Below are 504,203 nucleotides of genomic sequence, written 5' to 3' on the forward strand. Positions count from 1 at the left end.
CAGAGGGAGTGCAGGAGAAGCAAGATTACAGAAATAAGGACTGAGAATTGTCCAGAACGAGAGAAAGACATTGCTTATATTCAAAATACGCACTCAGTGCTGAACAGAACAAATAAATTTACACCTAGACACAGCGTAGTGAGACGATAGCACATCAAGAATAAAGAGAAAACATCAAGACTATTGCAGTAAAAAAAGGCATTAGATGTAGAGGAAAACTAATTACTCATTTATCAACTAGCAAATATGTATTGAGTGCTTTCTTCGAGTCCGGTCTATTCTAGGGGTGGCCATCCAGTCCTGACCTAGACAAATAAGTTTAAATATCTATCATTTATTATCAGATAGGGATTGAGGCCCTTGGAGAAAAAATAAAGCAGAGCAAGGAATAAAAGTGATGGAGGATGGGAGTGGGTAGGATGTCTTAGGGAAAATGCTCAGGGGAGGCCTCTCTGTAACAGTTGAGCTGAGACCTGAATGACGTGGCACAGTAAGTTATGCACATTTCCGGAGAAGAGCATCCCAAACAGAGAACAGCAAGTACCAAGGCCCTGAGGTGTAAATGTGCTTGTTATGTTCGAGAAACAGCAAGAAGGCCAGTGATCCAGCAGAGTGAACAGGGGTGGCAGAATAAGCAGGTTGTCTGGAGAAGGCATCTGGGGCCAGATCTTATGTGTGGGGCGTTGGTGTCAACTCAGACTGGCTCTGTCTTGATTCTTTGCATCCCTTCTCAACTCTGCGCTCAGTGATATCAGCTTGGAAGCTTGAAATCGGCCATGGAAGGGAATATGCACCACAATTAACAAATGCTACAAATCAGGGCTCTCTGCCTCTGAGAACTGGTTGTTACCAGCACAGCACCGCTCGTAGTTGTGGTGAGAAATTCAGACGTTGTTCGAATTGGAATCAGAAGCATTGGAGAGTTTTGAACGGCAGAATACTGCAACTTGGTTTCCTTCTCACAAGATCACTGTAGAGAACGAAGCCTAGGGTGCAAGAATGGAAGCAGGGAAATGGTTAGGAGGTTGTTGGGGTGGACCAGTTGAAAAAGGAATGCGGACAGTCTAGGAAGGCCACGGGGAGGAGGTAGATTTAATCTGGTGTTATATTTTCTGGTATGATCTCCCTTACATCCTATTTAGCCTCTGTTGATAGACTGATTCCACTGGCTGGGAGGAACATATTTTCCTGGAAAGAGCATGGGATTTAGAATTAGTGGGCCTGGATCTACTTCTCAATAGCATCCCTTGAGGAAATTATTTAACGTCTTTTGAGTCACAGTGTCCTGTGCGTAAAACTGAATACCTGAAAAGGTGGCTGTGAAGACTAAATGAGATAAGGAGTGTAAAATTCCCATTTATCCTCTGCTGGGGCAAAGAGCCCTCATCCTCAGCCCCCCAGGGTCCCTCCTGTAAAGATCCATGCATAGAAGCAAAAAGAATGAAACTGCCAGGATCAGATTCCCAGGGGCTGGTTGCTGGTCTCTGCCTGTTCCCAGGTGGGCCACCAGCGCCACCTCGTGTCCGGTCTGAGTTATTGCAGGCCAGCCTTTCCCTGGATGATTTCTTGATCCTGAATCACCTCCGTTGCCAGATGCAGCCAACAGTGCATGAAGTGTCCTAACATTCATTGTCTGACCTGCCAACAAAGTGTGCTCTCTGCTCTCCCCCGATCCTCCCCTGCATGTCAGCCTCACCTCCACATCTAGATTGTAAAGGGCACAGGGCCTGTGTCTTCAGCATCCATTCCTTTTACTTGAGCAATTACTTTGTGCCACTCATTCTGACATAATCCTTAAGGCAATTATATCCTTATTCCTTTTCTGGGAAACTGAGGCCAAGACATAGAAAGTGACTTGCTTGAGATCACTGGGCAAACAATTGAGGTAAGATTTGATTCCAGGACTTCTCAATGCAAGCCCAAGGTTTTTTTCCACAAAAACATCCAGCACAATGTGGGTACCCAGAAGATACTCAGTGGATCATTTCATTTTTTAGGCTTTTTTTAAAGAAGTGAGGCAAAAATAACTGAACAGGAGCCAGGGGACCCACTCTCAGGACTCAGATTCAAGCTCTGTCTTTTACAACTTGCTGAATAACGTTGGTTGGATCTGGGTAACTCTGGGGCCTTCCATACTCCATGAGGAAAGAAAAGGGATTAGACTAGGTGGTCCCAAAGTTTCCCTCGGGTCCTGATGTTCAACAGTGGCAAAGTTGAGGAGAGGGCTCTAGACAGGGGTTAAGATTGTGGGCTCTGAGGTCACTGCTTGGGTGAGTCCAAGCTTCACAATAGCTATGAGGCCTTCAGCAAGTTATTTATCTCAGCCTCTGTTTCCTTGTCTGGAAAATGAGGATGATGAGAGTAATCATCTCTACCTCATAGTGTTGCTCAGTTATCTATCTATTAGACCCTCTTACAACTGTACTTGGTACACAGTAGGTAATACATTTATGTTCATTTTTCAAAAACATTGATTCTGGCTGGGCGTGGTGGCTCACTGAGGGATGATGACATTGAGGGCCATCTGCTTCACTCAGTCCACCAATCCAAATGCTAATCTCTGCTAGTCAGACATATCCAGAAATAATGTTTCATCAACTATCAGGACATCCTTTAGTCCAGTCAAGTTGATAAATAAAATTTACTATCACAAGATCTATGTGTAGATATAGACAGATAAAGCTGCCCACACATAGATACTATTATGGGATTATTCCCCGAGCAGTGGCATGGAGTTGTAAATAGAGCACAGAGATTCGGGTCAGGAGTTTTAAGTATTAGGGTGGGGAATTGTATGTATTGTGTAATAAATTGCCACAAACACAAAGTCTGGTAACAACACATGCTAGGTATCTAAAAGGTTCTATGGGTCAGGGATCTGAGCCCGGTTCAGCTAAGTCTTCTTCCCATGGTCTCACAAGACTACAATCAAGGTGTTTCCCAGGGCCAGAACTTTGTCTGAGGCTTGGCTAGGAAAGGATCTGCTTCCGTGCTCACTCAGGTTATTGGCAGAATTCAATTCCTTACAGTGGTAGGCTTAAGAACTTCAGTTTCTTGTTGGCTGCCAGTCAGGGTCCACCCTCAGCTCCTAGAGATGCCGCAGTTTCTTGCCGTGTGGCCTCCCAGCATCGGCAGCCTGCCACATGGCAGCTTGCTTCTTCAAAACCAATGGAGAGGCACAGAGAGACTCAGCAAGACAAGTGCCACACTTTCATGTAATATACCCATGTCATCGCTGACATGGCACCATCTATCCCACTCACCTCATCACCTTTGCTGCATTCTACCAGTGAGAAGCAAGTCACAGCACCACTGTAGCCACCTCCCCACCACTCAAACGGAAGGAATTACAGAAAACCATGACATCAGCAGGTGGGATGGTGAGCGACCTCCCCAAGAGCCTGTCTGCCACAGGAACTGAGAGGAACCTCGTGAAGGATTTTCCTTGTGAGGTTAGTAGACATAGACTTGTGGGATAATAGAGCTCTGAGGAATCATGTCTCACCATTTCACATTACCTAGAAGAAAACAGAAATCCAGACAGCAAAGTCAGACTAGCATCCAGACCTTCTGACTTCCAGTTTCCAACATACTCTACTGGTTCCATTTCTACTTATTGTCAGGACTTTGAAGCCACAAGCTGGAAAGTTAGATGGCACTTTGAAGTTGTAGCTCAGTGGATATTGGAATATCTTAGAATACTTTCAGAATGAATCCAAATCCTTAGCATGACATTCAAGGCCTTTTTTTTTTTTTTTTTTTGGTCTCACCTCTTGCCATTCTCCCCTGGTATGATGGCGCCATGTCAGCGATGACACGGGTACATTACGTGAAAGTATAGCATCTGTCAACAGAGAACTATTTGGTGCTTCCTGGTGGTGCCTCCCTCCCTTTACATATTCTCCACCAGGAATGTCCCTCATTTTCTATGCCTAGAAAATAAACAAAGCGGGAAGTGGCCAAGATGGCCAACTAGAAGCAGCTAGCATGAGTGGCTCTCACAGAGAGGTACAGAGGGGTGAGTAAATACAACATTCAGGTACTTGCATTGGGATTAATCAAGGAAACAATTTGACGCACAGAGAATGAAGAAAAGCAAGACAGGACGATGGCCCACTTGGGAACAACACAGAGCCCGGGGATCCTCCCTCACCCAGGGAAGCTGTGAGTGAATGAGTGATCCTAGGAAACCATGCTTCTCCCATAGATATTTGCAAACCTCAGATCAGGAGATATCCTTATGAACCCACACGACTACAGCCTCCAGTCTTCTGTCTGACAGAGCTATGTGGAGTCTTGGTAGAGCAGCTGCTCAGGCATGCGTAGAAACCCTGGAGCCTTAGATACTTGGGCTTTCCAGCAAAAGTAGCTGCTGCTCTAGCAAAGTGGGAGGTTAGACTCCTGTACATACCCATAGGAAGGAGGCTGAATCCAGGGAGCTAAGCAGAAACAGCCCGCAGGCCCCACTTCCTTGGCACCTCACAAGATAAGACCCATTGGCTTGGAACTCCAGCAAGCTACCAATAGTGATTACATCTCCCTAAGAAGGAGTTCCCCATGGGAGGGGTGGGTCGCCATCTTTGCTGTTCAGGCATCTTAGCCGTTCCAGCCTTCAGGCTTTGGAGAGTCTAAGCCAACCTGGGGCAGAAGAGATCCCCCAGTACAGCACAGCAGCTCTACCAAAGTGTAGCCTGACTGTTGCTTTAAGCAGGTACCCCATCCGATTCCTCCTCAGTGGGTGGGAACTTCCAACTGGGACCTCCAGCCACCCCTACCTGAGCTTTCCAGCCACCAGAGATCTGAATTCCCCCGGGACCGTGCTCTTAAAGGGAGGGGTGGGCCACCATATTTAATGTTTGGATGACTTAGCTGTTCCAGCCTTTGGACTTCAGAGTGTCTGAAGCAACCAGGGGCTGAAATGGATGCCCTGCACAGCACAGATGCTACACCAAAACATGGCCAGACTGCTTTTTTTTTTTTAGTAGGTCCTGATCCCATTCCTCCTTGCTGGGAAGAACCTTCCAACTGGGGTCCCCAGTCACTTCCTACAGGTGCCTTTGGGCCCACAACAGGCTTGTACCTCTCTGGGACAAAGCTCCCAGAGGAAGAGACTGGCTGCCATCTTTACTATCTTATAGCCTTCACTGGTGACATCTCCTGGTTCTGGAAAATCCAAGGCAACTGGGACCACAAGTTGGTCACAAGCATACTGCAGCAGCCCTATGGAAAAGTAGCCAGAGTGTTAAGTGGGTGCCCATTCCCATATCTCCTCACCAGGCAGGTTCTTGAGGCCTGGGCCTCCAGCCACCCCCTGCCAGAGCTATCATACCAGTACCAACTCAGCAACTCTCTGCACAGAGCCTCCAGGGGCAACTGATAGCCTCTCAACCATGCCTCTGCAGTGGAAGTGCCCTTGCCACCCTCGGACTAATGAATGGGCAAAGACCCTAAGTGCCTTATCCATACCTCCAAGCTGTAGTTGACCCAACGAGATGAGGCCAGTCCATCTCCTATGGGTCCCACACACCCACCACAGCTCGTCACCAGACAGGGAACCACTGGCTTCAGCCCACAGCACAAACCCTACATCTTGGGCTGACTGCACTGAGTGATTACTGACCTGCATTTCCCTGGGATGGAGCCCCTAGGAGACAAGCAAATGATCCTTGGCCACAACTACTACTAAGATCTTTTCCTCTGCTGCCTCTAAGCTGGGGAAGAAACATTAACACTGAGATCTCCCCAGAGCTGCAGTGGGCAGCCCAGGAGTGTCAAGTCATGAACTACAGCCAGCACTCAAGAAGGAGAGGAACCCACACTTTCAGAGCACTGAGAGGAAACACAGCTGCAAATCTTAGGAAACATAGGGGAGCCACACAACTAAGCAAAAGTCTACCAACTGACCAAGAATCCCAAATGCCACCTGCTGGCTCACACCCCAAAGCTCCAACACCAAAAATACCTTACTAACGTATCCCCCTCTGAAACCAGAGACAAGAAGTCAACTTCAAATAAAGACCCTATGCAAAACCTTGACCCAGTAGAAAAATCCAGAAAAGAAGTCTCTTTTCTGTACTCAATCTACACTGCAGTTAAAGGAACACTCACAATGCAGAGATGAGAAAGAACCAATGCAAAAACTCCAGTAACTCAGATGGCCAGTGTCATATGTCCTCTATAGGACTGCACCAGTTCTTCAATAAGAGTTTTTAACCTGGCCAAACTGGCTGGAATGACAGAAATTGCATTCTGAATATGGATAGGAACAAAAATAGGAACAAGGATGGCAAAACCCAATTCAAGGAAAATAAGAATTACAATAAAGTGATACAGGAGCTGAAGAACAGAATAGCTAGTACAAAAAAAGAACCTACTGAATCTGACAGAATTGAATAACACAATACAAGAATTTCACAACGCAATCACAAATGTTAACAGCAGAATAAACCAAGCTAAAGAAAGAATCTCAAAACTTGAAGACTGGTTCTCTGAAATCAGACAGAAAAAAATTAAGAAAAAAGAATAAAAAGGATTGAACAAAACCTCTGAGACGTATGGGATTATATAAAGAGGCCAGATCTATGAATCACTGGCATTCCTGAAAGGGAGTGGGAGAAAGACAATCAACTTGGAAAATATATTTCAGGATATCATCCATGAAAATTTCCCCAACTTTGTTCCTGAAAGATTCTCTATACAAGATCATCCCAAAGACACATTATCATCAGATTTTCCAAGGTCAGAATGAAAGAATGAATGTTAAAGGCAGCTAGAGAGAAAGGGCAGGTCACCTACAAAGGGATCCCCATCAGGCTAACAGCAGACCTCTCAGCTGGAACCATACAAGCCAAAGGAGATTGGGGGCCTATATTCAACATTCTTAAAGAAAAAAACTTCAGGCCGGGCGCGGTGGCTCAACCCTGTAATCCCAGCACTTTGGGAGGCCGAGACGGGCGGATCACGAGGTCAGGAGATCGAGACCATTCTGGCTAACACGGTGAAACCCCGTCTCTACTAAAAAATACAAAAAAAAAAAAAACTAGCCGGGCGAGGTGGCGGGCGCCTGTAGTCCCAGCTACTCGGGAGGCTGAGGCAAGAGAATGGCGTAAACCCGGGAGGTGGAGCTTGCAGTGAGCTGAGATCCGGCCACTGCACTCCAGCCTGGGCGACAGAGCGAGACTCCGTCTCAAAAAAAAAAAAAAAACAAAAAACTTCAACCAATCATTTCATATCCAGCCAAACTAAGCTTCCTCAGTGAAGGAGAAATAATATCCTTTTCCGATAAGCAAATGTTGAGGGACTTCATTACCACCAGACCTGCCTTATAAGAGATCTTGAAAGGAGAACTAAATATAGAAAGGAAAGACCACTACCAGCTAATACAAAAACACACTTAAACACACAGACCAGTGTCACTCTAAAGCAATCACACAAATAAGCCAACATAATAACCAGCTAACAGCACAATGACAGGATTAAATCCATACATATAAATATGAACCTTGAATGTAAACAGACTAAATGCCCCATTTAAAAGGCACAGAGTGGCAAGCTGGATAAAATAAAGTAAGACCCAATGGTATGTTGTCTTCAAGAGACCCATCTCACATGTAATGACACTCATGGCTCAAAATATTAATAAAGGGATGAAGAAAAATCTTCCAAGGAAACAGAAAACATAAAAAAGCAGGGGTTACAATCCTGATTTCAGACAAAACAGACTTCAAACCAACAAAGATCAAAAAAGACAAGCAAGTGCATTATGTAATGGTGAAGGGTTCAATTCAAGAAGACCTAATTATCCTAAATATATATGCCCCCAATGCAGGAGCACCCAGATTCATAAAGCAAGTTCTCAGAGACCTACAAAGAGACATAGACTCCCACACAATAATAGTGGGGGACTTCAACATTCCACTCACAGTATTAGATCATTGAGGCAGAAAATTAACAAAGATATTCAGGACCTAAACTCAGCATTGGACCAAATGGATCCAACAGACTTTTACAGAAGTCTCCATCCAAAAAGAACACAATATACATTCTTCTCATTGTCACATGGCACATACTCCAAAAATGACCACATAATTGGACATTAAACAATCCTCAACAAATGTAAAAACACTGAAATCATACCAAACACACTCTCAGACCACAGTGCAATAAAAGTAGAAGTCAACACAATGAAAATCACTCAATTACATGGAAATTATCATACAATTACCAGAAATTAAACAATGTATCCTGAATGACTTTTGGGCAAATAATGAAATTAAGGCAGAAATAAAGACATTCTTTGAAAATAATGAGAACAAACATGTAACATACCAGATTCTCTGGGACACAGCTAAGACAGTGTTAAGAGAGAAATTTATAGCACTAAGTGCCCACATCAAAAAGGCAGGAAGATCTCAAGTTAACAACCTAACTTCACAACTGAAGAAATTCAAGAGGCAAGAACAAATCAACCCCAAAGCTAGCAGAATATGAGAAATAACAAAAATCAGAGCTGAACTGAAAAAACCAAGACACAAAAAACTGTTCAAAAGATCAATGAATCCAGGAATTGGTTTTTTGAAAAAAATTTAATAAAGGAGACAGGCTACTAGCTAGACTAATTAAGAAGAAAAGAGAAAATCCAAATAAACATAATTAGAAATGACAAAGGGGTTACTACGGACCCCACAGAAATAAAAGCAACCATCAGAAACTACTCTGAACACCTCTACACACACAAACTAGAAAACCTAGAAGACATGGATAAATTCCTGGATACATACACATTCCCAAGACTAAGCCATGAAGAAACTGATTCCCTGAGCAGACTAATAACAGGTTCCAAAATTGAATCAGTAATAAATAGCCTACTGACCAAAAACAAACAAACAAACAAAAAAAACAGGACCTGATGAATTCACAACTGAATTCTGTCAGATGTACAAAGAAGAACTGGTACCATTCCTACAGCAAATATTCCAAAAAATTAAAGAGGAAGGACTTCTCAACTCATTCTACGAGGCCAGCATCATCTTGATACCAAAACCTGGCAGAGACACAACAAAAAAAGAAAACTTCAGCCCCAACATCCTTGATAAACATCAATGCAAAAATGCTCAACAAAATACTTGCAAGCTTCATTACCGGGATGGCAGGTTGGTTCAACACACAAAAGTCAATAAATGTGATTCATCACATAAGCAGAACTACAGACAAAAAACACATGACTATTCAATAGATGCAGAAAAGGCTTCTGATAAAATTCAACATCCCTTCATGTTAAAAACCCTCAATAAACTAGGTACTGAAGGAACAAACATCAAAATAATAACAGCCATCTATGACAAATCCACAGCCAACGTTATCCTGAATGGCAAAAGCTGAAAGCATTCCTCTTGAAAACCAGCACAAGACAAGGATGCCATCTCTCACCACTTCTATTCAACATAGTATTGGAAGTCCTGGTCAAAGCAATCAGGCGAGAGAAAGAAAGGACATCCAAATAGAAAGAGAGGAAGTCAGATTATCTCTGTTTGCAGACAACATGATTCTTTTTTGTTTTGTTTTGTTTTTTGTTTTTTGAGACAGAGTCTCTCTCTGTCGCCCAGGCTGGAGTGCAGTGGCATGATCTTGGCTCACTTCAAGCTCCGCCTCCTGGGTTCACACCATTCTTCTGCCTCAGTCTCCAGAGTAGCTGGGACTACAGGTGCCCGCCACCATGCCTGGCTATTTTTTTGTGTGTGTTTTTAGGAGAGACGGGGTTTCACCATGTTAGCCAGGATGGTCTCGATTTCCTGACCTCGTGATCCACCCGCCTTGGCCTCCCAAAGTGCTGGGATTACAGGCGTGAGCTACCGCGCCCAGCCAACATGATTCTGTATCTAGAAAACCCCATAGTCTTGGCCTGTGAAAGCTCCTTCAGCTGATAAATAACTTCAGCAAAATTGCAGGATAAAAAATCAATGTACAAAAATCACTAGCATTCCTATAAACCCACCAACTAAACTGACAGTCAAATTGGGTAGGCAATCCCATTTACAACTGCCATAAAAAAATAAAATAAAATACCTGGGAATACAGCTAACCAGGAAAGTGAAAGATCTCTACAATGAGAATTACAAAACACTGCTCAAAGAAATCAAAGAAGACACAAACAAATGGAAAACCATTCCATGCTTACGGATAGGAAGAACCAATATCATTAAAATGGCTATACTGCCCAAAGCAATTTACAGATTTAGTGCTATTCCCATCAAACTACCAACAACATTCTTCACAGAACTAGAAAAAAAATATTTTAAAATTTATATGGAACCAAAAAAGAACCCAAATAGCCAAGGCAATCCTAAGCAAAAGTAACAAAGCTGATCATCCTGATACCAAAGCCTAGCAGAGACACAACAAAAAAAGAGAATTTTAGACCAATATCCCTGATGAACATCGATACAAAAATCCTCAATAAAATACTGGCAAACCGAATCCAGCAGCACATTAAAAAGCTTATCCACCATGATCAAGTGGGCTTCATCCCTGGGATGCAAGTCTGGTTCAACATACACAAATCAATAAACGTAATCCAGCATATAAACAGAACCAAAGACAAAAACTACATGATTATCTCAATAGATGCAGAAAATGCCGTTGAAAAAATTCAACAGCCCTTCATACTAAAAACTCTCAATAAATTTGGTATTGATGGAATGTATCTCAAAATAATAAGAGCTATTTATGACAAACCCATAGCCAATATCATACTGAATGGGCAAAAACTAGAAGCATTCCCTTTGAAAACTGGCACAAGACAGGGATGCCCTCTCTCACCACTCCTATTCAACATAGTGTTGGAAGTTCTGGCTAGGGCAATCAGGCAAGAGAAAGAAATAAAGGGTATTCAGTTAGGAAAATAAGAAGTCAAATTGTCTCTGTTTGCAGATGACATGATTGTATATTTAGAAAACCCCATCACATGATTGTATATTTAGAAAACCCCATCATCTCAGCCCAAAATCTCCTTAAGTTGATAAGCAACTTCAGCAAAGTCTCAGGATACAAAATTAATGTGCAAAAATCACAAGCATTCTTATACACCAGTAACAGACAGAGAGCCAAATCATGAATGAACTTCCATTCACAATCACTTCAAAGAGAATAAAATACCTAGGAATCCAACTTACAAGGGATGTAAAGGACCTCTTCAAGGAGAACTACAAACCACTGCTCAGTGAAATAAAAGAGGACACAAACAAATGGAAGAACATTCCATGCTCATGGATAGGAAGAATCAATATCGTGAAAATGGCCATATTGCCCAAGGTAATTTATAGATTCAATGCATCCCCATCAAGCTACCAATGAGTTTCTTCACAGAATTGGAAAAAACTGCTTTAAAGTTCATATGGAACCAAAAAAGAGCTCGCATTGCCAAGACAATCCTAAGTCAAAAGAACAAAGCTGGAGGCATCACGCTACCTGACTTCAAACTATACTACAAGGCTACAGTAACCAAAACAGCATGGTACTGGTACCAAAACAGAGATATAGACCAATGGAACAGAATAGAGCCCTCAGAAATAATACCACACAGCTACAGCTATCTGATCTTTGACAAACCTGAGAGAAACAAGAAATGGGGAAAGGATTCCCTATTTAATAAATGGTGCTGGGAAAATTGGCTAGCCATAAGTAGAAAGCTGAAACTGGATCTTTTCCTTACTCCTTATACGAAAATTAATTCAAGATGGATTAGAGACTTAAATGTTAGACCTAAAACCTTAAAAACCCTAGAAGAAAACCTAGGTAATACCATTCAGGACATAGGCATGGGCAAAGACTTCATGTCTAAAACACCAAAAGCAATGGCAACAAAAGCCAAAATTGACAAATGCAATCTAATTAAACTAAAGAGCTTCTGCACAGCAAAAGAAACTACCATCAGAGTGAATAGGCAACCTACAGAATGGGAGAAAATTTTTGCAATCTACTCATCTGACAAAGGGCTAATATCCAGAACCTACAAAGAACTCAAACAAATTTACAAGAAAAAAACAAACAACCCCATCAAAAAGTGGGCAAAGGTTATGAGCAGACATTTCTCAAAAGAAGACATGCATATAGCCAACAGATACATGAAAAAATGCTCATCATCACTGGCCATCAGAGAAATGCAAATCAAAACCACAATGAGATACCATCTCACACCAGTTAGAATGGCAATCATTAAAAAGTCAGGAAACAACAGGTGCTGGAGAGGATGTGGAGAAATAGGAACACTTGTACACTGTTGGTGGGATTGTAAACTGGTTCAACCATTGTGGAAAACAGTATGGCGATTCCTCAAGGATCTAGAACTAGAAATACCATATGACCCAGCCATCCCATTACTGGGTATATACCCAAAGGATTATAAATCATGCTGCTATAAAGACACATGCACACGTATGTTTATTGCAGCACTATTCACAATAGCAAAGACTTGGAATCAACCCAAATGTTCATTAGTGACAGACTGGATTAAGAAAATGTGGCACATATACACCATGGAATACTATGCAGCCATAAAAAAGGATGAGTTCGTGCCCTTTGTAGGGACATGGATGCAGCTGGAAACCATCATTCTCAGCAAACTATCACAAGAACAGAAAACCAAACACCACATGTTCTCACTCATAGGTGGGAATTGAACAATGAGATCACTTGGACTCTGGAAGAGGAACATCACACACCGGGGCCTATTATGGGGAGGGGGAAGGGGGGACGGATGGCATTGGGAGTTATACCTGATGTAAATGATGAGTTGATGGGTGCTGACGAGTTGATGGGTGCAGCACACCACATGGCACAAGTATACATATGTAACAAACCTGCACATTGTGCACATGTACCCTAGAACTAAAAGTATAAAAAAAAAAAAAAAAGAACAAAGCTGGAGGAATCACATTACTCAACTTCAAGCTATACTATAAGGCTACAGTGACCAAAACGGCATGGTACTGATACAAAAACAGGCACATAGCCCAGTGGAACAGAATAGCGATTCCAGAAATGAGGTTGCACATCTACGACCATCTGATCTTTGAAAAAGCTGACAAAAGCAATGGGGAAAAGACTCCCTATTCAATAAATGGTGCTGGGACAACTGGCTAGCCATATGTAGAAGATTGAAGCTGGACCCCTTCCTCACACCATATATGAAAATCAACTCAAGATGGACTAAAGACATAAATGTAAAACCCAAAACTAGAAAAACCCTAGAAGACAACCTAGACAATACCATCCTGGACATAGGAACGGGCAAAGATTTCATGACAAAGACATTGAAAGCAATTGCAACAAAAGCAAAAATGGACAAATGGAATCTAATTAAACATAAGAGCTTCACAGCAAAAGAAACCATCAACGGACAACCTACAGAATGAGAGAAAATATTTGCAAACTATGCATCTGACAAAGGTCTAATATCCAGCATCTATAAAGAACTTAAACAAATTTATAAGAGAAAAACAAACAACCCCATTAAATAGTGGGTAAAGGACATGAGCAGACACTTCTCAAAAGAAGAAATAATGCAGCCAACAAGCATATGAAACAAGCTCAATTATCACTGATCATTAGAAAAATGCAAGTCAAAACCACAATGAGATACCATCTTATACGAGTCAGAAAGACTATTGTTAAAAAGTCAAAAAATAACAGATGCTGGTGAGGTTGTGGAGAAAACCCTTATATGCTGTTGGTGGGAGTGTAAATTAGTTCAACCATTGTGGAGAGCAGTATGGCAATTCCTCAAAGAGCTAAAAGCAGAACTACCATTTGACTCAGCAATCTCGTTACTGGGTATATACCTAGAGGAATATAAAGCATTCTACCATAAAGACATATGCATGCAAATGTTCATTGCAACACTGTTCACAATAGCAAAGACATGAAATCAACCTAAATGCCCATGAATGACAGACTGGATTTTAAAAAAATGTTGTACATATACACCACAGAATATTATGCAGCCATAAAAAAGAATGAGATCATGTTTTTTGCAGGAACATGAACAGGGCTGGAGGCTATTATCTTTAGCAAACTAATGCAGGAATAGAAAACTAAACACTGCACGTTTCCACTTATAACTGGGAGCTGAATGATAAGAATTTATGAACACAAAGAAGAAAACAACAGACACTGGGGTCTACTTGAGCAGAGAGGGTGGGAGGTGGGAGAGGAGCAGGAAAAATAACTATTGGGTACTGAGCTTAATACCTGGGTGAGGTAATAATATGTACAACTAACCCCCATGACACATGTTTATCTATGTACCAAACCCTGACATGTATCCCCAAACCTAAAATAAAAATTAAAAATAAACCAACAAAACAAATGGAAAAATAAAACTGCTTATCCCTTGAGTCCCAACTCAAATGCCACCTTCTTTGTGAAACCTTTCTTAATTCTCATAGGCAGAATTAATCCCTCCCTCCATTTTGCCTTAGAATCTTGTGCAGTTTCTGTATAGTCCTTTTCATATGTATGACAGTTGTTTTTGAATTCTGTCTCTCTTATGACATTAGGACCTTAAAGCAGGGTTGTTAGAATGATGTGAAACTAATTTGGTTTAAACAAGTCTATCATGCCAGCTGGCCCTGTCAAGAGACTATCAACAGCTTCTCCTGCTGAGCTGAGACACCAGCAAAGCTAATGAGAGTATTTATTTCAAAGCAGATGTCCCCAGAAGCTGCTAGCAAGTCAAGGAAAGGCTAGCTCAATCTCCAGCACTGCTCCGTATAGTAAATCTCTACTGATTGATTGAATAGGATTGTCATTCAAGAATAATTCAATCTCTTGTGTACAGTTAACCCTTCAACAACATGGGTTTGAACTGCATGGGTCCATTTTTACACAGACTTTTTTCAATATACTGAAAAATTGTTTGGAGGTTTGAGACAATCTGAAAAAACTCAAACTACGTAGCCTAGAAATATCAAAAAATTTAAGAAAAAGTTTTATGTCATGAATGCATAAAATATATGTAGAAACGATTCTATTTTATCACTTATGATAACAAAATTTTAAATCTATTGCAACAAGTTAAAATTTGTCAAGCATGGGGTAATCCCAGAACTTTGGGAGGACTAGGTGAGAGGATCACTTGAGCCCACGAGTTCAAGACCAGCCTTGGGCAACAAAGCGAGACCTCGTCTCTATCAAAAAATCAAAAAATTAGGCAGGCATGGTGGTGCATGCCTGTAGTCCCATCTATTCAAGAGGCTGAGGTGAGAGGATCACCTGAGCCCAGGAGACTGAAGCTGTAGTGAGCCGTGACTGCATCACTGCAAGCCAGCCTCGGCGACAGAGCAAGACCGTGTCTCAAAAAATAAAAAATAAATAAAACTTATCAAAACTTATGCACACAAACATTTACAGACCTTATGTACATAGTGCCATTTGCAGTTGAGAAAAATGTAAACAAATATAAATATGCAGTATTAAATCATAACTACAAGAAGTTAACTGCAGTCCATAAGGTACTACTGTAATGATTTTGGAGCCACCTCCTATTGCCATTGCGGTGAGCTCAGCTGTTACGAGTATCCCTTAAAACAACCTATGACGCTAATCATCTCCATGTGAGCCATTCATCTCTCCAGTAAACTGCATATCGCAGTAAAATGTGATCTTTTGCGGTTCTCAAGTATTTTTCTTCGTGTTTAGAACAATACCGTAAATCTTGAATAACGCCATGGGACCTATACGAAGTGCCACTAGTGATGCTGGAAGTGCTCCCAAGAAGCAGAGAAAAGTCAGGACGTGACAAAAAAAGTTGAATTGCTTGATATGTGCTGCAGATTGATGTCTGTAGCTGCAGTTGCATGCTATTTCAGACAGATGATTCACCTTGTAAACAGACAAAGTAAACTTATGGTATCAATAAATACAGTATAGTACTGTAAATGTATTTTCTCTGTTATATGATTTTCTTTTCTTTTTTTTTATTTATTATTATTATTATACTTTAAGTTCTAGGGTACATGTGCATAACGTGCAGGTTTGTTACATATGTATACTTGTGCCATGTTGGTGTGCTGCACCCATCAACTCATCAGCACCCATCAACTCATCATTTACATCAGGTATAACTCCCAATGCAATCCCTCCCCCCTCCCCCCCCCATGATAGGCCCGGTGTGTGATGTTCCCCTTCTCGAGTCCAAGTGATCTCATTGTTCAGTTCCCACCTATGAGTGAGAACATGCGGTGTTTGGTTTTCTGTTCTTGCGATAGTTGGCTAAGAATGATGGTTTCCAGCTGCATCCATGTCCCTACAAAGGACACAAACTCATCGTTTTTTATGGCTGCATAGTATTCCATGATGTATATGTGCCACATTTTCTTAATCCAGTCTGTCACTGATGGACATTTGGGTTGATTCCAAGTCTTTGCTATTGTGAATAGTGCTGCAATAAACATACGTGTGCATGTGTCTTTATAGCAGCATGATTTATAATCCTTTGGGTATATACCCAGTAATGGGATGGCTGGGTCATATGGTACATCTAGTTCTAGATCTTTGAGGAATCGCCATACTGTTTTCCATTATGGTTGAACTAGTTTACAATCCCACCAACAGTGTACAAGTGTTCCTATTTCTCCACATCCTCTCCAGCACCTGTTGTTTCCTGACTTTTTAATGATTGCCATTCTAACTGGTGTGAGATGGTATCTCATTGTGGTTTTGATTTGCATTTCTCTGATGGCCAGTGATGATGAGCATTTTTTCATGTATCTGTTGGCTGTATGAATGTCTTCTTTTGAGAAATGTCTGTTCATATCCTTTGCCCACTTTTTGATGGGGTTGTTTGTTTTTTTCTTGTAAATTTGTTTGAGTTCTTTGTAGGTTCTGGATATTAGCCCTTTGTCAGATGAGTAGATTGCAAAAATTTTCTCCCATTCTGTAGGTTGCCTATTCACTCTGATGGTAGTTTCTTTTGCTGTGCAGAAGCTCTTTAGTTTAATTAGATTGCATTTGTCAATTTTGGCTTTTGTTGCCATTGCTTTTGGTGTTTTAGACATGAAGTCTTTGCCCATGCCTATGTCCTGAATGGTACTACCTACGTTTTCTTCTAGGATTTTTATGGTATTAGGTCTAACATTTAAGTCTCTAATCCATCTTGAATTAATTTTCGTATAAGGAATAAGGAAAGGATCCAGTTTCAGCTTTCTACTTATGGCTAGCCAATTTTCCCAGCACCATTTATTAAATAGGGAATCCTTTCCCCATTTCTTGTTTCTCTCAGGTTCATCAAAGATCAGATGACTGTAGATGTGTGATATTATTTTACAAACTACCATCAGAGAATACTATAAACACCTCTACGCAAATAAACTAGAAAATCTAGAAGAAATGGATAATTTCCTGGACACTTACACTCTTCCAAGACTAAACCAGGAAGAATCTCTGAATAGACCAATAGCAGGCTCTGAAATTGAGGCAATAATTAATAGCCTAACAACCAAAAAAAGTCCAGGACCAGATGGATTCACAGCTGAATTCTACCAGAAGTACAAGGAGGAGCTGGTACCATTCCTTCTGAAACTATTCCAATCAATAGAAAAAGAGGGAATCCTCCATAACTCATTTTATGAGGCCAACATCATCCTGATACCAAAGCCTGGCAGAGACACAACAAAAAAGAGAATTTTAGACCAATATCCCTGATGAACATCGATGCAAAAATCCTCAATAAAATACTGGCAAACTGGATTCAGCAGCACATCAAAAAGCTTATCCACCATGATCAAGTGGGCTTCATCCCTGGGATGCAAGGCTGGTTCAACATTCGCAAATCAATAAACATAATCCAGCATATAAACAGAACCAAAGACAAGAACCACATGATTATCTCAATAGATGCAGAAAAGGCTTTTGACAAAATTCAACAGCCCTTCATACTAAAAACACCCAATAAATTCGGTATTGATGGAACGTACCTCAAAATAATAAGAGCTATTTATGACAAACCCACAGCCAATATCATACTGAATGGGCAAAAACTGGAAAAATTCCCTTTGAAAACTGGCACAAGACAGGGATGCCCTCTCTCACCACTCCTATTCAACATAGTGTTGGAAGTTCTGGCTAGGGCAATCAGGCAAGAGAAAGAAATAAAGGGTATTCAGTTAGGAAAAGAAGAAGTCAAATTGTCCCTCTTTGCAGATGACATGATTGTATATTTAGAAAACCCCATTGTCTCAGCCCAAAATCTCCTTAAGCTGATAAGCAACTTCAGCAAAGTCTCAGGATACAAAATCAATGTGCAAAAATCACAAGCATTCTTATACACCAGTAACAGACAAACAGAGAGCCAAATCATGAATGAACTTCCATTCACAATCACTTCAAAGAGAATAAAATATCTAGGAATCCAACTTACAAGGGATGTAAAGGACCTCTTCAAGGAGAACTACAAACCACTGCTCAGTGAAATAAAAGAGGACACAAACAAATGGAAGAACATTCCATGCTCATGGATAGGAAGAATCAATATCGTGAAAATGGCCATACTGCCCAAGGTAATTTATAGATTCAATGCATCCCCATCAAGCTACCAATGAGTTTCTTCACAGAATTGGAAAAAACTGCTTTAAAGTTCATATGGAACCAAAAAAGAGCCCGCATCTCCAAGACAATCCTAAGTCAAAAGAACAAAGCTGGAGGCATCACACTACCTGACTTCAAACTATACTACAAGGCTACAGTAACCAAAACAGCATGGTACTGGTACCAAAACAGAGATATAGACCAATGGAACAGAACAGAGTCCTCTTTTCATTTTTTTTAAGATGGAGTCTCACTCTGTTGCCCAGGCTGGAGTGCCGTGGTGTGATCTGGGCTCACTGCAAGCTCTGCCTCCTGGGTTCATGCCATTCTCCTGCCTCAGCCTCCCAAGTAGCTGGGACTACAGGCGCCCGCCACCATGCCCGGCTAATTTTTTGTATTTTTAGTAGAGACGGGGTTTCACCATGTTAGCCAGGATGGTCTTAATCTCCTGACCTCGTGAACTGCCCGCCTCGGCCTCCCAAAGTGCTGGGATTACAGGCGTGAGCCACCACGCCTGGCCTGCTATATGATTTTCTTAATAACATTTTCTTTTCTATAGCTTATTTTATTGTAAGAGTGATAAGATTATGTTATGTAAGACTGATAGACTTTGTTATCAGTAAGGCTTCTGGTCAATAGTAGGCTATTAGTAGTTAAGTTTGGGGGGAGTAAAAAGTTATATGCAATTTTCGACTGTACAGGGGGTTGGCGCCTCTAACCCCCACATTGTTCAAAGGCTAACTATATACAAAAGGCTAGGCTTATACTAAGAGTTCAGGTTACAGAGATAAGAAAAAGGAATGAACAATCAAAATCGCAGGGGCTTGGGAAACAAACAAATCTGATTCAAAGCCAGACTCAGTTATTTACTAGTTATATGATCTTGAGCAAGTTATTTAACTTCTCTGACCTAGTCTCATCAGTTAAAGAGGGGTAACAATACCTACACCATAAGGGTTGCAGTGTGGATTACATAAGACGATATACACACCTGGCACATTGCAGGTGCTCAATAAATGTTAGTGCTGTGCCCCTTATCAATTTGTAGACAATCAGTAGTAACACAGGCAATAATTATCATACTCTATGATCAATGCTATAATGCTAAGGAAGCGTAGATGACAGAGGAACTTGTTTTGTTGAGCAGAGAAGAAAAGGGAAAACTTCAGAGGACGAGCAGGAGCTGGCCAGGAGGACCTTCTGAGGGAACAGTGTGGACCAATGTGTGGCTGTCCTGGCTCTAAGTCTTCCTTTTTGTCTACTTCCAGATGAGGTGGCATCTAGGGCCTAAAGTGAGCCATCTCTTCCTTCTGTGACAGGTGACTGACATTTTCATTTCTTTGCCAAACTATAGAAAGTGCCTCCTCTCTCAACCAGAAATATGAACTAATCCAATTTGCAGATGAGTTAATGCTGAGACTTGAAATGCACTGAATTCCAAAGTTCTGATTCCAAGAAGAATGTCAAATGAGTATCACTCTCAATGCATGTGACACATTTACAAAAATATATTTTAGGTGGATTTGATGCTGTTAAATTCAGACATAAACTGTGAGTGATATAGTTGCTGTGGGAACCCTTGAAATCTCCTAACATTTTTACATCCACAATTTCTTTTTTTTTTTTGAGACAGAGTCTCGCTCTGTCGCCCAGGCTGGAGTGCAGTGGCCGGATCTCAGCTCACTGCAAGCTCCGCCTCCCGGGTTTACACCATTCTCCTGCCTCAGCCTCCCGAGTAGCTGGGACTACAGGCGCCCGCCACCTCGCCCGGCTAGTTTTTTGTATTTTTTGGTAGAGACGGGGTTTCACCGAGTTAGCCAGGATGGTCTCGATCTCCTGACCTCGTGATCCGCCTGTCTCGGCCTCCCAAAGTGCTGGGATTACAGGCTTGAGCCACCGCGCCCGGCCAACATCCACAATTTCATGATCTCAATAACTTAAGACTCCCAGAATCCCAAAATGTTAGTAATAGAAGACCCCTTAGAGGCCCAACCTTCACATCTTCCTGATGGAGAAATGTACGCCAAGTCACAAAGAATGACCTGTCCAAAGCTATATAGCAAAATCCTTAATTTCTGACACTGGAATGTAGGCCTCTAAGTCGGAAACCCAGCTCTCTTTCTCCTGTAGTATAGTTACTCCTGAAGGACTGTTTAGGGTAGGGTCTTTTTAATTGTACACTTCAGTAACAGATGTTCATTTTGAGGAAGATTCATTTCTTTTGGGGCCAACTGGTGCTTTTAACAAAGTCAAACCTCAGATTCTTAACCATCTCCATCATATATATATAAGATATTTGATATACAATATATTAAGTATATATCATAATATATATAATATATATCAAATATCTATCAAACCTCAGGTTCTTGGCCATCTCCATAATAGTATGACCTAAAGGTGACAGAATCATAGACTTAGAGTAAGAATGAGGTTTTTTTTTTTTTTTTTTTTGAGACGGAGTCTCGCTCTGTCGCCCAGGCTGGAGTGCAGTGGCACAGTCTCAGCTCACTGCCAGCTCCGTCTCCTGGGTTCATGCCATTCTCCTGCCTCAGCCTCCCGAGTAGCTGGTACTACAGGTGCCCACCACAACACCCGGCTAATTTTTTGTATTTTTAGTAGAGATGGGTTTTCACCGTGTTAGCCAGGATGGTCTCGATCTCCTGACCTTGTGATCCGTCCGCCTTGGCCTCCCAAAGTGCTGGGATTGCAGGCATGAGCCACCGCGCCCAGCCAAGAATGAGATTTTAGAAGTTGATCTGGTTCAATTCATCTTCTACCAAAGAAATACCCTTCTTAAATGTATCCAGTGATGTATTCATTTCCCCAAGAGAATTATCCCTTTGTTTGCCCATGAGTGCTAGCTTCATCAAGTAGAACTCTGTTTCTCTGTCTACTCTATCCATTAAGAGAAAGGGAAGGAAGGGAATGGTGTTCACTTACTGAGCAACATTTGGGTACTAGACACATGTTAGGGTCTTGCATATGTTATTTCACTTGATTCTTGAAACATCCCTCTAAAGTAGACGTTCAATTTACAAACTAAAAAAAAAAAAATAGTTCAGAAAGTTTAAATAATGTGCCCAAATTTACCCATGGTCAGTGGAACAGTCAAGTTCATGGACTCTCTTTGGTATGCTGAGAGGTCTTGTCTTCCCTGCCTCCTGTCTCTCTTCAGTGTAGCTCTTTCAGCAGGCTGTGCTAGAGATTTCCTTTTAAAATAAAAATCTGCTTAAAGGCCTTTGATGGCTCTTCAATACCCACTCAAGGTAAATAGTTCAATACCCACTCAAGGTAAACAGTCCAAGCTCTTTAGCTTAATAATCAAGGCCCTTGACAATCTGGCTCCAATCAAATATTGCAGGCTCACTTCCGGCTTCTTTTCCGAAGCATCCTAGGTTTTCCATGAGGATGCCTTTTTGTCTTGTTCATGCTGTACTTGCTGCCTATGTGCCCTTCCCCTCCTTCTCTGCCTAAAAAAAAAATCCTAGTTTTCCTTTAAGGTCCACCCAAATGTCACCTTCTTGGTGAAGTCTTCCCCAGTGTCTCTGGGTTCAATGAATCCTCCTCTGCCCTCTCCATATTACAGAGGACATTGTAAAGTCCTCTGTAGTAGCCCCTTTTGCATTGTCATCGTCCTTCATAGACTAAGATCCTTAAAGACAAAGATTGTACTTTACGTTTATTTGTATTCCCAGTTCCTGGCACATAATAGGAGTTCCATAGATATATGTGGAACAGAATTGAGGCCTAATCCTTTTCCACATGTTAGCCCTTCAATTATTTTAAGACCCTTCTAAGGCCTTGCCCTGCCCCACTCTACTCCTATTAATAGTTATTTCTTCTGCAGGCTAAATGTTCCCAACTCCTTTCAGCTGCTCCTTATAAGGTCTGATTTCCAGATTCCTTATCTGGTCATTTGCTTCTGTGTGATAATTTGTCAACATCCCTCTTTTAAAATATAATGCCTAGGATAAACTTAATAGCCCAAAGTCTGGCCATAGCAGAACAAAGTGAGGGGATTCCAATCTGTGATTCCAATCTATGACGTTTTCTTAGCCATTACTGTGTTCTAGGAAGCTCTGCCTACTCTATTTTCTTTCACTCTTCAATAATCTGGTGAGGTGGGTGTCATTTCTCCCATTTTACAGATGAGAACATAAGCCATCTGGTAAGGCACCTTGAGAATAAGTTAAAGTCACAATCCCAGAGCACAAAGGTAACTCGTGATCAACTGATACCTTTAGATCATTCTTACATCCACTGCTGTAAAGTTATTATTTTTTCCAGTTACCAGCCAGCTAGTGACAGGCTTAAGGGCAACTGAGGACAAAAAGAATCAGTACCTTTAGAAGGGTGTGAAACCAAAGCGCAGAGAAAAGGCAGGTTGGATTAATGACCAACTTCCTAACAATAACAGCCTTTATCTAGGAGCTCAAACAGAGACAGGAATGTCTTAACCACACAGCTTCCTGGAACTATTTTTACTTTGTATTTTACAAGATGAGCAACAGCAGAAGTGTCTTAGATAAACAACAAGGTTTGGGCTCAGCACATGTCTGAATCTGAACAGCCAGTGGGGCCCTGTGGTCACAAGGCAGATAATAAGGAGGCTGCCTCTTTGGTCTGTGGCTTGGGTCTGAAAGGGTCCTACTGTGCACATTCATTCTATAAATATAGACTGATCACCAACTGTGTTCCAGGCATGGTGCGAGGTGCTGTGGATGTAATGAAGAAGAAAGACAGAGTTTCAATCTGTGGAGCTTACAGTCAGGTGAAAGATAAGCATAAATGAAAATGATATCCACAGATCCTAGTAAATGCAATGATGAATGAAGGTGCCAGGCTACAAGGAGAGCAAAAAGAGGGGCATTTAATTTATCCTGGGTGAGGATGGAAGAGAAGGTATCAGAGGAAGTTCCTGGGGAAGGTAGTCTTAATTGATGTGTAGGACTTAACATGCTGAAGGCTCTTATGTATTTCAATGCATCCCCCCCACACCCCACAACACACATACTTTATTTAAGCATCAGAAACCATCTTTCCCATTTCCTTCACTATCTCTTCCACTGGGTCATCGACAACATGATAACAAAAAACAAAACAAAAACTACTGTTTCCTCAACCGTCAGTGCCAGAATAATCACTCCTTTTTGCTGTACTGTAATGTAGAAAAGAGCAGACCTGGGGTTTCCTAGCATACCTCCTTTAAAAAAAAAAAAATACATCCTGATTAACTTGCCTATTTCTTCCCTCTCCATTGCCTCTGTATTTCTTGGCTTCCCCACACCTGTGACCGAAAGGTCACAGGGTCTGTCACAGCCCAATTCCATTCTCCAGTTGCCTCTTGGTTTTTAACCCCCCTTTTTAAAATCTAAACATTAAACAACTAATAACACCCATGTGTAATTAGCTGTTTAATTGAACAGCACAGAACTGTTAATACGTTGTGCTGTGCCCTGGGATATTAAGTGGAATAAAAGCAAAGTACTATATTCAAGGAAACTACAGTCTAACTTGAAATACTACAATGGGATACATTTCACACAGAGATTTTTACTAAGTGACAGTGGAGAGGAGGGAGAAATGAGTTCTTCCTGAGAAGTGTCAGAGAAGTTCTGAGCTGGATCTAAAAAAGAAGCAGGAGGCCAGGTGTGGTGGCTCATGCCTGTAATCCCAGCACTTTGGGAGGCCAAGGAGGGTGGATCACGAGGTCAGCAGATTGAGACCATCCTGGCTAACATGGTGAAACCCCGTCTCTACTAAAAATACAAAAAATTAGCCGGGCATGGTGGCAGGCACCTGCAGTCCCAGCTACTTGGGAGGCTGAGGCAGGAGAATGGCGTGAACCCAGGAGGCGGAGCTTACAGTGAGCTGAGATCGTGCCACTGCACTCCAGCCTGGAAGACAGAGCGAGACTCCATCTCAAGAAAAAAAAAAAAAAAGCAGCAGGAATCCAAATGACAATATGCATACTATTTATTTATTTATTTTTAGCAGATGTGGGAATATCACCCTCATGCCAAGACTTATCTAAGGCTACAGGTGTGAATAAGGTTCCTGATCTCAAGAAGCTTTCAGCCTAGAAAAGAGGTTTAGAAATATACCCCAATAATGGCAACATATATTGTGCCATGGACAGAGTTACAGAACAAACTGCTAGGGGAGTTCATAGAGAAAATGTTTAAGAGAACATTTCTCACTGGATGTAGTAGGCAGAATTCTAAGGTAGCCTCCTCGATTAACCTCCATGTACACCTTCTGCATAGTCCCTGGGACAGAGGCTATGATGAATTTTACTCCTGTGATTAGGGTACGTGATGTGGCACAGGTGACCTTAAAGTAGGAAGATTAGCTAGGTGGGTCTGATCTAATTACAAGTCTTTTAAAAGCTCACCGTGTTCTCTGACTGGTTGAAGAAGGGAAATCAGAGATATTTAATGAATGAGAGGATTGACATGAGGTTCTCTGTTGAGATAAAAGGGACCATGTGGCAAGGACCTGAGAGTGGTCTCCAACAGAGATCTGGCAAAAGAATGTAGCTGTGGGATCCTAGTCCTACAGGGACATGAATTCTGCCAAGAGCCTGAAGGAGCCTGGGGCAGACCTTTCCCTCGCAGAGCCTCTAGACATCTTGATTTCAGCCTATGACACCACGAGCAGAAAACCCAGCCACACCATGCCAGTTTTCTGACCTACACAACTGTGAGTAAATCAATGGGTGTTGCTTTAAGCTGCAAAATTTGGGCTAATTTGTTACGCAGGAATAGAAAACTGGTATGAGCACTTACAACACTGTGCTCTCATTAGCTATTGACATACTAGTTTCCCCAACTATGGGCTCCTTAGATTTAGGCTCTAATTATCCTTGTAACCTCAGGGCTCTTCATGAGACAGGTATTCCCCAAAACGCCATGGAATAAAAGTTTAAATTAGACACAGGGATGCAGATCGGAACCTGGATAGATTCTGACCATTTCCATTTCTCAAGAATGGGCAGACGGATACTGAGACCAACACCAGGATAAAAGGAGGCAGCCCCTCTTCAGTCCAATGCTCTAAGACCTATTCCAGAGGCAAGGCAAGTAACCCAGGCTCAGCTGTCCCGTCTGCTGCTCCAGCCTTGCTGAGGTGGACTTCCCTCCAAGGAGCATTGTTCACAGAAGGATCATTAACAAGACATTCCTGTGTGACCTGAAGATTGCCATGCTCTAAATGATGCCACACCCACTCCACATCCAGCTCAGCAGAGGTTTCGGGATTTATATTGCACTGTATTTTCAATAGCCAAAATAGAAGTCAAGACTTCGGTTTCCTAAGCTGCTAAAATGATGTGGTGGTTAAACCAATTGTGTGCCAGGCGCAGTGGTTCATGCCTGTAGTTCCAGCGCTTTGGGAGGCTGAGGCAGGAGGATCACTTGAGCCCAGTAATGTGAGGTTACAGTGAGCTACAATGGCGCCACTGCACTCCGACCTGGGGGACAAAGCGAGGCTCCACCTCTAATAAAACAAAAATAGAATTGTGTAGCCAACATTTTTGGTGGGCCTGAAAGAATGAGCCGGTGCACTCAGTGCGTACCTGTTGAAGGGATGACCGCAGGGACGACTGAGGACGCTGACACTCACTAGGGCATCCAAGCGCTAAATCGACTCTCACCTACCCTCTCGGGGCAGTGCTATCCTGTTGGAGAAGAGGCCCCTGGGCGGCGGTGCGAAGTAACTCGCCCAAGGTCACCACACGGCCAGCCACTAGCCGGGCGGGGGTCGCCAGAGGTGAGGGCCACGTCAGTCGGTCTTGGGGGCCGACCGGTGGCTCCTCCACCAGCCACACGCGGCCTCAGAGTGGGCAACTGGCAGCCCAGGGATTCGAACCCAAGTCCTGGTCCTCGCCCTCGCGCCCTCTCAGGCCTCAGTTTACCCATCTACAAGACACGTACCCGAGAGCTGGCCCGGGCGCCAGCGGGGCCCCCGGACCGGGGTCTGCAGGCCGGCGGGGTAGGACCGTGCCAGGTCCCTGCGCGCCCTCCCTCCTCCAGCGCGCCGCCCCGCCCCCCGCGCGAGCCCAACGGCCGAGGCGCGCGCCACCTCGCGGCAGGAGGCGCGGGGGAGGGGCCGGAGCCCCCGCCCCGCCCCCCGCCTCAGCAGCCGTCGCCAGCTCGGTGGAGCCCCCCGCCGCCCGCCCGCCGCTCTCCGGAGCCGCCCGCCCGCCCCCTTCCCGCGTCCCCGCTCCCTCCCTGCGTAGCGGAAACATGGCGGCGGGAAGGGAGTGAGCCGCCCCGCGCCCCCGCCGCGCCCGCAGGTAAGCGCCTCGCGGCCGCCTCCGCCCGCATAAGAGCTTGCGCCCTGAGGGGCCGCCTGGGGCCAGAGGGCGGTGGCGGGACCCGCGCGGCCGCTGCGTCCGCCCCGCCGGGCCGGGTTAGCCTGTCCGTCTGTCTGGCCGGCCTGCCAGTCTGTGGTCCGCGCGGGGCCGGGCCCTCTCTCGGCCGTGTCAGCCGGGCCTCGAGCCCGGAGGCCGGTTCTGCATCTGCGGTCGGGCGGGCGGGGCCCACGGTCCGGTCGCGGCCCTGACGCGGCTGGGACGGCCTGGGGGCCCCGGCACAGGAAACCCAAGGCCGGGGGCGCTTTGGAGGGTCGGCGTCAGGGTGGTCAGTGTGGGTCGCCGTGTCCTGGCCGGCGGTTCCGGGTGGGCCGGGGCAGGCTGGCTGGGGGCCGAGGGCCGGGCGGCGGCGCGACCCCGTCTGCGCTGGTCAGTCGGACACCTCCGGCGCCAGAGGTGGGAATGCCTGTGCTTCTGGCCGGCCGGGTCGCGTTCGGGGCAGGCAGGGACAGAGGTCGGCGGGGCGGCGTGGCCCCCACCGAGAGCAGGGGCGCCTAGGGCCCGGAGCTGTCAGCAGCGTCCTGGGGGCTGGGCCCCGGCCGGCCGACTCAGGTGTGCCGCCTGCCCCGGTGCCCCGCCGGAAACGGGCAGGGAGAGCGGTCCCGCACCGAAGTGAGCCAGCGGCCCAGGGGTCCAGACACGTGGGCACAGCTGTGGGCCAGCCCCGAGAGCATCGAAAGGGGTTTCCAGCCGATGGGTGAACTCCGGAATATCTCCTGCCTGGAAGGGAATTTAAAAGTCATCTAGGGACTCTTTCTCCCATCCCTTGCCAAAGTATCTTTGAAAATCCCCAAATCCCCCCTGATAATTTGACGAGCCCGTTTGGAACCTCTTCCAGTGTTCCGAAGCGAATGTCTTTAAAGGAAACCCATTCTGTTCCTGGACAGATGTGCTTATAAGTTGAAAGACACAGCTGGCTCCCATCCTTCCTAGTTCTTTTCCCTTATGGGCAGCTGTTAAGATATCTGAAGATAGTAACCATGTCCCCTGAGTCTTCACTTCCACTTCCTTCAGTTGTTTCTCATCTGCTGTGGTTCTCTAAACTGTCCTCTGGATGAGCTTTAGTTTCCCCCATATCACCTTAAAGGAGAGTTTCTTAAAAGTGAGCATGGAGGCAAAACCTAGTTAGTTTCTCTACGAAACAGCCCCAAGGATTGACCTGCTTAAATCAAAAGTACTCTAGATTCCCTTCCTCATTTCTGTACTGTATTTTGACCTTAAAAAAAAAAGAAAACATTTAGTAGTGTTTGTTCAAACAAACTAAAAGACATCTTATTTTGTGGAAATTTGGGGGTTTCCTTCCTTTTAAAAAATATCTATAAACACTTTATCGAATGTGCTAATTAATGTACATCAAAATGTTTTATTAAAGTGTAATGTGCCATGCAAATAGAAGAGCTCTTTTTTTTTTTTTTAATTTAAACTCTGAGAAGGATTGAGACCCAGTTTAGTGCCAAACTGCAATTTTAATATTTGGTTGCAGAAGGAAATGCTTTATTACATTGAACTCTTTGCTCTATTTCTAACTTCCAGCAGAAGGCCCAAAGTTACTATGAAAAAGAACACTTTTTGTTGCTTACTTACCAACCTCCTAAACTCTTGCCTAAGCAACTCTGCAGGTTAGTAAAGTTTTAAGCCCAGTAGAGATGAGATGGCCTTGTAGATAAAATGCCAAGCTCTTACATCTGGGATCCTGTTTAAGTATTAAGCAAAGTTTTACTGTTTTTACATCTTAGACAAGCACATACCAGCAGTCAAAATTGGTTATTTTTGTTCTTATGCCTTCACTTTTTAGATTGGTCAGTAGTTTTGAACTTTGTAGCACATATGTCAAGTTTTGATTTTTGTGCAAATGCTGTTCCCTTTTATGTAAGTTGGGTAAACATTTGCATAGCACTATTCTCAGTGAAACTACAGATCCAGAGGAAAGGCCCTGATTCCTTCCTTGCAAAGGACTTGGAGTGAAAGGTAGAGGATACTTAACTGTGAGAAAGAATTGATGTGAATATCTCACTGAAAATTAAAAGACTTAGGCCTGGATGCAGGGGTTCGTGCCTGTAATTCCAGCACTTTGGAAAGGTGAGGCAGGTGACTGAGGCCAGGAGTTCTGGACCAGCCTGGGCAACATAGCAAGACCCTGTCTCTACAAAAAATAAAAATGAAAATATAGCTGGGCATGATGGTGCATGCCTGTAGTCTCAGCTACTCAGGAGGCTGAGGCAGGAGGACTGCTTGAGTCAAGGAGTTGAGGCTTCAGTGAGCTATGATCACACCATAGCAAGTGACCGAATGAGACCTCCATCTTTTAAAAAAGAAAATTTAAACTTGGTATGTTCTAATCTTCACTGTACACTTATGTACCTACTATGGGTCAAGCACTATGCTATGTACTGTGCTTAGCTGAGTTTACAAAGATTTCCAATCTGGTGGAGCTGGTAAATGGATTATCTCAGAATAAAAGGTGAGAACTACACATAGGTGAGATATGGGAGTAAAGGTTGCGAGTAAAGGTTACCCAAAGGTGAGTGCACTTAGACTAGCCTAGGAGTTAAAGGAAGGCTTTGGTAAGAGATGATATCTGACCCAAATCTTAAATGATAGGTAGGAGTAAGCTAGGCAAACATGAGCAGAAAGTGTCCTTCAAACAGAGAAAACAGCTTGAGCAAAGGCATCAATGTGAGAAAAGGAATAGCTTGCGTAGAGAACCACAAACAGTTTGGAACTGCAGGAATATAACAATAGAGATATAAGCGGTAAGTTATAAGGCTGGAAATACAGGCAGAGGCCATGTCATGGTGGACCTTGTATGCATAAGTATCCTGAAATCAGTTCAGTAGGTACTGTGTGTTTTTTTTTTTTAATTTTTATTTAATTACAGAAAAGTGTCTATCAGACATGGTTGAAGTAACATTTTTAAAATGTGGTCGTAGGGATGAAGAGAAAGAAATGAATCTGAGAAAATGTATAAGGTTTTAATGATTGATTGTATGTGCAGGTGAGAGGGTGAGGAGTCCCGTGTGATGCTCAGGTTTTTGCCTTGGATGATTAATGATATGTAGGTAATTTTAACTGAGACAGGAAACAATTAATGATGAGTTCAATTCTGGACTTGAAGATTTTGCAATTTCTTGAGTTAGATCAACGAGCAAATATAGTGGAAGTAAGCTGAGAAAAAGATGTGGTCAGAAAGTGGAATATCGGAGTTAAGTTGTCTGATATGGGATTGTTCTAGGTGACAGCGAGGTCTCTGTTTATGGGTAGCTAAAATACAGCAGAGGTGAAGGTCAGTAAAGCTGAGTATGACAAGGAATTGTGAGGCTAGTGTATTGAATGAGTCATCTGTGTGGAGAGTGAAGTGATTGAGGATGATGGGATGTGGGGAAGAGAGAAAGATGTGACCCAGGTGCAGTAAAGATAGGGGATTAATCAGGAGGGTGGTAGATGACAGATGAGGAGGTGGGGTAGAGAGTGATATAGCCAGATGGTGCAAACCTCGAAGGAGGAGGGGTTTTTAAACACAGAGTGAGAAGGTAATAGTTTTTTTTTTTTACTTTTCCTTCCTGGAAGCAGAGTTCTGATCTCTTTATCTTTATTTAGGACTCATATTAATCATTCTGTTTGCTCCGAAGAATCTGTTCTTAGTCTTGGAAAGTGGGAGGACACATACCTCATATTGAATCCTTTCTGCTAATACTTAATGACAAAGGGCAGTGGAAGTTTTTTCCTCTGATGATCATTAGTGGATGGGTAGGGATCAATCAGATAAAGCAGTGAGGAGATATACCCATGGTTTTCTAGACAGAATATAGTGGAAAGAGCCTAGGCTTTGGAGTTAGAAACACCAAAATTCAGATCTAGACTCTGTCATTTACGAACTTTATGACTGTAAACAAATTATTTAGCCTCTGTGAGCTCAGTGTCCTTATCTGTGAAAAAATTGTACTTCATAGGATATCACAAATATTACATGAAAAAATATATACATACATACCATACACATAAAATCACAAGAAAAGCAATTAGTGATTCATAGATACAAAGTAAATGTTAGTTCCTTTCTTCCTTCCTTTAAGGGGCTTATGCTCTGCTAGCTGAAATAAACCTTTTACATGCTTACCTAAATTATAAAATAGAACATAGTGAGTACTCTAAGGGAGGTAGTAGCAAAGTGATAAAGCAATTCAGAGGAGGGAGCTGTCATTTCTAAACATTTGGAAACAAGGTTGGGCTTCCTTTTCAAAATGAATTTTACTTGGGCCATGAACCAATTTCAATAGAGTAAATAATTTAGGTAGAGATATAAAATAGGGAAAGCATAGGGTATAGTATCGTTGTTAAAAATTAACAGCTACCACAGGTTTGAGTATTGTATTTGTATAAGTTAATAGTAGGAAATAATGGCTAGAGAGATAGGCTGGGGCCTTGGTATTAAAGATCCGAAACTGTGATGCAGTTTGGAGTTGATTCCGGATACATTAGGGAGCCACACATTGGATGTTCTCTTTCCCTACCTCAGTTTACTATCTGTAAAATATATAGGCATCAATTCAGGAACTTCAAATTTTTGTTTGCAATAAGCCAAATAAGAAATCCCACACTTGAAAATAAGTTCCTGTGTAGACCAATTTTAGGTTAAAAAAATCTAAGATTTGTTTTGTAGTTGTAGGTTAATCTTTGCAATAATCTTATTTGATTGATAGGCTAAGTGAGGTTAAGAAACATACAAGATCTCACTGGTAGAAGGTGACCAAAGAAGCTCTAATTTCAAATTCTGTCTTTTTCATTCCACCATACTGATTAAGATTTGAAAGGAAACCTGAGTTCTTCAGGGTCACTAAAAATTAACTGCAGAACCCCGGCAGATCACTTTTACTTTGTCGTTTATAAAATGAAGGAAGATGTAGCTGTAAGGTTTAACTAAGATAAAGTGCAAAGTACTTTACATAATGTTGGTCACATATCAGGCCCTCAAATATTGGGTCTTTCTCTCCCCATCTGTGAATGAGGGAATTTAACCACAGCATTGCAAGGCCTTGGTGTTAACTCTCTAGCCACCAGTAAACTGCTAGAACTAATTACATTTGGCCCTCTGTATCCATGGGTTCTGCATCTGTGTATTCAACCAACTATGGATTGAAAATATGGAAAAAAAGGGATGGTTGCATCTGTACTGAACATGTACAGACTTTTTTCTTGTCATTCCCTAAACAATAGTATAACAACTATTTACATAGCACTTGTATTATGTTAGGTTTTATAAATAATCTAGAGATGTTAAAATGTATAGGAGGATGTGTGTAGATCATATGCAAATATGATTTTATGTAGGGACCTGATCATCCCTGGAAATTGGTATCCAAAGGACTGGGGGGCCCTGAAACCTTTTGATAACCTTATGGCCAGATAAACCCAGCAAGACTTATCACCTGTTATCTTTATCCCAGAATCAAACAGTCTGTCTCCCGTACTGTTATTCTTATTCTTACCTGGCTTCCTTTTACTCTCTTACAGCCCTGCTTTTTTGCTCCTTCCACTTGTTCTCTCAAACTCCTGTTTCCCTGTTTCCTACATTGTTAACCATTTTATTGGATGTCTCTTTGTGTGTCCTGGCCTTAAGTGGAAGCCAGGCTCTCTCCTGAGTCATGGAGAACATACTACTTCCTCTGTAGCCCTTTTAAATGAATGCTTCTCATTCTCCTGCACCCCTCCCATCCCAAAGAAGAGAGGTGAGGATAACTGTGTTTTTTTACCCACCGCTATATCTGGACCATTACTTCTCCATCTTCTTAAAACCCCTGTGCTCTTTGGCTATACATGCCCTTGGTTTCTGATATATTCTTATACAATATTTCTTAAGATGAAAATGCACATAAACTACAATCTAGCAATTACACTCCTAGGTATATACCCTTTGGAAACTCTCCAATGTATGCATAAAGGGATGTTCAAAAATATTCATGCAACATTGCTACAAGCAAAAATTTGAACTAATCTAAATGCCTGTCAATAAAAGAATGAAAATATTGTGGTATATTTACTTAATAGAGTTCCATACAATAGTGAAATGAGTGAACTAGATCTATATAGAAACATGAGCAAATCTCACAAATAAGGGGTTGAATGAAAAAGGCGAGTTGCAGAACACATTTATATAAAGCTTAACATGCATGTATTATTTAGGGAGGCATACTTATGTAATAAAGAACTACATGGTAATTATAAATACTAAATTAAGGATAATAGGTGTCTCCAAAGGGTAAGTTGGGGAGAAAAGACCAGGAATAATGCAAAGAAGGGCACACAGGGAGCTTAAATTGAATTAGTAAATGTTTTTCAACTGAGTTGTGGATATGTGGGTATCTATTAATTATTCTTTATGCCTTTTTATATATCTGAACTTTCATTATATGTGTTTTTTGTTTGTTTGTTTTTTGGGACGGAGTCTCACTCTGTCTCGCAGGCTGGAGTGCAGTGGCGCAATCTCGGCTCACTGCAACCTCCAACTCCTGGATTCAAGCAATTCTGCCCCAGCCTCCTGAGAAGCTGGGATTACAGGCATGCGCCACCACACTTGGCTAATTTTTGTATTTTTAGTAGAGATGGGGTTTCACCATGTTGGTCAGGCTGGTTTCAAACTCCTGACCATGTGATCTGCCTTGGCCTCCCAAATATATGTATATTTTTAAAGAATAGATAGCATTCCACTCTTGTTATGAGCATAATACAGGGAGGGAGGGGATAGCAGAAGTATAAAGAAATACTAATATTAGGGTGAATCATAAAATTTTTTTTTACTCACCACTAATATTAGAGTGAATCATAAAATTTCTGTTTTTGTAAGTCTAAAGTGATTTTATATAGGCAGATTCAAGTGGCCTATTCAATCTAATGTAACTAATGTTCTGGTTGAAATATATTCAAAATGCACTGGGCGTGGTAACTCACACCTGTAATTCCAGAACTTTAGGAAGCCAGGGTGGTCAAATCTCTTGAGCCCAGGATATTGAGACCAGCCTGGGCAACTTGGTGAAATCCTGTATCTGCAAAAAATACAAAAATAATCTTGGCATGGTGGAAACATATTCAAAGTACTGTGGGAACACTAGGGCAGGGACAACTGATGGCCAAGGCAGAAGGAGGGAAGTGACATTTGGAAAGGTTCCAGAGAGAGAGAATGACATTTGAACTGAATGTTTTTTATTTTTTAAGTTTTTGTGAGAGACAGAGTTTTGCCGGGTGCGATGGCTCATGCCTGTAGTCCCAGCACTTTGGGAGGCTGAGGTGGACAGATCATGAGGTCAGGAGATCGAAACCATACTGGTTAACACGGTGAAACCCCATCTCTACTAAAAATACAAAAAATTAGCCAGGCGTGGTGGCAGGCGCTTGTAGTCCCAGCTACTCGGGAGGCTGAGGCAGGAGAATGGTGTGAACCCGGAAGGCAGAGCTTACAGTGAGCCGAGATCGCCGCCACAGTCCTCCAGCCTGGGCGACAGAGCGAGACTGCATCTCAAAAAAAAAAAGGAAAAGAAGAAACTTTGCTCCGTTGCCCAGGCTGGAGTGCAGTATTGTGATCATAGTTCAAGTAATCCTCCTGCCTCAACCTTCCAAGTAGCTAGGATTGCAGGTGTGTGCTCATGCCCAGATAATTTTTTAAAACTTTACAAAATTGGAAATGATTGTATGTGGAATTATTTAAAAGAGCAGAAAGAAAAAAAAATAGGGGTCTTGCTATGTCGTCAGGCTGTTCTCAAACTCCTAGCCTGAAGTAATCCTCCCACCTCGGCCTTCCAAAGTGCTGGAAATTACAGGTGTAAGCCACCATTCCTGGTCTTAAACTGAATCTTAAAGATTGAGAAGGAATTCACCAGATAGAGGGTGAGGAGATGAAAGAAACCCTTCCAGATAGGAAGAGGTAAAGACCCCTTTTTAGTGGGTGGAATCTGCCAGGTGGAATATGTGGAGGTTAAAGAAACACTAGAGGAAGAGACTAAGGAACAATAATAACAACACATACCTTTATAGTACTTACTAAACAAGCACCAAGTTAAGTAACCTGTGAAAGATCACAGGGATAGCAAGTGGTAGAGCCAGGATTTGAACTCTGGCAGTCTGAGTCTGCAGTCTGTGCTGTTGTCCAGTAAGCTATATTCTGAATCACATTACCATAAGCATCATCAGGAGAAAGTGATGTTTTGGATGCCAAGAGAACAACAGTAAGTTTCAAAAAGATAGGAATAGTCAGCAGTGTGAAAGGCTCTAAAGACATGAAATGGGAATCCTAAAAAGAGAAGATCATTGGATATTTAAAAAAAATAATAATTTTGCTCTAAGTTACAGTAAGGAATACCAGGATGATAGAGATATGGGTATCTCAGAATAATAGTGATTCCGTCTGTCAGTTTTGTGGGCCAGTGATTATAATTTCTTTTAATTATGAAGAAGATATAATCAGGGACTGTTAAAAATAGATCATCTCCATATTTAAGTACTTGATATATTAACATGATAGAAAGACTTTTGATCTTCTGCTATCTATAGTCATCGTTACTCTTAGGTAACTATGATTGATAGGGACAATTTTGTTTATTCTTCTATACTTTCTGGTTTTTATAAAGAAAAAAACTTAGCCTGCTAGTTTAGTGGATTTTTCAGAATGGGATGATATTCTAAAGAACAGTAGTGGTTCAGTCCCAAATATTTCATAGACAAGAAGGTGAAAGAGACCTTATAAGCTGCATGGTATGTGGAAAGAGTTATATGGCTTGGTGATTAAGAGTCCTGATTCAAGTCCCAGTTTGCCACTCACTGGCTCTGTGATTTGGGCAAGGAGTTGTAGTGAATGATTTCTAAGATCTCTTCTAACTGTCAAGTTCTGTAACTGTTAAGTCATTTATTCAGTAAATAAACTGAGGCCTAAAGAAGGGACTTGTTTGTCCAGGGCCAAAAACTGGAATCTGGTTCTCTTGACTCTTGGTCCTGGATATCTGATGGAAGAATCATCAAACATTGGAGGAGCTGCCATGTGTTAGACATGTACTAGGTGCTTGAAAAAACAAAAGGCATGTGAAATTGTTTCAGAATTCATTTGTCCAATTTGTGAAAGTAACAATCAGCATCTTCTGTGTTTGTTTGTTTATACATATGTTGCCTTATTCCAAAATGTATTTAAAGCAGACCTACTCTATATAATGTACTGTACTAAGAAAGGAACTAACCTTTTTTTAGTATCTGTCAGATATGTTGAAATATATAAACGTGTTATTTTTACCCACCTGCATATAGGTATTATCACCTCTATTTTATACATAAAGAAATTGAGACTTAGAGATAGCTGGCCAAGATTATGCAGTTTATAAGTAATAGGACTCGGTTTCAAGCCCAGACCAGCCTGACTTCAACCACAGTCTTCTTTTCATTTCACCATGTATGTGCCCCACAGCAGTGTTATATAATTCTGAGACTTTATCAGTACAGGAGGCAAGGTTTACCTGCAGGAATTGACACATATATTTTTAGTCTGAATATATCTTCTATCTCACCAAACAATGTAGGCAAACAAAAGATTCCTGGATAGAAGAATGAAATGGTTTAGCAAATCAGAGTCATAATTATTTTTTAATTTGAGCATATATATGACTAGATTCCTTGTTAGGATCAGTGCTCATATTTTAATAAATTGTAACATTTCTGTACCCCTTCAACCTTTGGTTTGCATCCACTTTCTACTTTTCAACCTTTACCAGCTACATACTAAGGATAAAAAGGTGCACTTTGGGAGGCCGAGGCGGGCAGATCACGAGGTCAGGAGATGGAGACCATCCTGGCTAACACGGTGAAACCCCGTCTCTATTAAAAAAAAAAAAAAAAAAAATTTAGCCGGATGTGGTGGCGGGTGCCTGTAGTCCCAGCTACTCGGGAGGCTGAGGCAGGAGAATGGCGTGAACCTGGGAGGCAGAGCTTGCAGTGAGCTGAGATCGCACCACTGCACTCCAGCCTGGGCAACAGAGGAAGACTCCGTCTCAAAAAAAAAAAAAAAAAAAAAAAGATATGGTTTCTTCCCTCAGTGGGTTTTACTATTTAGGTGACAGGTGTAATAACTTTACCTAAGCTCTCTTCCTCCCCAAAAGCCATAACCTGAGTCTAATCATGAGAAAACATCAGATAATCCCAACTGAGGTATGTTTTATAAAATTTCTTTTTTTTTTTTTTGAGACAGAGTCTCGCACTATCACCCTGGCTGGTGTGCAGTGTGTGTGACCTCAGCTCGCTGTAACCTCCACCTCCCGGTTCAAGCGATTCTCCTGCCTCAGCCTCCCGAGTAGCTAGGATTACAGGTGCCCACCACCACACCCGGCTAATGTTTTGTATTTTTAGTGGAGACCGGGTTTCACTATATTGGCTGGGCTGTTCTTGAGCTCCTGACCTCGTGATCCACCTGCCTCTGCCTCCCAAAGTGCTGGGATTACAGGCGTGAGCCACCGCACCCAGCCTATAAAATTTCTAATACTCCACAAAACTGTTAAAGTCATCAATCAAACAAGGAAAGTCTGAGAAAGTGTCAGCCAAGAAGAGGCTAAGAAGACATAGTGACTAAATATAATGTAGCATAGTATACTGGATATGGGTCCTGTCACAGAGAAGTAATCTTAAGTAAACATTAAGGAAGTCTAAATAAAGTGTGGACTTTAGTTAATAAGATATCAGTATTGGTTCATTAATTGTAATTGTCTTAATTTTATTTAATTGTCTTAATTTAATACTTAATTTAGGAGAGCTAAATAATTAAACATGAGGCCAAAGTACATAAGAAAGCGGCAGTCTTTTATTGCAAATATGCACACACTCTTGGGCGAGGTTCTCCGGTCCTCAGGTATGGGGCCAGGGAAGTCGCGCCAGGGCTCTCTGGTGAGGTTCTCTGGTCCACAAGTAGGAGGGGCCAAAGAAGTCAGGCCGGCTCCTGCCGGCAGCGGACTTTTGTGCATTGGTACTGGAAGGGGGAGAGCAGTGGGCGGGATAAGGGCGTGATAGGGGCGTCTCCATAGGCGTGGCAGGGTAAGTTTCCATCTCTTCGGATTGACGTCACCTGGCACATGCTCGGTTGGTCTGCATCGTCCTGGGCGCGGGCTGCATTTTCCCGTGCGTGGGAAAGTTGGTGAGGAAGAAACCGGAAGCAACATGGATTGTGCCTTCTTGTTCACCTTCCTCCATCTTGTCCTTTCTCCCTCACCCAAACAGTAACAAATATACTATACTAATGTAAAATGTTAGCAATAGGGGAAATGGTACAGGGTTTGGGAACTATCTGCAGTTTTCCTCTAAGTCTAAAACTGTTCTCATAGAAAAAGTTTATTTTTAAAAAGTTATAATAAAATTAGAATAAATTTAGATGTTATTTCTTTGAGATTTAATTAAAACCCATTTCTTCATAAAATGATGTGCGTAATTTAGTTGACTCATTTGATGCGACTGACAAACTGCAGTCTGTTGATAGATGCATTTGCCAGAATGTATACTAGGTGGATGTCATATGAACTTTTTCTGCCTCAGTCTCTTATGTATATAGTGTCAAAAACATGCCAAGTCCTAGTAATAGTGAATCGCAGAACAAAATAGACCACAATTTGATCAGCTGTCTCATAGCACATTATAAAGATGGCCAACCTCTCAACATGGTATATAGAATTCTGTACTGTTCTGTTCTCAACTTTGATCCAGTCAATTCTGTGTTTTAGGGACTATCATTTGTGCCACTCCCACAAATCAATTTCTAATCATATGAGGTTCTTTAATTTGCAAGCAATAATAATCTGCTCTGGTTAACTTTGTCTGTAGCAGAGTCCTAAACCTTGTTGAATATCAGAATCACCTGGAGATATTTTTAAAATTAAAAGTATCATGTGCCTATACACCATGGAATACTAAGCAGCCATAAAAAAGGATGAGTTTGTGTCCTTTGTAGGCACATGGATGCAGCTGGAAACCATCATTCTCAGCAAACTATCACAAGAACAGAACACCAAACACCACATGTTCTCACTCATAGGTGGGAATTGAACAGTGAGATCACTTGGACACAGGAAGGGGAACATCACACACACCAGGGCCTATTGTGGGGAGGGAGGAGGAGGGAGGGATAGCATTAGGAGATATACCTAATGTAAATGACGAGTTAATGGGTGCAGCACACCAACATGGCACATGTATGCATATGTAACAAATCTGCACGTTGTGCACATGTACTCTAGAACTTAAAGTATAATTAAAAAAAAATAAAAGAGATAGGGTACAAGAAATCTTCAAGTGTGAAGATCCTGATAGAATAAAAATAACTGTTACAACAACAACAACAAAAAAGGGTATTATTTGAAGTGGAATATTTTATTCTATTATTCTATACTAACTTATGCCAATAAACTGTCTACATTTATCAAAATAACTGAAAAAAAAAAAGTACCATGTGCCAAAAAAATTATATTGAATTGGGATCTCTAAGGGGATAGAACATAGGAATTAATATTTTCTAAAAGCTCTTTAAGTAATTCTGATACTTACTCATTGTTGCCAGTTTCAGTGAACAGCTCCCTAATTCATCTATTTGTTCAGGCCTAAAAACTGGGAATCGTTTCTTTTTTTTTTTTTTTAAAGAAATAGGGTCTTGCTTTGTTGCTCAGGCTGGAGTGCAGTGATGCAATCATAGCTCACTACTGCCTTGAACTCCCGGGCTCAGGGGATCCTCTTCCCTCATCTTTCTGAGTAGGTAAGACTACAGGCGTGTGCTGTGGAACCCAGCTAATTTTTAAATTTTTGTTTTATAGGGATAGGGTCTTGCCATCTTGCCCAAGCTAGTCTTGAACTCCTGGGCTCCAGTGATCCTCCTGCCTCAGCCTCCTGAAGTGCTGGGATGGTGCCTGGCTGGGAATCATTTGTTAAATTATCTTTTCTCCATTTTTAGTTAATTGCTGATACCCCTTAGGACTATATGCTAAATAGCTAATGAATCTTTCCACCCCTCCACCACTTCCTTTATTCTAGTCTAGGCCACCATAGTTCTTCTTTTGGACCATTATATCAACCCCCTAAATGGCTTTCGTTTGTTTACTTTTGTACCCTATCCTCCACCAATGTGGTCACTACAGATCATGTTATCTCTGACTAAAATCCTTCAGTAGCTTTCCATTGCTTTGGATATACAAATGATATTTTTCCTTGTGGTCTACATGATATGAAGACTACCTTCTTAGCCTCACGTAGTGCCACCATCCCCTAGCTAAGTTCTAGTTACATTGGCTCCCATCTCATTTCCTGAAGATATGAAGCTCTTTCCTGTCTCTCAGACTTGGCACATACTGTTTCATCTGCCATCTGCCTGGGAGAGTCTTCCCCTGACTTTTAATTATTTATTTATTTATTTATTTTTTTGAGAAGGAGTCTCACTCTGTTGCCCAGGCTGGAGTGCAGTGGCGCGATCTCCGCTCACTGCAAGCTCCGCCTCCCAGGTTCACGCCATTCTCCTGCCTCAGCCTCCCGAGTAGCTGGGACTACAGGCGCCTGCCACCAAGCCCGGCTAATTTTTTGTATTTTTAGTAGAGACGGGGTTTCACCGTGTTAGCCAGGATGGTCTGGATCTCCTGACCTCGTGATTCGCCCGTCTCGGCCTCCCAAAGTGCTGGGATTGCAGGCTTGAACCACCGCGCCGGGCCTTGATTCATTCTTAAACATTACCTCCTTATAGAGACCATACTGACTGCCCTTCCACAGTCACTCTGTTTATTCTATTATAACACTTAATCACAATATGTAATTATTTATTTGCTTACTTGTTAAATTCCATAAGGGCATGAGGGCAGGGGTCTTGCCAATCTTACTCTTTTTTTTTTTTTTTAATTATACTTTAAGTTCTAGGGTACATGTGCACAACTTGCAGGTTTGTTACATTTGTATACATGTGCCATGTTGGTTTGCTGCACCCATTAACTCGTCATTTATATTAGGTATTTCTCCTAATACTATCCCTCCCCCACCCCCCGACCCTCCGATAGGCCCTGGTGTGTGATGTTCTCCTCCCTGTGTCCAGGTGTTCTCATTGTTCAGTTCCCACCTATGAGTGAGAACATGCGGTGTTTGGTTTTCTGTCCTTGTGATAGTTTGCTGAGAATGATGGTTTCCAGCTTCATCCATGTCCCTACAAAGGTCATGAACTCATCCTTTTTCATGGCTACATAGTGTTCCATAGTGTATATGTGCGACATTTTCTTAATCTAGTCTGTCATTGATGGACATTTGGGTTGGTTCCAAGTCTTTGCTATTGTGAATAGTGCCGCATTGCCAATCTTATTCTTACATCTGACTCCTATCACAGTGCATGGCATATAATGGCATTCGGTAGAGGGTTGGAGTTTTGCCTAGGCTGGAGTGCAATGACACAATCTTGGCTCACTGCAACCTCCACCTCCTGGGTTTAAAGCGATTCTCCTGCCTCAGCCTCCCAAGTAGCTGGGATTACAGGCATGTGCCATCATGCCTAGCCAGTTTTTGTGTTTTTATTAGAGATAGGGTTTCACTGTGTTGGTCAGGCTGGTTTCGAATTCCTGACCTCAGGTGATCCACTTATCTTGGCCTCTGAATGAATGAATCTTAACTGCCACCAACCTGGTCCAAGCTTCTATCATCTCTCTTCTGAATTGCTATAGTTGCATCCAAACACTTTGCCTGCAACTGCTGTGGGTCCCCTTCAGTCATTTTCCATGTTGCTTTCAGGGTTAAATATTTAAAATTTTAAGTCTGATGATTATACTATTCTCCCTACATTCCTTTTTTTTTTTTTTTTTTTCCTGAGTCAGGATCTTGCTCTGTCACCCAGGCTTGAGTGCAGTGACGTGATCACGGCTCACTGCAGCCTCCTGAGTAGCTAGAACCACAGGTGCGCACCACCACACCCAGCTAATTTTTTTTTTTATTTTGTAGAAATGGGGTCTCACCGTGTTGCCAGGGCTGATCTTGAACTCCTAGGCTTAAGTGATCCGCCCACCTCAGCCTCCCAAAGTGCTGGGATTACAGGCGTGAGCCACCGTGCTTGGCTCCTTACATTCTTTATATGCTTCCTGCTTGTCTTAATGTAGCTTATAGAATGATTTCTTTAATTATTTTTTAAACTGTGGTAAAATATATGTAACGTAAAATTTACCATTTCAACCATTTTTAACAGTACTAAGTATAGTCACATTGCTACGCAACCATCATCACCATCCATCTCCAGAACTTGTTTCATTTTGTTAAACTGAAACTCTATCCATTAAACAATAATTATACCTTGTGGAGTCCCAGTAAGCAAGCAGCAATGAGGAAGGAGCCATAGGTAGGGGAGAACAATGAACAATTGTTCTGAGAGACGGCTAATCACAACCAACCACTGGCACAACTACCTTGTCCTCATAGCCCCCTCCAGTCCTCATAGCCCCCTGTAAAAACTTCCTTCCAGTCCTTGCCTGTTTGTAGACAGCACCTTCTCTGCTGTGCTGCCTGTTTCACCCTTGCAACATATTTTCATACTTTCTCTAATAAATCTGCCTTTTTTTTTTTTTGAGACAGAGTCTTGCACTGTCACCCGGGCAGGAGTGCAGTGGCCCAATCTCAGCTCACCAGCTTACTGCAACCTCTGCCTCCAGGGTTCACAGGATTCTCCTGCCTCAGCCTCCTGAGTAGCTAGGATTACAGGTGCACACCACCATGCCTGGCTAATTTTTTGTATTTTTAGTAGAGGTGGGGTTTTACTATGTTGGCCAGACTGCTCTCGAACTCCTGACCTCATCATCTGCCCGCCTCAGCTTCCCAAAGTGCTAGGATTACAGACATGAGCCACCGCGCCCAGCCAAATCTGCCCTTCTTTACCTGTAACTGTCTTGGTAAATTTCTTTACCACTTGCGACATAGGCCCCAGCTAGTTACACCATGGCATACATTCCTCCCTCCCTCCAACTCCTGGCAACCACCATTCTACTTTCTGTCTCTATGAATTTGACTATAATTCTCCAACTTCATGTGAGTGGAATCATACAATGTTTTCGCTCTTGTCACTGGCTTGTATCACTCAGCATGTGTTCAAGGTTCATCTGTGTTGTAGCCTGTGTCAGAATTTCCTTTCTTTTAAAATTAAAGACTCAATAATATAATTTTTACATTAAATTTGAACAGAGTGACCATGGAAGGGCAGTTGGGGAGTGCTCTACGAGGAGGTGATTTTTTAGCTGAGAAAAAATAAACCAAAAGTCAGAGGAAGACACTCCCAGGCAGAGCAAACAGCATGTGGCAAGTCTCAGAGACAGGAAAGAGCCTCATATATTCAAGAATCAAAAAGGGAGCCAATGTGACTGGAACTTAGCTGGGGGATTATGGCACCATATGAGGCTCAGAAGGTAGGCTTCATGTCATGTAGACCACAAGGGAAAATGTCATTTGTATATCAGTGCAATGGAAAGCCACTGAAGGATTTTAAACCAGCAGAGCTAACATGATCTGTGGTGAGAGTGTTGGTGGGGGATAGGGGAATGCAGAACTACCTGCTTTCTATGCATCAGCCTTTCAGTTCTGTGGGGGCTAGTCATGCCCCATCCCACCTTAGGGTTTTTTCTTATGATTGTTCCTTCTGCCTAGAATGCTCTCTCCCCTTCCTTGTCTATTCATTGTTTAGATTTCAACGGAGACATAACTTCCTTAGGGAATCCTTCCTTAATCTCCCAGAATCTGTTTAAAATAATCTCCATGTTGCACATTTCATAGTACCTTGTGACTTTGCTTTGTAGTACTTATAATGGTTTTTTAAATGAAGCCATATTTGTATTTTTGGGTTGATTAATACATGTCAGAATAGCAGGGACCATGTCTTCTGTTCAATATTGTATTCCGAGCACCTAGTATTTAAGTAGGTATTTCAGTAAATAATGTAACATATATAATGAAGAATATTAATATTTGTTGACTAAATGAATTTGAGTCTGGACCTTGATGGCTTAATGTCTTTCTAAAAATCTACTTCCATATCTAAGCCTTTCTTGACTACTTTTGCCTTTTTCTGTGAGCTTAAAAGTCTTTATTCATTGTTTGCCAGATGCTAAACATTTACAGAAGTAATCCTTATGTCATCTGAAATTTTCTTTTTTTTTTCATATTGCTTATGTTTTATATTTGCTAGTTGGTCTTTTTGCTCTAAACAGCCACTAGAGTTATTTTTCTAACTTTCTAAGTTACAAATCTCATCATTTGCAGAAATCCTAGTGCATTTATCATCCCTTAAATGATATGTGGTGAAAGGGAAATTTTATTTTCTGTTTGTCTCAGACTAATAATTTTGTAAGTGTAATAAAAATGGATTATTAGAAAGATGAAATTTTTGAAAAGATGAAGTGTAAACCTCAAAATCTTACTAGATTTAATGTCATAAAATTATTCTGTTAAATTGCTATAGGAAATTTCCAAGTATTTACTCTAAATTCTGTACTTTTTGCAAACAGGAAACAAACATTTTGCTAATGAAGACCACACATTGAATAGTAGCACCACTTAAGGTTTCTGTGCAGGGATACCAGGAGGTTCAGGGTGAAGCAGGGTGGACTCTGCCTCCTTGCTCCCCTTTCACCAGATAAGCTCTGTCTTTATTATTGTTGTATTTTACCTAACAATTTGTTTGCAGATGGTTCTTTGACCAAAAAAGGCTTAAAAACCACTAGTCTGCCTGGCGTTTTAGAATGGCATTTAACATTCTTCATCATCTGATTGCAGCCCAGTTTTCTAATTCAGTCACTGCTTCTTGCCGTAGATCCTATTCTTGAACCACCTGTCGTTTTCCATAGGCCATCATACAAGCCCTTTTACTACTTATTACTTTTCCACTTTCCTTTACTTAGAATTGACTAAACTTTCCTCTCTGGGATATGATGCATTCTCCAAGTTCTGATTGAAAAGTCACCTCCTGTGTGAAGCCTCTTCAATTCCTTTGGATGGAATTGGTCACTGCTTTTAACATACCTGTGGTAACTATATACTACATTCTGTTAATCGTTAATGATTTGCTTGTCTTTCTCATATAACATGGTTCTAGTCCTGTCTGTCTTTATATTCCCTAGCACAGGGACTGGCACATACTCAATAAATGTTGATTGGATAAATTGGGAAAGTCATCAGTATTTGTACCTATCTCAGATATAAAAATAGAAGCTTTTTATTTGGTTTCAGGCAAACTATATGACTGCCTCCTTGCTCACTTCTCCTCACTTTGGGGACCTATCCCTGGATATTGAATATGACATATATACAAAGAGTGAAGTATGTGTCTTAGAAAATGCAAGTAATGAATCTCCTACCCAGGTTCTCGTGTGAACTTGCATTAAAGCTCTGTGTGTGTTGGAAGGTGCACTGAGAAAGTTAAAAGTGGATTATTAATGAAATGGTTTTGATTAAAAAATTTGGAATCTGATCCTTTAAATAGCACCCTTGTTTTGTTTTATTTTAATTGAATTTGTCCTTTCAGTTTTATGAGTGACCTTTAAGTTATCTCTTATTGCCAAGAGAAACTGCCCTCTGAAAAAAGTATAAGATTTAGGGCCACATGACCAAGATATTCTAATCCTAAATCCAGTGATTACTAGCTGTGTGACCTTTACAAGTCATATAAACTCTCTAAATCTTGTTTTCTTCATTTGTAATAAAAGGACAACTGACATTTGTCCTATGTACCCTACAGAATTGTGAGGGCCAAATGAAATGGAGGGAATGAAAGCGCTGGTAAACCCCAGAAACAGCAAGTGCACGTAAACTTTACAACAGAAATTGTGCTGTTTACTACCAGCTCTATGACTTCACACCAGTTAAATTATTTGTACCTCAGTTTATTCGCCTATAAAATGAGAATATTAATACCTGTATCATTGGGTTTATTGTGAGAATTAAGTTATTTATAAAAAAGTGTCTAGTAGATTGACCTGAGTGTTTGATTATCAGTCAATTTACCTTTGCATTAGCATTATACCCTTTTCTAGCCTCCACCCTGAATTAGGGTTTAATAGTAATAATTATAAGAAATGATAGTAATTGGAGATTATTTACTAAACACTAGTGTATGCTTAACTCTATGCTAGTTGCTATAGGGAAAATGGAGATACAGTAATCACTAATCCCTTACATTTCATTTCAGCTATTCAGTATTTAGCACTCACCATGTGTTAGATATAGGGGATAAAGAAATAAACACGAAGCAGCATTACCCCTCAAGGCTCATAATCTAGTAGAGGAATCAGACACAAATAAACTATAATATGGTATAGCACAATAATATAAATGTATACACTTCATGAAAGTGATAATGATTTTATCTGAGAGTATGAGAAAAGCCTCTATTCTATGCGAATTGGGTTTTAAAGGATGAGTAGAAATTTTTTAGGTCGGCTGAGGAGGTGAAAGAGGGGGCATCCAGATGGAAGGAATCAGCATATGCAGTGTTTGGAACTGTATAAATCGTTTATTACTGCTGTGTATTAAGGTTAAGAAGAGCTGACTAGAGGTGAGGCTAGAGAGTAGGCAAGGGCTGGATCATCCGAGGATGATTTTTGTACCGTACTGAGGAATTTAAATGTCATTCTGTAGGCAAGAGGAGTCAGTGAAGGGTTTTAAGCAGAAAACAAAGACTATCCCTTGGGTGTTGTAGGAAAACCACTTTGATGGCCTTGCAAATGACAGACCAGGGAGCTTTATAGATTACCCAAATGTTTTTATCTGATTCTCACAACAGGTCTTTGAAGTTGGCAAGGCAGGAATTAATCCCATCTAATATATGATATATGAACCATTGAGAATTAAAGATGGCACTGGAAATTAGCTGGCATCATATACAATCAGTACTTATTGAGCAGGGATTAAACCTAGGCCTTTTCCAAATCTAGTTTTATTTTTACAATATATTAAAAGATACGGTCCCTGCCCTAAATGAAATTTAACATTTGTTAGGGATGATTGAGGGATAATTTTCCTTAAAAAAAAAAAAGATAAAATCATGACTTTCACACAAATATAGAATGAACAAAATTTTAACTTGTTAATCCATGTGGGAAACAGAAAGATAGTACAAAGATGGCTCAGAGAGGACCCAAAGTACCATATGTTTATTGTCAGGAAATGCTGAACTTAATTCACAAATGGTGACAAAACTCGTCAATACCCATAGGACAGTTATCAGTTGCATTACCTGGGCACAGTTTGCATTTCAATGGACAGGAATTATTTGCATTACTATGAGTTTTCAACAAGTTGAGATATTTCTTGACAAAGCTGTGAAATAGCCTAATTAAAGACAGACCAAGTAACACATCTCCATATAATCAGGTAATCCTGGAAGTCTCCAGATTCCACTGATAGACTATGCAGTAATCTCTTTTGCCCATTTCAAAACTTCCCACGATTTTATCCAACAGGAATTTAGGACTAATTCTCAGAAAATTCAGGTTAGGGGATAAAGAAATAAACCTGAAGCAACCTCAGCCCATAAGACTCATAATCTAGTAGAGGAATCAGACATACAAATAAATTATAATACAATATAGTACAATAATATAAATGTATACACTTCATGAAAGAGATCATTTCATGTGGACCAGGATCTTCTCCAGTTTTCCCTATTACCCTCTCCTCAGAAATCCAGGATTCTTCATCTTAACAAAAGTATCCTTTGAAAAATGACTGCATCATACAGTCCCATTATGCAATGTCGGTTTCCATTCTCACTTTCTGTTTAGGTTACCTGCCTAGGACTCTTCTTGAGTGTTTGAATTACTGCTTTGCAGAAATGAAAATCTGCCTCCAAACCCACCAACCTAGTTGTTGGTGGACTGTAATACCCAACTGAAAAAAGGCTTTAGGGTGTCAGGTGTCTGGATTTTCTAAGCAGTACTTCTGTAGAGTTCCTTGGCATAATGTCATCTTCCCCTTAGCACTGTGATATGTCTTCACACAGTCTCTTTTGTAGTATTATAGACGGTGCATTCCCAGGAAGCCTCATGTTATAAAGAGTTAGTATAGTAATAGTTGTTTCAAGGGTTTTTTTTTTTCCTATATGAAAGTAAAGGTGCTTATATAGCTGCAAGTATGTAACTATAAAATCTAAAAATTTTGAGGAAATCCAGTGTTTGATTTTGTTTAACTTTTGCAAAAGAATATTTCTTTGCCTGTCTTCACCAATATCACTTTATCACTTTTATTATCCATTTTTATGGCAAAGCACCAAGTCATTTGAAGCAGTTGTTTCATATTTGCAGTATTTCTTTTTCTCTTTTCCTTTCTTTCTTTAATTCCTTCATGCTTTGTCTTTCTTCTTCTTCCCTTCCTTTGTTTCCTTTTCTTCTTTCTCTTCCTTCCCTTCCCTCACTTTCTCCTTGATTCTTCCTTCTCTGTATTCCACATAAAGTATGTTAGAATGATGCAAATAATGTTTCCTAAAACCAGATATAGGTGTATCTCTTTGACTTAATGCTGCCAGTTTAAGATTATTTATCTGTTCATATCATCTGTAGATGGTTCTGCTCTCTCAAGACTTATCATTGCTTAATTGCTTGATGATGTCAATCTCCAGTCCTTTTTTTTTTTTTTTTTTTTTTTGAGACGGAGTCTTGCTCTGTCACCCAGGCTGGAGTTCAGTGGCGCAATCTCGGCTCACTGCAACCTCTGCCTCCCGGGTTTAAGCAATTCTCCTGCCTCAGCCTCCTGAATAGCTGGGATTACAGGTGCCCGCCACCACACCTGGCTAATTTTTTTTTTTTTTTGTATTTTTAGTAGAGATAGGATTTCGCCATGTTGGCCAGGCTGGCCTTGAACTCCTGGCCTCAAGTGGTCCGCCCAGCTTGGCTTCCCAAAGTGCTGGGATTATAGGCATGAGCCACTGCACCTGGCCCCTAACCTTTTTTTTTTTTTTTGCAGTGAGCGTTTAGCCATGCCTTATTGAATTTTTGTGTCTGTGTGTCATAAAATACATATATAACAAAATTTATTATTTCATCCTTTTTTTTAATTTTTTTTTGGTAGAAATGGTGTCTTGCTATGTTGCCTAGGCTAGTCTTGAACTCCTGGGCCAAAGTGATCTTCTTACCTCGGCCACCCAAAGTGCTGTGCCTATTTTAACCATTTTTAAATGTACAGTTCTGTGGCATTAAGTACATTCACATTATTATGCAACCATCACCACCATCCACCTCCAGGTTGCTTTCATCTTCCCCAATTAAAACTGTACCAACTAAACAATAACTCCCTGTTTTCCACTTCCTCCAACTCCTGCAACCACTACTCTTACTTTCTATCTCTGAATTTGACTAAATAGGAACCTCATGTAAGAGGAATTATATAACATTTGTCATTTTGTGACTGCATGCACTCTTGAAATTTGAAATACGGTATTGATGATGATGATGGTAATAATAATAATAATGGTTACCATTTATTTAGTATTGTTCTTTTGGCCACACATGCTATTTGTTTAATCTTTTCAATCTATGCCAATAAATGACTTTATTCATCCTCATTTGACAATTAAAGAAGATGAGACAAAGAGATTAAGTAATTAATCCAAGATAAAGAATTTAATCTGTGTTCTCTCTAAGATTTCTGCCTTCTAATACACCAAAAGTTGATGGTATTAGTCCTGGTTCCAACCTGTGTCAAGATGGCATTGGAAAAGGATTGAGTATGCTTCATGGTTTCCTTCTCCTCTTATACACCAGTTTACCTTGTTCAGATTTCAAAAACGTGGCACAAGATATTTTCCAGTAAAAAGATATGAACTTTATTTTCAGACTCCTTTAGATTATGCACTCTTATCAAAAACAAGGACTATGTCTTTCATTTCTATATTTCTAGCATTGGCCTAGCATGTAGAAGTCACCAAAACATGTGTTAACGAAGCTAAACAAATTCTATGCTCTGAATCTACTCCTCCTTTTCTATCCAGATGAGTTGGTTTTTGAGATAGAGATAGCTATAAGTACAGTTCCTGCTTTCAAGGAGCTTAGAGTCTAGTTAGAGATGAGACATTAAAAAATCACCATCATGAAACTCACTTTCTGTTTGAATTGGTTTTGCACTAAATATGTTGGCTTTAAAATGTATTTTAGTCATTTATAGGGCCTAGTTCACATAACATTTTTGGGGAAAATGAACTATTATTTCATGAGTCAAGGAATTGGACGTACTTCCTCTAAACACATATACATAAACTCTGGTAAAACTCCCTCAACCGCTTCCTGCCCACAATGCAATTGGTGTTTGCTATATATGGGGTCAGTGAGGAGTGATTAAAGCAGGCCATGGGTCCTCCAACTGGGGATTGTGTCCTTGCCTTGCGTGAGCAAATAAGTCCCAATCCCCAAATACCTGGCAAGTACCTTACTTCTTTTTCCTAATAGACATGTCACCATTCATCAGCTCAAAATTATTATTTTTAAGAGAAATAATGAAAAGCCCAATTCTACAAATGAGAAAAAGTTTATGTTGATTAATATATAATGTATGAAAGAGTGGTTATATGAAAGTCAAAGATCTGAAAGACCAAGTGACTTGTATCTTGTATAGTACTTTTTTTTTTTTTTTGGTGAGATGGAGTCTTGCTCTGTTGCCCAGGCTGGAATGCAATGGCACAGTCTCAGCTCACTGCAACCTCTGCCTCACAGGTTCAAGTGATTTTCCTGCCTCAGCCTCCCGAGTAGCTGGGATTACAGGCACCTGCCACCATGCCTGGCTGTTTTTTTGTATTTTTAGTAGAGACAGGGTTTCGCCATGTTGGCCAGGCTTATCTCAAACTTCTGACCTCAAGTGATCTGCCCACCTCGGCCTCCCAAAATGCTGGGATTACAGGCATGAGCCACCGTGCCTGGCCATGTTTTTGTATTTGATACTTACTATTGAGTATACTGAGCTTCTATAGGACTTTCAATTATGGTATTCTGTTTTAACCCCAGCTATTCTGATGGCATCTGACGTATTTCAATTCAGTTCTGACACCAACCATCCAGAGTTAGAGTCAGACTCCACAAGTTTATGAGAGCATGGCCTCCAACAAGGCTTGCCCCATTTCAGATGCTGGTCTCAAGTCAGATCCCCAGGCCACCCGTACTTCTGACCAGCTGGCTACAAATTTGAGGAGTGCCCACAATCCTGTTCAGGTTTGACAATTGACTGGAACAACTCACAGAACTCATGAAAGTGCTGTTCTTATTATTACAGGCTTATTATAAAAGATAACAAATCAGGGACAGCCAAATGAAGAGACACTTAGGGTGAGGCCTGGGAGAATCTCAGCTGCAGAACTTCTGTGCCCTCCTTCCATGGAATTGGGGCACATCACCCTTCTAGCATATCAGTGTGTTCACAGATTAGGAAGCAGCATTGAGCTTCAGTGTCAAGAGTTTTTATTAGGGTTTCATATGTAGGCATAATTGATAACTCAGTGTTTAGGCCCCCTCCCTTCCCCAGAGGTTGGGTTTGTTCAAAGCCCCAGCCCTCTAATCATATGGTTTGTTCTTCTGGTAACTAGCCCACATATTGAACCATCTGACTAACAGAAACTAAGGTGTGATCCCAGGGTCTTACGAATAATAAAGCTATTTATATCACTTGGAAAATTCCAGGGGTTTTAGAAGCTCTGTGCCAGGAACCTGGTACAAAGACCAGACAAATTATATAACACATGGTACATAAGAGAAAGTTCAGTGTAATGGTTAACAGTGGTTTAGTAGAAAGTTATTTCTTTCCCTCATGGGGTTGTGGTGAGGTTTAAATGCAGTCACCAGTGTAAAGCACTTAATGCCATGCCTGGTATGTACTAAGTCTTAAATAGATATTAGCTAGTATTAAGAGGTGTTTTGGTTTCCTAGGTTGCTGTAACAAAGTACCACAGATTGGTTGGCTAGAACAACAGAAATTTATTCTCTCAGTCTGGAGGCTAGAAGTCTAAAATTAAGGTATTAACTAGGCCATGCTCCCTCAGAGACTCTGGGTAGAATCTTTTCTGGCCTTTTTCTAGCTCAGTTCTTGGTGTTCCTGGGCTTGCAGTTGTAATACTCCAGTCTCTGACTCTGATGTCACATTGTGTTCTCCCTATGTATCTCTGTTTTCATATGGTCTTTAACTCTTAAGGACACCAGTCACACTGGATCATGGCTTACCCTAATGACCTCATCTTAACTTGTTTATATCTGCAAAGACCCTATTTCCAAGTAAGGGCAATTCACAGGTACCAGAGGCACACAATTTTAGGGACAAAATTTAACACAATTCACAATTTTGGCCCCCTAAAATTTTTGTTCTTCTCATGTGCAAAATATATCCATCCCATCCCAACATCTCCAAAAGCCTCAACTCCTTCCAGCATCAGCTCTAAGTCCAAAATCCCATCTAAATGTAATCAACTCAAAAAGTTCCAAATTTCATCTTTTATATAATCTAAATCAGATATGAGTGAGCCTCTGGCTATAGTCCCTCCTGAACAAAATTTCTTCCCATCTGCTGTGAAGCCTAGAAAACAAGTTGCTATTTGCTTCCAAGATACAATGGTAAGACAGGCATAGGAAAGACATTGCCATTATGAAAGGGAGAAAATGGAAAGAATAAGGGAGTCACTGGTCTAAAGCAAGTTCATAACCCAGCAGGGAAAACTGCATTAGATTTCAGAGCCCGAGAATAATTCTCTCTGGCGTGATTCTCTGTCCTCTGGACTGCTGGGGCGGCCCTACCGCTTTAGCCTGAGAACGTCTCATTGGCCCAGACCTCTGCATCTGTGGCTTTGCCCTCAGAGCCAGTCTTCCTGTATGTCATTCCATCTCTGTCCATTTCAGTCATGGCTGGTAGTACTTTTGCTGGTATGAAATTCTCAAAAACCTCGTCAGTCTCCTGTGCAATGCAGGTCCAATCCATCTAACAAGAATGTTCTCCACATGTCTTTGCTACGTAACTGTATCTCTCTATTCCTGGCTTTTGCAGAGATGATTGACTGGGTTTGTGAATCACATGCAAATGATTGTCCAGCTGTACCCTTGCCTTGGCCTTGTTTCCAGAGCACACTATCTGGATAGGCAGATAATTTTCTTTTTTTTTTTTTTTTTCTGAGATGGAGTTTTGCTCTGTCGCCCAGGCTGGAGTGCAGTGGCGCGATCTTGGCTCACTGCGAACTCCACTTCCCAGGTTCACACCATTCTCCTGCCTCAGCCTCCCGCGTGGCTGGGACTACAGGTACCCGTCACCGTGCCCAGCTAATTTTTTGTATTTTTAGTAGAGTTGGGGTTTCACTCTGTTAGCCAGGATGGTCTGGATCTCCTGACCTCGTGATCTGCCCACCTCGGCCTCCCAAAGTGCTGGGATTACATGCGTGAGCCACCGGGCCCGGCCAGCAGATAATTTTCTAAATTACCAAGTGCTGTTCCTTTTTTGCTTAATATTAATAGTTCATTCCTCAATTTATTTCTTTCCTCTCACACTTTATAAGCACCAAGGAGAACCCAGAACATACTTCCACACTTTGGTTAAAAATCTCCTCAGCCAAATATCCAAGTCTATCACTTTATAAGTTCTACTTTTCACCTAGCGGCTCAACATAATTCAGACAAGTTTGCTGCTGCTGTGTAACAAGGCGTCCAATAACATGTTGATCATTTCCTTTGAAGGCTCTACGAGAAGCATCTTTAGTGCTCGTATTTCTTCCAACTATCTGTTCAAGGAAATTTAGACTTTTTCTGTCAAACATCTCAAAATTCTTTCAGCCCCTACCCATTACCCCATTCCAAAGCCACTTATTTAAGTATTTGTTAGAGTAGTACACCACTCTTGGTACCAAAATCCGTATTAGTTTCCTGGCAGCTGCTAGAAGGTAGAAGAGACGGGGAAGGATCTTCAGAGAGAGCATGACTCTACTAACACTTTGATTTTGAACTTCTGGCCTCCACAACTATGAGAGAATAAATTTCTGTTGTTTTAAGATAGTCAGTTTAGAGTACTTTGTTATAGCAGCCCTGGGAAACTAAAATAGAGATGTTTCCTAGAGGTACTATAGTCATCAGTGCAAAGCAGTGAGGACAAAATATCTTCCTCCATCCTCAGGTTTTCCTGCCATTTGTCTTTCTCTCCTTAGAACATATTTGTGTCTAGTTGTACTATAAAGTTTACTTTTGCTATGTTAACAGCTTATGATTTGGCTTTATCTCAAGAGATCAGTCTTAAGTAGGGATGCTCTGGTGCCAAGAAGCCTTCAGCCTTCCAACCTTTGCAGGGTTGGGGGCTTTACTTTTACAGACTTCTTCTGCCAGAATGCCTACTTTTGGCTCTTGGTTTCCTCCTCATGCAAATTCTTGTAATGCCTGCCTTCATCATGGTGAAGGTAGAAGAGTCCTGGTGGTACTTCAGTTAGATAGGCAGCTGACCCATAATTGATTAATCATGTAATGAATCCTTGACTGTAACTTTTAACAGATAGCTATGTTTTTCAATTGAGTTATTTTTCAAAAACACAACTTTTGCCTACCTTAATGAGGAGTTATACTTTTTTGAATTTCCTTTAGTGCTGATCACAGTGTTTGTAGATCTCTTAGAAGATGCTCCATAAAAATTGTTTTGCATTGAAGAAGGCTTATCCATGGCACTGCTAGTGAGAGACTAGCTCTAGTGATGAATAAGAGATGTTAGTTGCCAGGGCTGTCATTTCAATTTGTCTTGGTTTTACTGAGCTCATTAACAAATTGCCACACTGGTAATATGAAAGTAATGAACCTTCTGGAGACCCAGCTGGGGCACAGAATGCTAACAGGGACCTTCAGGGCAACTGCCATTGTTGTACACAATGCAGTTAAAGGGTTTTAGGCTTTTTTCCCCTTTGAAACATTTATATAAAATAAATAAAATAAAATAAAATAAAATAAAATAAAATGAATAAAGACAAGAAGTAGATGAGGATGGAGACATAGTAAGGGGCCAAATCTTAAAGGATTTAGGTTTTGAAGTGTTATATATACTGTGCCAAGGGTTCTGGTGGATTTTATCTTGTAAGGTACATGGATCCACTGAAAGATTTTAAGCAGAGAAGCCACATGATCAAATTTTTATTTCAGAAGAGTTACTCTGGTTGTCTTTTATAGGATGGAATGGAAGTAGAGAGAGACCAATTAGAAAGCTATTTACTAATTCTCTGTAAGGAACAGCATAGTGGACTGCAAAAAGCATGACTTAGGTTGTTTCAAATCCCAATTCAGCCACCTATAAACTGTAACACTTAACTGTCTCTGAAGCTTCTTCATTAATGAAATGGGAATAATAGTAATGTCTCATTGGATATTATGAAAAATCACAAAAAAATAACATTTTATATTTCAAATTCTGTTTTTCTTGAGTTTTAGGTAACTTATAACCAAGTTTAGCATTTTGAAGAAGCACTTTCATTTTCCTTCTACCATTCTGTTGCAATGAAATAGAAATCGAGACGTTTTCAAACACTTTATATTTACATTAAGATCCATATTTCAGGATTTACCAAACACTCAAAAAATAATATAACCAAAGCTTTTTCCTTTGGACACCCTGTCAGACCCTCATTTGGAGAATCAGGGTTGGTGTCTTTTTTTTTGAGTCAGGGAATAATGGGAAAAGATTGGAGCCCTGTTTCAACAAATGAGCTATTTAGCTGAGAAATAGCATCAGAGTATGTTCTGCCTCCGTTCCTGCAAGTATTTAATAAGAATAATGTGAATAGTTGTCCTAGCCATTTTACATGTTTATTGTGAGGATCACATTCTTTAAGTAAATGTTTATTAAATAATTACTGTTCAAGGCCCTGTTTCAAAGAATGTAGAAATGAATCAGATCTAGATCCTAATTTCAAGTGAATTACTTGAAATGTAAAAGGTGTATACAAATAACTAATTCAAGTAAGACAATATATGAGTCAGATGATGTTGAAAATTATAAAGGACTTTGACACTTAAGTTATTTATATTTTGTATAATTATTATATATTGTTATATTTTTTAAAGTATATTTCATATTGCTCTCATTATTTAAAGCACCGCCCCAAGTAAAGCAGAGATAGAGTCACTTTCTTGGATATCTGTATAAAATAAATAATAAATTTTTTAGATTTCAGGTAGATTTAAAAACCTGTATACAGATTTTTATCTCAGGCTTACCCAGGCTTAATATTCACTGATACTCCAGTAACTTGGTTAAGTTAGTCTCTGAGCCTCAGGTGTGTGCATGTATGTGTGCGTGCATGTACCCATGTGTGTAATTGAGATAATACCATCTAGCTGATAGATTTATTGTGATGAGATGGTCATTATATGTAAAACAGTGCTAACAATACATTTTGGGTTTTTCTGTAGTCTCTTTGCTGTCACCTACTTACCTTTTCAGTGTTGCCCAGCATTGAGCTTTGAGACAGCAGCTTCACTGAAATAATTTAAAGGTTTTTTTTTCAAAAAAAAAAAAAAAAGCTTAAGCAATTGTAGGGGAGGAAAATGTCTTTTCCTCACCTGTCCTAGGTTCATGGCTAAAGTCCCTATAACAAAAGACATATTAACAAGAGAAAAGCATAATCAGTGTTTTCTTAAGTTTTATGTGACACAGAAGGTTTTGTAAAGAAATGAAAACCTGAAGAAACAGTTAAACTTGTATATTTTTATGCTAGATGTGATAATGAAGTAGATAATTGGGGAGCAATAGAATTGGACAAAGCAAGTATGATCTAATGGTAATAAGTGGGGGGTAATTTAGACCTGTTTGTTCAGATTCTTCTTGGTCTGTCTGTGTCTTTGGCTCCTTTCCTCTAGGAATCTGTCACATGAGGGTCTTACGACTTGCTTCTGGGAGAGTTCAGAAAACCCATAAAACCTGGGAAGGTTTTATATCCTGCTACAAAGGAGGAGATGGAGGAAGGTGAAGGTTACCTTCCTGCTTCTGTTGTTTTCTCACATTCCTTCAGCTTAAAATATTTGGGGATTACCGTGTCCTGAAGCCCATCACAAACATAAAACAAAAGTGAAAGGATTTATAATGAAAAACATTATAGCCACACCTAAATTTTACCGATACTTGTAAATATCACATATCTATGTGTCTTCCCTTTACCCACCAGCTGTATACAGATTTCTCTATTGATTTCTTTGGGACTTTTCTGTAAAAGGTTTATAACCAATTTGGAGGCTGAGAATGCAAATGCATTTCAAATATTTGTAATTAAATTGTACTTTAACAACTTACATTGCTTTTTACCTCTGATGAATTTTATTTACCAAGTTATTTATTATTTGGATCTATCTATACTATTTGTGTTCCTACACTCTCATTTGTAGCATGAATTCATTTACTGGCATACAGATCATCCATTGCATTATCCAGAGAATACCTTTAGTTAATCTTTTTTAGTGTCATATTTATAGTAAGTTCTTTATATTAGTCCTTGTCTTTTTCTCCTGTGAAGCTATATATCTTTTTTTCCCCAGAGTCTCACTTTGTTGCCCAAGCTGGAATAAAGTATGTATTTTTAAAAATTAATTTTAAAAAATGCTGCATATTTTGTGCCTAGTGGCAAACACTGCAGCTAAAAAGCTCTGTTTACATAGAGTGGGTTGCCAGTATGGTCTTAAAATCTTAGGTATCTCAATATTTTCTATCATGACCATTTCTTGTTTCTGAGCTTGGGTTGGTTGGTTTGTTTTTCAGGAAAATGGGACTATTTAATATGACCAAGGATTAAATACAGTCTTTTGCCTATGTTTGGTTAGAGCCTCTCAGCTTTGATTGATGTTCTCCATTATATGTTACAGAAATTTTTGTTTCTGGTTCTTTGATGGCACTCTTTCCTATTTTCTGGTACTGCAAAGTATATACTCATATTTGTAAATCTTCTTTTGTCATCACAATGCATATCTTTTAAATGAGTTTTAATTAGATAGAACATGTCTTTTTATTACATGGATTTCCTTAAGCTGTAAGGACTTCAGAGATTCAGAAAAATATTTGAAAAGCTAAATTTTTTATTATTTTTCTGAGTCTGCTTCCTAGGGAATGAAAAGCTAAATTGTATTCATGATTGTGTCTCTCAACTCCTTCCATCCACTCATTAACTTTATGTAATGATCCTGTTGAATTTGAGAGTGACTTACAAATACTAAAGTGCCCGATTGTTTTGTTTCATTTTTATTTATTATTTTATTATACTTTTAAGTTCTAGGGTACATGTGCACAACAAGCAGATTTGTTGCCTAGGTATACATGTGCCATGTTGGTTTGCTGCACCCATCAACTCGTCATTTACATTAGGTATATCTCCTAATGCTATCCCTCCCCCATCCCCCACCCCGTGACAGGCCCTGGGGTGTGATGTTCCCCATCCTGTGTCCAAGTGTTCTCATTGTTCAGTTCCCACCTATGAGTGAGAACATGCGATGTTTCGTTCTCTGTCCTTGTGATAGTTTGCTCAGAATGATGGTTTCCAGCTGCATTCACGTCCCTGCAAAGGACATGAACTCATCCCTTTTTATGGCTGCATTGTATTCCATGGTGTATATGTGCCACGTTTTCTTTATCCAGTCTGTCATTAATGGACATTTGGGTTGGTTCCAAGTCTTTGCTATTGTGAATAGTGCTGCATTAAATATATGTGTGCATGTGTCTTTATAGTAGCATGATTTATAATCCTTTGGGTGTATACCCAGTAATGGGATCACTGGGTCAAATGGTATTTCTGCTTTTAGATCCTTGAGGAATCACCACACTGTCTTCCACAATGGTTGAACTAATTTACACTCCCACCAACAGTGTAAAGGCGTTCCTGTTTCTCCACATCCTCTTCAGCATCTGTTGTTTCCTGACTTTTTAATTGCCATTCTAACTGGTGTGAGATGGTATCTCAGTGTGGTTTTGATTTGCATTTCTCTGATGACCAGTGATGATGAGCATTTTTCATGTGTCTGTGCTGCATAAATGTCTTCTTTTGAGAAGGGTCTGTTCATATCCTTTGCCCACTTTTTGATGGGTTTTTTTTTTTTTTTTTTCCTTGTAAATTTGTTAAAGTTCTTTGTAGATTCTGGATATTAGCCCTTCGTCAGATGGATGGATTGCAGAAATTTTCTCCCATTCTGTAGGTTGCCTGTTCACTCTGATGGTACTTTCTTTTGCTGTGCAGAAGCTCTTTAGTTTAATTAGATCCCATTTGTCTAGTTTGGCTTTTCTTGCCGTTGCTTCTGGTGTTTTAGTCATGAAGTCTTTGACCGGGCACGGTAGCTCACATCTGTAATCCCAGCACTTTGGGAGGCCGAGGCGGGCAGATCACGAGGTCAGGAGATTGAGACCATCCTGGCCAACGTGGTGAAAGCCTGTCTCTATGAAAAACACAAAAATTAGCTGGGTGTGGTGGTGTGTGCCTATAATCCCAGCTACTCAGGAGGCTGAGGCAGGAGAATTGCTTGAGTCAGGGAGGCGGAGGTTGCAGTGAGTTGAGATTGTGCCGTTGCACTCCAGCCTGAGCGACAGAGCAAGACTCCATCTTAAAAAAAAAAAAAAAAGAAAGTCATGAAGTCTTTGCCCATGCCTATATCCTGAATGATATTGCCTAGGTTTTCTTCTAGGGTTTTTATGGTTTTAGGTCTTAATTAATTTTTGTGTAAAGTATAAGGAAGGGATCCAGTTTCAGCTTTCTACATATGGCTAGCCAGTTTTCCAAGCACCATTTATTAAATAGGGAATCCTTTCCCTATTTCTTGTTTTTGTCAGATTTGCCAAAGAGCAGATGGTTGTAGACATGTGGTATTATTTCTGAGGCTTCTGTTCTGTTCCATTGGTCTATATGTCTGTTTTGGTACCAGTACCATGCTGTTTTGGTTACTGTAGTCTTGTAGTATAGTTTGAAGTCAGGTAGCGTGATGCCTCTAGCTTTGTTCTTTTTGCTTAGGATTGTCTTGGCTATGCGGACTCTTTTTTGGTTCCATACGAACTTTAAAGTTGTTTTTTCCAATTCTGTGAAGAAAGTCATTGGTAGCTTGATGGGGATGGCATTGAATCTATAAATTACCTTGGGCAGTATGGCCATTTTCACGATATTGATTCTTATCCATGAGCATGGAATGTTCTTCCATTTTTTTGTGTCCTCTTTTATTTCGTTGAGCAGTGGTTTGTAGTTCTCCTTGAAGAGGTCCTTCACATCCCTTCTAAGTTGGATTCCTAGGTATTTTATTGTCTTTGTAGCAACTGTGAATGGGAGTTCACTCATGATTTGGGTCTCTGTTTATCTATTATTGGTGTATAGGAATGCTTGTGATTTTTGCACATTAATTTTATATCCTGAGACTTTGCTGAAGTTGCTCATCAGCTTAAGGAGATTTTGGGCTGAGATGATGGGATTTTCTAAATAGACAATCATGTCGTCTACAAACAGAGACAATTTGACTTCTTCTTTTCCTGATTGAATACCCTTTATTTCTTTCTCTTATCTGATTGCCCTGGCCAGAACTTCCAACACTATGTTGAATAGGACTGGTAAGAGAGGGCATCCTTGTCTTGTGCTGGTTTTCAAAGGGAATGCTTCCAGTTTTGCCCATTCAGTATGATATTGGCTGTGGATTGGTCATAAATAGGTCTTATTATTTTGAGATATGTTCCATCAATACCGAATTTATTGAGAGTTTTTAGCATGAAGGGCTGTTGAATTTTGTCAAAGGCCTTTTCTGCATCTATTGAGATAATCGTGTGGTTTTTGTCATTGGTTCTGTTTATGTGATGGGTTACATTTATTGATTTGCATATGTTGAACCAGCCTTGCATCCAAGGCATGAAGCTGACTTGATTGTGGTGGATAAGCTTTTTGATGTGCTGCTGGATTCGGTTTGTGACTATTTTATAGAGGATCTTTGTATCGATGTTCATCAGGGATATTGGTCTAAAATTCTCTTTTTTTGTTGTGTCTCTGCCAGGCTTTGGTGTCAGGATGACGCTGGCCTCATAAAATGAGTTAGGGAGGATTCCCTCTTTTTCTATTGCTTGGAATAGTTTCAGAAGGAATTGTACCAGTTCCTCTTTGTACCTCTGGTAGAATTCGACTGTAAATCCATCTGGTCCTGGACTTTTTTTGGTTGGTAGCCTGTTAATTATTGCCTCAATTTCAGAGCCTGTTACTGGTCTATTTGGAGATTCAGCTTCTTCCTGGTTTAGTCTTGGGAGGGTGTATGTGTCCAGGAATTTATCCATTTCTTCTAGGTTTTCTAGTTTGTTTGCATAGAGGTGTTTATAGTATTCTCTGGTGGTAGTTTATATTTCTGTAGGATTGGTGGTGATATCCCCTTTATCATTTTTTATTGCATTTATTTGATTCTTCTCTCTTTTCTTCTTTACTAGTCTTGCTAGCGGTCTGTCAATTTTGTTGATCTTTTCAAAAAACCAGTTCCTGGATTTATTGATTTTTTTGAAGGGTTTTTTGTGTTTCTCTCTCCTTCAGTTCTGCTCTGATCTTAGTTATTTCTTGCCTTCTGCTAGCTTTTGAATGTGTTTGCTCTTGCTTCTCTAGTTCTTTTAATTGTGATTAAAAGGTTAGGGTGTTGATTTTAGATCATTCCTGCTTTCTCTTGTGGGTATTTGATGCTATAAATTTCCCTCTACACACTGCTTTAAATGTGTCCCCGAGATTCTGGTACGTTGTGTCTTTGTTTTCATTGGTTTCAAAGAGCTTCTTTATTTCTACCTTCATTTCATTATTTACCCAGTAGTCATTCAGGAGCAGGTTGTTCAGTTTCCATGTAATTGTGTGGTTTTGAGTGAGTTTCTTAATCCTGAGTTCTAATTTGATTATACTGTGGTCTCAGAGATAGTTTGTTGTTATTTCTGTTCTTTTACATTTGCTGAGGAGTGCTTTACTTCCAATTATGTGGTCACTTTTAGAATAAGTGTGATGTGGTGCCGAGAAGAATGTATATTCTGTTGATTTGGGGTGGAGAGTTCCGTAGATGTCTGTTAGGTCTGCTTGGTGCAGAGCTGAGTTCAAATCCTGGATATCCTTGTTAACCTTCTGTCTTGTTGATCTAATATTGACAGTGGGTTATTAAAGTCTCCCATTATTGCCATTATTGTGTGGGAGTCTAAGTCTGTTTGCAGGTCTCTAAGGACTTGCTTTATGAATCTGGGTACTCCTATATTGGGTACATATATATTTAGGATAGTTAGCTCTTCTTGTTGAGTTGATCCCTTTACCATTATGTAATGGCCTTCTTTGTCTCTTTTGATCTTTGCTGGTTTAAAGTCTGTTTTATCAGAGACTAAGATTGCAACCCCTGCTTTTTTTTTTTTTTTTTTTTTTTTTTTTTTTTTTTTTGCTTTCCATTTGCTTGGTAGATCTTCCTCCATCCCTTTATTTTGAGCCTATGTGTGTCTCTGCACATGAGGCGGGTCTCCTGAATATAGCACGATTATGGATCTTGACTGTTTATCCAATTTGCCAGTCTGTGTCTTTTTCTATTGCTTGGAATAGTTTCCAAGCATTTTAATTGGGGCATTTAGCCCATTTACACTTAAGGTTAATATTGTTATGTGTAAATTTGATCCTGTCATTATGATGATAACTGGTTATTTGCCCATTAATTGATGCAGTTTCTTCATAGCATCGATGGTCTTTACAATTTGGCATGTTTTTGCAGTGGCTGGTACTAGTTGTTCCTTTCCATGTTTTGTGCTTCCTTTAGGAGCTCTTGTAGGGCAGGCCTGGTGGTGACAAAATCTCTCAGCATTTGCTTGTCTGTAAAGGATTTTATTTCTCCTTCACTTATGGAGCTTAGTTTGGCTGGATATGAAATTCTGGGTTGAAAATTCTTTTCTTTAAGAATGTTGAATATTGGCCCCCACTCTCTTCTGGCTTGTAGGGTTTCTGCCGAGAGATCCGCTGTTAGTCTGATGGGCTTCCTTTTGTGGGTAACCCGACCTTTCTCTCTGGCTGCCCTTAACATTTTTTCCTGGATTTCACCCTTGGTGAATCTGACAATTATGTGTCTTGGGGTTTCTCTTGTCAAGGAGTATCTGTGTGGTGTTCTGTGTATTTCCTGAATTTGAATGCTGGCCTGCCTTGCTAGGTTGGGGAAGTTCTCCTGGATAATATCCTGAAGAGTGTTTTCCAACTTGGTTCCATTCTCCTTGTCACTTTCATGTACACCAGTCAAATGTAGATTTGGTCTTTTCACATAGTCCCGTATTTCTTGGAGGTTTTGTTCATTTCTTTTTACTTTTTTTCTCTAATCTTGTCTTCTTGCTTTATTTCATTAATTTGATCTTCAATCACTGATATCCTTTCTTCCACTTTGTCGAATCAGCTATTAAAACTTGTGCATGTGTCATGAAGTTCTCATGCCATGATTTTCAGCTCCATCAGATCATATAAGGTCTTCTCTACACTGTTTATTCTAGTTAGCCATTTGTCTAACTTTTTTTTCAAGGTTTTTAGCTTCCTTGTGATGGGTTAGAACGTGTTCGTTCCTTTAGCTCAGAGAAGTTTTGTTATTACTGACCTTCTGAAGCCTTCTGTCACTTGGTCAAAGTCATTCTCCATCCAGCTTTGTTCTGTTGCTGACAAGGAGCTGCGATCCTTTGGAGGAGAAGAGGCACTCTGGTTTTTAGAATTTTCAGCTTTTCTGCTGTGGTTTCTCACCATCTTTGTGGTTTTATCTAACTTTGGTCTTTGATGTTGGTGACCTACAGATGGGGTTTTGGTATGGATGTCCTTTTTGTTGATGTTGATGCTATTCCTTTCTGTTTGTTAGTTTTCCTTTTAGCAGTCAGTCCCTTAGCTGCAGGTCTGTTGGAGTTTGCCGGAGGTCCACTCCAGACCCTGTTTGCCTGGGTATCACCAGCAGAGGCTGCAGAACAGCAAATATTGCAGAACAGCAAATATTGCTGCCTGGTCCTTCCTCTGAAAGCTTCGTCCCAGAGGGGCATCTGCCTGTATGACATGTCAGTCGACCCCTACTGGGAGGTGCCTCCCAGTCAGGTTACATGGGGATCAGGGAACCACTTGAGGATGCAGTCTGTCTGTTCTCAGAGCTCGAACACTGTGCTGGGAGAACCACTGCTATCTTCAGAGCTGTCAGACAGGGATGTTTAAATCTGCAGAAGTTGTCTGCTACCTTTTGTTCAGCTATGCCCTGCCCACAGAGGTAGAGTCTATAGAGGCAGTAGGCCTGTTGAGCTGCAGTGGGCTCTGCCCAGTTTGAGCTTCCTGGCCGCTTTGTTTACCTACTCAAGCCTCAGCAGTGGCAGACACCCCTCCTCCTGCGAGGCTGCAGTCTTTCAGGTCAATCTCAGACTGCTGCGCTAGCAGTGAGCAAGGCTCCATGGGCATGGGACCCACTAGGCCAGGCACGGGAGAGAATCTCCTGGTCTTCCAGTTGCTAAGAGTGTGGGAAAAGCGCAGTATTTGGGCAAAGGTGTACTGATTTTCCAGGTACAGTCTGTCATGGCTTCCTTTGGCTAGAAAAGGGAAATCTCCCGACCCAGGTGAGGTGATGCCCCATCCTGCTTCGGCTCGCCCTCTGTGGGCTGTACCCACTGTCCAACCAGTCCCAATGAGATGAACCAGGTACCTCCATTGGAAATGCAGAAATCACCTGTCTTCTGCATCGATTATGCTGGGAGCTGCAGACCAGCGCTGTTCCTATTCAGCCATCTTGCAGTTCCTTCATTTTTGTTTCATTTTTAGAGATTTTCCTTAACTATATTTCTCTCAGAAATCAATTTGTGGGTTGTAATTATAAGCCATCCAAGTATATGTTTTCAATTCAGTAAGTAGCCACTATTCTGGTCATATAATTTTTGAGTTTTGTGCCTTTTTTCCTTACTATTAAATTAGCATATACTCATTTCATTAATAAATACCTATTGAGTGTCTCCTCTTACACCAGGCACCATTCCAGGTGCTGGAATGTAATGTTGAATGAATAACATAAACACCCCAGTGAGAGAGACAAATAAATAGACATGGAAAATTTTAAATGGTGCTAACTGCTGTGTGGAGAATTAAGAGTGGTATGATAGAAAGAGTCTAGGTGACTACTTTAGTTTGAGTGATCAGGGAAGGATTCTCTGTGGAGGTGACATTTAAGCTAAGACCTGAATGATGAGAAGGCAGCCGTGTGAATATGGAGGTGGAACATTCCAGGGAGTGTAAAGGCTCCAAGATCATAAGGAACTTGGCCTCCAGCAATAGCTGAGAAGACCAGTGTAACTGGAGCAAAGCAAAAAGTGAGAGCTGTAGGAGATGAAGTAGCAGAGGTAGGTAGGGGTCAGATCATGCAGGACTGTGTGGGCCAGGATAAGGTACTTGGATTTGATTTAAAGTGCTATGGGGAGCCTTTGGGGATTTTAAGCTGGAGAGTGATATGATCTAATTTGCATTAACATATGGTCAGGACGGGATTGTATAGGGAAGAAAATAGGTCAGTACTGAGAACCTGTAACTCAAACACAGGAAAAAGATTGCATTTGCTGTTAAGGCATACTAAATAACCCAGTTTTCCTTGAAAAATCCTAAGCCTAAGAGACAAGAAATGTGGCCAAATTTCATTGTTTTGGTTCCCAGTTCCACCATGTACCAACTGTGTAACCTTGGACAAATTATAAGACATCTCTCTGCACTGGTTTTTCATCATTAAAATGAAGATAATAATAGTGCCTGCTTTATAGACTAGTGAAAAATTGAACAGCATAATACATGGAATGTGCTTAGAGCAGTGCTTGGCACATAATAAGTACCTAATAGATGTTTAATTTTATATTTCCTTTAGAACTGTGTTTTTGTCTGATAGCCGTGTGGTTAATATGACTGGATGTAATGAATTTTTAGTTTTATTTAATTTTAAGTAAATTTAACATTAAAAACTGATCTCAGTTCAGTTGTTAGAAAAGTGTTAAGTATGTTTGAAACAATTTGGATATGTGAATTTTCTATATGAATTTTCTTTTTCAAGTGTAAATTTATGAAATTGAAATATGGATCAAGTATTTTTGATGAAAATTTAGCATCTGAATTGAGGTAAGCTATAAGTGTAAATGTATACCAGATTTTAAAGACGCTATACAAATAATGTATTTTCATTAATGATTTTTATGATTACTTGCCAAAATAATATTTTGATATATTGGGTTAAATAAAATGCATTATTAAAATCATTTTTCACTTGTTATTTTTTTAAAACTTTAAAAAATGTGACTACTAGAAAAATGTAAAAGTCACCTATGTAATTTTATATTTTTCCAGTAATCACATTTTTAAAAGTTAAACAAGTGAAAATAATTTTAATAATGCACTTTATTTAATAAATACTGAACATTATTCTTATATTTCTATTGGATAGCACTGTTCTAGACCCTGGGTCAGGGGAAGGGTAGTAGGAGAAGCATATAGACTAGGAGAGGTGCTTTTTCTAATTACACAAATACCTCTAGAGATTCTGAAACATCTTCATCCAGTGGAGCCTCCTTACCCATCAAATTACTCCTACCTCCTATTCCCTTGCTGAAAATCAGTGCTCTTAGTGAGCCTGCCCTCACTGATTAGAGTTTGTATTCTTCAGGAGTGTCCGGGTGCAAAAAGTTATGAATTGCACTAAATTTAACAAGGTTAGACACCCATTAATGATTTTGATGAAATAAAATTTTGGAGTTATCTAAACTATTAAATAATATGGTACTACCATATAAAAGTACAGTAAAGTCTACCATGAATCCTGGTCTGTTGGACCCCAGAGGCTTAAAGTGAGAAAGAATTAAAGTAGATTTTATGAAAGTAAGGAATGAATTACTAGGTCAAAAGCTGAGGAAGTTGAGGAAGGCATCTTGTGTTCTAAAAGCTAGATTTCTGGGGAGAGGTGGAGGGAAGGCTGGGCACGATGGCTCACGCCTGTAATCCCAGCACTTTGGGAGGCCAAGGCAGGCAGATCATGAGGTCAGGAGTTTGAGACCAACCTGGCCAACATGGTGAAACCCCGTCTCTACTAAAAATACAAAAATTAATGAGTCGTGGTGGTGGGCGCCTGTAATCCCAGCTACTCGAGAGGCTAAGGCAGGAGAATCAGTTGAACCCAGGAGGCGGAGATTGCAGTGAGCCAAGATCGTGCCACTGCACTCCAGCCTGGACAACAAGAGTGAGACTCTGTCTCAAAAAAAAAAAAAAAAAAAAAAAAAAAAACTCAAAAAGCTAAGTAACCATAAACTTTGGTCTCTGAAGTGAAACTGGACATGTGTTTTTTTTCTCATGCCTCTTGGTTCCTTCTAGTTCTGTGCTTGCATACAGAGGTTTCCTGAGTTGTTTAAAGAGGCATTATTCTCAGGAGTTGGCATGAAAAAGATTCCTAATAAATACTGAGCACTATTCTGCCTGAGCTGTTTAGATTGCTTATTCTATATTCTTTTTACATTACCTTAAATTAATTTTTTTAAAAAAATCAGTGATGTGCCTTAGCCAAATACCTACTACCTTTCAAAGATTATTTCTTGCCCTCTTAAGTCACTTCTCTAGAGAAGAGAGACCCTTCCTGAGTTCTTTACCTGAGTCACAGAATACATATTTCACTGGAAGCCGCTTTTTGGTGAGAAAATAGGTAGTCTCAGAGTTTCCCAACCAGAAATGAGCGTCGAGGCAACTGCTTGAGTTGCTCATAGGAAGACAACTAATATAACTTGATAAGTTTCCTTATTTCAATTTTCTGTGAAGCCATAAAATCAGATACTTGTAGAGGTGAATGATGAGGAAACAGGCATGCAGCTGGTTTGCAGTAAATGTGGGACCCACCTGGGAAGGCACTAAGAGAACACTGAGTTCCAACCTTTTGTTTTTCTGTTGAGGAAATGGCAGCCCTGAGGAAGTGACTTCTCTGTGGTAGAATGAACCAGGCCAAATCTGGATCTTTCATCTCAGTTTCTTGATACAGAGAAACCATGTTTACCCTCAAGTTTGTAATTCTGTAGGATTCATACAAGACCCTGGATAATGCCATGGATTTATAACTCCCTCAGTTTTTAAAAGATAAGAATCTGAGACTTTAGAGGGGATTTACAGAATGGTTTATGGATGCTATTCTGTCACTGAGCTCAAATTACTTTATTTACCCCTCTTCATGGCCCAGATAGTTGAGGATCTAATCTATTGTCAGGGCTCTTTGTCCAAGGAGATAGTTTTCTGTATAGGATTCTAACCTATTAGACTCTAGGAGGTTAAAGTTGATCTTGAGATCTCCGGTCCCTTGTAACATTGACATCTTTCAACAGTCTGCTTAGGCAGTGTGTGAACTGATTAAAAAAAAAAAAAAAGGTACAGATTAATAATCTTTTATCTGTCCCCAAAGCCATATGAGTGAGACTTCAGCTTTTCATTTTGTTACCATGAAAAGCCTTTATTAGGTGACTCCTGTTTATAGATGATGACATGCATTCAAATCTTCACTCCAGAAGACCTTAGGGAAAAAGCCATTCTAAGAATGTTCTGGAGAGCTACAGGATTGTTCCATTATAACTTTTAAAGATTATTTTAGTTGGAAATTATTTTAAAATGGATTGTACTCCTTCTTCCCTTTAATTTAGTTTAATGAGACTAAGTATGTGTATGTGTATGTGTGTGTAAAGGATACAAAGTTCCATGGGTTTTTAGTATCTATTCCTAACTCTGTTTTCCTTACAAGCATTATTATTATTATTTATTTATATATATTTTTGAGACGAGTCTAGCTCTTACCCAGGCTGGAGTGCAGTGGTGCAATCTCAGCTCACTGCAAGCTCTGCCTCCTGGGTTCACACCATTCTCCTGCCTCAACCTCCCGAGTAGCTGGGACTCCTCCTGAGTACCTGGGACTACAGGTGCCTCCCACCACACCTGGCTAATGTTTTTTGTATTTTTAGTAGAGACAAGGTTTCACCGTGTTAGCTAGGATGGTCTCGATCTCCTGATCTTGTGATCGGCCTCCCAAAGTGCTGGGATTATAGGCGTGAGCCACTGCACCTGGCCACAAGCATTATTTTTATAGAATTGTGAAGTTTCCAGGAATGTATACAGTTGTAAAAAAACACCTAGATTTAAGTCTGTGGATCACAGTTAAAAAAGATATGAAAGCCAGTGCCCTAGGTAGTTCCTTCCTTGCACTAACAATACTTTTTTACATTTAAGATTTGACTATTTGCCAAGCCTCTGTACATACACACTGTATATGGTCTATGATAAGTAAACTAGGGATGGTCTTCTTCTTGTTTTAAACTATACTAGGCAGGCATAAGGAAACCAAAAAGAGGATGGACTTTGAAATCAATCAATCTTTAATTTCAATTTTTATTTTAGATTCAGGGGGTACATGTGCAGGTTTGTTACAAGGGTATATTGCATGATGCTGAGGTTTAGGCTTCCATTGAATCCATCACCCAGATAGTGAACATAGTACCCAATAGGAAGTTTTCAGCACCCTCCCACCCCCACCCCCCATTGTGGAGTCCCTAGTGTATGTTATTCTTACTTTTATATCCATGTGTACCTGATATTTAGCTCCCGCTTATAAACGAGTACATGTGGTCCCAGAGTACCTTTAATATTAGCTTTTGCATGTAGAAGTTGAGTGACCATGGGTGCCTTAATCCTTAACTTCCAAAGGTCAGCTTAAAAAAAAATCTACATGGGAACAGTAATGCCAGAATTGTTGGGTGCTTTAAGTCCAGTAATAAAAACACCTACCAGGAGCACAGTAGATGACTCTCACAAAACAAAATGTTGAGTGGAAGGAAGTGGACATAAACGAGGCCATATGATGTAATTTCATTTAAATAACGTTCAAAACAGGCAAAACTAACCTGTGGTGATAGAAGTCAAGACCATGGCTACTCTTGGGTGGAGGAGTAACTGGGAGGGGAGGGCACAGGGGATATATATTGGGGTGCTAGTAATGTGCTCTTTCTTGGTTTGGAGATACATTATAAAAACTCACTGAGCTTTTTTTTTTCTGAGACGGAGTCTCGCTCTGTCGCCCGGGCTGGAGTGCAGTGGCCGGATCTCAGCTCACTGCAAGCTCCGCCTCCTGGGTTTTTGCCATTCTCCTGCCTCAGCCTCCCGAGTAGCTGGGATTACAGGCGCCTGCCACCTTGCCTGGCGAGGTTTTTTTTTTTTTTTGTATTTTTTAGTAGCGACAGGATTTCACTGTGTTAGCCAGGATGGTCTCCATCTCCTGACCTCGTGATCCGCCTGTCCCGGCCTCCCAAAGTGCTGGGATTACAGGCTTGAGCCACTGCGCCCGGCCTCACTGAGCTTTTATACTTATGATTTATGCACTTTTGGGTAATAATGTTATAGTTTAATAAGAAGTTATTTTTAAAATGCCTAATACATAGTTTATTCTCTTCTGCTACAATGGTTCTTTAGGTTAACAACATGAAAGTTTATTTTAACAGAATGATCCTAGCCTCTTTTCCTTGTAATCTTTCCATTTCTTTGTTCTGTAATAGTCTCTTTTTCCTAATTCCAGTTTTATACTTTGGCATGTTTAATAAATATATACTGATGATAATCCCAGTTAGTATAGTTGGAGGAGCTTAGGTCAGTCAGTGCCTAACCTTGGGGTAGGCACTATTACTTCCATTTTAAAGATGTAGAAATTGAGGTCCAGAAGCACTTAGTAACCTGTCCAAGTTTACATAGCTAGTGACAAAGTTGGTATTCAAGCCCAAAGCCCATCTGTACTGCATGCTATGTATAGATAGTAACATTATCCAGAGAAGGAATATGTTTATTAGAAGATAAACAGTTTGGAAACATGTTAAACAGGAAGTCATAAAGAAAATTGATAGAGGACTACATTTAGGACTACCCAGGAAAAGGAATTCTGTGGCTCAAGATTGGATTTCTTGAAAGTCCCCATGAAGCTTTTTGTGTTCCTTTTGCAAGGTGGCTGAATGAGGCTATCAAACACTGATGCACATCCACCCGGTGCCTTTTTTTTAAATTGTGGCAAAATATACACAACTTAAAGTTTACCATCTTAAGACATTAAGTACATTTATAATGTGTGTAGCTTTCACCATTATCCATCCCTAGAATTTTTTTTTATCATCCCAAACAGAAATTCTATACCCATTAAATGTAACTCTCCTCTCTTCACCAGTTCCCTGGTAACCCTTATTCAACTTTCCATCTCTATAAATTTATGTATTATAGGTTCCTCATGTAAGTAGAATCGTACAGTAGTTGTCCTTTTGTATCTGACCAGTTTCACCTAGCACAGTGCCTTCAAGGTTCATCCATGTTGTCACATTTATCAGAATTGCGTTCCTTTTTATGGCTGAATAATATTCTGTTGTATGTGTATACCATGTTTTGTTTATCCAATCATCTGTTGATGGACACTTAGATTGTTTCCCACTTTTGGCTATTGTGAATCATGCTTCTATGAACATTGGTGTACAGGTGTCTGTTTGAATCCCTGCTTTCAATTCTTTTGGGTATATAACTAGGGGTGGAATTGCTGGATCATATGATAATTCCACATTTGACTTTTTGAAGAACTGCCAAACCGTTTTCCACAGCAGCCGTACCATTTTACATTCCCACCAGCAATGCTGACGGTTCCAATTTCCCCATATCCTCACCAACACTTGTTATTTTTCTTTTTTTCATAACAGCCATCCTAATAAGTGTGAAGTAGTGTATCATTGTAGGTATTTTTGCATTTCTTTAATGATTATTGATGCTGAGCATCTTTTCATGTGGTTATTGGCCATCCGTGTATCTTCTTTGGAGAATTGTCTTTTGCCCATTTTTGATTTGGGCTGTTCAGGTTTTTTGTTCTTGTTGTTGTTGAATTATAGGAGTTCTGTATATATTTTGGATATTGACAGACTGCAAACATGATTTGCAAGTATTTTCTCTGATTCTGTGGGCTGTCTTTTCACCCTCATGATAGTATCTTTTGATGCACAGAAGTTTTTCATTTTGGTGAAATCCAGTTTATCTGTTTTCTGTTTTGTTGCCTGTGTTTTATTTGTCACATCCTATAGTCATTGCCAAATCTAAAATGTTGAAGATTTTCCCCTATATTTTCTTCTAAGAGTTTTATAGTTTTAGCTCTTATATGTATTTAAGTCTTTGACACATTTTGAGTTAATTTTTTTTGTATATGGTATAAGGTAAGTATTCAGCTTCATTCTCCTGCATATGGATATTCAGTTTTCCCAGACTTGTTTGTTGAAGAGTGTCCTTTTCCCATTAAATGGTCTTGGGACTTTTATTGAAAATTTATTGACTATTTTTGAGCTCTCTGTTCTATTACATTGGTCTATTTATCCTTATGCCAATACTATACTATTTTGATTACTGTAGCTTTGTAGTACGTTTTGGAATCAGAAAGTATAAGTTTTCTAACTTTGTTCTTTTTTTTTAAGATTGTTTGAGCTATGAAATCCTTTAAGATTCTATGTGAATTTTAGGACAACTTTTTCTATTTGTGCAAAAATGCCATTTGGATTTTGATAGGGATTGCGTTGAATCTGTAGATTGCTTTGGATAGTATTGCCATCTTAACAATATTAGTCTTTCAGTTCATGAACACAGAGCAGAATATCTTTTCGTTTACTTACATCTTTAATTTCTTTCTGCAATATTTTGTAGTTTTCAGTGTACAAGTCTTTAGCCTTGGTTAAATTTATTCCTAAATATTTTATTCTTTTTGATACTATTTAAATGGAATTATTTTCTTAACACACTGTTCATTGCTAGTGTATAGAAATGCAACTAAACTTTGTGTGTGACTTTGTATCCTGCAGCTTTGCTGAATTCATTTATTAGCTCTAACAGCTTTTTTGTGGAATGTTTAGGGTTTCCTACATATAAGATTATATCATCTGCACACAGAGATCATTTCACTTCTTCCTTTCAAATCTGAATGCCTTTAATTCCTTTTTCTTGCCTAATTACTTTAGCTAGAACTTCCAGTACTGTGTTTAATAGAAATGGTAAAAGTGGCTATCTTTGTCCTATTCCTAATCTTAGTAGGGGAAAAGCTTTCAGTCTTTCACCATTGAGTATAATATTAGCTGTGAGTTTTTTATATATGGCCTTTATTATGTTGAAGAAGTTCCCTTCTATTCTTAGTTTATTGAATATTTTCATTATAAAGCACATTAAATTTTAATTTTGTCAAATGCTTTCACTACATCGAGATTACCATGTGCCATTGTTTTTGTTTTGTTTTGTTTTGTTTTTTTAACTTCATTCTATTTGTGGTATATTACACTGATTGATTTTCATGTGTTGAACCATCCTTATATTCTGGGAATAAACCTCACTTGGTAATTGTGTATGCTTTTACTAACTGTGTATGCTGTTACTATGCTACTGAATTTTGTTTGCTAGTATTTTGTTGAGGATTTTTGCATTCTTAAGGGCTGTTTTTGAAATTAAAGTTTTATTGGAACACAGCCATGCCCATTCATTTCTGTATTATCTATGGCTACTTTCATGTTTCAACAGAGGCCACACGGCCTGCTAAGCTGCAAATATTTATTATCTGGCTTTTTTTTTTTTTTTTTTTTTTTTTAATGGAGTTTCACTCTTGTTGCCCAAGTTGGAGTGCAATGGCATGATCTCGGCTCACCGCAACCTCCATCTCCCAGGTTCAAGTGATTCTCCTGCCTCAGCCTCCCTCGTAGATGGGATTACAGGCATGCGCCACCAAGCCCAGCTAATTTTGTATTTTTAGTGGAGATGGGATTTCTCCATGTTGGTCAGGCTGGTCTTACACTTCTGACCTCAGGTGATCCACCCACCTTGGCTTCCCACAGTACTGGGATTATAGGCATGAGCCACCATGCCCAGCCTATCTGGCTCTTTATAGAAAAAGTTTGCCAACTTCTGAGTTAGGCAAATAACTCCTTACTCTGGTTCCACACTGCCCAAGAAATCTGGTTCTCATTTGGATTCCTGTGTAGATGCACCTTTAAAGTTGAATGGCCCTGGTCACATACCAATAAATATTTTAGGCAGTTATATTTCTCACAGTAAATTAATAAAGTAACATTCTAGTTTACCCGTTATTGTGTATGACCTATAGCTGTATCCACAAGAGTCTGTTCCATTTTTAACAGAATCAGTGTTCTGAACTCACAAAGCTGAGGAAAGTATCCTGGAAATTGGAAACTTAACCAAATTGCTGCCCTTGGGAAGCCTTGTCTGGGTATCCAGCCTTCTGGCTTCTTCTGATAAAATCTAATTTCACTGCATGTCTTCTTTGATCTACAGTAGTTCATATTTCTATTCTTTTCTATCTTTCGCTTTTAGATTTCTACATCGTACTAAGGAAGAATGATTTCCTATATGATATAGCCGAACTATGCAAAAATCAGATCCTTGAAAAGGTCAGAACCTGTATTTATACATAGTAGAAATAGAGAGTTATCCTCTATTTAGGCTATGTATGAATATATGTGTCACAAAAAACAGAGCAAATGAAAAAACTTACCCTTTCTTGACATTTTATTCTGCAATTTTTACAAATTATGTGTGTCTTTATTATCTGCAAACTACTCTACACATATTTATCTCATAAGTATGTGTACTGTTATTAATCCTGTTTTATAGAAACAGTAAAGGTGTAAGAGACTTACTCAAAATCGTGTAACTGATAGCTGTAAGATCAAGTCCCAGATCTTTTGCCTGTAAGTCTTAACCTTTCCACTACATCATAAGTTCGTAATCAGTATCAGAATTTAGTAGACATGTAAGTATGCAAGCTGTATGAACATTGGAAATAATGTATGTAAAAGTCTGTGAAAAAGTGTTAAAATCCCTTTATGGATGTTAAGTATCGTAAATAATTCAGATCTTGACCTTCAGTATCTAACATATAATCTTTGGGATGATACCAGAGTCCTCAATATACAATATACCATTGGCTTAGTATGGCAAGCAAAATTCTTCACAAGGTGCCTCCTTTCTACTTTTCTAGCCTCAGCTCATTCAGTTTCTGTCATTGGTCCCTGTAGCTTACTTTGTCCCTTTTCATCTATAATAAATGGCTAGCATTGTCCAAACACATTGTCCATTTCCATTTCTGTATTCAATTCTATGTAATTAGGAAGAATGCCTAAAATGCCTATTTGTCTTTCTTCTGATAATCCTAGCTCAACTTCATCTCCTCCATGAAGCTTTCCTCAACCCTCCCCCACCTCTGGCAAAGTTAATCATTCCTTTCTGTTTTCCCAGAGCACTTTTTATAGCAAATCTCTGTATGGCAAAAATCATACGATGATTGTATATTTGAATTGCTATCGTTCCTACTAATCTGTGAGTTCTTTGTGAGCATGAACAGAGGCTTACACTTACTTGTCTTTGTGTCTTTAACATGTTACTACTAGGCTTAGATTTTGTTACTCAGCTCAGATACATTTTGTTTAATGAATGAAATAAAGGCTGCAGTTCTTTCCTTATAAGGATCTGTATGTACAGATATATAAGTGGGAAACTGACCACACAAAAATACCTAGAAACACATAAATATATGTAAAACGATATAGTGTATGCTTGAGCTAGAATACTGGAATGATCAGAGCCAGGTTGAGTTATTTAGGGAAGGATTCCTCTAGGTTAGTAGTTGGCAATCTATGGCCCACAGGCCAAATCCTTCTGCCACCAGTGTTTTGTAAATAGAGTTTTACTGGAACATAGCCATGTTCATTTGTTAGTGTATTATATGTCTGCCTTAATGCTATGATAACAGAATTGAGCAGTTGCAACAGAGACCATATGTCCTGTAAAACTGAAAATATTTGCCATCTGGCCCTTTACAGAAAAAGTTTGCCAACCCCAGTCTAGGAATGGGCTTTTAATATGAAAAGAAGAGGAATGTGAATTGGTGAAGCATGAGTGTGCATCATAATTCAATGAAAACCACCCATAGTAGTAGGTATGCTAGGTAAGAAAGCTCCACTCCAATCCAGTTTGTCAGAGGGACCTATGCTGAAGAGATTAAATGTCAAGAATGTTTGGATTGAGAGAGAGGAAACACAAATCTAATGGAAAGAAATTTTGAAGTAAACACTCCGGGACTGCAGCAAAATAGTTTCCTAAATAGTAGCAAAGGATGATGATGAAGGAGAAGGAAGCAGCAACATAAATTAACATTGACTGAGTGTTTACTATGTGCCAGGTACTGTTCTAAGTGGTGTGTCTGTGTGTGTGTGTCCTATTTAATCCTCTCAACAACTAAATGAGATAATTGCTATTGTTGTCTTTATTTTGCTGCAGAGGAAACTCAGGCACAGGAGGTTAAGCTAACTTGGTCAAGTTAATACAACTGGTAAGTGATAGAACCAAATCTGAACCCAGGCTGTCGGGCTGCAGAGTCTTCATAATAGAGAAGGGGAAATCTGGAGATATTTGGTAAAAATACCCTTAAGCTTGGAGTAAGGTACTTAGTCCAAGTAATTGGGAAATGTGCTATCCCAACATGGTAAAAAAATGAACAGACAATAAAAGAGTGATGGAAGGCAGGGTGTGCAATTCGAAGAGTGTACTATGAATTAGGCAGAATGGGCAGGGCAAGGAAGCAGATACTTAAGACATGTTATATAGTCATACAGTAAGATACGTTGTATAGTCAGTCATTGAGTTTAACCTTGATGAGACCAGAAAGCAATTAACTTCTTGCACACATGAAATCTGTCCTAAAATACTTGAAGAGCTGGTATATCCAATTGAGATATAGATTAGCAGTGACTTTCAAGGAGGTAAGGGACATTCAACCTCTCCACAAAAATATACACACCTTAGAACCCCAAGTATATTATAATTGGTGAAGGTGTCAAGTCATAACACACACCATTCTCTCTCATTCTGTCTCCCTAAGAGAACTGGTTCCTGTCCAAGCCTGTATGACTGTTATGGTAAATATTTACCTCTTTGGACCATTTTTTTTAAAAAATACATATATATTGTATGTATGTTAAAGTAATACATATGCACTATGAAAATTTTGCCAGTAGAAGTATACCAAATGAAAACATTGGTTAGAGATGGTAGGATTGGAGATGGAAGGAGGAGGAGACATTAAACTAAATGACTTTCAACATTTCTTCCAAATCTATAGTTCTATGTTTATACCAGCAGAGTGGTTACCAAGCACAAAGGAAAAGACCGCAATGTGACTTTGACATGGTTGGCTTGAACAGAGGACAAAATGGTACAGGAGAAAATCCAATATATGAAATCTAAATTTATAGAGCATATTACTTTGCAGTGAACATTGAACTTATTTTTATAAAGATTGCTTTTAACTAACCATTTTGGTATGTCCAAATATACTTAATTTTAATAAAAAATTTCATTTACGCTTGTCAGTACTATATTTACTGTGTAAAATAAAGCAGGCACACATTGTTCATTATTTCAAAGAAGGAAGAGATTTCAGCCAAGTCATCTTGTAGTAGCTACAGTGGAAATAATTGAGCTGGGCCTTGCCCATAAACCTGCAATATGATAGAACTTAAAAGGCGGCCAGGCACAGTGACTGACACCTGTAATCACAGCACTTTGGGAGGCCAAGGTAAGAGGATTACTTGAGGCCAGGAGTTCAAGACCAGCCTGGGTAACATAGTGAGACTTCGTCTCTACAAAAAATAAAAAAGTTAGCCAGGCGCATTGATGCACACTGGTAATCCTAGCCACTCAGGAAGCTGAGGTAGGAGGATTGCGTGAGTCCAGGAGTTTGAGGCTGCAGTGAGCTATGATCATTCCACTGTACTCCAGCCTGAGCAACAGGGTGAGACCTGTCTCTTAAAAAGTAACTAACTTAAAAGATACCTTAAGTATATAAGTTATGTGAAGTGCCTACCACAGTGCCAGTAAATGGTAGATGAAGACACAGAAGAGAAAAAAGATGATGGTGGTGATGATACTATTGTTACATCTTCTGTCCCCATATCACACTTATGTAAGGCTTCAGAGAGAAAGTGGGTATTGTATATATTTGTATCCACACGTACATACACGTACACACATACTGTCCATGCTGCAAAACCTAAACTTGTACAGTGTTGTTTATAATAATGAAATCAGGACTCAGATTTGGAGTCTCAGATTTGGAAGGAACTTTAAAGATTACCCAGTCCAGCCTCCCTCTTCCTCCTGATGATTTAATATCTTCACCAATAGGTTATTTTACCTCTGCTTTCACATCCTTAGTGATGGCAAATTCATGCCTTTCCTTCCCGGCGAGCTTATCCCACTTTTGGATACAGAGCTCTGACTGGCAGAAAGTTCTTCCTAATAATGTGCTAAAGCTTATCTACCTATAGCTTCCACCCACTAGTTCTAACTCCCTCCCTTGGGGTAATATTGAACAAGTAGAGCAAATCTCATCTCTCTCCTACATGAAATCCCTCCAGATATTTGCAAACAGTTCTCATGTTTCCCCTGAGTCTTTCCTTCTAGTTAACCTTCCCTAGTTTCTTAAATTCTCACTCTCCTTGTTGCTTTCCTTTAAATGAGATTGTGCATCTGTATCTCATTCAAAATATAGGACCTAGAATTAAACATAAAATCCTACTTCTAATGTGTTTGGACTGGCAGGAGTGGAACATCCGGGACTGTCATTGTCCTTATTCCAAATATTGACTGAAATAATGATGATGCTGTTGCATTATTTAATGACATCAGATCCATATATGTCTGCTAGCAACTATGATTTGGCACTATAGGAACCACTGAACTTCTCTGTTCAAGAAGCATGAGCCCGAAGCATTCCAAAAAGCATTAGCTTCCCTTATGCTCTGCCTCACACCTCTGCAAGCTTCTGGAAAGGGTAAACATTATACATAGTTAAAGAATACTAGGACTGCCTGTAGGACAAAGGAAGTCATGGCATTTTCATTAGCCACTTATTGGTAGCTGGATTACTTGTTAAAGGAAGTACTGGTGTTCTCATGGGTTCTTCTCTGCATACACAAAGATGTATAGTTACTACAAAGTAAGTGAAGAGGGGGGAACACCAAAGAGGTATGCTCCCTCTTCTTTGTTCATCTCTGCTACATGGAAGAGACAGGATTTATTGCTTTCTTTGAGAAAGAGATTGGCCAGTTTGCTTCCTCCCCCTTCTTCTGGTGGATCATTCCAGAAGAATATTACATCCCATCATACTTATCTCCTAATAAAGTAAAAGTAAATGAAGGAGAGCTAGGGGCAGAGAATCAGCTGAGATGTGCTAGGAATACTTGGCTGGGCACAGTGGCTCATGCCTTGTAATCCCAGCACTTTGGGAGGCCGAGACGGGTAGATCACCTGAGGTCAGGAGTTCGAGATCAGCCTGGCCAACATGACGAAACCCTGTCTCTACTAAAAATACAAAAAATTAGCCAGGCTTGGTGGCAGGCACCTGTAATCCCAGCTACTTGGGAGGCTGAGGTTCACTGGAACCCGCGAGGCAGAGGTTGCAGTGAGCGGAGATTGCGCCACTGTACTCCAGCCTGAGCAACAAGAGTGAAACTCTGTCTCAAAACAAAACAGCAACAACAAAAACACTTGTTAATCAGAGAGTGGCTGATCAATGGCGCATGCCAGGCGAGTCCCCTGTTTGGTGCATCCCAGACGAATTCCCTGTGTCCTGCCTGCCTGTAGCTTGTCCTTCATCACCACAGTGAGCAGATGTTCTGCTCACAGCTTTTCCATTTTAATTTCTGTGCATATTGGCATAGTATTATGATTTATCTAAAACTGACAGTTCTGTCTTTTCTTTTTGAGTTTTCAGAAGTACATTTGATGCATCTTTTTTTCTGTTTTCCAGTTTCCATTTCTAGGGGAAATATTCCTCCCTTCCTGTTCTTTGAAATACTTAACACGTATCTGGCATGTAGTAAACACTTAAAATGATAGTTATAATTTGACTGTTGTTAATATACAAGTGATAATTTGTAACTAAGTTTTTAATTATATCTTAATATATGAAGAATTTTTTTCTACTTTTCCTTGCTTGAAGGGGTGGCCTGTTGTGATTGTTTTATTACATTTTGAAAGGATACTGCCATAGCCTTATGGATTTTTCTACTACCTATTATACTTCTTTCAATGACTTCCAGAAATACAGAGTCATTACATTCTCCAGATCTGCACTATGCAATGAGTAGCCACTACCATGTTTGTCTAATTAAATTTAAATTTAATAAAAATTAAATACAATAAAAAATGCACTCCGTTGTACTAGCTACATTTCAAGTCCTAAATAGCCACATGTGGCTAGTGGCTCCCCATTGGACAACAGGAATATTGAACATTTCCATCATTGCATTAAATTTTGAGAGGCTGAGGCTGGCAGATCCTTGAGGTCAGGAGTTTGAGACCAGCCTGGGCAACATGGTGAAACCCCATCTCTACTAAAAATACAAAAATTAGCCAAGCATGGTGGCACATGCCTATAATCCCAGGTACTCTGGAGGCACTGCTTTGGATATTAGTAGTCTGCGTTCGTGTGCTTTTTTCTCAGAAATTGAAGTGGAGATATTTTCTAGGGTATTCCTAAGACTAATCTCTTAATGCTTCAGGGTTCTAAACATGCATTTTGAGGATTCACGTTACTGTTCTTATTCCAACCCCTTAGTGCCATTACTATCTTTTGGAATAAATACAAGAAATTTCACATCCTCCAAGAAGATTATTTTATTTTGTTTATTTATTTATTTTTTTTGAGACGGAGTCTTGCTTTGTCGCCCAGGCTGGAGTGCAGTGGCGCGATCTCAGCTCACTACAAGCTCCGCCTCCCGAGTTCACGCCATTCTTCTGCCTCAGCCTCTCGAGTAGCTGGGACTACAGGTGCCCACCACCACGCCTGGCTAATTTTTTTTTGTATTTTTAGTAGAGAGGGAGTTTCACCACGTTAGCCAAGATGGTCTCGATTTCCTGACCTCGTGATCCGCCTGCCTCGGCCTCCCAAAGTGCTGGGATTACAGGTGTGAGCCACCACGCCTGGCCCTATTTTTATTTATTTATTTATTTTGAGACAGTGTTTCTCGCTGTTGCTGAGGCTGGAGTGCAGTGGTATGATCATAGCTCACTGCAGCCTTGACCTCCCAAGCTCAGGTGATCCTCCTGCCTTAACCTCCCAAGTAGCTGGAACTGTAGGTACACACACCACCATGCCTGGCTAATTTTTATATTTTTTTGTAGAGACGGGGTTTTACCATGTTTCTGAGTCTCAAACTCGTAGGCTCAAACAATTCTCCTGCCTCAGCCTCCCAAAGTGCTGGAATTACAGACGTGAGCCACCATGCCCAGCCTTACCATAAATTTTAAAGGTCCCAGCCAACAATAAGAGAAAACAAAGGAAGAAGTGGCAAAGTAGAAGTAATTCTAGCAGATATTCCATAGAGTCGTTAGTCAAATTGCGAACACAGAATCCTTGGGTGCTAACCAGTAACAGGTGGTTGTGATGTTCTTTTTGTAAGTACATTGTATTATTCGAGATCTGACTTTTTCTTGTGAGAAAGGTATTAAACAGCAGTTTTTTCTTTAATAATCCTTGGTATCCACATTGCACACTTTTTATTTTTATGTTTTTTTTTTTTTTTTTTTTTTTTTTTTGAGACAGGGTCTCTATTGCCCAGGCTGGAGTGCAGTGGTGGGATCACAGCTTACTGCAGCCTCCTGGGCTCAACTCAGTCCTTCTACTTCTGTCTCCTGAGTAGCTGGGGCCACAGGCATGTACCCCATGCCCAGCTAAATTTTAAAAATTTTTTGTAGAGATGGGGTCTCACTGGGTTGCCCAGGCTGGTCTCAAACTCCTGAGTTCAGGCAATCCCCCCCACTTCAGCCTCCTAAAATACTGGGATTACAGGTGATCCTCCTGCCTTAACCTCCTTACAGGTGTGAGCCACCACACCTAGCCATTAAGCACTTTCAAAGCCATTTTTTGTTTGTTATTTACAGCAGCCCAGTGAAGCAGGTAGCATTGGGATTATTGTTCCTATTTGACTAATAAGAAAACTGAGATTCAGTTAAGTTACTGGCCTAAAGTCTTTTTTTTTTTTTTTTTGACAGTCTCACTCTGTCGCCCAGGCTGGAGTGCAGTGGCATGATCTCTGCTCACTGCAACCTCTGCCTCCTGGGTTCAAGTGATTCTCATGCCTCAGCCTCCTGGGTAGCTGGGATTACAAGCATGTGCCACCATGCTTGGCTAATTTTTGTGTTTTTAGTAGAGATGGGGTTTCGCCATGTTGGCCAGGCTGGTCTTGAACCCCTGACCTCAAGGATCTGCCAGGCTCAGCCTCTCAAAGTGCTGGGACTACGGACGTGAGCCACCGTGTCCAGCCATGTTACCTGCCTAACATCTTAAAGGGAAAATAAACATTAAGGCAAGATAGAGTTGAGATTCAAATCAGGGTAAAATTTTAACGTCAAATTCAGCATTTTTTGTTTTGTTTTTACTTTGTTTTTGTTCTACTTTACTACCACTCTGACTGTAATAAAGAAAAGAGTGAAAGTTCTTTAGGGGAACTGAGGTACTCCCAAAGAATTGCTACAGTCCCATTTGTCCTGTGACCATGTGCTTGGGGTGCCATAACAAAATACCACAGACTGAGTGGCTTAAACAATAGAAATTTATATCCTCAAACTTCTGGGGGCTGGAAGTTCAGTGTCAAGATGCTGGCAGGAGAGGCTAGAGATGAGGTCTCTCTCCTTAGCTTACAGATGACATCTTCTTTCTGAGTCCTCGTGTGGCATTTTTTTCTGTGTGGGAGAAAGAGATATCTCATGTCTCATCCTTTTGTTTTAAAGGAACCAATTATATCAGATTAGGGCCTCACCTGTATGACTTTATTTAACCTTAATTACCTCCTTAAATGCCCTGTCTCCAAATGTAGTCACATTGAGGGGTAGGGCTTTGACGTATGAATTTGAGGGAGACACAGTTCAGCACATAACACAATGTTAATAGGTTTTTAGTGGCTTTTGATATTCTGGCTTAGCCTGGTTAGCTGGAAACTAAATTTAATATTTGCATGGGACCAAAGGTAGCAAATATCTGTATTCTTTATTTCTGTGAATATAGAAGCTTAGCTAAATTCAACCTGTGGTACTTGCTGTAAGGTACTTTGCAACTCCAGGATATTCTAATAGCAAAAAAATCTGTATCTAAATTTTCTACTTTTCTTATAATGTAGCCTAATTTGTTAATAATTAGAGATCTCAGTACTTTACAGGTAATAAATACTCCTCTCCTTCCTCCCCACCCACCTTTTTTACAGATGGAGAAATTAGCATACAGAGAAACTGACTTGTCAGATGTCAGAGCAAGGTATTGGTGGATCCGGGGATAAATCCCAAGCTTCTTAACTCCTAGACCGGTTTTTAGTCCATTGACTATGCAGCCTAATGGTAAGTATCTTTTTACCTTATCCTGGAAGTAAGAGGGATTAAGAGACCTAGCAAGAACTGGCTTTAAGGAATTCCTCACTACTAATTAGACTACTCGTTATCCTTTTCTTTATAGCCATGATGTCATTTTTGTCATTGGCATGAATTTTCCAGATTGGGAGAGGAGGTTTGAAGTTTTGCTTTTCAAATAGTTAAAAATATTTGTCGGTGGCTCATGCCTGTAATCCCAACACTTTGGGAGGCCAAGGTGGGCGGATCACCTGAGGTTGGGAGTTCGAGACCAGCCTGACCAACATGGAGAAACCCCATCTCTACTAAAAATACAAAACTGGCGGGCATGGTGGCACATGCCTGTAATCCCAGCTACTTGGGAGGCTGAGGCAGAATTGCGTGAACCCAGGCGGCAGAGGTTGCTGTGAGCTGAGATCTCACTGTTGCACTCCAGCCTGGGCAGCAAGAGCAAAACTCCATCTCAAAAAAAAAAAAAAAAAAAAAAATCTGTAACAGTTTGGCTACATAATAAATAATTATTAAGAAAGGAAACTATTATTTAATGAATTTGTTCGCTGTGGCAACAGAAATACAATGCAAGCCACTTATGTAGTTTAAAGTTTTCTAGTAGCCACATTTAGAAAGGTAAAAAGAAGAAGGGGCATGGGGGCTCTCACCTGTAATCCCAGCACTTTGGGAGGCCAAGGTGGGCCAATTGCTTGAGCCCAGGAATTGGAGACCAGCCTGGGCAACATAGCGAAACCCCATTGCTGCAAAGAATACAGAAGCGTAGCCAGTCATGGTGGTGTGAGCCTGTAGTTCCAGCTACTAGGGAGGTCATAACACTTTATCACACTTAGGTAACTCTCTGTCTTCTAGACTAAGAGAGGGTGCCTTGTTGTTTTTTAAATCCTTATTACCTAACACAGGGCTGGAACTTAGATAGTCAATGAATTTTTCGTTTGAAGCATGGATGAATGCAGTTTCAGTATGGAAATATCCAAAATTTTAAGAGTGTTATTTTGAAAATAGTAAGTTGGAAATGGAATTTAAATATCAAATTGTACAAGATTTAATAGGAAGCTACCCTCTTTAAACCTATAATATTACGTTCATTGATTCATTTTATTGACCTAGATATGTGAGATAGTAAGGAAAATAAGACATAATCTTTACTAGCAAATAGTTCATAATTAAGATATACATGTGATCAAACACAAATACACACACATAAGATATAGATAGTTGCTACTATAATATCTCAGCTCCCATAATATTGTTTGATGCTTAGTGAAACAGAATTTCAAGGTCGAATAGGGTCTTAGGAGTTTATCTAGTTATCTCCCTTTACAACCTGTGAATTTTTCTCTCAGCTTGGAAAAGTTTCAGCATCTTTGGTGATAAGTGGTCATTCAGCTTTTCTGCTTGTACATTTTAGTGTATAACCAGTCCTCTACAGGACAATTCTCATTGTCAGAAAGTCTCTCTCTGACATCTGCTTCCCTGTAGTGAATGCTTTGTCGAATGCCTCCAATCAAAAGACTACATTTTGTGAAATCCCTGGTGAGCATTCCAGTAGCAGGTAAACTAGAACAGGGGTTTTCTATCTGATTTGTTTAGTGATATATCTCCAGTGCCTAGAATAATGACTGGCAAACAGTGGTAATAAATGTTTGTTGAATGAATTAATCTAAACATAAGCAGGATTTAGAGCATTATTTCAATTCAGTTTTTTAATTGTCAGATTTACACCCTTTGTGGACTATTACATATCTTTCATTGCTGTTTCCTGATCGGTTCTTTGCCTCTATGGCATAGTTTAACTTATTGAGCCCTAAATTTGTCATCTGTAAGAAGATATTAATAGTACCTGAGGTGGAATATATGAAAATACCTGGCACTGGGCCTGGTATATATAGTAATGGTAAGTATTAGTTGAATCTGAAATCGAATCAGTGCAGCAACCTCTGAACCTCCCCTGACCCTGACATCCCAGGAATGCAAGTTTATTTTTTAAAATTAATTAATTTCAAGAAATATGCATTAACACAGAATATACCATTTTAATTAGTGTACAGTTCAGTGACACTGAAGACATTCACATTGTTGTGCACCCATCACCATCATCAGTCTCTAGAACTTTTTTCATTTTGCAGAACTGCAACTGTACCCATTAAAAATGGTAAGTTCATTTTTAATATTAGGTAAAGCATGACTGAAATGGTAAATCTGTAGTAGAAAAAATAATACATTCTAAAACTAAATATAAATTACTATCTGTAGTTTTAAGTTACCTGTTTTCAGTTATTGTTTATTAACTTGAATAATTGATATCTTACCATCTGGCTTCTAGGTATCATCCTGTTTGTCACAATTGTTTTGATGAGAGTGTGCATTGAAATATTGACTTTTTAATATGGATAATTTTTCTCTCATTGCATAACTTTCTGCATTTAGTAAAAAGACAAGTTTTTTTTTGTTTTTGTTTTTTTCTGCTTGCTGTGTGCCAAACTCTAGAAATACTGACTGGTTTAAGATCATTTAGCTCTGACACTCTGACAGGCATAAATGTAGGAGGTGGCACTACTACTTTGCTTAGGGCTGTCACCAGAAAGCTGTTACAAAATAATATTTGTCCTGGACTGTGAGGAACAAATAGGAATTTCCCAAATAGAGAAAAGGGGAAGGTCCAGAGGTATGAAAGAGTATGAGTTTGGGTGCAGTTTACAGTTGTATGAGCTTGGAAAGAATATATGTCTGGATACAGTTTAGGGATTGATCCTTGAAGACTTTTAAATGGGCTAGTGACATGTTTTATCTGATTTGTATTTTAGAAAAATAATACTGATGTATGATTGGAAAGCAGTGAGAACAGACAAAGGAATTAAATAACTGTTTTTATTGATCAACGTGAGAGATAATGAAATCCTAAACTCTGAATAGAGGCAGGGGAGATTAAAGAGAAGAGATGGTTATTTTAGAGGTACAACTGACAGAATTGGATAACCAGTTGGATTTGGAGGGCAAGAGGGATTACAGGTTTCTGATTTGTTGTGTTAACTGGGATAGGGACTGCCAGAGAAGAAAGATAGAAACTGATTATTAAATAGTACCTGTGTACTATAATATACTCTGAAACATGGCCATTATTCTTAGAACACTTTGAAAACATGATAGGTGACTAGCTCCTTTTTTAATGTGTAGAATTCTGTCAGATGCTGTATTCTCTTTATTTTGGGACAGTTGCCTGACTGAGGGACAGTTACCTGATTCACTGAGTAGTTTATGGCAGTACTTAAAAATTACATATTTTGTAATGCATTTGTTTCTTTTTCTTGAGTACTGCTTTCCATGTTTCAGTAGTTTGTACCAAGAGTCTATTTCTTCCTAGAAGCTAGAAGTTCCTTTTTCATTGTTCTTTTTTTTTTTTTTTGGAGACAGAGTCTTGCTCTGTTTCCCAGACTGGAGTGCAGTGACATAATCCTGGCTCACTGCAGCCTGGACTTCCTGGGCTCAAGCAGTCCTGCCATCGCAGCCTCTTAAGTAGCTGAAACCACAGGTTCCACGCCCAGCTAATGTTTTAATTTTTTTGTAGAGACGAGGTCTCACTATGTTGCTGAGACTGGTCTCGAACTCCTGGGCTCAATGAATCCTCCTGCCTTGCCTCCCAAAGTGCCGGGATAGCAGGCATGGGCCACTGAACTTTTTGAACCATTTGATGCCTGTCTGCCCTTAACTATTTGTTATTTTGTTCATTTTGCTGCATAATTGAATATGGATTTTGTTTTCTTTACTGGAATACTTCCTCTTTTCTTTCTTTCTTTCTTTCTTTCTTTTTTTTTTTTTTTTTTTGAGACAAGTCTTGCTCTGTTGCCCAAGCTAGACTAATTTTTTTAAATTGCGTTGGTTACTTTTGAATATTGTTTTACTGATGATCTTTCAACCTGGTTTCTATTTGTTGTGGTTTCCTTTAATCAATTTTGTGTATACTGGTAGCTCATCTTTACTTAAGCAATATAGTACTAAAAACTTGTATGTAAATGGAATATATATTGTATGTTTAATTTTTAAGAATATGTATTTTCTAATTATGAAAAATTTTAAACATAAATTTAATCGTGATCCCCTAATATATTTTTCAGTAATTTTAAAGCCTAATCTAGTTTTTAATCTTTACTAATGATTCAGAGGAAAACAGGCATAGCAGGCTACTAGAAAGACAGGGGATGTAAAAACCAGGAGAGAAGGCAAACAACTGGCCAATGTTGCTGGAATGTAGTAGAAAAGGGAGAAGTCATAACAGATAAGATTAGAGAGGTGGCAGGAATCAAATCCTGCATGGCTTTGTAAAGCACCCTTAACTGAGTATGAAGCTATTGGAGGTTCTTCAGGAGAGAAATGACCTTATCTGTTTTATGTTTTAAAATACTCACTCTGACCTAGTAGTAGGGTTCTCCCCCAAAACAGAAACAAGGGGAGCTGGGTAGGTAGGTAGAGAGAGATTTATTGTGGGAATTGGCTCACAGGATTATAGAGGCTGAGAAATCCCATGATATATTATGTGTAAGCTGGTGCCATTAGTCTGAGTCCAAAGACCTAAGAATCAGGGAGCTGATGGTGTAACTCTGCCTTCAGTGCCAAAGACCTGAAAACCAGTGGGGAAGGCAGAGGGGAGTGTTGTAAGTCTTGGGATCTGAGGCTCAAGAACTAGGAGCTCCATTGTCTAAGGACAGGATAAGATGGATATCCTAGCTCACAAAACGAGAGAATTCACTCTTCCTTCACCTTTTTGTGCTATTTGGACCCTCAGTGGATTGGATAATGCCCACACACATTGGTGAGAGCAATATTCTTTACTCAGTCTACTGATTCAAATGTTAATCTCTTCAAGAAATACAACCACAGATACACTCAGAAATAATATTTACCAGCTATCTGGGCATTCCTTAGCCCAGTTAAATTGACAAATAAAGTTAACCATCACAAGTACTCCTTTCAACTCAGCACCCATATGTATTTCCTTAAGCCATATTTGATCTCCAAATGAAGATAGTAACAGGGTCATTATTCTACCTAACTTAAACAGCTATCTTGCATACAACTGAAAACGCACTAACCCCCTCCCCAGGAGAGTGAAGTTCTTCAGTGATGTTTACTCTTCTGATAGTCTGTAACTTAAATATTATGATGTAAAATTAAAAACACTTACATATTGATATAAAGTCAATACAACTTTTGTTACATGATAAGAAAAGATAGGAAAGAACACAAAGATATTTGCTTAATATGTGTATATATACAAACAAACATTCATGATGAAATAAGGAAATACTCAGAACAATTACAGTTGTTTCTGTACTGGTCACATGGTTATTGCTGGTATTTATAACTTACCTATTCTGTATTTTTTTTTATTTTTATTTTTTTATTTTTGCCTTCTGCAAGAACCTCATGATTCTTTACCCAGCAGGGTGACCCAAAGGTTTGGCCCATTTGTAGTTCTGCCTGGATTGCGTTTTTGTAGTTATCCATTGGCCTTAATCACAGAGTGGAGTAATACTTGGAAACACCCTAAGGTATCTCCTGTATTCTAGACATACTCTTCAGTTCTTCCATTGTGGAGTAGTAGTTCATTTTCTCCTTGATAGTCAGGATGAATCACCTCAGGCAACAACACCGCAACTCCCTCTTTACCTGTTGACTCAGAGGCGTGAGGAACCCAGAGTAGCTAGGTGGCAATCTTTAAAAAAAAAAAAAAATTGGAGATTTTTTGGTTTTGTCTTTCATTATTTTTAAATTGAAACATAATTGTACATATTTATTGGGTACAGTGTGATATTTCAATACATGTACATAATGTGTAATGATTGAATCGGTAATTAGCATATCAGTCGCTTCAAACATTTATCATTTATTTGTGTTGGGAGCATTCAGAAATAAGCTCTTTTTGCTGTTTGAAAATACACAATAAGTTCTCATTAGTTATAGTCACCTATAGTGCTGTAGAACACTATAACTTATTTCTTTTATTTAGCTGTACTTTTATATTTGTCCCCCTACCTCCCCTTTTTTCCCTTTAGTAACCACTATTCTGTCTACTATGAGGTCTACTTTTGTAGCTTCCACATATGACTGAAAACATGTGGTATTTCTCTTTCTGTGCCTGGCTTATTTCCTTAACCTGGTGTTCTACAAGCTAATCCATGTTGCCACAAATGACAGAATTTCATTCTTTTTATGGCTAAATAGTATCCCATTGTTTATATATACCATATTTTCTTTATTTATCTAATGATGGACACTTTGGTTGATCCCATATCTTGACTATTATGAATAGTGCTGCAATAAACATGGGAGTGCAGATAACTTTTTGACATACTGATTTCCTTTCCTATGGATATATACCCAGTATTGAAATTGCTGGATCACATGGTAGTATTCTTCTTAGATTTTTGAGGAACCTTCATCCTGTTTTCCATAATAGCTGTACTAATTTACTATACCACCAACAGTGAATAAGAGTTCCCCTTTCTCCACATTTTTGTCAGCATTTATTTTTGTCTTTTTAGTAGTAGCCACTGTAACTAGGGTAAAATGATATCTCATTGTGGTTTTGATTTGCATTTCCCTGATGATTAGTGATGCTGAGCATTTTTTCATATACCTGTTAGCCATTTCTGTGTCTTCTTTTGAGAGATATCTATTCAGCTCATTTGTTTATTTTTAAATCAGATTATTTGTTGTTTTGTGTTTTGGGGGGAGTTTTTTGGTTTTTGCTGTCGTTTGAGCTCCCTGCATGTTCTAGATATTAATCCCTTGTTGGATGAATAGTTTACATATATTTCTCCAATTCTGCACTCTTTTCCCTCTGTTGATTGTTTCCTTTGCTGTGCAGAAGCTTTTTAGTTTGATATAATCTCATGATGTCTAATTGTGTAATTTTGCTTTTGTTGCCTTTGCTTTTGAGGTCTTCTCCATAAAATGTTTGCCCAAATCAATGTCTTGAAGCATTTCTCCTGTGTTATTTTCTAGTAGTTTTATAGTTTCAGGCCTTCATTTAAGTCTTGATCTGTTTTTAATTGATTTTTGTACATGGTGAGAGGTCTAGTTTTATTTTTATGTACAGGGGTCTAGTTTAATTTTTCTGCATATGGATATCCTGTTTTCCCAGTGGAGAAAACTTTATTTCCCAGTGGAGAAAAACTTTATTTATTGAGGAGACTGTCCCTTCCCCAGTGAATGTTCTTGATGCCTTTCTCAAAAATCAGTTGGCTGTAAATACATGGATTTATTTCTGGGTTCTCTATTCTGGGTTCCATTGGTATATATGTGTGTTCTTATGCCAGTACCATGGTGTTTTGTTTACCATGTCTTTGTTATATATTTTGAAATCCAGTAGTGTGATGCCTCCAGCTTTGTTCTTTTTTGCTTAGGTTTACTCTGGCTATTTGGAAACTTTTATGGTTCCATACAAATTTTAGAATTCTTTTCTATTTTTGTGAAGAATGTCATTGGTATTTTGATAGGGATTGCATTGAATCTATAGATGACTTTTGGTAGTATGGTTATTTTAACAATATTAAGCCTTCCAATCCATGAACATGAGATATCTTTCTATTTGTTTGTGTCCTCTTCCATTTCTTTCATCAGTGTTCTGTGGTTTCCCTTGTAGAGATCTTTTACCTCCTTGGATAAATTTATTCATAGGTTTTTTTTTAATAGCTGTTGTAAATGAGATTGCTTTCTTGATTTGTTTGTTGTTGTTGTTGTTGTTGTTTTTTCCTAATTCATTGTTGGTTCAGTGCTACTGATTTTTATATGTTGATTTTGTGTCCTGCAGCTTTCCTGAATTTGTTTATCAGGTCTAAGAATTTTTTGGTAGAGCCTTTTTTTTTTTTTTTTGATGGAGTCTTGCTCTATTGCCCAGGCTGGAGTGCAGTGGTATGAACATGGCTCACTGCAGCCTTAACCTCTCAATAGATCCTCCCACCTCAACCTCCCAAGTAGTTGGGACCACAGGCATGTACCACCATCCTGGCTAACTTTTTGTATTTTTTGTAGAGATGGGGTCTTGCCATGTTGCCCAGGTTGGTCTTGAAGTTCTGGGCTCAAGTGATCCTTCTGTCTCACCCTCCCAAAGTGCTAGGATTACAGGCATGAGCCACCGCACCCAGCCGTCTTTCCCCTTAATACTGCTTTGGCTGTATCCCATAGGTTTGGGTATGTTATGTTTCTATTTTCATTTGTTTCAAGAACTTTAAAATTTTCTTCTTAATTTCTTCATTGACCTATTGGTTATTCAGGAACATGTTTAATTTCTTTGTATTTCTATGATTTTGAAAGTTCCTCTTGTTATTGATTTCTATTTTTATTCCATTGTGGTCTGAAATGATACTTGATATGATTTCAGTTCTCTTAAATTTGGTGAGATTTACTTATGGTCTAATTTGGAGAATGTTCCATGTTCTGATGAAAAGAATGTATATTATACAGCTGTTAGAAGACAGTAAAAGTACTGTCACCTAGCTGGCACTGTAACTGCATCCTTTGTGTGTGTGTGTGTGTGTGTGTGTGTGTGTGTTTTATTTTTAGTAGAGACGGGGTTTTACCACAAGGCCATTCCATAGTTCTGTCAAGCCAACTGCTTCAGAATGATGCATGTTGAGATCGTTAATTCCATGAGCATAAGCTCATTGCCACACTTCTTTGTGTGGCTTCTTGGTCAGAAGCAGTGCTGTCTGTAATGGTGGATAAGGGATTTTGTGAGTCTGCAGTTGGTAGTTTTGACAGTAGAATTGCATGCAGGGAAGGCAAATCAATATCCAGAGTAAATGTCTATTCCAGCTGGACAAAATACTGTCCCTTCAATGAAGGAAGCAGTCCATTGTAATCAACCTGTCACTGGGTAGCTGGCTGATCACCCTGGGGAATAGTGCCATATCAGGGGCTCAGTGTTGATCTCTGCTGCTGGCAGATTGGACACTCAGCAGTGGCCATCGCCAGATTGGCCTTGGTATGTGGAAGTCCATGCTGCTGAACTTATGCATAATTTCTATGCAGATAAGTAATGGAGGTGCCATTTACTGGGTTGGGGAAGACGAAAAGTAACAAGATGACAGAGGATGGCCTTCTGTTTTAGTCGTGTTAAGTTCTTAATATCTGATTGATAACCATGTAGAGATGGCCTACAGGTGGTTGTTTGTGTGAATGTGTGTGGGATTCTAAGAATCCAGTTCTGGAAATGTGAATTTGGAAGTGATCTTAATGGAGTGGTGAGCAGACATACCCTATTTGAATGAGGTGATAATATGGGGTAGTGAGGAGGCAATAACTGTGAGGTAGTCAAGAGGCAATAACTACAGGTAACTCTTAAGTTTTCCTGTGAAGGAGAGCAAAGAAATAGAGGAATATAATAGGAGGGATATGTGTGGGATTAAGAGAAGGGTGTGAGGTTTTGTTTTTTTTAGGTTTTCATTGATAGGAAATAATAGAGCAGTAAGAATGCTGGTGCAAATGATCTGTTAGAAAGGAGGTCCTTGATAGTAGGATCAGCAATGTGACAGAATAGGAAACTCCTGACTCTCCCTCCACCCATGGGTGCACCAAATAAATATCTATTCATGGATCAGTTCTCTGTCAGAGAAAGTCAGAGACTAGTTGAAAAATTCCTACCCGTGGGGCAACTGAGGAAACATCCTCATCGAATGGGTAGGAAAAACTGAAGCACACTAGGGCCAGACCCCATCCTGGGCATTGTGCCATAAAATTGGGAAGGGAAGCCCCAACATCCAACTTCTCCCCATGGAGAGGAGGGTTTTAACCCCACATATAGCATCCTAACTTAAGATTCTTCATGGTCTGGCTCTTAATTCATCAACTCTGGGAGCAAAGGGGATTAGACATATGCAAGTCTTTCTAGACCACAGGAAAAAAGCAACAGTTAGATATGGGCACTTAAGCACTTCAGAGCTTTCATCCCCCAGGAGCAATACATAGAAGGGACTTAAGAAATGAAGTCCCCTGTTTGCCCCAGAAGGAGTTTATGACACACTATTCCGGCAGCTTTTTGGTTGTTTGACTTCTAACTAACTTACATTGGGGGAGTTTAGGAGCAGTCAAATATTAACCCGCCACCAGCCTGGGAAGAGTTTGTCCACACATTGAATACCTTAGCTTACACAGCTTCCACCAAGGGTCTACATCCTAAACCTCTCAGCTCTGGGAGAAGAAGGGATTGGCCTATGCAGATCTCTAGACCTCTGCAGGAAAAAAGCAGCAGATTTATACGGGTACAGAAGCACATCCCTGGACTTTATTCCCCAGGAGAAGTGCAGAGAAGAAGCTTAAAATGTAGCCCCCTATTTTTCCCCGGAAGGGGTTTATGACATACTCTTCTGGTGACTACTTGCCAGCCTGGCTTCCAAATAACTTGCATTGAGGAATTAAAGGGGTAGACAGCTATTAACCTGACACCACCCTGATAGGCATATGTCCACATGAGTGCCCCAACTTTTACAGCTATCTCCCAAAGGATTACATCCTAAACATCTTAGCTCTGGGAGCCAAGGGGACTAGGCATAGATGAGTTTTTCTAGATCACAGAACAATGGGATGGCTTTAAATAGGTATACAAATACCTTCAGAGGTCATACCTCTTATGAGTAGTGCAGAAAGGAAGTAGGAACATGTAGGTCCCATTTGTTCTCCAAAAGGGGCTTATAGCACACACTTCCAGTGGCTACTTGACAGCCTGGCTTCTGATGAACTTGCATTTGGGATCTGATGGGAAAACAAACAGTAGTCCTCTAGCTAATCTCAGTGATAAATCCAAGGCTACTCATTCTTCCTTGAAGGAGTTTGGTCATGCCTCAAGTGCCACAACTTCTATAGCTTCCACCCAAGGGACAAGATTTGGGAATCAGTGGAGCTTTGCATTCCTGAGTAGCCTTAGACCACAGCAAACAAAAAGGGGGACGTACAGTAGGACCACTTCTATGAGCTTCTCCCCAGGATCAGAGGGTACAACCTGAATGTGAGTACAGTTTTTTGCCACATATCTCGTTAGCTTAGTGCAGGGAGAGTGGGGCATAAATGCTCAGGCTCAACTGTGAAGATAGAAGGAAATGGAAAACCCATTCAGTACCTCAACATCTCCAGCTACGTCTAGAGATTCTGGCTCCTACTCTATGGTATTGTGGGGGTATTGACAGAATGTGGCACATCCTAAGCTTGAGGGGACCATCATAAAAGAGACAGCAGTCTGAATAAACACAGAGATTAGAGAGTGCCTTAAAATTTTTGGCTGGATGGATTGGTGAGATCCTTCTCCTACATGAAGCCAGTCTGACAAGTTGGGGAGAGGTTATATTCTTATTTAATGCATAGAAGCTAATACAAAAATCAAAGAACAGAGAATCTATTTTTAAAAAAGAGAGAGAGAGAAGTCTCGACAAGTGAAATAGAGATATGTGATTCGTCTGACAGAGAATTTAAGATAATGGTTATAAAGATGTTCACTGAAGTCAAAAGAGCAATGAAAGAACAAACTAAGAACTTTGACAAAGAGATAGAAAGTATAAAATAGTACCAAATAGACATCAAAGATGTGAAAAGTACTGTAACTGAACTAAAAAAATTCAATGGAGGTGTTCAACAGCAGATTCGATGAAGCAGAAGAAAGGATCGATGAAATCAAAGATAGGTCGTTGAAAAAAATCCAATCTGAGCAAAAAGAAAGCAGAATGAAAAGGATAATTTAAATAGAGTTTACGAGACCTGTGGGACACCATCAAGTGGACAACATATGCATTATTGATATGTCAGAAAGAGAAGAAATAAAATATATTCAAAGAAATTACGTCAGAAAACTTCCCAAGCCTGGGGAAGGAAATAGAAAGCCAGATCCAAGAAGTCCAAAGAACACCAAATAAGATGAACCTAAAAAGATCCACACCAAGGCAAGTTGTAATCAAATTATAAGTTAGAGAGAGTTGAAAGCAGCAAGCGAAAAGTGAATTTTCACATGTGAGGGAAGCACCCTAAGGCTATCAGTGGATTTCACAGCAGAAACCTTGCAGATCAGAAGAGAGTACGATGATATTATTCAAAATCCTGAAAGGAAAAAACACACAAAAATCAACACTGCTAGCAAAGCATACTATACCCAGCAATCCTGTCTTTCAAAAACAAAGGGATAATCAAGACTTTCTCAAACAAAAACAGAGAATTTATCCCCACTAGACCAGCCTTACAAGAAATGCTAAAGGGAATTCAGAAAAGAACGTTAATCAGTAATGTGAAAACATATGAAAGTATAAAACTCACTGAAAGAGGAGATATTACAACTGGTAACATAGAAATACAAAGGATCATGGAAGAGTACTATGAAGAGTTATAAGCCAACAAATTGAACAACCAGAAGAAATGAATACATTGCTAGAAATATGTAGTTTACCAAGACTGAATCACAAAGCAGTTAGAAATCTGAATAGTCCAATTATGAGTAATGAGATTGAATTAGTAATTAAAAGTCTCCTATCAGAGTAAAGCCTGGGACCTAATGGCATCATAGCTGAATTGTACCAGACACTTAAGAACAAATACCAGTCCTTCTCAAACTCTTCCAGAAAGTTGAAGAGGAGGGAATTCTTCAAAATTTATTTTATGAGGCCAGCAGTACCTTGATACCAAAGCCAGACAAAGATACGACAAGAGAAGACTACATCTCCCTTTATCTGAATGGTAAGAGGAAAAAGAAGACTGCAGACCAATCTCACTGATGAACATAGATGCAAAAATCTTCAACAAAATACTAAGAAACCATATTCAGCAGTATATTAAAAGAATCATTCACCATGATTAAGTGGAATTTGCCCTTGGGATGTGATGCAGATGAATAAATGTGACTCACCATATAACAGAATGAAGGACAAAAATCACATGATCATCTCAATAGATGGAGAAAATGCATTTGACAAAATTCAACATCCTTTCATAATGAAAACTCTCAATATATTAGGTATAGAAGGAATGTTCCTCAACACATAGCTAACCTTGTCCTCAATGGTAAGAAGTTGAAGGATTTTCCTGTAAGATCTAGAATAAGACAAGGATGCCCACTCTTACCACTTCTGTTCAACATAGTATCAGAAGTCCTAGCCCAAGCAATTAGGCAAGAAAAAGAAATAAAAGGCATCCAAATAGGAAAGGGTGAAATGAAATTGTCTCTGTTTGCTGACAACATGATCTTACATATTGAAAATCTTAAAGACTGCACCAAAACACCATTTGAATTAGACAAATCCAGTAAAGTTGCAGGATACAAAATCAACTAACAAAAGTCAGTAGCATTTCTATACACTAACAGTGAACTTTCTGGAAAAGAAATTAAGAAAACAATCCCATTTACAATAGCAATCCCATTTACAATACCACTTATTACTTTTTTTTTCTTTTTTTTTATTATTATACTTTAAGTTCTAGGGTACATGTGCATAATGTGCAAGTTTGTTACATATGTATACTTGCGCCATGTTGCATGTGCAACATGTGCTGCACCCATCAACTCGTGCAGCACCCATCAACTCGTCATTTACATCAGGTATAACTCTCAGTGCAATCCTTCCTCTCTCCCCCCTCCTATAATAGGCCCTGGTGTGTGATGTTCCCCTTCCCGAGTCCAAATGATCTCATTGTTCAGTTCCCATCTATGAGTGAGAACATGCAGTGTTTGGTTTTCTGTTCTTGTGATAGTTTGCTGAGAATGATGGTTTCCAGCTGCATCCATGTCCCTACAGAGGACACAAACTCATCCTTTTTTGTAGCTGCATAGTAGTCCATGGTGTATATGTGCCACATTTTCTTAATCCAGTCTGTCACTGATGGACATTTGGGATGATTCCAAGTCTTTGCTATTGTGAATAGTGCCGCAATGAACCTACGTGTGCGTGTGTCTTTATAGCAGCATGATTTATAATCCTTTGGGTATATACCCAGTAATGGGATGGCTGGGTCATATTACAATACCACTTACTTCTAAGTAAAATACCTAGAAGTAACTTTAACCAAGGAGGTGAAAGATCTATATGCTGAAAACTGTAAGGCACTGATAAAGGAAATTAAGGGTATCACAAATAAGTGGAAAGATATCTAGTGTTTATGGATGGGAAAAATTAATATTGTGAAAATATTTATACCACCAGAAGAAATCTACAGATTTAATGCAACCGCCATCAAAATTCTAATGTCATTCTTCACAGAAGGAGAAAAAACAATGCTAAAATTAATGTAGAGCCACAAAAGATCCTAAATAGCCAATCTTGACCAAAAAGAGCAAAGCTGGAGACATCACACTACTGTATTACAAAATTTATTACAAAGCTATAGTAATCAAAAAAGCATGGTGCTGGCATAAAAACAGGCAAGTCTACCGATGAAATAGGACAGAGAGCCCAGAAATAAACCCGTGCATCTACAGTCAATTGCTTTTTGACAGGAACACACACTGGGGAAAGGAAAATCTGTTCAAAAAGTGGTATTGGGAAAACTGGATATCCACAAACAGAAGAATGAAAGTGGATCTTTATCTCACCCCTCATACAAGAATCAACTCAAAATGGATTAACGACTTGAAACTATGAAACTGAAACTATAAAACTGCTAGAGGTCTGGACAGAGATTTCTCTGATTTGAACTCAAAAGCATAAACAATAAAAGCAAAAATAGACAAATGGAACTGCATTCAAGTGAAAAGCTACTGCACAGAAAAGGAAATAATAGAGTGAAGAGACAACCCACAGATTGGGAGAAAATATTTGCAAATCATACACTGGAGAAGGGACTAATATCTGAAATGTACTAGGAACTCAGACTACTGAGTAACAAGAAAACAGCCCTGTTAAAAATAAGCAGAGAACTTGACTAGAAAACATATAAATGGGCAACAGATATATGAAAAAAAAGTCCAACATCTCTAATCAGCAGAGAAATGCAAATGAAAACCACAGTGAGATACCCTACAGCCAACACCTGTTAGGTTGGCTGTTATCAAAAAGATGAAAGATAAATATTGACAAGGATTACAAGAAAAAGGAACCTTTATACACTGTTGTGGATATCACAAATTAGTACAGCCATTTTGAAAAACAGGATGGAGGTTCCTCAAAACACAAAATAGAAATACCATATGATTCATCAATCCCACTACTGGCTATATCCCCAAAGGCAATGAAATCAGTATGTTGAAGGGATAGCTTCATCTGCATGCCTGTATTCATTGCAGCACTATTCACAGTAGCCAAGATATGGGAATAACTTGTGTCCATCAATATATGAATGGATTTTCAAATGTGGTGTATATACACAGTGGAATACATTCTGCCTTAAAAAATGGAAATTCTGTCATTTTTGGCAACGTGGATGAACCTAGAGGATGTAATGTTGAAGTCAGGCACAGAACAACAAATATCATATAATCTCACATGTAGAATCTAAAGTCTAACTTATAGAAGTAGAGAGTAGAATGGTGATAACCAGAGGCTGGGAGGGGAGGGGTGAGTATAGATAAAAGGGAGATACATTGGTCAACAGGTAGAAAGTTATAGTTAGATAGGAGTAGTAGTTCTGGTGTTCTATTGCAGAGCATGTTGACTGTAGTTAATAATAATGTATTATATATTTCAAAATAGCTAAAGAGAGAATTTTAAATGTTCTCACCACAAAGAAATTATAAATATTTGAAGTGATGGATATACTAATTGCTATACTCTGGGTTGATCATTCCACAATGTGTATTTGTATTGAAACATCACTTTATACCCCAAAAATATGTAAAATTATTGTTGGCCAATTACAAAGAATAGCAAAAAAAAAAAAAAAAAAAAAAAAAAAAAAGGCGGGGGGATACTTACAAAGTTTTTGAGAGGATGACAGACTATGGGACCTGCAGCTAATATGGAGGGTTGGCTTTTGATAAAAACAGACACTTCATCCACAGTAACAGGAGAGAATTCAGAAAAAACCATGAATGAATAGGTGTAATTTATTCACCAAACATTTAATGAGTCCCTGTTACTATTCTACATACTGGGGATTCACCACTAAACAAGATCAAGTCTCTACTGTCATGAAATGAGTGGAAGGGCTTACTCTTACTTCTGTTTTCTCAATGAATCCTGAATTCCCTGAGAGTGAAGTTGGGGAGAGTATATTTGGAGTTTGAGGAAAGAGAGAAAGATACGAATTTTTTTTTTTTTTTTTTTTAGAAAATGGAAAAGCAGTGTAGAAATGTGGTATGATTATTTCTGGGCAGTGTAAAGTGGCATTTGAGAATTATAGCTATGAGTTTAAAATGAGACCAATAAGCTTGCATTTGTTTTTCTTCAGCACCGGTGAGCTGCTGGGGTAGGCACAGTATAGGTCGATACGTGGCTTTAACCAGATTTAGGATTGAGCCTTTAGTAGGTACGTTTGACAAAAAAGAGATGGGAAGGAATTAAGAGTGTTTGCCAGACAATGATGTTAATGAGGACCATGGAGTCGGAGCTGGGCAAGAAGTTAAGTAAAGACATGATTGACAGGTGATTGATGGTGAGAAAGTAGTAGGGTCAGTAGATGAATCTAAATTTTCAACTGAGGAAAATATATTCTCCTTATATGAGTAATGTATCCTCTTTATGGAAAATTTGAAAATATATAAGATTATAAAACAGAAAGTGGGGACGGTGTCAGGGAACCCAGTACTACCACCCAAAGATAACCAGTTGTTTATATTTGCTGTGTTTACTTATATGTTTTTTCTAATGATAATTTCTGCAGTTGCATAAGTTTCCAGGGCTGCTTGTAACAAATATCATGGACTAGGTGGCTTAAACAACAGAAATTTATTTCCTCACAATTCTGAAGGCTAGAAGTCTAAGATCAAGGCATTGGCAAGGTTGATTTCTTTCTTCTGAGGCCTCACTCCTTAGCTTCTGAGGCTTCTCCCTGTTTTAATTACATGATCTTTTCTCTGTACCTGTGTCCAAACTTTCTCTTCTTATGATAACACCAGTCATGCTGAATTAGTGACCACCTTAGTGACCTCATTTTAATTTAATTATCTCTTTAAAGACCCTTTCTCCAAATATTGTGGGGTCCTAGGAGTGTTGCTTTTCTGGCCAGAAACCTGTGGCCAGTGGTGCCTTTACCTGAGTTTTGCTTGGGCCCACTGGGCTCGTTCCACTCACTTGGCCTGGCAGGCTGCTTACGCTATCAGCCTGGATCCCTCGCCTCCAAGAGAGACTAGAGTTAGATATGGAGTGGTGAGGAGTGTGTATGAGCGAGCTTGGGGTCCATCTACTGCGCAGTCAGACACACCAGCTCCTGCCGCAAGGTGGGCAGCTCCAGGTGTCAGCAGCTCTCTGTGAGGCTGCAGCTGGACCAGGCGCACCACAAGCAGCTTCCCTGGCTGGCACTGGGGAATGCAGTAGCGCCCAAAAGCTTGGAGGAACCACAGGGCCCCAAAGAGGGAGTCACAGCCCTGGCTCCAGAAGCTCCCAGGTCTGGGCTCCCCAAAGGGCTGCAGCTCTTCCCTCCTTCTCTTTGCCCAAACTGAGGCAAGCAGGGGGCATGTTTCAGCCCTGTTGATGTTACAGCAACTCTTTTAGCCATGCCATTCAGCAGGTCCTGAGTTCTTGTCCTGCAACCAGGAAGAAGGAGATATGCAGACAAGCTGAGGGTGAGCAAGATGAAGAGGAGCTGTATTGAGCAATAGAACAGCTCAGAGATGACCCACAGTGCCAGGATGTCCCAGTGAGTGTTCAGCCCTAGCAGAAAGGATAGCTCCTCTCTGCAGGTAGGTTGTCCCAACAAGTGTCCCTCAGTTCTCAGCAGAGAGGGTGGCTCCTCTCTGCAGCTGGTCATCCCATCATCTGCAGTTCTCTGCAGAGAGGAGGCCCTAGAGTGGGTGGCTCCTCTCTGCAGGCAGGTTGTCACGTCATTTCTGTAGCTCTCAGCAAAGAGGAGGCCCTAGAATGGGTGGCTCCTTTCTGCAGGCAGATCATCCAGTCATCTCTTCGTCCTCTGCTCTGCTCTGGCTGTTCCTAGGGTTTTTATGGACCCCAGAGGGGAGGAAGTGTGTGCCCATTGGTCTGTGGGTGGCCATGGGCAGGCCTTGAAAAGGCACCACAAGTCCCCACTCCAGTCTGCAGGACTGGAAGTTCAGCCCCCAGCCTTCAGACCCTCCCTGGCCTGAAGGTGGGCCTCACCAGGGATCCGTCCTTTTCTGCTTAGGAATCTATCTGCCTCCTGCTGCCATTCATAGCACCCAGGCTCCGCCCTGACTTTGCTCCAAGATCAGAGCGGGTGCCAACAGCAGGGAGAAGGCAGGCAAGGGGAGCAGGCACTTCTGATCCTGCGAGGGCAGAGGGGTCCTTCCTGGACCCCCAAGAGTGCAGGGGTACCTGGGTCTGCAGCCACATTTTGGGGGGGCTGCAGCTGTGCCCGTCGGGGCAGGGCTCCTTCCTGTTCCATGGAGCAGGAGGTCTGGGTTTGCAGCCTCGGTTTGGGTGGCTGCAGCTGTGCCCAGCATGGCGGGACTCCTGCCTGCTCCCAGGCTCCCACCGGCTCCATGAAGCGTGCATTCCCAGCTGTGCCTCTCTGCTGCAGCCGGCATGATGACAGCAGCTGCTCCAGATGGCCCACTGCTGCCATCACAAATACAGTTACATTCTGCGGTGCTGCAGAGTGGGGACTTTAGCATGAAGTTTTGGAGGATACAGTTGAGCCCATAACTGGGGTACTATTTGTTTTTAGTGTTTTAAATTATTGTGATCATTCCATGAATATAAAATATTGTTCCCGTATTTTACCTAATAACGTTGTAACACAAACATTTTCCCATTTGTTCTTTAGCCTTTGTAAAAATTTAATGGCTTCAACATACTTTGTCAAGTGTTTGTATTATCAAATCTTAATCAGTCTTCTATTTTGAAGATTTAGGTGTTCCTTTTTTTGTTATTATAAACAATGCTAAAGCTTTTTACATGAAACCTTTTTCTTGTGTTTTGGAGTATTTTTCCCTAGCATAGATTCTCAGAAGTGGATTACTATATTAAAAACTGTTAATACATACTGCCAAATTGGAAAAGTATTTAACCTTATATTTTCTTTCCACATGACTATTTTTCTCTCCCCCTGCAGTGATAGACTGGAATGATGTTAGAAAACACAAATATGGTCACCTATCAGAGTCTGCATCCCAATATCAAGGTAAGGGGGGAAAGAACTCCGTTTGATGTGGAAAAATTTTACTCAACATCTTCTCCCATAAAACCTTTGTTCTTAGAGGTCTGAGTTACAAGTAACTCACTTGTTATATCAGAAGCAAATATTGCAGTTTACAGAGATATTGGTCATAAGCAATATACTTTGTTTTAGCTGGAAATAGGAAACCTAGATTCTGAGTATAGGTAATGCCAAATTAGCTTCATAGTTTTAGGCACAGTTGCTTAGCCTCTCTGGTTTTCTATAGTTTTTATAGGCTTGGGAATAGGCAAAATTGGGTGGTGTGCTTCCACAATGACTACTAAGAATCTCAGTGTCTTTTAGGATAAGATAACTGAACTAGACAAATGCTCAATTTCCTGTTTTACCCCAGAATTTCACCTTCCATCATATTGGTTGTTTGTCTTAATGACTTATGCTCCAACATTTTTTTCTTTACTAGAAACTGCTGACATCCTGGAGCTAGGTAAGCTATTTTTCTTGTGTTTCTGTTAAATAAGGGTAATTGGTAAACCAGGGATTAGATTACAACCAGTTTTAACCAACTAGGAAAAGAATTCAATGTGTCTCTGTCTCAGAAACCAGTGAATCCTGTGCTCTTGTCTGCCTAATTATCCCATGTACTTCATCTCAGCTGTCACATCAAGTCCTGCTTATCAGTAGGCCACAGACCAAGCTAACAAGAAGGAAGGGAAGGTGGTTAATTACATAGGGTATAAGGAAGAACAGGAACTGAACCAAACTGGAAGTACCATCTTAATTTACTGAATCCAGAACTAAAACAAACCCCTGCCATCCATAAATCAGTGTTTGGTGGGATTTCCCCCCCCAAAAAAATACTTGTAAGGTAAATTGAACTGAAACTAAACCTAAACATTTTCTAACTTTATTCACAAATAAAAACTGAAATATTAAAATATTATCAAGTAAGAAGTCAGACCGATAATTGCATTTGGTTTTCCTCCCTGGTTGGTGTACTTCAGGACTGAGATTTGAGTAATAAAACTAGTTCTAATACTTCTCAATCAGAGTTCCTGCATAAACATCAGTCTTAACATCTTAGAATCCTTTAAAATCCTTTTATATGTTGCATAGATTTTGATATCCAGATACCTTTATCAATTTTTGTTCAAGTTATTTTGATATATTTTGTTACAACTTGATATATATTTAGCTCTATTATTATCATTGTCTATTTGCCTCCTCTTGCCTTTCTTCCCTGCAACTTATTACTTTGCATTGCCCAATGACACAGAAGATAACATGAAGTAGTAGAACACTAGACTAGGAGTCAGAACTCCTAGGCTTTTTGAGAGCCAGTTCTGCCACTTAGTAACTTTGTGACTCTGATCCTTAGTTTTCTTATTTGTAAAATGGGGATAATAATCCCATTCTGCCTACTTCACAGGGTTGTAAAGAAGATTACATGAGCTAATGGATGTGAAAACATCTTAAAAACTCTCAAATACTTTTCAACTTTGGAGGATTATTATGATTTTCATTCTGTTCAGCGGCTATACTCAGACTTTACTCTAAGTCAAATCTTCTGACATTCTTTGAAGTGAAGCATTCTATGAATGTGAGCTGAAGAAATGAATGAAATGAAATAATGCAGGTAAAGGTGCCTGGCACTTGATAAATGATAGTTATTTTTTATTATTCTTTAAAACTTTCCTCAAGCTTTTTAAGGTACTGATGTGTGGTAGAAAAAACATGGACATAGGAGTCAGACAGGCCTTGGTTCAAATTCCTGTTCCCACTTACCAGTTTTGTGACTTCAGGCAAATTACTTAATCTTTCTAAGCCTATTTCCTCATCTTTAAAATGGGAATAAAACTACTTCGCAGGTTATAATGAACACAGGAGATATTGGACGTAGTCTGGCATGGTACAGGCAAATGGAAGACAGTGATAGCTGCTGTTTTTGGTTTTGTAGCTAATATGAATAATAATAACAATTGTAACTCAGTGACAGCTTAAGGCATATTGTAAACTGTTGATGGGGAGTTGTGAAATGTGGGTACTCGATTTGACATAGAGTATATCAGTTACTAAAAGATGTTAAAATTTGAAAGTGTATTTTTCCTAGAGCATTGGTTGCATAGGCATATCCTCTGATATATAAGTTAATCCTGCATATTTCGTTTTTACCATCTAGCATAAGGAGCAGCTCCAAATAGCAAACTGAAACAAAATTCAGTAGATCTGTGGAATCTCAAAGTTGGAAAAGACCACAAAATAATGTATTCTTGCTCATAATTTAAAATTCGACATTTTGAATTTTTTGTAAAATGTCTTACCTTGAACTCCTCAAGTTGTTGAGAACCTAGAAGCTCCTCAGGTAATTCATTTCATATTTAGACATATTTATTGGGCCAAAATTTGCTTCTTTTTGTAATTTCTGTTAGTCATCCCTCTAACTTTCTGGCCATTTGAAACAGGGTTAGCCTATTTTTCACTTACCCTTATTTCTAGAAAGAAGCTCTAGGGACTGCCTTCTCATTGCCACCCTGCCACTTTCATAGTTGAAGCCACAGTCATCTCACACATAGGTTATTAAAACAGCTTCCTAGCTGGTCTTTTTGCCTCCAGCCCTATCCCCCTCCTGCCCATTCTTTACAGCCAGAGTGACTTCACCCCAAAACCTTGAATGCTTCCTCTTCTCAGTAATACAGTATATTGGGCTCTCTTAATGCCTGAACACTGCTGTTATCTGTAACCTTTTTTCTAAACTACTTTTTCTTTAAACTCCACCCAGCAGCCATACCAAAAGATCTGCTTTTAAAACTGCTTTTTCTCATGTCTGAGCCTTTATAATGCCTTTCTTTCTGTCTGAAACAAACAAAAAGGGTTTCCTTTTTCTTTGACTCCTGCTTATCCTTTTACACTTTAGCTTAGAAGCCTAGAGCTTTCTTCCTTTGGTAAGCTTCCACAAGCACTCTGGGTGCTCCTATAGCACCCTCTGTCTCTCCAGTGTAGCACTTATCATATTATCTTAGTGGTGACTGTTTAGTCTCTGTCCCTCACTAGATTCTCTGTCTGTCACTAGACTGAAACTGTGTGAGGTCAAGGATGATATTTTGATCACAGTTATGTGTCTAGCACCCAGCACAGTGCTTTGACACACACTATCAATATTTGTTGGATGGATGGAGGATGGCTCTGAGACTTCACTTTTTTACTCATGCTAATTGTTCATGTTCCTTCACCTGGTCCTCAGGTGACATGGTTTTGGGTCTGTTTACCGTCACTAGGTAATCATTTAAACTCAGATTTGCTCTCTCTCAGAGTATAGTTTTCAGAACTATATCCCAGGTATTATTTTATTAGTCCAAGAAAGAATAGGATTATTACTTGCGTGCTTCTTTTCATTCACTCAGAAACTCATATTGAGCCTCTATTAAATTTCAGGCACTGTGTTAAACATTTAAATATTTTTAAAATGAATATGAGCCCCCATCCATAAAGAACTTACATAAATAATTATGATTATATAGGAGATAGGGAAATGGTAGAATTTGTCCAGCCTTTCTCTGCAAAGCCTTCTGACAGAAAATGTAAAATTTTTGCTGAGCTTTAGTCACTGAGTGTGAGTAACATGAGCAAAGATATGGGACCAAGAAAGCCATGAGTTTTAGGAAACCCTAACGTCCTTGGTAGCTTGAATGTTAAGATTCTACATCTGTGAAGCCTCCCACATCCAGACCTTTCTAGTATCAGGATATCTGCCTGGACCCTCCAAAACACCTCTGATTTATCTTCCTTATCTAAGCCTCTCTTTCTGTTGCCTGAAAGTCTGTGTCTTTTCAGAGGGACCTGTGGTATAGTGGAAAGAACACTTTTTCTAGATGTTTTATTTCTATTAAGTAAAAATTCTTCTAGTGACTTTTCCTTAGTCTACAAAGAACTCCTAGAGTCTGTGAGAAAACAAAAGAATATCTCAGCAGAAAAATGGCTAACTAAAATACAAACTGGCTGATAAGCCTAAAGAGATCTTTGACTTTATTAGTAATCAAAAATTACAAATAAAATTATAATATTATTTTATTTTTTCACTGATAAGATTTGTCAAAGTTATAGAAATTGTTAAAACACAGTTTTAGCAAATATGTGGTAAACACACTTGTGTACTTTTGGTAGGAATAGAAATCGAGTCTGGGCAATATAGTGAGACCTTGTCTCTACTAAAAAGAAAAGAATTAGCCAAGCATTCTGGCGCACACCTGTAGTCCCAGTTACTCTGGAAACTGAGTGCGGAGGGTTGCTTGAGTCCTGATCGGGGTTACAGTGAGGTATGATTGCGCCACCACACTCCATCCTGGGTATCTGAGTGAGACTTTGTCTCAAAAAAAAAACAAAAAACAAAACAAAACAAAAAAAATTTGGCTTATACTTGTAATCCCCACAGTGTGGGAGTCCAAGGCAGGAGGAGGACAAGTCTAGGAGTTTGTGACTAGCCTGGACTCCATAGGGAAACCCTGTCTCCAAGAAAAAAAAAAAAAAAAAAATCAGTGTATTCTTCCTAGAGGATATTTCAGCAATATATATGTTGTATCAAAATCTAAACTGTGCACGCTCTTTGTCCATTAGTCCCACCCTTAGGACAAATCCCACCCTTAGGACAAATCCCAAATCTGTGACTCATACCGGTAATCCCAGCACTTTGGGCAGCCGAGGCAGGTAGATTGCTTGAACTCAGGAGTTCAAGAACAGGCTGGGCAACTTGGCATAGCCCTGTCTCTACAAAAAATGCAAAAATTAGCTAGGCATGGTGGCACACACCTGTAGTCCCAGCTACTAGGGAGGCTGAGATGAGAGGATCGCTTGAGCCCAGGAGGTTGAGGCTGCAATTAGCTGTGTTCACACCACTGTACTCTAGCCTGACACTGACTCAAGGCAAGACCATGTCTCAAAATAAAATAAAATAAAATAAAGACACTTAAATTACCATCAGTGGCGTTTAACAAATATATTGTTATTTAAACTTTGGTACATAGAACACTATTTATACGGTGTTAGTGGAGTGGAATTTCTGATCTAAAGACATTGATTATCCTTAATTGCTTTTAGGAATTCGGGTTCACATTTAGGTTGAACAAAGTAGAGTTCTTGTAAAGGAATGTGGCTAGAACAGTAGCCAGACACGAGTAACCAGCCTGTCAAATGAGGAGCAGTCTTGGGATTTGGGACATAGAGATTAGATATATCTAGGATCAGTAGAGGTTAGAAGGCAGATGTTGGCTGACTATAAAGAGTAGTCTGTCCATTTGTACTGTTGAGTAATAGCTAAATAATGAGTGTCGCATGATTGGAAGTATTTAAGCAGTGGCTGAAAGGACCATTCAAATCTCAACTTTTTTTTTTTGAGACGGAGTCTCACTCTGTCGCCTAGGCTAGAGTGCAGTGGCATGATCTCAGCTCATCGCAACCTCCACCTCCCAGGTTCAAGCAGTTCTCCTGCCTTAGCCTCCCAAGTAGCTGGGATTTACAGGTGCCTGGCACCACGCCCAGCTAATTTTTGTATTTCTTTTAGTAGAGACAAGGTTTCCCCATGTTGGCCAGGCTGGTCTTGAACTCCTGACCTCAGGTGATTTGCCCACCTCAGCCTCCCAAAGTGCTGGGATTACAGGAGTGAGCCACCACACCCGGCCCAAATCTCAACTTTTATATCACCTTATCAAGATGCCTTTTTTGACTGCCCTGCCTAAAATAGCACACCTTTTTTACCTCTTACTTTAATTTTTTTAAATTTCAAAATAGCCAGGAATTGTATAATTAATGTGGTGTCTCTGCTACCCTCTGGACTAGCTGACGAATTTGTTTGTTTGTTTGTTTGTTTATTGTCTGTCTTTCCTGTTAGAATGTAAGCTCCATGTGGGCAGAGACTTCGGCTGGACTGTATTTTGCTATATATCACCAGTGCCTAGAACCAGGCTTAACATATAGTAGGTATTCAGTGCTGAATGAATGAAATTAGAGAAAGTGATTCATGCATTTAACTAGGTGATCTCTTGTGCTTTATATTTTATGGGTCAAGGTACGTTAATGCCATTTTTAAGTCCCTTCAGGGCAGGGACCTTTTTTTCTTTTTTAATAATAAATGTAAATATCATGTGGTATGCATCAGAGTTTATAAAAACACTTTTATAAGCATTATTTAGTAAAGGAGATGGCTGACTTTTTCTCATCTGTGAAGTCTTAGCTCAGACATTTCCTCTGAAGAGTATCTGTCCATAACTTTACTAAGATAGCTCCCAGTCTCTATTGCATCACCTCATTTTATTCCCTTCAAGTTCTTTTCACTTACTGTCTTGTTTATTTATTATATGTTAGCTGTGTCTCATCATACACCGGCAAGTAAATGAGGGCAGGGACCCCTGTCATATTGCCGGGCACATAGAGGATAGTTAAATATCTGTTGAATGAATAATTGAAAACATTCGAATTATACTGTTTGAATATTTTGAATTATAATTTTGAATTATAATGTTGGAATAATTGAAAATACTCAAATTTTATATGTTTAAATTATAAAACATTATACCTTTGTTAGTTAATATTAATTTTCACAGTAATCTCTGAGCCCAAGCATGAACGAGATTTTCATGTTCTGCGTTTTCAAGACAACCTGTACTACCTCGTTAACTTTATCATTATCATAACAAATTACTTGTGTTATGTTTATTAATGTCCCTGTTTATCTCTAGAATGAAAGCTCCATGAATTGAGAAATCATGTCTTACCTTGTTCGCCTAACATTTAACACAGTTGTTTGTACTTGGAGAAGTTTAAATATTTATTGAATGAAGAATCTATGTACAATCTTGTAAGATATTGTCTTCATCTTTCAGATGAGTAAACTGAGGCTTAGAAGGATTAAATAATTTACCCAAGATAGTTAGCTGTAGAAACAAGACTTTTATCAACATCTTCAAACTCCCAGTGTTACATTAGTTAAACTACACCAGTAGTAGTTCTTAGTCACAGATGTTAATCCAAATTACCTAGGGAGCCTTGGAAAATACATGTTCTCAGGCCACACTTGGAGCCTACTGAATGAGAACTTCTGAAGGTGGGGCCCAGAACTTTGTTTAAAGAAATGAGACTATAAGTATCACATGAGAGTCAATGATTTATACCAGAGGTCTGGCAAACTACTGTGGGAGGTCAAATCCAGCCCTCTGCCTGTTTGTGTAAATAAAGTTTGAGTGGAATGGCTATGCTAATTTATGCACAGATTGTCTGTGGCTGCTTTCACACTGGAGTAGTGGAGCTGAGTAGCTATGACATAGACTGTATGGCCTAGAAAGCATAAAATTTTTATTATATTGTCTTTAACGGAAAGCTTGCTAACTCTGGATCTATACCTTGGTGCCTGTCCTATTTCTTTTGTGGTTACTTTAGTGCTTGGAGATATGGCAGACATATTATGTCTGGCTTCATCATGGGCATTACAATAGGTGTCCAAACATTCTTAACAAGTCATAAAAATTACCTTATTTTGCAATTCACCTGATAATAAGGAACTAAGTCTTAGGTAGCCCAAGAAGTCAAATGAAAGGAAAATACCCTCTAGGTATGGTTCAAGCCAGTCAGCCATCACAGTGGGTGAACTACTTTAAACAGAGGTTCCTTTTCATTCAGTTAGTAATAGAATGTTTCCTAAGTGGTAAAAGGGCTGAGGTTTCTAGCCTATGTACATTACAGAATAGGGATTGATTACCATGGTTGATATGTAAAATGGAGAACTGTAATTAATACCCTAATTACTATGGTACCCCTGATGCTACCATTATTCTTAAGACCAAAGTCTCTTGGGTGCTTTTAGTCAGAACTTACGCTAATATAAGCAGTTACCCAGGACTGACCAAAATTATTGATCTGTGCTTCCTAATACAGTAACTATTAGTTACATGTGGAGATTTAAATTTAAGTTAATTAAAATTAATAAAATTTAGTTTCTTACACTACCCACATTTCAAGTGTCCAGTAGTTATGTGGCTAGTGGCCACCTTATTGTCTAGCACAGATACAGAACATTTTAGTCAGCACAGAAAGTTTTACTGGACAGTGCTGCTCTAGATGCCAGAGTTGAAGATTCTCAATCCAGGGAAATCCAAAACTTGCTATTTGATTTAATCTTTCATTTGTAAGGATGGAATAATAAATTGTAATGTTTTATTTTTCTAACAGCAAACAGTGATGAAATGTATTCAGTCCTTGCTTTAGGGCCCTGTCAACTAGGAGCAAACTCTTCATTAAATTCTGATAACGTCTTTAAACCTTGACTTCAGAAAATAGTCATCTCATTTGCCCTATAGACTAACTGTCTAGTCATGATGATTAATCATCAGCCAGTTCATGAAATAGTTCAGAACTGACTGTGATTTCTGGCCAAATCTATTTGACTTAGTTAAAGATAGTGGGAAAGGAACCAGTTATAAAACAGAAGCTATAAAATAAATAGAGTGTAAAGTCTTGGCATCATCTTTGGAGTGATTTAGATGTCATCATTCAGTGACTCATTTTTATTCCCAGCATCTAGTGCTTTTTGCATGGCCCAAAGGGGCTCTGTGCTGCTCCACTACAGAGGAAGCTTCAAGAAATGCTGGTTTGCTACAGTGTTTTAGCTTGTGAGATTCTCTGGGACCTTCCCTGCTCCATCATGGGGTCACCTCTAGGTGGGTATTAGGGGGAGACTGGTAATTGGTTTAACCTTTAAATAAAGAATTTGATAATCTTTAGTGATCCATTGAGATCCATATCTAATGGCCTACCTTAATATGTTTTCCCTTGCCCCAGCACAGTGTCACCTTGAAGATTGTTTATCTAGGACAGTATTCTTCAAACTTTGAGAGGGTGTAAGGCCAGTTCAAGAGGCTAAACGATTCTACAGACTCCCCAGCTTGTTCTTATTTACTGTCATCAGACATACTTCCCAGGTCCTACTTTGCTCTAAATTAACAGATCTTTGTCACTTTGTACCCCAGAGCAACACACTGTGGCTAGGGTGGGGGTGCAGTAAGGGTAGGTGAGAGCCAGTTTTTCGAGTGAGGTTTCAACTATAATCTCACTCATCTGGCTTCCCCTCCCCTCAAATCATCTCGCCCCTTGTCTCTAGACAGCCTTTTCTTCATTCTTCCTGAGCTGAGATGCTGGAATCCAACCATATTGGGTGTTAAAAGCTGCCACTTGACAGCAATGAGGGACCTTTCTGAGAGTCAGAGTGTTCAAAAGGAATCTCCCCACCCACTTTCTGCTTCTTCTATTCTGTTTTCCATGAGCTTCCTGGGCACTTCTTTGAAGTACTACTGATATATCTTGCTTTGGCATTTTGGATCACTTTAGGAATGAGCATAAAGAACACCCTAAGCCATCTTTAGACCATTATTTTAAAACATGAATCTAAAACATCTGCTCAGGTCACTTAGATTCTTCCCCTTAATACTCCTTTGAGCTCAAACAGGAAAAAAAATATGTTTTTTATGCTCAAAACCAGTCCACAAATAGCTTACTGTTTAGTGTAGATTGTATCCTGAAAACATTTTTTTAGGAAGTTGACTGTGATATAGATTTCTATTTCCTTTACAGGTCATTTTACCTGGGACAAATACCTAAAAGAAACATGTTCAGTCCCAGCGCCTGTCCATTGCTTCAAGCAGGTAATTGATTTTCAACATCTTTAGTAGGTGGAAGATAAGTCATTTTTTAATGGTTTTTAGACAATCAAAACAGGAGGTGGAAGCCCTTGGGCTTCTTACCTCAGGGCCCCAGAATAAACTTCTATGGGAAGAACACAGCTCAAGAAGTGAAATTTGGTCACTGTGAGTTTTGGCAGCAGATATTCTTCCCATCTTCATCCCAAGTAACACCCTTGCCTCCTTCTTTACCTCCTTGAGGATATTCTGTGTTACTGAAAACAGCTGCTAATTTTTACTAGAGCTCTTAATTCAGACAGGAAAGAGAGTTATAGTCCATAGACATTGTTGAAAATGGAGCAGTATTTCTTTCTCTGTACTCAGCACTCCTGTCACAATCTTATCTTTCTACAAGAATGTTGACACTGAGTCTCACTCAGTGAAGCATTTCAGGAGCTCATCAGAGGTCATCAAGAGTTTCCCACAAGGATTAAGTAACCCAGAAAATGCACAGATGGTATTGACTATATCAGTGTATGATATGGCTGATAAGCAAAGAAGTGTTCTGGTGCTAAACAAAGCTAAACATCAGGAAGTTACCTACAATCTTTTCCTTTAGTACTCAAAGGTTATTTCCTCACACTGTCAACATTTCGGGTTGAGTTTGAATTTTGTCTGTTTTCTTTTTCTTTTCTTTTTTTTTTTTTCTGAGATGGAGTCTTGCTCTGTCACCCAGACTGGAGTGCAATGGCACAATCTCGGCTCGATGCAAGCTCCGCCTCCTGGGTTCACGCCATTCTTCTGCCTCAGCCTCCAGAGTAACTGGGACTATAGATGCCCGCCACCATGCCCAGCTAATTTTTTATATTTTTAATAGAGACAGGGTTTCACCATGTTAACCAGGATGATCTTGATCTCCTGACCTCATGATCCACCCACCTCGGCCTCCCAAAGTGCTGGGATTACAGGCATGAGCCACCGTGCCTGGCCATAGAATTTTGTCTGTTTTCTAAGTAGAAATACAAATTCGGGACTTCTGCTCATTTGAAATGAAAGGGACTGAATTTATACTTCCACCTGAAACCATTTTTTAAAAAGACAGCGTATGTTAATAATGGTTTGGTTTGTTTTGTTTTGAGACAGTCTCACTCTCTCACCCAGGTTGGAGTGCAGTGTCGTGATCTTGGCTCACTGCAACTTCTGCCTCCCGGCTTCAAGCAGTTCTCCTGCCTCAGCCTCCCGAGTAGCTGGGACTACAGGCACACAACAACATGCCTGGCTAATTTTTGTATTTTTAGTAGAGACAGGGTCTCATTGTGTTGGCCAGGCTGCTCTCCAGCTCCTGATTTCAGGTGATCCACCCACCTTGGCCTCCCAAAGTTCTGGGATTACAGGTGTGAGCCACTGGGCCCAGCCAACAATGGTTTTTAAGTCACTAAAAATCATGCAGCCAAATAGTGATCTCTAGATCAAATGAGTTGAGCTGCCTCTATGATTTTCTAGCTTGCTGTCTTAACAGTTTCCAGACCATGGCCCAGGGAAAGGGAACTCATGTTGAGCCCAGCAGACTCCCTAATTGGAAGAAATGGAAGAAAAAAAAATGAGAGTCCAGAGAAACCAAGGTGGCTAGAATTTACAGGATGGAATATCAGATAGGAGAAAGCTACACACAAAACCACAGCAATCATCAGAGGATCCAGGAAAAGACTACCATTTTATACATGCATATGAGAAAACTACCTAAGGCCAAAGGAAAAAGCTATCTGAAAGGATTCAAAGGAATAGAACCTGGCACTCACACAGGGCTGCGAATAGTTCCTGATCTCAACAGTTAGACTAGAACATCTCATAATTGATTGGGCATTGGGTATAATACTCAGGAAGGTCTTGCTCAGTATTGGAAAATAATTAACACTGAGCATTGAACTTTATATTATTGAGCATTGCTTCAGTCCAGTCTGACAAATCATAAAGGTAAAACTCAAGAGGATCAAACTATTTTATAAGTAACTTAACTGCATCGAGGAACAAAGCCCAAGAAGATTTACAGGAATGCAAGAGTATCCAGTACCCAACAGGTAAAATTCACCAGATCTAACTTTCAATCAAAGACTACCAGGCATGCAAAGAGGCAGGAAAATGCAACCAATCATCTAGGGAATAATTGATTGAAACCGGCTCAGACTCTACACAGATCATAGAACAGCAGACAAACACATTAAAATAATTATTTTAATATATTTGTTATGTTCAGATATTAAGCAGAGACATGGAAAATATTGAAAAGACTCACTGGGCTACTATGTGGGAAGTGAAAAATACACTAGATTGGATTAATGCCAGAAGAAATTAGTAAACTTGAAAACATAATAATAGAAACTATTCAAAATGAAACACAAAGAGAAAAAGGAATTTAGAAAAAATGAGAAGAGCACCAGTGAACTATGGGATAACTTCAAGTGACCAAATAGACATGTAATTGGAGTCCCCAGAGGAGAGAAGTGATGGGGGATAGAAAAAATATTTGAAGAAATAATGGCTAAAATTTTTCCAAAATTAAAAATAACGGCCGGCCACAGTGGCTCACACCTGTAATCCCAGCACTTTGGGAGGCCAAGGTGGGCAGATCGTGAGGTCAGGAGATTGAGACCATCCGACTAACACGGTGAAACCCCATCTCTACTGAAAATACAAGAAAATTAGCCAGGCGTAGTGGTGGGCAGCTGTAGTCCCAGCTACTTGAGAGGCTGAGGCAGGAGAATGACATGAACCTGGGACACAGAGCTTGTAGTGAGCTGAGATCGTGCCACTGCACTCCAGCTTGGGTTACAGAGCGCAACTCCATCTCAAAATAAATAAATAAATAGATAAATAAAATAAAACTCTAGGTCCACAGAATCAAGAAATTCAAGGAATCCCAAAGAATAATAAGAAGAAAACTACTCTGAGGCATATCATAATCAAATTGCATAAAACCATTGATAGAGAAAACTCAACAGCAGCCAGAGAAAAAAGACACTTTATATACAGGATAACTAATGTAAGAATTGTATTTCTTGTTAGAAACAATGTAAGCAAGAACAAAATTGAACAATACCTTGACAGTACTAAAAAAAAAACAAAAAACCTGTCAACTTGGACTACTGCAGCCAGCAAAGATGTCTTTCAAACACAAAGGTGAAAGAAATAAAGATATTTTCAGATTTACAAAAGCTGAAGGAATTCATCACTCACAGACTTACACCTCAAGAATGTTAAAGGAGGTTCATCAAGCTGGAAGAAAATGATATCAAATGAAATAACAGATCTATACAAAGAAATGAAGGTCACTGGAAATTGTCATTATAAGCCTAGATATATAAGATGTTTTCTTATTTAAATCTGTGTAAAAGGTAATTGTGTAGACAATAATAACCCATATATTGTGAGGATGATATATATAAGTAAAATGTATGATAAGAGTAGCACAAAGGCAGGAAGGGAGGAATCTTAGGTATATTACAAGGTTCTCATGCATGAAGTAGTACTATCTTACTTGATAAGATAGACTGGTAAGTTAAAGATGTTTGTACTGTAAACTCTAATGCAACCACTAGAATAATGGGAAAAAATAGCAAGATGTTTTATTTAAACCCAGCTATATCAGTAATCAAATATAAATGGTCTAAATGTTAAAAAGCGGAAATTGGCACATTGGATAAAAAGCAAAACCCAATTATATACTGCCTTCAAAAACTTACGCATGTTTTATGTTTCTTTACTATTGAGCTTGCTATGATTGGAAAAATTATGCTTTAAATAGGTTAAAAGTAAATGTATGAAGATGATATACCATGCTGACATTAGCCATAATAAAGGTGAAATGGCTATATTAATATCAAAGTACACTTCAAACCAAATAATACTAACAGGGTTAAGGAAGTTAATTTTATAATGATAAAGGAATCAAACAGATCCTGACATGAAGCAAAAACCAATAGAACTAGTAGGAGAAACAGATAAATCCAAAATTATCTGTAGTCAGACTTTTAATACTCTTTTCTATATAATAAAAGAACAAGTAGAGGAAAAAAATCAGCAAATATATGGTGGATTTGAACAACACTATGAACTAACTTGACCTAACTGACATATATAGAATACTGTCCAACATATGTAGAATACACATTCTTTCCAAGTGCATGCAGAACATTTATCATGATAGACCACATTCTGCACCATTAAATGAGGCTTCAGAATTTTTCTTTCTTTCTTTCTTTTTTCTAGGGCTTGAGAAATTTAAGAGGATTTAAGCAATACAAAACATGTTATCTGGCCAGGTGCAGTGGCTTGTGCCTGTAATCCCTGCACTTTAGGAGGCCTAGGCAGGCAGATCATCTGAACTCAAGAGTTCAAGACCAGCCTGGCCAACATGGTGAAACCTCATCTCTACTAAAAATACAAAAAATAGGCGTGGTGGCACCTGTAATCCCGGCTACTTGGGAGGTTGAGTCAGGAGAATGGCTTGAACCCGGGAGGTGGAGGTTGCACTGAGCCGAATCATGCCATTGCACTCTAGCCTGGGTGACAGAGTGAGACTCTGTCTCAAAAACAATAACAACAAAAGTGTGTTCTCTGATTGTAAGGAAATTAAATTAAAAAACAATGGTGGGAAGTTATCTGGAAAATCTCCATGTATTTGAAAACTAAGTAACACATTTTTAAATACTCCATGAGTACTTAGAAACTGAAAGGAACATTAGAAAGTATTTTCAACTCAATGAAAATGAAAGAACATTTCAGAATTTGTGGGGTGGTGCTAAAGCAGCTCAATTAATGACCTCAGTTTCCACTTTAGAAAAGTAGGGAGAAAAAAAGAGCAAGTTAATTTCAAATTAAGCAGAGAAAAGCAAGTAATAAAGATTAGACTATAAATCAGTGAAATAAAAATATAGAGAAAAAGCCATTGAAACCAAAAGCTGGTTCTTTGCAAAGACAAATAAAAGTGATAAACCTGTAACTAGAGTAATCAAGAATAAAAGAAGACACAAATCACCAATATCACAAATGACAGAGGACCGGACACAGTGGCTCACAGCCGTAATCCCAACACTTTAAGAGGCTGATGCAGGTGGATCACATGAGCCTAGGAGATCAAGACCAACCTGGGCAACATAGCGAGAACCCATCTCTATGAAAATTTTTTTAAAGTTTTAAATTAGCTGGGCATGGTAATGCATGCCTATGGTCTCAGCCACTTGGGAGGCTGAGGTAGGAGGATTGCTTGAGCTCAGGAGGTCAAGGCTGCAGTGAGCTATCATCACACCACTGCGCTCCAGCCTGGGTCACAGAGTGGGTTCCTGTCTTAAAAAAAAAAAAGAGAAAAAGAAGTCAGAGAAGTGACTTCACTATAGATTCAGCAGATAATAAAAGAATTAAGGGAGTACTATGAACAAATGTATGCATTTTACTCTTAACAACTAAGATGAAATGGATAACTTTCATGAATGACACAAATTACCAAAGCTCAGTCAAGAAGAGAGAAAACCTAAATGGCACTATTTCTGTTACAGAAATTGAATTTGTAGTTAAAAACTTTTCCACAAAGAAAATTCCAGTCAATACAGAATTTGTAATATTTTTTCCTTAAATGTTTGAAACTTTACTGGTGTTTCAAACATTTAAGGAAAAAATATTACGAATTCTGTATTGACTCTTCTAGAAAATTTAACAGAAAAGGATGTCTCCTAACTCATTCTATGAAGGCAAACATTTCTGACACCAAAACCAAGCAAAGACATTGAAAGAAAAGAAAACTGTGCAGCCATATCACACATGAAAATAAATGTAAACATTTTAAGTAAAATTGAAGGGAAAAAATTTAACAATATGTAAAAAGAATAACTCATCATGACCAAGTGGGGTTAATTCTAGGAATGCAAAGTTGGCTTCAATTTCAAAAATTAATCAGTGGAATTTACCATATGTACACATGCTAAAGAAAAAAAATACTATTGTCTCAATAGATGCAGAAAAATCATTTCACAAAATTAAATGTCTGTTACTAAATAAAAACTAAAAACTCTCACCAAACTAGAAATAGAAGGGAACTTTCTAAATCCTAAACTCTAAAGGGCATTTATTAATATCATAAAGGGCATTTAATAATATCATACTTAATGGCGAAAAGGCTAAATGCTTTCCCCTTAAGGTCAGGAACAAGACAAGGATATCTGCTCTTGCCAGTTTTATTCAGTATTGTACTACCAATGCAAACAGGCCAGAAAAAGAAATAAAAGGGATCTGGGTTGAAAGATTAGAACAAACACCAAGGAAAATGTATACAGGACAAGAAAGTACATGAATAGAGATGCTCAATACCATTATTTCATTAGGGAAATACAAATTAAAAGTGATTAGTAAGCTATCACTATACATTTATTTAAATGGCTCAGATTTTCAAAAGGCTGACCATATTAAATAGTGGCAAAGATGTAGAGTAAATGGAACTTTCATATGCTGCTGGTGAAAATGCAAAATGGTTCAACTACTTTGGGTGGGGCAGGGGTGGAACTAACAAATATGCAAAATTTATATAAAGGAAATTTTAGAAGATGCCTGACCAAAATTTTGTTTCATTAAAAAAATAGAGTGCACTTTGTCAAACTTAAGAACTTCTGCTCTTCAAAAGATACTGGTAAGAGAACAAAAATACAGGTCACAGACTATGAGAGAATAGTTTTGCATTTCTTAACAATAGGGATATGCTCTAAGAAATGAATTGTTAAGCAATTTCATCGTCGTGCAAACATAGAATATACTTGCACAAACCTGGTTGCTATAGCCTACTACACACCTAGGCCATAGCCTATTCTTCCTAGGCTACAAAACTGTCCAGCATGTTACTATACTGAGTACTGTAGGTAGTTGTAACACAATGATACTCGTCTACGTAAACATATCTAAACATGGAAAAGGTACAGTAAAAAAAATATGGTATAAAAGGTATACTAACACTTGTACACCTGTATCAGGCACTTACCATGAATGGAGCTTGTAGGACTGGAAATTGCTGTGAGTGAGTCAATGAGTGAGTGGTGAATGAACATGAAGGCCTAGGAGATTACTGCATACCACTGTCAACATTATGAACACGTACACCCAGGCTACACTAAATTTGTTTAAACATTTTTCTTTCTTGAGTAAGGAGTTAACCTTAGTTTACTGTAACTTTTTCACTTTATAAACTTAAATTTTTTAACTTTTTGACTCTTGTAATAATACTTAGCTTAAAACACATTGTACAGGTGTACAAAAATAATTTTTACTTTTTTAATTTTAATTTTTTTTTTACCTTTTAAACTCTTTTTGTTACAAAACTTAAGACAAACACATACATTACCCTAGGCCTACACAGACTCAGGATCATCAGTATCACTGTCTTCCACTTCTACTTCTGAGCCTACTGGAAGGTCTTCAGGGGCAGTTACATGCATGGATGGAGCTGTAATCTCCTATGGTAACAATGCCTTCTTCTGGAATACCTTCTGAAGGAGCTGCCTGAGGCTGTTTTTTTAGTTAACTCTTATTTTTGTATAAAGAATACACTCTAAAATAATGATTAAAAATATATATTAAACACATAAACCAGCAACATAGTAATTTGTTATCAAGTATTACGTACTGTACATAATTGTATGTGCTATACTTTTATACAGCTTGCAGCACAGTAGGTTTTTTTACACCAGCATCACCACAAATGTGAGTAATATGTTGCTGTAGGACCTTAGAACAGCTGTAGTATAACTAGGATGCAGGAATTTTTTAGCTCCATTGTAATCTTATGGGACCACAATCTATATATAGTCTATTGTTGACCAGACGTCATTATGTGGAACATGACTATACTTGCAAATGACATAACTGACAGCATTATTTTTCAAATTGATCTGTAGATTCAACACAATCTCTGTCAAAATGCCAGCTGCCTTTTTTGCAGAAATTGACAAATTGGTGCTAAAATTCTTAGAAGAGACCCAGAATAGCCATAGCAATCGTGAAAAGAGAGAACAAAGCTAAAGCATTCACATTTCCTGATTTCAAAACTTACTACAAAGCTACAGTACTTAAGATGTCATGGTTCTGGCAGGAAGATAGACGTACAGATCCTTGAATTAAAATTGAGAGTACAGAAATTGACCCACCAATTTATGGTCGATTGATTTTTCACAAGGATACCAAGACAGTTCAATGGGTTTTTCAACAACTGGTGCAGGAACAGCTGCTTATCCACATAGAAAAAAGTGAAATTGGACCCTACCTCTATGCCATATACAAAAATTAACTTCAAGAGGATCATGGACCTAAATGTAAGAGTTAAAACTACAAAACTCTTTAAAAGAAACACAGGAGGAAATCTTCATGACCTTGGATTAGATAATACAACACCAGAAACATAAACAACAAAAGAAAACATAGATAACTTAAACTTCATCAAAATTAAAAGATTTTTGTTTCCACACCATCAAAAAAGTGAAAAGGACAACCCACGCAATGGGAGAAAATACTTGCAAATTATATATCTGGTAAAGGACTTGTATCCAGAATATAGAAAGAACTCTTAAAACTCGGGAATTAGGCCAGGCGCAGTGGCTCACACTTGTAATCCCAGCACTTTGGGAGGCCGAGGTGGGTGGATCATGAGGTCAGGAGATCGAGACCATCCTGGCTAACACGGTGAAACCCCATCTCTATGAAAAAGACAAAAAATTGTCCGGGTGCCGTGGCGGGTGCCTGTAGTCCCTGCCTTGGGAGGCTGAGGCAGGAGAATGTTGTGAATCCGGGAGGCAGAGTTTGCAGTGACCCACTGCACTCCAGCCTGGGCAATAGTAGAGCAAGACTCCATCTCAAAAAAAAAAACAAAAAAACAAAACAAAAACAAAACAAAACTGGGAATTAAAAGACAACATGATTTTAAAATGGACAAAGAATTTGAATAGGTATTTCTCCAAATATATACAAATGACCAGTTAGGCACATAAAAGATACTCAGTAGTCATTAAAGAAATGCTAATCAAAACTGCAATGAGATATACATCACATTGACTAGATGACTCTAACATCAAAAAGACAATGGTAAATGTTGCTGAGGATGTGTAGCAACTGGAACCCTCGTACATTGGTGGTGAAATTATGAAATCCTGTAGCTACTTGAGAAGACAGTTCAGAGGTTACCCAAAATGTTAAACAGAGTTACCACATGACCCAGCAGTTTCACTCATAAGTATATGCCTAAGAAAATAGAAAACATGTCCACAGAAAAATACACCATAAATGTTCATCACATCATTATTCATAATAGCCAAAAAGAGGAAACAACCCAAATGTCCATCAGCTGATGAATGAGTAAGCAAAATGTATATCCATACAATGGAATATTGTTCGTCAATGAAAAGGAATGAAGTACTGATACACTCACTGACATGGGTGAAACTTGAATCCATTTTGCTAAATGAAAGAAATTATTCGCATATTGGCCACACATCATATAATTCCATCTGTATGAAATGTCCAGAATAGGTAAATCCATGGAAACAGAAAGTAGATTAATGGTTTCTAGGGCCTGAGCTGAGAGGGTAGTGGGGAATGACTCCATTGGGACATGGGGTTCATTTTGGGGGGATTATGGAAATGTTATAAAATTAGATAGGAATAGTGTTTACACAACTCTGAGAATATTCTGAAAATCATAGAATTATATACCTTAAAATGGTAATTTTCTGTTTTGTGATTTAAACATATACCTACCATATGATCCAGCCATTTCACTCCTAGGTATTTGTGCAAGAAGAAAGAAAGTGTATTTCCCTACATGAAATTTTGTACTTAAATGTTTCTAGCCGCTTTAGCAAACCATATCTCCATCAGCACGGTTATACTGCTCAACTGTAAAAGGAAATGAATTATTAATATGGTTGAATATCAGAGTGGTTATGCTGAGTGAAAGAAGCTAGGCAAAAAAGAAAGTACATCTTCTGTGATTCCTTTTAAGGCTAGAAAATGCAAAGCAATCTACAGTGATAGAAAGTAGACCATTGGTTGCCTGGGTACAGAGGTCCTGGAGGGGCCAGAAGAAGAGATTACAAAAGAGCATGTGAGGACTTGCCATGTTCATTATTTTTATTGTGGTGATGCTTTCACAGGTTTATATGGTGTATATGGTAGCATGGGCATATACATATGTCAAGACTTACTAAAGTGTATAGTTTATTGTATGTCAATTGTATGAATTGATTAGTAAGTTATTGTCGAAATAAGAAAAAATTAACCCCCAGTAGTCAGTGTGGTAGATATACACATCAATATACTAAAATATTCCACAAAGAGACACAAAGAATATTATAGTTTAATAGGACGTAGTAGTCCTAAAAAGACTAAAAAGGGACTAAAAAGTCCCTACCTGGAAGGGTAGGGAGTTAGAGAATTATAGGATGAGAAAATATTTAATTAACTGGCCTATATAAGACATTCTTGTCCTTTTTTTTAACTGGTATGGGTCTATTTGATGCTTCATTGGGAAGTAATTTTTTACCCTTCATCTTACCTTTCGTTGTTTCTTTTGCATGAAACCTTTCTTAATTATTAGGGAATAATTCAGTTGGTTGTCCCTGGCCCAGCTATAACCAATCTGAATCCAAAATGTGAATTTTGGGGGTTTACTGTTAATCTGTCTAAACCTCATACCTTGTTTTTCCCAGTCCTACACACCTCCAAGCAACGAATTTAAGATCAGTATGAAATTGGAAGCACAGGACCCCAGGAACACCACATCCACCTGTATTGCCACAGTAGTTGGACTGACAGGTGCCCGCCTTCGCCTGCGCCTTGATGGGAGTGACAACAAAAATGACTTCTGGCGGCTGGTTGACTCAGCTGAAATTCAGCCTATTGGGAACTGTGAAAAGAATGGCGGTATGCTACAGCCACCTCTTGGTGAGTAGGTAAACCCAAACTCTTTCTAGCCAATTATTAATAGTTAGCTTCCAAAAACTGAACATTCTAATATGGGAAAGCCTAGGTTCCCCTGCTTATCCCTTATTTTTCATATAGTCTCCTAAAAAGGCCCACCCAAAATGAAACAAGCTGTACAATTTGGACATCTCCATCTCTGCATTAGCTTATGATAACCAGGCTTCTCCCAAATTATTTCTGACAAGAAATGACACCCTTTTTCTTCTTGGCCGGTGTCCATTTACCTGAGAGAGAGAATGGAAGGAGGTCTTGTCATTTAACCTATCTCAAAAAGCATAAAGCTTTCACCAAATCCTATCATGATGACAAGAATTGAGAGAAAATCTGCCAGTAGAAAGCATGACTGTTATAAGGATCTCTTATCTCCTTTCTCACTAATTCTCACCTGGTCCTTGGAGTTTTCTCACTTTGAATCCATTATTACATGAAAATCATTTTTTAAAATATGATACCCCCACTAGGTTTTTCTTTCCAGATAAGATTCCCCTCCAGCTTTTGCCTTAATAAATCTGAGGGATTCAGCCCTTCTTTTCAGTTACTGTCAATCACTATTATGGGGAATCTCAATGGGGGACCGAGAGAGTTAGATTATGGACTTCGGCTATATTTTCTCTAAGGGAGCTGTGCTAGATTGAGAGTTGGAGAGCATGTATCTTGGGCTCCCTAGGTACTTATTTAATGTTTTCCCCCATTAAAAAAACAATTGTAACGTAAAAATTTCAAACATATAAAAAGGTAAGAGAAAAATAGCATAGTGAATGCTCGTGTAACCTTCATTGTTGAAGTCAATATAGTTTTATCTATACTTATATACACTTTCTGTCCCCACCTCCAATTGTTAAACATAGTATCATTGTATCATGAAAGTGTTTAGTATGTCTCTGTCATAGGCAAGGATGTCTTAAACCATACCATACTGTTATCACATATAAATAAGCCAATGATAATTTCTTAATATCAATAAGTATTTTAATGTGTTTAAATTTTCCGAATTGTCTGTCTCTCTCTCTCCCTCTCTGTCTGTCTCATTTATATCAGTTTTTCAAATCAGAATCCAATTAGAATCCCCACACTGCAGTTAGTTGATATGTCCTTTAAGTTTCTTTAAATCTACGAGTTCCCCTCTGCTCTCATTTTTTTCTTGCAGTTTACTTGTTTAAAAACCTAAGTCATTTGTGTTTTAAATTTCCTAAAATTATATCTTGTTGATTGTACTCTTGTGGTATCATTTTTTTTCTTTTTTTTTTTTTTTATTATACTTTATGTTCTAGGGTACATGTGCACAACGTGCAGGTTTGTTACATATGTATACATGTGCCATGTTGGTGTGCTGCACCCATTAACTCGTCATTTACATTAGGTGTGTCTCCTAATGCTATCCCTCCCCCATACCCCCAACCCACAACAGGCCCTGGTGTGTGATGTTCCCCTTACTGTGTCCAAGTAATCTCATTGTTCAGTTCCCACCTATGAGTGAGAACATGCAGCGTTTGGTTTTCTGTTCTTGCGATAGTTTGCTGAGAATGATAGTTTCCAGCTACATCCATGTCCCTACAAAGGACACAAACTCATCCTTTTTTATGGCTGCATAGTATTCCATGGTGTATATGTGCCACATTTTCTTAATCCAGTCTGTCATTGATGGACATTTGGGTTGGTTCCAAGTCTTTACTGTTGTGAATAGTGCTGCAGTAAACATACATGCATGTGTCTTTATAGCAGCATGATTTACAATCCTTTGGGTATATACCCAGTAATGGGATGGCTGGGTCAAATGGTATTTCTAGTTCTAGACCCTTGAGGAAACGCTACACTGTCTTCCACAATGGTTGAACTAGTTTACAGTCCCACCAACAGTGTAAGAGTGTTCCTATTTCTCCACATCCTCTCCAGCACCTGTCATTTCCTGACTTTTTAATGATTACCATTCTGACTGGTGTGAGATGGTATCTCATTATGGTTTTGATTTGCATTTCTCTGATGACCAGTGATGATGAGCATTTTTTCATGGGTCTGTTGGCTGCATAAATGTCTTCTTTTGAGAAATGTCTGTTCATATCCTTTGCCCACTTTTTGATGGGGTTGTTTGTTTTTTTCTTGTAAATTTGTTTGAGTTCTTTGTAGGTTCAGGATATTAGTCCTTTCTCAGATGAGTAGATTGCAAAAATTTTCTCCCGTTCTGTAAGTTTCCTGTTCACTCTGATGATACTTTCTTTTGCTGTGCAGAAGCTCTTTAGTTTAATTAGATCCCGTTTGTCAATTTGGGCTTTTGTTGCCATTGCTTTTGGTGTTTTAGACGTGAAGTCCTTTCCCATGCCTATGTCCTGAATGGTATTCCCTAGGTTTTCTTCTAGGGTTTTTATGGTTTTAGGTCTAACATTTAAGTCTCTAATCCATCGTGAATTAATTTTTGTATAAGGTGTAAGGAAGGGATCCAGTTTCAGCTTTCTACTTATGGCTAGCCAGTTTTCCCAGCACCATTTGTTAAATAGGGAATCACTTCCCTATTTCTTGTTTTTGTCAGGTTTGTCAAAGATTAGATGGTTGTAGATGTGAGGTATTATTTCCGAGGGCTCTATTCTGTTCCATTGGTCTATATCTCTGTTTTGGTACCAGTACCATGCTGTTTTGGTTACTGTAGTCTTGAAGTATAGTTTGAAGTCAGGTAGCATGATGCCTCCAGCTTTGTTCTTTTGACTTAGGATTGTCTTGGCAATGCGAGCTCTTTTTTGGTTCCATATGAACTTTAAAGCAGTTTTTTCCAATTCTGTGAAGAAAGTCATTTGTAGCTTGATGGGGATGGCATTGAATCTATAAATTACCTTGGGCAATATGGCCATTTTCACGATATTGATTCTTCCTATCCATGAGCATGGAATGTTCTTCCATTTGTTTGTGTCCTCTTTTATTTCACTGAGCAGTGGTTTGTAGTTCTCCTTGAAGAGGTCCTTTACATCCCTTGTAAGTTGGATTCCTATATTTTATTCTCTTTGAAGCAATTGTGAATGGAAGGTCATTCATGATTTGGCTCTCTGTCTGTTACTGGTGTATAAGAATGCTTGTGATTTTTGCACATTAATTTTGTATCCTGAGACTTTGCTGAAGTTGCTTATCAGCTTGAGGAGATTTTGGGCTGAGATGATGGGGTTTTCCAAATATACAATCATGTCATCTGCAAACAGGAACAATTTGACTACTTCTTTTCCTAATTGAATACCCTTTATTTCTCTCCCTTGCCTGATTGCCCTAGCCAAAACTTCCAACACTATGTTGAATAGGAGTGGTGAGAGAGGGCATCCCTGTCTTGTGCCAGTTTTTAAGGGGAATGCTTCTAGTTTTTGCCCATTCAGTATGATATTGGCTGTGGGTTTGTCATAAATAGCTCTTATTATTTTGAGATACATTCCATCAATACCGAATTTATTGAGAGTTTTTAGCATGAAGGGCTGTTGAATTTTGTCAACGGCCTTTTCTGCATCCGTTGAGATAATCATGTGGTTTTTGTCTGTGGTTCTGTTTATAAACAGAGATATAGACCAATGGAACAGAGCAGAGCCCTCAGAAATAATACCACACAGCTACAGCCATCTGATCTTTGACAAACCTGACAAAAACAAGAAATGGGGAAAGGATTCCCTATTTAATAAATGGTGCTGGGAAAACTGGCTAGCCATATGTGGAAAGCTGAAACTGAATACCTTCCTTACACCTTATACAAAAATTAATTCAAAATGTATTACAGACTTAAATGTTAGACCTAAAACCATAAAAACCCTAGAAGAAAACCTAGGCAATACCATTCAGGACATAGGCATGGGGAAGGACTTCATGTCTAAAACACCAAAAGCAATGGCAACAAAAGCCCAAATTGACAAATGGGATCTAATTAAATTAAAGAGCTTCTGCACAGCAAAAGAAACTATCATCAGAGTGAACAGGCAACCTACAGAATGGGAGAAAATTTTCGCAATCTACCATCTGACCCAGGGCTAATATCCAGAACCTACAAAGAACTCAAACAAATTTACAAGAAGAAAACAACCCCATCAAAAAGTGGGCAAAGGATATGAACAGACATTTCTCAAAAGAAGACATTTATGCAGCCAACAGACCCATGAAAAAATGCTCATCATCACTGGTCATCAGAGAAATGCAAATCAAAACCATAATGAGATACCATCTCACACCAGTTAGAATGGTAATTATTAAAAAGTCAGGAAACAACAGGTGCTGTAGATGATGTGGAGATATAGGAACAGTTCTGCACTGTTGGTGGGACTGTAAACTAGTTCAACCATTGTGGAAGACAGTGTGGTGATTCCTCAAGGGTCTAGAACTAGAAATACCATTTGACCCAGCCATCCCATCACTGGGTATATACCCAAAGGATTATAAATCATGCTGCTATAAAGACACATGCACACATATATTTATTGCAGCACTATTCACAATAACAAAGACTTGGAAGCAACCCAAATGTCCATCAATGACAGACTGGATTAAGAAAATGTGGCACATACAAACCATGAAATGCTATGCAGGCATAAAAAAGAATGAGTGCATGTCCTTTGTAGGGACATGGATGAAGCTGGAAACCATCATTCTCAGCAAACTATCATAAGGACAAAAAACCAAACACCACATGTTCTCACTCGTAGGTGGGAACTGAACAATGAACATTTGGACACAGTAAGGGGAACATCATACACCGGGGCCTGTTGCGGGGTGGGGGCTTGGGGGAGAGAGAGCATTAGGAGACATACCTAATGTAAATGACGAGTTAATGGGTGCAGCACACCAACATGGTACATGTATACATATGTAACAAACCTACACATTGTGTACATGTACTCTAGTACTTAAAATATAGTAATAATAATAATAAAGTAAAAGTAGAATTCTATGATTCAGCAGTTCCATTTCTGGGTATATACGCAGAAGAACTGAAAGCAGGAACTTGGGCAGATAGTTGAATACTCGTGTTTAGCAGCATTAGTCACAATAGCCAAAAGGTGGAAGCCACTCAAGTGTCCGTGGATGGAAGAATGGATAAAGAAAATGTTCACACATATGTACACACAGAAAGAGAGTGGGGTGGGGAAGAGAGAGAGATGCAATGGGAATATTATTCAGCCTTAAAGAGGAAGGAAATTATAACACATGCTACAACATAGGTGAACCTTGAAGACATGCTAAGTGAAATAAGCCAGTTATAAAAGCACAAATATTGTATGATTTCACTTAGATGAGCTATCTAGAGAAATCAAATTTATAGAGACGGAAAGTACAATAGTAATTGCCAGGATCTCCGGGAGGAGGAAGTGAAGAGGTTAATAATAGGTACAGAGTTTCAGCTGGGGAAAATGAAAATGTTCTGGAGATGGATGCTGGTGATAGCCCAATAATGTGAATACACTTAATGTCACAGAACTGTACACTTTAAAATGATTAAAACTATAAATTTGATACGTATTTTACCACAATAAAAAATTACCAGGCATGCAAACAAGCAAAAGAAAAACCAATTATAATAAGAATCCAGAAATCACACAGATTATAGGATTAATAGGCAAGGGCATTAAAGCAGTTGTTTATATTGCATATGTTCAAGAAAATAGAGGAAATTATGAGTAGAGAAATGTAGGATTTAGATTTAAAAGAACCAAATTGAACTTTAGAGGTAGAAAATACAATATAATATCTCAAGTGAAGAATAAACTGAATGATCCACATCATATTACTGCTGGAATTGCTGCAGGAGGAAGATCAGCATACTTAAAAACAGCAGTATAAACTATCTAAATGAAACGCAGATAGAAAAAGAACTGAAAAAGAAAGCATCAGTGAGCCATGGAACAACTTCACGTTGCCTATAACATATATAACTGGAGTCCTGAAGGAGAGATAGGGAGCACATAAGTAGTTATTAGAAAAATAATGCTTGAAAAATTTTCGAATACTATGAAAATTATAATTTCACAAATCAGAGAAGCTCAATGAACCCCAAGCAGGAGGAATATGAAATAAACCACACAAGGCACATCATCATCAAATTGCTGAAAACCCATGATAAAGAGAAAAATCTTAAGAGCAGCGAGAGCAAAACAAGCACATGATATACAGAAGATCAAAGAATGACAGCAACTTCTCGTCAGAAACAGTGCAAGCCAGAATACAGTGGAGCAGCATTTTTAAGTTCTAAAAGGAAAAGAAGTTGTTAAGCTAGAATTCTATACCAAACAAGAATGTCTTTCAAAAATAAAAATGAAATGAAGACGTTTGCAGACATATACAAAAGCTTAGAGAATTAATCACAAGCATATCAGTACTACAAGAAGTGTTAAGTGAAGTCCTTCAAGCAGGAAGAAAATGATGACATGGAAAAAATGGATCTCTGCAAAGCAATGAAGAAAATTTGTAGGTAAATATAATAAAATTTGTAGGTACATATAATAATTCAAAAATAGCTAGGAACTCCTAAAAGAGCAATGTGCAGAGAGTAATCTCATTAGCTATTAAAACATACTTTAAAGCCTCTATAATTAAAATTATATGGAACTGGCACGTGAATAGACAGGCTGAGCAGTGTAAAGTAAATAGCAAATCCGGAGATAGATCTGACTGTATATGAAAATCTGCTATATGATAAAAGTAGTGTCGCAGTTTGCTGGAGCTGCCAGTGAAATACCACAGACTGTCTGGCTTAAACAACATAATTTTTTTTTCTCATAGTTCTAAAGGCTAGAAAGTCCAAGGTCAAGATTCTGGCCGGGATTGGTTTCTAGTGAGGGTCCTCTTCTTGCTTGCAGACAGCCACCGTATGGCTGCCTTCTCACTGTGTTCTCACAGGAGAAGGAAGAAGGAAGGGAGAGAAGTAGAGGGAGAGGGAGAGAAGTGGAAGGAGAGGGAGAGAAGTGGAAGGAGAGGGAGAGAAGTGGAAGGAGAGGGAGAGAGTTCTTCCTCTTCTTATAAGGCCATCGTTCTGTCAAATTAGGGCTGTACCCCATGACTTCATTTAACCTTCATCATCTCCTAACAACCCTGTCTCCAGGTACAGTTATATTGGGGATTAGGACTTCAACATATTAATTTGGGGGATGGAGATTCAGTCCATGATGGTTGGCATGTTAAATTGGATAAAATTGACTTTTTCATAAGTGACATTGGGATAAGTTGATAGCCATTAGGAAAAGATACAATTGAATCCATATATCACAGCATATGTCAGAATAAACTGCACGTACATTAGAGATCAAAATGTAAAAAAAATGACTGTATGAGTACTAGGAAAACAAATTCCTTTATAAACTTGGGGTGGGGAAAGCCTTTTTAAATATGACTCAAAGTCTGGATAGACCGATAAATTTTACTTTGTAAAACGTTTTTAGAGAAAAAGAATACTCCAAGCAAAGCTAAAAGACAAATGATAAATGGGAGAAAATATTTGCAACATAAAGCACAGATAAATCTCCCTAATTCATAAAGAACACCCATAAATAGAAAAATTTTTAAAGACTAAAACCTATAGAAAAATGATCTTAAGGCATGAACAGTTGACAGAAGATACACAAATGGTCCTCAGACATATGAAAATACACACCACCCTTAATAAAATAACTGCAGATTAAAACCACACTGAGATATTCTTTCTTACCAGATTGACAAAAATTCAAAAGCTTGAGGAGACAGCAAGGCTGTGGGGAAATAAGCGGTCTCATTTTTTTTGCTGGGAAAATGCAGAATGGTACAATTCACACTGGAGAGGGAGGGCATACAATTCAGCAGTATCTGAGAAAAGCCACATATGCATTTATTAGTTGACCCAGGGATCCCACTTCAGGAATTTGATTTTAAAGATATACTTCCACAAAAATAAAGCAACATACACATGGTTATTTTTTTTGCAACATTAAGAGATTGAATGTAATATAGTACATTCACACAATGAAGTACCATTCAACCATAAAATAGAATGAGGAAGAGCTCTATAAACTAATATGGAGTGATTTCTAAGATATATCATTAATGTGAAAAAAGAAAATTGCAAAAAATATATATAATATGCTAACTTGAGAAAGAGAAGGGGAAATATGTATGTATACACATATACACACATATATAACACATGAGATCATATATTTTAAATTTATTTCTATAAAAAGAAACACAGGAATATCAAGCCAAAAAATAATGAAAAGGTCACCCATTAGGCATGTCTTGGAATCAGGTAGAAAGTACCGGGATAAGAGTCAGGCTTTTGAGAATACTTTTTAATATTCTTTTGACTTTTGAATTAAATATTTTACTTAATAAATAAAATTAACTTAAAAAAATGAACAAAGCAAACTCTAAAATTGATTAGAAACAAACGAAACTGAATCAAATGGATATCATAACCACATTGAAAAAACTATTAATTCAAATAAATTTTTAATATAGAACCTTCACAGTATACCTTTAATATGGGGCATATTCTAAGGAAAAAATGGACTGCAAATAAATTCTAACTTCTTAATAATGTTTGTGGTTTTGGCATGGCCATCTGAGACTAATTTTCTGATACTGAAAATAGAGTGAATGAATAAGTAAGATTCTAATATGGAAAAAGATGAGGAAGAACCCTATAGTATTGGATTTGAATTGGAGAGTATCTGTATCTACTCTGGCCTTTAAAATATATGTATGCCTCCTATTCAAGTAATACATATAAGTAACATATGACTTGTATATGTATTTGCATATACGTATGGCTTTCCAAGCACTGTTCATTGAAAAGGCCTAGAAGCAATTATATCTCAATAGCAATGAGGACACCTTGAGTTTGGTTTCTGAAACTCACCTGATACACCTGTGATCCCAACACTTCGGGAGGCAGAGGCAGGAGGACCCCTTGAACCTAGGAGTTCGAGACCAGCCTGAACAACATGGCAAGACCCCCATCTCTACCAGAAAACATTAAAAATGAGCTGGACATAGTGTGACACACCTGTGGTCCCAGCTACTTGGGAGGCTGAGGTGGGAGTATCCCCTTGAGTCTGGGAGGTCGAGGCTGAAGTGAGCCATGATCATGCTATTGCACTCCAGCCTGGGTGACAGAGTAAGACCCTTCTCAAAAAAAAAAAAAGAAAGAAAATTAAAGTTGGAGGGAAGAAATCTCCTTTACAGAATGCCAGCCAATAAATATAGAAAGAAGGAGGCCGGGCACAGTGGCTCACACCTGTATTCCCAGCACTTTGGGAGGCCAAGATGGGTGGATCACGTGAGTCCAGGAGTTTGAGACCAGCCTGGGCAGCATGGTGAAACTCCGTTCCTACAAAAAAATACAAAAATTATCTGAGCGTGATGACACGTACCTGTGGTGCCAGCTACTCAGGAGGCTGAAATGGAAGAATTGACTGAGCCTGGGAAGTTGAGGCTGCAGTAAGCCAAGATCTTGACACTGAATTTCAGCCTGGGGGACAAAGCGAAACCCTGTCTCAAAAAAATATGTAGAAAGAATGAGAGAAAATTACTTTTTTGCAACTATTTAAATAATTGAGTCAGGCAAGAGTAACCAATAAATGCTAAAACCATTAGGTAAAAAACATACTGAGGAATAGGATATTCACAGTCTCAAAGTTTCTCTCCACTGATTGCCTATTAATTACAAAGGGAAGTTACAGTGAAGAACATTGTCAGTCACCTCTTAACATGTGATCAAATTTTGTATCTTCAATAATTAGACAAACTGACATTATGTGCCTCCTGCAGTATTGCAATGAGAAATACTCCACATCACCTGTATAGTATTTTTTATCAAATCTCTGTAGCAGGCCAGGCCTAGCGGCTTATGCCTGTAATCCTAGCCAGCACTTTGGGAGGCTGAGGCGGCATGATTACTTGAGGCCAGAAATTCAAGACCAGCCTGGGCAATATAGCAAGCCCACCATCACTACAAAAAAAAAAAAAAATAGAAAAATTGGACAGGTATGGTGGTGCACACCTTTAGTCCTAGCTACTCAGGAGAATCGCCTGAACCCAGGAGTTGAAGGATGCTGTGAACCTTGCACCACTGCACACCAGCCTGGGCAACAGAGCAAGACCCTGTCTCTAAATAAATAAATAAATAAATAAGCTCTTTAGCATAAATGTAATTATGAGGAAACAAATCAGAAGAAATCCAAACTATGGGACATTCTGTAAAATATAATCCAGACTCTTCAAAAATGTCAGTGTCATACAAAGCAAACAAAGGGCAACAGGACTATTCTACATTAATTCTACATTAAAGGAGACTGAAGAGACATGACAACCAAATGTAGTATGTAATTCTTGATTGGATCCTGTATTTAAAAATCAAACAGTTTTAAAGAACATTTTAGGGACAAATAAGAATATTTTTAATTAAATTTCCTGAGTGTGATAATACTGCAATTTTGTAGGGGAATGTCTTTTTCAAATATACTGATGTATTTAGGAGTGAAGTGTCATAACATCTCTGACTTTCACATAGTTCAGGGATGGAAGTATTAATATATGTAGATGAAAAGCAGATGTGGGAAAATGGTAATAGTTGTTGAATCTAGTTGAAGGGTACATAGTTGTTCATTATATAGTTTTTGCTATTTTCTGTAGGTTTATAACTTCAAAATAAAATTTAAAAAATAAAATTATATAATTGTACATATGCGTGTGTGTTCATGTTCCTCAGGCCTCCTCTGGACTTCTTTCTAGAGTTGCTGAATCAGAAGCTCTAGGTAATGGGGCTTGGGATTCTGTATGGTAAAATGGCTGTCCTGAGATTCTGGCACAACTGGTCTTTATTTGGAAAACATTGCTCTAGAAGAGCATCCTTTTCCATTAAAATCTTGTATGGTGTATATGTATACGTATGTGTGTTCTGTTCTCATAAGGGATATTACTCCCTTGCAGAGGAGTCCTCCAAGGACAAAGCATATAGTAGAGTAGAATGATTCTTCTCAGTTATCTCAAAGCTGCCACTCTTCTCCTCACAGCTCCGTGTTATTACTGACTGATTCTTCTACTTAATACTGTGATTGTTTCTTCTAAAGAGAGCTGTCTAGAGCATAGTTCTCAAACTTGGCTACCTGTTAAAATCACTTAGGGAGCTCTTAAGATTTTCAGGGTCTAGGCCTTAACTTCAGATCAGTTAAATAAGAATTTCTGGGAGTGGATCTGATGTATTCTTTAATGTTCCCCAGGGGATTCCAGTGTCCAAGTTTGAGAGTCACTGAGCTAGAGTAGAAGTTAGCCTCTGTTGAGGCCCCTGGTCAAGTGAGTCAGGATCTCAGTGTAAACTGCTTACCTAGCAAATTTGGTCACATGCTGTAGTATATACAGTGACTTGAAAGGAATCCTTTGTATGTTTCTATCACTGATCAATTCCTGGTGTGAATGCTGTTCTGTTACCTGCCACGAGAGGGCATGGACTATGATTAGATTATAGTCCTGCTGCTCCACATGTATGTATGTATGTATTGAGGCAGAGTCTTGCTGTGTCACTCAGGCTGGAATGCAGTGGCACAATCATAGCTCACTGCAGCCTCTACATCCCCAGGCTACAGCAGTAATCCTGCATGAGCCTCCCACGTAGCTGGGAATACAAGCACACACCACCATACCTGGCTAATTTTTTCTATTTTTTGTAAAAACAAGGTCTCACTATGTTGCCTAGGCTGGTCTTTAAATTCTGGGCTGAAGTGATCCTCCTGCCTCAGTCCCCCAAAATGCTGGGATTACAGGTGAAAGCCACTGTGCCCTCCCTGCTGCTCCACACTTAAATCCAGTTTCATCAGTTAGCCAGTTTAAATAGATGGACCCTAGCTTATCCAGTGGTCCCATAGTCTTGGGAGCACCTAGAAGCACTTTAGAAATAGTTCTTTATGAAGTTTTAAAAAATAAATCCTTGGTAAACACAGAGCACTTGCAGCCTGTGTTTGGAATTAAAAGAGATCTGACTTTGTAATATTAACTTAGCCACTCACTACCTTAGTTGTGTGACTACTGGTAAGTTGCTTTACCTTGACTTTTAACGTTGAGTTTCAGGGGCCTCGCCTGCAAGATCATTAATAAATTCTGCCCCATATGGTTTTTGTGGATTAAGTGGAATAACATGATAAAGCATTCATCAATTTTTGGCACTCATTTAATAAATGGAGGGTTTTTTCCTTAATTCAATAAAACTATCAAGGATCTTCTAGTTGGAGAAGGCATATACATTAAACTTTTTAAAAAGAAAATTCAGATGGTGATAAGGGCTAGGAGTAAATAAGGAAGCAGGATAGATTTAGGAGGCTATTTTGGGTAGTCAAGGAACACCTTTCTGAGAAAGTGATGTCTCATCAAATAACTAACTGTAAAGAGTTGATTAAAAGGTGTTTGAGGCAGAGGAAAACAGCTTGGTATATTTGAGAACAGAAAGACCAATGAATGAGGGTACAAGGGAGTGGTAAGAGATGAATAATGAGGAGTAAGCAAGGTCCAGATCATGTAAGCCTTGTAAACATGAATAATAAAGAGTTTAGATCTGTTTTGTGTTGTGAAATTTAAGCATAAGGTAATGTGACCTGATTTATATTTTTAAAAACTAAACATACTATTCTGGCTGCAAAAGTAGAGGCCTGAGGTCCAATTAGAAAGCTGTTGCAGTTGTCTAGGCAAGGTTTGACTCTGGCTTAGATAGGGTAATATAGCAGTAGAGATGGTGAAATGTGGGTTGATCTAGCATATATTAAGCAGGAAAGCCATCAAGACTTGCTGATTAATTGGGTTTGGTGGGTGATAGAAAAGGAAAAATCAAGGATGACTTCTGGTTTTTTGGTCTGAGCACCTGGGTTTAGTAGGGGGTGCCACCTATTAAACTGAGATGGGATAGCTGGAGGAAAGAACAAGTTTGGAGGGAATAGTAGAATCAAGAGTACTGTCTTAAACTTACTCATTTTATGATTTCTTAGACATCCAAGTAGAGTTATAGACTGAGGTAGTTGGATATGTGAACATGAAACCCAGAGCAGAGGTTTGGGCTAGATATATAAATTGACAGTCATCATTTAACAGGAAGAAACTGGGGACCAAGAAGAAGACAGAAGCAATGACTGATCACTGAAGTACTCTACATTTAGAGGTTAAGATTTCCTCTTACCCACCTGTCCTTTTCCTTATAGACACCATAGGTCATTGCCTAATTTGAATATAGCCTCAAATTATTGTTTTTATCTTCCTTATTTTCTCTCTTTCATAAGTTTGTGACTCCAACTCTTCTTACCTAGAGACAGTGTGGTAAGACTGAGTGATAAAATATTTGAAGATATTAATGTGATGATTAGTTATGAAAGCTCTGGAGACAAAGTAGTTGGGTTCATTTCCTGACTCTGCCATTTACTAACTTACTCACTTTGGATATTTTACTTAATTTCTCTAAACCTCAGTTTTTTCATCTATAGTTATAAAAATAATAGCCAATATTTAACTCCTGCCTATATGCCAGGCAGTGTTTTAAGTCCTTTGTGTGTATTAGCTTATTTAATCCTTAGAACAGCCCATTGATTCTTATCCCATGCTGTTGTTGAGGAAACTGAAGCTAGAGAGAGGTTTTGTAATTTTCCAAAAGTTATATACCTGGTAAGCGGCAAAGCTGGATTTAAACTCAGGCAGTCTGGCACCAGCAACAGTGTTTTAAGTCCTTTGTGTGTATTAGCTTATTTAATCCTTAGAACAGCCCATTGATTCTTATCCCATGCTGTTGTTGAGGAAACTGAAGCTAGAGAGAGGTTTTGTAATTTTCCAAAAGTTATATACCTGGTAAGCGGCAAAGCTGGATTTAAACTCAGGCAGTCTGGCACCAGCAACAGTGCTACTCTTCTAGTATCTGATTCAGAATAGTAGTAGTGATCCACTGCAAATGCTTAGCACAAGGGGCTGGCTCATGATATGTGTACAATAAACATTAACTTTTGGAGGCAACATAGTATAATAAAACAGATAGTGTAATAAACATAGTGTAATAAAAGAGAACCAAATAAGAAGTCTTGGGGTTCCAGCCTGACACTATAAGATTGGCTTGTGTGACCATGAACAGGTTTCATAGCCTCTTGACTTGGCAGTTTTGTCATCTGCAATGTAAGATCTTTGTACTTCATGGCCTCTGAGGTCCCTTTCAATGTGAAAATTATCTACTATCTATGATTGCCCAAGAATATTGAGATAAATTATGGATATACTTGAATTTGAAGGGATAAAGTCACCTAATGGGTTGAGGAATAAGATATCTTAGCAATTTCTTGGGTTCATAATATTCTGCTTTGTCCCTGTACTCTTGAAGAATCCTGCTGGTAGTGAAACATGGTAAAGAACCACAAACTTTTTTATCCAACCACCATGTATTGAAATCTGTCTCCACCATTTACTAGCATGATCCTAGACAAGCTGCTTCTCTGAGTTTTCATTTTCTATCATCTGTAGAGTAGGGATAATAATAGTGCTTGCCCATGTTATTATTTCAAATATTGAGTAAGAAATGACGTATAAAATATTTACTACATGGTAGGCATTCAATATATATTAACTATTATGATAATATTGTAATGATTTCCAGAGCTGAGAGGATTTTTTAGCTCCTTAAGCTTCAAATGAGATAGAAACCCCTCAGTAACCCCTACCTCAAAAATGGAATTGGGAATTACATGGCTAGGCACTCTACTCATTGATAACTATAGGCATGAAACCTGAATTTTCTAATTGTGCAGGCCTCCCTATACCAAGGTGTACAGACCACTTCTCTAAAACAGTAGTGCCTTGCTTTACCTTATCCGTAGGTGTACCAAACCACTCGTGGCAAAGCTGCTCTGGGTTTGGCTTGCTTCAGCCCTCCCTGACCCAAGGAGAGTTGTTTTCCCACCTACACACCACGCCTGAATTTCTGGAGGGATTTAATTTTTTAAAACCACAGTCAAAAGAAGAGTAGCAGTTAAAAACCCAGCTCAAACCAGGTTAGAGAGGGAAAAAAGGAGGAGGCAGGAATTATTAACTTATATAACCAAGAAGTCCAAGGATTTATGTGGTGTTGAGTGTCTGAGTACAGGGTTTTAAACACTGTTATGTCTCTCCATTCCATGCCTTACTTTGGCTTTATTCTCAGGTCTGTTCTCCATGTAGCAGTGCCCAAACCGCGAACATACTTATGAGCATGTTCTCAGACAAAGATTTTCTTCTCCCATGTCAATCTCATGTCAGAAAACAACTGGCCTAACTTGGGACATAGACACATACACACTCTTGGTCTAGGGGAATTTGATGCTCTTAAAGAGCTTCTTTTTACTCTTAATGCAAAATGAAGATTTTTGGATAGGACGATCCTCTCCAATGCCATTCCTTGGTCCTTAGTTGTTTAAGTAAACAATGAACTTCAAAACGTATTTTGTACTCGGTGTGTGTATGTGTGCAAGACAGAAAGTGATAGAGAAGTAGTGAGTTAGTTTATACTGAGAGGAACCAAAATTATTTACTTATACATTGGGTTTATCAGTTGACATGTTTGGTTTCTTCTTAAGAGTTTATTAGATCCCCTTTCATACTCTACTGTCCAGATCGTCTCTTAAGTAGTTGTTAATCCTATAACATCATTTTTGGATTTTTCAAGGAAAGTTTTCTAGGTATTATGTTGTGTGTTCTGTAATACTTGTCGTAGTCAGGAAACTTGGTTTGGAGACTCTGTCCCACTATTTATAGCATTACCTTGGACAAGTTACGTTATCTCTTATGTGCCTCATTTTCTTCTTCTGTCTAATGAGGTGTTTCTTCTTTTTAACCCTTAAGTCCTTTCTTAACAGTCTGTGATTCTGTAACTATCACAGCATAGGAGTAGCTGGATTGCAAAGGCAGAACTTGATATCACCATTCATTTTTGAAACATTTTTAATCTGTTGCCCATTATGCTTGCTGCAGGATTTCGGCTGAATGCATCTTCTTGGCCCATGTTCCTTTTGAAGACATTAAATGGAGCAGAGATGGCTCCCATCAGGATTTTCCACAAGGTATGCTAACCCTCATATATCACCAACTCCCAGCTGCTTAAGGTTAAATATTGAGCCATTGATGTCCACATTTACTTATGGCCTGAAGATGCCTTCTCAGAAATTAGTTCAGAAGGATTTTTTAGTAGCTTATGAAGCAGCAATTATCCCCAGAGGAATATATTAGACTATAAGGTCCCATATATTAGATTATATGGTCCCAGCTGCCAGTAATCTCTGTCTACCTGTCGGGGTTGTTAAGAAGTTAAAATGTATTATTAGTAGAATGTATGAAATGTAATACAAATCTAAAGGAGCTATTCTTATTATAGATCTTGGAGTTCTGTAGAGTTCATGTTCTAAACAGAGAAAAGAAGGAGACTATTTTTTTTACTGCTACAATATGTTTAGGAATTTATATATACTATCTCATGTAATACCCACAGCTAACTTTATGAACTAAGAATTAGTATTTCCATTTAAAAGTTAAGGAAACAAATACTTTTGAATTGGGAGCTTGCTCAAGATCATGGGGCTAGTAAGTAGCAGAACAGGGACCCAAAACCTGTATTTGTTCTTGCTTCTCAAGAAGTGAGGCAGTGAGTCTATCTGTTGAATTTTCTAATGGGGTAAAAGTTACTGTAAAGTGTATTGAATTAGGTTTGCCTATGCTGCTAGTTAAGTCTCAACACTAAGAGCATCCTACTTCTGAATTACCTAGCACCTATGTAACTCGGGAGTAGTTATTGTATTCTTTGGGACTAGAAATAAAGATGAGTTTTAGACTTTGCTATGCCAGCTATGCAGTTAAAATCTTAAAGGGATCTGCCAAGACTCCAAGTAGAATGTTTAACTTTTGGATCAGTAGAGGGGGAAAATAGAAGAAAACTCAGTTGATTGAAAAGGAGAAAAAAAGAACTTTGGAAATTGAAATTAAATAAAAACATAGACAATAAGATAGTTGTAATAAATTCGGATACATTAATTATCACAAGAAATGAGCTTAAGCTCATTATAATCATACATAGATCAGATTTTTAAAAATCTAGCTATATGCTATGTATAAGAGACACTAAACATAATGACAAAAATGTTGAAAGTAAAAGAATATCTACAGAGAATGGGGATGATGGAAAACAAATTTTTTAATTTTTAAAAAATAAAAGAATATGAAAGATGTGTCAGATGAACTTTTATCAAAATAAAACTGGTATGAACTATACGGAAATCACACAAGACTTTGATACTAAAAGTCTAAATGATGCTAAGAGCATTGAGTCCAGGAATTTGAGACCAGCCTGGGCCACCCGTAGCAAGACCCTGTCTCTAGAAAAAATTTAAAAATTAGCTGCGAGTGGTGGCATGTGCCTGTAGTCCCTGCTACTTGGGAGGCTGAGGTGGAAGAATCGCTTAAGCCCAAGAGGTTGAGGTTACAGGGAGCTGTGTTTGCACCATTGCACTCCAGCCTGGGTGACACAGCAAGACCCTGTTTCTAAAAATAAATAAATAAAACACATTAAAGAGGTCACTATCTAATGATAAAGTACAGTTCACCAGGAAGACAAAACAGTCATAAATGTACATATTCCTAGAAAATGTAATCTCAAAGTATAATAGAGCAAAATTTGACAAAAGTACATGGTAAAATTGGAAAATCCATAAATCACAGGAATATTTTAAGATTTGTCTCTTAACAGTCAAGCACACAAAGAATTTGTAACAATCAAGCACACAAGAATTTGTATGTCAGTCAGCATAAGCTAATAATCAGTATCAAATAAGTTGGTCAATTTTAAAAAATCACTTTATTTGCATTTAAAAGTAACAGTTAAATTTGAATGATTTGAAAATAAATTTTTTAAATGCCACTTATGATAGCAATGGATTTGTAATTTGCCTAGAAAAAAATGTTAGTGAAAAAGCATGAGATATTTATAGAGGAAATTTTTAAATGTATGTTGAAGAAATCTGCATTAAAGAAATCTTGGCCAGGCACGGTGGCTCATGCCTATAATCCCAGCACTTTTTGGGAGGCTGAGATGTACGGATTTGAGGTCAAGAGTTTGAGACCAACTTGGGCAACATAGTAAAACCCGATCTCTACAAAAAATACAAAAATTAGCCTAGTGTGGTGGCACGTGCCTGTAATCTCAGCTACTTGGGAGGCTGAGGTAGGAGGATCACTTGACCCAGAGGTTGCTGTGAGCCAAGATTACACCACTGCACTCCAGCCTGGGTGACAGAGCCAGATCCTTTCTCCAAAAAAGAAAGAACGAACGAAATCTTAGCAAATGGAAAAGACTATCATGTTTATGGATGGGAAGACTTGATAGTATATAGTAAAGGTTATTTCCACCCAAATTCATCTATAAATTCATTGTAATTCCAGTCAGAATTCTAATAGGGTTTGTATATGGAACTTGAAAAACTAATTGAAATGTACATGAAAGATGGAGAATGAACAGCAAAAACTATTGAAGAATGACAAAGTAGGGGGACTTTTCCTATCAGATATCCATTTAATAAGACTATGTTATTGTTACAGGATCAGGCGGTAAGATTAAGGGAACAGAATAGAATGTACAACACAGTTTTTGAAACTTGATCTGTGTAACTGCATTACAAATTAGCACCCAGGAACTGTCCACAATTCTGGTGAAAGTATGCAATGTTACAACCACTTTGGAGGACAAATTAACAATATTTGATAAAGCAGAAGATGTATATATCTGCCCTATAACCCAGGAATTCTACACCTAGATGTATAACCTAAAGAAACTTTCCCACATGTGTACAAAGAAGTGCGAGAATGTTGGTTAAAACTCTTAAAATAGTAAACAATTGGGCCGGGTGCTGTGGCTCACGCCTGTAATCCCAGCACTTTGGGAGGCCAAGGCGGGTGGATCACGAGGTCAGGAGATCGAGACTATCCTGGCTAACACGGTGAAACCCCGTCTCTACTAAAAATACAAAAAAAAAATTAGCCAGGTGTGGTGGTGGGTGCCTGTAGTCCCAGCTACTCAGGAAGCTGAGACAGGAGAATGGTGTGAACCCGGGAGGCAGAGCTTGCAGTGAGTGGAGGTCGCACCACTGCACTCCAGCCTGGGTGACAGAGCGAGACTCCAGCTCAGAAAAAAAAAATTAGTAAACAATTGGAAAGAACTTTAAGTGTCCAAAGGAGAATGAATAAATTTTGATATATACATACAATGAAATACTATTACAAGTTAAAATGAACTCGAAATACTATTACGAGTTAAAATTTATCAACATGGGCAAATTTCAAAAGCATACTGTGGAACAAAAAAGCAAATTGTACAATGATATATGCAGTATACTACAATTTATATAAAATTTAAAAGCAGGCAAATGGGTATGTACGTATATAGTAAAATATAAAACATGCATGGGTAGCTGTTACCTCCATGGTAGGTGGAGGGGGAATGGAATATGGGAAGGGCACAAAGGGAGATTCAACTTTATCTGCAACCTTTTATTTCCTTTTTTAAAAAGCTGAAGCAAAGTTGTCAAAATGTTAGGATTAATAAAGTAATACTTTAAATATTTAAATATTTTAAATATTTTAAGTATTTAAATATTTTAAATATTTTAAATACTTTAAATAAAGTAATACTGTAATTTAAAAGAAAGGCTATATATCCATTATAAATCTTATATAGCAGTCACTTTTTAATCATCCAAATGAGATAGTAGTCTATTGGCATAATGGCCTCTTTTTGTGTCTAGGTGTGTATATTTCTGTTTCTTATCTAGGAGCCACCATCACCTTCCCACAACTTCTTCAAAATGGGAATGAAGCTAGAAGCTGTGGACAGGAAGAACCCTCATTTCATTTGCCCAGCCACTATTGGGGAGGTTCGGGGCTCAGAGGTGCTTGTCACTTTTGATGGGTGGCGAGGGGCCTTTGACTACTGGTGCCGCTTCGACTCCCGGGACATCTTCCCTGTGGGCTGGTGTTCCTTGACTGGAGACAACCTACAGCCTCCTGGCACCAAAGGTAAAGGCCCATCTACATGCTCTTGAAATCATGACCCAGATGATAAGGGAGATTACCCAGGTCTGTCATGATCATGTCTTCACCAGTGTACTTCACTAGTATGCAGGGGAGGAGAAAGGGCCAGCAGCTTAGGTAACAACCCAGGTCTACCAGGAAGCAATTAGAAACAGTAAGTATTGTCAAATGAAGCCACATGTGGCATTTGGGATAAAGTAATAGTTCCTTGCTCTACATATCCTGGTTTATTCTTAGGCAACTAGCTTTTCATCTCTCTTACTTTTGTCCCTAACCCATTTCAAAGTTTGAGTACTAGTATTCCTAAGGCACACACACCTTCCTCTGACCTTAGGGGCTTTGGATAAGAGCTGGAGTAACACTGTATTGTGAAAATAGTTGAGAAGCACTGTAGCAGGATGATAAAAAGAACAAACTTTGAAGTAAGATAGACATGGGTTTGAGGTCCATCTCGGCCTTTTATCAGTTGTGTAGTTCCTTAAACTACAAATTCCACATCATGAAGTAGATAACCTACTTCATGAAGTTATTGTGAGGAATAAATGAGATTACATGGGTAAAATGCTTACATCTGATGACTAGCAAGTGCTAAACAAATTTTTATTGTATTACTGCTGCCATTATAGTTATATTCTATATTATAACTATAACATACTATACGATTATTACAATATGCTATATTATCATTATTATAATACTATTATTATAAAACTAACCACTACCAATGAGAGAGTATATATAAAGTACTAGATTAGTGCCACAGACTAAATGAACAGTAAAATGATACAGATGATGACAGTGGAGGAGATCCAGAATAGATTTCGAGGTAGCTGCTTTTAGTAAAGATAATAATAACAATCTCATCCTCTTAAGTCTAAAAAGTACTGGTGAATCTGAGGGAATGAAAAATCGCCCTTCTTATTGTCTGAGGATCTCTTTTCTAAACCTCTGTTGAATTCATTCATTCAATTAGCCAAATATTTATTGAGCACCTAATTGTAAGCCAGGCTGAGAATACACAAGTGACAAAAATAAACAACATTGCTGTGCTCATGACGTTTCCATTCTAGTTGGCTGAAACAGGTGGTAAACATTTAAATGAAGAAATAAGATAATTTCGTATAGATAATTTTTATAGACAGAAATAAAATAATTTCTCCTAAGGAAATAAAGTATGATGGGATAGTGATAGTGAAGGTATAATTGTAAAGGTTTTTTTTTTGTTTAACAGCTCTATTGAAATATAATTGACATAAGATAAATGGCATGTATTTAAAGTATACAATTTGAAAAGTTTTGACATATATATACATCCATGAAACCATTACCACAATGAAAATAATGAACATATTTATCATTCACAAAAGTTCTTTGTAGAGGGGAAACTTGTTTAGGTAGAATTTCTTTTCAAGAAATTTGTCTGAAAAGTTGATACTTGAATTGAGACCTGAATGATGAGAAGGAGTCATCCAAGGAAAGAGACTTCCAAGCAGGCAGAAGGAACAACTCATATAATGATGCTGAGACATGAGTGAGTTTGCTATGTCCCAAGGGCAGAAAGCAGACTGCTCTGGCCAGAATACATTGCCTGAGCAAGAAAGTGGTACAAGGGGCTGGGTGCAGTGGCTCACATCTGTAAATCCCAGCACTTTGGGAGGCTGAGGCAGGTGGATCACCTAAGTCAGGAGTTTGAGACCACCCTGGCCAACATGGTGAAGCCCCATCTCTACTAAAAATACAAAAATTAGCAGGGCGTGGTGGTACATGCCTGTTATCTCAGCTACTCAGGAGGCTGAGGCAGGAAAATCACTTGAACCCGAGAGGCAGAGGTTGCAGTGAGCCAAGATCGCACCAGTACACTGTAGCCCAGGCGACAGAGAAAGACTCTGTCTCAAACAAAAGCAAGCAGTACAAGATGATGTTGGAGAAGTGGGCAGGCGCCAAATCATGTAGGACCTTGTAAACCAGAGTGGGAATACTGGATTTTATTCTAAACATGTTAGGGAACCATTAGAAGGTACTAAGCCAGGGAAGTGACAAGATTTGATTTGCTTTAAAAAAATCACTTGGACTTGTATCCAGAATATAAAAGAACACTTATAACTCAATAAAAAAGACAACCCAATTTAAAACTAAGCAAAGGATTTCGATAGATATTTCTCCAGATAACATACACAAATAGCCAATAAGCACTTAAGATGCTCAATATCATTTGTCATTAGGGAAAGGCAAATCAAAGCCACAGTGAAATACCACTTCACACCCATGGATACAGCTATAAGCAAAAGACGGATAATAACAAATGTTGCTGAGGATGTGGAAAAACTGGAACCCTCTAACATTACTGGTGAGATTGGAAAATGCTACAACCACTTTAGAAAACAGTTTGGATGTTACTCAAAACGTTAAAGAGTTATCATGTGACCGAGTAATTCCACTCATAGATATATACCCAAGAGAATAGAAAACATATGTCCCCACAAAAACACATAATGAACATTCATGGCAACATTATTTATAGTAGCCAAAAAGATAAAACAACCCAATGTTCATCATCTGATAAATGGATAACTAAAATGTGGCATAACTATAGGACAAAATACTAATTGGCAATAAAAAAGGAATAAAGTACTAATACATTCTACAATATAGATATATCTTAATAACATTATGCTAAATGAAAAAGCCAGTCACAAAATATAATCACTGATGATTACATTTATATGAAATGTCCAGAACTGGCAAAAACATACAGACAGAAGTAGATTCGTGGTTGCCAGTGGCTGGGGGAGGGAAAAAGGGAAATGACTGCTACTGGGATTTCTTTTGAGGATAATGAAAATGTTTTAAAATTAGATAGGGGTGATGTTTGCACAACTCTGAATATCTTAGAAAACACTAAAATGTAGGGTGAATTTGTGGTATGTAACTTATGTCAATAAAGCTATTATCTAAAAAAAATCACTTGAGCTGGTCTGTGGAGAATGAGTTGTACAGTGGTAATTGTGGACAAGGAAGAAATGAGGTTGCTTGGATTAGGATAGTTGCACTGAGGTGGAGAGATCCTGGGGCAGAATGAAAGGGAAACACACTTTTCTTGGCTCAGGAAAGTGCCACTCCTCTCTGTGATGCAAGAAACAAGTACCCTGGGGTCAGTATGGTAAATCCATTATGAGGAAGCACTGTGAGGTAATAGCTCTATGGAAGCAGCAAGAAGAGAGGTGCGTTGGAACTGATAGCAGAGTCATTTTTGTTACTTGAGGCTAAAACAGGATAAGCCTTGGTGCTCTGAGCTTTATTCCGTTAATAGGTTGATTTTCTCATTTTCATGCCCAGGGAATTCACTGTTCTTTTGACTAATAAATCTAGAGCAGTTAGGTAGTTCTCCAGAGACAACAGAGCTGACAGTCTTTGTGTCCAGGTTGCTGGATATGCATTCCTTTCTGGCAGCAAACCTTGCTGATAAGAAATATGACTCACTCTGTGGCTGATGCTTCCAGAGAAGTTTGCTGTTTTCCTCTCTTCTGTGTGTCTCTGGAGTCCTTAGATTTTCAACAGAAGATGGTCAGAGGACCAGGCTCAGAAGGTACAGAGAGGCCTTCCAGGTGACATTTCCAGACTAGGTGCTTCAGTCATCATTCCAGCAGTTAGGTGGTTCCCTCTAACAACTGTTGCCTCCCACACTTTACACCCTCAGTAAGTCCTACAAAAGCGCTTTCTATAACAGCAGAGGTTGGCCGGCAGTCTCAGTGTCCTGGCTAAGGAGCAAGTGATGCAATGTGGAAAAAATGTGGTTACTCAATTCATTTCACAAAACAAGTTGTTCAATGTGTGTAAGCCTGTTCTCTTTCTAATCATACTATTTCCTCCTTCTTTCCTATTAGAATGCAAATGTCAAAAATTCAGACTAAGATAATGTTTCTTACTCATGGCAAATAGGAAAAACCAATATTTATTTAATGTTCCTTTACACACAGATTTTCATTTTATCTTCTGGTAACTCTGAACAAGGTATAATTATTTTCAGATACATTTTATTTATGAGAAAACTGAAGCTCAGATAATTAAATGACTAGGCTCTGTTAATATCTGAGTCTAGAGAGTGAGACCATGGAGATCTTTTAGTAGAGCCACCTGTCAGGACCAATATCACTGAGGCATATTGTTTTCACACTTGTCTCGCTGATACTCTTCCCATTCTCCTTTGGCCCTTCTTCAAAGCTTCATTTGAGACCCTGGATGTTGGCATCCAAATCCTGATAAAAAATAGGAAAGAAGAAATATGGTGTAATATCAGAGCACTAAACTGGGGTCTAGTCCCAACCAGACCGCAAACTTGTTTACGTCATTGAACAAGTCATTCTTACATGTGAGAGACTGAACTACATGATCCCTAGTGGGTACTTTTACCTCTGTAATACTATATGATTTAATGATCTTGGGAATAGGTAGCAGGTGACTCCTGTGCCTGTGTCTCCTACATGATTTTAGATTCATCAGCTCACCTATCTCTGCCTTTTTGAAGTAATTCCCATGTGCCAGCTGTCTGCTGCCTCTCTTTTTCTCCTTTTCTAAGCCAAGTAGTATCCCTTTTAGCTGCTAAACTCCTGTGACCAAGTGAACTCTGATGGGTAGTAACTACCAAGCTTCCAACTAATCCAGAGTACTTGGTTATAAAAGGTAGAAGCTTTTTACTTTTAGCTTATTTGTGACTTAAAATAAAACTGAAACAGATACATGCTTTACTTTTTAAATTTAAAAAGCAAAATGAAGTATTCAGTATATATGTCATGACTATGATGCTAATCATACCTTTAGCCATCATAATAATCCACTTGACTTCCTCTTGCTCTGATTTCAGGCTGGGAAAGCCAGTTTCAGATTATACCTTAGCTTCCTATGTAGATTGACAGCAGCAAGAGAACATGAGACCCAAGCTACTTTATATTTTTATTATAAATTAATATATTGCTATTCTGGATTAGTATATTTGTCTCTTGTGACTTCATATGTTGTTAAACTGGATCTGTCTGCTATCTACATGCTAATCCAAATACGGGAATCTAGTGGAGGTGCTGCACTTTAGCATACCTGTTAGAGTACATGGTCAACCAGGCCTCTTTTACCCTCTCAGTCTACCCTTTCTGCCTGTGACAGGTTTCTTTGTACAAAGCAAAAATTTCAAAATCAGACTCAACATTGTGGCTCATGTACAGGATTCTTACCCTGGTCTGGAGGGTAATAATTTGATGCTTAAAAACAAAACTTCCAGAATATCTCTTCCTTTTTTTCTTTGGAAAGTGCTTTCCATACTTAAAGAAAGTTCTCTTTTTGTTGTAAAACCACATAGGAAATTATGCCACAATCACTTTGGGATTCTGGGGCAGAAAGAGTTAAAATTGTAATCCTAGGCTAGGCGCAGTGGCTCACGCCTGTAATCCCAGCACTTTGGGAGGCCGAGGCAGGCGGATCATGAGTTCATGAGATCGAGACCATCCTGGTCAACATGGTGAAACCCCATCTCTACTAAAAATACAAAAATTAGCTGGGTGTGGTGGTGCACATCTGTAGTCCCAGCTGCTCAGGAGGCTGAGGCAGGAGAATCACTTGAACTCGGGAGGCAGAGGTTGCAGTGAGCCAAGATTGTGCCACTGCACTCCAGCCTGGTGACAGAGCGAGACTCTATCTCAAAAAAAAAAAAAAAAAAAAAATTGTAATCGTAGACTACAGAGAGAAAAATGAGGATAGAGGCAAGAATAATACAACTAAGGCTAACTTGTAGGTCTCAACATGAGGTCACTTGATAGACTGATCTTCTTTATCCATCCATTTATTCAAATTCTAACTCTCAAGTCATGATTAAGCACTAATCATTGGTTCAGTTGATGGGGATTCTACCGTTGAGTGTTACAGTTTTGTGAACATATAGACCAATAAAGAATTATGACTTTGGAGGAATAAAGTACAGAGGGACCCCAACCTAGACTGAGGGGATTGGAGGTTGTTAATCTCTATAACCTCCCTTGAGCCTAACATGCCTAACATGGGCTGCTCTATAGCTATTGGGTAAATGGATGAATGAAGGACAAGACTTCCAAACGAAGGCTTCCAAATGAAGTGATGTCTAAGCTGAAACCTTGAGAATGGCTAGCAGTGAAAACTGATTAGTGTAGGGCCAGAAGTTAAGGAAAAAAAAAAAAAAGTATGGTCAAGGAATTAAAAAATAGTTAAGGCCAGGCATAGTGACTCACGCCTATAATACCAGCACTTTGGGAAGCAGAGGTGGGTGGATCATCAGGTCAGGAGTTAGAGACCAACTTGGCCAATATGGTGAAACCCCGTATCTACTAAAAAGACAAAAATTAGCTGGGTGTGGTGGCTGGCGCTTGTAGTGCCAGCTACTCAGGAGGCTGAGGCAGGAGAATCGCTTGAACCTGGGAGGCAGAGGTTGCAGTGAACCAAGATCGCGCCACTGCACTCCAGCCTGGGCGACGGAGCGAGACTCCATCTCAAAAAAGAACAAAAACAAACAAACAAACAAAAGTTAAATGGCTAGATTGTAGGGTGTAAGGAGAGGAGCAGAAAGAGATAAGGCACAGCAGAGGAAGACGCAGAATGCTTCTCTCTTATAGACTGTCTTAAGGATCTGGATTTTTACCTTATGAGCATTGAGAACTGTATTAGGCCATTTTTGCATTGCCATAAAGAAATACGTAAGACTGGGTAATTTATAAAGAAAAGAGGTTTCATTGGCTCACAGTTCTGCGGGCTGTATAAACATGTTGCTGCATAGCTTGGCTTCTGGGGGGGGCTCAGGGAGCTTTTACTCATGGTGGAAGGCAAAGCCAGAGCAGGCACATGGCAGTGTGGGGAGGGGGATGTCACACTTTTATGACAACCAGAACTCACTATCTCAAGGACAGAACCACACCAGGAGGAATCCACCCCCATGACTTAAACACCTCCCACCAGGCCCCACCTCCGATGTTGGGGCTTACAGTTTGACATGAGATTTGGGCAGGGACAGAATATCCAAATTAAATCAAGAACTATTGACTGGGCATGGTGGCTCATGCTTGTAATGCCAGCACTTTGGGAGGCCGAAGCGGGCAGATCACCTGAGGTCAGGAGTTCGAGACCAGCCTGGCCAAGATGGCAAAACCCTGTCTCTACTAAAAATACAAAAATTAGCTGGGCATGGTGGCATGCCCTTGTAATCCCAGCTACTAGGGAGGCTGAGGCAGGAGAATCGCTTAAACCCAGGAGGTGGAGGTTGCAGTGAGCCAAGATTCTGCCACTGTACCTGTACTCCAGCCTGGGTGACAGAGCAAGACTCTGTCTCAAAAAAAAAAAAAAAACAAAAAAAAAACACAAACCTGTTGAATGAGCTTTTAGGTAATAGAGTTACAGCCCAGATTTGTGTTTTAGAAGGACCATTCTGGCAACAATGAAAGGACGGGTGGCTTCTAGATGCTGGGGATGTCCGTTAACAAGCTGTTACAATATTCCAGGTGAGAGAGAAAACTGAAGCAGTGACATTGTGGTGAGGATAAGATCGGAGTCGGGGTGGGGGCATATTCTTTGAATAAAGAAGACAAAATGCAAGTTCTTAAAGTGTATCACCTATTGTGACTATTTTATTTATTTAACAAGCCCTGTACAATGTAAAATAAACCAAGTTTTCAGTTTAAGCATTTATGAGGAGCTAAAATTCTCCTTTCTGTCATGCCTAGGAAGTTGGGATTCTTTTCTACCTGGAGTCCATGTTAAATGGAACTAATTTATTAACTGCCTCTTTATGTCCCCAACACTTGGAACATGCCAATTATTACATAATATCTGTTAACTGAAATAGGTTATACTATATTTTCTGATTCCATTTCTATTCATCCTCATCTAAAGCTGTTATTCAGATATTCACTTAATTACAAAAAATAAGACGACTACTCACATCTATGACAATTTTGATAGATTAAAAGCTATTTATGGCCAGGCACAGTGGCTCATGCCTGTAATCCCAGCACTTTGGGAGGCTGAGATGGGTGGATCACCTGAGGTCAGGAGTTCAAGACCAGCTTGGCCAACATGGTGAAACCCCATCTCTACAGAAATACAAAAAAAAATTAAAAATTAGCTGGGCGTGGTGGTGGGCACCTGTAATCCCAGCTACTTTGGAGGCTGAAGCAGGAGAATCACTTGAACCCAGGAGGCAGAGGTTGCAGTGAACCGAGATTGCGCCACTGCACTCCAGCCTGGGCAACAAGAGTGAAACTGCGTCTGGGGGAAAAAAAAAAAAAAGCTATTTAAACTAATGTTACGGTTTTTAAATTTTGGAAACCTGATGGCCAAAAGAAAGAGTGGCTCAGGGCACTAAGATTTGTTTCCAGAGGCCACATTCACTCACATCTCAGTTACTAAACACATGTACACCTCTACACCTCAACTACCCTCTGCCCTTCCACCTAACTTTTTTTTCTAAAAAGCCACAATGACCAGGAGGGTGTGGTCTCTACAGGTTTGGCAGCTAATATACTCCTCTTGTCTTCTGAGAAGGTGTGTTCACTAGCCACTAGTTGACTGTCAGAAAAGATATGAGCATGTTGGTTAATAAGTGAAGCAAATCCTTTTTTTGTTTGTTTTTATTGATATGTAATGTACATTTTGATGGAGTACCTGTGATATTTTGATACATGCATATAATGCTTAATGATCAAACCAGGGTAATTGGGATATCTGTCACCACAAACATTTATCATTTGTGTTGAAAGATTCCAAATCAAAGCTAACTTTTTGGTGCCTTTAATGAGAATAGCCACTCAGCTACTATTTTCCCTTATATCCTCTCAGGTATATTGTGTCCAGACCTTGCCCTTATTTATATATCATTTCCTCCTTCCATAAACACACATACACATATAGTCTCTGTCCTTATTTCAGCTTTGGCCTTGTGATCTCATCACATCTGGTAAATCTGTCCTTTATTCACCTATCTATCCACAGTTGTAGGCTCATGTAAGCAGTGCTAGGTTTAGTGGAGGTGATAGACAAGTGTCTACCTCCCCAGTTGATTGAATGATTGAAATGAGAAAATTGGTGGCAAATGCATAGCACCATGTATCACATAGTAGATGCCCACTGTGTGTTACTTGCATCTGAATCAAGATACCCAGGCTTCTCAAGAATAGGGAACTGCACACAGCGCCAGGAAAGTGCTCTATTTTGGTCAGGAAGAATAAATATGAGATGAGGCTTGTGCAGTCAACCAGTACTCTCATAACTGATTTTTTCTTGATTATATGCTTGTGGTACACAAATAGAAATAGGAAAATGGGGAAGTGAGATGGGTGGCAGTAGATTATGAAGCAGAGAATCTGGGTTCTCCCACTGATTGTAATTAGGTCTCCCCAAGGGACCAGATAAAAAACTCCCATTCCATACCTCTCTTCCAGAATCCTTAAGCTGCCCCTTTGACTCTGCCCATTCTTTCTCTCTCTTGCCCTCACAAACTCCAGAAGCCTGAGAATGGTAGCAGTTTTTGACCTGTGTAATGAAGCAATTGGCATCTCTCAAGCTGTTTGAAATAGTGAGATGTGATTTACGCAGTTCATAAATTTGACCACATTTACTGTTTTCTTGGAAATACATAGAACCCATATAGGGTTTTTTTGTCAAGCTTTTATTGTAACACCTACTGTGCCAGCATCAATACATGTCAATTTACAAAATCCCCAATTTTAAATAAGTGTTGATGATTTTCAGGAAAATCTTACTGAAAACCAGTGATAAATTGTGTTACTAAATTTCTTCCCTTGGACCGGGTACAGTGGCTCATGCCTGTAATCCCAGAACTTTGGGAGGCCAAGGTGGATGGATCACTGGAGGTCAGGAGTTCAAGACCAGCCTGGCCAACATGGTGAAACCTCATCTCTACTAAAAATAAAAACATAAAATAAATTAGCCAGGAGTGGTGGCTCATGCCTGTAATCCTAGCTACTCAAGAGACTGACACAGGAGAATCATTTGAACCTGGGAGGTGGAGGTTTCAGTGAGCCGAGATCACACCACTGCACTCCAATCTGGGTGACAGAGTGAAACTCTATCTTAAAAAAAAAAAAAAAATTCTTCCCTTGCTTCCCTAGATTATTTTTGAGGAAATATTACAGTTATAAATGAGAATTTCTTAATCTCAATGATGACTTACTAGAAGAAAAACAAAACATAAGCATTTATATATGTTAAGAAGATGAGAAAAACCTGGCAAACTCAAACCAAGCAAAGAAAAAAGAGGAGGTTATGGGAGTGATATGGCAAGAAGGCAGGATCATGGTTGTAAGCTGTTAAAATTTATTATCTTGTGCTAAGGAAAGCTGGAATGTTTTTGACTGTTTGGCTGACTAGCAGGTGCTTTCTCACCATGTGCTTTCATGCCACTTTTCTGAGTGGCCTAAGCTTGACTAGCCATTAGCAGACCATCTTCTAAGATATAGCCCTCCACTTGCTGAAACTGCTCCTGAATCATCTTACTTACTGCCCTAGAAAACTAAGGTCAGTTGCACCTTTTAGTTTCAGTCATATGAGGCTTTTGAAGTCTGTGATCCTATCATGCATGATTTTAGTTATGTTTTCCCCCACTCTCTGCAGATTTATCAGCCTGAAGTCCCCGGGAAAATGTGACATGTCTTTGTAGTTGCAGAGGTCCTCTACCCATGTTGTAGGAATGAGTCAGGAGGGAAAAAAGGAGCTGGATATGGAGTACCAAAAGTGTTAAACTGGGCTGGATCAGAGCAGGAGACAGCCCATGCTGTTTAAGTGAACTGGAATTTAGAAGACTGGAGTTTCAGCCTTGGCATCAGCCCAGCTGGCAGCACATAGCTGAACCCAGCCAAGTTGAGCAAAGCTAATAAAGAACATATCCTCTAAATTACTGTACCAAGGCCAGTGATACACTGCTGTGAATGAGAAATAAGATTCCAGTCCAGGAAACTGATAAACCAAATGGATTTTCCCCAGCTCTTTTTTTCTTTTCCATTGTTCATGCTCTCCTGTACCATCTGGACACACACACACATGCGTGTGCACGCGCGATAGCCTATTTTACATTTTATTAATTTATTCCCAATTCCCTATGCTCTGTTGTTGCTATAGAGAAGATAAATCTGATGATAAATTCTTTTGGGCAGTTAAGACTCCTAAGGATTATTTAGAGAAACCTAGAAGGCAGCAGAGGCCTACTGTCCTTCATTATTATAACTAGGCATGTTTAGTTCTTTATATTCTCTCTTTTCTTCAGGTATACACTCTTGTTTTATTCATTGGTTTCAGAGTAACATAGTGGAAAGAACATAGACTTTGGAGACCAAAAGATCTAGGTTCAACTCCTAGCTTTAGCTATGTGGCCTTTGGCCAGTCTTTTAACTTCTCTGAGTTCAGTTTCTTCATTTTAAAGATATCCAAGTATGATAGTTGACTCAGGAAAAAGCGTTTGTGTAATTGTTTGAGTTGTAAGCTCAACTAGCTACTTTTTTCATGGAATATTATCTTTGCTTGAAAAAAACAGCTGACTTGGATATTTAGCAGACATTTTCTCCAAAATGAAATGATCTGGTCACTTCAAGGAAGACAACCTATAAGCATTTTCTGTCAATTATAAATTTAAGGTTTCAAATGAAAATTAAAATTTTGAAAAAATGTGTATCCACCAGCATGAGTATTACTTCTTATCAATAAATACAGACTTCAGAGTTACTCTTTACCATTTCTCTCCCATCTAAAAGTTACATTGGTTAAGAATCAGTTATTTGCGCTACTATTAAATGTGAGATGTGAGGAAAGTAAAATGTCATAGAATCTTAGAGTGCTGGGACTAGAGGAAATCAAATTCAACCTCCCACCTAATTTAAGACGCATCTTGAAACCATCCCTATAAATGCTCATTTGCTCTTTCTTAAATGCTTCCACAGACAGAGACTATAACCTCCCAAAGGAGCACTTTTAATTTGTGATAGCTTGAATGTCTAAAAATACTGTTTTTTACTTTAAGCTGAAATATGCTTTCCCCAGTATCTATCCATTGGCTCTAATTTGGTTTTTGTTTCATCTGAAATGTTTTCACATACTCTTGTTTCATTAGGGCTTTTTTCCCCCGCTATTTTTGAGATTGGATAGTTTCTAAGCCCCTCATCATCTTGAGCTCTCTTCTCTTTTTTTTCTCCCCACCCCCCCCACCCCAGGTTCAGCTTGATTTTAAAGTTTTCTTTTCTTGATCCATTTAAGTTTAAAATGCTGTGTCTAGAATAAACTCTAGACTGCAGGGATAGCCTCATTAGTGTGAAATGGAGAGGCATTCTCATTTCCCTTTAAAAAGGACTATACTGGCTGGGCGCAGTGGCTTATGCCCGTAATCCCAACACTTTGGGAGGCCAAGGCGGGCAGATCACGGGGTCAAGAGTTCAAGACCAGCCTGACCAATATGGTGAAACCCTGTCTCTACTAAAAGCAAAAATTAGCCAGGCGTGGTGGCGGGCGCCTGTAGTCCCAGCTACTTTGAAGGCTGAGGCAGAAGAATGATTTGAACCCAGAAGGCAGATGTTGCAGTGAGCTGAGATGGTACCACTGCACTCCAGCCTGGGCAACAGAGTGAGACTCCATCTCAAGAAAGAAAGAAAGAGAGAAAGGAAGGAAAGGATGGAAAAAAAGAGGGGGTGGGGGAGGGAGGGAGGGAGAGAGGGAGGGAGGGAGGGAAGAAGGAAGGAAAGAAAGAAAGAGAGAAGACTGTACTATGACCTCACATGTTAAAGATAAGGGATTGTGTTTTTATATTTTTATATTCTGTAATGGTCATGGTAGATGTTTTGTGTTACTCCTTTTCTAGTCTCAGCGCAAGTTGAACCAAACTTCGAGACATAATGGCTATGTTAGTTGATGGGATTTTCTGGTAGTTAATTTTTTTTGCTACCTAAGGGGTAGAAATGGTAATTCACAAGACTTGGAAAGTACCTTTTTGTTTTTTGTTAGAGATGAGATCTCACTATGTTGCCCAGGTAGGTGAAAAGTACTTTTACAATTCTCCTTTACCACAATACCCAGGTTGTGATAAACTTAGTATTTTCGTTAGTAAAAGTTTTCATCAGATACTTCCTCTTCTTTCTCTTGTGATAACTTTTCTTCACTCAAATCAGTAGGGAAAACCGATATTTGCTGTATAAAAACATAGAAGCCTACCTTAGAGCGGAATTCGCTCATTTATATGTAATCAATAATCAGAGTATACCTGTAGACACAGTCTTTTTTTTTTTTTTTTTTTTAATTATACTTTAAGTTCTAGGGTACATGTGCATAACGTGCAGGTTTGTTACATATGTATACTTGTGCCATGTTGGTGTGCTGCACCCATCAGCTCATCATTTACATCAGGTATAACTCCCAATGCAATCCCTCCCCCCTCCCCCCTCCCCACGATAGGCCCCGGTGTGTGATGTTCCCCTTCCCGAGTCCAAGTGATCTCATTGTTCAGTTCCCACCTATGAGTGAGAACATGCGGTGTTTGGTTTTCTGTTCCAGTGATAGTTGGCTAAGAATGATGGTTTCCAGCTGCATCCATGTCCCTACAAAGGACACAAACTCATCCTTTTTTATGGCTGCATAGTATTCCATGGTGTATATGTGCCACATTTTCTTAATCCAGTCTGTCACTGATGGACATTTGGGTTGATTCCAAGTCTTTGCTATTGTGAATAGTGCCGCAATAAACATACGTGTGCATGTGTCTTTATAGCAGCATGATTTATAATCCTTTGGATATATACCCAGTAATGGGATGGCTGGGTCATATGGTACATCTAGTTCTAGATCCTTGAGGAATCGCCATACTGTTTTCCATAATGGTTGAACTAGTTTACAATCCCACCAACAGTGTAAAAGTGTTCCTATTTCTCCACATCCTCTCCAGCACCTATTGTTTCCTGACTTTTTAATGATCGCCATTCTAACTGGTGTGAGATGGTATCTCATTGTGGTTTTGATTTGCATTTCTCTATTTTGAACTTTCCATGGAAAAGAATGTAGGTCACCAGGCTAGACCATAAAAGTATGTTTAAACTTTTGTTTTTCTCCTATTTAGTACTAAAGTAATCACCTTTTCTAATGTTGTTTAGAGGATATTTATTGAGCATCATCTTAAGAAGAAAGGAAGTTAACATTTAGCAAGCCCATACAAGGTCCTAAAGACACTTTGATACATTACCTGAGTAAACTTCACAAACCTCGTGTGGGATTTATAGTATTTGTCCTTGTTTTACGTAAGGAAACTGGTGTTCAGAAAGGCTGAGGGGAAGAATAAGAAACTAAGATTTATGGAGTCCCAAGGTCATGTCAGACACAGTGCTCATATCCATATTCTCAAACTTTATCTCAGTTAAACTTCATAATAACCCATAACTTAAAAGAGGTTATCTGCAAGGACTTGAACCTGACTCCATGGGTTTCTGACTGCAAAGTCTGTGTCCTTTCTCCTATACCATACTTCACTTCTCTATGCCTCAAAGGAGGTTTAGAGATAACCATTAGGTAGATCAGGCTGAGATAATTGTGAATATGGAGTGAATTAATGAATGTTAAAGTCCTTTGAGAATTATGAAGTGTAAGTCTCATATGATAGGTTTCCATCTGTGAATTTGGAAGTGCATAGTGAGACCTACAGGAAATTCTAGGGCCCTTTTTTAAACCAGCAGCTGGTAGTTTGGATGCATTTGAAATGTGTGTTGGGAGTGGAATGAGAAGACCTAGGAGTGGAAGAGAGATCCTTCAAAGCACCAGTGTAACAAGATAGAAAGAACTGTTGCTGATTTGATTTTATTCTGCATCCTGTTTAGATTTGCTGTATTTTTATAGTGAAAATTTATACAGTTAGAATTAGCCAGCTGGACTCTGTTTAAGATAATCCCAGTTTTGTTGGCAACATCCAGAGCATCATAATAAGGAGCCAGTCAAACATCTGCCGCCTTCTTTCCCTCAGGCCTGATCAGGGTGTTGACCACATCAGTGTCATAGAGCTTCTTCACAACCTGTTTGATCTGATACTTGTTGGCTTTGACATCCACAAGTGTGGTGTTGTCTTCTATCTTCATGACTGACCCAGTGGTCAGGGGGGACTTAATAATGGCATAGTGGTCACGCTTATTTCTTTCTCCTGTGGGTGCCCTTCCAAGGATATTTGGGCTGCCTCCAGAGCTACAGTGTCTTGGGCTGCCAGAAGGTTGGTGACATGTAGATTTGTGGGGAGCAGTGCGGGGGTTGGAGTGGGGAGGGAGGGAGTGCCTGTGGTCACTTTTCAGTACTGCCTTCTTGGCCCTCAAAGGCTTTGCTTTGGCTTTGGCTTTGGCTTTGGGAGGGACAGGAGCTTCCTTCTTTGTCTTCAGTGCCATCTTGTGAAAAAAGAGCTACATTTGTATATTTTTTCAGAACCATAAAATTCTCACAGAATTTTCAAAATGAAAGGACCTTTTTAGCAATTTACTGTCTCTTCACTTAACCTCCCTTAGCAAATGATTTAACTTCCATTAGTCTTTGTTTTTCATCTCTAAGTTGAGGCAGTAATAACAGTACCTACTCACAGTGTTGTTGTAAGGAGTTAAGAACATATCAGAACACCTGGCACATACTAAGCATTTAAAAAATGTGAGTTATTTTCCATTCTAATGCTGTTATCTTGTAAATAAGGAAATTGAAGCCTGGTAAAAGGTCACTTTCTCAAGTTTTATTTGAATTAGCTACCAGATGATATATATTGTTTATATGATAATAAGATGAGTCTTTCATGAGTAGTATATAAAAGTTTCAGTTTATGTGTATTACAGAAGCAGGTGCTTGTGAAATAGTTGTCAAAATAGCATGAAATATTTAAGAGTTACCCAGAAATATATAAATATATAAAGCTCAAAATAATACCATAGAGACTGAATAGGTGAAAAAAGACAGAAGACTGGGGAGAACTTATTGGGATTTGTGTCATTTGCTGAAGGATGTTTAGAGTTGATAACCAGTTCGAGAGGCAGTTAATTCCAGGGGGCTAATGTGCAAGGCACCAGCTAAGAAAAAGAATCATTCCAAAAACTTAAGCACAGGGACTTTATCAAGAAACTGAAATCAGACAGGGTGAAAGAATAGCACGGCTTTTTCTGAATTCACACAGAAAATATTACAAAGAAATCATTGAAGAATTTTAACCAAAGGAGTGACATGATCACGTTTGTGTTTTAGACAGATCTTTATGACCTGTTAGATAAGGGATAGAGGGAATGATGGGTTAGAATAAGTTAGAGGGAGAGAGCCTGGTTAGTTCACCATTTCAGTGATTAAGACAAGGGATTTTGAGGAGGTATATTAAAGTTGAGGCGATGGGATTGGAGTGAAAGAAATGAATTTGATTAGCTGGCTGTGGTGGCACATGCCTGTAGTCCCAACTACTTGGGAGACTGAGGCAGGAGGATTGCTTGAGCCCAGGAGCTCGAGGCTACAATGAACTATGATCGTGCCACTGCACTCCAGCCTGGGTTTCAGAGTGAGACCCTGTTTCTAAAAAAGAAAAGAAATGAATTTGAGACATTCAGGAGACAGTTTATCTGGAAAAGACTTATTCTTTTTTGAACCACATGCCTTTAAGCTTTCAGTGCTAGAGAATCCTAAAACTAGAAGCAGACCAAGATCAAATGCTAGGGAAACAATGGACTCGATGCCAAACTAAGCAAAAAGAGTAAATGCTGAGTTGGAGGTAGACCATGTCATTAGCAGAATATGCCAGATCTAAACATGAACAACCAGAAAGCTAAGTCTGAAATCAGTCAGCAGAGTTGCAAATTAAGAAGTCTGGTTGTCCAGATGAGTTTCCAGTAAAAGATGCAATTTCTCCTAACCTTAAAGGCCAATACTCTGAGCCAGTATCTGACAAACTAACTTGATTTCTAGATATACGTTTTACTTCAAGAACACTAAACTAATTATCCATTTATTATTTTAGGTAAAGTATTTTTGCCCTTTTGTATACTTAGACATATTGCACATTGCCAAAGCTCAAGCAGAATTGAAGGGTCCTAGAGTGATTAAAAACTAGCATGTTCTTTGAACTAGTTTGAAAGACTGGAAATTGCTGCTAATGTGTGTAATCCCTTTAGCAGCTGGTCCCAGCTAATAGCCTAGTTACTGCCTATGAAGTGGTAAACATTAGGATTGTTTCATACTAATTATTAGCATGAGAAGAATGAGCAAAAAGGTAGGAAAAGGAGAAAGAGAAAGATACTGCCCTGTCTGCACTTTGTATAGTCTCATCGTGGTCCACTTTAGCCATAGAACAGGATTCCCATTGACTGTACCCTCTACAGAAGCAGAGTTTCATGGTCCTAGAACAATTAGGGTCAAGAGTATCATTTTGCCCTAGTTGCCTGATGACTGTTTTCTTTCTTTTCCTTTCCAGTCTACCCTGCTCTTCACCTCCCATATAGCAACATAGTAGCAGAAAGTTCACTACAGTCAGATGAGAACAAGGCTAAGGTTTATTGAGCTTTCACTATGTAGCCAGTGCCGAATTGGTCCCTTCAATTGTTGTTTCATGTAATCTTGACAATAATCCATAGGTAAGTACTATTATCTATTTTACAAATGAAGAAACTACAATGCAGAGAAATGAAGTAACTTCCTCAAAATCACACACCATATTCAAGTGTCCAGCTCCACCTATGCTATTAATTTCCTGGGATATCTTAAGCAAGTATTTTTCCTCTGTATTTAGTTTCTCCATCTGTTTTTTAGAAAGGTTAAACTAGATGACATAAGGTTGCTTCCAACTCTCAGTATTCTAAGACTCTATGTTGGGTAAATCATTCAGTTAATAATTGTAATAAGTCATAAAAGTTCAGTGTCTGTTTTTCACATTATTGCTAATATTATTGAATCTAGTGTTAACCTGAGCTTCCTACCTTCCTAACCTCTTTTGCTATTGTTAACATTTTGTATATTCTATTCCGGTTTTTATTTTTACAGTTTTTTAAAATGCAGTTTAATCACACTGTATATTTTACTGTATGCTATCATATTCTGTTTTTCACTAAATATATCGTCTACCTTGTTCTATGTTGTTATACAGTCTTTATAACCATCATTTTCAAGTTACTATGTAAGAGTTGATTGAATGGATATGCAATTGTTTGCTTAATTATTCCCCTAGTTTAATGGTCCAAATTTTCTTTTTTAATAGTGATATGATAAACATACTTAAGCATTTTTCTCAATGCCAAGGAACATATCCTTAGTTTCCCAGAAATACAAGACGGTGTCAAAGAAAGAGTCTTTTTAAGAATCTTGGCTGCACACAGCCAAATCTGCTCATTTAAAATATATATATACGCATGTTCAACCAAGAATCATCTGCTTAAAATCGACCAGAATATAGCATCAGAATGGCATGTTTTCATGCTTCCAGCATATTTTTATATAGAAAACTAGACCCCAGGAGCTAGGAGGTCAGCACTGTCATATACCAATTACAGCATTCATAACTACAAACGAGAGGAAATATGTCAAATTTTTCCCCCAATTTTCTACCACTCAATATGCATGCTGTCACTTGGGAATAGGTTTTACTCAGAATTGTGACTGTGGGACTGCAAATATTCCCTAGGAAAAAGACTGCACATAGTAGATCCAAGGCCTAAAGCTTTGGGGACTACATGAAATATAGGTTAGCCTCTGTTCTGAGAATTTGCAGTCTGCTAGGGTAATAAAACATAAACCACTGAAAAAGCAGTCAAAGCAAAGCAGAATTCTAGAATCAAATGCTAGAGTATGGGTCACATTTATTCACTCAACTAACATTTATTGAGCACCCACCATGTGTAAAGCATAATTATAAGATGTGGACATAACAACGTAGTCTTTAAGAAGTTGTATTCTAGTTGAGAGAGACATCAACCGGTAAACTGGTAGCGACAATTTATCTGGAGAAAAATAAAAACAGGTAAAGGAGAAGAGGGGAATAGAGAGTGTCAGGGGTTTGGGATGATGGGTTGGAGGTATTATTTTATATAGGATGATGAGGGGAAGCTTCACTGAAAGGTAACATTTGAGCAGAGATGTGGCTGTCTAGGAAAAATAATTTTTTTTTTTTTTTTTTTTTTTTTTTTGAGGCAGAGTCTCGCTCTGCCCCTCAGGCTGGAGTGCAGTGGTGCGATCTCAGCTCACTGCAACCTCTACCTTCCGGGTTCTAGCAATTCTCCTGCCTCAGCCACATGAATAGCTGGGATTACAGGCACCTGCCACCACATCCAGCTAATTTTTGTATTTTTAGTAGAGACAGGGTTTCATCATGTTGGCCAGGCTGGTCTTGAACTCCTGAACTCAGGTGATCTATCAGTCTCAGCCTCCCAAAACGCTGGATTACAGGCCTGAGCCACGATGCCCGGCTCTTTTTTTCTTTAAAAAAAAAAAAAAAAAATTATTTTATCTACCACTAAGAAGGAGAAAGAAATTCTTTCCTAGTAAAGAGAGTTGCAAGTTTAAGTGCACCAAAGCAATAGTTTGTTTAGTTTAACAATTCTCAAACTGTGCTCCTTGGATCCTTGGGATCCACAAGACCCTTTCACAGCATCTTCGAGGTCAAGACTGTTTTCATAATGTTAACTCTACTTGCCTTTTTTGCTGGGTTTAATATTTGCCTTGTATGGTATAAAAGCAGTGGTAAGTAAAACTGCTGGCACCTTGACACAAATCAAGGCACCAACTATAGTAATAGTAATGATATACTTCATTGCCACATGTTGCGTGGGGACCAAAACAAAACCAAAAAGCAACTCAGGCATAAGCCAAGTTCACTTAACAGTGTCCTTGATGAAGCAGTAAAATTTATTAAGCTTATTAAATCCCAGCCTTTGAGTACATATCTTAACATTCTTTGCGATGAAATGAGAAGTATGACTAGCACAATTCTGGTGCATACTGATGTACTGTGGTTGCCTGAAGAAAAAACACTTATATAATTGAGTTGTCATCTGAACTAGCTACTTTTTTATGAAACTCCATTTTTACGTGAAAGAACGACAGACAACAAATTCGTTATTCAGATTTGGGTGTTTGGCAGACATTTTCTCAAAGATGAAGTAAGTGAGCCTGTCACTTTAGAGAAAACAACTAATAGCATTTGTTGGCAATGATAAAATTCAAGCTTTCAAATGAAAATTAGAATTTAGGAAACCCTGTGCCTGCCACCATAATCTTGACAGCTTCCCTGTACTTAAAGACTTTTCTGATGAGATTGTGGTGATACCAACTAATGTGTATTTTGATATTGAATAATAAAATATGCTGATATTTGGAAAATCTGTATAACTCAGTGAAACAGTGTTTTACAGATGACCAATGCATGATGTTACAAAATCAGGCATGGATTAAAAATTCATTCAAAGTAAAATATAGATTAAAAGATTTTAATATTAACAAAATATGAAAAGTTTATTAGTATTATTTCACATTTCACATTTCAACTAACTTTTTTATTATTATTGTACTTTAAGTTCTAGGATACATGTGCACAACATGCAGGTTTGTTACTTATGTATACATATGCCATGTTAGTGTGCTGCACCCGTTAACTGGTCATTTACATTAGGTGTATCTCCTAATGCTATCCCTCCTCCTTACCCCTATCCCATGACAGTTCCCCACCCTGTGCCCATTCCATGACAGTTCCCAGAACATCCCATGATGTTCCCCACCCTGTGTCCAGGTGATCTCATTGATCAGTTCCCACCTATGAGTAAGAACATGCAGTGTTTGGTTTTCTGTCCTTGCAATAGTTTGCTCAGAATGATGGTTTCCAGCTTCATCCATGTCCCTACAAGGGACACGAACTCATCCTTTTTTACAGCTGCATAGTATTCCATGGTGTATATGTGCCACATTTTCTTAATCCAGTCTATCACTGATGGACATTTGGGTTGGTTCCAAGTCTTTGCTATTGTGTGCTGCAGTAAACATATGTGTACATGTGTCTTTATAGCAGCATGATTTATCAATCCTTTGGGTATATGCCCAGTAATGGGATGGCTGGGTCAAATGGTATTTCTAGTTCTAGATCCTTGAGGAAACGCTACACTGTCTTCCACAATGGTTGAACTAGTTTACAGTCCCACCAACAATGTAAAAGTGTTCCTATTTCTCCACATCCTCTCCAGCACCTGTTGTTTCCTGACTTTTTAATGATTGCCATTCTAACTGGTGTGAGATGGTATCTCATTGTGGTTTTGATTTGCATTTATCTGATGGCCAGTGATGATGAGCATTTTTTCATATGTCTGTTGGCTGCATAAATGTCTTCTTTTGAGAAGCGTCTGTTCATATCCTTTGCCCACTTTTTGATGGGGTTGATTTTTTCTTGTAAATTTGTTTAAGTTCTTTGTAGATTCTGGATATTAGCCCTGTGTCAGATGGTAGATTGCAAAAATTTTCTCCCATTCTGTAGGTTGCCTATTCACTCTGATGGTAGTTTCTTTTGCTGTGCAGAAGCTCTTTAGTTTAATTAGATCCCATTTGTCAATTTTGGCTTTTACTGCCATTGCTTTTGGTGTTTTAGTCATGAAGTCCTTGCCCATGCCTATGTCCTGAATGGTATTGCCTAGGTTTTCTTCTAGGGTTTTTAAGGTTTTAGGTCTAACATTTAAGTCTTTAATCCATCTTGAATTAATTTTTGTATAAGGTGTAAGGAAAGGATGCAGTTTCAGCTTTCTACATATGGCTAGCCAGTTTTCCCAGCACCATTTATTAAATAGGGAATCCTTTCCTCATTTCTTGTTTTTGTCAGGTTTGTCAAAGATCAGATGGTTGTAGATGTGTGGTATTATTTCCGAGGGCTCTATTCTGTTCCATTGGTCTATATATCTGTTTTGGTACCAGTACCATGCTGTTTTGGTTACTGTAGCCTTGTAGTATAGTTTGAAGTCAGGTAGCGTGATGCCTTCAGCTTTGTTCTTTTGGCTTAGGATTGTCTTGGCAATGCAGGCTCTTTTTTGGTTCCATATGAACTTTGAAGTAGTTTTTTCCAATTCTGTGAAGAAAGTCATTGGCAGCTTAATGGGGATGGCATTGAATCTATAAATTACCTTGGGCAGTATGGCCATTTTCACTATATTGATTCTTCCCATCCATGAGCATGGAATGTTCTTCCATTTGTTTGTGTCCTCTTTTATTTCGTTGAGCAGTGGTTTGTAGTTCTCCTTGAAGAGGTCCTTCACATCCCTTGTAAGTTGGATTCCTAGGTATTTTATTCTCTCTGAATTAATTGTGAATGGAGTTCACTCATGATTTGGCTCTCTGTTTGTTATTGGTGTATAGGAATGCTTGTGATTTTTGCACCTTGATTTTGTATCCTGAAACTTTGCTGAAGTTGCTTATCATTTTGGGCTGAGATGATGGGATTTTCTAAATAGACATTCATGTCATGTGCAAACAGGGACAATTTGACTTCCTCTTTTCCTAATTGAATACCCTTTATTTCTTTCTCTTGCCTCACTGCCCTGGCCAGAACTTCCAACACTATGTTGAATAGGAGTGGCGAGAGAGGGCGTCCCTGTCTTGTGCCAGTTTTCTTTTTTTTTTTTTTTTTTTTTTTGAGACGGAGTCTCGCTCTGTCGCCCAGGCTGGAGTGCAGTGGCCGATCTCAGCTCACTGCAAGCTCCGCCTCCCGGGTTCACGCCATTCTCCTGCCTCAGCCTCCCGAGTAGCTGGGACTACAGGCGCCCGCCACCGCGCCCAGCTAGTTTTTTGTATTTTTCAGTAGAGACGGCGTTTCACCATGTTAGCCAGGATGGTCTCGATCTCCTGACCTCGTGATCCGCCCGTCTCGGCCTCCCAAAGTGCTAGGATTACAGGCTTGAGCCACCGCGCCCGGCCGTGCCAGTTTTCAAAGGGAATGCTTCCAGTTTTTGCCCATTCAGTATGATATTGGCTGTGGGTTTGTCATAAATAGCTCTTATTATTTTGAGATACATCCCATCAATACTTAGTTTATTGAGAGTTTTTAGCATGAAGGGCTATTGAATTTTGTCAAAGGCCTTTTCTGCATCTATTGAGATAATTATGTGGTTTTTGTCTTTAGTTCTGTTTATATGATGGATTATGTTTATTGATTTGCATATGTTGAACCAGCCTTGCATCCCAGGGATGAAGCCCTCTTGATCATGGTGGATAAGCTTTTTGATGTGCTGCTGGATTCGGTTTGCCAGTATTTTATTGAGGATTTTTTCATGGATGTTCATCAGGGATATTGGTCTAAAATTCTCTTTTTTTGTTGTGTCTCTCAACTAACATTTTTAAAGAAACTACCACTTGCTGAGTTTGGGAGTGAGCTTTTTAATTTTTTTAATTTTTAATTTTAAAAATTGTTATTTTTAATTATAGGTATGTAATTGTTATACATATTTATGGAGTATATGTAATATTTTGATATAAGCATACAGTGTGTAAGGATTAAATGAGGGTTATTGGGATATCCATCACCTCAAGCATTTATATATTTTTTTGGTTTAGTATCAAAGGAGAATATCCACAATTACCTGAAAAGGCTATTTGATTACTTTTCCCTTTTCCAGCTACATATCCCATGAGTCTCGAGTTTCTTTGTATACTTCAACCAAAAATTACATATGGCAACAGATTGAATGCAGAAGCAGGTAGGAGCATCCAACTGCCTTCTGTTAGATCAGACATGAAGAGATTTGTAAAAATATAAAATAATATTCTTCTCACTAAACTTTTATTGTTTTGAAAAATATAATTTCATAATAAGGTGTTAACATGTTTTTGTTAACTTAAAACTCATATTGTATCTAAGTTTTAATTTCTAATATGATAAATGTTGATAGATACAACACATAAAAACTCTTTGTGGACCTCCATACATTTTAAGAGTGTAAAGTTTTCTTGACACCAAAGAGTTTGAGAAGTACTAACAAAAAGGACAATATTGGCCAGGCATGGTGGCTTACACCTTTAATCCCAGCATTTTGGGAGAGTGAGGCAGGTGGATTAGTTGAGGCCAGGAGCTTGAGATAAGCCTGGCCAACATGGCCAAACTTCATCTCTACTAAAAATACAAAAATTAGCCAGGCATGGTGGCACATGCCTGTAGTCCCAGCTACTTGAGAGGCTGAGGCATGAGACTTACTTGAACCTGGGAGGCAGAAGTTGCAGTGATCTGAGATTGTACCACTGCACTCCAGCCTAGGCAACAGAGCAAGACTGTCTTTAAAAAAAGAAAGAAAGAAAGAAAAAAAAAAAAGACAATATGGTTAGAGTAGAATAATCAAGGGAGGGTGGTAGGAAGTAGGTCAGAAAAGTAATGAGGGATCAGATCATATAGGGCTCCGAAGTTCAGCATAAGGACCTTGGCTTTAGTTCTGGGTGAAAGGGGAAGCTATTGAAGGTTTTGAGCAAAGGAATGGTGAGATCTGAAGCATGTTTTAACAGGCTCACTCTGCTAGCTGTGTTGAAATTAGACTAGAGGAGCAGAGACAAACCATTCAAAAGGTTTATTGTAATAACCCAGATTAGAGATGATGGCGGCTTAGGCCAAAGAAGTATGAAGGGGAGTGATGAAAAACGATCAGATTCTCGATACATTTTCAAATTATAGCTTGTGGACTGCTAATAGGACAGGAATATAAGAAGAAGAGAGGAGTCAAGGACAACTCCGAGGTTTTTAATTTGTGCCATTTGAAAGGAGATAGAAAAGTCTTGGGAAGAATAAGTCTATGGACTGAGATAGGTGAGTCAGAAGTTCAATTGCAGATATACTATGCTTAGAATGTCTAATGGATTTTCGAGTGGGAAATTGTACTAAAAGCAAGAAGTTTAAGGGAAATTTCTAAGCTGGTAATATAAACTTGGAAGTTTTAATTATAGGTAGAATTTAAAGCCATGAGGCTAGAGGAGATCCTAGGGTCGTGTTCTGAAAATGTGGTCCCCAGACCAGCAGCATCAGCACTGCCCAGAAAAGCAAATTCCCAGACCTACTGAAGCAGAAACTCAGAGGCTGGTGCTCAGCAATCTGAGTTTTAACAAGCCATGCAGACTAACGTTTAAGAACCACTTACCTAAGGACTAGAATGTAGACAGAGAAGATAATCTGTTCAGTGACAGTCCTGGGACATGCTCATCATTTACAGGTTGGTAAATATTTTACATCTCCCTTTTTCTACAGTATGAATCTTAGTTCCCACCAACATCAATCCTATAATACACATAAAATAGTTTCAGAATTCTGTACTCGTGCCACTATGGAAAAACTCTTTAAGAGTTCAAGATTTGTTTACATTTTTTTCCTCCTTAGATGGTTAAAGTACTTACAGTTAAAGTACTCTGTTCAAAAATTACTTGAATTACTTTTTTTCCTTCAATGTAATTATGTTATTCATTTAAAACACAGTTGTGAATTCGCCAGGCATGGGGACACACATCTGTAGTCCCAGCTAGCTACTCAGGAAACTGAGCTGGGAGGATTGCTTGAGCCCAGGAGTCCGAGGCTACAATGAGTTATGATTGAGCGATTGCACACCAGCCTAGGTGACAGAGTCAGACCCTATCCCTAAAAAAATAAAATATAGTTGAGTTTATTTGTTTCCATTTGCATTCAGTTTTAGGTTCAGTTTTTTCCTTATCTTCATGGATTTAATTTTATTTTTTGAATATATAGAAAATTAACTTGCTTCCAAGAGTCAAAAATCATACAAAAAATTTACTAAGAGAAATATCATCTACCCTTGCTCTTCTACCTTATTCCTTCCACCACTACTACCCTCTGTAAGCAATCACTTTCACTGTTTTCTGATTTATCCTCCAGTGTTTCATTTTACAAAAGTAAGCAAATTTTTGTGTGTTTTCCTACCCTTCTTACACAAAAGGTAGCACACTCTATATTCTCTTTTGTACTTTACTTTCTTGTTTTACTTAACAGTATACCTGGGAGTCACTCCATTGCAGGTTCACAAAGAACTCCCTTATTCTAAGCTGTAGAATACTCCATTGTATGTGCGTATGTGTGTATACAATCAATATACCATTGCATAAATATATACACACACCAGAAACTATATATATTGTTTATAGTTTATTATATGTAATATATATTGTACAATAATATATTGTATATGTATTGCTTAATAAACTTGTATACATGTATTTTCATATTTGGAGGTGTATTTTCAGGGTAAATTACCAGAAGTGGTATTCTTGTGTCCAGGCAAATATAGTTTTGTTAGATACTGCCAAATTCCCCTCCACAGAGATGTTACCAGTTTTCATTCTCACCAGCAATGTGCCTGTTTTCCCGTAGCCTCACCAGCAGAGTATATTATCAAGCTTTTGACTTTTTTGCCACTCTGATGGGTGAGAACTGGTTTCTCAATGTAATTTTAATTTGCATTTCTCTTTTTATAAAAAGTGAAGTTTGACGTCTTTTCATATGTCTAGGGTGCCATTTTATCTTTTTTTTTTTTTTTTCTTTTACAGGTTGTCATTTCTTTTGCTCATTTACCCATGTGATTTTAGGTCATTTTCCCTCTCAATTTTAAAAGTCCTTTGTATGTTAGATACACCCTTTTATTGTAATATATATTGTAAATATTTTCTCCCAATTTGTAGTTTGTTTATGGTAGTTTTTCATTTGTTTCCCATGCAAAAGTTTTAATTTTACAGTTAAATTTATTAACCTTTCATTATAGGAATTCACCTATATTTTCCTCTACTACTTATATAGTTTTTTTCTTTTTTATAGTTACATCTCTGATCCATTTGGAATTTATTCTTGTATTTGGTGTGATAAATAGATCTAATTTTGTGTTTTTCCAGTGGCCATCCATTGTTCCACTGTCATTTATTAATGTCTTCATCTTTGCCCTAGTAATTTGAGATACTGCTTTTATCATATCCCAGATTTATGTGTATAGTTGGGTCTCTTTTTCTGTTCCATTGGTGTGCCTGTCTATTGGTGTACCAGTACCGCAGTTTTCATAATGTAAGCTTTGTATTTTAATGTCTGCTAAGGCTAATTCCCTCAGCTCTCACGTTCTATTGTTTTCTTAGTTATTCTTGTGGTTTCTGCTTTGTGTGTTTGGGGGTTTTTTTATGTTTTGTTTTGTTTTTAGAAACAAGGGTCTCATCATATTCCTCAGACTGGTCTCCAACTCCTGAGCTCAAACGATCAGCTTCCCAAGTATGTGGTACTACAGGTATGCACTGCTGCACCCAGCTAGTTTGTTGTTGTTGTTGTTGTCGTTTAGAGACAGCACCTCACTATGTTGCATAGGCTGGTCTCGAATTCCTGGCCTCAAGTGACCCACCTCAGCCTCTCGAGTAGCTGAGGCTAGTGGTGTGAGCTACAGTGCCTGGTTGTGGTTTTTTAAAATATATATAAAGTTTAATGTCAACTTGTCCAGCTCCAGGGGCAGGGCAGGGAAGGGGCAGTGGGGAAAGGTTTCTTTGTATTTTTATTGAGGTTGCATTAAATTTGTAAGTTAACTTAGTGAGAACTAACAACTTGATGATATTGAAAAATAAAAGAACGAGGATAAGAGTTATCTTTTTGTCAAGTCTACTTCTGTGTCTTTCAGCAGTGTTTTGTAATTATTTTCATATGGATTTTTCATATTTCCTGTTAACTTTGTTCCTGAGTATTTCTGCCTCTGTTGTCATCTAACTGATTTGCGTATGTGAAGGCTGTGGAGTTTTGTATGTCAGTTACATATTCTGTTACTTGCTCAATTCTTTTACTGTTTCAACTAGCTTCATCACTGATTTTGTAGGGAAGCGCTGTCCAATAGAAATGTAATTTGAGCTATATACATAATTAAAACTTTTATAGTACATTTTAAAAAGAAGGCCGGGCGTGGTGGCTCACGCCTATAATCCCAGCACATTGGGAGGCCAAGGCGGGCAGATCATGAGGTCAGGAGATTGAGACCATCTTGGCCAATGTGGTGAAACCCCGTCTCTACTAAAAATACAAAAATTAGCTGGGCGTGGTGGTGGGCACCTGTAATCCCAACTACTCGGGAGACTGAGGCAGGAGAATCATTTGAACCTGGGAAGCAGAGGTTGCAGTGAGCCGAGATCGCGCCACTGCACTCCAGCCTGGGCCACAGAGCAAGACTCTGTCTCAAAAAAAAAAAAAGATACCAGGTAAAATTAATTTTAATACTATATTTTATTTAATCTATAATATCCAAAACATTATCATTTCAATACGTAATCAATGTAAGACATTGTTAGTGAAATATTTTACATTCTTTTTCTACTATGTCTTTAAAATCCAGTGTGCATTTTATACTTACAGCACATCTCAGTTTGAACTAGTCACATTGCAAGTGCTCAGGAGCCACATGTGTCTAGTGCTTACTTTTTTGGATGGTGCATATACCCTGTCATGTCATCTACAGACAGAGATTGTTTTGCTTTACCTTTTCCAATTCTTAGGCTTCTAATTTGTTTCTCTTATCTTAATACTTTGGTTAATAACTCCAGTGCAATGTTAAATATTAGTGGAGCTAGTAGGCATCAGTACCTTATTCCTGACCTTAGTGGGAATACCTCTTGTGTTTCTCCATTAAGATGTTTCCTTTAGGATTTTGGCATATATGTATTATCATGCTAATCACATAGCAAACTATATTTTCTTGAGTGCTTAATTTTGTCAAAAGCCTTTTCAGTATTAATAGAGTCATCACATAATTTTTTTTCTTAGACCTATTAATAAGGTTTGTTGATTGATTTCCTAATATTGAACTGTCTTTGCATTTATAGTATAGACCCAACTTGTTCATGGTATAGTCTCTTAACTTTTTTTTTCTTTTTCTTTTTTTTTTTGAGATGGAGTTTTGACCTTGTCACTCAGGCGGGAATGCAGTGGTGCAGTGTCAGCTCACTACAACCCCTCCCTCCCAGGTTCAAGTGATTCTTGTGCCTCAGCCTCCTGAGTAGCTGGGATTATAGGCACCCACCACCACGCCAGGCTAATTTTTGTATTTTTAATAGAGATGAGGTTTCATCATGTTGGCCAGGCTGGTCTCGCACTCCTGACCTCAGGTGAACAAACTCCTGATCTCAGGTGATCCGCCTGCCTTGGCCTCCTGAAGTGCTAGCATTACAGGTGTGAGCCACCACGCCCAGCCTCTTAACTTTTTATTTAGAAATAATTTCAAGCTCACAAAAAGTCACAAGAATAACATAAAGAGGCCAGGCGCAGTGGCTCACGCCTGTAATCCCAGCACTTTGGGAGGCCAAGGCAGGCAGATCTCCTGAGGTCAGGAGTTTGAGACCAGCCTGGCCAACATGGTGAAACCCCATCTCTCCCAAAAATACAAAAATTAGCCAGGGGTGGTGGCACACACCTGTCATCCCAGCTACTTGGGAGGCTAAGGCAGGAGAATCTCTTGAACCTGGAAGGTGAAGGTTGCAGTGAACTGAGATTGTGCCACTGCACTCCAGCCTGGGCGACAGAGTGTGACTCTGTCTCAAAAAAAAAAAAAGAGTATAAAGAATCTCTTATCTAAATTTACCAATTATTAACAATTTGCCCTATTTTTTCTATCATTTATTCTCTTTATATATACATTTTTAACATTGATACAATATTTTGATCTATCCATATTCCTATTTTGTCAGTTCACTCAATGTGTATTATTTTCTTAAGGTGGTGTTGGAATCTGATCACTAATATGTTGGGATTTTTGTACCAGTATTCATATGTGATATTTGTAATTTTTTGTGCCATCTTTTTCAGATATAGGTATCAGTTTATCTTTGCTTCATAAAAATAATTTGGAAATTTTCTTTTATTTTCTATGCACTGAAACTATTTAGGTAGCATTGAGACTATGTAGTCACTAAAGTCTTGCTAGAATTCTCCTGAAACCCTCTCGGTCTGCTACTTCTTTGTGGGATAGTTTCTTAATAATTCTCTCTATATATATTGCATCAGAGTTTGTGTGTATAAGCTTAAAATTCCCCCTGTGAACCCATCTGGGCCTGCTGCTTTTTTGTAGGGTAGTTCCTTGATAATTTTTACTGCTTTTATCAAAGTTAATCTGTTTAAGCTGTCTAGTTTTACTGGGGTCAGTTTCAGTAAACTTTGTTTTCCTAGGAAATTTCCTATTCCATATTGGTGTTTAAATTTACCTATATAAAAATAAAAGGGGTTGTCTATGGGTTTTATGAGTTGTTTAGTTGACTTTGGTTCTATCAATTTTGCCCGTTTTCACTTACTGTTTTTATATTTGTGCTGTCTTTAAAAAAATGTATTGATACATAATATTCATTTTTATGGAGTATTTATGATATTTTGTTACATGCATAGAATGTATAATGATCAGGTCAAGGTATTGAGGGTATCCATCACCTTGAATATTTATCACTTCTGTGTTTTGGGAGTATTTCTCTTCTAGTTATTTTGAAATATGCCATACATTGTTGTTATAGTCACCCTGCTCTGCTATTGAACATTAGAACTTATTCCTTCTATCCATCTGTATGTTTGTGTCCACTAACAAACCTCTTTTCATCCCTCTACATCCCACCACACACATACTCTTCCCAGCCTCTGGTAACTATCATTCTACTTTCTACCTCCATGAGATCAACTTTTTTAGCTCCCACATATGAGTGAGAACATGCAACATTTGTCTTTCTGTGCCTGACTTATTTCACTTAACATAGTGAGCTCCAGTTCCATCCATGTTGCTACAAATGACAAAATTTCATTCTTTTTTATGGCCAAGTAGTATTCTGGGGTGTGTGTGTGTGTGTGTGTGTGTGTGTGTGTGTGTGTGTGTGTATGTGTGTATGTGTATATATATGTGATTTCGATTTGCATTTACCTGATGGTTAGTGATGTTATGCACTTTTTCATATACCTGCTTATGAAGAAATACCATGTATTTTTGCCATTTTTATGTCGTCTTTGAGAAATGTTTATCCTGTCCCACCTTTTAATGGGATTATTTGTTTTTTTGCTGTTGAGTTCCTTGTATATTCTGAATATTAGTCCCTTGTCAGGTGAATAGTTTAAAATATTTTCTCCCATTCTGCAGTTTATCTGTTTATTGTTTCCTTTGTTGTGCAGAAACTTTTTAGTTTGATGTAGTCCCATTTGTCTATTTTTCTTTTTGTTGTCTGTACTTTTGAGTGCCTAGCCATAAAAACTTTGCCTAGATCAGTGTCCTGAAGGGTTTTCCCTGTATTTTCTTCTATTAAATATATAGTCTCAGGTCTTAAGTTTATGTCTTTAATCACTTTTGAGTTGATTTTTGTATATGGTAAAAAGTAGGGATCTAGCTGGGTGCAGTGGCTCACGCCTTTAATCCCAGCACTCTGGGAGGCTGAGGCAGGTGGATCACCTGAGGTCAGGAGCTTGAGACCAGCCTGACCAACATGGTGAAACCAAATTTCCACTAAAAATACAAAAAATGAGCCAGGCATGGTGGCGGGCGCCTGTAATCTCAGCTACCCACTTGAACCCGGGAGGTAGAGGTTGCAGTGAGCCGATATTGCGCCACTGCACTCCAACCTGGGCAACCAGAGTGAAACTCTGTCTCAAATAAATAAGTAAATAAATAAATAAATAGGGATCTATTCTACACATGGATATCCAGTTTTCCCAGAACCATTTATCAAAGAGGGTATTCTTTCTCTAATGTATATTCTTGGCACCTTTGTTAAAAGTCTTTTGGCTATAATACTGTGGATTTATTTCTGGGTTTATTCTGTTCCATTGTTCTTTGTGTCCATGTTTATACCACTACCATAGCTGTAGAAGATATTTTGAAGTCAGATAATGTGATGCCTCCAGCTTTGTTCTTTTTGCTCAAAATTGCTTTGACTATTTAGGCTCTTTTTTGGTCTCATACAAATTGTAGGATTTTTTCCTATTTCTGCGAAAAATGTCATTGGCATTTTGACAGGTATTTCATTGAATCTGTAGATTGCTTTGGGTAGTATGATCGTTTTAACCATATTAGTTCTTCTAATCCATGAACATGAGATGTCTTTCTGTTTTGTTCATGTCCTGTTTCATTTCTTTTTTTTTTTTTTTAACTTTTATTTTAGAGTCAGGGAGTACATTTGCAGGTTTATTATAGAGATATATTGTGTGATCCTGAGATTGAACACGTCACCCAGGTAGTGACCATAGTACTCAATAGGTAGTTTTTCAATTCTTGCCCCGCTACTTCCCTCTCCCCTCTTGTATTCCCCAGTGTCTATTGTTCCTACCTTTATGTCCATATGTAACCATGTTTAGCTTACACTTATAAGTGAAAACGTGCAGTATTTTTCTGTTTCTTTCCTGAGTACTTGTAGTTTTCCTCGTAAAGGGCTTTCACCTCCGTGGTTCATTTTATTCCTAGGTATTTTAATTTTTCAGTAGCTATTGTAAATGGGATTGCTTTCTTGATTTCTTTTTCAACTATTTCATTATTGGTATATAGAAATGCGACTGATTTTTGTATGTTGATTTTGTATCCTACAACTTTAATGAATTTGTTTATCTGATCTAAGAGGTTTTTGTTTGCATCTTTAGGTTTTGTTTTGTTTTGTTTTGTTTTTTAAGATGAAGTCTCACTCCATCGCCCAGATTGGAGTGGAATGGCATAATTATAGCTCACTGCAGCCTCAAACTCCTGGGATCATGTGATCCTCCCATCTCAGACCTCAGACTACAGATTACAGAGATTTGAAACTTATGATTTTCTTTGTGCTAATGTATGATGAGTTTTGTGAATGTTTCATGTTCACTAATATCGGAGTGTAGTATCCTATATATCCATAAGATCAATGTAACATGATTATTTTGCTTAGATATTCTAAACCCTTACTTATCTTTTGTCCACTTGACCTGTCTTATTCTGGGAGTGGTGTCTTAAAGTATTGTATTAGTCATATGTTTCTTTTTCTCCTTGCATCTCTTATACTTTCTACTGTAAGTGATACAATTGTCTTAGTACAGAAGCATTTATAACTAAACATGGCAAAGGTATCATGATTAGGTAGAAGAATATCCTTATTCTAAACAGATGCGTATTGAAGGAATAGCAGGCCCCAAAAATGAAGCACGGAGAAATTTTTCAAAGTAACATAACAATTTAGTTTCTGAAACAGAACAGTTTACTGTGTTCTGGGCCGCTGTTATTTGTATTTTCCCGCGGTTCATTGGAATATGAATGCTAGGGATTTGTTTTGTTCCTTCCTTCCCTGAGTTCTTCTCATCTTTTGGATTGGGATCTTCCAGAATGCTAGCTTTACATGTTAGTTTGCCTGAGACCCCAGCTGCCTCTCAAATACATTTGGCTTTATTTAATTTGTTTTTAGCGATACAAATTATCAAAATACCAAAGACAACTGTCATATGTTTTCATGGAAACAGCTATAAGCTTTCATTCCTTGTGTCTTATTCCTTAAGAAAGTATTTGTGATTACCTTCCCTGTTTCTGGACCAAATTTAGGCTGACTTTACACACTGACTTTATACATTGTCCTGTTTTTTAGAGGCTGGAGAACCTGCCCTTTAACACCTATGCCATACCTGCTTCCTCTGCACTACCACCAATTTGATATGTTTTAACAAACTCCTATGTGCCTGGTATAACTTAGGGTGCTAGGATATATGCTATGTAACTTTGAGCATAGGCTCCCTTTAGGATATTAACATAAACAAGGGAGTGGTATCAGCAAAATGTAAGTCAAAATCAAATCCTAGGGACCTTCAGCTGGTCATCAAAAACTAAATACTGGAGAGTAGAATCAGAGAGCAAGCCAAGTTCATGAAGCAGACATTAGCAAGGCCTAGAGCCCAAGAATCAGTCTGAGATGAGAACCACAAAGGGCTAGTGACAAATTTCAGGGAGCATATAAAGCATATGGAGGAAGTCCAGATGATGTTTCCCAGACATTGCCTTGCTAGTATAGGTCCAGTGAGCCTGCTATTACAGGTTTGAACCATGTGGCAATATTCCTAACACTGAATAAACATGCTCTGGTTAAATTTTGTAGCTAGTTGGAGAGATAAGGCTTGCCATACTGAAAATAGAGTTTTTGTGTGGACATCTTTGGAATGGCCATTCTTCCTGCTAAACACAGTAAAACTTCTAAAAATAACTCATCTGTTGTCACTATTTCTGTTTCTGTCTTCCATTCTATTATTTTCTCAGCTTTCTTGAGTTATTCTTCAACCCCCACTGTTCCAGTGAAGCTGCTCTTAGTAAGAACACATTTGACTTTCCTGTTGACAGAACTTTTCTGCCTTCATCTTGCTCAGCCTCTCGGTAACTTTTCAGTACAACTGATCACTATTTCCTTCTTAAAACATCACCACCTCTTGGCTTCTAGATCATGACAGTTTCTGCATTTTCAATTCTTAACTCTGTCTCCTCTGGCTGGCATTCTCCACTTCTCAGCCTCTAGTTGTTGGAGTGCTCCAGGGCTGAGTTCCAGGCCTTCTCCTATTCTACTGTACACAGAGTTTCTCTAAGTCTGGTGCTATGTCTTTATATACTATCTACATACTAATGACTACCAGGATTATATCTCTATCCTTGAACTTTCTGTGGAACTCTGGACTCATTTATTTGACTACCTGTCATCTCTAGATATCTAAAGGTCATTTAGAACATAAGATAGCTAAAATAGATTTTTGATTCCTAAACTGCCTCCTCCAAAACCTATAGTTCTTGTCATTTTCCCTGTCATAGTAATAACCAGAAACTTAAAATTCACCCTGAATTGCACTTTCCCTCCCTCTCTTTCATCTAGGTTTACAGTGCCATCAGCTCTGCTTATAAAATGTGCCTTGTATTCATCTACTTCTTTGTACCCTCATGGCTATCATCACTTTAATCTCAGCCCACCATCATCTCTTGGATGGACTTCTACAGTTAGCCTTTTAACTGATGTCTCTGCTTCCATTCTTACCTCTCTATTATCCATTCTTCATCCACAGAGCATCTAGGCTGATATTTTTCAGTAGTAATTAGAGCATTTCTTTACCGTGACACAGAAGGCCCTGCATGATCTGACCACATTTACTTTTCTGATTCTATATTTTACCATTATTTCCTTTATTTACCCAGATGCAATCTCTCTGGCTTTCTGTTTCTTAAACAAGTCAAGTTCATTATTTCCTTAAGACCTTTATACCTGCTATTTCCTCTGCCTGGAGTACTCTGCCCTAAATCCTCATGTGCCTGATTCCTGCTTATCAAGCCAGCCCCAGCCCAGCAGAAACTTTTATTTCCACTGAAAATTAATATTGAACTGTAGTGTATGCAGTAGGACCTACCACATAATATATTCTCAGTACAGAATGATTGTTGGATGAATGAGTAAACAAATGAGTGAATGAATGAATCTTGAATTAGTAAGAGAAAAGCTGTATGGTATGATGGAAAGAGCAAAGACTTTGCAGTAAGACATCCTAGATTTATATTCCAGCCCTGCCTCTGTACTATGTGACTGTGGCCAACCTACTCAAATTCCCATTTCCTCATCTGTTAAATAGAGGTAATACATGCTTCATAGGCATGACTTAAACCATTCCCTTAGCTGCCAATATAAACTGCTTTTTATGCAACCTAGTACATTTTAGTGGTAATGATGATTATCCATACTGCCGTTGCATGTAGTATGACACTTCTTTCATAGAAGGTTCCCAATAAATGTCAGTTCCTTTTAAGCAAAATTAACTCCATCACTGGGGACACCTGTGTGCAAACTATCTTCTCCCTCCATTCTTGGTCTTAACAGTTGATATCTTCCTTTTCGTGGCCTTATTGGTCACTGTATGGCCAAGGCAATAAGGATTAGATAAATACATAAATGCACAAATCAGAAGAAATTTGTCAGGGGTGGGAGACCAGTTCTACACATCTTTCTGTGCTACTGTCCTGCCTTAGATGTGCTTCTGCCTTTACAATGGACCTCACCATTACCTTTTCCATCTATAGGGCTGTAGGATCCACTTTGTGTATCATGGCAGTCTTTGTGTGTTAGAGCTAAAAAATTCCTTAAATATCATGTGGACTCTTCTCAAGCTGGCTATAGCATTTCTTTCTAACCCCACTTGCTTCTCCTTCTTATGGACTGAAACCACACAGCACTATCCACAAGTCCTCATATAACCATACTTTTTGCAACTCCATACCTCTCTCCATGCTGCCTCCTCTGTCTAAAGTACCATTACCTACCCTCTATCCTTGTCCTCTTCCTAATGAAAAGCCTATTTATTCTTCAAAGATTAGTTAAAATGCCACTTACTCTGGAATCTTCCCTGATAAGTCCCACTTGCCTATCTCCCTTATCCCTTCTCCTTCCCTTGCGGAGTTAGTCATTCCCTCCTCTGGGTTCTTATAACCCTGTATATATGCACATTTGGGCACTATGCCCAATGAATCTTTTTAAAGAGTTTTTGTTTTGACATAATTTCAGCTTTACAGAAAAGTTGCAACAGTAATATAAAGAATTCCCTGGCCCGGCATGGTGGCTCACCACCTATAATCCCAGCACTTTGGGAGGCCAAGGCAGGCAGATCACTTGAGCTCAGGAGTTCAGAACCAGCCTGAGAAACATGGTGAAAACCATCTCTACAAAAAATGCAAAAATTAGCCGGGCATGGTGGCGTGCACCTGTAGTCCCAGCTACTTGGGAGGCTGAGGTAGGAGGATGGCTTGAGCCCAGGAGGCAGAGGTTGCAGTGAGCTGAGATTGTGCCACTCTACTCCAGCCTGGGCAACAGAGCCAGACCCTGTCTCCAAAAAAAAAAAAAACACACGCACACACACAATTTGCATTTTTTAAACATAATATCCCTTTACTACTAAAGACTTTAGTATTTCTTATTTTTCTTTGTGGTGGTGGTGGTGGTGGTGGTGTGACAGAATTTCACTCTTGTTGCCCAGGCTGGGGTGCAGTGGCATGATCTCAGCTCACTGCATCCTCCTCCACTTCCTGGGTTCAAGCGATTCTCCTGTCTCAGCCTCCTGAGTAGCTGGGATTACAGAAGCCTGCCACCACGCCCAGCTAATTTTTGTATTTTTAGTAGAGATGGAGTTTCGCCATGTTGGTCAGGCTGGTCTCAAACTCCTGACCTCAGGTAATCCACCCACCTCAGCCTCCCTAAGTGCTGGGATTACAGATGTGAGCCACCATAGCCAGCCGACTTTAGTATGTATTTCTAAAAACCAGGGCCTTCTCTTACAGGCATAGTACTATTTTCAAAATCAGAAAATTGGGCCAGGTGCGGTGGCTCGCGCCTGTAATCCTAGCACTTCTAGAGGCCAAGGCAGGAGGATCACTTGAGCCCAGGAGTTCAAAACCAGCCTGGAAAATATAGTGAGACCCCATGTTAAAAAATAATAATTTTAAAAATCAAAAGAGTAATATTTATATAATATGAAAACCTATTCTGTATACCTTACACAGTTATTAAAACCAGAAAATTAATATTGATATTTTACCAGGGGCTAATCTATGAAACTTACTTGTATTTTGCCAATTGACCCAATAATATCTTTTAGGAAAAGAAAATTCTGCATCACAACTTGCATTTAATCATCATATCTCTTTAGTCTCCTTTAGTCTGAAATCATTCTGTTTTTCCTTATGTTTGATAACTTTAATATATCTTTATAAATATTTGTCCAGTTATAGATTAGCTCTCAATCTGGGTTTGTCTGATGTTATGTTATTATTTGATTCAGGTGGTACAGGTTATGACGTTCTTCTCAAAGCATCATATTGGAGGTACATGATATCTACTTGTCTCATTACTGCAGATAGTAACCTTAATTACTTGGTTCAGGCTGTGTGTCTCAGGTGTCTTCACTGTAGTGTTACTGTTTTTTTCTTTGTCATTAATTATCTTGTGGAGAACTTTGAAACTATAAATGTCCTGTTTCTCATCAAACTTTGACCCAGTAGTTTCACCATTCTTTGATGAGGCTTGCCTGCATCAGTTATTGACAAATTATTTCCTAATGTCTTCATTCCTTACACGTTCATTAATTGGAATTCTACTGTAAGCAAGAGATTTGTCTTCTTCCCTGTTTATTCACTCAGTTACATGAGTATGGACTCATGGATTCTTATTTTATTAAGTGAGTTATAATTTGTTTCTGTCATTATTTTTCTACTCAAATTGTCCAAGATTTGGACAGTAGAAGCTTCTTAAAATTGGCTTCTGCATCCTTTTGACATAGCCTCATTGCTCTTTGAGTATCCCATTACTTTCTGACCAGGGTGTTCTAGGCTTATCTTGTACCTTTCCTACCCCAGTCCATACCCACTGAATCATGATTGATTTTACAAATATCTACCCCCAACCTTCTCAAGATTGTATTCCTCTAGGGCAAGAATCATGTTGAGGTTTTTTTCACTTTAGACACTTGGCAAACCTTGATGCTTAGCATTTATTTAATCTTAAATGGATGTAGTCAGATTAATTAACACATAAATTGCCACTTCCTGGGCTCCTGCCAATCCAGAAAGGTTTATTCCTTCCACCTAGGCTATTTGCTAGAGTGTGTACAATGAAGACTCCAAAGACTAGAATCATGCCTGGCTCCGCCACTTTTACTTCTCTCAGTCTCACTTTCCTCATTTGTCAAAGGACGTGATAAATGTCACCCTTCACAAGATTGTCCTGAAGGTCAAATGAAACCACAGATGTACAAGAATTTTGTCTAAAGTATTTTTATTGATTAAGGGTCTAATTCTGTCAACCTCAGTAGCATCGAAATATGTTGGACAATATTCCTATCCTTCATCTTTCTCTTAAGGCAGTCATTAACTTAATTATTTACATTTGGAAAAATAAGAAAAGATTGTGTTTAAATAACAAACTCAGGGTCACATCATAAGAGTCTGAATTAAAATTAGATCCCTGGTCTCCTGACATCACCCCAGTTTTTTTTCCAACTAGGATAATTAGATTAGATTGTGGCAGGGCAGGGCTTCCTGATAAAAAGAACGTCCAAATCCTGGAGTCCCTCAGGATAGCTTAAGAAAATCCATTTATTAAGCAGCTTTTAAATTAGCACGAAGTCTAATCTCAGTGCTAGCTACTCACACATGACATTTGTAAGCTGGTTTTTTAGAACTGTTCAGTATAATTGGTTGGTTTCTTCTGTCCAGATCTTTCAAGCCAGAGAGGGCAACCTCTTCGCCAGTTGGCACTATGGACTTTTATGTCTAGCCTTAAGGAAAAAGAGAAGAAAAACTATTTTCTGACTGTTAAACGACTCAAGTAAAGCACTGTTCTGTTCTTCTCTTATATCTGACTGGGTAAGAATTTAGTGCCTTGTCATGTGATGGCAGGAATTCCAAAGTGAATCACTTATCTCCCTACCCAGCTTAGATCTGTGGTAGGTTACTAGAGAAATATGGGCAGTCTTGGGGTTTATAATAATCAACTTAAAGTAAAACCATTCAGCATCTTAGGCTTGGGTGTGGAATAGGTAAAGAGTTGAATTTCTAAAAAATACAAAAAACTAGCTGGGCGAGGTGGCGGGTGCGTGTAGTGCCAGCTACTTGGGAGGCTGAGGCAGGAGAATGGCGTGAGCCCGGGAGGCGGAGTTTGCAGTGAGCTGAGATCCGGCCACTGCACTCCAGCCTGGGCGACAGAGCGAGACTCCGTCTCAAAAAAAAAAAAAAAAGAGTTGACTTTAACGAGGGTTGGGGTTTTTTCTAGGCAAGTGTGTTGGAAAAAGAGAAGGACAAGGTAGTGATTATAATTGTAGGTCAGTGGTTCTCAAACCTTCTAGTCTCAGGAAGCTTTTACATCTTTAAAGACTTCAAAGAGCTTTTATTTATGTGGAATATATATATATGTGTGTGTGTGTATATATTTATCTCACCATATTGGAAAATAAAACTTAGAGTCAGGCATAGTGTTTCATACCTGTAATTGTAGCACTTTGGGAGACCAAGTTGGGAGAATCACTTGAAGCCAAGAGTTTAAGACCACCCTGGGCAACATAGCAAGACTCCATCTCTCAAAAAAAAAAACTGAAAATCAGCGAAGAATGGTGGTGGATGCTTGTAGTCCAACTATTTGGGAGGCTGATGCAGGAGGATCACTTGAGCCCAGGAGGTCAAGATTTCACTGAGCTATGATCATGCTACTGCACTCTAGCCTGGGCAACAGAACAAGACCCCCAACTCAAAAATAAAAACAACAATTTAGAACTTTTTAGAGCAGGAATATACAAGCATTCATTCCATGGAAACAAGGCAAATATCCATTGTCAGATAAATGGATTAAGAAAATGTGGCATATATATACAATGGAATGTTACTTAGCCTTATTAAAAAAAGAAATCCTATCATTTGTGACAACATGGATGAACCTGGAAAATAAGCCAGTCAAAAAAAAAAAAAACACTGCATGATTCCACTTAACATGAGCTATCTAAAATGGTCAAATTCATAGAAGCAGAGAATAGAATGGTGGTTGCCGTGAGTGGAGGCAGGGTGGATAGGAAGTTGTTACTCGATGGATATAAAGTTTCAGTTTTGCAAGGTGAGTAATTTCTACAGATCTGCTGTACAACATAGTGCCTATAGTTAACAATATGATATTATCCATGTAAATTGTTGTCAAGAGAGCAGATGTCCTGTGAAGTATTCTTACCCCACACACACGAAAAAAAACAAAACAAAACAAAAAACCACAGTGGAACGCTTTGCATATGTCCAAACTCGTCAAATTGTATACATTAAATATATGCCTGTTTAGGTACCAACAAAGTGTGCAGGCTGGGTGAGGTGGCTCATGCCTGTAATCCTCACACTTTGGGAGACCAAGGTGGGAGGATCACTTGAGGCCAGGAGTTTGAGACCAGCCTTAACAACATAGTGAGACCCTGTAAATTAGCCTGGCATGGTGGCATGCAACTGTAGTCCCAGCTACTCGGGATGCTGAGTCAGGAGGTTCATTTGAGCCCAGGAGGTTCACTTGAGACAGGAGGTTGAGGCTGCAATGAGCTGTGATCACACCACTACACTCTAGCCCGGTTGACAGAGCAAGACCCTGTCTCAAAGTATGTGAAAAACTTTTTTGTAAAAAAAAAAAAAAAAAAAAGTAGTAATGAATAAGTATATTTCAAGTAAAAAATATATATACAAGCATACATCCCATTATTTGTTAGAGTGATGCCATTACATGTAGCTTCTGGAAAACTCCACTATGAGAGAATGAATGTGGAAAAGGCAAACAATGTTCTATTATCATTAGGTGTATAGTTTTGACCTTACAGACCCTGAGAAGGACTTTGAGGACCCCCAGGAGTACCCAGAACACGCTCTTTGAGAGCAGGTTACTATATAACATTTTTAAAATCTTTTGTTTTTTTTTTTGAGACAGAGTCTTGCTCTGTCATCCAGGCTGGAGTGCAGTGGCGCGACCTCGGCTCACTGCAACTTCCACCTCCCAGTTTCAAGCAATTCTCTTGTCTCAGCCTCCCAAGTAGCTAGGACTACACGCACTTGCCACCACACCCGGCTAATTTTTGTATTTTTAGTAGAGATGGGGTTTCACTATATTGGTCAGGCTGGTCTCGAACTCCTGGCCTCAGGTGATAGACCCACCTCGGCCTCCCAAAGTGCTTGGATTACAGATGTGAGCCACCACACCCAGCCAATAAAAATCTATTTCATCAATAGTGAACATTTGGGTCATTCCAAGTTTCCAGTTACTACAAATAACATTGCTATGAGCATTCTTTTACACATACTGTGGTGTACATGTGCAAGAATTTCTTTGGAGTTTACACCTAAGATTGGAATTACTAAGTCATAGGGTGTATACATCTTCAGATTTATTAGATAATGTGTGAGAGTCTTTCTGAACTCAAACACTTGGACATCACATATTACCTAATACTATTCAGATTTTGCCAATTATTCTAATTTCAAAGTAATTTTTTTTTTAACTTCAGACTCCAATACAGATTCTATGTTGCATTAGTTGTGTTATTTTAGTCTTCTGAATCTGGAAAGTTCCTCTTTTTTATTTTTCATGATACTGACACTTTTGAAGCACAACAGGCCAGTTGTTATATTAAATGTGCCTGAATTTTGGTTTGTCTGATTCAGGATTATTGATTTTTGACAGAGGTACAACATAACTAATATGGTATTCTCAGCTGGGCATGGTGGCTTATGCCTGTAATCTCAGCACTTTGGGAGACCGAGGCAGGAGGAGGATTGCTTGAATCCAGGAATTTAAGACCAGCCTGGGCAACAAAGCGAGACCCCCATCTCTGGAAAAAAAAAATTTAATTAGCTAGGCCTAGTGGCACACGGTCGTAGTGCCTGCTGCTTGGGAGGCTGAGGCAGGAGCATTGCTTGAGCCCAAGAGTTCAGAAGTTGCAGTGAGCTATGTTCTTGCCACTACACTCTAGCCTGGGCAACACTGCAAGACCTTGTCTCCAAAAAAAAGGTTTTTAATTAAAAAGCTATGCTATTCTTGGTATATCACATCAGGAGATACATGTCAGTATGTCCCATTTTGGGTAATGTTACCTTTGATCATTTAGTTGAAATGCTGCCTTTCCACCTTTCTTCAAACACTTTTTTCACTTGACTTTGAGGATCTCATACTCTTTTTTTCTTCCGGATTTATGAGCCACCTTTTAGTCTCCTTTACTGAATCATCCTCTTCTCTACAACTTCTGAATGGTAAGACATCTCAAGAACAACTTTTTTCATGACTATGTCCTCAAACTCCAGGAGCTCTCATCTAGCCTGATGGCTTTACATACCAGTTATATACTGATAATTCTCTGTCTGTCTTCAGTCCCAGCTTCTCCCTTGAATTCCAGGCTCATATATACAGCTGCCTAATTAACATCTCCATATTTGATATCTGATATGTTTTGGCTTTGTGTTCGCACCCAAATCTGATCTCAAATTGTAATCCCCACATGTCAAGAGACAGACCTGGTGGTGGAGGGGGGATCATGGTGGGCAGGAGGCAGGACTAGATTGCACTTCAACTCAGATGGACAGAGCAGCATATGGAGGCTCGCATCATGAATTTTTGCTCCAGAACAACTGCAGTAATAAATCAGAAACCTGTGAGAGGACCCACAGATGCACTGAAGGAAACGGATTGCTCCTGCAGGACCTGGGAGACAACCCAAATACTGTGCTGGTATCCATGGCTGATGGACCCTCAGATGGTTCTCATCACTGGACTCTGTGCAGACAACGCCCAGTACCAGCCCAGAGCCTGGTAGACTTGCTGGGTGACTAGATCTAGAAGAGAGACAACAATCACTACAGCTTGGCTTTCAGGAAGCCACATACATAGGAAAAGGGGGGTATTACTACATACAAGGGAACACCCCATGGGACAAAATAATCTGAACAACAGTCTTTAGCCCTAGACCTTCCCTCTAACAGCCTACCCAAATGAGAAGGAACCAGAAAACCAACTCTGGTAATTTGACAAAACAAGGTTCTTTAACACCCCCAAAAAATCACACTAGCTCACCAGCAATGGACCGAAACCAAGAAGAAATCCCTGATTTACCTGAAAAAGAATCCAGGAGGTTAGTTATTAAGATAATCAGGGAGGCACCAGAGAAAGGCAAAGCCCAATGCAAGGAAATCCAAAAAATGATACAAAAAGTGAAGGGATAAATATTCAAGGAAATAGATAAAGAAAAAAACAATCAAAACTTGGGTAAGCAATGGACACACTTATAGAAATGCAAAATGCTCTGGGAAGTCTCAGCAATAGAATTGAACAAGTAGAAGAAAGAAATTTAGAGCTCAAAGACAAGGTCTTTGAATTCACCCAGTCCAACAAAGAAGAAGAAAAAAATATGAACAAGGCCTCCGAGAAGTCTAGGATTATGTTAAATGACCAAACCTAAGAATAATTGGAGTTCCTGAGGAAGAAGAGAAATCTAAAATTTTGGAGAACATATTTGGGGGAATAATCAAGGAAAACTTTCCCAGCCTTGCTAGAGACTTAGGCAGCCAAGTACAAGAAGCACAAAGAACACCTTGGAAATTCATCGCAAAAAGATCATCACCTACGCACACTGTCATCATGTTATCTACAGTTAGGATGAAGGAAAGAATCTTTAAAGCTGTGAAACAAAAGCACCAGGTAACCTATAAAGGAGAACCTATCAGATTAACAGCAGATTTCTCAGCAGAAACCCTACAAGTTAGAAGGGATTGGGGCCCTATCTTCAGCCTCCTCAAACAAAACAATTATTAGCCAAGAACTGTGTATCCAGTGAAACTAAGCTTCATATATGAAGGAAAGATGCAGTCTTTTTCAGACAAACAAATGCTGAGAGAATTTGCCACTACCAAGCCACCACTACAAGAATGCTAAAAGGAGCTCTAAATCTTGAAACAAATCCTGGAAACACATCAAAACAACCTCTTTAAAGCACAAATCTCACAGGACCTATAAAACAAAAATACAATTTAAAAAATAAAAACAAAACAACTAAGGTATACAGGCAACAAATAGCACTATCAATGGAATAGTACCTCACATTTCAATACTAACATTGAATGTAAATGGTCTAAATGCTCTACTTAAAATATACAGAATTGCAGAATGGATAAGAATTCACCAGCCAAACATCTGCTGCCCTCAAGAGACCCACCTAACACATAAGGACTTGAACAAACTTAAGGTAAAAGGGTTGTAAAAGACATTTCATGCAAATGGACATCAAAAGCAAGCAGGAGTAGCTATTCTTATATCAGACAAAACAAACTTTAAAGCAACAGCAGTTAAAAAAGACAAAGAGGGACATTATATAATGATAAAAGGCCTTGTCCAACAGGAAAATATCATAATCCTAAACATACATGTACCTAACACTTGGAGCTTCCAAATTTATAAAACAATTACTAATTAATATGGTTTGGCTATATCCTCCACCCAAATCTCATCTTTAATTATACTCCCATAACTCCCACATGTTGTGGGAGGGACCTGGTGGGAGATAATTTGAATCATGGGGTAGTTCCACCATAATGTTCTCATGGTAGTGAACAAGTCTCACAAGATCTGATGATTTTATCAGCGGTTTCCACTTTTGCATCTTCCTCATTTTCTCTTGCTGCTGCCATGTAATAAGTGCCTTTCACTTCCCACCATGATTCTGAGGCCTCCCCAGCCATGTGGAACTGTCAGTGCCAGTAAACCTCATTTTCTTCCCAGTCTCGGGTATGTCTTTATCACCACTGTGAAGATGGACTAATACAGTAAATTGGCACCGGTAGTGTGGGGTGCTGCTGAAAAGATACCCAAAAATATGGAAGCAACTTTGGAACTGGGTAATAGGCAGCTGTTGGAACAGTTTGAAGGGCTCAGAAGAAGACAGGAAAATGTGGGGAATTTTGGAACTTCCTAGAAACTTGTTTCATGGCTTTCACCAAAAACCTGATACCAATATGGACAATAAGGTCCAGGCTGAGGTGGTCTCAGATAAAAATGAGAAACTTGTTGGGAACTGGAGCAAAGGTGACTCTTGTTATGTTTTAGCAAAGAGACTGGCAGCAATTTGCCCCTGCCCTAGAGATTTGTGGAAATTTGAACTTGAGAGAGATGATTTAGGGTATCTGGTGGAAAAATTTCTAAGCAGCAAAGCATTCCAAGAGGTGACCTGGAGGCCGGGCGCAGTGGCTTATGCCTGTAATCCCAGCACTTTGGAAGAGGTGACCTGGAGGCTGGGCACAGTGACTTGCTCCTGTAATCCCAGCACTTTGGAGAGGCTGAGACGGGCGGACCACAAGGTCAGGGGTTTGAGACCAGCTTGGCCAATATGGTGGTCTCAGATATGGTGAAACCCTGTCTCTAATAAAAATACAAAGCTGGGCGTGGTGGCACGTGCCTGTAGTCCCAGCTACTTGGGAGGCTGAGACAGGAGAATCACTTGAACCCAGGAGGCAGAGGTTGCAGTGATCCAAGATCATGCCATTGCAATCCAGCCCGGGTGACAGAGCAAGACTCTGTCTCAAAAAAAAAAAAAAAAAAAAAAAAAAAGAGGTGACGGGTGCTGTTAAAGGCATTCCACTTTATAAAGGAAGAAGAGCATAAAAGTTTGGAAAATTTGCAGCTTGACAATGTGATAGAAAAGAAAAACCCATTTTCGAGGAGAAATTCAAGCTTGCTGCAGAAATTTGCATAAGTAAGGAGAAGCCAAATGTTAATCCCCAAGACAATGGGGAAAATGTCTCCAGGCCATGTCAGAGGTCTTCAGAACAGCCCCTCCCATCCCAGCCCCTCCCCTCCCTTCATCCCAGTCCCTCCCCTCCCTTCATCCCAGCCCCTCCCCTTCACAGGCCCAGAGGCCTAGGAGAAAATGGTTTCCTGGCCCAAGCCCAGGGTCCCCATGCTGTGTGTAGCCTAGGGACTTGGTGCCCTGTGTTAGCTGCTCCAGCCATGGCTGAAAGGAGCCAATGTAGAGCTCAAGCCATGACTTCAGAAGTGCAAGCCCCAAGCTTTGGCAGCTTCCACGTGGTGTTGAGCCTGCAAGTACAGAAAAGTCAAGAATCGGGGTATGGGAACCTCCAGCTAGATTTCAGAAGATGTATGGAAACACCTGAATGCCCACACAGAAGTTTGCTGCAGGGGTGGGGCACTCATAGATAACTTCTGCTAGAGAAGTGCAGAAGAGAAATGGGGGGTCAGAGCTGCCACAGAGTCCCTACTGGGGTACTGCGTAGTGGAGCTGTGAGAAGAGGGCCACTGTCCTCCAGACTCCAGAATGGTAGATCCACCGACAGCTTGCACTGTTTGCCTGGAAAAGACACAGACACTCAATGCCAGCCCATGAACGCAGCTGGGAGGGAGGCTGTACCCTGCAAAACCACAGAGGTGGAGCTGCCCAAGACCATGGGAACCCACCTCTTGCATCAGCATGACCTGGATGTGAGAGCTGGAGTCAAAGGAGATCATTTTGGAGCTTTAAAATTTGACTGCCCTGCTGGATTTCAGACTTGCATTGGCCCTGTAACCCCTTTGTTTTGGTCAGTTTCTCCCATTTGGAATGGCTGTGTTTATCCAATACCTGTACCCCATTGTATCTAGGAAGTAACTAGCTTGCTTTTGATTTTATAGGCTCATAGGTGGAATGGACTTGCCTTGTCTCAGATGAGACTTTGGACTGTGGACTTTTGGGTTAATGCTGAAATGAGATAAGCCTTTGGGGGATTGTTGGGAAGGCATGATTGGTTTTGAAATGTGAGGACATGAGATTTGGAGGGCCTCGGGTGGGATGATATAGTTTGGATCTGTGTCCCCACCCAAATCTCATCCTGAATTGTACTCCCATAATTCCTGTGTGTTGTGGGAGGGGCCCAGTGGGAGATAATTTGAATCATGGGGGCGGTTTCCCCATACTGTTCTTGTGGTAGTGAATAAGTCTCACAAGATCTAATGGTTTTATCGGGGGTTTTCGCTTTTGCATCTTCCTCATTTTCTCTTGCACCACCATGTAAGAAGTGCCTTTCGCCTCCACCACGATTCTGAGGCCTCCCCAGCCATGAGGATCTGTGAGTCCAATTAAACCTCTTTATCTTCCCAGTCTTGGGTATGTCTTTATCAGCAGCGTGAAAACAGCCTAATACTAATAGACCTAAGAAATAAGATAGACAGCAACACAGTAATAGTGGGGGACTTCAGTACTCCACTGACAGCACTAGACGGGTCATCAAGACAGAAAGTCAAGAAAGAAACAATGGATTTAAACTATACCCTGAAACAAATGGATTTAACAAATATATATGGAACATTCCATCCAATAGCCACAGAATACACAGCACATGGAACTTTCTCCAAGATAGAGCATATGGGAGGCCACAAAACGAGCCTCAATAAATTTAAGAAAATTGAAATTATATCAAGCACTCTCGCAGACCACAGTTAAATAAAACAGGAAATCAATTCCAGAAGGAACCTTTAAAACCACACAAATACATGGAAATTCAATAACCTGCTCTTGAATGATCATTGAGTTAAAAATGAAATCAAGATGAAAATTAAATAATTCTTCGAACTGAATGACAATAGTGACACAACCTGTCAAAACCTCTGGACACAGCAAAAGTGATGCTAAGAGGAAAGTTCATAGCCCTAAACGCCTACAGCAAAAAGTCTGAAAGAGCACAGACAATCTAAGGTCATACCTCAAGGAACTAGAGAAACAAGAACAAACCCAAACCCAGCAGAAGAAAGGAAATAACCAAGATCAGAGCAGAACTAAATCAAGTTGAAACAAAATAAACTGTACAAAAGATAAATGAGCCCCTACCTCCCACCCGCCATGGCCACACCCTGCGTGCTCTGGTGGCCGCTGAGCCTGTGTCCGGGAAGGCCAAACTGACACACCTGGGGGAGACGATCCTGGCAGTTGGCCTGGCGGGCGGCATTGACATCTGCATCACCTTCCCCACCAATACGTGAAGACACAGCTGCATCTGGATGAACACTCGCACCTGCCACAGTACCGGGACACTGGGGACTGCGTGCAGCAGATGGTCCACAGCCATGGTGTCCTGGGCCTATACTGTGGCCTCAACTCCCACCTCTGCAGCTCCATCCCCAAAGCAGCCGTCAGGTTTGGAATGTTTGCGTTCCTCAGCAACCACATGCAGGATGCCCAGGGACAGCTGGACAGCACGCACGAGCTGCTCTGTGGCCCAGGAGCCAGCATGGCAGGGGCCATGGTAGTCGTGTGCCCCATGGAGACCATCAAGGTGAAGTTCAACCACAACCAGACCTCCCCAAACCCCAAGTACACAGGATTCTTCCATGCGGTTAGGGAGATTGTGTGGGAACAAGGGCTGAAGGGAACGTACCAGGGCCTCATAGCCACCATGCTGAAGCAGGGCTCAAACCAGGCTATCTGCTTCTTTGTCATGATCTCCCTGTGCAACTGGTACTGAGGGAACAACCTCAACAAGCCCATGAACCTGCTGATCACTGGGGTCTTCAGAGCTATTGTGGGTGCAGCCAGTGACTTTGGAAACACTCCTCTGGACGTGATTAAGACCCAAATGCAGGGCCTGGAGGTGCACAAATACTGGAACACATGGGACTGTGGCTTGCAGATCCTGAGGAAGGAGGGCTCAAGGCACTCTACAAGGGCACTGTTCCTGCCTGGGCTGGGTTGTCCTGAATGTGGCCATAGTGTTTATCATCTGTGATGAGGTGGTAAAACTGCTCAACAAAGTGTGGAAGACATACTAAGCCTAGAGGCCCTCAAAGGAACCACCCCAGGCACCTCCAGAGTGCCCCACCACCCTTGTCTCACATGATTTCAGTGCAGTAGTGCCAAAAGGCCCCTTGCCATGTCCCTCAAGCTCTGTGGCCTGGTCTCTGCATTGTGGCCGTCAAATCCATGTGTTCCATAGTGCCGTGTCCTCCCTGTGGTCTCTGTGTGACACCACCACTGTGTCCCAATGTCTGGCCCAGCCATGGCTGGGTGTGCATCTGGCCTGTGACCCTGTGCCCACTTGTCCATGTGCTTACTGTGAGCCCTGTGCCTGTGTTTCATGTTCTGTGTCATGTGACCATGTGGCCTAGGTCCTCAGCCCTATATCACTGGCCTGGTCCCAGTGCACTGCCTTTCACCCTGCCCCAGCATACCACAACTGCCTCCAGGCCTCGACCTGGCTTCACCGTATTCCAGGGGCTGCAGCCCCCGACTTCTGCCACCATTGGCCTTAACTGGCCCTTGGGGCCTCCCTCAGCCCAGGACAGGGTGGCATCTGCCACTCTCAGGACCACCCTGCCAAGGCAGAATAAACCAGATTGTGTTGCAAAAAAATAAATAAATAAATGAAACAAAAAGCTGGTTGTTTGAAAAGATAAATAAAATTGATAGACCATTAGCAAGAAGAGAGAAAATCCAAATAAGTTCAGTAAGAAACAAAACGGGAGATATTACAGCTGACACCACAGAAATACAAAAGATCATTCAAGGCTACTATGAACACCTTTATATACATAAACTAGAAAACCTAGAAGAGATGGATAAATTCCTGGGTAGATACAACCCTCCAAGCTTAAATCAGGAAGAATTAGGTACCCTGAACAGACCAGTAACAAGCAGCAAGATTAAAATGGTAATTTAAAAATTACCAGCCAAAAAAAGTCCACGACCAGATGGATTCACAGCAGAATTCTACCAGACATTCAGAATTGGTGCGAATCCTATTGACACTACTCCACAAGATAGAAAAAGAGGGAACCCTCCCTAATTCATTCTGTGAAGCCAAAATCATCCTAATACAAAAACCAGGAAAGGATATAACTAAAAAAGAAAACTACAGACCAACCAGTATCCCTGATGAACATAAATGCTAAAATTCTTAACAAAGCACTAGCTAACCAAATCCAACAACATATCAAAAAGATAGTCCACCATGATCAAGTAGGTTTCATAACAGCAATGCAGGGATGGTTTAACATATGTGAGTCAATAAATGTGATACGCCACATAAACAGAATTAACAAAAATCACATGATCATCTCAATAGATGCAGGAAAAGCATTCGACAAATCTAGTATCTTTTTATGATTAAAACTCCCAGCAAAATTGGCATACAAGAGATGTATGTAATAAAAGCCATCTATGACAAGCCCACAGCCAACATAATACTGAATAGGGAAAAGTTGAAAACATTCCCGCTGAGAACTGAAACAAGAAAAGGATGCCCACTCTCACCACTTCTCTTCAACATAGCACTGGAAGTCCTAGGCAGAGCAATCAGACAAGAGAAAGAAAGAAAGGGCATCCATATCAGTAAAGAGGAAGTCAGACTGTCACTGTTTACTGACTATAGGATCATTTACCTCAAAACCCCTAAAGATTCCTCCAGAAAGCTCCTACAACTGAAAAATAATTCAGCAAAGTTTCCAGGTACAAAATTAATGTACACAAATCAGTAGCTCTTCTGTACACCAACAGCGACCAAGTTGAGAATCAAATCAAGTACTCAACCTCTTTTACAATAGCTGCAAAATAAAATAAAATACTTAGGAATATACCTAACAAGGAGGTGAAAGACAAGGAAAACTACAAAGCACTGCTGAAAGAAATCATTGACGACACAAATGGAAACACATCCCATGCTGATGGATGGGTAGAGTCAATATTGTGAAAATGAGCATACTGCCAAAAGCAATCTACAAATACCCAATGCAATTCCCATCAAAATACCACCATCATTCTTCACAGAATTAGAAAAAACAATTCTAAAATTCATATGGAACCAAAAAAGAGCCCACATATCCAAGCAAGACTTAAGCAAAAAGAACAAATCTGGAGGCATTACATTACCTAATTTCAAACTATACTATAAGGCCATAGTCACCAAAACAGCATGGTACTGGTATAAAAATAGGGACATAGACCAATGGAACAGAATAGGGAACCCAGAAATAAATCCAAATACTTAGAGCCAACTGATCTTTGACAAAGCAAACAAAAACATAAAGTGGGGAAAGGACACCCTTTTCAACATATGGTGCTGGGATAATTGGCTAGCCACATGTAGGAGAATGAAACCAGATCCTCATCTCTCACCTTATACAAAAATCAACTGAAAATGGATTAAGGACTTAAATCTAAGACCTGAAACTATAAAAATTTTAGAAGATAACATTCGAAAACCCCTTCTAGACATTGGCTTAGGCAGGAAGTTCATGACTAAGAACCAAAAGCCAATGCAATAAAAATAAAGATAAATTGCTGGGACTTCTTAAACTAACAAGCTTTTGCATGGCAAAAGGAACAGTCAGCAGAGTAAACAGACAACCCACAGAGTGGGAAAAAATCTTCACAATCTGTACATCTGACAGAGGACTAATATCCAAAATCCACAGTGAACTCAAATCAAAAAGAAAAAAGCAAACAATACCATCAAAAAGTGGGCTAAGGACATAAATACACAATTCTCAAAAGAAGATTTATAAATAGGCAACAAATACATGAAAAAATGTTCAGCGTCACTAATGATCAGGGAAATGCAAATCAAAACTACAGTGCGATACCACCTTACTCCTGCAAGAATGGCCATAATCAAAAAATAGTAGATGTTGGCATGGATGTAGTGAACAGGGAACACTTCTACACTGCTGGTGGGAATGTAAACTAGTACAATCACTATGGAAAACAGTGTGGAGATTCCTTAAAGAACTATAAGTAGAACTACCATTTAATCCAGCAATCCCACTACTGGATATCTACCCAGAGGAATAGAAGTCATTATACAAGAAAGATACTGGCACACACATGTTTATAGCAACACAGTTCAAAGTTGCAAAAACGTGGAACCAACCCAAATGCCCATCAATCAATGAGCGAATAAAGAAACTGTGATATAGGGCCAGGTGCCGTGACTCACGCCTGTAATCCCAGCACTTGGGAGGCCGAGGCAGGTGGATCACGAGGTCAGGAGATCAAGACCATCCTGGCTAATATGGTGAAACCCCATCTCTACTAAAAATACAAAAAATTAGCCAGGCATGGTGGCACACACCTGTAGTCCCAGCTACTCAGGAGGCCGAGGCAGGAGAATCGCTTGAACCCAGGAGGTGGAGGTTGCCATGAGCCAAGATCACGCCACTGCACTCCAGCCTGGTGTCAGAGCAAGACTCTATCTTTAAAAAAAAAAAAAAAAAAAAAGAAACTGATATATATATATATAATGGAATACTACTCAGCCATAAAATGGAATTAATGGCATTTGCAGAGACCTGGATGAGATTGGAGACTATTACTCTGAGTGGAGTAACTCAGGAATGGAAAACTAGACATAATTTCTCACTTATAAGTGGGAGCGGGAGCTAAGCTATGAGGATGCAAAGGCATAAGAATAACACAATGGACTTTGGAGACTCAGGGGTAAAGGGTGGGAAGAGGATGAGGGATAAAAGATTGTACAAATACAGTGCAGCGTATACTGCTTGGGTAATGGTTGCACCAAAATATTGTAAATCACCACTAAAGAACTTATGTAACCAAACACCACCTGTTCCCCAATAGCCTATAGAAATAATAAAAAAAAAAATTATTAAACATGTCTCAGAGAGCTACCCCATAGTCAAATTGTCAGAAGCCAAGAACAAAGAGAAAACCTTGAAAATAGCAAGAGAAAAATGATTCATCATATAAATGAGATCCTCAACATGACTACTGGCTTACTTATGATCAGAAACAAGACCAGAAGGCAGTGGGATGACATTCAAAGTACTAAAAGAAAACAAAAAACAAGAACAACAAAGAACACCAGTCAACAGAGAATTTTATATCCAACATATTCTCTCTCAAAGTACAGGTGAAAAAAGACAAATGCAGGTAAAGACTGAAAGCATGTGTTGCTAGCAGACTTTCCTAATACTAAAGTTCTTTAGGCTGAAAAGTGACACCAGATTGTAGCTTGAATGCACACAAAGAAATAATGAGCACTGATTTAAGGTCATCACATAGGTAAATAAAAGATAATATACACATTTACACTTTTATTTTAACTGATTAAAGATAACTGCATAAAGCCATTTAAAAAAAGAGACCTGGTAGGAGGTAATTAGATCATGGGGCCAGTTCCCCCATGCTGGTCTCGTGATAGTGAGTTCTCACAAGATCTGGTCATTTTATAAGGGGCTCTTCCCCCTTCGCTCGCCACTCACTCTCTCATCTACCACCATGTAAGACACGCTTCTTCCCCTTCCACCATGATTGTAAGTTACTTGAGACCTCCCCAGTCCTGCAGAACTGTGAGTCAATTACGGAACTGTGAGTCAATTAAACCTCTTTATAAATTAACAAGTCTCAGGTATGTCTTTATAGCAGTGTGAAAATGGATTAACAAGTATCTCCATATCTAACAAGTATCTCATAAGAAACATGTTTAAAAACTGAACTGTTGGTTCTCTTCCCCAATGTTTAACATCCCAGTAAATGGCATCATTTTCCTCCAAATTGCTTAAGCCAATAATATTGGATCATCTATGACACCTCTCTTTCTTTAAAAAAAAAATTTTTTTAATACAAACAGGGTCTCACTGTCACCCAGGCTGTAATGCAGTGGTGTGATCACAGCTCGCTGCAGCCTTGAACTCCTGGGCTCAAGTGATCCTCCCACCTCAGCCTTCTGAGTAGCTGGGACCACAGGTGCATGCCATCGCTTCTGGCTAATTTAAAAAAAAAAATTTCTAGAGACAGGATCTCGCTATGTTGCCCGAGCTGGTCTCGAACTCCTGGCCTCAAGTGATCCTCTTGCCTCCCAAGGTACTGGGATTACAGATGTGAGCCACCATGCCCAGCCCTCCTCTATTTCATTGGATATGATTTTATACTTTTGTGTTTTGTCTTTGCTAATTTTCTTTCACTGACATCCAGTCATGTCAGCTCTTTCTTCCAGTGTGTTCTGAATCTAACTAATTCTCATCTTCTCCAATAATATTACTCTCTTCAAAGATTTCAGTTCATCACTATCTTTTGTCTTTTTTGTTTGTGTTTATTTTATATTGATATAAGAGGGTGCTGGATTCATTTCCAACACCCCCAGAAGACTCACTTATTCTTCCTTTTGGTTGAAACCCCACCTGCCCAACCCCACCTGCCCAACCCACCTGCCCAACCCCTCAAACTATCACTACAGATTAGTTTTTCTGTTTTCAGACTTCATATAAAGATAATTATAAAATACATACTCTGGCTTCTTTTGTCTAACATCATTTCTGTGAGATTCATGTTGCTGCATACAATAATTGTTCTTTTTAATTTCTCTGTAATATTCCTGTTTATGAATATACCACATTTTAAAAATCTGTTGGGCCTTTAGGTTGTTTCTAGTTTTGCCTCTTATGAAAAATGCAATGGTGAATATTCTAGCACATGGCTTTTGGTGGTCATATCACTCACTTCTCTTGGGTATATACTGAGATGTGGAATTGTTGGGTCATAGGATATACAGCTAAGCAATTTGTCAAAATGATTTACGTTCCCACCAGCAATGTTGAATTCTAGTTGCTTCACATCCTCACCAATATTGTCAGTCCTTTAAATTTTAGCAGTTTTGGTGGGATATAGTGTCCCATAGTTTTAATTTACATTTCTGTATTACTAATAGTATTCAAAAACTTTTTGTATGCTTATTTGCCATTATACTCATTTTTGTGAAGTGCTTCATCAAGTCTTATCCATTTTTTAAATTGCCCAGTCTTCATTATTGATTTTTGGGCATTCTTTATATATTCGGGATATTATTTTTCTTATGTATGTGTTTTGTGTATCTTTTCCCACTTCCTGGATTTTTTTCATTTTCTTAATATTGTCCTTTAAGAGAAATATTTTGTTTTAATGAGGTCATATATATCAATCTTCAGTCTTTGATAATTAATGCTTTTTGTGTCCTGTTTTAATAAATCTTTGTCTGCCCCCATAGTTTTGAAGGTATTCTCATTTGTCGTCTTCTAGAAATTAGATGTTTTAGCCTTCACATTAATTTTCGTATCTGGTGTGAAATAGAATTCAAGTTTAATTTTTTTCCATATGGATACCTATTTGACTCACCACAATTTTATTGAAAAGACTATTTTTTCTCTCCACAGAATTGCAAGGGCACATTTATCATAAGTCAGATGACTATATATGTGTAGTTAATTTTGGAACTCTCTATTTTGCTCTGTTGATTCATTCATCTACCCTTGCACCAATAATATATGTCTTTTTTTTTTTTTTTAAGACAGTCCTGTTCTGTCACGTACACTAGAGTGCAGTGACACCATCATGGCTCGATGCAGCCATAACCTCCAGGGCTTAAGTAATCCTCCCACCTCAGCATCCAGAGTCACTGGGACTACAGGTGTGCGCCACCATGCCCAGCTAATTTTTTAAAAAAATTTTGTAGAGACTGAGTCATGCTATGTTGCAAGGCTGGTCTCAAACTCCTGGCCTCAAGCAGTCCTCCTGCCTCAGTCTCCCAGAGTGCTGGGGTTATAGGCATGAGACACCAAGCCCAACCAATAATATATGTGTAAATTACTGTAACTTTATAATGAATCTTGCTATTTGATGATTCACATTCTCCAGCTTTGCTGTTATTCATGAAGATTGACTTTGCATTTCCTATTAAAATTTAGAATTAAATTGTCAATTTGTATACATACACCACACATTTTTTAGAAACTGCTGAGATTTTCATTGGAATTGCATTGACTCTAGATCAGTTTGATGAGAGTTGACACCTAACAGTAGTAACGCTTTCAATCTATGAATGTAACATCCCTTCATGGTCATGTGGTATCTAGATCTTCTTTAATTTCTCCTATCAATGTTTTATAGTTTTCAGTGCAGATGTCTTGCCCATCTTTCACTGAATACTTGATGTTCAAATAACATCAAGTATTTTGTGTATTTTTAAATAATTTTCAAATTATTGCTATTTAGAGAAATACATTAGATTTTTACATACTAGATTTATATCTAGTGAGCTTTCCAAATTCATTTTTTTATTTTAATAGATTTGTAGACTTGTAGGGAGGAATATTTACATAAACAATCATGTTGTGTACAAGTACTTCTTCCCTTACAATCTATATTTATAGATTTTATTTCTTTTCGTTTCCTTATTGCATTGACCTCCAATACAATGTTGAATAGAAGTGGTGATAGTAGTTATTTTGTTTTATCCCATAATTCAATAAGAAGTGTTCAATATTTCACCATTAAGAATGCTATTGGTTATAGTTATTTGTATAGATGGCTTTATCTAGACTAAGGAAATTCTCTTTTATTCCTAGTTTATTGATAATTTTTATCATGAATGGGTGTTGAATTTTGTCAAATGCTTTTTCTTCATCTATTGAGATGATATATGGGCTTTCTCTTTCATTTAGTGAATGTATGTGTTCAGCTGATTGTATTTTCCATTGTTAAACAACCTTTGTATTTCTGGAATAAATCCCACTTAGTTATGATATATTATCCTGCATGTTATAATATGATATATATATATAGGATTATATATCTGATATACATATATAGAGAGAGCTAGATTTAATTTACAAATACTTGGTTAAAGATTTTGCATCTATGTTCATGAGGGCTATTAGTCTAGTTTTTTTTTCTTGTAACATCTTTGTCATGTTTTGGTATGGGGGTTATGCTGGCCTTATAAAATGAAATGGGAAGTGTTCCCTCTTCTATTTTTCAAAAGAGACTTGGCAAGATTTGTTATTATTTCTTCTTTAAATATTTGCCAGAATTCACCAGTGAAGCCATTTAGGCCTGGGATTTTCTTTGTGGAAAGATTTTTAATTGCAGTTGCAATTTTTTTATTATATATGAGGCTTTTCATATTCTGTTTTTTCTTGTGTCAGTGGTGTTTTTTGCTTTATTTTGTTTTTTAAGAGATGAGGTATCCACTCTATAATCCAGGCTCAAGTGCAGCGGTGCAATATAGCTCACTGCAACCTCGAACTGGGCTCAAGTGATCCTCTTGAGTAACCATTTGTTTTTGTAGAGATGGGGTCTCACAGTGTTGCCCAGGCTGGTCTTGTGCAGCGTTTTATCTCAATTTTCGTATTTATTGGCATAAAGTTATTTATACTATCCTGTTCTCTTCCCAATGTCTGATGGATCTATGATGAAACTGTCTCTGCATATTCTATATTTATTAGGTATATGTATCAGGTAGGTTGGTTGGTTAATTGGTTATTCATGTTATTAGTTTTCTTTTGGTTAGTGTTTATAGAGTATATTATTTTCATCTGTTTGCTTTTATCTTCCTGTGTTTTTATATTTTGAGTGTCTTTGTATCTCGGGGCCCTCTTATAAACAAATATAACTGAGTTCTGGGGTTTCTTTTTTTGGTCTGGTTTGTTTATTTATTCCTACCGATTGTTTTACTTAATCCACCTTTATTTAATATAATTATTTATTTGGGTTTAAGTCAACATTTTGCATTTTGCTTTTTTGTTTTCTATTTGTCCAAGTTCTTCCTTATTTCTTTATTCCTCTGTTCTTGCCTTCTTTTGGATTAATCAAGTATGTTTTATTATTCTACTTCTCTCCCCTTAGCTTTTTAGTAATACATTCTTATCACTGATAATTCTTTAATTAATTGCCCTATGCAAATATGCATATTGGACTTATTAAAATCTACCTTAAGTGCTCTAAACACTCCCAAATAATGTAAAATTCATACCAAAATTTGGCTCCATTTACTCTTCACTTTCATCCTCTGTGCTATTGCTGTCATATAACTTATTAATACATATGTTATAAATGGCACAAGCCATTTTTATTGTTTTAAATAATCAGTATCCTTTTGTATCAACTCACATGTTTACCCTTTCTTATGTTCTTTATCCTTCCTGTAGTTTCATGTTTCCATCTGGAATTACTTTCCTTCAGCCTGAAGAACTTCCTTTTCATTTTCCATAGTTAGGTCTGCTGGTGACAGATTCTCTCAGCTTTGATTATCTGAAAAATCTCATTATTTTACCTTTATTTCTGAAGGATATTTTCACTGGGTGTATAATTCTATCTTTGGTAGTCTGTTTCTTTTAGCCCTTTAAAGATACTATTCTACTGCTTCTTGCTTACACAGTTTTATTGAAGAGACAGCTATCACTCTTATTGTTGCTCCTGTAATGCTGTTTTTCTCTCTGACTGCTTTTTAAAATGTATCTTTGTATTTCCTCCCTGTCTTTTATTTCATCTGTATTTCATCTTTTGTATTTTCAGCAGTTTGACAATTATGTGTTTTGGCATAGTTTTCTTTGCATTTTTCCTACTATGGATTGCGGAATCCATAAGCATACTGAATCTGTGGGTTGATGTCTTTCATTAGTTAGAGATAAAGTCTCTGCTGCTATCTTTTGATGTATTGCTTTTTCTTCATTCTATCTGTCTTCTCCCTCTGGGGTTGCAGCCACTCATATTTTGGACCTATTGACTGTGTCTACTTATCTCTAATGCTCTAAAATATTTTTTCATATTTTCTCACTGTACTTTATTTTGGATGTTTTCTATTTTTTCATCAAGTTTATCAATCCTTTCGGTTGGCTCTTGTCTGCCCTTAAATCTATGCAATGAGTTCTTCCTAATACTGTATTTTTTAGTTATAATATGTCCATTTAATTTTTCTATAGATATTTCTGTGGGTACTATCTATCTTATATTTTGTTCATCTTTTTACATTTTAACATCTTAATTATTATTTTTTTAAAAATCTGTGTGTTTGTTCCATTATTTGGATAATATATGGGTCTCTTTCTATTGCCTATATTTTCTCTTGATTACTCATCACACTGTTTTGACTGTGTTGTGTCTAATAATTTTTGTAGTATGCCAAACATTTTATATTAAAAGAACTGTTGAGGCTCCAACTGGTATCTTCCATGAGAAAGAATTCTTCCTTTCCTCTGGTAGACTAATAGGATAGGACCTGATCACCTCAATCTAATTATGGATTGAGTTAGACTACATCTGGATTGTGCCTAGGGTTTATCCTTGTTTTTTGGACATGGATTGAGAACCTAATTTATATCTTCTTAGCCCTGAAACACTGCAGGAGATTGTCCTACCCTTGAGAGGTCTGGGGCTTAGTTTTATTACCTTTTACCCTTTATAGTTTTGAAATACCTTTAAGAGGAGATCAGCCATGTGTTTGGGGTATACCACCTACTTCTAGTGGAACCTTGTCTCCTAAAACCACAAGATTATAGGAGATTTTATTCTGCCTTTTAAAAGCTTTAAAGTTCCAGTGTGCTGACCCAAAATTCAGCAAATACCCAGTGAGAAAAACTGGCCACATGAAGGGGCTCCTTAAGTTTCCAGTTTGTCACAGCAGCTCTCATTTCTCTTTCTTCCACGGGAGCCCCTCACCACATGCCAAGCCTGATCCTTAGTTTATGCCAAAATTAGCAGATGCCCTCAGGAAAGAAAACAGTATCAACTACCTCAGAGGCCATCCCCTGGAATTCCAGTTCATCTAATCCTCATAACAGCTCTGTGCTGTCTTTAAATAATTACTCTGACTTTTTCTAGTTGTTACATCGTTAACATTGTACTACCACAACTATCACTTCCTACCTGGAGGCCTAGGAAGTATTATCTTCTACCTGCCCTATATAATAGTTTATTAACTGGTCTTCCTAATTCTACTCTAGTCCCTCTCACAAAGCAGTCGGAGTGGTCCATTTAAGTATATCTTGTCCCTCCCTGCTCAAAACCTTCCAGTGGCTTCCCTTTATATTTAGAATAAGTTCAGTTCATTTTCACAGGCTACAGTCCTACACAAATTTACTGCTACTCACTCTCTAACCTAATTTCTCTCTACCCTCCCCTTTGCTCACTCAATTACAGCTCTACTGACCTCCTTTCCATTTCTCAAACACACTAACATGTTCCTGTCTCATAATCTTTGCACTTGTTGTTATACCCTCTCACATCTTCATAAGGCATTGTGCCTTTACCTCTTTCAGGAGCTCTGTGTAAATGTCATCTTCTCAAAGAGGACTTCCCTTAAAATTCTGTTTCCTTACCCTGTGTTAGTTTTAATCACAACACTTAGCACTACCTGACATTTTACTGTATATTGTGCTATTTTTTTAATTTTCTGTCTCTCTCACTAGGAGGTATGCTCCATGAGAGTGGAAGTCTGATTTGTTCACTGTTCTATCCCCAGGGCTTAGCACAGTGTATAACTTACAGTAAGTGCTCACTATTTGTAGGATGAATTAGATATCTCTTACCTCAAAAAATTCTCAGTTTAAGGAAAAAATGAATAACTGGAGTAAAATTAAGAAGTACTGTAACATAGATGTCTACAGAATGCTTTGAGAGTAAAGAGAGGGCACTGACTTAGTTGGGACATGGTGAGAGAAGGCCTCAATAAGGAGGTGGCCCTGGCTCGAGTGCTGAAAATTTAGTATTGACATGTGTCTGATAAAAAATAATAGCTCAACATATAGGGCTACTAGAACATGGGGTGGGATGATAGGAAATGACATTAGTCATAATGGGAGAGCAAGATGGGCAGAGTCAGAAAAGTCCTTAGAAATCAGGATAAAGAATTTAGACCTTACCTTAAAGGTAATGAGGAATAAAGGTTTTTAAGAGCAAAGGATTTTAAGGAGAGATGCTATCAGATTTATATTTCCACATGTTCCTCTACTCCTCACTGCAATAGTCAAACTAAAACTTCAAGTAGATTGATGTAGAAAATCCCTGGCATAGTTATCAGGGCTCAATTTCAAAACAGTTCTTATCCCCAACTCACTATGTAACTTGGGGAGGGCATTGTGTCCTGTTCTGAGCCTTAGGCCTTCATTCTTAGCAGGAGAGAATTATAGGTTTCTAAGAGCCCTTTCAACTCTGAGCCTATGATTCTGTTAATATTTATATACTTCAGCTTTGACTTAGGTCACAATACTTGTCTAAGATGCCTTAGGAAGAAAAAATTAATATATTTTTTGCATCTGCCAGAAATAATTTAAAACCTCCAATTCCAGCCAATCTAAATTCAGTTTTCTTCAGAGATTTCCTAAATGTTTAGGTCAAATGCCAGGAAACCAGCTTCTTGGAACAAAACTACCTGAGCAGAAGTGGCAAGTCCTTTTTTCCTTCTGGCTGGGATGAGAATGCAGAGGGGAGGGAGGGTGATAGAATGAGTCTTTTTCTTGCAGTTGTGATTCCAAAGAATCCCTATCCTGCCTCGGATGTGAATACTGAGAAGCCCAGCATCCACAGCAGCACCAAAACTGTCTTGGAACATCAACCAGGGCAGAGGGGGCGTAAACCAGGAAAGAAGCGGGGCCGGACACCCAAGACCCTAATTTCCCATCCCATCTCTGCCCCATCCAAGACAGCTGAACCTTTGAAATTCCCAAAGAAGAGAGGTCCCAAACCTGGCAGCAAGGTAGGTAAAATGTGGGTTTCCCAGAAAGGGATAAGGGATTATAAAGGGGTCATTCGGCCAGGCGCGGTGGCTCATACCTGTAATCCCAGCACTTTGGGAGGCCGAGGCGGGTGGATCACAAGGTCAGGAGATTGAAACCATCCTGGCTAACAGGGTGAAACCCCATCTCTACTAAAAATACAAAAAATTAGCCAGGCGTGGTGGCGGGCACCTGTAGTTCCAGCTACTCTGGAGGCTGAGGTAGGAGAATGGCATGAACCTGGCAGGGGGAGCTTGCAGTGAGCGGAGATCGTACCACTCTACTCCAGACTGGGCAACAGAACAAGACTCCATCTCAAAAAAATAAGGTGGGTGGGGGGAGGGGGGCAGGGGCGGTCATTCATCCATACCCATCTCTCTTGGAAAGGGGCATATCTGGCCCTCTTCTCTATCTTGTATATGCTTGTAAGAGGAATTTCCTAGATCATCATCCCTACTTGCTACTTACCTGAGAGTTGGTAACATTAAAGATAGGATTGTGGAGGATAGGAAACAAATTTTAACTTTGAAAGTTACTCATATTTGAGGAGATTCTGGTCTAGTGTACATGGAAGAAACTGCTCTTTGTTAACCTTTCCAAAGTAGATGTCCATCATGTGGACAGAAAGCACAAATTAACTCTGTAAATGTGTTTTTTTTTTTTCTTTTAATCAGCTTTTTCAGGTTGAATGTATTTTTTGCTATCTGTATCTCTTCAAAAAAAATTGAATACCTACTAACTATCAGACTCTGTATTAAATGCCAATACATACATATCCCATGATTTTCACAAAACCCTAAGCGATAACTAGTGTTAATGTTATTTTATAGTAAATTGAGACTTACAGATGTAAAATGATTTTTCTAAGATCACATGGCTAGTAAATGGCAAAACCTACAGAGATTGGTCCTTAGATCTACTTCCAAAGTCACTGGTTCCCTAGCATATATTCACTCTTTCCCACATTTCCTGAGGGACACAACACTTCTAGTATTCTAGTATTGGAAAAGACAGCTGAGTCAGCTTCACTGAGCACTGTTACTGAAAGTACTACCTCTTAGTCATGGCCTGTTTTTCATGTGTATCTTCCCTAAGGAAGGCATTGATATGAAAAAAAAAAAAAAAGACTTCTGTCAGCAGCTTCTCTAGGGCCCCTTTTAGCATCACCTCCTCCACTCATTTCTTAACTGTCAGGAGATTTCTCTGATTCTCCTCCCTGAGTTCCAGTATAGAGATGATACCCAGTTCTCCCTGGGCATTCCATCTCAATCTCATTAATTCCTCCCTAGGGCTAGTTTGTTTGTCTGTTGGTTTGTTTTGCTTGTTTATTAGCTTCCACTGACTTCAGTCCTTGTAGAATATAAGCTCCTCAAGGTCAAGAACCTAATCTTTTTCTTTTTTTTCCCTCCTGTGGTGCCTTATATCGTAGTAAGTCTTTTGGGAAATATTCAGAATATGCAAGATGGGTAGGAGGGTAGGTGGGTGGGTGCGTGGATGGATGGATGGATGGATGGATGGATGGATGGATGGATGGATCGATGATTTTAGTGATGATGTTACTAATCTCAGTTGTCTCTTATTTTTGGTTTCGAATTTTCAATATCACCTCCTGATCTTCCTGTGTAACACATAATGCTCCTCTTGATCTGTTACCACTAACCCAGGTCCTAATTCATTTTTGCCTTCATTACCCACCTCTCATTCTCATGTTGTAGAGGAAGGCTGAAGGCCCTAAGGATGCAAAGGCCAGAGAAGCCATGCTTTTGATGATGGCTTTTGATGATGGCATCTTGAGGACAGTCAGAAGAGGGAGAAAACTTATCTGCGGGGCTCCAAATATATAACCAAAACCAATAAATGGAAACTCAAGCAGAGAAGCTTTGTCTCGACATAAAAGGAACAGTTAAATCTATCCCCAAATGGAAGTAATGAGCCCCTATAACTAGAGGTATTTCATCACGGACTGGATGACTCTATAGGAGGGATCTTTTAGGGAGAGGGAATTAGAAGTATTGGGTAGATGGTTGGGTTAAATGGCCTTTAAGATCATTCAGAACTCAAAAACTGATTCTGTGATTGCCTCTGCTCTGCTCCCTCAGGAAGTCTTGAACGTAGTAACCAAAGTCCTTTTTCTTTCCAGCCTTCTTGAAAGCAGTCATTCTCATCTTTTCCTGTATTTTATGTCCTAGCATTTGATACTCTAATTCTCCTTTGTGTTCTTTTGCCAACCCCTACGAGTGTATATGCCTTCCACTTCACCTGTGAGCCTTATATCCCTTTTTGTTTGTTTTGCTTTGATTTTTGAGGCAGGGTCTCACTCTGTCACCCAGGCTGAGTGTAGTGACACAATCATTGTTCACTGCAGCCTTGACTTCCTGGGCTCAAGCAATCCTCCCACCTCAACCTCCCAAGTAGCTGGGACTATAGGCATGTGCCATCATGCCCAGCTAATTTTTAAAAAATTTTTTATAGACATGGGGCCTTGCTATGTTGCCCAAGCTGGTCTCAAACTCTTGGGCCCAAGCAATTTTCCCACCTAGACCTCCCATAGTGCTGGGATTACAAGCGTGAGCCACCATGGCTGGCTTTATATCTCTTTTTGAAGCAGAGTAGTCTTGTGGATAGAGCATAAGCTTTAAAGCCAGACATACTTAGGTTTAGATCTTATCTCCGTATGTTACCACCTGTATGACTTTGGGAAGACTTCTCTGGGTAAAGTCCTGAGCCCATTTTATCACCTGTAAAATGGAAACGAGATAATGTATGAGTACATATAATATTGTACATGTACCTATCTCAAATAGGTTTACATTATTCAGGCACCGAACCTACCAGGCTTGTTCGTTTAGGGACCCAGTGAAATCCTACCATCAACTCATTGAAGTTGAGGTGGTATTTCCTTCCTTCCCTGACTCATTCGTTACTTATTTGGATTTTCACTTTTAGCAGTAAAAAAACATGAGCAAATGTTCACTTTCAATGTGTGTTTTGAATGCTTCATGAGAGTTTCATGATTGCTTTCACAGGCAAAGTGATCTTATATATGCCTGCTGTCATCAGAGCTATCTCTTTAGAGAACATACTCCTAGAAGGCAGACAGGTTGATATGGCTCCCAGCAGTTACCCCTACATGAAGCATTTAGTAAAAGTGGATTTTTGGATCTCCGTGATGGTTATGTTTGCCTTGCATTCAGAAAGGCTTTTAGCCAGACGTAGTGGCTCCTGCCTATAATCCCAACACTTTGGGAGGACAAAGTAGGAGAATCGCTTGAGCAGGAGGAAGTTTGAGACCAGCCTTGGCAATATGAGACCTCATCTCTACAAAAAATTTATAGAAGTAAGCCATGCGTGCTGGCACACACCTGTAGTCCCAGCTACTCAGGAGGCTGAGGTGGGAGGATCACTTGAGCATGGGAGGTGGAGGTTGCAGTAAGCCAGAACCATGCCACTGCATGCCAGCCTGGACAACAGAGCAAGACTCTATCTCAAAAAAAAAAAAAAAGCTTTTTAGAAAACTGTTTCTTAGAAGAAAACCTGAGATCCTTCTCTCCCAAAAACTGCCCTGAACAGTGTAGGGGAAATAATAGATTTCTCAAATCATCTTCATTATTTCCTCTATTATTTCCTTTATTATACTGCATGCTTCATAAAAAATTTTATTTACACTTATTTTATGCTAAGTACCATGCTAAGAATTGTACTTAGAACCAGACTTTCAAAGAGTTCCAGGTGATAGGGATACTGGTATGTAAACATATCATGACAATATATTGACAAATGCAACAGTTCAAAAAACAGAGGTAACATAAAAGAGACAATGATTAGAGAAAAACTAGAAAAGCTTCCTAGAAAAACAAATTTGTAAAATAAATTTAAAAAGAGAGAGCATTTCAAGTGGAAGAGACATCTTATCATTGTAAAGGTGTGGACCAGGTAAAATTGCAGTTTTTAAAGAAGCAATAGAGATTTACTAGACTAAGACATTTAAGGGAAAGAAGGGCAGGTAATGAGGTGAAGAGAGAGGCACACAGAGTAAAGTTGTTTGTAGAGTTAGAAGGGTCATTTCTATTTTTTATTTGTTTCCATTTTTAAAGAGACAAAGTACAAAGTAATGTCAAAGCAGACTTAAACTATAGCATATTTTGCTTTTGTCTGCCCAACTAATAAGGGATCTGGAACTTCATATGATAATATTGAATCTAGTATAAAAGATAATACATTAAGCTTTGATCCTACAAAAGACCAGAGGCTTGTATATAGATTCAGAAAATGTCTACTAAGCATCTGCTACAGGTATATGTATAGCTTTAAGCCAGATGCTGTGTAGAAAACAAAGATAAAACACTATTCCATCCATAAGTATATTTTTGCTTCATGAGTGAATTAAGTGCCAAGAATAGAGAATGAAAAGACCTGTCATGGGTAGCAATTTTTTCCCCATTCATTTTGACAGAGGAAACCTCGAACTTTGCTGAACCCACCACCTGCCTCACCAACAACCAGCACTCCTGAACCGGATACCAGCACTGTACCCCAAGATGCTGCCACCATCCCCAGCTCAGCCATGCAGGCCCCCACAGGTAAGAGCAGATGACAGGACTACCTGTGCACAAGCCCCAGACCTAGTGTCTGCACTTTCTTTTGTCTTACACCAGTAATTAGCGCCTTTCCACTTGTAAACCTAAGTAAAATCTTTTAAACAATTTTTATCTTTGGCATTTGAAATAATGTTAGACAATCAAACTTAGGTAAGTTTCCTGTGAACTCAGGGATGGGGAACTAATGCAGGGACAGCACCAAGAGCTCCCTGGCCTAGTTTAGAATAATAACCTTCCTTCCCAGTTAGGGGTGTTCCCTTCTGAGTGATCCCTTCTACCTTCCAGAATCCTCCCAGCATTTCAGTAATGGTGCCACCCTTAAAATACGTATGAAATTTCTCTGATTTTTTTTTTTAAACAATCATTGATGGTGACAAACTTTGGTACAATGAAAGTAAACTTGATATTAGAGATCAACCAATGAGTGGTTGACTCATTGCAAAATCTAGTGGATGAACTAGGTGGGTAATCATCCTGGGTTATGCATATCTGTTCCCATTTCATAAACTGTCTATGACAGTAACTAAAATAACTATCTGCAGATATACAACCTTCCAAGGGGGTAACTATAAATAAAAATACTCATTTTTTACTGTGTAAGTTAAGATAAATGTGTGAAACCCTATTCTGTTACTCAGCAGACACTCCATCTTCTTCTAGGAAGTCTAAGCAATTGGCATGATCCCCATGGAAGTTGGGGTTATCTTTCTCTTAGGAGTTGAGTATGTCTCTAATCAAATCCTAGAATGTAGGAGCCTGAAGGGAAGGCTCAGCCATAGTTTCCTTTCCAATAACCTACAGAAGGTGACAGAACCTGCCATGGTCAGGCTGTAATAGTATTCATTGATCATTGTGTCGCCATCTCTTGAGTGGGCCTTGATTCACTTTGTGTGACCTTGATATCATTTCCCTATCTGAGCCTCAGTTTATAATGTATACAATGATAGGATTAGTCCAAATAACCTTTATAGTCCGTTCAAATGTTAACAGTAAAAGCTATCACAGACTGAATGTGATATTCCACATTTATATCTTTTACCTACCTTTCATTTTTTTAACTGTAGAGAACTTTTTAAAAGGTATTTTGATTTGTATCAGTTACACACATTCATAGTTTAAAGGAATGAAGGGTCTATACAACTTATTACAAAAACAAGACAAACACACCTCGTATTCCCCTGTCAATTACTATTCCCCAGAGGTAGTCACTTTCAATTTAACTGATGTTTTTATTTACCTCCGTATCTAAATAGCATGTCTATATTGCTATCTTTTTTAGTTATTTTTCCACTGACTACCCACTCTAGAAGATGAGAATTTAACTCTTCTTTATTTCCTTGCCCTTATCTACCCACACATATTTCCCTACGCCAATTCTACGATACTATAATTTTAATTAGCTCAAAATTGAGTGTTTTGTTATTATAACTAGTTAAATGCTGTTATCAATTGAGCCATATAGTATACGATGATTACTTTTCCTTTGTTGCTCAACATTTCATTTTCAGGGGAAATCTTGTTGATTTTCTTGTTATGTGTTTATTTTTCTGTGTACTTATTATTAATTCAACCTTAAACTCTCTTCCTACTGTGTACATCTCTCTTTATATCCAAGTACATTATATATTCTATCCATGTCATACTCTAGAAGAAATCTCTCCTGGATCCTTCTTAGTTTCTTGAGATTCTGTTCACCTGTCTTTTTTGGTGAGGGTCTCAGTTTGCTCTTTCCAAGGTCTTTGTTTTCTGTAAATCATTCTTAGATTTACATATTTAGTTTTGTATGAAACCTCTTCATTCTCTTGAAAGTTTCTCTTAATTCTCAGTACCCTAAAATTTCACCTTGGATGTATTTTCACCTACCATACTGGACACTTTCATTTTATAAAATTTTTAAAAATTGGCTGAGTATGGTGGCTCACGTCTGTAATCCCAGCACTTTAGGAGGCTAAGACAGATGGATTGCTTGAGGCCAGGAATTCAAGACCAGCTTGATCAACATGGCGAAACCCCATCTCTACCAAAGATACAAAAATTTTTATTTTTGCCAGACATGGTGGTGCATGCCTGTAGTCCCAGCTACTCGGGAGGCTGTGGCATGAGAACTGCTTGAACCAGGGAGGTGGAGTTTGCAGTGAGCCAAGATCGCACCACTGCACTCCAGCCTGGATGATAGTGCGAGACTCTGTCTCAGAAAAATAAATAAATAAATAATCTTCATCATCAATTATTTTCTTTCACTTCCTTTTCTCTATTCACTCCCATCATACCTGTTTATTCAGTTGTTGAATCTCTTGACCTGGTTCTGTAATAGTCATATCTCTGTTCTTATCCCTATTCCTTGCCTTTTGGTCAACTTTCATCAAGTTTTCCTCAACTATATCTTCCAAACTTTGTATTGAGTTTTTCATTTCTGCCATCTTGCTTTTTAAATTATTATTATTTAGTACTCCAGTGGCATTTTCCAAAGTCTGTTTGGTAGAAACACCAGACCTGCAAAATGCTCTACATAAAAGGATTTTACACACATTTAGGATATTTAGTTATATACATTTAGGAAATGCTTATACTCTACTTCTCCATGGTTGGAGATTTGCATCTTGTTATCAAGAGCTCTTTTTGTTGTTCTTTGAAATTTTTTAATAGACTTTTATTTTTTAGAGCGGTTTTAGATGACAGCAAAATTGAGTGGTAAATACAGAGATTTCCTATATACTTGCTGCCCCTACACATACATTGTCTCCCATTCATCAACATCCTCCACCAGAGTGGTACATTTCTTACAACTGATGAATTTACATTGGCTCGTTATCATCACCCATGTCCATAGTTTGCATTTGGGTTTACTCTTGGTGTTTTACTTTCTATGGGTTTTGACAAATGTATAATGACATACATCCACCATCATGTATAATACAAAATAGTTTCACTGCCCTAAAAACCCTCTGGTCTCTGCCTATTCATCCTCCCTCCCCACTAATCCCTGACAACCACTATCTGTTTATTGTCTCCATAGATTTGTCTTTTCCAGAATGTCACATAGTTGAAATCATACAGTATGCCACCTTTTCAGATTGGCTTCTTTCGCTTAGTATTATGCATTGAAATTTATTCCATGTATTTTCATGGCTTGATAGCTCATTTTTTTTTTAGCACTGAAAAATATTTCATTGTCCAGATATTTCACAGTTTATTTATCCACTCACCTACTTATGGGAATGTTGGTTGCTTCAAAGTTTGTGCAATTATGAATAAAGCTGCTGTAAATATCTGTGTGCAGGTTTTTATGTGGACATACGGTTTCAGCTACTTTGGATAAATACCAAGGAGGACAACTGCTAGATTGAATAGTAAGAGTATGTTTTGTTTTGCAAGAAACCAAAGGGGATTCAAGATGGCTGACTACGGCTGGGCACGGTGGCTCACACCTATAATCCCAGCACTTTGGGAGGCTAAGGCAGGTGTATCACTTGAGCTCAGCAGTTTGAGACCAGCCTGGGCAACATCATGAGACCCCCATCTCTACTAAAAGTACAAAAAAACAATAGCCAGCTGGGCATGCTGATGTGCACCTGTGGTCCCAGCTAGTCGGAAGGCTGAGTTGGGAGGATCACTTGATTCCAGGGATGGGGCACGGCAGAGGTTGCAGTGAGCCAAAATCACACCACTGCACTCCAGCCTGGGTGACAGAGCTAGACCCTGTCTCCAAAACAACAGCAACAAAAAGATGGCTGACTAGAAGCATTTCATATGCTAACCTCCTCCACTTAGAAGAACCAAAAGAGTGTATAGACAATCATACTTCTGATATATTTTCTAAAATAGAACACTGGAATTCAACAGGAAAGTGACAGGAAACAGCAAGCAAGGAGAAAGAAGAGAAGCAGCCTACCTGGCTGAGATTGGCTAGGAATCAGCAAGTGACTTCCCAAGGGTAAGCGAGAGACTTCTAGCAGCCCACATCCCCATGTATGGAATCATGCATGCCTGGCAACGAAAGAGCCCTTGACCTTCCCAATCCCTGAAACTGATATAGGGAGCTGCCAGAAGACCAGGAGAGGGAACTGTTCCAGGAGAGGAGCTTGCACTGGGTCACACACCCTTTCTGAGCCATAAGCAGCTGCAGTGACGCACCATTTTCAATCCTAGCCATTGGCAGACTGCATTCTGTCCTGGGGCCTAGCAGCGCCAGGAATGAGGTGTTAGGGAAAATTGTGCTGTTACTGCTTGGACTAAGGCAAAAACTGGAAATGGGCTCCCATAGGTAGGACTCATAAGTGAGGCGTGGGCTGCACCTGCTAGTTCTGTGAAGCTAGTACCACCAGGACTGAAACTGGGATGTGAACAGGGTGCAAGGTGCTGCTGGGGCTTATCTAAAATGTCATTGTCAAACCCAAGGTCATCTAGATTTTCTCCTATGCGATCGTCTAGGAGTTTTATAGTTTGCATTTTACATTTAGGTCTATTATCCTTTTGGGGTTACTTTTTTTTTTCAAGAGTGTAGGTTCTGTGTCTAGGTTTACTTTTTTACATGTGAATGTTCAGTTGTTCGAGAACCATTTGTTGAAAAGACTGTCTTTATTTTTTATTGTATTGCCTTTACTCCTTTGTCAAAGATAAGCTGATTATATTTATGTGGGTTTATTTCTGGACTCTCTATTCTGTTCCATTGATCTGTCTGTTCTTTAGGCAATACCACACTGTCTTAATTATGGTAGCTTTACAGTAAGTCTCGAAGTCAGGTAACATCAGCCCTCCTGACTTTGTTCTGGGCATTTTGCCTCTTCATATAAAGTTTAGATTCAGTTTGGTTTGCTGTTGTTGTGGATACAGAGGTGCACTCTGTTGCCCAGCTGGAGTGCGGTGGTGCAGTTACAGCTCACTGCAGCTTCAATCTTCCTGGGCTCAAGCTATCCTCCCACCTCAGCCTCCAGAGTAGCTGGGACTACAGGCACATGCCACTATACCTAGCTAATTTTGTAGAGACAGGGTCTCACTATGTTGCCCAGGTCTCAAACTCCTGGGCTCATGCAGTCTTCCCACCTTGATCTCCCAAAGTGCTGGGATTACAGGTGTGAGCCACCACCCCCAGCTGATTCAATTTGTTGCTGTCTACAAAATAAATTCTGGGATTTTTATTAGGAGTGCAGTGAATCTCTACATTGAGTTGGAAAGAAGTGACATCCTGACAATATTAAGTCTCTTATCCATGAACACACAATATCTGTTTACTACTTAGTTCTTTTTACATTTCTTTCAAAAAAGTTTTCTAGTTTTCCTCATATAAATGTTATATATATTTTGTTTAACTTATACCTAGGTATTTCATTTTTTGGTGCTAACATAAATGGTATTGTGGGATTTTGTTTTGTTTTGTTTTTTGAAACAGGGTCTTGCTGTGTTGCCCAGGCTGGATTGCAGTGGTGTGATCATAGCTCTCCACAGCCTCAAACTCCTGGGCAGAAGCAATCCTCCTGCCTCACCCTCCTGGGTAGCTGGAACTACAGGCATGCCACCATGCCTGGCTAATTTTTTTATTTTTTTATTTTTTACAGAGATGGTTTCTCTATTAAAAAAAAAAAAAAGCCTGGACTGTATTGCCCAGGCTCGTCTTGAATTCCTGGCCTCAAACAATCCTCCTGCTTTAGCCTCACAAAGCACTGGGATTACAGTGAGCAATTGTGCCTGGCCTGTATTGTGTTTTTTTAATTTTAAATTTCACTTGTTCATTGCCGCTATATAGGAAAGTGATTGACTTTTTATATATTAGCTTTGTATCCTGCATTCTTGTTATAATCACTTATTAATTCCAGGATTTTTTTGGTTATTAAGGATTTCATATTCTCTGCATAGACAATGATGTCACCTGAGAAGAAAGTTTTATTTCATCCTTCCCAAACTGCATTCTTTTCATCTTACTTTTTGTCTTACTGCATTAGCTAGGACTTCCAGTATGATGTTGAAGAGGAGTGGTAAGAGAGAACGTCCTTGTCTTGTTCCTGATTTTGGTTGGAAAGCCTCTAGTTTCTAACCATTAAGTATAATGTTAGCTGTAGGTTTTTGTAGATGTTATTTACTGAAAAAGTTTCACTCTACTTCTAGTTTCCAATCGTTTTTATTATGAATGAGTGTTGGATATTGTCACATCCTTTTTCTGCATCTATCGATATGATTATCTGATTTTTCTTACTTTGCCTGTTGATATGATAGATCATATTAATTGATTTTTGAATGTTGAGTCAGCCTTGCATACTTTGGATAAATCTCACTTGGTCATAGTATATAATTCTTTTTTATATTGTTCAATTTGATTTGATAATATTTTGTTGAGGACAGTGCTAGCCTCAAAAAATAAGTTAGAAAATGTTCCTTCTGCTTCTATTAATAACTTCTAAAAGAGATTTTGAAGAATTGGTATAATTTTTTCCTTAAATGTTGGTAAAATTCACGAATGAACCTATCTAGACGTGGTACTTTCTTTTTTGGAAAGTTTGGGTTTAATTAATTCAAATTTTTAATGGATATAAACGTATTCAGATTGTCTATTCTTGTTTGAGTTTTGGCAGACTATCTTTGAAGGAGTTAGTTCATTTCATTTAGGTTATCAAATTGGTGGACATAGAGTTGTTCATAGTATTCCTTTATTATCTGTTTAATGACAATAGGATCTATAGTGACATCCCCTTTATCATTTCTGATTTAGTAATTTGTGTCATCCCTCTGGTTGCTTGTTTTGTTTTTTGTTTGTTTGGTTAGCCTGGCTAGAGTATAATTGATTTTATTTATTTTTTCACCAAACCAGCTTTTGGTTTCATTGATTTTTATTATTTTATTTTATTTTTTTTAGAGTCTCACTCTGTCACACAGGCTGGAGTGCAGTGGTGCGATCTCGGCTCGCTGCAACCTCCACCTCCCAGGTTCAAGTGATTCTCCTGCCTCAGCCTCCTGAGTAGCTGGGGCTACAAACGTGCACCACCACACCCGGCTAATTTTTTGTATTTTTAGGAGAGATGGGGTTTCATTGTGTTAGCCAGGATGGTCTCGACCTCCTGACCTCGTGATCCGCCCGCCTCAGCCTCCCAAAGTGCTGGGATTACAGGCGTGAACTACCGCGCCTGGCCCGCTTCATTGATTTTTCTCTGTTGATTTCCTGTTTTCGATTTCATTGATTTCTGCTCTGTAATCTTTATAATTTTTTATTTTCTGCTTACTTTGGATTTAATTTGCTCTTCTTTTTCTAGTTTCCTAAGACAGAAGCTCAGATTGCTGCTTTTAGATCTTCTTTTCTAATATCTGCATTCAGTGTTATAAGTCACCCCTTAAACACTGCTTCTGCTCTGTCCCACAAATTTTGATGTTTTATTTTCATTTTCATTTAGTTCCATTTTTTTTTTTTCCCCGAGATGGAGTCTCACACTGTCGCCCAGGCTGGAGTGCAGTGGTGTGATCTCGGCTCACTGCAACCTCCACTCCCGTCTTCAAGCAATTCTCCTGCCTCAGCCTCCCAAGTAGCTGGGCGCATGCCACCACACCTGGCTAATTTTTTCTTTTTTTCTTTTTTTTTCCTGAGACGGAGTCTCGCTCTGTCCCTCAGGCTGGAGTGCAGTGGCCCAGTCTCAGCTCACTGCAACCTCCGCCTCCCAGGTTCAAACAATTCTCCTTCTTCAACCTCCTGAGTAGCTAGGATTACAGGCATGCGCCACCATGCCCAGCTAATTTTTGTATTTTTAGTAGAGATGGGGTTTCACCATGTTGGCCAGGCTGGTCTCGAACTCCTGACCTCGTGATCTGCCCTCCTAGGCCTCCCAAAGTGCTGGGATTACAGGCGTAAGCCAACGTGCCCAGCCTAATTTTAAAATATTTTTAGTAGAGACAGGGTTTTAACATGTTGGTCAGGCTGGATTCAAACTCCTTACCTCAAGTGATCCACCCACCTTGGCCTCCCAAATTGCTAGGATTACAGGCATGAACCACCGTGCTTGGCCATTTCCAAATATTTTTAAAATTTATCTTGTTATTTCTTCTTTAACCTGTGTGTTATTTAGAAGTGCATTGTTTAATCTCTTAACTATTTGGTGATTTTTTTCATGTATCATTCTGTTGTGTTCTGAAAGAAGACATCATATGATTATTCTTTTAAAATTTGTTCAGGCTGGGTGCAGTGGCTCACGCCTGTAATCCCAGCACTTTGGGAGGCTGAGGCCAGTGGATCACTTGAGCTCAGGAGTTGAGACCAGCTTGGGCAACGTGGTGAAACCCTGTCTCTACCAAAAATTCAAACAATTAGCCGGGTGTGGTGGCACGCACCTGTGGTCCTAGCTACTCAGGAGGCTGAAGTGTGAGGATCGCTTGAACCTGGGAGACAGAAGTTGCAGTGAGCCAAAATCACACAACTGTACTCCAACCTGTGTGAAAGAGTGAGACCCTGTCTCAAAAAAATAATAATAATAAAAATGAGAAAATTTTTAAAATTTAAAAAAAAATATTCAGGTATGTTTTTTGGTCCAGCATGTGATCTATCTTGCTGAATGTTCTATGTGAGCTTGAAAAGAATATGTATCCTGCTGTTGCTGGATGAAGTAGTCAGTAGATGCCAACTATATTTCAGTTGATTGAGGGGCTATTGAGTTCAATTATGTCCTTATGATTTTATGCCTGTTTGATGTGTCCATTTCTGATGGGGGTATTATAGTCTCCAACTATAATAGTGGATTTCTCTGTTTCTCCTTGCAGGTCTGTCTGTTTTTGCCTCATATATCTGACAGTCTGTTGTTAGGTATGCACACATTAAGGAATGATATGTCTTCTTGGAGAATTGGCCTCTTATTATGTAATACCCCTGTCTTTCCCTGATAATTTTCCTTGCTGTGAAGTCTATGCTGTCTGAAGTTAATATAGCTACTACAGCTTTCTTTTGATTAGTGTTAGCATGGTATATCTTTCTTTACCCATTTACTTTTAATCTATGTATGTCTTTATCTTTAAAGTAGGTTTCTGGTAGACAACATAAACTTGGGTCTTGGTTTTTGTTGTTTTTTTAATTTTTTAAAATAATCATTTACATTTATACCTTAGCAGAGTTCAAGCTCTTCTCGTCCTTCTAACCTGGTGATCTTTCATTAGCTTTACAAAGACAGTTTAGTTTTGGGGAAAGGCTATTATCATTTAAACTATAAACTAAATGTCTCCCAAAGTTAGCTTGCCCCAAGCCCAGGAATGATTAAGGGCAGTTTGGAGGTTAAAGATAAGATAGGAGTTGGTTAGATCATATCTCTTTCACTGTCATATTTTCTTACTATTACAATTTTTGCAAAGGTGGTTTCAGATGAATTAAGATTAAGAAAAATAGGCCAGGCACAGTGGCTAACACCTTTAATCTCAGTACTTTGGGAGGCCAAGTTGGGAGGATTGATCACTTGAGCTCAGGAGTCACCAACAACATAGCAGGACCTTGGCAACAAGGTCTTGGCACCTAGGCAACAATGTAGCAAGACTTCCCTACTAAAAATAAAAGTTAAAAAATTAAGCATAGTGGTGCATGCCTGTAGCCCCAAGCTACTCAGGAGACTGAGGCAGGAGGATCACTTGAGCCTGAGAGATTGAGGCTGCAGTGAGCTATGATAGCACCACTGCACTCTAACCTAGGTGACAGAGTGAGACCCTGTCTCAAAAAAAGAAAAGGAAAAAAAAGTTATAATTTTGTCTTTACTTATTTCTTCTTTGATGCTCTTCCTTTCTTCATATAGATCCAAGATCCAAGTTTCTGATCTATATCATTTTCCATCTTTCTGAAGAACCTCTTTTAACATTTCTTACAAGGCAGGTCTACCGGCAACACACACCCTCAATTTTTCTTTGTCTTTTTTTTTCTCCCTCACATTTGAAGAACAGTTTTGCAGGGTACAGAGCTTTAGGTCAGTGGGTTTTTTCCTCTCAGCACTTTAAATATTTCACTCTTTTCTTGCTTGCATGGTTTCTTACGAGATATTGGATATAATTCTTGTCTTTGCCCCTCTATAGGTAAAGTATTTTTTTCCTCTAGCCTCTTTCAATATTTTTTATCTTTGATTTTTTGTACTTTGAAAATCATATGCCTAGGTGTAGATGTCAGGGTTTTTTGGCATTTTTCCTGCCTGGTGTTCTCTGAGCTTCCTGAACCTGGGATTTGGTGTGTGGCATTAATTTGGGTAAATTCTCAGTTATTATTGCTTCAATTTCTTTCTCTTTTTCTTCTCCTTCTAGTATCACCATTATATATAGATTACGTCTATTATAATTATCCCACAGTTCTTGAACATTCTGTTATGGGTTTTTTTCCGTCTTTTTTCTCTTTGCTTTTAATTTTGGGAGTTTCCTTCCCTTGAGATACCTTTGTAAAGGAAAATTAGAAATTCTCTGGACCCCCTAAATTCTTTATGAAATGGGAGAGTTCCCTGACCTACCTCGTAGGACATGTGATAGGGGTGTGGCTTGTCTTTTCAGTGCCGTGCACTCAAACCCCTTACAGGAGGGGGAACACGTAGATGGGCAAGTGCAAGAGCCTGAATGTGCACTTTTGGGGCACTGGCCCCACAGTAACATCTAAGGGTGGGTGCCTGTAACTCCTGAAGCCCCCATGGGCATGCTGCTGTGCTTTAGCTCTGCCTTCCACAGATGGCTTAAGTGTAAACCAGCTCAGTGCCCTCTTGGTACCCAGGTTCTTGTCTGGCAACCAGGAAGAATCAGGTCACACACAGACTTGAAGAATGGTGAATGTGGGGGTTTTACTGAGTGGTGGAGGTGGCTCTCAGCGGGATGGATGGGGAGTTGGAAAGGGAATGGAGTGGGAAGATGATCTTCCTGGAGTTTGGCTGTCCAGCAGCCAATCTCCTCTCTGACCATCCCCAGCCAAATGCCTCTCGACGTTCAGATGCTCCTTCTCTTCCCTCCTTCTCTGCTGTGCCATTCTGCCACTCTTCTGCTCATCTGTTCGTCTGCTCATGGATCCTGGGGTGTGGGGTTTATATGGGTTCAGGATAAGGGGGCATGGCAGGCCAAAAGGCAACATTTGGGCACGAAAACAGGAATGCCTGTTCCCATTTAGTGCTGTGGGTTTCCAGGCTTGGGGGTGGGGCCTTTGCCAGGGATCTGCCTTCTCCTACCCAGTATTTCCCTGTTTCCTCTCTATATCACTTATGCAACAGGGAAGGGTAAACCTGGGGGCTAAGCCATGTAACACCATCTTCCAGATGAATAGCTGTTACTAGCATTATGCATTAGCCAGATCCCCAAAGGAAAGGTAAAAGCCTCAGGCATCCATGAAGGACTGCCTGCACAGATCATTCACAAATAAACTCTTCGATGGTCTCCCATAAGCAAGGACACACCAGCTGCAACCTTAGGTCTACAATCTAAGTCTAGCTCTTAAACTCCACACTGATAATGTCAGTATCATATCTTCTCAGGTGCAGAACAAAGACAAAGGGGACCAGTCATTCCTTCACCAACCCAGAGATGTCTGCATAATTGATTCTTACTTTACTCCATTTTTGCTCTTCAAACATTCACCTTATCTTGTGTAAAATGTAGATTTGCCAAGCACTTTCTAAAGTCTCACAAGAATGTAACCATTCCCCTTACCGCCTACCTGCCCTCCTTTAAGAAAATGTATAAATAAGGCCGAACATGGTGGCTCATGCCTGTAATCCCAGCACTTTGGGAGGCTGAGGTGGGCGGATCACGAGGTCAGGAGATGGAGACCATCCTGGCTAACACGGTGAAACCCCGTCTCTACTAAATACACAAATAATTAGCCAGGCGTGGTGGCACGCACCTGTAGTCCCATCAACTCAGGAGGCTGAAGCAGGAGAATTGCTTGACCCTGGGAGGCGGAGGTTGCAGTGAGCCGAGATTGTGCCACTGCACTCCATCCTGGGTGACAGAGCGAGACTCTGTCTCAATAAAAACAAAAACAAGAAAGAAAATGTATAAATACTAAAATCCTGAAAGTCTCTTTGGAACACCCACAGATGTGTCTGTGACTCGTATTTTCCCCAGACATTCTCCGGAGCTGGCTTAATAAACCCTGATGGATTGAGACTATTTCTTCAGTCACTCATTCAGTTATCATGCTCAAATGCAGCAATTCTTCCCTTAGCCATGTCTAACCTAATAATGGGCCAATGAAAGGCATTCTTCATTTCATTTTTCTTTTTTTTGAGACAGGGTCTCCCTCTGTCTCTCAGGCTGGAGGGCAGTGTGCAGTCACAGCTCACTGCAGCCTCAACTTCCCAGGCTCAGGTAATCCTCCCACCTCAGCCTCCTGAGTAGCTGGGACTACAGGCACACGCCACCACACCTGGCTAAATTGTTTGTAATTTTAGTAGAGATGAGGTTTTGCCATGTTGCCCAGGCTGGTCTTGAACTTTTGGGCTCAAGCAATCCACTGGCCTTGACCCCCACAAAGTGCTAGGCGTGAGCCACCGTACCCAGCCCATTCTTTATTTCTGTTACATTATTTTTTATCTCTGGTGTTTCTTTTTTATTTTTTCTTGGAATTTCCATCTCTCTGCTTACATTGCCCATCTGTTCTTGCATGCTGTCTACTTTATTCATTAGAACCCCCAGCATGTTAATCATAGTTGTTTTAAATTCCCAGTCTGATAATTCCAGCATCCCTGCCATATGAGTGTGCGCTTTTTCTTCAAACAGTGTTTTTTGTTCTTGAGTATACCTCAAGGATAACTGGACATGATGTACTGGGTAAAAGGAACCATGGTAGGGCCAGGCGCAGTGGCTCATGCCTGCAATCCCAGCACTTTGGGAGGCCAAGGCGGGCAGATCACTTAGGAGTTTGAGGCCAGCCTGGCAACATGGCAAAACCTCATCTCTACTAAAAGTACAAAAAAAAAAAAAAATTGCCAGGCATGGTCGTGGAGGCTGAGGCAGGAGAATCACTTGAACTTGGGAGGTGGAGGTTGCAGGGAGCTGAGATCATGCCACTGCACTCCAGCGTGGGCAACAGAGTGAGATTCTGTCTCAAAAATAAAATACAAAAAAAAAAAAAAAAAAAAAAAAAACCACGGTAAATAGGTCTTTAGTGATGTGAAGAAATGGGAAGCATTCTACAGTCCTGTGACTAAATCTCAGTCTTTCAGTGAGCCTTTGCCCCAGACTGTGAACTTAACAAGTGCTTCTGGTCCCCACCCTCACTTCTTTGGGTTGGATAGAATGGCCTGGAGTGCAGTATTTCTCTACTTCGGCATGGAAGGCTAGCGTTGGCTGGAGTTGATTATTTCTCTTCTTCCAGATCAGTTAGGCTCTGAAAAATCCCTAATAGTTTAGGCTGTGGTAAAATAGTTTCTCCTGAGGGAAGACCTTGTTGAGAACAGAGTGCTGTAGTATATTTCAAAATGGTTCCTTTTCCCCTCTCCGTGCCAGAAGCGTAAGGGTATTTTTCTCTTATATTTACTGTGAGAATCTGGTTGAGCTCCTGGAGGCAAAACTCACAAAAGTTTCCCCCTCCTCCCCAGTGACTGGGACTCCCTGGAGTTTTAACCTCAAACTTCTTCACACTGAGCCTCTGACAAGTCATCAAGTACAGTTTAGGTTTTCTACCCTAGCACTGGTTCCAGAGACTTCGGCTTATTCACCTGTCTGTCTCTTCAGATTTGGGGGCTAATAGTTTGCCCTGAGATCTTACTTCTCTGACAGATCTAAGGATTGTTGACTTTTCAGCTTATTCAGCTTTTTACTAGTTGTTAGGATGGAGTGGCAACTTCCAAACTCCTTATGTGCCAGACCCTTCTCTGAATTTTTTTAATAACCTCCAATTAAATCAGAAAAATAAATTCTGATTTAGTGGATCTAGTAAAAAAAAAAAATGACAGTATACACAAATATCCTTATGACCTCAAGATTGGGAAGGATTTTTAAAATAAGACAATAAGCATAAACTATAAAGGAAGAGATCCATATATTCTATATTAAAATGAATACAACTCATATCTGCGCCACATGGCATCAGTTGGGGTAACTCAATTGGGGCTTATGATAATTCCATTCACATAACTAGCAAAACCTGTGCTGCCTGTTGGTTCTCACCAAAGGATAGCTTGGCCTTTGCCGTACTATGGTGGCTAGGTTCCTAGAGCAAGTTTCTCAAGAGATAGGAAGTGGAAGCTACCATTTTCTTAGGGCCTGAGCCTCAAACTTAGCATAGCATCATTGCCACCATATTCTGTTGATCAGTCAGTCCCAGAGCCTAGATTCAAGGGGAGAGGAATAGACCACACCTCTCAATAGGAAGAGGGTCAAATAATTATGGGCCGTGTTTTAAAACTACCTCTCTATTCTCTGGACATGGATTATTAACATTTTTCCCACTTGCAGAATTTATTCTTGCCCTCACAAGATTCCCCATCAGAAGTCTCATTCTTTTACACCAGTAGGCTCAAGGTCTAGGATCTCATCATCTAAATCAGGTCCCAGTACACGAGGCCTCTTAGGTGTGGTTTGTCAAGGATACCTCCTTCAGTGTGGTTCTTCTTGTCCTGACGACCTGTGAACTAAAGAAAAAAGTTGTCTGCTCACTACCTACCTAACACACAGTGGTGCAACAGACACGAGGTAACTTTTATGGATACTTTCTTTTCAAAAGGGAGGAAACCTGAAGACATGCAGCAGTCACTGATCTATAGAAATTCTGGGGCCGGGTACAGTGACTTACACCTGTAATTGCAGCACTTTGGGAGGCCGAGGCAGGCAGATCATGAGGTCTGGGTAAAACGGTGAAACCCCGTCTCTACTAAAAATACAAAAAGTTAGCCAGGCGTGGTGGCAGGACTACTCCTGAGTAGTCCCCAGTACTCAGGAGGCTGAGGCAGGAGAATGGCGTGAACCTGGGAGGCGGAGCTTGCGGTGAGCTGAAATCGCACCACTGCACTCCAGCCTGGGTGACAGTGAGACTCCATCTCAAAAAAAAAAAAAAAAAGAAAAGAAAAGAAATTCTGAAATCCAACTGGGCACATGTTGGCCAACTCCTTAATTAGGTCCAGTGTGATTTTCTGGGAGTTGTTTTCCATGTGTCTTGGTTTTATCCTCTGAATCATCTTTTCTTTTTCATAAGAAAACTGAGATTGCCGTTTTAGTTTTCTTCCTGCCTGTATAAGGTTGGGCATCCAAATGATTTTTTCCATTTTGTACCATCTTTCTTGCTCTTAGTCCAAGCTGTCAATGCTTCTGCCAGAATGATTGTCTTAGAAATTTGAGAGGTTTTTCAGCTAGGCGCAGTGGCTCACACCCGTAATGCCACCACTTTGGGAGGCCAAGGTGGGAGGATTCCTTGAGCCCATGTGTTCAAGACCAGCGTGGGCAACATAGTGAGAACCCTTCTCTACAACAAAGTAAAAATTAGTTGGGCATGATGATGCACGCCTGTGGTACCAGCTACTCAGGAGGCTGAGGTGGGAGGACTGATTGAGCCCTGGAGGCTGAGGTGGCAGTGAGCTATGATCATGCATGCCACTGTACTCCAGCCTGGATGACAGAGCAAGACCCTGTCTCTAATTTAAAACAAAAGAAATTTGAGGGGTTTTCTTTGAACTCTCTGAGTTCACTTCATTAGACAAAAGCCACAACTACAAGTCTTTTAATGAAAAGCCCTTCTCTACTTTGGGCTTCCTATTCAGCTGCTGTAGGACAATACTCTTAAGATTCTTAAAAACCCATGAGGCTTGCCCTTAAGATTCTTAGAGAACCTTTTAGGCCTGAAAGTCTGAACAGTCTTACATCTTTCTTATATCTTAAAGAATTTTACTGTCCTTTTCTAGAGTAAAAACCCTTTCATAATTTATAGTTGTTTGCCTTAGAGAGAGACTGAAAATAAGAAGAAATTTTATTTGTAAATTCTGCAAGTCCTGGGGGTATGTGGAGGGGTGTGTGTACATGTTTTGAAGCTCATCTCTCGTCTTGAATTTATCATAAGCAGGGAGAAGCCAGGTGATACTTTCATTACTTTGTCTGGAAATCTCCTTAGCTATTTCCTTGAGTTCATCAGGTATATTTCTTATTTCCATGTTACTGTAGGCAACAATCTTATCAGACTTTCAACACTTCCCCTTTCATTGATCTCCCAATAAGATTTTCTTCACTTTCCCTTAAACCTTCACTGACAGCCTCATTGAGACCCTTTAGGCTTCCATTAAAACTCTCCTCGAGGCTCCTTCCGTTTTCACTGACACCCTCTATGGTCCTTTATGCTTCTTTCTGCTGCCCAGGTCCAGAGCCAATGCCATGTGTGTCAGACTTTTGTTACTGCAGCACCCTATTTCTGGTACCAGAATCTGTCCCAATAATCTTTTGCCATGTAACAAACCACCACAAAATTTCATGGTTTAAAACAACAATGTGGGCAGGCCTGGGTGGAGACAGTTTGTCTCTGTTGCATGCAGCATCAGCTGGGGTGGCTTGACTAGGACTGAAGGATCCAGTTTCACCACATGGCCAACCAGCTGGTTCTGGCTGTTGATTTATCTCCAAATGGACCTCCCTACAGGGTGGCTTTGCTTCCTCACACATGTTAGTTGGGGTCTCAAAGCAAATGTCCCAAGAAACAGGAAGTAGAAGTTGTCAGTTTCTTAATCCTTGGGCCCAGAAACTGGTACAGTGTTGTTTCCACATAGTCTAAAGGCTTTATAGTTTTGCCTTTTATATTTCGTCATTTAATCCATGTAGAATTTTTTAAAATCATCACCAGACTAGTTATATTATTTCCTTTTTGTGTATTTTAACTGAGGTAAAGTTTCTACATTTAGTGAAATGTACAGATCTTAAGCGTACAATTTGGCTGGGCACGTTGGCTCACGCCTGTAATCCCAGCACTTTGGGAGGCCAAGGCAGGCAGATCATGAGGTCAGGAGTTTAAGACCAGCCTGACCAACATGGTGAAACCCCATCTCTACTAAAAATACAAAAATTAGCCTCGCAGGATGGTGCATGCCTGTAATCCCAACTACTTAGGAGGCTGAAGCAGGAGAATCGCTTAAACCCGCGAGGCAGGGGTTGCAGTAAGCCAAGATCGCACTACTGCACTCTAGCCTGAGCGACAGAGAGAGACTCCATCTCGAGGGGGGGAAAAAAAACCGTACACTTTAATGAGTTTTAAGCACCCATGTAACTACAACTCCAAGCAAGACAGAAGACGTTTCTGCCACCCCTGAAGTTCCCTCATGCCTCCTTACAGTTGGTCTCCACTTCCACCTTTATTTATCACCATAGATCAGACTTCCCTATTCTTGAACTTAGTATAAATGAATCATACTATATGTACTCTTTTGTATCTGGTTTATTTCACTCAATGTTTTAAAAAGCACCCATGTTCTTGTGCCTATCAGTAGTTCCTTCTTTTTTACTGCCAAGCAATATTCCATTAAATGAATATATACTCACATATTGCTTAATCACGGGGATATGATCAGATAAATGCATCATTAGCCAATATCCTCATTTTGTGAACATCATAGTGCGTCGATCTTCAACCTTTTTGGCACCAGGGACTGGTTTTGTGGACCATAAACCAGGGGCAGGGGGGATGGTTTCAGGATGAAATTGTTCCATCTCATATCATCAGCCATTAATTAGATTCTCATAAGGAGCACACAACCTAGATCCCTCACATGCGCAGTTTACAATAGGATTCATGCCCCTATGAGGATTTAATGCCACTGCTGATCTGACAGGAGGTAGTAGTGCTCACTCGCCTGCTGCTCAACTCCTGCTGTGCAACCCCTTTCCTAACAGGCTGTGGACCCCTGTATTGGTCTTCAGCCTGGGGGTTGGGGACCCCTGTCATAGTGTACTTACTCAAACCTAGATGGTATAGCCTATTGCTCCTAGGCTACAAACCTGTACAGTATGTTACTGTGCTATAGGCAGTTGCAGCACAATGGTAAATATTTGTGTATCTACATATGCATAAAGATAAAGAGGATACAGTAAAATTATGATTTAAAAGATTTTTTGAATGGTACACCTATACGGGGTACTTACCATGAATGGAGCTTGCAATACTAGAAGTTGCTCTGAGTGAGTGTAAATGAGTGGTGAGTGAATGTGAAGGCCTAGGACATTACTGTACACTACTGTAGACTTTATAAACACTGTACACTTTGGCTACACTAAATTTTTTTAATTTTCTTCAACAATAAATTAACCTTAGCGTACTGTAACTTTTTTACATTATAAACTTTTTAACTTTTTGACTTTTAATAACACTTAGCTTAAAATACATACATACTTTACAGCTGTACAAAAATATTTTATTTTTATAAGCTTTTTTCTATTTAAAAAACTTTTAGATTTATTTCATTTTTTTACTTTTTAAACTTTTTTGTTAAAACCCAAGACATACACACACATTAGCCTAGGCCTACACAAGATCAGGATCATCAGTGTCACTGTTTCCTATCTCCATATCTTGTGCCACTGGAAGGTCTTCAGGGACAATAACATGCATGGAGCTGTCATCCTGTGCTAACAATGCTTTCTCCTGGAATACCTCCTGAAGGACCTGCCTGAGGGTGTTTTACATTTAACTTTTTTAATAAGTAGGAGTACACTCTACAATAATGATAAGAAGTATACTAAATACACAAATCAGTAACATAGTCATTTATTATGTTACCAAGTATTATGTACTCTACATAATCCTATATGCTATACTTTTTTATATGCCTGGCAGTGCACTAGGTTTGTTTACACCAGCTTCCTCACAGACACACGAATAATGCATTATGCTATGACTTTACATTGGCTACAAGGTCACTAGGTGATAGGAATTTTTCAGCTCCTATGAGACCACTGTCATATATGCAGTCTGCCATTGACCAAAATGTCATTATGTGGCATATGACTGTACCACAATTTGTATATCTTCTCTTTTTGGTGGATATTTGGGTTGGTTCTAGTTTGGGGTTATTATGAATAAACTATTATGAATATTCTTATAGGTGTCTTTTTGTAGACACTTGTTTTTGTTTATTACTCTTCTTATCTCTCTGGGTTCCTGCATTTTTAGTTATTTCAGTAAAAGAGTCACATTACTAGATGTGAAAATTCTGTTTCTTAAAAGACTTCAGTTAATCCTTATTTTATTAGATCTACCTCACACTCACCTCCAGAGGCACCAACTCTGCCAGTTCTTAGGCCTTTTGCAAATTATGAGAGCGTGGTTCTCATCACTCCCCACTGCTACTTTAAGGTATGCAGCTTTGTTGAGTCTGTTGAGTCAGTCACTACCTTTCCAGTCTGCTTTCTACCTTCCTAAATTTTATTGTCATCTCCTCTCTTATCTGGCTCATTTTAGTGAGTTTTTGGAGAGAACATAGTTAAATGTATTTGTTCAATTCATCTTGTTTACCCTTTTCTTCTTTTTCGTTTTTATGTTTCTCCTGTCACTTCCCACATACCACCTCCCTACTTTCTGTTTTCCATTTCTTCTGTCCATGTTGGTTCTCCTTAGAATTAGAATTATGAAGGTGGAGAATCCTCAGAGAGCATCTGGCTCAGTCACTTCATTTTTCAGGTGGTGAACCTGAGACCCAAAGAGAACAACAGTCCATCCACAGGCCACCCCTTCAGCTAGTGAGCCACAACCACATAAGAAAGAAGAGTACTCACTACTCAAATGGGAAACTGGAAAGCAGATGGGGGAGAAAATGTCATTCCTGACCAGGTTGCTGTGGGTCCTAAGGAGAAAACAACTCCAGAGACAACTCTGTTAGGATGGCCTTAGTCTCCCATACCCACTGCACCCCTTCCCCACTGCAGTGCCAGGTGGAGGCCAGTAGCTAGGAGAGTGCTTAGCTGTCTTGGGACCCTCAGGCTCTTTTCACTTTTTTTTTTTTAGAGGGTCTCACTCTGTCATCCAGGCTGGAGTGCAGTGGCACGATTACAGCTCACTGCAGCCTTTAACTCCTAGGCCCAAGCAGTTCTCCCACCTCAGCCTCCCAAGTAGCTGGGACCACAGGCACATGCCACCTAGCAAATTTTTTGTAGAGATGTGGTCTCACTGTGTTGCCCAGGCTGGTCTCAAACTCCTGGCTTTAAGTGATCCTCCCGCCTCAGCCTCACAAAGTGCTGTGATTACAGACGTGAGCCACTGTGCCCAACTTTTTTTTTTTTCTTTTTTTCTTTTTTTTTTTTTTTTTGAGACCGAGTCTCACTCTGTTACCCAGGCTAGAGTGCAGTGGTGCGATCTCGGCTCCACTGCAAGCTCCGCCTTCCAGGTTCAAGTGATCTCCTGCCTCAGCCTCCCGAGTAGCTGGGATTACAGGCTCCCATCACCACGCCTAGCTATTTTTTTTTTTTTAAATTTTTAGTAGAGATAGGGTTTCACCATCTTGGCCAGGCTGGTCTCAAACTCCTGACCTCATGATCCACCTGCCTGAGCCTCCCAAAGTGCTGGGATTACAGGCGTGAGCCACCACGCCCAGCCCAACTTATTTTTTTTAATCTAATTTTTTTTTTAATTTTTACTATATTCTTTGGGCATGAATGTAGATGTAGAAGATAACAAAGGGACTTTAAGGCCCAAAACAGAAAGCAAGGCAAATGATCAATGGTGCAACTATTCTAAATCCAATGACATACATACACACATGCACTCACACACACACACACACACACACACACATATGCCCTTGCTAATATTCCCATTGCCCCACAGCTCCTTACACATATATGGTAAGAGGTACAAAGAATATGTGAGGCAACCAAGTACAAAAAAATTGAAGTATGTACAAGTGGGGAATTGTTTAGATTTTCTTTTCAGTGCACAGAAGACAAAGTGCAAACTCTGTGTCTTGGCCTTTGGTCTGGGCCACTCTTCCAGTCTTCCCACAGACTTTGATCATGCAGTTTGGGTTGGCAGTAGCTGGGCACAGCCTTTTCTTGACCCTCCACCTCTACCTCCCACAGCATTTCACCAGCTTAGCTGCTAGGAATTCTGTTAGGAACCAGAGGCCAAGGTATAAAAGATGGAATAAGATACCGTTCTCTGACTTCTCTATCCCAGAGACTCTTGAAGCTTCTTTGATTCTTTGTCTCCCATAGTTTGTATCTACTTGAACAAGAATGGCAGCACAGGCCCCCACTTAGATAAGAAGAAGGTCCAGCAACTCCCTGACCATTTTGGACCAGCCCGTGCCTCTGTGGTGTTGCAGCAGGCTGTCCAGGCCTGTATCGACTGTGCTTATCACCAGAAAACCGTCTTCAGCTTCCTCAAGCAAGGCCATGGTGGTGAGGTTATCTCAGGTAAGCACTGTTTGGCTCATATTGCCTCCCAGCCAGAAGGACCCACCTTCTCAACTGGTTGATTTCTTGTAAGGCATCCTGGTTCTCACTTCATACCTGTAGGCTCTGGAAAAATGTGAAGGTATTCCATTCCTTATCTCCAGCCCCCCAAGAGCCCCTCTGAGCCTTATGCATACCTCTGCCAAAGAGAATGCCCACAGATTCTGCTTCACTGAGCCTCTAAACCGATTCCCCCCATCTACCTGATTGGCCTATCCATACAGAAAGTATAGGAGAAAGAATCCAGAGGGGGCTATGTTGTGGCAGCAGAGGGGTTTCTCCAGACTGTCGCAGCCTCCCACCTGGTTTCAGGAACCAATGAACTCCTCTCTCATTCCTTTGACTCCTTAGCTTCCTGGTCCTAAACCAGGCCCAGTAGAAGAGAATTAAATCCCAGGGTGGTTGAGGAAAGTCATTTCCTTTTTCTTTACTGCTATGAGAGTTTGATTCAGTGGCACAATATATTTTGCTCTCACAGAATACTTACTTTTTCTACTGTGCCCTGATTCTGTTTCAGTTTTCCTAAATCCAAAATCCTATTTAGCCACTAAACCTATGAAGACTTGACCTAGAGCCTTTCAGTCTTAACTGATGCTATTCCATAAGCCCCTGCTTCTCCTCCCTAGCAGGCTGTAATAACCAGCTTCAGGAAACCCAGCTGGCATGGAAGACCCCATCAATAACCAGACTGTATTATTTTAGCAAACATTTATTGAACCCTTACTATGTGTCAGGTGATTGTCAGACACTGGCCAGGAGAAGGGGAGAATAGAAGATGACAGCTTAGGCTCTATACCAGTGAAAAAGAAGAATGTATGTGAGAAGTGCTATAGCTAACTGTGAGAAGTGCTATAATAGGGAAATGTGTACACAGTGGTGTGGGAACCCAGACCAGGGAGTAATTGACTGTGAGGAAGATGGAGCAGACAGGCAGGGAATTATTATAGAAGACTGGGAACTGGCCAGGTGCAGTGGCTCACACCTGTAATCCCAGCACTTTGGGAGGCTGAGGCGGGCGGATCACCTGAGGTCAGGAGTTCAAGACCAGCCTGGCCAACATGGCAAAACCCCGTCTCTACTAAAAAAAAACACAAAACATTAGCCAGGCATGGTGGTGCATGCCTGTAGTCCCAGATCCTCAGGAGGCTGAGGCAAGAGAATCACTTGAACCTGGGAGGCGGAGGTTGCAGTGAGCCGAAAGCGTGCCACTGCACTCCAGCCTGGGTGACAGAGCAAGACTCCATCTCAAGAAAAAAAAAAAGAAGACTGGGAAGTGCCTGGGAAATTAAGCCTTATGTTGCTTCTGAGGCCCAGGCTACTCCTTGGTCTCTTCTTTGTTTCTGTGTAGTGGTCTGTAGGAACCTAGCCTAACTGCCTCTCTTTAGCTGCTCTCACCTATACCCCCTCTAGGGTTCTTCTTCTGCCTCAAAATTGGTTCTTGAGAATGACCTATCTCCCCAAATCCCCAAGTCCTTGCTGCCCTCAGGGACAAATACACAGGTCTTTGCTTTGTAAGGATTATGCTGATACATTTTTACAGAAAAAGATGATAGAAAGTAAACTAACACGAAGCATGAAACAGTTCCAAATGTTGCTAAAATTCTATTGCCCTTATATAGATCGGAAATTGTGTACCCATACCATTGCTGGCTATGGCTATATTCTACTGTTCTGCCCAGCTTCTCTGTTCTTAGGCAGTTCTTGTGAAAATAGCACCCTAAATGAGCCGATTTCCTGGGGGAGGTCCAGCCAAGTGATGGAGCAGACAGAATTATGTTCACAGTTGTTTTCACAGGTTGAAAAAAATCATTCCAGAGCCCAGGGTGCAACAGACCTGGCCTGGCCACTCCCATATTTGCAAGCCCTTTACAGTTGGAGACAAAAATCAAAGCCCTCGAGGGAGGGAGTTAAAAGGAGGGAGGGAGGGAGGAAATGTGGGGCACTGATTCCCTTTGTGTAACCAGGTAAGCCTGAGACAAGCAGTGGGCTGTACTCTTCCTGCCCAGCGCTGTATTCCACTGCCAGGCTGACATGCTTGGCCCTGTTTACTCACTCCACAGCCGTGTTTGACCGGGAACAGCATACCCTCAACCTCCCAGCAGTCAACAGCATCACCTACGTCCTCCGCTTCCTGGAGAAACTCTGCCACAACCTTCGTAGTGACAATCTGTTTGGCAACCAGCCCTTTACACAGACTCACTTGTCACTCACTGCCACAGAGTACAGCCACAGCCACGACAGGTACCTACCAGGTAGGAGCTGGGTTGGGGCCTGGGCTGAGAGTGGGGGACAGGGCTAGCAGCAGCACCTGCAGGGGCCCAGGCCTTCAGAACTACTGGCCTGGCACCTACTATCCAGAGGTCTGCTCTTCTGTCCCTTACTTTTGCCATATCTGAGACTTTTCAGCCTCCTCTCATCTGCTTTTTCTTCAGGATCTTGTTTTCTGTCTCTGGGATCACTCCTATTTCCTCTAGATCCTTATGCCTAGATAAAAGGTGGTTCGCAGTTCCCCTTCTGAGTTTCAGACTGCATGTGGAGCCACCGAGAAGTCACAGAATGTCTCCCAGTGTGAACCTGGCAGCAAAGGCCTAACACATATCTCCCTTGTCAGCAGGAAGGTTTAGTCTCAGGCTACAGATTGAGAAATGTGCTCCCTGGTGATTGGCCATCTATTCTTTCCTTTGGCACATGGCCCTAACTTCCAGCACTGCCAGTCTAGCAAGTCAATTCAAGTTCCTGCTATTTCTAACTCGGCTGGAAAATAACTTTCTTAGTTAACATACCAGACCCACAATGGGAAAGCAGATGCCACGTGGCCAGATCAGTGACTAAGTACTTCCGAGAAAGATTAAAGATTCAATGGAACTCTCATCTCTCATCTGGAACCCAGGACACAGAACAAGGGAGGGAAGAAAAGCTCAGCCTTAAACATAGCAAGGTAGGTCATTACTGAGAGGGAGGAAAGGCCCTTAAAAAAGCCTTGCAGATTGTGTCTTGAGCAGAGAAATAGAGAGGGGTGCTGTCAGTGTGGGCGCTGTGCTGTCTGTTGATGGGAGGGCACAAGTCTGAAAGGTGTCTTTTCCGACCTTCCTCTACACAAACAAGTCTTGTTCCCACACTGCCTTCCCTGGTGTCTTTTCATCACAGTCTTAACAGAATCACCTCTGATAAAAGCACTGCTTCTAGAGAATGTGCCCAGAGAAGTGACTGTTCCCCCATTCCCCTTCCCCCTTTCCCTCATAGATTCTTCTGTACCCAAATCTGTATTGCTTATGTGACTTGCAAGCAGGTCAAAAAGATACCTGAATTTTAAATACTCTTTGTGGGGGCCAGACCATCTGATCCCTGCAGCCATTTCTGTGATCCCCTGGCTGATCCTTTTCTGTGGAGGGAATGTCTCACCTAACCCATGCTAGATTGCTTTCTTTCAGTACCAGAGTCTCTGAGAATAGAAAAAGGCATTTTGACTTGCAGTTAGAATGCTGCACTGGGAGTCTGGACTGGGCATGGTAGAGCTGGTACAGACAAAGGCAAGTTGTTAAATACCTCCAGTTAGGCATTCAGGAACTCTGATCTACGTTTCAGATGTGAAAATTAGGCCTACCTGGGATTCTGAAAGAATGGATGCATGAATGGGGGTAGCATATCCATGAGTGTAGCTGCTAGTTTAAAAAGAGATTTCTCCAAGAAATAGGAACTCCGAATTCTTAAATGGAATGTCATCATTAAGAAGTGAGAGAAATATACTGGTAGCAGCATTCAGAGACTGGCAGGGATGTACCTCATGGGCCTGCAGTCCCAAAAGTGGTTTGGGACTGGGGCATGACCTTTCCTGGGAATTCTGCCCCAATTTACATCTCTCTGATTCAGCCACTAGATAAGAGGAAGCAAACTTTAGCCAGACTCTTCTTGCCTCACCAACTAAGAGAAACAAAGACCAAGGTATCACATTCTGCCATTGGCTGCTACCTCTCCCTTCCCCATTTTCAGACAGATTAAGCCCACTTTTTGTGTCCTCCTCTGCTCTTAAGCTGTTTCTCATCATGGGTGCTCCACAACTTGTCTGCTCTCACTCTAGTTTCTATTTGCTTCCCTGAAATTAGCCTTTAACTATGCCCAGACAAGCCAGAGCCTTGCCTAAACTTCTAATTCCTCTGTGCTTCTTAAAAGTGTATCCTTTCTGCCTGCCTGCCTGCCTGCCTGCCTGCCTACCTTCCTGCCTGCTTGCCTGCCTTACTGACCCTTTGCCCCACCTCTGATCTTATCATTTCCTGTGTTTTTCCGATTAGTTACCCAAACCTCTGCCAAAGAGCTCAATCTGTACAAGAGCTGTCTTTTGCTTTGCCCTTTGGATCTGGTATTTATGACTCCTGCCCTTCTGCCTGGCTACACGCTTCTACTAGACATCCATAGGTACCACCTCTGTTATCTGGGTGCTTACTGGCCCTCTGCCTTTCCTATAGCATTGCCTCCAAACTACCCTACCACTTACAGTCCTGGCCCAACTGACCATGCACTTTCGATATAGCAGGTAGTCACCCAAAGCTCAGGGAGATTTCATATCCCATTAAGCTTTCCTACCTAAGTTGAGACTATTACTTTTTTCTCCAATATTTTATTTTAAAAATTTCAAACCTACAGAAAAATTACAAAAATAGCATAAGCAACCATAAATTCTTTGCCTACCTTTACCACTTAACTTTTTGCAGTATTTACTGTTTCTCCTAACTATATATACACATATAAATATACATACTTGTTGAATACCTGTATATTTAAAATATGTTTTTCATTTACTGAACCATTTGAGAATTAACTGCAGATGAGAGATTTTATCCTTAAATAGTTTTGTGTTTATCTCCTAAGAATAAGGAACATAATAGTATTATTATGATTGAGAAATTTAACATAAATAAAAACTAATGAGGCCAGGCACGGTGGCTCACGCCTGTAATCCCAGCACTTTGGGAGGCCAAGGCGGGCAGATCATGAGGTCAGGAGATCAAGACTATCCTGGCTAACACAGTGAAACCCCATCTCTACTAAAAATACAAAAAATTAGCCAGGTGTGGTGGCAGGCACCTGTAGTCCCAGCTACTTGGGAGGCTGAGGCAGGAGAATCGCGTGAACCCAGGAGGCGGAGCTTGCAGTGAGCAGCAATTGCGCCACTGCACTCCAGCCTGGGCGACAGAGCGAGACTCTGTCTCAAAAAGAAAAAAAAAATTAATGAAATTTAACATTAATAAAATACTACTAGGCCAGGTGCGGTGGCTCATGCCTGTAATCCCAGCACTGTGTGATGCCAAGGTGGGCAGATCACTTGAGGTCAGGAGTTCAAGACCAGCCAGGCCAACATGGTGAAACCCTGTATCTACTAAAAATTCAAAAATTAGCTGGGCATGGTGGTGCACACCTATAATCCCAGCTACTCGGGAGGCTGAAACAGGGGAATCACTTGAACCCAGGAGGCGGAGGTTGCAGTGAGCCAAGAGTGTGCCACTGCACTCCAGCCTGGGCAACAAAGTAAGACTCCATCTCCAAAATAATAATAATAAATAAATAAAATAAAATACTACTAGCTATTATATAGTTATATATATAGTTATATATGTTAGAATTTCCCCCAGTTGTCACACTAATGTCCTTTATAGCTGTTTTTTCCTAATCCAAGATTCAATAAAGGATCATCCACTGCATTTAATTCTCCTGTCTCTTTAGTTTCCTTTATCTAGAACAGTTATCCAGCTTTTTTTTTTTTTTTCTATCTTTCACGACATGACATTGGCATTTTGAATAATCCAGGCCAGTTGTTTTACTTTAGGTCATCAAATATTTACAAATACTTACTCTGTGCCTGATTCTATACTAGACTCTAGGGAGACAGAGGTGAGACAGACTCCATCCCTGCACTCAAAGAGCTGAGACAGGGAGAGATATGTGAACATGTATGTGGTCAAAGCAGAGCACAGAGGTACTCTGGCCCAGCAAAGCATGATGAGCAAGGAGTACAGTGAAAGAAGTCAAGGGAGGATTCCTGGGGGAGGCGATGTCAGAGCAGAGTCTCTTCTTCAGAACTATACATGTGGCTGGATCAAGTAAGAGGCTGGTGAAGACTAAGTAAAAGAAGCCCAGCTGGGCACAGTGGTTCATGCCTGTAATCCTAGCACTTTAGGAGGCCACGGCAGGTGGATCACCTGAGGTCGGGAGTTCGAGACCAACCTGGCTAACATGGTGAAACCCTGTCTCTACTAATAATACAAAAATTAGCTGGGCGTGGTGGTGCATGCCTGTAATCCCAGCTACTCGGGAGGCTGAGGCAGGAGAATCGCTTGAACCTGGGAGGCAGAGGTTGCAGTGAGCTGAGATTGCACCATTGCACTCCAGCCTGGGTGACAGAGCGAAACTCCATCTCAAAAAAAATTTTTTAAATATATTTTTTTTATCACTCTAAAAAATACTGAGAGTGGTGAAAAATATATTGTACCTACCTTCAGTATTAGCGACAATATGAACATGTATGTGGTCAAAACAGCACAGAGGTACTCTGGCCCAGCAAGGCATGATGAGCCAGGAGTACGGTGAAAGAAGAGGTCAAGGGAATATTCCTGGGGGAGGTGAGGTCAGAGCAGAACTATGCATGTGACTAGATCAAGTAAGTGGCTAGTGAAGACTAAGTAAAAGAGGCCCGGCCGGGTGCAGTAGCTCAGTATGAAGCAGAAGATTGTATTGATTTCACTGGTCCCAGTGACTATTAAGTTTAGCTGTAACTGAAATCTACACAGCATTAAACTCTGAGTCTGCTGTTTTAGGATTCTTAGGTTCCTCTCTGTTAGAGGAAGTGGTTCATTGCCCACGACAATGGTACCTTGTGCCTTTCTTTCCAGTTGTCATCCCGGTCTTCTGAGTTAGTTATAAACTGCCAGAATCCCAAGATTCACAGTGGTTAAAGCCAAATAAAAACTGAAATATCAGGATGTGCCCTGACCCCACATAGGTGTCCAACCTAGAATTGTCAGTTTTAAGATGATGCAAATGCTCATAATTCATTGAAGCACACTGTCTGGCACACGTCTGCTTTTCAGGTGGACCTTCTTGGGACCAGAGCTTAAACTTCAAGTGTCAGGAAGACCTCCAAGGCTCTCCTCATCCAAAAGAGATGCACCCAATACTGTCTGTCTTAATATCCTGTTTCTTTCCTTTGTTATAAGTACAATAGTTGCTAATATTTTTAGCTACCTGTATTTTGTCATCTGCCCCACTATAGTAAATATTCCATGAGTATAGGGACAATATCTTTTTCACCATTCTCAGTATCCATCATCCTAACTGTCACATGGTAAGTATTTAATAGTATTTGTTGAAAGAGTAGTAAAGGATGTGGGAAGTGGTTCAGAGAGGGACTTTTTTTTTTTTTTAACACTGAGAGTGATTTAAGCATGCACAAGGACTGTGCTATGTCTTTGGGTCCTGCGTTGGTGTAAGAATTTTCTTAGATCAACATCTCTAGTTCCTTGGTCACTCAGTTCACACCCATAAAGGGGAAAGCTTGGTTATGAGCATGGAATCTTTGCATCTTGGAAGTGGAAAGTACTCTAGAGATGATCTAGTATCTAGCCTAACACAAGAGGGTGGTCGTCTGACCTCTGCTTAAATATTCCTGATAACAGGTTTTCTCTTATCTTTGGCAATTGATTTTATTGTTGGGCAGTTCTGATTGCTAAAAGGCCCTCCTTTTTTTGTTTGTTTTTGTTTTTGTTTGTTTGAGCTGGACTTTCACTCTCGTTGCCCAGGCTGGAGTGCAATGGCACAATCTCAGCTCACTGCAACCTCCACCTCCCAGGTTCAAGCAATTCTCCTACCTCAGCCTCCTGAGTAGCTGGGATTACAGGCATGTGCCACCATGCCTGGCTAATTTTGTATTTTTAGTAGAGACGGGGTTTCTCCGTGTTGGTCAGGCTGATCTCGAACTCCCGACCTCAGGTGATCCACCCGCCTCGGCCTCCCAAAGTGCTGGGATTACAGGCATGAGCCACCGTGCCTGGCTAATTTTGTATTTTTAGTAGAGACGGGGTTTCTCCGTGTTGGTCAGGCTGATCTCGAACTCCCGACCTCAGGTGATCCACCCGCCTCGGCCTCCCAAAGTGCTGGGATTACAGGCATGAGCCACCGTGCCCAGCCAAAATGCCCTCCTTTTTAAGCTGAAATTTGCCTTCTTACAACTCCTGCCCCCATTGCACTGTCTGTATTCCAAAAGAGCAAATCTACCTCCAATCCTCTTCTTTTCCCATGACTGCCCACAGGGTGTTTCTCTCCCTTGACTTTTCTCCAGACGATGCCTTCCCAGGGCCTTTCCCCTTTGCCATGATCTTGAGGTTCCTCACCACCACTCTGCTCATCCTCCACCAGGAACTCTAATTGTTAAGGTCAGCTTTGCAATGTGATACTCTGAGAAGAGCTGCTTCTCACTAAAAATACATGCATAAGGGCTAGGTCCTTATCCATCTGTTTACCTCTGCATGTACCATAACTAGTATAGTGGCTGTCACACACACAAAGGGTGCTCAACAAATGTTTGTTTGATCCCAGTTGCTCCCATATCTCCAGCATATCAATAGTAAATTTTACACTGACCCTAGGAAGTTTAAGCATTTTTCATCTCCATTTTATAGATGGGCAAAGGAATCCTATAAAAAGGCAGTGATCATTGACTAATCAAGTCTTCCAGCCCCAGTCTTTGATACCTGGGCCAGTGGTTTCAAAGTCTGTTTTGTTTTACCAGTAGAACTCCTTTTTTTAAAAAAAAAAAAAAAAAAAAAAGTTTTTGGCAAAGGTAAAATTGTGTATGAAATTTGTACACACTCCAGTGCATAAAAATTAAAACCAGAGAAGCTGGGATGAGACCCATAGCTCTACTTACTTGGCCTCCCTGTGGAGGGCCCACAGGGCTCTGTAGAACACAGTTTGAAAGTACTGCAGTCTTCAGGCCAGCTGCGGTTCCTCACACCTATAATCCCAACACTTTGGGAGACCAAGGTGGGCAGATCACTTGAAGCCAGGAGTTCAAGACCTGCCTGGCCAACATGGCGAAATCCCATCTCTACTAAAAATACCAAAAAAAAAAAATCAGTGGGGCATGATCGCACGCACCTGTAGTCCCAACTACCTGGGAGGCTGAGGCACAAGAATTGCTTGAACGCAGGAGGTGGAGGTTGCAGTGGAGTGCAGTGAGATTGTGCCACTGCATTCCAGTCTGGGCGATAGAGTAAGACTCTGTCTCAAAAAAAAAAAAAGTATTTACAATCTTCTATCCTGGCACTGTCCTACCAAAGAGAGCCTCGTTTGATCAGCCTTGTGAGGACTAGGACCTCCCAGAGCTTTGGAGCATGATGCTTTCAGTATATCTCATTAGGATAAGATTTCATGACTTGCCATCAGTCCAGATTTTCAGACCCTTCAACTCAGAATCTGCGTCTCAGTGTTCTTAGCAATGCTGAAAGGAAGAGACACTGAATGGTTTGCATCAGCACCTGGTAAGCCCCTGGCTTTGTCATCATAATTATTCTTCACATCTGTTAGCTCATGTGAGGCAGACAATACTATCCCCAGTCTTAGCTGAATAAAATCAGAACTAGAAGGATGAGGTTACCTGCTGATAAATGCAGAAATTAGATGAAATATTTTTCTTGAACTATCACAGACAGATTTGCCACTTCAACTCCGAATGAAATACAAAATAACAATTTTTCACATTCATAAAGTTCATCCGTTTCCATTTTCTCATTTGATGTTCTCAGCATGATAGGGGATGATTTTTCCCCATTTTACACATGAAGAAACTGGTGCTTAGAGAAGACAAGCTACTTGTCTAGAATCACATACCTAGTGAAAGGCAGGAGCCCAGGTGTAGAACCCAGGTCTCCTATATCCTGGATTGGATTCCCATTCATGTCTCAAAATGGGACCCTGCTAGTCATTTATCCTGGAAAATAGGAATCAGAACCCTCATCTGCAGAAAGGAGGTGGGATATGGCTTAGGTATTATGGACCCTCAAAGACTTATCTTTTCAGAACCACTTCTAGAAAAGGGTTTCAATAATTAGCCTCCTTGATATAAAGGCAAATAGCTGTCTAATCCTAGATTTTACTTTGAGCTTACAGTTGCCAAGCAATTTTAGGTAGGTATTAGAAAGCAGTCCTTAAATCCTAAACCATCTTAACATTGAGGACTCACGGTGTGCCAGACAATGTGCTCAAAGTTAGTGTTCATCAGAGGCTCCGAATGAATCCCAAGCATTACCTAAACACTTGATGTCTTTGAAAAATGATAAAGGACAGTGTTATGCTCCAGTACTCAAGACACCCTCCACAAGCAGAGAATGCTGTGGCCTGGGCTGAGGAACTGATCTGGTTTGGGTAGAACCCAATCATGAGGAGTCTGCTTCGGGTTCTTTGTACAGTGATAGGGTGTTGCCGCCTGGTATTGGGCCATGGGACTGGGTAGAGAAACATCAGGGTAAGATTCCCTTTACAAGGAAAGACTTTCATAGCCATTCTTTTCTGATATTCACAAACTCCCTGGAAGAAAAGGACTTCCCATGTTGTAGATGAGGAGACTAAGATTCTCCGAGAAGCAGTCTGCTAAATGGCAGAGCCAGATTATACCCCTGGTTCTGATCTCTATGCCCAAGCTCACCACTCATCAACCCCAGATTCCTTGAAGTGTTTCTGTAGAATAGGGCAGATACAAAATGAGAGATGGAACATAGGAGCAGATTCTTTGCAAATAAGCCTTTAACCAAGCATCAAGAAGCATTTCTGACATGTCCTGCCGGTTGAGCAGAGGGTCACCTTTTAAAGTACCCTCATCTAAGCAAATGTATCCCAGCTCTAGCATGTTGTGTCTAAGGCAGTCTCTTCCATCCTAGAATAGCTCCATTTGTTTAAGATGTTCCTTATCCAGAAAAAGCATAGGGCATCTAGACCAGAAAAAGCCTCAAAGACCATCTAGTCTAAGAGAAAGAATTTCTAAAGAGACTGAAGTCCAGAGAGTGACACTGAGCTTGACTAAGGTCACCTCATGAGAGCCACAACCATGACTGGTACACAGGCCTCCTGAGTCCCTGCCTAGGGCTTTCTCTTTTGCTGTTGCTTGCTCTACTCAAACAGGTACCTGGGAGCCAGCACTCTGGCAGTCCTTCTAAGCTCTAACTCTGGTTTTCCTGTTTTTCAGGTGAAACCTTTGTCCTGGGGAATAGTCTGGCCCGGTCCTTGGAACCACACTCAGACTCAATGGACTCTGCCTCGAATCCCACCAACTTTGTCAGCACCTCCCAAAGGCACCGGCCCTTGCTTCCATCCTGTGGCCTCCCACCAAGCACTGCCTCAGCTGTGCGCAGGCTATGCTCCAGGGGTAAGCTTACCAGAGTCCTGGCCCTCCTTCCCTCCCTCACTCTTTCCTTCACTTCCTTCCTGAGCTCTGGGAGGCCAGACAGGACCTAGTTCTGTTGCCCTCTGCCTGGTGGTGGGACTAGGGGCTGGACTTACTCTTGTGCCTGACCTTGCACCTGGGAGGTAATTGGAGCTCCAGGATTGGCTTGAGTATAACAGAAACTAACAGCCAAAGACCTAGACCCAAAAGGAGCAGGGAAGGATTCATTCATTCATTCATCCATTAACTATTTATTTGAACTCCATCTGTGTTTGGCATGGGGAAGCAAAAATCAGTCACTTTTTGTCTTCAAAGTATTATGGGGAGACAGACACTATAAAACAATGTCTTGAGTGCAGTGACAGAGATGTGCTTTGGGTAATATGAAAATTACAAGGAGGAATACCTAACCCAAGCTTGGTGTTCAAGGGACACTTTCTTGAGGAAGTGATGCTTTGCCTGAGACTGTATAAATGGCCATATCAGGGCTGGTAGAGGAGGGAGAGCTTTCCAGGAAGAGGGGCAACATGAATAAGGGCAAAAGAATAAGAAATAGCACCGATTATACTAGGAACTGCATGCAATTTGGAATTGCTCAACCATAAAGTATAATACTGAGACTCAAAGAGAAAAGCCTGGAAAGGTCAAGGAATATATCATAAAAGACCTTAAATGGGCTTTTAATTAGAGGCAAGACAGGTTTGTGTTTTGAATAGATTATTGACTACTGTGTTGAGCATGAATTTGAGGAGGGACAAGACTAGAGAAACCTAAACAAGTTAGGAGGTTACTCAAGTGGGCCAGATCTGAAGTGACAAAGACCTGGTTTAGGTCAGACACCGAAGGTTTAGAGAAGAGAGAATGGATTTGAAAACTGTTCACAAGGTAAATTTAATCAGATTTGAGGATTTAATCAGATGTGAGGAAGAAGGGAGTGAGGACTGTCTCCCAGGTTTCTAGATGTGGTGGCCGGATAGATGGTGGTACCATCCACTGAGAGAGGGAACCCACCATAGAAGAGAAGGAAGGTCGGGGAGCCCATGGTCATGTAGATGACATCTAACAGGCAGTGACTATGCAGATCCAATCCTCAAGGAAGAGTGCTGGGCTGAAGTTAAATATTTAGGAGTCACCAGTGTATAAACAGCAGTTGAAATTTTAGGGTGAATGATACTCACTTCTCAGAAGTATGCAGTGAATGAAAATAACAGTTAACCAAAGATGAAGTCCTGGGAAGCAACAAAGCTTAGGAGGTGAGAACAGGAAGGCAGGCCCACCAAGGAGAAAAAGGAATATTCAAAGTGAGAAAAATCTGATATTGTGGTGGCCAGGACTACAGAGTGTATTTGAAGGAAAGCACAGCATAACAAAGTTCTGGCAAAAAAAGGGACTGAGAAACATCTATTGGATTCCACTATTTTGGGTAATTGGTGGATCTTAGCAAAAGCAGCCTTGGTGCTGTGGTGGAGGGGTGAAGGCAGATTGCACTGGGGACTTTGATGAGAAAAAAAGGCTGGTGATGAGTCAGACTCTTAAGTCAAAGATGATCTTTCAGAATGGGAGCCCTTCAAGCACGTATGTCAGCAGACAGCTTGCACCTTCCAAAAAGCAACAATTAAGAATATAGGAAAGAGGAGAAAGTAAGGCCTCAGGAGTGGTGGGATCAAGGGCATAGGCAGAGGCATCAGTCTTAAGCCAAAAGGAGGCATACTTTCTCTGAGAGAGGAGGGAAGATTGAGTGTGTCCATCAGTGAATAGAGAAAGGCCTGGTTAGGGAACGGGTTAGGAGGGCTGATAGACTGGACTAGTCTTAAAGAAGATGGGGAAAAATGGACCAAAGAAAAGCGGATGATTTGCAGGAAACCTCAGGGCCTAACTATGCTTGGAGACTAGTTGGCCAGTTTGCAAAAGCCATGGTTTTCTTCTGTGGTTCTTAGCAACCTAGTAGATATGGGATGAGAAAAGACAGCTTGAGAATTAAGGGGGTTTTTTGCTGAGCTAGTAGAGCAAGAGCTGGGAGGAAGGGGGGAGAGTATGTAAAGAAATCAGGAATCAGGAAGAGCAGTTTAAATCATCGACCACTAGATCTGGGAAGGCAGTCAGGGTGGGAAGGATACAAGGCTAAATTAGGATAGGGAAAATGGAAAGTTTGACATGCCAAAGAACTTTGTGATATAATGGTTATAGTGGACATAAGTCCCAAGAGAGCTGGAAAGATGGAAGGTTGGGGTCAGAGAATAGGATGCTTAAAATTCTGAAGTGGATTTGTTCCAAGGGATTGCAAGGACCAGACAGTGGTGTTGGCAGTAGGTATTTGGAGTAGAGTGGAGGTGAGAGTCACTGGAGGCATGGTAGCTGAATGGATTGCCTCCAAGGATTAGAGCAGGAGTTGGGGTAGAACAGTGGGTAGTGAGCTAAGTAACAAAAAGTCTTCATTTACCAAGGGGTAGAAATCCAGATATCTATGAGAACAGTGAGAAGGAAGAGCCAATGGTTGGGTACATGCTTGGCCTCCGAAGAACATGAGCTTTCATAGGAGGATGGTCTAGAAGCAGCAGTGGGGAGCCAGGAGAATGTAACTTCCACACCCTGATTCCAGCCTCCTCCAGCCCAGGGACACATGAGCGAGGTGTGAAAGTATAGGAAGACTCCATTAGCAAAGCCTGCAATGAAAAAAAGTCACCTCAGCAGAGAGAGAGCTTTCAGGAAGGCTGAGTCATGGGAAGAAGCCTGTGATGCCCCTCCCCCTCCCCAACCCCAGCAGGGCAGCAAAATGGAATCTAAAGGGGTCTCAAGTAGAGGCAGAGCTGAGGGCTGATTCTAGCCTCGGCTCCCTTGCCTTGAGACTTGGGTCAGTCATCTCACCTCTCAGGTCTTCCTCATATGCAGAATGTTCCTCATGTGCAAACTGGAGATGGTGACACCAACCTGGTCTTTCCACAGGAGTGTTAAAAGGATCAAATGAAAGAAGGGATATGGAATCATTTTGGAAACTAAATCGTTCCCCAGGTATGAGGGGAGTTACTGTTATTTTTATCTTCCCCAAGGCCCTGTTTCTGAGAAGAGTACTTTGTGATAGGCTGCCCTCCTGGCACTGGCCTCAGATGGTACTGTTGTTCCCTAGGCATCTCCTCTCTTCCTTGGAAACACACCATGAGTCTGTCTGCCAGGTCATTGTATAAATCTCTTTGCAGCCTGATGGTCTTCATGAGGCTACGAAAAGATTCATTCGGCTGGCCCTAGAATTGTCTTAAAGAATTTGGATGTTGAGTCTATTTCCTCTCTTACTGCATTAACCAGGATGATTAGGCACGAGCTTGTTAGTTGGCCTCTTGTGGATGTGCCTCACCTTCCTTAGTCATGCTCAGACTGAGACAACAAGCCCTCCCTGAAGAGTAAGTGCCAGCTGTACATGTTGAGGGGTGATGGGGAGAGCTTTGCCATAGGCTGTCTGCAGAGGGAATAGGAAAAGACAGGGCAAGTCACTTCCTCTCTCTTTTCACTGAATGCCCTCCCCTCTGAACTAAAGATGGTGATGATGCCTCCTTCAAGGGCTATTTTAAAGGTCAAATGAGTTGACAATGGTGGGGGTTCTTTATAATTTATAGAATATTGTTCATATATCAGGTCACTTTTTACCACTGCCACCCTGGTAGTTCATGCCACAGTGGTCTCTTGCCTGGATTGTCATAATGGCCTTTTTTTTTTTTTTTTTTTTTTTAATAGTGTCTCTTACTCTGTCACCCAGTGGAGTACAGTGGCTCAATTATGGCTCATTGCAGCCTCAACCTCCTGGGCTCAAGTGATCTTCCTCTCAAGCTACCTTCCAAGTAGCTGGGACTACAGGCATGCACCACCACACCCAGCTAGAGTTTTGCCATGTTGCCCAGGCTGGTCTCAAACTCCTGGGCTCAAGCAGTCTGCCTGCCTCAGCCTCCCAGAGTGCTGGGATTATAGGCATGAGCCACTGTGCCTGGCCTAATAGCCTCCTTCTTCTTTATTTATTTATTTATTTTTTTGAGACAGAGTCTCACTGTGTCACCCAGGCTGGAGTGCAGTGGCACAATCTTGGCTCGCTGCAACTTCCACCTTCTGGTTCAAGCGATTCTCCTGCCTCAGCCTCCCAAGTAGCTGGGATTACAGGCGCCCGCCACTATGCCCTGCTAATTTTTTGTATTTTTAGTAGAGATGGGGTTTCACCATGTTAGCCAGGCTGGCCTCAAACTCCTGACCTCATGATTTGCCCACCTGGCCTCCCAAAGTGCTGGGATTACAGGCGTGAGCCACCATGCCTGGCCAATAGCCTCCTTCTTAACTGGTCTCTTCATGTCCCCCTGAAGTCTGTTACCAACATAGATAATGAGAGTGGTCCTTCTCATTGCAAGTTGGTTCATGTAACTCCTGTGCTCAAAACCTACCTGTTTCACTCAGAAAAGCCAGTGGTTTTCCATGGTATACAGGGTCCTCTGTTATCTTCACTGCCACTTCCCTCCTCTTCCTCAACACACACATCCATGCCTCTCAGTGTTATTCTGTACCACTTTCTCCCTCATTCGCTTTCTTCTGACACATTGGCCTTCCTGCTAAATCCTACATGTGCTATTTGCTCTTCTGCCTCAAGGTCTTTGCTCAAATTTTGTCATTTTGGAGATGTCTCTCCTAATCACCATATAAATTAGCAACTTCCTACCACCTGCCCTCATGGAGTTTATATTCTAGAGGGAGTAGGCTGACAGACAAGCATATAAATATATAGTAGTATTAAATATGTGGGTCATCTTAGTCCATTTGGGCTGCTGTCACAAAGTTCCATGAACTGGGTGGCTTATAAACAACAATGTGTTTCTCACGGTCCTGGAGACTGGGAAGTCCAAGATCAAGGCACCAGCAGATTTGGTGTCTGATGAGGACCCACTTCCTGGTTCACAGACAGCCATCTTCTCACTGTAACCTTGTACAGCCGAAGGGGCAAGGGAGCTTTCTGCAGCCTGTTTGATAAGAGTACTAAACTCATTCATGAGGGCTCTGTCCAGAGGTCCCACCTCCTAATATATATCACCATGTGGGTGGGGAGGGGTAGGATTTCAACATAGGAATGTTGAGGGGATACATATTCAGTCAATAGCGTGTGTGTATTTATATATACTATCATATATGTGTGTATACTATCATGTATGTATGTATAGATGACACCTAGCTTCTGATTAGAGGAATTAGCTAAGATGGTCCAAGAAGGACACATTCTTGCATATACACTCTCTCCCCATATCTTCTCTCTGTTCTCCAGAGTCTCTGCACTTGGTTTCTCTCTTAGCATCACAGTAGACTTTTAAGATGGGGAGAAGTGAGTGGCTCACAGAGGCCCCTCCAGCTTTCCATCTATTAACACCTCCAAAAAGCCACTGGGATTTCTGTGACTCTAAGCAGCCCCTGCTGGCTCTAGCATACCTCTCCCCTGGTCTAGTCAGTGCCCAACTATAAGCTTGAAAAGACAATATGCTAGAATCTCTGCTCTAAAAGGGGCTGGGCTGGGCTGGGCTGGGCCGGGCCGGGCCAGACAAAGTGTACTTTGACTTTTTAGACCTGGGACCTAGAATGAAGACAAATGGGAGGAGATTCTCAGCCTTTGCAGGAGAGAGTTAAATATTAGGCCCTTCTACTTTAACAGGTGTGTGTGGTGGGGGGTTGTTTATTGCTTGTTTGTTTTTGAGACAGGGTCTTACTGTCACCCAGGCTGGAGTACAGTGGCATGATCATAGCTCACTGTTAACCTTGAACTCCTAGACTAAAGCCATCCTCACACCTCAGCTTCCTGAGTAGCTGGGACTATACTAGACCACCATACCCAGCTGATTTTTTTACTTGTTTTGTAGAGACAGGGTCTTGCAATGTTGCCCAGGGTGGTCTCAAACTCCTGGCCTCAAGCAATCTTCCTTGGCCACCCAAAGTGCTGGGATTCCAGCATGAGTCACTGTGCCCAGTGTCCAGGTGTGTGTTAGCTCTGCCACTTGAGGTTGAGGGGAACAGGTAGTTTGCAACAAGACACCTCTGGATGCTGCAGATATAGACATGAGCAAGGCAAAGACCCTGCCTCAAAAGAGACATAGTCTGGTTGGAAAGAAAAATATACAAGTAACTATTATCTGTGATCATTCATTTATCTAACAGATGTGTTTGAACATCTACTCTGGCAGACCAGGCACTCTTTTATGTGTCAGCAGCATAGCAGGGAACGAGAGAGAACTTACATTGTATAGGGAGGAGACAGATAAGAAACATAAAATAAATTAGTCCATGAAATTATTTTACATAACAATGTGTACTGTGGTAGAAAAAAAAAAACTAGGGTAATTGGATTGTAAAGAACTGTGTGCAGAATTGAGCATTTTTACAAGGAGATCAGGGAAGGCTTCTCTGTGGAATCAATATTTGAGGTAAGATCCAAATGTTGAGAAGTCAGGCATGAAAAGATTTGGGAAAAGAGCATTCCAGACAGAGGAAATTACATGTCAAAGGATAAATGCTTGGCTTATTCAAGAAGCAGAAAGAAGGCTAGTGTGTTTGAAGCACGGTGAGTAAGGGGTAAGTTGCGGGCAGGGGTTGCAGAGTGAAATGAGGCCGAAGGTAGGAAGGCTCAGCTGATGGAGTGCCTCATAGACACTGGAAAGCACAGGAAGGAATTCAGATTTCATTTCATGTGCAAAGGGAGGCCACTGCATTGAGTTTTTAGAAGGGGTTGACATGGTTCAATTACTGCTCTTTTTGTTTTTGTTTCTTTTGAGACAGGGTCTCGCTCTGTCACCCAGGCTGGACTGCAATGGCGCGATCACAGCTCACTGCAGCCTGGAACTCCTGGGATCAAACCATCCTCCTGCCTCAGCCTTCTGAGTAGCTAGGACTATAAGCATGTGCCACCATACCAGCTAATTTTTAAAAATTGTTTGTAGAGATGGGGATCTTGCTTTGTTGTCCAAGTTGGTCTTGAACTCCTGGGCTTAAGCAGTCCTCCCACGTCAGCATCCCAAAGTGCTGGGGTTATGGGCGTGAGCCACGATGCCCGGCCTAATCATTGCTTTGTAAAGGCTCCTTTACTGCTTCATGGAGAACAGAGATTACTAACGTGGTGTGATGGGGGAAAATGGGCACAGAATGATCTGTAACCAAGAATATACTAAATCCTTTGTGAGACCATTTATTTCAGTATTAGACCAGAAAAGTTTCATAAAGGAACTGATCCTTGAAGCCAAGACCTGCTTAGCTGAGTTGGAGTTTGCCCAAAGAAAATTAAAAATTGAAGGGAGAGAAGGGGACAGATTCCAAGCAGAGAGAAAAAAACATGTAAAAGATCTCTGACAGATGATGGTCAAAACACAGAGATCCCAAATCCCACAGGGGAAACAGGAGGAGTTATATCTGAGTCAAATTTGAGATGAAAGCTCTAAGCAAAACACTAAATTAACATTGAGATTCCTGGCAGCTAAAGCAAAAACTTTTCTGGCTGGGCGTGGTGGTTCACGCCTGTAATCCCAGCACTTTGGGAGGCCGAGGCGGGCAGATCACTTGAGGTCAGGGGTTCACGACCAGCCTGGCCAACATGGTGAAACCCCGTCTTTACTAATAATACAAAAATTAGTGCATGCCTGTAATCCCAGCTACTCAGGAGGCTGAGGCAGGACAGTCGCTTGAACCTGGGAGGCAGAAGTTGCAGTGAGCTGAGATGGCGCCACTGCACTCCAGCCCCTGGGTGACAGAGCGAGACTCCATCTCAAAAAAAGAAACCAAAAAAACCGTCTTCTGCCTTAGTGTATCAGGCTGTAATGAGGCCACCTATTCTCCAGGCCTTGGAAAAGAATCCAGGGTATTTTTTGCCCACGTGCCAAGGATTTGTCTCTAATCTTACCAGGCTACCAGTCTCTCTAGAAATGGTCTCCCAGAGCCAAGGCAAAAACAGCCCCACTCACCAGTCCCCCCAAGGCACCCAAATAGTCCCCTTACCATGTTGGTACCACTGTCTCAGGTTTGGGCTGAATCATAGCCTCAATGCAGAATTTCTTCTGGCCATTTCCAAAAATCAGATAGACCCTTAAAAAACAAAGATTTGACTTTCCCTTTGTGAAGAAACACTTCCCTCCCTCGGCTATCTCCAGTTCCTCGGCTCATGGTCTAGCACTGCTGTGAGCATCACCTAGAAGGCCACTGAGCTGTGCCAAGAAGAGTGGTGGGGATTTACAAACTAGTCCCCGCCCATTATAGTAGGTGCCCTCCTGTCCTGTAGGGTCGGACCGATACCTGGAGAGCCGGGATGCCTCTCGACTGAGTGGCCAGGACCCCTCCTCATGGACAGTCGAGGACGTGATGCAGTTTGTCCAGGAAGCTGATCCTCAGCTTGGACCCCACGCTGACCTCTTTCGCAAACACGTAGGTGCTCCTGCCTGACCTCTCAGTAGGAACGTGTGTGGAGAGCCTCACCTGGTGGGGACAGTAGGAGATGTCTGGGGAGGAGGGATGCTTAGAGACAAAGGTTGAGGAGAACAGGTAGGCTTCAGCGTCACAGCAGGTGAACTGGACTCCCATGTGGCAGGCACTTCCCAGGATGGCCTGTAATCAGAACCTGGGGTGGTCAGACCAACCAGGACTCTGATGGCGCCTTCCCTCCACTTCTGCCCACCTCCCCACCCCCCAGGAGATCGATGGCAAGGCCCTGCTGCTGCTGCGCAGTGACATGATGATGAAGTACATGGGCCTGAAGCTGGGGCCTGCGCTCAAGCTCTCCTACCACATTGACCGGCTGAAGCAGGGCAAGTTCTGAACTGGGAGAGGCAGCCTAGACAACCAAGTGGTCAGCAGGTGGGGGCATTCTTCTAGTAATGAGGGGCATCAGCCCACCCCAGGCACCTCAGTGGGGTTCCGGGCCACCTCAGGACTCCAAGAGGCTATGTGGAGGTACCAGTCCTAGCCACAGCTGCCATGATATGTCCTTCCATGAAGGACTGAGGAGGGAGAGTGGGGATCCAGGGCTGGTGCTGCTCTTCCCTCAGCTCTGCTGGGGATCTAAGGTCCCTCTATTTATTTCTTACGCTTGGTTGGCCTCTCAACCAGGAGTTTAGGCTGAATGCCTTCCAAGTGATGGAGGAAAAGGCCAACTTTGTCCTGGTCTTGCTGTGGCACCCCATCACCCCACAGCTCCTACCTTCTCATCAGATTCCCCTGAATCCAAACTCATGGTGCAAACCTCTACCTTTTTACAAAAAGATCTCATTGTTAATTTATTGTTTCTGGCACTTGGGCAAACCCTGTAGTTAATACTCCTTCCACACTAGACACTGGGTTTCAGGAGGAGGGAGACTGCCCTGCCTTGATCCCAGAGAGGCCTTCTCCAGATAGGCGTGGCCCCTCTTCAGAGGACCCTGAAGTGGAGAGACCCATAAAGCCTTGACCACATCACTCCATATGGGGAGAAGGATCCCTGCCATCTTCTCCTCTCTTCATGGGGCCCTTCTGCAGCCCTAGGCCTCATCTGTGGGAAGGGAGTCCCTGGCCCATACTGCCCCCACCACAGCTCCTTGCCCTGGCCAGAACTGCTGTTGAAGAAGATCAGGCCGTATGATCTTAGGCCAAGAAGGCCCTAAGGGGGATGGGAGGGCAGGTTTTCCAGGCTGGAGTCGGTTCTACCCACTCTGCTGTCCATATGCTTCCTTGTAAGCAAGTCAGCAGCACAGCTGCCATCTGGACTTATTTTATGTCAATCTGTTTATAAATAAAAACCAATATAGATACCAGTGTCTTTTTAATCAGTTAACAGCCAAATCACTATGCATTCATTAGACCAGTCATTCCCCTTCTCTTGGTCTTAGTTTTCTCATATATAAAACAAGGCTGGGTGCACTGGCTCATGCCAGTAATCTCAGCACTTTGGGAGGCCAAGGTGGGAGGGTCTCTTGAACTCAGGAGTTTGAGACCAGCCTGGGCAACATGGTGAAACCCCAGCTCTACAAAAACACAAAAATTAGCCTGCCGTGGTGGCGCATACCTGTAGTCCCAGCTGCTTGGGGAGCCGAGGTGAGGGGATGACTTGAGCCTAGGAGATCGAGGCTGCAGTGAGCCGTATTCACACCACTGTACTCCAGCCTAGGTGACAATTTGAGACCCCATCTCAAATAAATAAAGTGGTAGAGCTTGGACAAAATGATTCCTAAGTGTCCTTCTAATTCCAGCAGTCCCTAAAGAACAGGTGGTCTTCCAAATGCCTACCAGAGCCCCAGCATCACATAGGCCCCTTGGAAGGTTAGTATGTGAATCCAGTCTCCACCCTCAAAGGGCTTTGCTGTGTGCAGCTAGACAGTAGTAAGCACAGCAGCTATGTAAAGCCACAGCAGGAAGGAGCAATCTTAGGTCAGCAACTCCTACAAGTCTCAGTGGCTGGGCATGTCCTCACTCATATAGGGTGGGGAAAGATGTAGGCCAGTCCAGCCAGGTCAGGCCTGCACTGTACCACTTGTGCTGACCAGGGGCCAGGCACACAACTCCAGGGCCACACGTTGTGTTTATAATTGGAGTACAGGGTTTGCAGGAGGAAGAGAAGGCATAGGGGGGCAGCAGGTCAGTGCAGTATAACCTGATAGTAACAATAACCAACACTTTTATATCACTGTGTGCCACACGAGCTGCTTACATTAATTAGAACTCTTCGCAACAAACCCATTTTATGGATAAGGAAACTTAAGTTCAGGTCACACAGGCAGGAAGCGCCAAAGCAGGCATTTGACTGTAAGGCTGAGGTTCTAGCCAGCCCACCTGTGTGCCAGGAAGCTTTGGGTGGGTCATTTCCTTTCTCTGGGCCCATCTGGCTATGAGATATTTGCATGAGGAGACTTGTGAAGGCCCTTCCAGCTTTCACCAGTGACAAGTTCCAATATCATAACTAACTTACAGTATCTTTTCTACTTGGCCACTGTGAGGTTCTAACCATGGTCACTGTAAAACAGTCAGGGTCAAGGCAGCCGAACAAGTTGAGGCCCTCATTTTCTACCAACTCCTTGACACTGGGATTTTCTTTTCTTTTTTTTTTTGTCTGAGATGGAGTCTCGCTCTGTCCCCCAGGCTGGAGTGCAGTGGCGCGATCTCGGCTCACTGCAAGCTCTGCCTCCCGGGTTCATGCCATTCTCCTGCCTCAGCCTCCCGAGTAGCTGGGACTACAGGCACCCGCCACCATGCCCGGCTAATTTTTTGTGTTTTTAGTAGAGACGGGGGTTTCACTGTGTTAGCCAGGATGGTCTTAATCGCCTGACCTCGTGATCCGCCCGCCTCGGCCTTCCAAAGTGCTGGGATTACAGTCATGAGCCACCGCGTCCAGCCTTTTTTTTTTTTTTTTTTTTTTTTTTTTTTTTTGGAGACATAGTCTCGCTCCATCACCCAGGCTGGAGTGCAGTGGCCGGATCTCAGCTCACTGCAAGCTCCGACTCCCAGGTTCGCGCCATTCTCCTGCCTCAGCCTCCCAAGTAGCTGGGACTACAGGCGCCCACCACCTCACCCGGCTAGTTTTTTGTATTTTTTAGTAGAGACGGGGTTTCACCGTGTTATCCAGGATGGTCTCAATCTCCTGATCTGGTGTTCCGCCCGTCTCGGCCTCCCAAAGTGCTGGGATTACAGGCTTGAGCCACCACGCCCGGCCTTTTTTTTTAAGACAGTGTCACTGTGTCGCCAAGGCTGGAGTGCAATGGCACGATCTTGGCTCCCTGCAACCTCCGCCTCCCGAGTTCAAGCGATTCTCCTGCCTCAGCCTCCCAAGTAGCTGGGACTACAGGCGCCCGCCACCACACCCGGCTAATTTTTTGTATTTTTAGTAGAGTTTCACCATGTTGGCCAGGCTGGTCTCGAACTCCTGACCTCAAGTGATCTGCCTGCCTTGGCTTCGCAAAGTGCTGGGATTACAGGCCTGAGCCACCACACCCGGCCAACACTGGGATCTTGTAGACCGTGCTGTTCATTCAGGGTATTCCCAATGAGCACCTTGCTGAACCCTAACAACAAACTTCTAGATGTGAGCCTCAAGACACAGGGACTGAAGGTGACACTGGCATATGTAGGCAGGCCAGACATGCTGCAAAGCTGGGCACCCACCCCACCTTACCCTCTTTTCGTCAAGAGTCTATAACTTCCTACTGAGCACTGTTTTGAGAACTCACTGTGCTGAGTTGTTTTTGTACAGTATCCCATTGAAAACTCAGAACAGTCCTATAGTGTAACTACTGTTTCCCCATCTCACAGGTGCTTTCAGAGGTTAATTCCATAGCTGTTAAGGGGTACAACACGTCCTACTGCCTGCAACTGCCTCCCATGGGCCTTTGTCTCAGATCCAGCTACCATTCAGACTCAAGATCCCTGCAGGCTACGCTGGGCGTGGCATTTACTTTGATGGCTGTCAGACAGGAAATGGCCTGGCTGCAGGGCAGCAGGAAGCAGCCCTCTTCAGGGGAGGAGGGCAGTCCTCTCAGAGCCTCCAGTCATCTATCGGTCATGGGAGTTATTCTCCTTGGTTGCCCAGGTGACAGCTCAGGTACAAAGGAATGAGACACATGAGGGAGAAGGGGGTTGGTTCACTGTGGCTTAGCGGCATCATTCCCCAAAGGAGCTCATATCTCTTTGAACAACTCAAGAGGCACAGCTTTCAGGGACCCCATAAGCCACATACCCAACTGAGTCATTACACATAGGAAGCCCAACATTATGGCTTTTTAACAAGTGTTTATAGTTCACACAGAAAACTCCAAATGCAGATAATTTACAATTAGGAATCATGTTTACCATAAGTAGTGCTGCACTGAAACAGCTGACATACTTTTATCTGGTTTCCAGACAAAACTAGAAAGGTAACCAGATGTCAGGTTCTGCAGGCAGGGAGAGGATTATTCACACTGCCATAACCTCTGGGGTCAAAACTAAATGTTGTTTAAGAAGGAAGAAAAAAAAAACAAAAACCCTCAACTTTGGAAATTGTTTCAAAAGCCAGGCCTTCTAATAGTGACCCAGAATCATTAGCAGCACTCACACTGGCCTCAGACCCAGCGCACACATGCTGCAGTGTTGGAGAGACCGCTCCATGAACCCCAGCAGTCCAGTAGCCCACCAAGTGGAAAGGCACAGGTGACAGAGGTCTCGTGGCACCAGCTTCATGTGCTCACCCTCAATGCTCGGACAGGGAGATGATACTGACTTTGCTGAGCTCAGGAGGGAAACACCAAACACTTGGGGAGGTAACAGAGATCTAGGCCCCACCTAAGGCCGAATCCACGGGAGGGCAGGGCATTTTTCTGGAACACTCTGCCCTCCCCAGCCATGGCTCCTCCCTGCCTCCTGGCGGTGGACCGCATTGTCCAGACACTCTTTGTGAGGGTCTTGTGGGACTCCCTAAGATCGATCCCTGAGGTGTAGCACTGGTGGGCCAAATGGACACACTGTTCCTGCCCTCACACTGGTGCTATACTCCCTCGTTGGTGTATTCACCTGAAGGTGAATCCCTCCTTCTTTACCACCAAAACGAAAAGTGTGGGAAACCTTGAGAGAAGGGTCCCAACACTTCTTCCCTCAGGAGCCCTCAGCTTTTTGCAGCCTCTTTACCTAAGTACCCTGAGTCACTGGACATGGTCTTGCCACCACAGTCCGTCAGGGCAGCGCCACAGCTTCCAGCCTCCAGCCCAGGGGCAGTCACAGCCGAGCATCAGAAGTGTGGCTCTGTGCAGTGCCAAAGCAACTGCAGGTGCCCACAGTGGCTGGCAGCCCACAGTACCCAGGCCACAGACACTAGGATGGAGCCACTCAAGTCAGAGATACTCTGCAGTAGCTGGAGCTGGACCCTGTCAGAAGCCAGGTGGAGATCCTCAGGCTGAAGGCAGCACACCAGGGGAGGGCTTGAGACCAAGGGAGGCTGGAGTGATGTGGGTCCCAGGACCTGGAAAGCTGTGTCTGTAACTCCCCTCCCCAGAGTTCACTCTTCTTGATCATCCTTGTTCTCTCCTGCACCTGCCTGGGCTTATTCCTCTTCCCTATCCCTCTGCCCCTTGACTAACCTTCCTGGGCAAACAGCACAGACTGTGACGTGGGAGCTGTGAAGAGGGGATGGCATCCCTGCTGTGGGTTCAGGGATTGTGGCCATGTGGGCCACCCAGTGGACACTGTCCAGATAACATGAAAAGAGGCCGTCCACAGCGGCTCAGCTCTCTGCCCCTCATCTTTGGGCCCCACCTCACATGCATAAAGAGGCTTAAATTCTAGGGTTTTTTCCTTCAGTTCAAGATGAGGTTTGTCAGTGAGGTCACAGACGCCCAGCAAGAGGGTTAGCGGGGTTGCTTATCCCCCAACTTGGAACCCACCACCCCGAGCTGCCTGCAGAGGACCTATACTTTCTAATACTATGACCCAATACTAGAGAGCCAGAGACACCGTAAATAACCGTTATCTTATATTTATGTATTTAAAAGATGGTTCATAAATGTATTTAGTGCTTACCATGTAAGACAATTTTTACCCCCATCTCCAAAACGAAGTAGAACTGATATTCAGCTCACAGAAGGCTGTTAAAGGCACCAGAGAAATACGTGATGCAGTGGCTTAAAGAGACTGCCAGGAAGAGTGGGGAAAGTTTCTACACTGAAGTCAATTTGGGAAATGTCATACAGATCAGCCACCCAATAGCAAGGCCTCTAGGTAAGTAGGGAGAACACCTCTGGTCCTGTTCAGGTGTTTCGTCTGTCAAGGTGCTTCTCCTGGCCAGCTGTGTCTGCACAGTTCAACACGACTTGAGTTGGCCATCTCAAAACAGCTATAGCCTCAGTTGCTGTGAGGGCACCTCATGGATGACAGAGGCAAGAAAGGCTTGAGGGAGAGAGGGTGAGGCAGGGGGAGCTTGGAGCCTTCATTCTCTAACCCTAAGAGCTGTGGACACAGAGCCGAGTCCAACCTGGCTGCTGCCCGGGCAGGCAAGGAGAGGGCACCGAACGCACTCCCCCCAGAGCCTTGCACTGCCACCAGTTGAGGCCTGTGCCCCTCTCTTCCCTGCACACCATAGCCTCTCTTCTTGAGTGCCCTACCCAAACTACTGCCTAGGAAACAAACATTTGGTAACGTCTTCAGAAAGGCTGCTTGCAAGGAAGGCAACTTCTCTACGCTGTCAAACAGCTTCCTTAGTTGAAGCATCTAATTCTGGCCCCGTCCCTACTGCCCCCAGTCGGGGCTTCCAGAAGCAGTGTGGGCAAGTGCTGCTGGCCTTCTGCAGAATGATGAGCACTGGTCAGTCCTGTACTGATAAAGGCTGTGTGTCCCCCATGTCTTGGTTTCTCAAACAGCAGGTAACAACCTCATCTTTCCAAAGAGATAGCTGTGCCTGACCTATTTTTCAGGGCTCTTCTGGACAGCAGCCTGCTTCCAGCACAGAGAAGGGCCTGGCCTCAGGGGGAGCCCTGGAGCCCACCATGTGCCTCCTGCTCCATCTTGGGAGCAGCAGGGCCCTGTCGGCACTCAGTAGAGCCTGGGATTGGTGACTGAAGAGGGAGGTGGAGGCTTTAGGCAGCAGCGCTGAAAGAGGTGGCAACAGATGACCTGCATGGGAACTGGGGCCTGCAGAGACATCACAGAGCGGGGGAAGTATCTTCAGCTCTCGAATTCTGGAAGCTGTCAGGGGAAGGGAGTCCCACAGCCAAACTGCATGGTGGGTGGGCCACTGGGTCTGCTTCCAGTGTGTGGCGGGGCCCACAGAGAGCTGAGTTTTCCTGTTGGATTTCCCACACCCGGCCTGCCTGTGGCTGGCCAAGAAGGCATTGTTGAGCCTCATGAGATCACAAAGGTAGCTGTGCAGGCCCCGCCCACTTCCTATAAGCCTGGTTCTGGCTGTCCCTGTGCCAAGCCTCCAAGTGCCCTGAGAGCTACCGGCCGGGGTCAGGGGGCTATGGGAGCTCAGGGCAGGCACCTCCCATGCTCCCAGAGGAGCCACCAGGACATGAAGGTCATAGGCCTCTCCTCTCCTCCTCTTCCTGTTTGACCTAAGTGCCGCCAGGCCGACAGCCTCAAGGATTCCATCTGAGAAGATGCAGGCTGGGTGTGTGGGAAGCAGTAGAGGGGCTGGTGTGTGCACATATGTGCACAGCTCAGGACAGAGGCTCCCTGGACTTGGGGTGGGGAGCGCCAGGGCCCCAACTCTAACCCTCGTTCTGCTCCTCTTGACCTCTGCTCTCTGGACCAAAAATGGAGGACTCATTCTAGACTAGGAGTTCTTACGGTCTAGGAGCCCCCTTAAGTTAAATGTTTATATGTAAAGGCCATTTTTCTGAGAGGCCATAGCTTTCATCAGTGTGCCAAAAAGCATGAGATCGTCTGCTCTAAAAGCCTCTGCCCCAGCGCTGCCTAGTTTCAGAGCCCCCAATGGCCTCACACTGGGTTTTGGAGCAGGCAGAGAAGCTGCAGTGGGGCCACCAGCCAGTCCTTAGAGTCCTGGGTTAAGGCCTCTTCTCCAGGAGGCCCTTTTTAAAGGGTTTCTCTGTTGCCTGGAGGCAGGAGTGACCTTCAGTAGGCAGGAAACCCTGAGGGTACCTAGGAGGCCCCTAGCCAGTGGGTTGGGGAAGGAAGACAGGACCCCTGGGGCCACTGAAATCGTGGAGCTCTCAAGAGACCTGAGTTCCGGTCCCTTCTGCCACTCTTTGGGCAGATCCCCTGTCTTCCCACAGGCCCTGTGTCTTGCTCAGTCCATCTGACTCCGCTTTCCCATCCTAGGCCTCAGGTGGGTGGCAGGCCCTTTCCTGCTTGCCCTCTGCCCTCCCTCTCTCTGGCCCTGCCCAGCCTCTGCCAATCTGTGTGCCTCCCAGGAGCCGGGACACTCCCTGAGTCCTCTGGGAGCCCTTAAGCCACACTGAAAACACAGACCCTGGGAGAAGCAGCCAGCAGTGAGGAATCCTGGAACCCCTTCCCAGGGAGAGCCTTCCCATGACCCCCATGAAGAGATCGGTGCAAACACAGGTGTCAGAGCCCTTCACGGAGTCCTGGGGTGAGGAGTCCCTGCCGGAGCTCCCCACAGAGCAGTCCCTGACTGAGTACTCTGACCTCGAGGAGGCTCCCTCGGCGCACACTCTCTATGTGGGCCATCTGAACCCCCAGTTCTCAGTGCCGGTGCTCGCCTGCCTGCTGCGAGACACCCTGGAGCGGCTGGAGATGCCGGTGGCGCGGGAGCACATCGAGGTGGTGAGGCGGCCGCGGAAGGCCTATGCGCTGGTGCAGGTGACTGTCCGAAGGGACACCCTCGCCTCCCTCCCCTGGCGCCTGCAGACGGCCCTGGAGGAGCACCTAATCCTCAAGGAGCTGGCAGCCCGTGGGAAGGAGCTGCTATTGAGTGAGGCCCAAGGGCCCTTCAGCCACAGAGAGGTAAGTGGGACTTTTCCGAAGCAAGCTCCAAAGCCTCACCCCAAGGGAGAGACTCTGGGTGGGAGTGGCCTGCAGAGTGGGGACGGAGGGGTGTCTCTGGGGAAGCAGGCACAAATCTGCAAACTTGGGGGCTGCTACTCAAATGACCATGGCTTGTCACTGGTACTGCCAGCTTTCTCTGGGAAAGACACTGAGTTTGCCTCAAGCCTGATGCTTGTGTAGGAAAGGCCACGAGGGGGCCTCCTCCTTGGGTCCTTTTATATTCCAGCCTCTGGGCCTGGGAGACCCTAGAAGACACAGGGGCCCTGATTTTCCCTTTGGCCCAACTCATTTGTTCAATTAACAATCATGAACACCCCCTCTGTGCCAGGAGTTAAGGCAGGGATGAGAGGCCCAGCCAGGCCCCCACGGAGCCCTGCATCTGTGGCCAGAGCCGGATAGCCACCCACAGAGCTGCAAGGTGGCTGCGCTCAGAGCTGTGAGAGGACACAGGAAGGTTTGCCCTGCTCTCTAGGGACAGATTCACAGGGGAAGTGAAATCCAGGCTGGGACTTAGGGCGTTGGACAGGAACTTGTGGGGGAGGACATTCCAGGCCAGGGACACAGAATATGCAGAGGAACCTGGGGGCTTAGAGGGACTGTGGTGTCTGCAGAAGGGCAAACCATTTGGTGGCCCTGGAGCTCCCACTAAAGGCTGCAGGGGGTGCTAAGGAAGGAAGTTGGGCCAGAAGGTAGGGTAGGGGCCAGGTCACCAAGACTATCCAAGGCAAGGCTGAACCGCTGGCTTTACTGGGTGGGACATGGGACGTTAGGGTAGGTCACTCCACGAGACAGGTGATTTTGGTTTCTTTTTCTTTTGGTGTGAAAATGATGGTGTTTAAACTGTTGCAGAACTAAAAGGCTCTCTGGCTTACATTTCAACTCAATTTCACATTTGTATGACGTTTATCCTGTTTCTTTTTTTTTTTTTTTTTTTTTGAGACGGAGTCTCGCTCTACCCAGGCTGGAGTGCAGTGGCCGGATCTCAGCTCACTGCAAGCTCCGCCTCCTGGGTTCACACCATTCTCCTGCCTCAGCCTCCCGAGTAGCTGGGACTACAGGCGCCTGCCACCTCGCCCAGCTAGTTTTTTTGTATTTTTTAATAGAGACGGGGTTTCACCGTGTTCCCCCAGGATGGTCTCGATCTCCTGACCTCGTGATCCACCCGTCTCGGCCTCCCAAAGTGCTGGGATTACAGGCTTGAGCCACCGTATCCTGTTTCTAAGACTGATCAATTCAACTTCTCTGGGGAGCTGCAGGGCTGGTAGGGAGGTGCCCTGGTCTCCTCACCCCAGCCCACGCTCATGAAAGGATTGTGAGGAGTAACAATCTGCCTTGAAGTTAGCGTCACTAAGGAGGGTTGACAGGAAAGGGTGAGCCTGGAAGCAGGGAGGTCAGAGAGGGGCTGGCTGGGGAGGCCCAGACTAGGAAGCGGCCCCGAGGAGGCTCACACCGAGCCCTCGAGCAGAGCCCAAACCACGAAAGGTGATTCCGGAGGCGCAGAAGGAAGTGGAGATTAGGGTGGACTTGTCAATAGCCCAGAAAGTAGTGGGCAAAGGTTTGAAATCAGGAAGTGGGTGGGTACCTGGGAGTCCCTCTCCATTCAGGGTCCTGCAGCTCTGTCACAGGGTGCTGAGATACCTGCTGGAATGATCTGGCTCTGGGCCTCAGGGGCATGTCTGCAACCCAAGTAAGAAAAAATGGGCCCACACGTGTCCCAGCACCCAGCCCTGGGAAGCAGAAATCTCTTCTTCCTCACCAGGCATCCCACAGCTCACCTGGGAAGGGCCCAGCTCGGCAGGGAAAGGAGCGCTGACAGGAACCCTCAATCCAGCAGGGTTTCCTGCCTCGGCTGCAAGAGGGTGGGCAGAACCAGGCCTCTCAGCCTGGTGAGGGGCATCAGGATGCCCATGAGAGTCAGGCCGCAGCAGGGGCCGGATGGGGGGTTCTTGCAGTCCTTCTCAAGGTCAGGACTCCCATTTTCTGGCTTGACCCTTACACTCATACACTCATTCTTGACTCCCACCCTAGGAGGAGGAGGAGGACAGTGGCCCGAGCCCCGGCCCCAGCCCAGGCTCTGGTGTCCCGCTGCCCACCTGGCCTACACACACGCTGCCTGATAGGCCCCAGGCCTGGCAACTGCAGAGCTGCCAGGGCCGGCCCAGTGGCGTGTGCTCCGACAGTGCCATTGTGCACCACGAGATCGTGGGCAAGGACCAGCTTTTCCAGGGTGCCTTCCTGGGCAGCGAGACCCGCAACATGGAGTTCAAGCGGGGCAGCGGCGAGTACCTGAGCCTGGCCTTCAAGCACCACGTGCGGCGCTATGTGTGCGCCTTCCTCAACAGCGAGGGCGGCAGCCTGCTCGTGGGAGTGGAGGACAGCGGCCTGGTGCGGGGCATCCGCTGCAGCCACCGTGACGAGGACCGCGCACGCCTGCTGGTGGACTCCATCCTGCAGGGCTTCAAGCCTCAGGTCTTTCCCGATGCCTACACTCTGACCTTCGTCCCTGTGATCAGCACCTCGGAGACCAGCGTCCCCCTCAAGGTGAGCCTGCAGGACAGAAGGGCCTCCAGGCCTGTCATCTGTCATCACTCAATAAGACAATGGCCTGCGCTCCTGCCAGACAGTGCTGGGGCAGGGACGGGACTGGGGGCCACAGGAGAAGAGGCTGGTGATGGCCCTTGTGCCAGCCCTGCTGGCCTGCCCTAAGGAATCAGTGAGCAATGCTGAGCGGCCTGGCAGGATGGGGGCTGCCGACTGTGAAGGGCGGCGCCTCCAGAGCTGCTGTTGCCCCTCCCAAGGTGATCCGCCTGACCGTGCACACCCCCAAGGCCCAGAGCCAGCCGCAACTCTACCAGACAGACCAGGGGGAGGTGTTTCTGCGGCGCGACGGGAGCATCCAGGGCCCGTTGTCCGCCAGCGCCATCCAGGAGTGGTGCAGGCAGGTACGGAAGCTGAGGCCAGTGGGTGGGGTGGGGCGAAGCTGACCCCAGGCCCCTTCAGTCACACAGAGCAGCCCAGGGCAAGCCACCATGGTTCCCTGGGCCCTGCATCACCCCGTTTAACCCAAGGGGTTGGATTAAAATCACACCACATTCTGTATTCCACGGGTAGGCAGCTGGTGGGAAGAGGCCTAGGCCCTCTCTTTTTAAAAATCTATGCAGTGGCTGGGCTCGGTGGCTCACGCCTGTAATCCCAGCACTTTGGGAGGACGAGGCGAACAGATCACAAGGTCAGGAGTTCGAGACCAGCCTGGCCAATATGATGAAACCTCGTCTGTACTGAAAATATAAAACTTAGCCGGGCATAGTGGCAGGCAACTGTAGTCCCAAATACTCAGGAGGCTGAGTCTGGAGAATCGATCGAATCCCGGAGGCAGAGATTGCAGTGAGCCGAGATTGCACCACTGCACTCCAGCGTGAGCGACAGAGCGAGACACCTCAAAAAAAAAAAAAAAGTCTATGCAGTATCCCCTTTTCAGAGGTGCCTGAAACCCCTCACCCTCTACTTGGGCAGTTAACGCACTCGATCGTGAGTGGCTGAGAGAGCAGGGAGATTAGAATGTTGAGCCATCACCAGAAAACCCCAAGGACTATACACTGCATTTTAGGAGAGGCCCTAAAGGGGTGGAGGGGGCAGGACACAGTCCCAAGGAAGAGCTTTTTCAAGAGGGAAACGGAGAATAGAGGACAAGAGGGCCAACAGTGAGGAGGGACATGGCCTGCCCAGCATGCAGGAGGCTCCCTTCCAGGGTTGGCAGCCGGCAGCTTTCAACTTTCCTGGTTGAAGGTGGCAGCAGGCCAAGGGGCCTGACTTTCCCCCTAGCTGAGAAAGCTCCCAGACTCCCGGGCTTTCCCTTCCTCAGTTCGGCCTCAGGGGGAGGGGAGGATGGACAGGCCCGAGACCAGGTGGGCTTGGCCACATGCTTTTCCCATGTCCCCTCAGAGGTGGCTGGTGGAGCTGAGCAAGCTGGAAGAGAGGGTGAAGGTGCTGACGATGGAGAAGGAGCAGCTCCAGCAGCAGCTGCAGCAGCACGGGCCTATGTCCCGCACCTGCTGTGTCCTGTGAGGGCCCTGGAGAACAGGCAGGATGGCGCGGCGCTCTCCACCTGAGACCCAGGAATTTCCTGTTTGAGCCTAAGGCCGACCCAGTAAAGCCCATGCAGGCTGCTGAGAGGCGGACAGGGGCTCCTTCAACATGACACAGGAGCCCATGTGGCTTCAACCCTGACAGCCCCCAGTCTGTGTAGCCAAGAAATTGCTCTCAGGCCTGTCCCCAAACGACCTTTCTTTTAGAAAGAACGTGGATTGTCCCTCTCCCTAAAACGCTCATTTGGCCCAGGCTGAGGCCTGTGACTCCAGCTGGCTGGACAGTGCCAGAAGGGAATCTGTCGTTCCAGGAAAGCCCCTCACAGATGGCGAGGCATATTTGGTGACTGTGGTTACAGGGCAAGAGGCCACCCTGCAGCCCCCACCCCTGACTTGCTGGAACTTGTGATTGTCAAAGCTTCGTTAATAAATTACATGCACCTGGGACAAGAATGGGTCTTTCTAGGACACTGGGTCAGCCGGTCAGATGCTGCAGGGTCATGAGTCCCAGGCCCAGCCCACTTCTGTCCAGGAGGCAGAGAATAGACCAGAAAGGCAGGGAGCCCAGCCTCACACTCCAGTCCAGCTGTGTCTTAAAGACCAGGGACCGTGCGGCAAAGTGCTATGCCTCTGTGCTTGTTTCTTCATCTATAAGACAGTGACAATGGCCGGGGGCAGGGGCATTTTGTCACCATCAGGCCAGTGCCCTGTGTCTATGCCAGCTGTGGCACAGAGCAGCACCTCACACTAAGGGTTTCAGTTCCTTTCCAAGACCCCTCTGGTCCAGTAAGACCATTAGCTTAAAACAAACAAAACCAGACTCCTCCTGCGGCTTCCTGCCTCTGGTTTCTCCTGCTGTCTCCACCAGCCGAGCCAGAGGCTGTAAAGCCAGTTTGATCACACTCATGCTGCGCCTGTGCCCATAGCCCTCTAAAATCTCCACTTCAAGAGCAAAGCCCAAACGATGGCCTGCATGGTTCTCCGCGACCTAGCCCACCCCACCTCAATGTCTTCCGCCCCTTGTGCAAGCTACTCCAGCCACGCCCACCAACTTGTTTCATTTGCACTCCTGCCTCGGGCCTCTGCGCTAGCCTGTTTCCTTCCACTCCACCTTCAAGTCCATGCTTAATTTCCCATCCATCCTATTTTAAAGACACCACCTCCCAGCATTGCCACTCCCCTGCTCACTTCCACCCTTGGTCTCCATCTATGAACTGCCACACTCTGTAGCTTGTATTTGGTGTTTACCTGCTCTGGGGGACAGGGGTTTGGGTATGGCTGGCATGTGGTAGCCACCCAATAAATACTTGCTGGTGAGACAATTAAGGATACTCCTAAATTTGGGGTCTGAGCCACCAGAAAATCACCAAACTGTGTTGAACAGGGCATTTCACAGGTGTTCCATAGAACACACGTCAGTTATCTCCTAAAACTTGAGACCCCTGGCCATATCCACAGAGCAGATACGGATGAGAACTTTGGAACCCCCAGCCCCTCCGCTCACCAGCCAAGTGACATCTCCTGGGCCATCACAACTGCTCTGAGACCTGGTTTTCCCACTTAGCAAAGAGCACACAGCCCCTGCCTTGGCTGCCATTCATGCTGGTTCTAGGGACCAGTGTGATCACGGACACCTATACTGTGGCAGGTTCCCAGACTCCTGCTGCTCACCCCCCAAGCTGCCCCAAGGTCACCAAGGCTGCTTGAAAACTATACAAATGTGTTACTCAAGAAGGTGGAGGACTGGCATTTCTAAGCACCTTCCACAGTCCCGGTACCATTGCTAAACGCTAGCCCAGGCACCACAATCCTTGGAAATGTTTTCTGGGGGAAAACAGCAGATTTCTACAAAGGAAGGGTGAAGTCAGGCTTCAGCCCAGCTGCTCTGGACTGCTAAGAACCTGCCCAGACCCCCTGGACTGAAGGAAGTTACTGAAGGGAAGTTACGCATAGCTGTGCCTATTGTTAGGTCACATTAAGAAAGGAATGAGGAATGTGACCAGCTTTCCTCCCCACCAGGGAGAAGCCTCCGGGGACGGGTCAGTAAACACTGGGCATAGGTTGCCCTCCTGTAAATCCAGCTTCAGCCCTATCCTGTCTGCCACAGGCAGGCTGGCGGGGCTGCTTGGGCTTTGCAAGCCCTGGAGAGTCATTTGGGATCTCTTTTCTCAGAAACCTTACATCTGTGGCCAGCACTTGACAACTGATCAAAGTGATCTTAAACGTAGGGGCAGGAACATAATTACTGGGAGGCTTTTTCACGCCACCCGCACACCCAACCATTGTGGAGAGCCATGATGTCACCAATCGGCATGTTAGACCCTCAGTTTGGGGAATGTTTTTTTAAAAAAAAGGGCCAGATGCGGTGGCTCACACCTGTAATCCCAGCACTTTGGGAGGCCGAGACGAGCAGATCACGACAGGAGTTCGAGACCAGCCTGGCCAACATAGTGAAACCCCATCTCTACTAAAAATACAAAAAAATTAGACGGGCGTAGTGGCAGGCAACTGTAATCCCAGTTACTTGGGAGGCTGAAGCAAGTAGAATCACTTTAACCTGGGAGGTGGAGGTTGCAGTGAGCCAAGATCACGTCACTGAACTCCAGCCCAGGCAACAGTGTGAGACTCCATCTCAAAAAAAAAAAAAAAAAAAAAAAAAGACTACTGACCAGGTACAGTGGCTCATGCCTGTAATCCCTGCACTGTGGGAGGATCGCCCTGAGGCCAGGAGTTCAAGATCAGCCTAGCCAACACAGCGAGACCCTGTCTTTCTCTATATATAAAAAATTTAATTAGCTGGGCATGGTGACGTGAACCTGTAGTCCCAGCTACTTGGGAGGCTGAGGCGGGAGGATCTTAAGAGCCCAGGAGGTCTGCAGCAAGCCGTGCTTGTGCCACTGCACTCCAGCCTGGGCAACAGAGTGAGACCCTGACTCAAAAAATAAATAAAATTTAAAATGAAGAGTATCTCCTGGTACCACCAGGTGGGAGAAGAGGTTAGAATTATGCTCGATCAGCCTCATTCAAAGTACCATAACAAGCAGTTCTGCTGGTGAAGACAGTCTGGTCCGCGGCTCACTGGCTGTGTATATGGAATACCCACATCCAGTGCCTGGCACAGGAGACGACCACCTTCCTAAACCATGCTTATCCCTCCCCTTTCTCAGTCGTGAAGCAGCATAAACAGCACCCATGCACCTTTTCATCTCGCTCTACATGCTGAGAACCCGTATTTGAAGCTTTATGAAAAATTCTGGTTCCTATTAAAAAGAAAGCCTCATTTCTTAGTTTTTAAACAAATTCTCAGGTCGTCTGCTGACTCAAGGCTGCTCACCTGCAGGAGCACCCGGCACTGACAATTCAGGTGACCGCACACAGGCACACCAGCACCGTGCTCAGACGCTTCCCATCTGGCCAATGACATAAACAGAATGAGAAGCAAAGCGTGTCTCTTGTTCTGCATTATTTATTTATTTCTTAAGTTAGAGTACACATTGAGTCTGGCCAGAATATCGTAGCACATAGCTGTGCCTATTGTTAGGTCACATTAAGAAAATAACTTCATATTGCCCTTTCAACTGCAGTAACACCATCCTGGAAGAAAAACGTACCCTCGAGTCAAAGCTGTCTATATATGAGAGGGTTTTAGAGAAAGTTTCCCCAAAAGACACTGTTCTGTAAGTGACCCCTTGATGCAAGGAGTGTTTCCCAGCCCTAGCAACAGGAAGCGCAGCCACAGGCATGGGGATTTTAAAATCACGCTTCAGAGACAGACATCTTGGTGTTTCATGTGACACCAAACTGACCGTCCCTTTGGATGACGAGGACCAGCCACAGTTGGCACTGAGAATCCCCCCAACTCAGGGCAGTATAGAGATTTTGTCTCTGGTTTCATGGCTTAGTGGCAAGCAACACCCTGAGGTTCCCAGCACCAAGTGTTCAAATCCTAGCTAAAATCCTCTCTCCATGCTCAGTAAGTCCATGTGGCATACTTTATAACGGTCTAGGCATCCAGGGGAAAGCGACAGGCAACACGCTAGCATCTGCAATGACGCGAGGTAGTTGAGAAACCAGGTGACCGATGGGGCACTCTGCAGCCCCACCCACCATCAGTTCCCATCCCGATGTCTGCCGCAACTCAAGAACTGCAAGGAGAGTGTCACGTAACAGGCAGACACCACGGAGAAGCCAGTACACATGATGGGACATGCAAGTGACAAGTTTCCCAAATACCTTTCCGCATAATAAAATAATCTTAATAAAAACATAATTTAAAGAAAGTGTCCAAAGCCGAGTGTAAAGTCAGAGCTGTAAACTCTACCCAAGTCTGAAGGGTCTCCTGAAGAATCATCCCTGTTTAAAAGAAAAAAAAAAAAAAAAAAAAAAAAAAGAGGGAATTATATGATGTACATTAAAGTAGAAAAGTTAGAATTTCTAGTCAGTTGCCATGGGAAACGAAGCCTGTTTTTCATGGCAGAGCAGTAGAAGGAGCCTAATAGGAATAATTAGACACTACATTTATAATTCCTACAGAATCACATTTTCAAGACCTCACACATCGACTTCTACAACCACCCAATGCAAGCATTCTTTCTTCACAGCACCTCATCACAGTGTCACTACTGGGCAATTCTCCACTTGCGAGGCAGTCAGAATTCCATGTAACGGGCCAAATATCTGCCTCCTTTACTGGTAACAATTCTTGTTATACCAGCTCCTTAGACTGTGAAACAGCCTATAGCAAACCCCCTGGTCAGGGGATTCATGAGTTCATCTGTGTTCAACGCTTACCTAGCACACAGGCTCTCCTCCTGACACTAACTTCTCATGCTACCCACCACCTATTTAGGCTATCCCAGGACAGGGGTCAACCAACCAAGGCAGGAGGGAAACAGCTGTGATCAGCAGATCAGACCGCCACGGACCCAGCACCAGAGACCCACTGGTGATGAACACACTGTGTGCAGGATTCAGGGAGGTCCCCCTGCCCAGGCCTTAGGGCAGGAGCGGTGGGGCCACACCCATACCCCTGGTTCTCCTTCCAGACCCCAGATTCCCAACTGACACTTCCTCATTTGATACCTCACCAGCAGAACGCGTACTTCTGCCAACACGGTCCACACAGTTACCCTAGAGGACATTTACGTTTCGTGGCAGTGCCCACAGTTACTGCACTTTATGAACCTACAAGTCTTGTCACTTAATAGGCAAACATTTGACGTCTGTTTGGCAATTGTTCCAACTTTGAAGGAATTCCAGAATAAGCAGCAATCAACAAAAACCTGTTCTCTAAGCAGTGTCAGTTTTAAAGTACTTCCTGATGAAAACCTGAGGCTCTGCAGAAATGACAAGTGTCACACTGTCGTATCTGTCTCTTCCTTCAAGATCTCCAAATTTTTGGCTACGTCAAACAATAGGGCCTAAGAATTCAGACCCTCCCCACCCCCGGCCCCAGAACTGGTCGGACTGGCACCAGAATGTAGTAATCAGTATTGAGACAACTGCCCAGTGACCGTGCTCCCCAAGCTGTCATCCCCAGGGCAGGACTGGGAGGTGCACGGCAATGTGGAGGAAGGACTGCCCATTTGATACCCGCACTGACCTCACTCCTTTCTTTTCTCTCTCAACCTATGGATTATATTCAAGACCTCACCACTATCATTCCTGACAGATAAAAATTTTCAGCCCTCAACTTCCACGATATTCTTGCAATCACAATGTGCCATCACCATTTTTTTAAAAAAACTAAAACTTTAAAATAGCACTTACACTACAAGATCAGTCATGATTTATTGATGGAAACTTCAGTTCGGTGATTTCAGAGTCAGGGGAGCTGCTTCCACTTCTGTCACTGTAGGTGTCCCTGTAGAATTCAGATGGTTTATGCATCATCTCCCACCAAAAACTCACTTTACGTCCCTGTTTTTACAGCCACAGTTCCTACAGGGACACTTGTCTGCACATGGCAGGAATTAGAAAGACTGTTTGCTACATATTTAGTATGAAACTACAGAAGGATTTCCTTCTTCTAGCTACAAAAGATATACATTCTGTCACACACCCTACCACCAACTCTGAGTACTGGTTCTGGATAAAGGTGGCAATGGGACATAAACCTCCCCGGGTTGTGGCTTACTTCCCAGGAAAAACTAGTTCCCCTTAACATGGACCAGAGGGTCCTACGCCAAGTGTGATCTGGTCAGTACCACCAGAGCTCAGATGCTGCAGAAAGGGGACCTGGCCAACACGCCAGGGAAGCACCATGAGAAAGCTCCGGAAAAGGAGAGGAAACTTGCGCCCCAGGCGCCTGTGGCTTTTTTTTTTTTATGACCGACTGTGACATTTTGCTGTAATGAATCAGCGACCACCTAAAGGACTAGAGAAGACGAATGGATTACTGAAGCAAAGAGTGCACCTACCTGGGTGAGAGCCTGCAGCCTTTCTGGAGGTAATGCGAGAGCCGCCCCACAGAGGCCAGGAGGAGGCCAAAGTATGGTGGGGAGGGCTTGATAGGTCTGGACAGGAACTCAGGGTGGTACTGAACACCAACAAAAAAGGGATGATCTGAAATAGACTCAAAAGAAACAGCTTCATTGTGAAGGTTATGCACAAAGTACAAAAGAACAAAATCTGCTTAAATGTTTCATGTTTCCATAGGTCCTAAAATAATCTGAAAATGACTTTCTCATTTCAATCTAGGTAAAGGTAACCTCAAAGCATGAGTGATCTGACACCCTTTCTCCAGCACTGCTGGTGCTGTCCCCCGCTGGCTGAAGGCCTCCTGTCCAGAGTCCCATCCCAGACCCTGGCTCCCGGGACTTCTGTAGACTGAGTCTTGCGGTTCAGGAGAGGGCTGAAGCGGCTTTAGTACCAACTCCAAGCATTTTGGAGAAGGAGAAACTGCGGCCAGAAGTTAAATGGTTCCCTGAGTAAGGCCATGTACCAGAAAGAACTTTCCAGGGTCCAGACCCCATGTTTATCAAGACCCCTTCCCTCATAAGACAGTGCTGCTTCCTAATTCTGTTAGGTCAGGAGCAACAAGATAACATTTTTGTATTTTCCCATATGCCAAGAAAACTTTACTAAGTTTTCCATTAAATAAAACTGCCCGAATAATCACCTTCTAACTCCACAATTTCCATTCTCTCTCCTTCGACATCTTGGCCAACAAACTTCAAGCCTTGTTCTTCCAAACACTTTTTCCAGACTGGATTCACCTGTTGAGGCATGAACAATAATTCTGCTGGTCTCTCAGCTCACAGTCTTTCCAGAGTACCAGGAGCAAGCTGGAGTCCTCACCTCAAATCGGTGCCGGTGCCTCTCTTCCAGGTAGTCTGCGTCTCCATAGAGTTTCCCTGGCGAAACAAACGGGCTGCATGTAGAGAACTTTATCTCCCAGGATGATGCACTCACAAAGACATCCTCCTTCCCGCTTTACTTTTCAGCATCTACACAGCCAAGTCTTTTGAGGGCTATTTCTATGAATCTGCTAAGGTCACCTGCTCTTAACAGCACAGTTTACACTAATCCTTGGGCTTCTGACTCTTTCTGACAACACTAAAGAAAGCCGTAACAAAAACAAGACTCTCACCACCACCTTCAAGCACGTGAGTGCAAAGCATGGGCACTCTGCTGCTAGAAAACTGTCTTGGAAAGCAAATCAGGATGCATGAAACGGCATTATTAGAACAGAATCTACTTAGGCTGAATCTCATGAAATTGCCATTTTTGTGTGACAAAAATTGCCAAACATCAGCAATTTATATGGCTGGTCTTAATAGGAAAGTAACCAATAAGGATGAATGTAACCTCACTGCCTCACTGTGTTGAGGCGCCCATGCCTAGGAGTCTGACTGCACTGCCAGTGGCGTTTCTAAGACCCACGCTGCTTCTATGGCTATTACAGTGCATCCTAAAAGGGTATGAATAAGAGAGGAAAGAAAGAACTTCAAAAGCAAGAACGAAACAAAAAAAAGCCAGCCTGCTCCTCGAAGCCACGGCACCACCCTAAGACAAGTCCTGGGCGCGCAGAGCCAAAGGCTGGGCCAGCGCGAGGCAGCTCTTACTCATGACTGAGTTCTTGGTCTGGAACAGGGTTCTCCTCTTGCCCAGCCTCATGGTTCCGCCCATCTGCCCTGGGTTGTGTTCTGGCATGTCTACGACCTGGAGATGTTCAGAAAACAGACACCAACTACAGAACTCTGCTTCCGCTAGAGAGAAACCTCCCTGGCTGAGTGGGTGGCAAAGGCTTGTGAGTAGGCTCTAATTCTCCAGGCTTTCCTTATGAGACGTTTTGTCACAGGAGAAAATGCCTCCCAGTTGGCATTTGTAACCTCGGTTGGGTGGAGGCTCTGTCCTTCAGCCTGTCCTCCTGATCTGCAGACAGGACCACAGCAGCCCCTCCTCGGGCTAGTCCCGCCCTAGCACTGTGGACGGTAAACATCACATCCTCAGAAAGACTGATACAGTAGCACAGACACAGACTGGATGTGTCAAAACATGTCTGTCATCGTCCCAGCTAGCCCAATGACTGCTCAAAGGCAAGTGATGCAGAGTTAGCACCCTGCAGCTTAGCAAGCATCTGAGGACCGGGTGGGCCATACACTGATGGCCCAGTCCACCTCTCAGTCCAGCGTTCCCAGGCACCTTCTGACCTTCAGGCTCTCTGTGCCCTGCTCTTCCCGACCCCAAAGCCCCATGCTGCAAAATATCTGCTGGTCCACTCCTGAGGCCTTAGTATCTGCAAAGTTCAATTGCAGGTCAACAAACACACAGTGATGCTATCTAAGTGCCGTGAGATCAAGAACCTTGTCCATCTCATTTAGCACAGTGTCCATTTAGCACAGTGTCCTCGGTGACAAGGGCAGTCCCAGCACATAGTATGCATCCACATTTGCTGAATGCTGAAAAACGTAAATAAGTGGCCTTCCTTTTACATCCCTGTCACCCTGGTCTGGGAATTCAAAGGTGAATAAAGGCATCATCCCTCCTCCATGTGCGTAACAGTACAGCGGACTGAGAATGCCATAGGCCTTCGGCGTGAAATCCAATGCAAGGTACGCCAGCCCGGAAGAGCTTTGGATACGGTTAAGCCAACCAGTGCTCCATCCCAGCAGTTCTCCCAGGACTGTGGCTGGGGATCCCATGAATTAATATGTAATAGACAGATGAAAGCAGTGAGAGCAGCGGTTAGCACACAGTAAGCACACATGTAGGCTCTCATGTTAGTATCTACACCGTGTTCTGGGAGTTGAGGGGAGTAGGGATGGAGAATAATTTTAATCAGGAATCCCCTCCAGTTTCCTAGGCTGGTATCTGTCTTAAAAACTTGCTGTGGTCAATTGGAAAGATTAGGGAGGAATTACGTAATGAAAAAGAAAACTTTTTCCTATCTCAGGGTTCTTTGGGATGGACTCAAGCGGTCTCACATCCTGTCTCTAATCATCAATCACGTTCATAAACACCCCCTCCACACCCTTCTAAGCCCTGTGGAGGTTCAAATACTTGACTCACCACGGGATGACTGGTCGTAGGGTCAAACTCTGTAGAATTGGCATCTGAAATACCAAAATACTTATGAAAACAGTTACAAACAAAAGTGATTAATAGTTTCATTGCTAAGCTCTAAACACAACTTCCCTCCTCAGTTTAAGATCATTGATTATAATAAATACTGAAGATAGCATCCCCCTGGCCTCATCCCCGTACGAGATCTCACTGTTGTCCAGGCTGGAGGGCAGTGGTGCCATCAGAGCTCACTGCAGCCTTGAACTCCCAGGTTCATGCAATCCGCTGGCCTCAGCCTCCCAAGAAGGTCAAACTACAGGGGCACACTACCACATCCAGCTAATGTTTTTTCGTGTTTTGGAGAGACAAAGGCTATATTGCCCAGGCTAGTCTCAAACAGCTGGGCTCAAGCAATCCTCCTGTGTTGGCCTCCCAAAGTACTGGGATTACAGGTGCAAGCCACCAGAACGGCAATAAATAGCATTTTTAATACATAAAATGCTCAGCCCACACACAGTTGATTTTTTTCCCATTAAGTATAACTCTTTCTGGAAAGTCAATCAGTACAAAATGGGGAAATTAAAACTAATGGCATAACCTAGTAATTTTTAATTAGATACTGCATCTTTATGTCAGTTTTTTTTTTTTTTTTTTTTGAGACAGAATTTCACACTTGTTGCCCAGGCTGGAGTGCAATGGTGTGATCTCAGCTTACTGAAACCTCTGCCTCCCGGGTTCAAGCAATTCTCTTGTCTCGGCGTCCCGAGTAGCTGGGATTACAGGCATGCGCCACCATGCTCAGTTAATTTTGTATTTTTAATAGAGACGGGGTTTCTCCGTGTTGGTCAGGCTGGTCTCGAACTCCCGACCTCAGGTGATCTGCGTGCCTTGGCCTCCCAAAGTGCTGGGATTACAGGCATGAGCCACTGTGCCCGGCCTGTGACAGTTCTTATATTGTTTGCTTGTGTTTTAAGACAGAGTCTCATTATGTCACCCAGGATGGAATACAGTGGCACAATCTTGGCTCACTGCAACCTACACCTCCGGAATTCAAGTGATTCTCATGTCTTGGCCTCCCAAGTAGCTGGGACTACAGGCGCACACCACCACACCTGGTTAATTTTTGTATTTTTAGTAGAGATGGGGTTTCTCCATGTTGGCCAGGCTGGTCTCAAACTCCTGGCCTCAAGTGATCAACTCATCTCAGTCTCCCAAAGTGCTGAGATTACAGGCCTGAGCCACTATGCCTGGCCAAGTTTTTATATTGTCTTAATGTTTCAGACTCTGTCTCTCCAAGATGAACAAGTACTATTTCTTCTAATACTTCTTTCATCTTCAGCAGCTAATACAATACCCAACTCAACTGTTTCACTCAATAGCTCAGTCAGAAATTAACTGATTTCAACTCAACCTTTCTGTCCTTCATTGAACTTACCATCTAACCAAAGCAAAACCACTAAAGACCAAAAGGCAAAGGACCAAGTTCCTTTTACTATGTGAATGCTGGGCACTGTTCTCCTGGCCTGAACCAGGGTCCAGTCTCAACTGAAGTGTAAGCTCATCACCAAGGCACCTACCCATTTGGGAACTTAAGTGAGAGGCAGAGGTCTGCGGCTGTGAAGGATCCAGGGAGCCCAGAAAGGCAGCTCTGGGGTGGCGGGTGGTAAGACAGTGCCTCCCAGGACTCAGAAGCCAGCACTCAAGGGCATGCCATCTACCAAACTGGGCCACACCCCCAGGTCACTGTGAAGCAGCCTCTCAGGGAAAGGGTGAATGAAACCCAGCCCTAAACCATATGCTGGCCACCAGAGTCACTTGTACTTTATAAAGTCAAACTGCTTTTACATTCCTTCAGGTTACTTGTCTATCTTCCACAGAATTTACAAGGTCTCTCTGAAAATCTAGTATTTGTCGGGTGGGCCACAGAGAATAAATGGGCTGTGATGGACTAGTCCATGGCTGGCCCCAATGCAGCATGCTCAGTCTTCACACTCATGTGTGTTCCCCTGCCCCCTGAGTCGGGGCTTGGCCACATGACTTGTTTTGGCCAACGTGGTATCAGCAGGCCTGGTAAGTGCCGGCACAGTAGGCCTGTCATTTTGGAAGCCAGCTGCCTGCCCTGTGTGAGGAAGCTTGGGCTGGATTAATGAATGATGAGCCACTAGGTGGAGAGAGCATCCTGACGTCCCTGCTGGGCTGAGCTCACAGGTGAAAGGAAGGCAGGAGTGTGCGATCTCAGATGCTACACCACGTGCAGCCAAAACCCATGCACTGAGCCAAACCATAGAATACTGAGTTGAGAAGTCACTGCTGTTGGGAGCCACTGAGTTTTAGGGAGGTCTGTCACGTAGTAATACACAGCTAGGCGAAGAGCTGATATTATCTGAGCATTTCCCTATTTTCCAGGCACTGCTAGAGACTATTTACATACATTATCTCCCTTAATCATGTGATGTGCGTACCATTATTACTCCCATTTTACAGAAAAAACAGAGACCCATAAAGGCTAAGTAATTTGCTTAAAATCATCCATAAGTGATAAGGTTGGAATCTGAGTCCAGGTTCAATAGCTCCAGAGCCCAAGTTCTCGTAATAACTGCCCAAGCCTCACTTAGGACGACGACTTCTCACCAGGCACCAGCTTCAGGATGGTGGCCACTGTGATCAAAGTGACAGAATCTCAAGAACATGAACACGGGGCAGAAGGCAAAGTAGGGAGTCTGGCTGTGCTCCCTCCTTCCTGCGTGGAGGAGCCATGCTGTTCCTCAAGAGGCAAAGCAGCTCCCTTACAGCACACCATGAGGTGCTGGGAACCCAGGCCTGCCCTTCTCCAAAGTTCCTGATCACCCAGGCAGCAACAGGCCTCATATCCTCCAGAAATACACAAGTGGGAATTGAATAAGTGTCTTAATGCACACTTACCTCGCCATCCCAGCACGTTTCTTGAGAATTCAACTACTGCCAACTGCATTCCTAAGCACACACCTTCCAGTCGGGGGGGAAACAAACAAAGCTCCATTGAAAAGGCAGCTCCTACTTTTCCCAGCAGTCTCTGCAATGGCCTTTGTGTCCTTTATTTGGAGAAGTATAATCGCAAACTCATAACTTCCTGCTATGAACAAGTACCCTGTGCTGTTACACTTTACTTGTATTAGATTTCAAAAACTGCATGTAAAGTAGATAAAAACTCTAGATTTGCAAAGTCATCTGATTTTAGAAGTAAGTGATATTCTATTCAGTACTTTTTTTTTTCCCAGACAGGGTCTTGCTGTTGCCCAGTCTGGAGTGCAATGGAGCGATCTTGGCTCACTACAGCCTCGAATTTCTGAGATCCAGCAATCCTCCTGCCTCAGCCTCCACAAGTGTTGGGTTTACAGGTGTGAACCACCGTGCCTAGCCTCAGTACTTTAAAATTCAAGTTTTCTTACCCTCTCTAAGTTTTTATTTACAGTTGTCCAAGTTGAAAATTACTAAAATGTACAGCACTAGGAGGCATCCAAAATCATTTTGTCCAATTACAGTCAGCTGTTGTGCCAAGTGAGCGGATGTAAAACTCAACATCACGTGTGCTGCAAACAGCTGGGTTCATTAAATGGACAGGAATTCACAATTCATTCTCTCAAAATTCCACAACATCTACATGTAAGCTCATAAGCATAAATAAGCTTTCCATTTTAAAAGACTGAATTTGTGTCCAAAGAGAAACATGAAGGCTTCTGCTTGGGCTCCTCTCCACAAAGACAGCACGTTTCAGTAATCCCCCCACTTTGTTCATCAGCTCCCATGTGGCACCGTTCCCCACTCTTTCCTACTCTAAGTGAAGACTGCACTGCAGAGCTCCTTACCCAAAAAAGGCTTTTTCTGATTTCGAGCCCAGGCAATTGCTTGGATTTTTCCTTCGGTTCCTCGAACACCAAATCCTCCTGGAACCAGCACTCCACTGCACAAAAGAACAAACCACAAAGGCAACTCCCATTTCCTACCAGCCCAGCTTGCAATAACCACCTAAAGGGCCATTACCAAGACACTGAAGCCATGAATTAACCCCATACATTGTGCTATTAGGACAATTAATTGTATGTAAATACTATGAACTTAGAAACTGCATACAAAACTATGGACTTTTCTTGTAACATAAGAACATGCTTATTGCAAGGGAAAAAGATAGTACACATAACTGCAATACTGCCCCTGCACTATCTTTGGTACTCAGTTGTCCACAATTATTTTTTCTTGAGACAGGGTCTCACACTGTTACTCAGGCTGGAGTGCAGTGGTGTGATCACAGCTCACTGCAGCTTCAATCTCCCAAGGAGCTGGGACCACAGGCATGTGCCAACACATCCAGCTGGTTTTGTTGTTTTTGTTGTAGAAACAGGGTCTCCCTATGTTGCCTGGACTGGTCTTAAACTCTTGGACTCAAGCAATCCTCCCGCCTCGGCCTCCCAAAGTTTTGGGATTACAAGCATAAGCCACTGTACCCAGCCCATAATTTTAAATACATATATTAATATAAACAATTTATTTTACCTCTTGGCTTAAAATGCTCCCCTAAGAAGGGGGCCTTTCTTCATCAGCTCTGTGTGCCATACTGACCAAGACACTCAGAAGAAGGTGTATACCTCCGTAATATTCAACTGTTCTGGTGAACCAGAAACTCTTGCTAATGTTTTTACTATTATAAATAACAGCTGCCAAAACAATTTATGAGATTCTACTGACGGGTACTCATCAAATGTTCTGGATGAAAAATCGTTAAATAAGCCTCATCAATAGATGCATATGGCAAACAGTATCAAAATCAAAACAGCTTTTCAGATCCAATGATATTGACACACTGCATTTTTAAAGGATTAAATCAGACAGCAGGTAGTCTTTCCAATAATTAAAAAATATTTTAACAAGTCAATTACCTACTATTAGCACATGAAAACAGAGGACTTTGTCATTAAAACAAACGAAAAGAACCCCGGAAACCCAGGGCAGTGAACTCTACTCACTGAGCACTACAGAGCTTCTGCCAAGCTTCGTGGTAGCGCACGGGGTCTTCCTGCGAGGTGATGGGCTCCAAGTCCATAGAATCTATGTACTGGACGGTGTTCAGAGAGGGGAGAAAAGCAGGCTCGTGACTCGAAGCTGTGCTTTCTTAATTTTTAAATAATATTATCATTTTATCAAAGTTCTGTCTTCCTTAATTCTGGCTTTAAAGTGATCACCTTAATACATTTAATAACTTGAAATTTTTTTAAATATGAGATTTTAAAATACAACAGTTTCCTTCAAAATCATTAAATTCCCAAATCTCTCTCTCTCTGCACTCTACTCTGTTCAGGATCTGGCCTCTGCAGCAGACTCTAGAGGGCTTTCTGTTCAATGACACTCTCCTCAGCCTATCTTCCGCCCAGCTTTTGTGGGTTTTTTCTTTTTCTTTCTACCATATTGAAGCATAATTCACATACAATAAAATACAAGCATTTTAAGTGCATACTTTGAAGAGTTTTGTCAAACATACACATGAAGGTGTGACCACCACCGCAACCAAGACATAGAATGAGCCGGGCGTGGTGGCTCACACCTATAATCCCAGCACTTTGGAAGGCCGAGGCGGGTGGATCACTTGAGGTCAGGAGTTTGAGACTAGCCTGGTAAACATGGTGAAACCCCATCTCTACTAAAAATACAAAAAAAAAAAAAAAATAGCTGGGTGTGGTGGTGCGCACCTGTAGTCCCAGCTACCCAGGAGGCTGAGGCAGGAGAATTGCTTGAACCCGGAAGGCGGAGGTTGCAGTGAACTGGGATCATGCCACTGCACTCCAGCCTGGGTGACAGAGCGAGACTCCGTCTCAAACAAAACAAAATAAAACGTAAGTTACCATCTTCCCAGAATGTCTCCCCTCTACCACCTACCCCAAACAACCTCAGATCTAATTTCTATCATCACAGATTCATTTTGCCTCTTACAGAACCTCATATAAATGGAGCCAAATAGTATATAACCTTCTGTGTCTGGCTTCTTTTGCTCAGTGTTTTTGAAGTACATCCATGTTGCTGTGTTTATCAGTAGTTTGTTCCTTTTCTAACTTTTTTTTTTTTTTTTTTTTGCAGAGATGGAAGTCTCGCTATGTTGACCAGGCTGCTCTCAAACTACAGGCCCTAGGCGATCCTCCCACAGCAGAGCCTCCCAAAGTGTTGGGATTATGGGCTTGAGCCACTGTGTTCAGCCTGGTTTGTTCCTTTTCATTGCTGAGTCATTTTCTACTATATAAATAAACCATTACAAACTTATCCATTGGCAGGCTATAAATATTTGGGTTGTTTTGAGATTTCAGCTATTATGAATAATTTGTCCATTTGAATAAAAATCTTTTTTTGTGGACATATTTTCAAGTCTCTCAAGTGAGTATCTGGGAATGGACTTACTGGATCACATGTCTACCTTGATAAGAAACTACAGACTGTTTTCTAGTGTGGTGGTGCCATTTTACACTCCCAGCAGCAAGGTAAGAGCTCCACAGCCTCTCTAACACTCAGCCGCTCTAGTGGGTATGCGTCAGGATCTCATCGTGACTTCATGTGCATGGAGTTCCCTGACAACTAGAGGTGTTGAGCACCTTTTTGTGTATATCACCTACACCTTTTTTTGGAAGTGTCTGTTCAAATCTTGTGCCCACTTCTTAAATTAGGGTGTTCACCATTTTTCTACACTCTCCTACCTAAACCCTGCAGTTAGTTCCCTGAACCTCAGGGTAAGACCCAGATTTGGCCCAGTTCATGGAACTGTGGGCAGGCCCTCACACCAGCCTGTCTCCAGACAGCCTCCAATTCACAATTTCCATCCACAGTGTTTCCAACGGCTCCACATCTCCAAGCCCTTGGACGTGCTCTATCTATTCTACCAGGAATGCCCCTTCCAAGCTTTCTCCATCCTACCCAACCCGACCTGGTGTCCCTCCATGAGAAAGTCTGCCTTCCTCGTGTGTCTGCCATGGCAGGTTCAGCCTCTGCTACGTGCTCCTTCCTACCTAAGAGACTCAATATTCCTTAAAGGCAGAGACTGTTGCCTTTTCATCCATCTCTCATCCTCTGCCACCTAACAAACATATGGCAGCCACAGACTAACTCCAAGTGAATAAAATAAATGAATGATGGAAAGAACTAGCAAATAAGAAGTCAGGCCTGTATAATGGGATTTAAATTCTGAAAACATGTACAACAGGTCATTCTGCAGGAACCTGTCCAGCAGCACAAAGCAAACTAAATTCTCACGCTGAGAAACACCTGGGAAGTAGAAAGCAAACCCTAATGTGGGGACAGCTACATGGGGCCCGGTTTACAACCTCAGCACTGAGCCCCAACTTTACCTCTGACCTTCATCTCCTCCTGAAAAGCTCCAGCTGATGGGCTGGGAAGAAAAGGAATAAAGAGGACAGGCAGAAGGGAGGGTTTTCAAGGACAGCTGACATAGCACTTACAATATGCCAGGCATAAATCTCAGCACTTTGTATTCATGAACTTCTTACAACAACCCTAGGAGGAAGGCACCATCACCATCCCTTTTTAAAGATGTGGAAACTGAGGCACAAAGAGGGTTAAGTAAGTTGTCTAGGTCTCACCGCTTGTAGATGACAGAGCTAGAATCTAGTCCTGGTCACATGGCTCAGGCATCCATGCTTTTTTTTTTTTTTTTTTTTTTTTGAGATGGAATCTCACTCTGTCACCCAGTCTGGAGTGCAGTGGTGCAATCTCGGCTCACTGCAACCTCCATCTCCCGGGTTCAAGCAATTCTCTTGCCTCAGTCTCCTGAGTAGCTAGGAATACAGGCACATGCCACCACGCCTGGCTGTATTATATTTTGAGTAGAGACGGGGTTTCACTGTGTTAGCCAGAACAGTCTCAATCTCCTCACCTCGTGATCTGCCCACCTCGGCCTCCCAAAGTGCTGGGATTACAGGCATGAGCCAACGCGCCCAGCCACAGCATCCATGCTCTTAACCATGACACTCTACTGCCACCCACAGATAAGTAGGGCCATGCCCCACCGTTCCACCAGCTCAGCTGCTGCCCGCCATGGCACAGACCAGAACACAGTAACTACCATTTACTGAGTGCCCGCCCTGCACCCCAGAGAAACCTCACAGCTCTATGAGGTCAACACTGTCATTCCCACTCTGCAATAAGTGATGAGCACAGGTTAGGAAAGGCAGCCCACATGCCAACAAAGTCTCCGAGAGCCTCCAGCTGTCAACTGTGCAGCATGCCTGTGGTCCACCAGCAGCCCCCATTTCCACAGGGCATTTTATTTGGTTACCTGATAGTCACAGCCAAGAACTCAAGTCTCTCTCACCCTCTCCTCTAGCCATCTCTCCCCTCCATTAATTCCTGAAAATGCTCTACTGTCTTCTCGAAGCCAGGAAGCAACCACAAATCTTTTTAATCCCTAAAAAGTAATTCTGAGCTCCAAAAACAGAAAGCAGATATGACGCGGCACCTAGGAGACTACAGACTGCTTCCTGCTCATCTGTCGGTTGTACCTGTGCCACCCTCCTTACCTTGATTTCCAATTTGTGGTTGATGGCCAGTGCAGAATGCTCCAGAGCCTTAATGACAGAGGCATAGGAGTCTGAGAACTTCGTGTATTTGCCCACAAGGGCAATAGAGCAGGTCTCCAGCAAACGATCATATCTATCAAACAAACGTCAAGAAATACCCAGTTACTCAGAAGGTACACGCTATCATGAGACCAAAATAGCTATTTTAAGAGAAAAAAAAACACGTCTGGCCAGGAGTGAGCTCACGCCCATAATCCTATAATCCTAGCACTTTGAAAGGCAGAGGCGGGGGGATCTTGAGCCCAGGAGTTGGAGGTTACAGTGAGCTGACTGCACCACTGCACTACAGCCTGGACAACAGTGAGACCCTGCCTCAAAAACCCCTACAAAAACACATCTGGGAAGAATATAACGGGAATGGCTATTATCTGAGTTCTGTGTACAGACCAGTAAAGAGGAAGTAATTTTCAGATCAACATGGCAGGCTTTGTAAAGAAAGATTTTTTTTTTTTTTTGAAACTTATAAAGAGACAGTTTCAGTACCTCACACAAATTTGCCTACAAAAATTTTTTTCATACCAAAGGCCAAAAAAATTAACAGACATAAACAGACAATTCACAAGAATTAATGGGATGAAAGCAAGTGTCAAACAAATTATGGGACATTCACAAAATAGAAAAGTCCCCACTCATTAAAAGTTTTCATTGTAGAATATAATAACAGAACAAAATGCTTATAATGTTTTATGAAAAAAGGTGATAAAACTGTGCGATTCTGGTAGCTACCTGTAAGCAGACAAAGACTGAAGGGAAAGTGTTGAAATAAAAAACGATTCTCACAGAGCAATGGAATGAGTATGCCCTCTCCAAATGCTTCTAGGCCGTCATATTGATCTTGCAACTAAGATAAGGCCTGCCCATTGCTCTAAGACACGAAGTGAAGATCTCTGAAGGGATGTGACAGCACCACCGAGCCTTAAAAGGATGTAGTGGAGTAGGCAGCAACACATCCCCTTCCTGATGTGATCCCTTTCTGGTGTGGGGTGAGACACACATTCCCTAACACAGCTCAGATCTCTGGGGTGGTACCCAGGAGTGCTCCAGTCACTGTCAGCCATTCATGTGGGCTTCGGGTATGCACATTCACCCGCTGCCACCGGGATGCCTGTTTGCACTGATCTTGGTAAGGGACAAGCATGTTAAGACATAACCCGAACTCAGTGCCTGGAGGCCCAGCACCTGGCCTGGCCCTATCAGGATCTCCTCATCTGTGCCACAGCTACATGATAGTTTAGATCCTTTCTGAACATGTCTTACTACAAAGGCCCTTCTAATGCGTGGATGGCAGAAGTGCAAAAGTGCTAGGGCTAGAGTCAGCTTCACCAGCCCTACAAAAAAGTAAAGGAGGCTAGAGCTCCCAGCTCCTCATTCTAGGCAAACCTGTCAGCCATCTCTTTCCATTTCATCAGCATTTTTCTTGGCTGCCTCTCAATAGGAAGGTCAAGTCTTCGAAGAAAATAATCTACAACCCCTTGCTCCTCTAACAACAAGGGGACTCGGTAGATGGATGAGACATCGTGGACGCAGATCACCTGTTTAGAAAAAAGCAAGTTATTAAATAAAAGCAAAAACTCACCAGGCTTATAGCCTCCTACTAGCTATGTGACCTTGTAAAAATATTATGTATTTGAAAAGAGAAAAAAGGACAATTTTCTAGATAAAGATAAATTACTAAAACAGACTCAAGAATAGAATAGAAAATTAGTGGCCAATCTATTATGAACATGGATGCAAAAGTCCTTTTAAAAAAATTCATGGCTGGGCAAGATGGCTTATGTTTGTAATCCTAGTACTTTGGGAGGCCACGGCAGGAGGACTGCTTGAGCTCAGGAGTTCGAGACCAGACTGGGCAATGTGATAAAACACTGTCTCTACAAAAAATACAAAATTTAGCCAGGCATGGTGGCATGTGCCTGTAGTTTCAGCTACCTGGGGGATAGCTGAGATGGGAGAATCGCTTGAGCCTAGGAGTTTGAAGTTGCAGTGAGTTGAGATTGTGCTACTGCACTCCAACCTGAAAAAAACACCCAAAAATTAGCTGGGTGTGGTGGCATGTGTCCATGGCCCCAGATACTCGGGAGGCTGAGGTGGGAGGATCACTTAAGCCTGGGAGTTGGAGGTTGCAGTGAGCCAAGATCGCATCACTGTACTCCAGCCTGGGCAACAGAGCCAGAACCTGTCTAAAAAAAATAAATTCATGATCCAAACCACAAATGTAGTTTAAAAAAATCATGTCCACGAACCCATGAATAGTTTAGGAACAGTGGTTCTCAAACTCAGCTGCATACTGGAATCATTCAGAGCTTATAAAAGGTCAAAAGCCCATGCTGCCTCGTAGACCACTTGAATTAGGATCTCTCGGGGTAGGAGGCAGGCAACAGTACTTTTAAAGCTCCCAAAGCGATTCCAGTGTGCAGTCAAGTTTGAGAACTCCTGCATTAGGAAATTTAACAGTGGAATTCACCACATAAATAGAAAATTGATTAAGGAAGAAAAAATTCCCTCAGTAGATGTAGACTTGATAAAAATTCAAAACCAAATTCATAATAAAAATTATTGGTAAATTAAGATTAGGGAAAATTTGGCAATATAAAAAACCCACAGTAAACATCACATGGTTTAATAGTAATGCTTACTATTTAGAGTCCAGAACAAGGCCAGAATGGTCACTTTCAATACTTCTATTCAATGATGTACTGAAGATACTAGCAATTATCATTAGATAAGAAAAAAAAAAAATGAACCAGAAAACAAGAAGCGGTTGCCACTGAATAAGGCATACAATATCACTGCTTATCCATAAAAACCAAAAGAATTTACAGGTAAACAATCAGTACTAATAGAATTTTAGTAAGGTTGCTAGGCTATAGATGAATGGACAGAGGTCAGCAGGGTCTCCTATACATAGGCCATATCTAATCAGAAAATGTAATTTTTAAAACTTCACAGTAGTAATGAAAATTATGAATAGCTATAAATAAATCTAAACAACTTTATAAAGATTAGTAAATCTATAATGTACCCTTATTTTTAAAAAGTATAGAACAGTATCCAAGGATAGTCTTTTCAACAAACAGGGCTGAGACAAGTAGATATCCACATGTAAAAATCTCAACTCTTACCTCACACTACTCACAAAAGTTAAGCTAGAATGGATCCTATAAGACCTAAAACTAACTTTTACAAGAAAATCTTCATGACCTTGGTTAAGCAAGTTCTTAGATACGATAGTGAAAGCACAATCCATAAAAGAAAAAAAACAGACTGGACTTCACTGAAATTTAAAAGTGTCTGTGCTCTAAAAGACACTATTAAGAAAATGAAGGCCAGGTGTGGTGGCTCACACCTGTAATCCCAGCACTTTGGGAGGCCGAGGCAGGCAGATCACCTGAGGTCAGTTCGCAACCAGCCTGGTCAACTTGGCAAAACCCCATCTCTACTAAAAATACAAAACTTAGCCAGGCGTGGTGGCACACGCCTGTAGTCCCAGCTACCCAGGAGGCTGAGGCAGAGGAATCGCTTGAACACAGGAGGCAGAGGTTGCAGTGAGCAGAGATCATGCCACTGCACTCCAGTCTGGGCAACAGAGCAAGACTCCATCTCAACAAAAAAAAAAAAGAAAAGAAAATGAAAAGACAAGGCACAGTTACGGAGAAAGTATGTGCAAATCACATACCTGATAAAACAGTTGTATTCAGACTATATCAAGTCAATATTAGTAAGATAAATATTCCGATTAAAAGAATAAGCAAGGCTGGGCATGGTGGCTCACGCCTGTAATCTCAACATTTTAGAAGGCTGAAGCAAGAAGACTGCCTGAGCCCAAAGAGTTCAAGACCAGCATGGGCAACATAGCAAGACCTCATCTCTACAAAAAATAAAATAGCTGAACATGGTGGCTTCCGCCTAAGGTATGAGCTACTCAGGAGGCTGAGGCAGGAGGGCTGTTTAAGCCCAGGCTGCAGTGAGCTATGACAGCACCACTGCACTCTAGCCAGGGTGACACAGCAAGACCTCGTCTATTTAAAAAAAAAAGGCAAGGCCGGGCGTGGTGGCTCACAGCTGTAATCCTAGCACTTTGGGAGGCCGAGACAGGTGGATCACTTGAGGTCAGGAGTTCCAGACCAACTTGGCCAACATGGCGAAACACCATCTCTACTGCAAATACAAAAATTAGCTGGGCGTGGTGGCAGGCGCCTATAATCCCAGCTACTCTGGAGGCTGAGGCAGGAGAATCACTTGAACCCAGGGGGTGGAGGTTCCAGTGAGCTGAGATTGCTCCACTTCACTCCAGCCTAGATGAAAGAGTGAAAACTTCATCTCAAAAAAAAAAAAAAAGCAAAAAATTTTAAACTTAAACTTAAATATGGAAATACTTGTTACATTTTTAATAGTGAATAATTTTAAGGCTGGGCACAGTGGCTGACGCCTGTAATCCCAACACTTTGGGAGGCTGAGGCAAGTGGATCACCTGAGGTCAGGAGTTTGAGACCAACCTGGCCAACATAATGAAACCCCATTTCTACTAAAAATACAAAAATTAGCGGGGAGTGGTGGTACACACCTGTAATCCAAACTACTCAGGAAGCTGAGGTAGGAGAATCGCTTGAACCTGGGAGGTGGAGGTCACAGTGAGCCAAAAGATCGCGCCACTGCACTCCAGCCTGGGTGACAGAGTTAGACTCCGTCTCAATTTAAAAAAAAAAAAAAAAATGAGCAATTTTAATGACAACCTATTCTGCTACAGAATTGAATTTCCTTCACTTGCTAGGACAGAAATATCTAAAACCTGGCCAAAGCTACATGCTCAGTGTATCACCACTGGAATTTCCATACTAAGCACCACACTTAGATACATTACAGGTTCCAAATTTTGGATTTCCTGCATCATAGGTGCAGTAACAAAAACACTAAGATCTCTGTGACAGCCTACAACACCCTAGACACCAGGCACCAGAAACATCAAGTTGAATGAGGTGGCCCTTGCCCTCCAGAAGCTCAGAGTCTGTGAAGGGAGATACACACCACACATGTACACACACACGTGCACACGCACGCGCACGCGCACGCGCACACACACACACACACCCCCCAGAAAGATGGGCCCACTGGCAGCATACGTGAGACACCACACAGGAGCCCAGAGAAGGACGCAGTTAACCCTGAAGGCCAAGGGCCAGGAGGTTTGGCAGTTAAAGCTTCTCAAACAACACTGTCTTCGCTAGAACCTGAAGGATGAGAGTGAGTAGGAGACTGTCAAGCCAACAGGAAGAGGGGGACATGGGTTCTTAACAGAAATTAGCCAGTGCAAAAGTACAATCACAGGGAGAGTGGGGGTACTAGGGGAACCGAAAGATACTCCACCTGGCTGGAGCACAAAGTACAACGAGGCACGGAGAAGAGGCAGGAGGGACACAAGTGTGTTTGGGGAACCAGGAGAGGCAAGGAATGGCAAATCAGAGCCGATGGCGATGGGTTCTTCTGGAACAGCCCACTATCTCTAATTAGAAAGTAACACAAGCCTCATGAAACTCATCAAGAGGCTTCAGTACAATTAAAAGCAAAAAACAACTTATTAGAGATCGGAATTTCTACTCACTTGTTCAGGCTCAACATGGCAGAACATTGATATTTTCTCCTTCACTGATGTGTCAAGTGGATTTGAGCACCTGCATACGACCTAGCAGTAGAGAACAAGATGGCTTAGACAGAAGGAAAAGATGACAGAAGTAGGGGTTTTCCCTGATTGAAATTAAAACAGACTTCACATCATTAAGACGAACGAAAATGTTAACTCTCAGCACCAGGCACATAATCCATAAAAATATTATGACCCGTTTCAAAGCTAAAATCCCTAAACACCAAACTGGAGAAATATAAGAGAATGGCAGTGCAAATGAATACATTAATGAACTACAAGAGCTCTGGGGTTTTCCTCCATTAGTGTTCCCAGGTAGGAGTAAAAATGAGAATAAAAGGACTGAAAGGGAAAATAAGGGTCTGGGGAGTACAAGACCTAACACGTGCCAAGCAGGAACATGTAGCAAACTACAGCCGGTTCAAAGCACTAATCCTATTTTCTCCATCATCAACCATCAAAAGCAAGCCAAAAAGACAACGGTCTTATCTGTCATGAAAGAGTGATCTTAACTAGACATAAAAGATTACACTGAAACCAGTTATCAGGAAATCTTACCAGATCTGGGGAAAGCCCAAGCCCTCGAAGTTCCCGAACACTATTCTGGGTGGGTTTAGTCTTCTGTTCCCCTGTTGAACTTGGCTATTTTACAAAAGGAAAAAAAAAAAAAAAAGTTAGTTTCTCTCTGATAAGGAATTTTCAAGTATGACTTTTCCTTGAACCCCTTTTAAAAAGGAAATAGATCATTTGGTCACTTACATAATTTAGCTTTTATGTTTGTCAAAGTTACACGTGCATGTATTTTAGAGTCAAATGATTCTACCGAGCTTGTAAGCAGTATCGGCCCTCACCCACTCTCCCCTTTCCAATCCCTAGAAACCACCGCTCTTCAACTCTTAACTGATCTTGCTGGTGTGCCACTTCTTCACATTTACTTGGAGTCATTTTCTATTGATTTCCCTGTTAAATGAGGATCCTGCCCCCATTAGACACTTTCCTGTGCCTGCAGCCCTCTTTCGGGTTTACATCCTTTTGAAGTATTTAAATACTGTTCCCAAACCACGTGCCACACTTTTCCTTTCTGGACTAAATTATCTTTATTCTCCTCTCACACTTAACAGATAGACGTTACATACGGACTTGTAGGATGGAAATCATTTTCTGTTGGACTTTTTTTAAAAATAGACACAGGGTCTTGTCACATTGCCCAGGCTGGTCTCAAACTCATAGGCTCAAGCAATCCTCCCACCTCTTCCTCCCAAACTGCTGAGATAACAGGTGGGAGCCACCATGCCCAGACTCCACTAGAATTTTTAATGAAATCGCATCACTGTCTTTTAGCTTCCAGTATTGTTGCTGAGGGGTCCAATGGCACAATGATTCTTGATTTTTCTCTTTAGAGCCTTTTAGAACTTCTGCCCCATTAGTCTGAACGTTCACAATAATATGCCTTGGTGTGGGTCATCTGTCATCCAATATGCTAGGCACCAAGGGGGCCCCCTTTCAACCCAGAAACTGATGTCTAGAAATTTCCTTGAATTGTTCAGATGAGGGGTCAGAAATTTTTTTCTGTAAAGGGCCTGATGATAAATATTTTAGGTTTTGTGGGCCACACAGTCTCTGCCACAAGTATTCAACTCTACTGTTCCAGTGCAAAAGCAGCCACAGACAGCACATAAACAAATGGACGCAGCTGTATTTCCATAAACTTGATTTCCATAAAGCGGGGGTAGGTTCCTGTGGCCCACAGGCCATCGTTTGCTGACCCCTGGGGTTCAGATTATACTTCCGTTTCTCTGTTCTTATTTTTTGGAACTCCTATTATTTGGAAGTTAGAACTTCTGAGCCGGTCCTCTAATTTTTCTTACCTTTTCTCCTATTTTCTATCTCTTAGTCTTTTTGCTGTACTTCCTTGGGTATCTCCTCAACTTACTTTCTCTTAACTTCTTCATTTCTGCTACCCAATTTTTAATTTCCAAGGATTCTTTTATGTTCTCTCAATGTTTCTTTCTTACAGCATCCAGTTCTTATCTAATGGATATACCTTATCTCCTTTTAATTTTCTAAGAATAGTAATGACTGGTCATTTTGGGGTTTTTTGTTTTTTTTTTTTTTATTAAGTTTCCTCTGCTTGTAGAGCCTCAGTTCCCTGTAAGTTGCTTTCTGTTGCTTGGTCTCTTACCTATCAGATGCTTTCTCCAAGTGTATGGAGGCCTGCTCCAATGCTACCTGTAAGTTCTGTGTGAGTGGGTAGGCTTGTCTGGGTGAAAATCTGGCTGGCTTATTTCACGGGGAGCCCCCAGAGCCAGTGTCTTTTATCCTGGGCTATCCATACCCCAGAGGACAATCTTACAATCTCCCACGTGGAATGGCCAAAACTGAACATGTCAATTCTGGGAACCGAGTGGTGGAAGAAGGCAAGGAGTGTCAACAGCGTAACATCACACACAACCCCATGTTTGTAGTCCAGTGTTACCGCCCTCAACTGTCCCTAGTGTCTGCTCATCCAGGAACCCTCTCCAGAGAACAAGCCTCCAGTCTTCTGCCAAGGTGGGAGGAGGTTAATGCCCAATTGTGCACTTTAGGAAAAAGATGTCAGGGTCTGAGCCCTCTGAAGCAGTAGTTACATAAGGTCCACCCTCATCCCGCTCCTGAGCTTTGGGGTTCTGCAGGGCAAACAGGGCAGCTTCTCTGCTTTCATTGCTGCAGGCATAAGATCTGGCACTCAAGGTCAGCTTAGTCAGTTTCTATGCATCCATCTGCCTTCCAGCTTCCTAATTTTTGTTACTATTGACTCCTCTCCACAAGATTTGCTTTAAAAACAGCCTCTTTACTCTAGTTCCACCATACTGTAAAGACAAATGCACACAGCCAATCTACATCTGCAAATGCAACTGCCCTGATTTTTCAAATGTTTTCTATTTGATCTTTTCAAAAAAGTATGATTGTAACAAATTTAAACTTACAAAGTTCTTTATTCTCTGCTTCCTGCACCTCAAGTGAAAACTACTACACAATAAGTAAAAACCATTCCAGTTTACCTTTCCTCCCTCCTCTCCATCTCTCCCAGAGTAAAACTTTCAATGTCTTACTCACCTGGGGAACTAGACTGACGTGGATGTTACAAAAGTTCTCTCTTTTGACCTTGAATTGGAACTGACGGAAGGCCTCAATAAAGGGCATGCTTTCTATGTCCCCCACGGTTCCACCAAGCTAGAAGAACAAAGTTGTTTCAGAGGTTAGGCACTAAACCCTTCTCTGGCAGTTTAGTTTTCTAACAACTGTCTGTCTTCCTGATTCAGTGATGCGTAATTATGTAACGTGGACTCTCTAACCCTGTATGTTAGTTAACAAGAATTAGACATCTCTTTGTACTAAAAGGTTACTCTTTTGGACAGGCTCATCGTTCCCAAAGGTTATTGTGGAACTTTCCACATCATTTCAAGAAAAAGGTCAGCTGAGAGACGTGTCAGGAATGTTATCTGTATCACAGTGACAAAGCAAAAAAAAAAAAAAACCTAAATCTTATCTCCTTAGTTAACCATAAATAATTTTTATACTGAAAAGCATCAGTTGGCTGGGCACAGTGGCTCACATCTGTAATCCTAGCACTTTTGGAGGCCAAGGCAGGCAGATAGCTTGAGCTCAAAGCCATGGGCAAAATGGTGAAACCCTGCCTCTCCCAAAAAAGTACAAAAACTAGCCGGGCATGGTGGTGCACACTGTAGTTCCAGCAACTCGGGAGGCTAAGGCAGGAGAACTACGTGAGCCCAGGAGGTCAACGTTGCAGTGAGCCATGACTGCTCCACTGGACTCCAGCCTGGGTGACAGAGTGAGACCCTGTCTCAAAAAAAAAAAAAAAAAAAAAAAGCATTAGTTATAAACAAACTGCTGGAACTTCTGAGTCTCCTGTTATCTGAGGAACACTGAGATCCAACAGCTAGGATCAGCACAGCAGGAGTACAGATACTGAAACCAAACGAAGCTCATTCGGAGATGAATGCTCTTGCCAGAAGAAAGCAAAAGATCTGCTGACTTGCTCAAGAGACAGATGAAAATGTGTCACACTACTCATGGGAATAGTCAGTACTAAGTAAATCTATAAATGCTTAAAAAAAAAAAAAGAAAAGAAAAAAAAGGAGCACTCTTTGGGCAAAGTACAGTTTTCCTTTGCATGGCCATTCCACATGACTGTTACTATGCCCTTACCTGCCACATTGCAACATACTGCACCAACACAGATAGGAAGGCCAAGGGCTCCACTGGGAAATGTCTTATCAGTTGTTGATGGCTGACTAAGGAGATGAGTACACTTGTTCACATGTACAAGAATCATACAAACCTCAATAACACACACTTGAGGTTCCAGGCCATCTTCATCTACAGGTATTAGCGCCTGTCTCATCACCCACTCCTGGATTGCATCTGTGATATGAGGGACAACTGGGAAAGAGAAAACAAACAGGGAACTTATGCTTGTCCATCTACATTGATCGAGACAAATGCACTGACTGTGAAAACAAACTGCGGCACTCTCTGCCTGGAGACAGTAGTAATAGGGTCATAAAAATACTTTTGAGGCCCCCTTTAACTGGCCTCAACAAATCTCTGAGCTCACACTTCCTGCAGCCAGATGTCCAAGTTGTTGCTGGAAGCCCTGCAACAGAGCAAGGCTGAGAGTAGTGTCCTGAGCCACACGGGCGCGTATGCCCCTGTGCAGAGTCACACATCAGTATGGCCAACCCTATTGCTCACAGATGAAGGTGGGCACACTACACTTCAGTGCATTTCCAGGAACAAGAGACTTCTGGGACCCTGTTCCATATGTTTCCAGTTTACCAAAGGGTAGACAATCTACTGCAGTGGGCCAGCACAGCACAGCAGAGTCGTTAGGAGCACAGCACCCAGGGTCAGAATGTCTGCATTCAAACCTCAGTCCCATGACTCGTTAGTTGTGGATCTTTGGGTCAATTATAGAACTATTTTAAGCTTGTTTTAACCATTTTAAGCTTAACAACATGTTAAGTTGTGGAAATTTTGTGCGACAGCACCTGTAAAATGCTCGGTAGAGCACCTGCCATGTCAGTGCTCAAAGAATGCCAGCAATTGCTCAACACTTCAAAAATCATAGTTGCTGGGTACAGACTGCAAGTTCCTAAAAGGTGAAGATTACTGTTTAACTCCAGGTCACTCCAGTTACAGCAATGCCTCATGCACAAGGATATTCATTTGCCTCACACAGGAGAATATGCATTATCTACTCCACACATGGTGTCAAAGTGATCTTTTAAAATTCAAGTCAGAATTCATCACTCCCACGCTTCAACTTTTCGGTGGCTTCCCACTTCTCTGAGTACACTCCGAGCTTCTTGCTGCAGCCGAGACTGGGTAGAACCTGGCTGTGGCTACCACCCCCGCTCTCTGACCATCCCCCTCGGTCACTTTGCCTCAGCCATGCCGGCCTCCCCTCCATTCCTGGACCAACCAAGCCTTCGTAGCCCTGCGCCTCCACACTTCTCATTCCACTCTCCCTGTGACTGGCCTCTCAGCTCAAATGGCCTCTCTTGGGAGGCTCCCCAACCACCTGCCCAAAGTGGCTTTTCCCAGTCATTCTTTCAGTCCTCACCCCACTTGGTTTCTTCACTGCTTCTGACAGACGTCTCGTTTTGTTGTATGTTTGTTGTTTGCCTCCCCGACAGGTAACCTCCGTGTGGGCAATGACCTCTCTGGTCTTGCTCATCACATGCATTACCAGCACCAGTGAGCGTCTGACTGCAGTGAGCATTCAATGCAAATTTGATGGATGATGATTAAATAAACAGCAAACTGTATAATCAAAACCATTCTAATTCCTGATTCCTTTCTATGTGTCAGGAAGTCAGGGAACACTTCATTGACTTTTACTTCCTTTAATCCTCCTAACAACCCAGAGAGGTAGGTGTTGTTATTGTCCATTTTACAGAAAAGGAATCCACATTTCGAAGAGGTTAATGTGCCCATGTTCACAAAGCTAGTGAGAGGGGAAGCTAAGATCCAAATATGACCCAATTAGCCCAGAATCTCGCCAGGGCAGCCCCAGACCAGAGCCAGCTGTCAGTGTGACCCTCAGCTTTCAGGCCAGTAAAGTCTAAAGCCAAAAGCAGATTTGCTCTCATAACTCAGATTAAAGCCACTTTTCAGCAACCCCTCCAAATTTGGGCCACTGCCATTATACTAGATCAGTAGTTTTCCATCCCCACCTTCTTAAAGCAGCAAAACATTTTCCTTAAATGAATGCTTGTACAAAACCCCGAAACAGCAAATAGATGTAAGCGAAGCTGTGCCAGTGAAAGCTTGGGAGGACCCAGAAACCCACTTCTCAGGCTCCTCCTAGGCCATATGGCATTGATGAACGGCCTGGAAACCAGTATACACAATGGATGCTCATTTCCTTCTCACTTCTATACATAGTAAGTCCCAGATGCACACATACATGCCATCTGGCTTAATGCCCTAATCGAGTTGCCTTTACCACTTTCACACTCATTACTGTGTAAAAACAACAGTTCTCTGGACTCATATCATGCTGCCTTGGCAGGACTGACAAGCTTCAATGAAGAAGTGGTTCTTCAAATTCTTTTTTTTAGCAAACAACAATATAACTCTGATTTTTCAACTGAAGGCATATTTCAGTAACAATACCTTGTGAGTTTCATGCTGAAATCACATACAATGTAAACTTTTATACTCAAAAGGGAATTATACATCTGTGTAGAGGTGGGAGGGGGGAAGAAATTAAACTGGTTAAGACTTTTAAGCTTTAAAGGTAAATCCAGTATTACCTTGGACAGTTTTCCCCAAGTAATCTCCTTTCCGTTCCTTGTTAATGACATACTGGTATATCTTTCCAGTGGTCAGATTATTGTCCTTGGTGAGGCGGATGTCAAGGAAACGTTCATAGTTACCCAGGTCAAGGTCTACTTCCCCCCCATCATCCAGCACAAAAACCTCACCTGCAGTGAATAGAGAAACCATTTAGGTTAAGTGAAAAATACCTATACCGTGGCACAACTGCAATTCTGAAATAAAACACTCATAACAACGTGTGCAATTACATGATAGGAAGCACAGAAATTCACTTCTAGAAAACTAAACATGACACACAAAAAGAAAAATTACCAGATATTCTCTAAAAGGTAACTTCATACTTCTAGTCTGTCAACAAACTCATTCTTAAGAAGAGTTATAAAATGGCAAGGGATGGGAGGGAATGACAGGCTGTGCGTATACAGGACCCTACAGTAGTATATAGCATCTGCTGCCTAGGGAAAAAAGAGCCTTCAGAAAAGTCTCCTAATTAAGCATAATATGGTTTAAAGTGTGATAAAAATATTTGATTCAAAGCCTGGATATATGCATATTAAGTTTGTGCTGATTACAAAAATCAGCTTTTGAGCTCTGCTTTTGTTCTAAACAAATTTGTGAAACTGCACACATTTCTCCCATTCCTTTGTTGCACATTCATTCCATGAAACTTCACTCTAGAAATTTTGCCCAGAATGATTCATTCCTACCACTACAATAGGAGACAAGCTCAAACACAGGAAAGGAAAAAAATGTCTCATTTTCTCCCTCAGAGAGATAACTCATCCTCTGCTCAAGAATTCTGTATTAAATATCACTCAAGTGTACGGATCTTTTCCTGCTGCTATTTGTTACATGAGGATTTCTGCACTAGTGACACTTAATGCTTGTAGATTTTCACCTCAATGCTAGAGAGTAGGAGTATGAATGCAGAATTTTAAAACAAGAGGTATGTTTTAACATCTCTCCCAGTTTTAAGCAATTAATCTTTGAAGTAACAGCCACAGTCGCATGTCACACAGTTGATAGGTTCTCAATAACAACAAAGAAGTAAAATGCAATCGGGCATGGTGGCTCACAAGTGTAACACCCAGCACTTTGGGATTACAGTGGGAGGACCCAAGACCAGCCTGGGCAACATAGTGGAACCCTACCTCTACAAAACATTTAGAAATTAGCCAGGCCTGGTGATTTACACCTGTAGTCCTAGCTACTCAGGAGGCTGAGGTGAGAGGATCGCTTGAGCTAAGGAGGTGGAAGCTACAGCGAGCCATGATCACACCACTACACTCCAGCCTGAGGGACAGAATGGGATCCTGTCTCAAAAAAAAAAAAAAAAAGGATTATTCCTGTCTAGGTGAAAAAAGTATCATTCTGCTATATTAAGGGACCTGTTAGAAGGCAGAAAATAAAAGTTATGCAAACTGCACATAAATCCCAAGTGCTGATATGTTCTTCCACATGCAATTATTATGAAGAAATCCACTGTGCTTACCATGCTCATAAGGAGAGAATGTTCCTGCATCAATGTTAATGTAGGGGTCAATTTTGATTGAAGTTACATGTAAACCACATGACTTGAGTATTGTGCCCACACTGCTGGCAATGATTCCTTTTCCAATTCCTGATATAACACCACCAGTAACCAGAATATACTTCATTTTACTCTTTGACCTGGAAAAGAGAAAAATTACAGATGAAATAAATATATCTCAACAAACCAAACTCATCTGGGTTCAAATACTGGCTCTGCCAATTATTAGCTATGAACCATCTTGAAGCCTTAGTTTCTCTGTCACAGGACTTCAAAAGGTTGTCTTCAGGTTTAAACAGCATCGTAACAAACATTTCTTGGATCACTGAATGGCTTTAGTCAAAAATGTGTAGAAAAACAACTGCTACTCTAATAACATAGTTTTTTGTTTAAAGCTTTGACAACTAATAACCTTCAGAGTCAACCTAATAAAACCAGCTCTAAGCTGGTTGATATAACACTACAACCCAAATGTCTGCTGACATCCCTGCCAGACACTGAGATACCAGGCAGGTGCCTCATTGTTTTCCCTACATGGGAAAAAAATTCAAACTTGGATAAGCACTCCAGTTCTCCAGGAAATAAATAATGTCTTTGGCTAAACTACAATGTATCATCAAGAAAACAAAGCTCCTCTAGGTTATAAAAGATAGACTAAAAGGAAAGAACATCAACACTGAAAAGTGGTTGCAGTTAAACCAAAATTCCTATAATTAAAAGGAGTTCCCTTGCTGGGCACGGTGGCTCATGCCTGTAATCCCAGCACTCTGGGAGGCAGAGGCAGGAGGATCACTTGAGGTCAGGAGTTTGAGACCAGCCTGGCCAATATGGGGAAACCCCATCTCTACCAAAAATACAAAAATTAGCCGGCTGTGATGGCGCACACCTGTAGTCCCAGCTACTCAGGAGGCTGAGGCAGGAGAATTGCTTGAACCCAGGAGGCAGAGGTTGCAGTGAGCTGGAATCACGCCACTGCACTCCAGTGTGCACGACAGAATAAGACTACCTCAAAAAAAAAAGTAGTTCTCTTCTATAATTTAACAATAACTTGATCCTTGTCATAAATCTCTCCCAGGCATGCAATGAAGAGAGACTGTAAATACTGGGGGAGAGGGACATCAGATAAGAAACCAGTCTGAAGCACATGATGGGCAGAGGACTCAAAGAGAGGGGAGATGAGATTAAATCCCAAGAGTGTGCCACAGTGGCAGGGAAAGGAGAGATAAAAGAAGATGTAAGGGCAGCAGAGTCAAGACGCAGGTGAAAACAGCATTGACAAGAGGTGAGGAGACTGTGACAGGCTCATCACGGAGGATTTATCACTGGTCCCCAACTTCAGAGGTCCAGAATCGTCCATTTGGTGAGCAAACCCAAATGTGACCAAAATGAAAAACACAATAGGAAAGTAGCAGAAAATGCTTACTTTGGCATGGTCAGGACATTTTCCTCCTCAGGAACGTTCCATGTGAAGCAAAATTATGATAAAAATAAACTAAGGAACAAGAAAAGTAGGGAGTTGTGCTTGAAGCATTCCCCCGCCCCACCCCCTCCCCAGAGCAGGAAAGAACACACTTGGCAGGGAAGGAAGAATGTTCAGAAGTCTTCTCCGCTCCAAAGGCTCTTTCCATCCTCTGCTGCAGCATTTCCAAAAGCATGCTCCCTGCTTTCAACAAAATGCATATGGGATTCTCAAAAAAGGTTTTATGGATATACATCAGAGAAATGCTGATTAAACCAAGTCATTTAACGCAAGAATCCTGGGAGTGTTTAGTAAGTAAACTCGCACTATCATCACTGCTATATAGTATGCGGTATCTCCAAGCTTATCTGACCCTAAGTCTCTCACTTTACAGTTCCTTATTGACACATGAAAATCAGATTTAGGTACATTTTACATATGTTCTAACCAGACATATCTCTTACTGAGACTATACCCTGGTCTCCCTGTTTTGGATGATCCCAGAAATTCCTCTGCCACCCTGAGTTACTTCTACAAAAGATTCATCTTATCCAATTACATTTGATTTGTCCCAATTTTACTCTAAGAGGGTAACATCTCTCTTTACGTTCTTTAGATTCTCTCTCTAGATTCTTGCTGTCTCAGTGCCTGGCAATAAATATGCCAATGTACACAAAGACCAGGAGGGAGGCTCATTCATTCATCCTTATGGGGTACTGACTTACATGACAGCTACTGCGCTTGGGGACTATAAACATTAATCAGATTTGGGCCCATATCTCAACTTTCTGGCAGTCCAGTTGGAGAGATGAAACATTAACAAATAAATGAGTAATTCAGTGATGGTGGAAGCAGACAGAAAACATGTTTAGACTATAAAGGGGGACGAAGAGAGCAGAAGTTTTCAGTACCATGGCCATCAGAGGAAGGTAAGAGAAGTCCTGGGGGCAGTGGGCGGATCCAGGCGGCTCCTGTTTTGTAGATATGACTTGCAATGGGCCTTGAAGGACTGACTGCAAGACTCAGAGCACAGGAAAGGGAACAGGGTGAACAGGCAGGTGCGGGGCAGCTACAGAGAACAGAGGTAAGGCCAAGAAGCAGAAGACGGGGAGGGAGGGATATATGGTGGAAGACAAACTGGAAAGGTAGGCAAGGGCCAGATCATGTAAAAACTGGCATGCCCAATCTGAACTTAATTCTGAAGGTGACGGAAGGTGCAAGAAGGTTTTCCGGCACAGAAGTAACGTAAATCAAGACACATCAGAAAATTCAACAAAGATTGAGGGGGGAAAATGCTTTTTCTTTCAATGTTATGAGATGAAATGCCAGCCCCCATCACTCGTGTGCAGACCTCAGTCATGTCACTTGAGCTGCCTGCAACGCGGGTTCTCACCTCGGGAAATGGTGGTGAGAATCCCCACGCCGCCCGCGTCACAGGGCCGCTGAGCATTCGAAACTGCAACGACTGTGGACGGAAGGGCGCTACGCAAACGTGGTGAGCTCTATACACCGCCAGCGCCCCGACTCCCGGCCGTCGGGAAGGGAGGAAGCCGTGGGGCCCAAAGGCCAGTCGCGGGGCCCAGGGCCGGAGAGCTTGCAGGCCCCCTGGTCCTACGGCGCGGAGCCGCCCCGCCTAGCCCCAGGCGGCTGAGCCCGAGGCCCGAGGCCCGCACCGCCTGAATGGATGGGCGGCTGCCGGGCTTCCTCGCAAACGATGAGCAAGGACGGGGTTGGGGGGGCGCTCCACGACCCCACGGCCTAATCCGTCCGACGAGCCCGGCAGAGCTGATTCGGCGCGGCCCAGCGCGGCGGCTCAGGCACCGCAACCTCTGAAGCCGCCCCGCGTCCCGCGCCCCGCTCAGTCCCTCTCCCCAGCACCGCCCGGCCACGAGGCCCGCGCGCGGGAGCCAGCAGCTCGCCGGCCGGGGCGCCCGCCCCACTCCCGTTAGGCACACAGCCCATTGGGCAGGACGCCGAGTCACCTCGCCCCTGATTGGTAGGAGCGACGTCCGTCACCCCGGCGGCGGGGCTATCCGGCGCCGGGCTCAGCTCGCGCCGCTGACTCCTGCGCGGGAGAACAGTTTCCCCCTGGGATCCCTGGAGTCGGCCTACCTGCGGCCGGCTTCAGATCCTCCCGTCAGCGACAGAGTCGGGCCGGCGACGCGCGCGGAGCCCCGGACAGCCAGTGAACAACCCCGACCGCATGCGCCCGGCAGTCTTTCACGGAGGCGGGCTATAGGCTGTGCGCACGCAGAAGGTGGAGGGCGGGGCGGGCCTGGAGGGCGCGGGGCGGGGCGGGGCGGGGCCCGGCGTGCGCAGGCGCGGGGCCGCCGGACCTCCTGGCCGCCTCGGCTGAGATGAGTCGCTGGTGGTTCGAGGCCGGGCGAGTGGCGGCGTGTCTGCCCCTCTGCTTCCGTCCCAGCCTGTGGCCCAAGCTTCCTCTCTTGAAGGGGAGAAGGCTGTTTGGGGACTCACACCTGGCCTATTAGTCGCCTGGCCTCGCGTCCTCCCACAGCGTTCTCCTGGAGTTCTGGGCGTCGCCTTCCATCCAACAGTTTTTCACGGTGGGCTCCTGGCGGTGACGCGCCAGCGCATCTCTGCCTCCGGGCGAGGGACGTCGGCAGCAGCACCCCTGGCCTCCAAGACGGAAGTGTGGAGAGCCGCGCGGCGCTGGCTCCTCGTCGGCCCCCCTCCTCCCCACACCTGCCCCGAAGGCGGCTGCTTTGGATGGACTAGGATCCTGAAAACTACGGTTTCATCTAGCTATCGCTCCCTAAGCACCGACTGTGCCATGCACTGTGCCGGGCACCGAGGGACCCTCTCTTCGGACTAACGATGTAGGGAGGCACACTGAGCAGCTCATTACACTTCATGGTTGTCATGGGTGCTTGCTGCAGGGATGGCTGGTGCTGGGGCAGTGAGTGCCCAGCTCGGGACTGACCAAGTCCGGTGGGGGTTGGGAATTCAGGCGGGAAGCCCCCTCCTGAAAAAGTGACTTTGAAGCAGAGACCTAAGTAGACTGGCAAAGATGAGAAAGGGAGAGGCGGGGATAAGAAAGTGAGGCATGCTTGAGCCCAAAAGTTCGAGACCAGCTTGGGTAACATAGCGAGACCCCGTTTCGTTTAAAAATAATAATAATAGGCGGGGCGCGGTGGATCACACCTGTAATCCCAGCATTTTGGGAGGCGTAGGCGAGTGGATCACAAGGTCAGGAGTTCAAGACCAGCCTCACCAATATGGTGAAACCCTGTCTCTACCAAAAATACAAAAATTAGCTGGGCATGGTGGCGGGCACCTGTAGTCCCAGCTACTCAGGAGGCTGAGGCAGGAGAATAGCTTGAACCTGGGAGGCGAAGTTTGCAGTGAGCTGAAATGGCACCACTGCATTCCAGCTTGGGCGACACAGCGAGACTCTGTCTCAAAAAAATAAAAATAAACAGTAATAATAATTTTTTTAAAAAGTGAGGCAGAAGGAAAAGCCTGTGTGCAAAACCAAAGAGGCCGGCACAGCCGAATTGGAAGGCCTGTCTAGCCAAGTCCGTGAGGGCCAAAAGAAGTGAGATTAACATGAGATCAGGTTGAAGAGTTGGGTAGGACCATACTGTGAAGAGCATTATAGACCAAGCAAAGGCTTTTCTTTCTCCTAGGGATAGCGGAAAGCCATAGAAACTTTTGAGAGGGTTTTGACCTTCCTTTGGATAGTGAATTTATGTACATTGTTATAATTTTTCCCCAAACACTACACAAGGGTATCCATGAAAAGTAAATCTCTTATTTCTGTACCCCAGTGTTCCTGTTTTGTTCCCTGGAAGCAGTTTGCCACAAGTTCTTAACTATCTTTATTGAAGGAATTAAAAAAAAAAAAAAAAAAAAAAGATGTGATGGGATCAGATTTGTGTTTCAGGAAAATCGTTGAAACAGATGGATTCCCAGAAACCAGGTCAGGAGGCTCCTGCAGTGGCCTCTTTTAGAGGCTTCTGGCTCCTTCCAGATCTGGCTCACCAGTGCTTCAACCCTAACAACCTGCCTATGCTGCATTCAGCTCCAAATCTAAAAAATGTTTGGAATGCCAGGCATAGTGACTCTCACTTGTGATCCTGATACTTTGGGACGTTGAGGCAGGGCAGGAGGATCTCTTGAGTCCAGGAATTCAAGACCAGCCTAGGCAATATAGTGAGACCCCATCTCTACAAAGAATACAAAAATTAGCTGAGCATGGTGGCATGCATCTGTAGTCCTGGCTACTCCAGAGCCTGAGGCGGGAGGATTGCTTGAGTCCAGGAATTCAAGGCCAGAGGGAGCTAGGATCCCACCACTGCACTCCAGCCAGGGCAACAGAGTGAGACTCTATCTCAAAAAAAAAAAAAAAAAAAAAAAAAAAAAAAAAAAAAAAGTTTGAGATGTCTTTGAAGGTACTCTACAGTCACACCTTCTTTCAAGAAGTGTTCGATGTTTATCAAAGTGCCTGGGAAATAATAGATGCTGAGAACGTACTTGCTGAGGTAATGAAGATGCTATGGGAGATGGAAAAATGAGCCATTCACCCAACCACTCCTCTGAATGACCACTTGACATTGTCTTCTTCCTCAAAGCTCTTCCATCTCCCCCCCACCATATTCTCCTCAGCTGGTGGTCTTGCTTCCCATTTCACAGGAAAATAGAAGCCATCGAGATTTTTCATATCCATCAACCACTTTCATCTGTGCACACCAGCTCTGCGTTGTCTCCTGTTACTGTGGACAAACTGCCCAGACTCCCACAGGTCAACCTCCTCTCTTGCTCCAAGTGCCATACCCATTTGTCAACTCAAAGAATGTCTAGTATGCAAGTGCCGTATCCTTTCATCAACTCAAGAATGTGTAGTAGAATGTCCCTTTCTGCGTCATCAGTCTTTCCCTCTCTAGTAGATCTTTTCCACTAGTGTGATGCAAACATGCTGCAATTTGTTCCATCTTAAAACCCCTCTCCTGACTCTGTGCCGTTCTCCAGCTTCCCCTCCATTTCTGTTTCACTTTTCAGCACAACTCCTAAAAAATGTTGTTTGTACTTGCTGTCTCCAATTTCTTTCCTCTCTTGAACTCATTCCAATCAGGATATTTTGCTTATATAATTTCACTGAAACTGATCTCGTCAAAAATTAACCTCCATGTTCTCAAACCTCTTCTTTGTACATCAGCTTAGACTCCAATCTCTAATGTCCGCAGGTCCCAAATAAAGACAACGGTGGGCTGGGCACGGTGGCTCATGCCTGTAATCCCAGCACTTTGGGAGCCCAAGGTGGGCGGATCACAAGGCTAGGAGTTCGAGACCAGTCTCGCCAATATGGTGAAACCCCGTCTCTACTAAAAATACAAAACTTAGCCAGGCATGGTGGTAGGCGCCTGTAGTCCCAGCTACTCAGGAAGCTGAGGCAGGAGAATCACTTGAACCCAGGAGTCAGAGGTTGCCGTGAGCCAAGATCGCACCGTTGCACTTCAGCCTGGGCGACTAAAGGAGACTCTGTCTCCAAAAAAAAAAAAAAAAAAAAAACAACAGTGTGACTGTATGTGCATGGCATGAATGTGTGTGTGTGTGTGCGTGTGCACACATGCACATGTGTATGTATTTACATATTTGGGCTGCATCTCTCCCCAACCATAGGCCGTCTCCTTGTGGGCTCCTGGGTGCAGCTATACAGCCCCAGAGCTGCCCCCAAACTGACCACTTCCCTAACAGCATTTGTCACAGCTGATCATTTCCTCCTTAAAACATGCATGTCCTTTACTTGGCTTCTAGGAAACCACCTGCTGTTCATTTTTTCCTATTTCACAGGTTTCTCCTTCTAGGTCTCCCTACCTAGATCCTCTTCCTTTTCTTCTTCCTGGACTATAAACATTGCCCCAAGTCTCAGTTCTAGGATCCCTTCTTTCTACAGTCATTATCTAGTCATTAAAACCGTCTGTCCTGGACGCGGTGGCTCACATCTGTAATCTCAGCACTTTGGGAGGCTGAAGCAGGCGGATCACAATATCAGGAGTTCGAGACCAGCCTGGCCAGCATGGCGAAACCTCGTCTACTAAAAATATAAAAATTAGCCAGGCGTAGTGGCGCAGGTCTGTAATCCCAGCTACTCGGGAGGCTGAGGCAGGAGAACCACTTGAACCCTGGAGGCGGAGGTTGCAGTGAGCCGAGATTGCGCCATTGCACTCCAGCCTGGGCAACAGAACAAGACTCTATCTAAAAATAAAAAAAAAAACCATCCTTATTCTGACTACTACCAAATTTATGTTTTCAGGCTGCACGTGTCCTGAACCCCAAGTTCCCTTCCAAACCCAGGTCCTGAGGCGGGCCAAATGCCTCGCCTACACGTGGGCCAACTCTGTGATCCCATTGGTGCTCTAGAGCTCCCGGCGGGATCAGGCTGAGGCAAACTTCCTGAAAAGAACCAGTCTGTATTTTAGGCTTTGTGGACCGTATGGTCTCTTGCAGTCACTCAACTCTGCCTTCATGGTGCAAAAGTAGCCATAGATAATATATCGATTAAATGAATGTGACTTATTTCAATAGAACTATAGCTGTGTTCCCATAATACTCTTTTTTATAGAAATAGAGCTTGGGTCTGAAGGCCAAAATGTGCCAACTCCTGAGCTAAACAAATATCTTTTTCTCACTTCTTCCCCGCCCCATTCTCCCCTCGCTCCCTCACAGACTTCACCTGAGGGTATTCCTCAGTCACTCGCTGACTCAAGAACCCGGCTCCGGCTTTCTTCCTAGGGAACCCAGGCTAAGACAGGGCACCTCCCACACGTCCGTGGCACACCCAGTGCTTCCTCTGAGGCATTTATCACAGCCTGCTGAGATTGCCTGTTCACTTATCTGTCTCTTCCATGCCAGATTGGAATCTCTTTGAGGTTACTTAGCCTTTCTGTGTGTCACTTTCCTTATCAGGTACAGTCTTGTTGACCTTTTAGTAGCCAGCATCTAGCATCTGTAACTCCCACTACTACCCTATAATGCAAATGCTGTCATTATTACTATATTACAGACGATGGAGCCGAGACTGAACACATGTAAACACCCTCCTGAGAGCACACGTGAAGGCTCGCTTCAGATTGTCTTTCTGTTCTACCCCTCATTCTGCCCATCATCAAGTCTTGCTTATTGTGTCTTCTCCAGGACTTCCTTCAGTGACTTTCCACTTTTATATGAATACACTGTCACTATAGTCTGGCATTCTAATGGATTGTCTGGGTGAGAAATGGGGCAGAAGGCAGCCTACAACTAGTGAACTAGTGACAGATTTGTTGTGTTTTTTTCCCCAGATTGGGACTATTTATGTTTTCTTTAGTTTCTAATAGATATTTAAATGGCACAAGATTCGAGTGGTAAAAAGGAATACATAGTAAAAGCCCTCCTTCCATACCTGTTCCCGAGCCACCCAAGTTTCCTCCCAGAAGCAATCACTATTACCAGTTTCTGGTTTATCCTTCAAGCACACGCTGCATGTGTAGATGTTCTTTTTGGCTGTATGTTATTTTAATATAACTCTATGACATTGGATTTTCATGACTTGAACTGGCTGTAATTATGTTATTTAGTGAATTTGTTGGTTTATGCCCTCACTTTGTTCAAGAAAGGATTTAAAGCCACTTGTGTGTGTGTCTACAAAATGTGAGCAAAAAATGAGGCAAAGGAAAGGAAGAATCGGAATTCTCTATCTAAATGACACTCCATTACCTTCAGGATAAAGTTAAAACCACACTATGATGTATGAGGCCATGCACAAATTGGCCTCAGTTTACCTCTCTAGCCACATCACCCACCCCATGCTCCAGCCACAATGATTCTTTCAGTTCTCTGAATATGCCATGTTTTATTTTCCACATATGGATCGTTGCATAGACCTCTGCTGGCTCTCACGTATCCCCCTGCTTCCTGCCTTTTTCTTGCTAACATCACATCACATCTCAACTTGGTCTCCACTTCCCCAAAGTAATTTTTTTGGGCAGCCTCTCTCCCTCATTTAGGGTTAGCACTTCTCTCCCATTCTTTTATTGCTGCTGGGACTTCGCAGAGCATAGCACTTACCGAATTATATTTTAAGGGAGGTGGAGGGGAAGGCGGTGGTTAATGCGTATAAAAAATATATAGTTAGAAAGAATGAATAAGACTTAGTAATTGGGCGCAATGGCTCGCGCCTGTAGTTCCAGCACTTTGGGAGGCCGAGGTGGTTGGATCAATGGAGTCCAGGCATTCAAGACGAGCCCAGGCAACATGGCAAAACCCCATCTCTACAAAAAGTACAAAAAAATTAGCCGAGCCTGGTGGTGCACGCCCATAGTCCCAACTACTGGGGAGGCTGAGGTGGGAGGATCGCTTGAGCTACAGAGGCAGAGGTTGCAGTGAGCCGAGATTATGTCACGGCACTCCAGCCTAGGTGACAGAGTAAGACCCTGTCTCAAAAAAAAAAAGCAAAAAAAAAAAAACAAAAAACAAAGACTTTATATTTGGTAGCACAACAGGGTGACTATAGTCAGTAATAATTTACTTATACATTTTAAATAACTAGAAGTGTATAATTAGGCCAGGCGCAGTGGCTCACGCCTGTAATCCCAGCACTTTGGGAGGCCGAGGCAGGCGGATCACAAGGTCAGGAGATCAAGATCCTCCTGGCTAACACGGTGAAACCCTGTCTCCACTAAAAATACAAAAAAATTAGCCTGGCATGGTGGTGGGTGCCTGTAGTCCCAGCTACTCAGGAGGCTGAGGCAGGAGAATGGTATGAACCACTTTGTTCAAGAAAGGATTTAAAGTCACTTGTGTGTGTGTCTATAAAATGTGAGCAAAAAATGAGGCAAAGGAAAGGAAGAATAGGAATTTTCTATCTTAATGACACTCCATTATCTTCAGGATAAAATCAAAACCACACTATGATGTATAAGGCCATGCACAAATTGGGAGGCGGAGCTTGCAGTGAGCCGAGATCGCGCCACTGCACTCCAGCCTGGGTGACACAGCGAGACTCCGTCTCAAAAAAAAAAAAAAACAGTATAATTGGATTGCTTGTAACACAAAGAATAAATCCTTAAGGGGATGGCTACCCCATTCTCCATGATGTAACTGTTACACATTGCACACCTGTATCAAAGTGTCTCATGTACCCCATAAATATATACACCTACTATGTACCCACAATAAATTTTTAAAAGAACAAATTTTATTTTAATAATCCACTTCCTTGCCCAAATCTCCTACTTGTCCATAAGCTCTGTGAGGTCAGGGACCTGCTTATCTGATTTTCTGTGACATACCCAGTGCCTAGCTGCTTGTGCCACACAATAGTCATTTGTTCCACACATAAATGAGTCCAGAAATTCAATTAGATCACAAACCCTTTCTAGAGGAGTCACAAATTTAACTTTTAACGTCCTAGGAGCCAAAGTGAAGATGATCAATGTGACCGTACAATTGCTCAGGAGAAATACCACTTCCTCAAATAACCCTTCATTGACCCCAGGTCTCTTTCCCGACTCCAAGTCCTCACTAATTTTCCTAGCAGCATTTATCAAGGTTGTAACAATTGATGGAGTAATCGGATAGTTGTTTCCTGTCTTCCCCACCAGTCTGTATTTCATTTACGAGTGTATCCCCAGCAGCTCTCATATGGCCTGCTTGTAGTAGATGCTCAGTAAATGTTTATTGAATTGATTAAAAGCACCATTATTTCTGCTACTGAGCTCAGAAATCAATTCCTCCTGTGAGTCTTCATGGACAGGATATAGGATATACAATGTAAGGATGAAAAATCTCAATAGCATTTATACAGTGGACATACAGGCAAGGGTCACAGGCCTGTTCCTTAAAATGACTTCCTTTTTTGGGGGGGGGAGACGTAGTTTCACTCTAGTTGCCAAGGCTGGAGTGCAATGGCATGATCCCGGCTCATGGTAACCTTCACCTCCCAGGCAGAGTTCAAGCGATTCTCCTGCCTCAGACTCCAGAGTAGCTGGGATTACAGGCACCCACCACCACGACCAGCTATTTTTTAAAAAATTTTTAGTAGAGACATGGTTTCACCATGTTGGCCAGGCTAGTCTCAAACTCCTGACTTCAGGTGATCCACCAGTCTTGGCCTACCAGAGCTGGGATTACAGGCATGAGCCACCACACCCGATCTAAAAATGATTTTCAATAAAGGCTGGTGACAGTGTCACAAAAACAAGTGTGATTTTGTTGTTCTCCAACCTGAGTGCTGGGGAGATTTGAGGGGCAGTGAATTAAATACTACACTCTGAGAGATACATGGAATGAGGCTATTCTGAACATCAGATTAAATTCAGAGGCTATCAACAAGCAGATGAGCTTGGGGGTAAAATTCATCTTCTCAGAACTAATTGATGTCCTTCATAGGGAACATGATGCAATGTCAGAATAATCTGACAGAGACATCTGTTTCACATAGGGCCTATAATAGTGTATATTACTATTATATATGAACATACAGTATAATTATACATGAGTACCTCAATAGCACATTCAGGGGAAAATGTAGTAAAAGAGAAAGAAATGGTCAGGTGCGATGGCTCACGCCTGTAATCTGAACACTTTGGGAGACTGAGGCAGGCAGATCACCTGAGGTCGGGAGTTTGAGACCAGCCTGACCAACATGGAGAAACCTCGTCTCTACTAAAAATACAAAATTAGCCAGGCATGAGGGCACATGCCTGTAATCCCAGCTACTCAGGAAGCTGAGGCAGGAGAATAGCCTGAACCTGGAAGGCAGAGCCGAGATCGCGCCATTGCACTCCAGCTAGGCAACAAGAGCAAAACTCCGTCTGAAAAAAAAAAAAAAACGAGAAAGAAAAAGTCACTTTTTAAAATATGCTGTCAAACATAAGAAGGAATTCTTAGTTGAAAAATATACGATTAACATCACCATACAACCCATATTTAGTGAGCTAGTTCTGATTTCTCAGAATGTAGTTAGTATTAATAAAATATGTGTACATATGTAACTGTGATTTTGTTATTGTACCCCTATGAGACTTACTGAAAATGAATGGGCCAGGCACATTTACAGTGCCTATAATCCCAACACTTTGAGAGACCTAAGTGGGAAAATTGCTTGAGCCCAGGAGTTTGAGACCAGCCTGGACAACAGAGTGAGACTTCATTTCTTCAAAAACATTTTTAAAAAGATTAGCCAGGCCTGGTGGCAAGTGCCTGTAGTCCCAGCCACTTGTGAGACTGAGGTGGGGAATCACTTGAGCCCTGCAGTGAGCCATGATCACACTACTGCACTGTGGCCTGGGTGACAGAGCAAGACAAAAAAAAAAGAAAGAAGGAGAGAGAGAGAGAAAAGAAAGAAGAAAAGAAAGAAAAGAAAAGAAAGAATAAGGAAATGAATACTTTTTAAATCATATATTCTGATTTGGGGGTTCAAAAACACATGGCAGACAAGACTTGTTTCAGCAACACCATCTGGGGGAACCCCTCCAAGGCTCTCTGGCTAGTTAGGTACCCCTCACCTGATCTCCAGAACCACCTCTTTTGTTTTCTTTCTTGAGACGCAGTCTCATTCTGTAGCCAGTCTGGAGTGCAATGGCGCGATCTCAAGCTCACTGCAATCTCCACCTCACGGGTTCAAGCGATTCCATGCCCGGCTAATTTTTTGTATTTTTAGTAGACACGGAATTTCACCATGTTGGCCTCGATCTTCTGACCTCGTGATCCGACCACCTCGGCCTCCCAAAATGCTGGGATTACAGGCACGAGCCACCACGCCCAGTCCAGAACCGTCTCTTTATTCTTTTGCCGCAAGATTTAAAACATCCTATTGAGATGATCTGCACTTGCCACTTTCTAGATCAAAAGAAAGAACTGCCCCTTTTCAGCTTCAGTAGCCCCAAGAAGGGGTGGTAAAACCTCCATAAAACTTCCATAAGCCCCGGGAGAACCACCTCAAACATACAATCAACATAAAAACTGCACTCATTATGCAAACAGAGCTTCAAGCTTCAACTACCCACTTCCAACCAGACAGTGGTTGGAAAATCTTCAGAAAGATTTTCATCCAGCAAGCAGTTAATGGAGCCATAATATGTGCATAAAACTCAATAGTTATAATTTCAAAATCTAGGGCCAACCACAATATGTTTTTAAAACTCGATAGTTATAATTTCAAATTCTGGGTCTCCAGACATCTGTATCCAAGGTCTGTCTAAGAGATACATTGCTGCCTCCAAGAGCAACAACTCATCCCCTGTCATGAATATGATGATCACGTGAAAAATACCTTTTAAATCTGTGAAAAAATATGGACTCATAGGGTATCCAACAACCCCCACGTTTATATAATTAGCACCTTGATTCCTGTTGTACATAATGAGAGGTTGTTTTTTTTTTGAGATGGAGTCTTGCTCTGTCGCCCAGGCTGGAGTGCAGTGGCGCCATCTCTGCTCCCTGCAAGCTCCGCCTCCCGGGTTCACGCCATTCTCCTGCCTCAGCTTCCCGAGTAACTGGGACTACAGGCACCCGCCACCACCCCTGGCTAATTTTTTTTATTTTTAGTAGAGATGGGGTTTTACCGTGTTCGCCAGGATGGTCTCGATCTCCTGACCTCGTGATCCGCCCGCCTCAGCCTCCCAAAGTGCTGGGATTACAGGCATGAGCCACCACGCTGGGCCCATCCATAATCAGGGTTTTTTAAGTGACCCAACCTTTTAAAATAATTGCATTCAATATGTATTTAATCTGAACTCAAGAGGCTATGAAAAAAAAACCCACCCATCTGTTTGCAGATTTAAAGACCTGGAAAGACTGACAAGCATGATGTGATAGAGATGATGATGTTCTGGAGAAAGAGGTTTAGGAAAGATTTATGTTGTAGTTTTGCCATTTAAAAAATGTTATATTTTGTACACTTGTTTTGAAGTATAACAGACATACGATAAGTGTAAAATCATAAGTGTACAACATGATGAATTTTTATATATTTAGCCACACTCATGTAACCAGTACCCAGACCAAGAAACAGAACATTGCCCACACCCCAGATGCTCCTACTAGGTCCTCTTCCAATTACCACTTCCCCAAGCATAACTACTATCTTGACCTTGAATACCATAGATTAGTTTTCTCAAGGCTCTTTTTACAGCTAAACTTAGAATAGTATGGTCATCTATTAAAGTTCTGAGAGTGTTTTTTTGGTGGGGGTGGGAAGAAGCGGGATGGAGTCTCGCTCTGTCACCTAGGCTGGAGTGCAGTGGCGCGATCCTGGCTCACTGCAACCTCTGCCTCTCAGGTTCAAGTGATTCTTCTGCCTCAGGCTCCCGAGTAGCCGGGACTACAGGCACACACCACCAGGCCCGGCTCATTTTTGTATTTTTAGTAGAGACAGAGTTTCACTATATTGGCCAGGCTCCTGATCTTGTGATCCGCCTGCCTCTGCCTTCCAAAATGCTGGGATTACAGTTGTGAGTCACTGCGCCCAGCTGAGAATCATTTTTTAAGAATAGTAAAATTCACAACATTTTACTTGGCTCCTTTAAGTTGTACATGTTTCCTCTCTCCCTCCTGCATGCCAGATCCTCTTCCTTTTTAGGTAAACATTATCTTCCTCTGATTCTCATTATGCAAACAAAGCAAAGGAGTCTGCAGAACGGGTATCTTTTTCGTTGATTCATTTACCAAATATTTATTGGCATTGCTCATATTCCAGGCATTGTCGCAGACACCAGGGTTACAAAGACAGTTACAGTACTGAGAAGGGAGCAGTACAGTAGTGGGGGAAGGTGGTGGGGTGCTTTAGGACTCGTAGGAGGGGTACCTAACACAGCCACAGCACCAGAAAAAGCTTCCCAGAGAACTGCCTCTAAGGATCGGCAGGCATCAGTATAGGGAAGAAGGGAGGCCAGGCTGGCAGGGTAGGGGCTTGGGGGGCACAATAGAGGGAGGGGTGATCATGTGCTGAGTCACAGAGGCAGGAGGCTCAGTCTGTTTAGGAAACTGCAAACAGACTGCGCCTGGTGACTCACACTTGTAATCCAAGCACTTTGGGAGGCTGAGGTAAGAGGATCACTTGAGGCCTGGAGTTCAAGACTAGCCTGGACAACATAGCAAGACCCTGTCTCTGCAAAAACATTAAAAATTAGCCAGGCATGGTGGTGCATGCCTGTAGTCTCAGGTACTTGGGAAGCTCATGCAGAAAGATGACTTGAGCCCAAGAGTTTGTAGTTACAGTGAGCTATGATCGCACCACAGCACTACAAGCTAGGCAACAGAGCAAGGCTCTGAAAAAGAGCAGCTCTCTAAGAAATTTAAATACATATATTTTTTGAGACAGAGTCTTGCTCTTGTTGCCCAGGCTAGAGTGCAATGGCACGATCTCGACTCACCGCGATCTTGGCTCACTGCAACCTCTGCCTCCCAGGTTCGAGCGATTCTCCTGCCTCAGCCTCCTGAGTAGCTAGGATTACAGATATGCACCATCATGCCTGGCTAATTTTGTATTTTCACTGGAGACAGGGTTTCTCCATGTTGGTCAGGGTGGTCTTGAACTCCTGATCTCAAGTGATCTGCCTGCCTCGGCCTCCCAAAGTGCTGGGATTACCGGCATGAGCTGCTGCTCCCAGCCTTAAATTTTTTTAATTTAAAAAGTTAAAAGAAAACCAATAACTGTAAACAGCCTATTGCATACAAAGGAAGACAGAGTGTTGAGAAGACTGCTGGGTCAAGATGGTAGACTGAACAAACATTGAATTTCCCTACCCTCTGAAACCTCACTAAAACTATAGCAATGTTTTTTAAAAACATAGATCTCTAACAATAAATAAATAAATAAATAAATAAATAGCCAAAACCCCAGCCAGCAGTGGAGAAAACTGAGGACCACTTTGATTTACATGGCTGGGATGAAGGACTGATAACAGGAATTAGACTTTGCACACCTGAGGAGGTGATGGTCTGGAGTGGGAAGATGGGGGATCAAAGATGGGGTGAGTCACAATCCTGGAGAACTACCATGGTGGATAGGTTGGAGCTTGCTGAGAATCTAAGAAGCCAGGTGCGTTCAGTCACTGAAAGGGGGAGCTTGTGGAGAGTTCTTTGGGAAACAGTAGACCCTGGGTAGCTACCTCTTCAGTAAGTCCAAGTCTCTGGTGGTGGGCCTGGGGCCATCGTGGTCAGCAGGCCCAGAATCGGAGAAGAGGTGCTGAACGTGGGGCAGAGGAAAGCAAGGGCAAGCAGGAGCCTGCCAAGCACCTCTGCATCTGTCTGTCACCAAATTTCCCCTTCAGGGAACAATGGCTGTTCCTTCACTTCCACCTCCCCATTCTCATCCCAGTTCCTCTGTGGGCCAGATCCCACTACATAAGGAGGGAGCTTCTGACAAATATAGGTCCTGCTTTACCAAGTGGAAAATAAAACTTGGACCAACACAAGCAACAAGACAGAAGCAGCTCAGGCCCTGCCACCAAGGAGCAACCATACCAGACCCAGACTCTGCTCACACGTGGACACTTGGGCAAGAGAGAAATAATTTCTACCTTGCTTAAGCTACTGCAAGTCTGGGTCTCTGCTTCTTCAGCTGAATGCATATCCCAACTAAAACACCATCCACATTTCCACTTGTAATTGTCAAGTTAAATTCCAGTCCCTCCAGGTTGTAGATCTGCTACTTGCCTTTCATTCTCTGGCAGCTTCTGGGCTTCCCATTCTGGCGGGCAGTCCCGCACCCACAGCCAGTGATAGACCAAGCCTTGCTACTGTTCACTCTCAGGGGCTGCTGCAGCCCTCACCTAGGTCTTTCTTCCAGGCAGAAGAGAAACTGCCGCCCCTTGTGCCTTCCCTCAGGGTGCTGTCCTCATCCGCGTGGTCAAGGCTGGGTTCCTGCCATGTCTGTGTTCACATCTCCGCAGGAATGAGGAAAGGAAGCAGAGGAAGGACAATATCCTTTGAAGCAAGTAACGGAAAAGTTTTCCACTCCCCTTCTGTCACATTTAGGCAGAGGGCCACATCTTAGCTGCAGGGGAGGCCATGAAATGTAGTCCCTAGCAGGGCGATCACCTCCCGAGGTCAAGTCTGTCAGTATGGAAGGAGTGGGGAATAGATTTGCCGAGACAGCTAGAAGTCCACAGCAGCCTGACCCCACCTCAGGCCTAGAGGATAATCACTCTTTTCTGCTTGCCACAGCCCACTTCTGATAATATTTCCTCCCCATCCCAGATTCCATTTAGGGTCTAGCCAGAGATTTGTCTCCCAAAACGTAAAAGTCAAATTAGCTGGTGTAGCGGAGGCTGTCATCTCCTTGCCCATGTCCTCAGTGCTCCAGAGCACATCACCCTGTCCAAGTCCATTCTGAAATCTTCACCTCTGACTTTCTGTGGCTGTCAGAGCCTGCTGCTCCCACAGGACAGGCCTGATGAGCTAGGGAATTAACACCCCTCCCCAAGCCCAATTCACTTCTGTTCATCTCCACCAACCCAAATGCAGGCCCACCTGTTCCTGACTCTGCGCCAGGCACCCAGGAGACAAACTAAACCTCAGCTCCCTTGAGCACATGCCGTATGCCAGATGCAGTCCTGGATGCTTTACCTACGTCCATCGTTTAAGTCTCTTGATAGCCCTTTAAGGTTCTCTCCTCTCCATTTCATGGATGAGGAAACTGAGGCTTAGGAAGGATAAACACCTTCCCAAATCCCCGGCTTATAATCAGCAGAGATGGGGTTTGAACCTCCATCTATCTGTCTGTATCCAAAACTGCTGCTTTTTTCAGCTAATGACAGATGCTACTTGCCCCCAGAGCCTCTAGTCTGGGAACTGGGAAATAACTAACAATACATGTCAAATGCAACAATAAAAGTACTCAAAACTAGATAGATGATGATTTCTTTTGCCTTCTGCTGGTCGGATGCATTCTAGTGATGAGCTACAGAGACAGGCCCTCATCCGGGGACTACTTAGCATTTGGATTGTGACCTGAGAGGGAAATAAAATTCTGTTTTGTTTTTTGTTTTTTGAGATAGAGTGTTGCTCTGTCACCCAGGCTGGAGTGCAGTGGCACGATCTTGCCTCACTGCAACCTCCACCTCCTGGGTTCAAGCGATTCTCCTGCCTCAGCCTCCAGAGTAGCTAGGATTATAGGCATGCAGCATCACACCCAGCTAAATTTTTTTTTTTTTTTTTTTTTTTTTTTTTTTTGAGGTGGAGTTGTGCTCTTGTTGCCCAGGCTGGAGTACAGTGGTGCAATCTCAGCACATTGCAACCTCCACCTCCCAGGTTCAAGCGATTCTTCTGCCTCAGCCCCCCAAGTAGCTGGGATTACAGGTGTCTGCCACGTCCAACTAATTTTTTGTATTTTTAGTAGAGATGGAGTTTCATCATGTTGGCCAGGCTGGTCTCAAACTCCTGACCTCAGGTGATCCACCCGCCTCAGCTTCCCAACGTGCAGGGATTACAGGCGTGAGACACCACGCCTGGATGCCCAGTTAATTTTTTTTTTTTTTTTTTTTTTTTGTATTTTAAGTAACGACAGGGTTTCACCACGTTGGTTGGGTTGGTCTCAAACTCCTGACCTCAAGTGATCCACCCACCTCAGCCTCCAAAAGTGCTGGAATTACAGGTGTGAGCCACTGCACCTGGACATAAATTCTGTATTTTTAAGCCACCATTAGTTTGAATCTTTTTACAGCAATCAAACTATTTTAACTCAGTGCTTTCCAACATTTTTCACACCATGGGACGTGTGGAAAATGGTAGTGTTTATACAGCACATTAGGATAAACTCAAGATTTGGGAATGTCTATAAAAAATTGGGCAAATGCCAGGCATGGTGGCTCATGCTTGTAATCCCAGCACTTTGGGAGGCAGAGGCGGGCAGACCACAAGGTCAGGAGTTTGAGACCAGCCTGGCCAATATAGTGAAACCTTGTCTCTACTGAAAATACAAAAATTAGCCAGGACTAGTGGTGGGCATCTGTAGTCCCAGCTCCTCAGGAGACTGAGGCAGGAGAATCGCTTGAACCCAGGAGGTGGAAGTTGCAGTGAGCCAAGATCAAGCCACTGCTCTCCAGCCTGGAAGACAGAGTGAGACTCTGTCTCAAAAAATAAAAATAAAAATAAAAATAAAATAATAAAAATAAAAAAGACTTGGTGAAAAAGACTAATTACATTTTCTGTCTTTTTTTTTTTTTTTTTTTTTTTTTTTTTTGAGACGGAGTCTTATTTTGTCGCCAGGCTGGAGTACAGTGGCATGATCTCAGCTCACTGCAGCCTCTGCCTCCCAGGTTCAAGCGATTCTTCTGCCTCAGCCTCCCCACTAGCTGGGACTACAGGCGTATGCCACCACATCCAGCTAATTTTTGTATTTTTAGTAGAGACGGGATTTCACCATGTTGACCAGGCTGGTCTCGATCTCTTGACCTCATGATCTACCTGCTTCAGCCTCCCAAAGTGCTGGGATTACAGGCATGAGCCACTGCGCCTGGCCTCTGTCTTTATATTTCTAAGAGACTGGGTTCCTTATTTTGGCCAGACTCGTCTCAAACTCCTAGCCTCAAGCAGTTCTCCCACCTTGTCCTCCCAAAGTGCTGGGACTACAGGCATGAGCCACCGCACCTGGCCTACATTTTCTTCATAGTATGTAACCATGAAAAGAAATAAGTACAAAGCATTTAAGAAGAGAGTAAACATTTAATTAGAATAAAACTTCCAAATAACATCTTTTCAAATTTTATATGAGAAATTAGCTTTCTTCCGTGAACGTGCTTTTTTTATATTAGATTTTTTTAACTTGAAATGGCTACAAAATTCCTGATTTTGTTCTTCTAATTATGCTCTATTCAAATTCATGATTATCACCATCAACAAGAAACTCTGCACAAGTAGGTGCTGCAAAGGACAGTGATATCTACCATCTTCTTCAGTCAAAAACTCCTTTCTTGGCCGGGCACAGTGACTCACACCTGTAATCCCAGCACTTTGGGAGGCCGAGGGGGGTGGATCACCTGAGGTCGGGAGTTCCAGATCAGCCTGACCAACATGGAGAAACTGAGACACCTCGTCTCTACTAAAAATACAAAATTAGCCAGGCGTGGTGGCATATACCTGTAATCCCAGCTACTTGGGAGGCTGAGGCAGGAGAATCACTTGAGCCTGGGAGGTGGAGGTTACAGTGAGCCTAGATGGCGCCATTGCACTCCAGTCTGGGCAATAAGAGCGAAACTCTGTCTCAAAAACCAGAAAAACAAACAAACAAAAAAACTCCTTTCTTGTCCTTAATAAAATTAGGATCCTCTGAATTGTACTTTAACCATGTAATTATTCTCTAAATCTAATAGCTCTGCTTTTTCTTTTCTCTTTTTTTTCTTTTTTCTTTTTTTTTTCTTTTTGAGATGGTTTCTCACCCTCTCTCCCAAGCTGGAGGGCAGTAGCGTGATCTAAGCTCACTGCACCCTCCATCTCCTGGGTTCAAGCGATTCTCCTGCCTCAGCCTCCTGAGTAGCTGGGGTTACAGGCACACACCACAATGCCCAGATAATTTTTGTATTTTTAGTAGAGACAGGGTTTCGTCATGTTGGCCAGTCTGGTCTCAAACTCCTGACCTTAGATTATCCATCTGCCTTGGCCTCCCAAATTGCTGAGAGCAACAAGATGTAATGTCAAAGTTTCTTGTAATAATATAAAGGGTTTTAGAATACAATAGTATTTTTTCCATGTCAAGTATTTTCAAATCATGATTTTTTTTTCAACCACATGCAGATATTGCTCTAGTAGCCTTAATAATTTTTATTTAGGATTCAAATAATAACTTCAGCTTGATTCACTGGTAAGCCATTTGTAATTTCACTTTTGCAAAGGTGAATTTTTTTCTTTAAATCCATAAATGCTATTGGCACATATTAATATTGTGTGAGGAGCTCAGAAAAGCTGTTATACTCGTGGTTAAATTTATTACAATGGAAGGATACAGATTAAAATCATAAAGGGGATGGGCTCGCACGTGTAATCCCAGCACTTTGGGAGGCCAAGGTGTAGCAGGACAAGCCACAGACAAAACCCCTCAGACACCAAGTTAAAGAAGGAAGGGTTTTATTTGGCCGGGAGCTTCGGCAAGACTCAGATCTCCAACAACTGAGCTCCCCGAGTGAGCAATTCCTGTCCCTTTTAAGGGCTCACAACTCTAAGGGGGTCCACGTGAGAAGGTCGTGATTGATGGTGCAAGCAGGGGATACGTGACTGGGGGCTGCATGCACCAGTAGTTAGAATGGAACAGAACAGGACAGGGATTTTCACAGTGCTTTTCTATACAATGTCTGTAATCTGTAGGTAACATAACGGATTAGGTCAGGGGTCGATCTTTAACTACCAGGCCCAGGGTGTGGCGCCGGGCTGTCTGCTTGTGGATTTCATTTCTGCCTTTTAGTTTTTACTTCTTTCTTTGGAGGCAGAAATTGGGCATAAGATGATATGAGAGGTGGTCTCCTCCCTTATTCCCCCACTTTGAGAATCTCACTCAGTAGTGGGAGTTCTCACTTTCATTCTCACTACCCATGTCTTCTTGCCAGACAGATCAATAGTGATTCATATAGTACACCTGAGCTGAAGCATTTTGGTGAACTAAGGTAGCAATGAAGCTTTTTATCATTTGAAGAAGTACAGGTTGCAAACGAGGGAGCAGTAAGCAGGTTTCCATTACTATTATAACTCCTAGTATAAGTGTTTAAAATCTTTTTAGTGCTGGGAACCATTTTCCAAACATAGCCCCAGGATCAAATCCATGCCACACTTGCATAGACACATGTGCCAGTTTTGTCATATCTCTATGTCTTCAACTACTTGCCCTTGATCATCTATGTGTAGACAGCAATTAGCAAGGTTAAATTTTTTACAGACCCTTCCTTTGGCTGCTAGCAAGTAGTCAAGAGTCAATCTATTTTGATAGATAGCATTTCTCTTCTGAGTTTCTTGCCAGGCCAGAATAGTCAAGGCTCTGCTGGTCTTATTAGTGATTGTTTCTAAGACAGCTTGTAACCGTATGATTTGGTTGAGCATGTAAATGGGGGTCCGGTATCTCCACGAGCCCTCTTGTGCCCAAGTAGCAGGCCCATAATATTGTATGATTCTCTCAGGGGGCCATTTATCATCTTTTTAATTTTTTATAGCTATGCTTGTCTTTTTGCGGGAAGCACGGACAGGGAAGCCCAGGAATTCACCTGTCTTTATGGACAGTAGGAAGAAAGATGGTTTAATAGTGCCAATAACACAACTCCCTGCCCACTGGTCAGGTAATTTGGTGTAAGCTCTATGCCCACATATCCAGTATAATCCGGTGGGGGTTGTCCTGTGCTGATGGGACTCTGGGTGGGTTCACACAGTTTGCAACTTTGGGAATTTACTAAATGAATTTTTCTTAGTGTGGTTTGAACTCCACTAGGTGGCTGTTTTTGTAGTATTATTATACAGTTTTTGCCCAAGGCAGCTGAGTCTTCCCACTGGAAGGGTGAAGACCTTCCCTACTCTTGCTATATAGTATTGTCTAATGATTGAGGCTTTTAGGACCCAGAAGTTATCAGGGTGATTCTTTTGAGCTGGGAATTCATCAGGAATTGGGTCTGTAAGTACTAATTCTTGGGCTTCCCATGGCCATTGATCTCCCATTACAGCTTCTCTACATACATAACATGAAGTGACATTGAGAGACTGGGCTACATGCTCAGCTAATTGCAAAAACAAATTTCTTGTTTTTCTTGGAATCTCTGGTACTGGCACATTCAGTTTATCACAGAAGGTTTGAAATACTAGCTCAGGAGAGTGTTTATAAACTTCTCCTCAAACCACAATACTTACTCAAGGATCCAGTCCAGTTCCATCGATTCCTAGGGTTACATGTTCCCCTTTTTTCCAGTGAGGATTAAGGGGGTTGGTTATTACAGTTCTAAGGGGTTACACTGGTACAGGAAGGGCCACTTTTTCCTTTCTGAAGGTGGACAGGATCCTTTTAATTTTTTATCTAAGTAGCCTAAATGACACAAGACCAGTATTTACATTCATTTCCACACAGTTCTAATTCATGACAAATTTACTTGTTTTCTGCCATGTAGCCTCTTTCCTAATTAAAAGAACCACATCCTATTTCTAACTTATTACTATTAATGACAGCACAGGCATCAAACTTCAAGGTGACTTGTTTGGGCACCCCTTTTTCTTCTGTTTTGGCTAACACTTTACTCATATTGTTGATGAGCCCCCATCAGTCCTCAGTCCTTAATCTTATTTCAAAAACTGTGGTCATGGGAGGCTCAGATGGGTCATAGCACACATCAGGTTTGTCATTTCCTGGGCTACATACATTGCATAGAATAACATTATACAAACAAGTTTTTTTTTTTTTTTTTTTTTTTTTTTTTTTTTTTTTTTTTTTTTTTTAGAGTGCCGGTACCTTAGAATAATCATAAAATAATAGGACTGCAGCAACTTTTTGTCCTACCTCAGTGACTTGATGTGTACACTGGGAACAGTCCTCAATCTGAGGAAGGTCAGTTAAAGTCATTACTGTACAAGTCCAAATTTTAAGGAAAATGAGGCCCACAATGAGTTTCCTCATGCTTCAGCCACGTATGGACCAGTTAGCTTCTGGGTGTGACTGGAGCATGACTTGTCCGTCTTCTTCAGAGTCACTTTGCAGGGGCTGGTGAAGCTGCTCCTGTCCACGTACCACTCACAGTCTACTGATGTTCAAGGATGGTCTCAGAGGTTGGGCTCACTAGAATAAACTGAATCCAACACCCCTACACAGTTATGTTCAACTGGGCTCTCTGATACCGGGAGCAAGGTGGCAGGGTTTAGGGTGCTGCAAACTTCAGTGGTTATGTGGGGATTTTCACATAGCAAGCTTTGGTACTTGGTTAATCTAGTATTTGTTAACCAATGATGTCCTTTGGTAGTCATTAAAGTTACCACAGAATGGGGGGCCTTTATATTCAGGTTTTGCCCAAGGGTTAGTTTATCTGCTTCTTGTGCTAACAAGGCCGTTGCTGCCAGGGCCCTTAGACATGGAGCCCAGTCTTTAGAAACCCCATGTAGTTGTTTTGAAAGACAGGACACTGCCTTGCCCAGGGCCCCACAGTCTGGGTTAAAACTCCAACTGCCATTTTTTCTCTTTCTGACACATAGGGTTTTGCCAGGTCAGGTAGCCCCAGGGCTGGGGCCGACATGAGTTTTTCTTTTAACTCATGGAAAGCTCATTGCTGTTGGTTGTAATAGATGTAGTTTATCCAATTTACATTTTTATTAACTGTCATCCACCAAAATATTGACTGAAATCCTGCAGCTATTTGATTTCAAGTTTTAAATTGATCTGGTATTCCCCATGGGACTTCAATTGTGTCTAAATGGACATGAGAGTCGAAAGACCCACAGGGGGCTTTTCTTGCTTTACAATGTCTTATTTTTCCTCCCTCTGGCTGATGAAATGCCAGGGTGGAAGGGATAGCCAATTGGACTAAAGCACAAGTGCCACTCCAGTTATTCGGCAGAGTGCCCAATAAATGTCCATCACAGTACCACTACACATCTGCTTGGGGATGAACAAGGGCTGACTGATTGATAAGCTCTTGAAAATTTTTAAGCTCACTGCATCCTTTCAGGTCTCCAAGGAATGTTAAGTTTCCTTCCTGTTGTGAGAGACATGAAGTGAACTTAGTGTTGGGAGACGGAGGCTGCATGGCCCTTGGGGGCTGACCCGCAGGGTGCCGGACTTTGGGATATAGCAGAGAGAGCTGGGCACGACTTATTACTCCAGGCTGTAAAATCCTGGAAAAGAGCTACCATGCAGCCCATGCCTGGTTGACTGGAGGACCACCTTAGTGGAAAGGGGACAATCTGGGCATCTGGCCTGCCATGTGCACAAGCATAACAACTGTTTTTGTTTAATGTGCGGATGGAATATTTGATCCATTCCAACCAGGCATTTGCATCTTGGTATGCTGTCTTAATTGCCAAAGTTTGTTTTAAGTCTTTAACTTCTATGATCCTCTAGTAAAATGAATGTATGATTTTGGGAAATTACAAAAACCAGTTGGGGCAGTCCATCCTTGCTCGTTAGTGGTCTACGGAATGTTGGACCAACTATGGCATAAAAGATCTACATTGGGGAGTAAGACTCCTGGTTGACACTGGAGTCTTTATCGAAATTTCCCCGGATTAAATGCTCCTAATTTACTAATGCCCTGTCTGAGGAGAGTCAGGAGGGACAGAAGTACTTTTCTGAAGTAGAGAGTTGTCTTTGACTTGGTAAGTCCCCACAGGGTATAACAAGGCAAGCATTAAATGCAATAGTTTGAGGTGAAATCGACTTGGTTATGTTAATAACCAGATGGTCAGCAATAGAGTGAGGAAAGAAGAAAGAGTAATAGAATAGATGAAAGAGTTAAATATTTCTTAGCTTTAGTTTGGTAGAGTTTTCCCCTGGGACTGTGGCCCACGACTCTGGAGGGGGTGGCTCTTTGACTTGGGTGTGATGAGTCCATCCCTTTTCCACTGTACGAACAGCAGCTTCGGTGATAAGCAGCATAAGGTAGAGTCCTTCCTAGGCTGGCTCGAGTTTTTTTTCTTTCCACCCTTTGATAAGAAGGTGATCTTCAGGCTGGTGCTGGTTTACTGGAAATTCTAGGGGTGGTACCTGTGCTAAAAGACTTTTAGTTTTCAGGGAAAGGAAAGTGGAAGATAAACCAAGTATATAATTTCTAAGAAATGACTTTTTGTTTTAAATACGAGGACATCAACAGTGGACTTTATAGTCTTTGGTGCCTTCTTACTGAGAAATTTCCTTTAGCACCTATTTTTATTAGTTTTTAGACCAAAGAAAGCCAAACACCATTTTATATTTAATAAAGCTTCTTGTATGATTTTTATACCAGATAAGCTAAATTTCACCTTTATATTCGTGTGCTATTAATGTTAAACTTAGTCTTAGTAAAACTTTGTATATATATTTATTCAATTTTTAGTGTCAGACCATAGGTAAGATTTTTATAGACTCTTTCTAACCTTTTATAATCTTTGTTAAAGAACAGGTTAGTGCTTTCAGAAAAACCCATTGTGTTTTTACTTTAATGTCCAGTTCACAGAAAAACTGGATGATACCCCTTTAACTTTAGCTTATATGTTTACACACAGAATTTTTTAAATTAATGTTTTAAAACTTGTTTAAACCTTCAAAACAAAATTTTTTTAACCTTTTAATGTAGGTAAAAATTTACATTCTTTTGCCTCCTTATAATCCTTTTACCAAAGGTATATTTTGCTTTCCTTATACACCTTGCACATAAACCATTTTTTTTTTTCCCCAATAGTTTTACATTCAGGAGGCCTAGTTACTTTTAAATTATACAACATTTCTCACATAAATTTTTTAATAACTTTTTTCACGACTTTCGCAGACATTCTTCAACATGCCTCAACTTTCTGACTTACTACAAACATTTCTGTCTTTAAACAACCAGTTAATTTATTTCAGGACAAGAATTTACCATATAACACTCTTTTCACATAAATTCTGCCCTGCCTTTTTTTCCCCCTTTTTTTTCAAAGATGATAACCATTTTTTTCCAAAGCAAACTTCTTTTGTGTCTGTGGACTAGACTGTCTAAGGCCACAAGATTAGAAATTACTATAATACATGTTACACTGTTAACTTTTAGCAAATTTTACTTTTGTTGAAAACCTTGTAAGTTTGGGATTTTAATTATCCTTTGCTATTAATAAGACCTTGTTTTGTCCAAATTAACTTAGAATTGGTATAGATGGCTTTTTTCCCCCCCTTCAATTACCTGGGAGGAACCGCAGATCCTCCTGTCCTGAAGGGAGTTCCTCCTAGGTCTGGTCGGACCTTTGTATGGTAATTAAGATTTAGAACCCCTGTTAGGAAACCTGCTGGGTTAAGGGACTTTTCAGTGGTTAATGTTAAATTATCCTTTGTTTTTTGTTTTGTTTTGTTTTTTCCTTAGGATACTTCTGAACTGGTGAGGTGTGCTCACAATGAGGTTTCCTCTAAAAGTTTTTTTTTTTTTTTTTAACTTTTTTCTGTTAGCAAAGCAGTTGCCGCTGCAGATTGAATGCATTTAGGCCATCCGCGGGTTACTAGGTTAAGGATTTTTGATAGGAAGGCCTCAGTGCTTTCGTATACACCCTTGTTTACACTGACAACAAAGTGGTATTGGAGTGTTACAGGGTTATGGAGAATACCTTCAATTATCAATTATAGGTTTTAAATTTATCTTGGCTTTTAAAGGAATAGGGTACACTTCTTTTTTTAAACTACTTGTATATTTCTTTCTTTCTTTCTTTCTCTTCTTTGATTTTCTGTCTCTTTTTCTCTTTGACTTTCCTTTTGCCTCTGTCTCTTTCTCTTTCTCTCTCTCTGCCTCTCTTTCTCTCTCTCTTTCCTTGACTCCCTCGTTGTCTCTCTGTCTCCTCCTCTTTCTCTCTCTGCTGGTCTTTCCTTGCCTCTGCCAGCCACTTATGCTGCTATTCTCTCAACCACTGGGGAGGTGAGGGCTGTCTAAAACCAGCTGTAACCAAGTGTCTATGTATGGGAACTGGTCTAGGTGCCCTGGCTTACAGGTTACCTTGTGCCATAGCTTTGAAACAAGGGACCTATCCAGGCTTCCTTCTGATGACCAACCCACCTCTAATGCTGGCCAGTCTATCTTACACAAAGCTTTAAGTTTTCCTGGTGTCATAGTACTCCATAGTCTCCCTTAAATCCTTTCTTGAAATTTTTCAACATAGTTCCTACTGACCCATGCTTCTTCGAGACAAAACACCACACTCACACCACACACACACCATAAAACAAAGAATGGGTAAAAGGGGCACACACACACACTTTCACAGTTTATGCCAAACTAGAATCAAAACCAAAATCAGAGTATCAAGAAATCCAAGCCAGGTCAAAACCAAAACCAAAGTATCAAGCAATCCAAGTCAAGTGAAAAACAAAAACCAAAGTGCCGGTATAGGCATGTCATGGGTGATCAGGCCATGCTTCCACTCAAATGGAGTGGGCAAGTTCCAAAGACCAGTCTTACCAAGTTTCAGATGTCTGGACTCCAAGTGCCAGTTCCTTCCTGGCATTCAGCCACTGTGTTGATCCTTCATGGGGGCCTGCCACACACTGCTCTAGCAAGGCACTTACCAGGGTTAACTGCCTACCCTAGCACACTCTCAGGATCCGCGTTGCTCAATCCGGAGTCCCCCACAGGGATGCTCCACAAGGCAGGCCTAAGCCACCTAAGGGGCTGCCTTGACTGTCCATTAATCACTTCACTTTCCGGTCAGGGAACCAAGAAATGTAGCAGGACAAGTCGCAGACAAAACCCCTCAGACACAGAGTTAAAGAAGGAAAGGCTTTATTCAGCCAGAAGCTTCAGCAAGACTCATGTCTCCAACAACCAAGCTCCCTGAATGAGCAATTCCTGTCCCTTTTAAGGGCTCACAACTCTAAGGGGGTCCGCGTGAGAGGGTTGTGATCGATTGAGCAAGCAGCGGGTACATGACTGGGGGCTGCATGCACCAGTAATTAGAACAGAACAGAACAGGACAGTGATTTTTCACAGTGCTTTTCTATACAATGTCTGTAATTTATAGATGGCATAACCGATTAGGTCAGAGGTCGATCTTTAATTACCAGGCCCAGGGTGTGGCGCCGGGCTGTCTGCTCGTGGATTTCATTTCTGCCTTTTAGTTTTTACTTCTTCTTTCTTTGGAGGCAGAAATTGGGCATAAGACAATATGAGGGGTGGTCTCCTCCCTTAAAGGCAGGCAGATCATTTGAGGTCAGGAGTTCGAGACCAGCCTGACCAACATGGCAAAACCCTGTCTCTACTAAAAATACATAAATTAGCCAGGCGTGGTGGCACACGCCTGTAATCCCAGCTACTCAGGAGGCTGAGGCTGGAGAATCACTTGAACCTGGGAGGCAGAGGTTGCAGTGAGCCGAGATCGCACTACACTCCAGCCTGGGTAACAGAGCAAGACTCTGTCATAAAATAAAAATAAAATAAAATAAAATAAAATAAAATAAAATAAAATAAAATAAAGAAGGGAAAATATGCCTGGGAGAAATCCAGGAGAAGTCCAGGAGAAACCAGGCTCAAGGTTCTCATTGTCTTCCAGTGGAGCCACATAGATAGCACCTAATTCTCCCAGCAATGATATTTGAAACATGGACAAAGTGTTGCCCACCAGGGAACCTCACCTAGCTTTGGTGTCTAGGATTTTTACTTACGTATTTTTATTTTTTATTTTTGAGATAGAGTCTTGCTCTGTCTCCCAGGCTGGAGTGCAGTGGCATGATCTTGGCTCACTGCAACCTCTGCCTCCCCGGTCAAGTGATTCTCCTGCCTCAGCCTCCTGAGTAATTGGGATTACAGGCATGTGCCACCATGCCTGGCTAACTTTTTGTACTTTTAGGAGAGATGGGGTTTCATCATGTTGGCCATGCTGGTCTTGAACCCCTGACCTCAAGTGATTCACCCGCCTTGGCCTCCCAAAGTGCTGGAATTACAGGTGTGAGCCACCACACTCCACTGTGTTTTTAATAAAGGGTCAGTCACACAGGGATGCAGAATCTGCAGGGCTGATCTTAGCTCCTCAGTTTCCAGGCCCCAGAGGTCAAATTGATACAGTGTTGTTCAAGGCCTCAGCATACAAAAACACTCTTATGGGGTAGGATATTCCAAGGGCTCACAGGTGATCTTCCAGGAGCTGGCCAACAGACGGGTCCTGAAGACCTTTGGCATGTGTAAGGTTTGAGAACCCCAGGCAGTTAACCTTTTTTGCAAAAATAGACTTTCATATGATTTTAAACTTTTGATTAGGATCATTCAGAGCGTCAAAAATGTCAATTAAGTATGTCAAATTTTGAAGCCAATTACTATCTTTCAAAGAAATTGCAAAGTAGGTTGGGTGTGGTGGCTCACACCTATAATCCCAGCACTGTGGGAGGCCAAGGTGGGAGGATCGCTTGAAGCTGGGAGTTTGAGACCATCCAGGGCAACATAGGGAGCCCTCATCTCTACAAAAAGTAAAAATTAGTCTGGCATGGTGGTGTGTACCTATAGTGCCAGCTACTCCAGAGGCTGAAATGGGAGGATCACTTCAGTCTGGGAGGTCAGTAAGCCATGATCATACTACTATCACCCAGCCTAGGATGACAGAACAAGACCCTGTCTCAAAACAAACAAAAAAACACTGCAAAGTGAGAGTGACTCACAATTTTTAAATTTTTTTTTATTGTTTTTTAAGCTCATAACTCCTTTTTTTCAAATTATTATTTCTTAAACTCATACACTCTTGACAAAACTGTTCCTTTGGAGGATCAACCCATTTCTGTATGAAACAACAGATAATAATTTTATTTTCTTATTTCTTCACACAAGGTTGAAAACATACAGGGCTGAGAGGCTTGGATTTTAATTCACCATTTTTTATCACATCATCTATTGTGGAATTCGGATCTTTTAGGAAACCTTTATGATAGCATGTCTGTGAATAAAAGAATGTGTGGTGAGGTTTGGGCTTCTGGTTAAATTTTTTTAAAAAGGAATATATTGCGGCCGGGCACAGGGGCTCACACCTGTAATACCAGCACTTTGGGAGGCCAAGGCGGGCAGATCATCTGAGGTCAGGAGTTTGAGACCAGCCTGGCCAACGTGGTGAAACCCCGTGTCATGCGTGTCCGTGTGAAGAGAGTCCACCAACAGGCTTTGTGTGAGCAACAAGGCTGTTTATTTCACCTGGGCTGAGTCCGATAAAAGCGTCAGCAAAGGGTGGGATTATCATTAGTTCTTACAGGTTTGGGATAGGTGGTGGAGTTAGGAGCAATTTTTTGTGGGCAGGGGGTGGATCTCATAAAGTACATTCTCCAGGGCTGGGAGAATGTTACAAAGTACCTTCTTAAGCAGGGAGGGGAATATCACAAAGTACATTATCGCAAGGGCAGGGAGGGTGTATTGTCATAAGGTCAGTTGATCAGTTAGGGTGGGGCAGGAACAGCTCACAATGGTGGAATGTCATCTTTTGAGGTTCTTCGGTTGCCTCAGGCCATCTAGATGTATACAGGCAGGTCACAGGGGATATGATGGCTTAGCTTGGGCTCAGAGGCTTGACATCCCGTATCTACTAAAATACAAATTAGTCAGGGTGGTGGCGTGCACCTGCAATCCCAGCTACTTGGGAGGCTGAGCAGGAGAACTGCTAGAGCCTGGGAAGTGGAGGTTGCAGTGAGCTGAGATTGCACCACTGCACTCCAGCCTGGGTGACAGAGCAAGACTCCATCTCAAAAAAAAAAAAAAAAAAAAAAAAAAAAAAAAAAAAAAAAAAAACAGAGAGAGAGAGAGAATGTATTACTTCAATTGCAGGATTTTTGGAAAGATCTTGTGAAACCTTGATACCTTATTGTAGCCACTGGCTGCAAACACAGACTCATCCAGTGTAGACACAGATCTTAGTCTATTCAAAATACTCATTTAGGCCAGGTGCAGTGCCTCACACCTGTAATCCCAACACTTTGTGAGGCCGAGGAGGGAGGATTGCTTGAGGCCAGGAGTTTGAAACCAGCCTAGGCAACATAGCAAGACCCCATCTCTATTTTATAGACTTTTTTTTTTAATGCTAAAACAAAAAAGTACCAGATTCAAACAGAGACAATTTCCATCCTTCCACAACGTGACTTAACTTCTTCACTTGTAACCACTGATCTGACTTTTATCACTGTGGGTTAGATTTGTCTGTTCTAGGACTTTGAATCAATGGAATCATACAGTGCCTACTCTTTTTTTGGCTTTTTTCTCTCAATATCATGTTTGAGGAATCCATCTTTGTTGTTGTTTAAGGCTAAAGTTTATTTCTTTTTATTGTTAAATAGTATTCCATTGTATGGATATACCACAATTTCTTTATTCATTCACCTGTTGAACATTTAGGCTGTTTCTAGTTTGGGGCAATAATGAATAAAACTGCTACACACATGCTTGCACATATCTTTTTGTGGGCATATGCACCTGTTGCTATTGAATGAATAGTTAGAACTAGAAACACTGGGTCAGAGTAGGCATATGTTAACTTTAGAAACCTTTTTTTTTTTTTTTTTTTGAAGCAGGGTTTCATTCCCATTGCCCAGGCTGGAGTGCAGTGGTGCAATCACAGCTTACTGCAGCCCCAACTTTCCAGGCTGAAGTGATCTCCCCACCTCAGCCTCCTGAGGAGCTGGGACTACAGGGATGCACCACCACACCTGGCTAATTTTTGTATTTTTTGCTGGAGACAGGGTTTCACCATGTTGCCCAGGCTAGTCTCCAACTCCTACGCTCAAGTGATCTGCCCACCTCAGCTTTCCAAAGTGCTGGGATTACAGGTGTGAGCCACCGCAACTGGCCCATTTTTCCATTTTTAATAGCAAACAATAACTCATCGTGAAATTCCATCAAGAATCAAACTGTAGGCAGCTGGGTGTGGTGGCTCACACCTGTAATCCCAGCCCTTTGAGGAGGCCGAGGTGGGCAGATCACTTGAGGTTAGAAGTTCAAGACTAGCCTGGCCAACATGGCCAAACCCTGACTCTACTAAAAATACAAAAATGAGCCAGGTATTGTGGTGCGTGCCTGTAATCCCAGCTACTTGAGAGGCTGAGGCAGGAGAATCGCTTGAACCTGGGAGGCGGAGGTTGCAGTGAGCTGAGATCATGCCACTGCACTCCAGCTGAGGTGACAGAGTGAGACTCCATCTCAAACAAACAAACAAAAAAAAACCAAATACATACACACACAGAAAGAAAACAAGATAAGATTTGTCACATGGAAGACTGGCAAACTGGAAAAAGCTTTATAACATCCAGTGCATTTGAGTGGGAACAGGAACAGGTGCTCTCACAGAATGTGGGAGGCTGTGTAGATCTACAACTCTTTGGAGGCAGTGTTGGTTAGGGATGATGCCCACTGGCATGTAACAGAAAGCCAGACTTCATCAAATAGGGATTTATTAACTTTCAAAAAAAGATACTAAGTCTAGAGACAGGCATCCCAGGCTAGTGCAGCCTCTCTGCGACATCACCAGGGTCTCAGGCCCCTCCACCATGCTTAGTACGAAGCTTTTACTCTCACATTTGCCTCATTGTGACCTCGTTACAAGATGACTGCTTTACCCCCAGCGTCGGGTTCACATGCCAGGCAAAAAGAAGGAAGTGGCGAGGAGAAAAATGTGGTGCCTCTATCAGGAAATCAATGCTTTCTTAGATGCCTCCAGCTGACTTTTATTGACATCCGAGTGTGTGGAACTGCATCCACCCCTAGATGCAAGGAGAGCTGTAGATTTTTTAGCTCAGCACATTGCCTATTTGAGTGAAATCAGATATTGGTTTACCTGATCTGGCCTCAGCTGACTATCTCTTCTCTTATTATTCTACTCTAACTTCTGTTCTTCAACCTCACTGACTTTCACAGGTACTGTTAGCATTTTACCCAGATCCTTTTAAGATCCCCTTTTCCTCCATGTTGTGTGTGCCCCCAGCTTTGCTAAGCTTTTTCTCTTAACACTTAGTACTTAGTACCCAACACCTAGTACCTAGTACCTATGGCTCTTTGGATAGGGCCCTACTGGAGCCCACTTTGCCCAGAGGAAGTGCCTGAGAATCTACTTGAAAAAGCTCCCTGGGATGACCCTAGCCAGGTGTTGATGGGAGGAGAGTTTGAAAGTCTCAGCAACCTTGCCTTAGGTTGGAACAAACACTGAGGTGTAACTTACGTGCCAGCACTCCCCTTCCTACCCCACTCTACCTTACCCTGCTCTGCCCCACCCCCGTGGGATCAGTCCTCTGGATTTTGCATGAAATCACACGCTTGCTTGGTTTCCTCCTCTTCCCTGCCCTGCTTCCCCTACGCCCTTGCTGGTTATTCCCCACCTTACCCCTAAGGGAGCACTAATCAATCACTTATACAGGAATTCTCTCAGAGTCTGCTTCCGGATCCCCTGACCTAAAACACCAGCCAACTTGCAGTTTCTAGAGCATGCTAAGCACGTTCCTATCACAGGGCCTTTGCACACTGCAGGAATACCTCCCCCCAGACACATGCACGGTTCACATCTGCACTTTGTGTCTTTGCTCAAATGCTACCTCATCAGAGAGTATTTTCTTTTTTCCCTTATTTTTTTTTAGATGAATCTTGATCTGTTGCCCAGGCTGGAGTGCAGTGATGTTATCCCGGTTCACTGCAACCTCCACCTCCTGGGTTCATGCGATTCTCCTGTCTCAGCCTCCTGAGTAGCTGGGATTACAGGTGTGTGCCACCATGCCCAGCTTATTTTTGTATTTTTAGTAGAGAAGGGGTTTCACCATGTTGCCCAGGCTGGTCCCAAACTCTTGACCTCATGATTCACCCGCCTCAGCCTCCCAAAGTGCTGGGATGATAGGCGTGAGCCACCACATCCGGCCATCAGTGTGTATTTTCTTAACCACACTGCCTGAAATAGAACCACTCCATCAACTTCTATCCTTTACCCTGCTTAATTTCTCTATGCCATTTAACATGGCTTAACAGTATTTAATACACAGTGTTTTGTTTATTGTCATTCTCTCCTACCAGAAGGTAAGCTCAGAGGCCAGGAACTTCATCTTGTTTTATTCTCCTCTGTATCCCCCTCACTGGGATTGACTAATGCCTTCCAGAAGAAAGGCCTTGACTGGGTGTGGTGGCTCACACCTGTAATCCCAACACTTTGGGAGGCCCACCTAGGTGGGCGGATCACCTGAGGTCAGGAGTTTGAGACCAGCCTGACCAACATAGAGGAACCCTGTCTCTACTAAAAATACAAAATTAGCCGGGCATGGTGGCACATGCCTGTAATCCCAGCTACTCGGGAGGCTGAGGCAGGAGAATCGCTTGAACCCGGGAGGTGGAGGTTGCGGTGAGCTGAGATCATGCCACTGCACTCCAGCCTGGGCTCAAAACTCTATCAAAAAAGTAAAAAAAAGAAAAGCCTCAGATATATTTGCTGGTTGAATAAATTATTGAATATCTAAGGAGCTATGCAGACTTAGGTAGTAGACAGTGGGTTTTAGCTTTGAAGAAGGAAAACAGCTTTGTAGATTCCAGCATTTATTGATACACCAAAGCTGAGTCAGTAGCCCGAGTGAGCTCATGGTCTCAAGGAGGACCCAGACCCCACTCCATAGTGGCCTGTGCACTAGCCTATACAGACACAAAGGAAGAAACAATCACTTTTGCCTAGGAGAATCCAGGAAGGCTTCATGGAAGAGGCCATATTTGACATTAAAAAGTATCAGTTTCTCCAGAGGAGAAGATGGGGTTGCAGTCCTGTTAGGAATAGCTTGTAGGAAGGCATAAAGTCCATGGCCTGTCTGGTGTGGACAAATTAAACAGTGCCTGAGGAGAGCCACAGGATACTGCAGGACAGAAAGCGGAGAGTCACCAGAGGACAGCCAAGGACCTTGAATACTGAGGTTTGTCCAGAGGGCAGTGGAGAGCCAAGTGCGGGGCTTAAGCTGGGAGAGGGGCAAAGGCGAGTAGAGTCAGAGCTAGGTTTTAGCAAGTTACTCCTGCTGGTGACATGGACGAGGTTGAGAGGGGAAAACCAGGGGCTGGGAGGTCGGTTGAGGTCTCCCTTGATGTCACCCGTCCAATTTCAGCTCCAGGTGCAGAGCTGAGATGTTGGCACCAGAGGGCGCTCTGACCCAGAACATGGCCCTCCTGCCATTCCCGGACTGCTCCCGCTGGGCACTCACATGGTCTTCTCAGAGACAGTTCACACCTCCAGCCCGGGCACGACCTGTGGGCTCAGCACACAGGCCTTGGGAAATCTTGTACATTACGTCTTGTTATTTGACTTTGTCTTTCCATGTAATGGCTGAGACTGTGAGGTGCTGCTGGAGGTGCAGTGGGGAACAAACAGGCAAGATCCCTGCTGTCCTAGAGCATGTGGTCTAAGCCAGTGGTTCAAAGTGTGTTCCCTGGGTCAGGAGGCCTGGCGTGTCCTGTGAATGTGTAGAAGCACACATTCTCAGGACCCACTGCAGACCTGCTGAATCAGACACTCTGGGGCCCGTGACCAGCAGTTTCTGTTCTAACAAGCCCCTGTGGTGATTCTGATGATGTCAAGGGTGAGAGCTGCTGGTCTAAGAAAGCACTGCACACTATAGCAAGTGCCTTCAAAGGACTGATCCAGCAAGCTGTGGAAAGGCACTGACTCAAGGGAGCCAAGGGCCAAGCACAGAAGGCTGCCTGGAGGCAGTGTCTAGGAGTCAACCAGATAGAAAAGGGAGAGAAAGTCATTCCAAAAAGACAGAACAGTCCGGGTGCAGTGGCTCACACCTGTAATCCCAGCACTTTGGAAGGTCAAGGTGGGAGGATCACTTGAACCCAGAAGTTTGAGACCAGAATGGGCAACATGGCAAGGCCCTGACTCTTAAAAAAAAAAAAAAAAAAAAAAAAAATTTTTAAATTAGCCTGGCATGGTGGCTGGCGTCTGTGGTCCCAGTTACTCTGGAGGCTCAGTTGGGAGGATTGCTTGAGTTCAGGAAGTTGAGGCTGCAGTGAATCATATTCTTGCCACTGCACTCCAACCTGGGCTAATAGAGTGAGATCCTGTCTCAATCAGTCAATCAATCAGTTCAAAAAGGCAGAACTGCGCCAAGACCCAGAAGGAGAGCTTAGTCTCTTATTGAACTCCAGCTCGAAGGGGCCTGACACAGAGGGGCCCAGCCTTTGTCCCACAAAGTTCGCTCTTGTGACTTCTAAGTATGGTCTCACGTTTTCTTCTTTTTAGATTTTTTATTTGTTGTTTTTAGTTGACCTTAAAAACTCTCCTATCCAAGAGGTCTCATGTTTTAAAAGATGTTGCTAGCCTGGGCAATCTAGTGAGACCCCGTCTCTATAAAAAACAAAAATTTAAAAAAAAAATTAGCTGGGCGTGGTGGCTTGCACCTGTACTCCAGATACTCAGAAGGCTGAGGTGGGAGGATTGCTTGAGCTCAGGAGGTCGAGGCTGCAGCCTGGGCAACAGAGCGAGACTCCATCCCTATTTGAAAAAAGACATCATCTTCCAAACAAGCTGCCTTAAATAATTAATCATTCATTTATTTCCTACTATTTATGAATATATATATATATATATATATATGGCTCCTATCAGAGTTTTTGATTAGCATGAGATGTTCAGACTCCCTCTTCTGCATTAATCATTATAGCAACTACCATTTGTGGAGGGCTGACTCTGGGCCAGCTTCCGTGCCAAGTGCTTTACATGTACTAGCTCATTCAATCACCACTAGAAACCTCTGAGTGGGGTCTTATCACCCCCATTTTACTTAGGAGAAAACTGACACTCAAAAGAGGCTAAGTCACTTGCTTAAAGGCACATGACTGACTGTGGTCTAACCCTGGCCCGTCTTCCTGCAGAGTAGACTTGATTCAAACGCTTCCCTGTTCCTTGGAGTGATGGAGTTCCAGCCCGATAGAAAGATACCTGGCCTGTCAGCACATACAGTTTTATCCTAAGTAAATGCTTACACATTCTTGTTATGCATTTAGAAGTCCTAATATAGTTCACGGTACCCATTCTATCTTGAGAGTTCCCTAGGGTTCTGGGACTCCAAGTCAGAATCACTAAGCTAGTCCAACCTTTTATCTCTCATTTTGCCATACTCAATATACAGATAAGAATGCGGAAGCCCAAGGAGGGGCAGTGAAGTGGAGGCAGCCTTCCAGGAACCCCCTCAAAGGATCCCCTCATGTCATAAAACTAGGAAAGACCTTCCTCAGCCAGGCACGGTGGCTCACGCCTATAATTCCAGCATTTTGGGAGACCAAGACAAGAGGATTGCTTGAGCTCAGGAGTTCAAGACCAGCTTGAGCAACATAGTGAGACCCTGTTTCCACAAAAGATTTCTTCTTCTCTTTTCTTTTTTTTAAAACAAATTTCCAACACTTATTTTAAGTTCGGGGATACATGTGCAGCATGTGCAGATTTGTTATGTAGGTAAACGTGTGCCACAGTGGTTTGCTGCACAGATCATCCCATCATTCATGTATTAAGTCCAACATCCATTAGCTATTCTTCCTGATGCTCTCCCTTCTTCCACCTCCTACCCTCCGACAGGTCCTAGTGTGTGCTGTTGCCCCCCCACCATGTGTCTATGTGTTAACATAATTCAGTTCCCACTTGTAAGTGAGAACATGCAGTATTTGGTTTGCTGTTTCTGCATTAGTTTGCTGAGGATAATGGCTTTGAGTTCCATCCATGTCCATGCAAAGGACATGGTTTTATTATTATTATTATTATTATTATTATTATTATTATTATTTTTGAGATGGAGTCTCACTTTTCGCCTAGGCTGGAGTGCAGTGGCACGATCTCAGCTCACTGCAACCTCTGCCTCCCAGGTTAAAGTGATTCTCCTGCCTCAGCCTCCCAAGTAGCTGGGATTACAGGAGCCTGCCACTACGTCCAGCTAATTTCCCATATTTTTGGTAGTGACAGGGTTTCACCATATTGGCTAGGCTGGTCTCGAACTCCTGACCTTGTGATTTGCCTGCCTCAGCCTCCCAAAGTGCTGGGAGTACAGGCATGAGCCACCATACCCAGCTGATCTCATTCTTTTTTATGGCTGCATAGTATTCCATGGTTCTACAAAATTATTTTTTAAAAATTAGCTGGGTGTGGTGGCACACACCTGTAGTTCTAGTTACTTGGGAGGCTGAGGCAGCAGGATTGCTTGAACCCAGGAGGTAGAGGCTGCTATGAGCCATGATCACACCACTAAACTCCAGCCTAGGTGACAGAGCAAGACCCTGTCTCAAAAAAAAGAAAAGAAAGGAAGGAAGGAAGGAAGGAAGGAAGGAAGGAAGGAAGGAAGGAAGGGAGGGAGGGAGGGAGGGAGGGAGGGAGACAGGGAGGAAGGGAGGGAGGGAGGGAGGGAGAAAGAAAAGAAAAGACAAGAAAAGAAAAGAGCAGAGCTCCTTGGTCCTTCTGTCATTTTCCCCATCTCCTCCCTTTGTCCTCCCCGCTTACCTCACTCCCTGAATTCCTTCCTTCTCAAGCTTCTAGTGAGCCCCTGCTCTGTGCCAGGCCCCTGGTGCTGGGGACACAGGGTCGAACAAGTACTTGTTTCCATTCTTTCCATTTCTTGCGGGCTGTAGCACAGTGCCACACATGCTACATTATTAAGTTACCTCCACCACAAACGCCGTTTCCACCAGATGCCATCAGTGGCAACACGATCTACAGTCTCACCCACTGGCGTTGCAGGATAGAATACAGCATAGCCCGCACCCACCTCCCCACCCCTCCATCCCTACCTACCTCTGCCCTCCTTCCTAAAAAGGGCAGACGCCATTTCCATTAGCCCTGTAGGGGGCACTGTCTGCCTCTTCCCTTTTTAAAAAAGGACCAGCTGGTAGACAGAATTTGTGTATCCGCCTTTTCTCTTTCGTGCTTTCCTGCCATTGGTGACTCATGGCTAATCAATTTTCTGTCTTCCTTGTGCCAGTTTTATAGCCAGGCTTTGCCATCTGCCTGGTGGGCGAGTTGTGTTAGTCTGTGTTTGTGTTAATAAATTAGTTCGAGTAACATTATCTGTGCTGGCTCCTAGGAATACAGACAACAGTGAGCCCTGGTGTCTGCCCTAGGGAAGCTCACAGTATGGTGTGGGAAGGGGAGGTTGCTATTCCCGCACTCTGTGAAAAGGCTGCTGGATAGGGTAGCTTCATTGTTAAGCGTGGGCTTGCACTGCATTTAGGGCCTATTTACTACGCCCCAAAGAGCCCTGGGCAACCCAAGGGCCCCTTTGGCTCTCTTGGCTCTGAAAGGAAGTCAGGAGTCTTGGTGGGAAACCTCTAATAGCCAGAGGAGGGAAACGTGGCCCAGGAGAAAACCCTATTTGTTAGCAGTCTGGGAGTCATCTGTCTTTCCAGACTGACTTTTAGTAAGCATAACATCAGTTAAAATAATTTTTTTTTTTTTGGACACAAAGTCTTGCTGTACCGCCCAGGCTGGAGTGCAGTGGTGGGAGCTTGGTTCACTGCAACTTCCGCCTCCCGGGTTCAAGCAATTCTGCCTCAGCCTCCTGAGTAGCTGGGATTACAGGCGTGTGCCACCATGCCCAGCTAATTTTTGTATTTTTAGTAGAAATGGGGTTTCATCATGTTGACCAGACTGGTCTCAAACTCCTGACCTCAAGTGATCCGCCTGCCTTGACCCTAAAATAATTTTGAATAAAGATGATCTTTAACATTGTTACAAAAGTAGTAATGTGCTCAATGAAAAAAATTTTAGTGATAGAGAAATAAAATGAATTTCAATCCTTGCCTTCAATCTATCTCACTGTCAACACTTTAGTATGTTAATTTCCAGGTATACATAATACATATTACAATCATATAGATACATATGTGTATGTGTTTTTATATACAAATATATGTGGAAAGAGCTAGAGAGATTATTTTCTTTTTTTTTATTTTTTGAGACGGAGTTTCACTCTTTTCACCCAGGCTGGAGTCCAATGGCGTGATCTCAGCTCACTGCAACCTCTGCCTCCCAGGTTCAAATCATTCTCATTCCTCAGCCTCCCGAGTAGCTGGGATTACAGGCGTGTGCCACCATGCCCAGCTAATTTTTGTATTTTTAGTAGAGACGGGGTTTTGCCATGTTGGCCAGGCTGGTCTTAGAACTCCTGACCTCAGGTGATCCACCCCCCTCGGCCTCCCAAAGTGCCGGGATTACAGGCATGAGCCATTGTGCCTGGCCAATAGATAATTTTCAAAATATAAATAAAAACATAATAAAATACTAGGCTGGGCGTGGTGGCTCACACCTGTAATCCCAGCACTTTGGGAGGCTGAGACGGGTGGATCACCTGAGGTGAGGAGTTTGAGACCAGCCTAACCAACATAGTGAAATGCCATCAAACCCCGTCTCTGCTAAAAATACAAAAAATAAGCTGGGCATGGTAGCGGGCGTCTGTAATCCCAGCTACTTGGGAGCCTGAGGCATAAGAATCGCTTGAACCTGGGAGATGGAGGTTGCAGTGAGCCGAGATCGCACCACTGCACTCCACCCTGGGGGTTAGAGCAAGACTTTGTCTCAAAAAAAAATATATATATATATGTGTAATAATAAACATATAAAAATACTTGTTATAACATGTTATCTATATAGTAATATATCTTATAGATATATAATATATCTGTTATTCAAATTTTTTTGTCTTCCAAACAGAGCACTAAGACGGGCACATCTTTCCACATTGGCAGGTGTAGATGGATCTCCCTCATTCTTTTTATCTGCTGTATAGTATGGACATACCATGAAGTACCCAATTCTCTGGTGATACACATGCGATTCCTGTCTTTTGTTACTATAAACAATGCTGCAAAGAGCCCCTATATATTTATCTTTACTCACTTTTGCCATTATTTCAATAAAATAAATTCTCAAAGGTGGAATGGATTTGATCAAAGGGTGCATGAATATAAAGTTCTGATGAAATAGATGAATTTCTTTCCAAAAATAATGTTGAAATTTGCATTTGCCCCAGGACTGATGAGAGACCAACTGACACTCTCCCCAGCACTGGGTGCCTTTTGATTTTTGCAGAGTCTGATACCTACATGAAATATATCATTCCATTGTTGTTTTCATTTGGATTTCTGTAGAGTCAAACATCTCTTCCTGAGTTGATTGGCCATTTGAATGTCATCTTCTATAAAGTGTATTTTCCCATGTTGTTTGTCTATTTTTCTTTTCTTTTTTTGAGACAGTCTCACTCTATTGCCCAGGCTGGAGTGCAGTGGTGTGACCTTGGCTTACTGCAACTTCCTCCTCCCAGGGTCAAGCGATTCCCCTGCCTCAGCCTCCCAAGCAGCTGGAACTACAGGTGCCCACCACCATGCCTGGCTAATTTTTGTATTTTTGGTAGAGACAGGGTTTCACCATGTTGCCTATGTGGTCTTGAACTACTGACCTCTATTAATCCGCCTGCCTAGGCCTCTGTAAGTGTTGGGATTACAGGTGTGAGCCACCACACCTGGTCGTATTTTTCTTACTCATGGTTTTCTTCCTTCCTTTGTACTTTTTAAATTTTTAAATATAATTAATTAATTTTTTTTTTTTTTTTTTTTTTTTGAGGCAGAGTCTCACCCTGTTGCCCAGGCTGGAATACAATGGGGCGATCTCAGCTCACTGCAACCTTCACCTCCCAGGTCAAGTGATTCTCCTGCCTCATCCTTCAAGTAGCTGCGGTCACAGATGCGTGCCACCACACCCGGCTAATTTTTTGTATCTTCAGTAGAGACAAGGTTTCACCATATTGGCCAGGCTGGTCTCGAACTCCTGACCTTGTGATCTGCCTGCCTTGGCCTCCCAAAGTGCTGGGATTACAAGCGTCAGCAACTGTTCCTGGCCTGTACTTTTTTTTTTAAGTTGATTTGTAGGAAGTCTTTGCATATCATCTGCCATGTGGAAAGCAAATCAATACTTTTTATAGTTTAGTGTTTGTCATTTGCCTTGCATATGCTTTTTCCCCCTACATAAGTTTTAAAATATTTATGTAGTAAGATCTGTCCATCTTCTTCTTTTTTTTTTTTTTTTTTTTTTTTGAGATGGAGTTTCACTCTTGTTGCCCAGACTAGAGTGTAATGGCGCAATCTCTGCTCACTGCAACTTCCGCCTCCCTGGTTCAAGGGATTCTCCTGCCTGCCTCAGCCTCCTGAGTAGCTGGGATGACAGGCATGTGCCACCACACCCGGCTAATTTTTGTATTTTTAGTAGAAACGGGGTTTCTCCATGTTGGTCAGGCTGGTCTCGAACTCCCGAACTCAGGTGATCCACTAGCCTCAGCCTCCCAAAGTGCTGGGATTACAGGCGTGAGCTACCATGCCCAGCGTGACCATCTTTTCCTTGAAAACTTCTGGGATTTGTGTCATATTTTAGAAAGATTTTCTCCACTCCATGATTAGGAAAACATTCTCTGATATTTTCTTCTAGCATGTTTATGATTTTGTTTTTTACCTATGCATACTTAATCCATCTGGAATTTATTTCAGTGCATGCAGTAAGTTAGAGATTCAGTTTGGCTTTTTTCCAGAAGGCTCATCAACATGTAGTTTCCCCCTACATATGTGAAATGCCACCCTTATCGTACACCAGATTTTCTTACGTGTTTAGGTCTATTTGTGAATTCAATTCCACTCTACTTCTTTGTCTTCAGTTTCTGAGCTAACACGCTTTAATTATTGTAACTTTTAGGATGCTCACACTCTTTTCCAAACCTTTCTCACTATAATAGCAACAAATCTCCTGAGAAGCTGCACACCCTTTCTTTGGCTCCGTTAATGTCTCTACAATGAGGTCAAACCGTCTCCTCAAGGTGACTGTAAATCTTTCTGCCCACTTTCCTTTGTTTATTCCACACTGAGCACCTGCTCTGTGTCTTGGCTGTGTGGGATCCGCAGAGACAGAGGGAACAACACAGACGCAGACCCAGCTTTACATGCTGACTTCAGTGATTAACCCTCAAGGCCACTGTAATTTCCATGATGACAAGTTCAGGGACACTTCACTGTTGCTCCCAGGGACTCTCCTGGAAACCATGCCCAGATCTCATTGCTTTCGGATGCCCTCGAGCCATGGCTCAGCCAAGGCCAGTGGTAACAGAGCCAAAAGAAGTTAAATTTTAAATAAACCTGACTTCCTCTCCAACATTGTTAGAGAAACCCTGATCCAGTTCATTCTGTTCCCATTAGATAAGAAAAAGCCAAAAAAGATGCAGTCATTGGGAACTGTGGTATGCTGTGAGTTTTTGGAAATAGATCTTTCTCTCTCTCTCTTTCTTTCTTTCTTTCTTTCTTTCTTTCTTTCTTTCTCTCTCTCTCTCTCTCTCTCTCTCTTTCTTTCTTTTTTTTTTCTCTCTCTTTCATCTTTCTTTCTTTCTTTCCTTTGTTTTTTTCTGGAAGGGAATAAAATGGAAGAAAGACTCTGAGAAGGCTAACGTATCTGGAAACGGTCTTTGAAGCTCAGCAGTGGGAAGACAGCATGGTATGGGTCTGGTCCTGTGACCTTGAGCACGTCATTGAACATCTCTGGGCCCCATTTCACAAACATTCAGGTGCAACAAACAGGCGCTGTGCCAGAAGCTTTATTTACGTACAGTCTTATTGGATCCTCAGAACATTCTTATGAGGTAGAATCATTACTCCCTGGTTTACGCACAAGAATACCAAGATTCAAAAGGGAAATAGACAGTATGCCTGAGGCCACTTATTTGGAAGGAGCAGAGCCAGCACAGGGTGCTTCTCTGTGTTACTGGGCAGAGTAGCGGGGGTGGGGTGGGGCGGGGTTCCTCACCCCTGCCGGGAATCAGGACTCACGATGAAGCTACAGCCATTAAGACAGTATGGTATCCACACAGGGACAGACACATTGACCCCTGAGAAAGAGTAGAGAGACCAGAATCAGATCCACATATATATGGTATGTATATGCGGCAGGGGCGGCACATCACAGTGAAGAAAGGGAGGATGGGCCAATAAACAGAGCTGGAAAAATTACTTCACAGCATAAACAAAGATCCGCACTAGTTGGTTAAGGACCTAAATTTCAAAAATAAAACTTTAAAACTCTTAGTAGAAAATATAAGTGGTGTGCCTGTGGTCCCAGCTACTCGGGAGGCTGAGGTGGGAGGATCACCTGAGCCCAGGGAGGTCGAGGCTACAGTAAGCCACGATCATACCACTGCACTCTAGTCTAGGGGACACAGCAAGTCCCTTAAAGAAACAAAGCAAAACAAAACTTCTACAATTCAGTGAGAAAGAAAAGTGGACACAAAAGGTACAAGCAGGCGTTTTTTGATTGTTTTTTGTTTGTTTTTTGTTTTGAGACAGAGTTTCGCTCTTTTTGCCCAGGCTGGAGTGCAATGGCATGATCTCGGCTCACCACAACCTCCACCTCTGGGGTTCAAGTGATTCTCCTGCCTCAACCTCCCGAGTAGCTGGGATTACAGGCACGTGCCACCACGCCTGGCTAAGTTTTTGTATTTTTAGTAGAGACGGAATTTCTTCATGTTGGTCAGGCTGATCTCGAGCTCCCGACCTCAGTGATCCGCCTCCCTCAGCCTCCAGAAGTGCTGGGATTACAGGCGTGAGCCACCGCGCCCAGCCGAGCAGACATTTAAGAGAAGAAGAAACACATACAGCCAGTAAGTTTAAAGAGATGTCAAACGTTGTTAGTGATCAGGAAAACGCAAAACGAGGCTCAGTGAAACACCATTTTACATCCCTTCAATCTGCAACAGTTTAAAGTTTGATAATATGGAGTGTTGGAAGGATGTAGAGCTCCAGGACCTCTTGCATGTTGCTGGTGGGAATTTAAATTGGTGATACCATTATGGAAAAGTCTGGCATAGTCTTCTAAAACCAAACATTCTTATAGCTTATGACCCAGCAGTTTTACCCTAGCTACACTGTCCATGCAGTAAAACTGGAAACCATCGGGGATTCGTTGCGTTTGCTCACAATTATTAATTCCCTCTTAACCTTGCTAGGCCTCTTTGTTGGAAAAAGACCTTTTCCTAGCAGAGCTGCAGCTGACTCTTGGCCTTACAGAATAAGAACTAGAAATAAATGTTTGGTACAATAAGCCATTGAAGTATTGGGGTGGTTTTTTTCTATAGGAAGGGATGAAAACACACCCTATGCCAAATGGGATGGGAGAGTGATGAATAGACCTTGATACGCTCATGTATGGTACACAATAGACAGCAATCAAGATGAATGAACTACAGAGACATGCCTCAGATATAAATTAATCTTGCCAATCTGATAGTAAGCGAGAAAAGTAGATCTCAAAAGATTATAGGCCGGGCACAGTGGCTCATGCTTGTAATCCCAGCACTTGGGAGGCTGAGGTGGGCGGATCACAAGGTCAGAAGTTGGAGACCAGCCTGGACAACATAGTGAGGCCCCATCTCTACTAAAAATATGAAAAATTAGCCGGGCACGGTGGTGTGCACCTGTAATCCCAGCTACTCGGGAGGCTGAGGCAGGAGAATTGCTCGAACCTGGGAGGCGGAGGTTGCAGTGAGCCAAGATTGTGCCACTGCACTCCAGCCTGGGTGACAGAGCAAGATTCTGTCTCTGACAAAAAAAAAAAAAAAAAGATTATATTATTTCGTGAAGTTAAAAATGACTAACATTAAAAATACTATTTTGAGCCTTCAACAGCAACACAAGATGGTAGTCAATTTACGAAAACAGAATATGCAGCTATAATAACAGAATATGGACCTAAATACTCCACAGCACCTCCCTTTGTAAGACTTGTAACAAAAGTTAATAAGAATGGAGTTAGTAGTTCTAATGGAGTGGTGGACCAAGAACCTTATTAGTGCTAGCAAAATGGCAGAATCCATGTAACATCAAAGTTATCCTGCAAGAGCTTCAGTGTCTAATGAAGTCTAGTGAAAACATGAAATTCCCTCAGCCGCCTGAAGGACAGCATTACAGCAATTATCCAAAAGAAAAACCACAGGCCCTTTTCCTTCGAGCCCCTGGAGTTTGCTTTAAACAGCTTCATTTTCCACAGTAGTAAATTTTCTAGATACATCTTGTAGACCTCAAAGTACAGGAAAAGAAGCTCATTCAAAGGAAATTTATCTTAAGATACTGTAAATGATACTAATTTTTGTCCATCTGAAACATGTAAGTTATGCTATAATCAAAAATGTACTCTTAAGGAATATATATCCTTGCAAGAAATTATAACAAGGAAAACGAGAATGGTGAGTAGGCAGGATCCAGGCTGATGGGGACCTGGTGCCAGGGAAGGAAGGCTGACTCATCCATGAAGCACCATAGGCACCGTGCCTAGGGCCGACAATACTTTTAGGGGTCCATGAAAATGTGTTTTTTGTTTTGTTTCATTGTGTTTTTTGAGACAGAGTCTCACTCTGTTGCCCAGTTTGGAGTGCAGTCATGCTATCTTAGCTCACTGCAACCTCCACCTCCCAGTTCAAGCGATTCTCATGCCTCAGCCTCCTGCGTAGCTGGAACTATAGGCATACGCCACCATGCCTGGCTAATTTTTAATTTTTGTATTTTTTGTAAAGACGGGGGCCTTGCTGTGTTGCCCAGGCTGGTCTCGAACTCCTGAGCTCATGATCCACCCGCCTCAGCCTCCCAAAGTGCTGGGATTACAGAAGTGAGCCACCACCCCTGACCGTTATTATTATCTTTTTAATCAAAAGAACCTAATGAACTTTTTAGGTCAAAGAAAATGTTTTACTATATAACAACATATTCTATATTACCAATGCAATCATAAAATATATGTATACATATATATTTTTGTACATGTGTGCTATACATGTATTTTTTGTGCACGTGTATATGTGTGTTTAGGAAGAGGCCCACAAAAGCAAAATGTCCAGGATTCATGCTGCAGCGGATGTATGTACAGTTATTTGAACCTAGAAAGTCAAGGTACTAGCTTTGGTTTGGGGTGAGATGTTACATTATTATTATTTGTTTGTTTTTGAGAAGTGGTCTTGCTCTGTCCCCCAGGCTGGAGAGCAGTGGCACGATCATGGCTCACTGCAGCCTTAACCTCCCAGGCTCAAGCTATCTGGGTCTACAGGCCTGTGACACTCCACCCCGCTAATTTTTTCTATTTTTTGTAGAGGTGAGGATCTCTCTGTGTTGCCTGGGCTGGTCTCAAACTCCTCAAGCAATCGTCCCACTTTGGTGTCCCAAAGTCCTGGAATTATAGGCATGAGCCACTACCAGGCCTGGCCTCTTTTTTTCTTTTCTTTTTTTTTTTTTTTCAGAGACAAAGTGTTTCTAGAGACAGGGTCTCACTTTGTCACCCAGGCTGGAGTGCATTGGCACGACCACAGCTCACTTCAGCCTCTAACTTCTGGGTTTGAACAATCCTTCCATCTGGGCCTCACAAGAAGCCAGGAATATAGGCTCATGGCAACACACCCAACTAATTTGTTTTTATTTTTTGTAGAGACAGGGTCTCCGTATGTTGCCCAGGCTGGTTCTGAACTCCTGGGCTCAAGCCATCCTCCAGCCTCAGCTTCCTAAAGTGTCAGGCTTACAGGCATGAGCCACCATGCTGGCCCTGGACCTGTTATGAACATGCCATTGCCCAGGTGCGATGACTCATGCCTGTAATCCCAGCACTTTGGGAGGTCGAGGCAGGCGGATCACTTGAGGTCAGGAGCTTGAGAACAGCCTGGCCAACACAGTGAAACCCCATCTCTACTAAAAATACAAAAAAAAAAAAAAAAAAAAAAAAAAAAATTAGCCAGGCATGGTGGCGTGCGCCTGTAATCCCAGCTACTCGGGAGGCTGAGGCAGGAGAATCACTTGAACCCAGGAGGCAGAGGTTGCAGTGAGCTGAGATCGCACCACTGCACTCCAGCCTGGGTGACATAGTAAAAGACTCTGTCTCAAAAAAAAAAAGAATATGCCATAAACCAAGAATTATAATCATCTAATTTCATGGGCCTGGGATCCCCTTGAAAAACAATTAGCAAAGATATTAAATGTTGAATCTGTAAATACTTCCAAATAAAATCTTTTCAAAAGTTTTATTTAGAGATCTGAGCTTCCTTCTGTGCACATCACTTTTTAGATTTTGTGTTTGAAACAGCTACACAAAATTCCTGAGCAAAATTTTAAAATGAAATTGAAATTTTAATGAAAGACTCTAACAGTACTTGCTTTTCTGGCGTGAATGAATGAAAATTGCTCGAAATGATGTAAGTGGAGTTTGAACTCAATTGAACTTTGTTGTGTCATGTATTTCGAAATACTCACAATTTCAGAGAACCAAGCTGTGCAGCCAGAGTGAGTAGGGAAGAGACACAGCAGTTGTTGGCCGAGCACTGTGGAGAGTCTGTGGGCCAGCACCAGCACCCAGCAACTGTCAGTGGCCACAGATGCATGTGGCCCGTGTGCAGCAGCCAGCTCGGACAGGTGGCATCATGGATGAGGTGTTCTCCAAGGAGCTGGACCAGTGGATCAAGCAGCTGAACCAGTGAAAGTAGCTATCCAAGTCCCGGGTCAAGAGCCTCTGCAAGGAGGCTAAAGAAATCCCAACAGAAGAATCCAATGCGCAAGAGGTTTGGTGTCCAGTCACTGTCTCTGGAGATAAGCGTGGGCAATTTCATGATCTCATGGAACTGTTTAGAAAATTACCAGATGGCCGGACGCAATGGCTCATGCCTGTAATCCTAGCGCTTTGGGAGGCTGAGGCGGGTGGATCGTTTGGGATCAGAGTTGGAGACCAGCTTGGCTAACTCGGTGAAATCCTGTCTCTATAAAAATACAAAAAATTAGCTGGGCGAGGTGGCAGGCGCCTGTACTCCCAGCTACTTGGGAGGCTGAGGCAGGAGAATGGCGTGAACCCAGGAGGCGGAGCTTGCAGTGAGCCGCGCCGCTGGCTGGGCAACGAACGAGACTCTGTCTCAAAAAAAAAAAAAAAAAAAAAAAAAAAAATTAGCTTCCCAGCTACTCAGGAGGCTGAGGCAGGTGAATCACTTGAACTGGGAGGCGGCGGTTGCAGTGAGCCTAGAGCGTGCCACTGCACTCCACCCTGGGTGATAGAGTGAGACTCCGTCTCAAAAAAAAAAAAAAAAAAAAAAAGAAAGAAAGAAAAGAAAAAAGAAAATTATCAGATACAGGCTGGACGTGATGGCTCACACCTGTAATCCTAGCACTTTCAGAGGCCAAAGCAGGTGAATTGCTTGAGCCCTGGAGGTGGAGACCAGCCTGGGCAATATAGCGAAACCCTGTCTCAAAAAAAAAATAGAAAATTACCAGACACAAATTACTTGTTTACAGGAGATTATATTGACAGAGTATATCATTTAATTGAAATAGTTATGTTGCTCCTAGCCCTTAAGGTTTCTTACCGTGAATGCTTCACCATTCTTCCAAGGGATCATGAGAGCAGGCAGATCACACAAGTTTATGGTTCCTATGATGAGTGTTTAAGAAAATATTGAAATGCAAATGTTTATAAATATTTTACAGATTTTTTTTTTCAAAGACTGGGTCACCCAGATTGGAATGCAATGGCACAGACCTGGCTCACTGCAGCTTCAATCTCCCTGGCCCAAGTGAGCCTCCTACTTCAGCCTCCCAGGTAGCTGGGACTACAGGCACGCACCACCATGCCTAGCTAATTTTTTGTATTTTTTTGTAGAGATGAGTTTTTCACCATGTTGCTTAGGCTGGTCTTGAACTCCTGGGCATAAGTGATCCACCTGCCTTGGTCTCCCAAAGCGCTGGGATTACAGGCATGAGCCACCGTGTCCGGCCTTTACAGGCCGTCTTCCTCTCACTGCCTAGGTGGATGGGCAGCTCTTCGGTCTCCATGGTGGCCTGTCGCCATCTAGAGATACACTGCATCACATCAGAACACTGAATTGCCTACAGAAAATTCCCCCGTGAGAGTCCAGTGGGTGACTTGCTATACTCAGATCCAGATGACCATGGTGACTGGGGTATATTTCTTTGAGGAGCTGGATACACCTTTTTGCAAGACACTTCTGAGACATTTAATCGTGCCAATGGCCTCAGGTTGGTGTCTAGAGATCACCAACTGGTGACGGTGGGACATAACTCGTGTCATGACTGGAATGTAGTAGCTATCTTCAGTACTCCAAACTATTGCTATCATTGTGGTAACCACACTGCAATCATGGAACTTGATAATACTCTAAAATATTCATTTTTGCAGTTTGACCCAGCACCTCACGGAGGCAAGCCACATGTTACTCATTGTACCCCAGATTACTTCCTGTAATGAAATTTTAAGCTGGGCGTGGTGGCTCACACCTGTAATCTCAGCACTTTGGGAGGCCAAGGTGGGAGAATCACCTGAGGTTAGCAGTTCGAGATCAGCCTGGGCAACAAGGGGCCCCACCTCTACTAAAAATATAAAAATTAGCTGGGCATGGTCACATGCGTCTGTAATTGTAGCTACTGGGGAGGCTGAGGCAGGATAATTGCTTTAACCCAGGAGGTGGAGGTTGCAGTGAGCTGAGATCGTGCCATTGTACTCCAGCCTGGGAGACAAGACCAAAAATCCATCTCAAAAAGAAAAAAGAAAAGGAAAAGGAGAGGGAATTTTAAATTTGAACAGGATTGCCGTGAATTGTATATTGACTTAATGGAAATGGGAACAGCAACAGTAACTCCAAAGTGTAAGAAAATAGTTAACATTCAAATAACTTGTTTTCACATGGACCAAAAGCTGTGCCATATAAAAATACAAAGCTTTTTATCACCAAGCCGTGATCACTTTAGAATGAACCAGTTCATTTTGTGCTGGAGCAACATGGTGTTTGCAGTTACTTTTGCTTTCTTTGAGAGACCGCACATAATAAGATGTAAATTCACTTTGTGAATACAATGTAACTTCCATCTAGCTATAGCTTTACTCAGCAAGACTGTACATAGGGGTAGCAGAAAACAATCACTGGATCTTAATGAAATTTAAAAAAGTAAATGCCAAGCCCTCCCCTCTACTTAAGAGTTTTGAAATCGCTGTTTATTTTTCAGGGATACCGTTTAATTTAATTATAAGACTTGTCTGTGCTCAGTTTGTCCCCTTCTCAAATCTCAGCCTCATGTCATTCCTCGTCATTGTCAGAACCTGGTGAGTGGTTTTGAACAGAGCTGTTTTTGCCCCTTCCTGTAAAATGATGTTTTATTGCACAAGAGCACTGCAGAGGTTTTCATAATAAACTTGCGAACTCAGAAAAAAATACTCATGAAGCTCTTATTTGCAGTGTTTGTTATTAAAGCAGTCACCCTAAAGAGTGTAACCAGCAGGGACAGATCCAGGTTTTGTGAAAGCCTGAGGTTTATATAATTGTGTGTGGGGGGGGGGGGGGTGGGGGGTGGGGGGGGTAAGGAGGGCTCCTTATGAAAAAGATTGCAAAATTATGAGTACAAAATTAGGTACTACAGGAGATTGCATTACTGGACCCAATACTTCACCCCTCGTCGTGTCTACATTTTTGCCACATGACTTTGCAGTTTGGGCCACTAAAGAGTATATTTCTTGACTCTGGCCTTGGCTATGTAACTTGCTTTGGTCAATGGGAATGAGTGGAAGTAACAGCATGTTACTTCTGAGTCTGGGTCTTGCTTCCTTGTACCTTGTCATCAACATGAGGGCATTCACTGGTTAGCACAGCGGTCCCAGGAGGAAGATGAGGAGCACAGAGAGCAAAGCCATCCAGCTGACCCAGCCTAGATCACCTAGCTCCCGACTGCTGTGGCCTAAAGCGGCAGCATTGCATTCCAGCTGATCTGCAGATCTGGGCCAATAAATGCTTGTGAGCTGCTGAGTTTGGGGGCCGTACGTTACACGGCAGTGCTGTACCAGTAACTAACAAATGCAGGTATAAACAGGAAGGTTTCTTTGTAATGGGAAAATAAATCACAACAGATAAGATTTCAGCAGCTGACAAATAGTTAAAAAGTGACAGAATCCAGAAAAGTACATACATTTTTATTAATTGCCTGTCTGACATACCTCTATAATATCCTATATGTTGGCTACATTTTCTTTGGTTGCTTCTCCAATATAAAAACTTTTAATTTTTTTTTTTTTTTTGTAATTTTGTGTTTCTACAGAAAGGAGGGAGAGAGGATTCTCTCTTTCTTCTGGCATGGTTTGTTGAAAAATACTTTTTAATTGGTAATTTAGTAAAGTTTCTTCTAGCATCATAACAGGCTTTGGGTCATGTTGTTTCAATTTTTAAGATTGTTGCCAAAGTTGTGAAAACCTCTGTCAAGTTTCTTTCAGGACATTTTCAATTTACTTGTGTAACAACTAATTGTAAATCTTTTAATTGATTCTCATTATCCTGTTTGTCATCAATGTCCTTTTGTAGTGGTATATTATAAATTTTATGCTTTCTTAGTTCAGTAATGTGTGTCAACTCAGCAAAAAATTAACTATTTTTTCCATTGTGTCCATGATCTGCTCCTTATTATTATTTTTATTTATTATTATTATTATTATTTTAAGACAGAATTTTGCTCTTGTTGCCCTGGCTGGAGCGCAATGGTGCGATCTTGGCTCACCACAACCTCCGTTCCCACGTTCAAGCAATTCTCCTGCCTCAGCTTCCTGAGTAGCTGGGATTGCAGGCATGCGCCACCACACTCAGCTAATTTTGTATTTTTAGTAGAGATGGGGTTTCCCCGTATTAGTCAGGTTGGTCTCCAACTCCTGATCTCAGGTGATCTACCAGCCTCGGCCTCCCAAAGTGCTGGGATTACAGGTATGAGCCACCGCGCCTGGCCTATTTTTATTATTTTTAGACAGGGTCTCACTTTGCCACCCAGGCTGGAGTGCAGTGGCACCATCATAGCTCACTGTAACCTCTAACTCCTGGGCTCAAGTGATCCTTCTGCCTCAGCCCCCAGAGTAGCTAGCTGGGACTGCAGGTGCATGCCACCATGCCTGGCTAATTTTTATTTTTTATTGTTTTTGAGAAGGGGTATTTATGCCATATCTTATGGGCTAGAAAAAAATGTATTTAAAAATAAAATAAAAGAGTTGAGGGTCCTTGCTACGTTGCACAGGCTGGTCTTGAACTCCTGGGCTCAAGTGATCCTCTCACCTTGGCCTCCCAAAGTGCTAAGCTTACAGGCATGAGCCACTGTACCCAGCTATTCCTTTTTAGTAATTGGATTACCAAAGACTCCAGAAGGCTATTCATACCTGCTTTGCAAATTTATCTTTTCCTCCTACTGAGTTACTGCTTTTGGAATGATCTGAAATTCTTTTGTTACCATTTTCTTCCATCGATTTTCTATTAATTCCTACTGGCCTCATTGTTCATTTTTATTGGCCTTTATTTTATGCTCTATTAAGCTTTAAATATTTTATGCCATCTATTTAATATATAAATTTAAGGATAACAAAAGGAAATGTGTAATTTCTTAACTGTTTTATTGGAAATCAGATGTCTGTCCTTCAGAGAGGCCTTGACCACTCAAATTATGGAGCTCTTCCCAGCATTTTTCAACCCTTGATTTGACTTTCTTTTCCTTTATAGCAGTTGATCTGATGTCAAATTATGTACTCAGTGTTTGTTGTCTGTCTCCTCCAGTTATAAGCTAAGCAATTAGCTCCTCGAGCCCTAGAACATTGACAGATAAATAGATATTTGTAAAGTCAATGAATGAATGAGTTCCCTAAGTGACAACCAGTGTCCACACTGTGATTTCTGTCCAGCTGCTTGACCCACTTCTAGGACTGGTAAGAGTCAGTGACTGCTGAGAATCCACTGTGCCCCGAACCCTACTAAAACTCCCCACCCCCATCTCCTTTGTACTAAACTGGGTCTCCATTTGTAACATCTTTTCCATTAAAAAAAAAAAAAGTGTGGCCTGGAGTGGTGATCCCAGCACTTTGGGAGGCCAAGGTGGGAGGATCACAGGAGCCCAGGAGTTTCAGATCAGACTGGGCAACATAGTGAGACCCTGTCTCTAAATAAATAAATAAATAAAAATTAAAAAGGGACAGACTCAGCCTTTTTTGATCTATTATGCAAGTTATTTCTCTCTCAACCCAAAGTCTCTGTTCAACCTATAGTTACTTTGCCTACTTTTATATTCTTAATATAGCATGATTTGGCTTCCTGTATTATTCTCACTCCCCTTAAATGAGTAACCCTATTTGCAGCCTCCAACTCAGCATATCCTAAACTGAATGCATCACACCTCCCTGCATGTGCGTGGGTTCATCGTCAGTTGCTCAGCCGCTCAGGCCGAGTCCAGATGCATTCTCAGCAGTTCTCTCTTCCAATCGCCACCCATTCTCCATCAGTCACTTATTTCTATCATTTCTTTGATCTCCTCACCATTTCTCTCATGCTTGCATTTCTCTCCTTCCCCACAGCCAGCACCCCAGTCCAAACCCCTGTCTTCTCTCACCTGAATCAATCTCCTACTGGTATCCTCTATCAATCTCTGAAATGGTTTGTTAAGATGCAGATACGATGTGGTCACTGCTCTGGTTGAAACCTTCAACGGCTTCCCAGTGCTCCTGGGATAAAACCCTCAGTCCTCACATGCCCCGCCAGGGCCTGCATGGTCTGCCTCCCTCTGCAAATTCATCTTCTACCTCTGCTGTCTGGTTCCCTGCACTTTTGCCACTCTGGCCTTCTCTGAGTTCTTCCAAAATGCCAAGTTATTTCCTGACTCAGTATCTTTGCACACACTGTTCCCTCTGCATGGAATGCCCTTCCATCTCCTCTTGGCCTGGCAACTGATGCTTATCCTCAGTCTTAGTTTAAATGGTGCATCCTCCAGGAAGCCTTTCTTGAACCCTGGGACAAGACTGGGCCATCTGTTTTGTACTCCCATTGTGCACTGTACTTTTGCTTCTCAACACGTATCAAAAACATAAATAGGAAAACATAAATAGGGCCAGGCACAGTGACTGATGCCTGCAATCCCAGCACCTGAGGAGGCCTCGGCAGGAGGATTACTTGAAGCCAGGAGTTCGAGACCAGCCTGAACAACACAGTAATAGTCACTACACAAATTTTTAAAAACTTAGCCAGGCATGGTGGCTTAAACCTGTAGTCACGGCTGCTTGGGAGGCTGAGGCAGGAGAATCGCTTGAGCCCAGAAGATTGAGGCTGCAGTGAGCTATGATTGCACCACTGCACTCCAGCCTGGGCTACGGAGCCAGACCTCATCTCTAAAAAATAAATAAATACATACATAAATAGTTACTTGTATAATTGGTTATTCAATGTCTGTCTTTCCTTTTAAACTAAACTCTGTGAGGCAAAGCTGTCTATTACAATAACAATCGCTGACACGTCTATAGCTCTTCCTATGTGTTTGGGTCTGTTCTAAGCATTTTTTATGTATCATCTTATTGAATCCTCACAGTAACCCTTTAAGACAAATACTTTATCTTTCCGTGTTTTATGAGTGAGAAGACTGAAGCACGAAGAGGTCAAGTAACTTGTTCAGGGATGCACAGCTAGTAAGTGGCAGAACCAGGACTTAGAAGCAAGCTGTCTGTCCCAGAATCCTAGCTTTTTCCTACTTCCCTTATTGCCTTCCAGGTTTGTTGGGTTTCCCATTAGGCCCCCAGCATCCAGCACAGGACACATGATAGGTGTTCAGTAAATATGGTGGAATGTACGTCTAAGCACGCATTTACTGAGCACTTACTAAGTGCAAAGCACTGTGGAGAAACCAAAAATATGGACCTTACCCTTAGCGACCTTTTACTCTAACTAAAATCATGAGGAAAACAGATGTGATTTTTGATTTTTGATTTTTTACCTGACTGAGGAATACAGAAAAGGTTCTCAGAGGAAATGTTTTTTGGTGGTCCCCTGGGGACAGATAGGGCTCAAATGGATCTCGGGAGGGAGCAGGAGAGCGAGGCCAGACACAGGGGAGGCGAGAGAGTGAGGGCTGGCAGCCCTGCAGGAATGCTCACAGTGCCGGGTTGGGAGAGCAAGGGTGGGGCAAAGGACACAGACTGAGGAAGCCCAGGGGAGAGAGTCAGCTCTACCAACTGGAGGAGGGGTCGGCCAATCTGGGCCTCCTGTGATGAGTAAACAGGCGCTGGGGAGGAAGGGCTTTGTGGAAAGAACGAACGGCCTGTGCAATGCAGGAAATTGCAAAGGGTGTTCAGGAAACAAAAGCATGTCCTGTGGGATATTAATGGGATTCTACAGTCAAACTCACTTGGGAAATTCTGCACTGAACAAGAGTACACAAATTTCTTTCCTGCAATGTTTCTCAGAACCCTTAATATGTTAATGTGCATTGGGTCTACAAGCCAGGGGTGTATGAGTGACATTTCCAAGAATGGCTTATTAACTTGACAGCACATTAGTTAGAAAAGGGTGGCACAAAACCTGGCGGGTCAGACAGCTTGGGGCAGGTGAGGAGGGTCCAGGATGCCAAGCCAGGGAATATTCACATTAGCTTAGAGAGCACTGGAAGAATAAAAGATTTTTTAAGCAGGGTGGTGACGTACGCCCGACTGAGAGCTAGCAAGCTGCCTCCAAAGTCAGGGTGGGGATAGATGTAAGAAAGGAAAGAGACTAACATGTTGATATAGTTTGGATTTATGTCCCCACTCAAATCTCACATTCAATTGTAATCCCCAGTTTTGGAAGTGGAGCCTGGTGGGAGGTGATTACATCATGGAGGTGGGTTTCTCATGAATGGTTTAGCATCATTCCCTTGGTAGTGTCCTCTCAATAGTGAGTGAGTTCTCCTGAGCTCTGGTCATTTTAAAGTGTGTGATACCTCCCCCCAATCTCTTCCTCCTGCTTCGGTCATGTGACATGCTTGCGCCCCCTTCGCCTTCTGACGTAATTGTAAGTTTCCTGAGGCCTCCCCAGAAGCCGAGGAGATGCCAGCATCATGCTTCCTGTACAACCTACAGAACTGTAAGTCAATTAAACCTCTTTCTTTATAAATTACCCAGTCTCAGGTACTTCTTTATAGCAATGCAAGAATGGACTAATACATGTGTATTGTTGACTTATGCTGTTCAGCTCCTGTGCTAGCACTTCATGTATATATGTGCATTTAATCTTCACAACTCTGCAAGGGTAAATGCTATTGTCCCTACTTTAAAAGCTGGGAAAACTGGCCAGGCATGATGGCTCATGCCTGTAATCCCAACACTTTGGGAGGCCGAGGTGGGCAGCTCACATGAGCTCAGGAGTTCGAGACCAGCCTGGCCAACATGGTGAAACCCCATCTCTACTAAAATTACAAAAATTAGCCCGGTGTGGTGGTGGGGATCTATAATCCCAGCTATAGGTGGGGACCTATAATCCCAGGCTGAGGCCGGAGAAGTGAATCCAGAAGGTGGAAGATGCAGTGAGCTGAGATTGCGCCACTACACTCCAGCCTCAGTGACAGACTAAGACTCCGTCTCAAAAAACAAAGAAAAAAAATTGAGAAAACTGAGGCTCTGAGAGGCTGCGGGGCCAGCTGCCCACCACTTATTGAAATGTGTGTGTTAATTCACTGTGCCTCAGCATCTATCTGCTTGGGGAAATGAGCCAGTTCCTGAATCTAGGTCAGCCAGGGAGCAAAAGTGTGGGCCTGGCTAGGGAAGGAGCTCTGGGTGTGGGAAGAAGAGCTGGATTCTGAGACCCTGAGCACTGTGGCCCTCTCCAGGACCTAAACCCAGGAACCAGCTGGGGCCTGAGGGAGTTGAGCATGCGGAGCTCCCCAGAGAGGCTGGAGAATTCACCCATGGGTGACACGGGCATCCTAACCCCAACTCCCCAAGAGAACAGAATCGGAGCCCCGATGGGCCGGCAGAAGGGACCTTGGCCTTGAATAACCCTTTCTTTGGTCCTCTTGCCTGCAATGCACTGCCTGAGAACTGACAGACGGTCATGGTTCCAGCCAGCTCTGCCACCAACCCGCTGGGTGACCTGGCCGGTCACTCCCCCTCCCTAAGCCTTGATTACCTCATGTGTCAACAACATGATCCCTTTTGTTCCTCCCGGCTCTGAATGCCCTCTTCGGAACTCCTGTTCACATAGTTGCCATGTTGTGGAATCCTGGCTCTGGTCCTTCTTTCAGAAATTTTGGGAACTGCCTGTCATGTATCTGACAGATCAGCCTCGTCTCATCTTATCTCTCATAACAACTCCACGGTACATCCATTCAATGAGTATTTACCAACTCCCCACCCTTTGCCAAGTGCTGTTCTGAGAGCTGGTGTTCTGTGCTCACGGAGGTCCATTTTATGAACTAGATATTGCTATAAATTCCATTTTTCTGGTATGTTTGTTTATTTTAGAGATGAGGGGCCTTGCTATCTTGTCCAGGCTCGTCTCAAACTCCTGGCCTCAAGCCATCCTGCTCTCCAGCCTCCCAAATAGCTAAAATTACAGGCATGAGCCATCGTGCCCAGCTACCCAGTTTTCCAATATGGAGTGTTGCCCAAAGTCTTGCCCTGAGTAAGACTTGAAATCAGGTCCGTCTACACCAACATCCCAGCTCCTGACCACTCCGTGTCACTGCCACCCATGTAAGCCCGGGCTCGGGGCTGGAGTCCATGCCTGCCAGAGCAGGGATGGTGAGAGAGAAGGGGGCATGTTATGATCTCGCTGTGCCCGGGGTCATTCTTGGTTCTGCCACCTCCTAGCTGGGTCACATGGGGCAAATCACCTCACCTCCCTAGGTCTCAGTTTTCTCATCTGTGAAATAGCCCTACAGTACTTACCCCAAAGATTTGTTGGGAGAATCAAATGATGTCATGGATATCAAGCTCTTAGTACAGTCAATATTAGTTTTTCCATTTTAAAAATTTAATTTTCCCCAAAATAACCTGCCCCTTCTCACACTCATTTCCAGAGGCTTGCAACGAGTGATCAGAAACAAATGAATAAATAAAGGGATTTCCTAAATTTCCTAAACTCTGGTATTGGAGATGTGCTGCCTCATGTATCTTTATATGGCCTGCATGACAATAACGATGACTCACACTTCTTGAGCATATCATATGCTCTGGAAACTTTCCTGGGTGTTTTACACACACAGCTGTTACAGACCAGAGCTAGATGGTTTGTTGTTGTTGTTGTTGTTTTGAGACAGGATCTTGCTCTGTCACCCACGCTTGAGTGCAGTGGTGCCATCTTGGCTCACTGCAGCCTCAACTTCCTGGGCTCAAGTGATCCTCCCATTTCAGCCTCCTGAGTAGCTGGGACCACAGGCACATACCACCATGCCTAGCTAATTTTTAAAGTTTTTGTAGAGGCGGGGTCTCACTGTGTTGCCCAGGCTGGTCTCAAACTTGTAGGCTCAAGCAATCCTCCCAACTCAGCCTCCCAAAGTGCTGGGATTATAGCGGTGAGCCACTGAGCCCAACCGGAGCCAGGATTTGAACCCCCAATGTCTGACTCCATGGCCTGTGCTCTTAACCACTCTGCTACTTTGTTCAGGAGGTCCAATATAAACTTCTGTGTATTAAACTGTGAGATCTCAGAGTCACAAACCATGCCTTATGTGGGATCCAGCATAGGCCTGGCCCTGAGTGAGTTTCAGAAGATTCTTTCATTCATTCACTCACATTCACTCAACCAGTATTTCTGGAGGACCTTTACAGGTCAGACTGTTCTAGGAGCTGGGGATACAGCAAGGAAGAAGGTAGCAAAGACCCCCTGTTCCCATGGCAACTACTTCCAGTAGAGATCCAGGGTTGCATGGCATTGAGTGATTGGGTGGCTGCTCTTATTGGGTGGTCAGGATGGCCCCTCCAAGGAAGGGATGTTTAGCTAGGACCTCAGTGATAACAGGGAACCAGCCATCTGAAAATCAGGGGGAAGAGCATCGAGACAAAGGGAACCGCAAGTGCAAAGGCCCTGGGGTGAGAAAAAACTGGGCATATTTGAGAAACAGAAAGAAGCCCATTGTGGAGTGTCAGCTGGGGAAGGGAGACAGCAAGGCAGGGGCCACATTACGGGGACTCCATGAGCCATAGGAAGGAGTTTTATTACGTTGTTCAAAGTGCAATAGGAAGCCGTTGGAAGGTTTTAAACGGGAAAATGACAAAATCTGATTTTTAGAAAATTAATAGACTTTATTTTTAGAGTAGTTTTAGGTTTATAGAAAAATTGCGCAGAAAGTACAGAGTTCCCTCTCACCCTCTACTGTGCACACATGCACACATACCACAATTTCCCTTAGTATCAGCATCCTCCATTAGAGTGGCACATTTGTTACAGTTGATGACCCAATACATTATTATTAACTAAAGTCCACAGTTTACATTAGAATCTGCTCTGTATTGAACATGGGTTTTGAATAATGTATGACCAGTATCTCCTATTATAGTAGCATACAGATTAGTTGCACTGTCTTAAAAACCTCCTGTTGCTCTACTGATTCCTCCCTCCTCCCAATGCCTTGGCAACCACTTTTTTTTTTTGAGACCGAGTCTTACTCTGTTGCCCAGGCTGAAATGCAGTGGTGTGATCTTGGCTCACTGCAACCTCCACCTGCCAGGTCCAAGCGATTGTCATGCTTCAGCCTCCCAAGTAGCTAGGATTACAGACGCATGCCACCACGCCTGGCTAATTTTTGTGTTTTTGGTAGAGATGAGGTTTTGCCACATTGGCCAGGCTGGTCTCGAACTCCTGGCCTCAGGTGGTCTGCCTACCTCGGCCTCCAAAAGTGCTGGGATTACAGGTGTGAGCCACCACACCTGGCCACAACCACTGGTTGTTATACTGTCTCCATAGTTTTTGCATTTCCAAAATATCATATTTGGAATCACACAGTATGTAGCCTTTTCAGACTGTCTTCTTCCACTTGATCTGATTTTTTTTTTTTCTTTTGAGACAGCATCTTACTCTGTTGCTCAGGCTGGAGCACAGTGATGCAGTCATGGCTCACTGAAGCCTCCACCACCCAGGCTCAAGCAGTCCTCCCACCTCAGCCTCCTGAGTAGCTGGGACTACAGGCACATGCCACCATACCTGGCTAATTTTTAAATATGTTGTAGAGATGGTGTCTCCCTAAGTTGCCTAGGCTAGTCTTGAACTCCTGGGCTCAAGCAATCCTGCTTCCACCACACCCAGCTCGATCTGATGTTTTAAAAGATCAGATTGGCTGTATTGTAGGAACAGATTGGAAGGGGACAAAAATAACAATAGGAAGACCAGTTAGGAGACGAAGCAGTCATCCAGAGGCTCGATGAAGGGGTGGGCCAAGCTGGTGGGGAGAAGTGTGTGGACCCGGGGTGCACAGTGGAGACCCAGCTCTCGGGAGCTGCTCATTGAGTGAGTGCAGGGGAAGGTCAAAGACAGGAATGATTGATGATGACATCACCAGGGCTAAACCAGGTCTGCACAGAGTGGGGTTTTCAAGTTTTCATAGATATTGCTGTGGTTTTTAATCCACTTAAATATCCTTGATATTCTCTTAGAAATTGAAGAATCAGGTCCAGAGGGATCTCCTGGACGGCCTAGGATCACAGAGCAAAGCAGAAACCACAAATGTCTCAGAGGACGGAACTCCAGCTCTTCACCGAGACACAGTCGTTGGATGGTGGCTTCAGGGCCCACTAGGGCCTTTGTTACCAGTTTTCTCTTCCCCGTGCTCCTTTTGTTGCATAATCAATAAACCACTAACAGAAATAACAGGCTTCCAGATTTATACGCTGCTGATTCCCTGCCTGGAAAACCTTCCCCTCTGCTTTCCTTAAAACCTCATGTCTTCTTACTGCACATAGCACCTGGGGGAAAATCCACTTAGAATTTCATCTCAGTGAAACTGCTTGTTAACTTACCCGACCTCTGAGTTAGTTCAGCTTATTTTGGTCTCAAGTAACTACCTTAAGGCAAAAACAAAACAAAACCAAACAAACAAACAAACAAAAAAACAAAAAACAAACAAAAAAAACCTGGGAGGGATTGGTGGGGATGGACATCTTGGGAGCCACTGAGGCACCGCACAGACTGAAGGAAGAGGAGTTGAATCAATGATCATCTGAAGAACAGGTCTAGCATGTCTCCAGGGATCACTGCAGTAGAAGCCTGCCGCCCTCAGGGTACCAGGCTACCGTGACTCCAGATGCTGCTTCGCTCCACTCTATTCAAGCTCCCAGAAGGCCTTGGATGATTCCGGCTTGTTCAGGAGTGCTTCTCCCCCGCTACTGAGATCAGTTAAGTCTTGTTGGGAGCATAGCACCACATGGTACAAATGGAGTGGGATGGGACATTTCCAGGCAAAATCTTCATGGGAAATGAAGCTGTTAATGGCCCCCCAGCCAGTGTTAGTCATTCTGTCCCTGGTAACCCTATAGCTCAATCACAGCACTTCACAGATTGTCTTATAATGATTCGCCCAGGCTGGAGTGCAGTGGTGCAATCACAGTTCACTGCACCCTCTATCTCCCCAGCTCAGGCGATTCTCATGCCTCAGCCTCTGGAGTAGCTGGGATTACAGCACACACCACCATCCCCAGCTAAATAAAAAAATTTTTTTCATGTTGCCCCAGGCTTGAACTCCTGGGTTCAAACGATCTTCCTGCCTCAACCTCCCAAAGCTCTGAGATTACAGGGGTGAGCCACTGCGCCCAGCCGATTTCTTGACAGTGTATGTCACTTTCACTGGGCACTGGGTTCTTACAGGATTGTGGCCTTGACTTACTTAATCTGTTATGCTGCAGCAGTTTCCCTGTTGCTGTTCTCCCTTCTTCTATATTAATAGGGACCTATTTTTGGCCGGGCCTGGTGGATCACGTCTGTAATTCCAGCACTTTGGGAGGCCGAGGCGGGTGGATCACCTGAGCTCAGGAGTTTGAGACCAGCCTCGCCAACATGGCGAAATCCCGTCTCTACTAAAAATACAAAAATTAGCCGGGCGTGGTGGTGCGCACCTGTAGTCCCAGTTACTAGGAGGGCTGAGGCAGGAGAATCGCTTGAACCCAGGAGGCGGAGGTTGCAGTGAGCCAAGATCGTGCTACTGCACTCCAGCCTGGTGACAGAGTGAGACTCCGTCTCAAACAAACAAAAATAAATAGGGACCTATTTTTAGCCAGGCTAATGGCATCCCAAAGTCCTGACATGTCTTAGTCTAGCTTGCAGCTAGGGGTGTCCAAGCGACAAGGTTCTGGCCAAGGCATAAGGAGGGAGGTGGTGTAAGCGATTTCGGTGAGACCTTTCCTGGAAGGGGCATGCCCTCCGCTTCCCGTCCTCACCCTGCTGACTGGAACATAGACATGGTGGTGTGCCCCATAGGACCACGTGGAAAAAGGTAACTCCCTAGAAATGCCACAGCCACCCCAGAGAGGGAGCCGCGGTCCCTGACACCCTGAAGCTGCCACATCGACTTTGAACCACTTCCCCGCTGAATGTTCGGAGAGGCACTAAAACCTCTTTTCTCTTTAAGTCTTCCTGTAGCCTGATATAATCCACACGAATAGCCATACATGCCTAACATGCTGACCGACACTTAGTAAGTGCTTAATAAATTATGGTTGAGTTATTAAATTAATGACAAAGAGAGAAACCCTCAACGCCAGCATTTAACACATCGACACTTTGCATATTCTCTCTACTCCTCTCTCTATACGTTTGATATTTTAACAGAGGTATAATTAGAGCAGAAATAGAATTTTACATCCAGCATTTTTCCAGTAATAGTAATTACATAATAAACATTTTCCATGTCAAGTCATATTGTCATCATTCTAAATGAATGTGTCATTTTCTTTTCTTTTTTCTGTCTTTCTTTCTCTTTCTTTCTTTCTTTCCCTTTCTTCCTTCCTTCCTTCTTTCCTTCCTTCCTTCCTTCCTTCCTTCCTTCCTTCCTTCCTTCCTTCCTTCCTTCCTTCCTTCCTTCCTTCCTTCCTTCCTTTCTCTCTCTCTCTCTCTCTCTCTCTCATCTCACTCTATTGCCCAAGCTGGAGTGCAGTGGTGCGATCTCGGCTCACTGCAACCTCCACCTCCCGGATTCAAGTAATTCTCCTGCCTTGGCCTCCTGAGTAGCTGGGATAACAGTCATCTACCACCACACCTGGCTAAGTTTTGCATTTTTAGTAGAGACGGGGTTTCACCATGTTGGCCAGTCTGGTCTTGAACTCCTGACCTCATGTGATCCGCCCACCTTGGCCTCCCAAAGTGCTGGGATTACAGGTGTGAGCCACCAATCAACCAAAATTTATGTAATCACCCCCTTATTATTTAGTATATACATTTTCCCCATGTTTCCTAATTACACAGAATGCTGCAAAAAAAGTTACTTCTTTTGCCTCTTCCTTTTGACAACTCCCTTGAGAATGGGATTATTGCCTTTTCTAATATTTTAGAACACTCTCTACCTTCACCGGCCACTCCTATTTCATAATTGCCAATTAAATTCTGAACAATGGTCATGACGAGAATAACAATTACAGTAACAACAGCTGCTGGTTACTGATCACTGACTATGTAACTATATCATGCTAGGCACTTTTCATCTTTTTGTTTCACGTATCTGCATATAGCTATACATACTTTCTCTTTCTCTCTCTCACACACACACACACACACACATGCATGGGGAGTGGTACTTAAAAGTGCAAATTCCAAGGTCAGACTAAATTCAAATGTTAGTAAAAACGGCTTCTTCACTATGAGACCCTGCATAAATTACTTAACCTCTCTGTGCCTCCATTTCCTCATCTATAAAATGGAGATAGTAATACTTTCTTCATAGGGTTGCTATGAGGACTAAATGAGATAACACAATAATAGCTGCCTTTTCTTGAGCACCTACTAGGTGCCAAGCACTATGCTAAATAAAGTCTTTACGTTAACTCACTTATTTCTTGCCAGATCATAAGAGCTAAGTATTTTCAGCCTCATTTTGCAGGGAGCTGAGCAATTCTCACCTGGGTCACACTGACCTCACAGCCTCAAGCTCCTCCCAAAAGATTCTTCTTTTTGAGCCAGAGTCTCAAATGCTCAACTTCTCCGGCATAATCTCTCCTTCCACCCGTACTCCCATCCCACAAGGTGCAGCCTTCTCTCAGGCATCCCCTCCCCACCACCACGATTGCAGCATGGAATGTCACAGAAGCTCAGTTAGAAACAATCCCCATTTATCAAGCACTTCCTCGGGGCCAGACCGTATGCTTGGTGCTTTATGTCATTATCTCATTTAATCCTCAGACAGTCCTGGAACATAAGCACCATTATCCCCGGTTACAAGTGAGGAAACCCAGGCCCAGAATGCTAGAGCAAACTGCCCAGTGTTGCAGGGCTATTGCATTCAGGAGCTGAGACTCCCAGTCAGGCTGAGAAGTGCAAGTCTAGCATCTTGCTGCCCTCACCCACAGCTGTCTGGGATGGTGGTTTCCAGGGGATGGGGAAGATCGTGCTGTGATGGTTCCAGATGGCCTGATGGATCCCCCTGCCTGAGGGCAGCCATGCTGAGAGTGCCAGCACAGTGTCCACTAGAATCTCCCGGCCTCTTAAGGCCCAAGGCCCAAGGCAGGGCCGAGATCCAAGGGAGAGCTGTCGGATGAGCTTTCTGTGCCACCCCTGAAATAGCCAGCTCAGCTCCCCAGCTCCTGCTCTGCAACTGCAGGCGGATCCCGGAATAGCTCTTTCCTCCTGCAAGGTGACCTAGTTAGCAGGTTCCTCTTGTCATGTGAGGTTGGCTGAGCAAGACATTTACCTGCCTCTCTCTACCCAGAGAAAGCCTGATCCAACACTTTCCTCTCCTCCCTCTCCCGATGCTGTTCCTGATTCTCTCACTGTTCACTCATTCTAGAAGTTCAGGGAATGGATGATAATGCACTAAGCGTGGTGCTTCAGGGCCTCAAAGCATGTTCGCAGACATTATCATACTTCCTTCTTACACCAGGCTTGGAGGGCGAATCTATTACCAACCCATTTCACAGCTGGGGAAATAAAGGTGCAGAGAGGGTAGGCAACATAAGCAAGGACACACAGCTGGGAGGAGGCAAAGCCAGGACCTAGACTCAGGCTCCCGACACTCAGACCAGTGTCCCTGCAGTGCTTTGAGCTTCCCTGGTTCTATGCACCTCTCTGAGGAGCCCCAGTAACTAAGCCTTCCTCACCTACCCACTGCCTGTGATGGATCTCCTGAACACCTATCTGGTTGTAGAACTGGGTGCAGAGGTTGAGATCAAGGACTTGGAGGTCCACCAGCCTCAGGGTGGAGCTGGGATTTGAGTTTCAGCATTTATCAGCTCTGTGGCCTCAGGCAAGTTGCTTTGCCTGCCTGAGACTCAGTTTCTATATCTGTAAAATGGGCATAATAATCAAACCTGCAGCCTAGGATTGCTGTAAGGATTAAATAAGATAGTGTACATAAAGTGCCCAGCAGCTTCCTTTCATTTTGTATATTTTTGATAAAATAGCTATTGTTGGCCAGGCATGGTGGTTCATGCAAGTAGTCTCAGCACTTTGAGAGGCCCAGGCAGGCAGGTGGCTTGAGCCCAGGAGTTTGAGATCAGCCTGGGCAGCATGGCAAAATCCCATCTCAACAACAATATAAAAATTAGCCGGGTGTGGTGGTACACAACTGTTTGCCAGCTACTCAGGAGGCAAAGTTGTGAGGATCACTTGAGCCTGGGAGGTTGAGGCTGCAGTGAGCAGAGATCACGGCACTCCAGCCTGGGTGACAGAGTGAGCCGTGTCCCAAAAAAAAAAAAAAAAAAAAAAAGCTATTGTTGTTATTATTATTGACATCCTGAATTTAACCCAAAATGGAAAAGCTTAAGATGGGCTGGTGCCAGTGAAGAGTTGCTGTACTAAGGCTGCTATGACTATTCCCATGCCATCATGCACAGGCCTGGAAGAAAGAGTCATATTAGCAATAACATAACTCTAGCATATGACAGCTTCTTCTGAAGCGTTGGCCCCTAGTTCCACTGGATGGCTGGTGGCTCCCTGTAGGAACCCACTGCAGGAGAGTAGAGAGGTATGGGCAGCCTTGGCTGTCACCCTAGGGGTGCTCATTCACTCTGCAAGTGCCACATCCCCCTGGCAGGGGGCATAGAGAAGTGCAGGGTGCCTACTGCGGTGATTCCTGGGTGCTGAGGGTCATGCAGAAGTGAAGATGGGGAAGGAGATTAGGGGCAGGTCTGGGGACCCCTGAGGACCATGATCAAATTAGCTAAAGGCAGAAGTGGCTGAGGGCTAGTGAGAATGAAGCTGGACTTGGGGGATCAGATGCTGCATTCAAATCCTGCCTCCACCATTCCTTATATGTGAGCCCACAGATAAGTTGCTTAACCGCTCCAAGCCTCAGTTTACCCATCTGTAAAAGCTGGGCATAATTTACGAACCTCATGGGAAGGTGGCAAGGCTTGGATGAGTTACCTACGTGTGGCACCAGCACAGCGATGGGCATGACGTGGGGGCAGAGTACATGTTTGAGAATTTGAACTTGAAGTCCAGTCGAGCCCCAAGACCCAAGGTACCATCTTAGGAATTTGGAAAAAGAGATGAATGCGGTCTGGGTAAACAAGGAAGGCTTCAGAATGATGGCATGACTGGCCTTGGGTCCTGAAATCTAAGTATAACAAGGATGCTGGAGAGGCTTGGGGAGGTCATTCAGACAAAAGGCCCAGTGGGACAAGGCTGGGAGGAATGGGCATGGCACGCAGACAGGACAGTAGCTTTCCATCACACCCCGTGGAAGTTTTTTTTGTTTTTGTTTTTGTTTGTTTTTTTTTTTTTTGCTTTTCTTTAGAGAGAGTCTCATTCTGTCACCCAGGCTGGAGTGCAGTGACACAATCTTGGCTCACTGCAGCCTCAACCTCCCAAGCTCAAGGGATCCTCTCACCTCAGCCTCCCAAATAGCTGGGACTACAAGCATGCACCACCACACCTGGCTAATTTGTATATATATATATACACACACACACACACACGTATGTGTACATATATGTAAAAAATACATAAAATGTATAATGTGTATATGTATACACACACACACACACATATATATATACACACACACAAAATTGTAGAAACCAGGTTTCGCCATGTTGCCCAGGCTGGTCTCAAACTCCTGGGCTCAAGCAATCCACCCGCCTCAGCCTCCCAAAGTGTTGGACCATGCCTGTCCCTCAGAAAATTCACACTCTTCACCATGGCCCTTCCTCTGTGACCTCTATTCCCAGCCCTTCTGGTCACTGTGCTCACTCTACCTCAGCGGCCTCCTCATGGTTCCCACACATATATATCATGCCCTATTCTCTTGACTTGTGTGATTTTCTTCAGAGCACTTAGCATACTTTGATACTATACAATTTGTCAATTGTGTACATGTTTATTGCCTGTCTGCTCCAAAGAGACTGTGAGATCCTTGAGGGAGGGGGCTCCACCTCATTCACTGCAACATCTCCAGTTCCCAGAGCAATGGCAGCACATAATATAGGCTCAATAAACAGGGTTAAAGCAGGTGGATGGATAAGCAGTAGAGAGTCCAGCAGAAGGAGGGGTCATATGGGAGGCGGTTGGACAGGCTGATGCCAAACGGAGGGCTGTGAAGTCCAAATTAAGGAGTTTAGGTGGCTTCCAATAAGAACCAGCAGAGCTTATAACCAACCCGGTATTGGGTTGGTCAGGTTCCAGGCCTGGGTGACTGGGAAGGCGGTAGTGCCATCCGCAGAAATTGGTTAATTTATTCCTTGAGACAGGGACATGCCCCTCTAGACCTGTTTCTGGGTTGGGCACAGGTGTACAGCCTCACCTTGGCAGGCTCCCATTCTAGCAGGGCTCCATGGAACAGTGGGCATTCGAGCAGGACCTTGAAGTGGGTTTTAGCACTGAGAGATCTGGGACTGGACCTCCCATGAGTAATGACTGGGTAACCAGGGTGATGGGCAACAGTGCCCAAGCTCGGGAAACAGCAGAAAGGAGAAGGGAAAAGGGTGGGATGTGGAGGCCTCCTCTGGGAGCTGGAGCGGTGTTCTGCCCCTGCTTTCCTCTTGGGTCCCTGGGGAAGGAGCCGTGGCCTGCTGCCTCCTACCTGAACTCCTCTCCTGAGGGCAAGGACACGGGGAGGGGGAGGGTGACGTGCTCAACAAAGGGGCATTCTTCTAGCCAAGATGGAGAATCAATAGAGGCTTGTTTGCCGTGCTCCCTGGGGAGCAGCCAGGCATGCTGACGGGGGACCTGGGCGGCCCGGGAGGAAAGGAACGCGGAGTCCGGCTGTGCCAGCCTGGAGCATTGTTTTGACCCCAGAGTAGCCACACCTGTGGCTTGGAGTGCTAAGCCCATGGCTGGAGACAGTTTGGGAAGGAACTGGGCCACCTTCTTGGTCCCTCTTCCCTACTAGCCCTGCCCATGTTAGAGGAGATAGTCCCCTGCTTAAGGAGTGAATACCACAGAGTACCAGTCCAGCATTTTATTAAAAAGGGAGGGTTGGGACTGAGTTTTAAAAAAATAAAATAAGGCCGGGCATGGTGCCTGACACCTGTAATCCCAGCACTTTGGGAGGCCAAGGTGGGTGGATCACCTGAGGTCAGGAGTTCAAGACCAGCTTGGCCAACATGGTGAAACCCCATCTCTAATAAAAATACAAAAATTAGCTGGTCCTAGTGGCGCATGTCTGTAGTCCCCACTACTCAGGAGGCTGAGGCAGGAGAATCGCTTGAACCTGGGAGGCAGACGTTGCAGTGAGCCGAGATCGTGCCATTGCACTCTAGCCTGAGTGACAGAGTGAGACTCTATCTCAGATAGATAGATAGATAGATAGATAGATAGATAGATAGATAGATAGATAGGGAGGAGGCCTCCAGATGGCGTGAAGTTCATCTTCACCTGCAGGCAGAGCTTCTAGGGCTCAGGACGGTGATTTGCTCACGATCACTTGACAAGTTTGCTACGGGGCCTAGTTTATCTAGAGCAGCAGCAGCAGCTTGGATTCATTAGCAACATTGATTGGATCAGGAATAAGAGACCTGAGCCCGCCAGGCCCGGTGGCCCACATCTGTAATCCAGTACTTTGGGAAGAGAAGACCTGAGTCCCAACTCTGCAACCTCTTTCAACTCAGTTTCCTCATCTGAAAGATGGAAATAATTATACCTTCATCACAAGTAAGAATTGTTGGGTGGGTCCAAAGAGGCTTTTGTGTGCAAAATGCTTTGGAAACTCTAGAGCATCTGCACGTGTTAGGAAAGCTGGAAAGATAGGCTCCACGGGAGAACTCTGCAGAGAGAGCGACAGCCTTGTCCAAGGCAGTGAGGCAGCCAAGTGGCAGAGTGTGTTCACATGGACGTGACCCACGCTGAAAGCCCAGTGCTTTGGGGAAAAGAGTCTCACCTTTAACCTGCTCAGCAAGCTGGGCTTCCTGAAACCTTCGCTTCTAGCACCATCTCCTCTCTTTGCCCCAATCAGTCTCTGATCAATGTTTTTCCTTCCTACACTGGCTATTTCAGACTGAGATTTCTTCGGGTTGCAAAGAAGCGGCAACAGCTCCCACTACCGAGAGCTGACTGTACGAAGCAGTGAGGACATGAGCTCAGTGAATCCCACAGCAACCTTAGGAGCTGGGCCCCATCACCATTCCCATCTTACAGGAGACGAAGCTGAGGTTCAGACATACGAGTGGACTTGGCTGATGTCATCCACTAGAGTGTGTCTGAGCCTGAAGTGAAAACACAGATCTGCAGACTCCAAGGTCAACGAATGCAGTTCCTCCCCAACCCAAAATCTGCCCCTTTCTCCCTAACACCTCTTCTCAGCTGCTGCCACATACCCCAGGGAGAGAGGTGGGCTGTCTCCTAGGTCAGCCTGTTTTACTGTTGGATAGCTTTTTTTTTTTTTCTTTTGAGATGGAGTCTCACTCTGTCACCCACACGGAGTGCAGTGGCGCAATCTCGGCTCACTGCAACCTCCGCCTCCCGGGTTCATGCCATTCTCCTGTCTCAGCCTCCCAAATAGCTGGGACTACAGGCACCTGCCACCACACCCAGCTAATTTTTTGTATTTTTAGTAGAGACAGGGTTTCACCGGGTTAGCCAGGATGGTCTCGATCTCCTGACCTCGTGATCTGCCTGCCTCGGCCTCCCAAAGTGCTGGGATTACAGGCATGAGCCACTGCGCCCGGCTGGATGGCTTTTTTTTTAAATAATTTTTTTAAATGTACTTAAAAATTTTTTTTTTAGAGATGAAGGTCTCGCTGTGTTGGCCAGGCTTGTCTCAAACTCCTGGACTCAAGAGATCCTCTTACCTTGGCCTCCCAAAGTGCTGGAGTTACAGGCGTGAGCCACTGTGCCAGCTCTGGATGGCTTTGTTTTAACTCTTTCTTATCTGGAGACATAATCGGCCCCTAGAAAATAGACTTGGCTCAGGTTTGAGGCAGGACACAGGATGGATGAGGGGGCAGGAGGAGGGGAAGGGGTGCAGCTCAGGCTGGCAGGGCCCATGAGAGTGCTGGGAGGGTGCGCTGAAGATGGCCAGGGTGACCTTTGGGTGTCTGGTTGCAACGGAAGCACCCTGCCCAGGTGGTGTCGTCTTCTGCCTCCCTAGACAATGGGGCGCTTCTGGAAAGCCAAAAATGAGAGAGAAGGATGTGAGGTTGGACTCACCCATTCTGCCATATATTACTGTAATTCATGTTTGTGCCCCCCAGGTGGGTCCCGGCATCCTGGCAATGTCATGGTAGATCCCTGGCTCAATCACCCTCCCCGGTGACTATTTCCTACCGTCTTTTCCCTCCTCCATCCTCCACCCTCCGCCCAGCCTCCCTTGGCTCCCCGGTCTCTACGAAAACAGCAACTAACAGCATTGGTCCCATGATCAACAATGGGACAAACAGGGAAATGCATTGACTTGGGTTCCCATCTGCTACAATCATTCAGGAGGACTGAGACCAATCACGTGGCTTCCAGAGGCCTCAACTTGATACTTCAGGACTAGGAACGGTCCCACCTCCCCTCTCAGGTTTTGGGAAGGGATGGCTAGAATAAAAGGCTTTATAATAATGGCGGCAATTGTTACTCTTGTTGACAAAGTGATGACTTTCTCTGATGCCCACAGGAGACCTGCCCTGGGAAGACTGGGGGCCTCGGTGTTGGTGCAAGTTCAGTGGGATCCCCTGGCCACCCTAACCATGTCCCCCATCTCTTCCTAAAGCACTAACTCCAGAAATCAGTTTTCTTCCAGGCCCCATGAGCAGAGCAGCTGGCTCAGATTCACTGTACGAATTGCTCATTAAAAGGTAGATTTCTAGGTCTTGACCCAAACTTGCAGAACCCAAATCTCAGGGCATGCCTCAGGAACCTGCCGTGTGGGGCCTGCTGAGGCTGAGGACCACTGCCATAAAGCCCTTCCCACCACAATCAGAGACAAGGAGTGGAGCCAAAGTCTGGCAGAAGGAATGAGGATTGAAACTCACATTCAGGTGTAAATGACTGTTCACTGATCCTTTACCCAGACAGGACCTTTTCTTCCCCCACACTACACTGATGTACCAGACAGAATCTTGTTGGATTTGCTGAGGGCAGATGGAAAGGAGACAGAACCTGAGGGAACTAAGAAAAAATGAATCAGGAAGAGAAGAAAGGGGGTGGGAGGTGGTCACAGCCGAAGACTCCTAGTCCTGAAGACTCAGGCAAGGATTTTCTTTCTTCATACTTTCTTGGTGCCTTTATGCCTGTCAACTTACCTGATCCTCGTCATAACTTTAGAAGTAGAGAGAAGAGATTATTGTCCCTTTTTTCCTTTTCTTTCTTTCTTTTCTTTGTTTAATAGAGATGGGGTCTCTCTATGTTGACCAAGGGGGTCTCGAACTCCTGGCCTCAAGCAATCTTCCCATCTTAGCCTCCCAAGATGCTAGGATTACAGGCATGAGCCATTGTACTCAGCCCCCTTTCTTCAAGTGAGGAAACTGTGGCTGAGAAGCAAACTGGCTGGCCTGCCTAAGAGCATTTGTTCATCAAATATTTATGTGCATCTAATCGGGCACTAGTCCTGGGACACAGAGCTGAATGAGGCCTGGCCCAAAGCTTAACCCGGGTCAGCAGACCAAAACCAAGAGCCTACCCCACCAAGGCACCCTGCTGCAGCCCAGTGGTGTCGTGTCTATCCCTGCCAGGTCCCACCTGAGATGAGTTCATTCTCCAACCTTGTCTCTTTAGCCATTCTCTTCTGCCTTCAAACCCTGGAGACTCTGTTTTATGTTCGATGAAGTGGGGGTGGGGGTTATGTTTACTAACGTCCAAAAAAAAGGGCATAGAAAATGAATCTCCATGAGAGGGAAGCATTATTTCTTTCTGTCTCCCACAGGCAAACCCAAGGAAAGTAGAAGCCAAGGTGCCTAAGGACAATGTTTGGTTTGGAGGGAAGGGTGATGGGCCTGAGGTAGGAGGAGCCGGGCGGTCCCTGCATCACTCTGCCCAGGGAGGAGGGGCAATAGGAAGGCATGATGAGAAAGTTGGGCAAAGGCAGGATGAGGGATAATAGGAGATGGGGGGTGGCAACCAAGAAGGAAATTCTGGGGCAGGACGAGAAAACAGAGGTAGCTAATCAACATTTTTATTAAGTTTTACTCTGCAGTGTGCAAGGTAACTTTGTCTTCGCTCTTCTGATGAAATCTTCAGTAAAACTGGCTTTATGGCCTTGAATTAACTGTCAGAGTGTTGGATAATGTGCTAGGCCCTCCTTTAGGATGGGTGTCGGTTGCCAGCAGAGGATGTACCTGGGGCTTTCAAAACTGGTTTCCATCTCCAAATAATTTTAAAATGTTTCAGCATAGAGTAGAAACAGAAAGACCTTTTGTCTCGAAACACAATGAATAATGAATGTTCCATGTGTCATATGAGCGATCCTCAAAAGTGATACTGCTTTTCCATAAGACTGGAGCTTTTTGGTGGCAGGTTATTTTTCCTCCTAGTTCTGTTTTTCCTGGCTCCCACCTCATCAGTAGAAGTGACTCTCTGTACCCTCTGCTTGCTCAGAGGACCACACCAGCCCAGGCCCTTCCAAATACCCAGATGCTCTGGCTCACTGCACACAAAGGGGCTTTGTGGGTTCCCAAGTGAACTAAGCATGAATGGGTGATGGGGATGAAGAAAAGCTTGGTGATTTGGTGTGCCAAGTCTTGCCAAGTCCCCATTCCAGATGTCGCTGTACCCTGGTGAGGTGTATGGCAGAAGGTCATTGTTACATGTTTCTGCACTGAAAAAGAACTCTCAAAGTACCTTCCTTCCTCTCTTTCTTTCTTTCTTTCTCTTTCTTTCTTTTTCTTTCTTTCTTTCTTTTTCTTTCTTTCTTTCTCTTTCTTTTCTTTCTCTTTCTTTCTCTTTCTTTCTTTCTTTTTCTCTTTCTTTCTTTCTCTTTCTTTCTTTCTCTTTCTTTCTTTCTTTTTTCTTTCCTTCCTTTCTTTTGTTTATCGCTCTCTCTTTTCTATCTCTCTTTCTCTTTTCTTTTTTTTTTTTTTTTTTGAGACAGAGTCTCTGTCATTCAGACTGGAGTGCAGTGGCACGATCTTGGCTCACTGCAACCTCTGCCTCTCCGATTCAAGTGATTCTTATACCTCAGTCTCCTGAGTAGCTGGGATTACAGGCATGTGCCACCACGCCCAGCTAATTTTTGTATTTTTTCAGTAGAGATGGGATTTCACCATGTTGGCCAGGCTGGTCTCAAACTCCTGGCTTCAAGTGATCCTCCTGGCTTTGCCTCCCAAAGTCCTGGGATTACAGGCATGAGCCATTGTGCCTGGCCTCAAAGTACTTAAAAAGATTTCTTTCTTTCTCTCTCTCCCTTTCTTTTCTTTTCTTTTCTTTTCTTTTCTTTTCTTTTCTTTTCTTTCTTTCCTGAGACAGAGTTTTGCTCTTGTTGCCCAGGCTGGAGCGCAGTGGTGTGATCTTGGCTCACTGCAACCTCCACCTCAAGTGATTCTTCTGCTTCAGCCTCCCAAGTAGCTGGGATTAAGGCTCCTGCCACAACACCCAGCTGATTTTTGTATTTTTAGTAGAGACAGGGTTTCACCATGTTAGCCAGGCTGGTCTCAAACTCCTGACCTCAAGTGATTCACCAAAGTGTTGGGATTACAGGTGTTAGCCACCATGCCTGGCCAAAAATAATGTTTTCATATACATATTTTTAATTGAGACAAGGTCTTTCTATGTTGCCCAGGTTGGTCTTGAACTCCTGGCCTCAGGTGATCCTCCTTCCTTGGTCTCGCAAAGTGCTGGGATTACAAGTGTGAGCCACTGCTCCTGGCCTAAAATTGTTCTTATTTGAATTGAATTTAAAGTGTTGAGCAGGGGACTATGACTCCACGCCTGTAATCCTAGTGCTTCCAGGGCCAAGGCAGGAGGATCACTTGAGGCTAGGAGTTCAAGACCTGGCTGGGCAACATAGAGAGATCTGTCTCTGCAAAAATCAAAAAAAATTAGTCGGGTCTGGTGGCACATTCCTGTAGTGCCAGCTACTTGGGAGGCTGAGTTGGGAGAATCACTCGAGCCCAGGAGGTTGAGGCTGCAGTGGGCTGTAGTCATGCCATTGCACTTCAGCCTGGGCGGCAGAGTGAGACTTGTCTCTATTTTATTTATTTATTTATTTTTTAAAAATAGAGACAAGGTTTCACCATGTCGCCCAGGCTGGTCTCAAACTCCTGGACTCAGGTGATCCACCTGCCTCGGTCTCCCAAAGTGTTGGGATTACAGGCATGAACCACTGTGACCAGCTGAGGGACCTGTCTCTAAGTATAATACAATTTAAAAATAAATAAAAAGGCTGGGCGTGGTCACTCATGCCTGTAATCCCAGCACTTTGGGAGGCCGAGGTGGGCAGATCACCTGAGGTTGGGAGTTCGAGACCAGCCTGACCAACATGGAGAAACCCTATCTCTACTAAAAAAAGTACAAAATTAGCCAGGCATGGTGTGCCTGCCTGTATAATCCCAGCTATTCAAGAGGCTGAGGCAGGAGAATTGCTTGAACCTGGGAGGCAGAGGTTGTGGTGAGCCAAGATTGCACCATTGCACTCCAGCCTGGACAACAAGAGCAAAACTCCATCTCAAAAAACAAAACAAAACAAAATAAAATAAAATAAAATAAAATAAAATAAAATAAAATAAATGTGACTTGAGTACCCCCTGGCGAGACTGGCACAAAGTCCAGGATCATCCTTTGTGGGCAGTGCCTCTCCTCCCTCAACACTCTGACAATTCGGGTCATTCAAGAACAGCCAGAACTTCTAAAATCCAAGAGAAGTGGACCTGCTCTTTCGCTCCCAAAAGGGGGAAAAGAGTCTTAAAGCCCATGGGGCAGTCATCTGATGCCACCTTCACTGTCAGGGGGCATGGCTCCGGCTCTCCAGTGTGGCCCTCCTCGCTCTGGTGAACTCTCCATCATGCTCTAAGCAGCGAGAGCTGGCGGGGCATCAGCCTGGGCACCACGCTGGGTTCTGGCTGGGCCTCTTAGTGTCGCAGGACCCATAGTGTGGAAGTGAGCCTCTCGTTCCCACCTTCAAAGGTGTGAGCAACTCCTCTTCAACAATAGAACCTAAGTTGCCCCTAAGCAGGACCCAGAACTTAGAAACAAAAGGTTCACCTGTGGGGATGGAGGTGGGTCACAGAGGATCCACCTTGCTTCCCGCCTCACCCTTGGCGGGAGAGAAAAGGGGGAGTTTCTGGAACCTTTTATGCTGAACTAGAAAAAAAAATGTTTTTAGCAGATTACTCCCACTTTCATTTTTTATGAAAGAGAAGTCCTGCTTTTTTCTTTTTTATGTATTTATTTTTTCTCTTTTTAAAAAAAGTTTCTTTTTGTAACGGTTTGTTATCTTCAGAATTTTAGGGAGTTTTGCGACATCTAGCAAAGTGGACCAGACAGTAATTCTCAAATGGGGATGTTACAGGAAAGGGGTCCCAATCCAGACCCCAAGAGAGGGTTCTTGGATCTTATGCAAGGAGGAATTCAGGGCAAGTGCACAGTGTAAAGCAAAAGCAAGTTTATTAAGAAAGTACAGTGGCAAAAGGACAGCTACTCCATAGAGCAGGATGTTCCTGAAAGTAAGAGGAGGAATGCATCCACCTGATGGGCCACGCTTGCATATATGAGGAGATGTGCTCTGTTATAAGGGTTTGTGATAAATAATTAATTTTCTTAGTTACTATGTTTTGCAAGAATCAATTTTATTATCTTTAAAACAAATTAGGAATGCCTTCATTCTCCAGATATTGGGATATCTGCACACTCCCAAGTCTGGGTCTGCTTTAGTAAATATTGTTAATGCGCTCCCTTAACCATAAACATCTAGGGGCGGAGAATGCCTGATTTTCTGGGAAGGCAGCCCAGCAAGTCTCAGACTCATTTTCCTCGCCCTCACTCAAAATGGAGTCACTTTGGTTTGAACACCTCTGACAGGGACCTTGAGACAGTGTTTTGGGGGAAAGTATTTGTCCAGTGACTATTTCTGAACAGACGTACCTTGTCAGTCAAGTATCTTAAGATATCCAATGTTTGTTTCTGGGTAACTACATAAATCTGTTTTGTTTTGTTTTTTCTTTTTTTTTTTGATCTGTCTTCCTCTTGCTGTAAAGTTAGAAAAATAACTATCCAACCCTCCTGGTATCAGAATGTTTCATCAAGTAGCCAAAGGCCTCTGTCAGGTCTATATCAGGAGCTCCCAACCTGCAGGCTGTAGAATTCTGGAAGGCTTAGAGTTGTTGCAAGGGATTAGAGGGTGCTCACATGTATTGCATGTTTATTATAGAGGTGCTGACACCAGGCTGCCTGGGTTTGAATCTCAGCTCCCCCAACATTGTATCTGTATGATTTTTTTTTTTTTTTTTTTTTTTTGACAACATCTCACTCTGCCACCTGGGCTGAAGTGCAGTGGTGTGGTCTTGGTTCACTGCAACCTCCACCTCCCAGGTTCATGTGATTCTCCTGCCTCAGCCTCCCAAGTAGCCAGGATTACAGGCGTGAGCCACTGAGCCAGGCTGTGTGTGATCTTAAAATGTGTTACTTGAATTCTCTGAGCCTCAAGTTCATTATTTGTAGAGTGTGGGTGATACTAAAGGCGTCTAACTCATAGATTTAATGTGAGAATTAAAATAATTAACATACGCAAAATGTTTAGCTCTGAGTCTGACATGGTAACTGGCCAATAAATGTTTATTACTACTATTTTTATCATTAATAGCACTACCATTTATCAAATAGCTATTATTTCCCAGGGACTGTGTCAGAAACTTCATATTTATGATCTCAAATCCTCATGACATCTCCATTTTGTATAAAATGAGCTTATGCGACTTGCCCAATGCTAGACTGTTCTAGAACTTGTATTCAATACTAGTTTTCAAAACCTACTCTTACTGGTTCTAAAGACTGCTTTCTCTGAACCAAATCAAACTATGCCTGAACCAAATTGTAGACTGATTATTTAATATGTCTCGTTTTGGCCAGTTGTGGTGGTTCATGCCTGTAATCCCAGTACTTTGGGAGAATGAGGCAGGAGGATCGCTTGAGCCTCGGAGTTCAAGACTGGCCTGGGCAACATAGTGAGATCTTGCATGTACTGAAAAAAAAAAGCCAAGCATGGTGGCGCATGCCTGTAGTCCTAGCTACTCAAGCGGCTGAGGTGGGAGGATCGCTTAAGCCAGGGAAGTTAAGGCTGCATTGAGTTCTGATCATGTCATGGGACTCCAGCCTGGGTGACAGAGAGAGACCCTGTCTCAAAATAATAATAATAAAGGGCCAGGCGCGGTGGCTCACGCCTTTAATCCCAGCACTCTGGGAGGCTGAGGCGGGCGGATCACCTGAAGCCGGGAGTTCAAGATGAGCCTGACCAACATGTAGAAACCCCATCTCTACTAAAAATGCAAAATTAGCTGGGCCTGGTGGCACATGCCTGTAATCCCAGCTACTCAGGAGGCTGAGGCAGGAGAATCGCTTCAACCCGGGAAGCGGAGTTTGCGGTAAGCCAAGATCGCTCCATTGCATTCCAGCCTGGGCAACAAGAGCGAAACTCCATTTCAATAATAATAACAATTAATGTGTCTTGTTTTGTGGATACCCAAAACTTGGACACTAGTCAAGTAATTAACAACAATTCCAGCACAGGATTGACCATCAGAATGGAGGCTGGCCCAACCTCAAGCTGGGAGTGAGAGGCAGGCAGTATTCTGGTCCTGAGCCAGGTATGCTGCTTTAGTTACTGGATCGTGGGGAATACACAAAATAGTGCCAAAGCCCATGTCCTCGCCTTAATGATATAGGGTGATATGTTCTTTTTCTTGTTCATCTAATAGCAATTATGCTGGCCATTCTCTTTTCTCATAAAGTGTCCCTTCCAGGAGTGGATCTTTGGATTGGCCCACTAGAGACCTTTCCCCTTGCAGCAAGATTGTAATAAAACTCTGACATGTACTTGTGTTGGAAAAAAACAAAAACAAAAACATGTTTTTCTCCTACTCTCACACACCACAACAATCAACACAGAAGACTTCTGTGATCAAATGTGAGGGGAAGTTTTCCTGACACACCAACCAGCGGATAGCAGCTGGATGTCCTCCAGTTAAATTCCAACACTGTCTCTTTGCAGATAGCGTGAGATCCCACGGTTGAGAGCTCAGTCCCCAAGACAGTCCCCCCATCCCTAGATACTAGTTGCAAGTCCGAGCCTCCGAAACTTCTTGAAGTCAGTGGGGGGACTGGCTTCAAGCTGTGGTCCCATGACCCCCTTTTTGGGTTGGATTAATTTGCAGGAGCGACTCACAGAACTCAGGGAAACACGTTAACTGCTTTATTATAAAGGATGTTACAAGGGATACAGACAAAGAGACGTGGAGGGCAAGGTACGGGAGAAGGGACTCAGAGCTGCCAGTCCTGCCTCGGCATGTCACCCTCCAGGAACCTCCACATGTTCAGCTACCTGGAGCTCTCCCAACCCACTCTTGGGTATTTTTGTTTTTTTAGTTTGTTTGGTTTTTTCTTTTTATTTTCTTTCTTTCTCTTTCTTTCTTTCCTTTCTTTCTTTCCTTCTTTCCTTCTTTCTTTCTTTCTTTCTTTCTTTCTTTCTTTCTTTCTTTCTTTCTTTCTTTCTTTCTTTTCTTTTCTTTCTTTCTTTCCTTCTCCCCCTACTTTCTCCTTCCTTCTTTCCTTCCTTCTTTCCTTCCCTCCTTTCCCCTTCCCTTTCCCTTCCCTCCCTCCCTCTGTCTCGCCCTCCCTTCTCTCTCTCTCTTTCTTTCTTTCTTTCTCTCTCTCTCTCTCTCGACAGAGTCTCACTCTGTTGCCCAAGCTGGAATGCAGTGACGTGATCTCGTCCCACTGCAACCTCCGCCTCCCAGGTTCAAGCGATTCTCCTGCCTCAGCCTGCCGAGTAGCTGGAACTACAGGCACCCACCACCATGCCCAGCTAATTTTTTGTATTTTACTAGAGACGGAGTTTCACCATGTTCAGCAGGCTAGTCTAGAACTCCTGACCTCAGGTGATCCACCTGCCTTGGCCTCCCAAAGTGCTGGGATTACCGGCATGAGCCACCGTGCTCGGCCATGTTTTTTCTTTTTTTGTAGACAAGTTCTTGCTCTGGCCCAGGCTGGAGTGCAGTGGTGTGGATCACAGCTCACTGCAGCCTTGACCTCCTGGGCTCAAGCGATCCTCCTACCTCAGTCACCCAAGTAGTTAGGACTAAAGACTTTTGCCACCATGCTTGGCTAATTTTGTAATTTTTTTTTTTTTTTTTGTAGAGGCCAGATCCCACTATGTTGCCCAGGCTGCTTTCAAACTCCTGGGCTCAAGCCTCCCACCTCAGCCTTCCAAAGTGCTGGGGTTACAGGTGTGAGCCACCACGCCTGGCCGTTTTGGGTTTTTTTAATAGAAGCTTCATGACGTCAGCATTCCTTCCCTCAGTGTGTACAGGGTCTTAATACCCATAGGCAGAAAGGTGGGAGTAGATTAGAGGCCCACCGTGGGGCAGATGAAAGGAGGGCAGGAGAAAGAGAGATTCTGTTTCCTGAGGCCTGCCCCAAGGCCTAACATGCCCAACATTATAACAAAAGATTGTAACAAGGACTGTGGGAGTTATGAACCCCGAACTGTGCACAAAAACCAATGCATGTCATAATACCACAGTGCATTCAACAGAAATGTCTAGAAAGTTGTTTTTAACTGTGGAGTGGTTTCCCAACAGTTGGGCAGAAATGGGACTTAGAACAGAGGAGGGACAGAAGTCTTTCAATAATTCAAAGCTAATATGGCCACAGGTCCCAGCTCTGAATCAGCCCTGAATACAACACATTTTACATTCATCTAGACCATGTAGATTTTATTGTGGTTAGTACAATATAAGACCTGATTTCACAATAGCTTGTTGACATTATATATTTTGCCATACAATGGATAATATGACATTAGTTATGTTAAAAAGGCAAGATCCACTGATGAATGCTAAAAGAGTGAATGAAATGTTAAGGAGCAATAGAACATTTGGATAGCCTCAAAGCATTTTCTTCAAAATATTAATTACCATGGTAGTTTTAATGGATGTCCACAAATTCTTTGATACACCTCCTCTGGGAAGTGGGACTTAATTCTTTTCCCCTTTGGTGTGGACTGGACTTAGTGACTTGCTTCTGGAATATGGAAAGAGGAAAAATGGCAACTTCACAATGGAGAAACTTGGCAGACATAACCTTAACCAAGTGATTAAGGTTAACATCACCAGGAACAAGTTACGTTGATCTCATATATCCCCAGATACGATTCAAGGTGAGGGGCGCTTCCCCTCTATGGCATTCCCCAAAATCCATGACTCCAGTCTAGTGAGAAACATCAGACAAAGCCTCAGGGACATTCTACAAAATTCCCAACCGGTACTCTTCAAAAGTGCCAATGGGACTGGGCGAGGTGGCTCACACCTGTAATCCCAGCACTTTGCGAGGCTAAGATAGTAGATCATTTGAGGTCAGGTGTTTGAGACCAGCCTGGCCAACATGGTGAAACTCCATCTCTACTAAAAGTACAAAAATTAGGTGGGCGTGGTGGCACGTGCCTGTAATTTAAAAAAAAAATTTTTTTTTTATTAGCCGGGCACGGTGGCACGCTCCTGTAACCCCAGCTATGTGGGAGGATCCCTTGAGCCCAAGAGTTCTAGGCAACAGTGATCTACGACTGTGCCACTGTACTCCAGCCTGGCTGATAAATTGAGACCCCATCTCTAAGGAAAAAACAAAAACAAAAAAACACCAAAGAAAAGTGCCAAGGTCTTGAAAAATCAAGACCAGGAAATTGTCACAGATTGGAAGAGAGTAAGGAGATATGGTGGTTAAATGCAACATGGTATCCTGGAGGGAATCCTGGAACAGAAAAAGGACATTGATGGAAAAACTGGCAAAATCTAAATAATGTTTGTAGTTGTGTAGTTAATAGTGTTGTACTAATGTCAATTTTTTTTTTAAGACAGTCTCACTCTGTTGCCCAGGCTGGAGCGCAGTGACACAATCATAGCTTACTGCAATCTCGAACTCCTGGTCTCAAATGATCCTCCCGCCTCAGTTTCCCAAAATGCTGGGATTACAGGCAAGGGCCACTATGCCCAGCTGGCAATGTCAGTTTCTTAGTTTTGATTTTCCTGCCATGGCTATGTAACAAAAAGGGAAGATGGGTGAAAGTTATATGGGAACTCTCTGTTCCTTTTTACAACTCTTCTGTAAATCTGAAATTATTTCAAAATAATGGGTTAAAAATACCAACAGGAAACCTGGTGCAGTGGCTCACATCTGTAATCCCAACACTATGGGAGGTTGAGGTAGGCGGATTGCTTGAACCCAGGAGTTTGAGACCAGCCTCGGCAACATACCAAAACTCTGTCTGTACAATAATGATAATAATAATAATACAAAAATTAGCTAGATGTGGTGGTGCTCGCCTGAAGTCCCAGCTACTCAGGAGGCTGAGGTGGGAGTATCTCTTGAGCTCAGGAGGCAGAGATTACAGTGAGCCGAGATCGCACCACTGCACTCCAGCTTGGGTGACAGAGTGAGAACCTATCTCAAAGACAAACAAACAAACAAAAAAACAACAAGAATAATAAAATTACAAAGCCTTCAAATTTCCCAATTAAACAAACAAGCAAACAAAATGTTTTCACAAATATTGGGACTGCAGTTTACCCAACATGCAAATAGCTAGATGAAAGACTCTAACAATAATACTAACAAAAATCAGTAGGTCACGCAGATGTTGCCAATCATCCCAATGCATGTGCAGCCGAGTGCAATGGATGTCCTCCTTCTTCTTTCTTGAGACAGGGTCTCACTCTGTCACCCCGGCTGCAGTGCAGTGGCATGATCTCGGCTCACTGCAATTTCTGCCTCCTAGGCTCAAACGATCCTCCCACCTCAGCGTTTTGAATAGCTGGGACTCCAGGTGCTCACCACCATGCCTGGATAATTTTGGGGTTTTTTTGTTTTTTTTTTTTTTTATTTTTTGTAGAAATGAGGCTTTGCCGTGTTGCTCAGGCTGGTCTCAAACTCAAGTGACCCAGTCACCTCAGCCTCCCAAAGTGCTGGAATTACAAGTGTGAGCCACTGCATCTAGCATGATGGGCTGGCATTATTCACACTCAGAACTGTGATCTAGGGTTAGAGGGCAGCATGGACAAGTCCAAAGCTTGAGGTTTCTGAGTGGGTCAGAGTGGGAAGACGGAAGGTAGGTCTGTGTGTTCCAGCAGGAATGGAGGGAAGCAGTGGATTAAAATAATTAAATTAAATAATTAAATTAAAATAATTCACACGTGGAAAGTGCTTAGCCCTGTGCCTGGCATAGTAACCAGTCAATAAAAGTTAATTATTATTATTATTATTGTTCTTTTTGAGATGAAGTCTCACTCTGTAGCCCAGGCTAGAGTGCAGTGGTGCGATCTCGGCTCACTGCAACCTCCGCCACCTGAGTTCATGCAATTCTCCTGCCTCAGCCTCCCATGTAACTGGGACTACAGGCATGTGCCACCACACCTGGCTAATTTCTTGTATTTTTAGTAGAGATGGGGTTTCGCCATGTTGGCCAGGCTAGTCTCGAACTCCTGACCTCAGGTGATTCCCCCCACCTCAGCCTCCCAAAGTGCTAGGATTACAGGCGTGAGCCACTGCGCCCGGCAATAAACATTAATTATTGTTATTATTAGTAGTAGTACCATTTATCAAATACCCATGATTTTCTAGGCACTGTGCCCAAAACTTTACATCCATTATCTCAAATCCTCACGACATCCCTGTTTTACATAAAATAAACTTACGTGACTTGCCTAAGTTAGACTGCTCCAGAACTTGAATTCAATACTGATTGCATAGTAGCCTCCTGGGCCTCAGTTTATCAAAAGGTAAAAGGCTAGAAATGGCCCCAGAAAAGTGGGATAGCCCAGTGGGAAAACTTCGGGCTTTGAAGTCAAAGAGACCTTCCTACCTGCTTCACAGGAACATTGGAAGGAAAAACAGAGCAATCGCCTCCCTCCTGAACACATCCAAGCACATAGTACTCAGTTCACAGTAGTAGAGCAGGATCGTATTTGGAGCTTTTTAATTGAGCATTTTTCTTCCTTACCAGCTTTTTTTTTTTTTTTTTTTTTTTCTGTTTAATAGCCCTTCGCCCATTGTCTAAGGGGGCACTGGAGTATAGCCTGAGAGAAAGAAGTTATTGTTCAGCCCTGAAATTCAAATGGGACTCTAAGTCCAAAGCAGAATCATATTAAAGATCCAGGCACTCAACTACAAAGTCAATATATATAGGAGAGACACATTTTTTTCAAAATCTTCTCTTTAGATATCAAGAGATTTATTAACAGACCAAGGAGGATAAAAAGAAAAAGAAAAAAAAAGAGAAAAAAAAATCAAGAGATGAAACTTGGATGACCCAAGGACTGAAAGTTTTCCTGAAGTCATCGAGTAGGTAATTTCTCAGATCAGGCGAGAAACTCCTCCTGGATGGACTGAGAAACACAGAAAAGAGAGCGAGTGCCTGGGATTCGGGTCTCACCTGCTCAGGGTGAATACCCAGTGGAAGTAGTAGAAGACCAAGGAGTTAAGGGGCGTGTGCCTCCTCCCGCAGCAGGTGGAATGGTTGTGAGGCCTATTGAGGGAGAGAGAGAAGCAACGCTCCCTCTGGCCCAGCCCCACGGCTCCCCATCCCCTCCACATACCGGTTCTGAAGCTATCAGCCCTTGTCCCCAAACCCAACCTTGTATGTGCCATCTGGTGAAGCTGGGGCTGGCATTGGGGCCCACCCTATTTCTGCTCTGCCAACTGTTTCCAGGATAGGTTCTGCCAATAGGGGACCCTAGAGAGTGCAAGGCAGTCCCAGGAAGAAAGGTCTCAGCTTGCCATTCCATCCTGTCACCATCGCCTCAGCGATGGCCCTTCATTCACCCTGGCAGAGGAAATTGATTCCAGCAGCAAGGGGTTCTAGTTTCTAGGTTTTCCCCATATTCCCAGAACCAGCCTTGCTGTGGCCCCTCAGAGACACCAGCAGCAGTTACATCCATACTCTCCTCCGAGTCTGGGTCCCAGCTACTAGGTCCTGACGCCTAACTTCCTCTCTTGTTCTCCCTTCCCTAGCGGTGGTGTCTGTTTCCTGCAGTTACTACCTCCACTCTCATGCTGCCGGCTTTTCCATCTGTCAATTAATGTTTAGTCAATTCTTTCTAAAAAATTTAAATTTTTTTTTGTTTTTCTTCTTCTCTATCAAAACTCCTGTTGAAATAGGCAATTCTTTCTATTCAATTCCCTCTCTTAAAGCAACCAGTCTGCTTTCTGTGTTCCTGATGAGACTGACTCATACAAACGCCTGACTCCCCTGAGGCCTTTGTGGGTCGTGGGTAAGCATCAGAAGTTTCCAGTAGGACACATCTAAGCCCTGAGGAACCTGTGAGAGGCTTGGGGTCAGGATGAGGAGGGCTCAGAGCACACAGCTTTGGCAACAGACACCGTGGCTGGAGGCTTCAGGAGTGATGCATGCCCAGGCCCAAAGCCAGAAAGGACCAGTGACACCAGCAGAGAAGCAATGGGGAGAAGCTGGCACCAGACACCACAGAGAGCAAGGCAGCCCATAGGGCCATCAAGGCCGGAAGCCTAGGCCCAAGCCGATGGGTGTTAGGTAAGGCTCCTCTGCCGCCCGATGTAATCCTTGGGCAGAAGGAGAAGGCACTGCTGAGAGACAAGCAACCCTAATCGCAAATTCAGATCCTGAGCTGACGATTTTTCCAAACAAGACTAAATATTTCTGTCTAAATTTTTTGGTATTGACATAATTTCAGATTTATAGAAAAGTTGAAAGAGTAATGCAAAGAATTCTGAATCCCTTCATTGAAATTCCTAAATGTTAACATTTTACTACACCTGCTTTATTCTTCTGTTTGTGTGCACATGTGCATGTGTATTTTTTTCTGAAATGTTTAAAAGTTGTCCACATAGTGCCTTTTTACTCTTAAATACTTCAGTGTGTATTTCCTAAAAACAAAGACATAACCCTACATACCTACAGTACAGTTATCAAACTTGGAGAATTGGCCGGACGTGTTGGCTCACACCTCTCTAATCCCAGCACCTTGGGAGGCTGAGGCAGGAGGATCACTTGAGGCCAGGAATTGGAGACCAGCCTGGCCAACATAGTGAGACTCCCTATCTTAAAAAAATTTTTTAGGCTGGGTGTGGCGGCTCACGCCTGTAATCCCAGCACTTTGGGAGGCTGAGGCGGGCAGATCACCTGAGGTCTGGAGTTCAAGACCAGCCTAACCAACATGGTGAAATCCCGTCTCTACTAAAATACAAAAATTAGCCAGGCATGGTGTGGGTGCCTGTAATCCCAGCTACTTGGGAGACTGAGGCCACAGAATTGCTTGAACCTGGGAGACGGAAGTTGCAGTGAGCCAAGATCACGCCATTGCGCTCCATCCCGGGCAACAAGAGCAAAACTCCGTCTCAAAAAAAATTGTTTTTAATACAAAAATTAAAAATTGGAGAATTAACATTATACAAGACTATTATCTAATCTGTAGACTTATTTCAGATTTTACCAATTGTCCTCAAATGTCCTTTAAAGCAAAAGAAAATGCATGCTCTCCCACTGCATTTAGTTGTCATGAAACAAATACATTTTAACCCAGAAATAAATCAGGGGAAAAGGAGTTGTGATCGAGTTGGGTTCAGTTGTGGAAGGAAAATTTTATTTCTGCAAATCTGAATCATACAGTATAAATGCTGACCCTGCTATGTTAGCGATTAATAATAGCGTTAATGATAATAGTAATAATAGTTCATGACCCTTTCTGTCCTGGATCTTTATCTGTTTGAGACACATTTGTAGTCATTTGGCATCAGCTAGTTGCTCCATGACAAAAAGGTTTTTTGAGACAATGTAGCATACGGCAAACACAGGAGTTGCAGAGTTAGACAGACCTGGGTTGAAAACTGGCTTTGCCTTGCTTGTGGTATGACCTTGGACATGGTTTGAACCTTACTGAACCTCTGTTTCCTTGCCTTTAACATGGAGGAGAGGTAGGATCTGGAGTCCAACAAATCTAGGCTCACATCTTCGCTCTGTGCTTACTAGTTCTGGGCCCCTGGGCAAGTGCTTTCATCAGGTTGCATTTTGGTCTACTCATCTGTAAAATGGGCACCTTACTGGGATATTGGGAACAGAGATGATTTTTGTATTAAATGGACCTGGTTCATAGTAGGTTCCTGGTTCATAGTAGTTCTTGGTGAATGGTTATTTTATTTTTTTGATAGGGTCTAATTCTGTCACTCAGGCTGCAATGCAGTAATACAATCATGGCTCACTGGAGCCTCGACCACTGGAGCCCCGACCACTGGAGCTCAGGTGATCCTTCTACCTCAGCCTACTGGGTAACTGGGCCATCACACTCAGTTAATTTTTGTATTTTTTGTAGAGTCAGTTTTCACCATGTTGCCCAGGTTGGTCTTGAACTCCTGGGCTCAAGCGATCCACCCACTGAGCCCTCCCAAAATGCTGGGATTACAGCCATGAACCACCACACCTGGCCATTAAAGGTTAATTCTATCAGCCTTTCTGAGTTTGGGCATGTGATTCTTCCTCTGTGAGCCTCAGTTTCTGCATCTGCAAAACAGAGCCAGTGGCACCCATCTCTTGGTGTGAAGAATGAGAAGTGCAGGTAGAAGGGCTTGGTGCTCTGAAAAGCCTGGTGCCTTGTGGCCCTGGCAGAGTGTGTGATTGGTGGGGCAGTGACAAAAACAGAAAGTGCTTTGGAATCCCAAGGCCTGCCAGGAATGTGGGCAAACCTGTTCCATCCACTGCTGCCCCAAGCTCCACACTCTCCCATCCTCTCCCCGACTCAGGTTCCCTCCCCCATCCTTTGGGTGCGTCTTGGCTTGTCCTGCCTGTCTTCTTCTAGGAAGCCACTCAGTCCTGCCTCAAAGAAGGGAGGAAGGATGTCACCTTGTCCTGGGCAAGTTATTGGGCAAGACCAGGCAGCTCCAGTGCTAATTTAATGCTGGGAAGAGAGCCGGGGAACCTGCAGCTCCGGCCAGCTTTCCCCCAAGGAATCCCAGCCCTACCAACCTCCTCCCAGTCTCTGGCACATACCAGTTCACAGCCAGACCAGTAGAGCAGAGGTGCACAATGGGGAGGCTCTGGCCTGGGAAGAGGAAAGCCCCTGAGAGCATTCAAAGGGTCAAGAAAGGACTGAGGCAAGACCTCTTGGGTAAGAGAGCCCCAGAAAGACAGCCAACCCTGGGACCAGCCAAGGGAGGCAAGAGGTGAGTGTGTTTCCAGAGTGGACAGACATCCATTCAACCTCCTACCTCAAGGGAGGAGCCATACAATGGGCCAGGCCCTGTGCCGAGCTCTTGACATGATACACATGATACTTACCTTTTGGAACCCTCATACGTCCTAGGATCCCAGGGCACTATGTCCCTTGGATAAAGGAGGAAACTGAGGCCCAGAGAGTGAAGCTTCCAGTTCTAGTTGGTGTCTGCTCAGGGGTTGGAACCTGAATTGGTTCAACTCCAAAGGCCATGTTCAGCAGGTTTGCTGTAGGATGGAGAAGGATCAGGAGCAAGGCCTAGGCTGCCCTTACCTTCAAGGGCTAACACTTTTCTGGATGCAGCCCTGTGACCTTGTCAAGTTATTTATGTATTCCTTCCCCCGGACTGACACATTCTGGGGATCCCGGAGCGGGCAGGGACTGTCCACATCATCTAGCCCTTCTTAAACATATCTGTAATTACAGGCCCTTATGTACCTTCTCCCCACCCCACCTGACTGTGGGTTCTTCCAGGCACTGAATCCAATTACTCTATTTATCTGTCCACATACCAAGCAAATGCCAGGAATGCATTTGGTGTTTATTGAATGAAGGTACAAATGAGGTGGAGTTAAACCTCCTTGCTTCTCAGAGGAAGTAACTAAGACCCAGCGAAGGAGGGAAGGGGCTTGCCCAAGGTCACTGTCCAACTTCCATCCAGGGTACTTTCCCCTCTATGACTCAGTCCTGGCGTGGGCCCAGGGTTTTGCCAAGAAGGGCTGCCTTTGGGGAGCCCCATGGGAAACCAGAGACCCCATCTGGCCCTTAAAGCTCCTCCTCTCTGTATGATTAGGAGCAAGGTCGTAGCAACCCAAAGGAGGCTGGGCAACTGGAGTTCAAGATGTTCACCTTAAAAGGTACACTCAGTTGCCCCTGAGTCTGGAGTTTGCTGACCTGGAAAAAGAGAACCGCACAATAAACAATTTGTGTTCCATCTCATCAAAAGTATAGCGCCTGTGGGGGCTGGGCTGGTGTTTTGTGGGATCATGATGATCTTGTGGGATCATGATGACTTGAAGTGCAAGGACTGGGAAATAGTTCCATGTCTGTAAGAAAATGCATCCTGAAGATTCCAGTGTTGTACCCTATCCATTCATTTATTCATTCATTCATCCATTCACCCACTCATTCATCAACATAGTATTTCCCAAATGTCACTCATTCCTGTGCTAATTTCATCATTTTCTACAATCTGTAAGATATTTTTGCTTTGTGTTTTTCTTTATTGGACTATTTTACTTAAATAAATTTAGCCTCAGCCTAAGCAACAGTACAGTTTGTTTAATATAGCTATTACAATAACAACATGTTTGTCCATGTATCACCTAAAACCCTCTTCTGTGCCACCTTGGGTATATCTGCATTCACTCATCCTCTCCTCTCTGCACCTCAGGTCCCACAAGCGAGCAGTGGAGGACATTCGGATGCAATGATCTTTCAGCCCTAATATTCTGGAAGTCTGATTCAAAGAGTCACACCCAGCAAAGGAAAACACAGAGACTAGACGGAATCAGTGAAGAGGTGGCTGGTCAAAAGCAGCAAATGTGTCGTGTTTTCAAGGCTGAGCAGTGACTCAGGAAGGCAAGACAGGAAGTTCCTTGGGAATGGTCTGTAAACCAGGGCCAGGGACTAAGAAAAACAGGTAGACGAGTCCCCAGGAGCCTTAAATAGCCCCAAAGCTTGAGCTACACACACATCACTATACTCTGTCAGAACCTTTTAGAGCTGACCAAGCATGGTGGCTAACGCCTGTGATCCCAGCACTTTGGGAAGCTGAGGTGGGAGGATGGCTTGAACCCAGGAGTTTGAGACCAGCTTGGGCAACATAGCGAGACCTTCTCTCTACAAAATATAAAATAAATACATAATTTAAAAATAGGCCAGAAAAAAAAAAATAGGCCAGGAGTGGTGGCTCATACCTATAATCCCAGCAGGCAGATCACTTGAGGTTAAGAGTTAGAGACCAGCCTGGCCAACATGGTGAAAGCTCATCTCTACTAAAAATACAAAACTTAGTCAGGCAAAGTGGTAGGCGTCTGTAATCCCAGCTACTCGGGAGGCTGAGGTGGGAGAATTGCTTGAACCTGGGAAGCGGAGGTTGCAGTAAGCTGAGATGGCGCCACTGCACTCCAGCCTAGGCGACAGAGCAAGACTCCATCTCAAAAAATAAAAATAAAAATAATTAAAAAATTAAAATAAAAAATAACCTTCCAGAGTTTCTAGAGGCACTAAGACACTAAAGTGTCAGAGAAAGCCATTTTACTCCTGAAGAAGTTCAGCACTGGGAAATTACTGGGCAGAAACGTGGCCCACCTGGCCTCCTCCCAGTCCCTAGGGCAGGCCAAACTGAAGTAGGTTTCTTCAGGTTTCTTCAGTAGATACCTGCTGAGCCCACAAGCCCAGGAAGTCTCCTGGGTCCTTGGTTCTTCTATGCAGCCCAGCCTCTTTGTCCAGTTAATTGGGGCAGAAGTGGGCACCTGACTCACAGGGAACCACTCCAGAGGCCAGGCTGGGCCAGTCAGATTCCTGAACTTTGGAATTAGGACAAGGAGAGGCCAGACTGCTTGCCACAGGTCCTGGTTGGGTAAGGAAATGTATATTTGCCAAGGAGGACTGCTTGGGACACGTGTCTCAGAGAAAGGAAACTGGTGTTTTGAGAGAAGTGGAGGGAAAGGTGGGCATTTCCCCAACACCAGTCCTGAGTGTAAGGTCCTTGTGTGACTTGCCTGCCCTTGAGATCTGTGAGATAGTTCCAACGCCTTATATTGAATTACATTTTTTGCTTAAACTAGCTGGAGTGGGCTTGTGTTTCATGTAAACAAATCAATCACTGATATAGTGAGGCCTGACCTTCAAAGTTTCCAGAATTAGACTTGGCAAGCCAGCATGATGGTAATGATGCTAATGACACCCCTGGCGTTTGATTGGTGTTTTATAATTTAAAAGTCCCTAACATAGGGGTCAACACTCCAGCCTGGGATGACTTGCCCCAGACCTACCTATGCTCCAGACTCGTTGCAAGGGCTCGCTCTCCCAAAAGCATAGCGGGAAGAGCCCAACTTTGAAGCCAGGCAGACCTGGGTCTACATTCTGATTTACCCATCACTTACCACCTTTATGACCTTGGGTGAGTTATTTGACCTCTCTGAGCCTCACTTCCTCATTTCTGCAAGTTCAAAAGTAGGACAGTGTGGACCCTGAAGCCAGTTCCTGGCTCTGCCACCTACTGACTGATGATCTTGGGAAATAGCATCACTCCTAAAACTTGCAATGTCTTCATCAATAAAGTGGGGTTAATAAAGCCTGTTTTACGTGGTTGTTGCAAGGTTTGAATGTGGTATGCAAAGTATTTAGCACTTTGGCACATTGTAAAAGTGCTCAGTGTGTGGTAGCCATAATAGTAATTTATTATGTAAAAGTACCTAGATGAGGCTAGACACATAATTACTAACCAAAAATTATGTAATATAAAGTGCATACTGATCAGTGCAGAGAATCTGACTTGACCAGACTTAACAGGATCACTTGTAAAATAAGGGAGTTTAGTTGATCACAAGCTTTATGTGAGTCAACATAAACCATCACAAAGCTAATGTGATCTCAGGCCATATTAAGAAAAGTTTTATCTCTAGAAGATGGGAGATGTTAGTCATGTCCATCTCAGTCCCTATCAGACAACACCTAGGGGTGGGGAGGGGGCAGGCTCTGGGAAGAGGACACGTGACCTCACAACTTTCCAAGGAAAATAAAATTTCTTTCTTGGCAAGTATGCTTGTACATATAGATGCTCAAAAAACATTCCTCTATTTTTTTTTTCCTTTTTCACTTATGCCTTTGTCTTGGAGTAGTTAGAGAAAGCCACTGCAATCAAGACAGTGTGGTACTGGTATAAAGATGAACAAATTTAAAATGCCTGCCCTTTGGAAGACACAAGAGAATGCAAATATGATCTACAGACTGAGAGAAAATATGTGCAAATTATGTATGACACAGTTTGGCTTTGTGTCCCCACCCAAATCCCATCTCAAATTCTAATCCCCACATGTCAGAGAAGGGGCCTGATGGGAGACGATTGGATCATGGGGGCACATTTTCCCCTTGGTGTTCTTGTGATAGTGAGTTCTCATAAGATCTGATGGTTTTAAAGTGTGGCTCTTTCTTCCCTCGCTCTCTCTCTGTCTCTCTCCTATCACCATGTAAGATGTGCCTTGCTTCCCCTTCGCCTTCTGCCACTATTGTAAATTTCATGAGGTCTCCCCCTGTTACGTGAAACTGTGAGTCAATTAAACCTCTTTTCTTTATAAATTACCCAGTCTCAGGTAGTTCTGTATAGCAATGTGAAAATGGACTAATACAGAAAATTGGTACCAGGAGTGGGGTACGGCTGTAAAAATTCCTGAAAATATGGAAGTGACTTTGGAACTGGGTTATAGGCAGAGGTTGGAACAGTTTGGAGAGCTCAGAAGAATACAGGAAGATGTGGGAAAGTTTGAAACTTTCTAGAGACTTGTTGAATGGTTTTGACAAAAATGCTGATAGTGATATGGACAAGGAAGTCCAGGTTGAAGTGGTCTCACATAGAGATGAGGAACCTTTTGGGAACTGGAGCAAAAGTCACTCTTGCTATGCTTTAGCAAAGACACTGGTGGCAGTTTGCCCCTGCCCTAGAGATACATGGAACTTTGAACTTGAGATAAATGATTTAGGATATCTAGTGGAAGAAATTTCTAAGCAGCAAAGTGTTCAAGATGTGGTTTGAGTGCTCCTAACAGCATACAGTCATATGCATTCACAAATAGATGGTCTGAAATTGGAACTTATGTTTAAAAGGCAAGCAGAGCAAAAGTTTGGGAAATGTGCAGCCTGACCAAGCAGTAGAAAAGAAAAACCCATTTCCTGAGGAGAAATTCAAGCTGGCTGGATAAATTTGCATAAGCAACAAGGAGCCAAATGTTACTTGCCAAGACAATGAGGAAAATGTCTCCAGGGCATTTCAGAGATCTTCATGGCAGTCCCTCCCATCACAGGTCCAGAGGCCTAGAAGAGAAAAATGGTTTCATAGGCCAGGCTCAGGGCCCCTGCTGCTCTATGCAGCCTTGGGACATGGCACCCTGTGTCCCAGCCACTGTAGATCCAGCTGTGGCTAAAAAGGGGCCAAGGTGTAGCTAAGACCGTGGCTTCAGAAGGTGCAACCTCCAAGCCTTGGTGACTTCCGTGTGGTGTGGTGCCTGCAGGTGTGCAGAAGGCAACAGTTTAGGAGACTCCGCCTAGATTTCAGAGGAGGTATAGAAACATTTGGATGTCCAGGCAGAAGTCTGCTGCAGGGGCAAAGCCCACATGGAGAACCTCTGCTAGGGCAGTATGGAGGGGAAATTTGGGGTTGGAGCCCAACATAGAGTCCCCACCAGGGCACTGCCTACTGGAGCTGGGAGAAGAGGGCCACTGTCTTCCAGACCCCAGATACACTGACAGCTTGCACCATGTGTCTGAAAAAGCCACAGGTACTCAATGCCAGCCTTTAAAAGCAGCTGTGGAGGCTATACCCTGTAGAGCCACAGGGGTGGAACTGCCCAAGGCCTTGGAAACTCACTTCTTGCATCAACGTGCCCTTGATGTGAGACATGGAGTCAAAGGAGATTATTTTAGAGCTTTAAGATTTAATGACTGCCCTGTTGGGTTTTGGACTTGCATGGGGCCTGTGGCCCTTTTGCTTTAGTCAGTTTCTCCCATTTGGAACAGAAACATTTAACCAATGCCTGTACCACCATTGATTTTCCAAGCTCATAGGCAGAAGGGACTTGCCTTGTCTGTAATGAGACTTTGGACTTGGACTTTTGAGTTAATGTTGCAATGATTTAAGACTTTTGGGGACTGTTGGGAAGGCATAATTAGTTTTGCAATGTGAAAGGACATGAGATTTGGGAGGAGCCATGGGCAGAATGATCTCATTTGGCTCTGTGTCCCCACCCAAATCTCATCTGGAATTATAATTCCCACGTGTTAAAGAAGGGGCCTAGTGGGAGGTGATTGGATCAAGGGAGGTGGGTTCTCCCTTCCTGTTTTCTTGATAGTGAGTTAGTTCCCCTGAGATCTGATGGTTTTTAAGTGTGGCAGTTCCCTACCTCACTCTCTCCTCGCCACCATGTAAAATGTGCCCTTGCTTCCCCTTTACCTTCTGCCATGATTTTAAGTTTCCTGAGGCCTCCCCAGCCATGTGGAACTGTAAGCCAATTAAACCTCTTTTCTTGTCTTTTCTTTTTCTTCTTTTTTTTTTTTTTTTTTTTTTTTTTTTTTTTTTTTTTTTGTTTTTGAGATAGAGTCTTGCTCTGTCGCCCAGGCTAGAGTGCAATGGCATGGTCTTGGCTTACTGCAATCTCTGCCTCCCGGGTTCGATCGAGTCTCCTGCCTCAGCCTCCAGAGTAGCTGGGATTACACGCACCTGCCACCACACCTGGCTAATTTTTGTATTTTTAGTAGAGATGGGGTTTCACCATGTTGGCCAGGCAGGTCTCAAATTCCTGACCTCGTGATCCTCCCGCTTCGGCCTCCCAAAGTGCTGGGATTATAGGCATGAGCCACTGCACCTGGTCAACCTCTTTTCTTTATAAATTACCCAGTCTCAAGTAGTTCTTTATAGCAGTGTAAAATGGGCTAATACAATATATTTGATAAAAGTCTTGTATCCAAAATATAAAAAGAACTTCCAAATGCAGTAGTTAGAAAATAAGTAATGCAAATAGGGGCAAAATATTTGAACAGATACTTCACCAAAGAACATATCTAGGGACTGGGCATGCTGGCTTACACCTATAATCCCAGTGCTTTGGGAGGCTGAGGTAGGAGGATCACATGAGCCCAGCAGTTCAAAGTTACAGTAAGCTATGATCATACCACTGCATTTCAGCCTGGGCAACAGAGCAAGACTGTCACTGAGAAAAAAAAATAAAAGAGGAGGGGATAAAAAAGGGGGGGATAAACTAAACAGACCCTGAATCAGACTCTGTTCTTAAGGATCACCCAGGTTGGTGGGGAAGACAGGTGGGTTATCAATCAGTTCATTATGATCCAGAAAACCAAGGGAGAGACAGAAAGTGACAGGACACAGAGTGGAGAGGAAAAAAGCCCAGATCCAGTCTCCAGCCCTGGACTCGGAATTAGTTAGCAAATAATATATGCTAGGTGCTGTACATAATCTGCCTCTTTTAAATCTTACCACAAATCCACATGTCAAGTAGCTATCTTGAGTCTCATTTTACAGATAAGGAAAACTGAGGCTCAGAGAAGCTAAGCAGTCCATGGTCAGACCATTTGTTAAACCTCAGAATCTGGATTCCAGCTCATCTGATTCCAAAATCAACCATCCTCTCCTGCCTCCCATTTGAAAGTGTTGCACACTATAATTATATTTCTGAACCTTGAATGAGGGAGAAAGTTTATAATTTTCACTCTTTCCTTCCCAAGAGTGATCCTTTTTTAAGTAAAATAGAGACAAGGTCTCACTATGTTGCCCAGGTTGGTCTTGAACACCTGGGTGCAAGCCATCCTTCTGCCTTGGCCTCCCAAAGTGCTGGGATTACAGGTGTGAGCCACCATGCCCAGCCCCAAGTGTTATTATTCTTTAAAAATATGTATACTTTTAGTTTATTATCAGCTTCAATAAAGCCCCCTAAATAAACAATGCATCTCATCCTCCAGAAAGGCTTCTCAGCGTCCCCAGTCCCAGTCCCCCCAGCTTACCCCAACACAGCACCAGCCCACAGTCAGCTACTAATTGCCTGTTGACTGGTCTGATTTCCTGATGTGAGTTCCAAGGGGGCAAAATCCACGTCAGGGGCTAGTAGGTCCCAGTAAGTATAAGTATTTGAGGAAAGGAGGAAGAGAGAACAAATTGAAGGCAGGGAAGAATTTTTTTTTTTTTTTTTTTTGAGACAGAGTCTCACTCTGTCGCCAAGGCTGGAGTACGGTGGCACAATCTCGGCTCACTGCAACCTCAGCCTCCCAGGTTCAAGTGATTCTCCTGCCTCAGGCTCTCAAGTACCTGGGATTACAGGCACCCACCGCCATGCCAGGCTAGTGTGTGTGTGTGTGTGTGTGTGTGTGTATTTTTAGGAGAGATGGGGTTTCACCATGTTGGCCAGGCTGATCTCGAACTCCTGACCTCAAGTGATCCACCCGCCTCAGCCTCACAAAGTGCTGGGATTATAGGCATGAGCCACTGTGCCCAGCCTTTAAAACCCATCATCATAAACACCATTGATTGAGTATTTGCCCTCTGCCAGGCTCTAGCTCTACACTCCACTGTATGCATGATCTCCTTTAAACCTTTCAATCTGATGAGATAGATGATATTTTCATCCTCGATTTAGATTCGAGGAGATTGAAGTTCAGAGAGGGTGTCTCCTGCCTGGGATTGCACATCCAGGAAGTGTTTGCTCTTAACCATTGCATTGCAACTTTGGGGCCATTTCCTTATGCCCTGGTAGGCGCAGAGGGATTAATTCATGACGTTGTTACAAGACATTCTAAATTGTGCCATCCCAAGTCCTCTCAGGCTCTTTGGGAGAAAATACTCAATCTTTCATGGCTTCTCAGCCCTGTCTGTCCCTTCTTCAGGGTGACATCTGAAGGGGAATGGAGTTGGGGGCTTGGATAGTCTTATGGTTGGGGAAGGAGCCTCTGACCCAGTACTGCCTCCTCTTTCAAGCGTCTGCCTTCTGCAGTGTGGCTAAGGCACACGTCCCCTCTGTCCTCTGGGCAGGTCCCCTGGCCTCTGCTGCCCATAACTATGTTCCTGGTCACAGCCTTCACACCCTCTCCTCTGACCCCAACCTTCTTCTTGCCCACCGTCCTCCTGAGCATTTCCATACCACCCCCCACCTCCTGGGATTCCCTCTTCACACCTCCATCCTGGAGGGCATGGGCTCTGCGAGGCTGCCCCTGGGACTGAGAACAACCCTTACATCAGGGCTATTCAAGGTGTGGTTGGTATCGGAGCTAGGCTCGGTGGCTCATGCCTGCAATCCCAGTGTTTTGGGAGGCTCAGGCAGGGGGATCACTTGAACCTAGGAGTTTGAGACCAGCCTGCGCAACACAGCGAGATCCCACCTCTACAAAAAAAATTTTTTTAAATTAGCCAGGTGTTGTGGCACATGCCTGTAGTCCTAGCTACTCTGGAGGCTGAAGCAGGAGGCTTGCTTGAGCCCGGGAGTTTGAGGTTGCAGTGATCTGTGATCAGGCTACTGCACTCCAGTCTGGGTGACAGAGCTAGACTTTGGCTCCTAAAAAAAAAAAAAAATGTGGTTCATATCACCTAGGAAGTTGTTAGAAATGCAAATTCTCCAGCCCCACGCTGGAGCTACTGAATCAGAAACTCTGCAGGTGGGGCCCAGGCAGCCATCCCTGTTGGAACAAGCCCTCCAGATGATTCTGATGCACACTCAAATTGGAGAATCACTGCTTTGTCTCCTACCTTCCCTCCCTCCAGGGCTCATAGTAAAAAGTCCAGGCCCCAACTTGGCCAGACTCCAGATCTTGACATTGATTTTATTTTTATTTTTATTTTTTGAGACAGAGTCTCACTCTGTAGCCCAGGCTGGAGTGCAGTGGCACGATCTCAGCTCACTGCAACCTCTGCCTCTCGGATTCAAGTGATTCTCCTGCCTCAGCCTCCCGAGTAGCTGGGACTACAGGCACATGCCACCACGCCTGGCTAATTTTTGTATTTTTAGTAAAGACGGGATTTTACCATGTTAGCAAGACCGGTCTCAACTCCTGACCCCAGGTGATCCACCCACCTCAGCTTCCCAAAGTGCTGGAATTATAGGCGGGAGCCACTGCGCCCAGCCCAGATCTTGACATTTAAAAGGAGGTTTGGGGTTCAGAAAAAAACTCTTTATGTCTTTAAGTGTGTAGGCCTTTACATTGAAACTCTGGATTCTGACACGATTAGGTCTCCTCTACTCTTTCAAAAAATCCATTTAGAAAGGCAAAGCTAAGGAGAGGCTGCTCGTCAGCTGCTGAACCTGCTCCCGACTGGAAGCAACAGATGCCTCAGCAGCAAGGGTGGAGAAGGTCAGGAACATGGCTGGGAATTCAAAATTCATGGAATAGTTTTCTTAGAATCTCTTTTCCCTACATATACAATGTGTTTTCAAGTCTCAGTTCATTTAATCTTCATGTCAACCCCCAGAGGTCTCACAATATCAACCTCACCCCCTGGTGCAGCGTCAGCCCGTGGACCTGAAGCCCATCTGTCAGGTCCTTGTTTTCTTTCATTCCCTCCTCTCCCCATTCTCTGCTGTCACTGCCTATATTCTGAGTTCATTATCCAAATTCAGCCACTTACTAGTGTGTGACTTTGTGCAAGTTTACTTAATCTCCTGTGTCTCAGTTTCTGTAGCACACGGATTCCATAGTCAACATTCAAAAGAATGTATTGGGCACCTACAATACTTTAGGCCCTGGGGATATGGCAGTGAAGCAAATAAAGAAAAATCTCTGTCCTCGTGGAGCTGACATTCTAGTGGGGTGAGGGGAGGGGAGGGAAGGGGAGAGGAGAAGAGGAAGATAATAAACCAGAAAGTAAAATATAATGTATAAAATGTTTCAGATGGTGACATGTGGTATAAACAATAAACAGGGAAGGGGATACAAGGTGTCTGGGTAGGGGAGGAAGGTGAGGTTTTGTTTTGCTTTTGAGATAGGCTCTTGCTCTGTTGGCCAGGCTGGAGTGCCGCAGCAGGATCATGGATCGCTGCAGCATCAACCTCCTGGGCTTAAGGGATCCGAACAGAAATTTGAAGGAGAAAATGACATGGATATCCGGAGAGATGGCATTCTAGGTAGAGGGAACAGCAAGTGCAAGAATTCTCAGGCTAATGGGAAAGCTGGCAAGGGGGTCAGTGTGGCTGGGGTAGAGTTGCAGGGAAGCATGTGGGAAGATAAGGGACTGGGGAGACAGGGACTGGATCATGTTGGGATCTCTCTGCTATTCTCAGGACTTTGACTCTAGAGAGCTGGGAACAGGTTTGAGCAGAGGAGGAACCTGATCTAGCTTTTTATGTTAAGGCCACACTAGCTGCTGCATGAAGAATAGGTTGAAGGGGCAGAGGCAAGGAGCCCATCAGTAATGCAGCCGCTGCAGTAATCTAGGTAGGAAATGGTGGGGGCTTGGCCCACCTGGCAGCAGTCTGGAGGAGAGGGGTGAGCAGACCGGAGGGTATGTACTGAAGTTAGAACTGATGAGATCTGCAGATAGATCAGATGTGGGAAGTAAGAAGTGGAGGGTGGACAGGGATGACTCCAATGTTTTTAGCCTGAGCAACTGGAAGAGTGAACCTGCTATTGACTGAGATGGGGAAGACCGAGAGAAGCAGGTTTGGGGAGATCATTTTTGGACTTGCGAAGGTTAAGATTCGATTGGACATTCAGTAGAGAAGCCAACTGGCTATTGCACATATAGGTCTGGAGTTCAGAAGGGAGGTTCAGGCTGGAGATAGAAATGTTGGAGACTTTAGTGTATTGATGACATTTCTAGAAGGAGCTCATGAGAAAATCTACTTCATCTGGGTGTTGTGGGAATTAGACGAGTTAAGCACCTGGCACACAGTAGGCATTCAATAAAGGTCGGCTATCACCAAGATCACTTTATGTTCCTTGCACTCCCCCACCGGCCTCTCATCACAGCCACCTCCATGCTGCCCTCCACACTGCTGGTCAGAGTGAGCTTTCTATAGCATAGACCTGACCATCCCTCCCTGCCCAAACCTGCAATGGCTCCTTATTGCTTACAGAATAAGGTGTGCATACTTCATAGACTTCACAGACTGTCCCTAAAGCCTTCCCTGATGGAGTCACTGTCACCCTCACCAGCCCCAATTTCTGCCACCACCCCCCGCCTCCCACCTCATTCTCCAGCAGTAATAGGGAACCCTTTGTTCACAGCTTGTCGTCTTTGAACATGTGGCCACCTATGCCTTGACTTGTCCAGCAGCAAACCCAAGTGATTCTCACATCCTCTAAGAAGCCTCCCTCTCCACCCAGAGGCTGTTCCCTCTTCCCTGCAGACCTGCCTCCTACCCTTACTAGTGTTCCTTCCACTCCTGTTCCTGCAGCACCAAACACTGAGCCTGACACAGGCAAGGGGCTGGGGGAGGGTAAATGAACAAAGGAGGAAGAGCTGATTTTCCATGATGGGTTTTTTATTTTTAGCATGTTTGAGTTCATGAAGACCCAGAGAGGTGCAGGTACTTGCTCAGGTCACTCAGCTGGTGAACTCTGTGGCCAGGAGTGGACTCCAGGCTTGTCTGATTCAAAGCTCTTGGCTCAAGCGCATGTGCATGCACAGGCATGCACACAGGAAAACACACACACCCATGCACGCACACACACAGAGCAATCTCAGGGCAACTGGTGGCTGGGGGTTCTCTTGACCTTCCAGTTGTTAACTTCTTGGGAATGGATCCAGGGAAAGGGTTAAGGATTTAGATTCAGAATAGGCATTCACTTGTTCGTTTAAAAAAAAAAAATTGTAGAGACCCAGTCTCCCTATGTTGCCCAGGCTGGTCTCAACCTCCTGGGCTCAAGTGATCCTCCTGCCTCAGCCTCCCAAAATGCTGGGATTACACACATGAGCCACTGCACCTGGCCAGTAGTCACTTGTTTATTCAGTAAGTCATTCGCTCATTCGTTCTCTCACTCACTCATTTACAATCAATCATTTGTTCTACTTCCAATTTTTACTCACAGCAGATTAAAACCCCACCTCCTAAGAGCTGAATCTGAGGAGAGCCTGGTTAGGAAACAAGGCAGCACAGGGCCGAGAAAGGAACACTAAGGGCTAGTGGAGGACCTTGAAGGGTGAGAGGAGTTTACCAGATGACCTTGGAAAAGGATATCCTGACATGTGGCTGCAGCATGTGCAAAGACCCAGAGACTTGAAACCACCACTGAAAGGAGGTCACCTGGGGAGGTGGGAGGAGTGGCAGATGATCACTGCAGGCAGAAGGTTGGAGACATGGGCAGGGGTCAAGGTCAAGATAAATTTGGGAGTTAGGTATGGAGGAGCAGGGTTAAGGTTTAGGTTGGGTTTAGGATTAGAGATTAGATCTTGAAATCAGATCATTTCTTTTTAACCTGCCTTTTCCAGAAGGATTTCATGAGGCTTGTATCAGTGATAAAGATCTAGGGTTATGATTAGGCCTGCCAAGAACCTAAGGATCAGGAATGGGCTTTATGGTTGGGATCCAAGGTGCAGTAAAAATGAGGTACTTGAGGGAGCAAAGCCAATGCTCGACGTGGGCATAGGTTTTCATTTTCTTTCTTTTTTCTTTTCTTTTTATTTTTGAGACAGGGTCTCACTCCATCACCCGGGCTGGAGTGCAGTGACACAATCTCGGCTCACTGCAACCTCTGCCTCCTGGGTTCAGGCAATTCACCTGCCTCAGACTTCTGAGTAGCTGGGACTACCTGCGCACACCACCACCAGAGTAATGTTTTTGTTTGTTTTGAGATGGAGTTTTGCCCTTGTTGCCCAGGCTGGAGTGCAATGGTGCAATCTCAGCTCACTGCAACCTCCACCTCTCGGGTTCAAGCGATTCTCCTGCCTCAGCCTCCCGAGTAGCTGGGATTATAGGTGCCTGCCACCACGCCCAGCTAATTTTTTTGTGTTTTCAGTACAGATGGGGATTTCACCATGTTGGCCAGGCTCGTCTTGAACTCCTGACCTCAGGTGATCCGCCCACCTTGGCCTCCCAAAGTTCTGGGATTACAGGCGTGAGCCACCGACCCAGGCCTGTTTTGTACTTTTTGTAGAGATGGCGTGGTGGGGAAATCTGGGCCTTGCTATGTTGCCCAGGCTGGTCTCGAACTCCTTAACTCAAACAATTCTCCCGCCTAGGCCTCCCAAAGAGCTAGGATTACAGTTGTGGGCCACTACTCCCGGCAGGTCTTCATTGTCCTCCTTTCTGAAGCATGCCATCTCCTGGCTGCCTAGTCTTGAGACTTAACCTCTGGGCCTCCTGATGCCCACCTACTAAACTGCTATGCAGATGAAGATGCTATTCGTCTTGCACATCTCCTCTGGGTCAGGCACAACCGGGCAGGATGGATGTTCTCACCTACCCCCGCAATGCCCCAATGTTGAGCCGTAATGGAACAGTTTAATCCACACCACCGGCATACATTAGGTGCTCCGTCCAGGCTAGTTCTCTTCCCTTCACTCATTTCCCCACAAAGCCCCTTCGTGACTGGGGCCTCCCAGGTGTGCTGACTCACCCGTCTAGAGGAACTGACTGCGCCAGGGCCTGTAGCGCTCGGGCCCGCCACCCCCTGTCCCCGCCCGTCCCGGGCCAGCGCGGTGCAGCCGGGGTCCTGAGCTGCCCCAGGCGGGGAGCAGCGCAATTATCCTAATTACAGCCCGGCCTCCGCTGTGGTGGCGAGCGCGGCCACGCCGTCCCGAGAACGCCCCCGACCCAGGGCCCAAGCGTGGGAACCGCCGTGCCCTCTGCCCCGGGCGGCGGCGGCAGCCGCGTCGGGGACCCGCCCGCCCGCCAGGCCGCGATGGGCGATAAGCCCGCCCCGCCGCTCACACCCGCGGCTAATGACCTGGCTGCGCTCGGCGCGCTCTGCCCCCCTTTCATCTGCCCCTTTCATCTGCCTCCTCCCAGCGCCCCGCGCCCATCAACTCCGCATCCCCATACCTGGGTGGGGACAGCGGCGGGCCCGCAGCCCCTGGCCAAGCGCGTGAGGAGGTTCCAACGCGCCCAGGGTGCAAAGGAGGGAGACTCCGGGCGCCCGGCCCGCAGGGTCCACGCACACCCGCTCATTCATCCATCCGTTCGTTCGTCCACGCACCCACCCACCCAGTCACTCGTTCATTTATTCACGACACAAACGTTTTCTAAGTATCCGCTAGTGACTGTTTCCTTTTCTGTAAATTGGGAATGATAATACTATGTAGACCAGTTGTGGTGGCTCATGCCTGTAATCCCAGCACTTTGGGAGGCTGAGGCGGGCGGATCACGAGGTCAGGAGTTCGAGACCAGCCCGGCCAACATAGTGAAACCCCGTCTCTACTAAAAATACAAAAATTTAGCTGGGCGTGGTGGCGAGTGCCTGTAATTCTAGATACTCAGGAGGCTGAGGCAGGAGAATCGCTTGAACCCATGAGGTGGAGGTTGCAGTGAGCCGAGATCATGCCATTGCACTCCAGCCCGGGCGACAGTGCATGACTCTGTCTCAAAAAATAAATCCATACATACATACATACATAAAAATAATAATATGAACGTCACAGGATCATTCTAAAGGTTAAGATGGGCGTGGGGAGGAAAGAGATGGCTCATTTATTAAGTACTTGTTCTCTCCAAATACTCACTAGCTCACACTTCTCACAGCAGCCCTGAATTAGGTAAAACCCCGTTTTACAGACGTGGAGACTGAATCGCCAAATAACAGGAGTGTCAAATAACAGGAGTGTCAGACTTTTGTCCTTTGAAGCAGCTCCCACTACACCACAAAGTGAGTACACAGTTAATGTCTGTTGCACCAAATAAGAAAAATAATCACTATAAAAAAGAAAAAGCATAAAAAAAGAAAAAGAACACTATTGCATTTGACTATAAAAAAATTAGAGCCGCCGAGGTGTTGATGCCTAAGAAGAACCAGATTGCCATTTATGAACTCCTTTTTAAGGAGAGAGTCATGGTGGCCAAGAAGGATGTCCACATGCCTAAGCACCCGGAGCTGGCAGATAAGAATGTGCCGAACCTTCATGTCCTGAAGGCCATACAGTCTCTCAAGTCCCGAGGCTACGTGAAGGAACAGTTTGCCTGGAGACATTTCTACTGGTACCTTACCAATGAGGGTATCCAGTATCTCCGTGATTACCTTCATCTGCCCCCGGAGACTGTGCCTGCCACCCTACGCCATAGCCGTCCAGAGACTGGCAGGCCTCGGCCTAAAGGTCTGGAGGGTGAGCGACCTGCGAGACTCACAAGAGGGGAAGCCAACAGAGATACCTACAGAGGGAGTGCTGTGTCACCTGGTGCTGACAAGAAAGCCGAGTCTGGGGCTGGGTCAGCAACCGAATTCCAGTTTAGAGGCGGATTTGGTCGTGGACGTGGTCAGCCACCTCAGTAAAATTGAAGAGGATTCTTTTGCCTTGAATAAACTTACAGCCAAAAAACCTTTAAAAAATTTTAAAAATTTTAAAAAAATTAAAAAGGCCAAACACAGTGGCTCATGCCTGTAATCCCAGCACTTTGGGAGGCCGAGGCAGGAAGATTGCTTGAGCCCAGGAGGCTGAGGCTGCAGTAAGCCAAGATTGCACCACTGCACTCCAGGCTGGATGACAGAGGGAGACCCTGTCTCAAAATAATAATAACAAATAAATAAAATTTAAAATACATTAATAAAAAAGAAATACACATATATTATATATATATAAAAGAAAACCAGCCAATATTTCTGGAGCATTTATGCTGTGCCAGGCACTGTGCTAATTACTTTCTATGCATTATCTCATTTAATACTTGCAAAAACCTCAAAAGCTGGGCATCATTATGGCATTCCCATTTTACAGATGAGGAAACTAAAGCTGAGAGAATATGTCACTTGCTCAAGGCCACACAGTTAGCAGTGGCTGAAGCCAGGTTTGCACCCACCCAGGCAGGCAGGGCCACCGAGGCTCTTCACTATGCAGTTGAAATACGGCAGCCCCACTGTTGGGCGCTTTGGCTCACACCTGTAATCCCAGCACTTTGGGAGGCTGAGACGGGCAGATCAGGAGGTCAGGAGATTGAGACCATCCTAGTTAACACGGTGAAACCCCATCTCTACTAAAAATATAAAAAAATTAGCCGGGTGTTGTGGCAGGCTCCTGTAGTCCCAGTTACTCGGGAGCTGAGCCGGGAGAATGGCGTGAACCAGGGAGGCAGAGGTTGCAGTGAGCTGAGATCGCGCCACTGCACTCCAGCCTGGGTGACAGAGCGAGACTCTGCTCAAAAAAAAAAAAAAAAAAAAAAAAAAAATAGAGCAGTCCCCTCTCCTCCCCATCTCTCGGTGTCCCTTCCATCCTAAGCTTAGGCACAGAGCCACTGAATGCCTTCTCTTTGGCCCAGCTGCTTCTCTCCCCAGGGACCAGCTCAAAATTCTCAGGGGGTTCCCTGAGATCTGGTTTTGAGATCTGGTGCAGAGGAAAGGCATGAGATAGAGATGGGTAGCCTGAACTTTTAAACTCTCCAGGCCTCCATTCCTCAGCTACAAAATGAGGTCAGCAGTCCTTGTTCTATTTCCCTCACAGCACTGTGGCCCATTTGTTGTTCTTTAGTTTGCTAATTTCCTTCATTTACTGGGAACATTTCTTTTCCTTTCTTTTTTTTTTTTTTTTTTTAGACAGAGTCAGCCTGTTGCCCAGGCTGGAGTGCAGTGGTGCAATCACGGCTTACTGCAGCCTCGACCTCCCAGGTTCAAGCGATCCTTCTGGCTCAGTCTCCTGAATAGCTGGAACTATAGCCACGCGCTACCATATCCGGCTAATCATTTTATTTTTTGTAGAGATGGGGTCTCCCTATGTTGCCCAGGCTGATCTCAAACTCCTGGGCTCAAACAATCCTCCCACCTCGGCCTCCCAAAGTGCTGGGATTACAGGCATGAGCCACCATAACTGTCCTACTTAGAACATTTCTTGAGTGCCAACTATGAATTTGGTGCAGGGCTAGGGAGACCAACCATCCAGGTTTGCCCAGGACTGAGGAGTTCCTAGGACACAGGATGTCCTGAAACTGAGACAGTCCTCAGCATACCAGCATGGTGGGTGTGTACTGGGTACTGGGGATTTGTGCTGGGTACTGGGGATTTGAAGAGCATCATGGCCTGGGCCTGGCCTGGTCCCTCTGGAAACTGGAAAGGCTCCTGCCCACAAGGAGGGATGCCCCATGCAAGCTGTTGGCACTGGGAGCAGGGAGAGGGTGAGGTACCCTGGCAATGTGCTGTGCTCAGCTTTTTCCCAGTTCCCTGGCTCCAGGCCCAGGAGGACTCGGCAAAGCAATGCTACCCATTGCCTGGCTGGGAAAGTCAAGGCTGGAAGTGGCTTTCCCACAGCAGCTGCCGTGAGTCAGTGCCCAGGGGCAGAGTGGTCAATCCCACCTCCAGTCACCCACTCCTCATGTGAGCAAGCCACTTTACCTCTCAGAACTGCCTCCCATCCTTACCTGGGGGTGGAGAGGAATGGGACTGGGTGATCACTAAGCCTGGTAGTGACCTTCTGTTTCAGAAGGCCTTTCCAGGAACCCTCCACTTCACCAGGAATTCAAAGGCACGGGGGCCTACCAAGAACTTGGTCACTGCTGAGTTTTTGGCAATAACCAGGTGAGGACATGTCAGAAAGCACCTAGAAAGATGGGCTTTTGAAATCAGACAGAATGAGCCGTAACCCCAAATGGTCACTGAACCTCTCTGAGCCTCATTTTCCTCCTCTGTAGAATGGGAGCAGTACCACCTACCTCTCACTCTTGGGGGAGTGAATGAGATCCTGAAGATGAGGAGACAAACCAGATGCTCAGGACTCACCAGTCCCCTTCCTGCGCCTCCACCGTCTTGTACTCAGTGCCCCAGCTGGCCTGGTCTCAGCCTGATAGCCCCTTCGTCTGCTCTCTGCCTTCTCCTCTATTCACTAACAAGCCTTCATTGGCTGCCTACCATGTGCTTGTCTTTTTAGGAACTCAGGTGAAGCAGACAGATTTTTTTTAAACAGACTCTCTGGCCGGGCACAGTGGCTCAAGCCTATAGTCCCAGCACTTTGGGAGACAGAGGCAGGAGGATCTCTTGAAGCCAGGAGTTTGACACCAGCCTGCACAACAAAGGGAGACCTTGTCTCTGTTTAAAAAAAAAAAAAAAAGAATCTCCTTTCCCTTTCGTATAGGGGAAGTCAAGGCAACTTCTGGGAGGAGAAAGAGCAGCAGTGGCCATGGCCCCTGGGAATGGCCCCTGGGAAAATAGGAGACCAGTTCAGTACCCCTTTCTTGGACTGTCACCCTCTTCCTGGAGGCCCTTTCCCTTCAGCTGCTGTCCCTCATCATCACTAATATCCCCCACCCCCAGCCTCCCCACCCCACTGCTCCTTCTGTTCAGACATCTCCTCCCCCAGGGAGGCCTGCCCTGGGTCCCCAGGCAAAATTAACTATTTCTTCCCCCATGAAGTCTCAGCAAAGTTTCTCCTTCCCAGGGCCTCTGCCTCTTATCTTTGTAGCTTGCAGGGTCTAGCTCATTGTTGGCAGCCATGAGTATGGAGAGAGGAGAATCAGAAGAGAAGGGGTGGGCCTGAGTCTACGTTGCAGTTTGGGAAGTTAACAAAAGAATTCCTGCCCGCTCTGTGCCCAGGCTGTGACATTCCCTCCAGAAAGGGAGAAGGTGACAGAGGCGAGGAAGTCGCCAGGGTAGGGTCCATTCTACGTCCTTCCAGTGTCTTCCTGTGTAAAACGAAGGTGTAAAACCCCTTGCCCCTGTTTTACACCCTGAGGCTGGCTGTCAGCAGCCCATCTCCACTGGCGGGAGGCTGCTGGAATGGGGGAGTTTCCCAGACGGGGATGCACATGTGAGGACATCAACTTTGCTAGGAGCAGTGGGTCTCCTCGAGGAAAGCCATTTCCTTGTGTGTGAGGGGCTTGACCAGATGTCCTGAGAGTCCTTCCAAAGGCAATCTTAGGATGCAGAAATGCTGAGATTTCTGCATCTTTATTTCCAGAATCTGTGGTCTGAAATGGTTCTGTCCAATGTGATAGCCATGAGTCACATGTGGCTATTGAGCTGTTGGTATGTGGCTAATAAAAATTGTGGTGTAAGGCTGGGTGCAGTGGCTCACACCTGTAATTCCAGAACTTTGGGAGGCCGAGGCAGACAGATCACCTGAGGTCAGGAGTTCGAGACCAGCCTGGCCAACATGGTGAAACCCCATCTCTACTAAAAAATACAAAATTAACCAGGCATGGTGGCACATGCCTGTAATCCCACTACTTGGGAGGCTGAGGCAGGAGAATCGCTTGAACTCAGGAGGTGGAGGTTGCAGTGAGCCAAGATCACACCACTGCACTCCAGCCAGGGCAACAGGAGCGAAATTCCATCTAACAAAAAAAAAAAAAAAAAAAAAAAAAAGTGATGTAAGTAAAAAATACACATTGAATTTCAAAGATCTAGTACAAAAATTGTGAAATGTCTCATTAATCGTTTGTGTATTAATTACAGGTTGCAATGATATTGTTTTGGACATACTGGGTTAAATAAAATTTGTTATTAAAATTATTTCACTTGTTTCTCTTTACTTAAGCGTGGCTACTAGAACATTTCCAATTTCATATGTGACTCACATTTATATTTCTTTCTTCTTCTTCTTCTTCTTTTTTTTTTTTTTTTTTTTGAGACAGAGCCCAGGTTGGAGTGCAATGGTGTCATTTCGACGCACTGCAACCTCCGCCTCCCAGGTTCAAACGATTCTCACCCCTCAGTGACATGAGTAGCTGGGATTACCGGCATGTACCACCACACCCAACTAATTTTTGTTTTGTTTTGTTTCGTTTTGTTTTTTCAGTAGAGATAGGGTTTCGCCATAATGTCCAGGTTGGTTTCAAACTCCTGGGCTTAAGATTCGCCTGCCTCGGCATCGGAAAGTGCTAGGATTATAAGCGTGAGCCACTGCACCTGGCCCACATTTATATTTCTATTTCACAGCATGGTCACCCAACTAAGCCAAGACTTCCCTGGGCTCCTATTAGCTTTAAGGGTGTGAGAGTATTATTCTCTTCCTAGGAGAGAAACACCAAACCCTGATACCTTATGAGAAAGTGCTGTTTCCTCCTCCCAAATAAAGACTACCCCAATTCTCCTCTTCTGCCTTAAGGCTAGTTGCTGGGGAGGTGAGGAACAGGACCCATCTTCTCATGCTATTCTCCCTCCCTCCACAAAGAAAACAGAATTCAGGCCAGGCACAGTGGCTCAGGTCTGTCTCTAATCCCAGGGCTTTGGGAGCCTATGGTGGAGGGATCACTTGAGGCCAGGAGTTTGAGTCCAGCCTGGGCAACAAAGTGAGACCCTCACTGCTACAAAAAAATAAAAAATAAAAATAATAATTAGCGGGGCATGGGGTCACTCTCCTGTAGTCCCAGCCACTCTTGAGACTAAGGAGAGAGGATCACTTAGTGAGCCCAAAATTTCGAGGTTACAGTGAACTATGACCACATCACTGCACTCCAGCCTGAGTGACAGAGGGAGACTCTGTCTCTAGAAAAAAAAATAAAAAGAGAAAACAGAATTCAGACAGGACTGGGAAATTCCTTCCCAGGCTTGGCTTCCAGCCCAGCAAGAGCCAGGCTGTCGCACCCAAAGGAAACCCCCAGCTGCCCCTTCCTGCCTGGCCAAACCCTGCCCCCAAAGTCTAAGCCATGCTGGGAGGCCCCTGAGGAACTACAGGAAGCGTCCTCCCAGCTCCCCCATCCCATAGGCCCCAGCCAGGACAGTACAAGGCTGGGCATTTAAGAGGGCACATGACTCTCCCCCCAGGGAATTTACACACCAGCCAGGGGGGTGGGGCCAACCCACAGAGTAACTGGAGATGATCACACAGTAGCCTCCATCTGCTGGGAAACAGCAGGCCTTTAATGAAATGTGGGTAGATGCAGGCACTGTGTCTCCCTGCCCCACCTCCACCAATATTCTTTTCCTCATTTTGAGAAGGAAATGAAGACAGGGCACAGTGGTTAATAGCAAAGCCTTAGCACTCAGTCAGGCATAATTTTAAACCCCAGTTCAGCCGTTGCTTGTTGTGTGACTTTGAGCACTAACATCCCTAACTCTGAAGAAATTCCTACCATTGAACTGAAACCCACTTTCCAGTGGTGTCCACCCACTGATCCCAGATTTGTTTTCTGAGGTGACCCAGAACTTTCCACTGCCATTGCCTAGTGAGAGTCATTTAGAGGCCTGAAGACAGTGAGATCAAGGGCCCCCAGAGGCTTTCCTTCTCTGGGTTAGCATTCCAGATATTTCCTTGGAGTGCCTCCATCCTGCCCACCCCTCACTCTACTGGAACCCCCCCCCCCCCCAGGAACTCAGTATGAGAGGCAGACCATTGTGGTCATTAAGTGGGTGGATTCTGGAGTCAGACAGCTGTGGTGTAAGTCCTGGTTGCACCTCTTTTTAGCTGTGTAGTCTTGGGCAAGTTACTTCACCTCTCTGTGGCTTGTTTTCAGTTTCCTCACTTCAAAACAGAGACAATAATAGCTCTGATGGGATTGTTGTATTGTGAGGATGAAGTCAGTTAACACATGTTAAGCCTTAAAACAGTGCTTGGGATATAGTTTTGCTCATATGTCATCTATCATGTGCATTGTGATGGAGTGCCCTCCCCACTCCATTACAGTTGATTGGTCCAAGGGGAGGCTTGACCTAAGCTGGGCCAATGAGTCTTTTCCCAGGGATTTTTAGATCTGAGATGCAGAAAATGGAATCAGTTTTTCACCATTATCTTGAAGATGCAAGCTATAAAACTCAACCTTTTTCTCTGCACCATGAAGAAAATCAATGTGCTATGAAGGAGAAGGAAGCTAATGTGCAGAAAAAAGGAAAGACACGAGACAGAACAAGAGAGTCCTGGTTTCAGTTGCTCCTAAATACCAGCTCGATCCCAGCTCTTCTTAAAAACGTCATTGTTTGTAACAGTGTTTGCTGTATAACAAGGACTTCAAATTGTTACAGCTTAGGGCTTAAAGCCAGAATTGTTTATTAGTTCATGATACTATATGCTGCAGTTTGGCTGGGCTCAGTTGGGTGATTCTTCTGCTCTTATCTCCTGGGCTCATTCATGCAGCTCATTCATGATGGCTTAGCTACAGCTGGATGGTCCAGGGTGGCCTGAAGGTGACCTAGCATTTACCCCATGTTCTAGGTCCTATGGGGATACCAGAGTAGAGAAAATTAATATTTACCAAGTTCTACTTTGTGTTAGGTCAATGATGGAAATTTTAGTTGCATTATCTCATTTAATCCTCCTAACTGCCTAGTCACATAACTCTGGTTAATATCACCCCCATTTTACAGATGAGGAAACTGAGGTTCCAAGAGAAATAATTTGCCTAAAATTTCAAGACCCAGAGGCACAGAGTTGGAGCACAGGACTCCTGAGTGTCTGCAGAGCTCATGCTCTTGCACTGCACCATCCTGCTCTTCCCACACCAAAGAGTAAAACTTAGCTCTACCTATTTGCATAGTGTCTCAAAAAACAAAAACAAAAACAAAAACAAAAAAACTTGGCTCTACCCTCATGCTGCTTAAAGTGTGGCCAAGTAGACTGAGTGGATCCAACATCCAACGGTGTCAGATTCAATGACATTCATTCAGTAAAGGTTCCCCCATACCTATTTTGTACTGGGCATCATGTTAGCTATTAAGGATGAGGAAATGACTCAGACACAGGATGCAGCAGCAGCAGCAGCAGCAGCAGCGTGGAGGAGGAAATGATTAATCTTGCCTGGTTTGGGCTCAGCATTGACTCGTTTATCAGCCTGACTCTTAAGGAATGGGTGATGCTGGTGAGGAAATGCAGTTCAGAGCAAACTCCCCTTTCCACAGATGTGCAAGAAGGTCTCTGAGTCCCAGTTATGTGGTAATCAGAGGTCAAGTTCATCATCTGGCCAGATGCAGTGGCTCATGCCTGTAATCCCAGCACTTTGGGAGGTTGAAGTATGAGGATTGCTTGAGGTCAGGAGTTCAAAACCAGCCTGGTCAATATAGTGAGATCCTGTATCTAAAAATAATAATAATAATAATTTTTAAAAGAGAGAGAGAAAGGAAGGAGGAAAGATGAATTGGTCCCAGCCAATTACTTCACAGAGTCAGTCTCATATTGAGGCAAGGGGACCAACCTTTTATACCCCTCACTAGTCTGTCCCCAGGACTGGCAAGGACTAGGGCTGGAGAGATGGGAAATTTCTATTTGGCTGAGGACAATTCTCAAGAGAAGGGGGCAGCTGTGATTGTTAGTAGTCTACATCATGACAGCTGGGAAAGGGGATCTGGACAGGGCAGCAACAGCATCCATTCTGGGGAGTCTCGGTGTACTTACATTGTAATTCACACAAACAACTTTACAGGCACAAGCCAACTCACTTTTCTCTCTTTTATGTATTTAAATGCAATATAAGGGGGCCGAGGCAGGAAAACTGCTTGAGCTCGGGAATTTGAGATCAGCCTGGACAACAGAGCAAGACCTCATCTCTACTACAAAAAAAAAAGAAAAAGAAAAAGAAAGGATAAGAAGAAAGAAAGAAAGAAAGAAAGAAAGAAAGAAAGAAAGAAAGAAAGAAAGAAAGAAAGAAAGAGAGAGAAAGAAGGAAGGAAAGAAGGAAGGAAAGAAAGAAAGAAAGAAAGAAAGAAAGAAAGAAAGAAAGAAAGAAAGAAAGAAAGAAAGAAAGAAAGAAAAGAAAAGAAAAGAAAAGAAAAGAAAAGAAAAGAAAAGAAAAGAAAAGAAAAGAAAAGAAAGGAAGAAAGGAAAGAAAGGAAGGAGGGAGGGAGGGAGGGGAAAAAAAAAAGGCTGGGTGTGATGGATGGTGCATGCCTATAGTCCCAGGTACTCCAGAGGCTGAGGCAGGAGGATGGCTTAAGCCCAGAAGTTCAAGACTGCAACTTGTGCCACTGGCATATGATTTTTCCACTTGGCATATGATTGTGTCATTACTCCAGCCTGGGTGACAGAGCAAGACCCTGTCTCAAAAAAAAAAAAAAAAAAGAAAAGAAAAGAAAAGCAATATTAAATTATACACTTTGTATATAGTGTAAGTATATGCTTTTTCCATATACTGCATATAAGTTTTTTCATATGCTGCATATTACTATGTAGCATATGTAAAAACATACCTATTACTATAGGATTGAACTCACAAAAATGTAATATGCTCCTTACTGAATTTCTTTTGGTTTTTTTGAGACAGACTCTTACTCTGTCACCCAGTGGCATGATCTGGGCACACTGCAGCCTCTGCCTCCTGGGTTCAAGCAATTCTCCTGCCTCAGCCTCCCAAGTAGCTGGGACTCCCAAGTAGCATGCCACTACATCTGGCTAATTTTTTTATTTTTATTTTTAGTAGAAATGGGGTTTCTCCCTGTTGGCCAGGCTGATCCTGAACTCCTGACCTCAAGTGAGCCACCCACCTCAGCCTCCTAAAGTGCTGGAATTATAGGCACGAGCCACTGCGCCCAGCCTCCTTACTGAATTCTTAAGGACCGCATATGACTTTGCCTTACCTGCTGATTTTAGAACTTAATGCCCTTGCCTCCTTTACATGTGACTCTACTACAGCTGATTGAGCCCCTCCTGACTTCCCTAATCTCCCTCTTCCACAGGGTCACAGGGTTTTGGTCCTGATGGACCATGCAGGGTGACCTCCTGGCTCCAGTGGCTTACCATCCCACTTGAGACACAACCCAAACTCTTGATTTGGTGCCCCAGTGATCTGACCCTTGCCTACCTGCCTGATGGTCGGTACTCAGCTCACCGCCCTCCAGCCTCAAGGCTTTCATTCAGTTCTTCAAACCTAACAGATTTTCCTACCTGGGCACTTGCACACACTGCCTTCTTTGCCCCAAAACGTCTTCCTTCTCTTCATGGCAGAGTTGGCTCCTCCTCCCCGTCAGAGTTCAACCTGTTGTCACCGCTCTCGGAGGCCTTCCCTGACCCTTCTTTCTAACATAAGTTCACATCACCTTGCTTGTTTCCTTCCCAGCCCTTGACAGTTTGTAATTGTTTGGGTTTTTTTCCACTCGGTTCTTGACTCTCTTGTCACTAAATTGTAAGCTTCATGATATCAGGGAGTGCCTGGCGCACAGTAGGAGCTCAGCAACTGTTCTTTTGAATGCATGGATGAATGAATGAATGAATTCACTGCCATGCCCCAGCAAGTCACCTCAAATCCATTCCATACTTTCCACTGGCAAAAGGGAAAGTTCCGACAGAAGGAGCATCCCTTTCCCGCTCGGAATGCTTCCATTGTCTCTTCCGACCCACAGAGGCAAGCTGACAATCACTTGCCTGAGCAGGCAAGTGTAGGGCATGAGGTTAAAAGACCCCAGTTCAAGTCCCACTCTTGTCACTTGCTAGCAAGGCAACAATAGCCAAACCAAGCCTCTCTGAACGTCAGTTCCTTTCTGTAAAATGGGGGAAACACCTCCTGCCATTTCTCCCTGGGTTGCAGTGAGATGACGCAGAAAGCTCTGCACAGATGATTTTCAGTGTTCTGAGTCCTGACTTTCAAAGGTCTTCACCCTTCACGACTGATCTCTCCCTCTCTCAACACCCATTTTTCCTGCCTCACCCAGCTACTGGTACTTCCTGAACGTCACTCTGTACATTCACACCATGGTGCGTTCCCTCAAAAGTTGTGCTGTTTGTTTGGAGAGCCCATTTCCTGCCTTCTTCATCTGTCCAGATCCTGACCATCATGAAGTTCCCCTGCCTCTGGGCTCACTTTATCTTTGATGTCTGCTTTACACCAGTGAATGTCTTCCTCACTGCACTCTGAGCCCCTTCTCTGGGTCCTAACTGCTAATCCCAACACCACACTGCACTGCTCCATCTGGACTAGGACCTGTGCTCAACGATGGGACTTCACAGTGGAGGAAGAACCCCCTCCACCTTCAAGAGGGTCACCATCTATTGGGATCAGAGAGGCTGAAAAGCACTTGACCACTTATTTGCAGGCTAGGAGAGCCGAGTGGTTAGGTACACTTGCATTGATGTCAGACATACCTGACTTTGAATCTCAGGATGTGTGGAACAGAAACCTAACTAAAATGGCTTAATTAAATAGGGGGTGATTTTTTCAAATAGTTAAGAAGACCAAGGTAGGAACCCAGGGCTGCTACAGAGTTTCCATGGCACATGGAGGGTTCAGGCTTCAACTAGATTTCCCTCTGCCTTCCTTAGCATGGGCCATCATTTTTCTTCTCTGTACCTGTTTTCTCGATTATAACATGGGAATAATAGTATCTTCCTTATAGAGTTGTTGTAAATATTAAATGAGTCGATGTATGCAAAGAACTTAAAACAGTACCTGGCTCTATATTAAGTGCTCTGTAAGTGTTAGCTGTTATTGTTACTATTATTCTGTCCTTCTGCAGAAAAAACAGCTGCTGCCTTTCTAGGCATCACATCCTCATCCCTGGCAGACAGAGGAAAGGCAAAGCACAAAAAGTTAGTGCTGGCTGAAACCATCTGTTTGTTTTTCCCTTCAGTTGAGGGGAAATCTATGTAATATAAAATTAGCCATTTAAAAATGAACAATTTGGTGGCATTTAATACATTCAACATGTGTGTGCAACCACCAACTCTATCAAGTTTCAAAACATTTTTTATCACCCCTAAAGGAACCCTTGTATGCATTAAGCACTTGCTCCCCATTCTCCCTTCCTCCCAGCACCTGGTAACCACCGGTCTGCATTCTGTTTCTGTGAGTTTACTTGTTCTAGATAGTCTCATTTGTTTTCAAAGAGCTTTCCAGGAAGCCCCACCCAGTCTTTTCTGCTCAGACCTCATTGGCCAGGAATGTGTCTGATTTTTAGCTGGGCAAATTCATGCCCTAGATAAAATCAGCATCTGTCATTCTACTTTTTTTTTTTTTTTTTTTTTTTTTTTCCTGAGACAGAGTCTTGCCCTGTCACCCAATCTGCGGTGCAGTGGCACGATCATGGCTCACCGTAGCCTTAACCTCTTGGGCACAAGCACTCCTCCCGCCTCAGCCTCTCAAAGCACTGGAATTACAAGTGTGATTCACTGGGCCCAGCCTGATTTACTTATTTATTATGTTTAATTGTTTATCTCTCCACCATCAGAATATCAGCTCTACACGGGCAGGGAACTTTGCCTATTTCATTTAGACACCTAGACCAGTGCCTGATTCATACTGTATCTCATTAATATGAAATGTTATCCATTTTTAAAGATTATTTATTTTGAGACAAGGTCTGTCTGTGTTGCCCAGGCTGGAGTGCAGTGGCACGATCTCATCTCACTGCAACCTCCACCTCCTGGGCTCAAGCCATCCTCCCACTTCAGCCTCCCAAGTAACTGGGACTACAGACAGATGCCACCATGCCCAGCTAATTTTTTAATGTTTTGTAGAGACAGTATTTTGCCATGTTGCCCAGACTAGTCTCCAACTTTTGAGCTAAAACAATCCACTCACCTTGGCCTCCCAAAATACTGGAATTGCAGGGATAAGCCACCATGCCTGGCCTAAAAGATTTTTATTTTGGAAAAGTTAAAGTGTGAAAAAAGATTTTTGTGCCTTAGAATCAATAAAATATGGTTGTAGGTTCTCTAAGTATTAAAATGTGGAATGAGGCAAAGCACAATGGCTCACGCCTATAATCCTAGTGTTTTGGGAGGCTGAGGCTGGAAGATTGCTTGAGCCCAGGAGGTCAAGGCTGCACTGTGCCACTGTACCCCAGCCTGGTTGACACAGTGAGACCCTGCCTCTAAAACAAAACAAAACAAAACAAAAAGTTACTTAGTGTGTTAGTCAATGATAAATGCTGAGAAAAAATAGAAAGTAGAGCAAGGTAAGGCTCATTTGGGGGATGGAACAGAGACAGGTTGCTACATTAATATACAGTCGACCAGTATCTGTGAGTTTTGCATCTGTGAATTCAACCAATCTCAAATTGAAAAAAAAAAAAATTGTTTTAAATTGTGTCTAGGCTAGGTGCAGAGGCTCATGCCTGTAATTCCAGAACTTTGGGAACACAAGATGGGAGGATCACTTGAGCCCAGGAGTTCAAGATCAGCCTGGGCAACATAGCAAGGCCATGTATCTACAGAAAAGAAAAAGAATTAGCCAAGCATGGTGGTGCATGGCTGCAGCCCCAGCTACTCAGAAGCCTGAGGTGGGAGGATCACTTAAGCCTCGAAGGTTGAGGCTGTAGTGAGCCATGCTCATACCACTGCACTTTAAGACCCTGTCAGAAAAAAAAAAAAAAATTATATCTGTACTGGACATGTACAGACTTTTTCCTCTTGCCATTATTCCCTAAGCAATAGAGTATAACAACTACTTACATAGCATTTACATTGTATTCAATATTACAAGTACTCTAGGGATGATTTAAGGAATACCAAAGGATAATGCACAAGTTATATGCAAACACTATGTTATGTTATATTGAGAACTTGAGCAAATGAGGATTTTTGTATCCATGGGGAGTCTAAAACCAACCCCCCATGGATACCAAGGGACAACTATCTATTGCTGTGTAACAAATTACCCCAACACTGAGCAGTTTAAAACAATATACATTTAGTATATCTGTTTCTGTGGGTCAGGAATCCAGGAGTAGCTTAGCTAGGTCATTCTGGTTCAGGGTTTCTCATGAGTTTGCAAACAAGATGTTGGCTGGGGCTGCAGTCATCTGAAAGCTTGACTAGGGCTGGAGGAGCTGCTTCCAAGATGGCTCACACATACAGTCATTGGCAAAAGGCCTTAATTCCTCTCTGACTGATGGCAAGAAGCCTCAGTTCCTTGTCACGTGGGCCTCCCCATGGGCTGCTTGAGTATCTTCACAACATGTCAGCTAACTTTTTCCAGGACAAGTGATTCCAGAGTGAGAGCAAGGAGGAACCCACAATATCTTTTATGACCTAGTCTTGGAAATGACACCATCACTTCCGCTGTATTCTCTTAGCTGGAATTGAGTCACTATGTCTATCCCACATTCAAAGAGAGGGAAATTTAAGGGAGAAGTATCAAGAGAATTTGCAGACATATTCGAAAACCACGACAATTAAATAGGGTGCTCAACATAAGAGAAAGGCAATATTGGCCAAGCAGATATGGAAGGCTCTTTCCTCTACCTAGCAAGCTCTCCTACTCACCTCCATGTCTGTTTGGCCAATTCCCTCACCTCCTTTAGGTTTTTGCTCAAATGTCACCTTTCGCTTATGCTGGTATTGTTGGGGCAGGAGTGCATGCAGGTAAAGGGGAAGAGGAAAGTGCTCCCTGAGAGGCAGCTAGCAGAGCTGCCACATGCCTGCCCTCCGTCACTAGCTGTGTGGCTCTGTGGTCACTTTCCATTCTGAGTTCCAGTTTCCTCCTCTGTGTAATGGGAATGACAGTAGTAACTATTCACAGGTTTATTATGAGGATTAAATAAGACAGTATCTGTAAAGCATCCAGGCCATGTCTGGTATACTATGTTCAGTAAACATTAACTAATGTTATTCTTGTTACAATCAGGTGCTGTAGCCTCAATCTTTTTAAATATTTTTTATTATTTATTTGAGACCGGATCTCACTTTGTCAGCCAGGCTGGAGTGCAGTGGTGTCATCATGGCTCACTCCTGGGCTCAAGTGATCCTCCTGCCCCAGCCTCTCCAGTAGCTGGGACTACAGGCATGAGCCACTGCGTCCAACCCGTAGCCTCATTCTTCTCCTCTGAGCCTCAGGTACAATGGTGCAGATCATCAGCTGGGGTCTCTTAGAGGACATGGCCCTTGAGGGATGTGGTAGAAATATCTCCCCTCCTCTGCAACACAGAGAAAAAGTGGCAGAGGAGACAAACTCTGCCTGCCAGTCAGCCCAGACCTCAGCATCGGCGAAGCCACCAGGTTTGAGTGTAAGTCTGCTAAGCTGCCTGGGGGTGTGGGGAGCCTGGTCAGCTATAGACCAGGAAACCAATTCAGAAGTTCAAGAATGAGATCCTCCCCACACCCTCTCCTGAGCCCTCCAGTCTCAGTCAATCTCTAGACAGTATTTGCTAAGGCCTGTCTGAGTCCCTTGCTGAGTGCTGGAAATGCGGCAGTCGGCAAGAGCAAAATCCAAGAGGTAGCAAATCAAGTGTCCACGCCAGTCAGGACCTGAGGTCTTTGAGGGAGGTAGAAACCACCTAGGGTGGATCCTCCAGTGTGTCCTCAGAAGGGGGACTGGACACAGGGAGGGAGAGGAAGGGACTGCATCCTCGCCCCGTGGCACAAGACAGAGCTCAGGGCCCAGTGCCTTTCACTGGGTCACTACCCACCTGGGCCAAGGTCTACCATGGTCCTGTCTACTCGTGCTTGTAAAAGTGTGGTTTACAGTAAAAGCAGCTTAGGTCAGTGTGAAAGGCTCTGCTCCAAGGGCTACAAATGTTGCTTCCACTCCTGATTCCACTGCACACACACCACATATATATACCTCAGCAATTCCAACCATTTTCTGGGTCTCAGTTTCCTTCTCTGTCAAAAAGTCTTTGCTCAAACATAAGGACAGTAAGGATAAGGATACTTACTGTGAGTCTTGGGATTACAGTCATGAGCCACAAGGATAGTAAGTTTTTCTGTGCCTAATTTATTCATTCAGTAAATACTTATTAAGTCCCTACTGTGTGTCAAGCACTGTTCTGATGCCTTGGAAAGACAGTGCAGAGCAAGATATTCAATGCCTGTGCTTGCTGGGAGCTGACCCAGTGGTGGGGAATCATTCTGTGAAATACAGTCACGAGTCACTTAACAATGTGCATATGTTCTGAGAAACATGTTGTCAGGTGATCTTATCATTGTGCAAACATCATGGAGTGTACTTACACAAACCCAGATGGCACAGTCTACCACGCACCTAGGCTATACGGTATAACCTATTGCTCCCAGGCTACGAACCTGTACGGCACGCTATGGGCTGAACCTTGTAGGCAGTTCTAACACAATGGTAAGCATTCATGTACCTAAACATAGAAAAGGTACAGTAAACATATGGTATAAAAATACAGTAGGCCAGGTGCGGTGGCTCACACCAGCACTTTGGGAGGCTGAGGCGGGTAGATCACGAGGTCAGGAGATTGAGACCATCCTGGCTAACATGGTGAAAGCCCATCTCTACTAAAAATACAAAAAATTAGCCGGGCGCAGTGGTGGGCACCTGTAGTCCCAGCTACTTGGGAGGCTGAGGCAGGAGAATGGCGTGAACCTGGGGGGTGGAGCTTGCCGTGAGCTGAGATTGCACCACTGCACTCCAGCCTGGGTGACAGAGCAAGACTTGGTCTCAAAAACACAAATAAAATAAAATAAAATAAATACAAATACGATATAGGACAGGCACAGTGGCTCACGCCTGTAATCCTAACACTTTGGGAGGCCAAGGCTGGTGGATCACTTGAGGTCAGGAGTTTAAGACCAGCCTGGCCAACATGGTGAAACCCCGTTTCTACAAAAAATACAAAAATTAGCCAGGTGTGGTGGCAGGTGCCTGTAATTCCAGCTCCTTCAGAGGCTAAGGCTTCAGAATCTCTTGAATCCAGGAGTTGGAGGTTGCAGCAAGCCGGGTTCACGCCATTACACTCTAGCCTGGGCAACAGAGCGAGATTGTGACTCAAAAAAAAGGAGAAAAAAAAAAAAGTACAAAAGATTTTTAAAAACTGGTACACCTATATAGAGCACTTACCACAAATGGAGCTTGCAGGACTGGAGGTTGCTCTGGGTAAGAGAGTGAGTGGTAAGTGAATGTGAAGGCCTAGGACATCACTGTACACAACTGTAGACTTTTTAAGCTACACTAAATTTATTTAAAAAGATTTATTTCTTTAATAATAAATTAACCTTAGCTTACTGTAATGTTATATACTTTTTAAAAACTTTTAAACTCTTTTGTAACAGCACTTAAAACACAAGCACATTGTATAGCTTTTCCTTCTTTCTCTTTATTTATTTATTTTTCTGAGACAGAGTCTTGCTCTGTTGCCCAGGCTGGAGTGCAGTGGCGTGATCTTGGCTCACTGCAACCTCTCCCTCCTGGGTTCAAGTGAGTCTCCTGTCTCAGCCTCCCGAGTAGCTAGGATTATAGGCACGTGCCAACATGCCTGGCTAATTTTTGTATTTTTAGTAAGAGATGGGGTTTTGCCATGTTCGCCAGGCTGGTCTTGAACTCCTCACCTCAGGTGATCCGCCCTCCTGGGCCTCCCAAAGTGCTGGCACTACAGGCATGAGCCACCGAGACCAGCTTTTTTTTTTTTTTTTTTTTTTAAAGACAGGGTCTCACTCTGTCACCCAGGCTGCAGTGCTGTGGCGCAATCCTGGCTCACTACAGCCTCAACCTCCTAGACTCAGGCGATCTTCCCACCTCAGCTTCCCAAGTAGCTAGGACTACAGGTGCATGCCATCATGCCTGACTAATGTTTTTTATTATTGGTAGACACAAGGATCTTGCTATGTTGCCCAGGCTAGTTTCAAACACCTGGGCTCAAGTGATCCTCCTGCCTCAGCCTCTCAAACTTGTGATTACAGGCGTAAGCCACCACACGCAGCCCACTTTTGTTCTTTATATCTTTATCCTATAAGCTTTTCTCTATTTTCAAATTTTTTTTTAATTTATTTTTTGTTAAAAACTAAGACACAAGCACACACATTAGCCTGGGGTCAGGGTCATCAATATCACTGTCTTCCACCTCCACACCTTGGCACACTGGAAGGTCTTCAGAGGCCATAACATGCAGCTGTCATCTCCTGTGATAACAGTGCCTTCTTCTGCAACACCTCCTGAAGGACCTGCCTGAGGCTGCTTCATAGTTAACTTTTTTTTTAAAGTAGAAGGAGTACACTCTAAAATAACAATAAAACATATCGTAAGTACATAAACCAGTAACATAGTTGTTTATCATCATTATCAAGTGTACTGTACATAACTGTATGTGCTATACTTTTATATGACTGGGGGCACAGTAGGTTTGTTTACACCAGCATCACCGCAAACTCGTGAGGAATGTGTTGCGTTATGACGTTAGGGTGGCTACAAGGTCACTAGGTGATAGGAATTGGTCAGCTCCATTGTAATCTTATAGGACCATCATCTTGACCCAAATGTAATGCAGTGCATGACTGTATGGTGGTAGGTGCTAAGGACAGATGCAACACAGAGGAAGGGGACAGAGAGGATAGAGGGTGGTCAGGGAAGGTCTTGTGGCTGTTTGAGGGAAGGGCATTCCAGGCAGAGGGCACAGCAAGAGTCCTGAGAAACGAATGTGCTTGGGGCATCCAAGGAGCCTCGAGGAAGCAGTTTATGGAAACTCTAGAAACAAATGAGGTCCAACCATAGCGACTCTTTCAGAGCAAAAGCCAGATCACGTCACTTCTCTGCCAAAGTCCTTGCAAGGCCTCAATGCAGATGGCCTCCCTCCTACCCTCCCGGCCCCACTTCGCTCTGTCCACACTCCCTCAGGGCTGCGGCTCACCCCTGCCGAAGGCTTCCCCCTAACTCAGAGGTCCTTAACCAGAATCACCCGCAGGGCTTATTAAAACACAGATGCTGAGTTCCAGCCCAGTTTCTGATCCAGAAACTGATTTGTGGCTGGGATACGGCCCTATAATGTGTATTTCTAATGGGGTCCCTGGTAAGGCTGACACTTCAGGACTTATTGCTTCAGTTTTAGAAGTGCTGCTCCAGCGTTCCCTTGCTGATACTGCTTTTTTTTTCTTTCTTTCTTTCTTTTTTTAAGATAGAGTCTTGCTTTGTCGCCCAGGCTGGAGTGTAGTGGCGCCATCTCAGCTCACTGCAACCTCTGCCTCCTGGGTTCCTGCGATTCTCCTGCCTCAGCCTCCTGAGTAGCTGGGACTACAAGTGCGCGCCACCACACCCAGCTAATTTTTGTACTTTTTGTAGAGGTGGGGTTTCACCATGTTAGACAGGCTGATCTCAAATTCCTGACCTCAAGTGACCTGTCCACCTCAGCCTCCCAAAATGCTGGGATTACAGGCATGAGCCACTACACCCAGCCCGCTTTTGCCCCAGATAACCCACTTAGTACTACAACTTGCTCCCCTCCTCCCCTGTACTCCAACCTCCTTCCTACTCTATTTTTCCTTTTTTTCTTGTCTTTTCTTTCTTCCTTTTTTTTTTTTTTTTTCTTTTGTTTTGAGATGGAGTCTCACTCTGTCACCCAGGCCGGAGTGCAGTGGCACTATCTCGGCTTACTGCAACCTCTGCCTCCTGGGTTCAAGCAATTCTCCTGCCTCAGCCTCTCAAGTAGCTGAGATTACAGGCGTGTGCCATCACACCCAGTTAATTTTTGTATTTTTAGAGATGGGGTTTCGCCATGTTGGCCAGGCTGGTCTCAAACTCCTGACCTCAGGTGATCTGCCTACCTTGGCCTCCCAAAGTGCTGGGATTACAGGCATGAGCCACCATGACCGGCCTAAAGAACTTCTTAAACATTAGTCATACACACTTTTTTTTTTTTAATGGAAAATCATCTGGTGGTGCAATGGCTCCCAAATGCTGGTGTCCCAAGACCAATGATGGCAGAATAATTTTGTTTTGTTTTGTTTTTTTGTTTTTGAGAGAGGATCTCGCTACATCGCCCAGGCTGGAGTGCAATGGGGTGATCACAGTTCACTGTAGCCTCAACTTCCCAGGCTCAAGTGATCCTCCCACTTCAACCTCCTGAGTAGCAAGGACTACAAGTGCACACCACCATGCCAAGCCAATTTTTTATTTTTTATTTTTGCAGAGACAGGGGTCTCAAACTCCTGAGCTCAAGGGATCCACTTGCCTCAGCCTCCCAAAGTGCTGGGATTATAAGTGTGAGCCACTCCCCAGGCCTGCTTGTTGATTTTTTGAGACAAGATCTCGGTCGCCCAGGCTGGAGTGCAGTGGCACCATCATGGCTCACTGCAGCCTCCACCTCCAGGGCTCAGCTAATCCTCCCACCTCAGCCTCCTGGGTAGCTCAGAATACAGACAGGTGCCACCATGCCCAACTAATTATTTAATTTTTTATAGAGACAGGGTCTCACTATGTTTCCCAGGCTGGTCTTGGACTCCTGGGCTCAAGCAATCCTCTCACTTTCACCTCCCAAATTGCTGGGATTACAGGTATGAGCCACCATGCCCAGCCCAGACTGATTTTTTAAAATACAGATTCTTGTGGTTTAAAAATACCCTCGGAGAGTCTGTGTCAGGAAGTTAGGGTTGGGCAGAGATTTTTTGTCTTTCTCAAAGCACCCACTCACCCATCTCTTACGCCACACATCTCCAGATAAGTGTGAGGTATGGCCAGGTTTAGGAATTCCTGTGAGAAACCTTACCTGTAGAGAAAGATTTGGGGGAATAAATTCCAGGGTGTAGCTTTTTACACTTTGCAAAAATGTGACCACACCCATGGTCATTTATCACTTCCCACAAGCTCTCCAGTTGGCCAGGCAAGATCACCATCTCCCTTTCACAGAGCAGAAAGCTGAGGCCCTGGGGAATCAAGTGATACTCCCTGCTCAACACTCAACAGTCACAGCTGGTTGGTGGTGGAGGTCACACACCTGCGGGTGGCAGAGATAGGATTAGAGCTTGGGCCTCTGGCTGGGTGCAGTGGCTCATGCCTGTAATCCCAGCACTTTGGAAAGATGAGGTGGGAGGATCACTTGAAGCCAGGGATTCAAGATCAGCCTGAGGCCCTCCTCACTCCCCCATGCCGCCCCCACTCTCTCCTCTATTTTAAAAAATAAGAAGAAGAAAGAGGGAAAAAAAAAGACCTTAGGCCTCTGAATTCTCACTCTAGGGCTCTCCCCTCTCCATCACCTGGATAAACCCGAATTCCAGGAAGTTCCGAGGACGCCACTGGGGGAGGAAGGTCAGAGAAGGGAGAGAAAGTGTCAAATGCGTGGAGGGCAAGGTTCTGGGAGGCTGTTTCCTGGCCACGGGAAGGACTCCAGTTGCCCTAAGGACTTGGAAAACACATGACATTCACGAGGTAACTGACTGCCTGTGACCTCAGGACATCCACTTTCTCTTTGTGTGCTTCTCCTCATCACCAAAATGGGGCTGATAATCCATGTCCTGCCCCCGACAAAATACTTGTAGAATGCAAAGCACTCCAAAAGTCCAAGTTATTATTGCTGTTATCAAGGGAAGGCCCTTTGGGACAGAATTTAAACAGCCTTTCTTTCATCTGAGGGATACTTTTGAGCATCTACCACGTGCCAGGCACGGTGCGGGTCACTGTACACACATGCCCTCACTTACCCCTCACAAAGGGCCAGTGCTGCTGTTCTTTACCTTTTACAGATGAAGAAACTGAGGCTCGCTGAGAGTTGCAATTCATTCCATCATTAGTTCATTCACTCAGCTTTTACTAAAAGCCTGCTCGGGGCCAGGCTCGGGGCCAAGTGCTGGGAATAAGAAGATGAACAAGTCCTTCAGGAGACGTGCCCATAAATTACTTTAATAACAACTAAGTACATGCTTCAACAGACAAGGTGCAGTGGGAACTAGAAGGGGAACAACAGGTTCTCCTGGGGGTTATGGGGATGGACAGCTGACCTCCTGCGAGGACCCTGCACCGCTAAGGTGCATGCGCCCTCTGTAGCTGTGCAATCACAAAGGCTGGGCTCGAGTCTCACTTGGATCAAGGCTTTGCTGTGTATTTCCAAGAAGCCTCTTCCGCCACTGAGCCTCGGTCTCAATCTGGAAAGTTAAAAGGTTGCGTAGGCCTGACATCCTCCAGCTCTCGAGGGGCCAAAAACTCTGGCCCTCTCACCCCACCTTCTGGTCAGTTCAAGCTCGACCCCAGCCAAGCCTCATTCCGAAGCCCTGAAGGCCAGACCGAATCCCTTGGAAAGTGCCAAATACCCCTCCCCAGCGAGGTGCTCAGAGCCTGGGGCGGGGCCGGGGTACCAAGGGGGCGGGGCTCCAGCGGGGGGCGGGGCCAAGACCTAGATGCAGACGTGCGCGGCCCGCCCAGAAGCGTCTCTCCCAGCCAATGAGCGTCAAAGGGCGGGGAAGCCCCGCCTCTGGGTATAAGAATACGCCGAGCCCCCGTACGCGGCGCGGAGGTTTCGGAGCGCTACACCGTGCGGGCTTTTGTGACCTGGTGCTGCGGCCGCAAGGTGCGCAGTAGTGGGCTGGGCCGGGGCACCGGTCGGGTTTGGTTTTGCTCCGCCCGGCCGACCTGCAGGGATCGCACGGTGCCCGGGTCTCCCGCCGCAGAGCAGCTGCTGGCCCGGGCCGGGGGAGCCGGCGCTGACCACCGCGCACTGTCCCCGCAGGCAGCCGGCCCGCCGCCATGGCCGACCACCTGATGCTCGCCGAGGGCTATCGCCTGGTGCAGAGGCCGCCGTCCACCGCGGCCGCCCATGGCCCTCATGCGCTCCGGACTCTGCCGCCGTACGCTGGCCCAGGCCTGGACAGCGGGCTGAGGCCGCGGGGGGCTCCCCTGGGGCCGCCGCCGGCCCCGCAACCCGGGGCCCTGGCGTACGGGGCCTTCGGGCCGCCGTCCTCCTTCCAGCCCTTTCCGGCCGTGCCTCCGCCGGCCGCGGGCAGCGCGCACCTGCAACCTGTGGCGACGCCGTACCCCGGCCGCGCGACCGCGCCCCCCAACGCCCCGGGAGGCCCCCAGGGCCCGCTGCCGGTGCCTAGCGCCGCAGCCCCGCCGCCGCCCGCGCTCGCCCTGGGCGGCATGGACGCCGAACTCATCGACGAGGAGGCGCTGACGTCGCTGGAGCTGGAGCTCGGGCTGCACCGCGTGCGCGAGCTGCCCGAGCTCTTCCTGGGCCAGAGCGAGTTCGACTGCTTCTCGGACTTGGGGTCCGCGCCTCCCGCCGGTTCCGTCAGCTGCTGAGCGCGACCGGCGCCCGCCCGGCGTGCCCGAGAGGAGAAGGGGCCCGACTGCCCGCCGGACCCCGAACGCGGCGACTGGGCCCCGCGCGCGCCCTCCGCGAGGGTGGAGTCGGCAGCTGTGTGCGCGGGGCCCGGCACCGGGCTGGGACCCTGGCGTCCCTCCAGGCCCTGCCTCCTGCCGGAGGACAGTTTGGCTTCACTTCTCTGACCCCAGCCTCGGCGGTAAAGTGAAGGAGACTGGACCAGCTTCAGCTTTCGGACTCCGGTTCTTGGATCGTGTCCTCTCCCCCTCGCCTCCCCCTCCCCCCAATCTGAGCCATTGCAGGCCTCTGCCTGCTGCCCTCTCTCTCCTCGGGATCGGGTCCCCAGAGCCACCATCTCCTGAGCCTCCCACCCCGCTGCCTGGGCCCAGCGGTTGCTGGGCCTCCCACCTCGAGGAGGGGAAGATTGTACAGCCCGAACCCATGGAGCAATGCCCTATCTGGCCAACAAAACCAAAATAAAACTGGGTCACTTTACAGTCTTGCCGTTTTCATTTCCTTATCACCCCGAGCCCTGACTATATTTAGCTTCCAAAGTCCCAAGGCTGCTGAAGACACTGGATGGCATGGGGGCCACAGTCCCCAGCAGTGCCCAGGAGAGGAAACCGACAGTTTCTTTCAAAAATATCTTGTGGGTTGTGCAATTGTTATGTCACAACCTGGAGGGCAGAGGCTGCTACTGGGTGGTGGGGCAACCCACTGGACCTCCCAGCTCCTAGGGTGGGGGGAGCTTGGTGCTCTGCCAGAGAGGAGCTGGGTGGCACCGGGTTCAGACAGCCTAGCTTTGGACCCTGACTCTCCCTTGCCCAAGACACCATCCGTTCTGATTTCTGAGGCTGTTTCCTAGAGGGAGATGGTCCCCGTCTCCTCAGGTAGTTATGCTGCCTTCAGCACAGTGCCAAACACCTGAGCAGTTCTCAGTAAGTGACAGCAATTATTATTCTACAAATTGGTGCTGATTTTATTCCAGGCCCTGTGTCAACTTGGTGCATGCTCTCATGGAATCACAGTCCAGGTGGGAGGAGGCGGGTAACAGGCCTGGAAATAAACTAATCTTGCTGCAAGGAAGACTGTGATGAGTTCTAGAAAACAGTGCTTAGGCAGCACTTTGGGAGGCTGAGGTGGGCAGATCACGAGGTCAAGAGATTGAGACCATCCTGGCTAACATGATGAAACCCTGTCTCTACTAAAAATACAAAAATTAGCTGGGTGTGGTGATGCGTGCCTGTAGTCCCAGCTATTTGGGAGGCTGAGGCAGGAGAATCGCTTGAACCCAGGACGCAGAAGTTGCAGTGAGCCAAGATCATGCCACAGCACTCCAGCCTGGCGACAGAGTGAGAGACCTCAAAAAAAAAAAAAAAAGAAAAAAGAAAAAACAGTTCGGAGGGGATGGGGGAGGGGGATTGCACAGCCAGGACAATAGACTGGCCAAGCAGGCACACCCAGAGGAGGGAGCAGTTTCAGCTATTAATAGTTGAGGTTGGGGTCAGTTCAGGCTTCAGGGAAGCAGTGACATTTGATGTGATGAACAGAGCCTTGAGTGATGAATATGTTTTTAGGAGAGAAGAGCCTGTTTCAAGGCAGGAAGGCACACAAGTACAACGAATGTTTGGGGAAGGTGTGGGGTGTCTAGAAGGTACAAGAAAGGTCAGATGACTTTACGACAACTTTGTGAGGCAAGCACAGTCCTCATGCTACAGACCTGGCAGGATTTGGCCTCGGAGTCCTGAGCACCAGCGTGAGTTCCTGGCCACCCTCTGCTGTTCACTCTGGACAAATACCTAGGTGCTTCTGAGATGTGGGGAGAAAAGCTGGGAAAGAGATTGAAGGCAGGGAGGAGGCTGGGTCAGAGACGCTGCGGACAGTGCTAGGACAGGTGGTGGGGCATTCTCTAGGAGAGCGTGGATTCCAGGGACACTGGAGAGGAACACCAGGCTGAGACCTTCAGTCCCCAGCAGCTGGGCTTGGTTCTCAAGCCAGACTTTTTTGTGGATGTGACCCTCCATCAGCCTGTGAGTTCTCCCAGGACCTGCTGTGCTCTGAAGCTACGAGGATGGGCATGTGGCTGATGACAGGAGGTGTTTGGCAAATGAGTAAAGGTCTCCCTAAGATCATGGGATTTCTGGGACAGGATGAAGAGAGAAAGGAAGAGAGGCTTCTGGGAAGGGACTGGCCTGAGCCCTGGGCTAAGAGAGGATGGCGTTTGCTACCCCGCCACCCCGCTGCTTTGCCCAGAACCCCAGGCCAAAGACAGAAACCACGGGGCTGAATTAGGACAGGAGGGTTTGGCCCTGAGCTGGACACTTCCCTGATTCCCTTCTCTCTGGTCCTCAGTTTCCACACCAGTAAAATGGGGCTAATATCCCTGCCCTGCTACATTACAAAGCAATAAGCCTCACAATTAGTAAGGAACAAATTCAGAGATGGGTTGATAAGCAGTTGGTAAACTTTGAAGTGCTCTCCATATGGAAGGGATTACAATGAAAACCCCAACACCTGCCTCTTTCCAGAGTTAAAGGGGAAGCGGAGGAGGGAGTCCAGCTGCTGAGCTCTTCCCTTCCCCATCCCTCCAAAAGAGACTGCTGACAAGTTGGACAGCAGACAGAGGGACACGGGAGAAGATGAGGCTGGGGCAGCCCACCGCCTGGATCCCCAAATCCCTGACAGTTTGGAGACTTCTGACCCTACCATCTCCTACCAGGGGAAGAGACAGTATGTAGAGAGGCAGTGAGGAGAGCAATGGGCTTGTCGCCTGACAGCCTCAGGGTCCAGTTCCAGAAGCGACTCTTACCAGCTGACTGACCTCAAGCAAGCCACTGCACCTCCCGAGTCTTGGCTCTCCTAAGATAGTCACACAAGCTTCCCATGGGGCCGACAGGGTGTTGCTCATGTCTCCCCCAGGGCTGCCTCCTAAAGCAACCTGTTGCCTCTTTGGTGCTGTGGATTTCACTCTTATACCTAAGCTGGATCTTTGGGGTCAGAAATCAGGCTTCCTCAGGGTTGGGAACTGAGTCATGACACAGATAAGTCATTTTCCTATCCTTTTTGTTTTATTTTGTTTTGTTTTCCTATTCATATGAAAGTTTCCATGCTGATGTTCTTTATTTTGAATTATCTTTTGATTGACTGGATTTTATCAACAAGCTGCCATTTGTGGGTTTGTTTGTTTTTTTTTTTTCCTTCAAGAAAAGTGTAACTTCCCTTGAACTCATCTTTACAATGGGGATGCTAATAGTACCACCCTGTAGAACTGCTGTGGATATTAAACAAGTTAGTGCAGGTAAAGTATTGAGAGCAGTGTGGTTTGTAGTAAGTGCTGTTGTTATCCCTGATAACAGCACTTTTTGGAGATACCTTTGTATTAGAATCTCAGGAAGGCTGTGTTTTAAACAGCTAGAAAGAGGTTACTCCAACAGCGACACTGTTGCAGTTTGGGTTCCCCAGGAAGCAGACTCTGAGATGACATTCAGCTAGCAAGAGGTGTGTTAGGGAGTGCCTTTAGGATCCGCACCTGCAGAAGGGAGGGGACAGAAGCCAGAGCCAGCTAAGAGGCTACAAAGCAGGCCCAGCAGAAGCCTCGGCCAGCCCCACTGGGAGCTCTGGAGCTAGAAGGGCCCTTCAGAGTTGGCCTGAGTTGGACCATTTTAATCCTTTATACTCCTGCCTCCATCAGTCACTGGATGTGAACCACCCAGAGAAGTGGTGTGACTGTGGGCAAGGCAGCTGTCCCCAGCTAAGCCCATCCCTGGAGGAGCTGCCAGGGGACAGCTGTCTACCAACAGCACTCCTGGGGGCTAGAGCAATAATTCCTTTTTTTTTTTTTTTTTTTGAGACAGAGTTGTCTCACTCTGTCACCCAGGCTGGAGTGCAGTGGCGCGATCTCTGCTCACTGCAACCTTTGCCTCCCGAGTTCAAGTGATTCTCCTGCCTCAGCCTCCTGAGTAGCTGGGGTTACAGGTATGCGCCACCAGGCCCGGCTACCTTTTGTATTTTTAGTAGAGATGGAGTTTCACCATGTTGTCCAGCCTGATCTCCAACTCCTGACCTCAAGTGATCCACCTGACTTGGCCTCCCAAAGTGCTGGGATTACAGGATGCGCCACTGTGTCCAGACTAGGGCAATGGTTTCATAGAAGGCGGCTCTGGGCAGCACATCACAGTGTTCACCACAGGCACTGGGGGGGGACTCTTGTCCCCAACAGCAAGGGTCTCCTTAAATTTATGCCCTGGGTATCTCTTTTGCCTCACCTTAGTCTCAGATCTGACCAGCACCTTCCCTATTACAGAACAACAACAAAATTGAAACATATCAACCTTATAGGTTTGATGTGATGAGACTCTATACAAAATACCCCGCTCAATAACTGAGCGCTGCCATCACTATCATCATCGTCATTGTCGTCATTATCATCATCACTCCAGGTCAGATAAGTGTTCAACAGTCATTTATCAAATAAATTAATGAACAGTCTGATCCTAGCCTTTTCCCAGGCAGCTTAAGTGGTTTAGCTGATTACTAAGTAATCCTCTTGAATTCCTTAATCCATCCTGGCCTAACTCTTCATGCCACCCTGTTGTTAGAAGTGCTGGGACAAGATTAGTGCCAACTATAAGACCAAATAAGTGCTTACTGAGTGCCCGCTGTGTGCAGGCATGGTGGGAACTGACAGGGAGAGCCCAGTGGGTGCTCTTTCTTTTCCAGTCTCTTTAATCACTGCCCAACCCTGTAAATAGCACTGCTAGGTAGTTTATCCCCATTCCAGAGGTCAGAAAACTGGGGCACGCACAGAATTACTCCAAGTCACACCCCAGTAAGAGGTGAGGTGAGCATGTCCACCTCACCATATCTGGGGCCCGTCCCCTCCCCAGGCTGGATCTGGCCAAGGACCTGAGCCTGGGTGGGTTAAGAGCAGAGTCTCAGAGCTGGTCTGCCACTCTGAGGCTGTGAGATGCAGAGGAAGCTACTGAGCCTCCTTAGGCCTTGATTCCTTCTTCCATCCAATGGGGAAAATAATTCCAACATCTGAAGAATGTGTGTGCAAAGATTCACGTGAGGCTGGGTTTCTGAGAGCACACTGCAAGTGGTACAGTGCAATGCTGCTTGGCCAAAGTGGGTTTGTGGGTGAACAACCATGGCCCTTACCCTGTAGCTGGTCTGGGAAGAGGACACCTGCATATACTCTGGGGCTTTAGATCTGGCCAGCCTGGAGCATGCAACGTAGAGTCTTATGTTGAGGGTTCCAAGGAGGCACTGCTGAGCAGCTCAGGTTCTGGACGGCCCTGAGGGCTGGTGCTGATAAAAGACGGGGATGTGGGTCAGCTTGGGGAGGACGCACGGGTTGGGAGACTGGGCATGAGTAAAGGCCCAGGGCCCAAAGTGTGCCTTGATGGATAGAAGAAATAAAGGAAGCTACTCTGAGTGCAGTCCCCTTATCTGTCAAGTGGAGACATGACAAGCTTCTTGTGAGAATGAACCAAGGTGATGTTAAGTGCCTGACCTGTGAGCTGGCTCAGGTGGAGCTGTGGCTGGGAAATATGACCACAGGGACGAGGAGGACAGAGCCCTGCCCCACCCAGCCTCCAAGTGCCTTCCCATCCTCAACTGCAGCCACCCCAGGCTCCTCATGCACGATGCTCCTCGTGCCGCCAAGCCTCTGTTCCTTTGCCTGTGCCATTTCCTCAGCCTGAAATGCCCTCCACAGGGCCTTTTCCACATCCAAAGGCCTATTACCTTGTGTCTCAGAGTTGCTGAGGGGTCTTTCTCCACCAGACTGTAAGGCTTACCCTCGCCCCCACCTCCACCTACTGTGTGGCTCAGAGAGTGCTGGGCCAGGCATGGTGGCTCACACCTAGAATCCCCGTCCTTTGGGAGGCTGAGGCGGGAGGATCACTTGAGTCCAGGAAAATTTTAATACCTTTTAAATTTAAAATTTCATTTTTTATTTATAAGGTGTAGTTAACTCTAAGGTTGGCAAAACAAATTTTCAAAATAATTTTTAAAAAATAAAAATAGTCCGGGCAGGTTGCAGTGAGCTGAGATTGCACCATTGCACTCCAGCCTGGGCAACAAGAGTGAAACTCTGTCTTAAAATAATAAAAAATAACTAAATAATAAAATAAAATAAAATACTATAATCCCATTTATATAAAAAAAGAGATGTGTGTTATGTATATGTATGTAACATACATATAATATAATAGAATCGTATGTGTTTGAAAAAACTTGTGGGGGGGTCTCTGACTTTTTGTGTTTTCTACATTGTTTGCAAATTATTTTGTCTTAAGCGTATATTTATTTTGACCAAAAACATGTGTTTGTTTAAAACAAAATGATTGGCTCACACCCTGTCTTGAGCTAGGGCAGTCTGCTGTCTCACGTGCCCATTTCATGGCAAAGCCCTAAGCCTGAGCTCCTCTGTGGGAAGAGGCGTACAATTGAGCCCCGCCGGAGACCACCCTCTAATGGGCTGTGGAGGACTCCCCACTCCATCCCTGGCCACACCTCTGCTTCACGGAGATACCTGGACTTGATGTTCGTGGATGTCTACCCTCCCCGACTCTACAAATGAGAACAACCCCCGACCAAGTGTGGTGGCTCACACCTGTAATCCCAGAACTTTGGGAGGCTAAAGCGGATGGATTACTTGAGGTTAGGAGTTTGTGACCAGCCTAGCCAACGTGGTGAAACCCCGTCTCTAATAAAAATACAAAAATTAGCCAGGCGTGGTGGCAGGTACCTGTAATCCCAGCTACTCAGGAGGCTGAGGCAGTTAGAATCGCTTGAACCCAGAAGCAGAGGTTGCAGTGAGCCGCGATCGCACCATTGCACTCCAGACTGGGCAACAAGAGCGAAACTCTGTCACAAAAAAAAAAAACTTAGAATCTTGAGTCTCACACAGACTTCAATGGGCCCTGTGCTCAGCTCCCTATTTTAGTGTGTGGGGGGGCGGGGGGTGGGGGGCTGGGTAGAGGGGGTTGCCATGTTGCCCAGACTGGTCTCAAACTCCTGGGTTCAAGTGATCTGCTCGCCTCAGCCTCCCAAAGTGCTGGGATTACAGGCAGGAGCCACCGCACCCGGCCGAGCTTCTGGATTTAAACGAAGGACAGGGGTGGTCCGGCTCTCCTCAGAGACGTCTGTAGAGTGGTGCTTCTGCCCTTAATGAGACAGCAACACAGACAGACTAGCATCAGGGTCTGAGAGACTTGGCGTCAGACCTGGGCTTGCCTCTCTGGCCCTGCTGCTAGTTTGAATCTTTCAGGCCCTTCTGGGTTTGAATCTGGCTCCAAACTACATGCGTGACATTTGGCAAAGCCACTTTACCACTGTTAGCCTCTGTTTTTGTTTCTAAGCTAAAATATGTTCCAATACTTACACACTCAACAGATGGGATTAAACGAGCTATTGGCTGATGTACTTAGCACAGTGCCTGGCATGCAGTAAGTTCCCAACAGCAATAGCTGTTTCCAACTTGGCACAGCAGTGCTGAGTCAGCAGTAGCTGTGAGCATGTCCAGAGAAAGAGGTCGAGGGTGGGGAGGGAGGACTTCAAACCATGTCCCACGCAAATGACTGAAAGACGGGCTCTTCAGCCAGCAGAGAAAGACCCAAGAGCAGAAGTAGGCGTCCGCTATTTATGCCTTCCAGGATTTAGTCACCCTTCTCCTGATAAAAGGTTTCCCCAAAATTCTTTTGGGAAACCACCTCTCCCTCATTTATAGCCCGTGTAGCGTGGGTAAGTTTGCCTGTTCCCCTGTATCTGATTCAAAATAAAATACTACTAAGCTGTAAAATCAGTGTAAGGAAGCCCCAAATCTTTCCATGACTATTTTGCAATAGCAGTACTTTATCTCTTTCTCCGCCTCCTCCTCGTCCCCTTTTCTTCTTCACATCAAAGTCTTTCGAATTTGCAGCTAATACCTTAAACACATGAGCTGTCTCTTGTTAGGTCATTCAGTACTGACTCATCTTATCTCACCTGACTCACAGTAATCTAAGTTAGCACATTATTATTCCAGGTTATATAGAGATGAGGGAACTGTGGCTTATAAAGATGAAACGACTTGCCTGCTTCCACACAGCTAGTAATTTATTGAGTTAAAATATTTAACATAATTGGGATGGTGCCTTGCACATAGTAAGAAATATTTAAGTGTTAGCTGCTATAACAAAGAGAACAAGAAAAATGGATTTCATTTTATTTTGTTTTGTTTTGTTTGAGACAGAGCCTCACTCTGGAGTGCAGTGGCACAAACACAGCTCACTGCAGCCTTGAATTTCTTGGGCTCAAGCAATCCTCCTGCTCCCAAGTAGCTGGGACTACAGGCGCACGCCACCACATCCAGCTAATTTTTAAATTTTTGTAAAGATGGATTCTCACTACGTTACCCAGGCCGATCTCAAACTCTTGGCTTCAAATGATCTCCCTGCCTGGGCCTCCCAAAGTGCTGGGATTACAGACATGAGCCACTGTACCCGGCCCAGAAAAATGTTAAAGTGGCTTGCAGAGCAGAAAAGACTTCTTTCTGCTTCCACTCAGTCATCCAGACCCAGACTGCTTGCTTCTTGTTGCTCTGCCTTTCATGACTCCAGCCTCGTGGGCCAAGATATCTCTCAAAGTCCAGGCTGGCTTTCTTTGCTTGTCTATCTTTTTCTGCAGAGCGGAATCTGGGTCATGGACACCTTTGTGTCCGGCTCTCAGGAAGATGAGACTGAGGAGGTGAGCACGCCCAGTGTTCTAAGGCCCAGTGATGCACGTCACTTCTCAGATTTTCTTGACAAGAATGTGACTACATGACCACACTTCGCTGTAAGGAAGGCTGGGAAATACAGTGTCTAGCTGGCGACCGTGTGTTTATCAGTAACTCACTTACTCTGGAAGAGGGGAAATGGATTTTGCTAGACAACCAGCAGCCTCCACCACAGCCAAGCGACAGTAATAAGTGGCTCAGTTGAGATTAGAACTCAAGTCTCCTATGCCCCAGAGTACTTGGTGCAGGTGGGGAAGATATCAGAGGCCTGAGTCCTACATCAAGAGAATTGTTGGGTGGGCACAGTGGCTTATGCCTGTAATCCCAGCACTTTGGGAGGCAGAGGAAGGCAGATCACCTAAGGTCAGGAGTTTGAGGCCAGCCTGGCCAACATGGTGAAACCGTGTCTGTACTAGAAATACAAAAATTAGCCAGAATGGTGGCATGTAGTCCCAGTTATTCAGGAGGCTGAGACTCGAGAATCGCTTGAACCCTGGAGGCAGAGGTTGCAGTGAGCCGAGATCGTACCACTGCACTCCAACCTGGGTGACAGAGCAAGACTCTGTCTCAAAGAACAAAAAAAAAAAAAAAGAACTGTTTGGATTTAGTAGACCTGGTAGTACTCAGTCATCACTATGAATACTCATCTGTGGCAACTCACATCCCTTCTTTGAGTCTCAGTTTCCTTGTCTGTAAAATGAGGACAGTAGGGGGCCTTACCCGTGAGTTGCTGCTGTGAAAACACTGACCACAGTTCATGACACATACTAGGTACTTACATAGTGGGAAATATGGGGTAGAATTTGAACATGAGCACGTGAAAGAAGGAAATTCCAAGGGAGGTGACAATGTGTGCAAAAGCCTAGTGACATGAATGAATAAGGCTTTACTAGGAAAGGCAACAAGTCTAGGGTGGTTAGTGTGTAGCGTGGATGGTCAGTCGGGGAGGGGGTGTGGTTGGAGTAGGCAAGGGGCCAAAAGGGGTGACCCTTAGTGGCAGGCTGAGGAGTTTGAACTTGATGCTGTTAGTAATGGGGAGTCACGGACGACATGAGCCAAGTGGAAATAGTTGGGTTTGTGTTTTGGAAAGGTCACTCTGGCTGTGGTGAGTAGAATGGATTTGAGAGGGACACGTGGCAGAAATGGAGAGCCCTAAGAAAGCATAAAATACAATGTCTAGCATAAGTGAATATTCTTTTGCTGAATGAATGACTCTATCTTGATTACTTAGCATTAGGCACGTGGCTTTGAGTGACAGAAAAACAGTAGCTTAAATAAAAAGAACCAGGTAGGTGGTCCAGAATGGGTAGTTATCCATAGTGTCAGCATCCAGACCCCACAGTCTTGTTGCTTTGTCATTTGTGGGTTAGACCTCATGATCCGAAAAAGCGGCTTGAGCTACCATATCGACATTCCAGCTAGAAAAAAGGAGAAAAGAGGAGATGCGCACTTTCTGGAAGTTATCCGCCGCTAACTACAAAAGAGGCTCGGAAATGTAGTCTTTATTCTGGGTGGCCACGTGTGTAAGTAGAATTCAGAGGTTCTGCTACTGAGGAAGAAGATGGAAATGGATCCTGCAGTCACAGTAATGATCCCCTGACGTGGAGGCTACAGAAAAGGAGCCGAATGATTCCCAGGGGTGTGGCTTGGGGCACAGAGTGACTCTTCCATGAGGTGAGTCCTAGCAAGAAGAGCAGGCTATAGGGAGCAGGACAGATCAGGATGGACACATTGGGCCATCCAAGGTGGACGTCTAGGAGGAAGAGGGCCAGGTAAGTGAGTCCAGAGCTCAGGAATAAGGTCCGGACTGACAGTAAGTTTGTTTGTGGGGGGTATTAGCACACCCATTGTTGCCTTGGGAATGATGATGCCTAGTGATAAAAGAAGGTGGCCAAGGACAGAACCTTGGATAGAGGCTGAGAAGAAGCAGCTGGGGGGTGGGAGAGAAACAGCAGAAAGGTGTCCTGAAAACCCAGGGAGATGTTTCACAAAGGAGGGTGTGGTCAGGGGTTCCTAATGCTGCTGAAGAGTCAGGTAAAGTGAGGACTAAAAAGAGGCTGTTCAACTAGGCAATCAGGAAGTCAACATGACTTTGCCAGAGCAATTCCAGGGGAGTGGAGAGGCAGGAGCCAGGATGCCAAGGTCAATGGGAAATGGGAAAAGAGGAAGTCAGGTCAACAAAGGTAGATGAATTGTTTAAAGGATCTTTTTGGACCTCAGTGTTTCCATGGGTCCAGTGATCCACCTCTGGGGCTTCTTTGCCGTGCTTTTTAGTGGACTTAAAAGCGTTGAAAAGGCCTCTACATTTGGGTTCCGCCTGGACGGCGCCTACTCGAGATGGGATGCAACACCCATCTTTGCTCGGCAGGTGGCAGCACCACACCAAAGGGACACCACCTGGACCAACACATGACCAACACCAAATCCACATTGCACATCAATGTATTTTCAGGGAAATGAAGCTTAGATCCCCATACACCAAAGCTTTGGGTGGTTGTTGCTGTTGTTGTTGTCTGTTGTTGTTGTCATTTTGGATGGAAGCGTTGAGTAGAGAAAACTGAATGGAACTTTCTGTTCAAATCCTGGCTGTGTCGCTTACTGGCTGTGCAACCTTCAGCAAGCCCTCTCACACACACGAACCTGCTTCCTGGTTGGCCAATCAGGGATGAGAACAAACCCAAAACCACCTCATGGTGTCACAGTGAGTCTGTAACAAGCGCACTTGCTTGTGTGGACACTCAGGGCTGGGGTGGGCAAGCAGGGATGGGCTCAGAAGCAGAGGGAGGGGACCAGACCCACGCAGTCATGGGGAGGGGGTGCCTGTGGTCTTTACAAAGACTGCACACAACAGTGCTGTTGGAGTCAGGAAAGTTGGGTTCAGATTTTGCAGGTGAGGGAACCAAGGCTCCCATATGACTCTCCCAGGGTCATGCCCCTCAAATAGGCAAAGCAGAGGCACCAAAACCAAACTTCAGAAGAAGAATTTGATGCATAATATTCTTGAACAAAAAAGACTCAGAACTGTAGCATGGGAAAAATCTGAATTTCGTGAAACTTCTTTCCCATAGCAAGACGGGTGTTGCATCCCATCTCAGTAACTACACAGCAGTGTGGTTTTGTGTTGTTTGCTGCACTTCACTCCGCTGGTCCCTGTTTAATGCCCACACTCTGAGAGCACCCCTGTATCTGCTCCTTCCCCCTAAGATAACATGGGGGAGGTTAAGGATGTGAGGGGAGGAGAGGAGGAAGCCATCCAGCCATCTGGAGGTCGAGAGACTCGGGCTCAGCTCTGGGCTCTGCCTCGGCTTATTAGGCCTCAGTTTTCCCATCTGCAAAATGAGGCTATGGAACCAGTGGTCCCTTGGGAGCTTTGGCAGCTCTGACTTTTTATGAAGCTTTTGGTTTCCCCTTGAGCTTCCCTGACCATCTCTCTGGAAGACACTTCCTGCAACACAGTCACTATTCCATTTCCATTTTATTTCCTTCATGGCACTTATCACCCCATGAAATTATCTTGTTTTTTGTTTGTTTTCTGTCTAGACAGTAATCTACTGTCTACTCCATGTGAGCAGGGACTTTGTGAGTGAGCTGCTATGACCTTGGCACCTAAAATAGTGCTTGGCATGTACTAGAAATGAACAAACGATTGTCGAATAAGTGAATGAAGGGCAGAGAACACAGTCCCTTACTCTCTAAGACAAGTCCTGGAGTCCCTTCTGTCAGCTGCTCAGTTCTGCCACCCCTATTTCTCTCTCTCTCTTTCAGACGTGCTGAACCTAACTAAAGCAGCTTCAGGTGAGGTGTCCTGGCCTCAAAAGTCCAGCCTGTTTCTTGGCTCCAGACAACTCCAAGCCAAGGCCTTTACTGACGCCTTGTGGCCATGGGGACACATAACAGGGACTGGGAGTATTCTCAGTGGGACATGATCAATCCCAGGTGGCCCTGCTTCCCTCCCTTCCAGCCAGTATATATGAATCACCTGTGTGCCCAGCCTTGCTCTGGGGACAGTGATGACCCCAGCAGATGTGTATCTTTTCTTTTTTAGAGACAGGGTCTCACTCTGTCGCCTAGGCTAGAGTACAGTGGCACGATCATAGCTCACTACAACCTTGAACTCCTGGTATCAAGTGATTCACCCTCCTCCGCCTCCCAAAGTGTTGAGGTTTACAGGTGTGAGCCACCGCGGACTGGCCGCAGATGTGTTTCTTGCCCTCCAGGAGCTGAAGTCACACCAGGGGAAGGAGAGAGATCGTGGGGTTCAGGAGAGGATTTAGGGGAAGTCTGGCAGGGGTGAGTGGGAAGTAAGACCCTATCCAAGTTCTGGGCAGGCAGGGCAGCTTAGGTCTCAGGCCTCAGATCCTCCTGTCAGGGTATCTGTTTGACAGCAGTCTTCCCACCTCTTCCAGGAAATCCTTCACGCCTCCCACTCATTTTAGAGCCTGTTTGGGAAAAAAAAGAAAGAGAAGAGGACATGCCTGGTGCCCAGAGAAGCCATTTAGGACAAATACAAAGTTGTTGAAGGAGTATTTTTAAAATCCTCTGTGATGTATAATCTAAATCTTCTATGATATTGCTTCCAGTAAAATCCACCTCTCTAGCTGTCTTCACCAGGTCTTGCTGTGATAACGCCATGAAGAAAACAAACCCCTGATCTCAGTGGCCTACAAAATCAACGATTATTTCACACTCCTAAGTCTTCAAATCAACTGCAGTTCAGCTGATGCTGGCTGGGCCAGGCTGGACTCTCGAATTCGGTCTAGGTCAGGTCTGCTCCACATGCCTGCCTCCGGACCCAGGATGAAGAAACAACGGCGATCCGAGGCTTTTGAGGTGGAAGATCTTGCCATGACTCTATGGTCTCCACTTGAAAAAAGCATACTGTCCTTCCTACCTACCTTCGCTTGGCCAAAATAAATCCCATGACCAAGCCCAAAGTCAGGAGGTTGGTAGAGTGGATGCTATGGGGCTCCACCCAGATCCACCCTTCAGAGCCTGCTGGGAATCTTCTGCTGGCTCACAACTGTGTTTCGCATTGGGAATTGCCCTTGGCCACAGGGAACTGCCTCACCCAAAGTCATGGCCATGATTGGCTGATGATTGGCTGACCGTTTCCTTTGAAGGAAAACAAAGGCCTGCCTTCTTCCTTCAGTTTAGCACAACTCTTCAGGGATAGATGAGCTCCAGGGCTCCTGAGGATCACCAACTACCTCAGTTGCCATCGCATAGTAGATCAGCCTCTCCTCCCGCCTTCCTTATAGATGAATCTCCTGAGCACACTCCCCTGAAAGCCTGCATACCACTCTGTCTCGGAATTGGTTTCCAGGAAACCTACTGTAAGACAGATAGGCAAGTACACACCATGCAAGGGTAACCATGGCAATGGCAAGGAAGGAAGGAAGGTAGACTTTCAGACAAAGAATACAATCAACTACAATAGTTACAGAAAGGATGCGTCATGGAGACACAGCTCTTTTGCCTGCAGCAAAATGCTAGGCACATGCTCAATGTGTGCGTAAGGGGAGAATTGAGGCCATCACTGGGAGGTCCCCATTTTTTATTGCACTGATTATATTTTATATATTAGGATTCCAAATAGGTTATGCTGTAGCAAAGGTTCCTGGGCCTTCAAAAAAGGGTTTCAAATCACTTGGTTCCATGATGTCTATACCTCTGTTCAGCTCTGCCAGTTGGGATGGGGCAAACCTGAGTGATTCTCAGATCCTGTGCATTTACAGCAGAAAATGGGTCCTGTCGGGGGGTGAAACCCCCACTGCAGGTGTCATTGGCTGAATAGCATCCCTCCAAAATTTATATGCTGAAGCCCTAACCCTCAGTACCTCCAAATGTGACTGCATTTGGAGACAGGGCCTTTCAAGAGGTGATCGAGTCAAAATGGGTTTCTTAGGGTGAGCTCTAATCCAATATTACTTGTATCCTTATAAGAAGAGGCGACAGATACATCAACAAGCAAAAACCAACCCCATTAAAAAGCAAGCAAAGGATAGGAACAGACACTTCTCAAAAGAAGATATACAAGTGGCCAGAAAACATAAAAAATGCTCAGCATCAATCATCACTAATCATCAGAGAAATGCAAATGTAAACTACAATGAGATACCATCTCACACTAGTCAGAATGGCTATTATTAAAAAGTCAAAACATAACAGATGTTGGCAGGGTTACAGAGGAAAGGGAATGATTATACATTCTGGGTGAGAATGTAAATTAGTTAAGCAATTTGGAGAGTTCTCAGAGAACTAAATATAGAACTACCATTCCACTCAGCAATCTCATTACTAGGTATATACCCAAAGGAAAATAAATCATTCTACCAAAAAAACCACATGCACCTGTATGTTCGTTGCAGCACTCTTCACAATAGCCAAGACATGAAATCAACCTAGGTGCCCATCAGTGGTGGACTGGATAAAGAAAATGTGGTGTCAACCTAGGTGCCCATCAGTCGTGGACTGGATAAAGAAAATGTGGTGCATGTATCATGGAATACTATGCAGCCATAAAAAGAATGAAATCGTATCCTTTGCAGCAACTGGAGCAGCTGGAGGTCATTATCCTAAGCAAACTAATGCAGAAACAGAAAGCCAAATACCGCATGTTCTCACTTATAAATGGGAAGTAAACATTAGTTACCCATGGACATACAGATGGCAACAATTGACACTGCAGACCACAAGAAGGGAGAGGGAGGGAGAGGATCAAGGGTTGAAAAACTACCTGTCGGGTACTGTGCTCACTACCTGGGTGACAGGTTCCGTTGTATCCCAAACCTCAGCATCATGCACATCATGCAATATACCTTAGTAACAAATCAGCACATGTATCCCCAAATCTAAAATAAAACTTGAAAAAAGAAAAGAAAAAGAAAATTAGGAACACAGAGAAGAAGAAGAGGAAGAGGAGGAGGAGGAAGAGGAAGAGGAGATTATTAGGACATGGAGAGAGACCTCAAACCTGTGTACCTAGAGAACAAGAGACAATCATGCAAAGATACCAGAAGGCAGCTTCTACAATCAAAGGAGAGAGGCCTCAGAATGAAACCAACCCTGCTGATAACTTGGTCTTGAATTTCCAGCCTCCAGAACTTTGACTCTGTGATCATGCATTTCTGTTGTTTAGACCTCCCAGTCCGTGATATTTGCTATGCCAGCCCACACAGACCAACATACCATGGTAGCAGCTATCACGGTCCTGCTGTACACAGAGGTGAGTGGTAGGGAAAGAGGTGCCCCTCAACTTCTCAGAGGGAAAAATGAAACTGTTTTAACAATTGGAGTTGTCAAAAGTACGTGAAATATGGCCCGGTGCAATGGCCACTGCACTCTGCACTCTCAAAAAAACAAAAGTACATGAAATAAATTATCTAAATAGAGAAATAACTGCATGGGATTTCTTAGATCTGCAAGAGTGTAAACATCGCCACATACTCGGAGCTGAGCCCCTTGGTGAGCTTCTGAGAAGTGAGCTTCTGAGCCTGGGCCTCCAGAGGCCTAATAGCTTCTGCTTTGCCCTCTTGCCGTATGAAGAAGCCCAGTCTAATCTACTGGAGGATGAGAAGCTCCATAGAACAGAGACAAGCCTACTTGCCTGCAGACCAACTCACACCAGATTGCAGACACGTGGGGAAGGCCCTCATGGGCCATCTAGCCCCTGTCGATGCCAGATGATTGCAAGCACGTTAGTGACCCCAGGTGAGACCAGCAGAGCTGTTCAGCTGAGTTCACCCCAAATTGCTGACCCACAGAATCAAGAGTAAATAAAATAAAATAGTTGTTATTTTAAGCCATTAAGGTTTTTTGTTGGTGGTTGTTTGTTTTGGAGACAGAATCTTGCTCTGTTGCCCAGGCTGGAGTGCAGTGGCATGATCTTGGCTCACTGCAACCTCCACCTCACAGGATCAAGCAGTTCTCTGCCTCAGCCTCCTGAGTGGCTGGAACTACAGACACGCACCACCGTGCCCGGCTAATTTTTGTATTTTTTAGGAGATGGGGTTTCATCATGTTGGCCAGGCTGGTCCTGAACTCCTGGCCTCAAGTGATCTGCCCACCTCGGCCTCCCAAAGTGCTGAGATTACAGGCATGAGCCACCACATCTGGCCTAAACCATTAAGTTTTAAAATAAGTTGTTACAAAGCAATAGATAAATGACACACCAAGCTAAAATTGTATCTGCTGTCAAGGCTGTATTTGATGACAGTTTGGGGACTCCCAGAGCCACCTGCAAACTCTCCTTGCTGAGCCAGGCAAATTTAGAAGATAAACAGTAGCTGTGCATTGGTTAATTGTGCATCTGTCTCCCCCAGGGGCTGGATGACCTCAGGGCTGTAACTGGTTCTCCCGTGTCTGTTCATCCTGTATATTGTGCTGAGCCAGGGTCTGGCATACAGCAGGTGCTCAATAGACGTTTAACTCAATTAGTGAAATGTCATGGGACTTGTTTGGGTTACCAGCACCTCCTGCTCGGGTGACTGCAGCAGTCTCCTACCCGCTCTCCCCACACCCACACTTGCTCCCTCAAATATATCTTCCATCCCAGGAAAAAAAATTCTAAAATGTGAATCTTCCCCAGTGTGCTGCCTGAGAAAAATATTTTGTCTCCCCACTGCTGTCATGGTTAAGCCCTATCTCTTTGGAATGATTTATGAAATCCTGCAAACTTTGACCCCTAATTCTAAAGTCCCATCTTGCACCCTTCTCTCCCTTACTGTCTGGGCCCAGCCACGGGATTTCTTTCTGTTCTTTTCAACCACCACACTTCCTGGTGCCTCTGGACTCTTTCATATGCTGTGCCTTTTCCTGGAACATTACCACCACTGCCATCACCCCAGTTCCCAGGTCTGGCTCCATCCTACCCGTCCTTCAGTACATTTGGTTGTCCATTTTGTCTGATTGAGAGATGACAAGAAGTATGGATCTACACTGATTTATGGGCAGTGGCTAATGGTTTGGCTGGATGGTCAGGGGCTCAGAAAGCACAGACCTGGAGGACTGGCCGTAAGAAAAACTGGGAGAGACTAGTAGATGGACTTTCAGAAATGACACAGAATATGAAGATATTTGTATTCCAAGTAAAATCTCACCCAAAGTCACCCATGGCAGAGGCAGCTCTTGATAATTAGATGGACAAGATGGCACATTGGATGGATGTCAGCCAGCCTCTCTCCCCAGTGTCTCCAGCCCATTATCCGTATGTTCATGTACGATGTGGTGATGGTGGCCAGAATGGAGACTATTTATCGGTTCAACAACATGAACTGAACTCGTCAAGGCTGATCTTACTAATGCCACTGTATGTCCAACCTACCACCAGCCAAGACAAATGCTAAATACTTAATATGTCATCCCTCTGCAGGGGTCCACCTAGCCACTTGGTGCCAGGTCGATCCCACTGGACCCTTTCCATCATGAAGCAGGCATAGTTTATCCCTTTTGACATAGCCAGGATATAAGGTTCCAGGAATCCAAGGGAGCTGGTGAAAGTGGCTTCTCTCACTATGACACCAAATAACCCGCCATATTAGTTTCCTGTAGTTACCATAACAAACTACTGTAAACCTGGTTGCTTAAAACAACAGAAATTTATTCTCTCACAGTTCTGGAGGCCAGAAGTTCAACCTCAGTTTCACTGAGCCCAAATCAAGGTGTGTGCAGTGCTGTGATCCCTTCAGAGCTCCAGGCAAGAATCCATTCCTGGATTCTTCCAGTTTCTTGTGACTGCTGGCATTCCTTGGCTTGCAGCAGCATCACCCCAGTCCCTGCTTTCAACTTCATATCACCTTCTCTTCTGTGTGATTTGATCTCCCTCTGCCGCCCTCTTAAAAATACATTTGTCACTGGATTTAGGCCCACTAGAGAGTCGGATAATCTCCCCATATCACGATCCTTAATTTAATCACATCTGCAAAGGCCCCTTTTCCTTATAATGTAACATTTGCAGGTCCCAGAGATTAGAACTTGCTATATTTGGATGGCTATTATTTTGCCTACTCCACCCACTCACAAAACTTCTGCCTCTGGTCCCTGTACCATTGAGCTCTGCTAGTTTGGAGGTCTTAGTTTTCAAGGGAAGGGAGGCAACATGGTTTTCATTACATTGGACGTTTAAACTTCAACTGGGCCATTGTGGGCTCCTCATGCCACTAAGCCAGCAGGCATATAAAGAGTTAATACACTGGCCGCATGACTGATCTTCATTACGGGGGGGGGGGGGGGGGGGATTGGTTGCTGCCACACAACAAGGCAAGGACTAAGTCTGGAACCCAAGGGATTCTCCAAGGCCTTTCTATAATAAGTACTTCCATGTGTGATAGCAAAAGTCAATGAAAAGCTGTGGCACCCAATCGGCCAGGACCACTGAAGATTCAGACCCTTCAGAAATGATTATTTGGGTCACTCCACCATATAAAGATTCTTGGCCAGTGGCTCACGCCTATAATCCTAGCACTTTCGGAGGCCGAGGCAGGCAGATCACGAGGTCAGGAGATCGATACCATCCTGGCCAACATGGTGAAACCCCATCTCTACTAAAAATACAAAAATTAGCTGGGTGTGGTGGCACGCACCTGTAGTCCCAGTTACTCGGGAGGCTGAGGCAGGAGAATCGCTTGAACCCAGGAGGTGGAAGCTGCAGTGAGCCAAGATCATGCCACCACACTCCAGCCTGGCAACAGGGCGAGACTCTGTCTAAAAAAAAAAGAAAGAAAAAAAAATCCCTGAAAGGCTGAGGTGTTGGCTGAGGGCAAAGGAAACATGGAAGGGCAGTGGAAGAAGGAAATTATTCATACCCACCATGGCACTGTGACCAGAGATACCAGAAAGAGGTCGATTGCAGCTATGCATATTTCCTTCCTTGCTTGGGATGTGTGTGCATGTGTGTGTGCACTGTACATATTATTTTTTCCTCCCTCCTCTTTTCTCCCATATTTTATACAAACATTGTATGTCTAGATCAACTTTAGTGTTTAGTTGTAGGTGGAATTGTGCCTGAGTAAGAGGAATACTTAGCCCAAATATGGATTCAGTGACTAAACCCTGGAGATGGATGCATCTGTTGGACCGTGGGACATTGTGTTTCTCCCATTTGGGGGAGGGGACTAAAGTATCTTCATTTGTATAAACAACAGTTTCATCTTACTAGGTGGAAGTTACTGTCGTTATATGGCGGTTCAAGTATGTGTGGATTGATGTTTGTGGAAACTGTGTGTCCAAGGGGGTGGCCCGTGCCCATGTTATTGTCTTTCAGTTCCACGTGCAACCTTCTAACTCTGTGATACTGGGGCTGGGACTCTGCAAACCACATCACTCCTTTGTTCCCTAGCTTTGACAATAAGGGGCACTAGGGGAAGATTGGAAGGCAGGAAAAGTGGAGACTTCTCTCTTCCTTTGCTTCCTATCCTTATCGGCGACAGCCAGGTTGCAACAGTTGATCCCAGACTTCGGCTTTTCTTCCGTACTCCCAGACAAGTCTCATTGTATCCCCCAAGAGGTACTAGCACCAGCCAGGGAGTACCTCTTTTTCAGACCTCTGAGCCCCAACACCACCAGGCTCCCTCTCTGCAAGCTTGTGGGTTCTGATAACCCTAACCTGTTTCCTATACTCCTGCAGCTCTAGGAGTGGTAACTGCTTTCTGCAGTTATTTTCTCTAGCTATCTCAGAATCACCTAGAGAAGGGCCGGGTGCGGTGGCTCAAGCCTGTAATCCCAGCACTTTGGGAGGCAGAGATGGGCGGATCACGCGGTCAGGAGATCGAGACCATGCTGGTTAACACAGTGAAACCCCGTCTCTACTAAAAAATACAAAAAATTAGCCGGGCGAGGTGGTGGGCGCCTGTAGTCCCAGCTACTCGGGAGGCTGAGGCAGGAGAATGGCGTGAACCCGGGAGGCGGAGCTTGCAGTGAGCAGAGATCCCGCCACTGCCCTCCAGCCTGGGCGACAGAGCGAGACTCCGTCTCAAAAAAAATAAAAAAAGAAAAAGAATCACCTAGAGAAAATTCTCTTTTGTTCTTTCAGCCCTCCTGCATCAGTGCAACCCATCACCTATACTAAATTCTTTTTGCTGAAAAACTTAGTGTTGTTTCTGCCTTCCTGACTTGATCTTGACTGATGCAAACTATTAGGAAAGTGGGGCCCACTTTTTACTGGGCACCATGAGAGGTCAGCCTGCCTGAAAGGAAGGCTTACAGGAAACAGAGTCCTGACATGTTTAAGCACCTAGATCTCACAGTGCATGAAACCAAATCTATCCCCTGGACTTCTTAGTTATCTGTGCCAATAAGTTTCTTTGTGTGTGTTTGTTTAAACCATATGGAGTTGGGTTTTTGTTGTATACAACAAAGAGTCCTAACTAATCCAAATCTCCTTGTCCCCATCCCCAAATCAGGAGCCTCACCTCACAGCCGCTGAACAAAACCAAGAACAATCACCTCCTATTGAAAACTTTAATGAAACCAATAAGTTAATAAGTTAACAAAGTGAGGTACTTGCATATCCGAGAACCGAGTTGATGGGGGAACCTCGATCATGGAAGGAAAGAGGGCTTCTTCCCATGTCTCCTTGGTCATAGGGTAATCCCATTCTCCTGGCCTTCTCCACAGCTGTCTCTGAATGGGTGGACGGGTGGCTCTCTGGGGACAGTGCAGTGCAGGTGGGGTGAGCCAGGAGAGGCTCCATCCAGGGCATGATGGTCACGTGCAGAGGGCAGGTTGGGGCAGAGGCTGGGCACCATGGACTGAGCAAGATCCAGTCCAAACCCTGGCGCTGGCGCATGCAGGTCCCCTGCATGAGATGTAGGCAGCATGGCCTTGGCCCCTTGTTCCCACAGAGGGTTGCCATTGGTCCACTACCCCTCACCTTCCTGCCACCTGCATTGGCTTTGCAGAAGAGGAGCAAAGGGGTGGGGATAAGAAAGTGTTCCTGGGGTGAATGGGGGCTTATGCCCGGATGTGGGGCTGCCAATTGAAGAGAAGAAGTGGGGTATGGAGGGACGGGGGACAGTGCATGTGAAGCCAGATGCGTGGTTGGTATAGCTATTAGATGCATTCTTATTCTCTCTGGGAGTGAGAGTGACTAGGAAGGCACAGGCCTGGCTAGAAGCGGGCCTGGGGTCTCTCCAGTGGTGTCAGGCCTGGGCTCGAGTTGTGCTGTGCAGACAGGGAGGTGGGCCCTTGGGGACAGGCAGAGGCAGTGGGTTAGGGCTCCTGGACCAGAGAGATCTTCTTGAAGAAGGAGAGTGGGTAAAGGTCTGGGTGGGGACTGGAGAGCTCTCGGGTTACTTCAAAGCTCCTTCCTCTGCTCAGATGGAGTTGGGGGTCTTCCTCTTAGTGGACATCACCCTGCAAGGCCAGTCCGCTGGCATCTGCTACAGAGGCCCAAGAGCGGCTGAGTGGCTCTGCGCTCATGTCTCCAAGTGTGTCACGTCATTGCATGTTTGAGAGTGAGAGGCTTTCTCCCTGTCTGGAGAAACTAAAAGGCTATGTTTGTGTGATCATCCACGAAGCACTGTCTGGGAGTTTTGGGGAGGATACAGAAACTTGTGTTGACTATGAGTGGTGTCTGGAGGGCCAAGGAGGGGAGTGGCCACCCAGCAGGAGGAGGGAGCCCCCTGGGAGCTGACACTTGCAAATGGGAAGAAAGGCCCAGGCACTGCCCTTGGGCGAGGGCAGGGGAGAAACAGGTCCCATGCTAGGAGGGGAAGGAGTGATAAGCCAAAGAATAGGGACAGGGTGGTAGCCAAGCAGCCTGAGACCAGCTACTGCTGGGGGCCCAGCTCCCAACGGGGGAGGGGCAGAGAGACCCCATGGGGGTCCCCAAAGTTGCATATTTAACATGGTTTGCATATATGGTGCCCACCTGCCTTGTGGCAGGGTCCTGTGCTTTGTGGGTACCTGTAGGGGCACCTCGGCCCACCCCCAAGTGGGGCGGGGACTTGGCGGGAGGGCTTCCCTGCTGTGTCCGAAGGGTGGGCCAGAGACCTCACCTTGCATAGCTGGAAGCTGGGTCAGGGCCCAGGGCCCCAGCGCCCGCTCCCACTCCCGGGGCTGTGCCCCTGCCAGGCGGGCCACATCGGGCCTTGATGGAGTGGGCAGAGCACTGGGGGGCCCAGAGGCCTCGGGACAGCCACTGCTGCCGCCCTCTGGGAGACCTGGCATCTCACGCTCCTGAGGTGGGGAAGGGGCGCTGGCACCCACAGCAGGTACCACGCCCACCCAGGCAGCTCAATACTGCGTGTGGCCTCTCTCCCCGAGAGGGAGTGAGTTCAAGTACGAGAGGAGTCCGGAAGCCTCAGAGGGCGGTCGGAGCGCCAGGCCGCGGGGCTGGCCGTGTGCTGCTCTGCCCCTGAGAAGTCCCTTAGTCCATGTTGGTGCTGACCGAGCGGGAGATGCTGAGCGTCTGTGCGGAGACGGAGATGTCCTCGTGGTCCACAGGGCTGTGGTAGTCGGAGGTGATGTCGGGGTCGAACAGCGGCACTTGCACGGTGCCCAGGCTGGCCGAGGTGCCAGAGCGCAGGCAGCGCGAATAGAAGCCCAACAGCAGGTCCAGCTTGTGCTCGATGGACTGCACCTGGGTATGGGGCGCAGCTGGGAAGCGGCGCCTGGGACCCGAGGGGATGCGGCCGGGGGCGGGGCTTGGGTCTCCGGGCAGAGCCTAGCTGGTGGAGTGGGCGGGGCTTATCTGGGAAGCGCTAATCCCGCTTGGAAAGGTGGAGCTTGGCTAGAGAGAGGAACGAAGCTGGGCACTGGGTGCATAACCTGGGGAGTGCTCAGGTGTGATCGATGGGGATAGTCCACTAGCTACGGCGACAACTGAGAGGCGGGGTCAAATGGAGTAGGAGGATCTGAGGTAGGCTTATCTGAAGCTTATGGGCGGGCTTATGCAACCTGGGGGGCGGGGCTTAGCAGGAGAGGGAGGGTTTATGGGAATGTCTGGCGGCGGGGATTGGGGCTTCTGCCGGGGACGGGGCTCTCAGGCCTTCTCCCGGACGCTTGGGCTGCGGCTGTGGGAAACACACCCTCCCCGTGTCCAGTCACCGCGGCCCCCAGAGCTTCTTGGTATGGCAAGCTCCGCCACCCCATCCTACACTCACCTGCTTCTCCACCTTGACGACCCGTCCCATCATGCTGATTTCATCCACCACCTCCGCGTCGGAGGGCCCCTTGTCGCCCTTCTCCCGGGCCTTCCGGTCCCCGGGCCCCCGACCCACAATTTGGTCCACCCTATGGGTAAGGGAACCATCAGAGGGCCCGGACACACGCCGCCCCTCCCTTCCACAAGAATTCTAGGTTGCCTGATGAAGGAGAAGTCACGACGACGGGGGGAGGGGGGCGGGGGGACAGGAAATCTGAGGGAGGGGCCATTGCCCTGCCAGATGGAGGCTGAGTTGGGGGTGGAGGGACCAGTCCCTGCTCTGGGGGTTCTCCATTGGTCAAGCAAAGGCACCACACACAAACCTGACAAGTAAAACAACCGCCTGGTGAAAGGAATGGAAATGGTGGACTGGGAGGCCCAGTGCAGTGGCGCATGCCTGTAATCCCAGCATTTGGGGAGGATAGGGAGGGAGGTATCACTTGAGCCCAGGAAGTTGAGACAGACTTGGCAACATAGCAAGCCCTCCTCTCTACAGAAATAATTGTTTTTTAATTAGCTGGTCATGGAAGCTCATGCCTGTGGTCCCAGCTACTCAGGAGGCTGAGGCTAGAAGATGACTTGAGCCGGGGAGGTCGAGGCTGCAGTGCGCTGTGATTGCACCACTGCACTCCAGCCTGGAAGACAGAGCGAGACACTATCTCAAAAAAAAAAAAAAAAAAAAGATGGACTGGGGGAAAGGGGAAAGAGGATGGGAGGAGTGGACACATATGGGAATGTGACTTTTAAAGTGGGTGGACAAGGCTAGAACTGATCTCACCTTATTTTTCTGCTCTCCTTTGCAGCAAAATTCTTGAAAGTGTTATCTCTATCCTTTACCTCCAATTCCTTTCCTCCCCCTCTCTCTTAAACCTACTCCAATCAGGCTTTCACCCATGCCATTTCACCAAAACTACTGTTGTCAGGTTTTGATCAATTCCTGTCCTCATTTTACTTGACTTACTAGCAGCACTCCACACATCGGATCACCCCTTCTTCCAGCAAACCCTTTCTTCATTTGAAACACCACCCCCTCCCAGTTCTTTTCCTACTTCCCTGACCTCTCCTTCACTGTCTCCTTTGTTAGTTCCTCCTCTATCTCTGCACCCTGGAAACTCTGCAGGATCCAAGGCTCACTCCTGGGACCTCTGTTCTCTATTTACTCCACTCACTAAGTGATGTCTTCAGATCCATAATTTTCAATTCCTCTACACTTTTGACACCAAATTTTCATCTCCATCCTGTACTTCTGCTCTGCACTCCACACTTCTCTATCCAACTGCCACATCAACACTCTGCTTGAATGTCCAGTAGGCATCACAAATCCAGCACCTCCCAAATCTCCTGACCCTAAACTTGCTCCATTCATTGCCTTCTCCATGTCAACGAATGGCAACTCAATTTTTCCTCTTGCTGAAGCCAAAAACCTTAGCTTCATCCTTGACTGTCTTCTTTCTCTTAACACCACATCAGAAAACCCTGTCAACTTTGCCTACAAAATGTATCTAGAATCTGACCACTTGTCCCGCCTCTGCAGCTGCCACTGTGTTCCAAGTCTCCCCACAGTCTCATGCGTGGAAGTCTGAAGCAGGTTCCTCATTGGTCTACCTGTGTCCACCCTCACTCCACTAAGTCCATCCTCAACACAGCACCCAGGTTGATCCTTTTAAAAGACAATTCAGATCTTATCAGTCCTTTGCACAAAACCCTCCAATGCTCGCAGCTCATCCTGGATGAACACCAGCATTTTGCAGGGGCCTACAGGGCTTTACACTCTCTGAGTGCTGTTAGCCCTCTGACCTCACCTCTTACTTCTCACTCCAGTGCAGCCACACCACGCTCCCTGCTGTGCTGAAGCCAACACTCCAGCCACTCGCCCCTCTCAAGTCCTTGGCACTTGCTGTTCCTTCTAGAACCTTCTCACCTATTTAAAATTGCAAAGCAGCCGGGCGCGGTGGCTCAAGCCTGTAATCCTAGCACTTTGGGAGGCCGAGACGGGCGGATCACAAAGTCAGGAGATCGAGACCATCCTGGCTAACACGATGAAACCCCATCTCTACTAAAAAATACAAAAAAACTAGCCGGGCGAGGTGGCGGGCGCCTGTAGTCCCAGCTACTCGGGAGGCTGAGGCAGGAGAATGGCATGAACCCGGGAGGCGGAGCTTGCAGTGAGCTGAAATCCGTCCACTGCACTCCAGCCTGGGCGACAGAGTGAGACTCCGTCTCAAAAAAATAAAAAAATAAAAAAAATAAAAAAATTGCAAAGCATAACAGCCTGACCCTTATTTTCCTCCTTAATACTTATCGTCATCTGATATATTCTAATTTTACTTATTTATCACTTCTTCTCCTTCCACTAGAATGAAAGCTCCATGAGGGTGGGAGCTCTGCTGAGCTTTCTGCCATATTCCCACAGGCTGGCGAGTAGTAAATGCCCACTGACTATTTCTCGAGTGAATAAATGAATGAGTGGGCAGTGAAAATGCAGGCCAGAAGAGGAGAAGGGCAAGGTGCAGGTGATACGGGTTTGGGGGTGAGGATTCTTCCTAATGCTGGGTCTATCGGAGGGATGTGGGAGGATTCCAGAGGCAAGAGGTGGGCGGTGAGGACAATTTGCCTATTCTCTTGGGAGATGGGAGGTCGGTAATTATTTTAGGCTGATTATTTTAGGACCAGGAAACAGTTATTCTAAACAAAGCCCCCAAGGCATTTGAGTCAATAGGGCTTGCACAGAGGACCCACCGCACAAAGAAACTATGGTTGGGTTGTTTTTCAGCCTTGGGACGGGTGCTGGGTCTGGCCTCAGGCTGGCACTGCAAGCCAGGGACCTCCTCAGTCTAGAAACTCAGCTGCAGCAGTGAGCCCTTGTGGGTGCTCTGGAGCTGGCCTCAGACTTCATGCAGGGCTGGGGTCGCTGCCTCCCTGCCCCTGCCTCCCATCAGGCCCGGTGCACCCACCGAGTTTGCAGGCTCTTGATCCGGCCCAGCATGTCCAGGTGGCCTGCTGAGTACTGCTCAATGACGTCCTTCACGTCGTATGGTCGCAGTGTCTCCTTGAATTTCCTTTTGGCCACCAGGAACTTGAGAATCCTGTTGGGGGAGGGGGCTCAGAGGGAGTGTCCTGTTCGAGCAGGGATTCCTTCCCAGCCCCATCTCCATCTATTTGCTATCCCCATGTCCAGCACCAGGGCACCTCCTGCTGCGTCTCCCAGCCTCCCCTACCTCCAAGTCGCAGAAACATGGATGATGTGGAAAGGGGTTAATCCACCAGCTGGGGTGGAGGATGGGCTTCAGAGCACCATGGTATGAGAAGACAGAGAGGAGATTAGCCTCAAGAAGGAGGTTGGGGTGTTCTTTGAAGAGCCCTGAATCCCTGGTAGAGATTGGACACTGGGACATTGTGGGGCAAGCACATCAATTACTCCATTGTTTTCTTTTTTTAAGAGATGGGCAGTCTCACTATGTTGCCCAAGTTGGTCTCGAACTCCTGGACTCAAGCAATCTGCCCGCCCTGGCCTCCCAAAGTGCTGGGACTACAGGTGTGACCCACTGTTCCTGGCCCAATTACTCTGCTTTAGCATGCTGGCTCTGCCAACCTATGTGGAGAATACCCTGGATGGGCAAAGGCGTGGGTAGGGAAACTAGCTTTAGGAGACGGGGAAGGAGATATGGAACAGCTTGGAGCAGTTCAGGAGGTAGGGCTGAAAGCCTCCCTGGTCTGAGTCCAGGATGATTCCCATGGCTTGGGTGACTGAGTGGATGGTGGTGCCACTGCCTGAAATGGGTACCGACCTAGGAAGAGGAGTAGGTTTGGGGCATGCTGGCTGAGAGGTCAGTGGGGTGGCCAAGGAGAGCTGGTTTGGGTAAGGGGGCAGGTCAGGTACTATGTTCTCAACACCAGGCACATGGAGGGGAAAGAATGGATGGGTGAAAAGGGGCAGAGGCCTCAGACTCTGGGGGGTAGTGGGGACAGGTCCAGCTGACTTTGATTTTATATATTTATCTGTTTAGAGACAAGGTGTCACTCTGTCACCCAGGCTGGAGTGCAGTAGTTTAATCACGGCTCACTACAGCCTCAAATTCCTGCATTTGAGCCATCCTCCCGCCTTAGCCTCTCAAGTAGCTGGAACTACAGGGGCACACCAACATGCCTGACTAATTTTTTAATTTTTAATTTTTTTGCAAAGACAAGGTCTCACTATGCTGCCCAGGCTAGTCTCAAACTTCTGGCCTCAAGTGATCCTCTTGCCTCAGCCTCCCAAAGTGCTGAGATTACAGGCATGAGCCACCATGCCCAGTCTGACTCTATTTTTAAAAGGAATGCAAAGAAAAGAGGCTTGTGGGCAGGTGTACAGCCAGGGAAGAGAGTGGGGAGCCCAGAAAACTAGGAAGTTGAGGGGGTTTCTGGAGCTACAGATGCAGGCTGGAGAGGGAGACTAGGCCAGGACTGCACACCAAGGAGCATGGAGGCCAGATCCATGCCTAGCCCGTGGCCCAAAGGCTCAAGAGACCCTGGTCCCTGCTTAATTTCTGAGGCAGGGGGACAGCCAGTAGAGCAGGGGCTTTCAAACTTTTTTGATCAAGACCCACCACAAAAAATACTTTTTTTTTTTTTTTTTTTTTATACAGAGTTTCACTCTTGTTGCTCAGGCTGGAGTGCAATGACACTATCTTGGCTTAATGCAACCTCTGCCTCCTGGGTTCAAGTCATTCTCCTGCCTCAGCCTTCTAAGTAGCTGGGATTACAGGCGTCCGCCACCACGTCCGGCTAATTTTTTGTATTTTTAGTAGAGATGGGGTTTCACCATGTGGGCCAGGCTGGTCTCAAACTCCTGACCTCAAGTGATCCGCCCGCCCAGATGGGGAGCAGCAGTGGGTGGCACACGGAGGGGGTGCTCACCTCAGGCCTCAGTCTTACCTGACGGAGCGGATGACTGTCTTCACAGCAGGCATGACGTCGTCCACCGTGAGCTCACACTGGTAGCCCTTCTCCTCTGCTACTTCCTCTGAGGGGGCCTCTGAAAAGGCAGGGATGGGGCAAGTGGCCCACAGAAGGGGCCACTCCCAACCTCCCATCCAAGCCCTGTATGCCAAACCACCAATAGAGTGTCCAATAGGAAGACAGACGCCCAGAAAGGGTCCAGAACCTTCCTGGAGGCTCTTGTGTCTCATACCCCGCCCCCACCCCCCGCCCCAGGGTAGAAAGCCCCAGTGTGTTGCATGCCCATCTGCCCTGGTGGCCAGTCAGAGTGAACATCTGCCTGGTGGCTAGGTGGGAGCTGCTTTAGGGCACAACTGGTCCAGTCCAGGGCAAGTTTGTTGCACAAAGCCCTGGAGGAAGCCCCACTGGTCCCACCTTGCAGAACAGTGAGCCCCAGAGAGAAGGGGTTTGATGGCACCGCATGTAATCATGCACACAGTCTTCTCCTTCAGCTAAGATGGAAGGACACCCAAGCCGCTGGCTCCCTGGCCCAGCTCTGCTACTACGGAAGGCCCTTAAAACAAAACATTCTGGCCGGGTGCCGTGGCTCAAGCCTGTAATCCCAGCACTTTGGGAGGCCGAGACGGGCGGATCACAAAGTCAGGAGATCGAGACCATCCTGGCTAACACGGTGAAACCCCGTCTCTACTAAAAAATACAAAAAACTAGCCGGGCGAGGTGGCGGGCGCCTGTAGTCCCAGCTACTCGGGAGGCTGAGGCAGGAGAATGGTGTGAACCCGAAAGGCGGAGCTTGCAGTGAGCTGAGATCCGTCCACTGCACTCCAGCCTGGGCCACAGAGCCAGACTCCGTCACAAAAAAAAAAAAAAAAAAAAATTCTTCCCTGAATGAGAGAAGCTTCTCTGAGGCTAGTGCCCGTGTTGCACAGAGAGGTGATGTTCTCTTCACCCCACAGGAGCAGTGGCAAGAGCCTGGACAGCTTCCAGGACAGGAAAGGGAGGTCCTGGGCACCAGCCATGCCCAGGCTTCTATGGGCAGCACCTCTCAAAGACTGGTCTATGGGGTTCTGTAAACTCTGAGGTGTCAGCCAGGCAGCATCTTGAGAGCTGACACAGCACAGGTAGAAATAACATGGCTGGGTCTCCTCCCTCCAAGGTCAAAGGGGGAGCTGTCCCCATTCCCCATCCTTGTGCGCTCACCCCACCTCTCCCCACCCAGGAGCCTAAAGTATGTCGAAGCTGGGAGAAGTCTTCCAGGGGGCTTGGTCCAACCCTCTCATTTTCCTGAAGAGGACACTGAGGTAGTGTCCTGCCTAAATCACAGTGCAAGTCTCCAGCAGAGCCAAAACTCAAAAAGTGACATCACCAGGTCCACAGTCTCACATGTGCAGCCTGGGCTGCAGTGAAGAGGGGGAGGCAGAGGGCATGGGTTCTGGCGCTGAATAGGCCTGCTTGAGGAGAGCAGCTCTGCCACTCATGAGCTGAGAGATCACAGTGCCTACGTCTGTAAAGTGGGGACAAAAACAGAACCCACTTTCCAGGGTCGCTGGGAGAAGTAAACAAGATAAGCCAGTGTTGAGCAGTGCACAGTCAGGGCTCATCAAGGATGCATTCCTGCCCCTTCCAAAGTACGTTTGTGTTTAGCTATTTGTTGAGCACCTACTATATTCCCAAAAAGTCTTCTGTTCACCTTCCATGGATTATCTCATTTAATACTCACAATAATCCTAGGAAGTGGATGCTATTATTGTTCCCATTTTATGAATGAGAAGAATGAGGCCCAGAGAGATTAGGTCACTTGCCTAAGATAAGTGACAAAGCCAGGATTCAAATCCAGGCAGCCTGGCTCCAAAGCCTATGCTGCTAACCACTATGAAATGCCACCCTCCACGTGATTCCCAAACAGTCTGATGTCCATTTTATAGCAAAGCAAATATTATAATGCCCATTTTACAGATGAGAAGACCAGTGCCCAAAGACGGTCAATCAGTTCCAGAGCTGAGACGCGAGCCAGATCTTTCTGCTCCCAGCCCGGACTGTCCCCGCCCTGCTGCCCTCAGCCAGCCCTCGATCAGTCTCAGCCCCCCGGGGGCTCACCCTCAGCAGAGGTGCGGGGTTTGAGTCTCAGAGATGCCCGGAAGCGGGTGCGGTCATTGAAGCTCCAGCTCTTCTGCACCTTGGTGGGGCTGCCGGCCTCACCAGCCTGCTCACTGCTCGGGGAGGTGGGCATTGTTGGAGGCGCCAGATGCTGCTTGGAAGGACCTGTCCGCCGCTGGGAGCTGCCCATGCGGATGCGGTCTTTGATGCCCATCCGGCTGCTGGCAGGGTAGGCAGGTTGGGAGAGGGCCAAGTTAGCCAGAGCTGGGGGTGGGGTGAGTGGGGACAGCTGACTTAGGACTTGGGGGTGGCTGTTAGGTCTTGATTCCTCACCAAGCGGAGACTTCTTGGGATGGGACAAGGATGTGGTAAGGGAGGCCCTGACTCCTACAAGAGGCTGATTCAGGGTCAGTCGAAGCAAATCCTCTCCCCACCACCCACATCCCACCCCTCATCACCCGGACAGATAAGGGACACACAGGAGACAGATGTCAGAGTGGAAGGAGTGGGAGAAATTCAAAAAAGAAGTCAGAGACACAGACAGGAGGATGTGGGAGCTTGGCCTGGCCCAGGTGAGTGGGCAGAGGGTGGGGGCAGTGACCCCTTTGGGCACAGACAGGCTGCTGAGGGTTGGGGGCTCACCGGGCCATGCACACAGAGGTAGGCCTCCAGTCCCCACTGTACACAGGGGCAGGCTGTGTGGAGTTGAGGGGGGGTGTGTGTATGTGTGTGCGCACGCACACACACCTTGTGCACACACATGTGAGAGTGTGGGTGTACAGGCACTGGTGTGTATACATATGTTGGCATGTGTGTACATGTGTCAATACATATTTTCGTCCATTCCCCCACTGCTGCGGCTAGCTGATCCCACAATTGTCAGGTCAGGGTTTTAGGGCCTTGTACAGCTGTGCAGGCAGTGCACTGCAAAATAAGGACTCCACCACACAGACTTCCATGCAATGGTGCCCTGGAGGTGTGCAGTGTGATGGCCTACTGAAGGCCTCGGCCCCATGGGTCTAGCTGCTGGGCCCACACGTATGCCCAGGCCGTGCCTGGTGCCTGCCCTCCCAGTGAGGGTCTCTATTTGATAACCTGTTCTTCTGTGGTCTCTCCCACCTAAGTTCAGCCCACCTTAATTGACATTCTGCCTGTGTGGTCTTGGATCCCCCCTAAAGACCTACCCCCGATACTGCCTACTGAGCTCCCTGTTCAACAGCATTTACACAGTCTGTGTGCATGTGAACACATATGTGTATGTCTACACATGCACTCAGACTTCCCTTCCCGCACCCAACTCCCCACCACATTCCCTGAAATGTTGGATGAAGATAAGTTAGCAGAGGCCTCATTCCCCAGGACAAGCCATAATTAACCATGATCTGGTAGAGTAACTCTGTGTCCAAGAGGTTCAAGGACAATGTTATGGCTGTTTGGGTAGGACTTATGCAAACGTCCTCCATCCCATGCCCTGTGACGTCACTGCTGCCTCCCCTGCTGTGGTTTGCCACTAGAGATTCCGACAGGTTCAGGTTCAGGTTCAGGTTCAGGGAGCCCCACCCCAAACGTCTGGGGCCCCAGATCAAGAGAGCACCAGCCAGCCTTAGAGGAGACCTGAAGTGGGGCAGGAGTTGGGGGAGGACACTGTGTCACCTACTCTCAGAGGCTTTCAGATCAAGGGTTGAGCAGAGAAGAGAGTCTGGTTTCGGTATTGGGTGGGAACTGGGGTCTCCCATGCCCAGGGCATGGGGTGGAGGGGGGCAAGCCAAGGTGCTGAAGTGAGGGAGACTCGAAACCAGGGGCACCTTCTGGAAGGTGGCCAGGATGTAGGGCCATCCTTAGGGGTGGGGGCCTCTGCCCAGAGGGGAGAGGTTAATAGGTCAAGGATGGGGGCACTGCGGATATCAGAAGGACAGGGACAGTTCCCACTATCCAGCATGCTCTCCACTGGCCCAGGACTCCATTGACACATCCCAAAGACTCTAGTCAAAGTTTGAGTTGGCTCTCCCAAACTTTCCTCTGCAGAGCCATTCCTGCAAGCTCCCTCATGCTGGCAGGCACCCTCCACCCTGCCCGGTCCGTGCAACCCCTTCTCCTGTCCTCCATTCCTCCAAGGGGGAGGGGAAGAGAGGAGGGTGGAGAAGGCCATGACACTTTGGCCAAGGGCCTGGAACTCCACATCACCACGCCCAGCGCATAAGGCACCAATGGCGTTCTAGAGAAGAGGGTGACCTCCCTGTCACAAGAAGTAATGCAAGCAAGGCCGAGCTTGCACGCAGCAGGACTTATGGAGGAAGGAGTTGCACTAGAGGCCTTGAAAAGTCCCTTTCCAGCTCTGATTCTGTGATGGTTGAGGAAGCTTCCAGTCTGGTTTGTGGGGTTCTAAAAGTTTCCAGCCAGCCAGAGGTCCTGAGCTCCTTTCTAATGCAAGAAGGCACTGTTCTCAGGAGTGGGCCTAGATTCCAGTTCCTTGGGTAGGGCCCAGAAAATGGCTCATATCAGCTCCTCTGAGTCTGAAAGCTAAAAGAAGGTGGAAGGAAACCTGGCACACAGTGGGCACCAAAAAGCTCTTTCCCCTCTCAGGCTCTCAGAACGTGCAGGGGCCCATCAGGCTGCCTTAGCTCTTTCAGTCCGCTCAGCCACTGTGTGTGGTGGGCTGTCTTTACCATCCCTATTTTATATACACGGAAAGAGGAGAGAAGATTTGGCCAAGGTCACAGAGCTCCTATGAGATGGAGCAAGAACTGGAACCCAGCCTTCTCTGACTTCAGAGTCTGTATTCTTTTTCTGGGTCAAGCAATCAGGATAGGGTATAGAGCAGTGGTTCTCAACTGGAGCAAGTTCCCCCACTCAGGGGACATGTGGCAATGTCTAGTAGGTAGACATCTAGTAGGTGCTGTTCCACATCCTGCCATGCATGTGATAGTCCCAAGCCACAAAGAATTATCTAATGTTAATGATGCCAAGGTGAAGAAACTCTGGCTAAGGATCTGTTGGTGCCCTGGGAGAAAGATGGGGTGGGCTTGACTGTGGCTGCCCTGCTGGGGACGCCGAGCTCTGCCCAGGCTGCCCTGCTGGACCCAACCCCTCAAACTCACTTCCACAAGGACTTTCTTTAGGGCCTCATGATTTGCCCTCCCAGGGCCCCTCTCACTGGGGAAACAGAGGCAGCCTACCACTTCTGAAGCCACATACAGCTGCTCTTCAGGGACTATGGAAACAGCCTTGCCACTGGCCTCTGCCATGGCGGTGTCCTTCCTGTCCACACCCTCCGCCGTCAAAGGAGGCTTGCAAAGTGGCGGGCCTGACCCAGAGACGCCTTACCTCAACCCTTCAGCTCAAACCATTGTCCACAGCCATGGTTTCTAAGCTATGTTTTTTTGGTTTCTTCTAATAGGTAAATACGATCTTAACTGCTGAACATACCAAATCAAATAAGGCCAACATTTATTGGAGCCAGGTCCAGTTTTAGTGGAAGCAGACCCTATTTACACCTGCATTTTACATCTGAGGAAACTGAGGTGCAAAGGGGTCAGGTGATTTGCCCAAGGACACGTGACTAGTGGGTAGTAGCTAGATTGTGCTCCAGAACCCACATTTCTAGGAAAAAACACCTCTCAGCAGAAGCACACATGGGCAGCCAGGAGCCCTGCCACTCGTCTCCTAGCTCCGGGACCCCAGCCCACAGGGCCCCAGAGGCACCTTTAGAAACCCAGGACTCCATGAACTCAGGTTGCCAAGCATTCCAACAGGGCGAAACTCACACTGGGCTTTTGGTTCTGCATGACCCAGCTCTGCTCCCAAACTTAGCTCTGATGTCCAGTCTCAGGGGGGCCAAACTGGGCTACCAGCTTTTTTCCCCATGCTGCGCTCCCTCTCGCCTCCTTGCTTGGGTCCATGCTGCTTCACTGGCCTGGAATACACTCCCTGAAACCCACTGCTTTTAGGGCTTCCTCTGGGTTGTGTGCCTGACCCGGGCTCCACAGCCCCTGGGCTTCTTCCCTTTGTTGCACTCATCACACTCAGCTGCAATTACTCTTTGCAACTCTCCAAGGACGATGTTTTATTCATCACCATGTCCCTAGTGCACAGAGCAAGGCCTGGCACAGGGCAGGTACCAAGGAATGCCACGGAGATGCAGCTAAAAGAGCTGGGGTCCTGGAGTTGGCAAAGGTGCCAAACCCAGTTCCTTCAGGCATCTGCTAGGTCCCCAGGTGGGCAGCGGGAAGACAGAAAGTTAAGCTCAAGGCCTGGCAAAAGTCAGAGTGAGAAGGACCCTCAGAGGGCCTCTAGTTCAATCTGCCCATTCCACAGACAGAAAACTGAGGTCCAAGAAGGGAAGCAATTTGGCCAAGATCACAGAGGGCGTCAGCAGCAGAGCCAGCACACATCCTTAAGGCTCCTGCACGTGCCCCTCCTGGCACTCTGGGCCCATGACCCTGACCTAGCAGAGGCATCCCAGAAAGGCGAGGGGTTCACCGGGGACCCAAGGCAGACAGCAGGCGGCAGGCACATGCACCTTGTCCTTGTTCCATCCTGTCTCCTCTCCAGCCCCCAAATTGGGTGGGGCAAGGAGGAGTGGGGACGGGAGGAGCAGGCGAGGGGGTACCTCGGTCTCCAGCTGGCGTGGATCCGAAAGAAACTCCGTTTATTATTAAACATCTGGCTGGAAGGTTGAGAACAAGACACGAACAGAGGTTAGTGGGAAAGGGCTGTGGGCAGAGTGTGGGGAGCTGCCGGGATGGGGCCGGCCTCCAGTGGCTGCTGGGAAAGAAGGACCCCCACCTAAATCATCCTCCATCCCCATCGCCAGAATGTAGATGTTCTCAAACTTTGCATAAGGATCCCCTGGGGAGCGTGTTACATATGCAGAAGGCTGTGTCTCTTCTCCAGAGATTCTGATCCTGTGGGCTGGAAGACAGGTCCAGGTATCTGCATTTTGAACAAACACCCCATGGGATGCTGATGCAGGAGGTCTGGAGACCATGGTTTGAGAAACTCATCGCAAAACCCTAAAGAGGAGAGGTGCTGGCCCTGGCAATGCCATCCCACAGGAAGTCCTACTCCTTTAGCACCACTTCCTGTGAGCACACTTGGCCCAGGTCCATCCCCAAGCACCACCAGAGGTGTGGCCGACTGAGTGTGTATATGTGCGTGTGTTTTTGGTGGAGGGGGATGTCCTGGCTGGTGGTCTAGACAGCCACAATGAATGATACGGCCACTGGGCCTGAGCCTGGTGACTGATCTACAAATCATAGCTCAGCCTCCTGGGGTCCCTGGGAGAAAGGGCCACTTTACTACCATCACCATGAGTCCCAGACACATGCCGAATCCCCTTCCAGGCAGATGGATACGAGGCTGGGAGTTAGTGATAGCCAGGCCCTTAGCAGTAATCTGTTCCTGGGACCCGGAGCTGGGGAGGTGTCAGGGACCAGAGGAGCTGTGAGGAGTGTACAGGTGCTAGGCCCCAGGCTAATGTCCATTCCTCTTGCCTTCCTATTCAGTCAAGATGAGACCAGAGTGAACTGGAAGCACAGAGAGCCCCGGTTCAGGTCCTGGACAGGATTGCTGGGACACAATAACTCTTGAGTTCTGCCTGGAAACTATGTTTGGTAGGGATGAAGGTAACAATGAGGGACCTTCGGGCAGAGAATCTGAGAGGGGCCCTGCTCTCCCAGGGAGCTCTCAGCCTGGCCTGGCGGTCACGCTTCCCCTCCCTCCAGCCCCAGACCTGGAGGGACTCTCCCTCTCCACACACTTCCTGTTCAGCCCCTGGCCCAGAAGTGCCCTCACTGAGAACAAGGAAGGGAGGCTGCTCCCTGCATCCTCTGCACCAAAACTCCTCCTGAGGCCTTTTCAGCCCAGAAACTCAAGAGCTCCCAGAGCCCTGATCAGCCTAAATACTGCTGATTTTCCGCCAGGACACACAGGTTCAGAATGACCTGAAGACTTCCTCCAGGACACACAGCATCGGGTGGCAGAGGCAAGCTTCTACCCACGCCTCCCCTGCTGGTCACTGGGCGGCTCACCTCTTCTCCTATCCTTTGTTCTGGGCCTGGGGCTCAGAATGACACTGAAGCTCAAAGGCCAGATGTCCATTTGGCTGGTTCAGGGGTGATGTGTAAAGATGAGACAAAACAAAGAGACGGGTAAAGGCTAGGGGGAAAAAGAATGAGGGGGATTGAACCCCCGACCTCAAAGCTAAACCTCTACAAGAGCAGCCACTTTCCCATGCTGTGAGTCCACAGGCTTCCCTCATCCAAACATGCCTGAAATTCTTCTGTTAAGGAACGTTTATGTGGGGGTGAGCATTGTTTGTTCTTTGTTCTTCTTTCAAAATTTTGTAAAAAGCTCCAGGAGAGACAGTTCAAGGGGAAAGAGATGACTGGGAGCGCCAAAGTGTACCTCACTAAGGAAGGAAAAAGAACCCCAAGAGGACCCTCTGGGATTAGCAAAGTTGCAGACACAGGCTGCAAAGTAAAGAACATTAGTCACTGGCTGAGTGTAGGCAGGTCCTACAGAGGTCTTAGTCACAGAGCTCTCTTTCCAGCTGGCATCTCGTTCCCGAGAGGCGAGTTCAGTACCAAGCCCCTCCTACAGCAACATGCCGGGGGAGGGGATTCCCTGCCCTCACACCCCAGGAGGGTGCCCACGATTACCTGAGCCGTAAGCACCTGTGGCCAGTGGCCTCCTCCTCTGTCCAGCTTCCCGGGAGGGATGGGGGATGCAGGGAGGGAAGAGTGAGGGGGACGTAGGAACAGAGAAAGAAAGAGGACAATGCCATGAACGGAGGAGATGATGGCAAAGGATGGCATGGACACCTCTCCCACTGAGACCCTTAGAGCCCCACGGGACAAAAAGGTGAGTCCAGCCTGGCCCCTCCAGAGACGCCCTCAGTTTGTACCTGTCTGGCCCTCTGACGGCCTAGGAGTCCCCCAAACAGGCCCAGACACCCACAAAGTGGCTGAAGGCAGGTCTGAGAGAGGATGAGGACAGAGAATGGAAGAAGAGGAGGAGAAGCAAGAGGAGGTGGCAGCCGCACGGGGCCCCTACCTTTCCCCAGGGCAGAAGGAGGTGCTGCCCGGCCGGTGGCAGGTGGCAACGGGCGGGTAACGGGAGGGTGCTCCGTCGGGTACCGGCGCCCGCCGCACCTCCAGGGGCCGTAGGCCCCCATTGCGGGCCCGTTGCACGTGCTCAAACAAGAGGGCCAGCTCTCTGTAGGAGAGGGCGCCATCAGAGGTAGACAGGGCCCTGGCACCGCCCCCCTCACCCAGTGGGCACAGAGCTCCTGAGCTCAGATATTGCCAGGTCCTGCCGCTCTAGAGGTGTTCACTGAGAGCCCAGCCAGAATAGGACAGGGTGGACAGTGGGAGACTGGCCTTCCCCACTCCCTTTCTACCCCCAGTTCCCGGGAAATCCCCAGGGATGCCAGGCCTGGATGTGAAGGCTGGCACAGCTCAAGGGCAGTCACGAAAAGAGCTTACTCTCAGTCCATCAAGCTGACTGCCTGAACGTGCCGTGCCTGCTCAGAGGCCAGCAGCGGCCCTGACATCCTTTCCCGCTAGATCTGACTCTGGATTTTATGGGGAGATGGAGGCTGAGGAGGGCGGTGTGGCAGGGTGGCTAGCCCAGCTTCCTTCCCCTCCAGCACTCACTCCTGCCACTGGGGTTTTGGAGACTAGATTCGGGACTGTGGCTTCTTCCTAACTCTCCAGGCCATTTCCTGCTGCCATGAGCCAAGGAGGGTATCTTCCCTCTCTCCTGCCTGCCTTCCCATTGTACGGATGAGCAAACTGAGGTCCAGGGAGCAGATGCCCAGTGGATTCAGAATCTCCAGACTAGGCTCTGTTCCCCTGGGCAGAGGTCCTAGACCATCCTACCACCCCCACTCCCAGATCTCCCCTCATATACATCGTATTTCTTACAAAGCAGCCCTGTCCCACTCTCGAATGCCTGACCTTGAAAAAAAGGCCTCTTCTAATCTAGTCACCTTCCCACTCTGAAGTAGGAGCTTGCCTCTGCTAGGTGGAGAGATGTAGGGGGCACCAGTGTGATGGTGGGAGCTCCTCTTCCCAGCCCCTCCTCTCCTGCTTCTCCCCTGGGAAGCCCCTAGGGCTGGGAGGGCATGGGGATGGGGAAGCCAGGTGCAGGGGCGAGTGGGATCGCGCAACAGCTGCTCCTGGAGAACTAATGAGGCAAAAAAAGGCGCCCGCAGAAGCGCTGAGCACAGCATCCTGGCCCAGCCACATGCTTGATGCCCGCCTGCCCGTGGGACTGAACTGGGCTCCATGGTTTTCATTCCTGCCTGAGGGCCTAGCCAGGCACCTGGCCACATGCACCTTCGTGATGCTATTAATAATCCCTCGCGTGGTGCCACCCCCATGCAGTCTTAGCGTGGCCCTGGCCAGTGGGGCAACCCACTTCTGGGCCCTGAGGCTGCTGACTGGCACAGTAAAAGTGGGCACATATTCCCACATGGGAGTCCAGGGTGGGAACATGTACCTAAGTCTGGAACACATGTTTCTGCCCACCCCACACTTTCTCCAACCAGCTGCAATATCCACTAACTCTGACCCCGACTCAGGACGGAGGGGAGACGAGCTGGCTGTATCACTGCCCTAGGTGGCATCACCTATGGGTGAGCATGCACACTGCCAGCACTCCAGGGGCCAGGGATCAGCCATGGGCCGGGGCTTCACCAATGCCCTATGTCCAGTGTCCACCCCTTCCCTGGGCATAGCAGAGTAGAATAAAGGACACTCCAGGCTCTCAATTACATAAGATCTGCAGAGCCAGCCCAAAGTGCTCCCCTGGGAGCCATCACCCCCTTTCCACCCTCCAGGGCTGCGTCTCAGCCACTTGTCCTCAAAGGGCATTGCTGCCAGCCCCCCACCCACCCCCGCCCCTAGCAGGACCTACCTGAAGGATGGGAGGATACTGTCATAGTAGTACCAGGTGGCTGTCAGGTAGGCCCGGCTCATATCAGTGGAGTACAGGCGCCATGCAGCCTGGTGGTATGGGGGACGTGGGGGATGGGGCATCAGTGAGGCCTCTCCGTCCCCACCAGCCCTCTCCCCTGAAAGAACCCAGTCCTTGGTCCAGTTGTGGGTTACCCAGAGCCAGAGGCCAGTTCCAATTCCACAGCCACCGACAGCGGCAGCCAAGAAAGTGAGGCCTAGGGAGAAACGACTTCCCCGAGGGGACAAAGCAGATCAACATCAGAGCCAGGGACCATAGAGCAGAGAGGTTAAGAGCTGGAGCTTTGTTGTCAGGCAGACGTGGGTTTCCAGTCCCAGTGCTGCCCCTTATGAGTGAGGACAAATTAAGTAAAGCTTCAGAACCTCAGTTTCTTCACCTGTAAAATGCATGTAATACTACAGGGTGTTGTGAGGAATGAACAGTTGTATATTAAATGCCAAGCTCAGTGCCTGGCATATAGTAGGCACTTCATGCCAGTTTCCTCTGCTAAACACTCCTCTTATTCTCTTTGATAAATACCTATTCATTGTGTATTTGATTGATAACTTTCTCTCCCCCTAGACCGTAAGCTGTGTCTTGGTTACTGCTGCATCCTCAGTGCAAATATAGTGCCTGGCACATGTGGGTGCTTTGCGAATGTTTGCAGAATGCCATTATTATTACTAGCAATGCCACTCCATCTTTCCCAGCTGCCTGTCACTGCCCACGGGAATACTAAGGACTGAGAGGGGAGGAAAAGCATTACCTACCAACCCCTCAGCGTCCACGGACTTGCCGAGCTTCCCCTGCAGCAGGAGGGACGAAAGTCAGACAGGAGGAAAGACTCCCGCTCCCTCCACGTAGGAGGAGCCAGGGAGGGACTGTGAGTGTGGCCATCAGCGACAGCAGGGAGGCATGGAGGCTGCTAGGCAGGACAAGGCAGAGCTGGGCCCTGTATGCCTCCCTTCTTTGGATGCCTCTTGTCCTTAAGGGGCTGCCACGGCTGACCTCACCAGCCAGGCACCCTCCTAAGACAGGAATATTTTTACTTCCTGCTTGCCTAGGCCCCTGGCATGGGCTGGGGAGCAGCTGCCAGAGCTGTCTCATTAATTATGGGCACCACAATACCAGCTGTCTCTTGGCATGGACAGTGCCAGCCACCTGCCCCTACAATGCCCCTCAGAAGGCCAGCTCCCAGGGGACAGTAGCCATTGTGCCCCAAGGGACGCTAAGAAGAAAAGGCTGAGCTGGTGGCTGGAGATAACAAGGACAGGGAGGAGGGTTCTACCCTGGGGAGGACAGATAAGAAGGGGCTGAGTGAAGCTTGGGTTTGGGGCTCAGAGGGTGACACACTGGCAAGCAGGCAGAGGTGGGCTGGGCCAGTATTCCCTGAAGCATTTCCTGCAAGGAGTTCTCTTACACACACTCCTGACTAGCAAAAAGCCAAGGCTAGTCCCAGGGTCACAGAAAATCAGAGCCCTGGCCTCAGCCCACACACAGTCACAACACACCATGGCGCAGAGGGAAACTGAGACCACACACTCCTGACTTCCTACCCACCCCTCTGGCTGTTCCTTCTTTGTCTCCTTGCCCAGCTCAACTTTGCCGGCCCACCCACCTGCTAAATGTTGAGGTTCCTAAAAGCCCTGTCTGCACCATCTTCTCTTCATTTGTGTGAGTGCTTGTGGAATGAATGAATGAATGAATGAATGAATGAATGTGCTGGGAGTGGGGTGGGCTTACTGCTGCACAGCTGATGGGGCAAACAGTGGGTCTCTACCAGAGGCCTCAGGGCTCCTGTCTGGGCTCTGCCCCTTCCCAGACCCTGTGAAGTTGGGCTGGAGTTGGGCAATAAGGCAGCTCTGGCTAGCCCTAAACCAGGCATTTGGTGCAGGGGGAAGTTTCTGGCACTGTCAGTGAGCATCCTGGCTCTGTGTGTAACTTGGCATGTGGCCCCAGGAAAGTCACATAGCCCCTTTGAGCTTCAAAGTGGTGTCACAGTTGGGCTAGGGACATGGGTCAGCACACAGGGTTGACACACCAGTGCAGTCATACAGCCCTGCTCCTGGGGCTTCTTCCTGGGCATCTTGTACCTGGATGAGGTTGGCAGCCGGCATCCTCCGTTTCTCGAAGTGTTTCTGCCGGTGCTGCTCCTGGACCTTCAGGGCGAAGCCGGACCCTAGGATGCCCTAGAGGGATAGGGCATGGTTGAGGGAATGTGATGGCAGTGGTGGGGCAGTAAGAGGCTGCAAGGGTGTCCCCATCCCTGCCCCTCTGAGGTGCCCCAGGCTCCCCAGGCAGATTTGTGACAGGGTCTGAGCAGGTCCCACCCTCAGCCTCCCCGACCAACTGAGCAGGAGGCAACTCACGGCAGGCAGGGCAAAGAAAGAGATGCCCAGTAAGGCGAAGCCAGCAGCCAGGACCCTGCCCAGCCATGTGTGCGGTGTCTTGTCACCATAGCCGATGGTTGTCAATGTAATCTGGAGACACAGGTTACCAGCAGGACTGGTTACGGGGGCTACCTATGGCTTGTTGGGGGTACAGGCAGGTAGGACCCTGATCATGAGGGAAGGGGCCCGCGGTCACTCATGGGGGCTGGTTAGGGTCATAGATGGATTCTCCCTCTCCTGGGCTGGTCAGGGGAAAGGGGTACAGTCACAAGGGCTTGATGTTGGGGGCTAGCTGGGGACAGAGGCAGGTCCACCAGAGCAGGCTGGGGGGTTAGCATTGGGGCTGGTCTCAGGGAGGTTCCAGCCCTAGTGAGAGGGCAGGGACAGGCCCACTCAACCCTGAGTCAGGAGTCACAATGGGCATACCTCGGGAAGTTCCCAGGGAGGGTCCCAGGGAGAAGGGCAGCCCTGCAAAGACTCACGCACCGTCCCCCACCAGAGCGAGTCGGCGTAGGAGGAGAAGTCAGAGTTGGCGTCCTTCTCGGCCAGGTAGACCAGGAAGGAGGCGAAGATGAGCACCAGGAACCCGATGTACCAGGCGGTGATCAGCTCCTGCGGGGCAGGCGGAGGGGCGCGGTGAGGAGGGCTATGTCTGCCTGGGAGATGTGGGGGGCTTCCACACGGGAAGGGGATAAAGGTCCCCCATCTCCCGGAGTCCCTGGCTCACTTTTCTTTCTCAGCTCCTCCCATCAGGGCGACCCTGCCCTGGCCTTCGCGAAACCGCCAGCACTCCCCCTACCCCGACCCCTATTCCCACCCTCACCCCCACCCCGCCTGCCTTGAGTCTCCAGGTTCCAGGCTCAGGACTCCAGCACCCTGCCCACCTTGCCCCGCCCCGCAAGTCCCACTTTCGGGCTTCCACGTGGGGCCCACCCTAGCCCCGCTCCAGCCCCACCCTCAGGTCCCACCTCAGCTGCCCACTTTGTGGTACGAGTGGTCCCTTCAAACCCAAAAGCATCTAGGGGAAACCCTCAAGCCCCGCCTCTCCGGCCCCGCCCCCTGATCTGGTCCGGACTCCTAGGCCCGCCCCTACCTAACTCGGACTCCACTTCGCCCCACCCACTTAGACCTCGGGCTCCAATCCCCGCAGGCCCCACCCTTTCCCAGCACCGAGACAGCCCCTCTGGCCTCGCCCTCTCCGCCCTGCCGGCTCTGCTCTTGCCCCAGACACGCCCTCGAGCCTCAGCGCGCGGTCTGCAGGCCTCACCTTGCTGTGAGCGTAGACCACTGAGCCCAGCAGCTTCCAGGTGCCGCCGCGGCGGTCCATGCGCACCATGCGCAGGATCTGCAGGAAGCGCATGCTGCGCAGCGCAGACGTGGCGAAGATGTTGCCCTGGGTGCCCGCGGCGATGACGGCCACCGAGGCCACGAACACGATGAAGTCTGCAGGGGCGGGAGCGGCGAGGTCGCAGCCAGCCCACCCCGCGCACGGACCCGGAGGCGGGGACTTCTGGGGCTGTGGCAGGGGACTGGGGAGCGAGGGTGAGGGTCCGTTGAATCTGTGCTGGTCTCCAGGGTCAGAGTCAGGATTGGGATCAAGGCGTCACCCTGGCTCCTGGGGTCAGGGGTCAGGTCGGGCGGGGCGCGCCTCATTACCTATGACACAGAAGGGCTTTCTGGCAAAGCGGAAGCGACCCTGCCATCCTCGGTAGCGGCAGCAGCATCCGGCGGACCAGACCCGGACGATGTACTCCAGGCCGAACACCACGATCATCACGAATTCCTGTGGGACCAGGGGCCTGAGTTCTGGTCCTCACTCTCCTGAACTGAGGCCCAGGTCACAGCGCGAACCCAGCCAAGAGCCCCTGGGTTAGAGGGACCAGGGCCTCCTCAGACCCCTCTCCTGGAGTTTCCTGGACTTGAGGATTCCGGAGGGCAGGAGACCCCCTCTGCCTCCTGCAAGAAGACTAAAAGCCCGAGCGTGTCCTCCCCTTCCGGCCCCCATGAGCTGATCGGATTTTTCTGCTCCTCAACATGCCTTCCCCGTCCCAGCTGTCTCAGACTCCCTAACTCTGACCGGGTGACAAAAGGGTGGCTGGCTGTCAGCTGTCTCCCTCTGTGGGGCTTCCGTTTGGTGTTTTGTGTTTAGGCAAAAACTGAACTAAAATCCACCACAAGTGGAGTCTGCAGATTTGTCCTGAGAAGGGGTGGAGCCTACTCACTTCTATTCTGGACCCATCATAAGCCCTTGCATAGAGGCAGGAGGTCCCCCAACACTTGCTATAAAGTGGGGATGATGCCCAGAGAGGGGCAGCCACAGCTGAGGGAACACAGCACAGCAAGCTGCTCTCTGAGCCATGATATGAGAAGCCTCTTTCCACCTTCAGCCCTCAGCCAGAGGTGCTACCTCACACAGCCCCCCTCAGTCCTGGACTCCCAGCACTTACCAAGATGAGGAGACACTCGTTGGCAAGTTCCTGGTGCTCCTGAATAGTGGACAGCACAGACAGCACCAGGCAACTGAAGACCAGCAAAAATCTACAATTGCAGCATGAAGGAGAGGGTTAGATTTTTGGAGGGACAGGGCGGCCAAGGGTGCCCCGGCAGGGGGTTACAGAGCCAAGAGAGGAGAGCATTATTTTCAGAGAATTACGTGGCAATCAGAATCAGAATTCCCTGGAGTTACAGCTCTGTGCTGGGCACCAAAGGCAACAGCCCCCAAGCCCCAAGCTACTGGACCTCACAACTGTCTCAATTGCCCCCTGCTGCAGGCTGCAGCTCAGAGAGGTAGTCACTCATCTGTGAGTAGCAGGTCTGTCTGGGCTGGCAGTGGAAACAGACTGACTCAAGGTTCCTCCAGGTCTAGCCACCCACAAGTGGTGGCCTCAGTCCCAGCTTGGTTTTAAGATGTCTTGGGAGAAGTGCTCCAGAGGTCAGCCCAGGGCTCAGGGAAGGTCAGCAGATGATGGAGGGGCCTTCTTTCTTAGGCACTCCGAAGTGGCAGGAGCCTGGCCTTATCTGCAGAATTGGGACAACTGCCCCTGCCTTCGTGGAATTAAGTAACGAGATAGCTAGAAAAGGAAAGAAGATCATGGAGGACAGGTAGAGAAGGAAGGATGCAGGGGGGAGAGGATGTAGAGAGGGGAATTGGGCAGTGTGGAGCTGGGCCATCGAGGCCAGGAACTCCCCTGCAGACAGTGTGAAACTACAGAGTGGCCCAGAACCAGATGCTTAGAAATGGAAGGAACTTTAGACTTTAGCACATCTAATACTTCCCTCATCTCCCATTGCACCACGAGGAAACGGGCCCGAAGAGGAAGAAGGACTCACCCTTTGTCACCCAGTGTGCCCAGGACAGAGCCGAGATTAGAGCCAGGGTTCCCAACTTCCCAGTGGATGGGAAGAGGACAAAGGGCATGAGGAGAGGAGCTGGTGGCCTTGGCGGTATGTGGATGGGTGAAGGAGAGCAGGGTGAGAGGTCACAGGCTGCAGACACAGCAAAGGCGAATGAGGTGGCCTCCAGGAGCACCCCTCTTTGGGATAGGGGTGTGCTGAACATGCACGCACCCTGGAGGAGACTCCAGAGGGAATGGGCTTCTCTGGAAATACATTTCTGTGTACTGACCTGCCAGCCTTCCCAGATGTCCCCAGTCTCCCAACCTCTGCACCGTTGCTGGCACGGTGCATGCTACGCAGAACACCTCATGTCTGTGCCTGCAGGACTCTGCTCACCCTCCATGCCTACAGGAACACAAATGCTACATGCTCTGCAGAGCCTCTGATTCCTGCACCCCACTATCCCCACTTCAGAACTGCCAACTCCTAATGCTTGCCTCCCTGTGTGTGGCCCAAGTCACTTTCTGTGTGACTTTATTTATATTCATGTTTCATGGTGACCTTAAGGGCAGCAGCTCAAGGTCAGAGAGATCTGAGTTTGGATCCCAGTCCTGCTTGTGTGTGTGGTTTTGGGAGCATCACCTGCCTTCTCCGAGCCATCTCCTTATCTATGAAGTGGAGGCTATGGGAGGAAGACATGCAAAGGGCATGGCACTGCCCTGGCTCACTTACATCTCCTGGACAGGGGCTCCTGACCATTTTGGGGGGCAAGTGTATCCCAGCAAATGCCCCTGGTTTGAGAAGGTAGGTGGCAGATGTCGGTAAATTGTTTTGAGTGAATGAGTTCGAGAAGAGCTTATTCCTTGGCCAGTTCCAGACCAGAGCTGAGTCAGCAAAAACATGGGGCACTGGAGAACAGAAGAGAAGAGCACCAGCTCCTCGTGTTCAATAATTAATCACAAAAAAAAGGCAGCGGCCACATGCACCTGCATCAGGACTGCAGCTGAAGCAGGGTTTGGGACCAGAAGGGCCCTCCATGAGGTCATCTCATGCAGCCCCCTCCTCGGGGAATGGCCGCGGCCAGGACTTTATAAGCCTTTACCCTGGCCTTGATAGACACCCTCCCGTCCTGTTTCTCAGCTGACCTCAGAAGCTCAGGCAGCAGTGGGCCACTCTGGGGCCTTCTTCCTCACTGTTTCATTAACGCTTTTCTTTTCTTTTTTCCTTTTTTTTTTTTTTTTTTTTTTTGAGATGGAGTCTCACTCTGTTGCCAGGCTGGAGTGCAGTGGCGCGATCTCGGCTCACTGCAACCTCCACCTACCGGGTTCAAGCGAGTCTGCCGCCTCAGCCTCCTGAGTAGCTGGGGCTGCAGGCGCATGCCACCGTCCCCAGCTAATTTTTGTATTTTCAGTAGAGATGGGGTTTCACCATGTTGGCCAGGATGGTCTTGATCTCCTGACCTCATGATCTGCCTGCCTCAGCCTCCCAAAGTGCTGGGATTACAGGTGTGAGCCACCGCGCCCGGCCATCATTAACACTTTTCTTGCCATGTCAGTAGTTGGTACACATCTATAAAATTTCCACTTCACAATTGTAAAAAAAAGCAGATTATAAAACCTTAATGGCAATGTGATCCCAATGTTTGAAATAGAGATGGTTTTTATACACATACCCAGAGTCGGCAAGGCTATCTATGGCTGGTAAAATTACGTAATTTGGCTTTTGTTTTGCTTTCTGCTTATCTGTATTTTCTTTTTTCTTTTCTTTTTTTTTTTTTTTTGAGACAAGGTCTCACTCTGTCACCCAAGCTGGAGTGCAGTAGCATGATCACGACTCACTGCAGCCTTGACTCCCTGAGCACAAGCCATCCTCCTACCTCAGCCTCCTGAGTAGCTGAGACCACAGGCACATGACACCACACCCCGCTAATTTTTTAATTTTTTGTAGAGATGGGATTGAACTATGTTGCCCAGGCTGGTCTCAAACTCCTGGGCTCAAGTGATCCTCCTGCCTCTGCCTCCCAGAGCTGGCAGTGTGAGCCACTCACCCAGCCTGTATTTCCTAATTTTTTTTAGAACAAACATGGGTTGTTTGGGTAATAACAAACTAATCTAAAATTTAAAATGCAGGCCAGGCGTGGTGGTTCATGCCTGTAATCCCAGCACTTTCGGAGGCCGAGGTAGGCGGATAGCTTGAGGTCAAGAGTTACAGACCAGCCTGGCCAACATCGTGAAACCCCGTCTCTACTAAAAATACAAAAGTTAGCCAAGCGTGATGGCAGGTGCCTATAATCCCAGCTACTCCGGAGGCTGAGGGAGGAGAATCGCTTGAACCTGGGAGGCGGAGGTTGCAGTGAGCCAAGATGGCGCCATTGCACTCCAGTCTGGGTGACAAGAGCAAGACTTCGTCTCAAAAAAAAAAAAAAAAAAAAAAAAAAAAAATTAAAATGCATTTTCTTAACAAGACAAACAGGAAAAGCCCACTTTGGATCCTGCCCCACCCCTTGACCAGAGTCGCCTCTGCCATTCAGCAGGTGTGAGGATGCGGCCACCTCTCCCAGGTGTCCAGCTCGTGTGTCCAAATGCCTGCTCAGTGACTCTTCTTGGATGTCTGGTGGCCTCTCAAACCCAACACTTCCAAACACCAGTTCTCAATTTGTCCTCAAGTCCGCCTCACCTCCTGCTCCCCATCTCAGCAAAGGCACCAGGGCTCCTCCAGGGCTCAGGCTCCTTGATTCTTCCTTTCCCTCCCCCGGCACATCCCCTTCTGAGCAAATTCCATTGGCTCTACCTTCAGAATCTACCCCTGGGCAGGCCAGGTCACACCATCCCAACCAAGCCGCCACCATCTGGCACCTACCTGGCCTCCCTGCCTCCACTACACCTGAATGTGACCACTCTCTTCAAAGCAGCCAGAGTCATCTTCCCACAATGCACAACTGGAAACCATCGCTCTCCACAAAGCTCTCCTCAGACTTCCATCGCACTTAGAGAGGGAAAGTCCAACTCCTTGGCACGGCCAGCAAGGCTCTGCGAGGTCTGTGCCTCCACCCCCGCCTCCAAATTTGACCTTCTGCACTCACCCGCTGGCTTACTGCACCCCACTTATTCTGGCCTCCTTGCCAGTCCTGGAATACACCTAACATATTTCCACCTCCAGGCTTTGAACCTGCTTTACTGTTTCCTCTGCCTTACCCAGGTCTGTTCCAATGCCACTTCCTTGGAGGGGCCTCCCCAGCCATTCCCTCTCTGAAAGAATGGCCTCATCTCCACTCTCTTGCCCCTTATTCTAACTGATTGATTGACTGATTTCACAGCACTATTGAAAGACTAAGTAAATGAATAGCAGGAGTTCACTGTAACCAAACATCAAAACATCGTGTCACCAAGCCAAAGCCTCCAGGTTGCAGCCACTGAAGAGGTCCCCAAAACACATCCATCCCTGACTCCTCTGGCTGCCCCATATCTTTCCTAAAAAGGCACACCTCTGACCTTGACCATCTCCATTTGGCAGACACTGCTTAAAAAGCGCCCGAACTTCACTTCTCCCTGCTTTAACCCGTTGGCTAAGAGTTTCTATACCCTTGATACTCTCATTACATTTGAAGGGATGTACTTGGACTAACAGAAAACACCCTGGGAAGAGGCGCAGTGGCTCAAGCCTATAATCCCAACATTTGGGAGGCCAAGGTGGCAGGATTGTTTGAGTCCAGGAGATCAAGACTAGCCTGGGCAACATTGTGAGATGCTGTCTCTACAAAAAAATCAAAACAAAAATTAGCCAGGCATGGGGGTGTGCACCTGTGGTCCCAGCTACTCCGGAGGCTGAGGTGGGAGGATCACTTGAGCCAGGGAGGTTGAGGCTACAGTGAGCTGTGATCTCGCCACTGCATTCCAGTTTGGGGGACAGAGCCAGACTCTGTCTCTCAAAAAAAGAAAAGATCCTGTGTTCCAGGCACCTGAATAATTATCCGTATCTTCCAGATGAGGAAATAGGGCTCAGGGAGGGACAGGCTTGTTCAGGATCACACAGTAGATCTGTGGCAGAGCTGCAGCTCAGGCTGACCCTCAAGCTGCCTTGGGCTTCCTGGAGGGGGTTCCTCACACAGGGACAGCAGAAGAGAGATCAGTATCTGGAGGTCAGGGGTAGAGGAGACAAGGTGAAGGAGCCCCTTAGCCTGGATTTCATGCCTGCCACAACTAGGGTGTGGCATTCATCCAACAAAGGACTATCTAAGGATTCTCTCTGGCCTCCCCTCGGACCTCAGTTTCTCCATCTATACAAATATAGATGAAACATGGGTACTGGCTGGCCTCAGCCCTCTCTAATCTCCCCATCAGACAGGCCAGACTAGCAGCCACTTTCTAGGACATCTTTGCCTATCATGTCTGACTGCAATTTGTGGCCCATGTTCTTGAACCTTGCCCAGCCCAGGAGGCAGAATGGGACAGGCGGGTGTTGCCTGGCTGGCTCTCCCCAGCTGGGCTGATCACAAGGCTTATACAACCTGTCCTCTCCATATCCCCCGTCTCCCCATCCCATGACTAGCCCGCTCGTTCAGGAGGGAGGAAGAGGATAGACACGAAAAAGTGAATGGTTTGCTTAGATTTGTGGTTTTCAAACTACGGTGGGTGTCAGAGTTGCCTGGAGGGCTTGTTAAAATACTGATTTCTGGGACCTTATTCTTACAGTGTCTGATTCAGTAAGTTTGAAGTGGAAAATCTGCATTTCTACAAAGGTCCCTGGTGATACCATGGCTGCTATTATGGGGACCACACTTTGAGAATCACTGGCTTAGCTGATGGGAACAATTGCAGCTGACTCAATCATTAGCCAGCTCAGGGCTTTTTAAACAACTGCAATCACCGCCTTCTCCCCATTTATACCTCCTCAAGTCACTGTCCAGAAGCGGCCACAGGGCAGGAGGAGGAGGAAAGCTCTGCTGGGGAGGTGGCTCTCCTGCTGTGCCCTGAAGTAATAACCATAACTGCTCCTGCTGGCCAAAGGCTTCCTATTGGCCAGGTACTGTGCCAAGCCCTCTACACGCATGCTCTTAATCGGTTCTCACGATAACCCCATGGAATCGTACCATAATCACCCCAATAAGGAGAGGGCGGCTCAGAGGCGTGTACTATGGTGACTGCAGAGCTCTGTGAATGTACTAAAATCATCTGAATCGAACACTTTAAAAAGAGGAACTTTACAGTGTATGAATTATATCTCAATAAAGCTGTTATTCAAATGAGAAAAGAAAGGTATATTAACTCGTCCAAAGTCATAAGAGCAGGACCTGATCCCAAGACCACCTGGACCACCGGGCCTTGGTAATGCTCTGGGCCTCAGTTTCCCTCTCTGAAACACACACAAAGGTCGGGGACGACTCAATGATGGTTAAGGTCCCTGCAGCTTGGTAACTCTCCAGCAGTGGGGTGGAGGGGATTGGCCATCAGTTTAGCTCCACATTGTCTGGGATGTCCCTGGATCAAGCTCAGGTCTCTCTCTTCATACCCACTGGGCGTTTGCCCAGTGTCCACAGCTCTCTCTCTCTCTCTCTGTCTCTCTCTCTCGACATGTCCAACATGTCCCTGGAAGGACAGCTGCTGGGAGGCCAGGCCAGAGAGATGGGGATATGATGGGGGTAGGGGAGATGGTAGGGCATCTCACAGCAGAAAAGAGGTTGTCACCTGATTCCTCTGGGCTATATTCACTTCAGACACATTAATTATCACCTACATTCAGCCAGGTTTATTGTAAAACCAGAAATGAATAATCCAGGTCCCAAGGAATTAACAACACAGACCATAACACAGGGGTGACAGGATGGACGAGGCCATGACAGTGTACTCAAGGGGTTGAGGAGAATCCCAAGAAGCCTTCCACACAACCAAAGTGGAGGGATCAGTGAAGACTTCTTGGAGGAGGTAAGTGGACAGGGGTGGGACTGTCCCAGGCAGAGGAAGCAGGATGTGCAAGCAGTGGGAATGTGGCCGTCGAGGCAGAGCCCAGAATGGCCAGCAGTTCTGGATGATGTGGCCTAAAGTGAAGTGGGCAGTGGAAAAACCAAGAGGGCCAGATCCAAGGGCCCTGAGTGGCACTCGCAGGCACTGTGAACATGATCCCAAAGGCAATGGGGAGTCATTGTGGAGTTCTTTTTTTTTTTTTTTTTTTTTGAGATGGAGTCTTGCTCTGTCGCCCAGGCTGGAGTGCAATGGTGTTGGCTCACTGCAACCTCCGCCTCCTAGGTTCAAGAGATTCTCATGCCTCAGCCTCCCGAGTAGCTGGGATTACAGGCGCCCACCACCATGCCCAGCTAAGTTTTGTATTTTTAGTAGAGACAGGGTTTCACCATGTTGGCCAGGCTGGTCTTGAACTCCTGACCTCCAGTGATCTACCTGCCTCGGCCTCCCAAAGTGCTGGGATCACAGGCATGAGCCACCACACCTGGCCAATTGTGGAGTTCTAAGAAAGGAAACGACACAGTCCAATCTGCATCTCAGGACCACTCAGGGGAGTACACAGAATAGATCAAAGGAGATAAGACCCAGCAGAAAGACCAAGAAGGCTCCACAATAGCTCAGACGAGAGATGACTGTGGCCTGGCCCGGGGTGGTGGCAGCAGGGAAGAGAGGTGAATGGATTGGACAATACTGCAGGAATAGGGCTTGGTGATTAACTGGAAACAGGAACTATGAAGGAGAATAACCTCTATTTCTGGTTTGGGCATTGGATGGATGAAGGTGCCATGAGTGCCTTCACGGGACGGGGAAGACTCTGGTGGAGAAGCAAGAGTCGGGTGCTGGACATGTTGAGAGAGAGAGGGCTGTGGGCACTGGGCGAACACTCCATGGATATGAAGACAGAGACCTGGCTGGAAATGCATTTGGGGGACATCAGGGGAGAGGTGATGATGGAGGTCACGGGAGCAGCTGAGACAGTCCGGAGAGCATGTGGCAACGTTAGAGGAGGACCCAGTGGAGCCCCAGCGGTGCAGCAGGAACAGAGGCCCTCTACGCAGACTGGGAGGCATAGCCAGAGAACTGGGAGGGAAAGCAGAAGAGAGAAGTGTCAGAGAGACCACGTGAAGAACACATTTCAAAGCAGGAGTGGACAACAGTGTCAAATGCTGCCAAGAGGTCAAGTGAGATAAGGCGTGAAAAATGTCCCCTGGATTTGGTGACACATTGGTCACTGGGTTCCTTGGCAAGGAACCTAGCCTTCTCTCAGAAGGACAGGAAGACTAGAACAGGCCCAGATAAAGTGAGGAAGGAGAGGGGCGGTGAGGAGGTAGAGACAGTGAGTGTAGGTTTAACGATTTGAAGATGTTTGACTGCAAAGAAGAGATCAGAGATTGTAGCTGGAGAAGGGTGCAGGGCACAGGGAATCTTTTTCTTTCCTTCTAAGATGAGAGAGCCAGGGTAGAAGGAGCCAGGAGATCAAGAAGGAGAAGTTGAAGATGCAGGGAGACAGAGGGAGTGATCAATGGAATGCCGTCCCCAGGGAAGTTGGGAGGCTGGGATCCACAGCCAGGGAGCAGCTGGTATAGAGTAGGAAGGACCCCTCCAGCTTCCACAGGGACAGGCAGGCATACGGGTGGGAGGAGGCTGTGAGAAGGGAAGAGGCCAATAGCCCCTACTCACTGGGGGCTGCTCTGGGAAGAAGAGGCAAGGCCCAACTCTCAGAAGTGGGCAGGAGGGTGGGGTGGGGGCTCTGAAGAGATGGAGGAGGTATGGAACTGGGAGAGGAAGGTGGGAGAAAAGACCAGGCCTGGAGAGGAGTCCCATGGGAGCAGAGGACCATTATCCTCAGCAATGAGGATGGCTCTACAGACCTGGAACATCACAGGCACTCAACACATGCATTTCAGGGTTTTATTTAGGTTTTGTGTTACTGTTTGCTTTTAAGGCTTGATTATCCAGTAGGAAGCAGCCTGTGTGAGAAGAGGACCCCTCCCCACCCCCAACTATACACCAAGGCCAAGGTAAATACAGATCCAGGCCTTGCCCCCTCCTTCCTCCAGAGCCTCCTTCCTTCTCTCATCTTTTCAGCGTCCCTTCCCTTCCAGTCTGGGGACTGCCCAGCCACCAGCAGGTTCCCTGATTTCTTTTCATTTGAGACAGAGTCTTGCTCTTTTGCCCATGTTGGAATGCAGTGCTGCAACCATAGCTCACTGCACTATCACTCTCCCAGGCTCAAGAGATCCACCTGCCTCAGCCTCCTGAGTAGCTGGGACCACCACGCCTGGCTAATTTTTTTGATTTTTTAGTAGAGACAAGTCTTGCTATTTTTCCAGACTGGTCTCCAACTACCAAGTTCAAGTGATTTGTGCATCTGGCCTGGGGAGCATGTGACTCTTTCCGTGCCCCCCAGACTACAGCCAAAGGCAGGGCTCTGTCTTCCCTCAGCTGGGGGACCCTGAGGCCTGTCTGTCCTCATTCAGCCAAGGTCCCTAGAGGGCACAAGCTATGGCCACCACCACCTTCTGGAAGAAAGGGGTTCCTTAAACCCCAAACCAGAGCTGCTACTGAAGAAGGGACTTCGGCTAGACTTGACAGGCACTTCCTGACAAGGGGTGCAGCCTGGAGAGCCCCAGACTCTTCTAGGGAGAGCAGGCACTTACTTTCTCCTGCAGGGGAATAAGGGGAGGGGCAGTAAGCCAGGCCTCAGAGCGAGGCTCTTTCCAAGAATCCTCAGGGGCTGGGAGGAGAAGTTTCCCCTGATCCAGCGATTCTAAATATGGCAAAGGGAGCAAGAGCACGTGACCCAGGGCCCCACACCAGGGCCGCTGCCACCGCCGCCGCTGCTTCTCTGGGCCAGAGGCTTGCGCTGGGGCTTAGAGATTGCCATGGGGTCCTGATGGAGCCTCAGTTTCCCTGTCTGCAACATGTAGGTGGAGCACTACTCAGTAATGGTCAAAGTCCCTTCTGCCTTATGACTCTCCAGCAGTGGGGTAGAAGGGAGAGAGTTGGCCCTCAGCTCAGTTTCTCTGAGGCTGTCCCTGGAGGGACAGCAGCCGCCAGCACATAGAACAAACTATGAAAAAAATGCCCCCTCTTGGAGGATGGATTAGAAAAAAGGCATTCCCGTTAGCCTGACAAGTTAGAAAAACTTGACCCCTCTAGATGGACCCATTAGAACAGGCATCCCTTCCTCTGGGCTGCCCCACCCCGGGCACAGGCTGGATTCCAACACCCCTCAGCCCTCTCAGCCGGCCCCTTTGTGGCGCCCAGACTGCAGAGCGACACATGACAGCCCTGTGGTTGGCTCCACGGCACTCTCCTGGCCACCACAACAGATTCATGGAGACCTGGAGACTGACACAAGAAGGGCCCACCCACAGGTTGGGCTGAGCCAGTCGGATTTCTTTTGCAGGAATGGAAGTAAGAACCACAGAGGAAAGTTGGCAGAGGAGAGAGATGGGCCACGAGACTGCACTACGCTGGAACCTCATCCCCCTGCTCTCTATCCCATGAATCCAAAATGTGCTTTCTGCCTTGAAGCCTCTCAGAATTCTTCTCTTTCCTTACCTATCTGTCCTCTACCTCCAGAAGCCAATTTTTCTTTTTCTTAATACCAAATGATATAGTACAGAAGCCAGTTTTTATTGAGACAGCTTAAATAGTCTCTATCCCACGGGACATGAAAGACAGTGTCTTCTAGACAAGGTGTTTGATGAGGAATAGCTTCCTCCTCTCCCACCTGGACCAGCCCCAAACCTTCTGACTTGTTCTGTCTGCTTCCTTCTGCAGTGCCAGCCAGCCTACCTGTTGTACCAGGTCAGTGGGCTGAGCAATGTGTTGACAAGAGCCAGAGTGGAACAAAGAGGACACAGGGGCATCCGTCTGTGGGGACTGGGCAGGCAGAGCTGACTTCTCAAACAGGGAGGCGTGGGCCCTCCCAAGCAGGAGGCCATTGAAAGGAAGGGGAACCATGGGGTGGAATTTAGGCAGCCGGGATTTGAGGAACTCAAGCAAGATGGCCAGTGGAAACCTTCCCTCGGTTCCACTGAGCAGCTCCATGCAGATTTGGGCGGCTCAGTTTTACATGCTGGCTTTGGCGTAAAATTTCATGTGAACAAAGAGCTTTGCTGCTTTTTAAAAAAGTGTGAAATCCACCGACTTGTGGGCCCAGGCCCAAACCCCTTAGCTTCATTGCAAGGAAAGCCCCACCCACCAGGCCAACTTGCTCTTCACCAGCTGGTGCCCAACCTGACACTTGGCATTGCATTATCATAGCTCTGTCCCTGACAACGGCAAATGGGCTCTTTCCCCTCCCTACCTTTACTCATGCTGTGTCTGAGTATGAGCTCTGACTGGTAGGGTTAGGTCAGAGCCCCCACCTCAGGCTCCCTTAACCCCCAATTCACCTCCAGAGGGAAAAGCAAATCCAAGACACCTGAGCCAGAAGGGTGCCTGCTGTGTTCCAGAACCACCAGGAAAGGAGTGGTCCCAGAGTGGAGTGAGCAAGGGGAGAGTGGTGGGGGATGAGCACAGAGAGGCAGGGGAGGTGGTAAGCAGACCATCTACTGGCTGTGGTGAGGATCTTGGCTTTTACTCTGAGTGAGATGGGGAATTTTGAGCAGGGAGTAGCTCAATCTGCCTTATGTTTAAAAAGATCACACAGGCTGCTGAGTGAACAGACTATGGTGGGGGAGCGGGGAGGAGGGAGCAATGACATTTGCCCTATTGTGAGTTGGAAAGTATAATCCTGGCACGAGATGCCAGTGACTTTTTGTTTGTTTGTTTGTTTGTTTTTATTTTTAAGAGATGGGGTCTTGTTATGTTGCCCAGGCTGGAGTGTAGTGGCTATTCACAGGTGCGATCCCACTACTGGTCAACACGGGAGTTTTGACCTGCTCCATTTCTGACCTGGGCCAGTTCACCCCTCCCTAGACAACCTGATGGCCCTCTGCTCCCAGAAGGTCACCATATTGATGCCAAACTTAGTGCGGACACATAATTGACATAGCTCACCATAGCCCAGAACGCCTGGACTCAAATGATCCTCCCACCTCAGCCACCTGAGTAGCTGGGACTACAGGCACATGCCACTTCACCCTGTGTGGTGTGTTTTGTTTTGTTTTGTTTTTGTTTTTCAGACAGGGTCTCACTTTGTTACCCAGGCTGGAGTGCAGTGGTGCAATCACAGTTCACTGCAGCCTCAACCTCCTGGACTCAAGCAACCCTCCAGCCTCAGCCCCCTGAGTAGCTGGGGCCACAGGTGGGTGCCACCATGCCCGACTAATTTACATTTATTTTTTGTAGAGACGGGGTCTCCCTATGTTGCCCGGCTGGTCTCGAACTCCTGGGCTCAAGCAATACTCCTGCCTCCATCTCCCAAAGTGCTGGGATTACAGGCATGAGCCACTACCAGCCGATGATGGTGACTTGTATGAGGGGAAGCGGAGGTGGCAAGACATGACCCAATACTGGCTATATCTGGGCACTGAAAGGTCCCTTAGAGATTAACCTTCTCATTTATAGATGGGGAAACTGAGTACCAGAGAGGGGCCTGGCTTACCTGTGATCATACAGTAGATCAGAGACAGAGTTGGGCCTGGCACCCAGATTTCCTGATTCCTAAGGCAATATTCTTTGGATTTCTCCTCTTTCTGTAGAAGGACTCAGGCACCTGCCCCTCACTCCCGCCTCAAAAATTCCCTCATCCTGGGGCCAGGATGGGACCTGCCCCTGCCCTTCCTGCTGCATGTGACCTTGTGGCACTGGGTTCAAGCATTGCCCAGTTTTCCAGCTACTTGAACCTGGCAGGGGTCAGGGTAACCTCTAAGGAGCCTTCTGTCCTCTGAGTCAGCAGAACCTGCGCACTATATTGGAGGAGGGAGAGGGAGGGAAGAGTCCAAATCAAGGGAAAGAGTTAGTCCCTGCCACTGGTTTCTCAGTACTTCCAGGGCAGAGAGAGCACCAAAAGCTGACAGGGTCAAAAAGGAGCACTGCGGAGGTCAAAAAGGAACACACAGAGTCCCCAGGGGAGCTCAGGTGCCAAGACTGAGCCCAGCCCAGGAGTTCTGTAGATTCAGCCATTGAGGACCCCACCCAGTGGGTGGTTTGGGGACACAATAAGGAAGAGGGGTTTCAATGCCTTTGTTACTAACAAGCAAAGCAGCATGCAAACTCACAGGCCACACCTGGGGCATCTGGTTACAGCTGCCCTGAGAGCCATGCTCCCACTGGGAACCCCAAATCCAGGACCAGCCAGACTGAATCCAGCAGGCTTTGCAAGCTGGAAAAGGCTTGCTGTGTGACTCGAGGCCAGGAGCGCAGCTTCTCTGGGCCTGTCCCACAGCTAAGGTGGAAGGGTGGTTGGAAGGTTCTTTAACTGGAAGCTGGGAGGACATCTGCAGATACTCTTCTTAGTCTCCTCCGCCTGTAAAAAGAAAGACTGCCCAGCCTGCAGGCCCAGCTGATGGAGCAGGATCCTGTGTGGTGGCTCTGAGAGAGGTGTCAGGATTGGGTGCAGCAGAGGGAGAAGCAGAAGGGCGTGGACAGAGCTAGAAAGCTGGGTCGGTGGGTTGTCTCTCCTGACTCCGCCACCAGTCAGCTGAAGACTTGGCAAACTGTGTCTGAGTCTCAGCTTATTCCTCAGTGGGAGGAAGGGATTGGGTGGGAGTCTCTCAGGGTCCTATTTTTTGCTGATCCATCTGGGACTGGCAATTCCAGCTTCCCTAATGGGAAGTAAGGCCGTGGACGGCTCCTGAAGCTGCCAGTCCACAGGGACTTCCATGTTCTGGGAGTCTCCAGAAGAGGGTCTTTTACATTTCATTTACATGGGAAGTTTAGAGGACCTCCTTCTACCTCCAAAACCCTTCCATAATTGAATAATGATAGCAACGAGGGGTCAGGGAGGACCAAAGCAGAACTTCCAGTAACTTACTAACCACAGAAACGGTGCTGGATATAGGGGAAAGGGACAAATTGTATCTCTGGTCCTGATGCCCCCTCCTCTTCTAAATGAGGCAGACAGTCCCTAAAAGTATCTCCGTCAAAAGAATGGGCTTGAATTCATCTCAGCTCTGCCTTGGCTGTGTGACTTTGAGCAAGTTAACTGTCCCTCTCGGGACTCAGTTTCTTCGACTTTCTAATGGGACCAATGATCCCTGGTCCGGCAGTCTGGAGGCAGGGGTCTTCCCCGGGTGAACCCGCAGAGGGGTTGCAGAAAGGCTTGGGTTCAGGCAGGGACACGGGAAGCAGACACCCGGCGCGGCTTCTCGGGAGAGGTACGGGCTCCTGCGGGGAGGGCTCCTGGGGGACTCCTCCCCCAGCACAGCCCTCTGCCCACTTCCCCCGCCCGGGCCCCTTCTCCCCAGCAGGGGCGCCCCTGCTCGGCACTCCCGGGTGCCCCCGGCCCGCCTCGGCGGGGGCGGGGCTTACGGGAAGGGGCGGGGCATTCCGGGGGCGGGGGAGGGTGGGCGGGGCTCCTGAGTCCCTGGGAGGGGCGGTGCTCTGCCAACGCCAGGCCCCGAGGGCGGGAGGGGCGGAGGCGGCGCTGCGGCTCCGGTTACCTCCCCGCGGCCTCCCCCGCCCGGCCGGCTACTTTTTCCGTTTCCAAATTAACAATTGAAAACGCGGCGGCCTGAAAGGCGAGCAGCGGGCCAAGCGGAAAGTGTGAAGGTGCCGCCGCGTCCCCGAGGCCGGGGGCGGAGAGGGGGGACGCGACGCCGGGGGCGGAGAGGGGGTCGTCGCCCCGACCTCGCCCACCCACCGACGCCAAATGCGGGGAGTGCGCGCCCCAGGACCCAGAGGAGCCCAGGCCGCTGAGCTGAGTCCTGGTCTGATCCGGCCCCTGGTACCGTTCTGGCCAGGGTCGCAGAACCCAGTACCCAGGCTCGGGATGGTTCCAGCCCCCGAGGGGACATGGGGTGGGGCGATAGGGCTGGGTTTCCACTCTCGAGGCTGAGTGCCCAGGTGGGGCAGGTGCCAGGTAGCACCCTCACAGCACCATCCTAAAGGGCTCTTGGAGTAGGTAGTTTCACGTGTGACCTCAAGTAAGTCATTTCACCTTACTGAGACTCAGTTTCCTCATCCGGAAAATGGGGAGAGAAGACGCACCGACCATACAGATAGTGCGGAATAAATTACACAGTAGGTAGCAACTATTACTATCTTGTGTGGGTAATGATGATAATATTTAGTCTCAAGCCCCCTGCACCCTCCCATCATAGCCTAAGGAGTTGTCCACCAAGGGAGAATACTGGAGTATTCTGGTCCCCTCGCCTCCTCAGGACCTCCCCAAATCCCACCCCACAGATAAAGAAATCAAAGTCGGGTCCTTGTAAAGGGCTCAAAGTCAGGGGTGAGTAGGAAGAACTAGGCCTGAGCCCAGGTCCTGGCCCCGAGGCCCAGGCTGTTCTTACAGAGACAGGTGCTCCCTGGGGCCAGCATCCTGGGCATGGGACCCCTTCTCCTCTCTCATTGTCGAGAGAGGTGAGTGCTGACACAGGGCAGCTGGAACAAATAAGTAGGTAATGGGAAGAGTCCCTGTTCCCAGGCATCCAGCCCAGGCACAGACTGCCAGATGGTAGACACCCGGGATAGATACAGTTCCTGGTCCTCCCGCCCCCCATAATGTAAGCTCCATGAATGCAGGTACTTGATCTTGTTCCTACTTTCTCTCCAAAACCTAGTGCAGGGCCTGGTGCATTGTAGGTTCTCAATAAATGTTGAGTGAGTGAATGAATAAATGAACGAATGAGTGGTCCAGGCAGCTGGGAAAAGCCTCTTATACAACTGTGGCCTCTTACCTGGCCACTTGTGTGAAGTGGCTTGCTTTGGGGAGGAGGGTTTTAGGGTGAGTGCCCCTCTCCCCAGCCTGGAGACCTAGGGCAGTAGAATAGGTGGAGAAGAAGACAAAAACTGAGACAGAACAAAGGAGGAGGAGATAGGAGATGTGGTCCCAGAAAGCAGAGTTAAGATCCCCTCTTTCTTCCTAGCCCCTCAAGTCCTATTCCTGGCCAGCCCAGGACTCACCCCCATTCCCCTTCCCCCCAGCCAGCCTCTCACTGACCACCACAATTCCAGCCCCCCATCCCCACCTCCAGTCCACTTACCTTGCAGTCGGAATGCCTCTTCCTCAGCCCCTACCCCATTTACAATCCTACAACAGCTTCTTACTGTTAAAATAGAAAACCCAAGCTCCTTAGACCAGCAGTTGAGGCTGTACACACACCCTAAGCACCAGCCACACTCGACTTCCCCATTCCCTGTACATTTCCACCTTGGTGGCTTTTATGCTGCCTCCCCTCCTTCGGCTGTCTCTCTTCCACCCCATCAATCCATGATTGGCTTTGAATAGAAGAGCTTCTCTAGCCCCTGGTTAGGATCCCAGGGCCCCTGTGGGCCCCCTCAGGCACCCGTCGTCACACTATTTTACGAGAGTGAGAGTGTTCCTACCCACTTACTCCTCACTGAGATCCATCCCTCTAGGGCAAGGCCAGTCTGGCTCCTCCACAACCCCCAGCCTGGCCCCAGCTGATGCTCAGACAGTATCTGGGGAGTGAACAGAAAGACATAGTCACCAGGGCCTTAAGCTTCAGTGAATGGGACTTCCACACTGTCCTGTGAAGCCTGAGAGTTCTGGGTAAGGCTGTCTTGGGGTTGCTGCAGAGGTGGGTGGGTGGGTGGAAGGAAGATTGATGCAAGCTCACCCCTAACTCTGGCAGGACTGGGGAGAGCGTATAAATGGAGACTCACATACCTTAAGTCTAAATATTTAAAAGTTTCAATCAAGTTAACAAACTTTTAAATAAAATACGCTCTGTCCTTCCTGACACATATACCTTCACAATGATCTAGGTTTGAATTTTAGTTCTTGGACTCCTTGGAATCTGGCAGGGAAGGGACAGCCAGCCCTCGCTACCCTCTGATCCTCAGATTCTCTTTCCACACTGGGCCCATCCCTCCCCAGGAAGGGCCTTGGGTACACTCCTGGGGGTGCCTCAGCCTGCTCTTCCAGGCTTTCGCTATACCCACTGCAAACAGCCGTCCTTGAGCGTAGGGCTGTTCTGACAGCCCCTGGGAGGATGAATTGGAGAAGGGTCTCTGCAGACCCTGGAAGTAGGCATAAGTATTTGGCCAGGGAATTCCAGGGTTACCTGGAATGTGTTCTAGAGCAAGGAGGACCATGTACAGGCTCTGGGTTGATATGCCCGGGTCATATAGGCTGAGTGGGTAGAATTCTGGGCCCCAACCCGTGACTCAACCCAGAGCAGCCCTGCTTTGATCTGTTTTATATACTGTGCTTCTGTGTCAGGTGTCATTCAAAGAACCAGATCTATGACTTAAAACAGTTTGAAAGGCTCTAATCTAGATCCTGCCTGCTACTGAACATGGGAAGCTGGGGTTACCGGGAGGCCAGTGACTGCATTCAGGCAGTGGGTTGGAGCAAGTCCAGGGCGCAATCCCAGGTCTCCCTCGTGGAGGCCAAGGCCTGGGAGCATATTTCTGAAGGATAAGACCTAGGGCCTCCAATGGGACAGGCCCCCAGGAGGTGGTGAGTGCTCAGTCCCTGGTGGGAGCCAGCGAGCCTGCTGCTGGGGCCTCCTGCCATGACAGGGCGCTGGACCCTCAACTCTGGTCACCCAGCTCAGGAGTGGGGAGGCCAGACCAGGCCAGAGAAGGAGAGGGAGTCCTGGTATAAACAACCGTGGGGGGACCAAGATGTTTTCTTGTCTCCCAGGCGACGGCAGTGTTTACTGCCTAGCGAGGAGGGGGGCATGGCCCACACATTTGCCTCCCTGACTTGTAGCCAAATTTTTCCAGGAAGGGGTGGCCCAGGATGAGCCCCAAACACTCCTGCTCTGCACCCCAATCATCTTACCCCAACTCTGCCCCAACATGCGCCCTGAACCTCCCTGACATCGCCCCCATCTTTCAGTCCCACATGCTATGTAGCACTGTACCTCCATCAGTCCTGACTGCCCCAGCATTGCCCCCTAGCTCCTAATTCTGCTCACAGAGTAGGAGGGTGGGGAACAGAAGCAGGACAGGGGAAGGCCCCAAGCAGAGGAACTGGGTGTGTGCCAGGGATCTGAGCTGGGGCTGCTGGGCATGGGGCAAGGACAAACCTCTCCCACGGCCCTGGCCAAGACAGAGGGAGGGCTGCAGCCCTTGGATTAGGAGCGTGCAAATCCCTCTCCCCAGCCCAGGGCCCACCCCATGCCTGTCATGTGAAGGGCATTAAATGACCAGACCCCAACAAGGGAGGGGCTGGCAGGTGCCCACATGGTCATGCCACAGCCAGCTCCTTTGCCCAGGCAGCCAGGCCAAGGAGAAAAAAACCCTTGATGCAGAAGGGCAAGTGGCAAGTCCCCTTCCCCCATGGCAGCAGCTGCAGCCAGGTCCAAACACAGGGGCACAGGGGTTGGTGTGGCTTGATTTCCAGCCAGCAGCCCGGCCCAGTTTCCACATACATATGCACACCCTGCCCAGCTGACGATGGGTCTTGTTGAGACACCAACTGATTTTCACTGAGAGCACAGGCTCAAAAATGGGGCTGTGTCCATCAAGGGTCCTAGACAGGCATCTGGACCCCTGGAGTCCAACCCTGAGTCAGCGACTTCTCAGCTGAATGACCCTGGGCAAGTCACTTCTCCTTTCTGAGCCTCAGCATAAAATAGCATAATAGTATCTTCCTCCAGGGTTGTTACATGAATTCAGTGGGATTCATTGAACAAACGGTAATTAAAGCCCACAATGGGTCCAGCATGCCTAAAACAGCTTTGTGGACCATTGGTGAGAGACAGGACCTCCTTCTCAGTACACGTAGTATTTTGGACCTCAAGCTAAGGCTCGACAGGTGAAAAACATCTGCCCAAGACCATGCAGAGGGTGCCTAAGCCCAGGCCAGCTCCTGGGAAGCTCTGCAGAAAGGTTTTCACTGTTATTTGTCATCACTGGAGACAACTAAGATGCTTGGACTGAGCCTGGTTTCTGGTCTGGGCTCTGCTGCTGACCTGAGTTTAGTCCCTGTCCTGTTCTGAGCCTGTTTCCCCCTCAGAAGAATGAGGCAGCTGGATGACACCAGTGATTTCCACACTCTGTTGAGCTTCAAGAAGAAGAGAGAGCTGGGGCTAGCTGAACTGCCAGGACTCTGCCCTTTCGCCAGGGTGTCCCTCCATTAGCTGGGCCAAATCCCAGTGTACCCTCTTGGAGTCATTATAAGGCCGCTATTCTAGGGACCTCCATGGACCCCAAGTTCATATCCCCAGATTCCCTTTCCAGACAGCCTCGGCACCTGCACCCACCCTCTCTGCTTCCAAGGCCACCCCCACAAACCCCCCAGCTCCCAGCTCAACCACACACACCTCCCCACAAGCCAGAGTTTGCATAAGCAGCTGGACTTTCCCTATAGGCAAAGTCCTAGGGCTCCGAGTCAGGTTGAGCCAGGCCCTGGGCAGGGTTGGTCGATGGCTCTGGAGGAGGCACTCAGGGGGCTGGACCCTGGGGGGAAGGTAAAGGAAAAAGGGGGACTAGTTGGTAGCATCCCCAGGGCTCCTTGCCAGAGTCCTCACCCCTCCAGCATCCTCCTCAACAGTCCCAGAAAGGAGTTTCTAAACCACGAATCTGCCATGTTACTCCTGACATCACTTCCTTCCCATCACCCTCTCAGGAAGCTGCAGCCCTTCAGCCCGGTGTCCTCATTGCTGAGCCTGGCCCTGTCACATCCCAGCCTCTTCTCCAGATACCTCTTGCCTTCTCTAGGATCCCACTCTTCTGACTTCTTGCTGTTCTTTGCAAATGCCCTGTTCAGCCTCACTTCTGGGTCTCTGCCTGTGCTATTCTCTCTGTCTGAAACACTGTTCCTTGCTCCTTTTCACCTGGGTAACTCCTACTTCTACTCATCTTTCAGTCTCAACTTAAGCCTTTTCCTCTGGGAAGTCTTGCCAGCCATGCCCAGATTGGGGCTGGGCTTGGCCCTCTGTGCTGGGCTCCCACAGGACTCCATGCTGCCTGGACAGTGGCACTTATCACCCTGCCTGGTAACTGCCAGCTTCCCAGCCCATCTCCCCCAGGGAGCAGAGGAAGGTCTGATTCATTGCTCTGTCCCGAGTCTGGCATAGGGCCTGGCTGGGGGGGACTGGCATAAGCAGCTGAACTTCATTTAGAAGAGAAGGCTTCTCAAATGAAAGGGCGAGAGGGAAGGAATGAGTCCCCAGGGTTGAATCAGGGTGGGAGCAAGACCTTGAACTTTATTTATTTATTGAGATGGAGTCTCACTCTGTCGCCCAGACTGGAGTGTGGTGGCATGATCTTGGTTCACTGCAACCTCCACCTCCCGGGTTCAAGCGATTCTCGTGCCTCAGCCTCCCAAGTAGCTGGGATTATAGGTACCCACCACCACACCCGGATAATTTTTTGTATTTTCAGTAGAGATGGGGTTTCACCATGTTGGCCAGGCTAGTCTCAAACTCCTGGCCTCAGGTGGTGGCCTGCCTCTGCCTCCCAAAGTGCTGAGATTACAGGTGTGAGCCACCATGCCTGGCCCAGCACCTTGAACATTAAGGTTCGACAGCTCCTCATATCTCCGCCCCTCCCACTAGAAGCAGGCAGACATAGTACGGGTGAGTTAGGTGGGTAAGATCACAGCCTATAGAGCTAGACTCTTGGGGTTAGAATCCTGGCCCTGCTACGTGTACCCAGGCAAGTCACTTAACCTCTTTGTGCCTCAACGTCCTCATCTGAAAAGTAGGCATAAGAACAATGCCTACCCCCATAGTGTCATTGAGGGGAAAAAGTGAGAGAAGGCGTGGCGAGCTGTCAGAGCAGCATCTGGTCCACAGTAAGCACTCAGTAAGGTTCTGCTATTATGATCTTGGTTATTATTGAGAGTCAGAACAGAGAGGGAGGCTGAGACTCAGAGACGGAGGTGACTGCTAGAAGCTAGCCAGCAGGATCATGTCTCTTGCTTTCCCACCCCAAACCGGTGCCGCTGATGTGCACTGATTACCCCCTCGGCCCCCCACCACAGTCCTGCAAACTATTCCCACCCTCTCATGTCACAGAATCGTTGCACACTTGGCCTCTCCAGGCACTCAGTTGTCTGAGCTGAGCCCAGAAAACTGCCATCCTCTTGGGCATTCACCACTTCCTGGCTGTGTGACAAGGGCAGTGTTTAACCTATAAGCTTCAGTGTCATCTTCCATATAATGGGGATAATGATAGGACCTACCTCATAGGGCTGTTGGAAGGATTAAATGAAGCAGTGTGAAAAATATTTAGCACAATACCTGGTAGAGATTAGACTATGAATCTTGTTACTCACGACAAAGTCTGTGCTTAGAACTCTAGCCTGGCTCTGGCTTCGTGCATTCTTTTCCTAGAGTTCCCCAGGCCTCCAGCCTGGGCATCTCTGAGCTGTCCTCCAGGGGAGCCTGAGGACAGGAATTGCTAGTGTGGCCACCATGCTTTTACAGGGCCTGTGTCATTCCACCTGCCCCCCTCCCCCATATGTCTCTTCCTCAGGGCTCAAAGCAGTGCAAGTGAAAAGTGAAAGTGAGATGAGGGGCCTAGGACCCTAGAGAAGTGGGAGCCTGTGATGGCAAGATAAGAATAGTAAAACCAGGGCTGGGTGCAGTGGCTCACGCCTGTAATCTTAGCACTTTGGGAGGCCAGGGTGGGAAAAATTGCTTGAGCACAGGAATTCGAGACCAGCCTGGGCAACATAACAAGATCCCCCCTCTACAAAAAATTTAAAAATTAGCCTAGTGCCATGACGTGCACCTGTAGTCTCAGCTACACGAAAGGTTGAGGCAGGAGGACCGCTTGAGCCCAGGAGTTCAAGGCTGCAGTGAACCATGATCACACCACTGCCCTCCAGCCTGGGTGAAAGAGTAAAACTCTGTCTCAAAAGGAAAAAAATACATATAAGGTAAAACCACCACAACCCCCCTGTTCTTCACAGCACTTTGCAGTTTACCAAGCACTTGCTATAGGAGGCAGCCCCATGAGGTGAGCAGGGAGAGATGGAATTTTCATTCTATGTGTAAGGAAGCTGGTGCCTCAGAGAGGTTGGGTCACCTGCCTGGCATCACACAGCCTCCAGGAAGCAGAGGCAGGAGCTGAGCCCTAGCCTGCTGCCTCCTGGTCCAGTGCTCCTTTAACTAAGGGGCGAGCCCTTGATTTTGGCTGATCTGCCCCTTGCGCCCCACCCGCCCAATCCAATCTTAGGAAAGAGCCCTGGGTTGGTCGTCACTGCAAAGTGCGGGGCCTGAGGCTCCTCTGTTACCTGATCCCTCCATCCCTACTAGACCCCTCCCTCTTCTGGCTCCACAGCTCAGTGGGGAGGAGCCGGGTTGGCGCCCAAACTCAGGGATTTCACGCACCACCGGTAAAATTTCCAAAAACATTTTGGGGACTGCATAAGGTTGTCAACTTTTTATTTTGCCAAGTAAGGACATTTTTTTCCCCAGCCCATCATTTCATAAAAGAAAGGACATCATCTCATACTAAAAGACAGTCCTTTAAATGGAATAAATTTAGCTTTATGAAAGAGTTGCCACCCCGTCCTTATTCTCCTCGGTTTTGCCTGAGGCCACTGGAAACTGCCTTGGGTCAGCTGGCAAGGCTGAGAACCATTTAGAGCTCGGGCTTGGCCCTGACGCCGACATGGGTTTGAGTCTTGACTCGACCACAGACAAGCTGTGTAACTTAGTATGTGGTATTTCTCTTCTCTGAGCCCCAGTTTCTTGTCGGCAAAATGGGAACAATAATAGTGCCTGTTACCTAGTGGGTACTGGAAGAACTAGATGACCTCATGTCGGCAGAGCACTCAGTCAGAAAGAGTCAAGCCCTGGTTCCCATCCAGTGTCCCCACCCTGGCATGTCACTGTGTATGGCTCCCCACTGCCCACAGGGTAAGGCCCACCTCCACAGCCTGTCAATCAAGGCCCTGTACTCTGCAGGTCTTGGGGCAAAGGAGTGAGGGGAAGGAAGTCCCATCTCAAGGCCTTTGCCCCACTGTTCCCTCCACCTGGAGCTCACGCGAGATAAAAATCATGAGCACCCACAGTTCAGTGCTCCACACAGAGGGCTGAGGGGTGTTTTCTCCACTTCTCTCTAGCTGGCAAAACCTTTCTCATCCTTACTACTTGGCCTCAATGCCACCTTTATCCTTCACTCAGCAAACATTCACTCATTGTTGACCACATGACAAGAACTGTGCTCAACTCCACCTGCCCAGTTCTCACAGTCCCATGCAGAAAAGCAAAAAACACACAGGGCTGGGTGAACAGAGCTCTGGGGGCACTGAAGGGGCCTCAGTCAAGCCTGGGGTAATGGGGATAGGGAGTGCTTCCAAGAAGAGGTGGTGCTCAAACTGGGACTTGAAGGATGAATAGGAGTTAGCCAGATGACGCAGCAGGCAGGAGAGGGGAGGGAGTTGCAGGCAGAAGGAAAAGTACAGAAGCCCTAAACAGTGCAATGCTTTGGGACATTATAAGTCATTTCTTAAGGTGAGAGCAAAGGATGCTTGTGTGGAGGGCATTTCTGACTTGGGCACTGGGGGTCGGGGAGTCACTGTCATGTGGATTGAGGAAGGAGGGCAGGTTTGGAGGGAGATGCTGAGTTTGAGATGCCCAGGGGATGAGGAGGAGAGGTGTCAGCAGGCAGGAAGCGCAGGGATGAAACTGCAGAGCGGAGGCTGTCATCATAGGGGTGACCCCTGATGTAGGAGTGTATGAGACCACCCCCTGAAACTACGTACTGAGAAGAGGACTGGAGACAAAGTCCCAACATTCAAGGGGTAGAAACAGGAGGCAGAGCTGCTGATAGAACCAAGAGAGAAAAGGCAGAGAGGCAGATTTGAGGAAAGTCAAGGGGGGTGCATTCAAGAAGGAAAGGCCCAGCAGGCAGCCATGGTGTCTCCCGAGGCCGCCATGGGAGGATCGCTTGAGCCAGGAGTTGGAGATCAGCCGGGACAACATAGCAAGACTCTGTCTCCACAAAAAAAATTAAAAACTAGCTGGGTATCTTGGAGTCCCAGCTCCTCGGGAGGGTGAGGTGGAAGGATCGCTTGAGCCCAGGAGGTTGAGGCTGCAGTGATCATAGTGATCATGTACTCCAGCCTGGGTGACAGAGTGAGGCCCTGCCTTAAAAAAAAAAAAAAAAAGAAAGAAAAGGAAAAAAAGAAGCCGGGCGCGGTGGCCCAAGCCTGTAATCCCAGCACTTTGGGAGGCCGAGATGGGTGGATCACGAGGTCAGGAGATCGAGACCATCCTGGCTAACACGGTGAAACCCCGTCTCTACTAAAAAGTACAAAAAACTAGCCGGGCGAGGTGGCGGGTGCCTATAGTCCCAGCTACTCGGGAGGCTGAGGCAGGAGAATGGCCTCAACCCGGGAGGCGGAGCTTGCAGTGAGCTGAGATCCGGCCACTGCACTCCAGCCTGGGCGACAGAGCGGAGCCCATAGGGGCCCCCTGGGGACGCAGCATGGTGGAGTGGCTAAATGCATGGCTCCCAGAGAGGGAAATGCTGGGTTCGAATCCTGCCTCTACCGCCTGTCAGCTATGTTGGCTTTGGGCAAGTCATTAACTTCTTTATACCTTAATCCCCCCATCTGTAAAATAGGGCAAATGTATTTTTTTTTAGGATAAAAAGCATGGAGGGGAGGGACTGATACCCCCACCCAGGCTCTGTGCATCCCCAGGTTGTATCTCCCTCTCTGCTGGGTCATGGGTCACACTGTCCTTTCCCCATCCCCTGTCGCTCCCACCAGACTGCCACCAATCCCCAGAGGCTGGAAAATGAGGTGAGTGAATGAGTTCACCCAGGGAACGGGCAGCGGGGGGGGCAGCACTTCTCCCATGTTACCCCAGTATAAGGAAGGAAGGTGGAAAAGGCCCCGTGTGGGCTGTGCCCTTGAGCCATCAGGTCCCTTCTAGCCTCAGTTTCCCAATCTGTGAAATGAAGCCTGTAGATCTGCTCCAGCTCTGAGGCCTGAGGTTCTGTACAGCAGGGATATATGGAGAGAGGATGGGGATAGAAAGGCCAGTTCCCCACCTGCTGGTCCTGCCTCTAAGGGAGGAAGTTCCACAGGGTCTGAATCCCTACTGTGCCCAGGGGTGGTCCCTCTAGTAGAGGGTGGCAGCTGGGCCAAGATGGGTAGGAGTGAAGACGCCTGAGATTGTGCTGACAAAGCTGTTCCTGCTTTTCCTCTTTCTCTCCCTGTCCCCTCCCCTCCCAGGGGACGGCCAAGCCCAGCAAAAAATAAACCCAAAGACAGCAACCTGGACAGGCCTGAGGCTCCCAGAGAGAAGTGGTGGGGAAGGAGGAGCAGCCTGTGACCCTCCCACCACTGCCCAAAAGCCAGTGGGTACCCGATCTGATCCCTACCCCATCCCCCACCCACACCCCACCAAAGTTGGGCTCAAAGGGAACAGGCATCTCCCCTCCATCTTTCGCTCTGTGGGAGCTTGATAGGGACAATTCAAGTAAATGTTGTCCAGCCCAGCTAGATGGGGGCCTCCAGGTTTTTGAAACAATACCCCAGGAAATCTCATTCACTTCCTGGTTCTTGGGCAGTCCTTTCTGCTGTCTGACCTCCATCTCTTCTGCTTTGATGGGAACCATGCTCCATTTATCTCCAGTGAGCTTTCCTTCAGTCCCACCTTCCTGGCCTGGGTGTCTAAGGAGTCTCAGGAGAACGTGCCTCAAGATTTCCCTTCCAGGCTTTAGGCTAGAGACCCCACTGTACCCACTGTTCCCCAAAATCTCCGGGGATGAGGAGGGAGGGAATCGCTGAGCTTCCTCCCTCAGGTGCTGCCCATGGATTCCCAGCCCAACCAGTCTGCTGCCTGGGGTTGCCCCTCTTGTTCCTCACCCCTCTGCGTGTCAGCCCCCAGGGCACACAGTCCTTGCCCCAGCGACAGTGTTGCCAGGGAGCCTGGAGTCCTGGGGGCTCTGTGTAGCCACTGAGGTCTGCTCAGCATCCTTTCTCCAGCCCCTCAGAGCCTTCAATGCGGACAGGCAGCCCACTGAGTGCCCTGTGAAGTGGCACCCTGTCCCCTGAGGGGCCCCCAGAGAAGATGCTAGAAGAGAGCTCCCTACGTGGTACCCTATGAAGTTCAAGGTCCTGAGACAGCAGTTTCTCTCATTCACCCAGCATGACTGTGTGCCCGGCAGCCCTGAGAGGTCCACTTTCCTGTTAGGCCCATTTTACAGAAGAAGATACCGAGGCTCAGGAACTGAGGTAGAGCGGGGTGGGCACCTTCCCAGTAAGCATGGGGACTAAGATCTCTAAATCTCCCTTGGGATTCCCTGCCTCATTCCCTGTGATCATTTGCTCTCTAGAGAGTGGGGGAGTGCCCTCCTCTCCCGGGAGTCCCTGGCTGTCTCTCTGGGCACCATGGCTCTACTTTGATCTCCCTGGGGCCAGGCCAGTTGCCAGGGTTGGACCATGAGGCCCAAACTCGGCCGCACAATGGCCCTCTGGCATACACTGTTCTTCCATAACTCACAGACACGCTCACAGCTGCACACAGACCAGACCTCTCTCCAAACATCTCCCTGGGAGAAGAGGCAGCTGAGACCAGTGGTCCCGGCAGACTCTGAGACCTCCTCATAGTGCTCCCAATCCCCCGCCCTGCCAGGCAGGGCACAGGCATGGTCTAGCTCTCTCTGGCTCCCTGGTCCTGGTATGGAGCTGATGCTCTGTAACTGTTTGTCAGACGAAGGAAGAAACAAATCAGTGAGCATCCTAGGTAGCCAGGCTGGGGTCCATTCATGAGCTGGGTGATGTCTCCTCACCCAGCCTCACTTTGCTCAACTGTGACATGAAGAAGACAGCACCCACCTGATATGATGGCTGTGAGGGTTACACAAGAGAATGTAAGTCAGACACTGACGGGCAGGGCCCACAGGAGGCCCAAAAGACACAGCCTCAGCTCCTGTGGAGAGCCACTCGCCCCGGGACCCAGGCAGACATAGCTCCTACTCTCTCCGGAGCACACTTAGACACACTCACCTTGCTGAGCCCAGCACACCTGCCACACCTGTCCCCGGAGGAGAATGAGGACAGTGATTACAGCATCATAATAACAGTAAGGATGATCATGACTAACAGTGCCCGGCAGTGTTCGGTGCCTTATCTCATCCAGTCCTGACAATCTTAGAGGCAGGTATTAGGATTATTCCCATTTTTCAGATGAGAAAACTGAAGCCCAGAGAGGTTAAGTAACTTGCCCAAGGACACATGACTGCTAAGGCTAGAACCAGGAAGGAACACAGATCTGTCAGCCTCAGAGCCCATGCTCTTTGCTCCCCGCAGGACAGCTTTTGGAGAAACAAAAAGTCCCTGCTATTCCCCTAAGCCCAGCCTCTCAACTCTCACACTAGGAGCTTCCCCCAGGGCAAACATGCAGAATTCCCTGCTGGGGGGCTCCGTAGCCCACAAGAAGATCGGACCTTCCCTAAAGACCTGCACTGGTGCTAGGGAGGTAGAAGGGAGTCTGGGGAAGTTCCCCGGGCAGCCTTCTTTGTGGGCAGGGCCTCGGCCTTCCTCTTTCCCTGCTCCCAGGCAGTTCCAGCTCCTTTGACCTGCTCAGAGAGCCTGAAATTAATCATCCACTCAAAGTGCTGCCATCAGCCCAAGAATAATAATCACCTCTTGAAACACTCCTGGCTTAAACATCCCAAGGATAAGGGCTTCAGCAGCAACAGGGATTGAAGTTAGACATCCAGCAGGGCATCTTCAATGGAAGAATGAACGTACTATGGAGTTGGGGTGGGGTGGGCAGACAGTGAGAGATGGAACTGGCTCCAGTGACACCAAAGAACTCCAGAAGAAAGAGGCAAAGGAGTGTGAGGGGGAGTGCGAAGGGGAGGGGGGGTGCGAGGGGGAGGGGGAGGGCAGTGTAAGAACAGGATGGTCTCCCCAGCTCCTTACAAAGACCAAGCAAAAGGACTGGGGTTGAAAAACAGCAGCACGAAAAATTTGGGTCACACTCAAAGACTTTCTCAATCACAAGGCAAAGTTCTTAGACCATCCATCCCCCCTATTGACTAGGTTGGGAAAATTGTTATCTAAAGTCTTGATCTGGGAGACAAAAGGCTTGGGTTCCTGGCACAGTTCTCCACGAACTCACTAGGTGTGACCCTGGATGAGTAGCTGCCCCTTTCTATGTCTTGGTGTACCCAGCAGTACACCACAAGGTCAGATCGAAGGACCTCCAAGGGCCCTCCGGGAGGAGCAAAGGCCAGCGAAGTTCTAGGAAGAAGCCAGCCACCCCACTCCTCCACAGTTCTGAGGCTGCCCTCCAGGATGGCTACGAAAATACACACAGACCCGCAAGGGCAGCCCTGCAGTTGTGTATAGGTGAAGGCCAAAAACTCAAGGACAGGAGCAAGCTCTGTTCTGTCCTAGGGGTCTCGGCTGGAGCCACAGGCCCAGGTGTGTGTCTATGGCGAGTGTCTATGAAGTCAGGGAAAAGGTGGGGGCAGCTGTAAGCTAGAACTCTTTGTTGGATGGATGCTATGTGTGTGTTTGGGTTTGTGTGTCGATGTTGCAGTGAGTGTGTGTGTGAGACATTCAGACAGGTACGCAGCAGTGACGTGGGTCTACAACTAAAACGTGCCTGCAGTGGGTGAGGCTGGCAGTTTCCACTCAATTCCACAAAATGCCATCACAGCCCACCTCGTGCTGACTGTGTGCAGGGTGCTGGGGATGGATGGACAGATGACACAGGAGCGCTGTTCTTGAGGAGCCTGGGCTTGGGGTGCTGCTAGCTGAGGCTGTGGTGCGGAGAGCAACAGCTCCCAGTTTGTCCCCGCTCTGGGCTGAGGCTCTTCCACATTAACTGGGTGGCCTCTGCTGAGTCCCAGTTTCGCCATCTGTCAAAAGAGGAGGACAACAGTGCCCACCTCACAAGGCTGCAGAAGGACACAATGAGACCGGTTTAGAGAGAGTTCAACACGGTGCTGCAGTGCAGCTGGTGCACACACGACCAGAGATTTCAGTTCAGACTCCAAGAGCCAAGCCTGGTGGCCACTAGGAACAGAGAACAGTCCTGCACAGGGAAGCAGGAACAATTTCAACTCTCTGCCCCGGCCTAGCCCAGCTGAGGTCTCTGCACAGAGTCTGCTGTATCTGCTACTCATTTCCCAGGTGACTTTGGACTCCAGAACCTCAGTTTCCTTACAAGTAAAATGGGGCTGTCAAAATGTGAGGACCAACTGATCTAGTGGGGATGCCTGAGGGTTCTGAGGACCCTTTGCTGGGATGATTTCCAACCCAGGCGATGTTCTTTCTCAGATGGCCAGGGAGGGAGGTCAGGGGCTTCGGGGTTAGGAGTCTACAGGCCCCAGAAGCTGCTGCCACCTCCTCCCCTCCCCATTCCCACAGCTTCTGACCCCAGGGACAAGGCTGAGGGAGGATGTTTACAGAGCCGCAAACCTTCACATAGAGAAAGTCTGCTGGGCCCTGGGGGCTGGGAGCAGCAGGCATGCGGCTCATGGTGGTTGGGGAGGATGGAGGGAGATAGGGTCTGGCCCAGCCCCCTCCAGCACTCTGACTTCAAGGGAAGCTGCAGTGGCCTTTGAGAGGGGGCAGCAAGGGGACAGAGAGCATTCCCCTCAAGGGCTCAGTGAGCAGGATGGACCACGAGGTGATGTTTCTTAAAATTCAGAGAGCAGGGTCTGTGAAGGCTTGAGGGCTTAAATCAGGGACGGGGGTGTAGGAGCGGGATGGGGTTTGGTGACCAGACTGAGGGTCTAGAGAGAGAGGGAAAGCTTGGAGAGGGGCCCAGTGGCCCCTCATTCTGGATCCCAACAGGAGAAGACAGGAGTCGGCAGTCCTCTCTTCCCAGAGGTTGCAGCTGCCGCAGGACAGGCCGAATCCGGGCTTGTACTCTAGGCAGTCTTCCACCTCTTGGAGCCAGAAAGATGCAGGTTCTGTGTGGGGCTCAGAGGGGACCGGCTGGCAGATGGGAGGGAGGCATACCCTAGGGGGAATGGGCTCCTCTCGCCCCAGCTCCCTCCTTCCTGAGCCCTTCTCTCTCTCTCTCTCTTTTTAATTGACAAGGTTTCATCCTGTCACTCAGGCTGGAATGCAGTGGCGCAATCACAGTTCACAATAGCCTAGAATTCCCGGGCTCAAGCGGTCCTCCCACTTCAGCCGCCCAAGTAGCTGTGACTACAGGTGTGCAGCACCATGCCCAGCTAATTTTTAAATTTTGTAGAGTCAGGGGTCTCACCATGTTGCCCAGGCTGGTCTGGAACTCCTAGGCTCAAGTGATCCTCCCACCTCAGCCTCCCACAGTGCTGGGATTATAGGCGAGAGCCACTGCGCCCAGCTCAGAGCCCTTCTCTTGCAGGCTCTTCTGCTGGGGCCCCTCCTGCCACAGCCTGCATCTCTGGGAAGGGGGTCCTAGCTAACAGTACTCCCTGGACTCCCCTCACTTGGGCTACCACTGAGGGAGATTGGGAAGAAGAGAAAGGATTTGACCAAAAGTGTAGTGGTCAAGCTAGGAGTCCAACAGCAGGAAGTACTTCCTGGCAAGATCCTGCAGTGTGACTGAGAAACCCCACATCTGGAGCTCCTCAAAAACAAGAGAGACCTTCCGTGTGGGCCCCCTCCCCCAGCCCCAACAAGAACAACCATCTCTCACGCTCAGACAGGCCCCCGCAGCTTACCAAGCTCTTTTCCACTCCATTACCTCATCTGAGAGAGCCGCAAGGTTGGGGCCTCTACCCGCTTTGACGACCTACAGACCTAAAGCTCAGAGAGGCACAGTGATCAACCCAACGTCACAGAGCACACAAGAGGTGGGGTTCCTGACACCTCTGCTCCCTTTGACCTCTAAGATGGGTGACCAGTTCCCTGAGATCCTTAAACACCAGGGCGCTTTCACACCATACTTCCTCCCCTAGAGCTCCCAAGACATGCCCTGGCCCTGGGCTCCTGGGGACAAGTGGTCAGGACAAGCACGGCCCTGGCGAGGGCATTTCCTGGCATTGGGAAAGGGCAGGATGTGGGGCAAAGGTGCCAGTGGATTAGCTCCTGGAGAGGAAAGGGCGATCCTTTCAAAGGAGGCAACCATAGCGCCTGGCAGGGGACTGGAGGCAGGTCCTTCACCTCCACTGACCCTCGTGGGGGCCATGAGGCCAAGCCTGGGGGATAAGGACCCAACTTCAGAGCCCTATTGGCTTCCCCAGGCCCAGCCATGCCTTGGAAAAGTCACTTCTCAAGAGGAGCCCACGGAGGGCACAGTTGTTCTCTGGGGGGTGTCTCACCCTCCTTGGGCACTCAGCCACTCCTAAGGAGCAGTCCCCATCCCCTCCCCCCCAACTCCACCAGCCCTGGGCCTTCCTCACTCCAGCAGGCCTCTTTATAGCCACAAACATTCATCCTAGGCCTCCCAATGGGCACTAAGGGCTGGGCTACTCCTAACCGTTGACCCTGAACCAAAGCTTGACCTCATGTCCTGAGCAATTTCAACTCTCTGCCCTGGGCTAGCCCAGCTGAGATCTCTGCACAGAGTCAAGGCTGCCACCCCCAACGCACTTAATGGCCGAGAGAGTCCTCTTTCCCACCCTGCCCCTCCCTGTGCCGCATCTTTCTCCCCTTCACCTCTGAAATTCTGTGGGCCCAGTCCAGATGGGGCAGAGGCAGGCCAGCAGGCACCCAAGCGACAGGCGGAAGGACAGACCCGGAGACAGGTGGAAAAGACAGGTAGAGGAAGAGTGCACAGTCAGGCGGACAGGTGGATAGGCAGATGCACAGACAGGCACCCAGATAACTGCACAGGCCACAGATGGATGGAAACAGGCAAGCAGAAGGACTGCGGACAGTTAGGTGGAGAGATGAGCAGACTGGCCAACTTGCACACAGGTGGAAACTCAGGCTGGCCGAGGGACAGCCAGGCCAGCAGGAGGGCTGCTGGACGGTCAGGTGTGCAGGCAGGTGGGCCACCCAGGAGACCCCAGCGCCAAAGGGCCCTCTCTGTTGGCAGCGAAAAGGGATTAATAGCTACACATTTTCCAGGGACCAGAGGTCTCTCTCTGGGCATCTCTGAGCGTCCCAGCGTCAGGCCCAGCCCTTCAACTGATATCTGCGGGGCCTCTCATGTTCCCGGCTGGGCCAGGCTGTCCCCCAAGACTGAGCTCTGAGCTGCCAAAATTCACTCTTTACATCCAAGAGGGGTCAGTGTTTCTGAAAGTTGTAGGAGCCTGGTGAGAGGGAGGAGGGGGCCCCAGCAGCGACAGTGTTTCCAAACCTACCCCTCTCCTCTTTCTTTTTCCCCTGGTGCTTAGAGCCAGGCCTGGTGCTGCAGGCCAGCAAGGCAGGCGAGCTGGGCCAAGCCGGCAGGGCAGGGCAGGGCAGGCAGGGCGGCCGCTGCTGCCACTGGGAAGTTGAGGGTGGAGGGGAAGACTGAGGGAAGACACAGATAAAGTCGGACACAGCATAGGCGAGTGTCAGGGCCCAGGTGGCCCACGGGGACCCCCATATACCCACAGTCAGCTGGCCCGGGGTGGGAATGAGGGCTGCCCTGGAGAGGAGCACCCCTGAGGGGAGCCCTTCATAGCTCAGAGCTGGGGAGCAAGTGACAGAAGCGTGTGGGATCCAAGGGGTCCTCTTTGTGTCTGGAACACAGGGAGGCAGTGGTGGGGAAGAGCAAAAGGGCGCCCACTTCAGGGGCCCCAGACTTCGCTGAGCGGACTCGGGGGAGGCAGCTGGCGGTGGGGAGTACCTGGGACAGAGGAGCAGAGGTTGGCGGTCAGGATGGAAATAAGCAGTTGCGGTGCGGGGAGGTCAGAAGCGAGGTCAAGCAAGGGTCAGGCCTGGGAGATCAGGGCTTAGGGTAGGGCTCAGCGAGGGGATCAGAAACGGGGCTCAGGCCTGGGGGCAGAGAGATGAGGGTCGGCCCTGAGGCAGGGGGCAGAAGGCGGAGCCGGGGCGGGGCGGCAGTACCCCGGGAGGCCAGGCTCGCGCGGGGACACGCGGAAGGGCGCGGGGTCGCAAACTCACATGAAGACGTGGTAGACGAACGCCCAGCCGCGGGGCCGCTCCAGCACGTTGTAGACCCAGTTCTGCAGGCGGCGGTAGCGCTTGTGCGCGGCCGAGGAGCGCTGGCCGCAGGCGGAGCCCGAGCCGGAGCCCAGCCCAGGGAGGGGCGCGCCCGGCGGCAGGGGGCTGCCCAGGAGGCCAAGGCGGCGCGGGGAGCCGCCCCCGCCCGCCTCGCCCTGTTCGCTCTGCACTGCCGTGAGCGCCACCAGCTCCGCGCGGGGGGCGTCCCCGGGCGAGGGACCCAGGCCGAGGCGGCGCGGGGGGGCCTCGGCCATGGGCGGCGCCGGGCTGGGGGGGCCGGGGCCCGGGCACGGTCCGGGGCGGGGGCGCGCTCGGGGCGCTCAGCGGCGCATGGCTCGGACCCGGGGCCAGAGGGGCGACCCGGGGCAGGCGCGGGCGGTGGGGGCTCGGGGCCGGGCCGGGGCCGCGGGCGGGCGCTCGGAGCCTGGGGGCCGCCGGAGCCCGCACTGACCGCCCGCTTCCCCGGCGACTGGGGCTGCTCTTTCCGACTCCAACTCTCTTATTACGCGCTCCATGCCGCTCGCCTTTCCACCTGCCACCGGCGCGCGCCGCTCACATGTCACCCTCCCCCGCCCCGCCCCTCCCCCGCCCGCCCCACGGCCGCCTTCCCAAATCGGGAGGGAGCGAGAGAGCAAGCGAGGCGAGGCGGAGGGAGGGGACGCGCGGAGCAGGCGGCGGGGCAGGGCGCACGGGCGGCCGAGTTGGTGCCTGGGCCGAACCGCTTGGCGGGGGCAGCGCGCGGGGCCGGGAAGTCGGGCGCGTGCAAGCGGTGTCCACGGCTGCGTGGGGCAGTGGGGCCCGAAGGCCAGCCCGGGGTGGGACGCCTCGTGTGTGCTTGTGGAAAGTGGAGTCCACGTGGAGTTGTGGCCGCGGGCGGCAGGGGAAGGGACGCAGTGTCCCGTGGAGTTTAGGTGTAGACCAGTGGAGCGGCGTCTACTTGTGTGTGCAGGGTGGTGGCTGTGGGTCTACTGGGTGCTGGGAGGGAGTTAGTGAAGTGTGAGTTGTGGGTCGGGTGTGGGTGGCTGCGAAAGTGGAGGTGGAGTCCAAAGGGGATGAGGTGTGTCCCTCCGGGTCGAGCCCTGTGTGCCTGGTGCGTGTGCTTAAAGTGTGCCCAGTGCTGTGCGTGGCTGGGTGGGCAGCGGCGGTTGTCCTGCTCTTACCTGAAAGGTCTGGAGCCCACGGGCTGCTGGGCAGCATCAGGGTGTGTGGAGCACAGTGGGCCTGGGTGTGTCTATCTTTCTCCCACCTACTGCCACCTCTGAGCTTCCCTTCATCATCATGGGGGAAGACCCACCCTGCCCAGAAGAGGGTCCTCCCCGATGGAGGGGCCTGCTCCCCTGCCTCACTCCCAGGTCAGGGAACTGGGTTTGGGCAGATGGAGTGTTGGGAGATGAGCTCTGAGCCAGCCTTAGGGGGGACACACAGCCCCTACCCAAGGTCCACAGAATCCCAGCCAGAAAAGGGGAGAGTCCCAGGGCATTCCCTCTCCAGCAGGAAAGTTTTTATTAGTCCCCGACCTCTATCTCTGTGGCTGTAGGGGACAGCCCCTCTCCGTTAGCCCTCCTGGGCCCTGCACAGGGCTGGTAACTTGGGTTTCACGATCCTCTTTCCCTCTTCCTCCACGGGAAGCTGCGGCTACACCAGCCGCTCCCTTCGCAGGCCCTGCCCCAGGGTGAGCCTTCCGCAGCAAACTCTTCCCGGTTCCTCCGGGAGGATCTCGAGGGACGAAGCCGAGCGGG

The 504,203-nt window shown here is 44.4% G+C and overlaps 5 protein-coding genes, 1 long non-coding RNA gene and 3 pseudogenes across 37 annotated transcripts; 6 read left to right on the forward strand and 3 right to left on the reverse strand.

The window, feature by feature from the left end:
• Positions 1 to 314: 314 nt before the first annotated feature.
• On the reverse strand, positions 315 to 26,610 carry LOC119624282 (uncharacterized). The gene is made up of 3 exons (XR_005240307.2): positions 26,520 to 26,610; positions 3,264 to 3,518; positions 315 to 986 (listed from the first exon to the last, which is right to left on the reverse strand). It is a non-coding gene; the product is annotated as an uncharacterized lncRNA (long non-coding RNA).
• A 26-nt stretch (positions 26,611 to 26,636) lies between these two features.
• SCMH1 (Scm polycomb group protein homolog 1) lies at positions 26,637 to 252,474 on the forward strand. Of its 27 annotated transcripts, XM_073007421.1 has the most exons (21): positions 26,754 to 26,881; positions 83,255 to 83,384; positions 85,532 to 85,557; positions 102,555 to 102,623; positions 103,081 to 103,104; positions 104,047 to 104,253; positions 104,797 to 104,979; positions 111,177 to 111,319; positions 112,230 to 112,300; positions 123,013 to 123,247; positions 139,229 to 139,317; positions 143,071 to 143,314; positions 170,512 to 170,595; positions 205,091 to 205,323; positions 209,796 to 209,922; positions 231,031 to 231,231; positions 233,331 to 233,522; positions 242,501 to 242,680; positions 245,642 to 245,707; positions 250,974 to 251,116; positions 251,382 to 252,474. In XM_073007421.1, the coding sequence occupies exons 8-21, from the start codon at positions 111,244 to 111,246 to the stop codon at positions 251,505 to 251,507; spliced, it is 2,067 nt and encodes a 688-aa protein (XP_072863522.1). In that variant the 5' UTR covers positions 26,754 to 26,881; positions 83,255 to 83,384; positions 85,532 to 85,557; positions 102,555 to 102,623; positions 103,081 to 103,104; positions 104,047 to 104,253; positions 104,797 to 104,979; positions 111,177 to 111,243; the 3' UTR covers positions 251,508 to 252,474. The 27 variants fall into 27 exon arrangements, 26 of the variants coding, with proteins under 26 accessions (XP_072863527.1, XP_072863529.1, XP_072863535.1 ...); XM_073007430.1 differs by lacking the exon at positions 111,177 to 111,319; XM_073007422.1 differs by lacking the exon at positions 104,797 to 104,979.
• LOC140709257 (tricarboxylate transport protein, mitochondrial pseudogene) lies at positions 189,418 to 195,434 on the forward strand (annotated as a pseudogene).
• Positions 252,475 to 258,591: 6,117 nt separating the features above from the next.
• SLFNL1 (schlafen like 1) lies at positions 258,592 to 280,106 on the forward strand. 4 transcript variants are annotated; one of them, XM_037997714.2, is made up of 5 exons: positions 258,592 to 259,466; positions 259,552 to 260,104; positions 262,175 to 262,687; positions 262,945 to 263,088; positions 264,089 to 265,138. In XM_037997714.2, the coding sequence occupies exons 2-5, from the start codon at positions 259,670 to 259,672 to the stop codon at positions 264,209 to 264,211; spliced, it is 1,215 nt and encodes a 404-aa protein (XP_037853642.2). In that variant the 5' UTR covers positions 258,592 to 259,466; positions 259,552 to 259,669; the 3' UTR covers positions 264,212 to 265,138. The 4 variants fall into 4 exon arrangements, with proteins under 4 accessions (XP_037853642.2, XP_007977422.3, XP_037853644.2 ...); XM_007979231.3 differs by having other exon boundaries at positions 258,592 to 260,104; XM_037997716.2 differs by lacking the exons at positions 262,945 to 263,088; positions 264,089 to 265,138 and adding an exon at positions 279,844 to 280,106 and having other exon boundaries at positions 258,592 to 260,104.
• Positions 267,682 to 300,079, reverse strand: CTPS1 (CTP synthase 1). 3 transcript variants are annotated; one of them, XM_007979228.3, is made up of 19 exons: positions 299,934 to 300,079; positions 296,324 to 296,502; positions 294,807 to 294,977; positions 292,328 to 292,428; positions 291,082 to 291,198; positions 288,544 to 288,627; positions 287,947 to 288,027; positions 283,728 to 283,879; positions 282,288 to 282,420; positions 278,739 to 278,827; positions 277,584 to 277,678; positions 276,661 to 276,723; positions 273,745 to 273,788; positions 272,298 to 272,394; positions 271,531 to 271,586; positions 271,352 to 271,448; positions 270,651 to 270,795; positions 270,001 to 270,094; positions 267,682 to 268,584 (listed from the first exon to the last, which is right to left on the reverse strand). In XM_007979228.3, the coding sequence occupies exons 2-18, from the start codon at positions 296,487 to 296,489 to the stop codon at positions 270,010 to 270,012; spliced, it is 1,776 nt and encodes a 591-aa protein (XP_007977419.1). In that variant the 5' UTR covers positions 296,490 to 296,502; positions 299,934 to 300,079; the 3' UTR covers positions 267,682 to 268,584; positions 270,001 to 270,009. The 3 variants fall into 3 exon arrangements, with proteins under 3 accessions (XP_007977419.1, XP_007977420.1, XP_007977418.1); XM_007979229.3 differs by lacking the exon at positions 299,934 to 300,079 and adding an exon at positions 299,215 to 299,872; XM_007979227.3 differs by lacking the exon at positions 299,934 to 300,079 and adding an exon at positions 297,786 to 297,890.
• A 40,419-nt stretch (positions 300,080 to 340,498) lies between these two features.
• LOC103225937 (ubiquitin-conjugating enzyme E2 variant 1-like) lies at positions 340,499 to 343,454 on the forward strand (annotated as a pseudogene).
• Positions 343,455 to 345,858: 2,404 nt separating this feature from the next.
• Positions 345,859 to 347,684, forward strand: LOC119626152 (serine/threonine-protein phosphatase 2A catalytic subunit alpha isoform-like; annotated as a pseudogene).
• A 76,220-nt stretch (positions 347,685 to 423,904) lies between these two features.
• CITED4 (Cbp/p300 interacting transactivator with Glu/Asp rich carboxy-terminal domain 4) lies at positions 423,905 to 425,306 on the forward strand. Its single transcript, XM_007979233.3, has one exon. The coding sequence runs from the start codon at positions 424,235 to 424,237 to the stop codon at positions 424,787 to 424,789; it is 555 nt and encodes a 184-aa protein (XP_007977424.1). The 5' UTR covers positions 423,905 to 424,234; the 3' UTR covers positions 424,790 to 425,306.
• A 20,711-nt stretch (positions 425,307 to 446,017) lies between these two features.
• KCNQ4 (potassium voltage-gated channel subfamily Q member 4) lies at positions 446,018 to 502,718 on the reverse strand. Its single transcript, XM_007979234.3, has 14 exons — positions 502,405 to 502,718; positions 469,545 to 469,635; positions 468,754 to 468,880; positions 468,365 to 468,540; positions 467,584 to 467,709; positions 467,077 to 467,187; positions 466,801 to 466,896; positions 464,669 to 464,757; positions 462,803 to 462,964; positions 455,750 to 455,970; positions 453,632 to 453,731; positions 451,672 to 451,803; positions 448,677 to 448,806; positions 446,018 to 448,153 (listed from the first exon to the last, which is right to left on the reverse strand). The coding sequence occupies exons 1-14, from the start codon at positions 502,716 to 502,718 to the stop codon at positions 447,941 to 447,943; spliced, it is 2,088 nt and encodes a 695-aa protein (XP_007977425.1). The 3' UTR covers positions 446,018 to 447,940.
• Positions 502,719 to 504,203: the final 1,485 nt, after the last annotated feature.

This window comes from Chlorocebus sabaeus, chromosome 20 (assembly GCF_047675955.1).
Source record: "Chlorocebus sabaeus isolate Y175 chromosome 20, mChlSab1.0.hap1, whole genome shotgun sequence".
NCBI lineage: Eukaryota > Metazoa > Chordata > Mammalia > Primates > Cercopithecidae > Chlorocebus > Chlorocebus sabaeus.

Bases quoted from the DNA above. Each gene is read 5' to 3' on its own strand.
- CITED4 (XM_007979233.3), top strand. From the start codon at position 424,235: ATGGCCGACCACCTGATGCTCGCCGAGGGCTATCGCCTGGTGCAGAGG.
- KCNQ4 (XM_007979234.3), bottom strand. From the start codon at position 502,718: ATGGCCGAGGCCCCCCCGCGCCGCCTCGGCCTGGGTCCCTCGCCCGGG. The intron at 455,971-462,802 runs GTAGGGGCCCCG...CTACCCTGCCAG, and splicing joins TCCTTCTGCCCTGGGGAAAG to CAGCCGGATGGGCATCAAAG. The intron at 448,807-451,671 runs GTGGGTGCACCG...CCTTACCCATAG, and splicing joins ATCAAGAGCCTGCAAACTCG to GGTGGACCAAATTGTGGGTC.
- SLFNL1 (XM_007979231.3), top strand. From the start codon at position 259,670: ATGACCCCCATGAAGAGATCGGTGCAAACACAGGTGTCAGAGCCCTTC. The intron at 262,688-262,944 runs GTGAGCCTGCAG...GCCCCTCCCAAG, and splicing joins AGACCAGCGTCCCCCTCAAG to GTGATCCGCCTGACCGTGCA. The intron at 263,089-264,088 runs GTACGGAAGCTG...ATGTCCCCTCAG, and splicing joins TCCAGGAGTGGTGCAGGCAG to AGGTGGCTGGTGGAGCTGAG.
- SCMH1 (XM_073007419.1), top strand. The intron at 143,315-170,511 runs GTAAAGGCCCAT...TTTTGTTTTTAG, and splicing joins ACAGCCTCCTGGCACCAAAG to AAACAAGGGTCTCATCATAT. The intron at 242,681-245,641 runs GTAAGCTTACCA...GTCTTTCCACAG, and splicing joins GCGCAGGCTATGCTCCAGGG to GAGTGTTAAAAGGATCAAAT.
- CTPS1 (XM_007979227.3), bottom strand. The intron at 272,395-273,744 runs GTGAGTCAAGTA...GAACATCTCCAG, and splicing joins CTACGACCAGTCATCCCGTG to GTCGTAGACATGCCAGAACA. The intron at 271,449-271,530 runs GTGAGGACTCCA...ATGCCTCAACAG, and splicing joins GGCACCGGCACCGATTTGAG to GTGAATCCAGTCTGGAAAAA.